Genomic DNA, 576,716 nt, shown 5'->3' on the forward strand with positions numbered 1-576,716 from the left:
CCCAATTTTCTGGAAACAAAATGGAATAGCAACACTCAATCATATTTTTGAAAATGAAACTTTACTACCATTTGAACAAATTCATATAATGTTCGGAATCCCTCATAGGGATTTGTATAGATATCTGCAACTGAGACATGCCATAATGTTCCAGTTCCCACTTCCTAGAATGCAAATATCTAGATATCCATTGATAGGAGTACTATCAACTCAAGGACCCACGGGCGTAATATCCTCCATCTATTCCTTTCTGCTAAATTCCAGAATTGCTTCCACTCAACTTGCTGCAGAAAGTAAATGACAACACTTAATCCACTGCATCGCTGATGATCATCGGAATGATGCCCTAGAGACACATACGATGGTGTCACCGGCTGCAAATAATAAGCTAATTCAATTATATACGTTGCCAATACTACCTGATCCCAAGTAGATTATATAAATTTGGTAGACAGGCAACTGATGAATGTCAAAGGTGTGGGGAACCGGGAGCGGATTTCTGGCACCTTATTTGGAATTGTGGGATAAATAATACGAGGATACTGGAGTGATGTAATAACTACATTAGAATGAATAATTGGATACCAATTGAATGTAGTCCAGAGTTGTGTATTCTGGGAATTATGGATGAAGACATATGGGTGCACTATGATAGATTATTTATCTGGGAAGTTTATTTCTGGCTAGGAAAACAATAGCAATAAGGTGGATGGGGGGAGTCTCCTACAATTAATCAGTGGAAAAAAATAGTGAACGACACAATACCATATAACAACATATTATATAGGAATAGAGGATGTCCCCTGAAGTTCCATAGGATTTGGGAGAGGTGGTGTGACTCACCCTTAACACACTTGACTCCTAATGCCATGACTTCATCGATCTCGCGATACAAACCCTGATGATGTATATCTCTTCCAGGGCATGAAAGTGATGGTATATATAGGCTTGGGGAGTGTGTTTCTATCATAATCTGACCTGGTACGAGTTCAGAACTCTGATGAAGAATCTGTTGATTTGAGTGTGCAATGCTTTGTAATGGACATTATTTCAAATGTTATGTTCTCTTCGATTTGTTTTGTTTTTCTTTACTTGTTTATTCTATTATTGAAAGTGTAATATCACGTCTATGTCACTGTGGATGGTGACTGTATGGATTATTCTGACCTTACACTGCATTGTTATATGTTTGTAATCTTATCCTGCGGAATCTTTCAATAAAAAGAGTTTAAAAAAAAAGAATGCCAATCCAAGTATAAGTGGTTTATTTGTCAATGCATTTCGAAGTGTATAAACTTCTTCAAGACACCCACAATGATTGCACTGATGAAGAAGTGTATACACTTCGAAACTCGTTGACAAATAAACCACTTATCCTCGGATTGGCATTCTTCATCCTTCCTACATGGCAGTGTAGAGTTAACCCATTTGTTTCTCCATTACCTGCACTATTATCCTCTCGCAGGTCTGCAGCAGCCTTAAGCGGTACTACTGGCTGTATACACACAACTCGATCCGGTGAGCACCATTATGATAGTCTTTTAACCCCTTCACCCCGAAGCCTGTCTTCACCTTCCTGACCAGGCCATTTTTTTTCCATTCTGACCATGGTCACTTGAGGTTATAACTCTGGAATGCTTCAATGAATCCCGATGATTCTGAGACTGTTTCCTCGTGACATATTGTACTTTATGATACTGGTTAAATTTCTTTGCTATGACTTACATTTATTTGTAAAAAAAAAAAAATGGAAATTTGGTGAAATTTTGACAATTTAGCAATTTTTGAACTTAGAATTTTTATGCCTTTAAATCGGAGAGATATGTCACAAAAAGTAGTTCATAAATAACATTTCCCACATGTCTACTTTACATCAGCATCATTTTGGAAACAATACTTTATTTTGTTAGGAAGTTATAAGGGTTAAAATTTGATCAGCGATTTTTTAATTTTGCAATAAAATTTACAAAACAATTTTTTTAGGGACCACCTCACATTTGAAGTCACTTTGAGGGGTCTATATGACAGAAAATACCCAAAACTGACACCATTCTAAAAACTGCACGCCCTCAAGGTGCTCAAAACCACATTTAAGAAGTTTATTATCCCTTGCGGTGCTTCACAGGAGCTGAAGCAACGTGGAAGGAAAAAATGAACATTTAACTTTTTAGTCACAAAAATGATCTTTCAGCAATGATTTTTTATTTTCACAAAGGTAAAAGGAGAAAATGGACCACAAAAGATGTTGCGCAATTTCTCCTGAGTACACTGATACCCCATACGTGGGAGAAAAACACTGTTTGGGCATACGGTAGGGCTCGGAATGGAAGGAGCGTCTTTTAACTTTCTGAACGCAAAATTGACTGGAATTGAGAGCGGACGCCATGTCGCGTTTGAAGAGCCCCTGATGTGCCTAAACATTGGAAACCCCTCACAAGTGACCACATTTTGGAAAATAGACCCTTTAAGGAATTTATGTAGCTGTGTGGTGAGCACTTTGAACCCACAGGTGCTTCATAGAAGTTTATAACGTAGAGTCGTGTAAATAAAAAAAAAATCAAATTTTTTTCCACAAAAATGATCTTTTAGCAACATAGTAACATAGTTAGCAAGGCCGAAAAAAGACTTTTGTCTGTCCAGTTCAGCCTATATTCGTCAGAATAAATCCCCAGATTTACGTCCTTTTAAACAACCTAATAACTGGAAGATATAATATTGTTACAGTCCAGAAAGACATCCAGGCCTCTCTAGAACCCCTCGACTGATTTCTCCATCACCACCTCCTCAGGCAAGGAATTCCAGATTCTCACTGCCCTAAAAGTAAAGCATCCTCCTTCTATGTTGGTGGAAAAAACCTTCTCTCCTCCAGACGCAGAGAATGTGACCGTCACCTTCCTTGATATAAACAGATCCTCGGAGAGATATTTGTATTGTCCCCTTATATACTTATACATGGTTATTAGATCGCCCCCCAGTCTTTTTTCTAAAATAAATAATCCTAATTTTGCTTATCTCTCTGGGTATTGTAGTTCCCCCGTCCCCTTTATTAATTTTGTTGCCCTCCTTTGCACTCGCTCTACTTCCATTATATCCTTTCTGAGCACCGGTGCCCAAAACTGTACACAGTACTCCATGTGCAGTCTATCCAGGGATTCTTACAGAGGCAGTATAATGCTCTCATCATGTGTATCCAGACCTCTTTTAATGCACCCCATGATCCTGTTTGCCTTGGCAGCGGCTGCTCCAGGTAAGTTTATCATTAACTAGGATCCCAAAGTCCTTCTCCATGTCAGATTTACCCATTGGTTTCCCATTCAGTGTGTAATTGTGACATTGATTCCTTCTTCCCATGTGTATAACCTTACATTTATCAATGTTAAACCGCATCTGCCACCTTTCGGCCCAAGTTGCCAACTTATCCAGATCCATCTGTAGCAGAATACTATCTTCTCTTGTATTGACTGCTTTACATAGTTCTGTATTATCTGCAAATATCGATATTTTACTGTGTAAACCTTCTAACAGATCGTTAATAAATATGTTGAAGAGAATAGGTCCCAACACAACCCCTGCTGTACCCCACTGCTCACAGCGACGCAGTTAGAGAATATACCATTTATAACCACCCTCTGCTTTCTATAACTCAGCCAGTTAGTTACTCATTTACACACATTTTCCCCCAGACCCAGCATTCTCATTTTGTGTACCAACCTCTTGTGTGGCACGTATCAAGCGCTTTGGAAAAATCAAGATATACCACATCCAATGACTCACCTTGGTCCAGTCTATAGCTTACCTCTTCATAAAAACTGACTAGATTGGTTTGACAGGATTGATACCTCATAAACCCATGCTGATATGGAGTTAAACAGTTAATCTCATTGAGATAATCTACAATAACATCCCTCAGAAACCCCTTCAAATAATTTACCAACAATAGAGGTTAGACTTATTGGCCTATAATTTCCAGGATAACTTTTAGAGCCCTTTTTGAATATTGGTACCACATTTGCTATGCGCCAGTCCTGTGGAAGAGACCCCATTGCTATAGAGTCCCTAAATATAAGAAATAATGGTGTGTCTATTACATTACTTAGTTCTCTTAGTACTCGTGGGTGTATGCCATACAGACCCGGAGATTTATCTATTTTAATCTTATTTAGCCGGTTTCGCACCTCTTCTTGGGTTAGATTGGTGACCCTTAATATAGGGTTTTCTTTGTCTCTCGGCATTTCACCTAGAATTTTATTTTCCACCATGAATTCTGAACTCTGACTGGAAAAAGGCGTCTGTCTCTGTCATAGACTTCTCTATGTATATGTTGGAACTTACTCTTGGAGTCGGTCGCTCTCTCTCTCTCCTTCACTACCACCATGAGACACACACTCGATGGGACATCTCTGTGCGGCCACTACGTTGAATGGACAGTTGGTATGTAACTTAATCACCATGTGTTGCTTCAAGAGAAGTCTAAGACAGAGACAGACGCCTTTTTCCATTCAGAGTTTAGAATTCCAGGAAAGAAGGATACAAGCTATTTTGCTATGAACAAATGGACAATCTCTTCACCTATTTTTGTTTTTCTGTAATAATCTTTTCTTTGATGAAAAAATCCAAATAAACGACTACTTTTTTTATAAGAACATTGTCATATTTTAGAGTATCACATCTGGTAACAAGTCCTGAATAAATAAATTAATTGCCCTATCATAGCTTTCATCTAACCATGTCTCGGTTATCACCACTATGTCATAGTTACATGTAGATATTTCTGCTTCTAGTTCTTCCATCTTTTTTGTCAAGCTTCTGGCAATGATTTTTTATTTTCACAAGTGTAAAAGGAGAAAATAGTCCACAAAAATTGGTGAGCAATTTCTCCTGAGTACACCGATACCCCTTATGTGGGGGAAAGCCACTGATTGGGCACACGGCAGGGCTCGGAAGGGAACAAGTGATGTTTTGGATTGCAGACTTTGATGGAATGATTGTCAGGCGTCATGTTCCATTTGCAGAGCCCCTGATGTGCCTAAACAGTGGAAATCTCCATCAAGTGACCCCATTTTGGAAACTAGACCTCCCAAGGAATTTATTTAGATATGTGGTGAGCACCGTGAACTGTTATGAATGGGTCACCGAGGAGGATAGCAGGCCCAGGCTAAGCCACAGAAAACCAGAGAGGTTGGTAACTAAGCGGATGCAGACCCCTGATCCTGTCCACACAACTAGCAGTAGCCGTGGAGTGTACCTACGATGATCCTACATGCCTCAGCACAGCTGGAGAGCTAACTAAACCTAAAGCAAGGAAGGGGAAATCTAAACTGCCCCGGAGCAGACCGCAAAGGAATAGATAGCCCACAAACATATATTGTCGGTGAGACAAGATGAAAACACAAACGCAGGCAGAAAAATAGACTGAGCAAACGACGGGGCCCACACTGACTAGACAGGACAGGAAAGGAAAGACACTGTCTGCAATCACGCAAAAAACCCTGCAACAAGTCCAACACGTCTGATGCACAAAAACACTGAAGTTGCACGACTTTGCCCCCCACTATATCAGCACTCTGGTATATTCTGAAAGCAAAGCAAAAAGAGACCAATATAAAAGGGGACAAAGCAAACTGGCAAATGCAGTAACATATGGGCGGTGATTCAGCACAGCCCCAACCGGAGCTAGCTGACCCGCACAAAGCAGAGATAAACAAAACCAGATCAAATGCAAGCAGTATAGCAAATGAACCACTTAGCTGAACATGCAGGGAAAGAGCAGGAGACATCAGACCTCAGGAGGCACAGAAAGAAAATCACCAGCAGGGGTAGAGGGAGTCAGCTGTCTTAAGTCCCAATCAGAGACCCCAGATCTCCAATCGTCTTCCTCATTGCAGGTGGCAAGCCTCTGTCAATCAGATCAGCTCCACTACCTCCAGTAACCACCAGAAGGAGCCCAGAAAGAGAACTCTCAATCTGACCAGCTCCACTATCTTCAGTAATCACCAGAGGGAAGCCAGAAAGAGAATTCACAACAGTGAACCTCCAAGTGCCTCACAGAAAATTACAACATTGAGGTGTTAAGATAAAAAAAGCACATTTTTTACACAAAAATGATATTTTAGCCCCAATTTTTTTATTTTCACAATTGAAATACATACATACATACACACTTTGAGCTTTATATATTAGATTATCCCCTTCCTGCCTTATATATTTTAGTGGTCATTGACCTTTTTGATTTTTTTATATTTATGCGGTAGTATGGGATTTGGTTGCCCCTTAATTAATCATTTGCATTGTCACTTTATACGTGTTGTTGAAATAGGTGTTTTTAGACTCTATTTGACTTTTTTCTGCACATGTCATGAAGTCCTGGTTGTGCTATAACATTTTTGGTGCACATGTGACCTTAATCAAGTTTCTCTGTTGTGAAAATTTTACATGTGTGATATATTGTATGTTTTTAATTTTCTATTAAACATAATTTTATAATTTAATTTGTGGTTGTCTAGCTCAATTTTTTTGTATTCAATTCTAGTTGGGAGCTCCACTGGGTATTACCCATTTCTTTCATCCTGATTACCTTTTCCAGGATGTTATTATAGAACTGCATCTGTATCTGTGTATCTGAGATTTTTTATCTTTACAGAAGTTTATAACGCAGAGCCGTGAAAATAAAAAAAAAAATTTTCCTCAAAAAAGATTTTTTTAGCCAGCTATTTTTTATTTTCACAAGGGTAACAGGAGAAATTGGACCACAAAAGCTGCTGTACAATTTGTCCTGAGTACGCTGATACCCCATATGTGGGGGAAACCACTGATTGGGCGCATGGCAGGGCTCGGAAGGGAGGGAGCGCTGTTTTGGAATGCAGACTTTGATGGAATGGTCTGTGAGCGTCATGTTACGTTTGCAGAACCCTTGATGTGCCTAAACAGTAGAAACCCCCCACAAGTGACCCCATTTTGAAAACTAGACCCCCCCCAAGGAGCTTATCGAGATGTGTGGTGAGCACTTTGAACCTAAAAGTGCTTCACAGAAGTTTATAACGTAGAGCGGTAAAAATGAAAAATCATATTTTTTACACAAAAATGATGTTTTAACCCGCAAATTTTTATTTTCATAAGGGTAACAGGAGAAATTGGACCACAAAAGTTGTTGTGCAATTTGTCCTGAGTACGCTGATACCCCATATGTGGGGGGAACCACTGTTTGGGCGCATGGCAGAGCTTGAAAGGGAATGCAGACTTTGATGGAATGGTCTGCGGGTATCATGTTGCGTTTGCAGAGCTCCTGATGTGCCTATACAATAGAAACCCCCCACAAGTGACCCCATTTTGGAAACTAGACCCCCCCAAAGAACTTATCTAGATGTGTTGTGAGAACTTTGAACCCCCAAGTGTTTCACTAAAGTTTATAAAGCATAGCCGTGAAAAGAAAGAATCATTTTCTTTTTCCATAAAAATGATTTTTTTTATTTTCACTTGGGTAACAGGAGAAATTAGACCCCAAAAGTTGTTGTCCAATTTGTCCTGAGTACCCTGGTACCCCATATGTGGGGAGGAACCACTGTTTGGGTACACGTCGGGGCTCAAAAGAGTAGTAGTGACGTTTTGGAATGCAAATTTTGATGGAATGGTCTGCTGGTGTCATGTTGCGTTTGCAGAGCCCTTGATGTGCATAAACAGTAGAATCTCCCCACATGTGACCCCTTTTTAGAAACTAGTCCCCCCAAGGAGCTTATCTAGGTGTGTGGGGAGCACTTTGAACCCCTAAGTGCTTCACAGAAGTTTATAACGCAGAGCCGTGAAAAGAATAATTTTCTTTTTCCACAAAAATGATATTTTAGCGCGCAATTTTTTATTTTCACTAGGGTAACAGGAAACATTAGACCCCAAAAGTTGTCCAATTTTTCCTGAATACCCTGGTACCCCATATGTGGGGGAAAAACCACTGTTTCCTCACACGTCGGGGCTTGAAACAGAAGTAGTGACGTCTTGGAATGTAGACTTTGATGGAATGGTCTGCGGGCGTCATGTAGTGTTTGCAGAGCCCTTGATGTTCCTATACAGTAGAAACACACAACAAGTGACCCCATTTTGGAAACTAGACCCCCAAGGAACTTATCTAGATGTGTTGTGAGAACTTTGAACCCCCAAGTGTTTCACTAAAGTTTATAAAGCAGAGCCGTGAAAATAAAAATCATTTCTTTTCCACAAAAATGATTTTTTGGCCCCCAATTTTTTATTTTCCCAAGGGTAACAGGAGAAATTAGACCCCCAAAGTTGTTGTGCAATTTGTTCTGAGTATGCTGATGCCCCATATTTTGGGGTAAACCACTGTTTGGGCAGACTTTGGGCTCAGAAGGGAGGGAGCACCGTTTGACTTTTTGAACGCAACATTGGCTAGAATCAATGGTGGCGCCATGTCGCGTTTGGAGACACCCTGATGTGTCTAAACAGTGGAAATCCCTCAATTCTAACTCCAACCCTAACCTCAACACACCCCTAACCCTAATCCCATCCCTTCCACAACCCTAACCCCAACACACCCCAACCCCCCCAACCCTAACACTAACCAAAAACCTAACCGTAACACACCCTTAACCCTTATCCCAACCAACCCTAACCCTAACTTTAGCCCCAACCCTAACCCTAACTTTAGCCCCAACCCTAACCCTAACTTTAGCTCAACTCACTTTAGCCCAACTCTAACCCTAATGGGAAAATGGAAATAAATGCATTTTTTATGTTATTATTTTTCCCTAACTAAGGGGGTAATAAAGGGGCATTTGATTTACTATTTTTTATTTTGATCACTGTGATAGGGAACCAATAGGAAATTTTTCCTATTGTTGCCGTGTGCCGGCCGGCAGATCTCAACAGGCGCCATTTTCTCCCGGAAGAAGATGCCGGCGGCCCGGGAGACTTCACAAGGGGTTGCAGGGCAATGGAGGTCCTTGGGGTGATCAGGGGACCCTATTTCTCTCTCCTCTGATGTGCAGTCACATCAGAGGAGAGAGAAAACAAATGGACTTTTTGTGGTTGCTGTTATACCATTAATAACGGCGATTGCAACACCAGGGTTGGTAAAAACCGTCCTGAATCATGTTCTATGGGGTCTTGGCTACCCCCGATAGCCGAGACACCAGAGAAATTTTGACTCTGAGGGGCGTTATACCCTTGTTCCTCGGTGCCGTAAAAAATACCCTTAACTGCCGTCATTAAAAGGAGTATCGGCGGTCGTTAAAGGGTTAAACCGTCACATTTTATGATATGCATTAAATAATGGAAAACCAAAATACTTTATACTAAGCCATCACTCTAACACCCTATATTAGCCTATTTTCATTATGTCGATTTGACCGCGGAGGTGAGCACCCTAAAGTCAATTATACATGTCGCCCCCGCTCCTTGATGACTGTGTGTTTTCTTATTCCTTTAATTAAAAAAAACACTGCAGTATTGGAAGCATATCACAGCAGAACTTTCAAGCTCTATAGAAAAGACCTTGCTCCTTGGAAATGCCTGTAGCAGTAGTAATCTTGCTGCTGTTAACCCTTTAAATGCCACTGTTAATTACCGGCTAAGGCATTTAAGGTGTGCAGCCTGTTGGTTGCACCATTCAATTCAGTCATTGACTCCCTGGCAATTACAGAGTGTTGATGGATTGCCATGGTAGCCTGGGGTCTGCTCACAGCACCCATATCTATATTAGCATTTTTGTGAGTCTCAATTTTCTCTATGCACTGCAATATAAGAGATCACAGATTGAAGACCACTAAGGGGACTAAAAAATAAAGTTAAAAATAATGTTTTTAAAAGCATAAAAGAGGACACAGCACATGTGAGCCACAGAAAGGCAGAGCTCCTGAGGGATAACCTCTGAATCTACTCCCATCCCGACCAAAAATCACTGAAAACTATTTTTTTCTTTTGGATCCTACTAAGGATTTGATACAGAACATTTTGAGCCCAATTTGGACTGTTTCGGTTATTTACAAGCAGAGATTTTTTACTTGAAACTGGAGAGAGACTTAAGGACTGAGGCCTAGGCCTCTTCTCACTGCTACGGGCCTCATCTAGGCCCTGCCGGCTAATGGATTATATACAGAACTCATACATTTGTGCTATAATTACTTAGGCAGTGCCATAGTACCCAGACCTAAAGCTTTCCTTCCGGCACCACAGGAACGGCGTGAGACTAAGAGACACTGCTCTGGATTGAAAAACAACAGGGACAACCATCTGCTTCACTGAAGGCCCCACCAGGCCACAACAGGAAAATTGCCTCTGGCACAAAACACTGGACCCTCCAGCAAACAGGTACTTAACCTTAACAAGTAGGCGAAAATGTCATTTAATTAATAGCGGGAAGGACAGCAGGAGCCAGGTTGTGGACCACTTGTAGGATCCTCCCTGCTCAGCAGAGCACCTGATGGGATTGCAGGAGCCTTGCTGTTTCCCAGCCCTGGCTGTCGGAGGACTGTGTGTTCCATCTTGTCCCCAGCTAAAGGAGAATCTATGAGACTGTAAGAGTTAATACAATCTCCATAGATACCTTATTTTATGTATAAAGGTGTGGGACTCCCTCTGCTGGCCATTTGACGCAATTGCCCATACTTAAAAAGAAGGAAGAGAGAGGTTTTTTCCTTTCCCCTGTTTTGGGTTGTTGCTCTGACTTATAGGTTCATGCACCCCCTTGCTCTTGTGATATTAAAGGGGTATTGCAGCAGAACTGCACCAGAGGCATACTCTGTCCTATAAAATTTACCCCATAAGGATGAGTTTGATCTTTATCTCTCAACGGGAGATCTTTTAGATATACTGGATGGTAGCCAGATTGATAGCTTGTTGCCCGGGCAAGGTGACAGATCAACACAGATACAGGTTATGTAACTGCGAATGCCACACAGCTGTTTTAATCAGATCAAGTTTATATACTCTTTTGAGTAGGCGGTTACATTACATCATCGTATTCCATTGGACAGTTGATTATTCAAGAGTAAGCATAAATGGTTTCAACCAATCATATTCATATTCGGCAACCAATCAGATTGTCCTCGGCTGTTAATTATTAGATACATTCGGGAATTTCCAGAAAAAGGTGTAAACAGGTATTGGTTATACAATACCCTAACATTAGCCTCATTAACTTGTCTTAATAAGGGTTCATAGCCCCTTTATCTATGGTGATTCATCTAATTCTAAGACTATGTACTCATTATCTACATTAGGCCTACGTGGAACTCGTGATATGTTCTTCAGTTACATGAATCATAAGAGGTATAGAGGTGAGAGGCAAGAATAACAAAGATTAGGTGAGAGTTGATCTCTTCTCTGAGAGCTAATATATGAAATGTTTCATAGGAGTATGGAGAGCAGGACCCTAAGAGTGTATGAAGGGACCCCAAAGAATTATAGTTTCCCTATCAATATCTTGCTAAAATCCAACACGGAGGGCATGGATGATCCTGGTGGACTATTATTATGGAACACTAGATCTGTCACCACGGGCACAAATACGCACCCACCTATATGAGTAATTGTCATGCGATAACTTTCAGAACGCAGGAGGTCTCTGAGCAATGCGTCCCAAAAAGTCTGTTTCGTCAGAAAACAATACCCGTCAGATCACACAACTGATGACACAACGTACAAAATCTGCTAGTCACACTATGTCAGCGTCACAATCAACCTCACTGAACACCGGGAGCTCCCCCAGAGGTCACAGCAAACTAACTTGACTACTCCAACAAACATGATTCCAATGGCAATGGAGGATCTCCTGACTACTATTCAGAAAACGTTCAGAGCCGAATTATCCTCTGCTGTAAGCAACTTCACGTAGCAAATCCAGGATATTGCTCAAGAACCAACGATTTGGAAAGAAGAATGGATGACACAGCAGATGCCGCTGAACATAATAGTGAACAACTACAGGAACAAGATGCTAGACTCGAGTTCCTAGAGCTAAAGTGTGAAGACTTGGAAAATCGATCTCGCCGAGGTAATATCAGAATTAAAGGACTACCGGAAAGTAGTTCCAACCTAATGGAGGTTGCCTCAAACCTCTTCTGTTCCCTCCTGCCCCAAGCAGATCCTAATTCTTTAAAAATAACCAGAATTCACAGGGCTTTGGGAGGTCCCAAATCTGATGCCTCACCTAGGGACGTTGTCCTTAAAATGCATCATGAGGAATCCAGAGACCTGATTCTATCCACTGCCTGTAAACTGAACAATTTACCAGGTGTCCCAGATACTGTATCTCTGTTCCCTGACATCTGCCCGGCAACCTTGATAAGGAGAAAAGCCATGAAAGACATAACTCTGGCCTGAATAAAAGCAAAGATTAAGTACAGGTGGGGATTCCCACATGCTTTAATTTTCTCCTATGGCAACACCACATATTCTCCAAGAAATCTCGAGGAAGGGAGAAAAGCAATGGAGAAGGCAGGCATCCCGATTTCTGATTCGGGAGCCCTACCACAGAGACAGAGACCGCGCAGAAAGTGGATGGAAGTTCGCCATACCAGACTCAATAAATCACAGCACAACAAATAGCCCATTTCTTGAGTCCACTATCGATGAATGTGCTGGAATATTCTCAAAGAACGACCATAATGCTGAGTTATCGTTCTGATAGTATTGCTATTTGATGTTTCTAATGACAATTTATGAATAATATTGTTTTCTTTTTCTACTAGTGGAGTGTTGTGCCCCTGGAGTAAGTATGCCACTCCATTTTGGGCTATTACTGCCTCTGGTCCTATTGATAGTGGACCAGCACATTATATCCCACAAATTGGTCATTGGTTGCGACCATTTTTCTTGTTGTTGTATTTTTTGTTACCCTCCCTTCCCTCTTTTCCCTACAAGAGTGTCGATGAGATGTAAAAATATTTTTGGATATGTGACTAAGGTGAAAATGCCTGTTCCAGGCCGTAGTTTAATTAGAAATTTCATTAGAGTCTCTTTATGCATACTTAATGTATAAGGTACTATCACACAATGTTAGGGGATTCAATTCCCAGATAAAAAGAAAACGCGCCTTTATTGATTACCAGAAACATTCCCCTGATGTGCTATTCCTACAGGAAACTCATTACTCTAACTCATCTCCCAAATTTTTCCATAAGCTCTACTCGAGATGATAAAAAAACGAGAGGTGTCGCCATATTGCTGCATAATTCTTTTCCATTTGTGCAGGAGGGTTTGGTTGCGGACACAGAAGGTAGATATATAATCCTTTGGGGCACGGTCAAGGAGAAGCGATTCTGTCTTGTTAACTGCTATGCACCCCCGACACTTCAAATGAAAACAATTAAATCTATTGCAAGATCCCTAAGGTCTATACCCTATGAAACTATTATGGGAGGGCGATTTTAACTTGACTGTAAACCCAACCCTTGATAGATCTAATAAGGGGAGCCCTGACATGACAAGGAGGGGAAAAAAAAAAAACTATCTTTGATGGTATCTTTCAAGCTCATCATCTGGTGGATACATGGAGAGAGTCTCATGGACAATCCAGAGGTTATACCTATTTTTCTAGAGCTTTCCATTCATACTCCAGGATTGAATGGATTCTAACTAATTCGGAAACATACCATCATTGATGTATTCCAGACATGTCCCCTCCTCTTGGTCCGACCATGATAGCGTACTCTCTGTGTTTAAATTAGTCATGAAGACTGCACGCCTGTATACATGGAGACTGAATGAATCCTTGCTTTCTGACCCTCAAACGCGAATAATGATCGAACAAGAGCTCAAGGCCTTCTTCCACTCTAATATCACCCCGGACACCTCTATGGGTAATATATGGATGGCCCATAAAAAATATATCACTGGTGTACTCATTAGGATAGCATCTCAAAAAAAGAGGGATCGTCTTAAGGAGCAATTGATTCTCGAGAATGAACTTTATAAATTAGAAACCGCCAATCAGTCACACCCCTCCCTATACTTAACTAAACTAATCTATGACTTAAAACTACAACTAAATACTTTGCTAACAACTCGTACGGAAAGAGCAATCAGGTGGACGCAAGCGACATTCTATCAGTTCTCTAATAAAATGGACCGAATGCTTGCTCGAAAATTAAAACAGACAGAGCGATTAAACTCTATCTTCTCCATAAAAGTCGAACAGTCCCAAACTACTTTTAACCCGAACAAAATCTACAAAATATTTCAAACTTATTATCAAAAACTATACACTGATAGCACAAATTTTTCATTGCCAAAATTGGATGACTTCCTAACTAATGTACCACTACCTTCCCTAACTCTGGCTTACGCTACTACATTGCATTCTGCTATCACTGAAGAGGAAATGACATCTACTATAAATAATCTAAAAGCTGGGAAGGCTCCAGGTCCCGACGGACTGACCGCATTATACTATAAAAAGTTTTCAAATATTTTATTAAAGCATATACAAACATACTGCAATAATATGCTAACTGGCCAAACAATGCCTCCGGAATTCTATACGGCGCATATCACTGTCATCCCAAAACAAGGGAGAGACCCATTGCTCACAAAAAACTATAGGCCCCTTTTGAACGTGGACCTCAAGATTTTCTCCTCCATAATAGCCAATAGAATTAATAAATGTCTGCCTGGTCTTGTCCATAAAGATCAGGTTGGATTCATCCCAACTAGACAAGCCCCAGATAATATCCATAAAAACCTAAACCTCATACATAATGCCAACAAACATAAAAACCCCTTAACTTTGCTAGCTTTAGATATAGAAAATGCTTTCGATACCGTCACTTGGACATATATGTTTAATATCTTGCGTAAAATGGGGATTTCACAACAATTAATCGATTTACTTAAACTTCTATATAATACCCCGGTTGCTTATTTAAAATTACCTTCGACCACTCCAGAGCCAATAATTATCAGCAGAGGAACCAGGCAAGGGTGCCCCCTTTCTCCGGCCCTATTCGCTTTGATGATGGAATCACTGGTGCAGAAGATCCGTCTGCACCCCGATATCACAGGCCAAACAATAGGTAGACATAAATACAGGGTCAGTCAGTTTGCCGACGACCTTCTTTTGACTTTGACAAACCCCCATATCTTATGATTGAGTCACCGTAGGAGGCAAAAACAGAAATGCTAGCTAAGTCCAGAAAACCAGAGAAGTTGGCAACTATCAGATTGCAGACCCCTGAACCTATCAACACAACTAGCAGTAGCCGTGGGGGGTTCCTACGATGACCTAGACCCCTCGATTACAGCCGGAGAGATACATAGGCCTAAAGAAGGAAAGGGGAAATCTAACTGCCCCAGAGCAGACCCCAAAGCAATAGGCAGCCCCCCACATATAATGACGGTGAAGCAAGATGAAAACACTTACACAGACAGAAAGACAGGCTGAGCAAAGACGGGGCCCAAAAACTACCTAGATAGGAACGGATAGGAAGGCTGCTGTCTGCAATCTGCCAAAACCCTATCAGAGACAAAAGCCAACAAGCTGATATAAAAATGGCCCTGAAGCAACTAAGCTTCAAAAACTAAATCAGCACTCAGGTACTTTCAGAAGACAGAGCTCACGGAACACTGCACACTCCAGCAGGGAGTGGCAGAATCCAAAAAGCAAGAAAAACAAAAACAAATCCCAAATGCAAAAAGGCAAAACAGAAAACTTAGCTTTAGGAGAGCAGGAATCAGACTGGTGTCCAAGAGTCCACAGAGAAATCACCCGCAGGGCAGAAAGGGCGTAGGCTGCCTTAAATCCAGTCAGTGACTCCACTCAGCCAATCGTCTTCATCAGTCCCAGGTGCCTGATAATCAGGCTCACTACCTTCCTTCACTAGAATAGGGAGTTCACCAGGCCTCAGTGACGGAGGGGAAAATGAACTCACAACAGTACCCCCCCCTTGAGGAGGGGTCACCGAACCCTCAACAACACTACCAGGGCGATCAGGGTGAGCCCGATGAAAGGCACGCACCAATCTTTTGGCATGAATATCAGAGGCAGAGACCCAGGAATTATCCTCCTGACCATAACCCTTCCACTTAACCAAATACTGGAGTCTCCGTCTAGCCAGACAGGAATCCAGAATTTTCTCTACCTCATATTCCAAGTTACCTTCAACCAATACAGGGTCCGGAGGTGCCACCTCAGGCACAACTGGCTCAACAAACCTTTTCAACAAGGACTTATGGAACACATTATGGATCTTAAATGTGACAGGAAGAGCCAAACGAAAAGAGACCGGATTAATAATCTCCAAAATCTTGTAAGGTCCAATAAATCTAGGCTTAAACTTAGGAGAAGCCACCTTCATAGCAATATTTTTTGATGATAACCACACCATATCACCAATCTTAAACTGGGGACCAATGGTCCTATGTCGATTGGAAAACTGCTGGGCCTTTTCCTGGGAGAGAGATAACTTATCCACCACTTGGTCCCAGATCTGGTGCATTCTCTCCACCACAGTGTCAACACCTGGGCAGGCAGAGGGCTCCACCTGCCCTGAAGAAAATCGAGGATGAAACCCAAAGTTACAAAAAAAAGGTGACATCAAAGTGGCAGAACTAGCTCTATTATTTAAAGCAAATTCGGCCAAGGGCAAAAATGAAACCCAATCATCCTAATCAGCGGAAATAAAACATCTCAAATACGACTCCAAGGTCTGGTTTGTTCTCTCTGTCTGCCCATTGGTCTGAGGGTGAAAAGCAGAGGAGAAGGACAACTGAATTCCCAACTTGGAACATAACGTCCTCCAAAATTTAGACACAAATTGAACTCCTCTGTCAGATACAATGTTCTCAGGAATCCTGTGCAAGCGAACCACCTGTTGCAAAAACAGGGGCACCAACTCAGAGGAAGATGGCAACTTAGGGAGTGGTACAAGATGAACCATCTTAGAGAACCTATCACAAATCACCCAAATAACAGTCATTCTTTGAGAGACCGGCATATCAGAGATGAAATCCATTGAAATATGGGTCCATGGCCTCCTGGGGAACGGCAAAGGCATCAACAACCCACTAGAGCGAGAACAAGATTTAGACCGGGAGCAAGTCCCACAGGACTGCACAAAATTCCTGACATCATGAGACAAGGTGGGCCACCAAAAAGAGCGACTCACCAGATCTCTAGTACCAAAAATACCTGGATGACCAGCCAATGCAGAGCAATGAACTTCAGACATCACTCTCTTCTTCCACTGGTCAGGAACATACAACTTTCCACTGGGGCAATGCTCAGGTTTGTCCTCCTGGAACTCTTGCAGAGCAAGTCTCAAATCGGGCGAGATGGCAGAAAGAACTACCCCTTCGCCTAAGATGGTAGCAGGCTTGGTCACCACAGGAGAATCAGCAAAGAAACTCCTAGAGAGGGCGTCTGCCTTGACATTCTTAGTTCCAGGAAGGAAAGAGACCACAAAATCAAAACGTGTAAAAAACAAGGCCCACCTAGCCTGTCTAGGGTTCAAGCGTTTAGCCGACTCTAGGTAAATCAAATTTTTGTGGTCAGTGAGGACCACAACTTGATGTTTGGCTCCCTCCAACCAATGTCTCCACTCCTCAAATGCCCATTTCATGGCCAACAGTTCCCGATTCCCCACATCATAGTTACGTTCAGATGAAGAGAACTTTCGGGAAAAGAAAGCACAGGGATTCATTTTAGATGTTACCGGATCCTTTTGGGACAACACTGCTCCTGCACCAATCTCAGAAGCATCCACCTCTACCTGAAACGGGAGTGAGACATCAGGTTGCCGCAGAACGGGGGCGGAGGTAAATCTACGCTTCAGCTCCTGAAAGGAAGCAACCGCCTCCGGAGACCAATTCAACACATCAGCACCCTTCCTGGTCAGGTCAGTCAATGGTTTGGCAATACTAGAAAATTTTGCTATAAATTTCCGATAAAAATTAGCAAAACCCAAAAACTTCTGGAGGGCCTTCAAAGAAGTGGGCTGAACCCAATCATAAATGGCCTGTACCTTGGCCGGGTCCATTTCAATAGTTGACGGAGACAAAATAAATCCCAAAAAAGAAATCCTCTGTACTCCAAAAAGGCATTTTGATCCTTTGACATACAGAGAATTCTCTCTCAAGATCCAGAACACAGTCCAAATATGTTCCACATGAGCATCCCAATCCTTGGAGAAGATCAAAATATCGTCCAGATAGATAATCAAAAATTTATCGACAAAGTCTCGGAAAATATCGTTCATGAAGCACTGGAAGACAGAAGGGGCATTAGTGAGCCCAAAAGGCATCACCAGGTACTCAAAATGTCCCTCCGGAGTATTAAACGCCGTCTTCCATTCATCCCCCTGCTTAATGCGGATAAGATTATACGCCCCCCTGAGGTCAAGCTTGGTAAACCAGCAAGCACCTCTGACTCTAGAGAATAGATCCGAAATCAGGGGTAATGGATACTGATATTTAATAGTAATTTTATTGAGGGCACGATAATCAATACACGGCCTTAAAGAACCATCCTTCTTGGCCACAAAAAAAAACTGGCACCTAAGGGTGAAGAGGATGGTCTAATATGACCCTTCTCCAACGCCTCCTTAATATAGGACTGCATAGCCTCGTGCTCGGGTACAGATAAATTGAAAAGCCGACCCTTAGGAAATTTACACCCCGGGCTTAGTTCAATTGCACAGTCATAACTCCTATGAGGAGGCAAGGACGCAGACTCATTCTCACTAAATACATCATAGAAGTCCGCCAAATAGTCAGGAACCTCATGCGACTGAGGAGAGGTGGAAAAAACCGGAGCCTCACTAAAGGTACACCGGCAACCCCAACTCACCACAGACACAGACTTCCAATCCAAAACTGGATTATGAATCTGCAACCAGGGATACCCCAGAACAACGGCATCATGCAGACCATGCAACACCAAAAATCTTCAATTTTCTTGGTGGTCTGGGGCGACCCGCATGACCAACTGGTTCCAAAACTGAGGTTTATTTTTAGCCAGAGGGGTAGCATCAATCCCCCTCAAAGGGATAGGCATCTGCAGAGGTGTCAACGGAAATCCACAACGTTTAGCAAAATCCAAGTCCATTAGGTTTAGCGCTGCTCCCGAATCCACAAAACCTTGGCGGAAAATGTGGACAGGGAACAGATCAGAGTAATCGCCAAAAGAAACTTAGGCTGAACCCCACCAACAGAAAACGTGTGTGCAAAGCGTTTCTCACGTTTAGGACAAACAGAAATAATATGTGAGGCATCTCCACAGAAAAAACACAGCTTATTGCGCCTTCTGAATCCCTGACGTTGCGCCTTAGACAAAACTCTATCACATTGCATAGGTTCAGACGTCTGTTCAACCGGTGGCAACACCTCTCGTGTAATCCTGCGTTCACGTAAACGCCGATCAACCTGAATGGCTAAAGACATAGAATCGTCCAGACCAGAGGGAACAGGAAATCCCACCATAGAATCTTTTACGGATTCTGACAAACCCTTCCGAAAGAGAGCAGCCAAGGCACTATCATTCCAGGTAGTAAGGACCGCCCACTTTCGAAACTTTTGACAGTACAACTCTGCAGATTCTCGACCCTGGTTCAATGCTAACAGGGTCTTTTCAGCCTGATCAATAGCATTAGGTTCGTCGTACAGCAACCCCAAGGCTTGAAAAAATGCGTTCACATTAGTCAGAATAGGGTCATCTGGTTTCAATGAAAACGCCCAATCCTGGGGATCGCCGCGCAGCAAAGAGATGACAATTTTAACCTGCTGCGCAGGGCTCCCTGACGAGTTAGGCTTCAAAGCAAAAAATAATTTACAATTATTTTTGAAACTCAAAAAGTTAGATCGATCCCCAAAAAATACATCAGGTGTGGGGATCTTTGGTTCAACAGCATGTGAACGAGTAAGATAGGCGGAAATTCCTCGCACTTCAGCAGCGAGCTGCTCCACACGATCAGACACTTGCTTTTTCTCCATTGAGAGAAAAAAAAAAAATTCCCCCTACGGCCTCAGAGATATAGAGGAAAGAATATAAACACTTTTTTTTTTTTTTTTAAACACAATTCTTTCCTGCTATTGAGTACCCCAGGATCTGCGGTTTGGCGGGTGATTCTGTTATGATTGAGTCACCGTAGGAGGCAAAAACAGAAATGCTAGCTAAGTCCAGAAAACCAGAGAAGTTGGCAACTATCAGATTGCAGACCCCTGAACCTATCAACACAACTAGCAGTAGCCGTGGGGGGTTCCTACGATGACCTAGACCCCTCGATCACAGCCGGAGAGATACATAGGCCTAAAGAAGGAAAGGGGAAATCTAACTGCCCCAGAGCAGACCCCAAAGCAATAGGCAGCCCCCCACATATAATGACGGTGAAGCAAGATGAAAACACTTACACAGACAGAAAGACAGGCTGAGCAAAGACGGGGCCCAAAAACTACCTAGATAGGAACGGATAGGAAGGCTGCTGTCTGCAATCTGCCAAAACCCTATCAGAGACAAAAGCCAACAAGCTGATATAAAAATGGCCCTGAAGCAACTAAGCTTCAAAAACTAAATCAGCACTCAGGTACTTTCAGAAGACAGAGCTCACGGAACACTGCACACTCCAGCAGGGAGTGGCAGAATCCAAAAAGCAAGAAAAACAAAAACAAATCCCAAATGCAAAAAGGCAAAACAGAAAACTTAGCTTTAGGAGAGCAGGAATCAGACTGGTGTCCAAGAGTCCACAGAGAAATCACCCGCAGGGCAGAAAGGGCGTAGGCTGCCTTAAATCCAGTCAGTGACTCCACTCAGCCAATCGTCTTCATCAGTCCCAGGTGCCTGATAATCAGGCTCACTACCTTCCTTCACTAGAATAGGGAGTTCACCAGGCCTCAGTGACGGAGGGGAAAATGAACTCACAACACCCATATATCCCTACCTAATCTTTTAAATACACTTAAATCCTTTGAGGAAATCTCAGGCTTAAAGGTCAATATCAATAAATCAGAGATTATGTTTCTTAACACCCCTCTTGCTGAACAAAGCTCAATAGTAGAGAACTTTCATTTCCGACATGCAAAACATTATATTACATACCTAGGAATTAACCTTACACTATCTAAATCCACGCTATTTAAATATAATTATGCTCCCCTCCTTCAAAAACTAACGCAATCTTTATCAAAATGGTCCTCCCCATCTCTTTCCTTTTTGGGAAGGGTGCACTCGATTAAAATGGTTACTTTGCCTCAATTTCTATATCTGTTCCGATCCTTGCCCATTTCAATACCTCTGATGACATTCAAATTGATACATTCGCATGTGGTACGTTTTATCTGGAATAATAAAAAGCCCCGCATCTCCCAGCAAATCCTGTTTAGACACAAAAGACAGGGAGGAGTTTCGCTACCAAACTTTGCTCTCTACTATAGGGCAGCTCAGATTGCCCAGCTGGCAGGGGTAAACGCGGAACAACATACACCCATATGGCCACAAATAGAAAACTCCCAAATAGCACCTTACTCCTTGGAGAGTATAATTTGGGCCACTGGGCCTTTACCGAAAGATCTGGCTCTACATTCTCCGTATATCTTTCACTCCCTACAAATCTGGAGAGCGAATAGATTCTAATTTGCATTGCAGTCTCATCCCTCTCCTCTCCTGAACCTGTTTAATAATCCCATGTTCCCGCCAGGAGTTACATCTCGAAATCACGTATGGTGGCAGCAGAATAAGCTAACTAGGCTACAAAATTTAACTACCCACTTTAAGCTAATGTCAAAACAAGAGTTCATCGCAAAATATCAAGTCCCGAGGTCTGAGACATTCCAACTTGAACAAATTTTTCATTTTCTGCAAAGCCTAACGGTTGGTTCTTCAAACGTATAACCTACAAAGTACGAATTAAAATGTCTATATGACCCATTGGGCAATGATCTCATATCTCATCTTTATTCTATATTTAACAAACCCAGGGATGGCTCGAAATTGAAGACCATCGAACAATGGGAGGCAGATCTACGAATCTCCCTCACACCTCAAAGGTGGTTCAGGTGTTATGAAAATATAATGAGGGGTAGTAATCAAGTTTCACTTACTGAGACATCTCTTAATTTATTCTTTAAAATACACTATGTACCTAGCTTCCTGCACAATATTTACCATTCAGTCCCTGGCAATTGATTTAGAGGGTGCACTGACGACGGAGACACTCTCCATATTTGGTGGACATATCCGATAGTAAAGTCACTGTGGAAAGATGTAATAAAATTAATTGATAATATCTTGGGTAGGAAACTACCTCTGTCACCATCAGTTCTTCTGCTGGGGGACAGACCAACCAATGCCAACAATAAAACTTGCTGTCTCGTTATTTTATTGCTATGGTGACGAGAAACCACATAGCTAGCAGATGGAAAACCAGTGCGCTCTCTTTAACACAGGTGAAGAATAGGGTCAATTTGATAATGTTATACGAGAAAATAGAAGCTATTAAATCTGATTCTTTCGTTAACTTTCGAGGTATCTGGGACCCTTGGATTCAGGCACATAAAGACGATGATCTTTCCAAAATGATATCTTTATCTATATAATATATTGGCATGGTAGTAGCTCCTTACAATTAGAAACTCTGAAACAGGTACACTGGCGCCCCACGTTTGTGTATCTCGCATTATCGACACTCACTTTGAACCCCCCACTTTCCCTCCCCATCCTATTAATTCTAACTTAGTTGTGTTATAATTGTTTTCTACTCATATTCTAAGCGAAGATTTTGTAGTCAAGGATACTGTATGTCCTTAAAGGGAATCTGTCACCCCTTTTTTGAGATATCATATAATGATATCATTCAATTGTGTGTCACATAAGGATTCTCTTAGTACTTTTGCTTCCCCCTGACCCCGCACCTTTCATGCATAAATACCTTTTTATATCGGTTCAGATGTATGTAAACTGCCTGTTATGAATGAGTCACCAGGGGAGGCAAAAACAGAAATACTAGCTAAGTCCAGAAAACCAGAGAAGTTGGCAGCTATCGGACTGCAGACCCTGAACCTATCAACAACAACTAGCAGTAGCCGTGGGGGGTTCCTACGGTGCCCTAGACCCCTCGATCACAGCCGGAGAACTACATAGCCAAAAGACAGAAAGGGAAATCTAAACTGCCCCAGAGCAGACCCCAAAGCAATAGGCAGCCCCCAACATATAATGATGGTGAAGCAAGATGAAAAAACACTCACACAGATAGAAAGATAGGCTGAGCAAATGATGGGGCCCAAGCTAACTAAATAGGACAGGATAGGAAAGCTGCTGTCTGCAATCCGCCAAAAACCCTATCAAAACAAGGGCCAACAGGCTGATAGGGAAAAAGGCCCTGAAGACGCTAGGCTTCAAAAAGACTATATCAGCACTCAGGTATTTTCTGAAGACAGAGCAAAAAGGAATTCAACTCACCCCAGCAGGGAATGGCAGAAATACAGAAAAACAAGGCAAAACAAAAGAAAACACAAATGCAAAAAGCAGTGCAGAAAACTTAGCTTTTGAGGAGCAGGAATCAGACTGGTCTCCTAGAATCCCTCAGAGAGATCACCAGCAAGGCAGAAGGGCGTCAGCTGCCTTATATCCAGTCAGCAATTCCCGTCACCCAGTCATCATCATCATACCCAGGTGCTTGGTAATCAGCCTCACTACCTTCTTCACCAGAAGAGGGAGTTCATCAGACCTCAATGGTGAAGGGAAAATGAACTCACAACACTGCCGCTGTCCGGTCCTCTGGGCGGGGCTTATTCAACTGCTCCCCCCTCCCTGTCTTGCTCTATGCATTTCTTCTTGTGTAGAACAAGACAGGTGGGGGGGAGCAGGTGAATAAGCCCCGCCCAGCGGACCAGACCCGTGGCAGTTTACATACATCTGAACCGATATAAAAAAGGTATTTATGCATGAAAGATGCGGGGTCAGGGGGAAGCAAAAGTACTAAGACAATCGTTATGTGACACACAATTGAATGATATCATTATATGATATCTCAAAAAAGGGGTGACAGATTCCCTTTAAGTGCCTTTTTTTTCTATGTATTTCCCCCTGCGAGGGGATCCTTGTACTTTAATATGAATGTATCTCATGTTAAACGATGATTTCATTTCAATAAAACTGTTGAAACTAAAAACATAAAAAGATTATTTAAAAAAGTAGAAAAAAATTAAATCCAAAAACATTCATTATTGTTGAGTCCGCTCTATCAAAATAACTTCATTCATTCATGCAATAAATTAAGTAACCCGTACTGTAAAATGTGAAATAAAAGAAAATCAAATTATTCCAGAATTGCATATTTTTATCACGATGCCTCTAAAAAATGTATCAAGAAGCAATCAAAACACTGTATGTCCCCCAAAATTGTACCATCGTGAGCTCAGCATAAAAAAACATGCACTCATACGGCTCCAACAGTGAAAAAATGAAAATGCTACGGGTCTCAGAAAATGGTGACAGAAATCAAAATATTTATTTTTATACAAATTTTTGAATTTTATTCTTCATCACTAAAATAAAAAAAATTACAATTTTGGTATTGCTGTAATGATACTGACCTGAATAATTCATTTTCTGAGTCAACTCTAGCACATAATGAACACAGTAAATACGAAACACCAAAAAACAATGTTAGAATTAATTTTATTTCTCTTTGCTATTTCGCCACATTTGGATTTTTTCCAGTACAGTATACGGTAAAATAAATGGTGTTATCCAAAAATACAACTCATCCAACAAAAAACAAAACCCTCACTCGTCTGTCAAAGAAAAAATAAAAAATGTTCTCAGACAGCAGAAAATCACCTGAGAGGGAAGGAGTTAAGAGACCTTGAAGGACGATTTCTTCTTATATGCATACATTGTACATTTTAGGCAAAAAAAAATTATATTTGAATTTCATTAACCCCTTCGCACCCGAGCTTGTTTTTGCCTTCGTGATCGGCCAATTTTTCCAATTCTGACCAGTGTCAATTTATGAGGTCATAACTCTAGAACGCTTCAACACATCCTGCTGATTCTGACAATGTTTTCTCGTGACATATTGTACTTTATGATGGTGGTAACATTTCTTAGATATGAACTGCACTTATTTGTTAAAAAAATCCAAATTTGGCGAAAATTTAGAAAATTTTGCAATTTTCAAACTTTTAATTTTTATGCCCTTAAATCAGAGAGTGATATTGCACAAAATAGTTAATAAATAACATTTCCCACACGTCTACTTTACATCTACACAATTTTGGAAGCATATTTTTTTTTTTAAGGAAGTTATAAGGGTTAAAAGTTGACCAGCGATTTCTCATTTTTACAACAAAATTTACAACACCATTTATTTTAGGGACCACCTCACATTTGAAGTGAGTTTGGGGGGTCAATATGACAGAAAATACCCAAAAGTGACACCATTCTAAAAACTGCAACTCTCATTGTACTCAAAACCACATTCAAGAAGTTTATTAACCCTTCAGGTGCTTCACATGATTGAATGGAATGTGGAAGGAAAAAATAAACATTTAACTTTTTTTCACAAACATTTTACTTCAGAACCATTTTTTTTTATTTTCACAAGTGTAAAAAGAGAAAATGAACCAGAAAATTTTTTGTGCAATTTCACCCGAATACGCCGATACCCCGTATGTGGGCCTAAACTACTGTTTGAGCACATGGCAGAGCTCAGAACGGAAGGAGTGCCGCTTGACTTTTTCAATGCAGAATTGCCTGGAATTGAGATCGGATGCCATGTCGCATTTGGAGAGCCCCTGATGTACCTAAACAGTGGAAACCCCCCCACAAGTGACCCCATTTTGGTAACTAGACCACTTATTAAAGAACTTATCTAGATGTGTCGTGAACACTTTGAACCCCCAAGTACTTCACAGAAGTTTATAACGTAGAGCCATGAAAACAAAAAATCATTTTTTTTTCCACAAAATGATCTTTTAGCCCCCAATTTTTTATTTTCACAAGGGTAACAGGAGAAATTGGACCCCAAAAGTTGTTGTCCAATTTGTTCTGAGTACACTGGTACCCCATATGTGGAAGTAAACTACTGTTTGGGCACACGGTGGGGCTCGGAAGGGAAGTAGTGACGTTCTGGAATGCAGACTTTGATGGAATGGTCTGCGGGTGTCATGGCGCGTTTGCAGAGCCCCTGATGTACCTAAACAGTGGAAACCCCCCACAAGTGACCCCATTTTGGAAATTAGACCCCCCAAGGAACTTATCTAGATGTGTGGCGAGCACTTTGAACCCCCAAGTGTTTCACTAAAGTTTATAATGTAGAGCCGTGAAAATAAAAAAAATCATTTTTTTTCCACAAAAATGAATTTTTAGTCCCTAAATTTTATTTTCACAAGGGTAACAGGAGAAATTGGACCCTAAGAGTTGCTGTCCAATTTGTCCTGAGTACGCTGGTACCCCATATGTGGGAGAAAACTACTGTTTGGGCACACGGTGGGGCTTGGAAGGGAAGTAGTGACGTTCTGAAATGCAGACTTTGATGGAATGGTCTGCGGGCATCATGTTGCATTTACAGAGCCCCCGATGTACCTAAACAGTGGAAACCCCCAATTCTAATTCCAACCCTAACCTCAACACACCCCTAACCCTAATCTCAGCCCTAACCATCACCCTAACCACAAACCTAGCACCAACACACCCATAACCCTAATCCCAGCCCTAGCCCTAACCCTAGCCTTAACCCTAGCTCTGACCCTAGCCCTAACCCTAGCTCTAACCCTAGCCCTAGCCCTAACCGTAACCATAGCCCTAACCCTAGCCCTAGCCCTAACCTGCGCACCTGCTTTTTTTTTTTACTTTTTTTTTCTTTTTGTGACAAGATCGCTGCCCTGCGATCTGACTTATAGTAACGCCACTTCTCCTCTGATCTCACACTGACAGATGATCAGAGGAGAAGCAGCGTTACTATGTGACAAGATCGCTGCCTGGCACATAATAACGCGACTTCTCCTCTGATCTCACACTGACAGATGATCAGAGGAGAAGCAGCGTTACTGTGTGACAAGATCGCTGCCTGGCACAGCTGTGCCAGGCAGCGATCAGCTGTGCCAGGCAGCGATCTAGTCACACAGTAACGCTGCTTCACCTCTGATTATCTGTCAGTGTGAGATCAGAGGAGAAGTCGCGTTACAATGAGTGAGATCGCCGGGAAACAAGCAGCTTTCCCAGTGAGCGCTCTCATTGGCTGATGACGCAGACGTCATCAGGACCTGAACCAATCAGGTCTCGATGACGTCGGGGGTCACACCATGCATTGTACACCGGGATCCCCGTGTTATAAGGTATGTGGGGGTCCCGGGGGGCACAAAACCGCCGACAGTAGATAAACGTCGGCGCTGCACAAAGCCCAGCAAGCGCCAACGTTTATCTACTGTGGGCGGTCGGGAAGTGGTTAAATTTAATTTCCTGAGGAAGCATTTACCATGTGAAACATTGCTGTAACCTACAAATATTTGCTGTGCTCGGAGATTTAGTTTCTGTCGACGCAGCTGTATGATTTGCGACTGCTAGACAGATTGAATACATGTGTGGAATGCCTGTTTGTTAGGGAATCTCAACATGTATTCAGGCTGTCCAGCAGCCACAAATCATGCAGCTGTGGTGACGAAAACGAAATCTCTGAGTACGCCAAAATACTCGGAGGACACCCGAACATGCTCGGGAAAACCCGGGCAAGGAGTAAACTTGCTCGTCACTAGACATAACAGATTTGCCTTATTAAAAAATCTCTCACTCCCTTTCATATGCTCAATTTTCAACCACAACATAGACTGTTATGAATGGGTCACCGAGGAGGATGGCAGGAACAGGCTAAGCCACCAGAAGACCAGAGAGGTTGGTAACTAAGCGGATTGCAAATCCCTGATCCTATCAACACAACTAGCAGTAGCCGTGGAGCGTTCCTACGATGCTGTAGACGCTTCGTCACAGCCAGAGAACTAACTAAGCCTAAAGACAGAAAGGTGAAATATAAACTGCCCCAGTGCAGATCCCCAAAGCAATAGACAGCCCCAAACATATATTGTCGGTGAGACAAGATGAGACACAAACACAGGCAGAGACCAGATTGAGCAAATGGTGGGGCCAAAGCTGTCTAGACAGGACAGGACAGAAAAGATACTGTCTGCAATCACGCACAAAACTCTAAAAAAAGTCCAACACTTCTGATATACAAAAAAACCTGAGGTCACATGACCTCACCCCCGCTAGATCAGCACTCTGGTATAAACTGGCAGCAAAGCAAAAAGATACTAACATAACAGGGGACTGAACAAGCTGCAACATATGAAGCAGGGCCCAGCGCTGCCCCCAGCAGGGAGCACGCTGAACACTAGCAGCAAAACAGAAAGCAAAAAAAGACACAACCAGATTAGATGCAAAGGAAGAGCAAAAGAATCACTTAGCTGAACCATGCAGAACAGGCAGGGGACAAAAGAAGTCCAAATGCACACGGAGGAAATCACCAGCAACCTCCAAGAGCAGCCAGCTCAATTATATGCTCCCAGCCAGTAATCCCAGGCTCCCAATTATTGTCGTCAGGTGGGGAACCTCCATCAACCTGGCCAGCTCCACTACTCTCAGTTACCACCAGAGGGAGCAGAGGGAGCTTCGGCTCAAAACTCTGAGCAAGGGAATTCACAACAATAGACCCTTTATGGGCAGAATTAGGGGTAACTAAATGCAAAGATTGATATGGAGGCTTTGCCAACCGTATTGTTTTATTAAAAAACAGTTCAACATTTCGTCCTTTTCATTTTGCAATATTTGATTTTAAAAGACCAAATTGATAATTTTCTACATAAAAAAGCTCAATAAATCTTACTGTATTAACAATATTGATCATAACATATTTTGGAGCATTGAATTCTGACTGGGAACAAGCTTGTTCAATTTGTTATTCTTGTACAATTTTGTTGTATCTACAAGAGTCCCACCATAAATTGCTCACAAGGTGGTACTATACCCCAGCCAGACTATCCAAAATTAACCCAGAGCATGCCTCAGACTGCTGGAGGAACTGCGGGCAGTACGGTAGTCTGTTACATATTATCTGGCACTGCCCTCGTATTAAACCTTTATGGAGGGCAATTTCTAACCTCATTAATTCTGTACTGACTAAAAATATTTCCCTTCCACCTCAATTGGCTCTTTTGTCACTGGACGCGGACCATATTGACCATCTCTGAAGCCTATCATAATACATATACTTTTAATAACAAAAAACGCTATAGCTTTTCATTGAGAAAGGTCTGATCCCCTTCTAATTCAAGATATTACTGATAAGGTCGGCCTTCATAGGGCATTTGAGCACAAACTAGCTATGGTAAATAATACATATGATAAGTACATGAGGAAATGGACCCGATGGTTGGAAATGTTCCCTTGAAAAACTAGTGGAATGTACTACTTGTTCATATTGATGTACCTGTTCATTTTGGTTACAAGTGTTTAAATGTTTGTTCTTTGATTTCCTTTGGTCTTCCCTATCCCCTTCCCTTTCCTCCCCCCTCCCCTTTTTCTTCCCCTCCCCTCCCTATCCTTCTTGTTATTACAAAATGTAATAAAAAGTTTGGAAAAGAAAATTGCATCACTGTCCAAATACTTATGGACCTAAATGTAACGAATTCCGTATTGATTGAATTTAACTTTATGGAGACTTGTCTATTTTTAATTTAAGCAACTATGCACCTGTAGTTATATCGGTACCAAGTGAGAATAGAACAAGATAACCTATTCTTAGGGGAACTATTGCAATGTAGCAACATACCCTTTTCTCTAACTGGAACAGATGAATGTGTTGAATTATTAAAATACCATGTAAAAGGTTAGAACAAATTATATGATGAAAATGTAATTATCAGACATGAGGTCAAATACAACTAAGAGATGTAGAAAGTTTGGCCCTTTCTGTCTGTGGAAATATTGAAACATAGTAAAGCCCTAATTAAGTGAAGCTTAAATGGAAAGCATAAGCCATGATGGAAATTGGTAATTAAGAATCAACCTTTTCATTCAGTTCCACAGTCTGTCCATAAGGTGATTACTTTATACATTTTTTTCTCTTGAGGACCAAGTCCTAATCTTTGCAGAGTATTAAAAACAGTACCACATGGTGCTTTTTTTTTTTTTTAAATGCTTAAGGCACATTAGATTAATTTCTGCAAAACCAGTCAATATCAATAGATTCGAACAACAGGCTAATGGAGGCCTCCAACTCTCTCCTAACAGATGTTGTAGGAGGAAATATTGGTCCAGCATGTCAGATTTTGGACTGCCGATCATTTTTGTTCTCTAAGAAATATGTGAAAACCAGAGGAGTCTGGCAACGGCTCTCTCATAGAGAACACCGGAACAGTTAGCAGAGTCAAAGTTTTTGAACATAGGAGATTCTGGTGTTATAACTGTCAGCTGAATGATAAGGGAGCCTATGATCAGCTGACCGCTATCTAAACTGTATGGGAAGCTTAGGAGTCCATCTGTCACAACTCTGTTGTTGGGTGTCCCAGGACCAGGGGCTCCATCCCTGTCCCTAACACTAGGGGTGCCCTTACTCGTCCCCTTTTCCCTGGATAAATTCTGATGGTGAAGATGCTGGGGCTATGTACCGTGCTTTAGCTCCTGAATATGCCCTTGGTCTGTGAATTCTCTTTCTGGGCTCCCTCTCGTGGTTACTGAAGGTAGTGGAGATGGTCAGATTGACAGAGGTGTTGTGAGTTCTCTTTCTGGGTGCTCTCTGGTGGTTACTGGAGGTAGTGAAGCTGGTCAGATTGACAGAGGCTTGCCACCTGATAATGATGATGACGATTGGAGATCTGGTGTTTCTGACTGGTGTATTTAAGACAGCTGACTTCCTTCACTCCCTGCTGGTGATTTTCTTCCTGTGCATTCTGAGGTCTGATGTCTCCTGCTCTGTTCCTGCATGGCTCAGCTAAGTGGTTCATTTGCTAATCTTTTTGCATTTGATCTGGTTTTGTCTATCTCTACTGTGCGGGTCAGCTTGCTCCTGCTGGGGCTGTGCTGTATCACCGCCCATATGTTACTGGTTGTGTCAGTTTGTTCTGTCCCCTGTTATATTGGTCTCTTTTTGCTTTGCTTTCAGTATATACCAGAGTGCTGATATAGTGGGGGTGATGTCGTGTGACTTCAGTGTTTTTTTGTGCATCAGACGTGTTGGATTTTTCAGGGCTTTTTGCATGATTGCAGACAGTGTCTTTCCTTTCCTGTCCTGTCTAGTCCGTTTGGGCCCCATCATTTGCTCAGTCTATTTTTCTGCCTGCGTTTGTGTTTTCATCTTGTCTCACCAACAATATGTGTTTGGGGGCTATCTATTCCTTTGGGGTCTGCTCTGGGGCAGTTTAGATTTCACCTTTCTTGCTTTAGGCTGAGTTAGCTCTCCGGCTGTGCCGAGGCATCTAGGGCACCGTAGGTACACTCCACTGCTACTGCTAGTTGTGTGGATAGGATCAGGGGTCTGCAATCCGCTTAGTTACCAACCTCTCTGGTTTTCTAGTGGCTTAGCCTGGTCCTGCTATCCTCCTTGGTGATCCATTCATAACACTGTACCCTTTCCCCACCCAGGGAAGAGGGGAGTAGTAGTGTACCATAATACACCAACCAGACTAACAAGTTAAGTTCGAAAAGGGATAAAGAAAAATACCAATTATACATCATATACTCACATAAACAACAGAGGTAAAGACTGGGAAGTGGAGGATGTGGCAAACCCAACGTAGGAGATGAAGGGGAATTGTCACACACTCAAAATCTAGCAACAGTCACAGATAATCTGTAAGGTTCTAGCAGGAATGCGGGATGCAGTGACGAGCAGGAGGCAGAGCAAGAGTTAACGGGTTGTTTATAAAGAGTTATAACAGCAAATACTCCCCACAGGGAGTGAGGGGGTGAGGGAATATAGGTGAACAAAGCATATACAGTTATAGAGCAATAGTAGAAGTTCAAATAACGGGTTAACTTATCAGTCTGTGGTTCTTGGATGGAGGAGGCTGGAAAATCCCACGATGGCGCTGTAGGTAACGCGTGAAGTTCTTGAACTGGTCCCGGAGAAAGGTGAAGCACTGTCTCTTAACAGAGGTGACGTATCCGGGCTTTCAAGGTACTGCTCGAGTGGGTATCTGCGGCACTGCGTTTTTCCTGGAGTGGAGGCCACGGTCACGCTACCTGCTTCAGCGTGCACTGTTTGGTGTGTACTGTGTTGCGGGCCGGCAGCAATCAGCGGTACAGAACAGTTTGTCTTAGTCACGTCAGCAACAACAGGAGTAATGGCCTCTGGAGGTACACAGTCTGTATGCGTGGGGGATAAGTCAACCTTCGGAGAGGGAGTAAACCTTCTCCTGTAACACACGCTGTTCTGGCATGCCCCTCCCTTTTAATTCAAACCTGCGCCCTACAGTCAGGTGCAAAGGTTTCTTACAGTCAAAAAGTCCTTCCCTTGGCAACAATGGTGATAGTCCCGACAGTTCCGGCCCTGCCACGAGAGAGATACCACCAGCCCGGTCAATCTCCCTAACAAAAACAACCACCAACAACCTCCATGTTATGAATGGGTCACCGAGGAGAAAAAAAACAAAACAAGCTAAGCCACAGAAAACCAGAGAAGTTGGTAACTATGCAGATTGCAGATCCCTGATCTTACCACACAACTAGCAGTAGCCGTGGAGCGTGCCTATGATGTTCCTAGATGCCTCGTCATGGCTGGAGGACTACATAAACCTAAAGCAAGAAAAGGGAATACTAACTGCCCCAGAGCAGACCCCAAAGGAATAGACAGCCCCCACACATGTATTGATGGTGAAACAAGATGAAGGCACAAACACAGGCAGGAAAATAGGCTGAGCAAATGATGGGGCCCAAACTAACTAGACAGGAAAGGAAAGGCAAGTCACTGTCTGCAACCTGCAAAAAACCCTACAAAAATAATGTCCAACACTTCTGATAGCAAAATTAACCCTGAAGTCACTAGACTTCTCCCACTATATCAGCACTCTGGAATATTCTGAGACAGAGCAAAAAGAGACCGAACTAGTAAGGGACAAAAAGCCAATTGGCAAAATACTGATAAATAAGAGTGAAAATTCAGCTCAGCCCCCAGCCGTGGCTGGCAGGCCACACAAAAAACTGAATAGACCAACAAAATCAAGTGTGAACATTAGCAGAAAAACTTAGCTTTAGATGACTGGAACAGAGCTGAAAACCAAGAGCTGACAAGCCAGAAGGAATCACCAGCAACTGAATAGGGCATCGGCTGTCTTAAATCCAATCTGAGAATCCCGAGATCCAATCATCATCCCCATCCACAGGTGGTAGATCTCCACCGATCAAACCAGCCGCACCACCTCCCGACACCACCAGAGGGAGTTCAGAAGGGGAACCAGAGAATGAACTCACAACACTCCAGCCATGCAGCATAAGCTATGTCTGACAATGAGTGCTAGCCAGGACACAGACTATATAGGAGATGAGAGTGGCTAACAGTTCACAGCTGAGAGCCCTAGCTCCAGGAGCTCTCAACAGAGCATATTAATCCCTGCAATGTTAAAAGAAATTTACACTGTTTAATATGAAGGTGAAGTGCTTATAATCAGTCCAAGAGTAGGAGAAATCAGACACTGCGGTTTTCTGGCTCCTCTCTGTCACGGTAAACCCATGACATCATCAAGTTTAACCTATACTCCTACAATATTCACCTGCCCATGACATGGCAAAAAACCCTGTAAAGTAATTGACAAATGCCTTAAATTCTTGAAAAATTCCTTTCTGACTCATTTTCTTTCAAAGCAACTTCTTTCTGTCAGTTCATCATTTGTCTGTCGCGAGTTTGTTCTGTATTCAAATTCTCCAACTATGAATTTAATCCATTTTTTGTGTGTATTGTAATGAGTAGAAATGAGCCGATCTGGCAAAATTCAAATTCATCTGTTCGCACACATTTTCTCAGGAAATTCAATTTGCATAGAAGTTATCTTACGCAAATTGAATGCCCCTTATTATGTGCTGGGGTTTCTCTAGACTCCAGAGAAAAATTAACATAAGATATTAAAAACTAAAAAAAAATACTTGCAATAAACTTTCCGGTCATCTGTCAGCAATCTTCTGCTCCTTACTGTCAATTGTTCAGTCCTCGTTGGATCTTCTTATCACCACTTCGAGCGTTGAATCTCTGGCCATTGGCCGCCATTGTGATGAATCCACGTGGAATCAAATTACAAAAAAAAAAAAAATTTTGGTTATTGAAAATTGTTTTAATAGTCGAGCTAAATTCAATCAAATTTGGGTATATTTGCTCATCCATAATATTGAGTCTTGTCTTTTCATCTATTGAAGGAATAATGCTAGTGTGTCATACTGTCAACTTCTTTTCAAAGACCTTTTTATGCCAAATATGCAATTCCCAGAACTTAGATGTGGAGTAGTTTTACCTATGGTCATTCCTGGAAGAACGTGGAAAGACCTAAGTCGAAATGGTCCCACCAGAGGTAATGTATGCCCTTATCAGTTGAGGAGGTAGGCATTGTGATTCAGACCAGTGAGTGGTAACACTGGGTATAAAATCAGAAATATCTTTGTAAGGACAAAGCAAGAAAATCTGCTACCAGGGCTGCCATCAGGGCATTACTGCCCTTACTGGCGTATGGGGCCCGATGAGCAGAGGGGGCCTGCAACAGGCCCCCTCTGCTCTGCTCATCGGGCCCCAGCGACAAGATTCTGCCAGCTCAGTAACTGCCCGTGCGTCCTCAGATGCAAGGACAGTTAAAATTTGCTGCCGTGCTCCTGCACAGCAACAGTTAACAGCCGCCAGCCAATCATGGGCCGGCAGCTGACATCAGTGTACACGTTGCCGGCTTATGATGTCACCTTTTTTTATAAAGCGGTATGGGGTGCATTATACTGGCATGGGGCTGTGTTATACTGCTATGGGGGTGAATTATATTATGGGGTGCATTATATTATGGGGCTGCATTGTACTATGGGGGTGCTTTATAATACTATAAGGCTGCATTAACTATGGGGGTGCATTATATTATTGGGTCCATTATATTATTGGGTGCATTATATTATTGGTGCATTATATTATGAGGTGCATTATACTGCTATGTGGGTGCACTATACTATGGGGTGCATTATACTACTATGAGGTGCATTTTATTATGGGGTGCATTATAATACTATGGGGCTGCATTATACTATGGGGGTGCACTATACTACTATGGGACTGCATTATACTGCTATGGGGGTGCATTATACTATGGGGGTGCATTATAATGCTATGGGGGGTGCATTATACTATGTGGGTGAATTATGCTATGTGGGTGCACTATACTATGCATGGTGGGTGCATTATACTATGTGGGTGCATTATACTATGGGGGTGCATTATATTATGACATGACCTAAGAGTTTACCAGAAGCAAAGGAACCTTATGTTGCATGACACCTCTTTCCTGTAATCTTCGATCCATCTGGATGGCCTGCGTCATGGCCTCCTCCAGGGAGCTGGGTGGTGGGTGGAGTGCAAGAGCGTCTTTCAGGCCGCCTGTGCAAGCTGAAGATATGGATGAACTCTTTATGCATCAAATAGCCAAGTTCTCCAAAAAATATGACATAGTTGTCATGGGAGATTTCAACTATCCAGACATTTGTTGGGAATCTCTCTCAGGCAAAACTAACAGGTCAAGGAAATTCTTATCCTCTCTTGCTGACAACTTTATCTTCCAAAAGGTAGGGGAGAAAACAAGGGGAACTGCTACCTTGGATCTAATCCTTATAAACAGGGAGGAAATGGTTGAGGAGGTAAAAGTGGCTGGGACCCTAGGAGGTAGCGACCATGCTATTTTAGAATTTTGGATAACTAGAGGAGGAAGACCTGTGAAGACTCAGACGTCAAGGTTAGATTTCAGAAAGGCAGATTTTAAGGGATTCAGAAAGAGAATTGGAGGGATCCAATGGCTGGATATCCTTAAAGACAAAAATGTCCAGGAAGGATGGGAAATCTTGAAAAATGAAATTCTCAAAGCACAATTGTTAACAATTCTGAAAAGAGGGAAGAATAGGAAGCATTTAAGGAAACCAGGATGGATGAACACAGAACTTAAGCACATGCTAAAAAGGAAGAGAAAAATGTTTATAAAATGGAAAGAGGGAGGCATATCTAAAGAAGAATATAATGCTGTCTGCAGAATCTGCAGGGCACAAATCAGATTATCTAAAGCTGACAATGAATTGAGGCTTGCAAGAGATGTCAAAAGCAATAATAAAGGATTTGGGGGATATGTCAAAAGTAAAAGAAAAGTCAAAGATGCTATAGGATTTTTACAGGATGAAAATGATGAAATGGTAAGACAGGATGTTGAGAAGGTCGAAGTTTTAAATTCCTATTTTGCATCTGTTTTCTCTCAGAAAGGAAATGTAACATCAACTGTTCTTCACTGTCCTATTAAGGGAATAGAAGAATCCAGGATATCTATAAACAGAAAGATAGTGAGGAAACACTTAGCTAACCTAAATGAATTCAAGTCTCCAGGTCCAGATGAATTACACCCCAGAGTACTGAAGGAGATAGCAGAAGAAATTTTTGAACCCCTCTCCATAATCTTTGAAAATTCTTGGAGAACAGGAGAAGTCCCAGAAGACTGGAGAAGAGCAAATGTTGTTCCTATCTTCAAAAAGGGGTAGAAGGTGGACCCAGGCAACTATAGGCCGGTGAGTCTGACTTCTATACCAGGAAAGATCTTTGAACAAATTATTAAACAACATGTATGTCAGTACCTGGATAAGAATGAAGTGATTAAACAGAGTCAGCATGGGTTTGTAACTAATAAGTCATGTCAGACTAACTTAATTTCCTTCTATGATGAAATCACTGATTGGGTGGATCAAGGAAATGCTGTAGATATAGCATATGTTGACTTCAGCAAAGCATTTGACAAGTATCTCATACAATCCTTATTGAATAAATGACTAAGTATGGAATGGACAAGGCAACTGTTAGGTGGATTCATAACTGGCTTAGTGATCAGACCCAAAGAGTGGTCGTAAATGGCTGCACATCCAGTTGGAAGAATGTCTCAAGTGGGGTACCACAGGGCTCTGTCCTGGCCGCTGTATTGTTCAACATCTTTATCAACAATTTAGATAAAGGAATTGAGGGTAAACTGACTAAATTTGCTGATGACACAAAGCTAGGAGGGATAGCTAATACTAGAGAAGAGAGAGGATTCAAAAAGATATAAATAAACTGGAGTAGTGGGCAGCAACTAACGGAATGGTCTTTAACAGGGAAAAATGCAAAGTACTACATCTGGGCAATAAAAATGAAAAAAGCATATACAGAATGGGAGGAATTGGGCTAAGCAACAGCACATGTGAAAAAGACTTGGGTATACTAATAGATCACAGACTGAATATGAGTCAACAGTGTGATGCAGCAGCAAAAAAGGCAAATGCAATTCTAGCATGTATTAACAGAAGCATACAGTCTAGATCACGTGAAGTCATTATTTCCCTCTACTCCTCTTTGGTCAGACCTCATCTGGAATATTGTGTCCAGTTTTGGGCACCACATTTTAAAAAACACATCAACAAACTGGAGCAAGTTCAGAAAAGAGCGACCAGAATGGTGACCGGTCTGCAAACCCTGTCTTATGAGGAAAGGTTGCAGGATTTGGGAATGTTTAGTTTGCAAAAGAGAAGACTGAGAGGAGACTTAATAGCTGTCTACAAATACCTAAAGGGCTGTAACATTGTAGAAGATCATCTTTATTCTCATTTACACAAGGAAAGACTAGAAGCAATGGGATGAAATTGAATGAGAGAAGACACAGATTAGATATTAGAAAAAACTTTTTGACAGTTAGAGTGATCAATAAGTGGAACAGGCTGCCACGAGAAGTGGTGAGTTCTCCTTCAATGGAAGTCTTCAAACAGAGGCTGGACAGACATCTGACTGGGATGATTTAGCGAATCCTGCTATGAGCAGGGGGTTGGACCAGATGGCTCAGGAGGTCCCTTCCAACTCTATGATTCTATGATTCTATGGTCCGACAGGCCTCTTCTGAACTGGCACCTGAATGTGGAGTCCGTCCAGGACACCTCCAAGGACCAGCGTCTGAACTCCGAGCAGTACCACTCGGCAGAGGGCATACCCTGAAAGAGACCCATGATAGTGTCCTCAGCCACCCTGACCCTGTCCGATTCATCAAAGATAAGTATTAAGGCCTCAAAGAACCTGTCTACTGACAAACATTCAGGAGCAGTAGGGGGTAAAGAGAAAGTCCACGATTGAGGACCCTCACTGGGTAAAGATATAATTATCCCCACCCACTGACTCTCATCTCCAGAGGATCGGAGTCTAAGTGAAAATAACAACTTGCAGCTCTCCCTGAACACACGGAACTTATCCTTCTCCCCAGAGAAGATGTCAGGAAGCTTGAGAGAGGGTTCAGGAGAGTGCAGAGAAACATCCACAAAATCACCAGGATTACTGATAAATTGAGGTGAAAAACCCTGCACAGTATTGACTGTCTCTGTCAACTCTCTCTGAAGCTGGTTATGGGGTGTGACCAAGATCTTATGCTCCACTGACAATTCCTTTATAATCTGCATAAGGTTAGACCTTTGATCCGCCAGGGTACAGAGCGGATCCATAACAAAAGAAAAAACCACGGGAAAAAAACCCTCTCTACTTATTAAGGTCAGTTATAATATCATGTGGCCTCGGGGGGATAGAGTAGCACACCTTCTACTTAGACCTGTGGGGCATCCGCGAGGCCACAGCACGGGGATTGTAGAATTGTCAGAAAGCTGAGTCGGTAACAGAAGGAGAGTGTGGTACAAAAGGGGTGGAGCAAAAGCAGAGTCAGAGGCAAGCTAGAAGGTCAGAGCCGGTTGGGAGCGGGAAATCCAAGACGTGAAATGGGAACCAGGTCAGAATACAAGCCGAGTCAAACACTAAGGGATCCAAGCATGGGGAGGGGAATAACTAGGTCAGGACAGGGTATAGTGAGAGGATAGGCATGGGGAGTCAGAGACGGCAAAGGACAAACCAGGGCACAACGGGTCAGCTGCTCAAGCTGGAGGTAGGAACTATAACTGACATGGTCTGCCGACAGCAACAGGAAGAAATAGCTTATCACACACCAAAGAGAGGCCAGAAAGAGTTAAACCGCTAATCACCAGGTCGGGGAAGAGATCATGAATGGTAAAGCTCAACCTGGATCATGACAATACTATTATGGATGACTATGGGGGCAATATGGAGCGACAGGAGGCAGAATAGGTGGACACGTGGGGTCCAAAATGTGGGATATTATTACTGTAGGAGCTAATTAAAGGATATTATTTTTGAGGATACTGTTTTCAGTGTGGGGAGGAGAGGTCCTGCAACTGTGCAGAGCGACACGGACGCTTTTTTCTTCATCTGGCGCAGTATAGAGGTTGGGGAAAAATTAGGGAATGTGCTCTAGATAACTGTGTTCTTTTCTGCAGAGAGGAGTCCTGGCTGGAAGAAGTGATGGCGGTCAGAACTAGATGAGGAAGAAAAGCGAAGCTGAAGGACTTCAACTAGAGATGTCACCATTGAGTCAGTGTGTTACCTGTACACTTACACTATATACTGTATACAGTGCTCCTGTGTATAAAGTCACTGGTAATCACTGTATTGCCTGTACACTATACAGTGCGTTGTGAAACTATTCGGCTCCCTGGAACTTTTCAACCTTTTCCCACATATCATGCTTCAAACATAAAGATACCAATTGCAAATTTTTGGTGTAGAATCAACAATAAGTGGAACACAATTGTGAAGTTGAATGAAATTTATTGGTTATTTTAAATTTTTGTGGAAATACAAAAACTGAAAAGTGGGGCGTGCAATATTATTCAGCCCCTTTACTTTCAGTGCAGCAAACTCACTCCAGAAGATCATTGTGGATCTCTGAAAGATCCAATGTTGTCCTAAATGACTAATGATAAATATAATCCACCTGTGTGTAATCAAGTCTCCGTATAAATGCACCTGCTCTGTGATAGTCTCAGGGTTCTGTTTGAAGAACAGAGAGCATCATGAAGACCAAGGAACACAACAGGCAGGTCCGTGATACTGTTGTGGAGAAGTTTAAAGCCGGATTTGGATACAAAATGATTTCCAAAACTTTAAACATCCCAAGGAGCACTGTGCAAGCGATCATATTGAAATGGAAGGAGTATCTTACCATTGCAAACCTACCAAGACCCGGCTGTCCCTTTAAACTTTCATCTAAAAAAAGGAGAAGACTTATCAGTGATGCAGCCAAGAGGCCCATGATCACTCTGGATGAAATGCAGAGATCTACAGCTGAGGTGGGACAGTCTGTCCATAGGACAATAATCAGTCATACAGTGCACATATCTGGCCTTTATGGAAGAGTGGCAAGAAGAAAGCCATGTCTCAAGGATATCCATAAAAAGTGTTGTTTAAAGTTTGCGACAAGCCACCTAGGAGACACACCAAACATGTGGAAGAAGGTGCTCTGGTCAGATGAAACCAAAATCGAACTTTTTTGGCAACAATGCCAAATGATATGTTTGGCGTAAAGGCAACACAGCTCATCACCCTGAACACACCATCCCCACTATCAAACATGGTGGTGGCAGCATCATGGTTTGGGGCTGCTTTTCTCCAGCAGGGACAGGGAAGATGGTTAAAATTGATGGGAAGATGGATGGAGCCAAATACAGGATCATTCTTGAAGAAAATCTGTTGGAGTCTGCAAAAGACCTGAGACTGGGATGGAGACTTGTCTTCCAACAAGACAATGATCCCAAACATAAAGCAAAATCTACAATGGAATGGTTCACAAATAAACATATCCAGGTGTTAGAATGGCCAAGTCAAAGTCCAGACCTGAATCCAATCGAGAATCTGTGGAAAGAGCTGAAAACTGCTGTTCACCAACGATCTCCCTCAAACCTCACCGAGCTCGAGCTGCTTTCCAAGGAAGAATGAGCAAGAATTGCAGTCTCTTGATGTACAAATCCAATAGAGACATACCCCAAGAGACTTACAGCTGTAATCGCACCAAAAGGAGGTGCAACAAAGTATTAAGTTAAAGGGGCCGAATAATATTGCACGCCCCACTTTTCGAATTTCCACAAAAATTTAAAATCTAATATATAAAGCTGAATGTGTGTTTGTATGTTTGTGTGTATGTCCGGGATTGGCATCTGCACAGTCGCAGCTACAGCCACAAAATTTTGCACAGTCACACGTCTGGACCCCGAGAGCGTCATAGGCTATGTTGTGAGGCGAAATTTTAACCCCGCGCGTTCCAATTCACCAAACAATTTGGCCTATTATTCTTATCTTTTCTATGGTGTTATCGTCCTTCTGTAAAGCTAGAAATAACACAATTTATTACCATGCCAACACAGACCACCCTCTGACACAGACTGCAGGGGAAGCCCAGTATCACACAGGATGGGATTAGATACATGGCTCAGCAGTCAGTATCACACAGGATAGGATTAGACACATGGCTCAGCAGTCAGTATCACACAGGAGAGGATTAGACACATGGCTTAGCAGTCAGTATCACACAGGATAGGATTAGATACACAGCTCAGCAGTCAGTATCACACAGGATATGATTAGATACACAGCTCAGCACACAGTATCACACAAAATAGTATTAGATACACGGCTCAGCAGACAGTATCACACAGAATAGGATTAGATACACGGCTCTGCAGTCAGTATCACACAGGATAGGATTAGATACACGGCTCAGCAGTCAGCATCACACAGGATAGGATTAGATACACGGCTGAGCAGTCAGAAACACACATGATAGGATTAGGTACACGGCTTATGAGCCAGTATCACACAGGATAGGGTTAGATACACGGCTCAGCAGTCAGTATCACACAGAATAGGATTAGATACATGGCTCAGCAGTCAGTATCACACAGGATATGATTAGATACACAGCTCAACAGTCAGTATCACACAGGAGAGGATTAGACACATGGCTCAGCAGTCAGTATCACACAGGATAGGATTAGATACACAGCTCAGCAGTCAGTATCACACAGGATAGGGTTAGATACACGGCTCAGCAGTCAGTATCACACAGAATAGGATTAGATACATGGCTCAGCAGTCGGTATCACACAGGATATGATTAGATACACAGCTCAACAGTCAGTATCACACAGGATGGGATTAGATACACGGCTCAGCAGTCAGTATCACACATAATAGGATTAGATACATGGCTCAGCAGTCGGTATCACACAGGATATGATTAGATACACAGCTCAACAGTCAGTATCACACAGGATGGGATTAGATACATGGCTCAGCAGTCAGTATCACACAGGATAGGATTAGACACATGGCTCAGCAGTCAGTATCACACAGGATAGGATTAGATACACAGCTCAGCAGTCAGTATCACACAGGATATGATTAGATACACAGCTCAGCACACAGTATCACACAAAATAGTATTAGATACATGGCTCAGCAGACAGTATCACACAGAATAGGATTAGATACACAGCTCAGCAGTCAGTATCACACAGGATAGGATTAGATACACGGCTGAGCAGTCAGAAACACACATGATAGGATTAGGTACACGGCTTAGGAGCCAGTATCACACAGGATAGGGTTAGATACACGGCTCAGCAGTCAGTATCACACAGGAGAGGATTAGACACATGGCTCAGCAGTCAGTATCACACAGGATAGGATTAGATACACAGCTCAGCAGTCAGTATCACACAGGATAGGATTAGATACACAGCTCAGCAGTCAGTATCACACAGGATAGGATTAGATACATGGCTGAGCAGTCAGTAACACACAGGATAGCATTAGATACATGGCTCAGCAGATGGTATCACACAGGATAGGATTAGATACACTGCTCAGCAGTCAGTATCACACAAGATATGATTAGACACACGGCTGAGCAGTCACTAACACACAATAGGATTAGATACATAGCTCAGCAGAAAGTATCACACAGGGGAGGATTAGGTACACAGCTCAGCAGACATTATCACACAGGATAGGGTTAGATACACAGCTCAGAAACAGGATGTGCCAAAGGAGAGGACATTTTCATTCCACTCATTCCATCTGATTTGTTTTTTTGATTTTAAACGCCTCCAGTTTCCAGTTCAACTGCTATTTGCAATGTCCATTAACAATGCTCAGGGACAGTCCTTGAAAGTAGTAGGGATCGAATTGCAATCTCCATGCTTTTCTCATGGTCAACTTTACGTGGTCTGTTCAGGAGTTGGAACTGCCAAAAATCTGTTCATCTTTGCACCGAAAGGAAAAATCAAAAATGTTGCTTATCAAAAGGCTCTTGAATGTGTTGAAAATAAAATACTATCAATACTTGGCTAATCGTTTAGTTAATTTGTGTTGCAAATCTGTAGTGTTGAATATATGATGTGAAATGTTTTTATGTGCAATATAATCATTATAATTTGTTATAACTAACCACAGTTGGTTACTATGCCCAGGCAGCGCCGGGCTCTTCAGCTAGTAGCCAATAAATTTTATTCAACTTCACAATTATGCTCCACTTGTTGATAATTCTTCACCAAAAATGTACATTTGGTATCTTTATGTTTGAAGCATGATACTCAAATGTGCATAAAATGGAAAAAAAAATAGTAAACTGTGCTAAAAAATAACCACTTTAATAAAAATTGTGAATTAAAAATTGCGTGATCAATACAGATGCTTTGAAGCACATATCTGATATTGTATGATATGAATTTACCTTCAAATATACTGTATATATATAAAAGATTTGTCACACATTATTAAAGGATTCGTGATTGTCTTGCTGGCAATTTAATTAGGCTAGTCAGCTGATGTTGGTTGGTAAACACTCCCACCTCCCTTTAAATAGTCACATGACCCATCAGCTGTTCTTTGGTTATAGAGTTCTTCTTTGCAGACAATGAGGGGTGTGGAGTTCTCCTGTGACGGGGGTGTTGCTGCTGTGTAAGTTCTGTTATCCTGGGGCAGTTTTCTCTGCTGCTGTGGAGCTTAGCAGAGGATCCTAAGCTGAGTATTTCGCTTTTTGTCTGTCCCCTGTTTGTCTCTCCCCTGTGTGTTACCATCTGCAGTGGAAAGGCTAGCGTCCTGGCCGGCCAGTGCACTAACAAGGGTACTTTGAGGTGACAGTCAACAACTAGGCATGTGATAGCGACAGGGGGAAGGACCTGCAAAGGGCTTTATGGGAGCTTTGGGACAGGCATAGGTTTTTGTCAGTAGGTATCCCATCCCTCATTGCCTACCTTTAGGGCCATCCTCTCCTTAACATCCCGTCGAATTTATATGCTGAGACGTCCATGCGTGACAAGACTATGAGAAAAAACTATGCTAAAACTGTATCCAGTTCAAGGTATAAAACAAATAAAATAAAAATGAAACAGAAAATAGTCACTTATGTTGGGGCCTTTGCAGTTTCAACTAATGTCCCAGCAAAATATGGTGGTTTTCTTTTGGGGATTGCCTGTTTGTTAGACAATTGTGGCACGTGCTGTGGTGTTTGTACAGCCGTGAGACATGTAGGAGCGGGGACTCTAACATATTATTCAAGCACGCTGAAGTCACTCAATTAGCATTCGAGCATGCTCAGATAACACCTTATCCAAGCATGTTCATTCATCACTAGTCAGGAACAATATGTTGACAGCATAGATTGCTATTGTTGGATGTTTCACACAGAGGATAAATATCTACAACACTTTGTGCTACTTACAGTTTGTGAATTCACACGAGTTGCATATGTTATTGCTGCATTCAGTCCGGTCCATGTGCACTTGTTGGAAATTTTACTGCACAGACGTTAATACTCAGATTGTATGCTCAAACAGTTGGAATTGTCCATAGGATGTGCCAATGACAACAAGCTGGGGATAGACCTGCTTCATCCTATAGTGCAGTGTTCCCCAACTCCGGTCCTCAAGAGCCACCAACAGGTCATGTTTTCAGGATTTCCTTAGTATTGCACAGGTGATAATTGCAGTACCTGCACAGACAAGAATTCAAACACCTGATTAACCCCTTCACTACCAAGGGTGGTTTGCACGTTAACTCCCGGGCCAATTTTTACAATTCTGACCATTGTACCTTTATGAGGTCATAACTCTGGAACGCTTCCATGGATCCCGGTGATTCTGACAATGTTTTCTCGTGACATATTGTACTTCATGTTAGTGGTAAAATTTCATTCATATAACTTGCGTTTTATTTGTGAAAAAAACGGAAATTTGGCGCAAATTTTGAAAATGTCGCAATTTTCCAACTTTGAATTTTTATGCCCTTAAATCACAGAGATATGGCACTCAAAAAACTTAATAAGTAACATTTCCCACATGTTTACTTTACATCAGCACAATTTTGGAACCAAAATTTCTTTTTGTTAGGAAGTTATAAGGATTAAAAGTTGAGCAGTGATTTCTCATTTTTACACCATTTTATTTTTAGGACCACATCACATTTGAAGCCACTTTGAGGGGTATATATGATAGAAAATACCCAAAAGTGACACCATTCTAAAAACTGCACCCCTTAAGGTGCTCAAAACCACATTCAAGGAGTTTATTAACCCTTCAGGTGCTTCACAGGAATTTTTTGAATATTTAAAAAAAAATGAACATTTAACATTTTTTCACAAAAAAAATACTTCAGGTTCAATTTTTTTTATTTTACCAAGGGCAACAGGAGAAATTGGACTGCAAAAATTATTGTGCAATTTGTCCTGAGTACGCTGATACCTGATATGTGGGGGGAACCACTGTTTCGGCGCATGGCAGAGCTCAGAAGGGAAGGAGCGCCGTTTGACTTTTACAATGCAAAATTGGCTGGAATTCAGATCGGACGCCATGTCACGATTGGAGAGCCCCTGATGTACCTAAACAGTGGAAACTCCCCACAAATGACCCCATTTTGGAAACTAGACCCCCCAAGGAACTTATCTAGATATGTGGTGAGAACTTTGAACCCATAAGGGCTTCACAGAAGTTTATAACGTAGAGTGGTACAATTACAAAATCATATTTTTTCCACAAAATGATCTTTTCACCCCCAATTTTTATTTTCCCAAGGGTAACAGGACCCTAAAAGTTATTGTGCAATTTGTCCTGAGTACGCTGATACCCCACATGTGGGGGTAAACCACTATTTGGGTGCATGGCAGAGCTCGGAAGGGAAGCAGCGCCATTTGACTTTTTTGGCTGGAATTGAGATCGGACACCATGTCGCGTTTCCAAAGCCCCTGATGTACCAAAACAGTGGAATCCCCCCACAAATGACCCCATTTTGGAAACTAGACATCCCAAGGAACTTATCTAGATGTGTGGTGAGAACTTTGAACCCCCAAGTGCTTCACAGAAGTTTATAACGCCCGGGAGTGAAAATAAAAAAAATCATATTTTTTTCCACAAAAATGATACTTTTGCCCCCAATTTTTTATTTTCATAAGGGCAACAGGAGAAATAGGACCCCAAAAGTTGTTTTGCAAATTGTCCTGAGTAGGCTGATAACCCATATGAGGGGGTAAAGTACTGTTTGGGTGCATGGCAGAGCTTGGAAGGGAAGGAGCACCATTTGACTTTTTCAACGCAGAATTGGCTGGAATTGAGATCAGATGCCATGTTGTATTTGGAGAGCACCTGATGTGCGCAAACAGTGGAAACCCCCAATTCTAACTCCAACCCTAACCCTAACTCACCCCTAACCCTAATCTCAGCCCTAACCCTAATCTCAGCCCTAACCCTAACCCTAGCCCTAACCCTAATGGGAAAATGGAAATAAATACATTTTTTTAATTTTATTATTTTTCCCTAACTAAGGGGGTGATAACGGGGGGTTTGGTTTACTATTTATGGCGGTATTTATATTTGGCACCTGTCACACGCTAAAAGACGCTTTTTATTGTAAAAATAGTTTTTGCATCACCACATATTGAGAGCGATAATTTTTCCATATTTTGACCCACCGAGTCATGTGAGGTCTTATTTTTTGTGGGACGAGTTGACGTTTTTATTGGTACCATTTTCGGGCATGTGACATTTTTTGATCGCTTTTTATTTCGTTTTTGGGACGCAGAATTTATAGAAACCAGCGTTTCATGAATTTCTTTTGGGTGGTGCGTTTACGCCGTTCCGCGTGCGATAAAATTGATAAAGCGTTTTTCTTCTTCGGGTCAGTACGGTTACAGCGATACCTCATTTATGTCTTTTTTTATGTTTTGCGCTTTTATGCAATGAAAACAATTTTATATAAAAAATAATTATTTTTGCATCGCTTTATTCTGCGAGCTATAACTTTTTTATTTTTCGCTGATGATGCTGTATGATGGCTCATTTTTTGCGGGACAAGATGACGTTTTCAGCGGTACCATGGATATTTATATGCATCTTTTTAATCGCGCGTTATGGCACTTTTTGTTCGGCGGTATGATAATAAATCATTATTTTTTGCTTCGTTTTTTATTTTTTAAGGGGTTCACTTAAGGGGTTAACTAATAGGACAGTTTTATAGGGCGGGTCGTTACGGACGCGGCGATTACAAATATGTGTACTTTTATTGTTTGGGGTTTTTTTATTTCCAAAAAATGAATTTATTGGGGAATATTTTTTTTTTTTTTAATTTATTTAGCGATTTTTTTAAAATTATTTTTACACTTTTTTTTTTTTACTTTATTACAGTGTCCCAGGTGGGACATCACTGTCATGTGACAGATCGCTGATCTGTCACATCACAGATCGCTGTGACAGATCAGCGATCTGTCACAGGCACTGCTGCAAGCTTCCTCATGCCTGCGCTCTGCGGGCAGTGAGGAAGCCAGCTTCCTGCAGGCCCCCGGAGGTCCCCTCCGCCATATTGGATCCGGGGACCTGCAGGAAAGGAGCCCCCCGCAGCAGCGCTGCACATTGCGCTACCGTGGGGGGCTCAGGGAAGCACGGAGGGAGCCCCCTCCCTGCCAATGTTTCCCTTTAACCCCCGGTACACCGCGATTATGTTTGATCACGGTGTACAAGGGGTTAACGTGTCGGGGGCGGTCTGTGACCACCCCTGACACATTGTGACGGGTGTCAGCTATGATAATTAGCTGACACCCGGCCGCGATAAGCGGCGCTCACCACGTGGGTGCCGCTTATCGCTATGACGTAATATTCCGTCCAGGGTAATTAGGGCCCAGGGCACATGGATGGAATATTACGTCCAATGAAGGAAAGGGGTTAATACTAAGGAAATCCTGAAAGCATGACCTGTTGGTGGCTCTTGAGGACCGGAGTTGGGGAACACTGCTATAGTGCCACAAGACTGTTCACATGTAGTTGAGTTCCAGTAATAAGTATAAACGAAAATGAGTGGGTCGAAGTGTACTTTGCCAAACACCTTTCGGAGAACTACTCCACTCCTTTTTAATGGCTTTTTTCTTAAGGGTGTGCCACTTCCACTTTTTATACTGTTAGTAAAAATTCCATTGAATGGATTCCACCAATGTAATAAACCCTGGACTGTAAATTAATAGAGAACCCTCATACTGGAGGTCAACAATAAATGTGTATAAAAGTTAGATTTGCATTTTCACATTTTTACATCAATGCATTTACAACATATTTAAAGGCTTATATGATATTATATTGTTTTTAAGCAAAACTGCATTCAATGTTATCTTTAATTCATGGCATATGCATTTATGCTACAAAGGCTCTAAATAAGTGCACACAGCTATCACACAAATAGCCACATAATAGACGCATGCAAAATGTGAAAATACTGCATATACATGTCACTTATATTTAAATGGGAGAAAAATATACTGCACAAAATAATAAAGGGAACACAAACAGCCTGTTGCAAATGGAATAGTGTTCCCTTTATTTTTTTGAGCAGTATATCTACTGGTGCTTGAAAGTTTGTGAACTCTTTAGAGTTTTCCATACATTCCCATAAATTTGACCTACAACTACTTCAGATTTTCACATAAGTCCTAAAAGTCGATATAGAAAACCAAATCCAACAAATGAGTCAACAATATTTGACTTAAGAATTTCTTACTGAGGAAAATGATCCAATATTCCATGTCTGTAAGTGGCAAAAGTATGTGAACGTTTAGGATTATCAGATAATTTGAATGTGAAATTAGAGTCTGGTGTTTGTGATCAATGGGATGACAATGAGGTGTGAGTGGGTGGCCAGTTTTATTTAACCCCTTCCTGACATCCGACGTACTATCCCATCCATGGGACCCGGGCCCCTATGCCCATGGACGGGATAGTACGTCTACCGCGATCAGCGGCGCCCACGTGGTGAGCGCGCTGATCGTGGCCGGGTGTCAGCTGATTATCACAGCTGACACCCGGCACAATGTGTCAGGGGCGGTCACGGACCGCCCCCGACACGTTAACCCCTTGCACACCGCGATCAAACATGATCGCGGTGTACCGGGGTTTAAAGGGAAGCATCGGCAGGGAGGGGGCTCCCTCCGTGCTTCCCTGAGCCCCCCACGGCAGCGCAATGTGCAGCGCTGCTGCGGGGGGCTCTTTCCCTGCAGGTCCCCGGATCCAATATGGCGACGGGGACCTCCGGGGGCCTGCAGGAAGCTGGCTTCCTCAGTGCCTGCAAAGCGCAGGCATGAGGAAGCCTTGTGCACTGCCTGTGACAGATTGCTGATCTGTCACAGTGATCTGTGATGTGACAGATCAGCGATCTGTCACAGAACAGTGATGTCCCACCTGGGACTATTTAATAAAGAAAAAAAAATAAATAAATAAAGTGTTAAAATAATTTTAAAAAAATCGCCAAATAAATTACAAAAAAAAAAAAATATTCCCCCAAATAAATCCATTTTTTGAAAATAAAAAAAAAAACAATAATAGTACACATATTAGGTATCGCCGCATCCATAACGACCCGCCCTATAAAACTGTCCCATTAGTTAACCCCTTTAGCGAACCCCTTAAAAAATAAAAATAAAAAACGAAGCAAAAAATAATGATTTATTATCATACCGCCAAACAAAAAGTGTAATAACGCGCGATCAAAAAGACGCATATAAATATCCATGGTACCGCTGAAAACGTCATCTTGTCCCGCAAAAAACGAGCTGCAACACAGCATCATCAGCGAAAAAATATAAAAGTTATAGCTCGCAGAATAAAGCGATACAAAAATAATTATTTTTTATATAAAATAGTTTTCATTGCATAAAACCGACAAAACATAAAAAAAGACCTAAATGAGGTATTGCTGTAACTAGAGTTGAGCGAAACGGGTCGAAAAAATTCAAAAGTCGCCGACTTTTGGCAAAGTCGGGTTTCATGAAACGAAACCCGACCCTAGGATGAGGTCGGCCACGAGGTCGGCGACTTACGCGCCAAAGTCGCGTTTCAAAAGTTTGTTTTGCGCTCTTTTTCAGCCAATCAGGATCCACGGACACTGTGGGCAACGTGATGACCTAGGCACGGGTCACCACCATCTTTCAGAAGGGCATGCAAGTGATTGGCTTGCTTTGGTGGGCGTCACAGGGGGTATAAAAGGGCGTGCACGCCGACCGCCATCTTAGGCCGGTTTCACATTAGCGCTTTTTCAGCGCGCGCACGGCCGGGGGTAGCTCCGCCCCCGAGCCGGCTCTCTGCCCGGCGTGCCCGCCCCTTCCTTGTAGCGCCGCCTCCTAGCGGACAGCGGCGCCTGCGATCGGCGCACCCTATCTTTAGCATAGGGTGCGCCGATCGTGCGCAGGCCGTGCGCTAGTTGCGCTTTGACCTGCGCTGCGCACTTTTGACGGTGCGCCGTGCGCGCCAAAATCCGAAGTTTGATTTTGGCACGCACGGCGCACCGTCAAAAGTGCGCAGCGCAGGTCAAAGCGCAACTAGCGCACGGCCTGCGCACGATCGGCGCACCCTATGCTAAAGATAGGGTGCGCCGATCGCAGGCGCCGCTGTCCGCTAGGAGGCGGCGCTACAAGGAAGGGGCGGGCACGCCGGGCAGAGAGCCGGCTCGGGGGCGGAGCTACCCCCGGCCGTGCGCGCGCTGAAAAAGCGCTAATGTGAAACCGGCCTTACTTCTGCCGATCTTAGTATAGGGAGAGGTTGCTGCTGATTCTGTAGGGAGAGCGTTAGGCAGGGAAGAAGACAAAAAAACTGCTTCTGCTGCTAGCGATTTGGCCTGCACAACACACAAGTCGCTGTGTGTGTAGTGCAAGGGGAGGCTATATTGTGGTGTATCAGTGGTGTTGGTTGTTGGGCTGCCTTTTAAGGCTTCCTGACACGCTGGCATTGCTGTTTACCCACTGCTCCGCAAACTGCTTTTTTAAAAGCAATCCAATCTCCCTTATCCTCTAGTCACTTTTGTCACAGCTGTGCCATCGAGCCTGTCACATAGCGCTCAGATATCAGTGGGCCTCACACAATCCACAAGTGTCCAGTGTCCAAAAGTGTGCGCAGAGATTCAAAATCTCCATTATCCTCTCGTCACTTTGGTCACAGGCAGCTGTGCCATCGAGCGTGTCACATAGCGCTCAGATATCAGTGGGCCTCACACAATCCACAAGTGTCCAGTGTCCAAAAGTGTGCACAGAGATTCATAATCTCCATTATCTTCTCGTCACTTTGGTCACAGGCAGCTGTGCCATCGAGCGTGTCACATAGCGCTCAGATATCAGTGGGCCTCACACAATCCACAAGTGTCCAGTGTCCAAAAGTGTGCGCAGAGATTCAAAATCTCCATTATCCTCTCGTCACTTTGGTCACAGGCAGCTGTGCCATCGAGCGTGTCACATAGCGCTCAGATATCAGTGGGCCTCACACAATCCACAAGTGTCCAGTGTCCAAAAGTGTGCGCAGAGATTCAAAATCTCCATTATCCTCTCGTCACTTTGGTCACAGGAAGCTGTGTCATCGAGCCTGTCACTTAGCGCTCAGATATCAGTGGGCCTCACACAATCCACAAGTGTCCAGTGTCCAAAAGTGTGCGCAGAGATTCAAAATCTCCATTATCCTCTCGTCACTTTGGTCACAGCTGTGCCATCGAGCCTGTCACATAGCGCTCAGATATCAGTGGGCCTCACACAATCCACAAGTGTCCAGTGTCCAAAAGTGTGCGCAGAGATTCAAAATCTCCATTATCCTCTCGTCACTTTTGTCACAGGCAGCTGTGCCATCGAGCCTGTCACATAGCGCTCAGATATCAGTGGGCCTCACACAATCCACAAGTGTCCAGTGTCCAAAAGTGTGCGCAGAGATTCAAAATCTCCATTATCCTCTCGTCACTTTGGTCACAGGCAGCTGTGCCATCGAGCGTGTCACATAGCGCTCAGATATCAGTGGGCCTCACACAATCCACAAGTGTCCAGTGTCCAAAAGTGTGCGCAGAGATTCAAAATCTCCATTATCCTCTCGTCACTTTGGTCACAGGCAGCTGTGCCATCGAGCGTGTCACATAGCGCTCAGATATCAGTGGGCTTCACACAATCCACAAGTGTCCAGTGTCCAAAAGTGTGCGCAGAGATTCAAAATCTCCATTATCCTCTCGTCACTTTGGTCACAGGCAGCTGTGCCATCGAGCGTGTCACATAGCGCTCAGATATCAGTGGGCCTCACACAATCCACAAGTGTCCAGTGTCCAAAAGTGTGCGCAGAGATTCAAAATCTCCATTATCCTCTCGTCACTTTGGTCACAGGCAGCTGTGCCATCGAGCGTTTCACATAGCGCTCAGATATCAGTGGGCCTCACACAATCCACAAGTGTCCAGTGTCCAAAAGTGTGCGCAGAGATTCAAAATCTCCATTATCCTCTCATCACTTTGGTCACAGGCAGCTGTGCCATCGAGCCTGTCACATAGCGCTCAGATATCAGTGGGCCTCACACAATCCACAAGTGTCCAGTGTCCAAAAGTGTGCGCAGAGATTCAAAATCTCCATTATCCTCTCGTCACTTTGGTCACAGGCAGCTGTGCCATCGAGCCTGTCACATAGCGCTCAGATATCAGTGGGCCTCACACAATCCACAAGTGTCCAGTGTCCAAAAGTGTGCGCAGAGATTCAAAATCTCCATTATCCTCTCGTCACTTTGGTCACAGGCAGCTGTGCCATCGAGCCTGTCACATAGCGCTCAGATATCAGTGGGCCTCACACAATCCACAAGTGTCCAGTGTCCAAAAGTGTGCGCAGAGTTTCAAAATCTCCATTATCCTCTCGTCACTTTGGTCACAGGCAGCTGTGCCATCGAGCCTGTCACATAGCGCTCAGATATCAGTGGGCCTCACACAATCCAAAAGTGTCCACTGTCCACAAGTGTGTGCAGAAATTCTAAATCTCCCCTGTCCTATAGACACCTTGTACCTTGTTTTACATTACTATATAGTTTGTTGGATTTTGTCTACATTTCTACCAAAAATGAGGAAGGCTGGTGGAAGAGGACGTGGAATTGGGCGGGGGTTGGCAGCTGGTAATGATGGTGTTGGTGGTGGATCTGATGGTAGTGGCAAGAGCAAAATAGGACCGAATGCAGGAGGTGTTGAGCCTGCGTCATCGTCTGGCTACATAAGGCCTCGAACGCTTAGTTTTCTAGGAGTTGGCAAACCGCTTTTAAAGGCAGAGCATCAGGAAAAAGTTTTGTCTTACATTGCTGACTCAGCCTCCAGCTCTATCGCCTCCTCTTCTTCAGTTGTAAAAAGTAAAAGCACTGAGTCGTCATTGGAGGTTCATGTTCATGAACCACACCTTTCCTTGTGTCCTTCACCCCAACCAAGATTGAAGGATGACGCAGGCCATACTACTGATTACTCCATGGAGCTGTTTTCACATACCATGCCTGGATTATCAAGTGAAATGGTGAATTACCCAGGCCAAGATGAATCTGACATGGAGTGCACTGATGCACAGCCGCTGATGGATGATTCTGCTGGTACATTCACTCAGAGCACTACATTGTCCTCGCATTGTACAGAGCCAGATTTTGACCCTGATGAGACTCAGGTGCCCCTTCCCGCACACTATACCACCATACACGGTGACACAGAGAAAGGTGCACATGACATAGAAGAGGAGGTGATGGATGACCCAGTTGTTGACCCAGATTGGCATCCATTGGGGGAAGAGGGTGCTGCTTCCAATAGCTCAGATGAGGAGCATCCACAGCAGACATCGACATCGCAACAGCTGTTATCTGGCAGGCCCGGAGCACTCCAAAGACAGGTTCCAAACATCAAAAGAGTTGCTGGACAGCTTGTCCAGAGGGTCAAAAGATCACAGCGTGCTAGGCCGCAAAATGTCTGCCAAAGTAGGAAGAGTGCAGTGTGGCACTTTATTGAACAAAATCCTCATGATCAGGCCAAGGTTATCTGTAAGAAGTGCGCAAAGACCTTTAGCCGAGGGAAAAATCTGAAAAATTTGAATACCAGTTGCATGCTTAGACATTTAACCAGCATGCACTTGCAAGCGTGGACACAACACCAAACCTCAAGTGCCACATGTGCAACTGATCACAACGAAGGTAGTCAGCAATGCTACATTGTTTCCCCCACTGTAAGCCCACCGGTTAGCACAGCAGCAAATGTTGAGGTGTCGTTGCAAGACCACAGCAGTCAGGGAACCCCACTGTTATATCAACGAAAGACTGATTCTATGCCATCAGAAAGAACACCAACTCCATCATCAACCCTCTCTCAGTCCGCCCTGTCCACCGCTACTTCCACCATATGCAGCTCTCAAGTCCAGCTCACCCTCCCAGACACTATGAGTAGGTCAAGAAAGTACTCAGTCTCTCATCCGCGTACACTGGGTTTGAACGCCCACATTGCCAAACTAATCTCGTTTGAGATGATGCCCTTTCGGTTGGTGGAAAGCACAGCTTTCCGCGAACTCATGGCCTATGCAGTACCACGCTATGACCTACCCAGTCGCCACTTCTTCTCTCGCAAAGCCATCCCAGCCCTCCACCATCATGTGAAAGACCGCATTGTCCATGCACTCAAGCAGTCAGTGAGCGGAAAGGTGCACCTCACAACTGATGCATGGTCCAGTCGGCATGGCCTGGGCCGTTACGTGTCCATCACTGCGCACTGGGTTAATGTGGTGGATGCAGGGTCCACAGGGGACAGCGGTGGTGGGACAGTGCTGCCTAGCCCACGGTATAGGAAACAGTTGGCTGTAGGCGTTCGACCCTCCTCCTCCTCCTCCTCCTCCTCCTCCAGAAGCGAAAGCTCGTCCACAGAGCGCAGTCGTACGAGCACTCCATCTGCAGCTGCCACTGTTGCACACGATGTGTCCCCCTATCGAGCAGCTAGTGGAAAGCGTCAGCAGGCTGTGTTGCAGATGATGTGTTTGGGCGACAGACACACCGCCGAGGTGCTGGCCGAGTACTTGAAGCGACAAACTGAGTCATGGCTGGGCAGTGTACATCTTGAGGCAGGCAAGGTAGTTAGTGATAACAGCCGTAATTTTGTGGCAGCCATAGCCCTTTCAAAACTCAGCCACATACCTTGCTTGGCTCACACCTTGAACCTGGTGGTGCAGTGCTTCCTCAAAAATTATCCGGAGTTAACAGCCCTGCTCCAGAAGGTGCGAAGACTGTGCGCGCACATCCGCCGGTCGCCTGTACACTCCGTTCGTATGCAAAAGCTGCAGCGATTGCTCCACCTTCCCAACCACCGCCTCATTATCGACATTGCAACAAGGTGGAACTCCACCCTGCACATGGTGGAGCGGCTGTGCGAGCAGAGGCAGGCCATAATGCATTTGTGGGAGGATACACGGCCAGGCACTTTGAGAGCAGACATGGAGTTGACAGGCGTGCAGTGGTCGAAGCTGAAAGACCTTTGTAAAGTCCTTCAGTGTTTTGAGGAATGCACACGGCTGGTAAGCGCAGACGACGCCATCCTAAGCATGAGCATCCCACTTATGCGTCTGCTCATGCAAACTTTGACGCACCTTAAGGAGCAGGCGTCTGCAGCCAATGTTGATGAGGAGGAACAGGAGGAGGGAATCCTTGATGACATTCAGCCATTGTCTGCTCAGGGACCTCTCCTGGACGAGGTGGAGGAAGAAGAGGAGGAGGAGGAGGATGATGGGGATGATTACTTAGGGGAGGAGGATGCATCTCGTGGGGCAAGTGAAAATGTTGGCGTGGCAAGGTCTGGTACAGGGTTTGTGCGTGACTGGAGGGATGTGGATTTGCCAGAAAGTGCTCCTCCACCCAGCACTCGCAGTGCATCATTGACACCGGGAACATTGGCCCACATGTCAGATTATGCCTTGCGGATCCTAAAAAGGGACCCCCGCATTGCCAAAATGATGAACGATGACGACTACTGGTTGGCCAGCATCCTGGATCCACGCTATAAAGGCAAATTACAAAACATCATGCCACAGGAGAACCTTGACCTAATATTGGCTAATAAACAAGCAACTCTGGTAAATCGGTTGCTTGAGGCATTCCCAGCACACAGCAGCGGTGATGGTTCTCACACGAGCCGTACGGGCCGGGGGCAGCTTGGCAGAGGTGTTCGTGGTGCACACAGCAGAAGTGGCGTTGGAGACAGGGGTTTCATGACAATGTTGTGGACTGATTTTTCAAATACCGCTCACACAACTGTAATACTGCATCGATGGAAAGTGACAGGAGACAGCAGTTGTCAACTATGGTTACAAACTACTTTTCCTCCCATATCGATGTTCTCCCACACAGGTCATTCCCCTTTGACTATTGGGCCGCTAAACTGGACACCTGGCCTGAATTGGCCCAATATGCCTTACAGGAGCTAGCTTGCCCAGCTGCAAGTGTGCTATCGGAAAGAGTCTTCAGTGCAGCTGGATCAATCCTGACAGAAAAAAGGACCCGTCTGTCAACCCAAAATGTGGATGATCTAACCTTCATTAAAATGAACCACGCATGGGTTTCCAAGGATTTTGTCCCACCTTCCCCTGATGACACATAGGGTGACAGAAAAATGGCTTGCTTTGGACCACCTCTTCCTGGTACTTCACCTATTTCGCCTTTTGCATCAGCTGAATGTCCAACATCAACATATGCCACTTTCTAAAACTCCCTAACTGTGCTGCCTCCCCCCCCATGGCCGGGGTCACCACCTACCGCACGACACCGTGCGAGTGCCGTTGCCCTGGACAGGTGGGTAGGCCGACTCTTGGGCGCGGGCACTGGCACAGGGTCCCTCATAGTGCAATCAAGTGTCTCTGACGGCGGTGGTGCACACCCGCCGTCAGACACACCGCTGTACTATGAGGGGCCCAGTGCCAGTACCGACGCCCACGAGTGGGCCCACCTTGCTTGGCCAGGGCCCCAGCATTTGCAATCTTTACCTCTCCCTGCTCCTCCGCTGTGTAATCTGGGCCGTCAAATCCATACTGTGCCTGACACCGTCTGAGCCTGCCTCCTGAGACATATATTTTGAATGTGTACGCTATCCATACATGTTATCCAGGGATACGGTACCCTTTCTAACCTTTGTGCAATCACGTGCAATCCATACTGGGCCTGACACCGTCTGAGCCTGCCTCCTGAGACATATATTTTGAATGTGTACGCTATCCATACATGTTATCCAGGGATACGGTATCCTTTCTAACCTTTGTGCAATCACGTGCAATCCATACTGGGCCTGACACCGTCTGAGCCTGCCTCCTGAGACATATATTTTGAATGTGTACGCTATCCATACATGTTATCCGGGGATACGGTACCCTTTCTAACCTTTGTGCAATCACGTGCAATCCATACTGGGCCTGACACCGTCTGAGCCTGCCTCCTGAGACATATATTTTTAATGTGTACGCTATCCATACATGTTATCCGGGGATACGGTACCCTTTCTAACCTTTGTGCAATCACGTGCAATCCATACTGGGCCTGACAACGTCTGAGCCTGCCTCCTGAGACATATATTTTGAATGTGTACGCTATCCATACATGTTATCCAGGGATACGGTACCCTTTCTAACCTTTGTGCAATCACGTGCAATCCATACTGGGCCTAACACCGTCTGAGCCTGCCTCCTGAGACATATATTTTGAATGTGTACGCTATCCATACATGTTATCCGGGGATACGGTACCCTTTCTAACCTTTGTGCAATCACGTGCAATCCATACTGGGCCTAACACCGTCTGAGCCTGCCTCCTGAGACATATATTTTGAATGTGTACGCTATCCATACATGTTATCCGGGGGTACGGTACCCTTTCTAACCTTTGTGCAATCACGTGCAATCCATACTGGGCCTAACACCGTCTGAGCCTGCCTCCTGAGACATATATTTTGAATGTGTACGCTATCCATACATGTTATCCGGGGATACGGTACCCTTTCTAACCTTTGTGCAATCACGTGCAATCCATACTGTGCCTGACACCGTCTGAGCCTGCCTCCTGAGACATATATTTTGAATGTGTACGCTATCCATACATGTTATCCAGGGATACGGTACCCTTTCTAACCTTTGTGCAATCACGTGCAATCCATACTGGGCCTGACACCGTCTGAGCCTGCCTCCTGAGACATATATTTTGAATGTGTACGCTATCCATACATGTTATCCAGGGATACGGTACCCTTTCTAACCTTTGTGCAATCACGTGCAATCCATACTGGGCCTAACACCGTCTGAGCCTGCCTCCTGAGACATATATTTTGAATGTGTACGCTATCCATACATGTTATCCAGGGATACAGTACCCTTTCTAACCTTTGTGCAATCACGTGCAATCCATACTGGGCGTGAGAACGGCTGGCGAGCTGTTAAGCAAGCTACAGCACCTGTCCAGACAAGTACAGGGATTCCCTAGCGAGGAGACTTATTTGATTGTTTTCAATGTTGGGACAGCAATTTTTGGGGAGCACTATACTCTGGAGAATGATAGATGGGGCCCACCATACACTGGAACATTCCAAAGGTGGACATCAGACACTGGAGCAGCATTTACAGGGCCCATTATACACTAGAGCATTAGAAATGGGGCCCATTATGTTTGGAGCATTATTTGGGCCCATAAGACAGTGGAGCTTCATCCATGGGGACCAACATATACTGTAGCATTATGTGGAGCTCATCATGTACTGTTTCAAACATTATATGGGACCAATGATTCTGTATGGAGAAATAGATGGGCCTCGTCATGAGATGTAAAAAGTGAGGTATTTTTCATTGTACTATACCGCTATTTATCTGCCGTATCGGAGCATGATGAGTTGTGGTATGTGTTAAAGGGGCGCTCTTTCGCCCAGGGCACATGAAAACCTGCAGCCAGCCCTCCCCCCCACAACTTTAGCCAAATAACCCCCATTTTTCAGTGCGTAACTTGTATTATGAAGTTAATTAAGGTTGACAAGCTTAAGTAAGAAGAATTGATGCTTTTGGCATTCAAATGGGCACTGTAGGTGTGTTTCCTGTCCTCCTCTCACTGCCGACTTTTATTCCCCATTGACTTACATTGGGTTTCGTGTTTCGGGACGACCCCGACTTTTCCCTATAATCGGACGATCTTGCTCGACCCGACTTTTGGAAAAGTCGGGTTTCACGAAACGAAACGCGACCCTAAAAAACCAAAAGTCGCTCAACTCTAGCTGTAACCGTACTGACCCGAAGAATAAAACCGCTTTATCAATTTTACTGCACGCGGAACGGTGTAAACGCACCCCCCCCAAAAGAAATTCATGAAACGCTGATTTTTGTTCATTCTGCATCCCAAAAATCGGAATAAAAAGCGATCAAAAAATGTCACATGCCCGAAAATGGTACCAATAAAAACGTCAACTCGTCCCGCAAAAAATAAGACCTCACATGACTCGGTGGATCAAAATACGGAAAAATTATAGCTCTCAATATGTGGTGATGCAAAAACTATTTTTACAATAAAAAGCGTCTTTTAGCGTGCGACAGCCGCCAAACATAAAAACTGCCATAAATAGTAAATCAAACCCCCCATTATCACCCCCTTAGTTAGGGAAAAATAATAAAATTAAAAAAATGTATTTATTTCCATTTTTCCATTACGGTTAGGGCTAGGGCTAGGGTTAGGGTTAGGGCTAGGGTTAGGGTTAGGGCTGAGATTAGGGTTAGGGGTGTGTTGGGGTTCGGGTTGGAGTTAGAATTGGGGGTTTCCACTGTTTGGGCACATCAGGGGCTCTCCAAATGCAACATGGCGTCTGATTTCAATTCCAGCCAATTCTGAGTTGAAAAAGTCAAATGGTGCTCCTTCCCTTCCAAGCTCTGACATGCGCCCAAACAGTGTTTTACCCCCACATGTAGGGTATCAGCCTACTCAGGACAAATTGCAAAACAATTTTTGGGGTCCAATTTCTCCTGTTACCCTTAGGAAAATAAAAAATTGGGGGCAAAAATATCATTTTTGTGGAAAAAAATGATTTTTTTATTTTCTCGTCTGAGCGTTATAAAATTCTGTGAAGCCCTTGGGGGTTCAAAGTGCTCACCTTCAATCTACATAAGTTCCTTAGGGGGTCTAGTTTTCAAAATGGGGTCATTTGTGGGGGGTTTCCACTGTTTAGGTACATTAGGGGCTCTTCAAAGGCAACATGACACCCGCAGGCCATAACATCAAAGTCTGCATTCCAAAACGTCACTACTTTCCTTCCGAGCCCCGACGTGTGCCCATACAGTAGTTTTCTCCCACATATGGGGTATCAGCATACTCAGGACAAATTGGACAACAACTTTTGGGGTCCAATTTCTCCTGGTACCCTTGGGAAAATAAAAAAATGGTGACTAAAAGATCATGTTTGTGGAAAAAATACGAATTTTTTATTTTCACGCCTGGGCGTTATAAACTTCTGTGAAGCACTGGGGGGTTCAAAGTTTTCACCACACATCTAGATAAGTTCCTTGGGGGGTCTAGTTTACAAAAATGGTGTCATTTGTGGGGGGTTTCCACTGTTTAGGTACATCAGGGGTTTTCCAATCGCGACATGGTGTCCGATCTCAATTCCAGCCAAAAACGTCAAATGGCGCTGCTTCCCTTCCGAGCTCTGCCATGCGCCCAAATAGTGGTTTACCCCCACATGTGGGGTATCAGTGTACTCAGGACAAATTGCACAATAACTTTTAGGGTCCTGTTACCCTTGGAAAAATAAGAATTGAGGGTGAAAAGATCATTTTTGTGGAAAAAATATGATTTTTTAATTGTACGGCTTTATGTTATAAACTTCTGTGAAGCCCTTGGGGGTTCAAAGTTCTCACCACACATCTAGATAAGTTCCTTAGGGGGTCTAGTTTCCAAAATGGTGTCATTTGTGTGGGGTTTCCACTGTTTTGGTACATCAGGGGTTTTCCAATCGCGACATGGTGTCCGATCTCAATTCCAGCCAAAAACGTCAAATGGCGCTGCTTCCCTTCCGAGCTCTGCCATGCGCCCAAATAGTGGTTTACCCCCACATGTGGGGTATCCGCGTACTCAGGACAAATTGCACAATAACTTTTAGGGTCCTGTTACCCTTGGGAAAATAAAAATTGGGGTGAAAAGATCATTTTTGTGGAAAAAATATGATTTTTTAATTGTACTGCTGTACGTTATAAACTTCTGTAAACCCCTTGTGGGTTCAAAGTTCTCACCACATATTTAGATAAGTTCCTTGGGGGGTCTAGTTTCCAAAATGGGGTCACTTGTAGGGGGTTTCCACTGTTTAGGTACATCAGGGACTCTCCAAACGTGACATGGCGTCCGATCTGAATTCCAGACAATTTTGCATTGAAAAAGTCAAACGGCGCTCCTTCCATTCTGAGCTCTGCCATGCGCCGAAACAGTCGTTCCCCCCCACATATCAGGTATCAGCGTACTCAGGACAAATTGCACAATAACTTTTGCAGTCCAATTTCTCCTGTTACCCTTGGAAAAATAAAAAAAATTGTACCTGAAGTACTTTTTTTGTGAAAAAAAGTTAGATGTTCCTTTTTTTTTTTAAATATTCAAAAAAATTCCTGTGAAGCACCTGAAGGGTTAATAAACTTCTTGAATGTGGTTTTGAGCACCTTAAGGGGTGCAGTTTTTAGAATGGTGTCACTTTTGGGTATTTTCTATCATATAGACCCCTCAAAGTGGCTTCAAATGTGATGTGGTCCGTAAAAATAAAATGGTGTTGTAAAAATGAGAAATCGCTGGTCAACTTTTAACCCTTATAACTTCCTAATAAAAAAAAATGTTGGTTCCAAAATTGTGCTGATGTAAAGTAAACATGTGGGAAATGTTAATTATCAAGTTTTTCTCACAAATAAACGCAAGTTATATGAATGAAATTTTACCACTAGCATGAAGTACAATATGTCACGAGAAAACAATGTCAGAATCACCGGGATCCATGGAAGCGTTCCAGAGTTATGACCTCATAAAGGTACAGTGGTCAGAATTGTAAAAATTGGCCCGGTCATGAACGTGCAAACCACCCTTGGGGGTGAAGGGGTTAAAGCATCACTCCAGTGGGTTTTTATTATTTTACGGCTGGATTGGTGCCACAGATATAAGTTCCCTGTCCCTAATATTATATTCACCACATGCCATCTTCATCTGTTACCAATGCCTCTGCAGTCAGTGTCTCCAGTAGTAGGTGACCTGCTGGATTGTCGAGTGTTTGATGGGTCAGCTGGAAGTCACTACTCATTGTAAGTCTATGAAAGCCAGAGCGAGGTGACCATTACCCCTGACTTCCAATCAGTCAGAAGTGGCAGTACCAGAAGAGGAACTGGGAACAACTCAAGACAGCGGCTGTTAATTATAAGACTAGGGACAGGTAACATACATTAGTGGCACCACTCCAGTGCTGCAATAAAAAAAACTGGAGTGGGGCTTTAATTAAAGAAGCACCCCTTCCATCAAAGTTTTAAACCTCTTAATATATTGAAATCATATCATATTATATAGCACTGTTGTCATGATCCATATACATGGAAAGACAGGACTCAAAACACGGTCAGGTCATTTCAGGGGTTAACTTTTCTCAGCCTCAGTCTGGTTTCAGGTTGGCTATTTAGCTCCGCATTATCCTGCAGGCGGTATCAGCTATAGTTCTGCCTTCAGCGTGTGTATCTGACTCTGGTATATCCTGATTTGTCCTGCTGTGATCCCTGACTTGCCCCATGTCTGTTTATTCCCTCTGTCTTTCCCGACTCAGTGTTTTCCTGACAGTTTGTCAACTCCCTGGTTTTGATTTGGCTTGCATTCGGACCTGCTTCTGTCTTTTGTCTTTGTCTTATCTGCTTCTGACCATTGCTGATCCCCTGGCTTGTTTCTGACCACGTGTACTGCTGTGACCTCTGGTACTTCTGCTCCTGTTTCTGACTCTGCTCATCTGATAACTCTTTCGCCACATGGTGGTGCTTGTGCTGCTGCTCAGTGTTGCTACACTGTGTGTGCAACCTCTCTTCCCTCACCAGCACCCCCTGGTGGAGGTTGTGCTATATTACACTGCAGTAGCATTACATTTGTGTACTTAAAATTGCTCATTTTGCCTTTCTACTGAGTAAATTCTTCTCTTTTCTCTTCTTTATGTAGAAACAGGAAATCTTGATTCCCTTCATTTATTATCCCCCTCTTCAACTCCTGACCTAGCTGCTCCTCCTCCCCTGTGAGAGGGACTTTTGCAGTGACTCATGACTCATACAGGGAAAATTGAATCTCATGTTACTACACAGAGCTTAGAAGGAGTCAGCTTGTCAGGTTTTAATCACATTATGTCATAGACCTAATGCAAGCTTTTGAGACTACTCTCAGGTCTCTTCATCAGACATAGATGGAGGTCTATGCCTGATGAAGAGACCTGAGTAGTCTAAAAAGCTTGCAATTTGTTACCATCTTTTCAGTTAGCCATTAAAAGGTATCAACCACTGAGGACTCTCAATTCTAAATATTTTCTATCTACTGGCTAACACGGTACAAAGATATACATCTTTCCTGTATCATAGACCTAATGAGAACCAGAATAATTATCTGGGTAAAGTGGCAAATGAGCAATTGTAAGTGCACAGTGCTGTATAATATTATGTAAAGAGGATAAAAATTTTGATGGTAGGAAGAGGAATGCTTCTATAGCAAGGTTCTATCAAAGCCTTAAATTTATAAAACGTATGTAGAAGAGAATCATGGTATGAACAAAGGAGATTTCAAAAGACCAAAGAAGAAAAGTTGTTAAAAGGAATCTGTCACCCCTGGGACATATATACCGTAACCTTTTAATATGAGCATACAGATGATAGAAATATTAAATTAGTCCTACCTGTATACTTCATATTTGCGGTCTTGTTGAGAAATCATATTTTATTTCTGTATGCTAATGATTTCTTCCAGGTTCTGAGGCGTGCGGTGCCTGGAAGAAATCTTTGCCTGTCTTCATTATCATATCACCCCCTCTTCCACTAGAGTCACAGTCCCCTGTGACACATAATGGTGGCCCCGGAATCCCATGCCTGTGCCTGTAATAGCATAACTATACAGTACCTATTCCGCCCTTCAGGGTTCTTCTGTGCAGGATCCGACGTGCACAGCGATAAGGTGCTCTCCCCACTTCCATCCTCCCTGCATAGTTAGGAACCATACCGTTTCTGATGCCCATGTCACACATGTATGCATGCTGGGGAGACCACCTTATCACTGCACATGTTGTAGGTCACTGCAATGAAAGTAGCAGTGACACGTTGGCGCCTGCACAGAAGAGCACTGAAGCCAATGCCCATAGAAGTGCGGAATAGGTACTGTATAATCGTTCAATTGCAGGGTGCAGGCGTGGGACTCTGGGGCCACTTATATGTGTCACAGGGCAGTGTGACGCTGGTGCGAGGGGGGTGGTATGATAATGAAGACAGAAGGCAGAGATTTCTTCCAGACACTGCACGCCCCGGAGCCTGGAGGAAATCATTAGCTTACAGAAATAAAATACAATTGCTCAACAAGACCGTTAATATGAAGCATACAAAGAGGACTAGTTTAACATTTCTATTACCTGTATGCCCATATTAATAGGTCATATATGTGCCAGAGGTGACAGATTCCCTTTAAACCCTTTCCGATGCTGGGTGTGATACGCCCACGTCGGAATCCCTCCCTTTAATGTGGGCTCTGGAACCCACATCTTTCCCAGGCCCATTTCAGCTGTTTTGAACAGCTGTTTCCACCCACTGGTGGAATTCCGATCCACCCGCAGTTATTAACCTGTTAGAGATTGACAACGGCATTTAACTCGTGCTTACTGGAAGCGCGGTGGAAATCCCACCCATCGGTGACCCCGTGATCGTGGGTCACCGTTGGGTTGGCATGACAACCAGAGGTCTCCAGCAGACCACTATGGTTGTCACAGCCGGATTGCTATGAGCGCCCCCAGGTGGTCGGTGCTCATAGCAAGTGAGCATTTCTGCTATACACAGGCGATCTGATCTAGTCTCCCATAGAGACTATTGAAGCATGCAAAAAATAAAAAATAAATGTTTTTAAAAATATTAAAAAAATTAAAAAAAATTCAAACGTACACATATTTGGTATCGCCGCGTTCAGAATTGCCCGATCTATCAATATAAAAAAGACTTAACCCAATCGCTAAATGGTTTAACGAGAAAATAATTAAAAATGTCAGAATTATGTTTTTTTTGGTCGCCGCTATATTGCAATAAAATGCCTTAACGGGCGATCAAAAGATCGTATATACACCAAAATGGTATCAATAAAAATATCAGCTCGGCACGCGAAAACTAAGCCCTCACCCAGTGCCAGGTCACGAAAAATGGAGACACTTATAGGTCTTGGAAAATGGCACCATATTTATTTATTTAAGGGGAGCAAAAAAGTTAAAACGCAAAAACGAAAATACCTCTGGTCATGAAGGGGTTAATGATCCTCAAGCTGGAGAAAGCTATAAAACCATCTCTAAAGAGTTTGATCTTCACCAATCTACAGTCAGATAGACTGTGTACAAATAGAGGAAATTCAATTCATTATTAGGTTCTGGACCAAATCCAGACTGGGGCGACCCATTCTTTCTCAATCAATGCTTGTATATGTGTCTGGACTATCTGGTGTGTGTTTTCCTTTGTCCGCATACATTTTGAGGATTGACCGCAGGTTCTCAATGGAATTGAGGTTTGAGGAGTTTCCTGGCCAGCGGTGCTGTGAAAAGTGACTGCAGCCTGTATGACTGAAAGCTGGCGGTTCCCAGGAGAGAGAAAGTTTATATTCTCTTCAGAGCAGTGGCCAGGCACTTTTTCTAATTCTATTTTTCTGCAGATTAACCCCATAACTGCAGATAAATAGGGTTATCGCATGTGTCATGTTCCCTTTCAATAACCCTTTTAATGGAGGCTTTGGGGAAAATAACCATTACTTAAATGTGGGCTAGGTTAGGATGGGTATAATTTAATGTGGTTGTGGGCCTTAATTTTATTATGATTATTTCATCCAATGGGAAATGAGACTGCAAGATGGATTATTTTTCCTAAATAAATATATTTTATGCTTGTCTTTTACTAGTTCCTTGTGGATAACAGAAGAATGGTTTGAGACAAGACCTTGGGGTAAGCTTTATTGCAGAGTAAAGCTCATCAGCTTTCCATTTGTACATATCAAATGGAGAAAAAAATCATATTAAATCATATTAAGGGTTAATAAAATGCTTTTATCATCGATAAAACATACAACATACATATAAAGCACAAGGTAGCTGATTCTTTGCATTATTAAAGATACACACTGCAACAGCGGTGGTATGTAGAGAGAAGTGTTCCTCATTACTGATCTGCCTTATGAGTCAGGTTTTCCTTCTAGGCAGTAGGCATTGAAGCCAACTGGTGCTCATTTCACGACAGCCTTGAAAAGATGCTGGTGCCTATCATCGGAAGTAGCTCATAGTACGTCAGCAACAATGAGAGAACGATAACTCAGTCTTGTTTACCACTGCAGATTGTGCAGCATTTACATGTAGATCTAGATCTCTAGTAACAGCAGATTGTACATTATGTGGTTTAAGAAAAGTGACCAGATAGACAAAGTAAGTGCACTCCTGTAGAAGACAACAGTGATGATTGAGCTTGAAAAATGTACAGCTGCAAAATATAGATACTTTGTTACCCACCGAGACATGTGCTGCGCAACAGCAATTCTCAGACAAGTCCCGCACCCTAAATCTGCTGTGTAACAGCACCTAGCTGTCTCGCGACTATTTTAGAGTTATGATCTTGATGTAAAAAAAAAAAAAAAGGCCAAGTCATAGTTGAATCGCACATGAGTCTCAGTCGTAAGTGATTTAAACTGAAGTCTATGCAAAGTGAAAAAAAATGAAATCTGTAGTATGACTGGTTGTTCTGGGCAATAAGAATAGCTAGACGTTGCCGACAAATGTCTACACTACTACATATGTCTGTAACAGCCTAGAGACCAGTCCTGTGTATTACTATCGACCAAACAAGAAAATACCAAAGAGGACCCGTGGACAAGAGAAAACCAGACAAGATATAATCTTCAATAGATACCTTTATTAATAATACATCAGTGGTGGTATAAAATACCATAAAATTAATATATAAAAAACACTAAACACAAGTGGGACAATTTTACACAATAGTAAAAAAATTATATAGCTTGGACCAATTATATGATATTTACATATGCATTCATACAAAAATATATATTTTAGTATTCCTAAAAAATATTTTTATATATAATAAATAATAAAATGAAAGAATGATAAATTCCTCTTTGTAAAAATTGTATAATACTGTGAAAAAAGTTTTGTGTTTAAAATCAATTAATACAGTGAAAATTTGTAACAAATAATGGTCACTAGAGTTGAGCGACTTTTGCTTTTTTAGGGTCGCGTTTCGTTTCGTGAAACCCGACTTTTCCAAAAGTCGGGTCGAGCAAGATCATCCAATTATAGGGAAAAGTCGGGGTCGTCCCGAAACACGAAACCCAATGTAAGTCAATGGGGAATAAAAGTCGGCAGTGAGAGGAGGACAGGAAACACACCTACAGTGCCCATTTGAATGCCAAAAGCATCAATTCTTCTTACTTAAGCTTGTCAACCTTAATTAACTTCATAATACAAGTTACGCACTGAAAAATGGGGGTTATTTGGCTAAATTTGTGGGGGGGGAGGGCTGGCTGCAGGTTTTCATGTGCCCTGGGCGAAAGAGCGCCACTTTAACACATACCACAAATCATCATGCTCCGATACGGCAGAGAAATAGCGGTATAGTACAATGAAAAATACCTCACTTTTTACATCTCATGACGAGGCCCATCTATTTCTCCATACAAAATCATTGGTCCCATATAATGTTTGAAACAGTATATGATGAGCTCCACATAATGCTACAGTATATGTTGGTCCCCATGGATGAAGCTCCACTGTCTTATGGGCCCAAATAATGCTCCAAACATAATGGGCCCCATTTCTACTGCTCTAGTGTATAATGGGCCCTGTAAATGCTGCTGCAGTGTCTGATGTCCACCTTTGGAATGTTCCAGTGTATGGTGGGCCCCATCTATCATTCTCCAGAGTATAGTGCTCCCCAAAAATTGCTGTCCCAACATAGAAAACAATCAAATAAGTCTCCTCGCTAGGGAATCCCTGTACTTGTCTGGACAGGTGCTGTAGCTTGCTTAACAGCTCGCCAGCCGTTCTCACGCCCAGTATGGATTGCACGTGATTGCACAAAGGTTAGAAAGGGTACCGTATCCCTGGATAACATGTATGGATAGCGTACACATTCAAAATATATGTCTATACAGCATGAGGCAGGCTCAGACGGTGTTAGGCCCAGTATGGATTGCACGTCATTGCACAAAGGTTAGAAGGGGTACCGTATCCCTGGATAACATGTATGGATAGCGTACACATTCAAAATATATGTCTATACAGCATGAGGCAGGCTCAGACGGTGTTAGGCCCAGTATGGATTGCACGTCATTGCACAAAGGTTAGAAGGGGTAACGTATCCCCGGATAACATGTACGGATAGCGTACACATTCAAAATATATGTCTATACAGCATGAGGCAGGCTCAGACGGTGTTAGGCCCAGTATGGATTGCACGTCATTGAACAAAGGTTAGAAGGGGTACCGTATCCCCGGATAACATGTATGGATAGCGTACACATTCAAAATATATGTCTATACAGCATGAGGCAGGCTCAGACGGTGTTAGGCCCAGTATGGATTGCACGTCATTGCACAAAGGTTAGAAGGGGTACCGTATCCCCGGATAACATGTATGGATAGCGTACACATTCAAAATATATGTCTATACAGCATGAGGCAGGCTCAGACGGTGTTAGGCCCAGTATGGATTGCACGTCATTGCACAAAGGTTAGAAGGGGTACCGTATCCCCGGATAACATGTATGGATAGCGTACACATTCAAAATATATGTCTATACAGCATGAGGCAGGCTCAGACGGTGTTAGGCCCAGTATGGATTGCACGTCATTGCACAAAGGTTAGAAAGGGTACCGTATCCCCGGATAACATGTATGGATAGCGTACACATTCAAAATATATGTCTATACAGCATGAGGCAGGCTCAGACGGTGTTAGGCCCAGTATGGATTGCACGTCATTGCACAAAGGTTAGAAGGGGAATCGTATCCCCGGATAACATGTATGGATAGCGTACACATTCAAAATATATGTCTATACAGCATGAGGCAGGCTCAGACGGTGTTAGGCCCAGTATGGATTGCACGTCATTGCACAAAGGTTAGAAGGGGTACCGTATCCCCGGATAACATGTATGGATAGCGTACACATTCAAAATATATGTCTATACAGCATGAGACAGGCTCAGACGGTGTTACGCCCAGTATGGATTGCACGTCATTGCACAAAGGTTAGAAGGGGTACCGTATCCCCGGATAACATGTATGGATAGCGTACACATTCAAAATATATGTCTATACAGCATGAGGCAGGCTCAGACGGTGTTAGGCCCAGTATGGATTGCACGTCATTGCACAAAGGTTAGAAAGGGTACCGTATCCCCGGATAACATGTATGGATAGCGTACACATTCAAAATATATGTCTATACAGCATGAGGCAGGCTCAGACGGTGTTAGGCCCAGTATGGATTGCACGACAATGCACAAAGGTTAGAAGGGGTACCGTATCCCCGGATAACATGTATGGATAGCGTACACATTCAAAATATATGTCTATACAGCATGAGGCAGGCTCAGACGGTGTTAGGCCCAGTATGGATTGCACGTCATTGCACAAAGGTTAGAAGGGGTACCGTATCCCCGGATAACATGTATGGATAGCGTACACATTCAAAATATATGTCTATACAGCATGAGGCAGGCTCAGACGGTGTTAGGCCCAGTATGGATTGCACGTCATTGCACAAAGGTTAGAAGGGGTACCGTATCCCCGGATAACATGTATGGATAGCGTACACATTCAAAATATATGTCTATACAGCATGAGGCAGGCTCAGACGGTGTTAGGCCCAGTATGGATTGCACATCATTGCACAAAGGTTAGAAGGGGTACCGTATCCCCGGATAACATGTATGGATAGCGTACACATTCAAAATATATGTCTATACAGCATGAGGCAGGCTCAGACGGTGTTAGGCCCAGTATGGATTGCACGTCATTGCACAAAGGTTAGAAAGGGTACCGTATCCCCGGATAACATGCATGGATAGCGTACACATTCAAAATATATGTCTATACAGCATGAGGCAGGCTCAGACGGTGTTAGGCCCAGTATGGATTGCACATCATTGCACAAAGGTTAGAAGGGGTACCGTATCCCCGGATAACATGTATGGATAGCGTACACATTCAAAATATATGTCTATACAGCATTAGGCAGGCTCAGACGGTGTTAGGCCCAGTATGGATTGCATGTCATTGCACAAAGGTTAGAAAGGGTACCGTATCCCCGGATAACATGTATGGATAGCGTACACATTCAAAATATATGTCTATACAGCATGAGGCAGGCTCAGACGGTGTTAGGCTCAGTATGGATTGCACGTCATTGCACAAAGGTTAGAAGGGGTACCGTATCCCCGGATAACATGTATGGATAGCGTACACATTCAAAATATATGTCTATACAGCATGAGGCAGGCTCAGACGGTGTTAGGCTCAGTATGGATTGCACGTCATTGCACAAAGGTTAGAAGGGGTACCGTATCCCCGGATAACATGTATGGATAGCGTACACATTCAAAATATATGTCTATACAGCATGAGGCAGGCTCAGACGGTGTTAGGCCCAGTATGGATTGCACGTCATTGCACAAAGGTTAGAAGGGGTACCGTATCCCCGGATAACATGTATGGATAGCGTACACATTCAAAATATATGTCTATACAGCATGAGGCAGGCTCAGACGGTGTTAGGCCCAGTATGGATTGCACGTCATTGCACAAAGGTTAGAAGGGGTACCGTATCCCCGGATAACATGTATGGATAGCGTACACATTCAAAATATATGTCTATACAGCAAGAGGCAGGCTCAGACGGTGTTAGGCCCAGTATGGATTGCACGTCATTGCACAAAGGTTAGAAAGGGTACCGTATCCCCGGATAACATGTATGGATAGCGTACACATTCAAAATATATGTCTATACAGCATGAGGCAGGCTCAGACGGTGTTAGGCCCAGTATGGATTGCACGTCATTGCACAAAGGTTAGAAAGGGTACCGTATCCCCGGATAACATGTATGGATAGCGTACACATTCAAAATATATGTCTATACAGCATGAGGCAGGCTCAGACGGTGTTAGGCCCAGTATGGATTGCACGTCATTGCACAAAGGTTAGAAGGGGTACCGTATCCCCGGATAACATGTATGGATAGCGTACACATTCAAAATATATGTCTATACAGCATGAGGCAGGCTCAGACGGTGTTAGGCCCAGTATGGATTGCACGTCATTGCACAAAGGTTAGAAAGGGTACCGTATCCCCGGATAACATGTATGGATAGCGTACACATTCAAAATATATGTCTATACAGCATGAGGCAGGCTCAGACGGTGTTAGGCCCAGTATGGATTGCACGTCATTGCACAAAGGTTAGAAGGGGTACCGTATCCCCGGATAACATGTATGGATAGCGTACACATTCAAAATATATGTCTATACAGCATGAGGCAGGCTCAGACGGTGTTCGGCCCAGTATGGATTGCACGTCATTGCACAAAGGTTAGAAGGGGTACCGTATCCCCGGATAACATGTATGGATAGCGTACACATTCAAAATATATGTCTATACAGCATGAGGCAGGCTCAGACGGTGTTAGGCCCAGTATGGATTGCACGTCATTGCACAAAGGTTAGAAGGGGTACCGTATCCCCGGATAACATGTATGGATAGCGTACACATTCAAAATATATGTCTATACAGCATGAGGCAGGCTCAGACGGTGTTAGGCCCAGTATGGATTGCACGTCATTGCACAAAGGTTAGAAGGGGTACCGTATCCCCGGATAACATGTATGGATAGCGTACACATTCAAAATATATGTCTATACAGCATGAGGCAGGCTCAGACGGTGTTAGGCCCAGTATGGATTGCACGTCATTGCACAAAGGTTAGAAAGGGTACCGTATCCCCGGATAACATGTATGGATAGCGTACACATTCAAAATATATGTCTATACAGCATGAGGCAGGCTCAGACGGTGTTAGGCCCAGTATGGATTGTACGTCATTGCACAAAGGTTAGAAGGGGTACCGTATCCCCGGATAGCATGTATGGATAGCGTACACATTCAAAATATATGTCTATACAGCATGAGGCAGGCTCAGACGGTGTTAGGCCCAGTATGGATTGCACGTCATTGCACAAAGGTTAGAAGGGGTACCGTATCCCCGGATAACATGTATGGATAGCGTACACATTCAAAATATATGTCTATACAGCATGAGGCAGGCTCAGACGGTGTTAGGCACAGTATGGATTGCACGTCATTGCACAAAGGTTAGAAAGGGTACCGTATCCCCGGATAACATGTATGGATAGCGTACACATTCAAAATATATGTCTATACAGCATGAGGCAGGCTCAGACGGTGTTAGGCCCAGTATGGATTGCACGTCATTGCACAAAGGTTAGAAGGGGTACCGTATCCCCGGATAACATGTATGGATAGCGTACACATTCAAAATATATGTCTATACAGCATGAGGCAGGCTCAGACGGTGTTAGGCCCAGTATGGATTGCACGTCATTGCACAAAGGTTAGAAGGGGTACCGTATCCCCGGATAACATGTATGGATAGCGTACACATTCAAAATATATGTCTATACAGCATGAGGCAGGCTCAGACGGTGTTAGGCCCAGTATGGATTGCACGTCATTGCACAAAGGTTAGAAGGGGTACCGTATCCCCGGATAACATGTATGGATAGCGTACACATTCAAAATATATGTCTATACAGCATGAGGCAGGCTCAGACGGTGTTAGGCCCAGTATGGATTGCACGTCATTGCACAAAGGTTAGAAAGGGTACCGTATCCCCGGATAACATGTATGGATAGCGTACACATTCAAAATATATGTCTATACAGCATGAGGCAGGCTCAGACGGTGTTAGGCCCAGTATGGATTGCACGTCATTGCACAAAGGTTAGAAGGGGTACCGTATCCCCGGATAACATGTATGGATAGCGTACACATTCAAAATATATGTCTATACAGCATGAGGCAGGCTCAGACGGTGTTAGGCCCAGTATGGATTGCACGTCATTGCACAAAGGTTAGAAGGGGTACCGTATCCCCGGATAACATGTATGGATAGCGTACACATTCAAAATATATGTCTATACAGCATGAGGCAGGCTCAGACGGTGTTAGGCCCAGTATGGATTGCACGTCATTGCACAAAGGTTAGAAGGGGTACCGTATCCCCGGATAACATGTATGGATAGCGTACACATTCAAAATATATGTCTATACAGCATGAGGCAGGCTCAGACGGTGTTAGGCCCAGTATGGATTGCACGTCATTGCACAAAGGTTAGAAGGGGTACCGTATCCCCGGATAACATGTATGGATAGCGTACACATTCAAAATATATGTCTATACAGCATGAGGCAGGCTCAGACGGTGTTAGGCCCAGTATGGATTGCACGTCATTGCACAAAGGTTAGAAAGGGTACCGTATCCCCGGATAACATGTATGGATAGCGTACACATTCAAAATATATGTCTATACAGCATGAGGCAGGCTCAGACGGTGTTAGGCCCAGTATGGATTGCACGTCATTGCACAAAGGTTAGAAGGGGTACCGTATCCCCGGATAACATGTATGGATAGCGTACACATTCAAAATATATGTCTATACAGCATGAGGCAGGCTCAGACGGTGTTAGGCCCAGTATGGATTGCACGTCATTGCACAAAGGTTAGAAAGGGTACCGTATCCCCGGATAACATGTATGGATAGCGTACACATTCAAAATATATGTCTACACAGCATGAGGCAGGCTCAGACGGTGTTAGGCCCAGTATGGATTGCACGTCATTGCACAAAGGTTAGAAGGGGTACCGTATCCCCGGATAACATGTATGGATAGCGTACACATTCAAAATATATGTCTATACAGCATGAGGCAGGCTCAGACGGTGTTAGGCCCAGTATGGATTGCACGTCATTGCACAAAGGTTAGAAGGGGTACCGTATCCCCGGATAACATGTATGGATAGCGTACACATTCAAAATATATGTCTATACAGCATGAGGCAGGCTCAGACGGTGTTAGGCCCAGTATGGATTGCACGTCATTGCACAAAGGTTAGAAGGGGTACCGTATCCCCGGATAACATGTATGGATAGCGTACACATTCAAAATATATGTCTATACAGCATGAGGCAGGCTCAGACGGTGTTAGGCCCAGTATGGATTGCACGTCATTGCACAAAGGTTAGAAGGGGTACCGTATCCCCGGATAACATGTATGGATAGCGTACACATTCAAAATATATGTCTATACAGCATGAGGCAGGCTCAGACGGTGTTAGGCCCAGTATGGATTGCACGTCATTGCACAAAGGTTAGAAGGGGTACCGTATCCCCGGATAACATGTATGGATAGCGTACACATTCAAAATATATGTCTATACAGCATGAGGCAGGCTCAGACGGTGTTAGGCCCAGTATGGATTGCACGTCATTGCACAAAGGTTAGAAAGGGTACCGTATCCCCGGATAACATGTATGGATAGCGTACACATTCAAAATATATGTCTATACAGCATGAGGCAGGCTCAGACGGTGTTAGGCCCAGTATGGATTGCACGTCATTGCACAAAGGTTAGAAAGGGTACCGTATCCCCGGATAACATGTATGGATAGCGTACACATTCAAAATATATGTCTATACAGCATGAGGCAGGCTCAGACGGTGTTAGGCCCAGTATGGATTGCACGTCATTGCACAAAGGTTAGAAAGGGTACCGTATCCCCGGATAACATGTATGGATAGCGTACACATTCAAAATATATGTCTATACAGCATGAGGCAGGCTCAGACGGTGTTAGGCCCAGTATGGATTGCACGTCATTGCACAAAGGTTAGAAGGGGTACCGTATCCCCGGATAACATGTATGGATAGCGTACACATTCAAAATATATGTCTATACAGCATGAGGCAGGCTCAGACGGTGTTAGGCCCAGTATGGATTGCACGTCATTGCACAAAGGTTAGAAGGGGTACCGTATCCCCGGATAACATGTATGGATAGCGTACACATTCAAAATATATGTCTATACAGCATGAGGCAGGCTCAGACGGTGTTAGGCCCAGTATGGATTGCACGTCATTGCACAAAGGTTAGAAGGGGTACCGTATCCCCGGATAACATGTATGGATAGCGTACACATTCAAAATATATGTCTATACAGCATGAGGCAGGCTCAGACGGTGTTAGGCCCAGTATGGATTGCACGTCATTGCACAAAGGTTAGAAGGGGTACCGTATCCCCGGATAACATGTATGGATAGCGTACACATTCAAAATATATGTCTATACAGCATGAGGCAGGCTCAGACGGTGTTAGGCCCAGTATGGATTGCACGTCATTGCACAAAGGTTAGAAAGGGTACCGTATCCCCGGATAACATGTATGGATAGCGTACACATTCAAAATATATGTCTATACAGCATGAGGCAGGCTCAGACGGTGTTAGGCTCAGTATGGATTGCACGTCATTGCACAAAGGTTAGAAGGGGTACCGTATCCCCGGATAACATGTATGGATAGCGTACACATTCAAAATATATGTCTATACAGCATGAGGCAGGCTCAGACGGTGTTAGGCTCAGTATGGATTGCACGTCATTGCACAAAGGTTAGAAGGGGTACCGTATCCCCGGATAACATGTATGGATAGCGTACACATTCAAAATATATGTCTATACAGCATGAGGCAGGCTCAGACGGTGTTAGGCCCAGTATGGATTGCACGTCATTGCACAAAGGTTAGAAGGGGTACCGTATCCCCGGATAACATGTATGGATAGCGTACACATTCAAAATATATGTCTATACAGCATGAGGCAGGCTCAGACGGTGTTAGGCCCAGTATGGATTGCACGTCATTGCACAAAGGTTAGAAGGGGTACCGTATCCCCGGATAACATGTATGGATAGCGTACACATTCAAAATATATGTCTATACAGCATGAGGCAGGCTCAGACGGTGTTAGGCCCAGTATGGATTGCACGTCATTGCACAAAGGTTAGAAGGGGTACCGTATCCCCGGATAACATGTATGGATAGCGTACACATTCAAAATATATGTCTATACAGCAAGAGGCAGGCTCAGACGGTGTTAGGCCCAGTATGGATTGCACGTCATTGCACAAAGGTTAGAAAGGGTACCGTATCCCCGGATAACATGTATGGATAGCGTACACATTCAAAATATATGTCTATACAGCATGAGGCAGGCTCAGACGGTGTTAGGCCCAGTATGGATTGCACGTCATTGCACAAAGGTTAGAAAGGGTACCGTATCCCCGGATAACATGTATGGATAGCGTACACATTCAAAATATATGTCTATACAGCATGAGGCAGGCTCAGACGGTGTTAGGCCCAGTATGGATTGCACGTCATTGCACAAAGGTTAGAAGGGGTACCGTATCCCCGGATAACATGTATGGATAGCGTACACATTCAAAATATATGTCTATACAGCATGAGGCAGGCTCAGACGGTGTTAGGCCCAGTATGGATTGCACGTCATTGCACAAAGGTTAGAAAGGGTACCGTATCCCCGGATAACATGTATGGATAGCGTACACATTCAAAATATATGTCTATACAGCATGAGGCAGGCTCAGACGGTGTTAGGCCCAGTATGGATTGCACGTCATTGCACAAAGGTTAGAAGGGGTACCGTATCCCCGGATAACATGTATGGATAGCGTACACATTCAAAATATATGTCTATACAGCATGAGGCAGGCTCAGACGGTGTTCGGCCCAGTATGGATTGCACGTCATTGCACAAAGGTTAGAAGGGGTACCGTATCCCCGGATAACATGTATGGATAGCGTACACATTCAAAATATATGTCTATACAGCATGAGGCAGGCTCAGACGGTGTTAGGCCCAGTATGGATTGCACGTCATTGCACAAAGGTTAGAAGGGGTACCGTATCCCCGGATAACATGTATGGATAGCGTACACATTCAAAATATATGTCTATACAGCATGAGGCAGGCTCAGACGGTGTTAGGCCCAGTATGGATTGCACGTCATTGCACAAAGGTTAGAAGGGGTACCGTATCCCCGGATAACATGTATGGATAGCGTACACATTCAAAATATATGTCTATACAGCATGAGGCAGGCTCAGACGGTGTTAGGCCCAGTATGGATTGCACGTCATTGCACAAAGGTTAGAAAGGGTACCGTATCCCCGGATAACATGTATGGATAGCGTACACATTCAAAATATATGTCTATACAGCATGAGGCAGGCTCAGACGGTGTTAGGCCCAGTATGGATTGTACGTCATTGCACAAAGGTTAGAAGGGGTACCGTATCCCCGGATAGCATGTATGGATAGCGTACACATTCAAAATATATGTCTATACAGCATGAGGCAGGCTCAGACGGTGTTAGGCCCAGTATGGATTGCACGTCATTGCACAAAGGTTAGAAGGGGTACCGTATCCCCGGATAACATGTATGGATAGCGTACACATTCAAAATATATGTCTATACAGCATGAGGCAGGCTCAGACGGTGTTAGGCACAGTATGGATTGCACGTCATTGCACAAAGGTTAGAAAGGGTACCGTATCCCCGGATAACATGTATGGATAGCGTACACATTCAAAATATATGTCTATACAGCATGAGGCAGGCTCAGACGGTGTTAGGCCCAGTATGGATTGCACGTCATTGCACAAAGGTTAGAAGGGGTACCGTATCCCCGGATAACATGTATGGATAGCGTACACATTCAAAATATATGTCTATACAGCATGAGGCAGGCTCAGACGGTGTTAGGCCCAGTATGGATTGCACGTCATTGCACAAAGGTTAGAAGGGGTACCGTATCCCCGGATAACATGTATGGATAGCGTACACATTCAAAATATATGTCTATACAGCATGAGGCAGGCTCAGACGGTGTTAGGCCCAGTATGGATTGCACGTCATTGCACAAAGGTTAGAAGGGGTACCGTATCCCCGGATAACATGTATGGATAGCGTACACATTCAAAATATATGTCTATACAGCATGAGGCAGGCTCAGACGGTGTTAGGCCCAGTATGGATTGCACGTCATTGCACAAAGGTTAGAAGGGGTACCGTATCCCCGGATAACATGTATGGATAGCGTACACATTCAAAATATATGTCTATACAGCATGAGGCAGGCTCAGACGGTGTTAGGCCCAGTATGGATTGCACGTCATTGCACAAAGGTTAGAAGGGGTACCGTATCCCCGGATAACATGTATGGATAGCGTACACATTCAAAATATATGTCTATACAGCATGAGGCAGGCTCAGACGGTGTTAGGCCCAGTATGGATTGTACGTCATTGCACAAAGGTTAGAAGGGGTACCGTATCCCCGGATAGCATGTATGGATAGCGTACACATTCAAAATATATGTCTATACAGCATGAGGCAGGCTCAGACGGTGTTAGGCCCAGTATGGATTGCACGTCATTGCACAAAGGTTAGAAGGGGTACCGTATCCCCGGATAACATGTATGGATAGCGTACACATTCAAAATATATGTCTATACAGCATGAGGCAGGCTCAGACGGTGTTAGGCACAGTATGGATTGCACGTCATTGCACAAAGGTTAGAAAGGGTACCGTATCCCCGGATAACATGTATGGATAGCGTACACATTCAAAATATATGTCTATACAGCATGAGGCAGGCTCAGACGGTGTTAGGCCCAGTATGGATTGCACGTCATTGCACAAAGGTTAGAAGGGGTACCGTATCCCCGGATAACATGTATGGATAGCGTACACATTCAAAATATATGTCTATACAGCATGAGGCAGGCTCAGACGGTGTTAGGCCCAGTATGGATTGCACGTCATTGCACAAAGGTTAGAAGGGGTACCGTATCCCCGGATAACATGTATGGATAGCGTACACATTCAAAATATATGTCTATACAGCATGAGGCAGGCTCAGACGGTGTTAGGCCCAGTATGGATTGCACGTCATTGCACAAAGGTTAGAAGGGGTACCGTATCCCCGCATAACATGTATGGATAGCGTACACATTCAAAATATATGTCTATACAGCATGAGGCAGGCTCAGACGGTGTTAGGCCCAGTATGGATTGCACGTCATTGCACAAAAGTTAGAAAGGGTACCGTATCCCCGGATAACATGTATGGATAGCGTACACATTCAAAATATATGTCTATACAGCATGAGGCAGGCTCAGACGGTGTTAGGCCCAGTATGGATTGCACGTCATTGCACAAAGGTTAGAAGGGGTACCGTATCCCCGGATAACATGTATGGATAGCGTACACATTCAAAATATATGTCTATACAGCATGAGGCAGGCTCAGACGGTGTTAGGCCCAGTATGGATTGCACGTCATTGCACAAAGGTTAGAAGGGGTACCGTATCCCCGGTTAACATGTATGGATAGCGTACACATTCAAAATATATGTCTATACAGCATGAGGCAGGCTCAGACGGTGTTAGGCCCAGTATGGATTGCACGTCAGTGCACAAAGGTTAGAAGGGGTACCGTATCCCCGGATAACATGTGTGGATAGCGTACACATTCAAAATATATGTCTATACAGCATGAGGCAGGCTCAGACGGTGTTAGGCCCAGTATGGATTGCACGTCATTGCACAAAGGTTAGAAGGGGTACCGTATCCCCGGATAACATGTATGGATAGCGTACACATTCAAAATATATGTCTATACAGCATGAGGCAGGCTCAGACGGTGTTAGGCCCAGTATGGATTGCACGTCATTGCACAAAGGTTAGAAAGGGTACCGTATCCCCGGATAACATGTATGGATAGCGTACACATTCAAAATATATGTCTATACAGCATGAGGCAGGCTCAGACGGTGTTAGGCCCAGTATGGATTGCACGTCATTGCACAAAGGTTAGAAGGGGTACCGTATCCCCGGATAACATGTATGGATAGCGTACACATTCAAAATATATGTCTATACAGCATGAGGCAGGCTCAGACGGTGTTAGGCCCAGTATGGATTGCACGTCATTGCACAAAGGTTAGAAGGGGTACCGTATCCCCGGTTAACATGTATGGATAGCGTACACATTCAAAATATATGTCTATACAGCATGAGGCAGGCTCAGACGGTGTTAGGCCCAGTATGGATTGCACGTCAGTGCACAAAGGTTAGAAGGGGTACCGTATCCCCGGATAACATGTGTGGATAGCGTACACATTCAAAATATATGTCTATACAGCATGAGGCAGGCTCAGACGGTGTTAGGCCCAGTATGGATTGCACGTCATTGCACAAAGGTTAGAAGGGGTACCGTATCCCCGGATAACATGTATGGATAGCGTACACATTCAAAATATATGTCTATACAGCATGAGGCAGGCTCAGACGGTGTTAGGCCCAGTATGGATTGCACGTCATTGCACAAAGGTTAGAAAGGGTACCGTATCCCCGGATAACATGTATGGATAGCGTACACATTCAAAATATATGTCTATACAGCATGAGGCAGGCTCAGACGGTGTTAGGCCCAGTATGGATTGCACGTCATTGCACAAAGGTTAGAAGGGGTACCGTATCCCCGGATAACATGTATGGATAGCGTACACATTCAAAATATATGTCTATACAGCATGAGGCAGGCTCAGACGGTGTTAGGCCCAGTATGGATTGCACGTCATTGCACAAAGGTTAGAAAGGGTACCGTATCCCCGGATAACATGTATGGATAGCGTACACATTCAAAATATATGTCTACACAGCATGAGGCAGGCTCAGACGGTGTTAGGCCCAGTATGGATTGCACGTCATTGCACAAAGGTTAGAAGGGGTACCGTATCCCCGGATAACATGTATGGATAGCGTACACATTCAAAATATATGTCTATACAGCATGAGGCAGGCTCAGACGGTGTTAGGCCCAGTATGGATTGCACGTCATTGCACAAAGGTTAGAAGGGGTACCGTATCCCCGGATAACATGTATGGATAGCGTACACATTCAAAATATATGTCTCTGGAGGCAGGCTCAGACGGTGTCAGGCACAGTATGGATTTGACGGCCCAGATTACACAGCGGAGGAGCAGGGAGAGGTAAAGATTGCAAATGCTGGGGCCCTGTCCAAGCAAGGGGGGCCCACTCGTGGGCGTCGGTACTGGCACTGGGCCCCTCATAGTACAGCGGTGTGTCTGACGGCGGGTGTGCACCACCACCGTCAGAGACACTTGATTGCACTATGAGGGACCCTGTGCCAGTGCCCGCGCCCAAGAGTCGGCCTACCCACCTGTCCAGGGCAACGGCACTCGCACGGTGTCGTGCGCTAGGTGGTGACCCCGGCCATGGGGGGGGAGGCAGCACAGTTAGGGAGTTTTAGAAAGTGGCATATGTTGATGTTGGACATTCAACTGATGCAAAAGGCGAAATAGGTGAAGTACCAGGAAGAGGTGGACCAAAGCAAGCCATTTTTCTGTCACCCTATGTGTCATGAGGGGAAGGTGGGACAAAATCCTTGGAAACCCATGCGTGGTTCATTTTGATGAAGGTTAGAACATCCACATTTTGGGTTGGCAGACGGGTCCTTTTTTCTGTCAGGATTGATCCAGCTGCACTGAAGACTCTTTCCGATAGCACACTTGCAGCTGGGCAAGCGAGCTCCTGTAAGGCATATTGGGCCAATTCAGGCCAGGTGTCCAGTTTAGCGGCCCAATAGTCAAAGGGGAATGACCTGTGTGGGAGAACATCGATATGGGAGGAAAAGTAGTTTGTAACCATATTTGACAACTGCTGTCTCCTGTCACTTTCCATCGATGCAGTATTACCAGTTGTGTGAGCGGTATTTGAAAAATCAGTCCACAACATTGTCATGAAACCCCGTCTCCAACGCCACTTCTGCTGTGTGCACCACGAACACCTCTGCCAAGCTGCCCCCGGCCCGTACGGCTCGTGTGAGAACCATCACCGCTGCTGTGTGCTGGGAATGCCTCAAGCAACCGATTTACCAGAGTTGCTTGTTTATTAGCCAATATTAGGTCAAGGTTCTCCTGTGGCATGATGTTTTGTAATTTGCCTTTATAGCGTGGATCCAGGATGCTGGCCAACCAGTAGTCGTCATCATTCATCATTTTGGCAATGCGGGGGTCCCTTTTTAGGATCCGCAAGGCATAATCTGACATGTGGGCAAATGTTCCCGGTGTCAATGATGCACTGCGAGTGCTGGGTGGAGGAGCACTTTCTGGCAAATCCACATCCCTCCAGTCACGCACAAACCCTGTACCAGACCTTGCCACGCCAACATTTTCACTTGCCCCACGAGATGCATCCTCCTCCCCTAAGTAATCATCCCCATCATCCTCCTCCTCCTCCTCTTCTTCCTCCACCTCGTCCAGGAGTGGTCCCTGAGCAGACAATGGCTGAATGTCATCAAGGATTCCCTCCTCCTCTTCCTCCTCATCAACATTGGCTGCAGACGCCTGCTCCTTAAGGTGCGTCAAAGTTTGCATGAGCAGACGCATAAGTGGGATGCTCATGCTTAGTATGGCGTCATCTGTGCTTACCAGCCGTGTGCATTCCTCAAAACACTGAAGGACTTTACAAAGGTCTTTCAGCTTCGACCACTGCACGCCTGTCAACTCCATGTCTGCTCTCAAAGTGCCTGGCCGTGTATCCTCCCACAAATGCATTATGGCCTGCCTCTGCTCGCACAGCCGCTCCACCATGTGCAGGGTGGAGTTCCACCTTGTTGCAATGTCGATAATGAGGCGGTGGTTGGGAAGGTGGAGCAATCGCTGCAGCTTCTGCATACAAACGGAGTGTACAGGCGACCGGCGGATGTGCGCGCACAGTCTTCGCACCTTCTGGAGCAGGGCTGTTAACTCCGGATAATTTTTGAGGAAGCACTGCACCACCAGGTTCAAGGTGTGAGCCAAGCAAGGTATGTGGCTGAGTTTTGAAAGGGCTATGGCTGCCACAAAATTACGGCCGTTATCACTAACTACCTTGCCTGCCTCAAGATGTACACTGCCCAGCCATGACTCAGTTTGTCACTTCAAGTACTCGGCCAGCACCTCGGAGTTGTGTCTGTCGCCCAAACACATCATCTGCAACACAGCCTGCTGACGCTTTCCACTAGCTGCTCGATAGGGGGACACATCGTGTGCAACAGTGGCAGCTGCAGATGGAGTGCTCGTACGACTGCGCTCTGTGGACGAGCTGTCGCTTCTGGAGGGGGAGGAGGGTCGAACGCCTACAGCCAACTGTTTCCTATACCGTGGGCTAGGCAGCACTGTCCCACCACCGCTGTCCCCTGTGGACCCTGCATCCACCACATTAACCCAGTGCGCAGTGATGGACACGTAACGGCCCTGGCCATGCCGACTGGACCATGCATCAGTTGTGAGGTGCACCTTTCCGCTCACTGACTGCTTGAGTGCATGGACAATGCGGTCTTTCACATGATGGTGGAGGGCTGGGATGGCTTTGCGAGAGAAGAAGTGGCGACTGGGTAGGTCATAGCGTGGTACTGCATAGGCCATGAGTTCGCGGAAAGCTGTGCTTTCCACCAACCGAAAGGGCATCATCTCAAACGAGATTAGTTTGGCAATGTGGGCGTTCAAACCCAGTGTACGCGGATGAGAGACTGAGTACTTTCTTGACCTACTCATAGTGTCTGGGAAGGTGAGCTGGACTTGAGAGCTGCATATGGTGGAAGTAGCGGTGGACAGGGCGGACTGAGAGAGGGTTGATGATGGTGATGGAGTTGGTGTTCTTTCTGATGGCCTAGAATCAGTCTTTCGTTGATATAACAGTGGGATTCCCTGACTGCTGTGGCCTTGCAACGACACCTCAACATTTGCTGCTGTGCTAACCGGTGGGCTTACAGTGGGGGAAACAATGTAGCGTTGCTGACTACCTTCGTTGTGATCAGTTGCACATGTGGCACTTGAGGTTTGGTGTTGTGTCCACGCTTGCAAGTGCATGCTGGTTAAATGTCTAAGCATGCAACTGGTATTCAAATTTTTCAGATTTTTCCCTCGGCTAAAGGTCTTTGCGCACTTCTTACAGATAACCTTGGCCTGATCATGAGGATTTTGTTCAAAAAAGTGCCACACTGCACCCTTCCTACTTTGGCAGACATTTTGCGGCCTAGCACGCTGTGATCTTTTGACCCTCTGGACAAGCTGTCCAGCAACTCTTTTGATGTTTGGAACCTGTCTTTGGAGTGCTCCGGGCCTGCCAGATAACAGCTGTTGCGATGTCGATGTCTGCTGTGGATGCTCCTCATCTGAGCTATTGGAAGCAGCACCCTCTTCCCCCAATGGATGCCAATCTGGGTCAACAACTGGGTCATCCATCACCTCCTCTTCTATGTCATGTGCACCTTTCTCTGTGTCACCGTGTATGGTGGTATAGTGTGCGGGAAGGGGCACCTGAGTCTCATCAGGGTCAAAATCTGGCTCTGTACACTGCGAGGACAATGTAGTGCTCTGAGTGAATGTACCAGCAGAATCATCCATCAGCGGCTGTGCATCAGTGCACTCCATGTCAGATTCATCTTGGCCTGGGTAATTCACCATTTGACTTGATAATCCAGGCATGGTATGTGAAAACAGCTCCATGGAGTAATCAGTAGTATGGCCTGCGTCATCCTTCAATCTTGGTTGGGGTGAAGGACACAAGGAAAGGTGTGGTTCATGAACATGAGCCTCCAATGACGACTCAGTGCTTTTACTTTTTACAACTGAAGAAGAGGAGGCGATAGAGCTGGAGGCTGAGTCAGCAATGTAAGACAAAACTTTTTCCTGATGCTCTGCCTTTAAAAGCGGTTTGCCAACTCCTAGAAAACTAAGCGTTCGAGGCCTTATGTAGCCAGACGATGACGCAGGGTCAGCACCTCCTGCATTCGGTCCTATTTTGCTCTTGCCACTACCATCAGATCCACCACCAACACCATCATTACCAGCTGCCAACCCCCGCCCAATTCCACGGCCTCTTCCACCAGCCTTCCTCATTTTTGGTAGAAATGAAGACAAAATCCAACAAACTATATGGTAATGTAAAACAAGGTACAAGGTGTCTATAGGACAGGGGAGTTTTAGAATTTCTGCACACACTTGTGGACAGTGGACACTTGTGGATTGTGTGCGGCCCACTGATATCTGAGCGCTATGTGACACGCTCGATGGCACAGCTGCCTGTGACCAAAGTGACGAGAGGATAATGGAGATTTTGAATCTCTGCGTACACTTGTGGACAGTGGACACTTGTGGACTGTGTGCGGCCCACTGATATCTGAGCGCTATGTGACACGCTCGATGGCACAGCTGCCTGTGACCAAAGTGACGAGAGGATAATGGAGATTTTGAATCTCTGCGTACACTTGTGGACAGTGGACACTTGTGGATTGTGTGCAGCCCACTGATATCTGAGCGCTATGTGACACGCTCGATGGCACAGCTGCCTGTGACCAAAGTGACGAGAGGATAATGGAGATTTTGAATTTCTGCGTACACTTGTGGACAGTGGACACTTGTGGATTGTGTGCGGCCCACTGATATCTGAGCGCTATGTGACATGCTCGATGGCACAGCTGCCTGTGACCAAAGTGACGAGAGGATAATGGAGATTTTGAATCTCTGCGTACACTTTTGGACACTGGACACTTGTGGATTGTGTGCGGCCCACTGATATCTGAGCGCTATGTGACACGCTCGATGGCACAGCTGCCTGTGACCAAAGTGACGAGAGGATAATGGAGATTTTGAATCTCTGCGTACACTTTTGGACACTGGACACTTGTGGATTGTGTGCGGCCTACTGATATCTGAGCACTATGTGACACGCTCGATGGCACAGCTGCCTGTGACCAAAGTGACGAGAGGATAATGGAGATTTTGAATCTCTGCGTACACTTATGGACAGTGGACACTTGTGGATTGTGTGCGGCCCACTGATATCTGAGCACTATGTGACACGCTCGATGGCACAGCTGCCTGTGACCAAAGTGACGAGAGGATAATGGAGATTTTGAATCTCTGAGTACACTTGTGGACAGTGGACACTTGTGGATTGTGTGCGGCCCACTGATATCTGAGCGCTATGTGACACGCTCGATGGCACAGCTGCCTGTGACCAAAGTGATGAGAGGATAATGGAGATTTTGAATCTCTGCGTACACTTGTGGACAGTGGACACTTGTGGATTGTGTGCGGCCCACTGATATCTGAGCGCTATGTGACACGCTCGATGGCACAGCTGCCTGTGACCAAAGTGACGAGAGGATAATGGAGATTTTGAATCTCTGCGTACACTTTTGGACACTGGACACTTGTGGATTGTGTGCGGCCCACTGATATCTGAGCGCTATGTGACACTCTCGATGGCACAGCTGCCTGTGACCAAAGTGACGAGAGGATAATGGAGATTTTGAATCTCTGCGTACACTTGTGGACAGTGGACACTTGTGGATTGTGTGCGGCCCACTGATATCTGAGCGCTATGTGACACGCTCGATGGCACAGCTGCCTGTGACCAAAGTGACGAGAGGATAATGGAGATTTTGAATCTCTGCGTACACTTGTGGACAGTGGACACTTGTGGATTGTGTGCGGCCCACTGATATCTGAGCGCTATGTGACACGCTCGATGGCACAGCTGCCTGTGACCAAAGTGACGAGAGGATAATGGAGATTTTGAATCTCTGCGTACACTTTTGGACACTGGACACTTGTGGATTGTGTGCGGCCCACTGATATCTGAGCGCTATGTGACACGCTCGATGGCACAGCTGCCTGTGACCAAAGTGACGAGAGGATAATGGAGATTTTGAATCTCTGCGTACACTTGTGGACAGTGGACACTTGTGGATTGTGTGCGGCCCACTGATATCTGAGCGCTATGTGACACGCTCGATGGCACAGCTGCCTGTGACCAAAGTGACGAGAGGATAATGGAGATTTTGAATCTCTGCGTACACTTGTGGACAGTGGACACTTGTGGATTGTGTGCGGCCCACTGATATCTGAGCGCTATGTGACACGCTCGATGGCACAGCTGCCTGTGACCAAAGTGACGAGAGGATAATGGAGATTTTGAATCTCTGCGTACACTTTTGGACACTGGACACTTGTGGATTGTGTGCGGCCCACTGATATCTGAACGCTATGTGACACGCTCGATGGCACAGCTGCCTGTGACCAAAGTGACGAGAGGATAATGGAGATTTTGAATCTCTGCATACACTTTTGGACACTGGACACTTGTGGATTGTGTGCGGCCCACTGATATCTGAGCGCTATGTGACACGCTCGATGGCACAGCTGCCTGTGACCAAAGTGACGAGAGGATAATGGAGATTTTGAATCTCTGCGTACACTTTTGGACACTGGACACTTGTGGATTGTGTGCGGCCCACTGATATCTGAGCGCTATGTGACACACTCGATGGCACAGCTGCCTGTGACCAAAGTGACGAGAGGATAATGGAGATTTTGAATCTCTGCGTACACTTTTGGACACTGGACACTTGAGGATTGTGTGCGGCCCACTGATATCTGAGCGCTATGTGACACGCTCGATGGCACAGCTGCCTGTGACCAAAGTGACGAGAGGATAATGGAGATTTTGAATCTCTGCGTACACTTTTGGACACTGGACACTTGTGGATTGTATGCGGCCCACTGATATCTGAGCGCTATGTGACACGCTCGATGGCACAGCTGCCTGTGACCAAAGTGACGAGAGGATAATGGAGATTTTGAATCTCTGCGTACACTTTTGGACACTGGACACTTGTGGATTGTGTGCGGCCCACTGATATCTGAGCGCTATGTGACACGCTCGATGGCACAGCTGCCTGTGACCAAAGTGACGAGAGGATAATGGAGATTTTGAATCTCTGCGTACACTTTTGGACACTGGACACTTGTGGATTGTGTGCGGCCCACTGATATCTGAGCGCTATGTGACACGCTCGATGGCACAGCTGCCTGTGACCAAAGTGACGAGAGGATAATGGAGATTTTGAATCTCTGCGTACACTTGTGGACAGTGGACACTTGTGGATTGTGTGCGGCCCACTGATATCTGAGCGCTATGTGACACGCTCGATGGCACAGCTGCCTGTGACCATAGTGACGAGAGGATAATGGAGATTTTGAATCTCTGCGTACACTTGTGGACAGTGGACACTTGTGGACTGTGTGCGGCCCACTGATATCTGAGCGCTATGTGACACGCTCGATGGCACAGCTGCCTGTGACCAAAGTGACGAGAGGATAATGGAGATTTTGAATCTCTGCGTACACTTGTGGACAGTGGACACTTGTGGATTGTGTGCGGCCCACTGATATCTGAGCGCTATGTGACACGCTCGATGGCACAGCTGCCTGTGACCAAAGTGACGAGAGGATAATGGAGATTTTGAATCTCTGCGTACACTTGTGGACAGTGGACACTTGTGGATTGTGTGCGGCCCACTGATATCTGAGCGCTATGTGACACGCTCGATGGCACAGCTGCCTGTGACCAAAGCGACGAGAGGATAATGGAGATTTTGAATCTCTGCGTACACTTTTGGACACTGGACACTTGTGGATTGTGTGCGGCCCACTGATATCTGAGCGCTATGTGACACGCTCGATGGCACAGCTGCCTGTGACCAAAGCGACGAGAGGATAATGGAGATTTTGAATCTCTGCGTACACTTTTGGACACTGGACACTTGTGGATTGTGTGCGGCCCACTGATATCTGAGCGCTATGTGACACGCTCGATGGCACAGCTGCCTGTGACCAAAGTGACGAGAGGATAATGGAGATTTTGAATCTCTGCGTACACTTTTGGACACTGGACACTTGTGGATTGTGTGCGGCCCACTGATATCTGAGCGCTATGTGACACGCTCGATGGCACAGCTGCCTGTGACCAAAGTGACGAGAGGATAATGGAGATTTTGAATCTCTGCGTACATTTGTGGACAGTGGACACTTGTGGATTGTGTGCGGCCCACTGATATCTGAGCGCTATGTGACACGCTCGATGGCACAGCTGCCTGTGACCAAAGTGACGAGAGGATAATGGAGATTTTGAATCTCTGCGTACACTTTTGGACACTGGACACTTGTGGATTGTGTGCGGCCCACTGATATCTGAGCGCTATGTGACACGCTCGATGGCACAGCTGCCTGTGACCAAAGTGACGAGAGGATAATGGAGATTTTGAATCTCTGCGTACACTTTTGGACACTGGACACTTGTGGATTGTATGCGGCCCACTGATATCTGAGCGCTATGTGACACGCTCGATGGCACAGCTGCCTGTGACCAAAGTGACGAGAGGATAATGGAGATTTTGAATCTCTGCGTACACTTTTGGACACTGGACACTTGTGGATTGTGTGCGGCCCACTGATATCTGAGCGCTATGTGACACGCTCGATGGCACAGCTGCCTGTGACCAAAGTGACGAGAGGATAATGGAGATTTTGAATCTCTGCGTACACTTTTGGACACTGGACACTTGTGGATTGTGTGCGGCCCACTGATATCTGAGCGCTATGTGACACGCTCGATGGCACAGCTGCCTGTGACCAAAGTGACGAGAGGATAATGGAGATTTTGAATCTCTGCGTACACTTGTGGACAGTGGACACTTGTGGATTGTGTGCGGCCCACTGATATCTGAGCGCTATGTGACACGCTCGATGGCACAGCTGCCTGTGACCAAAGTGACGAGAGGATAATGGAGATTTTGAATCTCTGCATACACTTTTGGAAACTGGACACTTGTGGATTGTGTGCGGCCCACTGATATCTGAGCGCTATGTGACACGCTCGATGGCACAGCTGCCTGTGACCAAAGTGACGAGAGGATAATGGAGATTTTGAATCTCTGCGTACACTTGTGGACAGTGGACATTTGTGGATTGTGTGCGGCCCACTGATATCTGAGCGCTATGTGACACGCTCGATGGCACAGCTGCCTGTGACCAAAGTGACGAGAGGATAATGGAGATTTTGAATCTCTGCGTACACTTGTGGACAGTGGACACTTGTGGATTGTGTGCGGCCCACTGATATCTGAGCGCTATGTGACACGCTCGATGGCACAGCTGCCTGTGACCAAAGTGACGAGAGGATAATGGAGATTTTGAATCTCTGCGTACACTTGTGGACAGTGGACACTTGTGGATTGTGTGCGGCCCACTGATATCTGAGCGCTATGTGACACGCTCGATGGCACAGCTGCCTGTGACCAAAGTGACGAGAGGATAATGGAGATTTTGAATCTCTGCGTACACTTGTGGACAGTGGACACTTGTGGATTGTGTGCGGCCCACTGATATCTGAGCGCTATGTGACACGCTCGATGGCACAGCTGCCTGTGACCAAAGTGACGAGAGGATAATGGAGATTTTGAATCTCTGCATACACTTTTGGACACTGGACACTTGTGGATTGTGTGCGGCCCACTGATATCTGAGCGCTATGTGACACGCTCGATGGCACAGCTGCCTGTGACCAAAGTGACGAGAGGATAATGGAGATTTTGAATCTCTGCGTACACTTGTGGACAGTGGACATTTGTGGATTGTGTGCGGCCCACTGATATCTGAGCGCTATGTGACACGCTCGATGGCACAGCTGCCTGTGACCAAAGTGACGAGAGGATAATGGAGATTTTGAATCTCTGCGTACACTTGTGGACAGTGGACACTTGTGGATTGTGTGCGGCCCACTGATATCTGAGCGCTATGTGACACGCTCGATGGCACAGCTGCCTGTGACCAAAGTGACGAGAGGATAATGGAGATTTTGAATCTCTGCGTACACTTGTGGACAGTGGACACTTGTGGATTGTGTGCGGCCCACTGATATCTGAGCGCTATGTGACACGCTCGATGGCACAGCTGCCTGTGACCAAAGTGACGAGAGGATAATGGAGATTTTGAATCTCTGCGTACACTTGTGGACAGTGGACACTTGTGGATTGTGTGCGGCCCACTGATATCTGAGCGCTATGTGACACGCTCGATGGCACAGCTGCCTGTGACCAAAGTGACGAGAGGATAATGGAGATTTTGAATCTCTGCGTACACTTTTGGACACTGGACACTTGTGGATTGTGTGCGGCCCACTGATATCTGAGCGCTATGTGACACGCTCGATGGCACAGCTGCCTGTGACCAAAGTGACGAGAGGATAATGGAGATTTTGGATCTCTGCCTACACTTGTGGACAGTGGACACTTGTGGATTGTGTGTGGCCCACTGATATCTGAGCGCTATGTGACACGCTCGATGGCACAGCTGCCTGTGACCAAAGTGACGAGAGGATAATGGAGATTTTGAATCTCTGCGTACACTTGTGGACAGTGGACACTTGTGGATTGTGTGCGGCCCACTGATATCTGAGCGCTATGTGACACGCTCGATGGCACAGCTGCCTGTGACCAAAGTGACGAGAGGATAATGGAGATTTTGAATCTCTTCGTACACTTTTGGACACTGGACACTTGTGGATTGTGTGCGGCCCACTGATATCTGAGCGCTATGTGACACGCTCGATGGCACAGCTGCCTGTGACCAAAGTGACGAGAGGATAATGGAGATTTTGAATCTCTGCGTACACTTTTGGACACTGGACACTTGTGGATTGTATGCGGCCCACTGATATCTGAGCGCTATGTGACACGCTCGATGGCACAGCTGCCTGTGACCAAAGTGACGAGAGGATAATGGAGATTTTGAATCTCTGCGTACACTTTTGGACACTGGACACTTGTGGATTGTGTGCGGCCCACTGATATCTGAGCGCTATGTGACACGCTCGATGGCACAGCTGCCTGTGACCAAAGTGACGAGAGGATAATGGAGATTTTGAATCTCTGCGTACACTTTTGGACACTGGACACTTGTGGATTGTGTGCGGCCCACTGATATCTGAGCGCTATGTGACACGCTCGATGGCACAGCTGCCTGTGACCAAAGTGACGAGAGGATAATGGAGATTTTGAATCTCTGCGTACACTTGTGGACAGTGGACACTTGTGGATTGTGTGCGGTCCACTGATATCTGAGCGCTATGTGACACGCTCGATGGCACAGCTGCCTGTGACCAAAGTGACGAGAGGATAATGGAGATTTTGAATCTCTGCGTACACTTTTGGACAGTGGACACTTGTGGATTGTGTGCGGCCCACTGATATCTGAGCGCTATGTGACACGCTCAATGGCACAGCTGCCTGTGACCAAAGTGACGAGAGGATAATGGAGATTTTGAATCTCTGCGTACACTTGTGGACAGTGGACACTTGTGGATTGTGTGCGGCCCACTGATATCTGAGCGCTATGTGACACGCTCGATGGCACAGCTGCCTGTGACCAAAGTGACGAGAGGATAATGGAGATTTTGAATCTCTGCGTACACTTTTGGACACTGGACACTTGTGGATTGTGTGCGGCCAACTGATATCTGAGCGCTATGTGACACGCTCGATGGCACAGCCTCCTGTGACCAAAGTGACGAGAGGATAATGGAGATTTTTAATCTCTGCGTACACTTGTGGACAGTGGACACTTGTGGATTGTGTGCGGCCCACTGATATCTGAGCGCTATGTGACACGCTCGATGGCACAGCTGCCTGTGACCAAAGTGACGAGAGGATAAGGGAGATTGGAATGCTTTTAAAAAAGCAGTTTGCGGAGCAGTGGGTAAACAGCAATGCCAGCGTGTCAGGAAGCCTTAAAAGGCAGCCCAACAACCAACACCACTGATACACCACAATATAGCCTCCCCTTGCACTGCACACACAGTGACTTGTGTGTTGTGCAGGCCAAATCGCTAGCAGCAGAAGCAGTTTTTTTGTCTTCTTCCCTGCCTAACGCTCTCCCTACAGAATCAGCAGCAACCTCTCCCTATACTAAGATCGGCAGAAGTAAGATGGCGGTCGGCGTGCACGCCCTTTTATACCCCCTGTGACGCCCACCAAAGCAAGCCAATCACTTGCATGCCCTTCTGAAAGATGGTGGTGACCCGTGCCTATGTCATCACGTTGCCCACAGTGTCCATGGATCCTGATTGGCTGAAAAAGAGCGCAAAACAAACTTTTGAAACGCGACTTTGGTGCGTAAGTCGCCGACCTCGTGGCCGACCCCATCCTAGGGTCGGGTTTCGTTTCATGAAACCCGACTTTGCCAAAAGTCGGCGACTTTTGAATTTTTTCGACCCGTTTCGCTCAACTCTAATGGTCACATAAACAGTGAATGGTGTAAAGTGAATCAACTTATAAAAACACTGCTTACTAAAGTGCAGTGTGCCAGTGCAAAAGAAGAAAAGGAAGGTTTGCGACAAATTGCTGTGCAAAACTGAAGTCATGTAGTATATAAAGTGCCGTGCACCAATATGGAGTTTAGATAAAACCACTGCTTGCTGAAGTGCAGTGTGCAACAAGGACTACACTACATTGCTGTGCAAATAAATCGCTAGGAATAAATAAATGCTTGAATGAGAATGCCAAAATTAATATACCTTTGAGGTCCAGCACGTCCCACAATTGTGCTCCCCAATTGTGGGACGTGCTGGACCTCAAAGGTATGTTAATTTTGGCATTCTCATTCAAGAATTTATTTATTCCTAGCGATTTATTTGCACAGCAATGTAGTGTAGTCCTTGTTGCACACTGCACTTCAGCAAGCAGTGGTTTTATCTAAACTCCATATTGGTGCACGGCACTTTATATACTACATCACTTCAGTTTTGCACAGCAATTTGTCGCAAACCTTCCTTTTCTTCTTTTGCACTGGCACACTGCACTTTAGTAAGCAGTGTTTTTATAAGTTGATTCACTTTACACCATTCACTGTTTATGTGACCATTATTTGTTACAAATTTTCACTGTATTAATTGATCTTAAACACAAAACTTTTTTCACAGTATTATACAATTTTTACTAAGAGGAATTTATCATTCTTTCATTGTATTATTTATTATATATAAAAAAATTTTTTAGGAATACTAAAATATATATTTTTGTATGAATGCATATGTAAATATCATATAATTGGTCCAAGCTATATACTTTTTTTACTATTGTGTAAAATTGTCCCACTTGTGCTTAGTGTTTTTTATATATTAATTTTATGGTATTTTATACCACCACTGATGTATTATTAATGAAGGTATCTATTGAAGATTATATCTTGTCTGGTTTTCTCTTGTCCACGGGTCCTCTTCGGTATTTTCTTGTTTGGTCGTTTGCAACTAGTGGGTTCACTACTTACCTTCATTGAACACTGGTGGTAGTATATTTAAACAATATAACACTTATTACTATGATTATTATTCAGATAATTTGTGTAGATATATTCTAAATATTCAGTGTTCGTGTGTCTTTTCTGTGTATTACTATGCAGCGTTCATTGCTGTAATCACTTGAGCCTTCATGAATCGAACAGGCCAAGTTGAAAACAACTTTTGACAATTTCAAAAATACATTTTGATTTTAAAGTTAGCACAATATTTAAAAGACTGTTTGCAAATTGAGCATTCTCTTATGGCTCACACTTATAGCAATTGTCATCAAAGTTATCATACACATCAACCTAAATATAGCTAATACAATCTGCAAAAGAAAGCAAATCTCGAATGAAAGTAAAAGCATATACTGCATCTTGTATGTCGGATCACTAGTATAGGCCAGGGCCAGACTGGCTATCCGGCAAATCTGGCAGATGCCAGAGTGGCCGGTCTGGGCGTGGATGGCATGGACTGTTAATAGTATCGGTATCCTCAGGACGACAGTATGGTAAACAACTGTGATGGAGTGCAGAGCCATCAGTATTGTGCTCCGTCACTTACTCCAGCGGGAGGTAGTCGACTAGCAGTCAGTGGCCTGTGGGACGCAGGCATCATATAATGGACTGCCGATATGCATTACAACAGCGGTCATTAAGGGGCCTTATTCCTGATTGCCTTTTTAAAACAGCGATCAGGAATAAGCGAATAGTGCCACCTGGCAGCCACAATTCTCGCGGGTGTCAGCTATACATGTGGTATCGGCCCTGGCCGGTTTTAAAGCCAATTGGGGACAATTAACCCCGTAAATACCACTGATAGTTGGGACAGCAGTATTTCATTAGTTACAAGGGTGTTATAAGACCCCCTTTGTAACTATCAAACCCCCAAGATGAGAATCGCGGGTGCCGATGGTTACCATGGTACCCCGAGGTCATGTGATGACCCCAGGGTACGGCGGACTGTGAGATCCAGCTATACGCTGGGTCTCACAGGCTGTGAAGTGAGATACTGACTGTACATGAGTACAGCAGTGTATGAAACCAGTGATCAAAATAAAAATTATACATGTCCCACAGTGGGACTAAGTAAGAAAGTGAAAGAAGTTAAATAAAATCTTTAAACATTCTTGGAGAACAGGAGATGTCCCAGAAGACTGGAGAAGAGCAAATGTTGTTCCTATCTTCAAAAAGGGGAAGAAGGTGGACCCAGGCAACTATAGGCCGGTGAGTCTGACTTCTATACCAGGAAAGATCTTTGAACAAATTATTAACCCCTTCCTGACATCCGACGTACTATCCCGTCCATGGGGCCCGGGCCCCTATGCCCATGGACGGGATAGTACGTCTACCGCGATCAGCGGCGCCCACGTGGTAAGCGCCGCTGATCGCGGCCGGGTGTCAGCTGATTATCACAGCTGACACCCGGCACTATGTGTCAGGGGCGGTCACGGACCGCCCCCGACACGTTAACCCCTTGATCAAACATGATCGCGGTGTACCGGGAGTTAAAGGGAAGCATCGGCAGGGAGGGGGCTCCCTCCGTGCTTCCCTGAGCCCCCCACGGCAGCGCAATGTGCAGCGCTGCTGCGGGGGGCTCCTATCCTCCAGGCCCCCGAATCCAAGATGGATTGACATGTCAATTCTTTCTGCGGATTGAAAACCGCAAATAATCCGCGCGGAAAATTCCGCACCGTCTGCACTGCGGTTTTTGATTCCCATAGGGAATCATGGTACTGGGGTCCGCAGCAGCCAAAACCGCTGCGGAACCGCAGCAAAATCCGCAGCGTGTGCACACAGCCTTAGGGCTAGGGTTAGGGCTAGGGTTAGGGCTAGGGTTAGGGCTAGGGTTAGGGCTAGGGTTAGGGTTAGGGCTAGGGTTAGGGCTAGGGTTAGGACTCAGATTAGGGTTAGGGGTGTGTTGGGGTTAGGGTTGGAGTTATAATTGGGGGTTTCCACTGTTTGGGCACATCAGGGGCTCTCCAAATGCAACATGGCGTCTGATCTCAATTCCAGCCAATTCTGAGTTGAAAAAGTCAAATGGTGCTCCTTCCCTTCCAAGCTCTGCCATGCGCCCAAACAGTGTTTTACCCCCACATGTAGGGTATCAGCCTACTCAGGACAAATTGCAAAACGATTTTTGGGGTCCAATTTCTCCTGTTACCCTTAGGAAAATAAAAAATTGGGGGCAAAAATATCATTTTTGTGGAAAAAAATGATTTTTTTATTTTCACGTCCGAGTGTTATAAACTTCTGTGAAGCACTTGGGGGTTCAAAGTGCTCACCACACATCTAGATAAGTTCCGTGGGGGGTCTAGTGTCCAAAATGGGGTCACTTGTGGGGAGTTTCAATAGTTTAGGTACATCAGGGGCTCTCCAAACGCACATGACACCCGCAGACCATTCCATCAAAGTCTGCATTCCAAAACGTCACTGCTTCCCTTCCGAGCCCCGACGTGTGTCCATACAGTAGTTTTCTCCCACATATGGGGTGTCAGTGTACTCAGGCCAAATTGGACAACAACTTTTGGGGTCCAATTTCTCCTGTTACCCTTGGGAAAATGAAAAAATTGTGGACTAATTGATCATGTTTCTGGAAAAAATACGATTTTTTTATTTTCATGCCCTGGCATTATAAACTTCTGTGAAGCCCTTGGGGGTTCAAAGTGCTCACCTCACATCTAGATAAGTTCCTTAGTGGGTCTAGTTTTCAAAATGGGGTCATTTGTGGGGGGTTTCCACTGTTTAGGTACATTAGGGGCTCTCCAAAGGCAACATGACACTCGCAGACCATTCCATCAAAGTCTGCATACCAAAACGTCACTACTTCCCTTCCGAGCCCCGACGTGTGCCCATACAGTAGTTTTCACCCACATATGGGGGATCAGCATACTCAGGACAAATTGGACAACAACTTTTGGGGTCCAATTTCTCCTGGTACCTTTGGGAAAATAAAAAAATGGTGACTAAAAGATCATGTTTGTGGAAAAAATACGAATTTTTTATTTTCACGCCCGGGCGTTATAAACTTCTGTGAAGCACTGGGGGGTTCAAAGTGCTCACCACACATCTAGATAAGTTCCTTGGGGGGTCTAGTTTACAAAATGGTGTCATTTGGGGGGGGTTTCCACTGTTTAGGTACATTAGGGGCTCTCCAAAGGCAACATGACACCCGCAGACCATTCCATCAAAGTCTGCATTCCAAAACGTCACTGCTTCCCTTCCGAGCCCCGACGTGTGTCCATACAGTAGTTTTCTCCCACATATGGGGTGTCAGTGTACTCAGGCCAAATTGGACAACAACTTTTGGGGTCCAATTTCTCCTGTTACCCTTGGGAAAATGAAAAAATTGTGGACTAATTGATCATGTTTCTGGAAAAAATACGATTTTTTTATTTTCATGCCCTGGCATTATAAACTTCTGTGAAGCCCTTGGGGGTTCAAAGTGCTCACCTCACATCTAGATAAGTTCCTTAGTGGGTCTAGTTTTCAAAATGGGGTCATTTGTGGGGGGTTTCCACTGTTTAGGTACATTAGGGGCTCTCCAAAGGCAACATGACACTCGCAGACCATTCCATCAAAGTCTGCATACCAAAACGTCACTACTTCCCTTCCGAGCCCCGACGTGTGCCCATACAGTAGTTTTCACCCACATATGGGGGATCAACATACTCAGGACAAATTGGACAACAACTTTTGGGGTCCAATTTCTCCTGGTACCTTTGGGAAAATAAAAAAATGGTGACTAAAAGATCATGTTTGTGGAAAAAATACGAATTTTTTATTTTCACGCCCGGGCGTTATAAACTTCTGTGAAGCACTGGGGGGTTCAAAGTGCTCACCACACATCTAGATAAGTTCCTTGGGGGGTCTAGTTTACAAAATGGTGTCATTTGGGGGGGGTTTCCACTGTTTAGGTACATTAGGGGCTCTCCAAAGGCAACATGACACCCGCAGACCATTCCATCAAAGTCTGCATTCCAAAACGTCACTACTTCCCTTCCGAGCCCCGACGTGTGCCCATACAGTAGTTTTCTCCCACATATGGGGTATCAGCATACTCAGGACAAATTGGACAACAACTTTTGGGGTCCAATTTCTCCTGGTACCCTTGGGAAAATAAAAAAATGGTGACTAAAAGATCATGTTTGTGGAAAAAATACGAATTATTTATTTTCACGCCCGGGCATTATAAACTTCTGTGAAGCACTGGGGGGGTCAAAGTGCTCACCACACATCTAGATAAGTTCCTTAGGGGTCTAGTTTCCAAAATGGTGTCATTTGTGGGGGGGTTTCCACTGTTTTGGTACATCAGGAGTTTTCCAAACGCGACATGGTGTCCGATCTCAATTCCAGCCAAAAACGTCAAATGGCGCTGCTTCCCTTCCGAGCTCTGCCATGTGCCCAAATAGTGGTTTACCCCCGCATGTGGGGTATCAGCGTATTCAGAACAAATTGCACAATAACTTTTACGGTCCTGTTACCCTTGGAAAAATAAGAATTGAGGGTGAAAAGATCATTTTTGTGGAAAAAATATGATTTTTTAATTGTATGGCTGTATGTTATAAACTTCTGTGAAGCCCATGGGGGTTCAAAGTTCTCACCACACATCTAGATAAGTTCCTTAGGGGGTCTAGTTTCCAAAATGGTGTCATTTGTGGGGGGTTTCCACTGTTTTGGTACATCAGGGGTTTTCCAAACGCGACATTGTGTCCGATCTCAATTCCAGCCAAAAACGTCAAATGGCATTGCTTCCCTTCCGAGCTCTGCCATGCGCCCAAATAGTGGTTTACCCCCACATGTGGGGTATCAGCGTACTCAGAACAAATTGCACAATAACTTTTAGGGTCCTGTTACCTTTGGGAAAATAAAAATTGGGGTGAAAAGATCATTTTTGTGGAAAAAATATGATTTTTTAATTGTACCGCTGTACGTTATAAACTTCTGTAAAGCCCTTGTGGGTTCAAAGTTCTCACCACATATCTAGATAAGTTCCTTGGGGGGTCTAGTTTCCAAAATGGGGTCACTTGTAGGGGGTTTCCACTGTTTAGGTACATCAGGGACTCTCCAAACGTGACATGGCGTCCGATCTGAATTCCAGCCAATTTTGCATTGAAAAAGTCAAACGGCGCTCCTTCCATTCTGAGCTCTGCCATGCGCCGAAACAGTCGTTCCCCCCCACAAATCAGGTATCAGCGTACTCAGGACAAATTGCACAATAACTTTTGCAGTCCAATTTCTCCTGTTACCCTTGGTAAAATAAAAAAAATTGAACCTGAAATATTTTTTTTGTGAAAAAAAGTTAGATGCTCATTTCTTTTTAAATATTCAAAAAAATTCCTGTGACGCACCTAATGGGTTAATAAACTTCTTGAATGTGGTTTTGAGCACCTTAAGGGGTTCAGTTTTTAGAATGGTGTCACTTTTGGGTATTTTCTATCATATAGACCCCTCAAAGTGGCTTCAAATGTGATGTGGTCCTAAAAATAAAATGGTGTTGTAAAAATGAAAAATCGCTGGTCAACTTTTAACCCTTATAACTTCCTAACAAAAAAAAATTTTGGTTCCAAAATTGTGCTGATGTAAAGTAAACATGTGGGAAATGTTACTTATCAAGTTTTTTGTGTGCCGTATCTCTGTGATTTAAGGGCATAAAAATTCAAAGTTGGAAAATTGCGAAATTTTCAAAATTTTTGCCAAATTTCCATTTTTTTCACAAATAAACACAAGTTATTTGAATGAAATTTTACCACTAACATGAAGTACAATATGTCACGAGAAAACAATGTCAGAATCACTGGGATCCATGGAAGCGATCCAGAGTTATGACCTCATAAAGGTACAGTGGTCAGAATTGTAAAAATTGGCCCGGTCATGAACGTGCAAACCACCCTTGGGGGTGAAGGGGTTAAACAACATGTATGTCAGTACCTGGATAAGAATGAAGTGATTAAACAGAGTCAGCATGGGTTTGTAACTAATAAGTCATCTCAGACTAACTTAATTTCCTTCTATGACGGAATCACTGATTGGGTGGATCAAGGAAATGCTGTAGATATAGTATATCTTGACTTCAGAAAAGCATTTGACAAAGTATCTCATACAATCCTTATTGAAAAAATGACTAAGTATGGAATGGACAAGGCAACTGTTAGGTGGATTCATAACTGGCTTAGTGATCGGACCCAAAGAGTGGTCGTAAATGGCTGCACATCCAGTTGGAAGAATGTCTCAAGTGGGGTACCACAGGGCTCTGTCCTGGGCCCTGTATTGTTCAACATCTTTATCAACGATTTAGATGAAGGAATTGAGGGTTAACTGATTAAATTTGCTGATGACACAAAGCTAGGAGGGATAGCTAATACTAGAGAAGAGAGAGAGGATTCAAAAAGATATAAATAAACTGGAGCAGTGGAAAGCAACTAACAGAATGGTTTTTAACCCCTTCATGACCAAGCCTATTTTGACCTTAATGACCAGGCCATTTTTTGCAATTCTGACCAGTGTCCCTTTATGAGGTAATAACTCAGGAACGCTTCAACGGATCCTAGCGATTCTGAGATTGTTTTTTCATGACATATTGGGCTTCATGTTAGTGGTAAATTTAGGTTGATAATTTTTGCGTTTATTTGTCAAAAAATCAGAAATTTGGCAAAAATTTAGAAAATTTTGCAATTTTCAAATTTTGAATTTTTATTCTGTTAAACCAGAGAGTTATGTGACACAAAATAGTTACTAAATAACATTTCCCACATGTCTACTTTACATCAGCACAATTTTGGAAACAAAATATTTTTGTTAGGAAGTTATAAGGGTTAAAAGTTGACCAGCGAGTTCTCATTTTTACAATAAAATTTACAAAACCATTTTTTTTAGGGACCACCTCACATTTGAAGTCACTTTTAGGGGTCTATATGGCAGAAAATACCCAAAAGTTACACCATTCTAAAAACTGCACCCCTCAAGCTACTCAAAACTACATTCAAGAAGATTATTAACCCTTCAGGTGTTTCACAGGAACTAAAGCGATGTGGAAAGAAAAAATGGACATTTTAATTTTTCCAACAAAAATTTTCTTTTAGCATCAATTTTTTCATTATCACATGGGAAACAGGATAAAATGGATCCTAAAATTTGTTGGGCAATGTCTCCTGAGTACAACGATACCTCATATGTGGTCATAAACCACTGTTTGGGCGCACGGCATGGCTCCGAAGGGAAGGAGCGCCATTTGACTTTTTGAATGGAAAATATGCTGGAATATTTAGCGGTTGCCATGTCGTGTTTGGAGAGCCCCTGTGTGCATAAACATTGGAGCTCCTCCACAAGTGACTCCATTTTGGAAACTAGACCCCCCAAGGAACTTATCTAGATGCATAGTGATCACTTTGAATCTGTAAAAAAAAAAATACTTTTTTTACACAAAAATTTTCTTTTAGCCTCAGTTTTTTCATTTTCACATGGGCAACAGGATAAAATGGATCCTAAAATTTGTTGAGCAATTTCTCCTGAGTGCACAGATACCTCATATGTGGTCATAAACCACTGTTTGGGTGCACGGCAGGGCCCAGAAGGCAAGGAGCACCATTTGACTTTTTGAATGGAAAATTAGCTCCAATCGTTATCGGACACCTTGTCGCATTTGGAGAGTCCCTGTGCACCTAAACATTGGAGCTCCCCCACAAGTGACCCCATTTTGGAAACTAGACCCCCTAAGGAACTTATCTAGATGTGTAGGGAGCACTTTGAACCCCCAAGTGCTTCACAAAAGTTTATAACACAGAGCAGTGAAAATAAAAAATATTTTTTTTTCCTCAAAAATGATTTCTAGCACACTATTTTTAATTTTCACAAGGCTAACAGGAGAAATTGGACCACAAATCTTGTTGTCCAGTTTGCCCTGAGTACGCTGGTACCCCATATGTGGGGGGGAACCACTGTTTGGGCACACGGCAGGGCTCAGAAGGGAAGGAGCGCCTTTTGACTTTTTGAAATGCAAATTACTTCCATTCGTTAGCGGACACCATGTCGTGTTTGGAGAGCCCCTGTGTGCCTAAACATTGGAGCTCCCCACAAATGACCCCATTCTGGAAACTAGACCCCCTAAGGAACTTATCTAGATGTGTGGTGAGCACCTTGAACCCTCAAGTGCTTCACAAAAGTTTATGACGCAGAGCCGTGAAAATAAAAAAAAAAATTTTCCCTCAAAAAATTATTTTTTAGTGCGCAATTTTTTATTTTCACAAGGGTACCAGGATAAATTAGACCCCAAAATTTGTTGTCCAGTTTGTCCTGAGTACGCTGATACCTCATATGTGGGTGGGGACCATTGTTTGGGTACACGTCGGGGCTCGGAAGGGAAGTAGTGACATTATGAAATGCTGACTTTGTTGGAATGGTCATGTTACATTTGCAGAACCCCTGATGTACCTAAACTGTGGAACCCCCCCACAAGTGACCCCATTTTGGAAACTAGACCCCCCAAGGAACTTATCTAGATGTGTGGTGAGCACCTTGAACCCCCAAGTGCTTCACAGAAGTTTATAACGCAGAGACGTGAAAATAAAAAATATTTTTTTTTCCCCAAAAAAAATGATTTTTAGCCAGCAATTTTTTTTTCACAAGGGTAGCAGGATAAATTGGACCCCAAAAGTTGTTGTACAGTTTGTCCTGAGTATGCTGGTGCCCCATATATGGGGGGAACTATTGTTTGGGCACACGTAAGGGCTCGGAATGGAAGTAGTGGCGTTTTGAAATGCAGACTTTGATGGAATGGACTGCGGTCGTCATTACGTTTGCAGAGCCCCTGATGTGCCTAAACAATAGAAACCCCAAAGTGACCCCATTTTGGAAACTAGACCTCCCAAGTAACTTATCTAGATTCCTGGTGAGCACTTTGGACCCTCAAGTGCTTCACAGAAGTTTATAACGCAGAGACGTGAAAATAAAAAAATAAAAATTTCCACAAAAATATTTTTTTAGCCCCCAATTTTTTATTTTCCCAAGGGTACCAGGAGAAATTAGACCCCCAAAGTTGTTGTGCAATTTTTCCTGAGTACGCTGATACCCCATATGTTGGGGTAAACCACTGTTTGGGCACACGTCAGGGCTTGGAAGGGAGGAAGCACCGTTTAACTTTTTGAACACAAAATTGGCTGGAATCAATGGTTGCACCATGTCGCGTTTGGAGACCCCCTGATGTGCCTAAACAGTGGAAACCCCTCAATTCTAACTCCAGCCCTAACCCCAACACACCCCTAACCACAGCCCTAACCCCAACACATCCCTAACCCTTATTCCAACCCTAACCATAACCCTAACCCCAACATACCCCTAACCCTAATCCCAACCCTAACCACAAGCCTAACCCTAAATCCAACCCTAACCCTCTTTCCAACCCTAACCCTCTTTCCAACCCTAACCCTAACCCTCTTTCCAACCCTAACCCTCTTTCCAACCCTAACCCTCTTTCCAACCCTAACCCTCTTTTCAACCCTAACCCTAACCCTCTTTTCAACCCTAACCCTAACCCTAATGGAAAAAAAAAATAAAAATATTTTCTTTATTTTATTAGCTCTGCCTACCTATGGGGTGATAATCGGGGGGTTTATTTACTTTTTCTTTCATTTTGATAACTGTGAGAGTGATCAAAATGAAAGAATGGAATCTGCAGCCGGCAGATTCGGGCGGGCGCACTGCGCATGCGCCCGCCATTTTCCAAGATGGCGGCGCCCATCATCCGGACCCGAGGAACACCGGGAGGGACGGGGGGACTCAGGAGGTACCGGGGGGGTGAGGAGGGGATCGGAGGCTGGCGGGAAGCAGAGGGAATGGGAGGGGGGCAGATGATGACAGCGGCGGCAGATCGCCGCTGTCATTCAGTTGCGGGGGGGGCGATCGCCGGTGGGGGGGTGGAATCGGTGTCTCCAGCCATGTCCGATGCTACAGCAGCGTCGGACATGGCTGGATTGTAATATTTCATCAATTTTCATTGATGAAATATTACTATCGCTCTGATTGGCTGTTTCACTTTTAACAGCCAATCAGAGCGATCGTAGCCACGTGGGGGCGAAGCCACGCCCCCTGTGGTGAATTACAAAGCCCCCTCTATCTGCGGGTCGGGTGACCTTTCAGTGACCCCTGTCACCCGACCCGCAGGGGGGCTTTAAAGTCATGACGCCACATAGGCGTCACTGGTCAGATTTGAACCAGGTTTCATGACGCCTATGTGGCGTCATTGGTCGTGAAGGGGTTAACAGGGAAAAATGCAAAGTACTACATCTGGGCAATAAAAATGAAAAAAGCATATACAGAATGGGAGGAATAGGGCTAAGCAACAGCACATGTGAAAAAGACTTGGGTATACTAATAGATCACAGACTGAAAATGAGTCAACAGTGTGATGCAGCAGCAAAAAAGGCAAATGCAATTCTAGGATGTATTAACAGAAGCATACTCTAGATCATGTGAAGTCATTATTTCCCTCTACTCCTCTTTGGTCAGACCTCATCTGGAATACTGTGTCCAGTTTTGGGCACCACATTTTAAAAAAGACATCAACAAACTGGAGCAAGTTCAGAAAAGAGCGACCAGAATGGTGACCGGTCTGCAAACCCTGTCTTATGAGGAAAGGTTGCAGGATTTGGGAATGTTTAGTTTGCAAAAGAGAAGACTGAGAGGAGACTTAATAGCTGTCTACAAATATCTAAAGGGCTGTCACATTGTAGAAGGATCATCTTTATTCTCATTTGCACAAGGAAAGACTAGAAGCAATGGGATGAAACTGAATGGGAGGAGACACAGATTAGATATTAGAAAAAACTTTTTGACAGAGTGATCAATGAGTTGAACAGGCTGCCACGAGAGGTGGTGAGTTCTCCTTCAATGGAAGTCTTCAAACAGAGGCTGGACAGACATCTGACTGGAATGATTTAGCGAATCCTGCTTTGAGCAGGGGGTTGGACCAGATGGCCCAGGAGGTCCCTTCCAACTCTACGATTCTATGAAATATGTAAAAGAGTAAAAAGAAATACAAAACAATTGCACAAAATCACGAAAAGCCGTTTCACCACTCAAAACACAGCATTTTTGATAAAACAAAAATAAAGTAAAAAAGTACACATACCGTAATTGGTATTGTTGCATAATATATTATAGGGTACATTTTCACTTATTATCCATTGTGAAAATTACAAATTAGGGGCTAAAACAATATTTTTGTGAAAAAAAAAAAAGAATATTTTCAATAGAACGAATAGAGTTGAGCAGCTTTGGTCGGATCGGGTTTCGTAAAACCCGAATGAAACAAAATTTGAGTCTGATGAAACTGGTCCGACTAGGGCAAAAAAAAGTCGGACTTTTGTCCGAAACCAGACCCCAATGCAAGTCAATGGGAAATAAAAGTCGGCATTGAGTGGATGAATGTCATCCGCTCAATGCCGACTTTTATTTCCCATTGACTTGCATTGGGGTCGGGTTTCGGACAAAACTCCGACTTTTTTTTGCCCTAGTCGGACCAGTTTCATCAGACTCAAATTTTGTTTCATTCAGGTTTCACGAAACCCGATCCGACCAAAGTCGCTCAACTCTAATAACGGCCTAATGTTATCAAAATCTGTGTCTTACCTGTGCATTCAAAATGCTCACTATACCACTGAATAAAATCCTTTAGAGGTGTAGTTTCCAAAAAAGGATCCCTTGTGGTGGATTTCTACAGTTTAGGCCTATCAGGGGATCTCCAAAGGTGACATGGCGTCTGCTCTCGATTTCAGCCATTTTTGCATTCAAAAAGTCAAATGTTGCTCCTTCCCTTCTGAGCCCTGCCGTGCACCCAAACAATAGTTTTCCCCACACATATGGAATATTAGCGTACTCAGGATAAATAGCACAGCAAATTGTATGGTGCATTTTCTCCTATTACCCTTGCGAAAATAAAAAAATTGAAGCTAAAAGTACATTTTTGTGGAAAAAATTAGTTTTTTTTAATCTCATTGCTCTTGGTTATATACTTCTGTGAAGCCCCTGGGGGATTCAAGGTGCTCATCAAATACATAGATACATTCTTTGAGTGGTCTAGTTTCCAAAATGGTGTCACTTGGGGGGGGGTTCCACTGTTTAGGCACATCACAGACTTTCCAAACACGACATGGCATGCGCCCTTGATTCCAGACATTTTTGCATTCAAAAGGTCAAACTGTGCTCCTTCCCTTCCAAGCCCAGTCACTCAGGAAAAATTGTACTACAAATTTTGGGGTCCATTTTCTCTTGCTACTCTTGTGAAAATTAAAAATATTGGGGATAAAGTAACATTGTTGTGAAAAAAAGTAAAATGTTTTTTTCCCCACATTGCTTTAGTTCCTGTGAATTACCTGACGCACCTTGAGGACTTTGAGGGGTGCTGTTTTTAGAATGATGCCACTTTTGACTGTTTTCTGTCATATAGGCCCCCAAAGTTACTTCAAATGTGATGTGGTCTCTAAAAACTGGTTTTGTAAATTTTGTTAGAAAAATGAGAAATTGCAGATCAACTTTTAACCCTTCTAACTTCCTAACAAAAAATATGTTTAAAAAATGATGGAGATGTAAAGTCAACATATGGGAAATTCTATTAAGTACCTATTTTTGTGTAACATAACTTTCTTATTTAAAGGCATAAGAATTAAAAGTTTGAACACCGAAATTTTCATCATTTTCACCAAATTTCCGATCTTTTCACAATTAAATGCAAGTCATATCAAACAAATGTTGCCACTATTATGACGTACCTTATGTCTCAATAAAAGAATCTCAGAATCATTGTGGCTCGCCCGCCAGGGCCGTGGGGTACTCAGTACCGGGCCTGTATCTCAGATGGAGGTGTCACAGTAGCGGTGAACCGGTCTGTGGCCCTGGGCGCCCATGTAAAAGGAATGGTGTTAAGCGTGGCTGATTAAAGTTTATAAATGGATGATTCGTGACACCACCTGTGGTTTCTGGTCAGTTTGACCAGCGCTGCAGGATTGCTTCTCTGGGACAGATGGTGTGGTGCAGCAATGATGGTGTAGCCCTCCACAGGTAGGGCTGTAGTCCCAGGGCAGTGTAGATGGAGAGATAGTGAGAAGAGCGTAATGGTGCAGTGTTAAGCACAGAGATGTAGCAGTGCTGAGTGGGTTGGCGCAGGAATAAGCGGAGGACACCACGGCATGTAGTTCCAAAGCTTTACTCAGTCTGTTGTGCGTACAGGTGCCCGCCTCGGTGCTGTGTTCTCCAGGTCTGGGGCTCAGCCAACCTCCAGGCAAGATGAAGTACTCCGTTCCAACACTCCACCAACATATGCCTTCTCTGAACGTCTCCTTTCTAGCACTTGTAATGAAGTACTTGTGGTTGTGTGTTAAACCCAAGTTCCTCCCTTAAGATGTTCCTTTGAACTCTACTTGTACGGCAGACAGCTGTAGCCTGCTTCGGGGACTCCTTGCTACCAAGTCCCGGCTAACTCACATTGCTGTTGTGCCCCCAAGACTTGTGTGGGAATAAAGCGGTGACAACATCTATTCCTCTGGTGTCTGCTGCAGGACCATTAGTATCTATACAACCTCGGGGACCGGACCCCGGCCATGCACTTAGAACTTGAGGAAGGGCCCTGCTCTGACCCTAGTCCTTAGTTCTCGTCTCCTCACATTCCATACAAATCTTTCTTCCTTATGGAGAATCAGGCTTTCTATATCTCTCTCCCATGCCAGCAGCTCCAGGTCACAGGAGACTGCTGCAGCACCGCCTTCCATCCATCCCACTCAGGGGATCTTCTCTCACAGACTGACCTAATAATCTCCCGCTCTCTTGTGCAACTAAGCTCCACCCACCTCCCAGCACTCTTCGTGTCCCAAGCAGGGAGCCACCAAAGGTGCTTTGCTACACTACTATGTTGTGTGGGATGCAGGTGTTGGAGTGTGGTCAGGTGTCTCCACCTTACCTGAATGGTGGGGTACCACACCTCAGGAGGAGGTGCAGTACCTCTGTGGCGACTGAACCCTCAGGGGCGCCACAATTGAGATCTGTTAAAGTATTCCATATTTATTACCACATAAAGTGATTCTGCTCAAAATTTCAAGGTTAAAATTGGCTCAGTCACTAACAGGTTAAACTATTACAAGAACCATCATTTATTTCTATCAGATTTCAGCATTGTATCTTGAGTTCTTTGACTGGGGCTCTGGTGTATTCATTACATAATAGTAAGAGATCTGAATGTATTCACATTATAAAGGGAATACAGCAGGGAGTATATAGAGTATTTAGCAGTGAGTATACATGTATATAGACCTTGCTGTATGCATACACATAGGAGAGAGATGGGTCTGGAGGGAGAGCTGGCAGCATTCACAGATGCAGAGTGAGCTCTACAGGACAACCCCACCAGCGCATGGCAAGCCCAACCCAGCCATGCTCTAAGCCACTCCCATACATGCGCTAAGCCACGCACATATCCCCATCAGTTTCCAGAGCCCAAAAGAAGATGAAGATTCTCAGCCATAGATCATGTGGCTAGAAGAGCAGCTCAGATTACGGGAGGATTTGATAAAGCACGGTATTTAGTGAAATGTTAATTTATGGCAGTTAGTTCACATAAAAGGGACATGTAAAAGAATGTCCAACCCCTTTAACCTTATATTACAATGTTATTATTAATTATTATATGGTGGTATTAATGGAAATATGAGTAGTATTACATCTTGATTTCCTCCAGAGTAATATTAGTATTTGAGACTCCAATCTAGGGAAGGGGCCTGCATGCCTTGACAAGGGCTGAATTTTAGCCTATACCAGAGACAGATAGGGACTATGTTATAGATAAATATATTTCTAGTGGATACTATTCTGGAAATCTCAGGACTGCACCCTCAGTTTGCCCTTATTTTACTTTTGTCTCATACGTATCCTGCTTTTTTCAGATGGTTGGTTATAGTGCTGTATGATTTATGTGTTTGGCAGAGACACAACACACAGAAAACCCCAGTGATATCAGCTGCACTTACCTCCATAATCCCTTCACAATAATTCATTCCTAGAGCCCTTACATCATCAGCTGCTTGCTAACCTAGAACATTTTATTTCCCATATTTTCCCTTTTGCTACAACGTACCGGATGACTTATCTATCTTGTATGAGATAAAGCATTCCCACTATAAACTTAGAAAATATTAAAAAATACCTAGGTGTTTTGTGGTTGTTTGAAAGCTAGAAGCCCCAGGCAGTAGTACTACAACAGTTGAGGTATTGCTTTGGCTGCTGCAGAATCTCTTTGAAAAGTAAGAATTTTACAAAGGACGATCAGTGAATAGAAATAAAACATAGAGCTTTTCCACCCCATACATACACAAACTTAATATTATCTGGGGCATTACCTTTTCCAGAAGTAAAAACAATTTATATCAATCACCCTAAATCTGAAAAGGTAAGACCAATGTCATATTTCAAAGTAATCCACTGTTCAGTTTGCCCGTTGGATGGTATAGTCTGTCACAGCTTCACACAGTTCGTGAATAGAACAAATAGGAAACATTTCAGAAAAAAACTCTAAAAAATTATTTTTTTAATAATTCTATAATGCTGTAAGTAAGCCCCTATCTGACCTGAAAGATAAGATAAATAACTTTTATTATACTCACTCGGGGGGCAGTCCGGGCCGATGGACATCGCACATCCTGTTCAGGGACCTCCCATCTTCTTGCGATGCCACCCTCCTGCTTGCTTCCTCGCTCCCAGCATTGCGCTCCTGCGCATGCCCTGTTGAGGTAAGAGCAAAGTACTGCAGTGCGCAGGCTCCGGGAAAGGTCAGAGAGGACCGGCGCCTGCGCAATGCAGTTCTTTGCTCTGCCTCAACAGGGCAGACAAGTACAGCTGCACTGGAGCGCGATGCCAGGGAGCCTGTGAAGCAAGCAGGAGGGTGGCATCGCAAAAGATGGGAGGCGCTAGACCTGGACCTGCGACACCCACCGGACTTGACTGCCCCCCCGGGTTTCTGGTCCTGTGCAGTACGTGTCTTTGCCGATGACCTGAGCTGCCACGCTGGTGTACCTGGACCTGCGCTGTGCATGTCTCTGTCAATGATCTGAGCTGCCACGCTGTTCCTGGTTCTGTGCCGTCCGTGTCCCAGCCGATGACCTGGGCTGCCACGCCAGTGTCCTGATGTCCAGTCTGTGTCCAGATGTCCTGCCTGTGTTCTGATGTTCTGTCTGAGCCCTGATGTATCCTGTCCTGATGTCCTTCCTGTGCCCAGATGTCCTGATGTCCTTCCTGTGACCAGATGTCCTGATGTCCTTCCTGTGACCAGATGTCCTGATGTCCTTCCTGTGACCAGATGTCCTGATGTCCTTCCTGTGACCAGATGTCCTGATGTCCTTACTGTAACCAGATGTCCTGATGTCCTTACTGTGACCTGATGTCCAGCCTGTGACCAGATGCCCTGATGTCCAGCCTGTGACCAGATGTCCTGATGTCCAGCCCATGACCAAATGTCCTGATGTCCAGCCTGTGACTAGATGTCCTGATGTCCTGTGTGTGTCCTGATGTCCAGCTTGTGTCTGATGATCCGATGTCCTGCCTGTGTCCTGATGTCCTGCCTGAGTCCAATGTCAGTCTGTGTTCCAATGTCCAGCCTGTGTCCAGATGTCCAGTCAATGGTTCTGGTGGTCCAGCCTGTGCTCTTGAGTCGGCCCCGTTCGTGTTCCGGAATGGATTCCTCCTCCGTGGTTCTCGGGAGTCTCCAGCTCTGTTTCCCGGTGATGGTCCCGCCAGTGAGCCCTGGATCTGACCAGCTGATGCCCAGTGCTGTAGTCCCAACGTTCCTGGACCTGTGCTATCTGTGTCTTGCTTATGTTCTGATGTCCTGTCGGTTCCCTGAGGTCTTACCCGAGATGGCTCCTGATAGTGTCAGCAGACTGTCCAAGGTCAGTGTCTGATGTTCTCCTGCTGTGCCTGTGCTACACCTGAGGTCTGAAAGAGAGGCTAGTATGCACGTGCCAGACAACCCTGGACTGCACCAACCCGTGATGACCCTAGCCATCGTCTGAAGTCTGCCCGAGGTCGGTGTCTGATGTTCTCCTGCTGTGCTTGTGCCTCTCCTGTGGTCCGAGTGAGAGGTCCTCCTAGGATGCCCGTGCCAGTTGTCTCTGGACTGACAACCCATGATGACCTCCTGCTTCTTCTGTCAACCTGAGATACGTTGCCTTCTTGATGTGTGTAACCGGGAACCTGGTGTCTAGATGTCTTTTTGCTTCATTTAAGTAAACTTTACGTTTCTTCATACCTGAAGTTGTGCGGTGTCTTTTAGTTCTGCATATGACCATCTTGTCCACTTGCTCAACTGCTACAGACCCTGGTCGCTATCCTTCCCTAGTTAGGGTAGGCCCGGGTCCCCCTCTGTGGTCCAGTGGGTCCACATTCCACAATCACCTGGGACACATACCCAGTCATAGTTATGGGAGCGTTGGCTGCTAAGCCACGCTATGTCCACGATCGTAACAATAGTATTCAATGTTGAGATCAGAATACTTGGTTAAGAGGGAGAAGGGGGAGCTACTCAGCACTTGTCCCCTTCAGCTCAGGGGCCCCATAGCCTCTGCATGATCTGCTGCTATGGGCAGTACCTTCCTGCACCTCACTTACATATCCTCTGGGATTTTCAAATGCAGGTCATGCACTTATGGAGGAAAGCCAGGTATTTGAGTTCTGGTAATGTAAGTGGTGTTCTGGGACCATGTGATACTCCACTCCCTTTCATCATAGACTGCCTTATATGTATAATTGTATATTTATTGCTGTATCTAGCTATTTGTGTGATATACAATGTCTGTGAGGTACGGGGTTTTGTCTACAAAAATATGATGTTTTCTGTTGTAACTTTCCAGAAAGATCCAGCACTATATGACAATGCAGGCTGCTGGCTCTGCAGCTTCACCCCTCCTCCCTTCACACACACAGAGCAGTGTCACCCCCCTCCTTTACAGCCTGTGTTCGCACTAGTAATAGGAGACCCCCTGCTGTTACAACCATTTGGTTCCTCTCCACAGCTGAGAGAAAAAAGAGAGGAAAAAAAACTCTTTGTCTGAAATCAGGAGTTAGAAGTAACCCTTTAAGAGCCTGCCCTGCGAAAACCGTACAAAGTAGAGATATGAAAATCATATTTTGGTAATCTGAGCGGTCCCAGCTCCGCTACAGTGTCACTTCCGCAATTCTACCATGTCCAGAACCTGAGATATGATTTGCTCCCAAATGGACGGTCATATCGCATAGATGTTTGATGTTTTCTTGATGGGCTCATTACGCTGGGAAACATGATACTACTGATGAGTCCATACCAGCTTCTCCCATAAAGTTATAGCTAATCTAAGTTTTGTAGCCAAATTATAACTGGGATGAGAGAGGTTGGATTAACCCAGAATGCATCTCTCCGTGATGTCACATAGCAAAGTCTATAAGGCATTCCCTTGGCAAAACCAGCTCAGAAGAGCTCCAGTCCTTGTGCTGACAAGAACTCCAGATGTGTGGCTCCGCCTTCTTTCTCAGCCGCATGGGTTTGCCTAAAGAGTCATGAACAACCGTGAGTGTACCTCTGTTTTTAATCCCTTTATTTTATATTTGTACTGTACATATTTTATGTCTCAATTTTATAGCAACTTTCATCTGTAATCACTGTCCTCTTTCGGAAAATAAATGATTTAATATTTAGCCTGTCTCCATGCTCTAAGAATCAAACTATACGCCTTTGATAGATAATCGCTACTAATTCAAGGGGTTTGCCACAGACCCTCTTAATTTAACACTGTGAATTAAGTAACCGTGACGCAGCGCGTTGTGTACGGTGATTGCGGCTTGCTGGCAGTACAGAAGGGTCTTATATTGCTGAATGAGGGGCTGCGGCCACAGCATTGATAATTCCCTTACTGCAGAAGCCTAATTGCCGGTTCACAACAGGCAGCCCGTCCGGCGACCAATTATCCTAGGTGCAGTTCTCTGACTGACCTGAGGGTAAGGGGGTGCTGGAGAGCTGCGAGATCCAAAGTGGAACTGAGAAAGTGGGACATACATAAATCCCTGCAGTACTTGGAAGATTGATAGCAGTGGTGGGGCACCCAAAATAACCCCCCTGCGATAAATTGTAGAGCGAGATTAGCTTGCTGGATATTTTTGGTCACATGGTGCCAGTGGTGGGATAACTAAGATAAGCCCCCACTGTGCCTGTGATAGCCGTGTGTCGGCAGTGTGTCTCGTCACTCCGTCCGCTGATACACCCGTGTCAGTGGTGGGACTGTGACATAGTGGTGACACAGGGTCCGCTGTCCGTCGCGTTTTGGTGGCAGCGGGACCCCCGTCAGTCACCCGTATTTGGACGAACAGTGGTGGGCTGTTCATCACAATTTGTACATAATTAATAGGGAGAGTGCAGTACCTCAGTTATTACGCTAGATGTGGATAAATTAGTGTATATAGCTTTTTAGGAATTCTTAATTAGGAGGATCTAACCATGGATAAGGTAGAGGGTTTTCCCTGTTTAGAGCAATAGGTCCTTAGAGAATGTACAGTGTGGTTGCCTCCGCAACATTTCAAGCGAGAAGCCCAGCCGTCTAGGGCCAATGGGCCAGTAGGGCAGCAGTGGGAACAGAAGCTGTAGCCAAAGCCACAGCAGAACAGGGTCAAAGGTTGCTCATCATGTGGCAGGTTGCTTCATGGGCAGATACCCTCTTGTCTGGGGCGAAACGGACAAGGAAACTCCTGAACGTAGTAGAACTGAACAAGGAGGATTGTTGTGAATCCCCTTCCTCGGATTTCTGAGTCGAAGCTCCATCTGCTCCCTCTGGTGGTTAATGAGAGTAGTGGAGCTGGCCAGGTTGATGGAAGTTCCCTGTTGTGAGTTCATTCTCTGGTTCACCAGTTGTGAGTTCCCCTTCTGGACTCCCTCTGGTGGTGACGGGAGGTGGTGCGGCTGGTTTGATCGGTGGAGATCTGCCACCTGAGAATGAGGATGACGATTGGATCTCAGGATTCTCAGATTGGATTTAAGACAGCTGACACCCTATTCAGTTGCTGGTGATTCCATCTGGCTTGTCAGCTCTTGGTTTTCAGCTCTGTTCCAGTCATCTAAAGCTGAGTTTTTCTGCTAATATTCACACTTGATTTTGCTGGTCTATTCAGTTTTTTGTGTGGTCTGCCAGCCCCGGCTGGGGGCTGAGCTGAATTTTCACTCTTATTTATCAGTATTTTGCCAATTGGATTTTTGTCCTTTACTAGTTCGGTCTCTTTTTGCTCTGTCTCAGAATATTTCAGAGTGCTAATATAGTGGGAGAAGTCTAGTGACTTCAGGGTTAATTTTGCTATCAGAAGTGTTGGACATTATTTTTGTAGGGTTTTTTGCAGGTTGCAGACAGTGTCTTCTCTTTCCTTTCCTTGACTAGTTAGTTTGGGCCCCATCATTTGCTCAGCCTATTTTCCTGCCTGTGTTTGTGCCTTCATTTTGTTTCACCATCAATACATGTGTGGGGGCTATCTATTCCGTTGGGGTCTGCTCTGGGGCAGTTAGTTTTCCCTTTTCTTGCTTTAGGCTTATGTAGTCCTCCGGCCGTGACAAGGCGTCTAGGTTCATCGTAGGCACGCTCTACGGCTACTGCTAGTAGTGTGGTAAGATCAGGGATCTGCAATCTGCATAGTTACCAACCACTCCGGTTTTCTGAGGCTTAGCTTGTTTTGCTTTTTTCTCCTCGGTGACCCATTCATAACAGTTCCCCACCTGACGACGATAATTGGGAACCTGGGATTACTGGCTGGGAGCAGATAATTTTGCTGGCTGCTCTTGGTGGTTGCTGGTGATTTTTACTCCTTGTGCATTTGGAGTTCTTTTGTCCCCTGCCTGATCTGCATGGTTCAGTTAAGTGATTCTTTTGCTAATCCTTTGGGTTTTGTACATGATTGCAGACTGTATCTTTTCTGTCCTGTCTAGACCGCTCCGGCCCCACTGTTTGCTCAGTCTGTTTTCTGCCTGTGTTTGTGTCTCATCTTGCCTCACCGACAATATATGTTTGGGGGCTGTCTATTCCTTTGGGGATCTGCTCCGGGGCAGTTTAGATTTCACCTTTCTGGCTTTAGGCTTAGTTAGTTCTCCGGCTGTGACGAAGCATCTAGGGCATCGTAGGAACGCTCCACGGCTACTGCTAGTTTGTTGATAGGATCAGGGGTCTGCAATCCGCTTAGTTACCAACCTCTCTGGTTTTCTGGTGGCTTAGCCTGTTCCTGCCATCCTCCTCGGTGACCCATTCATAACAAAGGATGCTGCGGTACCGGATGGAACAGTACGACTGAGGCACCCGCTGGAAGACATAGGTAAGAGTACAGGGAAAGTGAAGGTTATGAACTGTATGAAACCCTATGCTGATGCTGTATCTGATATGGACGTGCTGCAAAAGGAAAAAAGTAAAGTTATTCATTTACAGTTGAAATAGGACTATGTGTCTCTGTGCTCAATTATGTGGAAGTGGTCTTCAGCAACTCAGAAGAGACCTTGAAGGTGCAGAGAGAAGAGAGGCAAGTACACCAACAAAAGGACATTGCTTGTATGTGACGGGAGACCAGGGTGCGCAAGAGCCATTAGTCTCAGCCACGACTATGGCCCTGGCGCTCCCTCACACTTGGCATAGTCGGCAAGATCCCGCATCCTTGCGAAGTGGAGATACCGTGAAGAAAGAAGATATTGAAATACTGAATGTGACTGTTTTGGATGTGACTCAAACCTTGGACTTGACTGACACCCTATTTGACTAAAATGGCGGCCTTGCAGATGATGGACAATGGCGCCAAGAAGAAGAATGACAACTATGATTTCACCCGTGACAACTCAGAGATGGTGGGAAAATCTGCCCAGCAATGCTTCTCATCCCACCCATGGAGGCTGCGCCATAGAAGAAGAAGACCTCGCCCACTACAACACACTGCAAGGACATGGGTGGAGCGGGCGGAAGTGACCCCACCTTGGAACGGGTGGGGTCAAGACGAGAACCTCATGTGCAGCTGCGTGGCGCCATTATGAGACACAGCATGGCAGCTATGCAACACTCCTGTACCCATCACTGCAGAGGCATAGGCTACATGGAGTTGAAGGAAGAGCAGGAAGAGAAGAGGACCTGACCCGGACGACAGAGGGGAGTCACCGATGGATTTCTGATGGACCGATTCCCGTTACCTCTGGAGGAGAGTTGCCAGCTGCTGCCGGAACTGTAACACCGTCCTTAGGAGCTGGAACCTCATTGTGCAGTGCCAGAGCTTTGACGCCATCTGGAGCATCCCCAGCAGCGGGAGAAGGAGATCTGGGCAGAGTTGCACCGACCAGGAGGGGGCGCTTTGGCCGTCATAGCACTCGCGGCCAGCTCGTTTATACAGATGTGGATAGAGGCTTTGGTTTTATATGCGAGGCGGACACCAGCGACAAAATATGTCAACACCGCCTCTGTAAAATTCAGGATGTGAAGGGTTAAAATTAAAATTAGAGCTGAAGTTTCATTTTCTCCATTCTCTGAAGGTTTCGTTTTTCCATTAATGTTGCTGTAAGATAAATTTTTGGAATTAGGATGAAAAAGTTCCGGCTGTCATGAAACCAGACTGTTCCCATCAGGTGCAAGATAAGGGAACCGGGGGTGTAGAATTCTGAAGAATATGCCATTATACTACTTTCTATGCTATTTGGATACGGACATATATGCGGTTTCCGGTTTTCTTGCAATATTATTGGCTTATAAAGTAAAATGATGCTATTGGTAGTTGAGAACTTTGCATAATTAAGCAAAATATTATAAAAGAAGTGACAAAAATAAAGGGGACTAGTGATCTGTCTCGATCCTCCTGTGCAGAGACCCCCGTCTCCGTGTGGCCATTCCCAGTTGCTAGCAACGCCCTGTGGGTTAATTTGGAAATCACTGGATCAACCGTGAAGGGTTAATTTAACGTGGGGCCCCCGAATAGGGACGCCTCTGCCCCCGGAGGACAACAAAACAAAGGACCCTTGGAGCAGACACAGGTGCTGGAAAATTGGGACTGATCATCCCCCACAACAACCACGGTAAGTTGGCAGTTATACTGTTCAGACTGACCGTTGGTGTGGTTTTCCTGTGCTTGTTGCTGCAAAGAGGATCTGAGGTTTGTCCTCGATGGTGGGGTGATTCATGGGTGGAATCTTATAGAGGTGCAGTTGCATTGGGGGCCCAGTGCTCGAACCGTACCTAATAAGGGATGGACACCCCGGATTGACCAGTGATTGTGGCTCTCTTTATAGTCAAAATATCCTGAAATCCTGATCACTGTTAGTGTCGGGCGTGGTGATGCGATCGAAGATTGGGTAGGATACGTAACTCAGGTATATATAGATAGATATATATAACCAGAGGTGTCCAGAGGGATAGTCTGAGATGCCCTCCTCCTTTCAATGAGTACCACTTTGAATTTTCGGTATCCCAGGGGGATTATTGACCCAGTGGAACAGAGACTGAAACGGCCGCCAGTACTGTGCATAACTGAAGTAAGGATATTTAGCTCTAAATGAGAGAATCCGTGGAAGGAAAAGAAGAATTTTGTGGCTTGGCATATGAATTGTGTGACGAAGGTGTTAGGAAGAACAGAGAAAGTGAATTCTGACTGCTTCTGTTACTGCTATGTTGAAGAAGGAAAAATTGTCTATTATTATGGCAACGCCTGGATGTTTTGTGGTTCAAGAAAGTGACTGTGGTGTGAGAATTGAGGAAGTGAGTAAAGAAACTGATATCGAGACTGATGTGTCAGGCAGACAAATAGTTAAGAATGATTTGAAAGAAGAGGTCTCCCTGCTAGATGACAATTGTACAAGGAGACCGGGAGAAGCAGCCCCCGCCCCCACCTTTCCGTTGTTAAACTCTGAAGGTACCTATTATCATCCGCTGCCAGCCTCAGTCCCCGCTATGTCTAATATTGCTAGTGGTTATGAGTATACTCCCTTCACCCCATCCCAAATAGACACCCTTTGCAATCAATTACCCAATCCAGAGACTTCCCCCATGGCTTTCTACAGGCAAATGGCAGCAAATCGAGAGATTTATTCCACTCCCTGAAGAGATCTATTACACATACTTCGAGTAAAAGTTGGGCAGGGGTATTCTCCAATTATTGAGGGTGGCATAATATATAATATGAATCTGGATGGGGAAACCTATGAGAGTGGTGTTGATTTCTGCAATGCTTTAAAGGTTTGGGCACAAGATAGATTAGCCGACCAAGCTACCTCTCTCACAGATGTCACACAGGCCAAGGGGGAGACTGCCGAGAAGTTCTATGGGTGTCTTATGGTAGTATTTAGAGATCTGGGATTCTCACTGTATAATAAAGCCCATACACATCTTTTTGTGGCAGCTTTGATGTCCGGCCTTAAACCCGAATTCCAAGAGGTGATAATGTCTGTTAGACCTGATGATGAGAATTCCACTCTGGATCATGCATTGAAAGTAATAAAAAGTTTTCAGAAGAATTTAACCCGCTCTGCAGCAGCAAGGAAACAGAAAAATAAATCAACAGCAGCAGCTGTGACAGCCCCTGCCCTTATAGCAGCCCCCACCATCGCGCCCAGCGCGCCTGCGAGCACACAGCGAACTCTGTCCCCCCCTCAGACTTCAGCTCCCTACTCTCCTAATCCTATGACTAGGAATTTTACTCCCCAGCCCCTCCCTGCCAATTCTCGTCTGCAATGTTGGCGCTGTGGCCAACTCGGTCACTTTCAGAGAGACTATGAAAAAGGAGGATGATTGACCTCATGGAGATCAACATCAAACTCTGCGGATACACCATCACGTGTTTCTCAATGCAGTGATTCTAGAGCACTGCCCCCATCCCTTATGGGAAATATGTAAAACATGCAAAACAGAAGCCGCGGAGACACCATCACATGTTTCTCAACGCAAGCAATGACTAGCCAGGTGCGGAGAAGAAGGGCGTGAAGAGATGGGAGGTCCTAAGAAAAGACCGCGAAGAGTATTGGGCTGTCCCTGCCTGAATTACTATGCGACAGATGCATGGCCCACCCCCCGAGGGGTTTGTATACTGGCTTAGTATGGAGGCACTGGAAGAAGACGCCGCCCCAGAAGGAGGGGCAGAGGAAGCCAGTGGCGAGCAGAAGGGCGGAGCAAGGAGAACTCCAGAACGCCATTTTGGAGAGTGAGGGAAGGAGGCCTGCGGAGCACGGGGAAGTGCAAACCCCCGGCGCCATGGCTGACGGCTCCAGCCCAATCCGTGAGATGAACTGCCGGCATTTGGAAGAAGAAATAGTCACACTGACCACCCGGCTGAGGCAGGAGGCCTTGGGGAGACTGAGCCGGCAGCGCGCCCAGGAGGGGCCTACACCTGCGGTACCCGCGACACCGGTACCCGCCGCTGCTGCACCGGATCTTTTCCTGGCAGACCCCACGGAGCTTGGAGCTGCTGCCATGCCACCATTGCGTACTCTGTCCCTTCTTTGCCACTGATACCGGAGGAGTTGTACACAGCCCAGGGAGCTGAAGCGGAGGAAGAGGAGCCCCTGCTCGGACCTGGCACGGCTGTGCAGGTCCCGCCAGCCGCCCCCGCAGAGCCGGAGCTGCGAATGCTGCTATTGGCTCCACCGCCATCCCAGACATCTCACTGGGCAGCTCCCGCTACCACCACCCCTGCACTGGAGCAGAGGCCGCACCACCGGGAACTCCCAGGTATATACACCAGCCTTCCTAATGGGTTGATGGGGAGGAGGACCATGCTGGTGGGGGTACGGTTGGAGCCGGCGTGCCTGATTCGACATCTACAGGCCAGAAGGGGGTTTGGATCGTTTTGGGACGGTGATTTCGGGATTCCTTCACTGCCGAGTCCCCAGGTAGTGGCTTGTCAGAGCCAGCAAGCTGCAGAGGCCCAAGGAGCTAGCCCTCGTACCAGAACAGTGGAACCACCTATTGAGGAAGAACAGTTGACGGAAATTGAGTATATGCGGCTAGCAAGTAATCAGCGGGATGAAGATATTACATCAGAGAACAGTTCCAGTTCAGCTTCCAGAACCCCAGGAGGGGATCAGCACTAAAAATAATTTTCTAAATCTCGTTACCCAGGAGGGTTTTGTTTGCACCTGTTGTGCCTTGTTTGCTATCATGTTTTTACGGTAGCACTTTTGTTGCCTGTTTCTGATTGGCAGTGTTTTTCTACAAATAGAACTGTGGAGATCATGAACGCTGTGTGATCCAAAACTTTCTTGTAAATAGTTTGCACCCCTTTGGGTGCTCTCTCTTGGTTTTACATATAAAGGCTCTTTGCGATGATGATGTTTTTGCATGGACTCTTTTCGAAGAATGATGTCTACTTCAAGGGACACTGCAAGAAATCCCAGCTGGGAGCAGTGTTCAGCACCTTACAAGAATTTTGAATGTTTTATGATGACGTATTTGATAATATTGTGTCTTATGAAAAGTAAATGTCTTTTATAGCATGTTTGATGCAGAAAATTAGAAAAGTTTTGAGATAGAATGTGAGAATTGAATAAAGACTGAAGAATTGAAAGTGACAGGTGACAGGACAAGTGTAGATGGTCAGTGTCTTGCGTCCAGTAGAGAAAGAGAGAAAAAGAACGAAAAAAATAATAATAATTGATAGCAAATGTAATAAAGAAAATGTGTTGAGTATAGCACTTTGAATTAAGAATTGCACTTAAGTAAATTTTTGATACTAAGATAGGAAGTTAGCCTGTTTGTAACATTTAAGAAATGTACCTCCTACATTAGGAAGATTAGATAAGTATTGTTAAAAAGCATTTAAAAATTTTTGTGTGTTCCTGTATTGTACCTTTTGTTGTCTTGCAGCCCACGGACATGCTGTGTTTAATGGGGGGTATGTGGCACCCCTGAGGCTTCAGTCGCCACAGAGGTACTGCACCTTCTCCCAAGGTGTAGTGCCTCACCATCCAGGTAAGGTGGGAACTCCTGACCATGCTCCACACCTGCATTCCACACACAGGATAGTTCAGTGGGGCCACTGTTATGAGCTCATTTTCTGCTCCACCAGCTGGGAGTTCTCCTTCCGTTCTCCCTCTGGTGGTGACAGGAGGTGGTGAGGTGAGTTTAATTGGTAATGGTCTGCCACCTGACGAGGAGGATAATGATTGGATCTCTGGAGTATCAGACTGGATATAAGACAGCTGACGCCCTATCCTGTTGCTGGTGATTCAGTCTGCTTCTCAGGTCTTGGACTTCAGCTCTGCTCCATTCTTCTCAACTTAAGTTTGTTTTTTGCTAATGTTCACACTTGCTCTTGTTGGTCAGCTCAGTTTTTGTGTGGTCAGCCAGCCCGGCTGTGCTGAATCTCCACTCTTATTTATCTGTATTTGCCAAATTGCCTTTTATTAGATTGGCCTCTTTTTTGCTCTGTCTCAGAATATTTCAGAGTGCTGATATAGTGGGAGAACTCTAGTGACTTCAGGGTTAATTTTGTTATCAGAAGTGTTGGGCATTATTTTGGGTAGGGTTTATTGGCAGATTGCAGACAGTATCTTTCCATTCCTGTCCTTTCAAGTTAGTTTGGCCCCATCGTTTGCTCAGCCTATTTTTCTGCCTTTGTTTGTGTTTTCATCTTGCTTCACCGTTAATACATGTGGGGGGCTGTCTTTCCTTTGGGGTCTGCTCTGGGGGAGTTAGTTTTCCCTTTTCTTACTTTAGGCTTATTTAGTTCTCCGGTTGTGACGAGGCGTCCAGGATCATCGTAGGCACGCTCCACGACTGCTGCTAGTTGTGTTAAGATCAGGGGATCTGCAATCTGCATAGTTACCAACCTCTCTGGTTTTCTGAGACTTAGCGTGTGTTGTTTTTCTCCTCGGTGACCCATTCATAACAGGCCACCTAACAGCTTTAGGCTGGGGGTTAGCAGAGCACCCCTCGTGGATCCCTGCTTCGTAACACGAGATGTGCTGGGAGGCGGGTGGAATGAGATGATATAAAAGAGTGGGAAGAGTGAGAGTTAGAGAGAGGTTGGTTGGTTGGTGGTTAGTTGGAGAAGAGAGAAGATGGGTGTCTGAAGGACGTGCTGCAGCAGGTCCCAGTGATCTGGGCTGCTAGAACGAGAAAGACCAGAGAAAGAGACTGATAAGATTGATAACCTAACCTTCCATAAGAAAGATAGAACAGATCGGAACGAAGGAGAATAGAAGGACGGTGGGAAGCAGGTTGAGAAAGAGAGAGAACCCTTCCAGTGCAGAGAGCGCAAAGGCCGGGGCCCGGTCCCCGAGGTTGATTGGATCTTTATGTCCGGCAACAGACACCGGAGGAGTAGTGAGCCACTAACGCCTTGCTCCCATCATAGACTTGGGACACAACAGCAACTGAATGGAGAGCCGGGACGCAGTGAGAAGTCCCTGAAGCAGGCTACAGCTGTCATACAAGTAAAGACTAGGAACACCTAGAGAGAGGCATTCCAGGGTAACTAAGTACTGGAGTGCTTCGCACCTAAAGGCGCATTGGAGGAGTCATTCAGAAAGGTACATGTTGGCGGAGTGTGGAAGGGAGAATCCTATCCTGCCTGGAGGTTGGCTGAGGCCCTGACCTGGAGAACACAGTACGGAGGCAGGCAGTTGTGTGAACTGCAAACAGTGAGTAAAGCTTTGGAACCGCATACTCTGGTGTCCTTCAGTTATTCCAGCACCGCTACATCTGGGTAACAACATCTATACCATTCTGCGCCTCTCCTCATCCATTGCACCTACACTGCCCTGGGACTACAGCTCCACCTGTGGGGAGCTACACCATCTTTGCTGCACCACATCATCAGTCCCAGCGGATCTGCATGCAGCATTGGCTCAACATCTTACTTGCCAAACACCACGGGTGGCATCACGAACTATCCAAATAAACTATTATACCATTAACATCACCGCCATTGATATTAGGCGCCCAGGGCCACGGATTGGGTCACCGCTGCTGTGACACATTCCCACCTTGACACCAGCCCGGTACCGAGTACCCCGCTGCCCTGGGAGTGTGAGGGCGACCCATACCCACGTATGCAGAAAATTCCTGACTGAAAACTGGACTCCTTCCCAGAAAACGCACGTTTTTTTCCGTGCGTTTTCTGCGCTTTCTTATGCGTTTTTTTTCTGGAGCGTCCCCAGTCTCATAGAAAATAGTTAGAAATGCGGATTTTTGCGCGAAATTAATGAGCATGCTGCATTTTTTACCGCGATGCATTTTTTTTGTGGAAAAAAACTCATCAATATGCACAAAAAGTGCAGAATTCATTAAAATGAATGGGATGCTTCTTGTAAGCATTTTTTAAGCTTTTTTGCCAGTAAAATTGCTTTAAAAAATGCTTACGTGTCCACACACCCTAAATCTATGTCTGTTTGTATGTATTTTTGTGAATTTGTCTTCAATGTCTTCAAATATGTATATGTACGTATGCCAGTATGTGTACATATCCGCATATTGTATGTGTTCATATATGCGTACCGTGTACAAGCATGTGTGTGTGCATGTCTGCGTATCGTATGTGTGCATGTCTGTGAACCGTGTGCTGTGTGTGCGCAGGTCTGCATACAGTATGTGTGCATGTCTGCGTACTGTGTGTATATCTGCATACTGCACGCCCCCAGGAAGCCGAGCGGTGAAACGCGCATCGGGGTATCAGGACGGCTGTCACATCGCTGCACCAGGTGAATCGCTCTCCCTTCACTACGTATAATTATTATAATTGACTATTGGGATTTTTGGCGGTCACTTTTTCAGCCATGCATATTATCTATATGATTTAGATTTAGTAACCCTTTGGACCATGACCTCACATGTTGCAGTATAATCATTGCATCACAGATACCGCTTTTCATCCACTTTGAATACCTCCTATTTTTAACTTGTGGTATTATTTAGCGGTTACCTATTTGTCTATAAAATTTAAACATTGTCTGCACCTAGTGATATTTTGGTTCCGTTATTAGATATTATATGGCAAAATTAGTGGAATAAAAATACCTATTATTTTTTGAGCTTCAGAATAGTATACTTTTTCATAGCTATGCATTGTGCACCTTTTGATAAACAGTCATTTGTATACTTCTATTAGCTTTGAAATTTTGACATATGGTCAGTTATTACTTTCACATATTATTCTTATATACTAATTTGTGCTATATTGATATTTGCATGGTGTTGTTCTGTCCTGATTTTTGAGGCATTCTGCTTATTTTTTTATATATATATTGTGGTTTTTAATATCAGAAATAAAAATGCTTATTTTATGGATCTCTTCTTTGTCCTTTCTTTAATATAAAGAAGGATTGATGTTTAATAATTGTGTTGAAGTGCCATACACGCTTATTTATTGTCTTTTCTGGACACTTATTTGATGGTATATGTGCACATGTCTGCGTACAGTGTGTGCGCATGTCTGTGTATTGTGTGTGCACGTCTGTGTACTGTATGTGTGTGCATGTCTGCGTACTGTATGTGTGTGCAGGTCTCCGTACTGCATGTCTGCATATGTGAAGTATGAGGGAGCAGGCTGGGCCATGTGTTGCATACCTAGATTTCTCCGCTGTATCTGAGCTTCATGAATCATATGTATAAAGGTGTCCAGTGAGACTCTCTTGCCCGGGACCCACGAAAACTTAGAGTCGGCCCTGCTGGCCATGAAATATGCACTAATGAAACCACATACCATCAGAGATGCAGGAACTGACGTCTGGATGTTTCGTCTCCTGTTGAGTCTCCAAGCGATGGCTACTCTGTTTTCCAGGAAAGAAAAATTTTCAAATTTTGACTCATCTGATCACAAAAGTTTTTCAATTTTTCTGCATATTAATTGAGTCTATGAACTGTGTTCATAGACAAAGATTTCTGGACGTATTCCTGAAGCCATGTAGTGATTTCATGACCAAATCATGCCTAGTTGGAATATATTATCGCCTGAGGGCTCGTATATCACGAGCATCCAATATTGTCTGTCATCCTATTCCCTTGTGCACATGCGTTTCTCCAGAATATATGAATCTTTTTATATTATGTACTGTAGATTGTGGGAACTTTTTCTGAAATTGTTTAACAATTTTTACATGCAACTGTTCAGAGGCGAGTCAGCCTCAGACAATCTTTTCTTTTGAGAGACTCTGCCTCTCTAACATGCTCTTTTTCTACACAAGCCATTTGTTAAGTGTCCCAACGTTTTTGCAATGTGTTGCTGCCATCAATTTCTAAATGAGTAAAAGTGGTTTCACATTTGCGTTTAAGGCCGCAGCGTCGGCCTGCGCACGGCCGCAGCTAAGCCCCGCCCCCTGCCGTGACTCCACCAGTAGCTCCGCCTACGGGCGCATAACGCTGCATGCGTCCTGCGTCCCCTATCTTTAGCACTGGGGATGCAGGCCATGCACAGAATTGCGTTTGGTGGTGCATGCGTCCTTTTGACACTGCGTCGAGCCCACCAAATTGCAAACTGTTGCGTTTGGCACTGGTCGGTGCAGCGTCAAAAGGACGCATGCGCCGCCAAACGCATACCAGCACACGGCCTGCGTCCCCAGTGCTCAAGATAGGGGATGCAGGACGCATGCAGCATCATGCGCCCGTAGGCGGAGCTACTGGCGGAGGCACGGCAGGGGGCGCGGCTTAGCGGCGGCCGTGCGCAGGCCGACGCTGCGGCCTTAAACGCAAATGTGAAACCACCCTAAAACATTTTTTAATTAAGTGAAAAATGTCTATGTGCATTCTTGTTTTCTTTTACACCAAGTCCCAACTTTGTTGGAATTAGAGTTGAATAATTACCCCAAGACTAGCGTACTTGCCTCGGTATTATCTGTATGATACACATACACCAGGAAACAGAATGCAAATAAAACAAGCTTACTATGCATGGGCGAGAAGCAGTACCCAGCAGTGCACACAATTAGAATGGTGTGACTACTGAGGTAAATGACTCCACCCAGATGACTAGCTAAGAGTATTTATAATGCACACATACAATTAAAGGTTCATTTTCTGCAGTAATCATTATCAGCCTCTATAACTAAAACCATACTAGTGCAGCTTTTAAAAAAGCATTATAATGTTGTGGTTCTGATTTATAGTCCAAAATCGCAATGGTAAAGCAGAGCTGTTCCTCATAACAACCACTTAGATTTCAGATTTTGGTTGATTAATAGAGATATGAATTGATCGCAGAGGATTGAGTTCAAGTTGAATTTCCAGAAATTTGTGGTTTCAAGCAAAATAGACCATTTTGAGATTCGATTCACAAGTTGCAAAAAAAAATAAAAAACTTTTCTGGCACCATTTCCCATGCTGCGGAAACATCAAATGCCCTGCAACTATGACATCGGATTATCATGCCTTGTATAGTGGTTAGCAGTACTGGGCCATCACTGATCAGCGGTTCCCAGCAGTGAACAGTTTTTACCAGGGTTGTGGAGTCGGACTCCATTTTGGTATAAAATGGTACGATTAGGACTCCTAAAATATATAATAAATTGGTGCAGTAGCTCAATGCAGGATGTCCTGTAAATGTTTTGGGAAAGTTATAAAATGTCCTATAAATGTGTGTTCTGTTCCTGATCTAAGGATCTTGGCTTTTACTTGAGCAGAGTCTGTGCTGCACTTTATGTACATGCTCAGTAGTGACCAGTGCTGTGGAGTTGTAGGTGAGATGAATCTGTGCTGCACTTTATGTACAGTTCAGTAGTGACCAGTGCTGTGGGGTCGTAGATGAGATGAATCTGTGCTGCACTTTATGTACATGCTCAGTAGTGGCCAGTGCTGTGGGGTTGTAGATGAGATGAATCTGTGCTGCACTTTATGTACATGCTCAGTAGTGACCAGTGCTGTGGAGTCGGAGGTGAGATGAATCTGTGCTGCCCTTTATGTACATGCTCAGTAGTGACCAGTACTGTGGAGTCGTAGATGAGATGAATCTGTGCTGCACTTTACGTACATGCTCAGTAGTGAACAGTGCTGTGGAGTCGGAGATGAGATGAATCTGTGCTGCACTTTATGTACATGCTCAGTAGTGACCAGTGCTGTGGGGTCGTAGATGAGATGAATCTGTGCTGCACTTTATGTACATGCTCAGTAGTGACCAGTGCTGTGGAGTTATAGATGAGATGAATCTGTGCTGCACTGTATGTACATGCTCAGTAGTGACCAGTGCTGTGGAGTTATAGATGAGATGAATCTGTGCTGCACTTTATTTACTTGCTCAGTAGTGACCAGTGCTGTGGAGTTATAGATGAGATGAATCTGTGCTGCACTGTATGTACATGCTCAGTAGTGACCAGTGCTGTGGAGTCGTAGATGAGATGAATCTGTGCTGCACTTTATGGACATGCTCAGTAGTGACCAGTGCTGTGGGGTCATAGATGAGATGAATCTGTGCTGCACTTTATGTACATGCTCAGTAGTGACCAGTGCTGTGGAGTTGTAGCTGAGATGAGTCTGTGCTGTACTTTATGTACATGCTCAGTAGTGACCAGTACTGTGGGGTTGTAGATGAGATGAATCTGTGCTGCCCTTTATGTACATGCTCAGTAGTGACCGGTGCTGTGGGGTCGTAGATGAGATGAATCTGTGCTGCACTTTATGTACATGCTCAGTAGTGACCAGTGCTGTGGGGTCATAGATGAGATGAATCTGTGCTGCACTTTATGTACATGCTCAGTAGTGACCCCCAGTGCTGTGGAGTCGTAGATGAGATGAATCTGTGCTGCCCTTTATGTACATGCTCAGTAGTGACCAGTGCTGTGGAGTCGTAGCTGAGATGAATCTGTGCTGCACTTTATGTACATGCTCAGTAGTGACCAGGGCTGTGGAGTCGTAGATGAGATGAATCTATGCTGCACTGTATGTACATGTCAGTAGTGACCAGTGCTGTGGGGTTGGAGGTGAGATGAATCTGTTCTGCACTTTATGTACATGCTCAGTAGTGACCAGTGCGGTGGGGTCGTAGATGAGACGAATCTGTTCTGCACTTTATGTACATGCTCAGTAGTGACCAGTGCGGTGGAGTTGTAGATTAGATGAATCTGTGCTGCACTTTATGTACATGCTCAGTAGTGACCAGTGCTGTGGAGTCATAGATGAGATGAATCTGTGCTGCACTTTATGTACATGCTCAGTAGTGACCAGTGCTGTGGGGTCATAGATGAGATGAATCTGTGCTGCACTTTATGTACATGCTCAGTAGTGACCAGTGCTGTGGAGTCATAGATGAGATGAATCTGTGCTGCCCTTTATGTACATGCTCAGTAGTGACCAGTGCTGTGGGGTCATATATGAGATGAGTCTGTGCTGCACTTTATGTACATGCTCAGTAGTGACCAGTGCTGTGGAGTCATAGATGAGATGAATCTGTGCTGCCCTTTATGTAAATGCTCAGTAGTGACCAGTGCTGTGGGGTCATATATGAGATGAATCTGTGCTGCACTTTATGTACATGCTCAGTAGTGACCAGTGCTCTGGGGTTGTAGATGAGATGAATCTGTGCTGCACTTTATATACATGCTCAGTAGTGACCAGTGCTGTGGAGTCGTAGATGAGATGAATCTGTGCTGCACTTTATGTACATGCTCAGTAGTGACCAGTGCTGTGGGGTCGTAGATGAGATGAATCTGTGCTGCACTTTATGTACATGCTCAGTAGTGACCAGTGCTGTGGGGTCGTAGATGAGATGAATCTGTGCTGCCCTTTATGTACATGCTCAGTAGTGACCAGTGCTGTGGGGTCGTAGATAAGATGAGTTTGTGCTGCACTTTATGTACATGCTCAGTAGTGACCAGTGCTGTGGAATCTGAGTCGGTGGTCAGGGAAATTGAGGAGTCGCAGTTGGAGGTTTGAGTTACTGACTCCACAGCCCTGATTTGTACAACAGAGTTGCTTTACATCTCCAGAGACACTGGGTAAGTCTCTCTCTTCTGTAGAGGGTAAGCTCTTATGGTCAGGGAGGTTCCCTCTTCTGCCCCCAATGTGTATTTTCCATGCAATTACAAGCTTTCCAGTATTGAGATTCCTGTGAATTTAGTCACGGCTAGCCAAATTTTTACTGGAAATTTGATGAAGTCGGCGAATTTGAATTTTGAAAGACCCGCTCATCTCTATTGATGACTTTGAGCAATAATTGTAAAATAACATAAAAAAAATAATAATTTCACTATGTATAATAGTTGGCTAAGCACACAATTTTTGTAGCATCAGTGGACTATAGCCTAATGGCACTTGTCTTTTAAGAAAGGCCTTGATTTGATGGTTTTTAAAATTTGCTGATCCCTTGTTACAAGAGATGAGCGACTTTGCCTTTTTTCGGGTCGAGTCGGGTTTCATGAAACCCGACTTTCTCAAAAGTCGGGTCGAACTAAATCGGCCGATTATCGTGAAAAGTCGAAGGCCGACTGAAACATGAAACCCAATGCAAGTCAATGGGGAAGAAAAGTCGGCAGTGAGTGGAGGACATTAAACACACCTACAGTGCCCATTTGAATGGCAAAAACATCAATTTTTATTACTGAAGCTTGTCAACCTTAATTTACTTCATAATAATAGTTACGCACTGAAAACTGGGGGTTATTTGGCTAAAGTTGTGGAGGGGTAGGGCTGGCTCCAGGTTTTCATGTGCCCTGGGCCAAAGAGCGCCCCTTTAACACATACCACAACTCATGATGCTCTGATACGGCAGAGAAATAGCGGTATAGTACAATGAAAAATACTTCACTTTTTACATCTCATGACTGATATCGATTTTAAATTCTCCAATAGCTCCAAAAACGGACAGTATATTACTCCATACAGTATTATGGGCACCGCATAGTGCGCTATACAGAGTCATGAGGCCCATATATTTCTCCATACAGAATCATTGGTCCCATATAATGTTTGAAACAGTATATGATGAGCTCCACATTATGCTACAGAATATGTTGGTCCCCATGGATGAAGCTCCACTGTCTTATGGGCCCAAATAATGCTCCATATATAATGGGCCCCTTTTCTAATGCTCCAGTGTATAAAGGGCCCTGTAAATGCTGCTCCAGGGTCTGATGTCCACCTTTGGAATGCTCCTGTGTATGGAGGGCCCCATATATCATTCTCCAGAGTATAGTGCTCCCCAAAAATTGCTGTCCCAACATTGAAAACAATTAAATAAGTCTCCTCGCTAGGGAATCCCTGTACTAGTCTGGACTCCTTGTCGTCCCCATCTTCCATCTCACTGCACTTGGCTGTTTAGGCAGAGGGCGTACAGACATGCTGTCATTGCGCTCTCTGATCAGAATATCACTGTCAGGACACGCGGAAGACGTCATGGCGGTGGAGCAGGCAGAGGTAAGTATTTCAACTTTGCAAGTGCTGTGATCCGGAACAAGCAGGGGGGCCCACTCGTTGGCGACGGCACTGGCACAGGGCCCCTCATAGTATGGCGGTGTGTGGCGGTGTGTCTGACGACGGGTGGGCCCTCGGGTGGGCCCTCGGGTGGGCCCTCCCGAGGGTGGGCCCTCCCACCGGCAGAGACACTTTTGCGTACTATGAGGGGCCCTGTGCTAGTCCTGTCGCCCATGAGTATGCCCCTGACCTGCTCAAGGAACCTGCACTTTCATCTGCACCTTCCTCTTTGTCACCTTGTAAGGTGGTATAGTATGCGGGAAGGGGAACCTGAGTTTCCTCAGGGTCAGATTCTGGCTGTGTAGAGTGTGAGGGGAATGTAGTGGTCTGGGTCGATGTACCAGCAGAATCATCTAGCAGTGGCTGGGCATCAGTGCACTTGTGGCATCCCTAGGAGTACGGTAGCCACAGTGGCATTACCTTCCTCCTAGGGAGTGGGATGTCATGCTTGGGAGCAACGAAGGATCTCTCTAGCAGTTATACCAACACACAACACATTTCCCACTCCAGGCCAGCAGGGAGACCTCTGAACCTGACTGCTGAGGAGCTGCTCTCTGTGGTCGGGAGGAGGTAAGTTAGGGCACTCTGTGCAGGGAAGGGGAAGTGTGTGGACGTGAGAAGGGGAGCTGGAGGATGAGCAGAGTTAAGGCTTACTCCTAGCTGGAGTGCATGGTCCGGATTCTGGTCTCCGACTTTGTAGGGACACTGACGTTCCTGCAGCAGAAACCGGAGGAAGTAGCAGCTGTAAATGCTCTGTACCCAACTAAGGCTCGGAGGCCCCAGCATCGACGTGTGGGAGCCAGAAGGAAAAGGCTACAGCTGCCTGCCATACGAGAAAGTTCCAAAAGAGAGTCAACAGTGGGAACTTCATTGAACTCAGCACTGCGAGTACCTCAGATAAGCGCTAGAACAGAAGCCACACTACCTATCTGCAGAAAGAGAATTCGAAATTAGCTTCCAGGCTCACCTACTCCTTCTCCATCTGTACTCTGGGTCCTGGATGGCACTTACCAAGTACAGGTAAAGGAACTGCACGACTGTGTCTGTCATCTTTCTCCTGCGCCTGGCGCACGGCACTGCTACATCCTGCACTGCATACCATCTACCAACTCTTTCATCTGCCCTGCGACTACGGCCCTACCTGTGCAGGGCTTCTACATCTTAGCTGCACCACAACATCTGTCCCAGAGAAGCGACACTGCAGCGCTGGTCAATCTAATCAGAAACCACAGGTGGCGTCACGTATCATTCACCTATAAACGCAATTCACCCCTTTGCATGGACGCCCAGGGCCACGGAACGGGTCACCACCACCGTGACACATCCCTGTGAGACACCGGCCCGGTACCAATTAACCCCACTGCCCTGGCTGGCCACCCACACTCCATGTCTGATTCATCTTGGACTTGGGAATTCACGATTTGACTTGATAACCCAGGCATGGTATGATAGAAAGAGCTACATGGACTAATGTGAAGTGTGGCCTGCTGCATCATTCACTTTTGGTGAGAGTGAAGGACACAAGGAAAGGGGTTCTTCCTGACCAGGAGCCAGCACTTGACGACTCAGTGCTTGCATTTTTTGAAACTTCAGAAGAGGAGGGCATATTTGCTGGAGTCTGTTTCGGCAATGTAAGCCAAAACCAGTTCCTCATGCTCCACCTTTAAAAGTGGTTAACCTACTCACAGAAAAGGTAGCCTTCCAGGCTGTCACGTCCGCCATGTCTGTTTTGCCTCATGAACCCCTGGAGCGGTGTGCATGCGCACCTTGTGTCTGCTATCCTGCTTGTTCCCTAGAGCAGTGTGCACACTCACCTCATGTCTGCTGAGCTGCAAGATGCCTGCGTTTCTGCTTTGCCTTCTGTGATCTTCTCATCATGTCTAGAATCCCTGATCATGTGATGTTTCCTAGGGTCCTGCACTGTCTGGTTCTGCAATCATCTCGTCATGCCTGAAACCTTGATCATGTGACCTTTCCTAGGATCCTGCACTGTTTGGTTCTGCAATCATCTCGTCATGTCTAGAATCCCTGATTATGTGTCCTTCCTAGGATCCTGCACTGTCTGGTTCAGTGATCATCTCGTCATGTCTGAAGCCCTGATCATGTGACTGCGCTCCGTGATCCTGGAGCATCTGAACTAGGAAGTTCTTCCCTGGTCCTGACCCGGAAGAGGAGGTGCTGTGCCCTATATCAGACCACCCCTTCTGCTGCTCAGGGCCTGATTATTGTGTTGCTTCCCTGCATGGCTCTTGGTCTGTGGGGTTGCTCCCTCTATTCTGTACCCTTGCACTTTGCTCTGTAGTGCTTCTCTGCACATGCTCCGTGCTCGTATTCCGTCTCTTGTCTTGTGCCATGTCTTGTGTTGTCTCTCATGCCATGTTTGTCTTTGCCTTGCTTTGCCTTGTAGTCCTTCTGCTGTTCTCTGTCTTAGTCTATTTTGCTATGTCTTGCCTTAGCTATTCTTTGACTTGTAGTCCTTCCTCTGTTCTCTGCCTTGCCTGTTTCGCCATGTCTGGTCTTTGCTATCCTGAGCCTTGCAGTACTTCTCATGTTCTTGTCTCAGCCTGGTTTTCCACACTCTGTCCTATGGTGCTCCCTTGCACATTTCCAAGTCTAGTCCCAAGGTTCTCCCTTGGCCCGGCTCTGGGTTTCAGCCTACGCTCCGCTGCTAGACTCTGTCCTCGCTCTGACCTGGCTCTGTTTCTGCCTATGTTCCGCTCCGTGTTCCGTACCTTGTTTCTTGCCTAGTCTTGCCTTGTTCCTTGCCTTGTCCTTGCCTTGAACCCCAGCGTGGGTTCCCCTTGGCCGTCTCCTGTGCAGTGGTAAGTGCCTCATGTTTGTGTACAGCCGTGTGCACTGGCCAGTGTGGCGTCCCTCCTGCGTGGCTCCTAGCACGCAGCCCTTCCTTGAACCTTGGCGTGGCTCCTAGCACGCACCCTGCCTTGAACCCTGGCGTGGCTCCTAGCACACACCCTGCCCTGGACCTGGCGTGGCTCCTAGCACGCACCCTGCCTTGAACCCTGGCGTGGCTCCTAGCATGCACCCTGCCTTGAACCCTGACCTTGGCGTGTCTCTACTCACGCACTCTGTCTTGTACCTTGTGCTTTGGCGTGTCTCACACGCACTCTGTCTTGTGCGTTGGCGTGTCTCTACACACGCATTCTGTCTTGTATCTTGTGCCTTGGCGTGTCTCTACACACGCACCCTGTCTCATTTTGTGAACCCTGGCGTGTCCCCTACACATGCACCTAACCTTGAACCCTGGCGTGTCCCCTACACACGCACCTAGCCTTGGACCTTGGTGTGTTCCCTAACACGCACCATGCCTGGATATCTGTCGTGCCTCCTTGCCTGAACCCTGGTTTACCTGCCGGATGCACGGAATCTGCTGATCGCTGCCAGAGATCGTAAGCTGGATGACTGCGGCCTGATGTCCGGAGCTGATGTTCGCAGCCTGATGCTTTGATCATGACGATCTTCGCCAGCGGTCCGTAGTCCAATGCCATTGTGCCTTTACCTGTACTTAGGCGTGCCACCTGGCACGTACTATGCTATGGACCTTGGCGTGCCCAGGCGCGCACCTTGCACGTTTTGCTTGTTTTCACGTTTGCACTGAATGTAATCCTTACGTTTTGTCTTGTCTTGTCCAGTTTAGCGGCCCAATAGTCAAATGGGAATGACCTGTGAGGGAGAACATCGATATGGGACGAGAAGTAGTTTGTAACCATAGTTGACAACTGCTGTCTCCTGTCACTTTCAATCGATGCAGTATTACCAGTCGTGTGAGCGGGACTTGAAGAATCAGTCCACAACATGGTCATGAAACCCCTGTCTCCAACGCCACTTCTTATGTGTGCACCACGAACACCTCTTCCAAGCTGCCCCCGGCCCCTATGGCTCGTGTGAGAACCATCACCGCTGCTGTGTGCTGGGAGTGCCTCAACCAACCGGTTTACCAGAGTTGCTTGTTTGTTAGCCAATATTAGGTCAAGGTTCTCCTGTGGCATTATGTTTTGGAATTTGCCTTTATAGCGTGGATCCAGGATGCTGGCCAACCAGTAGTCGTCATCGTTCATCATTTTTAGGATCCGCAAGGCATAATCTGACATGTGGGCCTATGTTCCCGGTGTCAATGATGCACTGCGAGTGCTGGGTGGAGGAGCACTTTCTGGCAAATCCACATCCCTCCAGTCACGCACAAACCCTGTACCAGACCATGCCACGCCAACATTTTCTCTTGCCCCATGAGAAGCATCCTCCTCACCTAAATAGTCATCCCCATCATCATCCTCCTCCTCTTCTTCCTCCACCTCGTCCAGGAGAGGTCCCGGAGCAGACAATGGCTGACTGTCATCAAGGCTTCCCTCCTCCTCTTCCTCCTCATCTACCTCGGCTGCAGACTCCTGCTCCTTAATGTGCGCCAAAGTTTGCATGAGCAGACGCATAAGTGGGATGCTCATGCTTATGATGGCATCGTCTGCGCTTACCAGCCGTGTGCATTCCTCAAAACACTGAAGGACTTTACAGAGGTCTTTCAGCTTCGACCACTGCACACCTGTCAACTCCATGTCTGCCCTCAAAGTGCCTGCCCGTGTATCCTCCCACAAATGCATTACGGCCTGCCTCTGTTCGCACAGCTGCTCAACCATGTGCAGGGTGGAGTTCCACCTTGTTGCAACGTCGATAATTAGGCGGTGCTTGGGAAGGTGGAGCAATCGCTGCAGCTTCTACATACGACTGGAGTGTACCGGCGACCGGCGGATGTACGAGCACAGTCTTCGAACCTTATGGAGCAGGCCTGTTAAATCCGGATAATTATTGAGGAAGCACTGCACCACCAGGTTCAAGGTGTGAGCCAAGCAAGTTATGTGTCTGAGTTTTGAAAGGGCTATGGCTGCCACAAAATTCCGGCCATTATCACTAACTACCTTACCTGCCTCAAGTTGTAGACTGCCCAGCCATGACTCAGTTTGTCGCTGAAAGTAGTAGGCCAGTACCTCCGCGGTGTGTCTGTCACCCAAACACATCATCTGCAACACAGCCTGCTGACGCTTTCCACTAGCTGATCTATAGGGGGACACCTCGTGTGCAACACTGGCAGCTGCGGATGGAGTGCTCGTGCGACTGCTCTCTGTGGACGAGCTTTCGCTTCTGGAGGAGAAGGAGGGTCGAACGCCTACAGCCAACTGTTTCCTATACCGTGGGCTAGGCAGCACTGTCCAACCACCGCTGTCCCCTGTGGACCCTGCATCCACCACATTAACCCAGTGCACAGTGATGGACACGTAACGGCCCTGGTCATGCCTACTGGACCATGCATCAGTTGTGAGGTGCACCTTTCCACTCACTGATTGCTTGAGTGCATGGACAATGCTGTCTTTCATATGAAGGTGGAGGGCTGGGATGGCTTTGCGAGAAAAGAAGTGGCGACTGGGTAGGTCATAGCGTGGTACTGCGTAGGCCATGAGTTCGCGGAAAGCTGCGCTTTCAACCAACCGGTAGGGCATCATCTCTAATGAGATTAGTTTGGCAATGTGGGAGTTCAAACCCAGTGTACGCGGATGAGAGGATGAGTACTTTCTTGTCCTACTCATAGTTTCTGGTAATGTGAGCTGGACTTGAGAGCTGCATATGGTGGAACTAGCAGTGGAGATGGCGGACTGAGAGAGGGTTGATGATGGTGATGGAGTTGGTGTTCTTTCTGATGGCCTAGATTCAGTCTTTTGTTGATATAACATTGTGATTCCCTGACTGCTTTGGCCTTGCAACGACACCTCAACATTTGCTGCTGGTGGTGTGCTAACCGGTGGGCTTACAGTGGGGGAAACAATGTAGCGTTGCTGACTACCTTCTTTGGGAGCAGTTGCAAATGTGGTACGTGAGGTTTGGTAGTCCATCCACACTTGCTAGTGCATGGTGGTTAAATGTCTAAGCATGCAACTGGTATTCAAATTTCTCAGATTTTTCCCTCGGCTAAAGGTCTTTGGGCACTTCTTACAGATAACCTTTGCCTGGTCATTAGGATTTTGTTCAAAAAAGTGCCACACTGCACTCTTCCTACTATGGAAGACATTTTGAGGCCTTGCACGCTGTGCTATTTTGACCGTCTGGCCAAGCTGTCCTGCAACTCTTTTGGTTTTTGTAACCCGTTTTTGGACTGCTCCAGGCCTGCCAGATAACAGCTGTTGCGAGGTCGATGCCTGCTGCGGATGCTCCTCCTCTTCTGAGCTATTGTCAGCAGCACCCTCTTCCCCCAATTGGTTGCCAATCTGGGTCAACAACTGGGTCATCCATCACCTCCTCTTCAATGTCATGTGCATCTTCCTCTGTGTCACCATGTATGGTGGTATAGTATGCGGGAAGGGGCACCTGAGTTTCATCAGGGTCAGATTCTGGCTCAGTACACTGCGAGGACAATGTAGTTCTCTGAGTGAATGTACCAGCAGATACATCTAGCAGTGGCTGTGCATCAGTGCACTCCATGTCAGATTCATCTTGGACTGGGGAATTCACGATTTGACTTGATAACCCAGGCATGGTATGAGAAAAGAGTTCCATGGAGTAATCTGTAGTGTGGCCTGCTGCATCCTTCACTTTTGGTAGGGGTGAAGGACACAAGGAAAGGTGTTGTTCCTGACCAGGAGCCTCCACTGACGACGCAGTGCTTTTATCTTTTGAAACTTCAGAAGAGGAGGCGATAGAGCTGGAGGCTGTGTCAGCAATGTAAGCCAAAACTAGTTCCTGAAGCTCCGGCTTTAAAAGCGGTTTACCTACTCCCAGAAAAGGGAGCCTACGAGGCCTTGTGGAGCCAGATAATGATGCCGGCTCACCACCTCCTGCCTTAGGTGCTATTGTGCTTTTGCCACAACCAGCAGAGGCACCAACACCACCATCAGGACCAGCTGGCAACCCCCGCCCACTTCCACTGCCTCTTCCACCATACTTCTTCATTTTTTTGAAAAAGGTACCCAAAATAACAACAGCTATATGGTACTGTAAAACAAGGTAAAGGGTCTATAGTGTATTGGCGAGAATTTGAATCTCACTGTAGATTGGAGGATGCTGAACTATAGTCTGAGGCCCAGTAGAGATTACACCGCAATGTGACAGGCAGAAATTGGCTGGTGTATGAGAAGAAAGAAGCTGTATATAGTATTGGTGAGAATTTGAATCTCACTGTAGATTGGAGGACGCTGAACTATTGTCTCAGGCCCAGTAGAGATTACACCGCAATGTGACAGGCAGAAATTGGCTGGTGTATGAGAAGACAGAAGCCGTATAAAGTATTGGTGAGAATTTGAATCTCACTGTAGATTGGAGGACACTGAACTATTGTCTCAGGCCCAGTAGAGATTACACCGCAATGTGACAGGCAGAAATTGGCTGGTGTATGAGAAGGCAGAAGATGTAGATAGTATTGGTGAGAATTTGAAGCTCACTGTAGATTGGAGGACGCTGAACTATTGTCGCAGGCCCAGGACAGATTACACCGCAATGTGACAGGCAGAAATTGCATCGTGTATGGCTAACTACAAGGTGTATATAGAACTGGGCAGAATTGGAATCTCCCTAGAGTGTAGGTCTGTAAGACCGGACAAACTCCTCGGCTTTTTCTTACAGAGTCACGCACAGATAGCTTCAATTTGGCCACTGAACTATTGTCTCTGGCCCAGGACAGATTACACCGCAATGTGACAGGCAGAAATTGCCTAGTGTATGACTAACTACAAGGTGTATATAGAATTGGGCAGAATTGGAATCTCCCTAGAGTGTAGGTCTGTAAGAACGGACAAACTCCTCGGCTTTTCCTTACAGAGTCACACACAGATAGCTTCAATTTGGCCGTGATAACAGCCGGTACACTGTTGTGAGTTCATTTTTCCCTTCACCATTGAGGTCTGATGAACTCCCTCCTCTAGTGAAGGAAGGTAGTGAGACTGATTACCAAACACCTGGGCAGCTAGATGATGACTGGGTGGCTGGAATTGAGGACTGGATATAAGGCTGCCGACGCCCTTCTTCCTGGCTGGTGATTTTCCTGCTGGATTCTTGGAGACCAGTCTGATTCCTGCATCTCAAAGCTAAGTTTTTCTGCTCTGCTTTGTACTCTTCAGTTTTGTTTTTGTTTTGCCTTGTTTTTTGGGAGTTCTGCCATCCCCGGCCAGGGGTGAGCTGAATTCCATTTTTGTCTCTGATCTGTTGTTCTTTTGCTCTGTCTTCAGAATATACCTGAGTGCTGATATAGTCTATTGAAGCCTAGCGACTTCAGGGCCTGTTTTTCCTATCAGTCAGTTGGCTCATTTTGATAGGGTTTTTGCGGATGGCAGACAGCAGCTTTCCTATCCTGTGAAAAGGAATGTTAGCTTGGGCCCCATCATTTGCTCAACCTATCTTTCTATCTGTGTTAGTGTTTTCATCTTGCTTCACCTTCATTATGTTGGGGGCTGCCTATTGCTTTGCGGTCTGCTCTGGGGCAGTTTAGTTTTTTCCCTTTCTGTCTTTAGGCTATGTAGTTCTCCGGCTGTGATCGAGGGGTCTAGGGCACCGTAGGAACCCCCCACGGCTACTGCTAGTTGTTGTGGATAGGTTCAGGGATCTGCAATCCGATAGCTGCCAACCTCTCTGGTTTTTCTGGACTTAGCTGGTATTTTGTTTTTTCCTCCTTCGGTGGCTCATCATAACAGAATCACCAGCCATACCGCAGATCCTAGGGTACTCAATAGCAGGAGAGAATTGTAAAAAAAAAAAGGAAAAAAAAAAAGTGTCAGAATTTTTTTTTTTTTGTGTGCATATTTTTTCCTCTATATCTCTGAGGCCGTAGGGGGAATTTTTCTCTCAATGGAGATGAAGCAATTGTCTGATCGTGTGGAGCAGCTCGCTGCTGAAGTGCGGGGAATTTCCGCCTATCTTGCTCATTCACATGCTGCTGAACCAAAGATTCCTACTCCTGATGTGTTTTTTGGGGATCGGTCTAAATTCTTGAATTTCAAGAATAATTGTAAATTATTTTTTGCCTTGAAGCCTAACTCGTCGGGGAACTCTGCGCAGCAGGTTAAAATTGTCATCTCTTTGCTGCGCGGCGATCCCCAGGATTGGGCGTTTTCTTTGAAACCTGATGATCCTATTCTGAATAATGTGAACGCATTTTTTCAAGCCTTGGGGTTGTTGTATGATGAACCTAATGCTATTGATCAGGCTGAAAAGACCCTGTTGGCATTAAGCCAGGGTCGGGATTCGGCAGAGTTGTACTGTCAAAAATTCCGAAAGTGGGTGGTCCTTACTACCTGGAATGATGGTGCCTTGGCAGCCCTCTTTCGGAAGGGTTTGTCAGAAACTGTAAAAGATACTATGGTGGGATTTCCTGTTCCCTCTGGTCTTGACGATTCTATGTCATTAGCCATTCAGGTGGATCGGCGTTTACGTGAACGCAAAACTACACAAGAGATGTTGCCACCTGTTGAACAAATGTCTGAACCTATGCAATGTGATAGAGTTTTGTCTAGGGCGCAACATCAGGAGTTCAGAAGGCTTAATAAGCTGTGTTTTTTTTGTGGAGATGCCTCGCATATTATTTCTGTCTGCCCTAAACGAGAGAAACGTTGTGCACAAACGTTTTCTGTGGGTGGTGTTCAACCTAAGTTTCTTCTGGCAATTACTCTGATCTGCTCCCTGTCCACATTTTCCGCCAAGGCTTTTGTGGATTCAGGAGCAGCTCTGAACCTGATGGACTTGGATTTTGCTAAACGTTGTGGATTTCCTATGACACCTCTACGGACGCCTATCCCTTTGAGGGGTATTGATGCTACTCCTTTGGAGAAGAATAAACCTCAGTTTTGGACCCAGGTGGTAATGCAGGTCGCCCCAGACCATCAAGAAAATTGCAGATTTTTGGTGTTGCATAATTTGCATGATACCATTGTTCTGGGGTTTCCCTGGTTGCAAATCCATAATCCAGTTCTGGATTGGAAATCTTTGTCTGTGGTGAGTTGGGGTTGTCGGTGTGCCCTTAGTGATGCTCCTGTTTTCTCCACCTCTCCCCAGTCACATGATGTTCCTGACTATTTGGCTGACTTTTATGATGTATTTAGTGAGAATGAGTCTGCGTCTTTGCCTCCTCATAGGAGTTATGACTGTGCAATTGAGCTGAACCCGGGGTGTAAATTCTCCAAGGGTCGGCTTTTCAATTTATCTGTACCCGAGCACGAGGCTATGCGATCCTATATTAAGGAGGCGTTGGAGAAGGGTCATATTAGACCATCCTCTTCACCCTTAGGTGCTGTTTTTTTTTTTGTGGCTAAAAAGGATGGTTCATTAAGGCCTTGTATTGACTATCGTGCCCTCAACAAAATTACTGTTAAATATCAGTATCCATTACCCCTGATTTCTGATCTATTCTCCAGAGTTAAAGGTGCTTGCTGGTTTACCAAGCTTGACCTCAGGGGGGCGTATAATCTTATTCGCATTAAGCATGGGGATGAATGGAAGACGGCGTTTAATACTCCGGAGGGACATTTTGAGTACCTGGTGATGCCTTTTGGGCTCACTAATGCCCCTTCTGTCTTCCAATGCTTCATGAACGATATATTCCGAGACTTTGTGGATAAATTTTTGATTATCTATCTGGATGATATTTTGATCTTCTCCAAGAATTGGGACTCTCATGTGGAACATGTTCGGACGGTGTTCTGGATTTTGAGGGAGAATTCCCTGTACGTCAAGGGATCGAAATGCCTTTTTGGGGTACAGAGGATTTCATTTTTGGGATTTAGTTTGTCTCCGTCAACTATTGAAATGGACCTGGCCAAGGTACAGGCCATTTATGATTGGGTTCAGCCCACTTCTTTGAAGGCCCTCCAGAAGTTTTTGGGTTTTGCTAATTTTTATCGGAAATTTATAGCTAATTTTTCTGGTATTGCCAAGCCATTGACGGATTTGACTAGGAAGGGTGCTGATGTGCTGAATTGGTCTCCGGAGGCTGTTTCTTCCTTTCAGGAGCTGAAGCGAAGATTCACTTCTGCTCCGGTTTTGTGGCAACCTGATGTCTCACTCCCGTTTCAGGTGAAGGTGGACGATTCTGAGATTGGTGCAGGAGCGGTGTTGTCCCAAAAAGATCCTGTGACATCTAAAATGAATCCTTGTGCTTTCTTTTCCCGAAAGTTCTCCCCATCCGAACGTAACTATGATGTGGGAATCAGGAACTGTTGGCCATGAAATGGGCATTTGAGGAGTGGAGACATTGGTTGGAGGGAGCCAAACACCAAGTCGTGGTCCTTACTGACCACAAGAATTTGATTTACCTGGAGGCGGCCAAGCGCTTGAATCCTAGACAGGCTAGGTGGGCCTTGTTTTTCACACGTTTTGATTTTGTGGTCTCTTTTCTTCCGGGCACTAAGAATGTCAAGGCAGACGCCCTCTCTAGGAGTTTCCTTGCTGATTCTCCTGTTGTGACTAAGCCTGCTACCATCTTAGGCGAGGGGGTAGTTCTTTCTGCCATCTCGCCCGATTTGAGACGTGCTCTGGAAGAGTTTCAGGAGGACAAACCTGAGCGTTGTCCTAGTGGAAAATTGTATGTTCCTGACCAGTGGAGGAAGAGAGTGATGTCTGAAGTTCATTGCTCTGCATTGGCTGGTCATCCAGGTATTTTTGGTACTAGAGATCTGGTGAGTCGGTCTTTTTGGTGGCCCGCCTTGTCTCGTGATGTCAGGAATTTTGTGCAGTCCTGTGGGACTTGCTCCCGGTCTAAACCTTGTTCTCGCTCTAGTGGCTTGTTGATGCCTTTGCCGGTGCCCAGAAGGCCATGGACCCATATTTCAATGGATTTTATCTCTAATATGCCTGTCTCTCAGAGAATGACTGTCATTTGGGGGATTTGTGATAGATTCTCTAAGATGGTCCATCTTGTACCACTCCCTAAGTTGCCATCTTCCTCTGAGTTGGTGCCCTTGTTTTTGCAACAGGTGGTTCGCTTGCACGGGATTCCTGAGAACATTGTATCTGACAGAGGAGTTCAGTTTGTGTCTAGATTTTGGAGGACTTTCTGTTCCAAGCTGGGAATTCAGTTGTCCTTCTCCTCTGCGTTTCACCCTCAGACCAATGGGCAGACGGAGAGAACAAACCAGACTTTGGAGTCGTATTTGAGATGTTTTATTTCTGCCGATCAGGATGATTGGGTTTCATTTTTGCCCTTGGCCAAATTTGCTTTAAATAATAGAGCTAGTTCTGCCACTTTGATGTCACCTTTTTTTTGTAACTTTGGTTTTCACCCTCGATTTTCTTCAGGGCAGGTGGAGCCTTCTGCCTGCCCAGGTGTTGACACTGTGGTGGAGAGAATGCACCAGATCTGGGACCAAGTAGTGGATAAGTTGTCTCTCTCCCAGGAAAAGGCCCAGCGGTTTTCCAACCGGCGTAGGACCGTTGGTCCCCAGTTTAAGGTGGGTGATATGGTTTGGTTGTCATCAAAAAATATCGCTATGAAGGTGGCTTCTCCTAAGTGTAAGCCTAGATTTATTGAACCTTACAAGATTTTGGAGATTATTAATCCGGTCTCTTTTCGGTTGGCTCTTCCTGTCACATTTAAAATTCATAATGTGTTTCATAAGTCCTTGTTGAAGAGGTTTGTTGAACCAGTAGTTCCTGTGGTGGCACCTCCTGACCCTATATTGGTTGAAGGTAACATGGAATATGAGGTAGAGAAGATACTGGATTCCCGTCTGGCTAGACGGAGACTCCAGTATTTGGTTAAGTGGAAGGGTTATGGTCAGGAGGATAATTCCTGGGTCTCTGCCTCTGATATTCATGCCAAAAGATTGGTGCGTGCCTTTCATCGGGCTCACCCGGATCGCCCTGGTGGCATGGATGAGGGTTCGGTGACGCCTCCTCAAGGGGGAGGTACTGTTGTGAGTTCATTTTTCCCTTCACCATTGAGGTCTGATGAACTCCCTCCTCTAGTGAAGGAAGGTAGTGAGACTGATTACCAAACACCTGGGCAGCTAGAAGATGACTGGGTGGCTGGAATTGAGGACTGGATATAAGGCTGCCGACGCCCTTCTTCCTGGCTGGTGATTTTCCTGCTGGATTCTTGGAGACCAGTCTGATTCCTGCTTCTCAAAGCTAAGTTTTTCTGCTCTGCTTTGTACTCTTCAGTTTTGTTTTTGTTTTGCCTTGTTTTTTGGGAGTTCTGCCATCCCCGGCTGGGGGTGAGCTGAATTCCATTTTTGTATCTGATCTGTTGATCTTTTGCTCTGTCTTCAGAATATACCTGAGTGCTGATATAGTCTTTTGAAGCCTAGCGACTTCAGGGCCTGTTTTTCCTATCAGTCGGTTGGCTCATTTTGATAGGGTTTTTGCGGATGGCAGACAGCAGCTTTCCTATCCTGTCCTATGTAGTTAGCTTGGGCCCCATCATTTGCTCAACCTATCTTTCTATCTGTGTTAGTGTTTTCATCTTGCTTCACCGTCATTATATGTTGGGGGCTGCCTATTGCTTTGGGGTCTGCTCTGGGGCAGTTTAGTTTTCCCCTTTCTGTCTTTAGGCTATGTAGTTCTCCGGCTGTGATCGAGGGGTCTAGGGCACCGTAGGAACCCCCCACGGCTACTGCTAGTTGTTGTGGATAGGTTCAGGGGTCTGCAATCCGATAGCTGCCAACCTCTCTGGTTTTTCTGAACTTAGCTGGTATTTTGTTTTTTCCTCCTTCGGTGCCTCATCATAACAGTACACGGTATTGTGTGAGGAGTGTACACCGCTGTACAGTGTGTGAAAAAATGAACGCTCAGTAACTCACCAGGACAAAACAATAACATTTGAATTGCTTTGAAAAAAGCAGTTTGCTCAACAGTGTGAAAACAGCAATGCAGCTATCAGGGAGCCTTAAAAGGCAGCCTAATAACCAACAGAGCTGATGCACCAAAATATAGCCTCCCCTTGCACTGCACAGTAACTGGTGTGTTGTACAGGCAAAATCGCTAGCAGCAGTAGTTTTTGGTATCTTCTTCCCTGTCTAATGCTCTCCCTACAGAATCATCATCAGCAGCAGCTCTCCCTATTCTGAGATCAGCATAAGTAACATGGCGTTCAGCGTGCATGCCCTTTTATACCCCCTGTGACGCCACACAAAGCAAGCCTATCACTTGCATGCCCTTCAAAAACATGGTGGCAACCGCTGCCTATGTCATCACATTGCCCACAGTGTCCATTCTTCCTGATTGGCTGAAAAACGTGACTTTGGCGCAATGGTCGCCGACCTCGTGGCCGTCCTCACGCTAAGGTCGGGTTTCGTTTCATGAAACCCGACTTTGGCGAAAGTCGGGGACTTTTGAATTTTTTCGACCCGTTTTGCTCAACTCTACTTGTTACTTTTTAACCTCTTAATTCCTCTAGCGCCACCTCTGTGCTCTGTGTCTGCTCCTGGGACTGTGAGCTGAGTGTAGAGATATCTGAAGGGAGAACTAACTTCAGCACCTCTCAGAGGACAGCTCCATTCTTAGTTTCTTTATTGCTGGGATGAAAGATGATTTTAAAATGGCTTTAAATGTATGTATTATTATATGTAAGCAGCATTTTCAGTCTGGGGAACATCTAAATTGAGTGGCATTTAATTACATTACTAACAAGAAGTTAAAAAGTGCTGCTCACAATCACTGCTTTATATCTGGACGGAAATGAAACAGTGAACATCAGGTAACCAAGACAATGCTACCATAGGGTAGGAGCAAAGCAAGACAATGTGAGCTCCCTTTAGTGATGTGTTAAAAATGTTCCTGTGCTATGATAATCTTATAACTGTGCCCCTGCTGTGTAATGGCTGTGTCCACCCATGCAGAGCTGCTTCAGTTCATGGTCGACACATACCACTGCTCCTGGTATGGGGTGAAGAATAAGTCACTTATGATAAGGTAGTATGCAGGGGCTATAGCAGCCACTATTTTCTAAAGTAAAAAATGTCCCTGTTTGTTTTATCATAGGAGTGTTTATGCTGCATCAACAGTCCTGTGAGCTCATTATAAATCAAGTCGGTGACATATGAGCTCAGCGGCCTCCAGAACTCAGGCAAGGAAATGTGTTATCCCAGAAAGTACCCGCTGCGAGCCCCTGCTGTTTTGTTTGTATGTTCAGTTACCCTAATTGATTTATGACCTCTGACCAGGAGCAGTGGTAAGTGCCAACCACGAACTGGAGCAGCTCTGTATGGTCAGACACAACCATTATGTTGTACATAGCATGGGTTCATGTATAACATTATCTCAGTACAGGAACATTTTTTTAACACATCCAATTGTGGAAGTGATATTATTCCGTGATCTATTGATTCAAATGAAATTTGATCATGGGACAACCACGTTACAGTGGATCTATCCTCATATTTCACAAAAAAACTGCATACATTCTTGAATAGATGAATAGATCTCTTAAACCCAATGAGGCTGGTATACTTACTATGAAGCTCCATGGTAGGATGACTTTGTAATCTTGATGTTAAAATGATTTTTTAGGCCAATTAAGGAGTCAGAGAACTCATGTACCCAAGTGTCTTCAATTTCTTCCATCAAAGCTGCCTGACAGCTGCAGCTTGTACTGAGCTTTCAGCAACATCAGGAAGGAGGTACTCTGATATACTGTCTATGAAGCATGCTGGACATAATTTGAACTTAAAGAGTAGCCACCATTATTGTTTTTTTTTTTGAGAAATCAATAGCTCACATTAAAATAAACAACTGTGTAATTAACTAATTATAGAAATGTGCTTTTCCTTCCTGGATTGATCTTTCACTCTCAATTCATGGTAACAGTTGGTACTTTTAACATTCTATGGAGGGGAGGAGGAAAGAGTAGTTAGAGGCAGACACAGACATTCTGCAATTTCACATAAAATGACAGCTACAGTTCGCCATAGAACTTTATAAACATAAATAAAATGTCATCTATCTCAGTAATGGGAAATCTGTATTCACTGATGACAGATTTTACTCATGAATTGAGAATTTTATGAATGAATAAATAACTGCACATTGTAGGCTACCTAAATTCTATAAAAGGTCAAAATATATCCCTTTTCGGGTCAGATGCCTGTTTTGCTGGTGTTCATACATAGGTAGTGAAAACAGAAGAAGCGGTGGCTTTTTCACATGGGAAGTGAAACAAATTTTGTTGTTTGTCGAATATCAAGAGTTTTGTTATTTGCTAACTGAAGTTGCGATAGCTTTTTGACGAACCATCCAAAAATTATACTTTTATTTACAGAGAGCAAACTTTAAAAAGTAATGGCTTATCAAGTAGGAGTGACAAAATGTACAAAATGATTAAGCAATTACAAAGTCTGTTTATCAAGCTGTCAAAAAATATCCCTCAGGGCCCCGTTACACTTATCAATGTCCCAACGATCCCACCAACGATCCGACGTGGATGGAATCGCTGGGACATAGTTAGCTGATCGCTGGTGAGCTGTCACATAGGCAGCCCCTCCAGCGATCAGGACCAGCGAGCAAGCTGGTTTCCAATGTAAACAACGGGTATCTAAGAGCCACGCGGCTCTTAGATACCCCCTGTTTACCCTGGAAACCAGCGTGCACGCTGGTTTCCAAGGTAAGCAGCGGGTAACTGAGAGCCGCGCGGCTCTCAGATACCCGCTGTTTACCTTGGAAACCAGCGTCCAGCGTCACTGATCGTTGCTCTCCCACTGCCACACGCAGCGATGCATGCTGGCCAGCGGGAGGCCAACTATCAAAAAATGGCCCAGGACGATGGAGCGCGATCAGCGATACCCGGCAGGGGGGCTGGTCGCTGATACATGTCACACACAGCGATGTCGCCAGTGAGATCGCTGTGGCGTCACAAAATCAGCGATCTCACTGGCGATATCACTGTGTGTGACGGGCCTTATGTTTAGAGAGCAGGGATAGGTTAGCTGTTTGTCATCAATGGTTTGTCATCAAATCTTTCCAAAAATTAGCCCTATTATGGGAGCTAATTCTTTTATGTGTACCATCAAGAAAGCTTGGTTCCCAGTATCAGTACAATCTAGTACTATACAAAACAGTGGGCAAACTGGAGATGTTTGGTTGATGTGGCTCTGCATTGGCAGTAGAATAAGCCCCATGGAAGGGAATTAGGATAAGGCAGGTAAAGAAATGTGTGGCGGTGTAGAACCAGCATCAGCAGCCCTGGCATCAGCAATACAGACACTATAACACAGTTTGTAGCTAGGACATGTGTGGCTAATGTGGCCGTGAAATGGCAGGGGGACCTGTAGTGAATTTGAACGGGGCAGGCAAGGAGTTGTGTGCCCATCATAGTGCCAGCAGCATCAGCCCCAGCAGAAGCAGTGCTACATTATAGATGACATAACTGACAGGGAGTAAATGCCAGCTGAGTGTGGGCCATCGGCACTGAAAGCAGCAGAATCGCGAAGAAAACAGACAATGGACAGGCAGATAGTATGGCCAATTTAATTATTGGCCTCATCTGTGGGTGAACTAAAGTTGGTATTGGTCCATGCCTGATTCATTTTGACAAATGTCAGGTTTTTCACGCTGGCGGAGGGTAACCAGGCCTGCTTGACAAAGCCAGCGGCAGCATTGAGTCCCCTCTCTAACACTACACTGGGGGCTGGACATGACAGTAAGCCCATAGCAAACTTTGTCACTTCTTTTCACTGCTCCAATCTGCTGAGCAAGAATTCCATGGAACTGGATTTTTTCCAAATGCACAGCCTGCACAATGCAACAGACTGGTGCCATGCTCACATGCACATGCACTTGTAAAAAAAAATCCTCACATGAGCTCATACAAAGGACTCACTACTACCACCACAGACTTCAGGCATTGCTGAGTCTCCTAAATCAACAACACCCACGACATCACATTTTCCAGAGTTTACCACAGAACAGGCAGATTTTGCCTCAGACGTTTTAGCCACACATTGCCTGTGCTTTGCATTGCTGAGGCTAAATACCTAATCCTCTAAGGCTAGGTTCATCCGCATACATCCGCACGGCCTGCGTACCCAATGTTAAAGATAGGTACACAGGCTGCATGTGGACGTAGGCGGAGCTGACCGAAGGAGGTGCTGCAGTGGGCGGAGCTTCATGGAGGAAGTCCGCAGCCCTCCGCAACTCGGCCACCCGCAAATGTGAACCTAGCCTAATATATCTACTCGGCACCCCTGTCTGGTTCCCAGGTCTTCACCACCTCAAAATAATTATCATCCCTAATTCAGCTGATAATTGACTCTTTGCAGTAAATAGACTGAATTACTAGTCCCCCTGCTCACCCCATCCCCTCCCCAGGCTTTCTGCCTTGAGATTTGACCTGTCTCAGAATGCTAGTATCACTGCCATTGCCTCTACCACCACGACTCCCTGATCTAACAACACAGGTTGACATTAAAATTGTCTTCCATGTCTTCCAAGAATAATGGCTGACTGTTATTTTCCAATAAATTAACTTGAATGAGTTATTCTGTTGTAGTATGTTCCTTATCACCTGGAGTGCTGTGGGTTTGGTGACTATAGGGCAGAGCAGAAACAAGTGTTATTGACAGAATAGAAATCCTGTTATGTACAACACGAAGCATTATAACGGTGGAGAAGCTGAACTGAGCAAAACATTGACTCGAGCTGATGGTGTCACTGTCAGAGGCTACATTATCCTGCTGTGATTGAGATGAGTAATATGACAGATATTTCATTACTTCTTATGCTTCCACTCCATTAATATTCTTGCCAGAGGTTAAAATAAGGCCAAATTTAACCTGAATTTGATATTACTACTACCGTAACAGTTACGACCAGCAGTGTTTGTGTTGTTGCTGCTACTAGCATCTCCCACATTTTCTTCCGTGATACAGGGCTTTTTCTATCGTGATACCATGTTCATTGCATATACAATGTTTTACTTTAAAATACATTTTTGGCACAAGTGTAACATTTAATTAGTATCTAAATCTTTGTTACCACATAACCCAGGCAACCCGGGAAAAATATGAAATGAAACAGAAATGCTAGGAAGGGTTCACATGATGGACAAAAAAGATATTTCAACAACAACCCGTGTGGACTGTTTGATGTTTGTATCTTCAATCTGACAATTTAGGCAGGTGAGGAAAATCAGACGTGCAAAATAAAAAAAAAATGGCTGGCCCATCTTACAATAAATCCAAGAAGCACACTTTCTGTGACACACCAGCCTTGGATTCAGAATTTTATTTCAACAGCAAAAATAGCACCGAGGGTTTGATACTTACCTTCCTTGTTTGCAGATTGAGAAAAATAGTAATGAGTCTGTTATTAAGGTGCTGTTACTGCAGTACCTCACAAATCAATCAATTCAAAGTCTCCCTGAATAACTATACAGCCACAGCAGTTCTCTACAGATCACTGGAATCTCTATATTATAGCATTCACTCCCATTTTCAATCTGCTTCAGCACTGAATTGACCTTTTTCTATCCATAGGTGTAATGAGCTGTACGCTTTTACCTTCTATCCCTACATTGTACAAGCATGTAATGGTGCTTCTTGGCTGGGCCTCATTTTTTATATCGTCTGTGATAAGTCTCTTTGATAGGCTGCACTAGACCATGTGATGTGATAGCTGAAGGTCAGTATGGGGAGGCCCATACCACGCCATTAGCCCATACTCTGATTCTACAAATTAATGGAAATTCGACTTAAAGTTGATCCTCTACTGATCGATCAGTTCATCATCACTATGCGTGATTAGTCCTCTTACATGCTGTACACTCTGACAAGAGCCTGTACAGCACCATCAATCCAAGAAAAACTTTAAAGCTAAATCTGCCTTAACAAGGTGTTTCTTCTGTAAGTTCAATAAGTATTCAGACTGAGTGTGAAATATCATGCAATATGGAGAGCCAGCTTGACCTCAGCCTCGTTCTTTAGTGCTGTCCTGTTATGGTGAATTAATGCCACATATCTGCTTTTGTCTGGTCCATACAACTTGTCCCAAATGGGCCATTTTGCTGTCAGTAATCCAATTGTCTGTGTGTTGTGTCTGAGCACTGATCATTTAGTGGCAGACCAGGATACATGTCACCTGGCAGCTGAGATCTGGAAGATGTCACATCCTTTGGTAACCAAGATTAGGCCCCAATTTCACTTTACATTTATGATATTAGCACATGTAATGCTTTTATTACCTATGTGATCGGGTGTGATCATATAGTTCTCCGACAACTGAATTGTGCTTTATATGGCATAGACATGAGGAGTGCAAGCTCCTGAGACAAGAAGCTGGCAATCAGGGGTATAGTAACGGCCGACTCGCCCATTATTAGGGGGAGAGGGCTGCTAGAACACAAGAAGCTGAATGGAAGAGAAGATGAATGAGAAGCTGAACATAGTGAATGAAAGGAGAGGAGGGGGAAGGAAGAGGTGGAGAGTCTGTGAAAAGGAGGAGGGGGGCGGCTTTTATAATAAAAAAAAATCCCACAGTTGCATAAGGCAGGGAAGGCAGTGCACATGCATGTGAGCTCGGGGCCGCGCATTGACGTGCCTGCGCCCCTCTGATCAATTTCTCAAGGTGTTCTCTGCACAGCTGAAGATGGCGACAGATTAAATAGAAATAATAGGAGACCCAGCTGGGTGATCTCGGCCTGGGTGCTCTGCGAGGAAGAGGAGGCATGGGAATATTCAGTCCTAGCAGCAGGATGCCCAGGGAGCAGAAGAACAGTGCCCATCAGAAAAGGAAGAGAAAACAATAAGGAGGGCACAGCCACCTTCCAAGGAGCAGAGGAGCAGCAGCAGCCTGGGATCAGCAGGATGGGGAGCAGGTGCTAGGGACAGGGGATGCCCATACCTGGCTCTGCTCTAGGTCCATAGGGGGGTGGGCGGGGGGATGTGCATGGCTTGCCCCTTGCATCCCCTGTGGACTTCTCCTTGATGTACTGTGCCCCGGGGCTGAAGCTTTACACAGGGAGGGGGGGTCTTTTTCCTTGGTTGCTTTCCCAATCTTTCCTGCCATGGCCTGTTACTGAGTGACCCGGGCAGGGGAGGGGAGCTCTCATCCCTCCATCCACCTGTCATTGCTCCATCACATCCATAATATTCCTCCTCATTCCTGTATCTGAGCCTCCATCTCTGCAGGCCCCCGATGATGCCCCTCTCTGCAGGCCCCCTCACTGGAGGCAGGTGACATTTTGCTGGTGGCACGGAACCCACCACAAACATAGGGGGTGGGGAGAGACTGAGAGCACCCGGCCGCCGAATTCTCCCACCCCCTAAAATATGATCAGGGGGGCTTGGATGTATCCAAGGGAAGATGAGGCCGTCTTAAAGATCTGCTGGGAACCCCGACACAGTGACAAACCGTGCGCCGACTCCGAGAGGGCTCAGAGATGGCGCTTGTCCCTCGCCTCTCTCCTGTTCTTCACCGTCCTGCTGTCTAACCACCTCTGGCTGGTCTCGGCAGGGGCCAAAGCAAGAGGCAACTTCTCCTACAGCCAGCAGCAGCCCGACAACTCGAGCCAGAGCTTCCCCGGGGAGGGCAGGGGGTGCTGGGACCACTTCCTAAGCAATTCCACCAAATCTGCTGCTCCTCGCCCGCACTGCACTGGGGCCAGGTCTTCTCACCTGGATACTGCCTGCACCAAACTGCATCTGCAAAGACTTAAGGGGTCCTCCTCCCCCCAGTCCTCCGCAAGACCCTACTCCCCTTCCTCTACTTCCTACAACCAAAAGAGGAACTTTTTGAAGGCTTATTTTAACAATTTCACCCTGTCTTTTTGTGATACTTACACCATCCTGGACCTGCTGCTGGGCATGTCCAACCCGGACAGCCTGAACTGCAGCCTGGAGAACCTGATGGAGGACTTCGTGGGGTCTCCTGCGGCCCCTGCTGCTGTCACCGACGAGGAGGTGTGCAGCACCTGTGTCCAAGCCTACCAGAGACTGGATCAACACGCTCAGGAAAAATACGAGGAGTTTGATTTTGTGTTAGAGAAGTACCTGCAATCTGGGGAGTATTCTGTCAGATCCTGCGTGGGGGACTGCAAGGTAAGAAGGCTGTGCCCACACCACCCACTCTCCAGGTGACCTCAGGTCAGGTCAGAGGTTGCGCCATGTGGATACTCCACAACCACAGCAGATTCCTGCCAGCTCATATGGAGGTCACCTCAGCCTGTCAATCATGGGAGGCCACGGCTGGAGGACCATCTCTTATTCCTATAGTTCAGAATCAATAAGACACATCATTTCCTTGCACCCATAGAAATATGGAAAAGGATAGTTTCCACTTTAAAGTCCTACCTGAATTCTGAGTCTGTGCTGTGACTGGTGGTTACCTATATCCTTTCCTTTTCTTGATAATAATGGGATCTTTAGTGTAATGTTCATTGGAGACCCTGAGCCTTATCTCCTCTGTTGTAGTCCTGCAATGGTCATTCTTTAAGGCTTCATGAAATAGTTTAGGTCCAGTGATTCAAGCCTAGCAATATGAAGGAGTCAAAAGTAAAGAAAGGCTGTGTATGAAGACACGTATTACTATTGCATGATTGATATTACTAAACTTACAAATACTGCTTGCTACTGGTAGGTTGTTATGCTTTACTAAGATAAGATGCAGTATAGAACATTGGCCTGCAACCTAAGCCTGAGTAGATAGATAGATAGATAGATATGGGATAGATGGATAGATAGATAGATAATAGATAGATAGATAGATAATAGATAGATAGATAGATAGATAGATATGGGATAGATAATAGATAGATAGATGGATAGATAGATATGGGATAGATAGATAGATAGATAGATAGATAGATAGATAGATAGATAGATAGATAGATATGGGATAGATAGATAGATAGATATGGGATAGATGGATAGATAGATAGATAATAGATAGATAGATAGATAGATAGATAGATATGGGATAGATAATAGATAGATGGATAGATAGATATGGGATAGATAGATAGATAGATAGATAGATGGATAGATAGATAGATATGGGATAGATAGATAGATAGATAGATAGATAGATATGTGATAGATAGATAGATAGATAATAGATGGATGGATAGATAGATATGGGATAGATAGATAGATATGGGATAGATAATAGAGAGATAGATAGATAATAGATGGATAGATAGATATGGGATAGATAGATAGATAGATCTATAGATAATAGACAATAGATAGATCTATAGATAGATAATAGATGATAGATAAATTATAGATAGATAGATAGACATATATGGGATAGATAGATAAATGATAGATAGATGATAGATAGACAAATATGAGATAGATAGATAGATAGATAGATAGATAGATAGATAGATAATAGGTTGACAGATAAATAGATAGATATGGGATAGATAGATAGATAGATAGATATAGAGATAGATAGATATAGAGAGATAGATAGCTAGATTATAGATAGATAGATAGATAGATATAGAGATAGATAGATAGATGATAGATAGATTATAGACAGACATAGATAGATAATAGATGATAGATAAATATAGAGATAGATAGATTATAGCCAGACATAGATAGATAGATAGATAGATAGATAGATAGATGATAGATAGATAATAGGTCGACAGATAAATAGATATGGGATAGATAGATATAGAGATAGATAGATAGATTATGGACAGACATAGATAGATAGATAATAGATGATAGATAATAGGTCGACAGATAAATAGATCAATATGGGATAGATAGATAGATAGACACAGATAATAGATGATAGATAGATATAGATATAGATAGATAGATTATAGACAGACATAGATAGATAGATAGATAGATAGATAGATAGATAGATAGATAGATACCATAGATAGATTCACAATGGTAGTTACATCATAGTACAATGTATAGACTTGTAAGAACTTTTTTAAACCATACTTTATTAGGTCTTGTAAACAATAGAGATGTACAGGACGCATCAGATTTCTTAAGTTACATATTAACAGATAGCATTGTTCAGGAGAACAAACAGTTTTCTTTTAAACCAACTACTCTTCATGTCCTTCCAAACTCCCGATTTCCCCCCACATGTAAGAACTTTTGTCCTTTTTTTAACAACATACTTTCCTAAAAGTTATTCTTACAAGGACACCAGTAGAAAATACTAAACTCTCCAGTACAATGGTAAACATAATATAGACTAATGAGATTTCTTAAAAGTGTATAAAATATCTAGGGATCAATTCTATGATAATCGGGTGAGAAGGTCCCTTCCAGTCAGGTCTCTGGGCTACATCTTTAAGCAAGCTTGATCGTATGGATGCAAATATTACTTCCAGTCACCGCTCCTTATGTCATTTTTTTTTTGGTAGCATTTTATTTAAAGTATTGGCGCTTGTCGGAGATGCAAAAATCAACATTTCCTCAACAAGGGATTCAATAGTTGGAATGTAATTGTAAGTGTTACTTCTTTTTTTAGTTGGTCCTTTGAGATGTGCACACTGCACTGTATGACTCCTGACGCAGCAGTGGGAGGAGTGCTGGGGATGTGTAACCATGGACAAAATCTTTTCTTGTGTAACCATGGGGAATGATTCCTGTTTTTAGTTGGCTTCCACATTGCTTGATCTGTAGGAAGGGTGATAATGTGGCATAGCTGAGCACGCAGTGTTCTTGTTCCGTAGTTTGCACACTGCATTGCACCTCATGGACTAAACACTGCCCACAATACTACACTGCAGTGCTTCATCAAGCCTGAGCGACCACGCTCTGCCTGTAGGATTGTCTCCGCTCCGCACATTCTTCTCCAGAACCATATATGGAGCAGAACGTAAGGGAAGCATGGCCAGGCCCATACACTGCAGCACACTGCAGGCTGCTGCTGGGCAGCAAACTCGCATTCTGCAGTGGGGCTACTGGGAACTGGAGGAAATTACACACTGTATTTTTTAAAGTCTCATTGCTCCTACGTTGTAACCAGCCATGGTTGGCAGGAGGCTCTTTTTGTGAAGAGCCATTTCCAATAACTGGTTAATGTAGACTAGTGTGCCAAGTCTCATTAGCTGGGCATTTATCATCTGTGGTGGTCTCTTACTTTGTGGTATCACAAGACTATTTAGGTTGTTCCAGGATTAGTCAAATGATTCTTATTGTTTTGTGGGTGAGATATAGTCTTTATTCTGTATCGCGTGCCCTATCGAGACGATGGAAAGTGTTGGCAAGACCCAGTGACTTTTTAATGAATTGTTATACCCCCAGCTCGGCTAATAAAACTTGAATTTCCTCCGTTTGACTTTTGCACAATCTGTGGCCCTTGTGCCAGGCAGACGTGGTATGTGATGGACGCTGAGATTGGTTGACCTCTATCCCCTTTTACCAGCCTCTTTCTGTAATGGGCCACCCGGGCTGCTGCCTACTACAACAGAAACCAACAGAAACCATGGCAACTAAAACCGCCTGCCAGAAATTGCAGACGCCAACTCCTGCATTGCAATCAGGAGAGCCTGCTATCTGTACCAGAGGGGGGAAAGGAGAGAGGGGGAGGAGGGAGCAAAAAAAAAGACACCGAAAGACACAAGCACAAATGGCTTGCAAAACAGAATAATCCATTTATTCATATGTAGAGTGAAAGTAATGGCACCCGGCGTAGACTGAGCAGAGAGGATGACGGAAAGCAGCATGGTGACAGCGCACAATGGAGAATGATGGAAATCTACCAGATCTAGAATAGTGTGGGAAAGGCGGCAGTCATATGGAGGAGACAAGGCACCTGAAGGGTAGCGTACTGCTCTGCAGACGAAGGCCTCAAGCCTCTGACACCGGGCCTTGAGTGTGAACCTCGGATGGAGCAGATGTTCTTCAGAACAGAAGGGTCATGGGGCAAAATGTCCAACATTTACTTTATTAGCTGATCAGGTAGATTACATAAGTATACTAATGTTCTGCTATGAATGGTAGGTGTTTTATAGATGATAAAACACTGTGTCTCCTGCACAAGCATCCATATCACACACACTGCTCATGCATTTGGATGGAGCCATTTATGCAATAAAAATATGGCGATATTCAGATATTTCTAAATGTGGAGCCTACCTGAAAAAAGAACTCACTAATACACAATCTCTCAAAAGCTTTTCGGGGAAAACTTGGGTTTGAGTTCACACTCAGCTATGGGGTCTTCATTAGATGCTGCAGTTGGGTGTCCATATGGCACTGGACGACAGACCACATGAGTGTCGCTGGTTCAGGCACACTGGAAGATATATGCACTGATCACACGTATCATTAAAACCACCAAAGTGAATGATATTGATGATCTCTTTGTAATGAGACCTGTCAAGCTGTGGGATTTATTAGACAGCAAGTGAGCAGGAAGTTTCCGAACTTGATGGGTTGGAAACAGGAAAAATGGCCAGGTTCAAGGAACTGAGCGACTTTGTAAAGACCGAATTTTAACGTGTTCCCAGCATGCTGCATGGCATGGGCGCCCAAAGGGTAGAAAAGGTTAGGATGTTTGGGATATTCATTTTGATGGGCTGGATATCCCAGATGTCCAATACCAGATGGCAGAGAATCAGAAAGTGGTTATCATGTTACATTTCCTGCCAGTACCATTTCTGCTATATGCATATTGTTGATATTTCTATGTTCCCCTAGTTAACCTTATTTGAAGACACATGTTGAGACTTTGTCATTGGTGTTAGTTGTGGAGATAGGCTAGCTTTCCACCAATGTCAATGGCCAACTTTGCTCTTAGCCAGGAGCCTTGTCAAAGACTACCGATAAGTAAGTTATAGCCATTATGACTGTTAGCAATCAGGTCTTGTTAGATTTATAGTTTCATCATTTTTAAGGTTGAAAGTAGACATAAATTCATACAGTTCAACTTATAACCTAACATGTTGATACAGAGGAAGGCAAAAACCCCATGAGGCAGATGCTAGTTGATTCATATTAAAGGGAATGTGTCATGAGGTTTTTGCTATGTAACCAGAGGTCAGTATGAGGTAGGGGTTAAAACACAGAATTCAACGATGTATCACATGTCTGGCTGTGTGCTGTTGTTACTTATACTGAAGGTTTTATCACCTTGTGATTATCATTGTCTGCACTACAGAAGCAGGTGCCTTCTGGTCTGACTCCGCCCCTTCTGTGATAAGCAGCTCAATGTCCATATGTACATAGAAAGCCTGATGTGAGTCTGGGAGAGGAGGAGGGGTTGCTGCAAATTTCCCAGTTCTGCTTCATGCTGCATCTAATTGTGTCAGAACGGCTGCAACCAGTAAGCTAAGTGATGCATCGTTGGATTCAGCTTCTCTTTGCCTACATTACAATCTACTCATATTAGGTAGCAAAAACTTGCTGACAAATTCCTTTTACGGGAATAATTCATTACAACATTATGTGGCAGAGAGTTACATAATCTCATTACTCGCGCTGTAAAAAAATGTCTTTGATGGTTATTAAACTTTTTTTGCTCTAGACTTAGAGGATGCCCCTTATCATCATTGAAAGTCTAGGTGCGTGTAAACAAATTATTAGAAAGATTTCTATACTGTCCCGTCATATATTTTTATTCTGGAGTAAGATTGACCCTAAGCTTTCATTTTTCCAAACTTAAAAGAACAAACTTTGATAACCTTTCTTGGTATTACAATCAACTCATTCTCTTAAGGCTGAGTACACACGTGGCGTTTTTTTTGCGTTTCCGCGGCGGTTTTAACCGCGCGATTTTGCCGCGAAAACGCGAAAAATAAGCATCCCATGCATTCCTATGGGATTCCGCAATGCTGTGCTAATGCTGCGGTTTTTACCGCGGCGGAATCGCTTCTCGGTAAAAACCGCAGCATGCTCAATAATTTTGCGGAATCGCGGCGATCCCCCACCCATGGGAGTGCATTGTTCCCCTTACTTCCCGCATGTGGCTGTGCACACCATGCGGAAAGTAAGCAGAACATTTGCGGATGGTACCCACGGTCCGGAGGAGAGGAGACTGTCCTCCGGGCTTTGGGTACCATATCCCTGTAAAAAATAGAATTTAAAATAAAAAATATTGTTATTGTTACCTTCCGGCGTCCCGCGCAGCCTTCCCGCCTCTCTCCACACTCTCGTTCCCAGTAATCCTTTGCGAAAATGCCCGCGATGACGTTCGTTCTCGCGGGATCGCGAAGTCTCGCGGTCATTCACGCGACGTCATCGCGAATTACCACGAGACATCACGATCCCGCGAGAACGGACGTCATCGCGGGCATTTTCGCAAAGGATTACTGGGAACGGCTGCACGGGACGTCGGAAGGTAAGAATAACACCATTTTTTATTTTTTTTTACATTTTATCTTTTACTACTGATGCTGCATAGGCGGCCTCAGTAGTAAAAAGTTGGTCACACTCATCAAACACTATGTTAATGCGCATGCGTTCGATAGGACAATGCTTTTCCAGGAGAATTTTCTTGACAAATACGCTTGCAAAATGCTAGTTTTTCCGCGGGAAAATCGCGGGAATTTAAAATGCGATTTTCCCGCAGAATAGAATTCTGGAATTCTCGCGGTAATTTCCGCGAGAGTTCCGGTACGTGTGCACATAGCCTAATAACCTTGGTCCCTGTTCTCTGCACCTGCTCTAGTTAAGGCTACTTTCACACATCAGGTTTTCGGCATCAGGCGCGATCCGGCGTCGTGCCGGAGCGCCGGATCCGGCAAATATTTCATAAAACCGGATGTGACGGATCCGTTTTTCTGCCGGATCCGTCTTGTTCTTGACAGACAAAACCGGATCCGTCTCATCCGGTTCATCCGTTTTTCGACGGATTACGCTGGATCCGGTTTTTAAAAACACCCCTTGTGGCCTTCCGAACGGGATTGGCTACTGGAAAACTATATATAGCGTGTTCCTACAGCCCTTCTTTGACAGGTTGTAGAGGAGAAAGTGCAGGTTGGAGAGAAGAGCAAGTTACTGGCGAAGATGGATGTTGTCATTGGAAATATTTTGAAGAATTTGGCGGATTTTACAGCGGAGGCGAATCGTTTGAGGGTGATTGTTCTGGAGAAGGAGAGAGCGAGACAGCAGCGCATCAGGCATCGTAGACGACGTTTGTGGATCCACCCCATCACAGCCAAGAGAATGACACGTGGGGTCTATTCTACACTCTGCATGGACCTTCGACGAAACCCGGATACATTTTTTGGATATGTTCGGATGAAAATGGAGAATTTTGATTACTTGGTGGAGCACATTGCACACCTCATAAGAAAAGCGGACACCTATTGCCGCTTCTCTGTTTCACCCGCTTCTCTGTTTCACCCGCAGAGCGTCTGATGGTGACTTTAAGGTAAGCCACATTTATTGGATATGTTCGCATCAGAGCACACTTTCACTGCAATCTTGTTGGTGGTAGTTTGTATCTCCAAGTGTTATAGCTGAGTTTTGGTATGTAATGCTGTGATTTAAAACTAATTGATTGTTTTTTAATTCCCCACAGATTTCTTGCAACTGGAGAATCCCTTTCGTCACTGCATTTCCAGTACAGACTCGGGATTTCCACCATATCTGGAATAGTGAAGTACACATGCCGTGCACTGTGGGACTCCTTAGCTGAAGAGTTTTTACCAGAGCCCACAACAGAGAGGTGGATTGAAATTTCAGAAAAGTTTCAACAGATATGTCAGTTTCCCAACTGCTTGGGCGCTGTGGACGGGAAACATATCCGCATTGTAAAGCCAGCCAGATCGGGATCGGAATATTTCAATTACAAGAAATATTTTTCAATTGTCCTCATGGCCATCGCTGACGCGGAATACAAATTTATTGCTGTTGATATTGGGGCCTATGGCCGCTCCAATGACTCTCAAGTTTTCAAACTGTCTGCCATGGGGCGTAAACTGTATGGAAACATCTTCCAGTTCCCACCCCCTAGACCGCTGCCCCAAACATCTGGTCCACCTATGCCATTTGTCTGTGTAGGGGATGAAGCCTTCCAGCTGTCAGAACACCTTTTGAAACCGTACGGTAGCAGAGGATTGTCAAGAACAAAACGCATTGTTAATTACCGCCTCACAAGAGCAAGAAGAATGGTTGAATGTACCTTTGGTATTCTGACAGCCAAATGGCGGGTCCTATTGACTGCGATCAACCTCAAGACAGAAACTGTGGACGAGGTGATCAAAGCTTGCGTGGTACTCCACAATTTTGATATCTGCAAGGAACCCATTTCCATTGAGGACACCTCTGAAGAAACCACCTTGCAAGATTACCATGACATTACCACTAGAAGTTCTGTGACGGTTTCAGTAATGAGGGACAATTTTGCACTATACTTTATGTCACCTCAAGGCAGAGTACACTGGCAGGATGACAGAGTGTGAAAGATTTGTGCCCTTAACCAAAATTGTGTACCTTCTGTACCAACAGTATATACCTTTGCCAACCAAAGTTGGCTATCTTGTCATGGTCTTACTATTTTTAGCTTTAGGCCACAGGTGTGTACCTGGTTGTGTTTTATGCAAAGTATTTCACTTTTAACAAAAGTTGTGTACATTGTTAGGAAATCACCAACAATAAACACAACTTTTTAGGTGAAATACTTTGCTTCAAACACAACCAGGAACGCAACTGTGGCAAAAAGCTAAAATTTACCCACAGTTATATACCAAGTAAACTGTTTTTAAATTTTAATAAACTTTTTTAATAAAGCTTTGAAACCATAAAACTGGTCATTTTTATTAAAATACACACATATTATAAATTTGTGTAGTGTGGGGTGGAAATACTGCTGGAGGGGCTGCGGGACACTTCGACACTGGGAGTGTGGAGAGAGGACTGGGATCGTGGTGGGGAAGGAACAGTTAGAGGTGAAGGTGTGGAAAAAGCTACAGAATGGGTGGACATGTGGGAGGCAGAAGAGGTGGTGGGCGGTGGAGTGGAGGGTTGGGCAGGGACTGTAGAAGCAGATGATGTTGATGGCAAGTTGTATGGGGAAGGAGTTTGGTATGGGGCAGGTTGCTGGAAGTGGGGAGATGTCTGGTACTGGGGAGGTTGCTGGTACTGGGGAGGTTGCTGGTACTGGGGAGGTTGCTGGTACTGGGGAGGTGGATGGTATGTAATAGGAGGGGGAGGATGGAAAGTGGCTGGAGGGGGTGCAGGTGGAGGAACTACTGGGGTGGGAAGAGGAGGTTGGGAGGTAACGTGCTGGAGAGCACCGTGGCATGAATGCATTACATGCATCTGCTGGGTAGGAGATAGCGTTTCCATGCGCTCCACAACAGACCTGAAAAAGGTGTGGTTTGGCGAAGGTCTTGCTTCTGAATGCATGGTTTGCAGAAGTGTCTTCACCTCCAGAATGCTGGAGTTGATCTGCTGAAAGCCTGCGGAGATTTGCTCTGACAAGACTTTTAGACAGTTCTGGAAAGATGCATTCAGATGCAAGAACTCTGGCGCATAAGTCTTTTCCTGACCCCTCTGCCACTGCCGCCCAGTACCCGCAGGTGTACTAGAGGTGGTAGGGGCAGAAGGGTGGGGTAAAGGGAAAGCGATCTCCTCCCCAGCAGCTTCATGTAATGTAGGCGGCCACGATGCTCCTGTGCTGGTGGATGGGACAGAGGGGTCGAATGTGTGGGAAGGCTGTGAAGGTGCAGATGTACCGGGGCGGTCGAAGTGTCCCTCGGTGCCGTCTCCTCAGGGATCGCCTCAGAAGGGTCCAACCGTGCAGGCTCCCGAGTGCTGCTCACCGTGCTGTGGAATAAAGAGAAAAAAAAACAATTAAAAAAGTGACATGGCATGGCCCTGGCTGAAAAAAAATTGTTACATCTAAACATTTTTTTTTCACATGTGGTGTGAAATATTTACCTTCTGGTGACCATTGTATCCCGGAGGAACGACAGAGCTTGTGCGTACTTGTACTTGCTCCTGCGTCCTCCAGATCCACTCGGGGCCCGCATCTCTTTATTGAACTCCTTCTTGAAACGATCCCTCACAGACCGCCACCGCTTCACAATTCTGTCCCCTGAAACGAGAAAGGAGTGGTTAGTATACAACATCAGTGTTTCCCAAACTCCAGTCCTCATGGTCCCCAGGGGTCATGTTTTCAGGATTTCCATAGTAAATAGAAATCCTGAACACATGATCCGTGGGGACCACGAGGACTGTTGTTCGGGAAACACTGGTTTACATCAAGCAACCGGTACTGTATATACTTACGCTTTTTAATCTGGGCCCGAGCATCGAGGTCCTCCCAGCGGTCCACAAGGAGCGAACAGATTTCCTCCCAGAGTCGTCGGGTAACGATCAGGTCAGCGTGGCGGCAGTCATCCATATTCCAGAGCAGCTCCCTTTCTCTGACGAGATCGATGAGGTGGTCCACATCGATTCCTCCATCCTCACCGTCAGAGTCGGGAGCACGCTGTGAAGGCTGTTAAAGAAAAAGACAAAAATAACATAATTAGCCTCCACAAAAGAAATGAAATAAAAAGTGCAAAAAAACAAAGCAAAAATATTTATACTTACACGCTGGTAACCGCCGCGTTGCTGTCGCCGACGACCCTGGGAGGCACTGCGAGGACCTCTTGACCGAGCACCAGATTGGGAAGACTAGAGAAGAAAACAAAAAATGTTTATGTCTTTGGATGTAGGCATTTGTTTGCTGTGTGTGGTCTGCAGAACATTGTTTTCTATGTGTTGTGTGTAGTGTGATGTTGTGTTTCTGCGTTTGATGCAAAAAACTTACCAATTGTGAGCCCACTCCAAGTGTCTGTCCACCCCTTCCTTCTTCTTCTGGGAGCTCCTCTTCATCTTGTGATTCCTGTTTTGAAATAAAAGGCAATGAATAGACATATATTACAGAGATGATGGATTTTGGAAATAAAAACTTACCGTCAAACGCTGACGATGCGAGGGAGGGCTCCCAGAAGAAGATGTGCTGTCCTGTTGATGGCCAGACTCCATGGCTGTGGGTATTGCTGCTGCTGTTGCTGCTGCCAGTGATGCCATTTCTGCTGCTGCTGCAGCTCTTGGGCGGCTGTTGAATAAAGAGAAACAAAGGGCCAATGAATATCTTGATATTCCATGGCCCTAGTTTGGAGGAATGGGGGATTTGATAATTACCGTCTCTCATCTGCTGCTGGACTCCCCTCCTCAGCATGTTCCATTTGCTGCTCCATTTGGCGTGGTGGTGGTGCTGATGGTGCTGCAGTGGTCTCCTGCCTTCTCCTGCGCCTGGTTGCTGTCTTGGGTGGCATGTTGGGTGTGGCTGAGGGTCCCACTGTCTTGCTTTTATATATGTGTCTTGTGGGCAGAGCTACTGAGCATGCTCAGACCAAAAAAACCGGATCCGGCGAATTGCGGCGCTCATAGGCTTTCATTGTGTGAAAAAGCCACACGCGCCGGATCCGGCGTGTCCGGCTTTTTCGCCGGAGACAAAAAACGTTACAGTAGCCGTTTTTTCCAGACGCCGGATTGAGACACATTGCCGGATCCGGCGAAAACCGGATGAAACGCATGACCATCCGGCGCGATCCGGCGCAAATGCAAGTCAATGGGGGGGGAAACCGGATCCAGCATTGCATTCCGCCGGATCCGGTTTTTGTCAAAAGCGCCGGATCGCGCCTGACGGCGAAAACCTGATGTGTGAAAGAGGCCTTAGTTACAGTATGTCCTTCTTATATGTTTGGATGCACTAGTGACTTGTATAGAGGCAAAACTATGTTCTTGTCATGAGCCTCCATGCCTCTTTTAGCGCATTCCATTATTTATTTGCCTTGCCAGCAGCTGCCTGACACTGGTCACTAAGGCTAAGTTCACATTTGCGTATATGTGCGCAGCGTATCATCTGCATGCACAAACGCATGCCAAAACGCATGTAAACACATGCTAACACAGCATTTTTTATCCGCATCAGCTTAGGCATGACGCAAAAAAAAGCTGTGTTTGCATGCTTTTTGGCATGCGTTTGCGTTATTTATGCGCATGCGTTCGATAGGACAATGCTTTTCCAGGAGAATTTTCTTGACACAAGCCACGTCCAATGGGCGTGTCTCATCGAAATTCCGTGTATAGCCCCTCGTACAGATAAAATCCTCAACTTTTGCTGCTGTATCCAGCTGCAAGATGGATCTTGGCATGGGGAGCTTCTATCGTAATCTGGATTTGGACTTGAAATTGGCTGTTGCCTTTGTTGTGGCTTGTGAAGAAGAAAGAAGAAGAGAAAGACGGAGAAGATGTCGTCATCGCTACTTGCAACACCCCATTGTTGAAGTCCGAGAGAGCCGTGGAGTCTACCACTCGTTGTAAACCGAGCTGCGTGCAAACCTCAGAAGTTTTTTGACTACACGAGGATGTTGGAACAGAGCTTCGATGACTTGCTGCTACGTGTCCGAGGATCGATCACCAGGCAGGACACACAGCTATGTCGAGCAATTTCTGCTGAGGAACGTCTGTTGGTGACCCTAAGGTACATAATTTTTAAAAAGAAACACCTGTCATTAATATTATTGTTATAAAAGCCATGTACTGATTTTTTTTTCCCCAGATTCCTGGCTACCGTAGAGACCTTATCATCTCTACATTTTAACCTGCTGGAAGTAGATCCGAGTATTTCAATTACTAAAAATATTGTTCTCATGGTGATTGCAGATGCTGACTGTTGATTTGTCGCCATGGATGTTGGCTCATTTGGACGAGGAAATGGCTCACAGACTTTCAAAAACTCTGACATGGGCCAACGTTTGTATGGGAATAATTTAAATTTTCCACAGCCACGACCTCTTCCGAACACTGAAGGACCGCCAATGCCATTTATTGTGGTTGGGGATGAGGCGTTTCAAATGTGTGCAACCTCGTAAAACCATACTCAAGTCGGGACTTGAATCACACCAAAAGGATTTACAACTACCGACTGACAAGGGCACGAAGAACTGTGGAGTGTGCCTTTGGATTGCTGGTATCTAAATGACGCATTTTGTGAACAACCATTAATCTAAAAATTGAGACAATTGATGAGGTTGTGAATGCGTGTGTTGTTCTGCACAATTACATCCTGGTGAAAGAGCGACACCACTTAGAACTTGAGGAACCCGTTACTACCACATTGTAGGATTACCAAGATCACCCTCTGAGGACTACAGTGGAAGTTGCCCAAATGAGGGATTAATTTGCCGCCTACTTTGTTTCGGATATTGGACATGTGGCATGGCAAGACAAAATGGTTTAAGCCGCTAATAAGTAAAAAGTACCTGTAATGTTTGCTGACTTTAATACTAACACCTTCTCTGTAATTTTAATACTAAACACCTTGACTGTAACACCGGTTAATACTTCACTCAACAATACATACATGTTTAAATAAAGAGATAAAGAAAACACAGGGAGACAGGGATTGTGAAAAAAAAATAATTTTTATTAACAAAAACAAAATGTTTAATTTAACACTTCTTGGACCTTCTCATTCTGAAGTACGCATGCGTACGCATGTCCTTGCGTACCAATGCATTCCCATAGACAGTAATGCGTTGTTTTTATGCACTTCATCCGCATGCGTATGGCTACGCATATTTGATGCCTCAAAAAATGCAATGCAAATGTTACGTTCGCTGCACACCGCAAAATGGCGCATGCGTACACATCCGCAAGCGAACGCATGCAAACGCATGTCCCTGCGTACACCATGTTAAAGATATGTACGCATGATGCATGTGAATCTATGCGGATCAAACGCTGTACACAGATACGCAAATGTGAAACCAGCCTTACTTAGAGGTTACTGTCTGCCCATATACCCAAGTATTTTCAGTGACCGTTTTAGCCAGTGTTTTTATTTCCTCAAGTGTATGACTATACATTTTTCTACATTAAAATTAAATTGTCATTTCTCAGCCTAAAACTCAGCTTACATTAATCCATCTGTTATATTAAATTATATTTGCAGTTTAGTATCATCTACAGATTTTGACATTTTACTCAATATGTTCTCTACAAAGTTATTAATACATATGTTAAAAAGAAGAGAGCCCAATACTCATTCCCCTGGTGCTCCACTGTTAACTCTAACTCAATCCGAATGTGTTCCAATATTAATTAATAACCTCTGTTTTCCATCAGTGAGGTAGATGTTAATAAAATACACATTTTTCCATAGTCCCATTGCTCTCATTTTAAGTCCAATCCTTTCATGCAGCACTGTATCAAATTATCAAATACCTTTGAAAAGTGCAAACAAAGGACATCTACGGCATTACCTTGGTTCTGTCTGGCACTTCTTCATAGAAGCTGATCAGATTAGTTTGCCAAGATCAATCTCTCATAAATACATGTTGATATTTGGTCATGAAGTTATTCTTCTTCAGATACTCCAGTATATCATCTCTTAGAAAACCCTCAAGTATTTTACTCATAGTAGAGACTAAACTTGCAAGTTTTCACTTTTCAGGCTCAGATTTTGTCCACTTTTAGAATATTGGCATCACATTTTCTCCATGCCAGTCCTGTGGTACACATTTAATTATTATGGAATCATAGAGTATTAGAAATAATGATCCGATACTTAATATCTGCAGTGCTCAGGGGTGTATGCCATCCAGTTAACAGCGAGTGATCTACTAGCTAGAAGACTAAATCTACACCAGCAAGCTAGAAAAATACCAGAAATAAAACTAATCTACTTTATTCAAAATTAGATTTAAAAATTTTAAAATGAAATAAGGCTGTTACTACGAAATTTGTCCAGGATCATTGTTAGTGATGATTATGTATGTTACACAGAAGTGGCACATAAAGAACAATGGATCTGTAAAAGACATTTTTCTAGCACCATGAGAGTGTGATTTCTCAAAAGAAATTTACACTAAGCGGATACCCTGAGGGGGTGTCTATGTATAGTTTGATAACGACACTAAGGGTATACCGGTAAGGTGTTTAAAAGTTTGGTCTTACCGCATCTGACAGAGCGGTTTTTTCTTGTAAGTGTTTGTCTTTTTGTACAGGTACATTTTTTATGAATGGACTAAGTCCTTTTTAAATCTAATTTTGAATAAAGTAGATTAGTTTTATTTCTGGTATTTTTCTAGCTTGCTGGTGTAGGTGTATGCCATCCAGGCCTGGTGATTTCTCTACATCAGGAGTGCACAACAGTTTTTGGTCCAAAGGCCACATTGCCATACTAAACCAATCTCAAGGGCCGCAATTTTTTTTAAAGGGGTAGGGACAGGAAGACATCACCAGAACTATCATTAGTGCATTAATTCATCACCAGAACCAAATTTTGAGTATTTCAGAAGGATTTGGAGAGTTTCTTCTCCCAAAAAAATCAGTGGTTTATCTCAATCCACGAGTCCACATACTACCGGGGCTGGTTTCTTGCCCGATATAATCCTGTTAATGGACTGGGCTTATATCCAATGAGGAACTGGTGGCAGTCCTATTGGCAGTGTTCTGTTTCACTGGTGCCAGTGAAAGAGGACTCTCAGCCTGTCAGGGTTGTGAGCAAGTGTCGTGCCACATCAACACTCACCATGCCTACCTGGGCCCATGTGGACAGGGGTGTCTGTGTAAAACTGTGCAAAGCTGCCCTTATGCATCACCAGGGGTTGTGGAATATCAATTTGGTGAAAGTGTGGAGACAGTACCACGTGATCCCTCCGATGTAATAGTGATGAGGTTCAGGTTCTTCACATGTGGTGGTAGCGTGGTGGGATCGAGATAATGTGAGAGTGTGGGATCGAGAGTGTGTGAGTATGTGGCACCCATATTCTCAGACATTAAAGACTACCAGCAGTAGCTTTTTGCCCCTGGGGTCTTAAGATCGGCTCAGCACTAGACAGTCTGAGTGCATATACTGTAGTCAGTGAACAAAGATCGCAATAATTGCCAGTGGCACCAGTGGCAGAGATGGCTAGTGCTATGGACAGTGGGTAGAAGACAATGTTGCTCAAGTAGAGGGGGAGTCCATCCCAGGCTCCCCAAGGAGTCAGTCGCCGGCGGTCAGTCCCGCAGTAGGCTGCTCACCACCTGCCTGTCCCTCCAGCCAGACAGGCTCAGATATCCTCTTGTAAGCTGCCCTGGTCAGACTTGAGTCTGGAGACTAGGCCACCTACGAGACCCTCATAGCAGCAGCAGAAGAACGTCGCAAGTGCAGTCCAATGTTTTCTGCACACTCATTGACTTGTATAGCCAAGTGTTATCTGAATATTGGATCAATCTCAGGCATGCTGCAATTTTTTCCTCTAGCAGAATCTGTCTGAGGAAAAAATCAGACATGTGCAAGGCCCCAAAGATCAACATTGGTCCCAGTATGATCCAATATTTTGTTGGATTACACTTGGACCGAAATACAGTCGTCTGTATGAGCCCTTAGAGTGGAGCGTGGTTATAATACCACCTCTTGCTCTAGAGGACCTGTCCTGAATTGCATGTTAAATGGGTAAAGCTGCAAAGTGCTTCTAAACACATTTAATTTATCTCAAGTTAAAAATCTAAATTCTTTAGATGGGAGACATTTTTAATTCTATAGTTTTCTACAGATTTTTTTGCCAAGATTACTGACCACTAGTGTTGAGCATTCCGATACCGCAAGTATCGGGTATCGGCCGATACTTGCTGTATCGGAATTCCGATACCGACTTCCGATATTTTTTCAATATCGGAATTCGGCATCGGAATCGGAAGTTCAGTTGATTGACAGCCTGACGTCATCATGATGCGCGGTGTGTGCGCATCATGATGCGCCGTCATTTCGGGCCTTCCGGGGGTCTCTGCCGGCCTGCCGGGGGGCTGTGCCGGCCTGCCGGGGGGCTGTGTGGACTGCCCGGGGTCTGTACCGGCCTGCCGGGGGGCTGTGCCGGCCTGCCGGTGGTCTGTGCACCCTGTGGGGGTCTGTACCGGCCTGCCGGGGGGCTGTGCCGGCCTGCCGGTGGTCTGTGCACCCTGTGGGGGTCTGTACCGGCCTGCCGGGGGGCTGTGCCGGCCTGCCGGTGGTCTGTGCACCCTGTGGGGGTCTGTACCGGCCTGCCGGGGGGCTGTGCTGATGTCCGGGGGTCTGTGCAAGCATCGTCCGATGGGACTACAAGTCCCATCTGGCGATGCCTGCTACCATGACAGTGATTGACACATTAGCCAATGATGGGACAGTAGTAGTCCCATCATCCGGCTAATGTGTTAAATGTTAAAAAAAAAAAAAAAAAATACTACATACATACTACATGCATGCTACATACATACTACATGCTACATACATACTACATATATACTACATACATGCTACATACATGCTGCATGCTACATACATACTACATGCATGCTACATGCATGCTACATGCATGCTACATACATACTACATGCATGCTACATACATACTACATGCTACATACATACCACATACATACTACATACATACTACATACTACATATATACTACATGCATGCTACATACATACTACATGCTACATACATACCACATACATACTACATACATGCTACATGCTACATACATACTACATATATACTACATACTACATACATACATGCATGCTACATACATACTACATACATACTACATGCATGCTACATACATACTACATGCATGCTACATACATACTACATGCTACATACATACCACATACATACTACATACATACATACTACATGCTACATACATACTACATATATACTACATGCATGCTACATACATACTACATACATGCTACATACATACTACATATATACTACATGCATGCTACATACATACTACATATATACTACATGCATGCTACATACATACTACATATATACTACATGCATGCTACATACATACTACATATATACTACATGCATGCTACATACATACTGCATGCTACATGCATGCTACATACATACTACATACATACTACATGCTACATACATACCACATATATACTACATACATACAATACATTCATACAATACATACATAGACATACAGTACATATAACATAGAGTAACATACTTACCAATACTTGTCACATTGTTCCCCGAAGCCATTGTCTTTTCCGGAATAAATATTAACATAACAAACCACAAAAATACTCACCCACGATCCGAAGCAGTCCACGAGTGTGTCCCACGACGATCTTGGGTAGAGAACGGCAGCATCAGATGATGCTGCCGTTCTCTACGGGCTGCAGGAATCCAATGACGGAAGGTAGGTATCCTTCCGCACTGTATTCCTCCGCCACTTAAAAAAAAAAAAGTCCCTAGTCTCACTTTATGCCATTGCTGTGTGGGAATTTGGTAGATGATTGGCTATGCTTGGTTGGATTCCCTAAGGCGAAGTCAACAAGTTCGGACATTCTGTTCTATTTTATGTAAAGACGCATTGAATTAATGTGCAAAAGTGATCTGCATCATCCAAATCCAGCAAAAACGTTACACTTTATACAGTCTATGTAAGCAGAGTTGAGCAAAAAGATCTGTATGACCCTGGTCCAGCGGCCACCTCACTATACTAGACGAGCTCTGTGAACCTCGTCCTACCTGCAGGTATCATCGAAGCTTCTACTGATTAGGAGGCTCTACACAACATCATCATTACCTTGTGATGCATGGGTAGAATCTCTGCATGTAGGAGACAGTACACAGGGCTGTGGTCCGGCATTCATGGACTGGATCGGGTCCTACTAATCACTTTGCTCAACTCTTTCTAAGTTACATTCTCGTAAATGTCTTTGTAGCAATGTGAAAATGTAATAAATAAATGATGCTTTAGAATTGCTCCTAATGAGTTGTCAGAAATGTTGACACTCCAATAAATATATACTTACACTCATGTAAATCTACATTTCTTTGTGTGCTTTAGGTGTGAGCATATGGTTCATCTGTGGATGTTTTGATCTAGAGACGTTTGATGAACGCATCATGAGACACAAGCAAATATATTACTAGACAGCAATACATTACCTGTGCCAAGGAGCTACACTGTCTACACGAGCAAACTCATGCAAATAAACATAAATTCAGTCTGGCTATACATACCTGTCTATGTATATAGCTCCCTGTATCAGCTTGTGTTATATACCTTCATACAGATAACTTTATTGCATTGTCCTATATCACAGCGTTGGGAGATAGTCTTGTGCTGGATGTACGCTACATTCTTCGGAGTTCTATGGATATATTTAGCTTGTACTTTGGTGGCTGTTCCAACAGCCCCCAAAGTCTGGTTTTAATTAGATGTATGGAGTATATAATGCAAAGGGCAGCTCTGACTGAAGCCATTAAAATTGTGTCAAGAAATTTTTGGTGTGAACATAGCCCTAATGATACTTTTCTCAAGGCAATTTATTGATCCCAGGATGTCCTTTGGTTGGGATCCCGAATACTCTGCTGTAATCTGTGTCCCTGTGGTGCTTCTCGTCAGCACCACCACCACGGTTGAAATGGTGCATTACCCCTTGCTGAGTGAAATCTATGGCCTCTCCTTATATAACACAGACTTGCCACGTCCTCCCATGCTAGTAGTTTCCCAGGTAAGACTCATTATGTGGCAGGGAAAGTAAAGCGGCATTTCATTATGGACACAATTATAAATGAGATATAGTCGGGCAAAGCTACATACATAGTGATACATATATTTTATATAATCAACTTGTGATTTCACAGTCAAACTAGCAATTTCCCTATTGGCTGACTAACCATTCAGTGTAACCGCTCCTGTGATAGCGTTCTGACAGCACCTAGATGTGCATGACTATTCATATGTGTGCATACTTTGTCGCAATCATGCAATTTTACATAATAGGCAGTGATGTTTTTGGTCTGCATATATTAGACCACTAGAAATTGCTTTGCTGGTTACATCTTCCATGAACCAGTCTGCAAAAAAGTTGGCTTTGAAGAAAAGAGACAAGACATTGAGAGGAGAGGCAGCCTTAGCTTATTGTAAGACAGGGGTCCAAGCACACAGCCCATGGGCCACATGTGACCCCTGAGGCTGCATTTTGTAGCTCATGGGGCACCAGAGCTCCCAAGAGACATTCTACTGGTCTGGAAAACAGGCCAAAGGAGGAGCACGTTGGGCGCCCCTTAATGACATCACGCTGGATCACAGTGTGACATCACGCCGGCTCACAAGCAGAACTGGCACCATCTTCAGCGGGTGTTCACTGAATATCATAGGTGACAACCTGCTGAAAAGGCCACAATTGGTTTTAGTACCGAGTACGACCATTTAACCCTTAGATATACATGTTTTTTGAGCCTATTGGTAGCCTGCGATTGCAGGGTGCAGGTAGTTTTCATGGCCAAAAAATGGCCTTCAGGTCAGCCAGCTACATTGGTCTATAAGGCTCTGCAATAAGCAGGCAAAGGGTCAGTGTAAAACTGACAGAATATCCTGCAGTACAGAAGTTTTTCAGGATATTACGGTAAATCAGTGATCAAGCATCTAAAAAGTTAAAGTCCCTTATAAGGACTAAGTAAAGCGGTTTAAAAAAGACGTAGGAAAAAATAGTAACGATTTTGAACAAAGTATGAAAAAATAACAGGAAAAAATATTTTGCCACTAAAAATGCTGTGTGGAATGACCCAAGTTATAAAACTGTACCATAACCTATACGCTGAACATAGTAAAAAATAAGAACACACCAATAATGTAGTTTTTTCATTATACTGACACACAAAAAATATAGTAAAGAATGATCCAAAAATGTATAAAAAAAATAATCTCACAGAAAACATAATTCTATCCACAAGTAATGCAGCGCTTCAAGTTCAAATTTTTCTGGGCACCCAGCCGAGTTTGAGACCCCTACAATAAGATAAGGTGGAATTACAGCTCAGTGAACGTGAAGAAAGGCAGGAGCTCACTAGTTCGTCTATAACCTATAGTTGGCCTGTAGTATAGTGCAAGGTTTCCCATGCCTCCTTTCACCTGGTATAAAATATCTGCTTGTTAGAGTGGTTGTCCACACTTTTTATGTAAAAATAATAAATGCAGCAGAATAGCCTATCAATGTCCCGCTATTCCTCTCTTAGTAGTGCAAGGGTCCAGGGCCGGACTGGGACTAAAATTCAGCCCTGGCATTTGAAGTTACACAGGCCCACTAGTCACATGGTGACTATATAATATCTTTGTACAGTTGTAGTTTACAAGAAGTGAGAGGAGATTAACACGACTATATAACATGTAGTCACAGCTGTGCCCAGTATTTCAGCTCAGTCCTATTTATTGCTTTTAGGTACAGTACTCCTCCCAAAGCTCTGTCCCCTTTTGTATGCATGATTACAGAATTCCTGGCAGAACTGCTATCCATTGGGTAACCAGACCCCCTGGTCATAGCTGCCCCTATCATACCTCTTTATTTTGTAGCAGATTGGTATACCAATCTGCTACAAAATATACATCTTATCTTTGGTATTTACCCCTGCTAATAATTTCCCTATCATACCTCCCAACTTTTGAAGAAGGGAAAGCGTGCCGCTGTAAATTTTGGCCACGCCCAACCACACCCATTTCACAACTAGTCACACCCATGTCCACACCTAATCGTACCCATTTAGCACTGCTGATCACACTGACTGGTACTGAGGGCACAGTGGCTGGCATTATGGGCACACTGACTGGCACTAAGGAAGAGAGAAAACAGAGAGAGAGAGAAAAAAGAAAACAGAGAGAGCGAGAAAGAAAGGGGAAAGAAAGAAAGAACAGTGAGAGACAAAGAAAGAACAGTGAGAGACAGAGAAAGAACAGAGAGAGAAAGAAAGAGGGGAAAGAAAGAAAGAACAGAGAGAGACAGAGAAAGAACAGAGAGAGAAAGAAAGTAAAGAAAAGAAAGAAAGAACAGAGAGAAAGAGAGGAAAGAAAAAGAAAGAAAGAGGGGAAGAAAGAACAGAGAGAGAAAAAAGAAAGATTAGAGAGAGAAAGAAAGAACAGAGAGAGAATGAAAGAACAGAGAAAGAAAGAAAAAGAGAGAAAGAAATAAAGAAAGATTCTACAAAGATACTATAGCAGCCCGGCTCCCATTGTAGTGCCCACCTGAGCCTCCCGATGCAGGACCTATCATGATCCGCTCACATGGCCGACATCCCCGATTCCAAGGCGATCCTGCTGTCTGCGCTGTCGGAGGAGGACACGGTGATGGATCTGAAGCATTCCTGGTTCCGTCACAATCTCCTCAAGAAATTATCTCATTTCCGGTCAGCTTCCAGCACATCACTTCAGGTGGAACGTCATGTGTGTGTTTTAAAATGCTCCTCGGGGCTCCGCCGTGTACTCCTGTGTCCGTGGGAAAAGCCCGCTTTGTATGCTTTGTACACACTTGGCTCCGCTCCGTACATCCCGTACACATATGGCTCCACTCCATACATACACGGTTCCACTCCGTCCACCTTGTACACGCGTGACTCCTCTCCGTACACCTCATACACGCGCGGCTCCTCTCCGTACACCTCATACACGCGCGGCTCCACCTCGTACACACACGGCTCCTCTCCGTACACCTCATACACACACGGCTCCACCTCGTACACACACGGCTCCGCTCCGTACACCTCATACACACGGCTCCTCTCCGTACACCTCGTACACGCGCGGCTCCTCTCCGTACACCTCGTACACACGCGGCTCCTCTCCGTACACCTCGTACACACGCGGCTCCTCTCCGTACACCTCGTACACACACGGCTCCTCTCCGTACACCTCGTACACACACGGCTCCTCTCCGTACACCTCGTACACACACGGCTCCTCTCCGTACACCTCGTACACACGGCTCCTCTCCGTACACCTCGCACACACGGCTCCTCTCCGTACACCTCGTACACACGGCTCCTCTCCGTACACCTCGTACACGCGCGGCTCCTCTCCGTACACCTCGTACACGCGCGGCTCCTCTCCGTACACCTCGTACACGCGCGGCTCCTCTCCGTACACCTCGTACACATGCGGCTCCTCTCCGTACACCTCGTACACACCCGGCTCCTCTCCGTACACCTCGTACACGCACGTCTCCTCTCCGTACACCTCGTACACGCATGGCTCCTCTCCGTACACCTCGTACACACACGGCTCCTCTCCGTACACCTCGTACACGCGCGGCTCCTCTCCGTACACCTCGTACACGCGCGGCTCCTCTCCGTACACCTCGTACACACGCGGCTCCTCTCCGTACACCTCGTACACACACGGCTCCTCTCCGTACACCTCGTACACACGCAGCTCCTCTCCGTACACCTCGTACACAAACGGCTCCGCTCCGTACACCTCGTACACACGGCTCCGCTCCGTACACCTCGTACACACGGCTCCGCTCCGTACACCTCGTACACACACGGCTCCGCTCCGTACACCTCGTACACACACGGCTCCGCTCCGTACACCTCGTACACACGGCTCCGCTCCGTACACCTCGTACACACACAGCTCTGCTACATCCACACTGTAAATCCTGACCCCACACATACTTACCTCAACCAGCACCATGACAACAGCAAAGCAGAGTCTTGCAGACGGTAGAGGCAAGGCTGAGCGCACAGGACCTGTGATGAGGTCACAGGAGGGGCAGAGTCAGGGGAGATATGGTCGGGGGTCTGGACAAAGGCTCCTGATCATGTGACCCCCTGACTCCTCCCCTCCTGTGATCTCATCACAGGTCCTGTGAACAGAGCGAGCAGGCAAGCGAGTGCGACACTGTGAGTGGCTGCGGGGGGGAGGGGGTCTCATGCTACGGCGAGGATGGGGTGCATGGGGGGGCATGGCGGCTTATCTCCCTGCAGTGCGGGAGGAACTTGAATCTATCACCGCCGTGCCCGCAGAGGGCCGGCGGCAGGAGCCACAGTGGCCGCAGCAGCTGGCAAGCGGCCAGATGTTCAGGCACTGCCGCCCGCGGCCCACGTGACAGCGGCCCAGCGGGAAAATGCCCGGTTGGTTATATTGCCAATCCGGGCCTGCAAGGGTCCCCCACCAGTCTCTCTGCTTTCTTTTTTGATGAGCAATGGCACTGATGGGTAGAAGCAATCACATGTTCATACGATTCTAAGAAGATCCTAAAAGTGGTGGATACTTTTCTGTTAAAGAGGTTTTATATAAAGTTTTTTTAAAAGAGCAATTGATGCAGCGACATGACTACTTTAAATGAGGACGTATTTTAGATGCCTGTAAGGGGTTTACGTTTTTGGTTCTAAGAGTTTACACTATACATTTCCCAGACTTGAAACTGGGGGACCATATACAGTTGCAGCCATCTAGCTGAAAAGGACATTTAGAACGAATGAGAAAGCTTTGCCCACCTGCTGCCCTAAACCAATTAGAATCGCTGTGATTGTTCTAAGTGATGCTGATTGGTGCAGAGTAGCTGTAAAATGGGGCAGTTCTCACAATGCTCCTCCCAACTGTCCATTTCAGCTGGATTCTTTGAGGATTACACTGTGTCTTTTGCAGTTTTTGATCCCAGAAAACAAATTAGGAGGATCACGGGCTACGGGAATATTGCTATTTGTTTAGAAATGTAGCATCCTGGTTATACAAGCAAACACCAAAGGGTTAACATTCAGACACACACCCCAAAAAAACATATAGACTCAAGATAGAAAGATGATTGGATTTACTGAAAACATAAGAATAATGCATATCACTATGTAACTAATAATTAGCGCCATTGACTGGAGATGTGCATGGACATTGCGATTAATCCTAGTGACTGTGGTCATGTTTCACCCACTAGTTACCTTTAATGCAATGTGACAGTAAGCAGAAATACAAATTTGTTGACTTCTGCAAAAACACATTCACTCTTAGTGGTTGTATTTAAGAGAGTTGTACCTGCTTGCCAGAAGGCGGTAAGGACTGACCGCCAGCGACTGACAGTTTAGGCCAGTGGCATGGTCATGCCACTGGTCCAAATTTTGCTCTCTCAGATGCTGCTATCATCTTGCAAGTTCACACTCTTTACCTAGGTTACAGTCCACTCTTATTGCAGAGAAGGATGGCAACCTAGGTAAATTATAGAATTAAAAATCCATCTGTTCTTGAGAACGAAAAGGATTGTTAATAAGAGGGAAATTGCAAAGTAGCTTGTGTTTTTACAATCACTTTGCAGTTTTGCAATTTTAATCAAACTAACTCCTTGAAGATGTTGTCCTTCTTAGCATTTTCTTTTAAGACTGCCATATGAAACATCCTTCTTTTATTAATTCTTCCCCGCACTATCCCTTCCCCATCTTATTCCAGTGTTTAATTTTGAAGTAGTTTTTGAGAACTTATGTTAAACTGTGCAATGTGCCAAGAGCGCTGTAGAAAAGACTCCAAAAATATGGCTGATACAATCCAATTTTTCTAGAGTGGTCCCTAACAATAAAATGATCACAAAGTGTCCCGCTGCGTAGACTTCCACTAACCTGTGATGGAACCGGGAGGCAAGTGTTCCATTTCCATTTATTACTTTTCTGTGCACTGACTAATAGATGAAGGTCCTGAATGAGAATACCCCCCCACCACCAAAAACTAATAATTACTCAACCAGACAACTTATTTAAAGGTCCTATTTTAGTCCCAATACAATGTGTTGATGCTATCAGTAATATCATCATCATAATCCAGTAATTATGTTGACCAACACCATGCAACTGTGACTGTGATGTCCATATCCTATGCTCTCTGTATTTCTACAAGTCAGTCTGAGTTCCACACAAAGTAATGTAATACATGCAACCAACCTCACACTCCCATTATCAGCTCAACAAGGCAAAAATAGGCTTGAAATGTAACCAGACACAGCTACAAATAACTAAAATCTTAAGCCTCAAAGATTGCAGGCAAATACCAGGAGAATTGTCTGTCTTCCCATAATGGTATGTTTTCACTCCCCTCCTGGAGATAACCGGCTTCCGGTCAGTCCAGTAGAATGATCTAAACAACCTTTATCCTCATCAATAAAACATTCACTGTCACATGGATAAAACCATACACACAAGTCTGTCTGGCACCATCATTACTGTCATAACTATATTTAGTGCACACACTGTCAGATTATCACTTCCATTGTGAGAAACATATATTCTGACTCATACCTGTTCTGAGATAATTACACGTCGGGATGAAAATTAACTTGTTTTTATGTTTAATAATCCCAGATTGAGAAGAGTTGCAGACATAATACTGAATGTAATTTTCAGGTTCACAGATAGGGAGGATAACCCATACATCACAAATTACAATCTGCAAGCCTATCCTATAACAAAGGTATGCTAAAACTTTCTGCTGGAGTCATCAGATAATGCCCAGACCTCACCAGACAAACCACAATAATAACCCGGTCTTATCAGACTGACCAAGAAAATGCCCAGGGCACACCAAATCAAAGGTAAAGCCTAGGGTTCACCAGAAAGACCAAGATAAATCCCGAGCTTCTTCTGCCTACCCAAGATGATGCCCAGAGTTCTCCAGACAAACCAAGATAATGACCGGGCCTCAACAGACAGACCAAAATAATGCTCAGGCTTCATCTGTCAGACCAAGATAATGCCTAGGGACCACCAGAAAGACCAAGATAATGCCTGAGCTTCACTGCCAACTCAAGATAATGCCCAGATTTCTCCAGACAAACCAAGATAATAACCAGGCCTCATCAGACAGACCAAGATAATGCCTAGGTCTCACCAGAAAGACCAAGATAATGCCTGAGATTCATCTGTAACCCAAGATATTGCCTGGACTTCACCAGACTAACCAAGATAATGCCATGGTCTCATCAGACAGATCAAGATAATGCTGGAGGCTCACCAAAAAGACAAAGATAATGCCTGGGCCTTACCATACTGTCACGATCCTCCTGCTGCCACCGGTATGTCACGGACAGAGGGATGCGACACACTGCCGACACATGGCTCTCACAGGCACAAAGGGTGCTTATCTTAGTTATCCCACCGCTGGCACCATGTGATAAAAAAACAGCAAGCTAGTCTTGCCCTACCAATTTATCGCAGGGGGGTTATTTTGGTTGTCCCACCACTGCCCACAATACTTCACAAAACTTTTCAGTTCCACTTTGGAACTCCCAGCTCTCCGGCACCCCTCAGGTCAGTCAGGGAACTACATCTGGGATAATTGGTCACCGGCCGGCTGCTTCAATGAGGTCTGGCCATCCGGCACGCTGCAGTGAGGGAATTATGAAATGCTCTGGCCGCAGCCACCCAATTAGCTTAAAAAATTCCTTCTGTCACTCTCAGCAGTACCCAGGGCCCAGATCACACTTTGCCACCACCACCAGCTCCAGAGATTCTCTGATTAAGTTATAAACTTAATAGAGGGGTTCGAAGCCAACCCAATTCAGTAGCAATTATCTTAAAGGCACGTGTTCGTTTTTAGAGCATGAAGACAGACTAATAAAATTATAATTTATTCCCCAAAAGGGGGGCAGTGATTACACAGATAAAAGATGTTACAAAGTTGAGACATTAGGTATGTACAATGCAAATGTAAAATAAATGGGATTAACATAGAAAATCAACACTTAGAGTTGCTTAATGGTCTTTAGGCTAACCATGTGGGGAGGTGGGGCCACACATCGCCCTGCATCTGGGGTCCTGTTGGCATCAAACCTCCAGCTCAAATGACCAATTTTTGGGAGGGAGTACCTTATAGCTTTGGGTTTGTGACATCACAAAAGGGCAGTCTGGTGATGTTCCTCCCCCTGCTCTAGGAGTTACAATTCAAACTACAAAACTTATAATGACTATATCTCGCAGAAGGTACCTCGTATAAACACGCACATTGTATCATTCTTTTTAGCCTGTCGCAGACAATAATTAAAGACCAAACATGCAGTAATTATGTCACACTGTTTAGGAGGAATCCAGTTCTCGGTTTCTGTGGGTGCTGGAACCGTGAAAATTCTGGGCCAGAATGCTGGTTTCGTGCATTTTGCAGAAATGTAATTTTCATGTTTTTATCATAAATGTGCCGCGTTTTATGACCGAATGATCAGATCTCCATTATTTTCTATGAGAGTAGCTGAGCACATGGTTCAGAGACAAAGAGACCCCCGCCATGAGGCAGGAAGGAGCTCACAAGCTCACACTGGGGATTCAGGTTAGACTGGTTTTGAGGGAAAAGAAGGAGGGGGTTGCAGCTACGTGCTCCCTGAGGAAGGAGCGTGTGCACTCCGAAATGCGCGTCGGGGAGGGCCCACCTCACAACATTGCTGCAGCATTAGAGGTAATATTACCGCCACCATACTTGGTCCTTATTGGACATACCATGAAATTGGATCTGTATTCCTTGGTGTATTCAGTGCAGCCTTATGAGTATCTCTAATACTGGCTGCCTTTTGCTGTAGTGGGATGGGTGGAGTGTGTGCCCTATATTGATGTGTTCTGATGGGTGGTCGCATTTTTCTTCCCCCCCCCCTTTCCTTCCAAATCCTGGTTGCTATTCATTGTCTTGTATGAGTAAATCTAATAAAATTGAATTTTATGAGATATTTTTGACTGCGTTCCTTATTTGTTGCTTATCTTCCCCTCTTTAGTGGAAGCTTACAAAAAAAGTTCAAAATATCTCTTAATTTTCCTTTTTTTCACCTGAACATAATGTGACATTACAAAATGAGTCATGTATGTTGCTAAACAAAATATTGCTGCAGCAATAGAAAGTACTGTGCAGTGTAGTGATCAATTCTATGAAAACTGCCTTCCCAGCTGCGCCTCACCAACAACTAATGGAGGCTTCACAGTTTGAGAAACACTGCTCTAACAAATAACATGCCTTTATTTTATACAGTACCATATGTACAATGGTTCTTTTCTTATATAAAACTGGGGAACTTAATAGTGCATACAAACAGTCCCACAAAGAACAAAGAAGTCGATCTAAATAGAATAAAAGATTTCCTTCATGAAACAACCATTTACTGTAAATAGGTTGTACCCAGTTTGGAAGTCATTGCCTAACTGTAAGATAGAGGATAACTTCCGAATTATGGGGGGCACTGAAAATCCCTATTGGAATAGGGTAGTGGTCAATCATGCATACTGCTGCTGCATTCATTCTTAGTGGGATTGCGAAAGCTCAGTCAAACGCTGTGCTCGGATATCTCCAGCTGTCCCATGGAGAACGAATGGAGCAAAGGTGTGAATAATTGGCGAACGCCTATTTCCCAAGGGTCTCTACAGAGCATTGGTTTTCAGGACCTGTGGTCAGACCCCCAGCAATCAGGACATTATACCATATCCTTTGATAGAGAATAACTTCCAAACCTAGTGTAACGTTATATTCAATATTCGATGAGAAAATTTTGGATTCCTGACACTGTCCCAAAAAGCAACACATTTATGTTATGAACCTTTACGTTTACTTCTGATATTTTACTGTTAATATAATGAAAAGAAAATGTTATCATTTTCTCCTGATGTGCCTTTTCAACACCATGATGGGTGTGAGTATATTTGAGATTGCAGCAGGCATCAGGGACAAAAAATTGCTCCTGAGTCCCTACAGCCTGTGTTCTGTAAAAAGGCAATGATCTAAGGATAGTAATAAGGGAAGCAGTTCATCCTGTGTCCAGTGTCATGTTATTCTGTAATACAGAGGACCTGCAAACTCTCCTGACATGAAGAAGCTCTCCTGACATGGAGAAGCTCTCCTGACATAGAGAAGCTCTCCTGACATGGAGAAGCTCTCCTGACATAGAGAAGCTCTCCTGACATGGAGAAGCTCTCCTGACATGGAGAAGCTCTCCTGACATCTGAGGAAAGCCTTGTTCCCAGGCTGAAACATTATTGGTTTTACACTACAAATAGAGACATCTGTTAATCTACCCCATATTTTGCAGCGTTCGTCGCTTGTGCTAGCAAATTGGTCCAGAGCTTCTCTTAACATCCAGCTCTCCCTTACAAGTCTGTTTCCATGAATACTTGTATTCTTCTTATAGTAAAATTGTTGGAGCATCTCTTTTTCAAACTTTGCTTTGGATGGTTCCTACGCTGCTTGAAATGAATTTATAAGTCAATACATTGGTGTTACCATTCCTCTTGTCTATGTGGAGGGTCTCTACCCAGTCTGACTCAAGACAGTCTGTTGTCAAAGTATTCAAATAGTTCTAAGACTGAGGAAAGGCTGGCTGCAGAGTTCTGAAGAAGAAGCAATACCTTAGAATTAGTAGCCAATGTATCCGAAAGCGCTGATACTGACACATACCTTGTTGGTACTATTTGCATTACTTCTCTTTATATCTCATAAATCATAAAACATTATATCTGTTTAGATCTCACTATGATTCTTCTTAAAAATGGTCAAACAAGATCTCAGAATGGTATTACTGGCTTGTTACACTTCTCACTACTTCCCCATACACATGAACACTTAGCTCGGCCAAGTTTGTGTTCTCATTGGAGACTGGGGAAAAAACCTTATCTCCCATAAGAGCCCAAAGATGAGGTGGTGTTTAAACAGGACTTGTCAACTCTCCTGACATGTCTGTTTCAGCGAATATAGTACTTGTATTCTTCATATATTCTTTTCTTATTCTTCTGAGTTGCAGTCTTAATCTTCCGGAATATTTGTGAACACATTGACAACTCGGTGTTATCTTTATACTTGTTAAAGGGGGGGCAGTGTCCATGCACAATCAACCCTGGCAGCACCGATTGGACATTCCAGTGACACACCCCCAACTACCTAAATTCAGTTGCCAATATATACATTAATTTCTATGATGAATGACTGAGGGACCGTACAACAGAAAGAGTTAAGAAAAAGTGCACCAGAATTGTTTTTTCATGGGGTATGCAAGTGTTTACTAAAATAGACATGTCAGGAGAGGTGACAAATCCCCTTTAAATTCCCCTGCCTGAGCTTTATCTCCCCAAACACCATCATAGTAGACTCAAAACACATCAGATGGTCGGCCAGCCCTGACAAAATCAACCCGTTCCACCCACTTTAACCTAAATTGTACATTTTGACAGTCTGTACTTGGGTGATTTCCACTCTTTTGGAGGCTTTGATAATACAAAGGAAGCAAGTTATACCTTATCTTATATAGGGGAGACACAAAAAACAGACCCCTATTTCCCATGTGTGCTTTGTACAGGATTATACTTATCGGAACTCATTCATCAGAACTGTCTAACAGTAGAACAGTCTTTGTGGCTTAAAGCAATCAGTCGGAGCTCAGCTATTATTTTACCAGAGCAGTAAAAGAAATGAATGCCCATCGTATCCTGACCTGCCAGACAAGTGGTATCTACATTCAGGACAATAGTGATGTGTGTCAGCATGTCTTACATCCCATATTCGATTCAACCAAGATCTGTGACAATGTAGGACTATCAGCGCACATGTAAAGTGGCCGAGAACATCCCCCTATCCAGAGAAAAAACTGTGAAGGGGACACGGAAATGAAGCAGTGCTGTGGCCACTTTATTCTTACAGTCACTGGGGGTCCCAGAGTTCAGATTCCCAGTGACTAAGGATATGTAGTATATCCTAATGATATACCATCCCTTACTGAGAGCTTCTTTACTCAGAATGCATGAGTCAAATCTTAATCCAGGTACTGTCATTTGGGGGTTGTGTTTTAGCTGTTAGAGGTATCATGGCTCTGAATTTAAAAAAAAATGTTTTGTACTTGTCTATTTTAGATTAGGTCCCATGCCTATAAGTGTATTAGAACTCTATAATGTGTCCAAAGTGAAGCTATAACTTGGAGCATTGGTTCTGGTAAGGAGGCATCGTATGGTGGTTCACTATGGAGTCACAGGGCCCAGTTATGTATGTTAACCAGTTTGTAAAATGACAATCCGCTCTCTAAACTGGATGAGTGTAAGAAATTGCAGTATAACAAAAACATGTGTGAGCAACACACGAATAGAAACTGCACTTGGGTGGTTTACAAATTTATAGATTTACAAATAAAGAAATCAGCGTCAAAAAACTCCAGGAAATTGGGAGGTAGAATAATATAGAAAGAATTGCATGGTGATGAGGACATGCCAACTTGTTATGTCCTCATTTACAAGTCTCCACATAAAGTAATGTTGGCACTGGTGCTGAAGAAGAGTATAAAACCACATGGCATAAAGTCTTTTATTGCAGAATCTTGTAAATTTGGGAAATAATGACAGGTTTTTCTTACAGAAGGTCTAAGCTAGGTTTGTGGTCTCAACATTACCCAAAAAAAAGAATGTTTCACTTCTAATACTGACTTCAACTTGGTGACGACGAGACTGAGATGGCGTAATATGACTGTTCATCCAAACTGATTGACTTCGGCATCATTTCCAAATGTAGATTGAGATTTAATGTTTTTGGACCTAGCAGACATGGTGACTTTTATATAGTTAGATATGAGACCCTATTTCCAGTATTCCATATAACCTCCAGCATTAAATTCATTTTTCCTGTGTCATGGAAAGAGCTGGCAGTGATTGGTTCAGGTTCCTGTACCAGTTTAGATAGAATTGGGGACTGTTCCGGTCCATTAGCTATGTTGATGTATCTGATCTTCTACAGCTTTCCTACGGCATATGCATCTTCTATTCTCTCTTACCGGACACTTCAACATGCTGAACAGATGTTAAATAATGTGTGAATGGTCTCATACCCTACATCAGCGGTCCCCAACCTTCCTTATCTTGAGAGCCACATTCATCTCTGAGAGATGGTTGTGAGCCACAACCTGCACCAACCCTCATATTAGTGACACTCAGATACCCCCATAACTGGAATGAAAGCCAAAGCTAAAGCACAGTGAGATCTTGTGCCCATCTAGGCAGTATGCTTACATCCAAGGGCTCCATCTTACCCTCATCTGGTGTTCTATCAAGCACACTCTCCCCACTATTGCATTCACCCTCAAGCTCCTTGCTAACACAATTATCCAGCTAACTATATTTCTCACACCCATCCCAACCGCAAATATATGCACATCCAGATCTTCTCTTATGTTCAAGGCTACTCACAAAAATCACCATTTGGACACCTGCTCTTCATAGCTGGTTGCTAGCGCAGGCGCTAAAGCACCAAGCTGGCAGAGCGCTGAGAGCCACCTAGCTTCGACCATTTGTGGTTCCCAAGCCATTGGCTGGAACCCCCTCCCTACATACAGTAATAAACTGGTGCCCGTACAAGCTCTGATTCTTCAGTAAGATGCAATAACTTTCTTGCCTTTCTTGCCCAGGAGTAGAAAGATATTGAGGGATTTTGATATCAGATATCACAAATGGATATTTTATACCAGAGCACCGGTTTTGAACATTAGAGATTGAGAAAAGTAATTTGAGAATATGAAATTGAATCCAAAAGGTTTGCCGCTCTGTTTGACGGGAGCTCATCACCTACGGTGTGTGTGTGGGCACATGTCGTACAGGAAGGGAAGCTGGAACGTGCAGCATATGTAGCTCGTCATGTACTGAATGGCTCTTGTGGTGGATTGACCTACGACGTGCTGGTGGTGAGCTGAGCTTCTCGCGCAGCAATGCTGTCATCTCATGGGCACTGAGTCAAGAGAAGGAAGAGCCAAGAGATTGTACAAGTCAAAGGGAGGAGGGGACATGATTATACAGAAATATGTGTCTACTACAGGCTCTATGACATGATCTACACAGTTCAATACATATTTCAACTATGTCTCTCTTTGTGATTTTGGCTTTTCTGCACTTTTTTAGGATAAAGCTCCACAGTGCATTTAAGATTTTGCCATTCAGACATCACAATTTATTTCACAAGTGAATTTGTGCCATTCAGCTGAGGAATTTGTCTTAAGAGTTAAAATAAAATTAGATTTTAATATGGCATAACATTGTGGGCATACTTCAAGTAATGGCACATATGCATGTCAGCATGCCGTGTTATGGAACCCCATTGGAAAACATGGTAAATTACAGCATGTTGTCATCTAATGTAATGGCAGTAGTGATTATATGTAGCCTTTTGGTATGAAGCCCCATCGTAGTTTTCATGCCGAAAAAGGACAAAAACGCACTAAAATTCCACATGTGAATATATGCTTGTGGACAAAGATGACAGGACAGGGACTGACACTAATTGATTGCTAGGGCACACAAATGACCTTGCTGTCAGTTCTTACCAAAGTCATCTGATTATGTGAGGTATTACATAGAAAATACTCGCTTCCTTCAGGATAACAAAATATTTCGGCCTTATAGAGCAAATGAAAATAAGAAACTTTGTAATATATCTGCTTCTTTCTCCTCCTGGACTGATCACTCATTCAGAATCTTAAATTAATGATTAAAATCTGTATTCAGAGAATACAGATTTTGCCATCACATAGAGAGGAGATGACAGTTGGTGCTCATAAAGCTCTATGGAGAACAGTATCTGTCGTTTCAGGAGAACTTGTAGTTGAAGGTCTCTGTCTTCCTCTAGCTCCTCCTTCATCTTCTCCCCACCCCTCTCCAAATAATTTTATAAGCACTAACAATCATTTCATATCCCACTAATGTGAAAATCTGTCTTCATTAAATTTAGGTTTTACATAATTTAGCTATCAATTAAGAGTGAAAGATCATTCCTGGAGGAGAAAGAGGCAGATTCACCTGATAACGGAAGTTGCAAAGTTGCTCATTTTCATGTCTACCATTTGATTTATGAAGTACAATTAAACAACTGTTACTCTTTAAGAATATATTCCTATTTCTGTTAGCAAATCTGTTACCTGAGTTTTAACCAATCATTTTCTTGCTATTTTACTATCCTAATCTAATCAGAGGCACAGATTTAGGTCCCATTCAGACAAACCAATAACTGGAAAGCACGTTTCCCTATTATCAGCTAAGTCTCTGTTCGCACATTGCAGCCATGGTGCGTTTTTTTGAGGCCAATTGCTGCAATAAAAAAAAAACTCTATGACCTCAACATGTGAATGCAACCAAAACGGGCCAGCAACCATCTCACTAATCAGAAAAACACTTGTTTGTCAGGTGAGATGATTTTTAAGCAAGATTAAAAATCAGCTTCATATGCAGCGCATCTTGTGGAAACAGGACAAGTGCTGCCGAACACGTAATGTTATATGGCCACAAAACTCTGCGCTCATGGAAGTTCACTCGTCTTATCTAGATAGGCAATTAAACAACTGCGGATCGCCTTACAGGTAGCTAATCGGTGGTCATAAATCGGCCACAATTGTGTACCTGGCATTAATCGCCAGTATAACAACCAGACCATATAGCAGGGCAGGTATCAAGCATCTATTCTATTATTTCTAAACCCTCTTTTTCGGTGATTACTTTGTATCTCTGTTCATACTGCACCCACACACGAGTGATACACCATTTGAAAGGTAAGCTTGCCTCAATCTGCAAGAAAATAGCCAAACAAACCACATATCCACAATTTGATCACAAAATACAGTTTAAATATTAATTTTCATAAACCTGAAGTAAGGAAAAATGACCTGCAGGTGGCACCACACTACCCCAAAGTACACTACCACGAAGCTGTTTATGGACATCACAAACAAATCCAAACATTTGCCTTGGGGTATTTCCAGCTTGTCGAACTGCTTGCCCAGCCTATTTCTGCCAAATTGGAGGATTGCACACTTCACTGCAGGTGAGACACATATGCAAGCACATTTGTAAACATGCACTGCCTATTGAATTGCACACTTGCTCCGTTCATACTACACCCACAGAAACAAATGATACACCATTTGGAAGGTCAAATTACCTGCAGGTGGCTGCACACTACCCCAAAGCACACTACCACAAAGCTGCTTACACACATCACAAACAAATCCAAACATTTGCCTTTGGGTCTTTCCAGCTTGCTCAAGTGCTTGCCCAGCCTATATCAGGCACATTGGACTAGGATTGCACACTTCACTGCAGGTGAGTCACATATGCAAACACATTTGTATACAAGCACTGTTTTTTTGCTGATTATGTCGCCCCACACACACAAATGATACACCATTTGAAAGGTAAACGTGCTCACTTTAGCAAGAAAAGAGCCAAACAAACCACACATTCACGATTTTATCACTAAATACAGTTTAAACATTCATTTTCATAAACCTAAGTGGAGGAGTGAAAAGATGAACTGAAAACTAGGGCACACAAATCACCACTATTAGCAGACGGAGCTGTTTATCTGAAGTATTGCGGTACGTAGTTCAGTCACAAAACTGAGGTGCATGCATGAACAAACATGAATCATCCAATGTATAGTAAAAGAAAAAATGCAGCACTCACCAGTTGAATTGAAAAAATTATGCGTCTTTTATTTCACACAAGTTCCATCGACAGGTTTATGGACAAGCAGGATGTTAGAGAAATGCTGGGGGAAGGGTGTGCCAGACTACGGCCGCTTTTGCGATTGCTCGCTTCTACGGGTCTGCGGGTTCACCTGGAAGACATTTTTTGTCCTCTACTTATCAAAACAAGTTATTGTATTACCAACCTACATATATAAATACCTGACTGTGTTCATCATCTCATGAAATACATTTACATTTGACCAGCTTGCTTTTTCTGAAATTGCCTGCGCTCCCGACGACCAATGTGCAAAAATTTTGCATGGGCCAAGCTAGCTTATTATTATCTGGGATCATAATGCATTAGAGGTCTCATTAATTCACCGTATCAGTGACATATCTGTCGTTAGGTTAGCCACTATTGCATGAGAAATTTTTTAATTGGCTTATTCATGGTTAAAAAAAAAACATGGCTGCCTTAATCTAAAAACAGCTCCACTCCTGTCTACAGGTTGTGTGCGGTACTGCGTCTCTGTATCATTCATTTCAACAGAGTTGAGATGCAATACTTGTGTATTGGTTTGGTGCTGTTTTTGGGGAGAAGGCAGCCATGTTTTTCAAATCCTGGACATCTCCTTTAAGAGTTCTCACTCAGACTACCAGTATAACAGTATCGTACTGCAGTGCAGATGTGTAGTCAGTCCGTGATTTTTGGTTTTCTCTTAACCTCCTTGTATGTTTCTCACTAGTTGCCTGATGCTATCAAAATACAAAATTATGTTTGCGACAGAACGGCGATGTCGTAGCTGAACTCAGTGTCCCTTCTACAAGAGTTCGGTCTACACGTGATATTGAGGTCTCCCCGCACAGTCACTGCTCAGCAGACACAAAGGGATTTACAGTAAAGACCATTTATATATTGCAATCGGCTCTAGGTAATACCATCATCTGCTCCCGTCCCCCTATTATCCCCCATCTTGGCTGCTGCTGTTTGGTTGCAGCAGAATCTTGATGTCAGCCACAGAGAGGACCCTGTATACTAGAGTTGAGCGAAACGGGTCGAAAAAATTCAAAAGTCGCCGACTTTTGGCAAAGTCGGGTTTCATGAAACGAAACCCGACCCTAGGATGAGGTCGGCCACGAGGTCGGCGACTTACGCGCCAAAGTCGCGTTTCAAAAGTTTGTTTTGCGCTCTTTTTCAGCCAATCAGGATCCACGGACACTGTGGGCAACGTGATGACATAGGCACGGGTCACCACCATCTTTCAGAAGGGCATGCAAGTGATTGGCTTGCTTTGGTGGGCGTCACAGGGGGTATAAAAGGGCGTGCACGCCGACCGCCATCTTACTTCTGCCGATCTTAGTATAGGGAGAGGTTGCTGCTGATTCTGTAGGGAGAGCGTTAGGCAGGGAAGAAGACAAAAAACTGCTTCTGCTGCTAGCGATTTGGCCTGCACAACACACCAGTCACTGTGTGTGCAGTGCAAGGGGAGGCTATATAGTGGTGTATCAGTGGTGTTGGTTGTTGGGTTGCCTTTTAAGGCTTCCTGACAGGCTGGCATTGCTGTTTACCCACTGCTCCGCAAACTGCTTTTTTAAAAGCAATCCCAATTTTTTTTTTTTGTCCTGCTGAGAAGAAAAAAAACTGCTTCTGCTGCTAGCAATTTGGCCTGCACAACACACCAGTCACTGTGTGAGCAGTGCAAGGGGAGGCTATATAGTGGTGTATCAGTGGTGTTGGTTGTTGGGCTGCCTTTTAAGGCTTCCTGACAGGCTGGCATTGCTGTTTACCCACTGCTCCGCAAACTGCTTTTTTAAAAGCAATCCAATCTCCCTTATCCTCTAGTCACTTTTGTCACAGCTGTGCCATCGAGCCTGTCACTTAGCGCTCAGATATTCATTGGGCCTCACACAATCCAAAAGTGTCCAGTGTCCAAAAGTGTGTGCAGAGATTCAAAATCTCCCTTATCCTCTAGTCACTTTTGTCACAGCTGTGCCATCGAGCCTGTCACATAGCGCTCAGATATCAGTGGGCCTCACACAATCCAAAAGTGTCCACTGTCCACAAGTGTGTGCAGAAATTCAAAATCTCCCTTATCCTCTAGTCACTTTTGTCACAGCTGTGCCATCGAGCCTGTCACATAGCGCTCAGATATCAGTGGGCCTCACACAATCCAAAAGTGTCCACTGTCCACAAGTGTGTGCAGAAATTCAAAATCTCCCTTATCCTCTAGTCACTTTTGTCACAGCTGTGCCATCGAGCCTGTCACATAGCGCTCAGATATCAGTGGGCCTCACACAATCCAAAAGTGTCCAGTGTCCAAAAGTGTGTGCAGAGATTCAAAATCTCCCTTATCCTCTAGTCACTTTTGTCACAGCTGTGCCATCGAGCCTGTCACATAGCGCTCAGATATCAGTGGGCCTCACACAATCCAAAAGTGTCCAGTGTCCAAAAGTGTGTGCAGAGATTCAAAATCTCCCTTATCCTCTAGTCACTTTTGTCACAGCTGTGCCATCGAGCCTGTCACATAGCGCTCAGATATCAGTGGGCCTCACACAATCCAAAAGTGTCCAGTGTCCAAAAGTGTGTGCAGAGATTCAAAATCTCCCTTATCCTCTAGTCACTTTTGTCACAGCTTTGCCATCGAGCCTGTCACATAGCGCTCAGATATTCATTGGGCCTCACACAATCCAAAAGTGTCCAGTGTCCAAAAGTGTGTGCAGAGATTCAAAATCTCCCTTATCCTCTAGTCACTTTTGTCACAGCTGTGCCATCGAGCCTGTCACATAGCGCTCAGATATCAGTGGGCCTCACACAATCCAAAAGTGTCCACTGTCCACAAGTGTGTGCAGAAATTCAAAATCTCCCTTATCCTCTAGTCACTTTTGTCACAGCTGTGCCATCGAGCCTGTCACATAGCGCTCAGATATCAGTGGGCCTCACACAATCCAAAAGTGTCCACTGTCCACAAGTGTGTGCAGAAATTCAAAATCTCCCTTATCCTCTAGTCACTTTTGTCACAGCAGTGCCATCGAGCCTGTCACATAGCGCTTAGATATCAGTGGACCTCACACAATCCAAAAGTGTCCAGTGTCCAAAAGTGTGTGCAGAGATTCAAAATCTCCCTTATCCTCTAGTCACTTTTGTCACAGCAGTGCCATTGAGCCTGTCACATAGCACTCAGATATCAGTGGGCCTCACACAATCCAAAAGTGTCCAGTGTCCAAAAGTGTGTGCAGAGATTCAAAATCTCCCTTATCCTCTAGTCACTTTTGTCACAGCTGTGCCATCGAGCCTGTCACATAGCGCTCAGATATCAGTGGGCGTCACACAATCCAAAAGTGTCCAGTGTCCAAAAGTGTGTGCAGAGATTCAAAATCTCCCTTATCCTCTAGTCACTTTTGTCACAGCTGTGCCATCGAGCCTGTCACATAGCGCTCAGATATCAGTGGGCCTCACACAATCCAAAAGTGTCCAGTGTCCAAAAGTGTGTGCAGAGATTCAAAATCTCCCTTATCCTCTAGTCACTTTTGTCACAGCTGTGCCATCGAGCCTGTCACATAGCGCTCAGATATTCATTGGGCCTCACACAATCCAAAAGTGTCCAGTGTCCAAAAGTGTGTGCAGAGATTCAAAATCTCCCTTATCCTCTAGTCACTTTTGTCACAGCTGTGCCATCGAGCCTGTCACATAGCGCTCAGATATTCATTGGGCCTCACACAATCCAAAAGTGTCCAGTGTCCAAAAGTGTGTGCAGAGATTCAAAATCTCCCTTATCCTCTAGTCACTTTTGTCACAGCTGTGCCATCGAGCCTGTCACATAGCGCTCAGATATCAGTGGGCCTCACACAATCCAAAAGTGTCCAGTGTCCAAAAGTGTATGCAGAAATTCAAAATCTCCCCTGTCCTATAGACACCTTGTACCTTGTTTTACATTACTATATAGTTTGTTGGATTTTGTCTACATTTCTACCAAAAATGAGGAAGGCTGGTGGAAGAGGCCGTGGAATTGGGCGGGGGTTGGCAGCTGGTAATGATGGTGTTGGTGGTGGATCTGATGGTAGTGGCAAGAGCAAAATAGGACCGAATGCAGGAGGTGCTGACCCTGCGTCATCGTCTGGCTACATAAGGCCTCGAACGCTTAGTTTTCTAGGAGTTGGCAAATCGCTTTTAAAGCCAGAGCATCAGGAAAAAGTTTTGTCTTACATTGCTGACTCAGCCTCCAGCTCTATCGCCTCCTCTTCTTCAGTTGTAAAAAGTAAAAGCACTGAGTCGTCATTGGAGGCTCATGTTCATGAACCACACCTTTCCTTGTGTCCTTCACCCCAACCAAGATTGAAGGATGACGCAGGCCATACTACTGATTACTCCATGGAGCTGTTTTCACATACCATGCCTGGATTATCAAGTGAAATGGTGAATTACCCAGGCCAAGATGAATCTGACATGGAGTGCACTGATGCACAGCCGCTGATGGATGATTCTGCTGGTACATTCACTCAGAGCACTACATTGTCCTCGCAGTGTACAGAGCCAGATTCTGACCCTGATGAGACTCAGGTGCCCCTTCCCGCACACTATACCACCATACACGGTGACACAGAGGAAGGTGCACATGACATAGAAGAGGAGGTGATGGATGACCCAGTTGTTGACCCAGATTGGCATCCATTGGGGGAAGAGGGTGCTGCTTCCAATAGCTCAGATGAGAGCATCCACAGCAGACATCGACATCGCAACAGCTGTTATCTGGCAGGCCCGGAGCACTCCAAAGACAGGTTCCAAACATCAAAAGAGTTGCTGGACAGCTTGTCCAGAGGGTCAAAAGATCACAGCGTGCTAGGCCGCAAAATGTCTGCCAAAGTAGGAAGAGTGCAGTGTGGCACTTTTTTGAACAAAATCCTCATGATCAGGCCAAGGTTATCTGTAAGAAGTGCGCAAAGACCTTTAGCCGAGGGAAAAATCTGAAAAATTTGAATACCAGTTGCATGCTTAGACATTTAACCAGCATGCACTTGCAAGCGTGGACACAACACCAAACCTCAAGTGCCACATGTGCAACTGATCACAACGAAGGTAGTCAGCAACGCTACATTGTTTCCCCCACTGTAAGCCCACCGGTTAGCACAGCAGCAAATGTTGAGGTGTCGTTGCAAGACCACAGCAGTCAGGGAATCCCACTGTTATATCAACGAAAGACTGATTCTAGGCCATCAGAAAGAACACCAACTCCATCACCATCATCAACCCTCTCTCAGTCCGCCCTGTCCACCGCTACTTCCACCATATGCAGCTCTCAAGTCCAGCTCACCCTCCCAGACACTATGAGTAGGTCAAGAAAGTACTCAGTCTCTCATCCGCGTACACTGGGTTTGAACGCCCACATTGCCAAACTAATCTCGTTTGAGATGATGCCCTTTCGGTTGGTGGAAAGCACAGCTTTCCGCGAACTCATGGCCTATGCAGTACCACGCTATGACCTACCCAGTCGCCACTTCTTCTCTCGCAAAGCCATCCCAGCCCTCCACCATCATGTGAAAGACCGCATTGTCCATGCACTCAAGCAGTCAGTGAGCGGAAAGGTGCACCTCACAACTGATGCATGGTCCAGTCGGCATGGCCAGGGCCGTTACGTGTCCATCACTGCGCACTGGGTTAATGTGGTAGATGCAGGGTCCACAGGGGAAAGCGGTGGTGGGACAGTGCTGCCTAGCCCACGGTATAGGAAACAGTTGGCTGTAGGCGTTCGACCCTCCTCCTCCTCCTCCTCCTCCAGAAGCGAAAGCTCGTCCACAGAGCGCAGTCGTACGAGCACTCCATCTGCAGCTGCCACTGTTGCACACGATGTGTCCCCCTATCGAGCAGCTAGTGGAAAGCGTCAGCAGGCTGTGTTGCCGATGATGTGTTTGGGCGACAGACACACCGCCGAGGTGCTGGCCGAGTACTTGAATCGATAAACTGAGTCATGGCTGGGCAGTGTACATCTTGAGGCAGGCAAGGTAGTTAGTGATAACGGGCGTAATTTTGTGGCAGCCATAGCCCTTTCAAAACTCAGCCACATACCTTGCTTGGCTCACACCTTGAACCTGGTGGTGCAGTGCTTCCTCAAAAATTATCCGGAGTTAACAGCCCTGCTCCAGAAGGTGCGAAGACTGTGCGCGCACATCCGCCGGTCGCCTGTACACTCCATTCGTATGCAGAAGCTGCAGCGATTGCTCCACCTTCCCAACCACCGCCTCATTATCGACATTGCAACAAGGTGGAACTCCACCCTGCACATGGTGGAGCAGCTGTGCGAGCAGAGGCAGGCCATAATGCATTTGTGGGAGGATACACGGCCAGGCACTTTGAGAGCAGACATGGAGTTGACAGGTGTGCAGTGGTCGAAGCTGAAAGACCTTTGTAAAGTCCTTCAGTGTTTTGAGGAATGCACACAGCTGGTAAGCGCAGACGACGCCATCCTAAGCATGAGCATCCCACTTATGCGTCTGCTCATGCAAACTTTGACGCACCTTAAGGAGCAGGCGTCTGCAGCCAATGTTGATGAGGAGGAAGAGGAGGAGGGAATCCTTGATGATATTCAGCCATTGTCTGCTCAGGGACCTCTCCTGGACGAGGTGGAGGAAGAAGAGGAGGAGGAGGAGGATGATGGGGATGATTACTTAGGGGAGGAGGATGCATCTCGTGGGGCAAGTGAAAATGTTGGCGTGGCAAGGTCTGGTACAGGGTTTGTGCGTGACTGGAGAGATGTGGATTTGCCAGAAAGTGCTCCTCCACCCAGCACTCGCAGTGCATCATTGACACCGGGAACATTGGCCCACATGTCAGATTATGCCTTGCGGATCCTAAAAAGGGACCCCCGCTTTGCCAAAATGATGAACGATGACGACTATTGGTTGGCCAGCATCCTGGATCCACGCTATAAAGGCAAATTACAAAACATCATGCCACAGGAGAACCTTGACCTAATATTGGCTAATAAACAAGCAACTCTGGTAAATCGGTTGCTTGAGGCATTCCCAGCACACAGCAGCGGTGATGGTTCTCACACGAGCCGTACGGGCCGGGGGCAGCTTGGCAGAGGTGTTCGTGGTGCACACAGCAGAAGTGGCGTTGGAGACAGGGGTTTCATGACAATGTTGTGGACTGATTTTTCAAATACCGCTCACACAACTGGTAATACTGCATCGATGGAAAGTGACAGGAGACAGCAGTTGTCAACTATGGTTACAAACTACTTTTCCTCCCATATCGATGTTCTCCCACACAGGTCATTCCCCTTTGACTATTGGGCCGCTAAACTGGACACCTGGCCTGAATTGGCCCAATATGCCTTACAGGAGCTCGCTTGCCCAGCTGCAAGTGTGCTATCGGAAAGAGTCTTCAGTGCAGCTGGATCAATCCTGACAGAAAAAAGGACCCGTCTGTCAACCCAAAATGTGGATGATCTAACCTTCATTAAAATGAACCACGCATGGGTTTCCAAGGATTTTATCCCACCTTCCCCTGATGACACATAGGGTGACAGAAAAATGGCTTGCTTTGGTCCACCTCTTCCTGGTACTTCACCTATTTCGCCTTTTGCATCAGCTGAATGTCCAACATCAACATATGCCACTTTCTAAAACTCCCTAACTGTGCTGCCTCCCCCCCCCATGGCCGGGGTCACCACCTACCGCACGACACCGTGCGAGTGCCGTTGCCCTGGACAGGTGGGTAGGCCGACTCTTGGGCGCGGGCACTGGCACAGGGTCCCTCATAGTGCAATCAAGTGTCTCTGACGGTGGTGGTGCACACCCGCCATCAGACACACCGCTGTACTATGAGGGGCCCAGTGCCAGTACCGACGCCCACGAGTGGGCCCCCCTTGCTTGGGCAGGGCCCCAGCATTTGCAATCTTTACCTCTCCCTGCTCCTCCGCTGTGTAATCTGGGCCGTCAAATCCATACTGTGCCTGACACCGTCTGAGCCTGCCTCCTGAGACATATATTTTGAATGTGTACGCTATCCATACATGTTATCCAGGGATACGGTACCCTTTCTAACCTTTGTGCAATCACGTGCAATCCATACTGGGCCTAACACCGTCTGAGCCTGCCTCATGCTGTATAGACATATATTTTGAATGTGTACGCTATCCATACATGTTATCCAGGGATACGGTACCCTTTCTAACCTTTGTGCAATCACGTGCAATCCATACTGGGCCTAACACCGTCTGAGCCTGCCTCATGCTGTATAGACATATATTTTGAATGTGTACTCTATCCATACATGTTATCCAGGGATACGGTACCCTTTCTAACCTTTGTGCAATCACGTGCAATCCATACTGGGCCTAACACCGTCTGAGCCTGCCTCATGCTGTATAGACATATATTTTGAATGTGTACGCTATCCATACATGTTATCCAGGGATACGGTACCCTTTCTAACCTTTGTGCAATCACGTGCAATCCATACTGGGCCTAACACCGTCTGAGCCTGCCTCCTGAGACATATATTTTGAATGTGTACGCTATCCATACATGTTATCCGGGGATACGGTACCCTTTCTAACCTTTGTGCAATCACGTGCAATCCATACTGGGCCTAACACCGTCTGAGCCTGCCTCATGCTGTATAGACATATATTTTGAATGTGTACGCTATCCATACATGTTATCCAGGGATACGGTACCCTTTCTAACCTTTGTGCAATCACGTGCAATCCATACTGGGCCTAACACCGTCTGAGCCTGCCTCCTGAGACATATATTTTGAATGTTTACGCTATCCATACATGTTATCCGGGCATACGGTACCCTTTCTAACCTTTGTGCAATCACGTGCAATCCATACTGGGCCTAACACCGTCTGAGCCTGCCTCATGCTGTATAGACATATATTTTGAATGTGTACGCTATCCATACATGTTATCCGGGGATACGGTACCCTTTCTAACCTTTGTGCAATCACGTGCAATCCATACTGGGCCTAACACCGTCTGAGCCTGCCTCCTGAGACATATATTTTGAATGTGTACGCTATCCATACATGTTATCCGGGGATACGGTACCCTTTCTAACCTTTGTGCAATCACGTGCAATCCATACTGGGCCTAACACCGTCTGAGCCTGCCTCATGCTGTATAGACATATATTTTGAATGTGTACGCTATCCATACATGTTATCCAGGGATACGGTACCCTTTCTAACCTTTGTGCAATCACGTGCAATCCATACTGGGCCTAACACCGTCTGAGCCTGCCTCCTGAGACATATATTTTGAATGTGTACGCTATCCATACATGTTATCCGGGGATACGGTACCCTTTCTAACCTTTGTGCAATCACGTGCAATCCATACTGGGCCTAACACCGTCTGAGCCTGCCTCATGCTGTATAGACATATATTTTGAATGTGTACGCTATCCATACATGTTATCCGGGGATACGGTACCCTTTCTAACCTTTGTGCAATCACGTGCAATCCATACTGGGCCTAACACCGTCTGAGCCTGCCTCATGCTGTATAGACATATATTTTGAATGTGTACGCTATCCATACATGTTATCCAGGGATACGGTACCCTTTCTAACCTTTGTGCAATCACGTGCAATCCATACTTGGCCTAACACCGTCTGAGCCTGCCTCCTGAGACATATATTTTGAATGTGTACGCTATCCATACATGTTATCTGGGGATACGGTACCCTTTCTCACCTTTGTGCAATCACGTGTAATCCATACTGGGCGTGAGAACGGCTGGCGAGCTGTTAAGCAAGCTACAGCACCTGTCCAGACAAGTACAGGGATTCCCTAGCGAGGAGACTTATTTGATTGTTTTCAATGTTGGGACAGCAATTTTTGGGGAGCACTATACTCTGGAGAATGATAGATGGGGCCCACCATACACTGGAACATTCCAAAGGTGGACATGATTGTTTTCAATGTTGGGACAGCAATTTTTGGGGAGCACTATACTCTGGAGAATGATAGATGGGGCCCACCATACACTGGAACATTCCAAAGGTGGACATGAGACACTGGAGCAGCATTTACAGGGCCCATTATACACTAGAGCATTAGAAATGGGGCCCATTATGTTTGGAGCATTATTTGGGCCCATAAGACAGTGGAGCTTCATCCATGGGGACCAACATATACTGCAGCATTATGTGGAGCTCATCATATACTGTTTCAAACATTATATGGGACCAATGATTCTGTATGGAGAAATAGATGGGCCTCGTCATGAGATGTAAAAAGTGAGGTATTTTTTATTATACTATACCGCTATTTCTCTGCCGTATCGGAGCATGATGAGTTGTGGTATGTGTTAAAGGGGCGCTCTTTCGCCCAGGGCACATGAAAACCTGCAGCCAGCCCTCCCCCCCCACAACTTTAGCCAAATAACCTCCATTTTTCAGTGCGTAACTTGTATTATGAAGTTAATTAAGGTTGACAAGCTTAAGAAAGAAGAATTGATGCTTTTGGCATTCAAATGGGCACTGTAGGTGTGTTTCCTGTCCTCCTCTCACTGCCGACTTTTATTCCCCATTGACTTACATTGGGTTTCGTGTTTCGGGACCACCTCGACTTTTCCCTATAATCGGACGATCTTGCTCGACCCGACTTTTGGAAAAGTCGGGTTTCACGAAACGAAACGCGACCCTAAAAAACCAAAAGTCGCTCAACTCTACTGTATACTCAACAGGTTATATAATACTAAATGATACAGTCTCAAGATGTAGTGATAAGAAGTGTTTCAGATGTGGCAGAGCTGTCATTTGTGTCACTTTCCACCACTCATGGTGCCATTTGTGGTTACTGCTGATATGACAGATTTCTCAAGTAACACAGGATCTCCAAAACTATGTATCTCTCACATATTTCTATTAGGGCGCAGTCACAGCTGTATAAATCGGACCAAGATCAGAACCCAATGGACTGACTCGGCACTGCTGACCCAAGCTGGACACCTTCATGTATTTCTATGTAGTTGAACTTGTCACAGTTGGGTCGTGAGAGCCACCAGCCAGTCCATACACTGCGTTCCGATCTCAGTCCAATTTATATGTCCGTCTGACTGTGCCCTTTTATTGGCTAATCAAGAGAAATTCGGTATAAAAGTCTATTTATACTAATGTTTTCATCAGTGATTTTCAATAAAAAAAGAAAATCTTCTCCCTTCATTGCAGTGTTAATCACGGACAGCACATGGATAGTACACTGATGCTGTCCATGTGCCGTCTGTGGTTCTCATTGACTCACACATTCGTATTGTGAATTTGTATCCGTGACTCCAAACTAAAGCGGAAAGAAAACTTGGCACTCAACTTTGGATGATTTCTTGTATTTTAATGCAGTCAAAAATCAAAATAAAACGTTTCGACCTGATTTGGTCTTCATCAGTTAATAAAAAATAAAAAAAATCCATAATAAACTGTTACAAAAGCAGAGCCCATTAATCTGAATAAAAAATAAGTGAAGACAACGAAAGTATATACAATAGCCAAAAAAAAATACATTTGTCATTAAATGATGTAGCATGCATATCAATGCAGTGAAATCCATATAGATATTGCGCCAAAAATTAGACATTCAGACAGTTATTTAGGACTAAATGGTTGTAAATATTGGGAATAATAATACCCTATTAGAGAGGAGAGCACAGGGAAGAAGGAATTATCACCTACCAGACTGCAGTGAATATGTGTAGTCTCGTCCGATATACTGTAGTGAGTCGGAAGTAGTCATAGATCTATGAAGGAGGTGGTAAAATATAGTGACTAATAGTCCTATCAAAGGTGTGATAAGAGGATAGCATTCACATAAACGTAGCCTACCGCTTTAAATGAGCACAAAGCAATGGGACTAACAGTGTCCAAAGATCTCTTCTGCCTGTTTGGTCTGTGTGGCAGATAACATAAAGAAGAGGTTGTGGCATATGAGGCAAATAGAGAGGAGAGGGTCCCAAAGGAAAGTGTGGCTCACCTGAAATAAGAGACCATGTGTGTATGCGTCCTGCACATATTTGGTATTGCTGCGTTCGTAAAACTCTGATCTATCAAAATATAAAATTAATCCGATCGGTAAACTGCGTAACGAGTAAAGAAATCAAAATGGAGAATTCCATTTTTGACTGCCGTAACATTGTGATTAAAACAGTGCATGTGCCCTAAAATGGTTAACATCAGCTCAGGGCGCAAAAAAATAAACCCTTATACAGCCCCATATTGTGAAAAATGAGAACATTAAAACAACAAAAAACTATACATGTTTGTTATCCGTGTACTAGTACTGTCTTGGAGAATCATATTGCCACGTCAATAGTGAATATGGTAAATAAAAAAACTCAAAAACAATTGTGAAAATGCACTTTTTTTGCTATTTTAATGCACTTGGAATTTTTTCCCACATTCCAGTACATTATATGGTAGAATGAATGGCGTAATCTAAAACCGGCCCTGCATATGTAGGAGGAGGACTCCCCGCTGTGTGTCCGGGCCAGAACCAAGGGGGCCGTCACCAAGGTTCCTAGAGGGACTGTTTCCGTGGGACATAATTAGGGGACGGACCGCAGAGACTTCTAGAAAGGTCGGGGAAAGAGCTAATATAAAAGGGGCTGAGGACCAGCAGAGGGCAGTCGACGGAGCAGGAGAGAAGGAGCAAAGAAGCTAGAGGGCGCCAGAGAGCCAGAGCGAGAGCCAGAGCAAGGAGAGCAGAGCAGCGACGGGAGAGACTGAAGGGAGACTCACCACCGACAGAAGGGAGACGGTACCGAGCCGTCCAATGGAGAGACACCGACCGCCTGCCCGCGCTCCCTGCAGCCGCCACCGCCCGACTCCACCGGCCTGTCCGCTGCCGCCCGCGGCCGCCACCACCTGACTCAACCCCACGGGTGCGGCCTGTCTGCTGCAGCCCGCCGCCGCCCGACCCCAGCTGGTGGCTGCGGCCTACACCGTCTGGTCCCCGGGCAACACCGTCCCACCTCCGCAGGGAGGTGCGAGGCAGAGGAACTCTTCAGGGGCCTGCTGTGCCCCCACTTTGCCGGGGCATAGGAACACCCATAGTCTCCGCCAAATCCTCATCGGCTGGGCCCAGCGGCTGATACGCCGAAGCATCATCGACCATCGCCCCCCCCCCGGACGTCAGAGAGGATAAGTGACATATTGTAGTTAACATTCAGGACCCGTAGTCGGCCATTCCGCGGCCCTATAGTGACCGGTCTTTGCTGGGTTAGTCGTGTTTGTGTTACCAGTGTATTTTTGTGTTAATCACTGCTGTTAACTTGCTTGGTTGCTCGAGATAGCCCATATAGGCATCTACGTATATATATAAAAGTTACATCTTAAAGTTCATCTCGTCTCCCGTCTCGTCACTGCATCCCAGTACCTGCGATTACTACACATACATATTATTCTAGGCAATAATGATGAGGCTGAGATATGGAAGAAAACCATTAAGGATGATAGGTAGTGACTACAAGCAGAGATCTGTAAAATCATGAGAATTTCATTCACCAGGTACAATAGATGACTATCACATTATATACAATATAACTGGATAGGGTTTATTGGCTTCATTCGCAATACTACAAAAGAGCATTTAAAGAAAGCATAAAGAGGGGGTTATGTATACTAATCCAGCACTAAGCCCTGCAGGCAGATTATTCTCATCCATGCAGAAAAGCTGCCCATACACAAAAATAGCCTTCAGCCATATTAGCATTCAGAGAAGCCCTTTGTTCCACAGCTTTCTAATGTGAACGGTCAGCACAACCTATTGTGCATGTTAGGTCTTATTCACATCACTGTTGCAAATATGTGTTTTTTATCCATTTTTTTCACAGATACGGCAAATATCCATTATGCTCTATGATTTTATTCAAAGGTCTGTGTTTTTACGGACTGTATGTCTATGAAAAACACATGGAGATGAGTCAGTTTTTTTTCAGCAACATGGATGAAAAATGGACACCCTGATCACACACAGCTGACACACTTATGGTAAAAACGGACACATTGATGACACACTGATGGTAAAAACAGATACACAGATGACACACTGATGATAAAACTGAACACAAAGTGGATGCACTGATGATAAAAACGTACACACTAATGACACGTTGATGCAAAACACTGATGATACCTGTACCATTTTTTCACTTACATACATAAACAGACGTGTGAATGAGGCTATATGATAATAGAATAGAGGGAAAATGTCTACACCCAGTACCACATATTGTATATAGTGAAGAAACAAAACAATCAGACATGTTCAAATCCAACATGTCCATTCCTTGTTGCTCCTAGTTGGAGATATCTGTGGATATTAAATTATGGATGTATCCTTTCAACCATAGCGAGATCTACTGATAAATATCTAATTTGGACAGCCAGCTTAAAGAAGTGCTACCAGCAATTATTTTTCCCCAATCCATTCTACATATGTATGCAATATACTGTAGTGTAAGTAGTGTAAGCTTGAATAATGGAAAGCGACTAATAGAATGATATTTAACAGGGGAAAATACAAGATTCTACATCTGGGCAAGAAAAATGAAAATTACATCTATAGAATGGGAGGGATAGAACTAAGCAACAGCACCTGTGAAAAAGACTTGGGTATACTAGTAGATCACAGACTGCACATGAGTCAACAGTGTGATGCAGCAGAAAAAAGGCAAACACAGTTATGGGATTTATTAAGAGGAGCTTAGCGTCTAGATCACGTGAAGTAATTATCCCTCTCTACTCCTTGGTCAGGCCTCATCTGGAATACTGTGTTCAGTTCTTCATACCACAATGACATAGAAAAACTGGAGCAAGTTCAGAGCAGAGCTACCAGGATGGTGAGCAGAGTGCAAACTATGTCCTACGAGGAACGGTTGCAGCATCTGGGAATGTTTAGCTGCAAAAAGAAGACTGAGAGGAGACTTAATAGATGTCTACAAATATCTGAAAGGATGTCACAGAGTAGAGGGATCATCCATATTCACATTTGCACATGGAAACATGAGAAGCAATGGAATGAAATTGAAAGGGAGAAGATACAGGATAGATATTGGAAATAACTTTTTGACAGTGATGGTGATCAATGAGTGAAACAGGCTGCCACAAGAGAGGGTGTGAGTTCTCCTTCAATGGAAGTCTTCAACCAGAGGCTGGATAGACATCTGTCTGAGATGGTTTAGTGAATCCTGCTTTGATCAGGGGGTTTGATACAATGACCCTGGAGGTCCCTCCAACTCTAATATTCTATGATGCTATATTATAATAGTCATTGTTGTCCTTTCCAGTTTCCAGTGCAGCTCTGCTTCTCTTCTGGACTTACAGAATAACACTGGTGTTTATGTGTGGACCAGAAGTTGCTTTCTCAATGTAAATGAATGGAACCTCATAGACTTACTTTGAAAAAGCAGCTATTGTTCCACACTGATTAACAGTGACATGGTCCAGAAGAAGTTCAGAGCTGCGCTAGAAACTGTGGAAGATGGCACAGTGGCTATTCTATCCAGATTTTTCTGCCAGAAAATTAATTTCACAATACAGCAATGGCATTGTAAATAGGAATTGATAAAATATCTTCTAGACACTGCAGGGAACATTTGCAATATAAATAGAGAAGCGCTGGGATTTGGGATACATGCTGTAGATTTTAGCCATGCACATTCTGCAGCAGATTTGCCTCATGGTGACATACTCTAAGACGTTTATGTTATTTCCCAGAGATATTCTCCACTTATCCGCAGTGGTCCTAAGAACGATGTTCCTCCAAGTGAGGCAGAAAAACCATATAGGTATATATTGGCCACTTCTTTATGTGAATGCATAAGAGCTGAGGATGCTTGCTTGGAAGAAATAGTATCTATAGTTATCATTGAAATGAGGACATCCATCATGTGTTGGTGACAGATGCCATTTAATCAGACACATGATCATGCAGAAATATCTTTGCTTCTACTTGACTGATTCAGTTATGTTGAAGGAAGAATATTATTGAGATAATGGGAGTATTCATTTATTTTTGTCAAGCATTCATATGTCTTAGATATTCACGAAATTCTGGTATTGTCACTATCACAGTGCAAACAGAAGAGTCGGGTCCATATACTGGACTAGGAAGCCTTCATAGAATATCGGAGTCAAACAACCCAACAAAAACTACTTTTCAAAGTCACATCAGTAAAAAATTCATTTTTATTACACATTTCTTACAAAATATAAATTAAATTAAACAGAATGAGTCAATATCAAGGTGGAGATCATCCACACAGCCCCCCGAGGAAGCCCAGTAGGGCGAAACGCGTCGGGCAGTAGAGAGACTCCTCAGGACCCTATATGGGTAAGGTGATGTACATTACTGCACTATCAATAGCACTTTAGCGGTTCCCTGACTATGGATAGCATGTGAGTGGTTTGTCATAATGGGAGCATAGGTATAAGATCATTACTTTTCTTCACCTTCCTGTGTGAGTGAACAACTCTGGGCTATGATTTTGCCCTCACTTTTGAATTTATTAGTGACCATGGCATGTGTTGTTCCCAGACAAGTGAAGGTGTGTTATACATAAATGTTTATATAAAAATCTACTCCCATTTCACCCTCTCCTGTGTCCTAATTTGGGTGTGACAATCGCCTCCCCCTCTGTTAGGGGTTTAATATTGATTGGTGTTTCTACTTTGCACCTGATTTGTCTCTCTAATATTTCTCCACCTTGATATTGACTCATTCTGTTTAATTTAATTTATATTTTGAAAGAAATATGTAATAAAAATGAATTTTTTACTGATGTGACTTTGAAAAGTAGTTTTTGTTGGGTTGTTTGACTCCGATATTCTATGAAGGCTTCCATGTTTATGGGGAGTTACCCATTAATTTTGATGTTTTGAATAACATCACTTCTAGCAGGTATGAGCATAATTGTGTTACCCATATACTGGACTAGGAGCATTTGAAGTGATACGCCTCAGATCTACCTAGTAATACCTACATAAAGAAATTCTAGGGCATAATTGTCATAGAATATGTTCATTTTTAGCATATTCTGCTATTAAATGGACCCTGTCCACTCGACAATATAGTGTAATCTATGGGCATTATGTTATAAGAGCAGGAGAAACTGACAAGATTAATATAAAAGTTTGTGGAAAAAGATTCAGTGTAAGTCAAGTCAATGGGATTGTTCCGATGAATGTTTTTTATAGACGATCTGCATCTAAAAAAAAATTGCAGCATGGACTACTCTGATAATGTTTTTTTTAGATCAGACTCACCCATTAAACTCAGTGGATGCTTAAAAAAATCAGGAGCTATATGGATACCAGATCTATATACACTCACTGGCCACTTTATTAGGTACACCATGCTAGTAAGGGGTTGGACCCCCTTTTGCCTTCAGAACTGCCTCAATTCTTCGTGGCAGAGATTCAACAAGGTGCTGGAAGCATTCCTCAGAGATTTTGGACCATATTGACATGATGGTATCACACAGTTGGCGCAGATTTGTCGGCTGCACATCCCTGATGCGAATCTCCCGTTCCACCACATCCCAAAGATGCTCTATTGGATTGAGATCTGGTGACTGAGGAGGCCATTTGAGTACAGTAAACTCATTGTCATGTTCAAGAAACCAATCTGAGATGATTCGAGCTTTATGACATGGCGCATTATCCTGCTGAAAGTAGCCATCAGATGTTGGGTACATTGTGGTCATAAAGGGATGGACATGGTCAGCAACAATACTCAGGTAGGCTGTGGCGTTGCAACGATGCTCAATTGGTACCAAGGGGCCCAAAGAGTGCCCAGAAAAAATTCCCCACACCATGACACCACCACCACCAGCCTGAACCGTTGATACAAGGCAGGATGGATCCATGCTTTCATGTTGTTTACGCCAAATTCTGACCCTACCATCCGAATGTCGCAGCAGAAATCGAGACTCATCAGACCAGGCAACGTTTTTCCAATCTTCTACTGTCCAATTTCGATGAGCTTGTGCAAATTGTAGCCTCAGTTTCCTGTTCTTAGCTGAGAGGAGTGGTACCCAGTGTGGTCTTCTGCTGCTGTAGCCCATCTGCCTCAAAGTTCGACGCACTGTGCGTTCAGAGATGCTCTTCTGCCTACCTTGGTTGTAACGGGTGGCAATTTGAGTCACTGTTGCCTTTCTATCAGCTCGAACCAGTCTGCCCATTCTCCTCTGACCTCTGGCATCAACATGGCATTTCCGGCCACAGAACTGCCGCTCACTGGATTTTTTTTCTTTTTCGGACCATTCTCTGTAAACCCTAGAGATGGTTGTGCGTGAAAATCCCAGTAGATCAGCAGTTTCTGAAATTCTCAGACCAGCCCTTCTGGCACCAACAATCATGCCACGTTCAAAGGCACTCAAATCACCTTTCTTCCCCATACTGATGCTCGGTTTGAACTGCAGGAGATTGTCTTGACCATGTCTACATGCCTAAATGCACTGAGTTGCCGCCATGTGATTGGCTGATTAGAAATTAAGTCTTAACACACAGTTGGACAGGTGTACCTAATAAAGTGGCCAGTGAGTGTATATTGTGGTGCAGTGACCACTGTGTCCACTAGGGGGTGCTGTGTGGGTGTCCCAGGACAGGCATACAGGCATGTACATTGTGGTAATGGAAATAGGATGAATGGAGAAAGTATGGTAAATGACCATTACGTATCACAAGGTGGGTGGCCTTGTGATGGAAGCTGGAATCGCTATTAATCAGCAGATATACTGCTGAGGTTTCTGTTACAGTGTGTCAGGGAAGAGCTTCCAGGTGGCTGGTGAGACGGGTGGGACCAGTCACCTAAAAACCCACCCAGGGGTGTGTGTCTATACGCCCATAGTAAGCCTGTATATGTGCGTATGGCTGGTTGTCTGAGATAGGACCTGCAATGAGATCATAGCCACGTGATCTGGTGGGCTACGGACCATATAAGGTGACCAGGGTAGGTCACATGGAGGGAATAAAAAAAAATAAAAAAATAAAAAAAAAAGCTTTTTGCTTTTTGTTTTCACATGGAGGGAATGCCTGGATCTGATTGGTCCATGTGGAAGGTCCCGGAAGGCCGACGTGTGAGGAGGTGTGCTACCTTCCTGATGCACACATGTGGATGCCGCTGACTGTGTGTGGCCTGTGTAATAGCCTGTGAGTGCTGGCCAGTCCCCAGGAGGAAAGGGACATCAGGACTGAGAAGCAGCTATGAGGTAACCCCAGACAGAGGGGGGAATTATCTGAGAGACTGTAAAGCCTGATGGCTGGATAAAGCACAGCCTGTGTGAACACAGGGCTAAGGAAGCGGGGCTCCACTATGAACATTCGTTTTTGTCTGCTGTAAGTGTGGTGCCCTGCGTCTTTATCGCCACAAAAGGGTTAAATATGTACTGTTCTGTGTGTTTTGTGAGCAATGGGAGTTATGCTTTCTCTGCTAGACACACACACACAATTTGCCTCAGTCCCTCATTTGCCTGAAGCTGCGAGCTTTGCAGACATACCCTAACTGGGAGGGGCCGAGCTGTTGTCCTCAGTGTGAAGGAGGAACTACGCTTGGACGCCATGATGACATGTGGCTGATTCAGGAGTGAGAGCTACAAAGCAGGGAACCAGCGCCTAGATCATCCATGCTTTCAGAGCTTGGTGGTAAGCTGAGAGACTGAGTGGGATTAAACAACCAGCAGTAAAGTGTTTTCCCTCAGAAATCCTGCAATAACCTGGAATCAGTGAAGGACAGTGCAAGTGGGAACTTGAGCTGTGTCATAAAGGATTCAAACTGCAAGTTGCTGAAGGCAAAATACACAGTGAGTAAAGGCAACGCTGGGAAGTTCTAAACACCAGAAAGCCTTGGTCCCAGAAGAGATTAGAATAGCAGGAGGTTACACTGAGTCACAAGCAGAGGGAAGGATAACTCCCATTTTGCAAAGCAGACTGTAACCTGTGAGAGTTGTAATATCTCCTCTGAACTGCACCTGAACTACAGTAAATGATAAAGTGACTTTCCTTGTCTCCTGCCTTATTACTCCGTGCCTTCTACTTGCATCACAATCTCTGGGGGTCTGCCCTGGTTGGAGAGGGTTAAACATCTGCACTGCCATCACCATTACTCCCCCAGAGATCATCTGCAGTGCCAGCTATACTACAGTCAAACACTCCAACTGGCGTCACGAATCACTGCATAAACTTTATCCCCATTCAATTCTACCCCTTTTACATGACCGCCTGAGGCCACGGACCGGGTCACCGCCACTGTGACATCTCCCATTGAAGTTAACGGGCTCGGTACCGAGTATCCCACAGCCCCTCGGGTGCGTCATAAGACTGTTATCGTTTTCCTCATGCTGCTATGGTTTATGCTGCACAATAAACCACATGGACTGTTTTATACGAAAAGCCTGTGCCGGACCTGGTTTATCTGCAGCCAAGTGAGTGTTCCCCAATACACTCAGTGAGCGCTACCTTACAATATATATATATTTATATATACAGATCTATTGTAATTGATAATGCAGGAAACTGTAGTTGGCCTTCTTATTTAATTTTTATGATACAGAAATGTTGGAATAATGCTTATTATAGTATGTATTGCAAGAACTATTATTTACTACCGTTTAATAGTGTATGAGTTCTGTCTCCAGCAGGTGTTATATTGCGCTAAAGCATTGTTTAAAAACAACATGAAGTTTCTGCTCACTGTGTGTAGTTGGAGCACACTTTACTTTCTCTTTTAATCTGACAGACAAGATGCTAAGATCACAAGCTATAAGAAATACCAGTTGTAAGCTGTGTTATCTTTGTTCCTGAATAAATGTATATTCACTGTTGAACGGCTGGAATGTACAAAAGTTAATCCACTGCCATCAAAAATAAGTCATACTGTTAATAAAATGGACATAAGGGTGACGTATGGTTAACAAATCAGACAGTTTTTTTTATACACTTGACTGAACCTGGTCTTAGGCAAAGTTTACATGATCAAAGTGTTTGTCCAGGTTTGCCATGAAAGTTACTCTATGTGACTTCAGACTTGTGAATCCTCGCATAACTCACAGCATGAGCTGTCAGGATTCTCCAGTGCCGGCTGCGAGACCAGTCAGTCTTGTGACCCTAAATATGCGATATGAACATTTCCACTAGACAATTTACTTGTATATGAATGTGGTTTGGAGTATGCCTGCTCTCGCCGTTGACACCGGAGAATCCTGACAACTCACACTGTTCGTGATGTGAGGATTTACAAGTCTACTGTCACATGGAGTGACTGCAGACTTTCACGCCAAGCTTGGACAACCCCTTTAGGGTCTATGTATTGTCCATACATTCATTTTTTAAATCTGTATTAAGCATTTTTTTACATCCTCAATTAACCACTTAAAGGGAACCTGTCACCGGGTTTTCCCAATATAAAATTAGGGACATAAAATTACTTGTTCTGAGACTCATATCCATAATAGAGCTTATTTACATAATTTATCTCCTCTTCCAAGAACCCTCAGAAACATTTCTGAATCATGATGGCAGATTTTTATCAGAAATAGCTCAAAATTCTTTGTTATTTGTGTTAACTTCTAAGTAGTGGCAAATGGCTTTCACTCCAACCTCCTTGAATTCTAGATGCAATTATGACCCTGCAGCTATTTCCTGAGAATCGTATTAAGAATATGTGAATGTTCTGCTCTGGAAAATAAGATGACTGAGCCAAGTTGAGATGAGTAGCACATCACAAGTGTGCTCTTGGCCAACATTTTATGCTTTCCTGTAGTAGATACTGTCATTGAAGACTAGGCCTGCTCTTATACATATTCTTCTTACAGAAAATCTAGTAATACAGCCTCCAAGAGCAGCAATTTGAGTTCAAAATAAAGAAACATAGATGGATTGGTCAAACACAATCTAAACTTTAAGCTATATCAGTTGGGCCTTGGATACTGTAGGACCCGTTAAATTTTGCTATTTTGGTAGATTACACCAGTAGTTCTCAAAGTTTAGTACTGGGACTGGAAAAAAAGAAAACAAAGCCTTTCTGATCTCTATGGTGACCGACAACATTCCTTTGATCATTATCGCTATATTTGCAAGGTAACGCCTGAATACTGGAGCTAGGACCATCTATAATAGATAGATAGTAGATATGAGCAGACCTGAACTGTAAAGTTTGGGGTTCGTATGCTGAACACCAAACACGGACTTCTCCTGTTAGTCCGTTTCAGTGTTCGGAGTTCCGGTTGAAGTTCCGGAGGAGAGAGACAGACCCCCTAGCACTTACTATGACCACTTTACAACACCAAAGTTTGGTTCTCCATTGGATTCTATGTGGTTCGGGTTCTAGTTAAAGTTCTGGTAGAGTTGTTGCACCCTAACTGAACTTTGAACTAAGGTTTGGTCGAGCTCTACAAACCAGAACTTCCATGGGTACGCTCATCTCTAATAGCTAGTCCTCTGAATAATCACAATATAAATCGCCGTTAGAAACTCCAATAGTATATCATCTACAGTATACAAACAACTGGAGTAATAGACTACCAAAAATAATCATAAAACATCAAGTTTATTAATAATAAGATAACATGCTTAAATCTCAAAAGGTGGTACTTTATAGAGGATTCGAATTGTAAATGAGCAACAGTGTTACAGTAGTTGATCATTCAAAACATGGCATAAATTAATGAAGGTGATATAAAAAGTGCCCACATATAAAGTGACACTATTAAACCTCTGGTCGATTCAGCGTTAGTGCCCACTCTCCTTCTACATATCCTACTTATGCCAATTATGATGTTCACAGTCAGTATCCTCCTTGTCCACTGCTATCCACCTATTGGTGGCATTATTAGGTTTGTTGAGGTGTCATGACGTTGGGGTGGAGGAGTGATAGGGTTATATATCGCACAGTGATTCTGAACCTGGCAAGTGGCTGACTATGACTTGAAGTACTGCTGCAGGCTATGGGTTTTGCTATCATTTTACTGTGGTAAATGTCTATACTCTGGGGGGAGTTTGGGATTCTTATTACACTCAGATTACAGGTCTGAGGACGGGCTTCAAAGGAGACCACAATTTTCACTCTATGCAGCAATACTGTGGTATTGCTATATATAGCAAAGAAATCAGGCAATCACAGGTGGGGACTAATAAATACAGAGAAAAGTAAAACAAAAGTGTTATGTAAAAAATTTAAAAAAATCAAAGTTCAAATTACAACCATGTTCCCCCATCTCTATTTATAAAAATGAATATGTGTGTGTCACCAACCAATCATGAAGCATCTTTCATTTCACCAGAGCTGTTTAAAAGAAGCTGAACTGTGATTGGTTGCTATGAGCAACAGTTTTCCTTGCAACCAATCACTAAGCATCTCTCATTTCACCAGAGCTGGTTAAAAGAAGATGAGCTGTGATTGGTTGCTATGAGCAAGTTTTCCCACTTGACAACACCTCAGCAGACACTGACATGGTGGGAGAAATCTAGCATCCCCGGGAACATAAGCTCCCAGCCATTGTCTGCCCCCAGAAAGGAGCAGAGAGCATGACAGAAATGAATCCCCTCCTCCCGTGCCCATATACAAATCGCCCATCCTCCATCCAATAGGCACATCTTCCCTCTTAAAGGGATTATTAGTATGGAAGTCAGGGCAAATCCATCCAGCGCTTTGGTTCTAACCCCAGGCCTCTCTTAAAGGGATTCTCAGTATGGAAGTTAGGGCAAATCCCTTAGCGTTCTGAATCTGACCCCAGGCTCTCTTAAAGGGATCCCCGGTATGGAAGTTAGGGTAATTCCACTCAGCACTCTGGTTCTGACCCCAGGCCCCTCTTAAAGGGATCCCAGGTATGGAAATGAGGGCAAATCCACTCTGCACTCTTATTCTGACCCCAGGCCCCTCTTAAAGGGATCCCAGGTATGGAAATGAGGGCAAATCCACTCTGCACTCTTATTCTGACCCCAGGCCCCTCTTAAAGGGATCCCCTTTACGGAAGTGAGGGCAAATCCACTCTGCGCTTTGGTACTGACCCCAGGCCTCTCTTAAAGGGATCTCCGGTATGGAAGTTAGGGTAAATCCCTCAGCGCTCTGATTCTCACCCCAGGCTTCTATTAATGGGATCATTGGTATGGAAGTAAGGGCAAATCCACTCAGCGCTCTGGTTCTGACACCAGGCCTCTCTTAAAGGGATCCCTGGTATGGAAGTTACAGTATGGCCATTCCACTCAGCGCTCTGGTTCTGACCCCAGGCTGATGGGATTATGTGAGATATTAGGGGGAGTAGTCCAGTGGCTCTGGCTGATGGGATGATGTGGGATATAAGGGGTAGTTGTCCGGTGGCTATGGCTGTCGGGATGATGTGGGATATTAGGGGTAGTAGTCCGGTGGCTGTGACGAGATGATGTGGTATATTAGGGGTAGTTGTCCAGTGGCTATGGCTGACGGGATGATGTGGTATATTAGGGGTAGTTGTCCAGTGGCTATGGCTGACGGGATGATGTGGGATATTAGGGGTAGTAGTCCGGTGGCTTTGATGGGATGATGTGGGATATTAGTAGTCCGGTGGCTAAGGCTGACGGGACGATGTGGGATATTAGGGGTAGTAGTCCGGTAGCTCTGGCTGACGGGATGATGTGGGATATTATAGTGAATGTGGCTATGTGGAGTGGGCGGGGCTGTACACTCATCTTTATATATATAGATATAATCAATATAATTTGTTATAACTAACCGTAGTTAGTTACTATGCCCGGGCAGCACCAGGCTCTTCAGCTAGTTTAAAATAAAGATAATAAAAAATTCAAAAAAGACACATATGAGGTATTGCATAATTCAGAAAAGTCCGATCAAAATATAATAATTCACTCAATTGGAAAACACCTTAAAGAGAATTAATTAAAGAACGCCAAAATCTTTTTTCTTTTTTTTTTTTGCTACTGCGGTAGCACAATAAATGTTGTCGCAAGCAATAAAACATCACAGTTACATATATCCCAAAATGGTATAAATAAAAACGTTGTCTAGCCATTCAAAAAAAAGCTGTCACAGAGTTTAATTGACCATAAAATGAAAATTTTACAGGACCTAGAAATTGGCGACACAACTCGAAATGTTTTTTTCTTTTCAAACTTCACATTTTGGTATTATCGTAATCATATTGATAATCAGAATCATATTGCAAGGTCAATTGAATTTTTTGTTTCACAATTTCTCCTCACTTTGAATTTTTTTCCTGTTTTCCAATACATTATGTGGTAAAATGAATGGTGTCTTTCAAAAGTACAACTTATTCTACAAAAAACAATCCCTCATATGTCTATGTAAACAGAAAAACAAAAATTTATGGCTCTGGGAGGAAGGTGAGGAAAAAACGGAAATGCAAACATGGAAATTGGCTGCGTCATAAAAGAGTTAAAAAAAGAGATTCAAATTAGTGACTGATCTTTAAACTTTCTCCAAGTTTACAATACACATTTCATTTGGGCTTCAAGAATGGAATAAAGAACCTAAACTAACGCTGAATGGTTAATTGCATTCTATCTATGTTTATAGAGATTTTCAACGTGAATTCTATTGGCTGTGAAAACTTCATAAAAAAACTTGTAAGAAAAATGCATGAAAAGCTGGCATTACAAGACAGTGTCATGTGCTCTTTAGGCACATTTTCCTATTAAGAACATTTGGAAACTTATTTTAAGTCTACTTGAAGTATTGTTTGCTGAGGTTTGTGGTACAGAGTTTTCTCCAACATCCGTATTTGAAAGCTCCTAGTGAGCATACGCTAAGGGTATGTTTCCACGGTCCGTACCAGCAGTGCTTTGGACGCAGCATGTGCCCGCTCCGTCCAAAGCGCTGCCGGCTTTTGTACGTGTGGTGATTCCGCCTGTGTTCATTGAACACAGGCGGAATCACCACATCCTATACATACAGTAGAACGGTGATATTTATCTTGCGGAGACTTAGCATCTCCGCAAGATAAATAGACATGCTATAAAGACGCGCCGCATGTGCGTATGCGCGGTTGTGCCACCTGCATCTTTGAACGCATAGTAGAGATGGAATTTCATAAAATCCCCTCCACTATGCTGTAACATCTGGCCGCTGCGGATTAGACGCTGCGGCTGTATGTGGCATCCAATCCGCAGCAAATACTGACCGTGGAAACATACCCTAATAGGCAGTCTTTGGAAAATTAATGTCATTTAAAAAGCTATAATTTGAGAGATAGACAGGGCAAGGTGTTGACATACACTATGCTTCTAAAGTTTAGTATAATAAATGCAGTAAATGAGTTTTCCCATGACCAAAGTACATTTTAATCAATAGATCTTGAAATAATAATATCTTCACAATTGGATGTGTATAAAGTGAACCTGTCAACAGTTTTGGCCAATGTGAAGTAAGGCCACCATCTTTTGGGGCTGAAATACAGTGTTCTATAATGCTGTATATCTTCAGCCAACCCGACCTGCAAGAGAAGAAAAATAACTTTTATTATACTCACCTGCGGGGCGGTCCGGTCTGAGGGGTGTGGCAGGGCATGGTCCGGCACCTCCCATCATCTTACGATCGCCGTCCTCCTGATTGCTTTGTATGTATGACACAGAACAAAGTACTGCAGTGTGCAGGCTCTGGGAAAGGTCAAAGAGCCCTGGCACATGCGCACTATAGTACCTTGCGCTGCCCTCAACAGGGCAGAGAAGTACGCCTGTGCAGTAGCAGGATACCGAGGAGATTGTGTGGATGATGTAGGGACATGTCCTCCACATACAGAAATCAGGAGGACAGCGATTGTAAGAAGATGGGAGGCACCAGACCAAGACCTGCGACGCCACTCGGACCAGACCACCCCGCAGGTGAGTATAATAACACTTATTTTTCTCCTCTTACAGGTCGGGCTGGGGCAGATATACAGCATTATAGAATGCTGTATATCAGCCCTGAAAGGTGGTGGCCTTACTTCATATCGACCTAACCTGTTGACAGGTTCCCTTTAAATAAAATGTTCCTGTGCTGAGTTAATCTTATAAATGTGCCCCTGCTGTGTACTGCGTAATGGCCTTGTCTGACCCTACAGGGACATTGTCTGATCATTCCACATCTCCACATTAGGCAGGGGGGAAGCGTATACAGACAGGAAAGCATGGGATCACAGCTGATTCTCTCTGTGACATACAACATGTTTAAGAACAAGCGGGGAAATGTTTTACCTCACGGAAAAAAATCATCTACGATTCTGTGCTGTCCTCTCTGCACACTCTTTTCCTTCCCCCCCTGCCCAGGAGCTGTAGTATGATCAGACGACATTCCTACATGGTCAGACGCAGCCATTACACAGTACACAGCAGGGGCACATTTATAAGATTGTCTCAGCACAGGAGCATTTTATTTAAATACATCCTATTGTGGAACTTATTTTTATTCCAAGATCTATTGATTAAAATATTTGTGGGAAAACCCCTTTAAGTGAAAATTACGCCTATCTTTGGACTTAACAATGCTGTTGAAGACAAGTAAAGCTGCTATGAGACTGTTTCGTAACAGCCCTCCCCTAACCATTTATCCCCTGCAAATATGCTCAGCAGACATATTTGGCTTGCTTAGAGGGCTTCGTCCTTGACATCCATACGGTTCACTTTACAGTATATTTTAGGGTTTACTGCTTGGACGCGATTCCTGTTTCAATAAACACATTTGTTTCAACCACAACTCTCTGAAAGATTGATGGGAAATATATTATCTTTGTCTACGAGTCTTTCTGCATCAGACATGGATCATTTCCCTTTGGCCTCTTACTAACGTTGCTCTGTTGGTCCTGTCACAGCTCACTAAGGTATAACGTGTGAGACACATTGCTCCTTATTCCTTGATTGTAATGCATGGACTGAAGTGGTGCAGAACTCTGTCCTGCCCGAGATAATCTCTGAATGACGGTGTCAACCCTTTCCAGAAGGGAAACACAAAATTGCTTTTTTTCTGTAGAAGTAAAATTGTTAGGCATCGAGATAGGGCTGGAATGGGTGCAGCTGGTGGTGGCCCGGACATGACAGGAGTTTGAAAGTTGGAGGTAATGAAGGGGTTAACTAGTAGTTTTACACATATAAGCATGAAGATGGGGGTGAAATGGAGGTGTTAGTTGAGGAATAGGTCACAAGGAGGGCATTAAGTGTGACTAGATAAAAGTTATAAGGGGAGGAGTAGTGTCGGGTAGTAGTGGATACCGGCTCCATGACTCATGTTGATGTGCATCATTCCCAGGCTGTCTTTGACTCTTTTCTTTGACATTATAAAATAAGGTCTTTTTCTCTTTATGTACCTAAACCAGTATGTTCCCCTGATGAACCGCATGATAGGGTAACGCATAGAGTACATACATACTGGACTTATCATAATGATAGTAGGTGGGAAAACCTGATATACTATAATGTTTTTTTCAACCTGAGGGATATGTGCAATAACAAAGTGTTAACTATGAGGGCACCTCTTGTTCCTAAGGCTCTATCCTAAGTATATACTATGTTGGGGATTATGTGCAATATACAGTATAATTTGTACCTGTATAATCTCTTTAACTGCCGTATACTAACTTCAATATACCGTAATAATAATAATAAATTTTATTTCTATAGCGCCGACATATTCCGCAGCACTTTACATTTCAGAGGGGACATGTACAGACGATAGACATTACAGCATAACAATACTCACATAGATCATAACAGATACCAAGAGGAAAGAGGGCCCTGCTCCCAAGCTTACAATCTATGAGGAAAGAGGTAGACACGAAAGGTGGGTGGTAACAATTGTCCTGATTGTATGGACCAGCCATAATGTTAAGTGGGTAACAGTACAGACACAGAGGGCTAATAGATGCATAAAGCATGTGGGAACATGATGCGGGGAACCTGGTTATGGTAAAACTTTTGGCTGTGCCACACAGGGATAGATTAGATTAATGTGTTGTGGCGGTAGGCCAGTCTGAATAAATGCGTTTTCAGGGCACGCTTAAAATTGTGGGGATTGGGGACTTATCGTATTGACCTGGGAAGTGCATTCCAAAGAATTGGCGCAGCACGTATATAGTCTTGGAAACGGGAGTGGGAGGTTCTGATTATTGAGGATGCTAGCAAAGAGCAAACAGATGAACGGCATACTAGGGCACACAAATCACCACATTATCAGATGGAGCTCTTTATCTGAAGTATTGCGGCATATAATTCAGTCAAAAAATGGAGGTGCTTGCATGAAAAAACATGAATATTTCAATGTGAAGCAAAAAAAGAAGAAATATGCAGCACTCACCAATGTAGCTGAAAAACTGTGAGTCTTTATTTCACATATTTTCCATCAATTGTGTGGACATGCAGGACGTGGAGTAATGCTAGGGGAGGGAGGTGCCAGACAACGGCCGTTTCGCGATTACTCGCTTCTACGGGTCCAGGCATTACTCCACGTCCTACATGTCCACACATTTGATGGAAAATATGTGAAATAAAGACTCACAGTTTTTCAGCAACATTGGTGAGTGCTGCATATTTCTTCTTTTTTTATTGAGGATGCTAACCTCAGGTCATCAGCAGAATGGAGGGCACGGGTAGGGTGGTATACTGAAACAAGGGAGGAGATGTAGTGTGGTGCTGAGCCATGGAGAGCTTTGTGGGTGAGGGTAATAAGTTTATACTGAATTCTGGAGTGGATGGGTAGCCAGTGTAATGACTTTCACAAGGTAGAGGCATTGGTATAACGATTGGCGAGGAATTTGATCCTGGCTGCAGCATTCAAGACAGATTGGAGGGGGGAGAGTTTGGTAAGAGGGAATCGATTAGAAGAGAGTTACAATAGTTGAGATGAGAATGAATAAGAGAAACAGTAAGAGTTTTTGCGGAGTCAAAACTAAGAAAAGGTCGAATTCTAGAAATGTTTTTGAGGTGCAGATAACAAGAGAGAGCCAGTGATCAGATGTGGGGGGGCAAAGGAAAGCTCGGAGTCAAGTATTACCCCAAAACAGCGGGCATGTTGCTCGGGAGTAAGGCTACTTTCACACATCAGTTTTTTGCCGTCAGGCAGGATCCGGCTTTTTTTAGAAAAAACGGATCCGGCATAAATTTTGGAGAACTGTAGAAACAGATCCGTTTTTTTGCTGGATCCGTCTCTGTTCCTGGCGGCTGGCCAATTGGATCTGAGCATGCGCAGACTTAAAAAAACCGGATCCGGTTGCTGGATCCATCTTTTTCTGGATCCGGCGCATTCCGGCGCCCATAGACTTTCATTGTAGCAAAAAGCTGGAAGCGCCGGATCCGGCGCTTCCGGCTTTTTCGCCGGAGACAAAAAACGTTACAGTAGACGTTTTTTCAAGACGCCGGAATGAGACAAGTTGCCGGATCCGGCAAAAAACGGATGAAACGCAATGCCATCCGGCGCTAATGCAAGTCAATGGGGAAAAACCGGATCCGGCATTGCATTTTGCCGGATCCGTTTTTTCCAAAAAAAGCCGGATCGCGCCTGAAGGCAAAAAACTGATGTGTGAAAGAGGCCTAATAGTGGAACCACACACAGAAATGGCAATGTCGGGTATAGGTACATTAGTAGCGGGAGGAAACACAAAGAGTTCTGTCTTTGACAGGTTCAGTTTCAGATATAGTGAGGACATGATGTTAGACACAGCATTTAGACAATTGCCGGTGTTTTCTAGAAAGGCTGGCGTGATGTCAGGAGAAGAAGCGTATAATTGGGTGTCATCAGCATATAGATGGTACTGGAAACCGAATCTACTGATTGTTTGACCAATAGGGTCAGTATACAAAGAGAAGAGGAGTGGGCCTAGGACTGATCCTTGAGGAACCCCAACAGTAAGGGGAAGATGAGAGGAGGAGGAACCAGCAAAAGATACAGTAAAGGAGCAGTCAGAGAGATAGGAGGAGAACCAGGAGAGAACTGTGTCCTTGATGCCGATGGAACGGAGCATGGTGAGGAGGAGCTGATGATCCACAGTGTCGAATGCTGCAGAGAGATCCAAGACAATTAGCATGGAGTAATGACCATTTGATTTAGCTGTTAGTAGATCATTAGAGACTTTAGTGAGGGCAGTTTCAGTAGAGTGTAAAGAGCGGAAACCGGATTGGAGAGGGTCGAGAAGAGAGTTATGAAAGAGATAGCGGATAAGATGGGAGTGGACCAGGCGTTCCAGGAGTTTAGAGATGAAGGGAAGATTAGAGACAGCGGCACAGTTTGGTCGAGGTATGGTTTTTTAAGTAGAGGATGTATGATGATATGCTTAAATGAGGAGGGAAAGATACCAGAAGAGAGAGAGAGAGAGGTTAAATATTTTAGTTAGGTGAGGGTTGACAGCAGAGGAAAGGGACTGGAGGAGATTTGACGAAAATCGGTCACTGGTGCAAGTGGTTGGGTGAGAAGATGCAAGGAGCCTGCTTACTTCTGTGACTGGTTCAAAATCAGAGAGTGAGCTAGATGCAGAGGGGGAGGGAGGACAGTGCATGGTATGAGGTGATTGGGAGATAATTTCCTGTTGGATCTGGTCAGTTTTTTCTTTGACGTAGTTGGCCAGATCGTCAGCTCGAAGCTCCATGGTTGGGGCCTGTACTCTTGGGTTGACTAGAGAATGAAAAGTGTCAAAGAGACGTTTAGGGTTATTGGACAGTGAGGTGATGAGGGTGTTGAAATAGGTTTGTTTGGAGAGGTGAAGGGCAGTGTTGTATGTTCTAAGCATAAACTTATAATGGATGAAATCTTCGTGAAGATTGGATTTTCTCCACAGACGTTCGGTGCACCTGGAGCACCGCTGCAGGAAACGTGTTTGCAGGGTGTGCCAGGGTTGTCACCGTACTTCCCAGTATAACAGCTTATCTGATTGAGTTATTTTGTCTGTACCCTCTTATGACAAATTGTCAAAAATAGGGTACTACGTTGACTTGATTACAAGGGGATAATATGCAAATGGTTGACTACACCTGCATATACATATACAGTTGTGGCCAAAAGTATTGACACCCCTGCAATTTTGTCAGATAATACTCAGTTTCTTCTTGAAAATGATTGCAATCACAAATTCTTTGGTATTATCTTCATTTAATTTGTCTTAAATGAAAAAACACGAAAGAGAATGAAGCAAAAAGCAAAACATTGATCATTTCACACAAAACTCCAAAAATGGGCCAGACAAAAGTATTGGCACCCTCAGCCTAATACTTGGTTGCACCACCTTTAGCCAAAATAACTGCGACCAACCGCTTCCGGTATCCATCAATGAGTTTCTTACAATGCTCTGCTGGAATTTTAGACCATTCTTCTTTGGCAAACTGCTCCAGGTCCCTGATATTAGAAGGGTGCCTTCTCCAAACTGCCATTTTTAGATCTCTCCACAGGTGTTCTATGGGATTCAGGTCTGGACTCATTGCTGGCCACCTTAGAAGTCTCCAGTGCTTTCTCTCAAACCATTTTCTAGTGCTTTTTGAAGTGTGTTCTGGGTCATTGTCCTGCTGGAAGACCCATGACCTCTGAGGGAGACCCAGCTTTCTCACACTGGGCCCTACATTATGCTGCAAAATTTGTTGGTAGTCTTCAGACTTCATAATGCCATGCACAAGGTCAAGCAGTCCAGTGCCAGAGGCAGCAAAGCAACCCCAAAACATCAGGGAACCTCCGCCATGTTTGACGGTAGGGACCGTGTTTTTTTCTTTGAATGCCTCTTTTTTCTCCTGTAAACTCTATGTTGATGCCTTTGCCCAAAAAGCTCTACTTTTGTCTCATCTGACCAGAGAACATTCTTCCAAAACGTTTTAGGCTTTTTCAGGTAAGTTTTGGCAAACTCCAGCCTGGCTTTTTTATGTCTTGGGGTAAGAAGTGGGGTCTTCCTGGGTCTCCTACCATACAGTCCCTTTTCATTCAGACGCCGACGGATAGTACGGGTTGACACTGTTGTACCCTTGGACTGCAGGGCAGCTTGAACTTGTTTGGATGTTAGTCGAGGTTCTTTATCCAACATCCACACAATCTTGCGTTGAAATCTCTTGTCAATTTTTCTTTTCCGTTCACATCTAGGGAGGTTAGCCACAGTGCCATTGGCTGTAAACTTCTTGATGACACTGCGCATGGTAGACACAGGAACATTCAGGTCTTTGGAGATGGACTTGAAGCCTTGAGATTGCTCATGCTTCCTCACAATTTGGTTTCTCAAGTCCTCAGACAGTTTTTTGGTCTTCTTTCTTTTCTCCATGCTCAATGTGGTACACACAAGGACACAGGACAGAGGTTGAGTCAACTTTAATCCATGTCAACTGGCTGCAAGTGTGATTTAGTTATTGCCAACACCTGTTAGGTGCCACAGGTAAGTTACAGGTGCTGTTAATTACACAAATTAGAGAAGCATCACATGATTTTTCGAACAGTGCCAACACTTTTGTCCACCCTCTTTTTTATGTTTGGTGTGGAATTATATGCAATTTGGCTTTAGGACAATTCTTTTTGTGTTTTTTCATTTAAGACAAATTAAATGAAGATAATAATACCAAAGAATTTGTGTTTGCAATAATTTTCAGGAAGAAACTGAGTATTATCTGACAAAATTGCAGGGGTGTCAATACTTTTGGCCACAACTGTATAATCTCTGTGTTGTGATATACCCTCTATGAGAGTAGCTATCTGCCTATATTCTTCCCAGTATCATTGCCTGCTTCTTTGGCTGTTTTCTTTATACCCATGTTGTAGGAATTCCCTTCTCTGATATAGTGCACGTACCATATGATGTATCAGAGAGAGGGTATTACGTTGACCTGATTATAAAACATATGGCACCTTACTTTTGATCCCTTGCACCCTATATATATTGTTTGATAGGGTCTTTCTAGGGAAAGGGAGGGATAGCCACCGACGAGCAAGGGCACCATTGCGCAGATTTAGGGTGCCAACCTCCACAGGTAGGGAGATATCAGTCCAATATTACCCCCCTACCTTTTTCATCCCTTATCTTTGCAGACAAAAATATGAGTGTTGTCAATTTTTGTGAGTCATAATTGCTATTGCTTTTATTGGAAAAAAAATATATTTCTTAATAATACTATTAGAAGTTAAGTTTTATGTGATTTATTTGAAAAATTGGGTACATATCTCAGGACTTGAGTAGTGTAGGGTACCTGTTTAAGAAGATCGCGGACCAACTTTGTCCACCAAGAATACAGGACCAGTGAACATCCCTCCCACCTGCCCTTATTTTTGGTTGGTTATCACTGACTAGATTTTGGTGGTGTGGTATCTCTTCGATATGTTTATCTTGCCATGGCAGCTGGAGGTGAGGAGGTCAGGGATGGCCTTGGTTAATTGGGGTTTGGGCACATGAGAGGGATGGTGACCCTTAATCAATGGGTCTGGTTAGTTCCCACTCAGACGGTTTTCAGGGAACAGAGAGATAGTGATGTGCGCAGTACTATGACAGTTTGTCAACCCCGCGTTGGAGTGGTGTGACTGGGGAGTGTTTTCGAGTTTGTACTGCCCAGTGTGTTTTTCGGTTGGCTCTCCAGGATCTCCTCTAAAAGAGGGTGATTTATGTGTTATATTTATATTGTAATCAAGAAAGGTTGCTGTGGCCATTATTCTCCATCGTCACTCAGAATCATGTTGTTTATTCAACTAATGCCGTATACAATTTTCAATACCCTAGTCACGTTGACCTGTATCGATTAGAATATGTATAGAGGATTGTGTTGCCTTATGACCAGAATATCTTGCAGTGATCACTAGAATATGCAGATCATATCCCATAAACACCTGCTTTTTATCACCAGCTTATTGGTAAGAATCAGATGCAGAGGAAGATAAAGGGATTTGCCAAAGGGAGTGTAGGCGTCTGAGGTTGGAATTGAACTTACAAACCTACGTATTTAATACTTACACATTTACCATGGCAGCAGTAACCTACTATGCATGCAGTCGCTCAGATGGTGACTATTAATTTCAATACAGCTGGCAAATTACAAGCCCAGTCAGGGGTACAAGGCTGATTTGTTCCCCTGCAACAAGACAATGTATTAACCTGTCTCTGGTGTCGTTCTACATGTATTCTGTTGTCTTTAAGGCTTTAATACATTCTTAAATGAGCTCAAGATGTTTGGACTAATTCAGACAACTAGATAGCGGGTGTACTTTCTTGTCAATATTATGGCCAAAAGCCCCGGTCTGACTGTTGTCTCCTGACCTGAATGAATGCCTATGATGCTGCTAGTTCGGGTCACCAGACTCATAGTTGGGATTGTATCGCAAACTGGATGAGAAAATATAGCTGCTATCTGGTTTTGTGAATTAGCCCCTAAAGGAGCTGTCTGGGCGAGATGTGTGCCCCAGGGGCCTGGAGTTGTAAAAAATTACAAAACTTACTGATACTCAACTACTTGCACCCATCTTGATCCAGCACACACAAGAAGAGAAGACATGACCATTCCACTTACAGTATAACCACTGCAGTCTGTTATTGGCTTCAGGTGACTTGAGCAGCTCATCATCAGAAAAACAATCTATGATGCTATGATAAGTCACTTCTCTGCTGCAGCCAGTCACAGGCTGCAGTGGTCATACTGCTGTTGAAACTCTGACGTCTCCTCTTCCTGTGTCATGGCAGACCCAGGAGCAGCCTGTGCTGGATCCAGGTGGGTTCTGTTATGTGATTATGCCCCCTATACACAAGATAGCTGCCAGCTGAGCAATCGGCCAAACAGCGATCTTGCCCGACTCGCCTTTAGGCCTCTTTCACACGTCCGTGTCTCCGGTACGTGTGGTGACAGTTTTCACACTTACCGGAGACATGTACTCATGTAGACCCATTAAAATGAATGGGTCTGTGCACATGTTATTGTGTTTCTACGGACCGTGTGTCTGTGGGCAAAACACGCTGACATGTCCGTTTTTTGCTGTCAGCATGGACGTCAAAACATCCCGCACATGTGCACAAGGAGAACACAAATTGATGTCCTCTGTGCGTCACTCATCAGCACCAGCTAAGAAGCGCTACAGTAAGTGCTCTTCCTCGGTGGCAGGTGCTGAAGACGGCTCTCATTCTCCCCTGCTCTACCAGCGAGCAGAGAAGAGTGATGAGTGTTATATTAAAGTCCGAACGACAGCAGGTGGGGGCTTTTGGGACTCTTACATCCATCATCCGACACCTGCTGCCGATAATAACAGTGACAGTAGGTGCGGATGATCGGGGTATTCCACAGCCCCCACCTGCTGTCGTTCGGACTTTAATATAACGCTCATCATTCTCCTCTGCTCGCTGGCAGAGCAGGGGAGAATGATGACAGCCGACTTCAGCACCTGCTGCCGGGGAACAGCGCTTACTGTAGAACTTCTTCCCTGGCTGCTGTCCATTTGGTACTGATGCGCACACAGGTGGCACACGGTTGCCACATGTGTGCCACACGTAGTACACACACAGACACATGGACACGGATAAACGGACATGTGAAAGAGGCCTTAAACAGTAGCTCTCACTCTGCTAAGCACTACTGTGTTCTCTATGAGAGACCCTGTGGTAGTTGCTTACCATTAGAGAACAAAAGGATTGTCAGTCCAAAATCGGACATTACTTGTAGCGCAGGCGGCAGGTGATGAATACTCCCATCAGCTGCTCCTGCTGTCACTGTTATTAGCGTCAGCAAGTGTAGGCTTATGGGAGTAATAGTCCTATCAGCCATCTCCTGCTATCATTGTTCTCACTTGAATGTAAGTCTATGAATATAACGCTGATTGTCGGCAGAGCAGGAGAGAATGTTAAAAGCGGTCTTCAGCACCCGGCGTTGGGGAACAGCGCTTACTGTACCGCTTCTTCCCTTGCACCGGTGCGTGTCATACAGATGACATCCATGTGTGTCATTCGTGTGCACGACGTTTTGCAGCCCATGCTAATCATAAAAAAACGGACATATCAGCGTTTGTAAGCATCTCCGGTACGTGTGAAAACTGTCACCACACGTACCGGAGACACGGACGTGTGAAAGAGGTCTAAGTTAGGGTTCGGAAACCCTCGGCCTGTCCAAACATTGCTATATGTATACATGAAATATGCTCGTGTGAACCCGACCTCAATCAATGCATCTAGGGGAGCCATGACTCTACAATATAGCATGTCTTCTGCTGGATTTGTGCCTCAATCTGAAATCACGGAAAGCAGTCTCATGTTCATAATTTGACATTGATTCATACATTTATTGACAAAGATTGGCAAATAAAAAACAGAATATTCTGGTAGTCCTAACCTATAGCAGTCATATTGCAGCTACCTCTACTACAGCGCCGCATCGTGTGTCAGGTTGCCATGTGTTACAGCGCTTTCACAGACCACGCTTCCCTGTGCACGAGCCTGATATATTAATCACCAGCTCCTGTAACATTATATATCATACGATAATGCCAGGAAAACATTATGTGTGCTAAATGTCAGCTTATTTTAGCGTTCTGCAGGGTAACAATGAGTTAAGGAAAGCCCTTGATGGCCTCATTCAGTCCCCATCAAGATGTCTCTTAGCGTCTCAGTTCCTGCCTGTTCCCATGGAAATGATGAGGGAACCTTTCCGGCTGCGGCAATCTCTTCAGGGGGAGGGGGTGTGCGGTGTACACAGCTCCAGAACCAGGCGCACTGTCATTATTAATTCACTACCAGACATCCCAGGAGAGCCCTGCAAATGATGAGATGGGGGAGCTCACAGAGAGGAGCCCCCAACAGGACACCTCACCAGACCTTTATATAATACACGTTAATTGTTCTTTTATTCCCAGTCATTGTTTAACCTTTTACATGCCGCGTCTTTTGACACCACGATCGCCAATCTACAGCAATGTTAAGTAATGATTGAAAATATAAAACATGGCTGTCAGTTCAATGAGAAATCAGTGAATGTTTATAGATACCGTGAAGGGAAAGTTCATTTCTGGTGAACCTTCTTTTATATATGAGAGAAATAAATTTCAGCGATTCACTTAAATATATCTATTATCCAAATCACCTCCTTTACAAATGAGAGCAATCAGGGTAATAGAGGAGATGCGTCACAGGGAGGTCAGAGTCCCCGTGGCTGCGAACCTTGTCATTTTTAACATTATATGGCATCAGTATGACTGGAATCAGACTTGCAGTTTTTGATGCAGTTTTCTACGCCAAAGCCAGAAATAGATTCAGCAGGAACAACAAGTCTGAATATTTCCAGTCTCATGTAATGGGTTAAATACTTATGGTGCATCCTGTGGGTATGACATTGTCCTGAATGATGCAATCCTTTAAGGCGGGGTCATACGGATTTGTTACAACACTCATTGTGGGCCAAAGATGTTAGGTAATAGGGTTCCCATTGCAAAAGAAAGTTGCAACTGAAGCAAGCAAATCACGGAAAGCCAAAGGCTCCAATGTATCAAAATGGTTAATGTGGCGTAAAATAGTTTGATAAGTCACAAATTTTGTGCAACACGGAATTGCATAAAATGTTGGCACTTTTAATATTTTCACGCCACTTTCGGCTAGGTCTGTCAAAATTAGCACTCTGGGGGATGGGGGGCGGGGAAACGCCTCTTTGTCAAAATCATGTCGAACTCCGGCGTGTTTTATGTCACAATTATTACTCCACTCCCTGGTGCACACCAATGTTAAGACTATCCAGATTCAATAAGAGGCATGTGTCTGTTAATAACTAAGGAGTATCTGACTCCAACACCCCCCTAATCAAGGCAGACATGAACAATTCTGGTCTTGGTGAATCGATTTTTTTTTTTGTCACTTATGCCTGTTTCACACATCCGTATTTTACCATCAGTCAAAATCCGCCGTTTTGCAAAAAAAACGGATCCGCCATTTTGCTTGGCGGATCCGTTTTTTTCCCATTGAGTTGCATTACCGGCGGATCTTGACGGATGGCCATCCATTGGATCCGTTTTTTTGTAGATCCACCAAAATTTTGGCGTTCGCCGACATGCATTATTGCAATTACACGTTTTGTTATACACATGTTTATTTCTTTTATGTGTATCAGAACAACACAAAAATAGAGAGAAAAAGGCAAATTGGACATAATTTAGCACAACACCCCAAAAATGGGCCTGGATGAAATTGTTGGCACCTTTAATAAATTATAATAATATAATAATACGACATTTCCAAAATTGTAGTTAAACAACTTTGTTTCAAGCATGTGATGCTCGTTCAAACTCACCTGTGGAAAGTAACAGGTATGGTCAATATGAAAATGACACCTAAAACCAAATAAAAAGGAAAGCAGTTTGCTCAGTCTTTGCATATTGTGTCTGTGTGTCACACTAAGCATGTAGAAAAGAAAAGCAAATTTGTTGAAAAATATCAATATATTACAAGTCCATCTCCAAAGATATTGATGTTCTTTTGTCCACAGTGCGCAACATAATCAAGAAGTACACAACTCATGACACTGTTGGCTAATCTCCTTGGACTTGCATGGCAAGGAAAAATTTATGTCAGGTTGTAACGCAGGATAATCCAGATGGTGGATAAGCAGCCCCAATCAAACTCCAAAGAAATTCAAGCTGTCCTGCAGGCTCAAGGTGCATCAGTGTCAGCGCGAACAATCCATCGACATTTGAATGAAATGAAATGCTATGGCAGGAAACCAAGGAGGACTCCACTGCTGAAACAGATAAAAGCTAGACTGCAGTTTGCCAAAATGTACATGAGTAAGCCAAAATCCTTCTGGGAAAGCATCTTGTGGACAGATGAGACCAAGATAGATCTTTTATGTAAAAAACATCATCTACTGTTTACCGAAAATGGAATGAGGCCTACAAAGAAAAGAACACAGTACCTATAGTCATATATGATGGAGGTACAAAAATGTTTTGGGGTTGTTTTGCTTCCTCTGACACTGTGTGCCTTGACTGCATGCAAGGCATCATGAATTCTGAAGACTACCAAAGGATTTTGGGTCGCAAAGTAGTGACCAGTGACAGAAAGCTGGGTTTGTGTCATAGGTCTTACAGCAGCACAATGACCCCCAACATAGTTCAAGACGCACACAGAAATAGATGGAAAAAAGGCACTGGAGAGACGTGGGGGCAGGATTGGAGACATGGAGGCAGGATGTGAGACACGAGGCAGGATGAGTGACACGGGGCAGGATGGAGACACGTGGGCAGGATGGAGACAAGGGGCAAGATGGAGACACAGGGGCAGAGTGGAGACACGGGGCAGAGTGGAGACAAGGGGCAGAATGGAGACACGGGGCAAGATTGGAGACATGGGGCAGGATTGGAGGCACGGGGGCAAGATTGGAGACACAAGGGCAGGATTGGAGACACGGGGAAGGATGGAGACATGGAGACAGGATGGGAGACACGGGCAGAATGGAGAAACGGGGGCAGGATTGGAGACATGTAGGCAGGATGGGAGACACGGGGGCAGGATGGGAGACACAGGGGCAGAATGGAGACAAGGGGCAGAATGGAGACAAGGGGCAGAATGGAGACACAGGGGACAGAATAGAGGCAGGGGGCAGAATGGAGACAAGTGGCAGGATTGGAGACACGGGCAGGATGGGAGACATGGGGTAGGATGAAGACACGGGGCAGGATGAGACATGTGGGCAGGATGGAGACAAGGGGCAGGATGGAGACAAGGAGCAGGATGGAGGCAAGGGGCAGGATGGAGACACGGGGGCAGAATAGAGACACGTGGGCAGGATGGAGACAAGGGGCAAGATGGAGACACAGGGGCAGAGTGGAGACACAGGGGCAGAGTGGAGACAAGGGGCAGAATGGAGACACGGGGCAAGATTGGAGACATGGGGCAGGATTGGAGGCACGGGGGCAAGATTGGAGACACAAGGGCAGGATTGGAGACACGGGGAAGGATGGAGACATGGAGACAGGATGGGAGACACGGGCAGAATGGAGAAACGGGGGCAGGATTGGAGACATGTAGGCAGGATGGGAGACACGGGGGCAGGATGGGAGACACAGGGGCAGAATGGAGACAAGGGGCAGAATGGAGACAAGGGGCAGAATGGAGACACGGGACAGAATAGAGGCAGGGGGCAGAATGGAGACAAGTGGCAGGATTGGAGACACGGGCAGGATGGGAGACATGGGGTAGGATGAAGACACGAGCCAGGATGAGACATGTGGGCAGGATGGAGACAAGGGGCAGGATGGAGACAAGGAGCAGGATGGAGGCAAGGGGCAGGATGGAGACACGGGGGCAGAATGGAGACACGGGGCAGGATTGGACACACAGGGCAGGATTGGAGACACTGGCAGAACTGAGACACGGAGAAGGATGGAGACATGGAGGCAGGATGGGAGACATGGGTAGAATGGAGACACGGGGGCAGGATTGGAGACATGGAGGCAGGATGGGAGACACGGGGGCAGGATGGGAGACACGGGGCAGAATGGAGACACAGGGGGCAGAATGGAGACAAGGGGCAGAATGGAGACAAGGGGCAGAATGGAGACGGGGCAGAATGGAGACAAGTGGCAGGATTGGAGACACGGGGGCAGGATGGGAGACACGGGGCAAGATTGGAGACACAAGGGCAGGATTGGATACACGGGGAAGGATGGAGACATGGAGGCAGGATGGGAGACACAGGGGCAGAATGGAGACACGGGGGCAGGATTGGAGACATGTAGGCAGGATGGGAGACACGGGGGCAGGATGGGAGACACAGGGGCAGAATGGAGACAAGGGGCAGAATGGAGACACGGGGCAGAATAGAGGCAAGGGGAAGAATGGAGACAAGGGGCAGAATGGAGGCAGGGGGCAAAATGGAGACGAGTGGCAGGATTGGAGACACGGGGGCAGGATGGGAGACACGGGCAGGATGGGAGACATGGGGGCAGGATGGGAGACACGAGGCAGAATGGGAGACATGGGGCAGGATGAAGACACGGGGCAGGATGAGACATGTGGGCAGGATGGAGACAAGGGGCAGGATGGAGACAAGGAGCAGGATGGAGGCAAGGGGCAGAATGGAGACATGGGGTCTGAATGGAGATACGGGGGGAAAATGGAGACACGGGCAGGATTGGAGACATGGGGCAGGATTGGAGACACTGGCAGAATGGAGACACGGGAGCAGAATTGAGACACAAGGGCAGGATTGGAGACATGGAGAGGGATGGAGACATGGAGGCAGGATGGGAGACACAGGTAGAATGGAGACATGGGGCAGGATTTGAGACATGGAGGCAGGATGGGAGACACAGGGGCAGGATGGGAGACACGGGGATAGGATGGGAGACACAGGGGCAGAATGGAGACAAGGGGCAAAATGGAGACACAGGAGGCAGAATAGAGACAAGGGGCAGAATGGAGACAAGTGGCAGGATGGGAGACACGGGCAGGATGGGAGACATGGGGGCAGGATGGGAGACACGAGTCAGAATGGAGACAAGTGAGCAGGATTGGAGACACAGGGGCAGGATGGAGACATGGTGCAGGATGGAGACAGATGGTTCAGGATCATGTGGCAGGATGGAGACACATGGTGCAGGATCATGGGGCAGGATAGAGACAGATGGTGCAGGATCATGGGGCAGGATGGAGACAGATGGTGCAGGATCATGGGGCAGAATGGATACGATGGAGACAGATGGAGCAGGATCATGAGGCAGGATGGAGACAGATGGTGCAGGATCATGGGGCAGGATGGAGACAGATGGTGCAGGATCATGGGACAGGATGGATATGATGGAGACAGATGGGGCAGGATCATGGGACAGATGGGGCAGGATCATGAGACAGATGGGGCAGGATCAGATCAAAATGGTATTGACCTGCAGAGTAGCACTATGGGCAAGTAAATGCCATTAATTGCTGACAGGTTCCCTTTAGGGTAAAATGTAGTTTATAAAGTGTGAGAGATATTATTACTTCAAGACACCACAGGATAGTATGTATTTCAGCCCGTCAGAGCTCCTTTTTAACCATAGCTGTTGAACGCTTCCTACCGTACCCTGAAGTTATATAATTATTGCTATAATAATAACGTCTATATTGTGGTGATTCGACAATAGTTTCCTGTGTTAAAGGTTATCTGACAATGAGTTCATTGTGGGGCTCCCACTGCCAGGTTCACCAATCAGTCACTGAGAATGCAGTCAATGAGTCCTCATCCGGACAGCACTTTTCCATTTGTCTTATTAGCCACATCTAAGTTGACATAAAATAGTATATTTCTCCTGTTTCATGACCGGAAGACTTTGGAAAAAAGGATCTTAACATGTCTAGCTATTGGCTATATGCAAGTGGCATGCTCCATGCTCTTACTATTGAAGGACATCAGCCCCTGTGCACAACAAAAACCAAGTCTAGTGAGATCAAGAAAGGTTTTTCTCAGGCCTTCTTCTCCCATCACCCACATGAACATGCACACTTGGATCAGCCGGGGTTCACATATTTATCTCAATGGAGAGTGAGGGATAAGCTGCCTCTAGTTATCTTTGGCAGCACTTATCTCCAGGTAGAACAAAGAACCAACAAGCTTGTTTCTACTTTAATTAATACTTTCCTCACACATACTGTCCCCATACATTAGATTATATCTCGATTTCCCCCACAAATGGTGGGTTCAGCCATTATCTAACATTTGCAGTAAATCTTCCACATCTTGGCTTGTGTGACCTTATGTCCTAGAGTCTAGGTCTGCCACTATGTGACCTTATGGTCCGGAGATACAGAGATACAGTTTTCAGAGGAATCATTAACAGCTTAACCAAGTGTAGTATTTATCAGACAGAAGTGTCATGAGTGAGACATGCACAGTATTGCTGGAGATATCAGGCTGTTCTCAGAATCCTTCTGCTTCCCTAGAGTCAAATCCTTTCCATTTACCATAAGAAGAGGGAAGATTATATAATTGGTGAAGTCTCTTTGTGTGATATCAAGTACTGCTGCTCCTCACAAGCACTTGATAGCTCCTTAAATGCAATCCTAGTTTTGTCTTGGTTGTTGAACAGGGCCAAAGAGATTAATATGTCCAGATTAGACACACTGAAGAGAACTTGCCGGGTCGCCTGACTCTTCCCAATCAGTAGCCTAGCTGCATGCATGGAGATGTCTTTAATCTGATCATATCTTCTACTGTATGTTGCACACTGAAGACTAAAGTCTAATGTGTATGGGGGTCCCAGATTATGCTGGGGGCAGAGAAGGATCCAGCATGTAGGTTCTCCAAAGGCCTATCCTTGTAATCTTCAGGAGACTGGACACTGCCATAGGAGTCTGGCAGTGGTTGTCTCTTAGAGAAAGCACGAGCACTTTGCCCAAGCATTCCTGTGTACGGGGGACACCTGAAAGATAGCTGATGTTCGCTCAATTTCCAGCCAACAGCTATTTAGTGTGTATGAGGGGGCTTTATGCTGCAGTTTTTGAAAAATGAACTTTAAAAGTAACCTGTTACATCAAAAATGCTATTAACCTGCAGCTATGTAGGTAAATCAGCAGGTTAATATCATTTTGAATCTCTAAGACCCCCGCACTGAAAGAACTGCTACAGGGAGGAAATTAACTTTTTTCCTCCTGGCAGCCTTTAGCTTTCAGTCATAGAGGTGCGGCTTCAGTTACCGCTCAGTACACAGTGAGTTTTGGCTGTATCTATGCTCCCCACATTGACTAACAGTCAGCTCTGCATTGCAATGATACAGAGCCAGCTGTAAGACAGTGTCGGGGGCACTATGTACTGAGCGGTGACTGAAGCTGCATCGGTTGTGACTCTATGACTGAAAGCCCGAGGCTTCCGGAAGGAATAAAGTTAATTTCCTACCAACAGCGGGGCTTTCAATGTGGCAGCCACACACCTTCAGAAGTCTATTAACCTGCAGATTAACCCCATATTTGCAGGAGGCGATAGCGTTTCTTTTGTCATGACAGATTTCCGTTAATCCAGCAGTGCTGCGTATTCTAAGAAGCAGGACTAGTCCAAAGAGGTGTTTCCAAGCGAGAGTCCTGCCGTTGATCTTCCAATAGCAGCTCCTTGGGTATCATTAACAGCTTGCATAAGGGTCCTACCATACCAGAGCATGGTCACGGGCTGTCAGTCATGCCCAGGATTCCAGCCAGAAAAATTGTAAGGATACTTAGAAGTAGGCTGGTGGTCGAACAACCATTGAACAATTACCTGGTTAGTGATAATTTCACCGAAGCTGCGAAATTTCACCTGATTAAAAGCTGGCTTTTGTTGAAATTATTCATTTTAATTAACTTGCTTCCAACCAATAACAGATAACATTGAACTGCATAATAAATATAGATAAGAAAGATAAGGCTAAAATGCCGGTCTGTGCATAAGAAATATTTCCAACAGAAGAAGTATTGTGGAGGCAACGCTCGGCAAACATGCAGATTGTATAGCAGAATTATTGTACAATTTTTATGTGGGCTGTATGTCTAGATAAATGCTGTAAATAGAGTTTACAGTCGTTTTCTAAGTGGAGGCAACATGGTGGTTTTATCCTTAGAGCTACGCTGCCTTCTTAGTAAATGAATGTATCAGCAGCACACTTTCTGTGTTACTGTGTCTGTTATCACAGGCCGGTGACGATAGTAAGTATAAATGATCCAGATGTGCCTTCAGCCAGAACATTCAGCATTGCCATTGTCAGGCGTATATTTGATGTGATCTGCATGCATTGCAGACACCCGTGGATTACATCTAAATGAGGGAAAAAAATAGAATGACAGGCTCTTTACGAGATCATACTGACAGCAGCGTGCAGGGCTTCATGTCTGCCGCTCTATGTTCTGACGCCTACTACAGAATGCGCCTACAACGTCTTCTTCATCGCTTTTTGGTGACATTTCGCGTCAAATTTTTTTAAAACCTATAACTCAGAGGAGAGAATAGAAAATAACGCCACCTTATGGTCGTGATTTGTGCCTCTACCAATCCCTTTAGCTCAGTTATAGTGCACTAGAGAGATGACTTCAAGACGTTATCGTGACCTAATGGATGAGGGCTCGGAAATGCGAAATTCTGGGCTACCATATAAGACAGAATGTAGGGAACCTTCTTGTATTGGAGCATCTCAATGATAGCATTTTTACTGTCATCCATGCTATCATCACCATAATGCTAGACTTCCAAGGCGGCCATAAAGCTCCTTCCTTTTTCGTAAACACATGCTAGGGACTCCCAATAATCTAGCAGCAGGTTGCTGGTGGATTCCCCCTTTCATGTTAGCACGGAGCCTTCTGGCGTTACCCCTGTAGCAGAGAGAGACTCTGGGGAATAAGACTTGCTACATCTTTACTACTGCCATTCTCGCATTTGGGTTTCCCTCCTGAGCTGCTTGTGGTTTGCGCTCCTTTCGCTGCAGGCTGTTTATCTGCTAATGGTTCATGTCTGGGATGCCCACGCATCGCTGTGCCAGTGCCACCATTCCCTCCCCCGCATGGTGCTCCCCCATTATTGGATGCTTTGCAGCACTGCTGTGGAAACTACCTGGGTACCCCCAGCCTAATTCAAACAGGCAGAATGCCTGTGGTGAATGCATACTGCAGCGTGGAGGGCGTGCTGCAGATACAGACTGACACCCGGGGAGACAAGCACACGTACTGCTGTTGACATTAAACCTTCCTCCCGTCACTCTATATTTTCATTTTTATGTTGCATGGTGACCTGTGCGGATTAGAACAAAAGCAGCTTTTATGTTTCCCACAGTATGAAGAAGAAACGTTTAATTTCAAGACCAACCCAAAAGCGTTACAATTAAGCTCTGGAAAATTAACCGTTTAGCAGGGTGAAGAACCTCGTCGTTCTTCATTCGCTTGCAGCCATTTTCAATAGACAGAATACTCCTGAGTGCAAACCGCTCTATCCATTCATTTCATTGTTAGCAGATTTTAAAACCAATGTTACCTCAGTAATTTTCATTTTTTCACTGTTACCTGTGGAACACATTAGCATCATAGGGGTCTAGCTAAAGTGTATACAAAGATACTTGTCGCATCTGAGCCTTAATGCCAGAGGTGTCCGTAAAGTAGATGTTAGAGGTTTGGCATTGGGGCCCACAAGTGTCCAGCTGCGATTCTGTCTCTAAATACCAGCTGAGGTTCTTGTAGACTACAGATTTGCATCAATACAGTATATCCAGTGGCAGGTTTTGCACAGAATTGCTGTACCGGGGTCAGTAAGGCTGTGTGCACACGTTGCGGATTCTGCTGTGTTTCCGCAGCGTTTTTGCCGCTGCGGAAACGCAGCAGTTCCGCTGACCAAGTACAGTACAATGAAACCCTATGGGGTTTCAAAAACGCTGTGCTGACGGTGCGGTTTTTTCCGCGCGGTTTTGCTGCGGTTTTCAAACCGCAGCATGTCAATTGTTTGTGCGGTTTCCGCAGCGGTTTCACATCTTTAACATAGTAGAGGTGTGAAACCGCAGGGCAAAACCGCAGACCAAACCGCAGGAAAACCGCAGGTCACTTTACCTGTGGTTTTACCTGCGTTTCCGAGCGGAAAAAACCACAGCGGAATCCGCAACGTGTGCACATAGCCTAACACTCCTCATGTGACTGATTATTATAAGCTGCATATTTTCCCAGAAAAAGAAATGTGGAGGAGGCCGAATGTTTTCACACAAAATTGTTATATTATAGTGTGTGCTTATTTTCCTTATCAACCAAGGCAAGTCAGTATATCTAAATGCTGCAGCAGAGGCCCAGCCGTAATAATGTCTCCAGATTAGTGATGAACGAGCGTGCTCGTCACTGCTCGCTACTCGCTCGAGCTTCAGTGTGCTCGAGATGCTAGTTATTCGGCGAGTATGTTTTGCAAGCTCGGGTCCCTGCCCCACATGTTTGGCGCTTTTTAGACAGCCAACAACAAGCAGGGATTTCCTGCCAGTCACTGTAATGCCGTAACCATCTTGGTTGTGACATTACTGTTATTGGCTGACCGCATAGCGTCATCAGGACTATATCAGATCCAGGACACCATGCTCTGCAAAGTGTACCAACTGAAACAGGTGGCACAATGAGAGGTGCTGCTGGCCTAGGGACAGAGTTTTAGCTGCATATAGGCAGGGATTAGACACCATTAATATTTCTTTCAACTGCAACAACAGCCCTTATTAGGGCTAATTATAATCAATATACAGCTGTTAGCAGCACTTAGGGAGAGATTGTGCTGAAGGGATAGTATAGGACAGGATAGGGTTAATTGCATGCTCTTTCTGCTGAAATACATACCAAAAGCCCTTCTCAGGGCTAATATTATTGTTATTACTTTCAATCCTGCAAATTGTTGTGAGCAGGGAAATAGTATACACCATTTATACTGTGCTAGTTTGGCATCAAAAGCATACAGCCAGACTTCGTTGGTGCAAAAACATTGATATATTGCTTCTGCAGTTTAACAAGTTCACCTGAGGTGGGCAAATTTCCCTGCGATAGTAATCTTGTAAATTTTTTTTCCAGCAGGGAAATATTATATGCCATTTATACGACACCAGCTCTGCATCAAAAGCATACAGTCAGAATTGGTTGGTTAGCAATAGCATCACTATATTGCTATTGCAGGGTAACAAGTCCATCTGAGGTGGGCAAATTTTCCTGTGATACTAATCTTGCAAATTTTCCCCAACAGGAATTTATCATACGTAATTTAAAATGGTCAAGGCGCATGCTAAGGGACAGGGAAAGTGGACGTGATGCTGATGGTGAGTGCAGAGGCTGAGACCATGAGCAAGGTAAAACCGTGCCTGCTGCGGGAGCACAACAAACATACACAACATGTTGACCAAGCCTCCTGTCCCACATTGTAGTGGTGTGCGGAACAGCACTCTTGGAGCCAGACAAGTGTGAAAAGGTTGTTGGATGGATAGCAGATAATGCTTCCAGTCACTTCGCCAGCACCACCCTGCTTGCCACACATTACAGTCTCAGTAGCTGTCATTCTGTACCACATAATCCTCACCCTGATACTTGTTAGGGGTTGTGGCGTCTCGTGGTGAGACGAGACGTAACTCTTGGAGTCGACCCTCTGGGTCGAGGCACCCACCCACCTACGGTGAGCTGGCCTAGTGAGGACCACCCCCTATACAGGGAGTGTCAGGGGCAAGCCCAAGGGAGTGAGCCACCATGAATGCTGAGACCAGATGGCCGGCTCACAAAAGACATGACTGAGACAGGTGCGTGCAGAAGGCGCGCCAGGTACAAGACAGGGTTCTAGGATGTGCAGAGCGTGGTCACAGGGTTCCATCAGGTGCAAGACGTAATCACAAAAACACAGGTGATAACATGCCAATGGGCACACCAAGGTCCGAGGTTCAAGGCTTGGTACGTGTTTAGGGGAAACACCAAGGTTCAAAATACTAAGCATGGTGCATGTTTATGGGACACGCCAAGGTACTAGGCATGGTGAGTGTTTAGGGGACACACCAAGGTTCAAGGTACTAGACATGGTGCGTGTTTAGGGGACCCCCCAAGGTTCACGGTTAAAAGCAAGGTCCTGGGCATGCTAGAGGGCACGCCAGGGTTCAAGGTCCTGCACGCGCTAGAGGAGCCGCCAGGATTCAAGATTCAAGGTCCTGTGCGTGCTAGAGGCACACCAGGGTCACGGTACAAAGAATGGCCCTGGCCGTGCTAGGAGGCACGCCAGGGTACAAGGTTCATGGCATGGTCCTGCACGTGCAGAAAGAAACGCCAGGGGCAGGGTTCAAGGCATGGTCCTGCGCGTAAGCAAAAACAAAAGAGAACATTCATCTCACCCCTGAGATGTAATTCCAAGCACAAGAAGGAGCACGGCTTCCTCACTGCTGCACAGTGTCCAAGGCAATAGGATAAATATAAGTGGATCCAGCTCACTCACAGGGCTTATTTAAAAAATTAGAAATTTTTTATTGGATGATCCTTAAAAAATTCAAAATGACAAACCAGTGTTCAAGAGCCGTGTTGCTCGAAACGCGTTATCACCCCCTGTTATTGCTGTGCCATCTGAGATGTATGTTTTGTCACTTTGAGTTTTTTAAGGATCATCCAATAAATATTTTGTAATTTTTAAATAAGCCCTGTGAGTGAGCTGGATCCACTTCTATTTATCCTATGGTCATGCGCATGCAGAGAGAGACACGCCAGGGTCAGGGTTCAAGACATGGTCCTGCGCGTGCAAAGGGGCACACCAGGGTCAGAGTTGAAGACAGAGAGCGGAATGTAGGCAGTAGCACAGTCGGGTACAGGAAAGAGAAGCGGAGCGTATGCTAGAGCCCAGAGCCGGGTACAGACTAAGGACATAGTACTCAAGAAAAGACAGAGAGACTAGGTTCAGGACAGAGCAAAGATAGCAAAAGACATGTGCTAAAGAAGCACGAAAACACACAGTGCAAGAAACAGCGTGTGTGCACGGGAGCACGGAAAACATGAATGGGACACCGGCAGAGGCACAGGCAGGCGGGCACGGCTGAGGCACAGACAAGCAGACACCACTAGGGCACTGGCCAGCGAGCACGGCTGAGGCACAGACAGGCGGGCACGACTAAGGTGGCACAGCTGAGGCACAGACAGGCGGGCACGGGTACGACCAGGCGCGTGCTAGGGACATGAAAGCCACAAGGCAGGGCTAGGCAAAGGTACAGAACTAAGACGCGTGCAAGGCGGCACGGCGAAGCCTGGTACGAAAGGGGAATGTGCAAGTGCGCACGCAAACTGTAGTAGACAGGAAGTGTGCTAGAAGCACAGACAAGGAACAAAAGCTAGAGAGCGAAAAAAGCTAGAGAGCGGAATGTAGGCTGAAGCACAGAGCTGGGTGCAAGAGAAAGAAGCGGAACGTATGCTAGAGCCCAGAGCAAGGTTCAGACAAAGCACATAGAAAGTACTACAAGGCTAAGAATAGCTAAGACAAAAGATGGCACTAAAGACAACACAAGACATGGCACAGGACAATAGAGTACAAGCACAGAGCATGTGCAGAGAAGCACAACAGGGTAGGGTGCAGGGGCACTAAATATAGGGAGCGACCGAGCAGGGACCATGCAGCCCTTGCAGGGAAGCAAACATGATCATCAGGCCCCGACCATAGGAAGGGGCGGACTGATATAGGGCATTAGCACCTGGACTTCCGGGTCAGGACCACGGGGAGGACTTCCTGGTCGAATCCGCTAGGATCATAGAGAGGACTTCTAGGTCAGGTCCACTAGAAGCATAGAGAGGATTGCTGGATGAGGTCCTCCTGGACCATAGAGAGGATCACATGGTTGGGTCCTCCAGGACCATAGAGAGGATTACTGGATTTGGTCCTCCAGAACCACAGAGGATGGCTGAATTCAGTCCACCAGGACCATAGAGAGAAATCATTGCAGGCAGCATGGAGATGAGCGCGCACTTGGGTGCAGAGCACAGGCGTCCAGCCGGAGGGTCCAGCCCAGGAGATGCGCTTGGGCTCCAGCAACGGCGAGCAACCGCAAAGTAAGGCATACATGCGCACAGCCAGCAACGGCATGCAACCAGGGTGAGGTATGCGTGCACACTAGCAATGACGCACAGCCGTGAAGAGAAGCACATGTGCACACAAGCCATGGTGTATAGCCATAAGGTAAAGCACGAGTGTGCACCAGCAACGGCAGGCAGCCATGGGATGAGGTGTGCGTGCACACTGCTCCAGGAGTCATGCAGCATAACAGACACGACAGGCATGACTGTGAGGTGCGCGTGCACACACGAGAGGGACCCCTGGGGCGCCCGCAGAGACCCGGCACTGGGGACAAAGCGGCATGACAGGCATGACAGTGGGGATCATGCAGCACAAGCAGCATGACAGGCATGATGGGCCTGACAATACTCCTTTGTCACAACATACTGAGTGCCTGGAGACAAGTGATCTCACACTTGGACACTCTGAAGAGCTGTTTACATTTCCATTGTAGATTCTGGCCTCTCAACCTATTCATTTCAAATGGGACATGAGGAGATCACAGGTAGCAATGCCCAAATATTTAAGCAGCCATGGTCACAAAAAGGCGAAGATGGGAAAATGCTGTCACAGGAGTTGGATGATAATGAGACACAATTACCAACAAGTGATCTTGTTAAGTCATGAAGTCAGGAGGAGAACTAGGGTATGAAAGTTGAAGACGAAGTGGTGGACGATAAAGTCTCTGACCCAACATGGAATTGTGAAATGCAGAGCGAGGACAGCAGTGCAGAGGGGCAGGTATGCACCGCACCACAACAGGCAGGAAGAGGCATTGGGGGACCAGAGACACAAGGTGAGCAACCGTTCCCCAGAGCACCAACAAGGGTCCAGTTACTCAAATAAGGCCATTTGTGACATCTGCCATGCCAGAAACATCAGGGGCAGCACAACTGAAAGCCTGACCACACAAACATGCTCAGGCACATGACAGCAAAGCACCCAACTAGTTGGACAGGGTCCAGAACAGTGTCTGCTGGTGATACCACTGCCTCTTTCCCTGTTCTACGTGCATGCCAATCCCTTGTCCATGACACAGGTGAAGATGCCTCCCACCCTACACTTTTTGTGGCACAATTGCAACCACCATCAGCAACCACGTCCACATGCTTGTCCCAGCGCACAGTTCAGTTGTCCATACCCCAATCCTTGGAACACAAGCGTAAATAAGCAGTCACGCACTCACAGGCCACAGTACTAAACTGCCACATTTTTGCAATTTAGGCTCGTGGAGAAAGAAGCTTTTTGCAACCTTATGGAGATGGCCTACCCTCGGTACTCAGTCCCCAGCCGCCACTATTTCTCCTGGTGGGCCGTCCCCACTTTATACAAGCACGTGTTCCATAACATCAGCCGTGTCCTGAACAACACTGTTATTGGGAAGGTCCACTTAACCACGGACACATGGAAAAGTGTTTGTGCCAGGGACACTACATTACAATGACTGCACACTGGGTGAACATTGTGGAAACAGGGACTTAGTTGGACCCTGGGATGGAACACATGCTACCAACACCGAGGATGGCGGGTCCTTGTTCAATCATGGCATGCTCTACCTTCTAAAACAGTTCCTGCACCTCTTTTTCTCACCCTCCATCTCCGAAACGTCAACATCAGTCACAAGCTGGAAGCACTGCAGCACTGCCTCGGCCAAGTGGCAACAGGCCCTGCTGAAGCTAATCTGTTTAGGGGACAAAGTGCAAGAACCACAGAGTTGTTGAAAGGTCTAACAGACTGATCTGTGGCTGTCACCTCTGAACCTACAGCCAGGCATGGTCGTGTGTGACAATTGCCATAATCTGGTGGTGGCTCCGAAGCTTGGCAACATCGCATACACGTTACATATATTGGCAAGGCTTGTGAGCAGCAGAGGGCAGTAGTTGAATACCAGCTACAACATGCCCGTCGGTATTCCAGTCAGCCTCCGCACATAAGAGCTGATGAGTTGGCATGGATGTCTGATATTGGTGAGGTTCTCCAAATCTTTGATGACTTGATCGACAGGGAAGTCTTGGCTGTTGGCAGTCTGGTACACTTGGCTGAGTTTATGTTCTGCTGCCTATCCTGTGACCCTCGCATTGTACCCATAAGGCCCACACTAATTACTTTTTTGTCACACTTCTTGACCCAGACTACAAGTAGAACTTTCCTTCTCTCCTTCCCATGGCGGAGCGGTCTAATAAAATGTTACAGTACCAGAAGAATTATTTTAAAACTCTGGTAGTAGAGGTCACAGTTCTTTGGATAACCAAGTAGAAGAGATGAGGGAGACACACCAGTTACAGCAGAGGCAGGGTAACACTATCAAAGGTCTTCGACAGTTTTCTCAAACCCTGCCATCACCCAGGCCCTGATGCGCTGGGTACGCTGACAAGGAGTAGAAAGTTTTGGAAGACGCTGAAGGAGTAACTTGCCGACACCACCAGTGTCCTCCGTCATTCCTCTGTGCCTTACAACTATTGGGTATCCAAGCTAGACACGTGGTATGAATTGACTCACTACTCCTTAGAGGTCCTTGCCTGCAACTGTTGCTACCGTTTTGTCAGAGCGGGTTTTTAATGCCGCCAGTGGTGTTATAACTGAATAGGCGCATCCGCCTGTCAACTAAAAATGCTGACAGTCTGACTCTTAACAAAATGAACAATGCCCAAACGTCTCAATACCACTGGATGACAGCAGCTGTACATAAACTCAAATCTAGGTTTTTGTTTTTTTTCTCTGGTCTATTCTTATGCACCCATACCCACCCAAACATGAGTATATGCTTCAAGATTTCATTTTTTTGTGTCGTCTTCCTCCTTCTCCACTTCCTTCACCACCATATCAATATGGTGATGATCATATGATCATGCTATCCTGCTGTACATTTTTTAAGGGTATTTATGATGCCCACATAATAATTTTGAGGGGCCTACCTCAAACATTCTCTGATATACAATTGTGCTCAAAAGTTTACATACCCCGGCAGAATTTTTGCTTTCTTGGTCTTTTTTCAGAGAATATGAATGATAACACCAAAACTTTTTCTCCACGCATGGTTAGTAGTTGGGTAATGCCATTTATTGTTAAACTATTGTGTTTTCTCTTTTTAAATCATAATGAGTAGCTTTTTCAGGGCTAATTCAAATAGATTCTATTCTCTAATATTAACAATGCTCATATTTGCAATTTGTGTAGGGTTAGCTGTTGCAGTAGGTGTAGCGTATTACAGGCATTTAGTCAGGGATTATTGCCTTATAAATTATAATCCTTGTTGCTGCAAGCTAAAAAAAAATACCAAGGAAACATGTATTCTATTCCATATTAATACTGTTGTTAGCTGTGTTTAGTGTAAGGATAGGTGCTAGGTATCATCTTCTGGAAATGAGTGTTCATTCTGGTCACATACAGTGAAGGAAATAATTATTTTATCCCAGTGAGAAATAAGTATTTGATTCCTCTGGCAAACAAGACTTAATACTTGGTGTCAAAACCCTTGTTGGCAAGCACAGCAGTCAGATGTTTTTTGTAGTTTATGATGAGGTTTACGCACGTCAGGAAGAATTTTGGTCCACTCCTCTTTGCAGATCATCTCTAAATCATTAAGATTTTGAGGCTGTCGCTTAGAAACTTGGAGCTTCAACTCCCTCCATAAGTTTTCTATGGGATTAAGGTTTGGAGACTGGCTATGCCACTCCATGACCTTCATGTGCTTCTTTTTGAGCCACTCCTTTGCTGACTTGACTGTATGTTTTGGGTCATTTTCTTGCTGGAAGATCCAATCACGACCCATTTTTAATGTCCTGGTGGAGGGAAGAAGGTTGTCACTGAGGATTTTACTGTACATGGCTCCATCCATTCTCCCATTGATGCGGTGAAGTAGTCCTGTGCCCTTAGCAGAGAAACACCCCCCAAAACTCATTGTTTCCACCTCCATGCTTGACAGTGGGGACGGTGTTCTTTGGGTCACAGGCAGCATTTCTCTTCCTCCAAACACGGCGAGTTGAGTTAATGCCAAAGAGCTAAATTTTTGTCTCATCTGACCACAGCACCTTCTCCCAATCACTCAAAGAATCATCGAGGTGTTCATTGGCAAGCTTCAGACAAGCCTGCTCATATGCCTTCTTGAGCAGGGGGACCTTGCGGGCACTGCAGGATTTTAAACCATTATGGCGTAATGTGTTAGCAATGGTTTTCTTGGTGACTGTGGTCCCAGCTGTCTTGAGATCATTAACAAGTCCCCCCATGTAGTTTTAGGCTGATCTCTCACCTTACTCATGATCAGGGATACCAGACGAGGTGAGATTTTGCATGGTGCCCCAGATCAATGTCGATTAAGTCATTTTGAATTTCTTCCATTTTCTTTCTATTGCACCAACAGTTGTCTTCTCACCCAGCGTCATATGTTTGGATTTGTAGCCCATTCCAGCTTTGTGCAGGTCTATGATCTTGTCCCTGACATCCTTAGAAAGCTCTTTGGTCTTGCCCATGTTGTAGAGGTTAGAGTCTGACTGATTAATTGAGTCTGTGGACAGGAGTCTTTTATAAAGGTGATTATGTGGAAAGAAAAAGGGGGAGACAGGGCGCTTCCAATGCGTAGGTCTGTATGGAAAGTAGATGAGTGCACAGCAAATGTTAGGCTCACCTGATAGGGTTGTGAGAGTCACAACACCTATAATCGCATAAAACAGCTGCAGCAGTCTGCACGAGGTCCAAGGACTTGGTACAAAGAGAAGGCTGGTAGTGCAATAAGAGACTGCATTGCTGTAGTAGAATTCAAGATATCTTTATTGCCAACGCGTTTCCTGAGCCAGTCCCAGCTCACTTCATGGATGACGTGAGCTGGGACTGGCTCAGGAAACGCTTTGGCAATAAAGATATCTTGAATTCTACTACAGCAGCGCAGTCTCTTATTGCACTACCAGCCTTCTCTTTGTATAAAGGTGATTATGTAAGACAGCTGACTTTAATGCAAGTAACGAGTTGATTCGGAGCGTCTAACTGGTCTGTAGGAGCCAGAACTCTTAATGGTTGGTAGTGGATCAAATACTTATTTCTCACTGCATAATGCAAATAAATGTATATAATTTATACAATGTGGTTTTCTGGATTTTATTTTTGATATTCTATCTCTCAATATTAAAATTAATCTACCTTTAAATTTATAGACTGTTCATGTTTTTGTCAGTGGGCAAGCTTACTAAATTAACAAAAAAAGAGCATGAACCGCACCTCCAAAAGTTATGCGTTGATCTATTGCCGCTAGGCAAAAATTTATTTAACTGAAAATGAGGCTCTTAGTTTAACATTCTGATCAGACTGTATGAAGCCCACTGCCACATCAAGGCAAACCTCGTAGTGGGTCCCTACCGCCCTAAAGGAGCGGAGCCGTGTGCCGACCACCGCCACAGCGGCAATGCACTAGCAGAGCAGATGGCCCGGTGTCGCCAGACCGCGCTGCCCAACCAGCACAAAACCACAGCAACAATGGTGTCGCGTGGACCCGTCCTGTGTGACACGACTCTCAGGCCGGTAACTAAGACAACAAGACATGGCACGTGTAACTGTCCTGTGTGACACGACCCGCAGGCCGGTAACTAAAACAACAAGACACACCTTTATAGTTAAACCAGAGCAATAACACCTGTTAGTGATAATCACGTGCACTAAAGTAATCAGAGTGCAATGACCCTACCGGCCACCGGGGGCAAAGCTAGAACTGAAATCACCACATTGCAATGACCCTAATGGCAACCGGGGGCAAAACCAAACTTAAGCACACAGCTTAAGGAAAAAAAAAGGTTACATGTGCTTTATTCTGTCATCATCCAACCTGGATCATGACAAATGGCCGCCACAAACTTACAAAATCAGCAAGGGATCAAATAAGTGTTTCAGTCACTGTACATCTCTTCCATAGTCTATAATTTGATTGTTTTTTTCCCATGTACTTATTGACAGATTCATTTTTTTATGGTGATCTGTACTCAGAAATTCATCAAAGCAGGCAGTGTTGCTTACGTTCCTCGAAAGTTTGTTGTTGCCACATACAAGAAAAGATCTTTTCAGGGCAGATTCAAATCCATTCAAATATTCTGCAATAATACTGTTCTTATCTGCAATTTGTCTAGGGTGAGCTGTCGCTGTATGGATAGCATATTACAGGCATCTAGTCAGGGATTATTGCCTTATAAATTATTATAACTTCTATGCTATTCCCTATTAATATCGCTGTTAGTTGCGTTTAGTGTAGGGATAGGTGCTAGGTATCATCCACTGGAATTGAGTGTTCATTCTGGTCACATACATCTCTTCCACAGTCCATATGTCATGATCCCAGTGCAGGTTTTGACCTGCACATCATTGGTTATTGTCTTGAGCTCAGTGCAGGCTTTGACCTGCAAACCTGGGGTTAATTATTGTCGCCTCTTTGGTTCAGGCAGAGCTTTTTATTGCCCTGAGATACTCCAATCCCTGTTTTACTTTCTCCCTTGGCATTGTGTGGTGACCTCTGAGTGTGTTTGTGCCGTGTTCTGCTTGCTTGATTCTCTGTGTACGACTCGGTCTGTTCTCTGGATATCGCTTTGGATTCTGCTTGGTACCTTCTATGTCTGTTTGGTTTTGACTTCTGCTTGGCCCTGACTATCCGTTCTGTCTCATCCCTGGTACTTTACTGATATCTCTGTGTATGACCTCCGTTTTGCGTGACTCTGAGTATTTCTGTATAGTGTCCTGCCATCTCTGAAAGCAGGACGCTAAGCCCCACCCCCTTGCAGTCACAGGACCGTAGGTCCTGTGACTGCTTGCTAAACTTCAGCGTCCACAGGTCCTGTGTATCTGTACTTTCCGGCTGTACCTGACTCCGGGCCCCCCTCCAGTGCGGGTGAGTCCCTGCTCAGCGGAGGCGGCACGATTATTGCTGACAGGATCCTGACATTATAAATGACTGTGAACTTTTTTTTTTTTTCTCTCCTCACTTCTGCAGCATAGACCCAATGCATGCCTTATCTGAGCAGGTGAAATGCTTGACTCAGTCGCTGCAGAAGCTAAGTTTGGAACACCAAGCTCTGGCCCAGTCCCAACGGCAGGTTGCGGACTCAGTTCAGGGGGTGCTTTCCGCAGGCTTACAGCAGGTGGGGAATAGAGATGTCATTTTAGTCCCACCCGAATCCCCGGTCAAGTTACCAGATACGTTTGCTGGTGACAAAAATGAATTTAGAGCATTTAAAGAGGGCTGTAAGCTCTTTTTCTCCTTGAGACCCCGCTCCTCTGGGGATGAGAAACAGAGGGTGGGGGTAGTTATGTCCCTCCTTAGGGGGTCCCCATAAGCATTGGCATTTTCTCTTTCCTCTTCTGCCCCAGAGAGAATGTCTGTGGATGCGTTTTTTGAGGCCTTAGGGCTTATTTACGATGAGCCAGATAGAGTGCGTTTGGCTGAGGACAAGGTGATGAGTGTCTGTCAGGGGGAGCACTCTGCCGAGTGGTTCTGTTCTGAATTTAGGCGTTGGGCACCTGAGGTTTCTTGGAGTGATGCCGCCCTTCGGGGGCTGTTCCGTAGAGGCCTGAACGTCTGAAGGATGCCCTGGCACTCCATCCTCCACCTGACTCCATGGAGGATGCCATGACCCAAGCGGTTCGCATGGATCGCAGACTGCGGGCAAGAGGTGTTATGCAACTTGAAACATCATTATTGTCCAGTGGAGTTGAGACCCGGATTCCTCCGGTGGCTATGGAGGTGAGCGCTGTCACCTGTGATGAGAAGGAAAGAAGACGCCGCTGGGAGAAGCAGTTGTGCTTCTATTGTGGGGAATCTGGACATTGGAAGAAGGACTGCTCCTCTTGTCCGTCATCCTCCAAGGTGGCGGGAAACGACTAGGTCTGGGTAGTAGTCGAGGAGGCTACCCAGACCTTCAGGTACCTTTTTCCTCACTTGCAAAAATTGTGCTTCAGGTGGAACTGGAACTTGGTGATGGTCATGTTCAGACTACCGCCTTTGTTGACTGTGGTTCTGCTGTTAACCTGATTGATGCCCGGATAGGGACAGTCAGGCTTCAGGATCCTGTTAAACTTGTGGCAATTAACTTGTCCTCTCTTACCCGGGACGGTATCTGTTTCAGGTCTGAACTTTTTCTCTGAAACTGGGTTCCACTCATGTGGAAAAATTAACTTGTCTTGTGTTAGATAACTTGCCTGCAGGACTGGTACTGGGGATGCCTTGGCTACCATGCCATAATCCTACCATTGATTGGGTGACAGGGGAGATCACTCAGTGGGGATGTAAAGATAAGTGTTGTAACCTAGGGCCTTTTGTTAACTCTGTTAAAACCATATATGCGTCGTCTTGTCGGTCTAGAAGGTATTCCGGAGTACCTGAAGGATTTCGAAGACGTGTTTACCGAAAGTGAGGCTGAGGCGCTGCCACCACATAGACCCTACGATTGTGCCATTGAGTTAGTACCCGGGGCCAAGTTACCTAAGGCTCGATTGTTCAATTTGTCCGGGCCTGAGCGCCAAGCCATGAAGGAGTACATAGCTGAGAGTCTCCGCAAAGGGCATATCAGGCCTTCTGTTTCACCCGTGGCAGCAGGATTCTACTTTGTGAAAAGAAAGATGGTGGTTTGCGGCCGTGCCTCGACTTTCGGGAACTTAACAAGATAACGGTTAGGAACACTTATCCACTTCCCCTCATCCCAGACCTATGTAACCAGTTATCTGGGGCCCAATTGTTCTCCAAATTAGATCTCCGGGGGGCCTACAACCAGATAAGGGTTCGGGAAGGGGATGAGTGGAAAACTGCATTCCTCACATCTGAGGGACTCTTTGAAAACCTGGTTATGCCCTTTGGGTTAACTAATGCCCCCGCTATTTTCCAGAACTTTATCAATGTTGTGTTTTCTGACCTGATAGGCCGTTTTGTTGTCATTTGGATGACATTTTGGTGTATTCCCTGGACAGGCAGTCTCACAACATCTACAGACAGTTCTCCAGAGACTCAGGGAGAGCCACCTCTTTGCTAAATTGGAAAAATGTTCGTTTTTCGTACAGGAACTGTCTTTTTTGGGGCTGATTGTATCTTGTGAGGGGTTTCCTATGGACCCTAAGAAGGTGCTGGCGATCGCAGACTGGGTTCAACCTCATGATCTCAAGGGGCTCCAGCGCTTCTTGGGATTTGTAAACTATTACCGGAGATTCATTAAAGGTTTCTCTCAAGTGGTTAAACCACTCACAGATCTTACCCAGAAGGGGGCTGATGTAAAAAATTGCTCGGAACTCACTAAGGAGTCCGTCTCAGCTCTTGTGAAATGTTTCATGTCTGCCCCGGTGTTGGTCCAGCCAGACCTGTCCAAACCATTTTTTGTGGAGGTGGATGCTTCTGAAGTAGGAGTGGGGGCAGTGTTGTCCCAAGGTCCGGCCACCCTTACTAATCTCAAACCCTGTGCCTTCTTCTCCAAGAAGTTCTCATCCGCTGAGAGAAATTATGATGTAGGCAATAGAGAACTTCTTGCGGTCAAGCTGGCATTCGAAGAATGGAGGCACTTTTTGGAAGGGGCGGCTCACCCTATCACTGTTATCACGGATCACAAAAATTTGGCATACCTTGAATCTCCTAAGAGGCTTACTTCTAAACAAGCCCGTTGGTCACTTTTTTCACGCTTTCAATTCTCCATTACTTTTCGACCAGGGTCCAAAAATGTTAAAGCGGAAGCCCTGTCCAGAAGTTTTGACCCGGTGTCTCCCCCCGAGCCGCCGTCCTCCATTCTTCCCCCAGGGGTGATAGTGGCGGCGGTCTCATCAGAGTTGGAACAAGAAATTTTGAAGGCTCAGTTCCTAGCTCCGACGACCAGGCCAGGGAATAAATTGTTTGTTCCGGATTTATTGCGGCTTAGACTTCTGCAGGAGTTTCATGAGTCTAGGCTGAATGCTCATCCCGGTATCACGGCCACTAGAGAGGCCATAGCCAGGATTTTTTGGTGGCCTTCACTGGGGTCCGATGTCAAGAAATTCATTGCTGCTTGTGGAGTTTGTGCCCGTTCCAAAAGCTCGCATAACCGGCCGGCTGGGGAACTCCTACCTTTACCGGTTCCTGATAGGCCATGGACTCATCTCTCCATGGATTTTATTACCGGTCTTCCACCTTCCAGGGGCAATACCGTGATCTGGGAGGTGGTGGATAGGTTTTCAAAACAGGCCCATTTCATTCCCTTGGCAGCACTACCCTCAGCACAAACATTGTCAAGGTTGTTCATGCAGCATGTGGTCCGATTGCATGGGGTACCCCTGAATGTGGTGTCTGACAGAGGTGTGCAGTTTGTGGCCAAATTTTGGAGGGCATTCTGTATGAAATTGGGCATCTCACTATCCTTCTCATCGGCATATCACCCGGAGAGTAATGGTCAGATGGAACGCACCAATCAATCCCTGGAACAAATTCTCAGGTGTCTGACTTCTGCCAGACAGGAGGATTGGTGTGATGTGTTACCATTGGCGGAATTTGCTTTTAACAACCAGGTGAGTCAGTCCACCAACATGTCCCCATTCCTAATCAATTATGGGTTTAATCCTCATTTTGGGGAGTTTTCACGGGTGGATTCCGGTTGTCCAGGGGCAGAGGGGTCCATCCAATGGTTAAAAAACCCCTGGGCTGAAGTCCAGCATAATATCTCTTGGGCCCAGGGGAGGTACAAATATTTTGCTGACAAAAAGAGGGCCCCGGGACATATGTTTCAGGTGGGGGAGAAGGTTTGGCTTTCCACACGTAAAATCAACTTGAAGGTACCGTCAGCTAAATTGGGACCAAAGTTCATTGGTCCGTACGAGATTGTGGAGGTAGTCAACCCGGTGGCATATAGGTTGCATCTCCCCGCCTCCATAAAGATATCCAATGTGTTCCATAAATCTCTGTTAAAACCCGTGGGGTCTGTCAAGGAGTACTCCAAGTCTGTTGTTCCTCCAGTGTTGGTGGAGGATCACTGGGATTATGAGGTTGGACATATTGTGGACTTTCGGCGGGTGCGCCGCTCTTTGCAGTACCTGGTCCACTGTAAGGGATATGGACCGGAGGATCGCTCATGGGTCCCTGCTCACTCTGTACATGCAGATCGCCTGGTTCGGGCTTTCCTTGCCAAGTACCTGGGGAAGCCTGGGGGTCCAGAGGCCCCCCGTTGAGAGGGGGGTACTGTCATGATCCCAGTGCAGGTTTTGACCTGCACGTCAGGGGTTAATGTCTTGAGCTCAGTGCAGGCTTTGACCTGCACACCTGGTGTTAATTATTGTGGCCTCTCTTTGGTTCAGGCAGAGCTTTTTATTGCCCTGAGATACTCCAATGTTGTGATTTCATTCTCTGGTTCACCAGCTGTGAGTTCCCCTTCTGGACTCCCTCTGGTGGTGACGGGAGGTGGTGCGGCTGGTTTGATCGATGGAGATCTGCCACCTGAGAATGAGGATGACGATTGGATCTCAGGATTCTCAGATTGGATTTAAGACAGCCGACGCCCTATTCAGTTGCTGGTGATTCCTTCTGGCTTGTCAGCTCTTGGTTTTCAGCTCTGTTCCAGTCATCTAAAGCTAAGTTTTTCTGCTAATGTTCACACTTGATTTTGTTGGTCTATTCAGTTTTTTGTGTGGTCTGCCAGCCCCGGCTGGGGGCTGAGTTGAATTTCTACTCTTATTTATCAGTATTTTGCCAATTGGCTTTTTGTCCCTTACTAGTTCGGTCTCTTTTTGCTCTGTCTCAGAATATTTCAGAGTGCTGATATAGTGGGAGAAGTCTAGTGACTTCAGGGTTAATTTTGCTATCAGAAGTGTTTGACATTATTTTTGTAGGGTTTTTTGCAAGTTGCAGACAGTGTCTTCCCTTTTCCTTTCCTGTCTAGTTAGTTTGGGCCCCATCATTTGCTCAGCCTATTTTCCTGCCTGTGTTTGTGCCTTCATCTTGTTTCACAATCAATACATGTGTGGGAGCTATCTATTCCTTTGGGGTCTGCTCTGGGGCAGTTAGTTTTCCCTTTTCTTGCTTTAGGCTTAGTCCTCCGGCCGTGACGAGGCGTCTAGGTTCATCGTAGGCACGCTCCACGGCTACTGCTAGTTGTGTGGTAAGATCAGGGATCTGCAATCTGCATAGTTACCAACCACTCTGGTTTTCTGTGGCTTAGCTTGTTTTGCCTTTTTCTCCTCAGTGACCCATTCATAACACTCCAATCCCTGTCAGTTATACTTTCGCCCTTGGCATTGTGTGGTGACCCCTGAGTATGTTTGTGCTGTGTTCTGGTTGCTTGATTCTCTGTGTACGACTCGGTCTGTTCTCTGGATATTGCTTTGGATTCTGATTGGTACCTTCTATGTCTGTTTGGTTTTGACTTCTGCTTGGCCCTGACTATCCATTCTGTCTCATCCCTGGTACTTTACTGATATCTCTGTGTATGACCTCCGTTTTGCGTGACTCTGAGTATTTCTGTATAGTGTCCTGCCATCTCTAAAAGCAGGACGCTAAGCCCCACCCCCTTGCAGTCACATGACCGTAGGTCCTGTGACTGGTTGCTAAACTTCAGCGTCCACAGGTCCTGTGTATCTGTACTTTCCGGCTGTACCTGACCCCGGGCCCCTCTACAGTGCGGGTGAGTCCCTGCTCAGCGGAGGCTGCACGCCGGCGCTGACAGGATCCTGACACCATAACTTGATTTATTTTTTTCCATGCACTCATTGACAGAGTAATGTTTTTCAAATATTTGAATATTGCAAGCACTTTGGACTTTTTTATGTGAACCCCGTTCAATTGAGTGAGGTGTCCGCTTCAACCTTACTATTGTGACCCACTTTCATAACGGTGTATTAAGGCGGTGCTGCATTTCTCTCTCTATTTTGTGGACAGAGTCATGTTTTTTGCGGTTATCTGTACTCAGAAGTTCATCAAAGCAGGCAAAATTAACTGGAGAAATTTGTCCATTAGCAGTTTCTCTGTAGCATCTGTATGTAAAAGGTGGTGTTGGGAGACGTCACAGTACTGGAGCTGGAATTACCACTCTTCTTTTGCAAATTACTTCAGGTCTCTCATATTTGAATATTGCCTTCTACCAACAACAATTTTAAGATCTCTCCACAAGTGTTCAGGGAGATTTAGATCCAGACTCATTGCTCGCCACTTCAGAACTCTTCAGTGACTTTTTTCCATTCATTTCTGGTTGCTTCTTGAAATATGTTTAGGGTCATTGTTCTGCTGCAAGACCCATGACCTAGGATGTGTTCTTTTATTTGTAGGCCTCAGTAGAATGATGTCATTTATCAAAAAGCTCTATCTTGATGTCATCGTCCACAAGACGCCTCTAACAAATATGACTTTCAGAGTTCCTCCTTCATTAATTAAACAGGATGTGTCTGATCTTGTCTCACACACAACATGGTTGTAAAATGTTAAACTTATATTTCCTGATTAATGTTTTTTGCACCATTGAAAGCAATGCAAACGTGCAAAAACACTACTTGTAAACATAGACCAAGGTGTGGAGGAGCATTTTTTTCTCTTATTTATTTTACCCTATATACAAGTCATTATGCTGGAAAGAATTTTTCTTAACATTTTTTCCAGTAAAATCCATTTTATCTTCAATTTTGTATGTTTTAGTGTCAGTTCATAAAAGTGACGTATTAGTCTGACAACATTGTTCCCTGCAGGGACCTGGGAGTCAGAGATGCTTTCAGGGCTCTTCCCCATGCTGTTTCCATGGCATTTCAGCACTGTTTCCATTGATTTGAGAAATTTTTAGACCCCTCTAGATCTCTGAAGTTGTTCAGTATACTAATATCCATGTGTGTGCAGATCGCTGTTCTGTATTAGCTTTTTGAACAATATGCAGCAAGTACCGTATTTTTTGGACTATAAGACGCACCGGACCATAAGACGTACCCCAATTTTTCAGAAGGAAAATAGGGGAAAAAAAATAATGTGTCAAATGGGGTCCGTCTTACAGTCTGAATTCAGCTTACCAGTGAAGGGATCGGCACAGGTGGAGGAGTGGTCACAGAGGTTGTTCGGTGGTCCAGGCAGGTGCAGTGACCTCTGGGAAATCCCATCCCAGGCTGGTGCGGTGGCGGTGCTCTGTGTTGCGGTGGTGCTCTGTGCAGTGGTGGTGCTCTGTTGGGTGGCTGTACTCTGGGGTAGCTGAGCTCTGTGGGGTGGCTAGGCTCTGTGGGGTGGCTTGGGCTCTGAGGCGGCAGCGCTCTGTCCTGGGGTGGCAGCGCTGTGTCCAGGGGCGGCAGTGCTCTGTCTTCGGGCAGCAGCGGCTCTCTGTGCTGTGTGGGGGGCTCCGGCGGGATTTCATCAAAGCCCGGAAGCCCCCGTAGCTTCATTGCTGCAACGCGTAGGCCTCCGGAAAGATGGCCGCCAGGGGCGGTGCATGCTCAAATTCAGATCTTGGCAACGAGATCTCATCCTGACGGGACAAGATCTCATTGCCGAGATCTGAATCTGAACATGCGCCACCCCCGGCGGCCATCTTTCCGGAGGCCACCACCTCTCAGCAATGGAGCTGTGGGGGCTTCTGGCTTTTGATGAAATACAGGAGGCGCCCCCCCACGCAGCACAGAGCCCCGACACACCGCACCACAGAGCACAGCCACCGCTGCACCACAGCCGTACCACAGCCACACCAGCCTGGCAAGGGAGGCTGCGTTGGGACCGCCGCCGGATTTGTAAGTATATTGCGACCATAAGACGCACCCCCATTTTCCCAAAAAAAATTTTGGGAAAAAAGTGCGTCTTATGATCCGAAAAATACGGTAGATCAAGCTGTCATGTATATGCCATTCCCTGAGTCTAACAATGTGTCTACATGTCCTGTCCTATGCAGACACTCAGACATAAGAGCTTTATTTCTGTATGTGATGAGAGGATGCCTCAGTCCGGTCTTCTGCTCTGTCCCTGGTGACTCCAGCTCTTTGGTACAGCTGCTACAGTGGAGACAAGAAGGTGCTCAGCTTGTAACAGATGCAGGGGTAATGTAATGTAACCAGACTCGGACTGGACCACCGGGGGGACAGATAAATCCTCTGATGGACCCCTGTTCAGGAGTTGGTCATCCAGCATCTTATATGAGCAGTAATTTGACACAACATACTTGATTCTCTACGTACAGACAAAGCAGCATCTCTTCATTCATTTAACAAACTGCTTCATGTTCATCATCTTTTCTATTCTTTTGATGATGTTTTATGCTGAAATTAGATTTTCCAACTTCTCTTCTTCCCTTCTTGCCAAATTGTTTTTCCTGGTTAAAGGGGTTGTCCGGTTGTAGACTACAAGTCTACAGTCACTCAATATGACTGCAAATTTGTGAATCCTCACAATGGCACTTTTATCTGTGAGGATTCTCAGGTGCCGCCACTGTGAGCTGGTATTTATATGACTGCGATTATGCAATTTGCATAGTTCCAGCAATATTCCGGCCTCGCTCAATACACTTGCATTAAGCCATTAAGCAAGGCTGTGCCCATCTAGTCGGCATGTGGCCACATGTATGCAAATGTACGCAAATCACATGAGGTCACATGTAATGGGCGGGGCAGCTATGACCGAGGTTTGCAGCTGAGCCCTGCCACACTATAAAAAAATAGGGAACCTGGCTGGGTGTGTGCCATTACCTTGGCAATACGCTTCCGCAGACCACATGCTGTCGCTTGATATGGGAGATGAATAAAGGAGACCTGAGTCCAAAAGTAAACTTTTCTTTAGTGAACAACTTGATGAGAAGTATATACATTAGACAGCAGGCACAACACTTCAAGAATACATCTTCTACACAATCCAGAAGGAGGAACCTTACAGTTACACGTGGCAGTACATTACTTCTGTTACAGGTTACATCAGTCCAGCAAACCATTATGGGAACCTCTATATTCTTCTGTGAGGACCACACAGGTCAAGGTGTGTTGCTATGGCCCTCCCAGCTAGTCTCAACTTCCAGTTGATTTGTGAGGACCTCACTGGCTGACGTGCGGCGGTACAACTCCTCACTACTATTCTCAAAGTTTATTCGATGAGGGCCACATGATCATTGCTGTGCCATTGCACCCTTCAGTTTCCCATAGGAGAATTCGTGTCCCAGTGTGGCCATCTTCTCATCTATGACCCTCAGGCCTGGCTACAGTTTAGCTTCTTAATTAGCATAGATAATGTTTGCATTAGACCCGCTTACCTGAGGTAAAGAATCCTTCAACTTAATGCTTGCTTTAGGCCCCCTTGCATGAGATAAGGAATTCTTCTGCCACTTAGTCCTTGTTCCCTTCAGAACGTGCGGTCCGATTATTGTCTCCCTTTTTCGCACACAAACACTTGTTCCAATGCAGGTCTATGGGCAACAGGACCACAGGTCCAATCTCTTCTCTATACTCTTCCCTATCTGCTTAATAACAGGAAACTGCAACTCTGCTCACTTAACTCCACCAATTCTGTACTGGCCCCAATAATTACCCCTGTCTGCAGCTAACCCAATGTTGTAGAACATAAACCATATAAAACAACATTTAAACTATGTCAATGCACTATATAACCATAGCATCTTCAAGGGAGGTGTGGGCAGTTTCTCTCCTAAACACATGTGCCCGTCACTCCCAGCGCCAGCACCAGAGAATCCAACCCTCACAGCGTGCAGTGCGCGGTATATAAGGATTCACAAGTGCGCAGTCACATAGACAAGACTGTAGTCACTATAAGTCCAAACAACCCCTTTAAGAAAGCCATTTATTTAATACATATTGTATAGAGAGATTTATGTATATATATATTTTTTATGACTATATCTATCTAGCTGTCTGACTGTGTATATACATATAGTGGATGATTTTCTCTGTTGTACAAGCTGATTCAGACACGGGCATTCAGTTTGTCTCTTTAAAGCAAACTGGTGGTTTATTAAATGTCCATAAACCGGTTAACATAATAAACTGCCTCTTCTGGATTCAAAAAAGATATCAGAGAACAAAAATGGAAAATATACAGTCCATACAAAGCACAGGTCACTCTCAGACTCCAGCAAGCAGGGTCTGAACAGCACATACAAGGCCTCCACACCTTGCACAGACACAGTGAGACAACCCCAGCTGCCTTAAATTGGCCATCTCAAGACCTGGACTGGAGGTAAGTGAGCAGCTGATCACACCCAGCTCTTTCAGCTGCTGGTAAAACCTGGACCCCTAATCCGGACCCATTAAAACAACTCTCATCATTATATGTCATGGCCAAAATTGTTGGCACCTTTGAAATTGTTCCAGAAAATTACATATTTGTCCCAGAAAATTATCGCAATTAGACATGTTTTGTTATACACGTGTATTTCCTTTGTGTGTATTGGTAAGACACAAAAAAAAAACAAAGGAAAAAAAGGCCAATTGGAAATAATTTCACACAAAGTCCCAAAAATGAGCCAGACAAAATTGATGGCACCCTCAATTTAATATTTGGTTGCACACCCTTTGGAATAAATAACTGCAATCAATCACTTCCTATAACCATCAACAAGCTTTTTTCACCTCTCAAATAGAACTTTGGATCACTTTTTTTTGCAAACTGCTGCAGGTCTCAAATATTTGAAGGGTACCTTCTCCTAACAGCAATTTTAAGATCTTTCCTCAGATGTTCAATGGGATTTAGATCCAGACTCACTGCTGCCACTTCAGAACTCTCCAGGTTTTTTGTATCCATCCATTTCTGGGTGCTTCATGAAGTATGTTTGGGGTCATTTGTTCTGATGGAACACCCATGACCTAGGACCCAAACCCAGCTTTCTGACACTGGGCACTACACTGCGATCCAAAATCTGTGGATAATCTTCATATTTCATGCCTTGTACATGCAGAAAGTCAAGGCACTCAGTGCCAGAGGCAGCAAAGCAACCCAAAAAAAATCTTTGAACTTGCACCATCTTTGACTATAGGTACTGTGTTCTTTTCTTTGTATTCTTCTTTCTTGTTTTCTGTAAACAGTAGAATCATGTGCTTTACCAAAAAGCTCTATCTTGATCTCATCTATCCACAAAATTCTTTCCCAGAAGGATTTTGGCTTACTCACGTACATTTTGACAAACTGGAGTATAGCTTTTTTATGTCTCTGTGACAGCCACAGGGACCTCTGGGGTCTACTGCCTTAGTGTTTCACTTCGTTCAAGCGTTGACGGATAGTTCACGCTGACACTGATGCATGCTGAGCCTGCAGGACAGCTTGAATTTTTTTGCAACTTGATTGGGGCTACTTATCCATTATCCGGACTATCCTGCGTTGCAATCTTTCATAAATTTTTCTGTGCCGTTCACATCCTGAGAGATTAACTACAGTGTCATGTGTTTAAAACTTCTTGATTATATTGCTCACCATGGACAAAGGAACATAATGATCTCTGGAGATGGACTTGTAACCTTGAGATTGTTGATATTTTTCAACAATTTTGGTTCTCAAGTCCTCAGGCAGTTGTCTTCTCCTTTTTCCATTCTTCATGCTTAGTGTGGCACACACAGACACACAAAACAAAGATAGAGTTAATTTCATCACATTTGAGGTGTGATTTTCGCATTGCCCACACCTGTTACTTGCCACAGGTGACTTTAAATGACAAAGTTGTTTACCCATGTTTTTTGAACAGTGCCAACAATTTTGTCCAGACCGTTTTTGGAGTTTTGTGCGAAATTATGTCCAATTTGCCTTTTTTTCTGTTTTTTTTGTGTTGTTCCAATATACACAAGGAAATAAACGTGTATAACAAAACATATGTAATTGCAATAATTTTCTGGGTTAAATACTTCATTTTCTGGAACAATTTCAAGGGTGCCAACACTTTTGGACATGATTGTACATAACACTGCAGACATTTTACTACATTATTTTTTTATATTGTATTTGCCATAGCTTTGTAAAACCTCTTGTAATGGTATGAAATACATAGATATAATTATATCTGGAAGAGATTGCTTTGAGTCATAATTGATTTTAGCAGCTGTAGATACTAAAGCAGTGCAGATGTAGAGACACGCTGTATATATGTAAAGAAAAATTTTAAAGATTGCAGTAAGAATGCATCTGAGATATTTGAGTGGACTCTGGAGAATTACCATAGAAAACAAAGTCTAATCTTGCTAGTCCCAAGTTATGGCTATTTTACAGTGAGTGGGAAGAAATTAGGAAATCACAAGTGCATGTACTCACCAAAGACGACTACAAACCATACAGACTGAGACTGTTGATAGAACTGCCATTGTGTGGGCCAAATTTCCATTGTACCTATGTGCAGGGCCACCATCAGGGTATTACTGCCCTTACTGGTGTATGGGCCCCAGTGAGCAGAGGGTGCCCTGATATGTCTGTTTTAATAATTATCTGAATTTCACATTTCACAATACCAATTCTCTTGTGTTTTTATTATTCTGTATTGTGCAGTTATTCTGTCCTTTCTCACAAAAATTCTATTACATTGGCAAATGGGTGTTCACATTCACCTACATTCTCCCTACAAAGTCTTCTACTGTTAGTTGGGTAGTGTCAGATTGTGTAGTGACACCCCCCCTCCCAACCTCTAATACCCAGCTGTCAGTTTATTTCTATATTTCTAGGCAGAATAACAGAGGGACAAAGGTACAATGCAGGATTATAAGAAGAGATACTCTAGAAATGTTCTATTATGGAGAATACAAGTATCTGACAGGTCCCCTTTAAAGGTCAGTAAAAACCTATTTAATGTGACAAGAGGAATACAGCTAATAATATTGGAGACACCATTCAGAGAGAAAAAAAAAACAAGAAAAAGTAGGATGACAGAGGGAGGAGGGTGACGAAGGGTAGAAGATGACGGAGAGTGGAGGGTGACAGAGGGTAGAGGATGAAGGAGAGTGGAGGGTGACAGAGGGTAGAAGATGATGGAGGTTGTAGAGTGATGGAGGGTGGTCGGTGACGGAGGGTGAAGAGTGACAGAAGGTAAAGGGTGATGGCAGGTAGAGGGTGACGGAGGGTGGAGGGTGACGGAGGGTACAGGGTAACGGAGGGTGGAGAGTGACAGAGGGTAAATGGTGATGGAGGGTGGAGGGTGACAGAGGGTAGTGGGTGACGGAGGGTGGAGAGTGACGGAGGATGGAGGGTGATGGAGGATAGAGAGTGACGAAGGTGGAGGGTGACAAAGGGTGGAGTGTGATGGATGGTACAGTTTGACGGAGGGTGGTGAGTGACGGAGGGTAGAGGGTGATGGAGAGTGGTGAGTGACGGAGGGTAGAGGGTGACTGAGGGTGGAGGGTGATGGAGGGTAGAGAGTGACGGAGGGTGACGGAGGGTAGAGGGTGACAGGGGGTAGAGGGTGACGCAGGGTGGAGGATGACAGAGAATAGAAGGTGACAGAGGATAGAGGGGTAGCAGATGCCGGACTCAGGAATGTTATCCTGTTAAAGACTGTGTCCGGACACGTGGAGAAAAGTTATGCTGATTGATAACATGAGAAATTGGTTCAAGTCAGTAATATACATCATGTGTAGAAAAAAGTGTAAAAATGATTCTTTAAGTACTATTGCCTGCTGATTTTGGAGCCGTACACAATATACAGGGCTGTTATCTGTCATGCTGCGGTAGAATGGTCAGTGATTTCCTATAGTTCAGTTTCTCTTACCCCAGTGGATTTCTCCTTCAGACTCGTATATAGAATGCCAATCTTTGTAGGTTTCTTTTTATGTCTGTTATATAGGTACCATTTAAATGTATGAGTGATTGTTATACACCGTTGGAAAGTGGAGATTTATTGAAAGTGGAGTTGTTTCCAACAACAACAAAGTAAGGCTCTGTTCTCACTTATGTGCTGAAGTGCTTAATAACTGAAGGCACAGTGCTCTGCTGGCTCCATCATACAACTGATATTAAAGGCACCCAACTAATCCAATTGTCTTAGAATATAGTCTATCAGGTTCTAAGGCTGTGTACACACATTGCGGATTTACATGTGGATCTTCAGCGTTTTTGGCTGCACGGATTCGCATCAAATCTGCAGTGTAGTGCACAGCTAATGTTAGTGAATGGGAAATTTGGGTTTGTTGTGCACATGTTGCGGAAAAATCCGCGCAGATTTGCTGTGTTTTTTTTCCACAGCATTTCAATCCTTTTTGCGGATCTGCAGCGTTTCTGCACCCATTGACTTCCATTGAGTCCAGCACATCCGCAGCAAAACCGCAGGTGTAAAAAAGATCTGTGAGAAATGCTGCAGATCGGGAGGATATGTGTGTGTAGGGATGTTTGTGTGTCTGTGTGTGTGCGTGTGTCCCTCTGTGTGTGCTTGTCTGTGTAAGCAGCCATTGTCTGATGGGACTACTGCTCCCATCCAGCTATGAATGCTCACAGTGATAGCATTGCCGATGATGTGACAGTAGTCCCATCAGACAATGCATGTGTTCAGTAGTAAAAAAAAATACAGAACATATAGTACATACATAAATACATACATTACAGACAGTATATACAACATATAACATAGAGTACATACTCACCAATCACCTAGTCCCCGAAGCCCTCGATTTCCTGTAATAAAAATAAAAATAATAAACCAACTTATACTTACCTTTCCGCCGTAGTCCAGTTAATAACGAGCGTCCCCCGACGATCTCCCGTGTAGAACACTGACATTGGACGATATCAGTGCTCTACAAGGGGTTCCCGTGGTGATCTGACAGGGGGAGGTAACCCTCCGTGTTGTATCCCTCCACTGCAGGGAGAGAGGTCCCCTAACCCTAACCCTAATTTCATTCTCTCACCTGCAACGCTGTGTGAGAAAATTCTCAAGCAGCATTTTGAACTCAGGTAACCTCTTCAGTGATGCACTGCAGGAGCCATTGTCTCCTTTCAGTGCATCGCGGGAGGCCCTGTAGAGCGGTGACATCACCCGATGTCACTGTTCTACAGGGAAGATCGTCGCATGACACTCGTTATTAAATGGACTATGTCGGAACAGGGAGTATTTTTTTTTGCAGGTGACCGAGGGAGTCACATGGATTAGGCGTCTAATAAATTTGGCAAAACTGTGTAGTGTTTTATTTCATTTAAAGACTTTTTTCTGGCTATGTCTTTTTTTAACCCTTAACTATAGGATTAGTAATGGATAGGTGTCTTATTGATGCCTCTCCATTACTGTCCGGGCTTGATGCCACCTTACAATACAAAGGTGACCTCAACCCCACAAATATTACCCCATATGCCACCGCTACACGGCAGTGGGAAGAGAGAGGCTAAGTGCCGGAATTGGCGCATCTTAGAGATGTGCCATTTCTGAGGCGGCTGGGGGCATATATTTGTAGCCGAGGGGGCCAATAACCATGGTCCCTTCCTAGGCTATGAATATCTGCCCCCAGTCATCTGGTTTCCCTCTCTTGTGCAGAAAATTGCATGGGAGGCCACGCCAATTTTTTACCTTTTTTTAAATTAAATATATTGTTCATTAATAAACCTTGGCCTTGGTTGGTATTATATGTCTGTTTATCTATAGATATACTGTATCTATGTATAGATATATCTCTCCATAGATATATCTCTCTATCTATAGATAGATATAGATAGATATATGGATAGATATATCTATGGATAGATTGATATAGCTATAGATAGATATATCTACGGATAGATATATCTATAGATATATCCATAGATATATCTATCCAGATATATCTATATATAGGAGAACATTTTCATTGTGCCATTCTTCTTTTGTACCATAGTTCTGACGCCCCAGAGGCCGTGGGATACTCAGTACCGGGCCGGTCATCTTAAAGGGATGTGTCACAGTGGCAGTGACCCAGTCCATCGCCCCAGGCGGTCATGTAAAATGGGTGTATTGATTAGGGATAAAGTTTAAGTAGTGATTCATGACGCCAGTTGGAGTGTTCGACTGTAGTATAGCCGGCACTGCAGATGATCCCTGGGGGAGTAGATGGTGATGGCAGTGCAGATGTTTAACCCTCTCCATCCAGGGCTGAACCCCAGAGATTGTGATGAAAGTAGAAGGCATGGAGTAATAAGGCAGGAGACAAGGGAAGTCACTATCATTTACTGTAGTTCAGGTGCAGTTCAGAGGAGATATTACAACTCTCACCAGGTTACAGTCTGCTCTGCAGAATGGGAGTTATCCTTTACTCTGCTGTGACTCGGTGAAAGCTTCCTGCTATTCTAATCCCTTCAGGGACCAAGGCTTCTCGGAGTTTGGAACTTCCAGTATAGCCACTACTCACTGTGTTTTCCTCCTCTGGCAACTTGCAGCTTGGATCCTGTGTGAAGCTCAAGTTCCTTCTTGCACAATCCTTCACTGATCCTAGTTTGCTGCAGTCTTCCCGGGGAGAACACTCTGCCCTTGGTTGTATAAACCCACACAGTCTCTTAGCTTATCACCCTGCTCTGAAAGCATGGACGGCCTAGGGGCTAACTCCCTGATTCTTCTTAGCTTTACTCCTGGAGGGAGCACATGTCATGGCTTCCAGGAGGTTCTCCATCTTCTCCACCTTCTTCACTGAAAACAACAACTCGACCCCTCCCCCTCCCAGTTAGGGTATGTCTGCAAAGCTCTAAGCTTCACACAAGTAAGGGAGTGAGGTAAATTGCGTGTGTGTGTGTTGTGCTGTCTAGCAGAGAAAGCATAACTCCCATTGCTCACAAAACACATACAAAACAGTACATATTTAACCCTTTTGTGGCGGCATAGTCACGGGGTGCCACAGTTCCTCCTGTCCAAGTGGGCATAGTCAATATGTTTGAAATAGGACACACCTTAATTACAAAGTGAATGGTGACACCAAGTTATTCCCAGGAGTAACAGATACTCCTCTTGGTCAGATTTGAATCAAATTTGAATCCAAGTTAGAAGCAACCAGACTCAGCTGTAATAAGTCAGACGAAATAGAATTAGGCATTCTTCAGCATTTTAGAAGAAATATCTGTAAATATTCAGCTTGAACTTCCCAAACGCTAAACAAAAATGAATATGAAATCTGGGCTGCAGCCGTGTTTAAAATGTCTGGAAACCACTGATCTAGAACAAAGTTTCTCAATCTGTTTCTTACGAACCTGGAACACATATCAAAATTTCCTGCGTGAGCGCACTTGGGATAATTACAGATTGCTTGCAGCAAGTCATATTTCAAGAATGCTCCTGACCAGGTTGAGCTGAATTATTTAAAGAGAGAGTAATTTTAATATTACATCTTGTAGCATAGCATATAGGTCATTATTATTTTACAATAAATTATCCTGTCCTGCCTTGACCAGAACATGGTAAAAGGAACTTACATCACATCTTTTTTGGTTTAAACCCATTTTAATCTTTGCAGGAATTACATCTTTTAGACTTTGACTTGTTCTTCCATATTTGATGATGGTCACCATTAGGGTATGTGCATACGTATGCAGAAAATTCCTGACTGAAAACCGGAATCCTTCCCAGAAAACGTGCGTTTTTTATGCGTTTTTTCCAGAGCGTCCCCAGTCTCATAGAAAATAGTTAGAAATGCAGATTTTTCCGCAAAATTAATGAGCATGCTGCGTTTTTTACCGCGATGCATTTTTTTCGTGGAAAAAAAAACGTATCAATATGCACAAAAAGTGCAGAATTCATTAAAATGTATGGGAAACTTCTTGTAAGCGTTTTTTTAAGCATTTTTGCCAGGAAAAATGCTTAAAAACGCAAAAAAAAAAGCTTACGTGTGCACATACCCTTAGGGTTAGTGGTCTCCTGAACGGGAGAGGAAATACCGCCTCTTACCTGCTTTTGTCAGTGGCTTTTCCGTTTGATTAGCTGGCCTGGCTTGACATCCTGGCTAATCAAAAGAATAGCTGTGGAGGAGAGCAGGTAAGAAGCTGTAATCCCTTTACCATGCAGCAGCCACAGACCGCTGTTGTGGATGATGGAAAGTGAGAATAAATTTGAACTAACTAGTCATAATAATTTGTATGTAGATACAGTGCCTTGGAAAAGTATTCATAACAACTGAACTTTTCCACATTTTTTTATGTTACACCCACAAACGTGAATGTATTTTATTGGAGTTTTATGTGATATACCAACGCAACGTAGCAAGTATTTGTGAAATGTAAAGGAAATGATACGTGTTTTTCTATTATTTTAAAAATTTAAGTCTGAAAATTGTGACGTGCATTTGTACTCAGCCCCCTGTAGTCTATAACCCTAAATATTATCCTGAGTGACCAATTGCCTCCAGAAGTCACATAATTAATAAATTGGTTCCACTTGTGTGTGATTTATTCTCTGTATAACCACAGCTGTTCTGTGAGGGCCTCAGAGGTTTGGTTGAGAACATTAGGGATCAAGCAGCATCATGAAAACCAAGGAACACACCAGACTGGTCAGGGATAAAGTAGTGAAAAAGAGTAAAGCAGGGTTCCTTTGCAAAAAATAGACCTGAACATCTCACAGAGCATTGTTCAATCCATCATTCAAAAATTGTCTGGTGCTGTACCTAGTGGTCAGTTGTGCATTCATTGTCTGGACCCTGGTAACTAGCAATGCATTCATTGTCTTGTCCCCCTGGTGATTAGTGGAATATTCATTTTCTGATACCTGGTGGTTAGTGGTACAATCATTGTCTAGTCACTGGTAGTTAGTGGAACATTCATTGTCAAGTTCGTGGTGGTAAGCAGTACATTCATTGTTTGGTCCCTGTTGTTTGGTTGTACATTCATTCTCTGTTCCCTCTTGGTCAGTAGTAAATGTATTGTCGAGTACTGTACCAAGTAGTCATTTGTACATTCATTGTCTGGACCCTGGTGGTCAGCAGTAAATTCATTATCTGGTCCCTGGTAATTGGTGACATATTAATTTTATTTTCCTTGGTGGAATCATTATCTGATTCCTTATAGCTAGTTATATACTAATTGTTTGGATCCTGTTTTTTAGCAGTGCTTTCATTGTTTTGTCCCTGTTAGTTAGTGGTTCATTCATTGTCTGGATCCTGGTGGTCAGCAGTACATTTATTGTTTGCTCCCTGATGTTTATTATTATTATTATTTGTTTATAAAGCACCATTGATTCCATGGTGCTGTACATAAGAAGGGGTTACATACGAATTACAGATATCACTTACAGTAAACAAACTAACAATCACAGACTGATATAGAGGGGAGAGGACCCTGCCCTTTCAGGCTTACATTCTACAGGATGGTGTGGAAGGAGACAGTAGGTTGGGGGGTTGCAGCAGCTCCAGTAGTGGTGAGGAGGCAGCGGGGATCATTGCAGGCTGTAGGCTTTCCTGAAGAGATGGGTTTTCAGGTTCCATCTGAAGGATCCGAGTGTGGTTGATAGCCGGACATGTTTGGGCAAAGAATTCCAGAGGATGGGGGATATTCGGAAGAAATCTCGGAGGTGGTTGGGTGAGGAGCGAATAAGTGTGGAGGAGAGAAGGTCTTGGGAGGACCAGAGATTACGTGAGGGAAGGTATCAGGAGATTAGTTCAGAGATGTATGGAGGAGACAGGTTGTAGATGGCCTTGTAGGTCAGTATTAGTAATTTGAATTGGATACGTTGAGGGAATGGGAGCCAGTGAAGTGATTTGCAGAGGGGATAAGCGGAGGAGTAGCGAGGAGAGAGATGAATTAGCCGGGCAGCAGAGTTGAGGATGGACTGGAGAGGTGCGAGGGTGTTAGCAGGGAGGCCACAGAAAAGGATGTTGCAGTAGTCGAGGCGGGAGATGATGAGGGCATGCACAAGTAGTTTAGTAGACTGAGGGTTAAGGAAGGGACGGATTCTGGAAATATTTTGGAGCTGGAGGCGCCAGGACGTGGTGATGTTTAGTGATATATTCATTGTCTGGAGCCTGGTGGTCAGCAGTACATTTATTGTTTGCTCTCTGATGTTTAGTGGTACATTCATTGTCTGGAGCCTGGTGGTCAGCAGTACATTTATTGTTTGCTCTCTGATGTTTAGTGGTACATTCATTGTCTGGAGCCTGGTGGTCAGTAGTACATTTATTTTTTGCTCCCTGATGTTTAGTGATACATTCATTGTCTGGAGCCTGGTGGTCAGCAGTACATTTATTGTTTGCTACCTGATGTTTAGTGATACATTCATTGTCTGGAGCCTGGTGGTCAGCAGTACATTTATTGTTTGCTCCCTGATGTTTAATGATACATTCATTATCTGGAGCCTGGTGATCAGCAGTACATTTATTATTTGCTCCCTGATGTTTAGTGATACATTCATTGTCTGGAGCCTGGTGGTCAGCAGTACATTTATTGTTTGCGCCCTGATGTTTAGTGATACATTCATTGTCTGGAGCCTGGTGGTCAGCAGTACATTTATTATTTGCTCCCTGATGTTTAGTGTTACATTCATTGTCTGGAGCCTGGTGGTCAGCAGTACATTTATTGTTTGCTCCCTGATGTTTAGTGATACATTCATTGTCTGGAGCCTGGTGGTCAGCAGTACATTTATTGTTTGCTCTCTGATGTTTAGTGGTACATTCATTGTCTGGAGCCTGGTGGTCAGTAGTACATTTATTTTTTGCTCCCTGATGTTTAGTGATACATTCATTGTCTGGAGCCTGGTGGTCAGCAGTACATTTATTGTTTGCTACCTGATGTTTAGTGATACATTCATTGTCTGGAGCCTGGTGGTCAGCAGTACATTTATTGTTTGCTCCCTGATGTTTAATGATACATTCATTATCTGGAGCCTGGTGATCAGCAGTACATTTATTATTTGCTCCCTGATGTTTAGTGATACATTCATTGTCTGGAGCCTGGTGCTCAGCAGTACATTTATTATTTGCTCCCTGATGTTTAGTGGTACATTCATTGTCTGGATCATGGTGGTCAGCAGTACATTTATTGTTTGCTCCCTGATGTTTAGTGGTACATTCATTGTCTGGAGCCTGGTGGTCAGCCATACATTCACTGTCTGGTCTTTATATGTCCTTTAGAATCTAGTGAACATTCATGTTGACAGGTAATTTTATAGCATAATACCTTTATCCTGCAGTGTATATTTCGAGTTTTCCTTACTAACGGCTAATGGCTTTTTAGCTATTAAGCCAAAGACTACTGGCTGGCACTGCATCCATAGTTGTGAGTCGGGCAAACTGTAATTGACACGCTGTTAGATTCAGATTGTGAAACCTACTTCTGAGATTCCTGGATCCTGTTACTGGCTGGTCACAATGATGGCCGTGATTCTTTCCCTTGATGCTGTAAAGGAGCGCATAAAAAAATAACTTTGCAGAAAAAAGTTATTCTCTAAAATATTCACAGTAGGTTGTTTAAGACAAAATAGTTTGTATTGAAAGAAGGCTGGTAAACCGGAAAAGCCAAATGAATCTTACTGTTATTAAAGAACTGTTACATTTAAATGCTCTTTTTCAACCATAAGACCGCAATTAAGAAAGTAGCAGTGGTTTAGAAATTAACATATAATCAATTGCAGAGTGAGATTTGTAATGAACACATTTGGTATATGAGATTTAAAAAGGAAAATCTAATTTAGTCAACAAGAAAATGAGCAATGGACAAAAGAAATGTAGCCTTATAGTTTGTTCCAGTATTATGACATTACAATAATGTATTAATGCTGCAGGACTCATTGAGAAAAGCTGAGTTACTCTAGTTGGCTACATTGACCCTGGATGCCACATGCAATGTTGCTGTGGGTTTGATGGATCACGCTCCTTGTGTAAATAGCACCACGGAGTGCAATAATGAGAGTTATGCTCCATAGATGTATTGTGCTAGTCTCAAGCTTCCCCGGACATTATGAAATGAGCTGTAAACCAGGGACCAGACATCAGTGAACTGAGCTTCTGGGCAGGTGCTTAAACTGTGTGTGGTGCTCAGGAAACATCATTACTCAGAGTAAGGACACGCGCATATTAGGAATTAGGAATTATCCCGTAGGAAAGAGATTGCTGCCGACTCTACGGCACGTTGTATTACTAAAAGTGAGAAATGCCGTGTTCTCCCCATGTCCCAGCAGAGGCCAGCTCATAATAAAGAACAGTATGGCCTTTACTAATGTATAAAGTGTAAATTCATCAGGTGATGTGGGAGCCCCTATTTACCGCAACACTTATCACTTGTGTTTGAAAAGTATCGGGCAGAGAACAAACAACTTGATGTGGCTTTTGATTCCTTTGTGAGAAATGCAGCGGATCCATACATTTATACATAGCACATTTTAGATTCCGCAGTCATGACTATGAATTTCATGTATATCCCCAGCAGGTGCGAGAAGAGCTCCATGCCAGCTCCACACCTCTGCTGCCCTGATCCATGCATATATGGCCAACGGCTCCTGCAGACTCCGTCATGATTTCCAGAAGCTATATTGTAGACCATTCTGGGCAACTGACATTTTATGAAAATAGCAAATGAAAAAAATTGGTCATTATATGAAACTAATCTCGGAAAAATGTGCAAGAAGAAGAGAGCCCTTTTTGGACTTGGCAGTGGGTGCATATAAAAGTGAGAGCATTATTGCCGAAAACTAATTGTTTTACATTACAGACCCACTCCAGACACCAACAGGTGTAATGTGCAGTGATAATCTGACTTCACTCACTTTCACATTAAGTGGTAAGTGGGGCCAGTCACATGTACAAATATGTGACAGCTCACCTGTACATGTGGCAGGTACCGCTCACCTGTCCTATTGTAATATGCCTGGCAGATGTTTGTACACGTGACACCACTGATGCAGAAGCAAACTGAGCTGGATTACCCCTTTAACGTTTCCAGCCTTAGGCTATGTTCACACTGGGGGTGTTTGCTGCGTTTCTTTCTGCAGCAAAATTTGATTGCTTGGCAGGAAAAAAGCTGTTGAAAAAACGCAGGTTTTGCTGCATTTTGGGTGCGTTTTTTCATGCATTTTTTCCCCAGAAATTCCATGAGTGAAAAACGCTGAAAAAAGTGACATACTGTACCTAATGTCCAAAAGAACATGCAAAGCACAAAATACTGATGACAAAAAAAAACAATGTGTGTACATGAGATTTCTGTAATCTCATAGACCTAGCTGGTACTGAAAAACGCAGCTGAAAATTAGCTTAAAAAATACAGCAAAAATGCCCAGTATGAACTTAGCCGTAGGGCTCATACTCACTTGCAAGAAATACGAACCAGTGCAGTCTGCTAAAATCGGATTGCACTCGGACCAATGTTATTCAATGGGGGACATCTCATTTGCGATTTTTTTCTCAGCTGAAATCGCACTGAGAAAAAAAATCGCAGCATGCTGCATATTGCTGTGATTCTCGGACGAGACTCGCCAATACAAGTCAATCGGTGCAAGTGCTGTCTGATTTTTATGCACCGGTGTCCTTTGAAAAGCTGGCAATTCATGTCTGGTGTACAGTAAAATCAGACTGACATGTTAAGAATAGAAAAGATAGAATAGATATATACACATAGAATAGGTATATATATATATATAGTAAAAAAAATAGGCAGCACTCCAAATTAAATGCAACAAACAAAAGTGGATACTTTACTGATCCTCAGGTGGCAACATTTCAATGGTGACCCATCTTTATCAAGCTTGATAAAGGCGGGTCACCGTTGAAACGTTGCCACCTGAGGATCAGTAAGTATCCACTTTTTTCACACTTAAATTTGGATGCTGCCTATTTTTTTTTTACTTTTATCAACTTGGCTGTTTGGACACTGCTGAATAGGCTTTGCACCAATTGTATAATTTTGGCAGTGCTGCCCTTACTTTGATATATATATATATTTATATATATATATATATGTGTGTGTGTCATTGACACACATAGATATATATTTATATTTCATAGAGAGATGGATAGCAGAATAGCTGATATTTTCTGCGCCAAAAAATTTTAAACGGTTAAATCAACACACACAGGCAGAAAAAAGTATTTTAATGAAATAAAACAATAAACACAGATTTCCTTCTTTATTGTTCTCCTAATCCATGCAATGCTTTCGATCTCCTGTAAAAAAAAATAAAAAAAATAAAACACCAACAATATACCATATCTGTCCGGCGTTTTGAGTCCCACGCAGTAATCCATATCTGTGGGAGAATCAGTTTACAACCGGGAGCGGTGCTAATGCTACCACCCCGGCTGTAAACCACTGAGGAATGAATGAGAAGCTGCCGATGGCAGCATCAGTGACGTCAGCGCAGCCGCCCAGCCTGACCCACGGTGAACTCTTGAGCGTGGGAAAATGACAGTTCATTTTCCCATGCTGTCGGGTTCATCACAGGTCAGGCTGGGAGGATGCGTAGCATCAGTGACTAGCGATGGACATCACTGATGCTGCGCAGTCTCCCAGCCTGACCTCCCTCTACATCTATTATGAGACATTTAGGCTGAGTGCAGACGTACTTTTTGGCCCTGCGGATTTTTCCGCGCAGAATTGAAGAAATCCGCAGGTCAAATGACCTGCATTTTTCCTGCGGATTTCTTCCATTTTTAATGCGGTTTTCTTGCGGTTTTTGTGCGGTTTTCCCCCTGCGGATTTGGAGACAGGGGAGGTGGAAAACCGCACAAAAGAAGTAACATGCTGCGGATTTTGTACCACGGGAAAACCGCGCGGAAAAAATCTGCAGCGTCTGCACAGTGGTTTTTTTTCCATTGCTTTAAATGCTACTGTACATTACAATGCGGATATGCAACGTTTCTGCGCGGTAAAATCCGCTGCGGATCCGCTGGATATCCGCATCGTGTACACACAGCCTTAACATTTATAGTACTGTTGTACACTTAGGCTATGTTCACACGTTGTGTTTGTTTTTGCTGTGTTTTTTATGCAAATTTTCAGCTGCGTTTTACAGTACCAGCAAAAGCTATGAGATATCAGAAATCTCATGCACACATTGTTTTTTTTCTTGACTGATTTGAAAGACTGCTGCGTTTTTGAAAACTGCAACATGTCACATCTTTCAGCGTTTTTTCACATACAAAGTAAGTAAGTACAAAAACACAGGTATCAGGTTTTGCTGCATTTTTGGTGCAAAAACCTTAAGGAAGTTACATCATGATTTTTTTTTTGGGGGGGGCGCAAAACTTAATCAGCACACACAAGACACAACAAAGATGCAGAAAAAACAGCAAATCTTGCTTTTTGTTTAGCAGCTTCTTTACTGCCAAGAGAACAGATTTTGCCTGTAGAAAAAATGCAACATGTGAACATAGCCTTATAGTTTCTACTCACTTTTATTTTTACTTGAACATTGTAATGGATCTGCTCCAAAATCCACAACGAAAACCACATCAAATACTCCTTTAAATGCATTTTGGTGCGAATCTTCTTCACAATCCTTGGCAAACGCTGCATGGCACAGGTACAATTGCTGTCTTGACACCTGCCATAGATATCCCCCATCAGACGATCATTTTAAAGGTAATACAGATGATCAAGATGTGGCACCTGCAACATCTAGTGCATTTTCTAGAAATACTGCATAGCCCCAAAAAATCAAATTGTACCTTCAGTTGATGTCCGCAAACAACCTCTGTCTACTTTTCTGCCTCCTATTTCCATATTATCTAGTATACTCACATTTTTATTGAATGGTACTTGCTTGGAATGAATTAAAGACAATTGCCACAGTCTTGTAGACTTTAGCTGACTAAACTGTGACTCATTTACTGTGAATGATATAAAGGGTTCACTATTATCCATTCCTCTGTTATGTAATCTGTAATCAGTATGTGACAGATATAAATCCTTTTTGTAACACAGAATACCGTCAAGTCTGAATGAGCAAACACATCATAAGAGCGCATTTCATGGTCCACATAGAGACCAAAATGCCCACGCCGGCTTGGCAGTCCTTATAATGTCCGTGAAAAACACCCTTCTAAACCCATCCTTAATAAGAGTTTGTCAGAGCTGCTGACAACTCTAGAAGGTGAACCTGTAGAGGTATACGTGTCATTGGTTAGTGTTTAGGGATGAGTGAACCTGTGGAAGTTCGAGTTCTCGTACCCGACCGACCTTTAGTCCAAAGTTCGGTTCAGGTACCAGAACTGTTCCTAAACTTGAACCTGAACTCCATGGACCCGTGTTGTGAGTTCATTTTTCCCTTCACCATTGAGGTCTGATGAACTCCCTCTTCTGGTGAAGGAAGGTAGTGAGGCTGATTACAAAGCACCTGAGCAGAATGATGATGACTGGGTGACTGGGATTGCTGACTGGATATAAGGCAGCCGACGCACTTCTGCCTTGCGGGTGATTTCTCTGAGGGATTCTTGGAGACCAGTCTGATTCCTGCTCCTCAAAAGCTAAGTTTTCTGCTCTACTTTTTGCATTTGTGTTTTGGTTTTGTTTTGCCTTGTTTTTCTGGATTTCTGCCTTTCCCTGCTGGGTGAGCTGAATTCCTTTTTGCTCTGTCTTCAGTTAATACCTGAGTACTGATATAGTCTTTTTGAAGCCTAGCGTCTTCAAGGCTTTTCTCCATATCAGTCTGTTGGCTCTTGTTTTTGAGAGGGTTTTGGCGGATTGCAGACAGCAGCTTTTCTATTCTGTCCTATTTAGTTAGCTTGGGCCCCATCATTTGCTCAGCCTATCTTTCTATCTGTGTGAGTGTTTTTTCATCTTGCTTCACCGTCATTATATGTTGGGGGCTGCCTATTGCTTTGGGGTCTGCTCTGGGGCAGTTTAGATTTCCCTTTCTGTCTTTAGGCTATGTGGTTCTCCGGCTGTGATCGAGGGGTCTAGGGCACCGTAGGAACCCCCCACGGCTACTGCTAGTTGTTGTTGTTAGGTTCAGGGGTCTGCAATCCGATAGCTGCCAACTTCTCTGGTTTTCTGGACTTAGCTGGTATTTCTGTTTTTGCCTCCTACGGTGACTCATTCATAACAGACCCGAACTTTGGAGCTGGAAAATCTCTATCTCTCGCTTGTTCACTATCGGACACTAGGTGTCTGGTACGAACCCCAAACTCTACAGTTTGGGTTCGCTCATCTTTAGTAGTGTTTTATATGCTGCAAGAATCAAAAAGTAAAGTTTAACCACTGCACCCCACTACCTGGCAGTTGCTAAAAGTCTAAAGTTCTCTGCAGTAAGCAGTCCCCAACCTCTGCCATTGAGTACCAAATGCACAAAGGTTTTAGAATTGTCCATGTGTCTGGTGAACATTATTTCAGAAGCAGCCGTAAATATCTGAAATATGTAGCATGTTCTTCCCTTTTGGTAGATGCAATGTACTTGATGAAAAATGAAATTTGTTATTGACCAGAAATCCATTGATCTATCAGTGTGTAATAATTATGAAGGTACTATGGAATCTGATTGCGCGGGATAAAACGAAACTGAGACCAAAGTTGAGACAAATAAGCTGTATTAACAAAGCAAAGAGTATAACACAAACTAAGCGACCGCATCAAAATTGCAATATGTTGTGTTCGACGCGGGTCGCCGCATCATCAAAACGACGCACGCGGAGGCATCCGCATACATCCGCATGGCCTGCCTACCCAATGTTAAAAATAGGTACGCAGGCTGCATGCGGACGTAGGCGGAGCTGACTGGATGAGGTATGGCAGTTGGCAGTGTGACGAACAGCCCACCGCCGTTCGTCCACTTACAGGCGACACTAACGGGGGTCCCGCTGCCACCAAAACGCGACGGACAGCGGACCCTGTGTCACCACTATGTCACAATCCCACCACTGACACCGGTGTATCAGCGGACGGAGGGGCGTGACACAATGCCAGCACACGGCTATCACAGGCGCAGTGGGGCTTATCTTAGTTATCCCAACACTGGCACCATGTGACCAAAAATATCCAGCAAGCTAATCTCGCTCTACAATTTGCCGCAGGGGGAGTTTAATTTGGATGCCCCACCACTGCTATCAATCTTCCAAGTACTGCGGGGATTTATGTATATCCCACTTTCTCAGTTCCACTTTGGAACTTGCAGCTCTCCGGCGCCCCCCTTACCCTCAGGTCAGTCAGGTAACTGCACCTAGGATAATTAGTCGCCGGACGGGCTGCCTGTTGTGAACCGGCAATTAGGCTTCTGCAGTAAGGGAATTATCAATGCTGTGGCTGCAGCCCCTTATTCAGCAATACAAGACCCTTCTAAACTGCCAGCAAGCCGCAATAGCCATACACAACGCGCTGCCACCAGTCACGGTTACTTAATTCACAGTGTTAAATTAAGAGGGTCCGTGGCAAACCCCTTGAATTAGTAGCGATTATCTATCAAAGGCGTATAGTTCGATCCTTAGAGCATAGAGACAGATCTAAATAATTATTTCATTTATTTTCCGAAAGAGGACAGTGATTACAGATAAAAGTTGCTATAAAATTGAGACATAAAATATGTACAGTACAGGTATAAAATAAAAGTGGAGAAAACAAAGAGAGTACACTCACAGTTCCATATTGTTCCTTAGGCAGACCATGCGGCTAAGGTGGGTGGAGGCGGAGCTGCACTTCTCCGCTCATCTGGGGATCTTTCTAGCACGACGACTTGAGCTGTTCTGTGCTGGTTTGCCCAGGGAAGGCCTTATAGGCTTTGCTTTGTGACATCACGGAGAGATGCATTCTGGGTTGATCCCTCCTCTCTCATCCGAGTTATGTTTTGGCTACAAAACTTAGATTAGCTATAACTTTATGGGAGAAGCTGGTATGGACTCATCAGTGGTATCATGTTTCCCAGCGTAATGAGCCCATCAAGAAAACATCAAACATCTATGCGATATGACCGTCCATTTGGGCGCAAATCATATCTCAGGTTCTGGACATCCGAGAGTTTTGCAACAGGCACCACAGCGAAGCTGGGTCTGCTCGGATCGCAGAAATATGATTTTTATATTTCTGCTGGGTATGGTTTTCGCGGGACAATCCCTTATTGTTTTATTCAAACTCCTGGTTTCAAACAAAGAGTTTAGTTCCCGCACTTTTTTTCTCTTTCAGCTGAGAGAAGCCAAATGGTGTGAGGAAGATGGTCTAGCTAATTAACATTCCTGCTCTTCCAGAGGAAGTGGCAGGGTTGATAAAACCTGGGGGGAAGGAATTCCTACTACTGACAGTTTACAATGTCCTAGGATGGAGGATTTGTAGCACATTCCAACAGAAAACATATCTTGCAGACATTGTACATCACACCTCCCCCCTTAAGAGGGCGCTAAGGAGGCATTACCTCTCGGTAATTGGCCATGCGCACCTCAGCGGGTTCGCCCCGGCGGGACAACCCATCGGCATTGCCGTTTTCACTGCCCTTCCTGTGTTTTACAGTGAAGTCATACTGCTGAAGGGCAAGGCTCCAGCGGAGCAATCTTCCATTGGTTCCCGACACTGTGTGCAACCAGCTCAGAGGGTTGTGGTCAGTTACCACCGTGAAGGCGTGCCCGTACAGGTAGGGCTGCAAACGTTGCAGTGCCCACACCATGGCCAGACACTCCTTCTCGATGGTCGAGTATGCCACTTCCCTCGGCAAAAGTTTCCGGCTCAGGTACAGCACGGGGTGTTCTTGGTCTCCCGAGTCGACCTGGCTAAGCACAGCACCGAGGCCAAACTCGCTGGCGTCGGTCTGTACCAGAAACGGGCGACTGCTGTCGACTGCTCTCAACACTGGAGAGTTGCACAGGGCTGCTTTCAAAGCTTGGAAAGCCGCCTCACAGTCATCTGTCCAGTTGACTGTTTGGGGTAGCCTCTGCTTGGTGAGGTCAGTCAAGGGTTTGGCAAGGGCGCTATAGTCCTGTACGAACCGCCTATAGTACCCTGCAGTGCCCAAGAAGGACTTCACCTGTTTCTTGGTCCTGGGGGTGGGCCAGGACACGATTGCGTCCACTTTTTCTGGCTCCGGACTCATGGAACCCCCGCCTACCCGGTGCCCCAGGTAGTGGACCTTGCGCATGCCTATCTGGCACTTCCACGGGCTTGATGGTCAGGCCTGCCTGGTGAAGACGCTTGAGCACCTCCTGGAGGTGCTGAAGGTGTTCCTCCCAGGTGGAACTGAAGACGGCAATATCGTCTAAGTACGCCACCGCGTACTCCTCCAGTCCCCGAAGCAGGTGGTTGACCATCCGCTGGAAAGTGGCAGGGGCATTCTTCATGCCGAAGGGCATGACCGTGGACTCGTACAGTCCAAAGGGGGTGATAAAGGCGGATTTCTCCTGCGCCTCAGGGCTCAGGGGAATCTGCCAGTATCCCCGACTCAAATCCATGATGGATATGTAGTTGGCGTTTGTCAACCGCTCGAGCAGATCCTCGATGCGCGGCATTGGGTGGGCATCAGAGGTTGTGATGGCGTTGAGCCCCCTGTAGTCCACGCAGAACCGGGTGGTTCGATCCTTTTTAGGCACGAGGACTACAGGTGAAGCCCACACGCTTTTTGACCGTCGAATCACCCCCAGCCTTAACATCTCATCGATCTCTTGGCGCATGACTTGTTGCACCGTCTCAGAGATCCGATAGGGTGTTCGCCGTAATGGGGCGTGATTCCCGGTGTCCACCTCATGAACTGCTAACTCCGTCCTACCCGGTTGGTTGGTGAACACGGGCCGGAAGAGTTTCAGGGTGGCCATCAACTGCAACCGCTGGGACACGGTGAGCGAACCACTTATCTCCATGTCCTCAATGGACCCATTGGCCTTGGCCTGGGCCAGCATGTCCAGGAGTGGATCTTCCTCCCCATCCTCTGGCAGATTGCAGACCGGTAGGACGCAAGCTTCACGTTCGTAGTGCGCCTTCAGCATGTTGACGTGAAAGGCCTTGCGCCTACCCCGAGCATGGTCAAGCGTGACCACGTAGGTGACCGGGTTGAGCTGTTGGTGGACGACGTATGGGCCTTCCCAGGCTGCCTGAAGCTTATCCGTTGGTACGGGGACCAGCACCCAGACCTTTTGACCCACCTGGTAGGTCCGCTCCCGGGCGTTCTGGTCGTACCAGCGCTTCTGGTCAGCCTGAGCCTGCGTCATGTTGTCATGCACCAACTGCGTCAAGGTCTGCATCTTGTCACGGAAGCGCATGACATAATCCACGATGGACACTTCTGTGGGGTTTGGCTCATCTTCCCAGGATTCTCTTATCAACCCAAGGGGTCCCCGGACTCGCCTGCCATACAGGAGCTCGAAGGGGGAGAACCCGGTCGAGGCCTGCGGTACTTCTCTGTAAGCGAACAGCAGGTGTGGGAGGTACCGCTCCCAGTCGCGCCCTTGGGTCTCAACCAGTATGCGGAGCATCTGTTTGAGGGTACCGTTGAAACGTTCACACAAACCATTAGTCTGTGGGTGATACGGACTCGATACCAGCTGCGTCACCTGCATTTTCTCACAGAGAGCCTCCCTTAGGCGAGACATGAATTGGGGCCCTTGATCGGTAAGCATCTCCCTGGGAAATCCTACTCTTGAAAAGATGGTCACCAGTGCGTCAGCCACCTAATCTGCCCTGGTTGAAGACAGAGCTACTGTCTCTGGGTACCAGGTAGCGTAGTCTACCACGGTGAGAATGTATCGCTTTCCGGAGCTGCTGGGGACGGACAGCGGTCCTACAATGTCCACCGCGATTCTCTGGAAAGGCTCCTCTATCACCGGCAAAGGAATAAGGGGAGCCTTAAGAGCAGGCCCCGCCTTACCCACTTTTTGACAGGTGGCACAGGAGCGGCAGTAGTGTGTTACATCTGTCCCCATCTTGGGCCAATAGAAGTGTTGAGACAGCCGTGCCTTTGTTTTGCTGATCCCCAAGTGTCCAGCGAGTGGAATCTCATGGGCAATCCGCAACAACTCAGTTATGAACTGATAGGGGACGACCAGCTGTCTTTCCCTCAACCACTCCTTTTTAGGATCTCCGGGTACTGTCTCCCGGTACAACCTTCCTCGTTCCCAGAACACCCTCTCCTTATCAGACTTGGAGGTGGGCGTCTCGGCGAGACCTCTCAATTTCTCCAGGCTGGCATCTGAGTGCAGAGCAGCCTGGAACTCCATGCTGGAGGCTGCCAGAAGTGACGTCAGGGTCCCCTCTTTACTGGGACCCTCTGGAACCGGCTCTGGGTTCACCTCTGGTTCAGTCTCTCCTGTAGCAGCAGAGGGTCCAGAAGACAGTGCGTTACCTGCGATCTGGGCACTCTGACTGCGTGTGACAGCTGCTATGTATGCTGTCTCCCTGGGGATTTCTACAGACCCACCAGCCGGTGCTGGCTTGGGCTCTACCTCCCCATCCACCCCCAACACTTCAGGAGCAGGGCTACTTATGGGCCAGTTACCTTCCTCGGTGGCACTGGTCAGCTGCATGGCATTACCTTCCTCATGGTCCCCATGCACCTCCCCATTTCCTTGAGCACCGTTGCTTACTCCTGCCAGGGGTTCCTCAGCCGTCTCACTCCGCAGAGTGACGGGGCTGAGCACTTCGGTACCTGTGGACACATCTACCACTTCAAAGAAAGGGTTAACGGGTTCAGTCGGCACAGATACATCAACATCATCATCATCCTTCCTAGGGGAAGAATGGTTATCAGTTTGCTTTGGCACATTCACATCAGCATCATCATCATACCTGGGGAAAGAATGGTTGTTAGTTGCATCATTACTCATCAAGGCATTAGCAGGTAACACATTCAGTTTCCCGTCATCATCATCATCATCATCATCAGGGTTAACGTTACCCTTATTATCAGTTTGGGGAAGGGTGTCAGGGACGTAGTATGCAACCATCCGCCCCAAGTCAGTCCCCAATAAAACATCAGTGGGCAGGTTTTCAGACACTCCCACCTCCCTCAACCCGCTCCCAGCACCCCAATCGAGATAAACTCGTGCCACTGGCAAGGGACAACGGGTGCCTCCAATCCCGGTGACAGTCAGGGTTTTCCCCTCAACAAACTCTTCAGGGGCCGCCAGTCCAGGACGGATGAGGGTTCGTTCAGCCCCGGTGTCCTTGAGGCCTGTAGCAAGACGGGCCCCCACCTGAACAGGTTGAACGTTGTCGTCAGCCCTCCCAACCACACCTCCCACCAAAAGAACAGAGGCATTGGGCCCGGGGGCCTTGGCTGGGGGGTTCTTCGGCCTGTTCGGACAGGCATAAAAGAAGTGCCCAGGCCGCTGGCAGTGGTGACACAGGCGACTGTCAGTAGCCGGCCTGTTGTTGGCAACAGGGACAGGGCCTCCGGAGGGACGGCTAGCTGGGGCATTGGGGTTGGTTGCTGGCTTACCCCCTTTCCAGCTGGTGGCGACTGGCCTCCGCGTCTCGGGCTTCCGATTGGCCTCGTGGTTGTCGGTGATCTGCGCCGCTTTGTCCGCGTTCGTTGGTTCGCGGTCCAGGATGAACTGTCGGACCTCAGCTGGGCAGAGATGCAGGAACTGGTCTTTGATCATCAGGTCCCGTAGCTGCTCAAAGGTTTCAACGGACAGTCCATGGATCCACTGGTCAAAGTGGGTCCTGAGTCCTTGCACCACATCACTGTAGCTATCATGTGGGCCACGTTGGAGGTGCCGGAACTTCTTTCGGTATACCTCAGGTGTCAGCCGGTATTTGGCGATCAGCGCCTGCTTTATGGCGACATAGTCGTCATCGGCTTCTGGCGGAAGAGAAGCAAATGCCTCCAGGGCTTTGCCTTTTAGCCCTGGGGTCAAGTACCTTGCCCATTGGTCTCTAGGCAGCTGGTACTGTCTGCAGGCTTTCTCAAAGGCTCGCAGGAACGTGTCCAAGTCCCCGTCCTTTTCCATCACGGGAAAATGCTCTGGCCGGGGTTTAGGAGTCTGGAGGCTGCTGGGCTCACCACTTCGGGCTGTGGGGGCATTCCCACCCCGCTGGAGTACCTCCAGTTCATGGGCCCTCTGCGCCTGGCGCTCGGCTCTCTCAGCCTCTGCTCGGCGCTCAGCTCTCTCAGCCTGGGCTTGACGCTCGGCTTGGGCCTCCTGCCGATATTGCTGGATCAGCCTCACCCGCCCATCACTGTCTTCGGCGGGGAGTGCGTCCAAGGCCATTTGCAGATAGGGGTCCACCCCGTTCTGGTTGAATGTGGGGCCAGCGCTCAGGAGTGGAGCCTCTGCTGCAGCCCCATTGCCACTTGGTCCAACTTCTGCGCTCGCTGGATTCTGGTCGTTGTCCAGCTGCACTAGAGCCGCGATCATTTGAGCTCTGTTTTTGTTCGTGGCGTCAAGGCCTTGGTACGTGCATAACCCAGCAAGAACTTCCTTTGTCTGCCGGTTGTACCAAGGTTCTCCTTTTGCCGCCATGGTTGCCAAATAAAAGATAGAAAAAGAAAAACGAAGAAACGGGAGGGGGATACTTGCAAGTACACACTAATGTCTCAGGACTAGTAACCACTGAGTCTGTTCTCCAAAACCTATGATGCAGGATTCCCGCAGGAACCGTGCAGGTCTTTAGTGAGAGGAATGATTGCTCAAACCAAATCACTAATGCTCTAGGATTATCCCACCGCTCTGCCACCAATATGTGACGAACAGCCCACCGCCGTTCGTCCACTTACGGGCGACACTAACGGGGGTCCCGCTGCCACCAAAACGCGACGGACAGCGGACCCTGTGTCACCACTATGTCACAATCCCACCACTGACACCGGTGTATCAGCGGACGGAGGGGCGTGACACAATGCCGGCACATGGCTATCACAGGCGCAGTGGGGCTTATCTTAGTTATCCCAACACTGGCACCATGTGACCAAAAATATCCAGCAAGCTAATCTCGCTCTACAATTTGCCGCAGGGGGAGTTTAATTTGGATGCCCCACCACTGCTATCAATCTTCCAAGTACTGCGGGGATTTATGTATATCCCACTTTCTCAGTTCCACTTTGGAACTTGCAGCTCTCCGGCGCCCCCCTTACCCTCAGGTCAGTCAGGGAACTGCACCTAGGATAATTAGTCGCCGGACGGGCTGCCTGTTGTGAACCGGCAATTAGGCTTCTGCAGTAAGGGAATTATCAATGCTGTGGCTGCAGCCCCTTATTCAGCAATACAAGACCCTTCTAAACTGCCAGCAAGCCGCAATAGCCGTACACAACGCGCTGCCACCAGTCACGGTTACTTAATTCACAGTGTTAAATTAAGAGGGTCCGTGGCAAACCCCTTGAACTAGTAGCGATTATCTATGAAAGGCGTATAGTTCGATTCTTAGAGCATAGAGACAGATCTAAATAATTATTTCATTTATTTTCCGAAAGAGGACAGTGATTACAGGTAAAAGTTGCTATAAAATTGAGACATAAAATATGTACAGTACAGGTATAAAATAAAAGTGGAGAAAACAAAGAGAGTACACTCACAGTTCCATATTGTTCCTTAGGCAGACCATGCGGCTAAGGTGGGTGGAGGCGGAGCTGCACTTCTCCCCTCATCTGGGGATCTTTCTAGCACGACGACTTGAGCTGTTCTGTGCTGGTTTGCCCAGGGAAGGCCTTATAGGCTTTGCTTTGTGACATCACGGAGAGATGCATTCTGGGTTGATCCCTCCTCTCTCATCCGAGTTATGTTTTGGCTACAAAACTTAGATTAGCTATAACTTTATGGGAGAAGCTGGTATGGACTCATCAGTGGTATCATGTTTCCCAGCGTAATGAGCCCATCAAGAAAACATCAAACATCTATGCGATATGACCGTCCATTTGGGTGCAAATCATATCTCAGGTTCTGGACATCCGAGAGTTTTGCAACAGGCACCACAGCGAAGCTGGGTCTGCTCGGATCGCAGAAATATGATTTTTATATTTCTGCTGGGTATGGTTTTCGCGGGACAATCCCTTATTGTTTTATTCAAACTCCTGGTTTCAAACAAAGAGTTTAGTTCCCGCACTTTTTTTCTCTTTCAGCTGAGAGAAGCCAAATGGTGTGAGGAAGATGGTCTAGCTAATTAACATTCCTGCTCTTCCAGAGGAAGTGGCAGGGTTGATAAAACCTGGGGGGAAGGAATTCCTACTACTGACAGTTTACAATGTCCTAGGATGGAGGATTTGTAGCACATTCCAACAGAAAACATATCTTGCAGACATTGTACATTACAGGCGGAGCTTCACGGAGGAAGTCCGCAGCTCTGCCATCCGCAAATGTGAACCTTGCCTAACAGAGTATTTAGAAACATTATTTTGGGGGGGTGTATTTCAATCACACCACTTTGACGCAGATTGGTTCTCCTTATTGAGACAAGCTGTATATGGAGTCTTATAGGAAATGCTCAATGGGAAAAAAAGATGCAAATTAGGTTTTATCCTATAAAGAACGAAAATGATCTCACTAGTGCCCCGTTTTTGATATAAATGACGTCTTGCATAAATATATTGAGTAACTACAGCGCTATCAGTCTGCCATTGCTATGGCCAGTGGGAATTTACATGGCGTCATAGCTTGTTTGGGAAGTTCCTGCAGCTCCATGGTTACAAAACCATATTGCAATGTTCTACGCACATGGAGACGCTCCACTTCATTTTCATCCCTCAGTTGTCTGCTTTCCCTCACTTCCTGTTTGCATGTCCTATAGAAGCACATTACCTCATCTTTCCTGCATCTATGGTCTGACGGACCTCCTCGGCCCTCTCCTCCCTTTCCATCCTTCTGTCTGTCTCCCTCCTATTTGTTATTTCTATCAGTATTTATCTCACCCTCCTAGTCTCTCTCAGACATGGCAGTTGTGACACCATATCCAGGAGTTTCCATGGTAACGGACCTGTGTCTGTGAGCATTTTGTTGTAATGGGGGAGAAGGGTTCAGGATGACGAGGGAAACACCGTTGACACAGGAAGGCTGCGTGTGATTGGGATTCATGGTGACTCACTATCCCACAGGCACAAAAATGAAAATCCACACTGGTGACCAGGAATCTATCAGAGCCGAATATTAATTTTGCATGTGTGACCATAGCATAAAAGCAGATTCTTCAGATGTCCTCACAGCTGTGGAGCTACGCCAACCTCATAGTGCACAGGGTTACATCGGTTCATCCTATGCGTAGTACTCCACATGATGCCAGACTGTTACAGGACAGGACACAAAGCAGGCCTGCCCGCCAGTGGGGAATGGTTTAGCGCAGCATTTTAGCATTTTTTGTACATTTCTGCATACATATTATTACCTTGCAGTGTCAAACTAGGGTGCCAAGGGTCCACCGGAAACATCAACTCCAGGGCCCCACTTTTCATCTACATGTAAATGTGACTTTATCCTCAGTCACAAATTTATATACCAATAAAAAGGGTTGATTATTGAATAAAAAAGAAGCTGCCTTTGTCTCTATATGGCTAATCAAGTATATTGTGCCAAGTACTGTTCATATAAGGTGGTGGTGACCTACTCTTGCAGAGGGGTCCACCGGAGGATTCTCCTGCTCTCCTATGGGCCTGTCTAAGCCTGTCTTTATACATCCTCAGCCTCCTATTACTTACAATCTCTGTCAGATTTTCTATAATTTCTAAAAATGTTCCCAAAATGACCTCTCTTGCTACCTATCATGAGGGTGCAAATGATGTTTTAGCACAATTTACTAGCTGAGCACATAGTGCTAACCTGCCTCATTAAAAGACTTGGCCTGCAAATCATTGGATCAACTACAATTTGATCTGCTGTGCTGCTGGTGTGGTTGGCAGTCTGTCTTATTATACATTATAATGTAGAAATCGCAGGAACGTGGGATGTAGTGACGGACGAGAGGCAGAGCAAGGGTTGACAGGTTTATTTACAGGGAATACTCCACGCAGGGAGGCAAAGAGTTAAACAATATGAATGGCAACGTGAAGTACAATGGTACAAATAACGACACTTTGGAGCAAGCGTATCAGGAAGTCCTATCATGGTAGCCCGTACTGCATACTCAATAGCGCCGGCAACGGCGGGCGCAGTGCCTTTTCCAGGATGGTACTGTAGCCGTTGGTCCATCTTCCAGCGGCAATGGTCGGTGTCCGGTACCTTCCACTGCCCCTTGTCCATATACTGATGTGGCTAAGAAAAGCACGGGCCACAGTCCTGTGCGAGACCAACATGGCTCCTTAACTATCTTAACTAGGGTACTCGGGTAGCAAGGGTCAGGACAACTATCTCTGCCCACATCAGGGCGCAAGTATCAGTCCCATGTGTGGTCTCTCTTGGGGCAGCGCATGTGCAGTACTCACAGTCACGTAGTGTACGGCACCTGGTTCTCTCTGGCGGTCACAGGACACACACCGTACATCCCGCTTTCCCTGGTCCCCGCTGTTGTTGGCAGGCGACGCAGATCTGCTTGGCACTGGTGCTCCAGGCCGGAGCACTGCTCTGTGTAGCTCCTGCAACACCCGGCTCTGCTCTGTGTACACGGCTCTGCTCTGCACGGTTCTCTCTGCAGAAGACGGGAGCTCCTTCTACATGGCCCGTCGCCACGCCGGTACTACAGTATCTGGTGGGAGAAGCAGAGCACGCTGCTCTCTGAGCTGCCTTCTCCACTGCTCTGCGCTGGCGCCAGACTCCCCTGCTTCGCACACTTTTTCTTTTTATGCCTCTGTCATTGCTGGCCCTTTTCTGGCTCCTCCCGCTCTCCTGGGTTCAAGGGTTGGTCCGGTTCACTCAGGCTTCCCCCCGTGAACAGGGGAAGATCCGCCTCTCTAAAGGTTCCCCCGGAAACAGAGGATGCAGCCCTTTCAGTTCCAGACCCGGGCACGCAGGTACCCGCGGTCTCATCAGCCCCATTACATTAACTTGGGTCTTAAGTCTCTGAGCTGATCGGTGTCCTCCTTTGGGCTTGTTAGAGTTCAGTCCATCGGGTCATTTAGTATTAAGATGCTGTTGAGTGTATTTATCCCTGGATGACGTTTGTGTTTTTGTAAGATCTCTCGGAGTATAGTACTTGCTTGTAAACATTAAAGGCAAATCTCCCAGCTGTCCCAGATCTAGTGAGACTGTCCCAAATTTGAGGAGTTGTCTTGCTGTCCCAGGAGGTTCTGTTATGTCACAACATCAGCTATGTTCTAAGGTCACATATGCAGCTGAACATAACTGTGGAAGAAAGAGCCAAAAGGTCTTTCCTCCACCCATCAGGCTGCTAGGATCTTTTTTTCACGTGACAGTCACTGATCATGTGGCTATCAGTGAAAAAAGGGAAGAGGACCAAGACTCAGGTAACGTGTGTTTGTTTATATACTTATTAATGTGGCAGAGCTGTGTGTGTTTGTGTGTATTGATGTATAGAGCTGTGTGTGTGTGTGTACTCATATAGCAAAGTTGTGTGTGTGTATTGATGTAGCAAAGCTGTGTGTGTTTGTGTGTATTGCTAAAGCAAAGTTGTGTGCATGTATTGATGTAACATAGCTGTGTATGTCTCAGAGCTGTGTGTGTGTGTGGGGGGGTATATTGCTAATTGATATTGATATTTAAAAAGTAAGGGGGTATGAATAAAGGGTTCGTGCAACTTTGAGGACAAATCTATTTAGTTTTACTTAAATGCATGAGTTTGGGGCTAAAACTCATTTTTGAAATTTGATTTAATTAAAAATGTTGCTTTTCGTTTCCCTGCAAATTCAACTTACATGTGGTCACTTGTCATATATCAGCTGAAAGGCCCTCAGAAAATTACAGATAAAAAAAAAGTTAAAAACTCCCTTTCAGACTGTCATATTAGACTGAATGATGGATTCTCAATTACCTCATTCTGTTTCAGCAATATAAAGGTTACAAAACTCTCATTGTGCAGCAGTGCAACACAGGTACTGCAAAAGGCAACAGTGCAAAATTTTAAAAGCATCACTCCAGTGTTGTTGCTTTTTTTTTATTTCAGCACTGGAATGGTATCAATAATGTAGTTTTCTGTCCCTAGTAATATACTTACCAGTCGCTATCTTCAGCTCCTTCTCAGTGGTGCCGCTCTTGGCCCGCACCGCCATCTTGCGACCACAGTTTTTAACTGAACGGGGAAGTGAGAATTATTATTATTATTATTTATTTATATAGCACCATTGATTCCATGGTGCTGTACATGAGAAGGGGTTACATACAAATTACAGATATCACTTACAGTAAACTAACAATGACAGACTGATACAGAAGGGAGAGAGGACCCTGCCCTTTCGGACTTACATGCTACAGGATGGTGGGGAAGGAGACAGTAGGTTGGTGGGTTGCAGCAGTTCCGGTGTTGGTTGAGGTGCTATCACCGGTAACGATGAGAGAGAAGGAGGTAGCGGGGTCATTGTAGGCTGTAGGCTTTCTTGAAGAGGTGGGTTTTCAGGTTCCATCTGAAGGATCCAAATGTGGTTGATAGTCGTTGTAATATCCACACGTTATGAAGAATTCATGGTATTAAACTTTAGATATGTTTTATTCTTCGTCCTCCAGCACACAGCATAACAGTTGCATTCCCATGCTACACAGAAGTGAAACTGAAACTTCCCTTCTCATCCCTCTTGTCTCCACCCCCGAAGTCCCATAAGTCTGGCTTGCTTAAAGAGACAGATCTAATTATTATACATTACATCATCCCCCTTTTTTTTTTTTTTTTTTTTTTTTTATAAATAACCCATATTACTGATAAATGCAACAACATGAAAACGTCCAAAGAAATCATATGTCCGTTTTGTCTTATTTGTTCAATTCCTAAACCAGAGAAAACAAACAAAAAAAAACAAAACAAAACAAAACTGTAATTACACTTCTTCAATAAGCCTCGATGGAGCTCTTCTCTCTCGTGTAGGATAACGTCTGGGCTCATTGAGAGGGTTCATTATTGATGGACCAGCTACCTCTTGTTGGTCCTCTCCACCATCGGATACCAAATCTTCCACCAAAGAGAGTTCATTGTCATCATTCTGCGGTATGACTTTAAAATATGAAGAATTTCGCGTTATGGAGTGTCCATCTCATTCAGCTGTGATCATGCTGCCTTTCCTTTTAGTAACATAATATTTTGCAGGACCATATACAGGTGAGGTCTTGTTGGTTGGTCTTTGACGTACCACCACGACATCCCCTCTTTCGATGGCACTTGACTGTGTCCTTCGCCTTCTGTCTGCATAACGTTTCATGGCTTGTTTGTTGGAGAAATCTGTGGATCTCACTGAGGAGTCACTCGGTCGGGGATGGCTGGTCACATCAGGGAGACGTATACGCAGGGTTCTGCTGAACATTAAATGAGCTGGAGCAGTATTAGTAGTGGAGTGTGGCGTATTGCGGTAATTACGCATGAATTTGTATAATGACTGTTTCAGTGGGATGTGCTCCAGACTCGCTGCCTTGATACGTTTCCCCAGAGTGCGCATAAAACGTTCCACAATTCCATTGGCTTGCGGCCAGCAAGGTGTGATTTTCCTGTGATTGAATCCCAAGTATTCAGAAAATTGTGTAAACACATGTCCATTGAATGGAGGTCCATTGTCTGTTTTGACTACTCTTGGAATACCATATGCCGAGAAAATGTCGTCCAGCTCTGGTATAACATTATTAGCAGATGTTGAAGAGATAAATGAAATGACAGGGTATCGAGAATATTCATCAATTGTTACGAGAATGTATTGGCCATTTGGCAATGGTCCATATATATCGACTGCCACTTCCTCCCAGACAGCAGTGGGTAACGGAGACATTTGTAATGGCTCTAAGGTTGATGATGGAGTGATTAATTGACAAGTAGAACAGCGTCTAATCTTTTCTTCCACCAAGTGATCCATATTTGGGAACCACACTTTTTCTCTGAGTAACTTCTTTGTGCCAACAATTCCTAAATGACCTTCATGTGCTATCTGTATGACTAAGTTACGCAAAGTCTTAGGTGCAACTAGTTTGGTACCTCTAAGAATGAGGTGTTCTTCAGTGACTGATAATTCCTCATGTACGTTTGAGAATAGTTTTAACTCTTTCAGATCAATCTCAGAATCAGGAAATTTTTCCTTTTGAATTTCATGCCACCTTCGATTTTGGATGATTTGTATTAGGGCACAGAGTGTCTTGTCTTTTGTTGTTTCATTTATAAATTGATCAAGAGAAAGTGCTTTTGGCACGGCATGATCTGTAACAAAACGTAGGTATTCTTCAATGGAGGAATGCACAGGTATATCATCATTAGTAGGATGTCTTGAAAGATAATCAGCCGGATTGCTGTATTTTCCAGGTTTGTGAACAATGTTATAGTTGTAGTCCTGTAGACGTAGGCCCCATCGTTCAATTCGTGCAGGCATTTTAGCTCTGGGATTTCCAAAAATTGTAAGAAGTGCTTGATGATCTGTGACAATGGTGAAGGGAGCTCCATAGAGAAATAAGTGAAAGTGTTCACATCCCCAGACAACTGCCAAGCTTTCTTTTTCAGGTTGAGAATATTTTCTTTCAGTGTTTGTTAAACTCTTACTTGCATAAGAAATGATGTGAGGATTTTGATTGTTATCCTTGTACTGCGCTAGAATAGCACCCAGTCCCACGGGACTGGCGTCCACAATCAGTTCAGTTCGAAGAGCTGGATCAAAATAAGCCATAGTAGTTGTCGAGCAGAGTTCATTTTTAATTGTTTCAAAAGAGGTCTGACAGTCTTGGGACCATTGAAAAATACAACTTTGTTTTGTAAGTTCCCGTAGTGGATTGCTGATTGTTGAAAAATTCGGAATATATCTAGCACAGTAACTTGCCATTCCAAGGAAAGAATGCACTTCACTGGCATCCTGTGGAATTGAGGCTGTTCTGATAGCTTCCACTTTCTTGGGGTCGGGTTGTACTCCTTTTGCCGAGAAGATGTGACCATAGAATTCTAATGAACCCTTGTCAAACTCGCACTTCTCTTTGTTTAAAGTGAGTCCAGCAGAAAGCAGACATTCGAAGATAGCATATAGAGCACGATTATGCTCAGCTTGAGTTTTGCCAAAAACCAATATGTCATCACTGTAATTAAAGGCATTTGGGATGTGTTGAATGACACTCCTTATTGCATCCTGAAAAATTTCTGCTGCTGAGCAGACTCCAAAAGTCAATCTTTTGTATCTTCTGAGGCCCACATGGGTGGAAAATGTGGTCAAGTATCGGGACTCTGGAGTCAGTTCTAATTGATGATATCCCTTATTGAGGTCGAGCTTTGAGAAGACGGTGGCTCCATTTAATAAATGAATGATGTCATCAATCGTAGGTGAGATATGTCTTTCCCTCTGGATAGCGGTGTTGGGCAGGCGCATGTCAACACACAGTCTCACTTGATCAGGAGTCTTTGGTTTTGGAACTACCACAAGTGGAGAGACCCACGGAGTGGGACCAGTAACAGTTTCAATAACGTCCTCATCCATGAGCAATTGGAGTTCCTTTTCTACCTTCTATCTCAGGTGAAATGGAATACGCCTGTGAGGCTGGGCTACTGGACGAACATTGTCATCCACCTGAAGGTGTACTTGAGAGTCCTTTAGTTTTCCCAAACCACTAAATAGGGAGGGAAAACTGTTCACCATAGTTTGTACATCCATATCCGCAGGGTCAGTTATGGTATGAATAATCTGGATGAGCCCTAGCTCCAAGGCAGTGTGATAGCTGAGAAGACAGCCTCCCGATCCTTGTAATGTGTGGAAAGTGGTTTTCTGCCTGTTTTCTTTATATCTAATTTCAGCATCAAATTGTCCCATTATAGCTAGAGGTGTTTTAGATCCATAAGGAAAGATTTTAGTCTGCACTTGTTGTAAGACTGGCCTTGTTTTCAATTGTTCATATGTAGTGCCATCTATGATATCCACTGAAGCTCCTGTATCTATTGTAAAAGTAATGTCAGTGTTGCAGATTGAGAGTGTAACACAGGGAGACTGTACTGAACCAGTGACAGAGGTAGTGAACACATAGTTCTCAGTCGCAGACATTTCTTCTGTGTCCTGATTTATCACTTTTACATCTGCAGATTTTGTCATAGGCAGTGGAGGCTTGTAGTGCGCTGATTTGCAAACAGCTGCAAAATGATTCTCTTTTCCACATTTACTGCAGGTTTGTCCCATAGCTGGACATTTGTTCTGGTGGTGAGGGAAATCCTGTCCACATCTATAACATTTCTTCTGTTTCTGGGCTTGTTTGTCTGGTAAATTTTTCTGTTTGAGATTATGCACATGTAATTTATCCCCATTCTCCATTACAGTAGCCTGATGATCTGCTATTTCTATAGCACGGGCCATTTTGAGCAAATCATGTAGAGAGATATCCTGCTGCAGAGCCTTACGCCTTAGGTTATTAGACGAGCAGGTGACAATTATTTGAGTTAGGATTTCATCATCTACATCTGTAAAGGCACATCCATGTGCTAACTCTTTCAGCCGTGTGACATAAGTGTCTATGGACTCTTCTGGAAGCTGCTTGGCAATCCTGAATTTATATCTTTCATATCTGATGTTCTGTTTGGGGTTGAAGTAGCCAGTGAGAGCTTTAGTGCAGTTGCTGTATGTGTCTGTTTCTGCTGCAGGTAACGTACTGTATATGTCAGACTCCTGTGCCTGCACAATGCAGGAGCAAAGCTCTCTTTCTTTTCTCCTCCTTTATGTCCATGGCTTCTAGGAAATTCTCAAATCTGTTTAGCCATTTTCTCCAGTTATGGGAGAGATTAATAACATCAGTCATATCAAATTGTGGGAATGTGTGCAAGTAGTCAGCCATGATAGTCTCTCAGTGGTGCTGGCGTGTGAAGCGGTAAAATATATTCCGTACTCACAGCAGTAGGTGATTATATCCCATCCTCGTCGCCAGTTGTAATATCCACACGTTATGAAGAATTCAAGGTATTAAACTTTAGATATGTTTTTATTCTTCGTCCTCCAGCACACAGCATAACAGTTGCATTCCCATGCTACACAGAAGTGAAACTGAAACTTCCCTTCTCATCCCTCTTGTCTCCACCCCCCAAGTCCCATAAGTCTGGCTTGCTTATTATTATACATTACAGTCGGAATTGTTAGGGCAAAGAATTCCAGAGAATAGGGGCTATTCGGGAGAAGTCTTATTCGGTCACAAGCTCTGTGTGTAAGTCTATGAGAGCTGCGTTCTGAGGTTGAATACTGGCAGTAGGTTTTGGAGTTGAATTTGAGTCTATCTTCAATCTGAATAGGACCAGCTAGCTCATGTTCAATAATACCATCCCATAGCAGTACCCCCCAAACTCCACCTTGCTGGCATCTGAGCTATAATGGAGGTCTGTGCCCATTACTGATTAAGTTACAGGCCCATCCATCTGGTTCGTCAAGTCCGTCTCTTGTCATCAGTCCATAAAACCTTTGAAAAATCTAAATATTTCTCGGCCTAGTCTTGACATTTCCACTTCTTTGTGTTGTTCAGGGGTGGTTGGGTTTCAGCCTTCCTTACCTTATCAGTCTCTTTGAGTACTGAACACCTTGTACTTCTGAGCACTCCAGGTAGGCTGCAGTTCTGGAATATGACAGCACTGGTGGATAATGGCTTCCTGATCACTTCACATCTGATTCCTCTCAAATCTTTGGCAGTGAATGTATGTCTTTTTTTCGCAACACATTTTTTGCAACTATGACTATTTGCTCCAGAGTGTTTGATGGTTCTGTGATCTCGCCCCAATATCTTAGCAATTTCAAGAGTGCTGCATCCCTATGTAAGACTTGCAAAAATGTTTGACTTTTCAGGTAAGATGAATCTCTTTTTTGGCTCATTTTGCCCAGGAAAACAAACTGCCTAATAATTCTGCACACCTTGATAAAGGGCGTTGTATCCTTAGGCCTCACCCTCCTCATTATACAAATACACATCACCTGATCTGCTTCATCCAATATGCATTAACTAAGTTCAAACTGGGCATTTTTGCTGCGGTTTTTAATGCATTGTTTATGCTAGTTTTCAGCTGCACTTGATAGTTCAGAAATCTCATGTACACAGCTTGTTTTTTTTGTCATCAGTATTTTGCATGTTTTTTTGGACATAGAGCATGTCACTTCTTTCAGCGTTTTCTCAGCATTTGTCACCCATTGAATTGAATGGAGAAAACGCTGCAAAAACGCTTTAAAAGACGCATGAAAACATGCACTTTTGCCGCAGCTTCCTTCCTGCCACGCACTCAGGTTTAACTACAGAAAAAAAACGCAACAAAATCGCCCAGTGTGAACTTATTTTTATACAGCTTGGAGTTGGAAAATCTGCATAAAATTGATGATGATATGGTGAAAATACTCACTTGTCTAATAATTCTGGACACGGTGTAAAAGTATTTACTTGAATAAATATCTGAAAACTATGCACAAAATACTTTCAGAACATCTTTGTAATGAATTAGGTTGCATAATTACATAAGTTGAAAAAAGACCTCTTTCCAACAAGTTCACCCTTTCTCTACCAGTTACGGTATATATTCTCTATCTCTAGATTATTTTTAACCCACATTGAAATTAGTGGTACAAAATGCATCCTGCCCTTTCTTTAAATGTTGTTACTTACTTTTTGCAGTCACACATTCCACAAGTCTAACTACAACAGAACCTTTCCTATTACGATGCTAGAGTCACCCTTTCTCCACACATAATGAATGACCTCTGGTTCTTTGTAAGGTCCTTGGAAGGGATAAATCATGTGCCAGTCCTTTGTTTTGACAAATATATATTTGTTCATATACACTGATGAGCAAAAGGGTAACAATGTTGTGAACTTTTGACTTTCAGGCTCCATATCTGACCATCCACTACTGCTGCTTTGAACGTGAGACTACCATCATTTTACAGACAATCATCTTGGCTATAAATTTAATTTTCAAATATTTAGCATATGATTAGTTATGCAGATTCTTGTCATGTTACAACATTGTTACTGTTTTGCTCCTAAAAATCTATATTTAAATTTTTATTATTTTGGTAGTATTTTGTAAATCCACCTTTTGCTTTCAACACTACATGAATCCTTCTGAGCATGCTCTTGATTAGATTCAACCATGTCTCGACTGAAATCTGATCCCAGGTCTCTTCTACACGTTCCCAAAGTTGACGCATACTGGTCGACTCACTTGGGTATGTATACAGTTTTTTCTTCAACTCTACCCACAAGTGTTCAATTGGTTTGAGGGACTGTGAGGGCCATTCCAGCACCTTTACTTTATTGTCATTGAACTATTTATTTGCCAATCTCAACGTATGCTTCAGGTCATATTCAGAAAAACTATGTCGTCTTTTTCATACCCTTAGTACTCAAGTGTACAAAGTAACTCATCTTGATCCTCGTCAAGCATCCAACTCTTTGGCTATCAAAACAACCCCATATCACCTGGCTTCCCCCAATGAAATTGTCAGCCCCTAATTCCTTTGTTTCTTCCAAACCCAATTGCATCCATCGTTTGCACCCATCAGAGCCTAGTCTATTGACTTTCTTCTCATTGCTCTAATTCACTCATTTCCAATCTGCTACTGTCCCCTTTTCATGAACGCTTTTTATGGCTATATTAAAATAGTGGCTTCTTCACCTTTCTTCATACCACCATTCCAAACTTGTGTAATGTGCATCACACGGTGCTTGCATGGACGTCTGTGACCTCACTATTACAAAGCATAAGAGCCACTTCCACTGCTGTGTACGCCGCACCAGAACTGATAGAGCTTGTGAAGAGCCAACTGGTTGACTCAGATATTTTGCCTGAATGAGACTACCTCTTGGCTTTTGAATGGCTGGACGGACTTAATTTCATATTTTCCAACTGTCATGGCACTCACATGATGCAGTTTGTCAATTTTCTTGGCCGTGATACCGCTATCGATGAGGTGGACAATGCTGCTTTTCTCTTGGGAAATCTTTTCATGGCTGTTCCTTGATTTGAACCAGTGACCTTTCGCTTGGGATGCAACCTAATAACAAACTGCGCTATTAGGGAATGTGAGAACAGGTTGTAATTTGTAGCATACAGGAAGAAAAATATTTTTCCACCACCAGGAGCACAACAGTAACAATACACTGACATGACAAGGAACTGCATAACTAATCATCTCTATATATAAAAATGAATGTATGTATGTGTGTATCACTAACCAATCACGAAGCATCTTTCATTTCACCAGAGCTGTTCTAAAGAAGCTCAGCTGTGATTGGTTGCTATGATCAACAGTTTTCCTTGCAACCAATCACTAAGCATCTCTCATTTCACCAGAACTGGTTAAAAGTAGCTGAGCTGTGATTGGTTGCTATGAGCAAGTTTTCCCACTTGACAACACCTCAGCAGACACTGACATGGTGGGAGAAATCTAGCATCCCCAGGAACATAAGCTCCAGCTATCATCTGCCCCCCAGAAAGGAGCACAGAGCACATGACAGAAATGAATCCCCCCTCCCGTGTGGTATCATTAAGTGATACACATGAATATAGGAAAGTGCACATATTAAATGTCATGTGGATTTAATATTTTCTCACAGACACTTTTATGCATTATTGATGTGTTACTGTGCTCTGATGCTGTGAGTTTTTTTTAAAGTGCTACTTTCCCCATAATTCACCTGAATATACCCATATAACATGTAATGCTTTTCCCATAACAACCCATTAAATATGATACTATATTGCATACAGATGCTGTACATCCATGAGCAACTCAGCCGGACAAATTACAAGTTGACGGTGCATGAAAATGTGTGTGAAGGTTTCTCTACTGTACTAATGTATAAGGTTTGTGCCTGTCCATTGGTGAAAAGCATGACTGTGATATTTATGGTGGCAGATAAGTGAGAATATCAGTTTGATCAGTAGAAAACCTGGGATCTTAGTGAACTATGTTTCTGTGCAATTTCACTATTCTACTTTTACTGGCTTTGATGGGACGATGTGGGATATTAGTAGTAGTCTGGTAGCTCTGGCTGATGGGATGATGTGGGATATTAGTGGTAGTTGTCCAGTGTCTCTGGCTTATGGGATGATGTGAGATATCAGGGGTAGTAGTCCGGTAGCTCTGGCTGACAGGATGATGTGGGATATTAGGAGTAGTAGTCCGGTGGCTCTGGCTGATGGGACGATGTGGGATATTATGGGTAGTAGTCTGGTAGCTCTGGCTGACGGGATGATGTGGGATATTAGGGGTAGTAGTCTGGTATCTCTGGCTGACGGGATGATGTGGGATATTATTGGTAGTAGTCCGGCAGCTCTGGATGATGGGATGATGTGGGATATTAGGGGTAGTAGTCCAGTGGCTCTGACGAGATGATGTGGGATATTATGGGTTGTAGTCCGGTAGTTCTGGCTGACGGGATGATGTGGGATATTATAGGGAATGTGGCTATGCGGAGTGGGCGGGGCTATACACTCAGCTTTATATATATAGATTTAATCGTTATAATTTGTTAGAACTAACCGTAGTTAGTTACTATGCCCGGGCAGCGCCGGGCTCTTCAGCTAGTATGTTAAATAGTTGTAAGTCAAATTTGTGTATGACATAGCCAAGATGACTGTCTATAAAATGATGGTAGTCTTTTTTCTAAGATAAACAATTTGAACTTTTCCAGCCTCTCATGATAGTAGAGGCCTTTCATCGTAAGTAATATTCTTTAATAATAATTGTAATCTTTGTAATAATCCCACTTTTAACTGATTTTAATTTTGCAGTATCCTTTTTAGAATGTGCAGGCCAAAACTGTATCCCACATTCTAGATGTGGCCTCACTAGTGATTTATTGAGGGGTAATAATACATTGGAATCACAGGATTTTATCTATCTTTTTATACACCCTAAAAGCTTGTTTGCTTTTGTAGCTTCTGCCTGATATTGAGTACTGCTGCTCAGCTTACTTGTAACCTGAATGCCCAAATCCTTCTTCTGTTCTTTAATTCTTAGTATATTTCAATTTAATGTGTATGCTACAACACAGTTACTGTGGCTGCAGTGTACTACTCTACATTTATCAACATTAAACCTCATCTGCCATAGGTTTACCCATGGAGACATATTATCCAGATTGTTCTGTAATATTTTATACTCTAATCTCAGTAGCTCAGTTTTTACTGTTCTGCAAAGTTTTGTGTGATCAGCAAAGACTGACACTTTACTCTCAATCCCATCCACACAGTGATTAATAGAAAGGAAAAATAGGATGTAAGACAGATCCTTATGTTCCATACTACTGATTTTATCCCGATATTCGCTGTATCAGAGTTCTGATACTGAGTTACGATACTTTTAGAATATTGAATACCGGAATCGGAAGTTCCCATAATGCAATGAGCCAGTTTGATTTTATTCAGCCAATGAGGAATCCTAAGAAGTGTGGGCACATCCTGTTAGGCATGTTAGGCATGTTAACTAATGGCATGGCTGTGATTGGCTGCGACCAGACCACCCAGCTGCTCCTCCCCCAGACACACGCTGAACAGTGATCTATGGAAAGTGAAACTAGTGAGGAAGGAGGAAATGACCAGTTCTCATTTCAATGCCAGAACACCCCTCCCGGACGTTTATCTTAGAATCAAGAGATGATATCTTGGAAACCGTGCAGACTAGCCACAGAAGGTAAATTACTTATTGTCAGCATTCTGCAGCCCAGATATGCACTGAGATTATGTGAAAAGCCCGGACAACTCATTTAACATAGTCAATATCTTTGTAACTCAGAACGTCTTAAAAAAAATTATTTCCTGCTATTCCATTTGATTGGGCTAAACCTCTATGCCTTTAATGTCTCCTCCACCTCCCCCAATACATTTTACATTATTCTTAGTTGTTTTCCTTCATGTAGAATTAACCTACAACCAAAGTAAGGGTTTATTTTCATTCCGATATTTGTGTCCCATTGACTTGCATTGGTTTCCGGTATCGGAATCGGCAATATCCGATATTTTTGGGGAATCAGTCCGATCCAATCCGATCCGATATTTCCCGATATCGGAAGGTATCGCTCAACACTAGTTATCAGTTATTTTATTCTCTACAATATATTTCTGTAGGTCATCTCTTATCATGCCCTCAAAAATGTTTGAGGACTTGTATTAATTACTCCTTGTCACTTTTCTACTTTTTCCAAAGTTCAGGCCCCAGAAAAACCTCATTGGCCCCTATTGTGTGCTCTATCCCCTTTTTTGCACAACCAGTCTCCTACCCCATCAGTGTTTAAAATCTCAATCTGTCTATCCATTATTTCCTTAGCACCGCTGAACCCTCCAAAGTGAGGTGCAGCCCATTCCTATTGTAGAATCTGTAGCCAACAGAGAAGTCTGCCCAACTCTCCATGAACCCAAACCCTTTCTTCTTGCACCAATCTTTAAACCATTTATTTAACTCCCTTAGCTCCTGCTGCCTTTCTAGTGATACTTATGGTACTGGAAGTATTTGTGAAAACACCACCTTTGAAGCCCTGGACTGTAGCTTCTCTTAGAGTTCCTTATTTAAATACTTTCATGCTTAAAAAATACAAACGTATTCTAAGTGAGATACTTTTATTGGCTAAATCAGGGGTGGGGAACCTCCGGTGGCTCTTCATGCGGCCCGCAGGCAGGTCCCCAGAGTTCGCACTGCTCGGGTGGCATCCGTATCCTGCCAGCTGCGGGCCCTTTAACCCCCAAGTGCACGGTACGCAGCGTTCATTACAGAACGCTGCCTGCACATGAATGATGACATAATCGGGGTGGGCGGGGTTAGTGCCCAATGCACTCCCGTCCTCCTGTCCCAAGAGGAGCTGCTGCCAGAGCGTTCACAGCAATCTGTGCTGGCATCTCTGCGCCTATCGGCTGGTGATTTCTGTGCCCGCAGCTCTGTGCCTTTCTGCTGGTGATTTGTGCCCTCAGCTATGTGCCCCCCTGTGATATCTGTGCCCCCTGTGATCTCTGTGCCCCCCAGCTATGTGTCCCAATGCAATCTCTGTGCCCCCATGTGATCTCTGTGCCTCCCCAACTATATGCCCCCCTGTGATCTCTGTGCCTCCCAGCTATGTGCCCCCATGTGGTCTTTGTGCCCCCTGTCATCTCTGTGGCCCCAGCTATATGCCCCCCTGTGATCTCTGTGCCTCATAGCTATATGTCCCCTGTGATCACTGTGTCTCATGTGATTTCTGTGCCCCCAGCTATGTGGCCCCCTGTAATCGCTCTGCCTCCCCAGCTATATGCCCCTCTGTGATTCTCGTGCCCCTCTTTGATCCCTGTGCTCCCTGCTATGTAACTCCATGATATTTGTGCTCCCATGTAATCTCTGTTATCTCTGTGCCCCCCTGCTATCTGCCCTCCTGTGATCTCTGTGCCCACCCACTGTGATCTTCGTGCCAGCCCCCGGTGATCTCTGTGCCTCCCAGCTATGTGCCCCCATGTGATCTCTGTGCCCCCCCGTGATCTCTGTGCCCCTCTATGATCTTTGTGCCACCCCCCGGTGATCTCTGTGTCCCCCGGTGATCTATGAGCCCCACCCAGTGATCTATGTGCCTCCCCAGGAATACCTGTCCCCTCAGTGCTGTATATCCCCCTCCCCCAGTGCTGTATATCTCCCCAGGGCTGTATGTGCCCCCTAGTGATATGTACAGTATATTCCCCAGTGCTGCATTTACCCCAGAAGTGTTGTATATCCCCCAGAGTGTATATCCCCCACCTGTGATGTATATAGCCCCCAGTGATGTATATGACCCCACCAGTGATGTATATTCCCCCAGAGACATATATACCCCCAGTGCTTTCTGTGCTTCCTAGTGATGTATATTGCCCCTCAGTGATGTCTATTCCCCCCAGCCAACCCGGTGATGTCCCATCATCTCCTGAAGTGTCTATACCCCCCCAGCCCCTCCTGTAATTTATATGACCCCAGAGTCTCCTGTGATGCATATACAGCAGTGTCAATGTTTCCTATGTTATGTATGTACAGCAGTCCCAGCATCTCCTATGTTATGATTATACAGCAGTTCCATCGTCTCCTATGTGGTGTATATACAGCTGTCTCACCTTCTCCTATTTGATGTATATACAGTAGTACCAGCCTCTCCTATGTGATGTATATGATTCGCAAAACTTACTATGACAAAAAGTTGACTGCTCTAATGGCCAACACAAACCTGGAGAAGCAACATGATCAGTATCACCTAACATCACAGCTGCACCAAAGAAAAGCAGCTCCAGCCGTGACATTAACGGTGAGTTACCGTAATTAATTACATAGTAACATAGTTATTAAGGTTGAAGGAAGACTTTAAGTCCATCTAGTTTAACCTATATCCTATCCTAACCTGCCCAAACATGTTGATCCATAGGAAGGCAAAAAAACTCCATGTGGCAATCAGTAAGCTTCAAATTGGGGAAAAAATTCCTTCCCGACTCCACATACGGCAATCAGACTAGCTCCCTGGATTAATGCAATATCAAGGAAACTAGTGTATATAACTTGTAATATTATACTTTTCAAGAAAAGCATCCAGTCCCTTCTTAAATTTTAGTAGGGAATCACTCATTACAACATCATATGGCAGCGAGTTCCATAGTCTTACATTAAAGAACCTGCGTCTGTGATTATGCTTAAACCTTCTTTCCTCCAGACATAGAGGATGCCCCCTTGTCCTCGTCACAGGTCTAAGAGTAAAAAGATCATTAGAAAGGTCTTTGTACTGTCCCTGCATTTATTTATACATTATAATATGATCACCCCTAAGCCTTCGTTTTTCCAAACTAAATAACCCCAAGTGTAATAACCAGTCTTGGTATTGCAGACCCCCCAGTTCTCTAATAACCTTGGTCGCTCTTCTCTGCACCCGCTCCAGTTCAGCTATGTCTTTCTTATACACCGGAGACCAGAACTGTACACAGTGACTTGTATAGAGGTAAAATTATGTTCTCCTCATGAGCATCTATGCCTCTTTTAATGCATCCCATTATTTTATTTGCCTTTGCAGCTGCTGCCTGACACTGGTCACTAAATGTGAGTTTGTCGTCCACCCATACATCCAGGTCTTTTTCAGTGACAGTTTTGCCCAGTGTTTTACAATTAAGCACATAATTATACATCTTGTTTGTTCTACCCAAGTGCATGACCTTACATTTATCCCCATTAAAGCTCATTTGCCATTTATCAGCCCAAGCTTCTAGTTTACATAAATCCTCCTGTAATATAAAATTGTCCTCCTCTGTATTGATTAATCTGCAGAGTTCAGTGTCATCAGCAAATATTGAAATTCTACTCTCTATACCCCCTACAAGGTCATTAATAAATATGTTGAAAAGAAGCGGGCCCAATAATGACCCCTGTGGTACCCCACTGCTAACCGTGACCCAGTCCGAGTGTACTCCATTAATAACCACCCTTTGTTTCCTATCCCTGAGTCAGATCTTAACCCACTTACACATATTTTCCCTTATCCCCATGGTTCTCATTTTATGTATCAACCTTTTGTGTGGTACCGTATCAAAAGCTTTTGAAAAGTCCATGTACACCACATCGACTGCATTTCCTTGGTCCAGTCCGGAACTTACCTCTTCATAAAAGCTTATCAGATTAGTCTGACAGGAACGGTCCCTCGTAAACCCATGTTGATATTGGCTCATGAGGTTATTTTTCTTCAGATACTCCAGTATAGTATCTCTTAGAAAACCCTCCAGGATTTTACCCACAGTAGAAGTTAAGCTCTCTGACCTGTAATTTCCAAGTTCAGTTTTTGTCCCCTTTTTGAATATTGGCACCACATTTGCTATACGCCAGTCCAGTGGTACAGACCCTGTTAATATGGAATCTTTAAACATTAAAAATAATGGTCTATCTATGACTGTGCTTAATTCCTGCGGTACTCGGGGGTGTATCCCATCCAGGCCTGGGGATTTGTCAATTTTAGTGATTTTTAGACGCCGCCGTGCTTCCTGCTGGGTTAAGCAGGTGACATTTAATGGGGAATTTTTTTTTATCACTGATCATGCTATCCGTCATGGGATTTTCTTGTGTAAATACTTTTGAAAAAAGTCATTTAACATATTGGCTTTTTCCTCATCCTCATCCACCATTTCACCCAATTGTTTGAATAAATATACTGAGATAATTTTCAAGGTGATCATTTTTGTGTGGCCCCCGAATGATGGTAGAAATTTCCAAATGGCTCCTGGCTAGAAAAAGGTTCCCCACACCCGGGGCTAAATAGAATGATTCCTGAGTGCAGCGGTTCTGACACAATGAGAGTTTTTAGATTTAGCAATATGTCAGAGCTGAGAAAGCGAAACCCGCCTACACCAGGTTCTGTATGTGCATTGTCTATCGGTAATGAGCTGCTTACCACAGGAGGGGGAGGAGTTAGTATTAACTGGGAAACAGAGACCTGCGAAACCCATAAAGGCAACAAGCTTCTGATAATAACCAAGAATAATTATCTTTCACAATTGGTGCAGAACCCAACCAGAGGAGCAGCACGTTTAGACCTAATACTATCATCTAACAGACCTGACAGAATAACAAATCTGCAGGTCGTCGTGCATCTAGGAAATAGCGCCGCAATATTGTACAGTTTCACTTGTCTTTCGCAAGGGGGACTAGTCAGGGAGTCACAAAAACACTGAACTTTAGGAAGGCAAAGTTTGACCAGCTTAGAGATGCCCTTAATCTGGTTGACTGGGACAATTGTTGTGAGTTCATTTTCCCCTTCGTCACTGAGGTCTGGTGAACTCCCTATTCTGGTAAAGGAAGGTAATGAGCCTGATTATCAGGCACCTGAGCCTAATGAGGATGACTGGCTGAGTGGCGTCACGGACTGGATATAAGGCTGCCGACGCCCTTCTGCCCTGCGGGTGATTTCTCTGTGGACTTCTAGGACACCAGTCTGATTCCTGCTCCTCTAAAGCTAAGTTTTCTGTTTTGCCTGTTAGCATTTTTGTTTTGTTTTTTTGTTTTCCTTGCTTTTCTGTATTCTGCCATTCCCTTCTGGGGTGAGCTGAATCTCCTTTTGCCTGTAGCTCTGTCTTCAGAATATTCCTGAGTACTGACATAGCTTTTTTGAAGCCTAGCGTCTTCAGGGCATTTTTCACTGTCAGTCTGTTGGCTCTTATTTTCATAGGGTTTTTCACGGATTGCAGACAGCAGCCTTCCTGTCCTTTTCTATCTAGTTAGCTTGGGCCCATCTTTGCTCAGTCTATCTTTCTGTCTGTGTTAGTATTTTCATCTTGCTTCACCGTCATTATATGTTGGGGGCTGCCTATTGCTTTGGGGTCTGCTCTGGGGCAGTTTAGATTTCCCCTTTCTTTCTTTAGGCCTATTTAATTCTCCGGCTGTGATCGAGGGGTCTAGGGCATCGTAGGAACCCCCCACGGCTACTGCTAGTTGTGTTGATAGGTTCAGGGGTCTGCAATCCGATAGCTGCCAACTTCTCTGGTTTTCTGGACTTAGCTAGCATTTCTGTTTTTGCCTCCTACGGTGACTCAATCATAACAGAATCAAACCAAAAATGCTAACAGGCTAAACAGAAAACTTAGCTTTAGAGGAGCAGGAATCAGACTGGTGTCCTAGAAGTCCACAGAGAAATCACCCGCAGGGCAGAAGGGGCGTCGGCAGCCTTATATCCAGTCCGTGACTCCAGCCAGTCATCCTCATTAGGCTCAGGTGCCTGATAATCAGGCTCATTACCTTCCTTTACCAGAATAGGGAGTTCACCAGACCTCAGTGACGAAGGGGAAAATGAACTCACAACAGACAATGTCCTCAGAAATAAGAATACAGATAATAAATGGGAAATGTTTAAGAACATCCTTAATAGGCACTGTAAGCGGTTTATACCTTGTGGGAATAAAAGGACAAGAAATGGGAAAAACCCAATGTGGCTAAACAAAGAAGTAAGAGGGGCAATTAATAGTAAAAAGAAAGCATTTAAACTAATAAAGCAGGATGGCACCATTGAAGCTCTAAAAAAAACTATAGGTAGAAAAATAATTGATTAAAAAAAGTAATTAAAGCTGCCAAAAAGGAAACAGAGAAGCTCATTGCTAAGGAGAGTAAAACTAATCCCAAACTGATCTTCAACTATATCAATAGTAAAAGAATCAATAGTGAAAGTGTAGGCCCATTAAAAAATTGTGAGGAAAGAATGGTTGTAGATGATGATGAAAAAGCTAATATATTAAACACCTTCTTCTCCATGATATTCACTGTGAAAATTGAAATGCTAGGCGAAATGCCAAGAGACAAAGAAAACCCTATTTTAAGGGTCACCTAACCCAAGAAGAGGTGCGAAACCGGCTAAATAAGATTAAAATAGATAAATCTCTGGGTCCGGATGGCATGCACCCACGAGTACTAAGAGAACTAAGTAATGTAATAGACAAGCCATTATTTCTTATATTTAGAGACTCTATAGCGCCGGGGTCTGCTCCACAGGACTGGCGCATAGCAAATGTGATACCAATATTCACAAAGGGCTCTAAAAGTGAACCTGGAAATTATAGGCCAGTAAGTCTAACCTCTATTGTTGGTAAAATATTTGAAGGGTTTCTGAGGGATGTTATTCTGGATTATCTCAATGAGAATAACTGTTTAACTCCATATCAGCATGGGTTTATGAGGAATCGCTCCTGTCAAACCAATCTAATCAGTTTTTAAGCTATAGACTGGACCAAGGTGAGTCATTGGACGTGATATATCTTGATTTTTTCCAAAGCATTTGATACCGTGCCACACTGAACTGGAAGGACAAATGTCTTTGTTCGGCCTTGCTAACTATGTTACTATGTTACTATCAGCTGCAGCCCTGTCTATATTAAAAACAGAAAATACAAAATATGTTATGGGCAAATTGCTTTGTAATGTTTATAGTTTCATAAGGCTAAGCTGGACATATAGTTAAAATTTTAGTAATGACTTTTGTGCCTTGCACAAAGTTTCCTTATGTTTGAAAGAAGAGTCATACATTTTGGCTTTTTAGGCTACGTTCCCACATGTTGCAGATTTTCTGCACCCATTAAAGGGAATCTCTCAGGTCCCCCATGCCCTCCCGTCCAGTAGCATTCTGCCATGTGAGATTAAACTCCCTCCCTAACCAACCCTGTATAACGTAATTCAGTTAAGTAAATGCTTTCAAAAAGCATTTATAACTTCCGTTTTCCCTATGCTAATGAGGGCTTTGACTAGTCTATGGGGCATTAGTTGCCCTAGATTAGGCGGCCCTCTTTCCATGTTATCACACCCCTGTGGGTGTGATAACATAATTTCCATGAGCAGCGTCATTGTCAGCTCATGCAAATCTGCACATATGTGCAGCTCATTCCAGCAGCGTCACTGCACCTCTGCAGCCAGGTTTAAGCTTCCCGGCTTCAGAGGCACACTGCGCATGACCGGAAGCCATCTTCGACACTTCTGGACATGCGCAATACGCGCCTCTGAAGCCAGGAAGTGTACACCCGGCTGCAGAGGTGCAGTAACGCTGCCGGACTAAGTGGCACTTGTGTGCGAGCTGTCGTCACTGCCAGCACCTGCAAATTATGTTATCACGCCCATGGGGGTGTGATAACATGGAAAGAGGGCCGCCTAGTCTGGGGAATTAATGCCTCATCAACTAGTCAAAGCCTAATTAGGATAGGAAAAACGAAGGTTAGAAATACTTTTTTTAAAGCATTTATTTCACTGAATGATGTATAGGGCTAGTTAGGGAGGGCATTTAATCATACATAGCTGAATGCTGCTGGATTGGAGGGCACAGTGGACCTGACAGGTTCCCTTTAAGTAAGATAGGTTATTTTTTTTTCAAAAATATGCAGCATCAAAAACTCACCATGGGAACGTAACCTTACTCTTCAGATGCTTTATTTCCTTGTAAAGTTACATTCCCACAATGAGCTTTTGATGCATTTTTGATGTTGCACCATTTCTGCACCTATTATTTAAATTAGGTTACTTGTGTTTTTCTATTGCATTTTTGTGTGCATTTTTATTGCGTTTTTTGATGATGCTTTTTTTTGTCTCTTGTTGATGTGTCATGCTTTAAGTAAAGATGCTTTTATTCTTGGTATTTGATTTTGAGAAAATTTTGTTGATATACTTACATGCGTTTTTGATGCGTTTCCGCTGCAGAAATACACTGAAAATGCAGGTGCATTTTTTTACCTGCAGAATTTCTGCAACTAATTGAAATCTATGGGGAAAATTGGCACAGAAAACTCAGCGTACCCGCAAAAGAAATTGACATGTTTCAAATTTGAAACCCGCACTACAGGTCATTTTACGCCAAGTTAAAAAAGAAGCCCAGTGGGCAGGAGATCTCTATAAATCCCATCCACGCTGCTGGAACTGTAAGATGTTGCGATTTTGACACAGCAAAAACACAGTGTCAAAATCGCACAAAAAACTTATCATGGGAAACTTGCCCTATGAACCTAAAACCAGTGATGCCCGGCAGCTGCTTATCTCTCCACCTATAACATGAGCTTGCGGCAAAGCAGAATGTGCATGTGGAACACCCCCTCAGGGCTGTGGGGTTACTCGATACCGGTCCGATGTCTTAAAGGGATAAAGTCTATGTGTAAATAAGTTTGTGATGCCACCTGTGGTATCTGGTCAGAGGTGACCAGCACTGCAGTGCAGATCCTCTGGGACTCATGGTGTGATGCAGCAGAGTTGGAATAGCCAGAGCTTTTGTCCCAGGGCAGATGTATGTTGTAAAAGATAGTGGTGGTGTGGTATTTGGCAAGAGATGTAGCAGTGCTGAATAGGTGTTGCAGAAAGAATTCAGAGGACACAGCTGAATGCAGTTCCAAAGCCTTACTCACAGTTCTTGTGTGCACGGATGCCCGCTTGCTGCGTCCTCCAGGTGAGGGGTCCAGCAAACTTCCAGGCAGATGGAGAACACCTTTCCAGTTTCCTGGCCGTCTCTCTGTGCTGATTTCCTCCCTCCTTCCAGCACCTTCATAACAGTGTCCCAAGCCAGCTGACTCAGATCTTGGCGGGAATAACCTCTAGGTCCCTGGATCCTATGTGTCTGCCTTTTCAGCGAATAATTGTGGATTTGGCTGCAGCACTTGAAAGTCTCGGAGCCTCTGGTTTATCTAGCTGAGTCCGTTGTCCACTCCACTAGTTTTAGGTCCAGTCCCTAAACTGCGACCGATCCCTCCTCCCGACGTCAGCCGGTGTGGAACGAGCCCCATGGACAGTATGGTCGCCTCTAGGATCCCTACCCTCTTCAGGGAGCTTCCTTCTGTCTCCTTCCTTCCCTGCAGCTCCTCCTGACAGGGAGCTGCTTCACACATGTCTGCTTAGTTTCACTTTCCCCTCATGACTCACACTAACTGAACTCTCTTCTCCTGCTCTCATCCCACTAGCTCCACCCACCTCCCAACACCCTTTAACACCCAGACAGGGTTGAGATCATCCTTCCGAAGGGTCCATCCAGATGCCCTGCTGCTAAGGGGTGTGTGTTGAGTGCAGGTATTAAAAGTACTGTCAGGTGCCTCTACCTTACCTGGGAAGTGGGATACCATACCTCTGGTTGAGGTGCAGTACCTCTCTTTCCGACTGAACCCTCCGGGGCGCCACACATGCTATTGTGAAGTCACATATAGTAGATAGAGGCTTAAAAAAAAGTCCATTGTGTGCAACCTTCTATATTTGCAGAACTAAAGTAGATGTTAAAGTTGGTGGTCATTATACTCTATATCAAATGTTTATGACCTGCTTTGTTCTCTACCCTACCAACATAATTGTGATAGACCCAACTTTTTTGTTACCAAAATTAGATTACTAAAATAAAATTAGCAGAAATATCTGTATGAACAATTTTCTTTTTTTTCTGTACATTATTAACCCCTTTCCTACAATGGACGGAATATTCCGTCCATGTGACCTGGGACCTAATTCACATGGACGGAATATTACGTCATAGCGATCAGCAGCGCCCACGTGGTGAGCGCAGCTGATCGTGGCCGGGTGTCAGCTGATTATCACAGCTGACACCCGGCACAATGTATATAAACTATAGGAAGAGAGAGCGCAATAGGGTCTTATCTGGGTAAACTTTGAAGAAAGATAAGATAAATATACTCACCCTTTGCAGGAGAGATTTACGCATGTAAAGTCAAAGGTCAGCCTGCTGCACGTCCAGGGCTCCACCACGTGGCCGCCGAAAACATCAGTTTTATAAGGATTAAATTTTTGGACTTTGTGCGCTGCTTGACAAATTACCACATCCAAGTTATGTCGAAGGTTTAACCATTTATTTCCCAATGCATTTCGAAGTGTACAACACTTCTTCCTCAGGGGATGACATCTTGTCATCCCCTGAGGAAGAAGTGTTGTACACTTCGAAACGCATCGGGAAATAAATGGTTAAACCTTCGACATAACCTGGATGTGGTAATTTGTCAAGCAGCGCACAAAGTCCAAAAATTTAATCCTTATAAACCCGGCACAATGTGTCACGGACCGCCCCCGACACGTTAACCCCTGGCACACCGCGATCAAACACGATCGCGGTGTACCGGGGGTTAAAGGGAAGCATCGGCAGGGATCCAATATGGTGGCGGGGACCTTCGGGGGCCTGCAGGGAGCTGGCTTCCTCATGCCTGCAAAGCGCAGGCAAGGAGGAAGCCTGTGTAGTGCCTGTGACAGATTGCTGATCTGTCACAGATCAGCGATTTGTCACAGGACAGTGATGTCCCACCTGGGACAATGTAATAAAGTTAAAAAAAAGTGTAAAAATAATTTTTACAAAATCGCTAAATAAATTTAAAAAAGAAAAAAAATTCCCTAATAAATTCATTTTTTGGAAATAAAAAAAAGAACAATAAAAGTACACATATTTGGTATCACTGCGTCCATAACGACCCGCCCTATAAAACTGTCCCATTAGTTAACTCCTTTAGCGAACACATTAAAAAATAAAAATAAAAAAACGAAGCAAAAAAATAATGATTTATTACCATACTGCCGAACAAAAAGTGCAATAACACGTGATCAAAAAGACGCATATAAATATCCATGGTACCACTGAAAACGTCATCTTGTCCCGCAAAAAACGAGCTGCACACAGCATCATCAGCGAAAAAATTGAAAAGTTATAGCTCGCGGAATAAAGCGATGCAAAAATAATTTTTTTTTATATAAAATTGTTTTCATTGCATAAAAGCGCCAAAACATAGAAAAACGACATAAATGAGGTATCGCTGTAACCGTACTGACCCGAAGAATAAAACCGCTTTATCAATTTTACCACACGCGGAATGGTGTAAGCGCACCCCCCAAAAGCAATTCATGAAACACTGGTTTTTGTTCATTCTGCGTCTCAAAAATCGGAATAAAAAGCGATGAAAAGATGTCACGTGCCCGAAAATGATACCAATAAAAATGTCAACTCATCCTGCAAAAAATAAGACCTCACATGACTCAGTGGGTCAAAATATGGAAAAATTATAGCTTTCAATATGTGGTGATGCAAAAACTATTTTTACAATAAAAAGCGTCTTTTAGCGTGCGACAGCTGCCAAATATAAAAATCCGCCATAAATAGTAAATCATACCCCCCTTTATCACCCGTTTAGTTAGGGAAAAATAAAATTAAAAATATGTATTTATTTCCATTTTCCCATTAGGGTTAGGGCTAGGGTTAGGGCTAGGGTTAGGGCTGAGATTAGGATTAGGGTTGGAGTTAGAATTGGGGGGTTTCCACTGTTTGGGCACATCAGGTGCTCTCCAAATGCAACATGGCATCTGATCTCAATTCCAGCTAATTCTGCGTTGAAAAAGTCAAATGGTGCTCCTTCTCTTCCAAACTCTGCCATGTGCCCAAACAGTGTTTTACCCCCACATATGAGGTATCAGCCTACTCAGGACAAATTGCAAAACAACTTTTGGGGTCCAATTTCTCCTGTTACCCTTAGGAAAATAAAAAATTTGGGGCAAAAATATCATTTTTGTGGAAAAAAATATGATTTTTTTATTTTCACGCCCGGGTGTTATAAAATTCTGTGAAACACTTGGGGGTTCAAAGTGCTCACCACACATCTAGATAAGTTCCTCAGGGGGTCTAGTTTCCAAAATGGTGTCATTTGTGGGGGGTTTCCACTGTTTAGATACATCAGGGGCTCTCCAAAGGCAACATGACAGCCGCCGACCATTCCATCAAAGTCTGCATTCCAAAACGTCACTACTTCCCTTCCGAGCCCCGACGTGTGCCCATACAGTAGTTTTCTCCCACATATGGGGTATCAGCGTACTCAGGACAAATTGGACAACAACTTTTGGGTCCAATTTCTCCTGGTACCCTTGGGAAAGTAAAAAAATTGGGGACTGAAAGATCATGTTTGTGGAAAAAATACGATTTTTTTATTTTCACGCCCGGGCATTATAAACTTCTGTGAAGCACTGGGGGGTTCAAAGTGCTCACCACACATCTAGATAAGTTCCTTGGGGGGTCTAGTTTCCAAAATGGTGTCATTTGTCGGGGGTTTCCACTGTTTTGGTACATCAGGGGCTTTCCAAACGCGACATGGTGTCCGATCTCAATTCCAGCCAAAAACGTCAAATGGCGCAGCTTCCCTTCCGAGCTTTGCCATGCGCCCAAATAGTCGTTTACACCTACATATGGGGTATCAGTGTACTCAGGACAAATTGCACAATAACTTTTACGGTCCTGTTACCCTTGGAAAAATAAGAATTCAGGGTGAAAAGATCATTTTTTTGGAAAAAATATGATTTTTTAATTGTACGGCTGTACGTTATAAACCTCTGTGAAGCCCTTGGGGTTTCAAAGTTCTCACTACATATCTAGATAAGTTCCTTAGGGGGTCTAGTTTCCAAAATGGGGTCACTTGTGGGGGGTTTCCACTGTTTAGGTACATCAGGGGCTCTCCAAACGTGACATGGCGTCCGATCTGAATTCCAGCCAATTTTGCATTGAAAAAGTCAAACGGCGCTCCTTCCCTTCTGAGCTCTGCCATGCACCGAAACAGTGGTTCCCCCCACATATCAGGTATCAGCGTACTCAGGACAAATTGCACAATAACTTTTGCAATCCAATTTCTCCTGTTACCCTTGGTAAAATAAAAAATTGAACCTGAAGTATTTTTTGGGTGAAAATAAGTTAAATGTTCATTTTTTTTTAGATATTCAAAAAATTACTGTAAAGCACCTGAAGGGTTAATAAACTTCTTGAATGTGGTTTTGAGCACCTTAAGGGGTGCAGTTTTTAGAATGGTGTCACTTTGGGGTATTTTCTATTATATAGATCCCTCAAAGTGGCTTCAAATGTGATGTGGTCCGTAAAAATAAAATGGTGTTGCAAAAATGAGAAATCGCTGGTCAACTTTTAACCCTTATAACTTCCTAACAAAAAAAATTTGGTTCCAAAATTGTGCTGATGTAAAGTAAACATGTGGGAAATGTTACTTATTAAGTTTTTTTGTGTGCCGTATCTCTGTGATTTAAGGGCATAAAAATTCAAAGTTGGAAAATTGCGAAATTTTCAAAATTTTCGCCAAATTTCTGTTTTTTTCACTAATAAACGCAAGTTATTTGAATGAAATTTTATCACTAACATGAAGTACAATATGTCATGAGAAAACAATGTCAGAATTACCGGGATCCATGGAAGCGTTTCAGAGTTATTACCTCATAAAGGGACAGTGGTCAGAATTGTAAAAATTGACCTGGGAGTTAACGTGCAAACCACCCTTGGTAGTGAAAGGGTTAAAGATGTATTTTGCTCTGGTATTATTTACTGTTTTGCTGTTGTGTATTTGCCTCCCTATTTTCCACATATAATATACTGCTGGGATTGTTACTCGTGTTTATTTTTAGTGGCGTTTAGCCAATGCTGTTAGGTTTCCTTGCTGCTGTTGCGATATTGTTGTGTATATATGCCACTGCTGTGTGTATATTATGGCTTGCAGTGTAGCAGTGTGTCGTTCTCGGCTGGGGGTGCATTGTTGTATATGTAGTACCGCTATATCTGTATTGCTGTTTATATTCCACAATTGTATATCTATCTATATATATATATATATATATATATATATATATGTTACTGTCGGATGCTTATTATATGCTAAATGTGATTTTCCAGTAACTAACATTATAAGTAATTGAGAAAAGAGCAGCTTTCTGGAATTTGTACAATGGCCAATTTGTTCATTTTATAGACTATTTCTACTCTTCATGTCTGCAGAAATACGTTGTCTGCTAATGTCATAATATATACTACTTTCTACATATAAAATCACATACTGTGCACATATAAAGTGATACATAATTATCGCTTTCAATACATTTTTAAGTTACTGTTACAGTTAGTCCCCAGGTTACGAACTTGTGTTCTGCAGATTTGTTCATGACTCAAACATATATGTAAGTTGGAACAGGGCAAAGAAAAAAAATGTTCACCTCATCGCTCACCGCTCCAGCTGCCCCGCTACTCATCACCTGCCATCCTGTCCTCTGTCCTCTATTCACTGTCGCATACCTCATCTCTGGCCTCTTCACTATAGATCAGTACTTCCAGCTGTGTTCAAGCAACCTTAGGATGCACAGTGACCTCTGGGACCTGGACAAGGCCGGAAGTCTTGGAGACGCGTTGCGCAACGGAGAGAATTTTTTTTTTTTAAAACTCACTGCTCTGGTCACCCACCTGCTCACCAGCCATAACTCCTATCTCTTCACTATAGGCCATAACTTCCGACTATGTCCAGGTGATGATGACTCAACCTTATGATGTGCAGTGAACTCCAGCTTAGGCGTTGCTGGAAAACCTAGCCTACAGTGAAGAGTCCAGATATGCGGCATTTGACGACGGAAAGGAGACTGAAGCAGAGAAGATTATTATGGCAGCAGATGGCTCAGTGGTTAGCAATGTATCCTTGTAGCACTGGGGTTCTGGTTTCAAATTCTATCGAGTACAACATCTGGAAGGAGTTTGTATGTTCTCTCTATGTTTGCGTGGTTTTCCTCCCTCACTTGTAAGACATACCGATAGGGAATTTAGGCTATGACCCCCAATGGTGACAGTGATGATAATGTCTGTAAAGTGCTGTGTAATTAATGGTGCAAAATCAGGGAATACATAAATATTAGTTTTTGGAGGTGATTTTGAACATCTGACATTCGTAACTAGGGGGTCGTACGTAAGTTGGATGTTCGTAAATCGGGGACTGTCTGTATTATCCTCTAGTCTGTAACTGCATAATTTTTAGAAGATTATAACATACATTAAGGATATACAGTACCATGCAAATGTTTTAGGCTACTGAGGACAAAAATGCTGTAAAGTACAAAATACTTTAAAAAAATAGAAGTGCTAATAGTTTATTTTTATCACTTAACAAAATGCAAAGTGAATGAACAAAGAGAAATCTACATAAAATCAATATTTGATGTGAGCATTCTTTGCTTTCAAAACAGCATCAACTCGTCAATTCTTTAAGGTATATTTGCACACAGTTTTTTGCAGGAACTCGGCAGGGAGGTTTTCCCATGCATGTTGGAGAACTGACCACAGATTTTCTGCGGATGTAGGATTGTGCAAATCTTTGTCTTTGTGTAATCCCCGACACACCCAATGCTATGATCAATGCTCTTAGGGAGCCATAATCATCACTTCCAGGACTCCTTGTTCTTCTTTAAGCTGAAGATAGTTCTTAATAACATTGGCCATATGACTGTAGTCATTATCATGCTGAAAAATAAATATAGAGCCAGTCAAATGCCTCCTTGATATTATTGTGTGATGGATAAGTATCTGTCTGCATTTCTCGGCATTGAGGACTTCATTAATCCTCACTAAACTCCTAACTCCATTTGCTGAAATGCAGTCCCAAATTTCCAAGGAAAATCCACCATTCTTCATTTTTGCCAGGAGACGCTCACTATTGTAATACTCTCCAGCCCTTCAGCAAGTTTAATCTGCCTTCTGTTATAGCCAAATATTTCACATTTTGACTGATCAGTAAAGAGCACCTGCTGACATTTTTCTGCACCCCACTTCTTATGTTTTCGTGTATAGTTGAGTCACTTGGCCTTGTTCCCATGTCAAAAGTATGTTTTTTGCCACAATTCTTCCATGAAGATAACTTCTTGATAGATGTCTCGAAACAGTAGAAGGGTATAGCTGGATCCCACTGGTTGCTGCCAGTTCTGAGCTGAAGCACTGCTGGACATCTTCTGATTTTAAAGCAAAGTAACCATGATGTGTCTTTCATCTCCTGCACTAAGTTTCTTTGGCTGATCACTGCGTCTACGGTTTTCAAAATTGCATAATTTATTGATGTCCTCAAAGCTGAAAAATACAGGCAGATACTTATCCATCATATAATACCATCGGAGAGGCTTTAGATTTATTCTCCAGAAGAATAACGACCCCAAACATACAGCCAATGTTATGAAGAAATATCTTTAGTGTAAATAAGAACAAGGAGTCTTCGAAGTGATGATGTGGCCCCCACAGATCACTGGTTTCAACATCAGCGACTGTCTGTGATTACATGAAGAGACAGAAGGATTTGTTTATGTCTACAGCCACAGAAGATCTGTGGTTAGGTCTAATAATATGTATTTATATAGCACCAACATATTCCACAGCACTTTATAATTCAAAGGGGACATGTACAGAAAAAATAAGATATTACAGAGTAACACGTAGTTCAACAAATATGAAGAGTAGAGGGTCCTATTCAACAGGAAATAGGGGAGACACAAAAGGTAAAAAGTGCTTATATTGTTTGTATATAGGGATATTCAACTAACTCTGCATGAATTGGTAACCAGCCAGTATGTGTACAAGTACAGATAAAAAGTGCTACTGAGTGCATGGACGTTGTGGAAACAGATGATATGAGGGACCAGATTCTGAAGAAAATTTAGAAAGGCAGAACAGGCAATAGTTAGATTAGTGGGGTGTGGTTATAGTCCAGTCTAAAGAAATGTGTTTTATCGCACACTTTTCTGTGGATTTTGGGAATTAATTGGATTGTCGGGGGTAGTACATTCCCAAAAACTGGTGCAACAGTAGAAAAGTATTGGAGAGGAGACATGAGTGTGAGCTTCGGATTATAGAAGATGTCAGTCTTAGGTCATTAGAACACACAGATAGGATGGTAGACAGCGATGAGGGAGCAGATGTAGGGGTGGAGCAGAACTATGGAGAGATTTGTATGTGAGAGAAGTTTACACTGTAATCTGTAGTGGATGGGTAACCAGTGCATTGACTGGCACAAGAGTGAAGAGATCGGATTGGTGTAGTGGTTGGACAGAAATAAATAGTTCTCCAACATGTTAGGAACAACCGTTCTGCCAATTTTCTTCACAAACACTGTGCAAATGTAAGCAGAAAAACTGATGCTTTCATGTTGTTTTGAAGGCAAAATGTGGTCACTAGGGATGAGTGAACATGCTCGGATTACGTCTTATCCAAGCTCACTCAGATGTTATCCGAGCATCCGAGCATCTTGGGCATGCTCGTATATTATGTTCGAGTCCCTGCGGCTGCATTATTTGTGGCTGTTAGACAGCTTGAACACATGTGGGGATTTCTTAACAAACAGACAATCCTCACGTGTTCAGGCTGCCTAACAGCCACAAATCATGCAGCCAGAGGGACACGAACATAATATACGAGCACTGCCAGATGCTCAGATAACACCTGAGCGTGCTTGGATAAGTAGTCATCTGAGCATATTCAGTCAATCACTAGTGGTCACACCAAATATTGCTTTAATTTAGTTTTCATTTGTTAATTTGCTTTGCATTACCTGGTAAGTTAGGAATTACATATTGCAGAAAATACAGAGGATAGGTAGAACCAAATAAATGTGGTTTATGCTCAAGAGTAAACTATATTAGCTAAAAGCCAGTCTCTAAGAGTATGTTCATGTAGGTTTTCATTAAGATGAATTTGAAATAAATAAAAAAAAAAACACATTAATTCCTGATGGATTTGTTTTGGAAACCATGCTGGAGCATACCGTGCAAGCTTAGATATATCATCTGGTGTAAAAAATCCAGTTTTTAAATACTCTATGAAGCAATTATAAGCTAATAAGGGTGGTTTGGGACAAGTGTTCAATACCCTCATCCATCAGTTACAAGTGAGAGAAGTTACAAAGCGCTTTTATACATTTCATCAAACAGTACATTGATTTGTGTGCTTGATTTTTCCTATGGTGAGTCTGCAGGTAAATCATGTGTTGCCAGATTCCCTTACTTATTACAGCTGATCTCTGGGGGGATCCTAGCAGCAGGACAGCATGAAAGCAGCTTCTATAAAGGGGCTTTTCTAACAAAAACTTTACATATCAGAATTACATTATGTACATTTTCATTCTAACATTTTCTGCAGTAAAATTATAATTTTCAGTCCCCAATGGGGCCAAATTGTATGTCTTGGTTGTAATAGGATAGTCTTAGAAATATTGAATTCAAAGTGGCCCACACTGGACAACGCAGCACTTAGCGTAAGCTGTCTGTATAGCGAATGACCATTACCTTTCCCTATCTGCCCATACTGTTGAGTACACATGATCTCTGATCCATTCAGGCACAATACAGGTTTCACTACCGCCATGGATTTGCTCAGAGCAATGTGTCTGTGATGTTTTCCCAACATTCCAGGTTGTCCAAACTCATGGCTCTCACATCAGTCATGGCCAGACAGAGTGTGCACAGCTTTTACTGTGGCTGATCTATACCCGGAGTCAGTGTGGACAGCCTCGAGCTACTGTCACGGGGATTAATGATCTTTGTGACAACCGTATTTTGCAGTCAGCGCAGAAGCAGTTATCTACAGTGAAGACACAAAAGCAATCTGCCATGTGTTGGGGAAAACTGCTTCAAAGGCCATTTGTACTTGATATTATATTTCTCAACGTCTTCTTTAGTTTTCCATATAGGCTGGACCATCAATTTCAAGCAAAGTGATCAAAACTGTAGGACTGTAAATACAAAAGCAGATAAAAAAAATAAAAATGAATCCTTTCAACTCACCAGTGAACAGTAATGGCAAAGATGTATATATTGTATAACTTGTATCATCCCTAGCATTCCATGAATAAACATGGCTGGAGTGGAACAGACACATGGCAGACAGGGGAAATGTTTATATGTAGGCATTGTAACATACAGCTCTGGCAAAAATTAAGAGACCACTGCAAAATTCTCAGTTTGTCTGATTTTTCTCTTTATAGGTATATTTTTGAGTAAAATATAAGTTGCTCTTTTAGGCTATAAAGTAATGACAATATGTCTCCGAATTTCCAAGCACTAAATTTTATATTTATTTTCAGAAAATGAGAAATGGTCAAAAGAACAAAAAAATGCAGTGTTTCAAACCTCAAATAATGCTAAGAAAACAAGTTCATAATCATTTAGAAACAACAAGGCTATGCTATGTGTCCACGTTGCAGAAATGCTGTGGAATTGTCCGCAGCATTTCCTCAACTCCCCGCCGCGGGTAAAATGCATGCGGAATTTGCATGCGTTTTCCCGCAAAACACAAGCGTTTTTAACTTGCAGAATGCTAGCGCTTTTCAAAGCGATTTGAAGCATCGCTTGGAAAAGTGATTGGCAGGTTGGTCACACTTGTCGAGCATAGTGCTTGACAAGTGTGACCAACTTTTTACTATTGATGCTGCCTATGTTTGCCTTCCTCTGGATCAACATGTTAGGGCAAGTTAGGATAGGATATGGGTTGAACTAGATGGACTTAAAGTCTTCCTTCAACATTAATAATTATGTTACTATGTTACTATGTATGCAGCATCAATAGTAAAAGATAGAATGTTAAAAATAATAAAAAAATAAAAAATAGAGATATACTTTCCCTCTGTCGGACCCCGGAGTCCTCCCGGCCCTCATGGCGCTGCCGGCAACGTCCGTTCCGAGGGATGTATTGCGCGAATGACCTCTGATGATGTAGCGGAAACGCTTAAAAAACGTAACATGCGCACACAGCCTAATACTAATGTTTTAACTCATGAAGAGTTCAGAAATCAATATTTTGTGGAATAACCATGATTTTTAATCACAGCTTTCATGCATCCTGGCATGCTTTCCACCAGTCTTTCACACTGCTTTTGAGTGACCTTAAGCTTTTCCTGGTACAAAAATTTAAGCAGTTCTTCTTTGTTTGATGGCTAGTGACTATCCATCTTCCTCTTGATTACATTCCAGAAGTTTTCAATGGGGTTCAGGTCTGGAGATTGGGCTGGCCATGACAGGGATTTGATGTGGTGGTCTTTCAGCCACACATTGATTGACCTAGCTGTGTGGCATGGCGCATTGTCCTGCTGGAAAAACCAGTCCTCAGAGTTGGGGAACATTGCCTGAGCAGAAGGAATCAACTGTTTTTCCATGCTAACCTTGTATGTTGCTTGATTCAAACATCCTTCACAAAGATTAACCTGCCCAATTCCAACCTTGCTGAAGCATCCCCAGATCATCACCGATCCTCCACCAAATTTCACAGTGGGTGCAAGATACTGTGGCTTGTACGCCTCTCCAGGTCTCTGTCTAACCATTAGATGACCAGGTGTTGGGCAAAGCTGAAAATTAGACTCAACAGAGAAGATTACATTACTCCAGTTCTCTATGGTCCAATCCTTATGGTCTTTGGCAAACTTCAGCCTGGCTGTCCTTTGCTTCTCATTGATGAAAGACTTTTTTCTAGCTTTACATGACTTGAGCCCTGCCTCTAGGAGCCTGTTTCGAACTGTTCTTGCCATGCACTTCACCCCAGCTGCCATTTTCCATTCCTTTTGTAGGTCACATGATGTCATCCTGCGGTTACTGAGTGACATTTGACTAAGATGACGGTCATCCTGGTCAGTGGAGAGTCGTTTTTGCCTTCTGCTGGTCTGTAGCTTTGTTGTCCCCAATGTTTGCTGCTTGACCTTGTTGTAATGGACTGCCGTGTTATAAATTTTAAGGATGGAGGTGACATGATGCTCACTGTATCCCTCTGCTAGTGAAGCCAGAATGGAGCCCTACTTTTCCTCACTCAAGACTTTTCTTTTCAACTCCTTTGGCATGGTTAAAAGTTATTTTTTCATTCTTATTACTTTTGGGATATTACTACCACTTGTTTTGCCATCCAGCATGTCCTATTGCAAGAGGATTGTGAACACCACAGCAGGATTTTTTATACTTTCCGTCATTAAATAAGATTTGGTTCAGGTGATCACCTAATCAGAAGCACATTAAGTAGAATGAGGTGTACTCTGGTTGGAATTCAACTGACATTGGAATGGAATGGAATTGCTGTCAGACATGTAGAGAAGCTGATTTTTATAAAACTGTGCAGTGGTCTCTTAATTTTTGCCAGAGCTGTATATTCTGCATATTATGAACAAATTAATATATTAATACCTGAATTCTATGTAAGTTTGCATTAAGCAATTTCGCACAACTCAATTAGTGACTTGCTGACATCCGGTGGCCATGAATCACAAAAGTCATTTTTACAAACTGTTCTGAAATTCTACTTCATTTATGAGATTATGTGATCTTCCTTAGCCAATTATGGGATAGATCTCCCCTTGAACTCCTTTCCCTCAAGTCCTAAGCACTTCACTTATGAAGCATAACTGTCACACAATCAATTTTTGGATTTGTGGCAGCTCTGGTTCCTCTCACATTAAAACTTTTTCCTTTCAGGCCAGCAGGTGTTAAATGCAGTTTTTTCCCCGCGGGCATGCTGGTGTTACTGCAGTGATGCTGGGTCAGCTGATGTTGGTGACCACTCCCACATCCTTTAAAAGGTCACCTGATGCTTCAGCTGACTGTCCGTGTTAGAGGATTCTAGAGTGACCACACTGGAGGAAGGAGCTGGCTGGGTGCAGTGGTGCTTTGCTGAGTTCGCTGATATGGTGTCTTTATCCTGCTGTGCGGCGCTTTGCAGCAGAAAGTTAAGTGTTGCATTTTTTGCTACGTTGTCCCTTTTGGTGTCTGTCTTTCCATTACTTTTGTTGTATTAGTGCAGCGGTGAGACCAGTGCTCTCACCTGCCAGTTCTCTATTTAGGGATAAGAGCCTGGCAATTGAGGGATTAGGTATCTTGCTCGGCGACAGAGTGAAAGAACCCGTTTAGGGACGATAGTGAGCACATCTCAGGTGAGTTCAGGAGGTGTGCATTCCCCCGTTCTCTATCAACAGGGCCCACTGTTGTTTTTGTTTCCCTTGTGTTCCTTTGTGTGTCGTGCTGTTTGGTGACCGACCAACCATTGGGTTGTGTCTCACTGGATCAGTCACTCCGTAACAATAACATTATGATCTGATAATACAAAGTCCAAATAAATAGCTAGTCTCCAATATTCACATGTAGCCCATTTGCTCCTCTGTTCCAGCGATTTAGGTTTGGATATTTGATACTCTGTTGGGAAAAGGGCGTAGATGTGTCAGCATTGGCACTCTGATACACAGCAAACAGAAATGCAGTATATTCTAATGTCCTTCTATCATAGCCAGCATTACCTTTTTCAACAATTTGTCACACAGTAGCTTTCCATCCACACAACCATATATGAGCTTTGGATACCCATGACCCTCTTGCCTGTTCACTAATGTCAGATACTGACCACTACATACTAAATGCACCATAGTCAAGACCTGCTGCTTTGGAAATGCTTTGATGCAGTCTTTAACCATCACAAAAAGCACCTTGTCTAAGTCAGATTCTTAGGGTTCAATTTATTTCCTGCTTCAAACTCATCAACTCCAAAAACTGTATACCATACTTTCTGCTGAGTTCGTCCCACTCCGTGTCAGGTGTCATTGTAATGAGATAATCTATGTTATTCCTTTCTCTGGTCAGTGATTTCAATTGTGAGAGGCTTTGTACATACTTCATGTATTTTCTTCTCTATTTTATATATACCGTAAATGTGATTATGGAATCAACCCAGATACATGATAATGGTTTGTAATTTTAGGCACAAGCTGTGGAGGACGGGGACATTTGTATGGCCGTGTGACCAGCATGATGGCCATCTGAAATGTGGCCATCTTGGATTCAACTTATGTTTTTCAAATGGGTGTGTAGATGTGTGGAACATCACTCCTGTAGAGCATTTTGTCAGAAAAATATTAGTGTTCTTCATGTTAATGTAACTTTATTCGTTCTCACGTTAAGGCAGTGATTTTTTGTAATTCAGAGAATATAAATCATGCTGTTATCCCAAGCAGATTGTTGTGAGACCATTCTCATTTTGTATTACCGAAGAACTTGCCATTGCAAAAGATTTCCGCCAATATCACCCAAGCAGACCATGCCTCAATTCAGTGAGTCTACCCATTAATGGCACCTTTACAAAATTTGAATACTGCAACAGTTGACCAAGGACTCGGACTATAAGATAAATTATCCACAATGGGTAAACAGCAACTTCAGGTAAACCCTTGTTTCCCCATCAGGTGCTATTCAGTGATAGCAAGACGTTTGGTCACTGCACTTTAGGCAATGAAAAACCTGTTTGGTTGAAATCTGCAATGACACATGCTTTATTTATCAGAGATGAGGGCATTCTCAACATGTTCTGCTTAGAATAACACCATCATTCAGAACACAAGTTCAAAAGAAAATTCTCTGTTTTAACATGAGAAGAAATAAAGTTAGGTTAGCATGAAGTACACCATTGTGTTTATGGTGAAATTCTCAACCAGACTGATGTGTCATACACCTACCTTCCCATTTGTTAAATTGAAGTTGAATCTAAGAAAGCAGCATTCAAAATGGCTGCCCCATTGACACAGTGACATGGCCTGAAGGATTCCCCCTTCCCCACAGCCTGTGTCTAAAATTGTATCTCCATCTACCAAGCCAGTTTAATTTTGTATGTACATTTCCATACTTATAAGATATACCGTACATTATATGTGCATATATGTATATACAGTACATACAGTCGTGGCCGAAAATGATGCCACCCTTGAAATTGTTCCAGAAAAGAGAGTACTTCTCCCATTATTATTGCAATCACTCATGTTTTGTTATACACATGTTTATTTCCTTTGCATATATTGGAACAACAGAAAAAAAAAAACAAATTGGACATAATTTCACACAAAACCCAAAAAATGAGCCAGACAAAATTGTTGCCACCTTTCCAAAGTTGTGGGTAAACAACTTTGTTTCAAGCATGTCACACTCATTCAACCTCACATGTGGCAAGTAACCGGTGTGGGCAATATGAAAATCAAACCTGAAACCAGATGTAAAGGGGAGAAGTTGACTCAATATTTGCGTTGTGTGTCTGTTTGTGCCACACTAAGCATGGAGAACAGAAAGGGAAGAAGAAAATTGTCTGAAAACTTAAGAACCAAAATTGGTGAACAATATCAACAATCACAAGTCCAACTCCAGAGATAATGATGTTCCTGTGTCCAGAATGCGCAACATAATTATGACATTTGCAACCCATAGTAATGTAGTCAACCTTCCTGGCCATGGACAGCAGAGAAAAAAATGATAAAAGATTGCCATGCAGGTTAGTCCGGATGGTGAACAAGTAGCCCTAATCAAGTTCAAAACAAATTCAAGCTGCCCTGCAGGCTCAAGGTGCACCAGTGTCAGCTCAAACTATCCATCGACATTTGAATAAAATTAAATGCTAATTCAGGAGACCTAGGAGGACCCCACTGCTGACCCAGAGACATATAAAAGACTGCAGTTTACAAAAATGCAAGTGAGTAAGCCGGGAAAGCGTCTTGTGGACAGATGAGACCACAAGCATATCATTCTACTGTTTACCGAAAATGAAATGAGGCCTACAAAACACAGTACCTACAATCAAATATGATGGAGGTTCAAAGAAGTTTTGGGGTTGTTTTGATGCCTCTGGCACTGTGTGTCTGTGTGCAAGACATCATACAATCTGAAGATTACCAAAGGATTTTGGGTCGCAATGCAATGCTTAGTGTAGAAAGCTGGGTTTGGGTCCTAGATCATTGGTCTTCCAGCAGGACAATGATCCCAAACATATTTCAAGAAACACCTAGAATTGCATGACAACATAGCGATGGAGAGTTCTGAAGTGCTAGCCGGCTCTAAATCCCATTGAACACGTGTGGAGAAATCTTAAAAGTTGCTCTTGTGTGAAGACACAATTCTTCAAATATGAGCGACCTGGAGCGTTTGTTAAAGAAGAGTGGTCCAAAACTCCATTTAAGTGGTGTAAGAAGCTTATTGACGGTTATAGGAAGCGATTGATTTTAGCTATTTATTCCAAAAGGTCTGCAAGTGAATTTTAAGCTGAAGATGCCAACAATTTTGTACAGAACATTCTTGGAGTTTTGTGTGAATTTATGTCCAATTTTTTTTTTCTGTTTTTTTTTGTGTGTTGTTCCAGTGCATACAAAGGAAATCAGCATGTGTATAACAAATCATATTTAATTGCAATTATTTTCTGGGAGAAATACTTCATTTTCTGGAACAATTTCAAGGGTACTAAGAGAACAATTTCCAAAGCTTTGACAAAACTGAGTTTCATAAAACATTTTTAACCCATAACAGCAAAGTAAGATTAATATTGTAACTTTCATTACAAAATCTTTAGTTTTACTCTAATTAGTTCATGCAAAAATAAATACACCTCACATCAAATAACTACTACGTCTAGCTTTTTGTATGACCTCCATGATCTTTAACCCCTTCCTGACATGTGACGTACTATCCCATCCACGGGACCCGGGCCCCTATGACCGGGGACGGGATAGTACGTCATCGCGATCAGCGGCGCTCAGGGTGGGAGCGCCGCTGATCGCGGACGGCTGTCAGCTGATTATCACAGCTGACATCCGGCACTAAGTGTCAGGGATGATCACGGACAGCCCCGGCACGTTGACCCCTGGCACACTGCGATCAAACACGATTGCAGTGTAAAGGGGGTTTAGGGAAGCATCGGCAGGGAAGGGGCTCCCTCCGTGCTTCCCTGAGACCCCTGCAGCAGCGCGATGTGCAGAGCTGCTGCGGGGGCCTCCTTCCCTGCAGGTCCATGGATCCAATATGGCGGCGGGGACCTTCGGGGGCCTGCAGGGAGGCGTCTTTCTCAGTGCCTGCTGACAGCAGGCTCTGAGAAAGCCTGCAGCAGCGCCTGTCACATCGCTGATCTGACAGAGTGCTGTCCCCCCTGGGACAATGTAATAAAGTTAAAAAAAAAGTGTAAAAATAATTTATAAAAAATCGCTAAATAAATAAAAAAAAAAAATTCCCTAATTCATTTTTTGGAAATAAAAAACAAAACAATAAAAGTACACATATTTAGTATCGCCACGTCTGTAATGACCTGCCCTATAAAACTGTCCCATTAGTTAACCCCTTTAGCGAACCCCTTAAAAAATAAAAATAAAAAACAAAGCAAAAAATAAAGCTTTATTATCATACCGCCAAACAAAAAGTGCAATAACGCGCAATCAAAAAGACGGATATAAATAACCATGGTACCACTGAAAACATCATCTTGTCCCGCAAAAAACGAGCTGCCATACAGCGTCATCATTGAAAAAATAAAAAAGTTACAGCTCGCAGAATAAAGCGATGCAAAAGTAATTATTTTTTATATAAAATTGTTTTTATTGTATAAAAGTGCCAAAAGATAAAAAAAAACATAAATGAGGTTTTTCTGTAATCGTACTGACCCGAAGAATAAAACCGCTTTATAAATTTTACCGCAAGCCGAACGGTGTAAACGCACCCCCCTAAAGAAATTCATGAAACGCTGGTTTTTCTTCATTCTGCATCCCAAAAATCGGAATAAAAAGCGATCAAAAATGTCACGTGCCCAAAAATGGTGCCAATAAAAACGTCAACTCGTTCCGCAAAAAATAAGACCTCACATGACTCGGTGAGTCAAAATATGGAAAAATTATAGCTCTCAAAATGTGGTGATGCAAAAACTATTTTTACAATAAAAAGCGTCTTTTAGCATGCGACAGCTGCCAAAAATAAAAACCGCCATAAATAGTAAATCAAACCCCCCATTATCACCCCCTTAGTTAGGGAAAAATAATAAAATTAAAAAAAAAATGTATTTATTTCCATTTTCCCATTAGGGTTAGGGCTTGGGCTAGGGCTAGGGTTAGGGCTGAGATTAGGGTTAGGGGTGTGTTGGGGTTAGGGTTGGAGTTAGAATTGGGGGGTTTCCACTGTTTGGGCACATCAGGTGCTCTCCAAATGCAACATGGCGTCTGATCTCAATTCCAGCCAATTCTGCGTTGAAAAAGTCAAACGGTGCTCCTTCCCTTCCAAGCTCTGCCATGCGCCCAAACAATGTTTTATCCCCACATATGGGGTATCAGTCTACTCAGGACAAATTGCAAAACAACTTTTGGGGTCCATTTTCTCCTGTTACCCTTAGGAAAATAAAAATTGGGGGCAAAAATATCATTTTTGTGAAAAAAAAAATGATTTTTTTATTTTCACACCCGGGTGTTATAAACTTCTCTGAAGCACTTGGGGGTTCAAAGTACTCACCCCACATCTAGATAAGTTCCATGGGGGGTCTAGACTCCAAAATGGGGTCACTTGTGGGGAGTTTCAACACTTTAGGCACATCAGAGGCTCTCTAATCGCAACATGACATCCGCAGACCATTCCATCAAAGCCTGCATTCCAAAACGTCACTACTTCCCTTCCAAGCCCTGACGTGTCCCCATACAACCTTTGGGGTCCAATTTCTCCTGTTACCTTTGGGAATATAAAAAAATTGGGGACTAAAAGGTCATGTTTGTGGAAAAAATATGATTTTTTTATTTTCTCGCTCGTGCGTTTTAAACTTCTGTGAAGCACTTGGGGGTTCAAAGTGCTCACCACACATATAGATAAGTTCCTTGGGGGGTCTAGTTTCCAAAATGGTGTCTCTTGTGGGGGGTTTCCACTGTTTTGGCACATCAGGAGCTTTCCAAACGCGACATGGCGTCCGATCTCAATTCCAGCCAAAAAAGTCAAATGGCGCTACTTCCCTTCCGAGCTCTGCCATGCGCCCAAATAGTCATTTACCTCCACATATGGGGTATCAGCGTACTAAGGACAAATTGCACAATAACTTTTTGGGTCCTGTTACCTTTGGGAAAATAAAAATTGGGGGTGAAAAGATCATTTTTGTGGAAAAAATATGATTTTTTAATTGTACGGCTGTACTTTATAAACTTCTGTGAAGCCCTTGGGGGTTCAAAGTTCTCACCACATATCTAGATAAGTTCTTTGGGGGGTCTAATTTCCAAAATGGGGTCACTTTTGGGGGGTTTCCACTGTTTAGGCACATCAGGGGCTCTCCAAACGTGACATGGTGTCCGATCTGAATTCGAGCCAATTTTGCATTGAAAAAGTCAAACGGTGCTCCTTCCTTCAAAGCTCTGCCATGTGCTGAAACAGTGGTTCCCCCCCTCATATCAGGTATCAGCATACTCAGGACAAATTGCACAATAACTTTTGCTGTCCAATTTCTCCTGTTACCCTTGGTAAAATAAAAAAAATTGGACCTGAAGTAATTTTTTTGTGAAAAAAAGGTTAAATGTTCATTTTTTTTTAAACATTCAAAAAATTCCTGTGAAGCACCTGAAGGGTTAATAAACTTATTGAATGTGGTTTTGAGCACGTTGAGGGGTGCAGTTTTTAGAATGGTGTCACTTTTGGGTATTTTCTATCATATAGACCCCTCAAAGTGACTTCAAATGTGATGTGGTCCGTAAAAATAAAATGGTGTTGCAAAAATGAGAAATCGCTGGTCAACTTTTAACCCTTATAACTTCCTAACAAAAAAAAACTGTGGTTCCAAAATTGTGCTGATGTAAAGTAAACATATGTGAAATGTTATTTATTAAGTTTTTTGTGTGCCATATCTCTGTGATTTAAGGGCATAACAATTCAAAGTTGGAAAATTGCGAAATTTTCAAAAGTTTTGCCAAATTTCCATTTTTATCACAAATAAACGCAAGTTATATAAATGAAATTTTACCACTAACATGAAGTACAATATGTCATGAGAAAACAATGTCAGAATCACCGGGATCCATGGAAGCATTTCAGAGTTATTACCTCATAAAGAGATAGTAGTCAGAATTGTAAAAATTGACCCGGTCATGAACGTGCAAACCACCCTTGGAGGTAAAGGGGTTAAGGACAGCACCAAGTCTTCTAGGCCTGGAATGAACAAGTTGGCGACATGTTGCAACTTCTTTTTCCATTTTTCAAGAAAAGTACATTTGTGGAATGGTAGATACTTTGCAAACATTTAGAAAAGGAATCAGTTTGTGGGGCAATAAAATGTGCCACATTTCTTACTAAAATTAGGTGCATAATACTGGTGTAATGCATTACACATGGTCTAATGTGTGCTGAAGAAAGGTCAAATCAAGCTGCATGCACCATTGTAATAGATATAAAACTGCATCATCTCAGTTTATACTGCCTGAATATTAAGCAACACTAGGAGATGTACCTCCAATATACAGTATTTTCTCTGTATGTACTTCAGTTCCCTTTGCCACAAGGAATCCCTTTGTTAATAATGACATGGGTTTCTTGGGTAAGCAATGGAAACCCAACATGATTCTGGTACTTGGTACCCAATATAAGACTATATTCATCATAAAAGATCAACTGAAAACTGATGATCAAATGATCAATTCACTCTGCAGATGTAGGAAAACTGTAGCTGTCTTTTTATTGGCTGATCAGCTGATTGCTGCACTAACTTAATTTCTAAAAGATTTAGTTGGGAAACAAACCTTTCATCTGACATCGGCTTAGCAAGCAAACAGAGAAATTCAAATCACCAAGTTGGTCTATGTCCCAAGGTTGAGGGGGGGGGACTGTAACAAAGCTTAGAGTGGGATGCCCCCCCCCACCATCAGAGGCCAGAAAGTTATAAAATAGACCGGTTATGCCTAATATGGTCTTTAATCTGTGTATACAGTATTTTCCTCTATTTCCTTTCAATTTACCTTTTTTTTTCTAAATCTATGGAAACATTTTTGTCCATATGTAGCGCTCAACAAGCGTGACATTCATACAGCTGTAGTTTCGGCAGTGTTCCAGCCTACGCAGATCCATGACCACGGTGCAAATTTCTCTCTTGCCCTAATTACTGGTTGATCACCTTTACTTACACTAGCACATTGTATTGGTAACAATGAATATCTCCATTCTCCAGAAGCAAACAAGGATCTTGTAAATGTTGGACTCTAATGCAACAATTAAGCCTCCATGTCCAAATACCACAATGTAAGCTTGTCCATTATCACTACTGTCTATAGTCCTGTGCATAATTCCAGCCAATCCATTCTGTGCTTTTCAAGCCTCTGAAACTACAGTTGCTATGGGACAGCGCATTTCTACATACTATAGAAGTGCCAGGTTAACCACTACAAGTATTTACTGCTTTACAGTCTATACCTGTCACTAGGGCCTCATTAATGAGGAATCCCCTTCATAGATGCTACAAGCCTGCAATTTTCTAATAATGATTCTCAGCCTAAAGCCAGGATCACACATGCACGAAACATGGGCGAGTCTCGCATGTTAATACCCGGCACTGCCGCCAGCACTCTGATTGGAGCGTGCTGCCGCATAGCAATACATGGAGCCGCCCGCTCCGCTCTCGAGTGCTGGCGGCTGTGCCAGGTATTAACATGCGAGATATCATAGTAGAAAAAGACAGCAGGATGGCACTCACCGTTCTCTTGAAATGATTCACTTTATTTCATATTAATAAAGCATAGGCAATGGCACGGGAGAAATGGAAAAAGACGGACAACAGCCGTTTCGTGCACAATGCACTTCAAGAGAACGGTGAGTGCCATCCTGCTGTCTTTTTCTACTATGATATTTCATGTTTTTTCTTCACATGGATAGAGCACCCGTTCAGCAAGGGTTACATGTGTCACACTGATAGCAGTTATAAGTTTCTTTTTTCTTTGATTAACATGCGAGACTCACCCGTGTTTCTCGCATGTGTGATCCCAGCCTAAGCTTCATATTGTAACAGTCAGCTGAGGGGTTATGCAGGTGTATATGTATATTCCATGATTAAGCCCTTTCAGGGTGAAACGCGTAGGAAAGTGCTCCCCTCCATATGCCTCTTTATGTTGTTTTTACTTGATGGTAAGAAGATTTTATATTTTCAATAAAGCAATTGTTATTTTATCTCCTGGAGACGCTGGAAAATCTTTTTCTATGTTGTGTATACGCCAGAAGGTGCTCTTCTTTAACTTTGATTTTTTTCCTTAGGTGTTTTGCATTTTACTAAAAGAGTTTGTGTGAATATGAGTTTTCTGAGGAGTTTTTGGAGTAGAAACTCTGAGTGAAAACTCAACAAATCCTGCTCAAAAATGAATTTTCTGCTCCAAAACGTCTCTAAAAAGAGTCAACTCTATGTGCACATAGCTGTCACGAGGGTGTCTTTCACCTGGAAGACCTGGAATTCGAAGGTCATGTCGGATAATGAATCGCAGGTCTTCTTCATAGATGGTGTGATTCATGTCCTATTTTAAATGGATTTCTTTTCCTTAGGTGCTGAGAAGGTTAGCGACTCTTTCCATGCTGGCTGAGACCAAACAACCTGGTTGTTACCAGCTGCAACTGCTTATCATTTACTCCCTCTATATATACTGGCTCTGGGTGTTTAGTCTCTGCTGGTGAAAGATTCGTCTTAAGGTGCTGAGTGCTAAAGCTAAGAGATTGGAGTGGAGATATTGTAGTAGTGATCTGTAGTTTGCTGTAGTATGTGTGTTTATAGCCTGATCTTTGTTCCATTTAGTTTATTCCTGTCTTTCCCTACTGTCCTCCCTATTATTGGTTAGTGCTTTTGTATGATAGAGGTTTTCTGTTATCCCTGTTTTGTCTTTGTGTCTTGTTTACCTTACATTTCTGTCCTATGTCTCATTCCTTGGGGTAGGGACAGAATAGGGGTTTAAAAGGAACCCCTTAAACCTTAAACCCCTTTCTGACAGTGGCCATAAATTTACGCCGATGTTGGACTCCCTCCCCCCAGTGGTTGGCGCTCATAGCAAGTGAGTAATTTTGCTACATACAGGTGATCTGATCATCGCTTGTATGTAGCAGAGCCGATCGAGTTATGGCAGCCTCTAGTCTCCCATGGAGACCATTGAAGCATGCCAAAAAGTAAAAAAAAAAGTTTGCAAAAATATAAAAAAAATAAAAACATATAAAAGTTCAAACCAACCCCCTTTCAAAATAAAACAATTAAAAAAATCAAATATACACATATTTGGTACCACCGCGTTCAGAATTGCCCAATCTATCAATAAAAAAAGGATTAATCTGATCGTTAAACTGCGTAGTGTAAAAAAAAAATCAAAATGCCAGAATTACTTTTTTTTGGGTCACCGCGACATTGCATTAAAATGCGATAATGGGCGACCAAAAGACTGTATCTGCTCCAAAATGGTACCATTAAAAACGGCAGCTCGGCACGCAAAAAATAAGCCCTCAACCAACACGAGATCACAAAAAATGGAGACGCTACGGGTATCGGAATATCGCACTTTTTTTAGCAGAGTTTTGTAATTGTTTTTCACTACTTAAGATAAAAATAGAAGACGACATGGTAAAACCAATAGTGTTAAAAAGTAAAACTCATCTTGCAAAAAATAAGCCCTCACATGGCCATTCTAACCAAAAAATAAACCAAAAAATAAAAAAGTTATGGCTATGGGAAGAAGGGGAGCAAAAGATGAAAGTGCAAAATCAAAAATACCTCTGGCCGTTAATTAACAATAAATAATAATAATAAATTTTATTTCTATAGCGCTGACATATACCGCAGCACTTTACATTTCAGAGGGGACTTGTACAGACAATATACATTATAGCATAACAATAATCACATAGATTATAACAGATACCAAGAGGAATGAGGGCCCTGCTCGCAAGCTTACAATCTATGAGGAAAAAAGGGGAGACACGAAAGGTGGGTGGTAACAGTTGCCCTGATTGTATGGACCAGCCATAATGTTAAGTGTGTAACAGTACGGATGCAGAGGGCTAATGGATGCATAAAGCATGTGGGGACATGATGCGGGGAACCTGGTTATGGTAATACTTTTGGCTGTGCCACACAGAGATAGATTAGGTTAATATGTTGAGGCGATAGGCCAGTCTGAATAAATGCATTTTCAGGGCACGCTTAAAATTGTGGGGGTTGGGGACTAATCATATTGACCTGGGAAGTGCATTCCAAAGAATTGGCGCAGCACGTGTATAGTCTTGAAGATGGGAGTGGGAGGTTCTGATTATTGAGGATGCTAACCTCAGGTCATCAGCAGAACGGAGGGCGCGGGTAGGATGGTATACTGAAACAAGGGAGGAGATGTAGGGTGGTGCTGAGCCATGGAGGGCAGTGTGGGTGAGGGTAATAAGTTTGTACTGGATTCTGGAGTGGATGGGTAGCCAGTGTAATGACTGGCACAAGGTACAGGCATCGGTGTAACGATTGGCGAGGAATATGATCCTGGCAGCTGCATTGAAGACAGATTGGAGGGAGGAGAGTTTGGTAAGAGGGAGACCGATTAGAAGAGAGTTACAATAGTCGAGACGAGAATGAATAAGAGAAACAGTAAGAGTTTTTGCGGAGTCAAAAGTATGAAAAGGTCGAATTCTAGAAATGTTTTTGAGGTGCAGATAACAAGAGCGAGCCAGTGATCGGATGTGGGGGACAAAGGAAAGCTCAGAGTCAAGTATGACCCCAAGACAGCGGACATGTTGCTGGAGTAATAGTAGAACCACACACGGAATTGGCAATGTCGGGTATAGGTACATTAGTAGCGGGAGAAAACACAAGGAGTTCAGTCTTTGACAGGTTCAGTTTCAGATATAGTGAGGACATGATGTTAGACACAGCATTTAGACAATTGCCGGTGTTTTCTAGAAAGGCTGGCGTGATATCAGGAGAAGAAGCGTATAATTGGGTGTCGTCAGCATAGAGATGGTACTGGAAGCCAAATCTACTGATTGTTTGACCAATAGGGGCAGTATACAAAGAGAAGAGGAGGGGGCCTAGGACTGATCCTTGAGGAACCCCAACAGTAAGGGGAAGATGAGAGGAGGAGGAGCCAGCAAAAGATACAGTAAAGGAGCGGTCAGAGAGATAGGAGGAGAACCAGGAGAGAACGGTGTCCTTGAGGCCAATGGAACGGAGCATAGTGAGGAGGAGCTGATGATCCACAGTGTCGAATGCTGCAGAGAGATCCAAGAGGATTAGCATGGAGTAATGACCATTTGATTTAGCTGTTAGTAGATCATTAGAGACTTTAGTGAGGGCAGTTTCAGTAGAATGTAAAGAGCGGAAACCGGATTGGAGAGGGTCGAGAAGAGAGTTTTCTGAGAGATAGCGGATAAGATGGGAGTGGACCAGGCGTTCCAGGAGTTTAGAGATGAAGGGAAGATTAGAGACAGGTCTATAGATTAGCGGCACAGTTTTAGTCGAGGGATGGTTTTTTAAGTAGTGGATTATGATGGCATGCTTAAATGAGGAGGGAAAGATACCAGAAGAGAGAGAGAGGTTAAATATTTTAGTTAGGTGAGGGGTGACAGCAGGGGAAAGGGGCTGGAGTAGATGTGATGGAAATGGGTCACTGGTGCAAGTGGTTGGGCGAGAAGATGCAAGGAGCCTGCTTACTTCTTCTTCTGTGACTGGTTCATAGTCAGAGAGTGAGCTAGATGCAGTGGGGGAGGGAGGACAGTGCATGGTATGAGGTGATTGGGAGATAATTTCCTGTCGGATCTGGTCAATTTTTTCTTTGAAGTAATTGGCCAGATCGTCAGCTCGGAGCTCCGTGGTTGGGGCCTGCACTCTTGGGTTGAGTAGAGAATGAAAAGTGTCAAAGAGACGTTTCGGGTTATTGGACAGTGAGGTGATGAGGGTGTTGAAATAGGTTTGTTTTGATAGGTGAAGGGCAGTGTTGTATGTTCGAAGCATAAACTTATAATGGATGAAATCTTCGGGTAGGTTGGATTTTCTCCACAGACGTTCGGTGCACCTGGAGCACCGCTGCAGGAAACGTGTTCGCAGGGTGTGCCAGGGTTGTCGCCGTCTGTGTTGTGGTGTTCTATGTATAGGAGGAGCAAGTTCATCCAAGGCACTTTGAAGTGTTTCATTGTAATGCTTCAATGCAGAATCACGACATGAAAGGGAGGAGATAGGGGCCAATGAAGTGTGCAAGTTCTTCATAAGTTTCTGGGTGTTAATGGCCTGTATGTTTCTATAAATATGAGCAGTGGCGGTGACCTGAGCAGCCTGGCAGTTCTTGATAGAGAATGAAAGAAGGTTGTGGTCAGAGAGCGGGAGAGGGGAGTTTGCAAAATCATCCACTGCACAAAGCCGAGAGAAGACTAAGTCGAGGGAGTTTCCGTCTTCATGCGTTGGAGAATTAGTAAGCTGCGAAAGGCCAAATGAGGAGGTTAGAGATAAAAGGTGAGTAGCAGTTGGGGAGCGTGGAAGAGCAATGGGGATGTCGAAATCGCCCATGATGAGGGTAGGGATGTCACAGGAGAGAAAATGTGGAAGCCAAGTGGCAAAATGATCCAGGAACTGATGGGAGGGGCCGGGAGGATGGGTGTGCGGCCGCTGGTGTGTGTGTGTGTGGCCGCTGGTGTGTATGTGTGTGTGTATGTGAGTGTGGCCGCTGGTGTGTGATGGGGAGAGGGCCAATGACGGGAGTGATCTTAATTGATTAACAGTGCCCCCGGGACAGGATAGTAATGGTCCCAGTTCCCGGGACAGTTTGAGTTCCCTCTCTCCCTAACCGAATACTGTTACAGTGTGACAATAGTCTAGGGCAGTGATGGCGAACCTATGGCACGCGTGCCAGAGAGGGCACGCAGATCCCTCTCAGCTGGCACGCGGCCTCGCATCACTGCTCCGGAGCTGCAGCTTCCTTCCTCTCACTTCCGCACCATTCAATGTGTGAGAGAAAGTGAGAGGAAGGAAGCAGCGGGCGCGCAGAGAGGTGAGTGTGGCCGCTGGTGTGTATGTGTGGCCGCTGGTGTGTGTGTGGGTGGGTGGGTGTGCGGCCGCTGGTGTGTGTGTGTGTGGCCGCTGGTGTGTGTGTATGTGAGTGTGGCCGCTGGAGTGTGATGGGGAGAGGGCCAATGACGGGAGTGATGGGGAGAGGGGAATGATGGGAGTGATGGGGAGAGGGCTAATGATGGGAGTGATGGGGAGAGGGGAGTGATGGGGAGAGGGGAATGATGGGAGTGATGGAGAGAGGGAAATGATGGGGGTGATGGAGAAGGCAATGATGGGAGTGATGGGGAGAGGGAAATGATGGTGAGAGGGCTAATGATGGGAGTGATGGGGAGACGGCTAATGATGGGAGTGATGGGCAGAGGGCTAATGATGGGAGTGATGGGGAGAAGGCAATGATGGGAGTGATGGGGAGAGAGCAATGATGGGGGTGATGGGGAGAGGACCAGTGATGGGAGTGATGGGGAGAGGGACAATGATGGGGTGATGGGGAGGAGGAAATGTTAGAGGTGGTGGAATGGGCAATTTCTACATGAAGGGGATCATGATGGGGCATATTACTACATGAAGGGGATCATGATGGGGCATATTTCTACATGAAGGGGATCATGATGGGGCATATTACTACAAGAAGGGGATCATGATGGGGCATATTTCTGCATGAAGAGGATCATGATGGGGCATTTCTACATGAAGGGGATCATGATGGGGCATATTACTACAAGAAGGGTATCATAAAGGGGCATTTGGCACATATAGGCACTTCGTCATAAATAATTGGATTTTAGGTTGCAGTTTGGGCACTCAGTCTCAGAAAGGGTCGCCATCACTGGTCTAGGGGTATGCGCACACTGATTTTTTTTTAAATAAAATACAAACGCACAATAGGGTCTTATCCAAGTACACAAGAGGAAAAGAGAGGTAAATGCGCTCACATTTTAGGGTTGTGTGTGGCATAACCACTAAAGAAACTATAGTCCAGATGTTGCAACGTCCATATGATAGTGTCAGGAAAAAGTTGCCAGGGCAATGGGAAGTATTCTGCGCTTACTGGAAAATTGACATCCACAATCGGATATAATATGCTTGTACGTACAACACCAGCAGAGTATCCTGGTGATTATACTCACCGGGGTGGGCGGTCCAGTCCGATGGGTGTTGCAGTCCGGTCCGGCGCCTCCCTTCTTCATGCGATGACGTCTTCTCCCGTCCTGAAATGGCTCTAGCGCAGGCGCATTGCTCTGCCCTGTTGAGGGCAGAGCAGAATTCTGCAGTGCGCAGGCGCCAGACCTCTCCCGACGCCTGCGAACTGCAGGACTCTGCTCTGCCCTCAACAGGGCAGAGCTTTGCGCTTGTGCCGGAGCAATTACAGGACGGGAGAAGAGGACGTCATCGCATGAAGAAGGGAGGCGCCGGACGGGACGGCGACACCCATCGGACTGGACCGCCCACCTCGGTGAGTATAATATAACGTGTTTTTCTTCTCTTTCAGGTTACATCGGGGGCTTATCTACAGCATTACAGGATGCTGTAGATAAGCCCCCGATGTCTATGCCGGCAGCTGAAAGGCCAAAAAAAGGGTGACAGATTCCCTTTAATGAAAACTGCATCCTCTGTGTGTCTGCTGCGGAACTGTGCGGTTTTGGTGCTTATTTTCTTGAGAAGTTAAAAAAAACTTATGTAAAATTGTTGTTGCATTTTTAAATGCAGATGTGAGATAGCAGGAAGCGGAGGATGCAGTGACAAGCGAAGTTAACGGGTTTATTACAGGGAATACTGCACACAGGGAGATAATGGGTTAATAGAGAGTAAACGTGAATATTATGTCTATATAGGAACAATGGTTCATGAAACAGGTAAACTTATCAGTCTGTTGGTGTCCTGGCTGTGAAGGCTTGCAATCCCACGGCGGCGTCCACGTAGGTGACGCGTAAAGTCTCTGGCGTGATCCTGAAGATAGTTGCAGAGCTGGCTCCCGATGAAGGCGGCGTATCCAGGCTCTGCTAAGTGTGGCCCTGCATTACGGGGTTGATGAACATGCGGTGTCACAGTCTGTGGAATCACCAAAGCGTGGCTCAGTTTATCGGTGGCAGCAGGGGTGAAACTGCCCGGTTCTGTGTGACACCAGGTCAGTCTTAGGCCGCGAGCCCACAGCAATCAGCGGGATGGTTAGAGGAGGTTTCTTGGTGTCAGGGCAGAGCGGACTCACAGATACTGTCTGCTCACAGTCAGTGCACACATAGGCCGGGGAAATGCAGCGCGGCACTGAGGTATCGCTTCGCTAATAGAAGAGTGAACTACCCTTTTCCTGCTGCACACTCTGTCTTCCCACCATGTACCCCGCTTTCCCGCGCGCTGTCCCTTTTATCCCAGACATGCCTCCTACAGTCCATTGCAAAGGTCTGTCCGGGTCAGAAAGCTTTCCACCCCAACAACAATGACGACAGCCCCGACAGTTTCGGAACTGGCGCAAGAGAGGTACCACCGGCATGGTCCATCGTCCTACACAGAATAAAAGTTTTTCTGTACTATTAAAATTATATTAAAATCACGGCTTCACATCGGCACCAAAAACACATTAAATAAGGGTAAAAAAATGCAGCAAAAATGCAATAATCACCACGCTCCCCTGACATCTCCTCCTGCCAGAGTAGAAAGAAATGGTAAATGGGTGTGGCTAGGGGCATAGTCAAAATTTGCTTGTTTGATTTGTTCCTCTTTCTGTTCTGTAAATGTTGGCAGGCATGATACAGTCACTAGACTACTGCAGCCAAACAATGGAGAGCTGCTGTAGTACCCAGCTAGAAGGCATGTGACCATTTGCAGGAAACTAGAGACTATCATGTGACCAGTTGCAGAAAACTAGAGACTGTCAAGGGACCAGGAAGAGTTTTAACTCTTGATGCCTCACGTGCACGGCAAAGTTGTGAGCTGGGAACCTGTATGAAGGCAGTATCGGCAGCTTCGAAGTACTGAGCACTACACACCATCTGTGCTGACAGATATTGCTACTGTCATTGCCTCTAATGTACTATATAATCGTCTAATTCTGTCTGTCTTTAACGGAAATCCCGTGTCGCTGATTGGTCGCGCCCGGCCGCGACCAATCAGCAACAGGTGCAGTACGGCCACGAATTGGCGCGGAATTCGAATGACGCACGCCACCGCTACCATCGGGAGATCTGCGGCGCTAGCCGCTGATCTCCCGACGGTCTCCACGGGTCATCTGCCGCACGGAGGTCAGCGGCGACACAGCCAGGAGATGACCGGCACAACGCTCAATGTGCGGATGGTACCCAGGGTCCGGAGGAGAGGAGACTCTCCTCTAGGCCCTGGGTACCATAAACCTGTAAAAAAATAGAATTAAAATAAAAAAAATAGTGATATACTCACCTTCCGACAGCCCCCGGACTCTTTCCCTCCTCTTACCACGCGCCCGGCATCTTCCGGTCCCAGTAATGCTTTGCACGAAAGACCTCTGATGACGTTGCGCTCTCGCCGGGAGCGTGGAGAGGAGATCGTGGGCCGTCGGAAGATGAGTATAACCCCCGCTGGCCATATTCTAGAATACCTGATGCGTTCGAATCGGGCCACCATCTAGTAACTCCATAAGGATAATAAGGAACCCAATGGAGAGTGCACCAGTTTTTTGACAGAGTCAACATGATATGCCTGCTAAGTATGATATCAAATGTATGGGTACCATAAGGGGTCTCTACAATTCACAGGTTATAACTAGTCATTATATTGTTATGTGCGCGAGTCCGAAGACACTATTCCATGCTGTCTGCATAAGCAATGTGCTATGGCACTGTAGAGGCCTACATTGTACACATACGATTTTCTGCATAAGCAATGTGCTATGGCACTACAGAGGCCTATGTTGTACACATGCAATTTTCTGCATAAGCAGTGTGCTATGGCACTACAGAGGTCTACGTTGTACAAATGCGATTTTTTTGCATAAGCAATGTGTTATGGCACTACAGAGGCTTACGTTGTACACAAGCGATTTTAACATTTGCAGCAGTAACATAGGATATCACCTTTGATCAGAAGCAGGAAAACTGTAATGTTGTAAAGTAAGTGTGGAGCCCTGGCCTTAGGGATATTACTTAGGAGATGTAAAGGCAGAACTAGTGTAACTACTGTAAAAGCTAAGCTGCCACACGCTGCTGTCATACAGCAGACACTGCAGTATTAGTGCTGCGCCACCTACTGACCAGGGCAAGGAAGCAGCGGTATGTTCAGACGGATATGACTGGTGTCCTTTCAGGTCACACATGTAAAGGCCAAGCCTATCTCCTAAGACACTGTAAGGCTGTGTGCCCACGATGCGATTTTTAAGCGTTTTTGCAGCGATTTTCGGCGCGAAAATGCTGTGAAAACGTTTAAAAATCTTGTACAGAACGCCCCCCATGCATTCCTATGGCATTCCGCACATGCTGTGCTAATGCTGCGCTTTTTCCCGTGGCGGAATCGCATCGCGGAAAAAATCGCAGCATGCTCATTCTTTTGTGCGGAATCGCAAAGAATTGCCGCGATTCCGCACCCATAGGAATGCATGAGAATCACTTACTTCCCGCATGTGGCTATGCCCACCATGCACGAAGTTAAGCGTCTCGTGCGGTTGGTACCCACGGTGTGGTGGAGAGGAGACTGTCCTCCAGGCCCTGGGTACCATACCCCTGTAAAAAAAAAGTATAAAAAATAAAAAATCGGGGTATATTTACCTTCCGACGTCCCGCGCAGTCTCAGCGACGCTCCCGTTCCCAGTAATGCCTTGCGGCAAGGTCCTGTGATGACGTAGTCTCGCGTGACTCTAGCGGTCTCGTGAGATCGCTATAGCAACGCGAGACCAACGTCATCACAGGTCTCGCAAGGCATCGCTGGGAACGGGAGCGTCGCTGAGACTGCGCGGGACGTCGGAAGGTAAATATACCCCGATTTTTTATTTTTTAATTATTTTTTACAGACTTTCTTTTACTATTGATGCCACATAGGCAGCCTCAATAGTAAAAACCTGGTCACACTTGTCAAACACTATGTTTGACGAGTGTGACCAACCTGACAATCACATTCCAAGCGATGCTTCAAATCGCTTGGAAAGTGCTTGAATATCGCACGCGAAAATCGCGGCAAAATCGCAAACATAATCGCGCGGAAAATCGCGCGATTTCTGGGAAGGAGTCCGGTTTTCAGTGTCCGGATTTAAACGCAAGGTGGGCACATAGCCTAATATGTAAGTGCTTTGATAGTTATTACTTGTCCCTGGGCCTTATTCAGACTAGTACCCTAGATTAGCACAGACAGAACCACAGAGAGCAATGCAGCGAGGCACCCATGTAACAGGTTATCATTCGCATACTCTCTGCTCTCATCATCTTGGTGCAGTTTGGAAATCTTTTTTTCCCTGCAAAGTCTGACTTGGTCCACTGTTGCCATAGCGACCATTACTGGCTAACGCTGCCTTTAATTAACATAGCAAGGTTTGTTAGCTTTGGTCTGGGCTCTCCTTCACTCATTAGTCAGCGATCTGCAGCTCCCCGAGGAGCGTCCCGGCAATGCATCCTCCTGTGGCGCCCTGCTGCCAGCGTAATTAGTGCCCAGCATAGTGTTGCCAAGGAATGCCACAATGCCGGTGCGATTCTGCATTACCAGGTGAGAAGCCCATATACATGCCGAGCTGTCAATGGAGTCATTTAGTGAGAAACAAATGGAGAACGATTATGTAACCATTTCCTTGCAATGTTGCAGTTGTAATGCTGGCCAAGGAGTGAAAATCAGTGTCAGGCTAATTTCAGAATTGGCAACCTCATAGATCTCTATGAATCTGTCAGCTCAGGCCGTAGATCAAAATGGTAATAAGCTCGACTGAAGCTCACCTTAGCCCCAGAAGGGAAACAAAGGGCACGGAAAGCAGTTTTTAGAGTAGCGCTCCAATGATTATTCCTATGATCTTTCTCCTATCTGCTTAGCCGTAGTTATTATGTGCACAGCACATGTACTACCATTCTTACTGACCGCTGCCTTCTGACGTTCCTAATGCACTTTTGATTATCCTTCAGTGACCACAGTTAGGACTACGCAACATCTTCTCTGTAGACCAGAAGTCACTTTCTCAAGGTAAGACTGTGAGATTTACATTGAGAATATGTATTTCAGTCCACACAGCAAAACTGTCACGTGGCTAGTCAGAAGTGCTGCCACGTCGTGCTGAAGAAGATCGAAAAGGTGTGGGAATAGAAAAAGGCAGCGATTGGTAAGTATTTTAATACGTGCACTCTCTTCATAATAACTATGGCTAAGGATGTAGAAATGCACCTGAGTGCTAATTCCCCCAAAAATATTGTAAACAGTAAACCTTACAGGGGTTGTTTCAAAACAAAGTATATTTTAATCAATAGATCTCAGAACAATAATAATTGGATGTGCTAAAAAAAATGCTCCTGTGCTGAGATAATCTTATAAATGTGCCCCTGCTGTGGAATGTGTAATGGCCGTGTCTGACCGTACAAGAACATGGTCACCTTATAAAATATCATCCCTAGAAGTGGCTAAAACAGAGGATGGCCCCTTTTCAAGAACACTATATGGGCTGTGGTGTACTAACCTCAATGGTGAAAGGGAAAATGAAGGGGAAAATGAACTCACAACAATCCCCTACTTGAATAACAGTGCTACCTTACAATTGGTGGAGAATGCTGTGGGCAGTGTTGTAGCCTTGTTGCTAGGAGCAACGGAAGAGGACTGCAAAATTCGGTTGCTAAGGGCAACGGGTTCCAAAGCACATGGTGCAGTGCTGGCAACGCTGAGCCAGGAGGGCCGACGATTGTGAAAGCCGTGTGATATACTGACAGCAGGTCAGAGAAAGAGACTGGTGATTGCTAGGGTGCCTCGGTGGATATGAGGTTCCCGAGGACCTGTGTGGCCGACACAGGTAACGGACAGGTGTTCGTGTTGTACTGACCTGAGTCAGTGAGAGAGACCTTACCTGGAGGGTTCAGTGAGCAAGGTCCTGGAGGGTCAGTGTTGGAAGATTCTAGGAGAAGAGTCGGATCCCTGGAGCACGTGGAATGACCTTGGACCGGGTGAGGCGTGAGTGTTGGGCAGTCTCAGGCGGAGACAGATGTCCTGATGAGCACCCGCTGAACCCCTGGACCTGGTGAGGCCGGTGTGTTGGGAAACCCTGGGAGGAGGGTCTGCTCCCTGAGTGGCACCCGGTGCGCCCTGTGTGTTGGACGGTCTCAGGCGGAGACGGAACATCCTGAATAGCACACAGACAAGACACGTGAGTTTTGTGTGGTGTGTTTTTTTTTCTTTTCTCAACTCAGCTTGCAGTGGCTCAGTGGGAGTCAAGAAGGTGACAAGCGGCTTCCTGTAACTCGGCGGGTTTACAAAGGGGATAAGCACCTTCCGGTAACTCGGCGGGGTTACGAAGGGGACAAGCGGCTTCCGGTAACTCGGCGGGGTTACAAAGGTGACACCAGCAGCTGTGTGTGAACGGCAGCCGGTGGTGTCGAAGATCGGTGACAGCAGGAGCTGTGGTGGTGCCAACAAGGACTTGTGTGGTATCGTAAGAGACATAAACTGTGTGGTGTGAACTGTGGTCTGAGAAGTCCGGTATAATGGACATGGAGAAATCCCGAAAGGGAGCATGGCCCAAATCGGGGTGGTAGCCCAAAAGGGGTGGAGACCCAAATCGGGGTGGTAGCCCAAAAGGGGGTGGAGTCCCAAATCGGGGTGGTAGCCCAAAAAGAGGTGGAGTCCCAGAGGTGGGCGGTAACCCAAATTGGGGTGTGGTCCAGAAAGGGGCTGGTGTGGCAAAAGAGGAACCGCAGTGTTCCTGTATGTTGTTTCCAGAATGTGGGATATTCTTTCTGGATGATGACTGGCAGCAAGTGTGTACTGTGATGCTGCAACGGGAAGGGATCTCGGGATGGTTGGACTCAAAGAGTCAGGTGACTCTGTTAGGAACTCCTCTCACTTTCTATCTGACCGAGAAAATGGTCCAGGTTCGCTGTAAACATGTGGTCACTGTGAACTATGCGCTAGACAGAGTGGTGTTTGAGGAGCCCGGAGGCAGTGAGTGCCAAGGTGGCGGTATACCACCAGACTTAGTGTATACCTTGGAGGGGGGCCGGGACTTTGTCGTGTTTGATGACCTATGGTACGAGGATGGAGACGTTTCTACTGTTGGGCTAACAGATATTAAGACGGTGACGGTTCCTGACATGTAGAGGTCAGAGGTATAAGTGACCAGGAAAAGGGGTACGTCTGCCCAACGGACGGACCTGGCATCTTGTGACAGGACTGACATTGACCTGGTTGATAAGACGGCTGAAGTATTCACACGGTTAATGGGTAACTGGAGGGATTGCTCGGCAGGTCGGGGTGACTCAGACTCTGGGGGTGACTGTGGCTCTGAGAGGGAAAGGGAGCACAGACTAGAGGAGCTAGAGAAAGAAGTCTCTGAGCTCAAAGGTCACATGGTAATGTGGCAAGGACTGAATAAGGCCCTCAGAGAAGAGATGGAAGAACATGTCAAACGAGAAGGAGTCCTGAGACAAACGGCCGAGCACAGGGTCGAGGAGCTCGAGAAAGAAGTCTTGGAGCTCAGAGGTCACCTGTCCACCTGGCAAAGTGTGAACAAGACCCTTAGGGAAGAAATGGAAAAACTCAAAGAAACTGTAAGAGATCTTCGGCAGGAGAGGAAGTTGGACGAAGACTTACCGCGGGTGAGCGCGAGTGACAACAAGACGGAACTGTCAGTACCAATCGTAGCAAAGGGTCATGAAGAGGTAAACTCTTGTGAAGTTTGTGAGCTAAGGACTGAAGAAGACAGTCACCCGGTCGGGTCAACTGTAGTGAGGGAAGTGTCCGTGGTAAAGCCAGAGTCTTCTGTCCAGGAAGAGAGCAAGACCACGGCCTTCAAATCTATAATCGAGGTACCCGAAGACATGCAAGAAGCCTGTGCGGAAGAAGGTGTACATGAGGCTTTCAAAGTGGCGGTCAAGGCGTGTAAGGTGCACTGGACACCTGAGACTCGGCAGTTGGTGATAATATCGGCCAGGGAAGATACAGCAAACCGGGTAGCTGTCCTGAAAGAGATGCATTTGCAATGTCTCCACGCCAAACAGTTGGTCAGGCGGAGTAATATGAAAGCTGCTCGACGCCTAGAGTTAGCAAGAGAGGCTATGGATTGGCTGGGTTTGTGGAAAGATGTAGTTCCAGTTCCCAAAGGTCTGATTGGGAGAATTGTTGTAAGATTCGGGAAGGTAATGCAAGACCTTGTGAATATCTCCGGTGTGGTGAGGGTGAGGATCCCTCCTGATGATGAAGACCAGATATCCAGTGAAGAGGGTAGGATTCCCATCATGGTGGTTGGCTCCGTGGAAAGCCTGAGAAACTTTCGGATGCTATTGGAGTATCGAGTGGGGTACCTGCAAGAGATTGAGCAGATGAGGCTGGACCGTCGGCGAATCAATAAAGAGGTGCGGAACACTAGGTGGCGGCCGCCTTCAACCCAAGATGTAAGGACCCGAACGGTTCCTCCAAGAAGTGACATGGCAGATGGCCGAAGAATGTCAGCAAGTGGTAGTTCGATTGGCAGGATGACGTTGAGAGACCGTAGTTCCTGTGAGACGCTGAATGAGTCAGACTCAGGCCAGATAGTGGGCTTAACTGAGACTTAAGACCGTACTGACCGGGGGAGCTGGTCGGGGAATGGAACAAACAGGGAGAGGAATGTGGTGACTAAACAGTGTCTGATGACCCAGACAGGCTGTGACTGGAGGGCCAAAGATCAGGGCAGATATTCTGACCACTGGGGGTGGGGGAGGCCTAACGTAGGAATGAGGCCGTATGACAGATGGAGACGGTTCTCTCGACCTGGGTGGCAAGGTGTAGTGAGTGCCCGGTCTCGAGATCCTGGGGTTATGCTGTGTGTTCAACCCCACAGGTTTGAACAGAGGGGGGAGGTATGTGGTGTAGTGATCACTGTGTCTGCTAGGGGGCACTGTGTGGATGTCCGAGGAGAGAGGATGAATGGCAGAGTTATGAATGACCATTATGTATCTCAAGGTGGGTGGCCTTGAGATGGAGACTGATGTGTGTGTTGATCAGCAGTGATACTGCTGACTTGTGTCAGTGTGTCACGGAGAAGTCTTCAGGTAGCTGGGGAGATGGGAGGACCCAGTTACCTACAAACCCACCCAGGGGGTGTGTTTAAGAACGCTGTTGCAAAGTGTGTGTGAAGGGTTCAAGGACCTGTGATGAGGTCATAGCCATGTGACCCGGGGGCGTGGCTATGGACCATATAAGGTGGCCAAGGTAGGTCACATGAGGTGAATGCTGGGACCCGGTTGGTCCATTGTGGAAGATCCCGCTGGGAGATGTGTCTCTTTTCCTGACAGCACGTGAATGCTGTGATGAATGGATGCACGTTCCTGATGATTCCCTGGAGGGAATGGACGTCTGCAGCATGATGAGGTGAAGCAGTCATGAGGAAACCCTGACGTGGGTGAGATAACTGAGGCTGAAGAGCCTGTGTATGCCTTACCTGTGTGACCACAGGGGTTACAGAGCTGAACTCTGTCATGGACGCTATGCTGATGTGATGAACTTTATGTTACTGCTGTGGGTTTATGATGCTGAATAAACTGCATTGACTATAATTGTTTTATGGAAAACCCGTGCCGGATCTGGTTTTGTGGCGGCTAAGTGAGTATCCCCTACTTGAATAACAGCGCTACCTTACAGGGCCCTTTGCAGTCCAATAGCCCATTATACTACAGTGCTTTATGTGTTTGTGACAGAAGCTGCTTGCTGGTTTGTTGATGGAAATGGGCCCCCTAATCGTGTGTGAACCCACACTCCCTAGAATATAACGCGATCTTGAGTATAAAGCACAGTAAAGAAGAAGGTTTTCTATGAATATTTAGTGTTACTAAACCATAACACTCCTATTAGTCCCCAAACTCTTTTTTCCTTTAATTAGCCTTCAAAAATGTCCCACAACATTGTTTGCTGGCAACATGCATTCTAGTGCCATTACTTAGTGTTACCTGGTCATATAATAGCATTGTCATGAATCAAACAATTGTGAGCTGATTGTTGCCACCAATATGTCGTGAATCAGCACAACTATCCCCTCCACCGCCTTGTCACAAACACCACTCGCTAACAGCACATGATCCTCAGATGCTGCTGAATTGGAGATCGTTGTCGCTACTGAAGATTGTTGCAAGCTGTTTTTGGGTGTATGCTTTCCTCATTGTCTTATTCCCATTTGGTTTGTTCATTACTACCCTTCCCTATATACCTCTCTACCTTTGGCGAGTGTTTGTATGTTGTTTGCTTTCTGTTATCCCTGTGTTGATACATCTCTGTCACAAGCCCCCTGGGGGAGTTGCAGGGGACAGCTTAAGGAATAACAGGAGATGAGTAAGGCTGGTGGCCCAAACCTCCTCACCTTTAGATGTACCTTTAGGGGCAGGTCTAGTTAGGGCCCCAGTCCTTGGGACATTTCAGAGCCCCTTTAATAATAATAGTAATAATAATCTTTATTTATATAGCTCCAACATATTCCGCAGAGCTTTCCCTTATCATGAACAGTCACAGTGTGACATTGGTACCTCATTCTGAAGCTCCATAGGCTTACATTGTAAAAGCCACTTCCTGGTCATGCAGAACCTAACAAATAGGCAATCCCTGCATGTGTTGCGGCTGTCGAACAGCTGCGAGACATGGAGCTGTGGGGACTCGAACATATTTTTCGAGTAAGCCGAAGACACGCGGGTAACACCTGAGCATGCTCCGATAACACCTTATCCCAGCACGTTCGCTCATCAGTAGTCGGCACATATATTTGCTTTAGATTTTCAGGGAGTAGCAGGCCCACAAAACATGCATAGTTCCCAAGCGTCCCGATTCTCACAGGACAGTCCCGTTTTTGACACCCCCCACCCGCGTCCCGCCCGGGACGCTATTTTTCCCACATTGCACTGAGCCGCCACGCCCCCCCATGCACCCCATCCTCCCCTCCCAGAGAGCCAGTGCCACCGCAGTCTGTAATGATGTGGCTCGGCTGTTCTGTGGCTGCGGGCACAGGACCTGCGATGAAGTCACAGGAGGGGAGGAGTCAGGGGTCACATGATATCCAGAGTGAAGACGTTACAGATGCAGGAGAGGAGCGACTACTGGACCTGTGATGGGGTCACAGGAGGGGAGGAGTCAGGGGGTCACATGATCAGGGGCATCAGTGTGTGCAGGACTCTCCTGTGCTGATTGTCATAGTGCTGGATGAGGTGATGTTTCTGTGTGGGGTCAGGAGGGGTTTACAGGGTGGATGTAGCAGAGCTGTGTGTGTATGAGGTGCACAGAGTGGAGCCGCGCATGTACGAGGTGTACGGAGCGGTCGCGCGTGTACAAGGTGTACAGAGCGGGGTGTACAGAGCAGAGCCGCGTGTGTACGAGGTGGACGGAGCAGAGCCACGCGTGTTCGAGGTGTACGGAGCGGGATGTACGGAGCAGAGCCACGTGTGTACGAGGTGTACGGAGCAGAGCCACGTGTGTATGAGGTGTACAGAGTGGAGCCGCACGTATACGAGGTGTATGAAGCCGTGTGTACGAGTTGTACGGAGCGGAGCAGTGTGTGTACGAGGTGTACGGAGCAGAGCCACATGTGTATGAGGTGTACAGAGCGGAGCCATGTGTGTATGACGTGTACGGAGCCGAGCCGTGTGTGTACGAGGTGGACGGAGCAGAGCCGCACGTGTATGAGGTGTACAGAGCGGAGCCCCGCGTTTACGAGGTGTATGGAGCCATGTGTGTACGAGGTGTATGGAGCGGAGCAGTGTGTGTACGAGGTGTATGGAGCAGAGCCTTGTGTGTATGACGTGTACGGAATGGAGCCCCGTGTGTATGAGGTGTACAGAGTGGAGCCACGTGTGGACGGGGCATGCAGAGCCACGCGTGTACGAGGTGTACGGAGCGGAGCCACGCGAGTACAAGGTGTGCGGAGCGGAACCGTGCATGTACGAGGTGTGCGGAGCGGAACCGTGCGTGTACGAGGTGTGCGGAGCGGAGCCGTGCGTGTACGAGGTGTGCGGAGCCACGCGTCTACGAGGTGTATGGAGCGGAGCCGCGCGTGTGTGGGGTGTGCTGAGTGAAGCCATGTGTGTATGGGATGTACGGAGCAGAGCCAAGTGTGTACGAGGCAAACAAAGCGGGCTTTTCCTGCAGACACAGGAGTACAAGGCAAAGCCCTGAGAAGCACTTTAAAACTCGTACATGACGTTCCACCGGAAGTGATGCGTTGGCAGCTGACCAGAAATGAGGTAATTTCATGAGGAGATTGTGACGGAACCATGGAGGCACTTCAGGGAATGCTTCAGTTCCATCACTGTGTCCTCGTCCGACAGCGCGGACAGCGGGATCGTCTTGGAATGCCGGCCATATGAGCGTATCATGATATGCCCTGCATCGGGAGGCTCAGGTGGGCATTACAGTGGGAGCCGGGCTGTTATAGTATATTTATAGAATCTTTCTTTATTTCTTTCTTTCTCTCTCTATTTCTTTCTCTCTCTGTTCTTTCTGTCTCTGCTCTTTCTTTCCCCTCTTTCTTTTTCTTTCCCTTCTTTCTTTCTTTTTTCTCTCTGTTCTTTTTCTTTCTTTACTTTTCTTTCTGTCTCTCTCTGTTCTTTCTTTCCCTTCTTTCTTTCTCTCTATCTCTCTGTTCTTTCTTTCTCTCTCTGTTCTTTCTTTCTTTTTTCTCTTTCTTTCTCTCTCTGTTCTTTCTTTCCCCTCTTTCTTTCTCTCTATCGCTCTGTTCTTTCTTTCTTTTCCCTCTTCCTTCCTTTCTTTCTTTCTTCTTTCTTTCTCTTTCTCTCTAGTCTTTCTTTCTTTCCCCTTTCTTTCTCTCTGTTCTTTCCCCTCTTTCTTTCACTCTTCCTCTGTTCTTTTTTTCTGCCCACTCTTTCTTTCCCCTCTTTCTTTCTTTCTGTTCTCTCTCTGTTCTTTCTTTCCCCCCTTTCTTTCTTTCCCCTTTCTCTCTCTCTGTTCCTTTTTCTGACCCCTCTTTCTTTCTCACTCTGTTCTTTCTTTCCTTACCCTCTTTCTTTCTCTCTATTCTTTCTTTCTTTCCCTCTCTCTGTTCATTCTTTCCCTCTCTTTCTTTATATTTCTTTATATTTCTTTCCCCTCTTTCTTTCTCTTTGATCTTTCTCTTTCTTTCCTTCTTTACTTCTTTCTTTCTCTCTGTTTTTTTATTTCTTTCCCCTCTTTCTGTTCTTTCTTTCGCTTTCTGTTCTTTCTTTCTTTCCCCTCTTTTTTTCTCTCTCTCTGTTCTTCCTCTCTGTTTTTTCTTTCTCTCTCTGTTTTCTTTTTTCTCTCTCTGTTTTCTTTCTTTCTTTTCCTCAGTACCTGTCAGTGTGCCCACAGTACCAGCCACTGTGCCCAAAATGCCAGCCACTGTGCCCTCAGTACCAGTCAGTGTGATCAGCAGTGCTAAATGGGTACGGTTGGGCGTGGACATGGGTGTGACCAGTTGTGAAATGAGTGTGGTCGGGGCGTGGCCTAAAATTTGCCGCGACTTGCTGAACGCGCCGCAGCCTTTATCCCTCTTTCCCTTCTTCAAAAGTTGGGAGGTATGCACATGATTGGAGCCTATGCCATATTTTTTGTCAAAGGTTTCTACAACCTTAATTATACCTTCATGTGCTCACTTTAGCATCACTGCACAGAAAAATGAGAAATGTATGAGTAACATAAATCCTCTTGATTTGTGACATTTAATGACATGTCATGTGCGCTGGCATAGCATATAAATGCCACATGTCGCCCACTAATTACCCTTCCTTGTCAATAATATGACAGAAGTAATGCCTCTGTTGTATTTAATTACATAACTGTCATTAAAGGTATATGCAGCAAATCCAAAATAAAATATGATCGTAGATAAAACTATTCCTGCGAGCAAGACGGGGTGATACTTGTATCAGCCATCAAAGGGTTAAGATAACATAGTTCTTCTAGCAGTGATGCCGCTTATAATAGATATGAATTGACATATGTTTGGCAGGTAAACCTTTCCTCCACTGGATTAAAAAGCTAAGTCCATATGCTTTTTCCATGCATCTTTATCAAAAAAAACTATTTAAAAAAAAATGTCTTTGGATTTTGTACTACAGGCATACAACAGTAGTCAGTATCCATAATGCCTTCAAAAGCCTCTTCAGCTTGAAGATTTTTTATGGTGTCATTTGAAGCCTATTTTTTGCGTTTTGGTCCACAAATATTTATAAAAAAACCCATAGAGAAAGTACTATGCCCTTAGCATGCCACTGACTCCAAAAATGGCACAAGAGAGAACTTGAAGGCAAATTCAGGACGGAATTCCAAAGGTAGGCAAGTATGAAGGAAGGACTGATTATTTCCTTTCTTTAGGGTCCACATTGATTTTAAAGACAGCCTCTTCACTGAACCTAAAACAAATGGGATGGAGCACTATTTTACTACTCTGTCTCCTTCACTGGTGACCAGTTTCTGCCGGTGATCGGCTAAGTGACCATTTCTGGTCATTTTTGGTGTGCTGAGGACGAGGAAGAACAGACCAACGAGAACAGGGTGACTGTTGAAATGATATCTGTGTGTAATGAGGGAGGCTATTACTTTGTTTAATAAGATGTCTGAGGTCTTTTAGGTATAATTTTAATCTTCTGCACAATGACTTTATACTTGCCAAACCTTTAAGCTCTTTAAGCTCTGTGTGTTTCCACGTGGTAGCACTCCCATATGACTATTTGTAGAATTTTTCCTTCTCCTCGTCACCCAGGTTATAACCAGCTTTTTTGCTCAGGCCTATTTGACAATCTGTCACTGTGATTAAACCATTTTCTTTCCAACGCTTTTACTGTCCAGAGGATCAACCACTTCTGATAATATTAAATGGAATCTGTCACCCCCTGATGGGACATGAGGACAAAAAGTCGCTTCTGTGTTTTAGGCAGCCCCCAAATTTAAGAAGCATAATTGTCAGAAGCTCCCTGTCCTCTCCAACAGCTCCAGGAACCTTTCCTTGCAACCAGAAAAAATGTAAAACCTGTCCATTTATAATGACCACGGACAAGATAAAGATCCCCAATTCACATCAGGACTACAAGATCCCAGGTACTTTCAGCTGCATCACATCTAATGTGGTGTACTTAATTATTTGTACAAAATGTCCAATTGGGGGTCTGTATGTGGGGGAGACCGGGCAAAAACTGAGAACAAGGATGAATTCTCATCGTCACACAATAAGAGAAAAAGAATGGATCTATCTGTGGCAAAACATTTTTGTATCCCCAGTCATAGCATGATAGACATTAAATTACTTGTATTAACTTCAAGTCTCAGAGAGAGAGAAGAATCTCAGAGTACAAATTTATGAAAACTTTCCAAACATTCAGTGCAGGAATGAATGTGTCGCATGGATTTATGTCTTTTTACATCAATTAAGGAATTTGCTCTTTAGACCTTCTGGGGTCATCACAACACAGAACCAGACAGACGCAATCAGAGGGCAATAAAACCTTCACACTGCTTATCTATGAACTGTTCCAATATTTATGCTTATCACTCCCCCATAATGACTATTTCACTTCACATCACTTGTCTTGGGTTATTTCTGTGCTGTCTTTTGTATAAATATGTTATTCTTCAGATTTTGTATTAGTCTAGCCTGATGAAGAGACCGGTGTAGTCTGGAAAGCTTGCAATTTGTTACCATCTTTTCAGTTAGCCATTAAAAGGTATCAACCACTGAGGACTCAAAATTCTAAACATTCTTCTGTCACCCCCTGGACCCTTTCAAGCTATATGGGCATGCAGGTAATAGAATGGTTAAAATAGTCTTACCTGTATGCCTCATAGCTGCGGTCTAGTTGTGGAGAATTTAAGTTTTAGTGTTTTATGTTAATGATTTCTTCCAGGCTCCGGGGAGTATGGTGCTTGGAAGAAATCTCTGACTCCTGACTTATGTCATGCATGTCACAGTGCCCTGTGATGTACAGTTGTCGAGCCTTAATCCCACGCCTATGCCCGGCACTCACGCTGTTCTGGGTACCTTATCCACCCTTCTATCGACAGTGTATTCATCCTGCTTCGACACAGGCGTGCGCAGTAGTTATATCTTGAAAGCTTCCAGGGGGTGACAGATTCCCTTTAGGTATCGATATCAAATCTGTCCAGGTGGGCCAACCTGTCTACACCTCTACAAAATAAGTAGCCAGCAAATGCTACTCCATCCAATGTGGGGGATTAGCAGTCATATTCCTCAGAGGAGTGACCTATGTACGGTATATATATATTACCAGTGTTCATGGAGGTGTTTGTAGAAGTATTGAAGTTCTCGTAGTTACCATTGAGCAGAGCACCTATAGTTAGGCAAATGGCTATACATATTTAGGTGCTGCCTAGCAGAGTGCATAAAAATATCACAAGGAATAATTTGAAAATTGTGAAATAACTCACATCTTTTTGGAGGTCTAAAAGGAATATTGTTATGTGACACATTAACATTTCCCTTAGGTCCATTCAGACTGGTGAATTGTATGTAGACATGGAGCCGTGAGCTGTAAGTTCAGAAAAACCATGGGATGTCCAAGCATTACATCATGAATACGGACAGGTACTTACAAGTACAACGCGCCTGACGGGAGAGATTACATATCTCATCACGTGTTAGCTGAAAGTGAGAATGAGACAATTTTTTTTCCCCAAAATATAATATTTTATAATTTTTGAGCATGTGTAGTCCTAAGTACAGCACACGATTTGTTCTCATCTCAAGGTAAGATATCCTTATAAGCCGGCTACAAGAAACCACCCCGTTATTCTTTTATCAATGAGAATACTGTCATGCGATATAAATATTTAAGTCTGTTTCCCCTCAGTGTATCTTTCACGATGACGAACACACTTTCAATCTAAAATGAGTCATGAAGTCTGACAAAGAAGGGGAAAAAAATGTTATTAAACATTGTAAGGCACCCGTGATAGCATGGCGCCCTTCCAGGGATAAACAATGCAGAATCTAGGATCCAGCACTGATGATATCATGCAATCTGCATTAATCTCACACTTGTATTGTTATATACCTATTATAGCAGCTAGAACAAACACATCTGGAGCAGCGTAGAAATGTTGTCATCCCAACGCTATCCACTGTATATTCACAAACGGATACGGGGCATTTCCCATTATCCACACGGACAGCTTCCTGTAAGTGAAAAGTGGCATTGGTTTCTGTGCCCAAAGCTGCCAGTGTAATACCAACGCCCAGGACACTAAAAGTGATCCATCTACCTCATATTTCAGTAACAGGGTTGTTAACTTGATTTTTAAATTTTTCTGGACATCTGATCAAAAAATCACGGACAGACAATATTATTTTATGGACACACTGGAAAACTATAATAAATCATTATGATTACCCCAGTGATACATGTCTGCAGCCCATATTTCTGATATAAAGACATCAGTTACAGTCACTGTAAACTCTAAAATGATGATAATTATGGTCAAAATATTCTGTATAAGTGTCTTCAGTTTTAAAAAATCACGATTTACGGACACCTTACTTTTTTTATGGAAAGGGAAAAGAAAATTGACGTACCAGTAGATCTTTGTGATCCTGCAGGCACAGGAGCTGTTCCCGCTGCAATCACTGCAAAAGCTCTGCCTCACAGCTAAAGCACAACAGCCAGGATCCGTTCCAGCATCCGTCCTTTCTGCTTAACCCTGTGTATATGCCACATTGAATAGTAACCGCTGCTTCTAGATGGCTGTAGATGAATGTGGAGCACGGAATCACACTGTATTTATCAAAAATCAGAAAATCTCCCGGTCGTGAAAGGTGTTTTTTCCTGTTGCCATCATAAGTGCGAATTGCCACCTGTTCAATAGCATATGTAAGCGTGTGAAGGGTTGTACATAGTGTAAGGATTCGACTCGCTTAGGTGCGGCGGGAGTCAAACATGAGGCACGTTCCTTTAAAATTTCACAGGGTTTATTACTCCATAAACCAGAGACAGCACATAAACAGTCCTTAGCTGGGCTGTGTTCCCTCAGGTCCTGTGCACACAGGTCAGGGCAATGTCCAGAGCAGCGCTCTATCTGCAGCCGCAGACACAGGAAGGCTTCTCCTTCCTTGGAACACAGACCACTCTCTGTAGTGTCCCACCTGGACACATGGAAGTCTGTCCACACTCTGCCAGACTTCCTCACAGTCTCTCTCACATGTGCCAGACACCTTAATTACATAGCCCTGTAACCACACCCATAGGTGAGGTATGGATCACATGAGCTGGTCACATGGTCAGGACTTCACCACATGTCCTGAACATACACATATCTTCAGGCAAAACGGAGTACATTCCGCACCCAGTGCACTAAATGACATCTTTAGTGCTCATGTACACTATAGGCAAAATACTCCGGGTTGCATCGCAGGGAGCATCCCTCCATGTGACATATCTCCCATTAACCACGCGTTCACCTGTCACACCACATATCCCCCTCCTCTGCCTAAAGCCGTGGGGCTTGGCACTTTCTATTACTCGACCAGAGATCCTTCTCGGTCGTCTCTGCCAGTCAAATCGTCTATCAAAGTCAGGCCCTGCTAGTGAACTCTTCAGTAGGCATCCCTTATCCGACTCTGTCTTGTTCTTTGATAAAGATGGGCCCACGTCAGACCACCCGCATCCCCGGCGGTCAGTATGGTGTTGCGACTCCCTTGCCCCCATACCTCTTGTCTGGACTGACTCTTTGTCACCACGTCTTCTACAGGGTCTCCTGCCTAGGTCACTCAGCTCTGAGCTAACTGAGGCATCACTACTTCCTCTTCCATCAGGCCACCTACTGTCCTCTCTCTGCTGGCCATTTCTCCTAAGGTCTATAAGGTCCCGAGAGCAGCCCTTCCATTTATCTCTATGTACTCTCTTATCTCCATCTTTAGGACTTCCAGTCTTAAGTGAACCTCTTTGCCTTTCTATACCGTGAGTTGAAGGAGGCGGCCATCTTCTTTCCATTTCCTCCAGCTCTCTACTGATCTGCTTCCTCTCAAGTCTTAGCTGCTCTACTTCTTTCAGGTATGACACGCGATACTCCAGGAGCATCCGGATATTCCCAAGGCTCTCCATGGACCCGACAACGAGGAATGGAACCATCCCATCTTCACCCTTGTCCTGGGTTTCGTCATTAGCCGGAATCCTCACTCTCATCACGCCAGACCTGTTCACCATGTCCTGCATCACTTTCCCAAACCTTCCGATGACTTTCCTCACCAGACCTCCGGGCACTTGAATGATGTCTTCTGCAATGCCCTGCTGACTTTGAACTTTCCTCGCACACTCTAGACATCGAGCGGCTTCTTTTTTTCCCAACAGGATCATCTGCCTTGTGCGGAGGCATTGTAGATGCATATCCCTCAGGATAGTAACCCGCTTCCTTGTGACTTCCTTAGATGACAGTATGACCAGCTGCTTCGTCTCTGGTGCCCAGATCACACTACATGCTTCTATAGCCTTCCTAAAGGCCTCATGCACACCTTCCTCAGCACAGGCTTCCTGCATGTCTTCTGGTACATCAATTACAACCTTGAAGGTCGTGGACTTGCTCTCACCCTGAACAGATGGCTCTGGGTTCCCTACGGACACTTCCCTCAAGATATCTGTCACGATTGGATGACTGTCTTGTGCAGCCCTTGGCTCACCATCTTCCTGAGATTTACAGTCTTCAGGACCCTTTTCCAAGATGGGCTTTGGCAGTTCTGCCTTGCTATCAGGCGGGCACGGCTGCTGTACGTCTTCGCCCATCCACTTCTCCCGTAGAAGACCTTTTCCTACTCCACTGAGTTCTTGCAGAACTTTATCTCGCTCCTCTGCCAGGTAGCGACGCTCATCCTCTCTCCTGAGAATCTCCTGTTGATACTTCTCTTGGGCCTCTCTGAGCACCTCCATATCTTCCAACAGGGTCTTGTTCATGGTTTTACACGCTGACAGGTGACCTCTGAGCTCAGAGACTTCCTTCTCCAGCTCATCCACTCTGTGCTCAGTCACTTGTCTCAGTGCTTTGCCTGCCAAGAGCTCGGACTCTAGGTGGTGCAACCGCTCCACCTGCGCGGAGTTGGCGACTTCCAGACTCGCCACCTTCAGACACTCCCTCGCCAGCTGCTGACACATCTCTTCGCGCCCTTGCTCCAAGTCTCGTAGGTGCGCTTCTACCTGGTGCAAACTGTCATTACACTGGATTCGTGCTTCTGTCTGACAAACACTGTCTTCAGCCCTAGTGGTTGCTACTGGCAATAACATATTACAGTCACGCCTGGTACCTGTGTCACACCCCACCGCATGGGAAATGTTCATGTTGCTCTCTGTTCGGGTGTCAGGTCCACTCTTTTTAATTACCACACCACTATCAGTCTCTCTCTGGTACCCGTCAGGTGACATCATGTCTGTAAGTGGGGCCGACGCACTGTTCTCTCTGGTCATGTTTAACTTAGGCCTGTCAACTTTAGGAGGCAGACTTTTCACACCATTACCTCCCATACACATTATATCAACAGACACTTCTCCTTTTGTCCACCAGTCCCACAGGGCTTCTAAGTCCCGCCCTATTACCATAGTATACTGTAAGTCTGGGTCTACTGTCACTACATGGTACGTGGAACTCTCAGTCGTGTCAATGTAGAGGTATGCTGTCAAAAGTTCTTTATCGTCCCCACCAAAGCCATTCACTCTCGTCACCGTCCCAGGCGACACAGAACGTCCAGGAGTGGTTTTTAGCACAGATACCGGACTCCCAGGGTCTAACAATCCCATCACCCGTTCTCCATCCAGCCAGAAGGGGCACTGTAGTGTTGGTTCACTGACCGAGCTATTCACAGTCGTCTCATCTCCCAGCCCACCATCCGTCATGTCACGAGACGTCAGGTCCGTAAGTTGGGCAGATGTCCTTCTCCTTCCGGTCAGTTCTACCTCTGACCTGTCTACGTCAGGAGCCATCACTATCTTAGTGTCCGCTGGCCCCACAGTCGAAGCATCTCCATCGTCCGACCAAACGTCATCAAACAAAACAAAGTCCCGGCCCCTCTCCCAGGCATAGACTAAGTCCCGTGGTATCCCTCCCCCTTGGCACTCACCACCTTTGGTCCCCTCAAACACTACTCTGTCTACTGCATAGTTCACCATGACCCCGTGTTTACAGCGAACCCTGACGTTTTTCTCGGACAGAGAGAAAGTGAGAGGAGTTCCTGTCAGAGTCACCTGATTCTCTGATTCCAGCCGACCAAAGGCTCCTTCCCGGTGCAGCATCACTGTACACATCTGTGGCCCGTCATTACTACCTGGAAAGGATATTCCACATTCTGGAAAAGACCTGCACATACACTGCGGTACTCCAGACGTACCTACTGAGTCACCCAGTGCTGTCACTTCTTCAAACTTGGCCCCTTTCTGGACCACCACCCCGCTTTGGGTTTCCACCCCCTCCCGGGACTCCACCCCATTTTGGGTTACCACCCCAATTTGGGCCACCGCCCCCTTTGGGGACTCCACCCCTTTACGGGCTACCACCCCGATTTGGGCCACCGCCCCCTTTGGGGACTCCACCCCTTTACGGGCTACCTCCCCGATTTGGGCCAACGCCCCCTTTTGGGACTCCACCCATTTACGGGATCTCCCCATGTCTGTCCTGCAGAACCTCTTAGGCCACAGTTCACACAGTACAGTTTATGCCTTTTTCTGGTACTGGCCCTTTAAGCACGACACCACACCAATTCCTTCTGGCACTGCCCCAGCTCCTGCCGTCGCTCACAAGCAGCTGCTGGTGTTTCTGCAGCTCCTGCTGCGTCATCTTCGAGGACCCGCCGATCCACCGGAAGCCACTTGTCACCCTCAAAGATAAAAAAACCACAAAAGCGCGCCCATAGGGCCTTACCAGTGCAGGTATAATGGGTATAAGGACATAATACAGGGTACTCACCCTTAATAGTTGTGTAAAGCCACAACTACTGTATCCGCTTAGTCATATGCCATAAAGCTGCAGCAGGATGGTGTAGACAGACAGCGTCTGCTACCAATGCTCAAATAGGAGATCCCAAAAAGAAAAAACATCAGGTCCCCGCGCTGCGAGACCTTCGTGAGCGTACTGAGCCACAGCAAGCACTTTCAGGATTTTTTTTTTTTTTTTGCAGAGAAGCGAGGAAAAGGGAAAAAAAAAACACAAGCACAGTCTCTCACTGACTCTGGTCAGTGCAACACGGATTCCTGTCCGTTGCCTGCTGGTGTCAGCCACACAGGTTCTCGGGTACCTCTTCTCCTCATAGGCATCCCACAAATCTCCATACAGTCATTTCCTCTGACCTCGGTCAGTATTACTCACGATTTTCCATACCGTCTGTGCTCCTGGCAATCGCTGCCCGCATTCTCCACCAATTGTAAGGATTCGACTCGCTTAGGTGCGGCGGGAGTCAAACATGAGGCACGTTCCTTTAAAATTTCACAGGGTTTATTACTCCATAAACCAGAGACAGCACATAAACAGTCCTTAGCTGGGCTGTGTTCCCTCAGGTCCTGTGCACACAGGTCAGGGCAATGTCCAGAGCAGCGCTCTATCTGCAGCCGCAGACACAGGAAGGCTTCTCCTTCCTTGGAACACAGACCACTCTCTGTAGTGTCCCACCTGGACACATGGAAGTCTGTCCACACTCTGCCAGACTTCCTCACAGTCTCTCTCACATGTGCCAAACACCTTAATTACATAGCCCTGTAACCACACCCATAGGTGAGGTATGGATCACATGAGCTGGTCACATGGTCAGGACTTCACCACATGTCCTGAACATACACATATCTTCAGGCAAAACGGAGTACATTCCGCACCCAGTGCACTAAATGACATCTTTAGTGCTCATGTACACTATAGGCAAATTACTCCGGGTTGCATCGCAGGGAGCATCCCTCCATGTGACATATCTCCCATTAACCACGCGTTCACCTGTCACACCACAATAGGTATAAGCCACATTTGTGGAAACTTGTAACCTGTGAACATGGTGTGTTACCCTATTGTCGCCACAAGTGTGAACGGGCACCTGTTCAATAGCACATGCAAGCGTGTAAGCGGGTTTTACGTGGGTATAAGCCACATCAGTTACAATGTGACATGTAACCATGTACAGGTGCTTCTCACAAAATTAGAATGTCAGCAAAAAGTTAATTTATTTCAGCTCTTCAATACGAAAACTGAAACTTATATATTGTATAGAGTAATTACAAATAGAGATGGGCGAACCTGAACACGGACTTCACCAGGAAGTACATGTTAGGCCAGGGTCACACTTGCGAGTGCAATGCGATAAACTTGCGCAAGTCTCTCGCGTCAATACCCGGCACTGCCACCAGCGGTTCAGACCGGAGCATTCAGCTGCATAGAAAGACATGCAGCGGCACACTCTGGTCCTGAGTCCCGGCAGCAGTGCCGAGTATTGAGGCGAGAGACTTGCGTGAGTTTCTCGTATTGCACTCGCAATTGTGACCCCGGCCTTACTCTTCGGGTTCGGCTGCCCAAACAGCGGCTGTTTGTCACACCGTCATGTGCATGACAGCGTGGCAAACACCACTTCTGATCGGCGGTGAAATCATCCCCGCCGGTCAGAGAGCCGCGGTTCTCACTCTGTCAAAAGATAGCGGGAGCGCTCAGCTGTGATCGGAGATATAAAGACCTTCAGTCACTGGTGTCAGATGATGGGACTACAGCTCCCATGATCTGACACCTGCTACCGCTAATTACAGTGAGAGCAGGAGCGGCGGATGGGAGTTTTTATTAGCCGCTCCTGTGCTGTAAATAAACAATTTTAAAAAAAAACGACGTGGGTTCCCCTGTATTTTTGCTAACCAGCCAGACAAAACTCACAGCTGGGGGCTACAACCCTCAATTGTCAGCTTCAACAAGGCTAGTTATAAAGAATAGAGGGGTCCCCACGCTTTTTTTATAATTATTTAAATAAATAATTTAAAAAAACAGCGTGGAGTCCCCTCCATTTTTGACAACCAACCTTGCTAAAGCAGACAGCTGGAGGCAGGTATTCTCAGGCTGGTAAGGGGCCATTGATATTGGCCTCCCCAGCCTAAAAGTAGCAGCCCTCAACTGCCCAGAAAAGGCACATCTATTAGATGCACCAATTCTGGCACTTCGCCTGGCTCTTCCCACGTGCCCTGTAGCGGTTGCTAGTGGTGTAATATTTGTGGGGTTGATGTCACCTTTGTATTGTCCGGTGACATCAAGCCCACGGCTTAGTAATGGAGAGGCGTCTATAAGACACCTATCCGTTACTAATCCTATAGTTGTATGCTAAGTAAAAACACAGCCAGAATAAAGTCCTTTATTTCAAAAAGACTAAATAGTTTTCCATTTTTATTTACACGCCTAATCCCAGCAAAGCCCTCGATCTCCTGTAATAAAAGTAAAATAAAAAATCAACAATATACCATACCTGTCCGTTGTTCTGTCCCACGCCATAATCCATGTCTGGGGGAAAAACAGCTTTCAACCTGGACGGTGCCAAGATGCTACCGTCCAGGCTGAAAACCACTGGTGAATGAGAGGCTGCGAGCCTCGCTGAACTGCGGTGACCTCGGTGACATCCCCGCTAGCACTGTGAGAAAAACTATTCTCTATGGGGTTAAGGTCAGATGAGTTTGCTGGCCAATCAAGCACAATGATACTGTTGTTTTTAAACCAGCTATTGGTACTTTTGGCAGTGTGGACAGATGCCAAGTCCTGCTGGAGATTAAATTTCCTTCTCCAATAAGCTTGTTGGCAGAGGGAAGCATGAAGTTCTCTAAAATTTCCTGGTAGACAGCTGTGCTGACTTTGGTTTTGATAAAACACAGTGGACCTACACCAACAGATGACATGGCTCCCCAAACCATCACTGAATGTGGAAACTTCACACTAGACCTCAAGCAGATTGGATTGTCTGTCTCTCCACTCTTCCTCCAGACTCTGGGACCTTGATTTCCAAGGTCTAGTGTGAAGTATCCAGACCAAAGTCAGCGCAGCCGTCTACCACTAAATTTTAGAGCACTTCATGCTTCCCTCTGCCGACAAGCTTATTGGAGATGGAAATTTCATTCTCCATCAGAACTTGGCACCTGTCCACACTGCCAAAAGTACCAATACCAGGTTTACAAACAACAGTATCACTGTCCTTGATTGGCCAGCAAATTCATCTGACCTTAACCCCATAGAAAATCTATAGGGTATTGTCAAGAGGAAGATGAGAGACCCCAGACCCAACAATGCAGACAAGCTGAAGGCTGCTATCAAAGCAACCTGGGCTTCCATAACACCTCAGCAGTGCCACAGGCTGATCGCCTCCATGCCACTCCACATTTATGCAGTAATTGATGCCAAAGGAGCCCCGATCAAGTATTGAGTGCATTTACTGAATATACATTTCAGTAGGCCAACATTTCGGATTTTAAAATCATTTTTCAAGCTGGTGTTATAAGTTATTCTAATTTACTGAGATAATGACTTTGGGGTTTTCATTGGCTGTAAGCCATAATCATCAACATTAACAGAAATAAACACGTGAAATAGATCACTCTGTTTGTAATGACTCTATATAATATACTGTATGAGTTTTTCACTTTTTGTATTGAACAACTGAAATAAATTAACTTTTTGATGATATTCTAATTTTGTGAGATGCACCTGTACCTGGCTGAGATCATACACCCAATGTGTTTATACATGTAGATCGGGCAGCATTCATCAGCTGTCAGGTTCCCTTTAAATGGAATCTGTCAGCAGGTTTTTGCTATGGAAACTGATAGCAGCGAGCTAACACTTTTGGGCTCTGTATAACCCAACCAGACTCCTGATTGTCAGTATACTGTGCATTGTCAGCAAACTGACGATCAGTACTTAGGGTAGGGTTACACAGATTAGTTTGACTTGTCTGCACACGAGATGTAGTGATAATGATAGGAGATGACAGTTGGTGGAGCTGGAAATAGCGAAAAGGAGGAAGGAACTAGAGGCAAATATAGATACAGTATTCTGCTGCAAGTTCTTAGATGAAAGTTATAATTCTCCATAGAACTTTATGAGCACCAACTGTCATCTGTTGCATTAGTGAGAAAATCTATGTTAACTGAATTCAGATTACCTGTTAATTGGGAATTTTAAGAATGATTAATCAGTCGTCCAGGAGGAGAAAGAAGCCGATTTCTCTAATAAGATATATTACAATATTTCTTATGTTTATTATAGATTTGTGAAATAAGAATTATAACAGTGGTTACTCTTTAAGCCTTGAAACATCCTAACGAAACAAAAGGACATTTAATAAATTATGCAGATGTAAAGTAGAAGTCGGTAAATGTTAATTATTAACTATTTTCTGTGGTATAACTGGTTTCAAGGGAATCTATCAGTAGGATCATCCCCACTAAGCTGCTGACATGGGCATGCCGGTCATAGAATGCTGAATAAAGCAATTCCTTAGTATCTGTGATCCTTTGTCTTATGTCAGAGAAATCCACTTTCGTATCCTCACCCATCCCTGTAGACTGTGAGCCCTCGCGGGCTCTCCTTATCTACTTGTGTGTCCCTTGTTTTACACATGTTTATTATACTTGTCTACATTTCCCCTTTTCACATATGAAGCACCATGGAATAAATGGCGCTATATAAATGCATAAGAATAATAATCTGTAAATGAGCTGGTAATGTCTATGGCTGGACATAGATCTCCCTGAGACTCTGCCTCCAGAGATTACTTTAAATGAAATGAGAATTACCAGTGAGGCATGTGGATCAGGAGAGCAAAATGTCAGTCGTTACATGTCTCAAACTGGTAATGCCACCTTTCATTGAAAATAATATCTAGAGGCAGATTCTTCGGGAGAGCTATGTCCGGCCCATAGAGCTTACCAGCTCATTTACATATAAGAAAAAGATGGATTTCCCTGTAAAAAGACTTCGGCAGATATCAAAGTATTATTTTACACAACTTTCTATCTATGACATTACATGGCCATGTTGACAGCTTTGCTGGGATGATTCTACTGACAGATTCTCTTTAAGGCCAAATTCAGACGTCCGTGTATCATGGTATGAGTAGGAACCATGATGTGCGAACTGGCCGTGGGTCTCCTGACCTGAACTTGGCAGCCTCTTATATACTGTACGTGTGAGGCGGTGAAGGTCAGGACAGGAGACCTGTGTCAATTCCATATGTCATCATCCTCACTGAGACCATAATACACCGAATTCAAAGTTTGGAAATTGCTATTATCACGTAAAATGAGATGTCAGATTGGAAAAATTGCCTTTGTCAAGACCGCCAATATTGGCTGAGTTGGGAAGAGTTAAGGGACATAAGAGGAGGATGTTTGATGACTGGGGGATCAAGAATCCCTTCTTTTGCTGTCTTGTCTGCCCCTGCATTGCAGCAGGTCCTGGGTATGAATCTGACCTCGGTCCATAGCTGCATGGAATTTATACATGCATTGTACTTGTGCTGATTTCCTTCCATGCTCCAAAAACATCCTAATAAATCAGAGTATTTGTGCAGCAATTTGTAATACGTTGGTGCCGTATAAGTAGAGGGAAATCATACATTTGTACTTACAGTATTTCACTATAAATCAAATGCCTGAAATCTCATTCTTCTGGCCCTAAACTCACTATGGGATTGTCGTGCATGCCCCCTAGTGGTGATCATGGAAACATTCCACTTGCAATACTAATATAACTACCACAATATAATGTATTATATATGTGTATATATATATATATATATATATTTGCTAATGTAATTGGATGCTTTGTGCAGACTGTGTGTTAATTTCACTTTTTATGGAGAAAAAATGTAAGAAGACGGCGTTGTGATGAAAATGAGAATAAAAATGGTGACTAAGGCTGTGGTCACATTCAGAAGAACAGACTATCAGGTTCATGTGGAATACAGATCTGTTCCGTTACTGATGATAACGGAAAGCAGAGAGGCCCTATTGATTATTATGGGGCCCATCTGTATTACGTTTTATGTCTGCCTATAAAACAGAAAAAAAAAAAAGCGCAGCGTGCAGAGCTTTTTCTTCTGTTCTAAAAAATGACGTAACACAGAACCCAAGCAGACCCCATATTAATGAGTGGGGCTCTCTCGTCTTCCGTTCTCATCAGTGATGCAATAGATACAGTTTCCACATTAATTTAATTTCCAAACAGAAATGTGAACGTAGCCTAAGAAGTTACTGTTTATGTTGAGAAAAACATGATAAAAGCGCCTTTACAATAAACTGTATCATATGTAATGTAAACGGCTGTGTATCCCAGGAGCGCAGACACACAACCATGTCTGCCCCTGTGCAGCATTTATTTGATGCCTCAGCTGTCAGGTATCCTCCGAGTTCTCATGTAATGAAGTGTCGGTAGGTTGGTTAGGCTCGTTATTTCATTTAGGGCTTGTGACAATACTTTTAATAAATAAAGTGCAGTGGATCCCCGCAGGGCTCTCCTGGTGTACTATATTGCTTAAACATGATTGACAGACATCTTTTGTGGAGTATTCCTGTGGCATGCTGGGTAATCTCCAACACTCCCTGATACGTTTCTTCGCCTTTACATTTACAATACAATGGAGTCCATTAGCATAATCTATTCATATAATGTGTCATGAAATATCAATGATTAAAGTTTCATGCGGCATTGGGATAAATTACATTTTGTTTTTCATTTTAGTCAATGCATAATAAAATATAAATTGTAGCTTGGAAGTGAATATTCCTGATATTTATACACTCCTCAAAAGTGAGAGTACAACACCAAAAAGAAAAAGTTGTGGAAGTATGGAAATCACAGGATGGATAGATATGTTACTTATAGGTAAATTATGAAAAATGGAAACAATGTTTTGAAAACATCTCGATTTATTCAGTATAGAATATGAGCGCCATTAACTGAAATACATGATTACACACCTTGGCTGCTATCAGTGAGGTTATTAATGGTTGTCTGAGGGATGTTCTGTCACGCTGAATGCATTTGAGTAAATCATCAAGATCCGCTGCTGGAAGCTCCCTTTGCAATTGTCAACCAATGATGTCCCGGATGTGCTTGATGGTAGATAAGTTCGGAGACGCTGCAGGCCATGGTAGCATGTTTAGTCCATTCAGGCTGCTCACAGTAGCACGAGCAACATACAGCCTGGTGTTGTAGTGTTGAACAATGGCACCTGAGGACACTTTTATCTTCCCTTGTAAAGGCCTCTTCAGGATGTTGTCCGCATGGTCTCACAACCAATCTCCGGCTTTCATTGTGTCCAACACAAGAGCAGCACTCATGGCTGAACAGCATAGACCTCCTTTACTGCCTTGATTGACATTTTCCTTTGCACCGTGATTGCCTTTGAAAGCAGTGGGACAAGATTGATAGAACACTCACTTGTCTGGCTCATAGTCAAATTTCGTGCAACTGCTTTCTGATGGTTGATGCTATTTAACGCCTTAGGCTTGGTATGTGACATTCAATTTCTCTTGAAGTACAGAGTGGATCACTACGCGCCATTCTTCAACTCTGATGAGGCCACGTAGGCAATGCCTGGCTCAGTTTATTGTAAGAACACAAACTGCACTTTACTTATCCTCTCTTAGTCCAAGGCTTTGCCTTTTGGTTCTGTCCCGATCTTTGGTGATGGGTCACATTGGTGACGTCACGTCAACCTTAGCTCATGCTACATTGGTAGTACCCTTGAGCTCAGTGATTGACTGCATTGCTGTCTTTGTGACCTTCACCACACTGCAATCGAACACCAGAGACCACGCCAGTGTGGGGTTTGTTTGTTTCAACAAAGGTGTGAGGCAAACATTTACAGAAAAGTGACAACCCCTTTACTGCATACCCTTCTATAAAAGGGATCCTTTTACCAAATTATGCTGAAAGGAAGGAATAACTTTCTTTTGTAGACCATGTCTGTCTCTGTTCCTGGCTTTGTTCTTCTTGCAGTTTCCCCCATTTCATTCTGCTAGCATAGCCCGTGTTATGCTTGCACAGAAAACCCTAAATCACACCACAGTTTTTCTTCCATTCCGGACCCACGTTAACTTGTCATTTTTTTGGCTTCTGAGATTCATTCTAGATTATGTGTGACTCAGGTCCTCTTCGTCACAGATCATATCCAAATTCTCCCTGTATACTCCCACTTTGTTCTGTACAGTATCTCTGCCTTCCCTCCCCCTCAATGCTCTTCACTCTCTTATTCCTGAGGTAGTCCCCTCTATTCTCTGCAGTCGTCCTGAAATTATGCAATAACTCCTAAAGGGGGCAAATGTAACACATCCACACATCCAATATAATTAAATTCCTAGACCATTACATACATCCAAGTGTTCCTGCACAATTTGGAGCTGTTTGCTGCACCACGGCTGTCCAACCTCAAACCAAACCAGAGTTTCCCTGCTGGTTTTAAGGAACTCTAAATGGCCATTAGTATTAAAACACTTTGTGATCAGAATTGGAAAACTATCTTGCAACCTTCACAGATGAGTATGCAAAGGTTTCCCATCCATAACCGAAATTAGCAGTTAAAATTGCAGCTTTTCTTATTTGGGCATGCAATTGTCTTTTGTCATCTTCCATTAGAGGCCTCCTGCTGTGCCGGCAGCCGAATGCCTGTTCAACAGAAATACGACAAAATGTTCTCCAAATATCACAGTCATTTCCAGCCTAAGTTAATTTTTAAGTTAATTTTTGATATTATGTTCTTGGATATTAAAATGATTCAATTGTAAAAATATTCTACAAAGACGATCACTTTAATCACTAAAGTAAGGGCTCCTGGTCTCTAGGTAGCACATTGATGGGGCCAGAGAGGGTTTAGTCAGAACAATATACAAAACGCGGAAATTATGCTTATCATGTATTTAATGAAATGCCCGGTGTACGCGAACTCTTTTAATATCCATCATGAACTGTTTGTTTGGATCCATTCAAAAGTCTATCTTGAATAGTAGTGAGATTGATCTCTCACTATTCTGGTTTGGGCCTCTGCCCCTCTGTGTAACCATGATTAATGGCTGTTATTTGTCATTGTGAGATTCTCTACTATGAACATCATTTATTTTAGCCTCAGTTCACATTAGCGCCATGGCTTCTTGTATTAGTGAAGCCATGATAGTTATGACGGATCCTAAGAGAGGAGAATGGCAGAATATGATATTCTGGCTCTTAAAAAACAATTGAACCCGCAACCACATTGGATTTAATATTAGTATTTCAGGGGGCACTGCTTGCATAACAGGTTAATTGGGCTGTCTTCCTTGCATCTTTAGGGCTGCTAGTTAGGGCTCATTCAAATGTCCCAAGCATTGATGGTCCAATCTCACGATGATGTGAGATCGGACCAAAACTAAGTGCACAGGGCCTGTATGTTGGGACATGAAGTCCCTACTCTTCTGCAGACACTGCTGCTATATGGTGCCTGTGCACAATACTGTATTGTCTAGTGTTTCCCAACTATGGTGCTATCGAAACACCCCAGGGGTGTTGAGATTGCTTCCTGCAGTTCCGCTGATTTATTCAATTGTCTCCTCGTCTTAAAAGCAAAGATATAATTGAATAACGCAATGGAGATGCAAGAAGACATCTTCGGCTCCCTGCCTATTACCATCATATTTATATACTTTGGTAGATCGGCTAAGGCTAGTTTCACATTAGCGTTTTTTTGCGCAGCGCATCGTGCGCATAAAAAACGCAAAGAAAAACGCAAAACAAACGCGAGTTTTTTTTCGTCATGCGAACGCTGATGCGTCAAAATAGCGCAGCGTTACTTGCGTTTTACATGCGTTTTTGCATGTGGTTGCGTTTTTTATGCGCATGCGTTTTTAGGTGTGACATTTCACAATAGAAAAATCTTTGACCACCAATGGGTCACCAGTGGGCGTGTCATTGGAATGATTTATAGACCCTGTACTGCTGAATTCATCAGATTTTGCTGCTGTTTCCGGTGTCAAGATGGACCTGCGTCTGGATAATTTCCGCTTCAAGCTGGATCTTGACATCGCGCTGTCTCAGGCGTATGCCTTTTGTTGCCAGCAAGAAAGGGAGAGGGAGAGACAGCAGAGACGGCAGCGGCGTCGGTTTTGGAGGCATCCAATCATCGAACTCCGGGCAAGCCGTGGAGCATATCACACGCTGTACAGCGAGCTACAGGAAAACCCGGAGAAATTTGCTGACTATACACGGATGTCCCAGGAAAGCTTCCTTGACTTGCTGGGTATGGTTGAAGGAAACATCCGGAGACGGGACACTCAGCTCCGGCGTGCCATTCCTCCCGAAGAAAGGCTCCTTGTCACCTTACGGTATGTATGTTGTTATGGTTGCATAATTTTTTTGGCTTTTTCCATTTTTTTTTTTTTTTTGGTCCAAAAAATTAGGTTTTTTTTGGCTATTGAATTTTAACAATATTTTTGGGAAATTGCTTTTTTGCATAATGGTTTTTCTTCTGTCATGTACTAATCCCAAGCCTTTATAAAATGTTTTTTTGCTATGTTGTATTAAAAAAACATGCAAAATAGTTAGGCCATGTACTTTTTTATTTTCAGTGTTTTTAGTAATACCCAAGACAGAAATATAATTATTTTTTCTTTTTATGTTTGGCAGGTTCCTGGCAACTGGAGAGAGTCTTTCATCCCTGCATTTCCAGTACTGGCTGGGAATCTCTACTTTATCCGGGATTGTTGCCGACACCTGCAGGGCTCTGTGGGATGTTCTGTGTCCGGAGTTTCTGCCATTGCCCACTGCCGAAAAGTGGCTTCAAATATCGGAGAAATTCTGGGCAGTCTGCAATTTCCCGAACTGCCTAGGAGCGGTGGACAGGAAGCACATCCGCATCACAAAACCCGCAAGAAGTGGCTCCGAGTACTACAACTACAAGAAGTACATTTCCACAGTCCTAATGGCCATTGCGGATGCAGACTGTCGGTTTGTGGCGGTGGACATAGGGGCATTCGGACGGGGCAACGATTCACAGACTTTTAAGAACTCTGATATGGGCTGGAGGTTGTACGGCAACCATTTCAATTTTCCATTGGCACGGCCTCTTCCCCAAACCCAAACTCCACCACTGCCATTTGTAGTGGTTGGGGATGAGGCATTTCAGATGTGCCCAAACCTGCTGAAGCCGTACTCCAGCCGTGACTTGGACCACCGCAAGAAAATTTTCAACTACAGGCTTACGAGGGCTCGCAGGACTGTAGAGTGCGCCTTTGGCATTCTAGTGTCCAGATGGCGAATTCTCAGCACCGCCATCAATCTCAAAATGGAAACAGTGGATGAGGTGGTGAAGGCCTGCGTGGTTCTGCACAATTTTGTTATGGCAAAGGAGCGGCCGAACTTTGACATGGATGAGCCTGCTGCCAACCCTTTGCCAGATTTTACTCAGCACCCTCTTCGGTCCTCAGTCGAAGTTGCCCAAATGAGGGACCAATTTGCAGACTTCTTTTTATCCGATGTTGGTCGTGTAGCATGGCAGGATCAAATGGTTTAATAGTTTTGTTGTTTGTTAAAAATAAAATACATGGTTTTTTATACCTGTACCCAGTGTACTGTGTCTTAATAAACTCCACTACTCACCTGCCCAGGTTAAAGTGAAGAAAGGGAAACCACCATAAAAAAATATATATATATATATATATATTTATATATATATATATATATATATTTATATATAAATATTTATATAAATATATATATATATATTTATATAAATATATATATATATTTATATAAATATATATATATATATATACCGTATATATATATATATTTATATATATATATTTATATATATATATATTTATATTTATATATATATATATATTTATATATTTATATATATATATATATTTATATATATATATATATATATATATATATTATTTTATTTTATTTTTTTTTTTGGTGGTTTCCCTTTCTTTACTTTATACCGGATGGTCAGCCATCCAACTCTGAAAGGGATACTATATTTCATTTTTTTTTTATTTATATATATATATATATATATATATATATATATATATATATATTTAAATATATATATATGTATATAAAAAAAAAAAAAATGAAATATAGTATCCCTTTCAGAGTTGGATGGCTGACCATCCGGTATAAACTAAAGAAAAACAAACCATAGTGTACGGCGCAGTGTGTGCAGGCGGCGAAAGACACAATAACCAAACATTATTTTGAAATAAAAATATAACATTTATTTTACTTATTTTTGAGTTGGTGGAAACTGGGGGGTGTGGAGGGATGAGGAACGGCTTTGGGTGGAGTAAGGGGTTCTAGGGGAAGGAGGAACCAAAGAAGTGGGGGAAGGGAGCCGAGGCAAGGAAAGTTGTGAAGTGGGAGGTGAGGGAGGAGGGAGGGTCAGAGTCTTCCTCTTTGTTTTTTTATGACTGTGGCCCGTCGTCTTGCTGCTGTCCTCGCTAGAGCCTGAGGACTGGCTAGACCCCGGGGACCGCCTTGAGCCTCTGGACCGCCTTGAGCCTCTGGACCGCCTTGAGCCTCTGGAACGCCTGGAGGCTGTGGACTGGCTGGAGCTGGGGGACCGCCTGGCGCTTGTGGACCGCCTGCCAGGATCTTGTACCTGCTGTGGCATGCTGGTGGTGGTGGATGTCCTGGCAGGGGCCGTAAATATTGAATGCGGGTCCCCCAGCTGATGCTGCTCCGAGGTGGTGGTGCTGGTGGTGGTGGCGGTCCATGCAGGTGTGGTGGCTGTGGCGGTCCATACCGGGGTGGTCCTCCCGCTGGTGGTGGTGGCGCTACAGGCAGGGGTGGTGACGACGGGCCATCCAGTGGTGGTGGCGGCAGCAGTGGTGGGCCAGGCAGGAGCAGCGCTTGGCATGGTGTTGGCGGGTAAGTGTCCAGCTGCACTCGGACTTGGGGCGGTATATTGGTGTCCGGCGAGGCTTGGAAGTGTGGTGGCTGTGCAGTGATATGCAGCAGAAGTAGGTAATGCTGTAAAACGAGTCAGGGGTGGCACCGGTGGAAATGCCACCGCTGACTGCTGCATAATCCTACTCTGCTGCATAGCCTGCATAAAAGCATTGTTGCAGGCCTGCATGACAGTCAACTGGAGGTCAGGGGTAAGGTGTTCCGCCGTGTCCCGAGCTATTTGGGTATAAAAATGATGCGCTGGTCTGGCGAGGTCGACTTCCAGGCGCTCAAGGCGACCCTCGATAGACTTGTAGCGTTGGTCCAAAAGGAGGAAACCACTCTCAAGTCTATTGGAGAGTGCCTTGAGGCTACTCTGAAAGACCGAGCTCAATTCAACGAACTCGGGCATGAGAGGCCTGTCCGAGGTCCTCTGCCGCTGCTGGCGGGAAGTGCCCGCAAAACCAGTGGCAGAGACCTGGGACAGGGGAACACCTGAGCGACCAGCTTCCTGGTCTCCAGATGACTGTGGTGCAGACCTGCAAGGTGCTTCCTCGCTGATGGATGGCTGGGAGGGGTCCGGGGCAGCTTGATGAAGGACCGCTTCGGGCCCAGGTTGCAGGGTGCTGCTCCAGGTGCTGTGAAAAGAAAAGAAAGAAATTACTACCATAAATTAACAATCGCCAACTCCTGTGGAATAGAAAAGCACAGAATAAAACACAATACAACTAGAAAATACTTACGTTCGGGAGGCAAGGACCGGTCTTAAAAATGCCAAGGCACGATGGTATCTGTACTTCGTGCCGGTCCTTGCCGCAGCACCACTGCGAACCTGCTTCTCCTGAGGGATATCCCTGTTGAAGCGGTCCTTCATCGAGCGCCAATGGGTTCTGACTTTGTTCACTGTGGTGGAAAAAAAAAAAAAGAAAAAAAGTAAGACTATGCACTGGAGGCTGTGATCATCCAACTGTGTGTGATGATAGAAACTCCATGGAGTTAATAGCATCACACACAGTTGGGTGATCCCGGCCAAGATCACTGCTGCATCACACTGCATTTAAATACTTACGAAAATCCTTGCGGACCCGGGGAGAGGCGTGGTCCCAGCCATCCATCAGCGATGCGGCCACCTCGTTCCAGAGCCGCCGGATCACCACGTTGTCCGAGTGCAGTTGGTGACGGGTGTCCCACAACGGGACTCGCTCCTGGACTAGACGAATGAGCTCGTCGTTGTCCAGGGCGAGGTCCTCCTCCCGCTGTGGAGCCTAGAAAAGAAAGACAAACATTAATCTTTGAAAGATTTTAAAATAAAAAATCTCGAAAACTAGCTGAAGAGCCCGGCGCTGCCCGGGCATAGTAACTAACTGTGGTTAGTTATAGAAAATTATAATTATCCTCCATCCCATAGTCCCGTGCCCATATACCATCATACATATCCTCCATCCCATAGTCCTGTGCCCATATACCCATCATACATATTCGCCATCCCATAGTCCTGTGCCCATATAACCATCATACATATTCGCCATCCCATAGTCCTGTGCCCATATACCCATCATACATATTCGCCATCCCATAGTCCTGTGCCCATATACCCGTCATACATATCCTCCATCCCATAGTCCCGTGCCCATATACCATCATACATATCCTCCATCCCATAGTCCCATGCCCATATACCCATCATATATATCCTCCATCCCATAGTCCCGTGCCCATATACCATCATACATATCCGCCATCCCATAGTCCCGTGCCCATATACCCAAACAAACAAACATAAACACACACACACACACACACACATATACACATACACACATACATACTTTGAGCTTTAGATATTGATACACAAGCCATTAAAAAAAATTTTTGTTTTAAATGAAAATAAATGCAAAAAAAAGCAACAAACATCGAAAAAAACAACCATGAAAATTTAAAAAAAAAACTTTAAAAAATACCAAAAAAAAAAAAATAAAAATAAACCAGCCTAGAAAATAAGTAAAAAAAAAAAACAGTCCGTCTGTACTTACATCACGTCTTCCCGCCCGCACTTGGCCTTGCTGCTCCTGCCGTTCCTCCGGTGGTGGTGGCGTGATGGAGGATGAGGTCTGAAAATTAAACCAAAAAAATTAACCACATGTGTTTATTTTTTCCAATCCATACGGAAGCATGGTACTCACTTCTTCTGCCTCTTGCCCTGTCCCGGGGACATGTTCCTCACCAGATGAAGACATGCTGCAATAAAAAAAAAAAGAGACATAAGTACTATAGAAATGTATTGAAATTTCAGCCAGACATTAGGTTTTTCATACTTACATTGGTGCAGCTTGTGCTGTGTGTCCACTCGTGAGCAATCCTTAAAGTATTGTGGAATCCCAGTGCCCACACCATTTTATCACCTTGGTTTAATTTTTTTTTTTTACTGTCTAGACCACATTTCAGTCGTGTTTATCTTAAAAACGCATGTGCATAAAAACGCAAGCATGCGCAAGACCATGCGCACGTATGCGCTACCATAGGCTCCAATGTGGAGTTTTTGCGCATTCCGTGCGCAAGCGTGCGCATGCGTTTTTTTGACGAGACAGGGCGGGACCAAAAATGCAACATGTTGCGTCTGACGCGCCTGGCGCGAAAGACAAAAAAACGCATGCGCACGAAAGCGCAAGTATGCGCAAGACCATGCGCACATCATGTTAAATATAGGTGCGCAGTGCGCATGCGCACTGGTGCGCACGATGCGCTGCGCACAAAAGCGCAAATGTGAAACCAGCCTAACTTGGCTGCACATGGAGGTAGACACGGGTACAATGTCTCTTTAAAACTTCTGATGGTTTATTATACATGCAGAGTAAACCAACACAAAGTGAAAATAAACACCACCATTTGGTCAAAACAGGAAAACACAACAAAATGGTATACACTCTCTGCAGCTGCGGGGATCCGTCTGCTCAGGATATAACAACCGGGTTGAGTACAGTTTAAAACAAAAGACACTTCTCTGAAGCTGCCGACTCCAGACACACTGAACACTGAATGCCTCAGGAGGCTGACTATTTAAACCCTGGGGTGGAGATAATGTGGACAACCTCCCACCCTTCTCTATGGTTGTCCACAAAAACCTAGCCCTTAAAATGGCTGATTAACCCCTCTCAACACATAATTTGCTGGAGGTAACTTCTGGGTTTCAAATCACTGAAGCCTCAGTGAAACGTATCTCCCCTCCAGCACTTTGCCAATTTTTTTTGTATATATATATGGCCAGGATCACACATGAGAGAAACATGGCCGAGTCTCGCATGTTAATACCAGACACCGCCGCCGGCACTCGGGAGCGGAGCGTGCGACCGCATAGCAATACATGCAGCTGAACGCTCCGAACCTGAGTGCCGCGGCAGTGCCAGGTATTAACATGCGAGACTTGGACGTGTTTCTCTCGTGTGATCCCGGCCTATTATATTCAGGGTGAACAGTTTTTCCTTATATTCAGGTCCACGTTTTTTTTTTTGCTATATTCAGGGTGTGCAGTAGTTAATTTGTAAAAACATATTTGGTAGGGTGTCCCAGGACCAAAAAAGCTTGGGAAACATTGATGGATCAATTCTTCTAGGGAAGAATACAGCCTCCTGGTGAAGTAACATATGAGATTTTAGTGGTACAATGTCCACAAAATAACCCCGCAGATGCACAGTAGAGCCGTGAGGTGAGCATCATTTGGTGTAGGGTGTATCAGGTTATCATGGTTTTAGTCTGGTTTGGAAGATTTGCTGCTGAAATTTCTGCAACTAAAAATATGTTAATGAGTGTGGACCAAGAAAGTTCTCTGGACATTCTGTAAGAAATGTCTCACTTGTGACTATACCATAACAAGCATTATTGAAATAGCATCTAATCTGTGAATCTGCTCCAGTGGAAAATATAATGTCACAACGCCATGGTATGTGACAGTGAATCCATTACATACGGTACATATCTCAAACAGCGCTACTTCTGATGATAAAAAAGAACTGAAACACTGGAGTGCCGTATGGCACCATTTATTCATATGCTTGTGTGCATGTGGTTTAAGAAAGAGCAGCGATTACAATATTTTTCTGAAAACCGATATTGAGGTAGATTAGTTTTTTCAGGAAGTAAGCTGTAGTTTTTGAACCAATATCAATGTATTAGACAAAATGGATAAATATAAACTGAACAAATCACCATGCACAAAGAAGTTTCTGATGAATAGTAGTGGTGCACGGGAGAAATAAGTCCCAGCTGGGTCCTGAGTTGATGAAAAAGGTTTGGCAATCCAGCACTGCTTGAGAAAAGATTAAAACTTCACTTATGTTTTTTCATTTAAAAACAATAAATTTGTACATGCATCGTATCTTCTGAGATTCACTGATACGGTGAGATCGCCGAGCTGCCTTCCATACAACAATCCAGGGGCGACACATTCTAACATGCCAAAGTAGCAAAGCCAGTCTGCTTCAAGGGCTCCAATGACCCAACTAAAGATCCTCATTCCTGTGTTTAAAGGGCTTGTCCACTACTTGGACAACCCCTTCTTGATCGAAATGTTTGGCCCCACAAAATAATAAAGCTTATACTCACCTCCTGTGACGACGACATTCCCGGGAATTTGGGCTGCAGCTAATCTCTGACTTCTTCCTGCTCAAAACATCCGAAGGTGGAGACAGTAACATCAGCACTGATTGGGCACCGGGGTCATATGTCACAACACCGCATGACAGCCTCGGGGAGAGCAAGTGTCGACACTGTGGGAACAGAGAAGGCACAGGAGGTGAGTATAAGGTTTATTATGTTATCCAGGCCAAGCGAGGGGTATGAGAAGAAGTTGTCCAAGTAGTGGACAACTTCTTTAACAGCTAAGCCACCCCTGCATGACATTACCATTATCATCCTTCAGGCTGGCCACAAAAGCTCAGCCTATTCACCACCATTGTGTAACAGCTTAAGTAATACAGCTTTGAACTCTAATTATGCTCCTAATATGTGAAGTACCAAAAAATATTAAGTGAAAATCATTGAAAAAACAAATAAAAATCTTACTATATATGTTATTATAACTTAAGTTATTACAACTTAAGTTGTAATAATTAAAATTAGTCCCCCCATAACTTGCCCCCCTCTTCCACCTGACTCCCAAATCACAATATCACAGCTGTGAAAATAATATACCAATCTGATTTGATTTAAATCACCTTTCATTCTGACTTTTAGCTTATTTCTTTATTTACTTATTTTTTATATTGTAAATAAAACCAGGCTAAAATTTAAAGAGTCATCCTTCAGCACTCAGGAGAGGAAAAACTCCCTTTGGAGGAAACCTCCAAGGAACCTTGACTGAAAGGTTGCCCTCCCTTGAGCTTAGAAAGGTGATGCCAAAAATGCCAATCAATATAGTGTTTTTATTTTTTGTTTGCTTTTTATTTATTATATGCTAACATGTACAAAGAAAGGTTACAGATAAAGGATGCAATAATACACAAAGTTAGCCTAAACAGGGTAAGGAGTCAAGTAAGATATCAAGTATACAATTCCACAGTAATACAAAGACAAAGGGAGCAGGGGGCCGGGAAATGCTTCTGCCTTCTCTTCTGGTAGGAAAAAGAGGAAGCGACAGGAAGTTATATCTTTCCAGAAACTCCTTGCGCCCAACAGTAATAAGAAAACAGGCACATAAGCAGACTCCTGCTTCTAAAAGGAAAAAATCCAACCTAATACAATCAGTATAAATATAGACAATAAAAACTCCAGGACTTGAAGGTCCCCCCTTTCCTACAGTTATTTGCTCCCTTTGCCTAGTACTCCAGGGAGATAATTCCAACAGACGCGTTTCATGCTATCAAGAAGCACTGAATCATTCCCAGGGGAAGCCCCAGAGGAAGCCAACGCAAAACGCGCGTTGGGGCTGCTGTGGTGACATTCTACATGGGTTAATTATGAGTGAGAGCTGTCTTGTTATTTATGTGACTGTATGTAGTTTAAGGTATTTGCTCTTAACAAGCACTCATTGATACTATTTTTGATGCACCATAAAGATTGCACATACTGTAGGTAATGTTAATGAACTTTTTTAGCACTAGCACTTTGACATAGTTTAATCAGGTTCATGCTAATCCCATCCCAAGATTATAATGACTAGTAGGTATCATACTTTATAACACCTGACTCGTGCTACTGATCATGTCTAATATGTATTATACTTGTTTGCCTATGTTTATTGGTAAATTACATAAAATTGTGATATTTTTAGCATGGACTATTTACTCCATTGTTTTTGGTATTGTCATCATAGCTAGGGAAGCAGAATCTACTGTGGAACATATATAGGGTTAGTTAGTCAAGTAGGCAAATGAAGGCAAACAAATAGAGCAGTAATAGTAAGCAATGACACAAAGAAGCATGAAACGCTTCGGGTGGAATGTGATCATAAGGATAACATTTAAAGAGAAGCCAATCCATGCACAAACTTGCTGTTTTTAAATGAAAAGGTAAAAGCAAAGTTTTTTTTTCTCAAATGGTGAAGCTAGCAAACACCAAACACTTTTCAGCTAATCAATATATTAGAACAATGCATAAAAAGAACAAACAAAACATAATATATTATTAATACCTGCAAATTTCAGTTTGCAAGCTTGAAGTTATGGTAAAATTGATATAACATTGCTGCTGACAGTAAAATACAGTGCTCTTATATTGTAGTATCCTATGCATCCGATGGAGCAGTGATCTACCTATAGTCATGTAGTTTTGTTATATTACCTTTTATTACCACCAGGTGGCATTTGTTGACTTTATTTTTAAAGCAATGTAGTTAATATAAAGTTAGTACCTGCCGGGTCATTGTCTGATCTGCACACGATATGTTAACATTTCAATAGATGTACAATGGGTATAAAATGTCTACCCGCCCTTGTTAAAATTCTAGGTTTTTGTCATTTATAAAACATCATTTCAGACCTTTTTATTCAACTTTACTGTCATCTATATTCTGTTCAATTCAATTGAAAAATAAACTGGAATCTTTTCAGGTAGAAAAAGGAAAACAATGCTTGAATGTGTTTGCATAAATATGTACATCCTTAAACTATTACTTTGTTGGTGTCCTTTGAATTTATGACAGCATTCAGTCTTTTGGGGTAGGAGTTTATATTAATGGAACATCTAGAATTGGAAATCTTTGCCCCCTCTTGCTTGTAGTAGCCATACCTCCCAACTTTTGAAGAAGGGAAAGAGGGACAAAGGATGACCTCATTTCCGGCGGTCAGTTTACAGCACGTCACTTCCTGTGGAACGTGACTCGTCACTGCTAGCTTTTAACCCCGGGGCTCCCAGTCCCCGGGGTTTCCGCCATGTACTCTGCTGTCACTGTCCGTGATTGTGGGTAAGAAAACCTCCCGGCCGGGATAGGGACTCAAAATCGGGACTGTCCCGCTGTATCCGGGACGGTTGGGAGGTATGGTACTAGCTCCATATCTGACAGATTGGGGACATCTCCTGTGTACAGTGCCCTCTTCAGTTCACCCTCAGATTTTCAATTGGACTCAGGTCTGGGGCTGGGCTCTTCTTCGATCTTCTTCTGGTCAAGCCATTCTTTTGTTGCTATCAGGGTATGTCTCTGAAAAAAGTATTATACTAAATTTGACATATTTGCATACTTCTTTTAATGCTACCTAGTGTTAGGACTACTAGTGATAGGTATAGGTTCGATGGGGCTAGAGCTAATGATAGGGCCAGCATTACGTCAAGTGTAAAAAAAAATACTGATATAAAAAAAGTGTAGTAAAATAAACCTTTCAGAAAAAAGCTGAAAAAATGGAGAGGTGAAGTGCAAACTATGAACGGGGCCAAAATGCAATGTGAAAGCATTGGAGTTCTCCCATGTTTTTAAAGTTATGTTTCTGGTATCTTACAGATATGTTTTTTTTTACAGAAAGAAAAGAAAAATATTTTATTATCATAGAAAATTGCTTTATTAGTTTTAACTTTCTTGTACCTTTCTGTAACTCACATCGGGTGGTTGAATATTCTTCTCTTGCCAGTATACAGTATATGCAATGACTTAAAAAAATCATTTCTGATTATGGTTTGTTTTTATGTCAGGAAATTAATGGGGATCTTTCTCAAGATTTTTTCATTTAAACTGCAAATCTGTCAGCAATACAAACTTCATACATTAGTAAATAGGTTTCTTGTACCTGATGTGACCAGTGCACTTACTTTGAAAATCTGTATGAGAATCTCTGGACTCCTAAAATGATCAATTTAAAATCTGGATTATACAGCTATTCTGACACGGATTTTCAAGGTGCACCAGTCCTATCAGATTTAAGAGATCTATTTATTAATGTGTGCAGTTTGTATTGTGAAATCTGGTGACAGATCTGCTTTAAAGGGCTATTCTCATGTTTGGAAGTTATGCCCTATCTATCTTTAGGGGATAATTTCCCTATCGCTGGGGGTCCTACCACTAGAACCCCAACTGATCCCAAGAACCGGGGTGAATCAAGTGGTGGTTGATCATGCGCACCAGCACTCCATTCATTCTCAATGTTGACCGCTGGAGATAGTCAAGTACAGGGCTCATCTATCTCTGGTGGTCCCATAAGTGGGAGTTCTTTATTATACACTCTTCTTAAAGCATCTCTCAGTGCTACTGTCACGACCCACACGGGTCAGTCCAGCGGATGGCACAACAAACACCAACAACGGGGATGGAAAAAGTCAGAGGAAGGTCCTAACAATAGGAAACAAGGGATGGGGCACCTCCTAACACAGTCTGTGTCTTTCCCTAAGCTCCCCTAGCGGCCTATGTGGGTCCTTCCCCCCGCCGCTATTACGTGCCTAGTCCCTGGCTGTCACCTCACAATATCCTGGCTAGTGCACTGGCCGGCAAGGACTCTAGCATCACCACTGCAGATGGTATAAACACAGGGAGTAGTGTCAAGCATGAGACAGACAAAGACAGGGAATAGGAAAACTTAGTTTTTAAGCTTCTGCTGCAAGCTCCACACAGTAGAGGATATGGAACCAAGACCTCAAGCAGCTGATACACTGCAGACACCAGAGAGCTCCCAACTCCTCCCCTGGTCTCCAGAATAAAACTATCACTAACAGTCAGCTGATGCGTCAGGTAACTATTTAAAGGATGGTGGGAGTGGTCACCACCCACATCAGCTGACCTAGCAACAGAGCAGCTTCCAGCAGGGAAACTGACATTAACCCTTGCTGGCCAAAAGTAAAAACCACGTTTAAATTAAAGCAGACCCAGTGCTGTTTATGACTTCAAAAATGAGTTGTGACAGCTAGCTTGCTTTATGCTTGAGTGATGTCTTCATCTATGGCGTCTATAGTCTTTAACTTATTGTTACAGCTGATTACATTTGCAAAGTTTTGACATTTTTCTAATTATTATTCATCCATAGGCTGTCTACAAGGCCTGGCTGTGCTCAGAATATTTTAATGTGACGCAACGACAGTGTCGAAATGGCATCCCCTGTAAGCAGTACTGCCTGGAAGTGCAAACCCGCTGTCCCTTCATACTACCTGATAATGATGACGTAATTTATGGAGGGTTACCAGGCTTCATCTGTACAGGTAAGAAATAATGAGGATATTTTGCTAGAGCAAATTATTTGTGTCCAAAAAAATATGGTATCACAAAAAAGAACTTCATCCTACAAAAGAGAGAACGTGGTATTAAGCTGAAAACAAGAATGTGCAGGTGTGCCCATCTTCATTAAAACTAGCGCTTTGTCCACCACTCTTGATGAACTGTTCACTTGAGTACAACATGCCTAATTCATTAGGAGTGTTCACCCTTTAATGAATTTGGCTCCTCTGTCAGCGGCCATACACCGCCGCCAGGAAAGTATGCCAGTCTGTGGCCTAAGGACATTTCTGTTATAATGTTCACCACTTTTGTGGCATAAATAATGATGAAATGGTCAGATGAGCTTTTCCTAGGTAAGATCTGCCCATTTTTTCCAAAAAAGTTGGTGCACATGGCTGAAATTGGAATAAAAATGCCAAAAGTCACAATATTTTTGCTCTACTATGAACTTTGCATAAATGTTGCAACAGTTCGCACCAAAATTCTGGCAAAAACTGATGAATTACGAGGAAAGTCTTAGTAAAGCTTTATTTGGAAGATGCTGATGTAAAGTAGCTCTCCACTAATAATAAGATAGACTGATCAAATCCAATTTACCGTATATCAACTTGTGCCAAAATGCAGTCGTTCCAGCCTACTGCTTAAAGTCCAAACCATATAACAAACATCATAAAATATATCCAGTCTGTTCCAACAATTTCCTATATGATTATATTTCAGTCTTTAGATTAACATTTGAATCAGTTCATAGAATTAATATTCATCATAATCACTATAGTGAATAAAGGACACAGACTCCGGTGCGAACGGTCCATATGCTCCAAGCAAAATGAGACTTGTAGAGAGGCCGAGACGCTGTCCGATGATCCAAGGTCAGCACCTGCAGTGACGTTTAAAGCAGTGCTCCCAGCGATTCTTTGTTTCATAATCCTCTCTAAAAATGTACGTTCTGTAGTGTGTTATTGATCGCAGTCTTCTCTGGACTCCAGCCCCGATCCGGCCTCTTCTGGACCAAATGACCTACCTGAAATTAGGATATCCGGATCACACAGGGGTTTATTTGTGGACTGAAAGTTGCTTTCTCATCGTAAATCGTGTTGTGAGCCTCATAGACGTGCATTGGTAAAGTAGCTACCGCTCTACACAGTAAATGCTGAAAAGCGGCTACATACATAAATGTAGTCCAGAAGAGGACTGGAGCAATGCTGGTAATCTACAAAGATGGTGGTGGATAAGCATTACAGGCACTTGCACTACCTCACATGTGTAGTTAGAAAGAGTTAAGAAAAAATAATTCGTGAGAACGCTACTTTAACACATCAATATGTTCATATTCTGTATCCACTTCTATTTGTTGGTGTATGTCCTATTCTTAAAGCTGCAATATTTCCATATAGTTTATAACTTTTGCTAGAATTTATAATTTGACCTTTCTATGAACATGAAGATTAACTACTGGTTGGGATAACACATGGTATGCCAAATCCATGAAGGGCATCAAAATCTGCCATGTGCAAAAACCCAATAAAGGGTAAAAATCAAAGAGTACAAATAGCAACAATATGTTCAATCCACATTAGCTAAGAAATAATGTGTTTTTTTTTCAGAACACACGTAAGTTGATTTATCCAACTCCGGGGGTAAACACATTTCTACAATTCGGCTTCATTAACCACTTAGGGTATGTTTCCACTGTCAGGATTGGCTCAGTATTTGCTCTGGATTTGACGCAGATGAAATCTGCATCTGAGATCACTTGCAGGTCACCTGCGTTTTTGATGCGTTTTTTTATGCGGATATTCATGCGTTTTTTTTCATGCGGATTTGTAAGCTAAATAAAGATATACAATAAAAAGGAATTGTTATGTAATTTCCTTGTCCAACCTCTTCTTTTGCATACTCCATTGAAGAATAATGTTTACACACACAGATAGATAGATAGATCTATAGATAGATAGATAGATCTATAGATAATTCCAAGCCCGATGTTTAGTAATAAACATAATAAAATGGTACATAAAGAGTTAGGCCGGGATCACAGATGTGAGAAACTCCTACAAGTCTCGCATCTTAACACCCGGCACTGCCACCGACACTCGGGAGCGGAGCGTGCGGGTGCATGTATTTTTTCCTCTCTCTCTTCCCACTGCCATGTAGCGGTGGCATATGGGGTAATAAGGGGTAAATGTCACCTTTGTATTGTAAGGTGACACCTGGTTAGTAATGGAGAGGTGTCAATAAGACACCTCTCCATTACTAATCCTAAGGTTTGTAAAGGGTTAAATAAACACAAATACAGTAAGAATAAAGTATTTTAATGAAATAAAACACCACACAGTTTTACAATTTTATTATACTCCTAATCCATGGGAATCCCTCGTTCTCCTGAAAAAAAACAAACAAACACAAATACTTCCTGTCCGATGTAATCCAATTAATAACGAGTGTCCCACGACGAGTCCAGTACTGCTACATCTGGATGCATCATCTAGACATAGCAGAGCTTGTAGATGACCACCAGAGATCTCCGTCGTTCACCTACACTTTATTTCTCGCTGTCAGCTTACCAAGAGAACTAGCCTAGTGTGACCCGAGATAACCCCCGGTCACGTGCACAGCAGTACTCGCGGTAAACTAAGTTATCGTGAGAACTGCAGTGGATGTGGACTTCCGGCGGTGGGATAGGTAAGACATTAGGTAAATTAGTAGACATGCGTAGTAAGCTGCATTTTCACAGTTATTACTCATGTGACTGATCATTAGATGCGGTTTTACTGCATCTAATGATAGTCTATGGGAAATTTATGCTGCGGGGATGGAGTGTCTCCGCATTGTATACAGACATGATGTGGTCTATAAAGACGCGCCGCATGTCCGGTTAAGCAGGTCTGCCGCCTACGTCTCTGAACGAATAGTGAAGATGGGATTTCATGAAATCCCCTCCACTATGCTGTAACATCTGGACGCTGCGGGTTTGACGCTGCGGATGTACGCAATGTCAAACCCGCAGCATTTGCTGAGCGTGGAAACAGCCTAAAGGATGGAGCCACTTTTGGCCTTAATGACCAAGTCCATTTTTCAAATCTGACATGTGTCAATTTTTTGTGGCAATACCTCTGGAATACTTCATTATATCTCAGTGATTTGGAGATCGTTTTTTGTGACACATGGTACTTTATGTTTGTGGTAAATTTAGATCGTTTTTAGAAAGCGATCTGAAATTTGATGAGAAAAAACATTAGCAATTTTCAAACTTTGAATACTTATACCCTTGAACCAGATAGTAATATTACACAAACTGCAGTAGTTCATAAATAATATTTCCCATAAGTCTGCTTTACATCAACATCACTTTTCCAGCGTACTTTTATTTTGTTAGGGTGATAGGAGAGGTCAAATTTAACAGCTATTTTTCTATTTTTTTTTTCAAAGAAATCTACAAATCCCATTTTTTATAAATCTGTTGAGGTTTAAAGGGGAGTGCTTGCAACAACACGCCACCTCAAATTGACTTTTTAAAACTGCATCTCACAAAACATTCCAAACTTCTTTCAGGAAATTTGTTAAGTCTCCAGGTGTTTTACAGGAACAAACACAAAGTGAAATTAATTTTTCTTCCACTAAAATATTGATTTACCCTCAAGTTTTTATTCTCATAAGGGGTTATAGGAAAAAGTTTACCTCATAATTGTTACACAACTTCTCCTGAATGTGGTGGTATCCCACATATATATTTAGTTAAAAATGGCTTTTTGGGCTCAGAAGTGAAGAAGCGCTATTTGATTTTTTGAGTAAAAATTTGGCTGGAATAGAATGCGGAATCATAGAATGTTAGAGTTGGAGTGGACCGCCAGGGTCATCGTGTCCAACCCCCTGCTCAATGCAGGATTCACTAAACCATCTCAAGCAGATGTCTGTCCAACCTCTGGTTGAAGACTTCTATTGAAGGAGAACTCACCAGTTCTCGTGGCAGCCTGTTCCACTCATTGATCACCCTCACTGTCAAAATGTTTTTTCTAATATCTAAGCTATATCTTCTCCCTTTCAGTTTCATCCCATTGCTTCTAGTCTTTCCTTGTGCAAATGAAAATAAGGATGATCCCTCTACACTGTGAGAGCATTGAGATATTTGTAGACGACTATTAAGTCTCCTCTTAGTCTTCTCTTTTGCAAGCTAAACATTCCCAAAAAATGGCATGCCATACTACATTAACCCCTTCCTGACATCCGACGTACTATCCCGTCCACGGTACCCGGGCCCGTATGACCGTGGACGGGATAGTACGTCTACCGCGATCAGCGGCGCCCACGTGGTGAGCGCCGCTGATCGCGGCTGGGTGTCAGCTGACACCCGGCACTATGTGTCAGGGGCGGTCACGGACCGCCCCCGACACGTTAACCCCTTGCACACCGCAATCAAACATGATCGCGGTGTACCGGGAGTTAAAGGGAAGCATCGGCAGGGAGGGGGCTCCCTCCGTGCTTCCCTGAGCCCCCCACGGCAGCGCAATGTGCAGCGCTGCTGCGGGGGGCTCCTATCCTCCAGGCCCCCGAATCCAAGATGGCGACGGGGGCCTTCGGGGACCTGAGGAAGCTGGCTTCCTCAGTGCCTGCAAAGCGCAGGCAAGAGGAAGTCTGCTTCAATGCCTGTGACAGATTGCTGATCTGTCACAGTGATCTGTGATGTGACAGATCAGCGATCTGTCACAGGACAGTGATGTCCCACCTGGGACTATGTAATAAAGTAAAAAAAAAATAAAAAAAAAATGTAAAAATAAATTAAAAAAAATCGCCAAATAAATTAGTAAAAAAAAAAAAAATATTCCCCAATAAATTCATTTTTTGAAAATAATAAAAAAAACAAACAATAAAAGTACACATATTAGGTATCGCCGCGTCCATAATGACCCGCCCTATAAAATTGTCCCATTAGTTAACCCTTTTAGCGAACCCCTTAAAAAATAAAAATAAAAAACGAAGCAAAAAATAATGATTTATTATCATACCGCCAAACAAAAAGTGTAATAACGCGCGATCAAAAAGACGCATATAAATATCCATGGTACCGCTGAAAACGTCATCTTGTCCCGCAAAAAACGAGCTGCCACACAGCATTATCAGCGAAAAAATAAAAAAGTTATAGCTCACAGAATAAAGCGATGCAAAAATAATTATTTTTTATATAAAATAGTTTTCATTGCATAAAACCGACAAAAACATAAAAAAACGACCTAAATGAGGTATCGCTGTAACCATACTGACCCGAAGAATAAAACCGCTTTATCAATTTTACCGCACGCGGAACGGTGTAAACGCACCCCCCCAAAAGAAATTCATGAAACGCTGGTTTTTGTTCATTCTGCGTCCCAAAAATAGGAATAAAAAGCGATCAAAAAATGTCACGTGCCCGAAAATGGTACCAATAAAAACGTCAACTCGTCCCGCAAAAAATAAGACCTCACATGACTCAGTGGGTCAAAATACGGAAAAATTATAGCTCTCAAAATGTGGTGATGCAAAAACTATTTTACAATAAAAAGCGTCTTTTAGCGTGTGACAGCCGCCAAACATAAAAACCGCCATAAATAGTAAGTCAAACCCCCCGTTATCACCCCCTTAGTTAGGGAAAAATAATAAAACTAAAAAAAAAGTATTTATCTCCATTTTCCCGTTAGGGTAAGGCTGTGTGCACACGCTGCGGATTAGGTGCGGATTCATCCGCGCAGATTTTGTAAAATCCGCAGGTGAAACCGCAGGTCAAAAGACCTGCGGTTTTACCTGCAGATTGCTCTGCGGTTTTGTCCTGCGGTTTTTCATCTCCTCATTAGAGGAGATGGCAAACCGCAGGAGAATCCGCAGAAAGAATTGACATGTCAATTCTTTCTGCGGATTGAAAACCGCAGATAATCCGCGCGGAAAATTCCGCACCGTCTGCACTGCGGTTTTTGATTCCCATAGGGAATCATGGTACTGGGGTCTGCAGCAGCCAAAACCGCTGCGGAACCGCAGCAAAATCCGCAGCGTGTGCACACAGCCTTAGGGTTAGGGCTAGGGTTAGGGCTAGGGTTAGGGCTAGGGTTAGGGCTAGGGTTAGGGTTAGGGCTAGGGTTAGGGCTAGGGTTAGGGCTAGGGCTAGGGCTAGGGCTAGGGTTAGGGCTCAGATTAGGGTTAGGGGTGTGTTGGGGTTAGGGTTGGAGTTATAATTGGGGGTTTCCACTGTTTGGGCACATCAGGGGCTCTCCAAATGCAACATGGCGTCTGATCTCAATTCCAGCCAATTCTGAGTTGAAAAAGTCAAATGGTGCTCCTTCCCTTCCAAGCTCTGCCATGCGCCCAAACAGTGTTTTACCCCCACATGTAGGGTATCAGCCTACTCAGGACAAATTGCAAAACAATTTTTGGGGTCCAATTTCTCCTGTTACCCTTAGGAAAATAAAAAATTGGGGGCAAAAATATCATTTTTGTGGAAAAAAATGATTTTTTTATTTTCACGTCCGAGTGTTATAAACTTCTGTGAAGCACTTGGGGGTTCAAAGTGCTCACCACACATCTAGATAAGTTCCGTGGGGGGTCTAGTGTCCAAAATGGGGTCACTTGTGGGGAGTTTCAATAGTTTAGGTACATCAGGGGCTCTCCAAACGCACATGACACCCGCAGACCATTCCATCAAAGTCTGCATTCCAAAACGTCACTGCTTCCCTTCCGAGCCCCGACGTGTGTCCATACAGTAGTTTTCTCCCACATATGGGGTGTCAGCGTACTCAGGCCAAATTGGACAACAACTTTTGGGGTCCAATTTCTCCTGTTACCCTTGGGAAAATGAAAAAATTGGGGACTAATTGATCATGTTTCTGGAAAAAATACGATTTTTTTATTTTCATGCCCTGGCATTATAAACTTCTGTGAAGCCCTTGGGGGTTCAAAGTGCTCACCTCACATCTAGATAAGTTCCTTAGTGGGTCTAGTTTTCAAAATGGGATCATTTGTGGGGGGTTTCCACTGTTTAGGTACATTAGGGGCTCTCCAAAGGCAACATGACACCCGCAGACCATTCCATCAAAGTCTGCATTCCAAAACGTCACTACTTCCCTTCCGAGCCCCGACGTGTGCCCATACAGTAGTTTTCTCCCACATATGGGGTATCAGCATACTCAGGACAAAATGGACAACAACTTTTGGGGTCCAATTTCTCCTGGTACCCTTGGGAAAATAAAAAAATGGTGACTAAAAGATCATGTTTGTGGAAAAAATACGAATTATTTATTTTCACGCCCGGGCATTATAAACTTCTGTGAATCACTGGGGGGGTCAAAGTGCTCACCACACATCTTGATAAGTTCCTTAGGGGGTCTAGTTTCCAAAATGGTGTCATTTGTGGGGGGTTTCCACTGTTTTGGTACATCAGGAGTTTTCCAAACGCGACATGGTGTCCGATCTCAATTCCAGCCAAAAACGTCAAATGGCGCTGCTTCCCTTCCGAGCTCTGCCATGTGCCCAAATAGTGGTTTACCCCCACATGTGGGGTATCAGCGTACTCAGAACAAATTGCACAATAACTTTTACGGTCCTGTTACCCTTGGAAAAATAAGAATTGAGGGTGAAAAGATCATTTTTGTGGAAAAAATATGATTTTTTAATTGTATGGCTTTATGTTATAAACTTCTGTGAAGCCCATGGGGGTTCAAAGTTCTCACCACACATCTAGATAAGTTCCTTAGGGGGTCTAGTTTCCAAAATGGTGTCATTTGTGGGGGATTTCCACTGTTTTGGTACATCAGGGGTTTTCCAAAAGTGACATGGTGTCCGATCTCAATTCCAGCCAAACACGTCAAATGGCGCTGCTTCCCTTCCGAGCTCTGCCATGCGCCCAAATAGTGGTTTACCCCCACATGTGGGGTATCAGCGTACTCAGGACAAATTGCACAATAACTTTTAGGGTCCTGTTACCCTTGGAAAAATAAGAATTGAGGGTGAAAAGATAATTTTTGTGGAAAAAATATGATTTTTTAATTGTATGGCTGTATGTTATAAACTTCTGTGAAGCCCATGGGTGTTCAAAGTTCTCACCACACATCTAGATAAGTTCCTTAGGGGGTCTAGTTTCCAAAATGGTGTCATTTGTGGGGGGTTTCCACTGTTTTGGTACATCAGGGGTTTTCCAAACGCGACATGGTGTCCGATCTCAATTCCAGCCAAAAACGTCAAATGGCATTGCTTCCCTTCCGAGCTCTGCCATGCGCCCAAATAGTGGTTTACCCCCACATGCGGGGTATCAGCGTACTCAGGACAAATTGCACAATAACTTTTAGGGTCCTGTTACCCTTGGGAAAATAAAAATTGGGGTGAAAAGATCATTTTTGTGGAAAAAATATGATTTTTTAATTGTACCGCTGTACGTTATAAACTTCTGTAAAGCCCTTGTGGGTTCAAAGTTCTCACCACATATCTAGATAAGTTCCTTGAGGGGTCTAGTTTCCAAAATGGGGTCACTTGTAGGGGGTTTCCACTGTTTAGGTACATCAGGGACTCTCCAAACGCGACATGGCGTCCGATCTGAATTCCAGCCAATTTTGCATTGAAAAAGTCAAACGGCGCTCCTTCCATTCTGAGCTCTGCCATGCGCCGAAACAGTCGTTCCCCCCACAAATCAGGTATCAGCGTACTCAGGACAAATTGCACAATAACTTTTGCAGTCCAATTTCTCCTGTTACCCTTGGTAAAATAAAAAAAATTGAACCTGAAGTATTTTTTTTGTGAAAAAAAGTTAGATGTTCATTTCTTTTTAAATATTCAAAAAAATTCCTGTGACGCACCTAATGGGTTAATAAACTTCTTGAATGTGGTTTTGAGCACCTTAAGGGGTTCAGTTTTTAGAATGGTGTCACTTTTGGGTATTTTCTATCATATAGACCCCTCAAAGTGGCTTCAAATGTGATGTGGTCCTAAAAATAAAATGGTGTTGTAAAAATGAGAAATCGCTGGTCAAATTTTAACCCTTATAACTTCCTAACAAAAAAAAATTTTGGTTCCAAAATTGTGCTGATGTAAAGTAAACATGTGGGAAATGTTACTTAATTTTCAAAATTTTTGCCACATTTCCATTTTTTTCACAAATAAACGCAAGTTATTTGAATGAAATTTTACCACTAACATGAAGTACAATATGTCACGAGAAAACAATATCCTAATCACCGGGATCCATGGAAGCATTCCAGAGTTATGACCTCATAAAGGTACAGTGGTCAGAATTGTAAAAATTGGCCCGGTCATGAACGTGCAAACCACCCTTGGGGGTGAAGGGGTTAAATGAGCCCACGAGGTACTGAAATAGGAGAAGCCACCACAAATGACCACATTCCAAATTACTTTTTTTCCCACTAAAATGTTACTTTAGCCTCAATTGTTTTATTTTCGCAAGGGTTATTGGGTAAAAATGCTCTCAACAATTTGTTATGCAATTTTACCTGAATGCAGGGATACTTCATAAGTTGTTGGATACCACTGTTCAGGTCACATCAGGGCTTGTATTAGAAGGATCACTATTTAAGTTTTGAAGTGCAATTTTGACTGGAATATATTGTTAATGTTATGTTGCATTTGCAGAGCCCCTGAGGTGCCAAAAGAGCAGAAACCCCAAACCTCATAAATTAAGTGCGTTCTTTTTCCTACACCATTGCTTTATATATGAACGCTATCTGTCATTTAGCTCACTGTGAAGCTTAAAAGAGGCATTTGGATTTTAGAGCTCAGATTTTGCTGGATTGGTTTTTAGATGACATGTCACTTTGCGGAATAATTTGAGCTACCATAAGGCCGGGTTCACATTACAATATTTCACAATCCATATACAAGCCGCAATGCCCGGACTGACAGTGGATCTCCTGACCATAACTTACAGCCTCTTAGGCTGGTTTCACATTTGCGTTTTTTTTGCGCTGTATTTTAGCGCTAAAAAATGCATGCGCTTTTTTTCCCTATATTTTGCATGGGATGCGCTTGTATGCGTTTTTACGCGCATGCGTTTTTTTGTGGTGTGCGCTCGGGCGCACAAAATGCATCCTGTTGCATTTTTTGGGCGTCCGACTTGCCTCAAAAAAACGCATGCGCGCGCAATGCGTTTTTTTACAGCAAGACACCCATTGTAAGTCTATGGGTGCGCATATGTGCGCATTGGCATGCTCATGTATGCGTTTTTTTGCGCATGCGTTTTTTTGTTGAGCATTGGTTAGACAATGGAAATTAGGGGTTTGGGTTAGGGTTAGTTAAGGGGGTTTAAAGTTAGGGTTAGGGTTTGGGTTAGGGTTAGTATGGTTTGGTTAAGGGTAAGGGTTTAGGGTTAGTTAGGGTTTGGGTTAGGGTTAGTAGGGTTTGGTTAAGGGTTAGGGTCAGGGTTAGTATGGTTTGGTTAAGGGTTAGGGTTAGTAGGGTTTGGTTAAGGGTTAGGGTTAGGGTTAGTAAAGTCATGGTTTGGGTTAGTGTTAATCCTAACCCTATCTTGATTTGTTTGGTGAGGCCAACTAATGTTGGAAAAAAACGCAAACGCGGTAAAAACGCACTAAAAACGCATACAAACGCATAAAAACGCTGCTTTTTTTCATGCATGCGCATAGAAATGCTTGAAAAAAACGCAGCATTTGTATGCGTTTGTATGCGTTTTTTCCATGCATTTTTTTGCAGGAAAAACGCGCTGCAAAGAAAAGCAAGTGTGAAAGTAGCCTTATGTGTCATTTATGCTGTAAGTTCCGGTCAGTAGACCTGCTGTCAGTCCGGCATTTGAAAACCATATATGGACCATGAAATCTGACCATCTGAACTTGGCCTAACATAGAAAACCATTATTTTTCCTTTGACAGATGACAGACCTGAGTGGGGGCTTGTTATTTGTGGGATGAGTTGAAATTATTATTGCTACTATTTAGGTGTACATTTAGAATATTTTTAATCCCTTTTTATTCCAATTTTTTGCATACAGAATGAATGAAAAGCAAGCATTTCACAAATTGTTTTTACTTATGTTTTCACTTACAAGCCAAATTGTTATTAGTTACTTTTTTTATATGTTATACCATTTACTATGCTGTATAATCATTTTATTGTTTGATTCTGTACAATTATAGTGATGTTAGATGTTTATACAGTTGAAACTAGAAGTTTACATCTGATATATAAAGCTCAATTTTTGTAAGATAAAAATTAAAATCTCAAATTTTTGCAGACTTTCCTTACGCCCCGAGTCTCACTAATGTAAAAAGTATATACAGTCATATGTAAAAGTTTGGGCACCCCTATTAATGTTAACCTTTTTTCTTTATAGCAGTTTTGGTTTTTGCAACAGCTATTTCAGTTTCATATATCTAATAACTGATGGACTCAGTTATATTTCTGGATTCAAATGAGGTTTATTGTACTAACAGAAAATGTGCAATCTGCATTTAAACAAAATTTGACCGGTGCAAAAGTATGAGCACCCTTATCATTTTCTTGATTTGAAAACTCCTAACTACTTTTTACTGACTTCCTGAAGCACTAAATTGGTTTTGTATCCTCATTAAGCTTTGAACTTCATAGCCAGGTGTATCAAATCATGAGAAAAGGTATTTAAGGTGGCCACTTGCAAGTAGTTCTCCTATTAGATTCTCCTATGAAGAGTGGCATCATGGGCTCCTCAAAGCAACTCTCAAATGATCTGAAAACAAAGATTATTCAACATAGCTTTTCAGGGGAAGGATACAAAAAGTTGTCTCAGAGATTTAACCTGTCAGTTTCCACTGTGAGGAACATAATAAGGAAATGGAAGAACACAGGTACAGTTCTTGTTAAGCCCAGAAGTGGCAGGCCAAGAAAAATATCAGAAAGGCAGAGAAGAAGAATGGTGAGAACAGTCAAGGACAATCCACAGACCACCTCCAAAGACCTGCAGCATCATCTTGCTGCAGATGGTGTCACTGTGCATCGGTCAACAATACAGCGCACTTTGCACAAGGAGAAGCTGTATGGGAGAGTGATGCGAAAGAAGCCGTTTCTGCAAGCACGCCACAAACAGAGTCGCCTGAGGTATGCAAAAGCACATTTGGACAAGCCAGTTACATTTTGGAAGAAGGTCCTGTGGACTGATGAAACAAAGATTGAGTTGTTTGGTCATCCAAAAAATCGTTATGCATGCGCTGTATTGTTGACCGATGCACAGTGACACCATCTGCAGCAAGATGATGCTGCAGGTCTTTGGAGGTGGTCTGTGGATTGTCCTTGACTGTTCTCACCATTCTTCTTCTCTGCCTTTCTGATATTTTTCTTGGCCTGCCACTTCTGGGCTTAACAAGAACTGTACCTGTGTTCTTCCATTTCCTTACTATGTTCCTCACAGTGGAAACTGACAGGTTAAATCTCTGAGACAACTTTTTGTATCCTTCCCCTGAAAAGCTATGTTGAATAATCTTGGTTTTCAGATCATTTGAGAGTTGTTTTGAGGAGCCCATGATGCCACTCTTCATAGGAGAATCAAATAGGAGAACTACTTACAAGTGGCCACTTTAAATACCTTTTCTCATGATTTGATATACCTGGCTATGAAGTTCAAAGCTCAATGAGGTTACAAAACCAATTTAGTGCATCAGGAAGTCAGTAAAAAGTAGTTAGGAGTGTTCAAATCAAGAAAATGATAAGGGTGCCCATACTTTTGCACCGGTCAAATTTTGTTTAAATTCAGATTGCACATTTTCTGTTAGTACAATAAACCTCATTTGAATCCAGAAATATAGCTGAGTCCATCAGTTATTAGATATATGAAACTGAAATAGCTGTTGCAACATTAATAGGGGTGCCCAAACTTTTACATATGACTGTATGCCAAATTTCAAGACGATCGAACAACATTTAGAGGTTGCACACTTTTATCAGTTTAATAAAAGTACGCAAAAAAACAGATTTTCAATGTTAAGTATTTTTTATTAGAAATTCAAACAATTAAAAGCTTAGAATAATAGTGACAATAAACAGTAACATTGATAGGCAGTATCATACGTATTAAATGATTTACACTAATGTGCTGTGAAAGATGCGGCTCCTTCTTTTGTTCGCTTGGTGACGGCTCTTCTATGATACTCGACAACTCTTAACAAGAACTGTTTCTGTTGTTCATCTCTGATTGAATTATTATTATTATTATTATTATACATTTATATAGCGCCATTTATTCCATGGCACTTTACATAGGAAAAGGGGAAATATAGACAAGTACAATAAACATGTGCAAGACAAGGGACACACAAGTACAGAAGGAGAGAGGACCCTACCCGCGAATTATTAAACTTCTTTCTAAGAGCAATGCCCCTTTCTGCAGTGTCATTCACCACCTTAAGGCTGTGTGCACACGTAAGCGTTTTTTAAGCGTTTTTACCTGCAAAAACGCTTAAAAGAAGCATCCCATTCATTTTAATGAATTCTGCACTTTTTGTGCATATTGATGCGTTTTTTCCGCTAAAAAACGCAGCATGCTCATTAATTTTGCGGAAAAATCCACATTTCTAACTATTTTCTATGAGACTGGGGATGCTCCGGAAAAAAAACGCATAAAAAACCGCGCGTTTTCTGGGAAGGAGTCCGGTTTTCAGTCTGGAATTTTCTGCATATGTGGGTACATAGCCTAAGAGCAGTGATGGAGCTTCTTAGTGTATCACTGCAATATTCTTCTACGTCGTGGATCCCAAATAATTCAAGGAATGTCTTTGTTTTGCTTTGAACAAAATTGCTGAGGTCTTTTCCTTCAAAAACGAGGTTTTTACCTTCCAACCGTTTCAGTTCCTTTTTCTTTTCAGGTTTCATTCTTAAATTTTCCAACATCTTCTCCTTCTCAGCCTGACCGATACGTTCATCCAAAAATGCCAGTCCTGTTCGTTTCTGACAGACACCAGCTGTGTCTCTTAGCCACTGTGAGGGCCCGTTCTCTGACAGCTTTATCTGGGTAATATTGCAGAAGCTGTAGCATCTCCAAATCATTCTTTGGGGCCCATCGTCTTACAATTGCTTCGTGCCAAAAGCGGACATATATCAGACAGACAAAACGTGCTCCTTTTCTTATTCCTTTCCATTCGGTATTAGACATATGCCATTGTGTAGTGACTAGCACAATTTTGAGGACATATATGGCCTTTGCCATCCACCTTGCTTCAGTCAGAGCCCCTGCAACCCTAAATTCAAAATCGTTTTCATCCCAACCTCCAAGATATAGAAGTGACAGTTGTAATGGCTCTTTGTAATCATCTCTTGGATGACTGCCATCTTTCAAGACATTGTTGAGGTAGTTCACCATTTTCACACGTTGTTCTTCATTTTCAACCGTAATTCTGCCGGAGACACACTGACTCTAATGCAATCCCCCTTTGTGTACAAGGACTTCTGTGTAACTTCTGCTTTTTATAGCACCTTTAAAAATCCAGTTTTTTTTTTATTTTCTGCATCCTTGTTCAAAAAAAAGAACATTGAAAAGATATGGAGAGGATAATAAAAGCTGCTAAATGGGAACAAGAGTATGAATCTGTTTTAGGAAAGAAAAGAAAGGGGAAATATTGATTATTCGACACTGAGGCCATATTCAGATTGTCTGCCCTGCACTGAAGTCCCCCCAAGTACATCATAAGGCTAGTAACCCAGGTATTAGGAAACCCCTTTTCTAGGTGGCAGGAGACATTTGTGCAGACTGTGGGGAAGGCTGTGGATTTTCTATATGCAGTATGATCTTTGTCATGCTGAGTTGTTACAAAATTTTGTCTAAAAAGTCACATTTTGTAAGAGGTAAAAACGTGCTGCAAAATCCACAGCAAAATTTGTGCCATGTCCAAATGTGGCATAAAAAGTGTCAATAAGAGGATAGTGTGATATATTGTCATTTTTCTGGCCTATGTAAAGTTGCTATAGTTTAAGATTTGCATGAAAAAAACCAATAAAAATATACAGTGGCATGCAAAAGTTTGGGCACACCTGGTCAAAGTTACTGTTATCGTGAACAGTTAAGCAAGTTGAAGATGAAATTATCTCTAAAAGGCCTAAAGTTAAAGATGACACACTTCCTTTGTATTTTAGTCTGGAAAAAAATACTGTCATTTTTTTTTTTCATTTTAAATTGCAATGCCAAAGTTTGGGCACCCTTGGAGATTTGTGTGCTCAGAAAACTCTGGCGTTGTAGTACATTGTTCTGCTGTTCAGAGACACCTACACAAATATGGCCTTCATGGAAGAGTCATCAGAAGAAAACCTCTCCTGCGTCCTTGCCATAACAATCCTTGTGGATTTAGCAGCACATGAGAGTGTTTCTTTCATTTCCTTGTGATGGTAAATAAAAACTAAAAGCACTTGTTCCTTGGAAGGGAGTCAAGCTCCCAAAAATTCACCACCAGGCACCTTTTCAAGTAAAAAAATTCCCTTTCTAGTACTCATTTTCAGTTTCACTACCTGCAAAACATAATAGAAACACAACATACACATTAGTGTGATGTCGACGATACATTTTCATGAATTTCAGTACTTTCAGACAAAAGTGATCAAAGTGTGCAAGCCCTAAATATTAATTGATTTCGCTAAAATTTTTTACATGGATCTTTTAGATGACTTAGACCAAGGATTCACGCAAAGTCATATGAAAATCATAACTTCAGAAAAATGAAACACTCTAATGTGTATGTATGTGTGTTTGTCCGGGATTGGCATCTGCACCATCGCAGCTACAGCCACAAAATTTTGCACAGTCACACGTCTGGACCCCGAGAGCGTCATAGGCTATGTTGTGAGGCAAAATTTTAACCCCACGCGGTTCAATTCACCAAACAATTTTGCCCCTATCTACATGAAGGGGGAAAAAGTGAAAGGAAAAGTGTTAGAGGCAAATTGACAGCTGCCAGATGTGAACAAGGGGGACTTAAAGAAGGAGAGCGATGGCGCCAAACAGTATATACCGTACAGTTGCTAAGGTGGGGCCCTGATATGGGATACTCACCACACACGGGGACATGAAGACACACACAAAATGCGTGCCACACACTACCACGTGCTTCAACACATATACCACCCTCAGCACACATTTCACCATACATACACCAACCTCACCACATAAAAGTCGAAACACAAAAATCGCCACTCAAAGCTCACCACGCTGTCCCAGAGCTGTTTAAAAGATGAAAAATGAGCTGTGATTGGTTGCTATCAGCAACAGTTTTCTTTGTAGACAGTTGTGGTAACTGAGGCCTATTATTCTTATCATTTCTATGGTGTTGTCGTCCTTCTGTAAAGCTGGAAATAACACAATTTATTACCGTGCCAACACAGACCACCCTCTGACACAGACTGCAGGGGGAGCCCAGTATCACACAGGATAGGATTAGATACACGGCTCAGCAGTCAGTATCACACAGGATAGGATTAGATACACAGCTCAGCAGTCAGTATCACACAGCATAGAATTAGATACACGGCTGAGCAGTCAGTATCACACAGGATAGGATTACATACACAGCTCAGCATTCAGTATCACACAGGATAGGATTAGATACACGGCTCAGCAGTCAGTACCACACAGGATAGGATTAGATACACAGCTCAGCAGTCAGTATCACACAGGACAGGATTAGACACATGGCTTGAGGCAGGCAGTATCACACAGGATAGGATTAGATACACAGCTCAGCAGTCAGTATCACACAGAATAGGATTAGATATGCAGCATAGCACACAGTATCACACAGAATAGTATTAAATACATGGCTCAGCAGTCAGTATCACACAGGATAGGATTAGATGCATGGTTTTTATGTGCAATATAATCATTATAATTTGTTATAACTAACCAAAGTTGGTTACTATGCCCAGGCACCGCCGGGCTCTTCAGCTAGTACACTATATAAAAAGACACATATGCATGTTTTTCTCAATATCTGACATGAAATCAGAATAAACCTTTCCCGATTCACAACAGTCCAAGTGGGGAGAGGCACTTCATAAAATGCATATGGAGCACCCGCCAGGGCCGTGGGAATACGCGGTACTGGGCCGGTTCTTAAGGGGATGTGTCACGGCAGCAGTGACCCGGTCCGTAGCCCTGGGCGTCCAATGAAAAATGATGATTAAAGGGGAAATAAAGTTTATAAGAGATGATACGTGACGCCACCTGTGGTACTTGGCCAAGGCTGGCCGACGCTGCTTAAAGAGACCGCTGGGGCTGATGGTGATGCAGCAGAGTTGATACAGCTCTCCACAGGTAGAGCTTAGTCCCAGGGCAATTATATTGTTAAAGATGGTGATAATGGATGTATTGCAGGGTGGATAGTGTAATAAATATCTCCGAGGACACAGCTGGGTGCAGTTTCCACACTTTTGCTCATGATTTGAAGTGCAGACCGGGGCATTAGTTACAGATGACAATGGAGGTCCGGGGAGCCTGGAAGCAACTTAGGATCCACTAAGCCAGATGGGTTTTGAGGCCTCCTTACTGCGCTGTCTGAGGTCCTTGCTGCCTAAAGCTATGCTCAGTTCTCTGGTCCTTATTCTTCTGAAGTACTTGCCCGTATAGCAGGCAGCCTGAGCCTATTGCAGGTGTTGCTCCTTTATGGCGGCTTCGGGCTCTGGTCTGCTGCTGTGCCTTCGGGTGTTTACAGGGTCAGGGAACCTGCAATCATCCACTTCCCTCCTGATTTAGCTGCTAGGACTATTGTACCCGTCAGTCACGGACTCTGGCGTCCGGCTTCTAGCGCTGTACTCTGGTGGGAGCTTGGTCACAGCTCCACTCCCCAGGTTCTCTTTCACTTCTCCTCTCTCCTCTCTTCACTCAGACTCTGTCTCTTTCAGTCCCAGACACTGACTGACTCACCCCACCTCCAAGCCAGAACTAATAGAGAAGCTCCCCTGAAACCGGGTTTAGAGCTCTCCCTTCTGGTCTGGAGTCAGGAAAACTGTTGGATGTGTTATCTGGTCAGGGAACTCCTCCTTGCTTCCAAGCATGTCATCACCCCCCTGTGAGGGAGGCAATGCCACTGTGGCAACCGGACTCCTGGGGTGCCACATATAAACAACAAGTACCCATGTAGATATAAACATGGGAAAAAGGATGAGATCCTTGGGTAGTGTTAAAATATTTTTATTTTATTAAAGATAAATAATAAAAGCACACAAGGTAAAAAAAAAACACATGATACAGTGGGTACTGAAAGTATTCAGAACCCTTTAAATTTTTCTCTCTTTGTTTCATTGCTGCCATTTGGTAAATTCAAAAAAGTTCATTTTTTTCTCCTGTAGAAATTTTTGCAATTTTATTAAAAAAGAAAAACTGAAATATCACATAGTCATAAGTATTCACACTCTTTGCTCAGTATTGAGTAGAAGCATTCTTTTGAGCTAGTACAGCCATGAGTCTTCTTGGGAATGATGCAACAAGTTTTTCACACCTAGATTTGGGGATTCTCTGCCATTCTTCCTTGCAGATCCTCTCCAGTTCTGTCAGGTTTCTGTCAGGTTGGATGGTGAACGTTGGTGGACAGCCATTTTCAGGTCTCTCCAGAGATGGTCAATTGGGTTTAGGTCAGGGCTCTGGCTGGGCCAGTCAAGAAAGGTCACAGAGTGGTTCTGAAGCCACTCCTTTGTTATTTTAGCTGTGTGCTTAGGGTCATTGTCTTGTTGGAAGGTGAACCTTCGGCCAACACTGAGGTCCAGAACACTCTGGAAGAGGTTTTCACCCAGGATATCTCTGTACTTGGCCACATTCATGTTTCCTTCAATTGCAACCAGTTGTCCTGTCCCTGCAGCTGAAAAACACCCCCATAGCATGATGCTGCCATCACCATGTTTCACTGTTGGGATTGTATTGGGCAGGTGATGAGCAATGCCTGGTTTTGTCCACACATACTGCTTAGAATAATCACCAAAAAGTTATATATTTGTCTCATCAGACCAGAGAATCTTATTTCTCATAGTCTGGGAGTCCTTCTTGTGTTTTTTTTAGCAAACTCTATGCGGGCTTTCATATGTATGGCACTGAGGAGAGGCTTCTGTTGGGCCACTCTGCCATAAAGACCCGACTGGTGGAGGGCTGCAGTGATAGTTGACTTTGTGGAAATTTCTCCCATCTCCCTACTGCATCTGTGGAGCTCGGCCACATTGATCTTTGGGTTCTTCTTTAGCTCGCTCACCAAGGCTCTTCTCCCACGATTGCTGAGTTTGGCTGTAAGGCCAGGTCTAGGAAGACTTCTGGTGGTCCCAAACTTCTTCCATTCAAGGTGTCACGATCAATTTTTTGATCTGTGTCAGTTTGGGCTTCTCAGATATAAACTTTTTTCCTTTCAGGCCATCGGGGGTTAATGTCAGTTTTTACCCCCGGTGGCCACTGGTGTTACTACATGGTGTATCAGCTGACTGTTGGTTATGACAGGTCCTTTTTGGATACCACCCTGTTATGAATGAGTCACCATAGGAGGCAAAAACAGAAATACAAGCTAAGTCCAGAAAACCAGAGAAGTTGGCAACTATCAGATTGCAGACCCCTGAACCTATCAACACAACTAGCAGTAGCCGTGGGGGGTTCCTACGATGCCCTAGACCCCTCGATCACAGCCAGAGAATTAAATAGGCCTAAAGAAAGAAAGGGGAAATCTAAACTGCCCCAGAGCAGACCCCAAAGCAATAGGCAGCCCCCAACATATAATGACGGTGAATCAAGATGAAAACACTAACACAGACAGAAAGATAGACTGAGCAAAGCCGGGGCCCAAAACTACCTAGATAGGAAAGGACAGGAAGTCTGCTGTCTGCAATCTGCCAAAACCCTATCAAAGACATAAGCCAACAAGATGATATGAAAAAGACCCTGAAGTAGCTAGGCTTCAAAAACTAAATCAGCACTCAGGTATTTTCAGAAGACAGAGCTAAAGGAATTCAGCACACCCCAGCAGGGAATGGCAGAAATCCAGAAAAACAAAGCAAAACAAAGTCAAAGCACAAATGCAAAAAGCCGAGCAGCAAACTTAGCTTTAGAGGAGCAGGAATTCAGACTGGTCTCCAAGGATCCCACAGAGAAATCACCCGCAGGGCAGAAGGGCGTCGGCAGCCTTATATCCAGTCAGTAACTCCACTCAGCCAGTCATCATCATCAGCCTCAGGTGTTTGATAATCAGGCTCACTACCTTTCTTTACCAGAAGAGGGAGTTCCTCGGGCCTCAGTAGTGAAGGGGAAAATGAACTCACAACAGTACCTCCCCCTTGAGGAGGGGTCACCGAACCCTCAACCACGCCACCAGGGCGATCAGGGTGAGCCCGATGAAAGGCACGCACCAATCTTTTGGCATGAATATCAGAGGCAGAGACCCAGGAATTATCCTCCTGACCATAACCCTTCCACTTAACCAAATACTGGAGTCTCCGTCTAGCCAGACGGGAATCCAGTACTTTCTCTACCTCATATTCCATGTTACCTTCAACCAATACAGGGTCTGGAGGTGCCACCCCCGGAACAACAGGTTCAACAAACCTCTTCAACAAAGATTTATGGAACACATTATGGATTTTAAATGTGACAGGAAGAGCCAAACGAAAAGAGACCGGATTAATAATCTCCACAATCTTGTAAGGTCCAATAAATCTAGGCTTAAACTTAGGAGAAGCCACCTTCATAGCAATATTTTTTGATGATAACCACACCATATCACCAACCTTAAACTGGGGACCAATGGTTCTATGTCGGTTGGAAAACCGCTGGGCCTTTTCCTGGAAGAGAGATAACTTATCCACCACTTGGTCCCAGATCTGGTGCATTCTCTCCACCACAGTGTCAACACCTGGGCAGGCAGAGGGCTCCACCTGCCCTGAAGAAAATCGAGGATGAAACCCAAAGTTACAAAAAAAAGGTGACATCAAAGTGGCAGAACTAGCTCTATTATTTAATGCAAATTTGGCCAAGGGCAAAAATGAAACCCAATCATCCTGATCAGCAGAAATAAAACATCTCAAATATGACTCCAAGGTCTGGTTTGTTCTCTCTGTCTGCCCATTGGTCTGAGGGTGAAAAGCAGAGGAGAAGGACAACTGAATTCCCAGCCTGGAACAGAAAGTTCTCCAAAATATAGACACAAACTGGACTCCTCTGTCAGATACAATGTTCTCAGGAATCCCGTGCAAACGAACCACCTGTTGTAAAAACAGGGGCACCAACTCAGAGGAAGATGGCAACTTAGGGAGTGGTACAAGATGAACCATCTTAGAGAACCTATCACAAATCACCCAAATAACAGTCATTCTTTGAGAGACAGGCATATCAGAGATGAAATCCATTGAAATATGGGTCCATGGCCTCTTGGGGACAGGCAAAGGCATCAACAACCCACTAGAGCGAGAACACGATTTAGATCGGGAGCACGTCCCACAGGACTGCACAAAATTCCTGACATCACAAGACAAGGAGGGCCACCAAAAAAACCGACTCACCAGATCTCTAGTACCAAAAATACCTGGATGACCAGCCAAAGCAGAGCAATGAACTTCAGACATCACTCTCTTCTTCCACTGGTCAGGAACATACAACTTTCCACTGGGATAACGCTCAGGTTTGTCCTCCTGGAACTCTTCCAGAGCACGTCTCAGATCGGGCGAGATGGCAGAAAGAACTACCACTTCGCCTAAGATGGTAGCAGGCTTGGTCACCATAGGAGAATCAGCAAAGAAGCTCCTAGAGAGTGCGTCTGCCTTGACATTCTTCGTTCCAGGAAGAAAAGAAACCACTAAATCAAAACGTGTAAAAAACAAGGCCCACCTAGCCTGTCTAGGGTTCAAGCGCTTAGCCGACTCTAGGTAAATCAAATTCTTGTGGTCAGTGAGGACCACGACTTGATGCTTAGCTCCCTCCAACCAATGTCTCCACTCCTCAAATGCCCATTTCATGGCCAACAGTTCCCTATTCCCCACATCATAGTTACGTTCAGATGGAGAGAACTTTCGGGAAAAGAAAGCACAGGGATTCATTTTTGATGTTACAGGATCCTTTTGGGACAAAACAGCTCCTGCACCAATCTCAGAAGCATCCACCTCTACCTGGAATGGAAGTGAGACATCAGGTTGCCGCAAAACCGGGGCGGAGGTGAATCTTCGCTTCAGCTCCTGAAAGAAAGAAACAGCCTCTGGAGACCAATTTAACACATCAGTACCCTTCTTAGTCAAATCAGTCAATGGCTTGGCAATACTAGAAAATTTTGCTATAAATTTCTGATAAAAATTAGCAAAACCCAAAAACTTCTGGAGGGCCTTCAAAGAAGTGGGCTGAACCCAATCGTAAATGGCCTGTACCTTGGCCGGGTCCATTTCAATAGTTGACGGGGACAAAATAAATCCCAAAAAAGAAATCCTCTGTACTCCAAAAAGGCATTTAGATCCTTTGACATACAGGGAATTCTCCCTCAAGATCCGGAACACAGTCCGAATATGTTCCACATGAGAATCCCAATCCTTGGAGAAGATCAAAATATCATCCAGATAGATAATCAAAAATTTATCAACAAAATCTCGGAAAATATCGTTCATGAAGCACTGGAAGACAGAAGGGGCATTAGTGAGCCCAAAAGGCATCACCAGGTACTCAAAATGTCCCTCCGGAGTATTAAACACCGTCTTCCATTCATCCCCATGCTTAATGCGAATAAGATTATACGCCCCCCTGAGGTCAAGCTTGGTAAACCAGCAAGCACCTTTAACTCTGGAGAATAGATCAGAAATCAGGGGTAACGGATACTGATATTTAACAGTAATTTTGTTGAGGGCACGATAATCAATACAAGGTCTTAATGATCCATCCTTTTTGGCTACAAAAAAAAACCCGGCACCTAAGGGTGACGAGGATGGTCTAATATGACCCTTCTCCAACGCCTCCTTAATATAGGATCGCATAGCCTCGTGCTCGGGTACAGATAAATTGAAGAGCCGACCCTTGGGAAATTTACACCCCGGGCTCAGTTCAATTGCACAGTCATAACTCCTATGAGGAGGCAGAGACGCAGACTCATTCTCACTAAATACATCATAAAAGTCCGCCAAATAATCAGGAACATCATGTGACTGAGGAGAGGTGGAAAACACCGGAGCCTCACTAAAGGCACACCGACAACCCCAACTCACCACAGACACAGATTTCCAATCCAAAACTGGATTATGAATTTGTAACCATGGAAACCCCAGAACAATAGCATCATGCAGATTATGCAACACCAAAAATCTGCAATTTTCTTGATGGTCTGGGGCGACCCGCATTACCACCTTGGTCCAAAACTGAGGTTTATTTTTAGCCAAAGGAGTAGCATCAATCCCCCTCAAAGGGATAGGCGTCTGCAGAGGTGTCATCGGAAATCCACAACGTTTATCAAAATCCAAGTCCATTAGGTTTAGGGCTGCTCCCGAATCCACAAAAGGCTTGGCGGAAAATGTGAACAGGGAGCAGATCAGAGTAATAGCCAGAAGAAACTTAGGTTGAACACCCCAACAGAAAACGTGTGTGCAAAGTGTTTCTCTCATTTAGGACAGACAGAAATAATATGCGAGGCATCTCCACAGAAAAGACACAACTTATTACGCCTTCTGAACTCCTGACGCTGCTCTCTGGAAAAAACTCTATCACATTGCATAGGTTCAGACATTTGTTCAACAGGTGGCAACACCTCTCATGCAGCTTTGCATTCGCGCAAACGCCGATCAACCTGAATGGCTAATGACATAGAATCGTTAAGACCAGAGGGAACAGGAAATCCCACCATAGTATCTTTTATGGCTTCTGACAACCCCTTCCGAAAGAGAGCAGCCAAGGCATTATCATTCCAGGTAGTAAGTACTGCCCACTTTTGGAATTTTTGACAGTACAATCCTGCAGAATCACGACCCTGGTTCAATGCCAGCAGGGTCTTTTCAGCCTGATCAATGGCATTAGGTTCGTCATACAACAACCCCATGGCCTGAAAAAATGCGTTCACATTAGTCAGAATAGGATCATCTGGTTTCAAAGAAAATGCCCAATCCTGGGGATCGCCACGCAGCAAAGAGATGACAATTTTAACCTGCTGCGCGGAGCTCCCTGACGAGTTAGGCTTCAAGGCAAAAAATAATTTACAATTATTTTTGAAATTCAAAAATTTAGACCGATCCCCAAAAAATACATCAGGTGTAGGAATTTTTGGTTCAGCAGCATGTGAATGGGCAAGGTAGGCGGAAATTCCCCACACTTCCGCAGTGAGCTGCTCCACACGATCAGACAATTGCTTTATCTCCATTGAGAGAAAAAAAAATAATTCCCCCTACGGCCTCAGAGATATAGAGGAAAAAATATACACTTTTTTTTTTTTTACAATTCTTTCCTGCTATTGAGTACCCTAGGATCTGCAGTATGGCGGGTGATTCTGTTATGAATGAGTCACCGTAGGAGGCAAAAACAGAAATACAAGCTAAGTCCAGAAAACCAGAGAAGTTGGCAACTATCAGATTGCAGACCCCTGAACCTATCAACACAACTAGCAGTAGCCGTGGGGGGTTCCTACGATGCCCTAGACCCCTCGATCACAGCCGGAGAATTAAATAGGCCTAAAGAAAGAAAGGGGAAATCTAAACTGCCCCAGAGCAGACCCCAAAGCAATAGGCAGCCCCCAACATATAATGACGGTGAAGCAAGATGAAAACACTAACACAGACAGAAAGATAGACTGAGCAAAGCCGGGGCCCAAAACTACCTAGATAGGAAAGGACAGGAAGGCTGCTGTCTGCAATCTGCCAAAACCCTATCAAAGACATAAGCCAACAAGATGATATGAAAAAGACCCTGAAGCAGCTAGGCTTCAAAAACTAAATCAGCACTCAGGTATTTTCAGAAGACAGAGCTAAAGGAATTCAGCACACCCCAGCAGGGAATGGCAGAAATCCAGAAAAACAAAGCAAAACAAAGTTAAAGCACAAATGCAAAAAGCCGAGCAGCAAACTTAGCTTTAGAGGAGCAGGAATTCAGACTGGTCTCCAAGGATCCCACAGAGAAATCACCCGCAGGGCAGAAGGGCGTCAGCAGCCTTATATCCAGTCAGTAACTCCACTCAGCCAGTCATCATCATCAGCCTCAGGTGTTTGATAATCAGGCTCACTACCTTTCTTTACCAGAAGAGGGAGTTCCTCGGGCCTCAGTAGTGAAGGGGAAAATGAACTCACAACACCACCCATCGTGAAGACTGGAGCTACCTGGTGCGGTGGTGGTTCAGCTTATCGGGAACAGTGGTGGTTCTGCTGAAGAGAGGAGCTTTCTGGAGCTGTGGTGATTCTACTGAAAGCTGAGTTCAGGAGCCTTACTCTGCTGCATGGTGCATTGGCAGCAGAGAAAGCTAAGTGTTGTTTTTTTTATCCCTGTCTGTTGTATCTCCCCTTGGTGTTTTATTAGTGCAGCTGTGGGACCAGTGTCCGCACTTACCAATTCCCTAGTGAGGGATAGGTGCAGGGTAAATGAGGGACAAGGTATCCTGCTCGGTGACGGTTTGAAAGAAGCCGTATAAGGACGTCAGGTTAGTCCAGGACTCAGCCGCAGCAGAGTGCAGGAGATGTCCCTTTCCCCATTCCCTATAGCAGGGCCCACCATTGTAATTGTGTCCCCGATGTCCCCTTGTTTGTCCAGTTGTTTTGGTGACCGACCGTTCGTCGGGTCGCGTCACGCAGGGCCAGTCACATATCGTGAAACAAGGATTCTGGAGTCCACTGTTCTCTTAGGAGCCTTGAGTACTGCAAAAAATCTTTTGTAACCTTGGCTCAATCTGTGCCTTGCCACAATTCTGTCTCTGAGCTCCTTGGAAGTTCATTTGACCTCATGATTCTCATTTGGTCTGACATGCATTGTGAGATGTGAGGTCTTATATAGACAGGTGTGTGCCTTTACAAATCAAGTCCTGTCAGTATAATTAAACACAGCTGGACTACAAGGAAGGAATAGAACCATCTCAAGGAGGATCACAAGGAAATGGACAGCATTTCTGGGGTTTTTTTCAGTAAAGATGGGGTGCAGAGTGTACATTAATGAGAAAAAAAATTAACTTTTTTGAATTTACCAAATGGCTGCAATGAAACAAAGAGTGAAAAATTTAAAGGGGTCTGAATACTTTCCGTACCCACTGTATATAAAGCAGAATTACCATAGGTGACACTGGGCAAAAAAGGGGGCAGTAATTAATGTGTAGTATATAAAAGGAGAGTTCTTTGGAAAGATATCATATGGACCAAAATAAACAATAAAAATAAATAATAAGAAATAATATATATGCAGTAGTATGATAACTCTCTTCCTTGCAAAATCTCAGTGCCAACAGTGGGCAACAATAAGGAGCAGTAAACAATATTATAAATCCCAACAATATGCTATAGTATGGTCATTCCCTTCCTTGTGAACAATTCTCAGTGCCCAAGTTATAACTCTAGAGACAGAGCAGGTAAAAATAATAAAAGCAACAGTTCATCTTCACTATGTACTGACTTTCCCATTTTAGGTGATTTAGGATTACCATAATTACCGTATTAATATTTACCAAATGCCAGAATAATGAGAGAGAGAATGTGTTTAGGCATTTTTATTACTTACTGCAAAGTCAAAAGTTTACATACATTTCATTAGTATTTGGCACCATTGCCCTTAAAATGAATAACTTGGGTCAAACGTTTGGGATATCCTTCCACAAGCTTCTCACAATGGTCGGAATTTGGGCCCATTCCTCCTGACAAAAACTGATGTAACTGATCCAGGTTTGTAGGTCGCCTTGCTTGCACCTGCCTTTTCAGCTCTGCCCATAACTTTTCAATTGGATTGATATCAGGGCTTTGTGATGACCATGCCAAAACATTGACTTTGTTATCCTTGAGCCACTTTGTTACCATTTTGGCAGTATGCTTCTGGTCATCGTCCATTTGGAAGACTCATTTCCCCCCAAGTTTTAATTTCCTGGCTAATGTCTTGAGATGTTACTTCAGTATTGCCACATAATCTTCTTTTCTCATGATTCCATCTATTTTGTGAAGAGCACCATTCCCTCTTGCAGCAAAACAGCCCCACAACAATGATGCTACCACCACCATGTTTCACAGTTGGGATGGTGTTCTTAAGCTTACCAGATTCTCCCTTTCTCATCCAAATGTAACAATGGACATTATGCCCAAAAAGTTCAATTTTAGTTTCATCAAACCACAGGAAATGTCTCCAAAAATTAAGGTCTTTGTTCCTGTGTGCATTTGCAAAGATTAATCTGTCTTTTTTATGTTTCTTTTGGAGTAATAATTTATTCCTGGCAGAGTGGCCTAGCCCATGTTGATGCAGTACTCCTTTCACTGTGGATATTGACACAATCTTACTAACCTCCACAATCATCTTCACAAGGTCTTTTGCTTTTGTCCTTGGGTTTATATGCACATGATGGACCAAAGCATGTTCATCTCTGGGATACAGAACCCATCTCAATCTTGAGTGGTATGATGGCTGGACATTCCCATCTTGTTTGTACCTGCATATAATTGTTCGTACAGATGAACAAGGAACCTTCAGGTATCTTGAAATTGTACCCAAGGATGAGCCAGACTTGTGCAAGTCCACAATTCTCTTCCTGATATTGTAGCTGATTTCTTGAGAATTTCCCATAATACTATGCAAAGAAGCAGTGTCTTTCAGGTGGGCATTAAAATACATTCACGAATGTGTCTCTAATAAACTCAGATGTTGCCAAAAAAAACAAATCAGAATCAGATTCTTCCAAACACATGACATTATCATATGGGCAGTTCACATAGCTCCCTATGTACAGCATAAGCCCCATGTGAAGGATGGGGGATTATTGACAGTTTACAATCCTCCTGAAAATGTGCAGCTGTAACAGAACACCTAGACACCTGTGAGTGACAGTTATCACACCTTGAACCAGCAGAACCCAGAACAAATGGCTTGCTTGCCAAGTGGATATCATGTGGTCTAAACTACTTTGTTAAGTGAGATATGATTCCATAAAGAGTTATGGAGATACTATATGTCCTAGCAGTACATCGTGTATATTTCCAAGATCGCTAGAACAAGGCAAATGCTTGCATAGGTCTCAGAGCCCCGTCACACATAGCGATCTCGCTAGCGAGATCACTGCTGAGTCACAAGTTTTGTGACACAACAGCGATCTCACCAGCGAGATCGCTGTGTGTGACAGCGATCAGCGACCGGCCCCCCTGCCGGTATCGATGATCGATGTAGGAAAGCCCTGGACGTGCGTCCCTTAGAAACCCGATGTGTACGTTAGTTACCAGCGCGCTGATGCAGGGAGCTGGTAACTAACATACACATCGGGTATCTAAGGGATGCATGTCCCTTGGATACCCGATGTGTACGTTAGTTACCAGCTCGCTGCATCAGCGCGCTGGTAACTAAGGAACACAGCGACGCCGCATGCTCGGTGTGATGAAATTAACTTTTGGAGCAATAATAAGAAAATGGAAGGCCACTGATAATCTCCCTCGATCTGGGGCTCCAGGCAAGATCTCACCCCATGGGGTCAAAATGATCACAAGAACGGTGAGCAAAAATCCCAGGACCACAGGGGGGATCTAGTGAATGACCTGCATAGAGCTGGGACCAAAGGCTACCATCAGTAATACACTACGCCGCCAGGGACTCATATCCTGCAGTGCCAGATGTGTCCCCCTGCTTAAGCACATCTCGGGGACTCCAGCAGCACAAGAGGTATAGCACCGTGCTTGCACATTTTCCACTTTTGGTATTAGTCTCTTGAGTTCCTTGTGAACATTTAGTTTATTGGATTAATTTTATTCCATTATTAATTAGCACTGCACTTTATTTATGATTGCTTTATATATGTTCATCGGTTGCTGCACTGTTGCATTCGCACTTTATATAAATATGTTCTATTTGATTGTTTACACAATGATGCCACATTAGCACCAGCACTTTATTCATGGTGATTTACCTTGTGCTGGATAATTTTACTTTAATATAAAGCATAGAACTTGTTATTATCACCGGTTGTGCCTTATCCATGGCATTGGCCTCCCCTTGTCTTCCTTTTATATTATATTGTATTATATTATTTCATGCTAATTAAATAAATTTAATTATTGGGCATTTTTTCGGTTCTTTTCGTTGCTTGATTTTAAGCCAGTACAGGTCTGGGCCCATCTGAAGTTTGCTAGACAGCATTTGGATTATCCAGACGTGTATTGGGAGAATGTCATATAGTCTGATGAACTGTAGAACTGTTTGGTAGAAACAAAACTCGTCGTGTTTGGAGGAGACAGAATGCTGAGTTTCATCCAAAGAACATCATACCTACTGTGAAGCATGGGGGTGGCAACATCATGCTTTAGGGCTGTTTCTCTGCAAAGGGACCAGGACGACTGCTCCATGTACATGAAAGAATGAATGGGGCCATGTATTGTGATATTTTGAGTGCAAACCTCCTTTCATCAGCAAGGGCATTGAAGATGAAAATGTGGATGGGTCTTTCAGCATGATAATGATCCCAAGCACACTGCCAGAGCAATGAAGGAGTGGCTTCGTAAGAAGAATATGAAGGTCCTGGAGTGGCATAGCCAGTCTCCAGATCTCAAACCCATAGAACCCTTTGGAGAGATTTGAAAATCTGTGTTGCCCAGCGATAGGCCCAAAGCATTACTGCTCTAGAGGAGAGCTGCATGGAGGAATGGGCCAACATACCACCAACAGTGTATGCCAACCTTGTGAAGATTACAGAAAACGTTTGACCTCTGTCATTGCCAACAAAGGATATATAACAAAATGTTGAGATGAACTTTTGTTAATGACCAAATACTTATTTTACACCATAGTTGGCAAAATAAATCTTACCAAATCAGACAAGGTGACTTTCTGGATTTGTTTTCACATTTTGACTCTCATAGTTGTGGTCTACCTATGATGTCAATTACAGGCCTCTCTCATCTTTTTAAGTGGAAGAACTTGCACAACTGGTGGCTGGCAAAATACTTTTTTCCCCACTGTACAGCATGAGCCCCACATAGCCTTTTATGTACAGCGTGAGCCCCACATAACTTCTGATATACAGCATGTGCCTCACATAGCCTCACTATATATAGTATGAGCCCCCACATAGTCTCCAATATACAGTACGAGCTCACTACATAGCCTCCATACATACAATGTAAGTCCCACATAGCCTCCATATATTCAGTGTGAGCCTCACATAGCCTCCATATATACAGTGTGAGCCCACATATATACAATCTGAACCCACATAGTTTCCATATATAGAGTGTTAGCCTCATCCGGCCCTCTGACTATTCCAGACCACAGTTTTCCCAAGTCTATCGTAAAGGATAAATAATTTGATAATTTCATAGTTTGGCTGTTCCAAACACAGCAATACCAGATATATGTACTATTTTTGTTTATTTTGGTTCTACATAAAATCTGCGTTTTAGTGGCAAAACTTTTTTCTGCACTTTTTGTGTGGATTTCTGTTGGGTATTTTACATTTTTAAAAACGTCATTTTTTTTTACTTTTTATTATTTTGACGTTCTACTTTAATATTTTTAATTTTCATTGCAGATCCAGCACATTGCAGTGCATCAGATCTGTCAATGTTACACTGACACTTGGCCTGTTAGTGGGGCACCCCCAGGAGTATGGTCGCCACAATGGCATTGCCTTCCTCCAGGGAGGGTGATGTCATGCTTGGAAGCAAGGAAGGGTCTCTCTAACAGTTAATCATTTACATGCAACACGTTCCCACTCCAGGCCAGCAGAGGGAGCTCTGAACCGGGATTGGGGGAGGAGCGCGCTCTGAGGGCCAGGAAGGGAAATAGTCAGTTAGTGTGAGGAGGGCAACGTGTGTAGACGTGTGGAGAGAAGCTGGAGGTTGAGCTGAGGATAGAGAGCTCCCTCCCAGTGAAAGCGCATGATCTGCAGCCTGGTCTCCACGGTTGTATTGATACTGAAGGTCCTGCAACAGAAACCAGAGGAATAGGAAGCTGTAAATGCTCTATTCCCACCTAAGACTCGGAGGCACAACAGCGGCTGGTGAGCCAAGAGAGATAGAGGGCTTCAGTTGTCTGCCATACGAGGTAGTTCTAAGAGAAGATAAGAAGGAGGAACGTCAGTGTAACACTGTACTACATGTACCTCAAGCCAGTGCTAGGAAGGAGACTACACAAACCATCTGATAGAGAGATTCCAGAGTTGCTTCCAGGCTAGCCTGCTCCTGTGCCATCTGTAACCAGGACCCTGGACTGCATTTGCCAAGTAAAGGTAAAGAAACTGCACCCTGTTGTGTCCTTGCCTCCTTCCTGCAACATCCTCAGCACTGCTACATCTCTGTGCCAAACACTGCACCTTCTTCCTAACCCTTTATCTACACTGCCCTAGGACTACAGCCCTGCCTGTGGATGGCTACAACATCATAGCTGCACTACACCATCAGTCCCAGAGGATCTGCATGCAGCGTCAGCTTAACACCTCCCTTGCCGAACACCACAGGTGGCGTCACGAATCATTCATCTATAAACTTTATTCCCAACTCAGCCCCTTTTACATGGGTGCCCAGGGCCACGGACCGGGTCACCGCTGCTGTGACATTCCCATCTGAGAGACCGGCTCGGTACCGAGTACCCCACAGCCCTGGGAGGGCGACCCATTAGGACCTGCCATGAACAAGGTCTAACAGACCATCATAGATGGCAGACCTCAAGGCCATTAATGACAACCATCGGGACCCTGCAATTGGTAACAATATGGTTAAAGAGAGTGCCCTTCCCTCTATTAATGAGCTAGATGCCAAAATCACTATTGACAGAGGCAAGTAGGGGATTAATCTTTGTAGCAGGCTATCTGGGTGTTTGCCCTGAGGAACACACTCCCTGACAGCCAGCTCTGATCTTCTCTGTGAAGTCACCAAGAAGATTCGAGCTGGGAGAGCTGGATGAACCAGCCTGCAATTTATGGTCTGTATTTTGGATGCCACACTAAAATCCATATTTCTCCCGGTCCTAACTTATATAACTAAGCTTCTGTAGTGATCAAAATTTGGTCCATTTGAACCCCAGGTGTTTCATCAGTAATACAGTCGCTAAGATTCAGATGTTCAATGGCCATCTGAACTGCGCAGAAGAAAAGTCAGCACTAGACCTATGTCACCTGGTGTCTACATTCCTCACACTAAAATTGCAACACCAAAAAGGAAAAGAGGGTAGAATTCTGGAAATCACAGGATGGATATACATGTTAATGAAAAATCGAAACAACATTTCAAGACGTCACAATGTATTCAGTATAATGTATGAGTGCCACGTTCAGAAAAACACATACTTACACACCTTCGCATTTGCACCTCATTAACATGTCTATCGATGGTGTGATTTCCATAATTCCACAGCTTCCTTCTTGGTGTTGCAGTTTTAATCTCGAGAAGTTTGTACAATATACATTATACGCCACATGTAAGCGTTCTGTCCATGTTAAGATCTGATTAGTGAGGAGCGAACGTGCTTGGATAACGTCTTGGGCTACTTTCACACATCAGGTTTTCGGCGTCAGGCGCGATCCGGCGTCGTGCCGGAATGCCGGATCCAGCAAATGTTTTGTAAAACCTGATGTGCCGGATCCGGTTTTCTGCCGGATCCGTCTTGTTCTTGACAGACAAAACCGGATCCGTCTCATCCGGTTCATCCGTTTTTCTATCAGTTTTTCGACGGATTACGCCGGATCCGGTTTTTAAAATTGACCCTTGTGGCCTTCCGAACGGGATTGGCTACTGGAAAACTATATATAGCATGTTCCTACAGCCCTTCTTTGACAGGTTGTAGAGAAGAAAGTGCAGGTTGGAGAGAAGAGCAAGTTACTGGCGAAGATGGATGTTGTCATTGGAAATATTACCACTAGAAGTTCTGTGACGGTTTCAGTAATGAGGGACAATTTTGCACTATACTTTATGTCACCTCAAGGCAGAGTACACTGGCAGGATGACAGAGTGTGAAAGATTTGTGCCCTAACCAAACTTGTGTACCTTCTGGACCAACAGTATATACCTTTGCCAACCAAAGTTGGCTATCTTGTCATGGTCTCTATTTTTAGCTTTAGGCCACAGGTGTGTACCTGGTTGTGTTTTATGCAAAGTATTTCACCTTTTAACAAAAGTTGTGTACATTGGTAGGAAATCACCAACAATAAACACAACTTTTCAGGTGAAATACTTTGCTTCAAACACAACCAGGAACACAACTGTGGCAAAAAGCTAAAATTTACCCACAGTTATATACCTGGTTTTGAATACCTTTTTACCTTTTAAATACCCTGTATTTAACCTTTTTTTTAAACATATTTCGCCGCAGAAAGAAATGACAGACAACCAGTGTAAACAATAATTTAACTTTTATTTAAAATATTTTTTTTTGTGTAAATTGTTTTTAAAGTTAAAAAAACTTTTTTAATAAAGGTTTGAAACCAACCAAATGGGCATTTTTATTACAAAAAAAATTATAACTCGGTGTAGTGTGGGGTGGAAATACTGCTGGAGGGGCTGCGGGACACTTCGACAATGGGAGTGTGGAGAGAGGACTGGGATCGTGGTGGGGAAGGAACAGTTAGAGGTGATGGTGTGGAAAAAGCTACAGAATGGGTGGACATGTGGGAGGCAGAAGAGGTGGTGGGCGGTGGAGTGGAGGGTTGGGCAGGGACTGTAGGAGCAGATGATGTTGATGGAAAGTTGTATGGGGAAGGAGTTTGGTACGGGGAAGGAGTTTGGTACGGGGAAGGAGTTTGGTACGGGGCAGGTTGCTGGAAGTGGGGAGATGTCTGGTACTGGGGAGGTTGCTGGTACTGGTGAGGTTGCTGGTATGTAATAGGAGGGGGAGGATGGAAAGTGGCTGGAGAGGGTGCAGATGTAATAGGAGGGGGAGGATGGAAAGTGGCTGGAGGGGGTGCAGATGTAATAGGAGGGGGAGGATGGAAAGTGGCTGGAGGGGGTGCAGGTGGAGGAACTACAGTGGTGGGAGGTGGAGGTTGGGAGGTAACCTGCTGTAGAGCACCGTGGCACGAATGCATTACATGCATCTGCTGGGTAGGAGATAGTGTTGCCATGCGCTCCACAACAGACCTGAAAAAGGTGTGGTTTGGCGAAGATCTTGCTTCTGAATGCATGGTTTGCAGAAGTGTCTTCACCTCCAGAATGCTGGAGTTGATCTGCTGAAAGTCTGCGGAGATTTGCTCTGACAAGACTTTTAGACAGTTCTGGAAAGATGCATTCAGATGCAAGAACTCTGGCGCATAACTCTTTTCCTGACCCCTCTGCCGCTGTCGCCCAGTACCCGCAGGTGTACTAGAGGTGGCAGGGGCAGAAGGGTGGGGTAAAGGGAAAGCGATCTCCTCACCAGCAGCTTCATGTAATGTAGGCGGCCACGATGCTCCTGTGCTGGTGGATGGGACAGATGGGTCGAATGTGTGGGAAGGCTGGGAAGGTGCAGATGTACCGGGGCGGTCGAAGTGTCCCTCGGTGCCGGTCTCCTCAGGGATCGCCTCAGAAGGGTCCAATCGTGCAGGCTCCCGAGTGCTGCTCACCGTGCTGTGGAATAAAGAGAAAAAAAAACAATTAAAATACTGACATGGTATGGCCCTGGCTGAAAAAAAAAAGTTACATCTAACATTTTTTTTCACATGTGGTGTGTAATATTTACCTTCTAGTGACCATTGTTTCCCGGAGGAACGACAGGGCTTGTGCGTACTTGTACTTGCTCCTGCGTCCTCCAGATCCACTCGGGGCCCGCATCTCTTTATTGAACTCCTTCTTGAAACGATCCCTCACAGACCGCCACCGATTCACAATTCTGTTCCCTGAAACGAGAAAGGAGTGGTTAGTATACAACATCAGTGTTTCACAAACTCCAGTCCTCATGGTCCCCAGGGGTCATGTTTTCAGGATTTCCATAGTAAATAGAAATCCTGAACACATGATCCGTGGGGACCACGAGGACTGGAGTTCGGGAAACACTGGTTTACATCAAGCAACCGGTACTGTATATACTTACGCTCTTTAATCTGGGCCCGAACATCGAGGTCCTCCCAGCGGCCCACAAGGAGCGAACAGATTTCCTCTCAGAGTCGTCGGGTAACGATAAGGTCAGCGTGGCGGCGGTCAGCCATATTCCAGAGCGGCTCCCTTTCTCTGACGAGATCGATGAGGTGGTCCACATCGAGTCCTCCATCCTCACCGTCAGAGTCGGGAGCACGCTGTGAAGGCTGTTAAAGAAAAAGACAAAAATAACATAATTAGCCTCCACAAAAGAAATGAAATAAAAAGTGCAAAAAAACAAAGCAAAAATATTTATACTTACACGCTGGTGACCGCCGCGTTGCTGTCGCCGACGACCCTGGGAGGCACTGCGAGGACCTCTTGGCCGAGCACCAGATTGGGAAGACTAGAGAAGAAAACAAAAAATGTTATGTCTTTGGATGTAGGCATTTGTTTGCTGTGTGTGGTCTGCAGAACATTGTTTTCTATGTGTTGTGTGTAGTGTGATGTTGTGTTTCTGCGTTTGATGCAAAAAACTTACCAATTGTGAGCCCACTCCAAGTGTCTGTCCACCCCTTCCTTCTTCTTCTGGGAGCTCCTCTTCATCTTGTGAATCCTGTTTTGAAATAAAAGGAAATGAATAGACATATATTACAGAGATGATGGATTTTGGAAATAAAAACTTACCGTCAAACGCTGACGATGCGAGGGAGGGCTCCCAGAAGATGATGTGCTGTCTTCCTGGTGGCCACACTCCATGCCTGTGGGTGGTGTTCCAGCTGCTGCCATTGCTGCTGCTGCTGCTGCTGCATCTATTGGGCGGCTGTTGAATAAAGAGAAACAAAGGGCCAATGAATATCTTGATATTCAATAGCCCTAGTTTGGAGGAATGGGGGATTTGATAATTACCGTCTCTCATCTGCTGCTGGCCTCCCCTCCTCAGCATGTTCCATTTGCTGCTCCATTTGGGGTGGTGGTGTTGCTGATGGTACTGCAGTGGTCTCCTGCCTTCTCCTGCTGCGCTTGGTTGCTTTCTTGGGTGGCATGTTGGGTGTGGCTGTGGGTCCCACTGTCTTGCTTTTATATATGTCTTGTGGGCAGAGCTACTGAGCATGCTCAGACCAAAAAAACCGGATCCGGCCACCGGATCCGGCTTTCGCCGGATCAGGCGCATTGCGGCGCTCATAGGCTTTCATTGTGTGAAAAAGCCGGACGCGCCGGATCCGGCGTGTCCGGCTTTTTCGCCGGAGACAAAAAACGTTACAGTAGCCGTTTTTTCCAGACGCCGGATCGCGACACATTGCCGGATCCGGCGAAAACCGGATGAAACGCATGGCCATCCGGCGCCATCCGGCTCAAATGCAAGTCAATGGGGGGGAAACCGGATCCGGCATTGCATTTCGCCGGATCCGGTTTCTGTCAAAAGCGCCGGATCGCGCCTGACGGCGAAAACCTGATGTGTGAAAGAGGCCTATCCGAGCATGTTCAGGTGTTATCCGAGCATCTTGGTCGTGCCCGTATATTATGCTCGAGTCCCTGCATCTGAATGATTTGTGGCTGTTAGACAGCCTGAACACATGTGGGGATTTCCTTAAAAACAGGCAATCCCCACACGTGTTAAGGCTGTAGCAGCGGCAAATCATGCAGCCACAAGGACTCGAACATAATATACGAGCACTCCCAAGATGCTCGGATAACACCTGAGCATGCTCGGATAAGATGTTATCCAAGCACGTTAGCTCATCACTAGATCTGATATCACAGTGAGTACCCACTCACCAATGTTATGCAGTAGGGCTGGTCAGATGACAGCTCTCTCATATGGACTGAATGTCAGTGTGAGAAAAATTGCAGAATGGCTATGTAAATTCTTGTTAAAGTTGATGTACAAAAACTGATGCCATACGGATATGAAAGATGGACATAGGGATGACACACGGATGGCAATATTCATTACAATCATCCATTTTTTTCAGTATTAGAAACAGGCAATTTGTTTTCTACTTTTGTCTGAACCCAACTATAAGAGAAAATGTGCACATCCCATTACTTTATATCCCCAAGTCAATTAAGCATTTGGGCTGTAGGAAGCAAAAGTTAATGTTAATCAAATACACCTGCTTTGGTGCAAATGAAAGTGACACCATTTCATGTCTGGTAGCAGTACCTGCAGCACATTCAGATTGTGCAGATAGTCCAGCTCCTGCTCCCATGTGTGCCATCACAAGAGGGTTTGCTGTGTTTCCCAGCACAATCTCAAGAGCAGTGGTCCCCAACCCTTCTGACCTTGAGAGCCACATTCATCTTAGAAAGGATCGTGAGCCACATTCAGCACTGAGAGAGGGTCGTGAGCCAGATCCAGCTCCCACCCCTTTCAAAGTAGTGTCAACCAAAGTCCCCATTATGGGTATAATGATAGCCAAAGCTTTTCCAAAGAAATCACTCCAAAGCAGTACACTGAGATCCAGGTGTCCCACAATACCCCCATACAGTATTCTCCCATCAAGGACTCCCAACACACTGTCACATCCAGCTTTAAGCACCTCCTCTAACAGGTAGTACCATCCTCCAGTGTACCATACCTAAAGGGGGCTTTACACATAGCGATATCGCTAAAGCATCACCGATTTTGTGAAGCAGCAGAGATATTGCTAGCAATATCGCTATGTGTGATACTTACCTCCGACCGGCTCCCCCGCTGGCTATCGCTGATCGCGCAAGACCGTCCACGTCCATTTCTTGTCGGCTGCATCCTGCTGGGCTTCCTGCTGGCGCCGACGAGCGACGTGTGGACGTGGGCGGGAGGACGTCATCATCGCCGCGTCTGAAAGGTAAGTACCGACCACTGCTGTGTCGCTACGTCGCTGGTGAGATCTGCCTGTTTGGCAGCTCACTAGCGACCATTTAGCGATGCACCAGCGATCCTGACCGGGTCATATCGTGGTCGGGATCGCTGGTGCATCGCTAAATGTAAAGGGGGCTTAAAACATCTCTAAACCCCTAAGAAAAGTAAATGTGCATCCAGATCTGCACTTCTGTGCAGGGCTACTCAACAAAATTCACCATTTTGAGATGTACTCTTCATATCTGTTTGCTAGACCTGGACCTAATCCACCAAACTGGCAGACAGTTGCAAGCCACAAATCATGGGACCGCGAGCCACATGTGGCTCCCGAGGTACAGGTTGGGGACTCCTGCTCAAGAGCATGGAGCAGATATTAGAGCATGATCCTAGGCTAGCTAGACCGGACAGAAGAAGAGCATCAACCCAATGACAAAACCAGTATCTGCTCCTTTGTACACGGAAAAATAGAGGGGATTGTCCGAGCCCTACAACATGACCTCTGGCGGGTGACTGATGTATATGTGTCTGACCACACTGTCAGAAACAGACTACATGAGTAAGACACGAGGGCTAATGTCCATTAATGGGACCTTTACTCATAGCATAACCTATGCTTCTCAATTGGCAATCAGCATAGGACACAAGACATGGTAGGTCCTCCATTAGTGCCCCATTCTCCTCACAGATGAGAACAGGTATTCCCTGAACAAGTGACAGCCATGAAAGAGTCTGGAGACATCAATGTGCTTACAGCATCATTCAGCATTACCGGTGGGTCGGTGACTGTCTGGGGAGACATATTTTTGTGAGGGACGTACAAACCTTCATGTCATAAAATCCATCCAGGTTTTCTCTATGTTTATAGAATTGGTTTCACCATTTTAACGATTTTTGTCTCATAAGAAAATCACTTGAACACATTTTATATCACTATGTGAGATATGTCCTTTTACATACTTCAAAATAAATTCCCCTCACATTTACCCAACATCTAATGTCTTTTCACCTTGGTAAATTGTTCTGATGTTGTAGTATAGAACTCTCTTGATTTTTGCCTATGTTCACACATAAGTGGCTTCTAGCTTATGTTGTTAGTTTGGGGTTTGATGTGCTCGCTATTCGGAGTAATTAGCTCTCCTGAGATTCTATAGCATTGTAATTATTTGTGATTAGCTGGCATTACTATGTATTATAACCAAATTGTAGTTATCAATAGCTGTGACTGAGAGCAAGTTATTTGCTCAAAACGTTGTAGAATTAAAACTCTTATTATCTGCTAGGGATTTTAGAAGATATTCAGGAATAAAGGCGAAAGTTTACTTGTCCATGTAGCACACCCCTTTAATGAGATGTATGAGCGCATCTGACGCAGCCTCGTAGTCCCATCTGTGATTTCATTTTTTTTTTACTTTAATTTTTCGGGTGATTTTGAATCCATCCCCCAAATGTCTGACCACAGAAGCATTAATTTTGTTATGAACAAATAAGACAATTTATACCAGTAAGGATTTTCTAATTGAAGCTTTTGTTCATTGAGATCCGAAGTTTTTTGGAAGTGCACTGAGCAGCAAGGTGGTGTGCAGGTAAAAGGGGAAAAAAAAAACCCAAAAAACCCTCTTTTAAATCTTCTGCCTGAGCGAGTGTGAACGAGCTGAGTGTGACCTGAGCGTAAGTGCGAACTGTAGTAAGTGTGTGACTTGAGATTCAGTGAAGAGGTATTTGGAAAACCTATAACAAATACCTGTGTTGGTTGCTGAATTGTAGGTTGCTGAGTGCTTTCTACCTGTTCAATTTTGGGGGGGCTTGGAGGCTTGTTTAACCTATTTTTTCTCTCTGCAGGGTTAATCTCTTATTTTACTATCTGTGCTTTTAAGGGTTAACTATATTTCATTTAAATCTTGAGGTGTAACTATATTCACAAGGGGTTAATTAAGGGTGGGAGTTCATACAGTAATTAAGGGTTTATAAGGGGCAGCTGGTTGGGGCTCAACTCCTTTTGGAAGTGCATTGAGCAGCAAGGTGGTGTGCTGGTAAAAGGGGAAAAAAAAACAAAAAAAATCTCTTTTAAATCTTCTGCCTGAGCGAGTGTGAACGAGCTGAGTGTGACTGTAGTGTAAGTGCGAACTGTGGTAAATGTGTGACTTGAGATTCAGTGACTTTGGATTCAGGGAGTTTCCAAGGGAGGTGTTACTGAATTGCTGTTATAATTTATTAATACTTTTTATTTATTTTTGCTTATCTTATTGTCTGGTGCAATCCCCATTAGGATGTGCTCCACTATTGCCAATGCCATCCAGTGCACGTCTTGCCGCATGTATGAAATCCTTGAACAGCCGGTCGAGGGTGCATACTGCTGTGCGAGATGTGAGCATGTTGTGCATTTGGAAGCCAAGATACTGGATCTAAATGTGCAGCTGGCAACACTGAGATCCATAGACAATATGGAAAGGAGTCTTCTGCTCACTGAGCAGACGCTCAATGGGATAGATGAGGGGGAGGATGCTAGGTTGGAGCTGCAGGACAATGAAGAAGCTAGCTGGGTGACAGAAGGCGGGGTAGAGGGAAGAGCACCAGGGAGGCTAGTGCTGATCTGGCACACCCTAATAAGTTTGCTCAGTTGGTAGATGAGGGGAGTGTTAGTGCAGGAGTAGCACTGCTGCAGCAAGGCATGTCCTCTGAAAGCCGGAGGAGTGTCTGCTCCAGTAAGGGGGGAAATGGGAGAGCAGGGCAGGCCAGACAGGTTCTGGTACTGGGGGACTCAATTATTAGGGGAACAGATAGGGCAATCTGTCACAAAGACAGGGATCGTCGAACGGCGTGCTGCCTACCTGGCGCTCGAGTCTGACACATCGCTGATCGGGTTGACAGATTACTGGGAGAGGCTGGTGAGGATCCAGCGGTCATGGTGCACATTGGCACAAATGACAAAGTTAGAGGTAGGTGGAAGGTCCTTAAAGATGATTTCAGGGAATTAGGCTGTAAGCTTAAGGCAAGGACCTCCAAGGTGGTATTTTCGGAAATACTTCCTGTGCCACTTGCCACGCCAGAGAGGCAACGGGAGATTAGGGAGGTTAATAAGTGGCTCAGGAATTGGTGTAGGAAGTAGGGGTTTGGGTTCCTGCAGAACTGGGCCGACTTCTCAGTTGGCTACAGGTTCTACGCTAGGGACGGGCTGCACCTCAATGGGGAGGGTGCAGCTGTGCTGGGGGAGAAAATGGCTAGAAGGTTGGAGGAGTGTTTAATCTAGGGACGGGGGGAGGATATTCCTTTTATAGGAGGGGAAGACAGTGCAGATAGAGACCTGGGCACAAATAATGACATTGGGGGTGGGGGTGGCATGGGGGGTGGGGTTAGAACAGTTAATAATTTAAGAAAGAATAGAGGTACAGAGAGATACATAAAGTGCATGTATACTAATGCCAGAAGCCTTGCCAACAAAATGGGGGAATTGGAGTTAATGTTGTTGGAACATAATTATGACATGGTGGGGATATCTGAGACATGGCTGGATGAGAGCCACGACTGGGCTGTTAATTTACAGGGCTATAGTCTGTTCAGAAATGACCGTACAAATAAGCGAGGGGGAGGCATGTGTTTATATGTAAAATCATCCTTAAAACCCATCCTTCGTGATAATATATATGAATCTAATGAAAATGTAGAGTCCCTGTGGGTGGAGATAAGGGGAGGGGGGAAAAATAATAAATTACTGATAGGGGTTTGTTATAAGTCTCCAAAAATAATGGAAGCAACAGAGAATATCCTCATAAAGCAAATAGATGAAGCTGCGACTCAAGGAGAAGTCATTATTATGGGGGACTTCAACTACCCTGAAATACATTGTGGAACCGAAACCTGCAGTTCCAGCAAAGGTAATAGGTTTCTGACAACAATGAGAGACAATTACCTTTCACAACTGGTTCAGGACCCAACAAGAGGGGGGGCACTGCTAGACCTAATATTAACCAACAGGCCAGACCGCATATCAAATGTAAGGGTTGGGGGTCACTTGGGTAATAGTGATCACAAATTAATAAGTTTTCATGTATCCTTTAATAAGATGTGTAGAAGAGAGGTTACAAGGACACTAAACTTCAGGAAGGCAAATTTCCAACGGATGAGAGATGATCTTGGTGCAATTAACTGGGAGGATATCCTGAGACATAAAAATACACAAAGAAAATGGGAGACGTTTATTAGCATCCTGAAAAGGACCTGTGCACAATATATACTGTATGGGAATAAACATGCTAGAAATAGGAGGAAACCACTATGGCTAAATAGAGCTGTAAGGGGTGCAATAAGAGATAAAAATAAAGCATTTAGAGAATTAAAGCAAGTAGGTAGTGATGAGGCATTAAATAAATACAGAAAATTAAATAAATTCTGTAAAAAGCAAATCAAAACAGCAAAGATTGAGACAGAGAGACTTATTGCCAGAGAAAGTAAAAATAATCCCAAAATATTCTTTAACTACATAAATAGTAAGAAACTAAAAAATGATAGTGTTGGCCCCTTTAAAAATAGTCAGGGTGAAATGGTGGATGAGGATGAGGAAAAAGCCAATATGCTAAATGACTTTTTTTCAACAGTATTTACACAAGAAAATCCCATGACGGATAACATGATCAAGGATCAAAATTCTCCATAAAATGTCACCTGCTTAACCCAGCAGGAAGTACGGCGGCGTCTAAAAATCACTAAAATTGACAAATCCCCGGGCCCAGATGGGATACACCCCCGAGTACTGCAGGAATTAAGCACAGTCATAGATAGACCATTAATTTTAATCTTTAAAGATTCCATAATAACAGGGTCTGTACCACAGGACTGGCATAATAGCAAATGTGGTGCCAATATTCAAAAAGGGGACAAAAACTGAACTTGGAAATTATAGGCCAGTAAGTTTAACCTCAACTGTGGGTAAAATCCTGGAGGGTTTTCTAAGAGATACTATACTGGTGTATCTGGAGAAGAATAACCTTATGACCCAATATCAACATGGGTTTACAAGGGACCGTTCCTGTCAGACTAATCTGATAAGCTTTTATGAAGAGGTAAGGTCCGGACTGGACCAAGGGAATGCAGTAGATATGGTGTACATGGACTTTTCAAAAGCTTTTGATACGGTGCCACACAAAAGGTTGATACATAAAATGAGAACAATGGGGATAGGGGAAAATATGTGTAGGTGGGTTAAGAGCTGGCTCAGGGATAGGAAACAAAGGGTGGTTATTAATGGAGCACACTCGGACTGGGTCATGGTTAGCAGTGGGGTACCACAGGGGTCAGTTTTGGGCCCGCTTCTTTTTAACATATTTATTAATGACTTTGTAGGGGGCATAGAGAGTAGAATTTCAATATTTGCGGATGACACTAAACTCTGCAGGGTAATCAATACAGATGAGGACAATTTTATATTACAGGAGGATTTATGTAAACTAGAAGCTTGGGCTGATAAATGGCAAATGAGCTTTAATGGGGATAAATGTAAGGTCATGCACTTGGGTAGAACGAACAAGATGTATAATTATGTGCTTAATTGTAAAACACTGGGCAAAACTGTCACTGAAAAAGACTTGGGTGTATGGGTGGACAACAAACTCACATTTAGTGACCAGTGTCAGGCAGCTGCTGCAAAGGCAAATAAAATAATGGGATGCATGAAAAGAGGCATAGATGCTCAGGAGGAGAACATAATTTTACCTCTATATAAGTCACTAGTGCGACCACACTTAGAATACTGTGTACAGTTCTGGTCTCCGGTGTATAAGAAAGATATAGCTGAACTGGAGCGGGTGCAGAGAAGAGCGACCAAGGTTATTAGGGAACTGGGGGGGTCTGCAATACCAAGACAGGTTATTACACCTGGGGTTATTTAGGCTTAGGGGTGATCTTATTACAATGTATAAATATATGCGGGGACAATACAGAGACCTTTCTAACGATCTTTTTACTATTAGACCTGTGACTGGGACAAGGGGGCATCCTTTACGTCTGGAGGAAAGAAGGTTTAAGCATACTCACAGATGCGGATTCTTTACTGTAAGAGCAGTGAGATTATGGAACTCTCTGCCATATGATGTTGTAATGAGTGATTCCCTACTAAAATTTAAGAAGGGACTGGATGCCTTTCTTGAAAAGTATATTATTATAGGGTATATACACTAGTTTCCTTAATATTGCGTTGATCCAGGGAGCTAGTCTGATTGCCGTATGTGGAGTCGGGAAGGAATTTTTTTCCCCAATGTCAAGCTTACTGTTTGCCACATGGGTTTTTTTTTCCCTTCCTCTGGATCAACATGTTAGGGCAAGTTAGGATAGGATATGGGTTGAACTAGATGGACTTAAAGTCTCCCTTCAACCGTAATAACTATGTTACTATGTTATTATGTTATTTTAGCGTTCTCTTACATTTCTAGCCAGTTAGTAATGTGATTACTGGAATCAGGGGTAGAAGTAAAATGAAAACTGTCACTGACTAGTTACGATTAGAGAAATCCTGAATGTGTATTAGTTGAAGTGTTGCATTGCACTTTATGCGCTAATAAAGAGTCCATCTTTTTGGCATATTTGCTATTGAAGTGCTGTCCTTTTCTTTACTTACGGGATTTTTGGGAACCGTATGAAGGCATGACCCCAACATTCTTCCAGTGCTGCTTCATTTTTTTTATTTTTGTATTATTTGATCTATCTAAAAATCTAAAAATATATATTTCATTTTAGGCATTAAATTGTCCTAGAGTACAGGTCTCTGTAGGCTTGGTGTCACTTAGGGTACCGTTACACTACGCGACGCACCAGCGATCCCGACAACGATACGACCTGGTAAGGATCAGTGGTACATTGCTAAATGGTCGCTAGTAAGCTGTCAAACAGACAGATCTACTCAGCGACACAGCAACGATCCGGAGATCCGTATAACGACCTCGGCGGTCGTTGGGACCTTGTCATACAGCAGCTAGTCTGACGACTCCCGCCTACGTCCCTGAGTTCTGAGTCACCAACAAGGTCGCTCGTCGGCATCAAACACAAAAATGCATGCTGGCCAGCGGGACACCAGCGATCAAAAAACGGCCCGGTCGCCGCTATGTGTCACATGTAGTGAGATCGCTGGCGAGGTCGCTGTTGCGTCACAAAACCTGTGACGTTTCAGCGATCTCGCTATGTGAGACGGGGCCTTTACTTTGTGAGCACATTTCACATCCTCTTGTTACACTCATATCTGTTCTGCACATCTACAGATAGTCCTAATGAGTTTACCCAGGTATTTCTTCCTTTTCACTTGTAAAGGAACAATTAAGTCCAAAGCTCATCATTTACATTAGCTCCAACATGCAGTCATCAGATTTCCAAAGGTCATACATCTTCTTGCTGGTGCCTGCACAGAATCACTGTTATATTTCTATATACTAGGCCTCATCTCCTCTGATGGGGATATTGCAATCTACTTTACCGTAGCTCCAAAATTTGAAGACAATTACCACCAGACTGCTCATCAATTTCCTTCAAATCTATTGGCTCTATAACTGTTATATACACCATGACATTCTCCTAAGGTGTACGTCTAACAAGCTTAAGGACTATCCTTGTTCAGACACACTTTTGGCATACTTTGAGTTATGCTAAAAAATCTTATGAACCCAATTATTTTACAAAGACATATATGACCATAGCGATCAATGGCTAATGATATAACAAGTCAATCAGCACTCACTTAAAGGCCCTGTTACACGGGCCAATGCAAACTGCATGGGGGAAAAAGTGTTAATTAGTCGGTTGCCTTGTTTACTAGGACTAACGATTGGGACTGTGATTACAAAATGGTGCTAACAGGTTCTTGTTAAAGCATGCAGGTATTAATTCACATAGAATATTGTATGCTAAAAATTTTGTGTTGCTAAACGTTTTTTCACTATTTCTTTGTTTTCCAACAGATTTGCTAGAAAACCATATGTCTAACACAGATGCGGTTTGTTGTGATGTCCGATGGCATTCCTGCAACACCCTGGGGAGCGGCGCCCACAACACATCTACCAAATCTTTGAACTCCCAATCCATGTATTACCAACACCGCAGTCGCCACCACCAGCATCCTTACCATCGGCATCATCACTTGCATCCTTACCATCATCATCACAAACCATCTCTGCTGCCGGTCTCAGCGGGATCCCGCCTCGGAAACACGAGACTAAAGCTATGTGTGCTGGTGCTTATGTTGCTCCACACCATGGCCTCCTTTTCAGCTGTGCAAAATGGGGTGAGCTTGGAAGCCATGCCCGGCATGGATGAGACATCGGCACGTGAAGAGTGAACACGTGGAAGTGCTTTCTGAAAACTCAGAAGATTGGAATAAGTTCTTCTAAAGGGTGTGCCCTTTTCTATGACCCAGAGGCACTGGAAGATTGCCCTCAGCAGCAGTTAACCATGACACAGCATGGTAAAAACAAAATGTGTCCTTTGGGTTAGAGGGCCATGAGACACAACTTTGAGAAGGGTTCTGTGTCAGTGGCCTTGAAATGATGCTTGTGTTATGCAGAGGCAACGTAAGGCAGAGTCAGATTGGGGTGGTCCAGTATCCTTATGATGAGTGCAAAAGTGGGAAGAATGCCTGGCCAAGTAAAAAAAATGCACTCCATGGCTAGAGAAATTAAGTCTCCATGGTTAGAGAAATTAAGTCGGTTGAGCCCGCTGGTAACTACCGGTGAGCCTTACTTGTGGTAGATGCTAAGTGCTTTAGTGCTGCCCCGAATGTATTCTTGGTCATGCTGATTGAGAGCGGGCCTAAATATCCAACAGCTTATGGCCAAATGGCAGCCGTATTTCTAACGTGAAAAAAAAAGAAAACTTATGTTTTCATATCATCAAGCCAGGGTTACACATAGAAAGGTAAATCAAAGAAATAGTCATATCTTGAGTAGATGTCATAATGATGTTTTTATTACAGGAGAAGTCCCGTAATCACTGGTTACAACGTCACAGGCATCATGAGCCACAAATATTAACAGAATGTGGAAAAAAAATAGAAATATATCTTTTATGGTATCACACATGTATAGAAAAAATATGTATTAGAGAATGAGAGAGAAAATGTATAGAGAAGAATAAAATATATAGTATTTATAGGGGGTCATATAGCATCATGTCTTGTGTGTGCCAGGTGGTATATAGATGTCAAATGTCACAATGCAATCTGAATGTTAAAATACACTTACCTACAAAAACCAGGGCTATGCGTGCTATAGATTGCATCAAAATACATCACAGCAAATTATAAGTCATCATCCACCATGCATTATTATTTCCCTTCAGTATCTGTGGGATCAAAGCAAGCTTTGCAAATAAAAAAAAAGTTTTTGTGTTTATTGAGTTTTCATCAGCTCTGTAGCTATGATATTAGGGTCATAGAATCGTAGAGTTGGAATGGACCTCCTGGGTCATCGTGTCCAACTCCCTGCACAATGCAGGATTCACTAAACCATCCCAGACAGATGTCTGTCCAGCCTCTGTTTGAAAACTTCTATTGAAGGAGAACTCACCACCTCTCGTGGCAGCCTGTTCCACTCATTGATCACCATCACTGTCAAAAAGTTTTTTCTAATATCTAATCTGTATCTTCTCCCTTTTTGCATTTTCATTTTTCCCTCCCCTTCTTCCCAGAGCCATAACTTTTTTATTTTTCTGTCAATATGGCCATATGAGGGCTTGTTTTTTGCGGGACAGGTTGTACTTTTGAACAACACCATTGGTTTTACCATGTCGTGTACTACAAAACGGGAAAAAAATTCCAAGTTCGGTGAAATTGCAAAAAAAGTGCAATCCCACTCTTGTTTTTTGCTTGGCTTTTTTGCTAGGTTCGCTAAATGTTAACACTGACCTGCCACTATGATGCTCCAGGTCATTACGAGTTCATAGACACCAAACATGTCTAGGTTCTGTTTTTATCTAAGTGGTGAAAAAAATTCCAAAGTTTGTTATAAAAAAAAAATAAAAAATTGCGCCATCTTCCGAGACCCATAGCGTCTCCATTTTTTGTGATCTGGGGTTGGGTGAGGGCTTATTTTTTGTGTACCCACCTGATGTTTTTAATGATTCCACTTTTGTGCAGATATGTTCATTTGATCACCCATTATTGCATTTTAATGCAATGTCACAGCGACCAAAAAAATGTAATTCTGGCGTTTAGCGATCGGGTTATTCTTTTTTTTAATTGATAGATTGGGCGATTCTGAACGCGGCGATACCTAATATGTGTATGTGTGATTTTTTTTTTAATTGTTTTATTTTGAATGGGGCGAATAGGCGGTGATTTAAACTTTTATTTTTTTCATATTTTTTATAACATTTTTCTTTAACTTTTGCCATGCTTCAATAGCCTCCATGGGAGGCTAGAAGCATCCACAACTCGATTGGCTCTGCTACATATAGGTGATGAGCAGATCGCCTATACAGTCATATGTTAAAGTTTGGGCACCCCTATTAATGTTAACCTTTTTTCTTTATAACAATTTTGGTTTTTGCAACAGCTATTTCAGTTTCATATATCTAATAACTGATGGACTCAGTTATATTTCTGGATTCAAATGAGGTTTATTGTACTAACAGAAAATGTGCAATCTGCATTTAAACAAAATTTGACCGGTGCAAAAGTATGGGCACCCTTATCATTTTATTGATTTGAACACTCCTAACTACTTTTTACTGACTTCCTGAAGCACTAAATTGGTTTTGTAACCTCATTGAGCTTTGAACTTCATAGCCAGGTGTATCAAATCATGAGAAAAGGTATTTAATGTGGCCACTTGCAAGTAGTTCTCCTATTTGATTCTCCTATGAAGAGTGGCATCATGGGCTCCTCAAAACAACTCTCAAATGATCTGAAAACAAAGATTATTCAACATAGCTTTTCAGGGGAAGGATACAAAAAGTTGTCTCAGAGATTTAACCTGTCAGTTTCCACTGTGAGGAACATAGTAAGGAAATGGAAGAACACAGGTACAGTTCTTGTTAAGCCCAGAAGTGGCAGGCCAAGAAAAATATCAGAAAGGCAGAGAAGAAGAATGGTGAGAACAGTCAAGGACAATCCACAGACCACCTCCAAAGACCTGCAGCATCATCTTGCTGCAGATGGTGTCACTGTGCATCGGTCAACAATCAGCACACTTTGCACAAGGAGAAGCTGTATGGGAGAGTGATGCGAGAGAAGCCGTTTCTGCAAGCACGCCACAAACAGAGTTGCCTGAGGTATGCAAAAGCACATTTGGACAAGCCAGTTACATTTTGGAAGAAGGTCCTGTGGACTGATGAAACAAAGATTGAGTTGTTTGGTCATACAAAAAGGCGTTATGCATGGAGGCTAAAAAACACAGCATTCCAAGAAAAACACTTGCTACCCACAGTAAAATTTGGTGGCGGTTCCATCATGCTTTGGGGCTGTGTGGCCAATGCCGACACCGGGAATCTTGTTAAAGTTGAGGGTCGCATGGATTCAACTCAGTATCAGCAGATTCTTGACAATAATGTGCAAGAATCAGTGTCGAAGTTGAAGTTACGCAGGGGATGGATATTTCAGCAAGACAATGATCCAAAACACCGCTCCAAATCAACTCAGGCATTCATGCAGAGGAACAATTACAATGTTCTGGAATGGCCATCCCAGTCCCCAGACCTGAATATCATTGAACATCTGTGGGATGATTTGAAGCGGGCTGTCCATTCTCGGCGACCATCAAACTTAACTGAACTGGAATTGTTTTGTAAACAGGATACCTTCATCCAGGATCCAGGAACTCATTAATAGCTACAGGAAGCGACTAGAGGCTGTTATTTTTGCAAAAGGAGGATCTACAAAATATTAATGTCACTTTTATGTTGAGGTGCCCATACTTTTGCACCGGTCAAATTTTGTTTAAATGCAGATTGCACATTTTCTGTTAGTACAATAAACCTCATTTGAATCCAGAAATATAACTGAGTCCATCAGTTATTAGATATATGAAACTGAAATAGCTGTTGCAAAAACCAAAATTGTTATAAAGAAAAAAGGTTAACATTAATAGGGGTGCCTAAACTTTAACATATGACTGTATGTAGCAGAAATACTGCATTGCTATGAGCGCCGACCACCGGGTGGCGCACATAGCAATCAGGCAGCAACAACCATAGAGGACTCTATGGGACCTCTAGTTGTTATGTCAACACATTGCTGACCCCCGATCACGTGACGGGTGTCAGAGATGCGCGCATTTCCGGCCAGGCCAGGTTCAAAACAGCTGACATGTCCCGGCTTTGATACGGGCTCACCGCCGGAGCCCTCATCAAAGCGTCATTGGACATTAAGGGGTTAAAGAGAACCTTTCACCATGTTTTTGCTACCTAATCTGAGAGCAACAAAGTGTTGGGAAAGAGACCCTGATTCCAGCGATGTATCAATTACTGGGCTACCTAGTATAGTTTCTCTGAAATCACTGTTAGGAAATTATCACTAGAGGACTAGTAAACCTGCTGCACCCACCCCTCCACCATTGATTGGTAGCTTCCTGCCTATGCACAATGTACACAAAAAGCTGCCAATCAGTGGTGGGGGTGGGATTATACAGAAGGTAGACATGAAGAAGATAAAACAGATTTTAATAAAAACTGCAGCAAGCAGCCAAGAAAGTGATATATTTGTGGAATCAGAGTTTCTTCCCCCACATCATACTGCTCTCAGAAAGATAGCAAAAACCTTGGAAGGATATCCTTTAACCTTATATTTTGAACTGTTTTGCTGTTTTCGCTTTTTTAGTTCTATTCACATTGCACAGTGTAGAAATTAAATCTTCTTTTGCCCAGTAGGAGCGATGAGAAGGATCACTGTTTCTATATAGTGCAAGGTTTCAGTATAACAGTGTGTATTGTAGTGAATGGATGGATCAGAAAGGCATTTAAAGACTCTTCTCCATTGGGCATCTACAAAGCTGTTTCCACAGAAGCATCTGTATGTGTTAGGCCATGTACTTAAAGGGAATCTGTCACCCCATTTTAGCCCTATCAGCTGCCGGCACCACCATCAGGGGCTTATCTACAGCATTCTGTAATGCTGTAGATAAGCCCCCGATGTAACCTGAAAGAGAAGAAAAATAAGTTAGATTATACTCACTGGGGGCGGGGTCCGGTGCGGTGGATGTTGCTGTCCGGTCTGGCGCTTCCCATCTTCATGTGATGCCGTCCTCCTTCTTACTTCTGCCGCGGCTCCAGCGCAGAGCAGAGTACTGTTGAGGGCAGAGCAGAGTACTGCAGTGCGCAGGCGCCGGGAAAGGTCAGAGAGGTCCCGCACCTGAGTATTGCAGTACTCTGCTCTGCCTTCAACAGGGCAGATAAAGTACGCCTGCGCCGGAGCCGCAGCAGAAGTAAGAAGGAGGACGGCTTCCCTAGAAGATGGGAGGCCCCGGATCGGACCGTGACACCCACTGCACCGGACCCCGCCCCCAGTGAGTATAATCTAACGTGTTTTTCTTATCTTTCATGTTACATCGGGGGTTTATCTACAGCATTACAGAATGCTGTAGATAAGCCCCTGATGGCGGTGCCGACTAAAATGGGGTGACAAGAATCAATTTAATGTGAGATATCAATGGTCCTAATCCTCATAATATGCAATCCCCTACATCTCATTAACACAATTTGACAATGAATTTGCTCATGACGGACTGTGTTTACACAAGCCATAAGGTTCATCCACGTAAGATATACCGTAATTGCCATGGAAAAAAAAAATAGTTCTAGATATCTCTGCTGATTTGTGGCAAAATCCATGTGTATTACAGACCAATTTTGTTGCAGATTTGGCACAGATTAATCAAGGGACCATATACTGGCCACATTGCTCGGACTGACTGCAGGTCTACTGACCCAAACTTACAGCTACATAGCCACATATGAGGCTGTAAGTTCAGGTCTGGAGACCCGTCGCCAGATCGGGCATTGTGGTCCCTTTATGGACCATGAAAAATGCTCATCTGCACCCAGTCTAATGCTGCATTCATACGTCCGTTTCAATTTGTAAATCAAACAGACCTGTTTTTTTCTTGTGTACAAAAAAAAGAATACAGCAGCACTCTGTAAGCAATAAGATGTATGCAAACATTGAATATATGAAATATGGACGGCATTACTGCTATGTAGAATATACTTAGAAAAATAAATAGATTCTTAGCTTTTAATTATGGCTGAATCCTACTTGTCTTTAAATTTGTAGGCTTTTATCCTGAGAGAGGCAAGCTTGATAAATATTAGCTTCAGGGTCCTACCAGAGAGAGGTCGCCTTGGCATGGCTGGTGGACACACATGAATTGACCCATAGGTGTGCTAAGAACCTTCGTCTTATAAGTATATTCTATCTAGCATTAATGCCGTCCATGTTTCATCTATTCAATGTCTGCATACATCTCAGCGCTTGCAGAATGCTGCTGTATTTTTTTGTTTGAATATGATACAGTCATAGCTGCTTACACCTGTTCACACCTGCTTTATTCCCATAACAGGTGCTGGTCAGTTTTCTGAGGGTGTTTTATGTTTTATTGTCATGAGTCATCCATTTTGCATGTGTTTTTTTCTCACCCTTATTTAAAAACTGAAGGAGGTGACATTTCTGATTTTTTTTTTCATTGACTTTCAACAATGGCTCAGTTAAAAAGACATGAAGCACGGATGGAACAGTGAAGTACAAAGAATGTCTTCAATTTGTCATCTGTGTTGAACTGATCCCCAGATACATTAATAATCGAGTTTGATCTGCAAAACAGATGAAAATAGGACATGCTTTAAGTCTCATGCATTTGATACACAAATCCATTTTTAAAGGGGATAACCGGGACTTTAAAAAAAAGCATGTAGTTGCTAACGGAGGCAGCTACATGTCAGTTGTACCCAGCACCGTCATTGACCGCTCCTGCCAGACATTCAGTTGCTTTCTGTCAACAGAGCAGTGGTTTCTTTTCCTGCTGAAAGGGCGGGACTATTGGTGTCATGCTGATTGACAGCCGGCTTCTCCCAATTAGGCAGCATAGAGTCAGCTGTCAATCAGCATGACACCTGTAGTCCCGCCCTGTCAACAGGAAGAGAAACTGCTGCTCTATCGACAGGGAGAAACTGAATCTCTGGCAGGAGCGGTCAATCAACGGTGTCGGGCATCAAAAGGCAGCTTTTGTTAGCAACTACCTGATTTTTTTTTAGGTCCTGGATATCCCCTTTAAACTGGTGTGTGCACAGATTAGTGAAAGGCTGAGTGCAGATGTACTTTTTGGCCCTGCGGATTTTTCCGCGCAGAATGGAAGAAATCCGCAGGTCAAATGACCTGCATTTTTCCTGCGGATTTCTTCCATTTTTCCTGCGGTTTTTGTGCGCTTTTCCATCGCGGTTTTCCCCCTGCGGATTTGGTGACAGGGGAGATGGAAAACCGCACAAAAGAAGTAACATGCTGCGGATTTTGTACCGCGGGAAAACCGCGCGGAAAAATCCGCAGCGTCTGCACAGCGTTTTTTTTTTACATTGATTTTAAGGCTACTGTACATCACAATGCGGATATGCAACGTTTCTGTGCGGTAAAATCCGCTGCGGATCCGCTGCAAATCTGCATCGTGTGCACACAGCCAAACTCTATGAGTCAGTGTGCTGTCCAAGAAAAAACTAGATAACACGCGGGCACTTGCAACAGATGTATGAATACAGCCTTAGACCGGTTCCACACGTCCTTTTTTTCATTTGTATACTATCCATTATTTTTGTAGAAAGATCACAGACTTAGTACGACGAAAGTGCCTATCCACGTGTCCAAACGGGGACATTTACATGTTGTGGATCACACTCATCAAAACAAGTCGTTGGCTGCATGGGGAAAAAAAAAAACACTGATGTCACCCGATGTGATTTTAATTCTTAATGGCTAGGAGAAATTAAGAATTATTTTTTTCATATGAGAAAAACGGATGCAACGAGCTTTGTTAAAAACTGATACACGGACCAAAATAGGATCTATCAAATTGAAAAAAAAATTCACAAATGAGAAATAAAAATGATAATACCTATGTGTGAAACTGGCCTTCCTTTGGATTTCACCTTGCTCGATGATACAGAAAAGGGCTCATACGCATAGAAATACATGTAGCCGCACTCTCCGGTCCGTGTGCTGGCGGCTGTGCCAAGTTTTCATGTGAGAGACTAGCACGAGAATCGTGCGAGTCTCCCGCAAGTGAGTGTGAGCCCTTACAGTACAAATTGGAAGCAGATTCAGGCAACTAACGTAGCAGATTATCTCTGCGGCGTATGAGAAAGATTTAGTAAAATCTCATTCACATGTATTAGCATGTAGTGGAAATTCGCTGCACATCAGACCCATGTGCGCACCCTCGACAGTCATCACCCTAGTTCTCCTAGTCACCGCTATCCGGTCATGTCAGAAGTAACAGGATTACAGTATTGTCTCATATGTTACACATTTAATTGATATGTAACACAAAACCGTATCTTTTACTGCATCCTTTGTTACCAGAGAGGGATTGGACTATTCTATTTTGGCAGCTTACACTTTATCGGCAATTACACATCTGCGATGATTTCTAGGGGAATTCTAGACATGAATAGTTTCTATAGGAATTGTGTGTTTCCATTTAAAGGTCCCTCAGAGTATTTTTTTTCTCTCATAAAATTTTATAGGGACCTACTATGGTGCATTCGGGAAATGTCAGTCTATGTACAATGTATCCACACGTAGTCATTTCTTGCCTTTTAAATAATATACCCTTATCTTTCCTTTACGTCCTAGGTTACATTTGGCAATAAAGCATGACTTTACAAAGGTAGGGATTAACACAGAGCGGTCACATAGATGGTAGATCGTTTCTTCTTGTGAGTTCCATGTAGTTTGTTGACCTGGAGGTAATTTAGTCAAGTCTACATGTAGGTAACTATCATACGGCGCACTACCAGCAATATCTATATTTAAAGGCAATAATGCAAGTTATATGAATCAGAAGTACTTTAAAGAGAACCTGCATCAGATTGTTGTTTGGGCAGCATGAATCAGACTCCTGCTTTATTACTGCAGCCACGTATGTTTCACTGCAACGTTTCGAGCAAGCATATTTTGAAAACCTGTCTATGCATCTTGGCATAACTAGTCCGAGGCTGATCCCTGGCAGCTTTTCCTCACCCCACTTCAGTTGTCTGTTAGATGTCTCCCTATGTATGGGTACAGGGAGAGACCTATCAGTCAAAGGGATCTGGGTGGGGAGAAACCACTGGGACCTGTCTAGAGCTATTCAGTTGAGACATAGTCCCTGACCGGCTTGTCAAAGTATTTTTGTTCTGATAGAACCCATATTTCAGAGTAAAATATACCTGGCTGAAATCGCACAGCCATTGTCAGATTTGTGCTACCCGTGGTGTGCTGAAGACCAAGTGGTAAGTTGTGAAGAACCCTTATTTCTCTAACAACTTTAGATATTTTTCCTGCATGGAAATCATTTCCAAGTACATCTCTTGAAGTCTTACAGAAAAGTAAAACTTACCATGTGCAGAACTTCAGTAATATCAGCTGGGACCCTCACCGATATTGAGACCCTGAAAAGTCCCGTGTAAATAGAACGGTGGTCAATCATGGTCACTGCCGCTCCATTCATTCTTATAGGCATGCCAAAGACCAGCTGGTTACAGTCAAAGTGAATGCAGTGCAAATAATCGTCCACCACTAAATTTACACAAGGCTCTTCAGGGCCCTTGTTCTTGTATGGTTGGGGCCCCTGCGGTTAGAAGCCTATCAGTCAAGAAGTTGTTCCCTCCCATTGAAGGATAATCTTTTAGTTATTATTTGTGTTTATTCAGGTAATGATGGCCCAGGGGGTATTAGGCCGTGGTTACTTCACTTGCTCGTTCTATGGAAAAATGTTATAAAAAAGGAAAGGATATGCAATAAATACACCTGTTTGCAAAATTGTAAATTTGAAAATCAAAAAAGGGGAAAGAAATGTACTGTTTATACCTGATTATTAGGTGTGTGTGCATAAATCATGAATATCATGAATGCCTACCTGTTTAGATAGTTTCCCCTTGTGATGATGGTGTGCAAAGCTTCCTTTTCTTGCTGGCAGGTGGTGCATGGGCTGATTATTCCTGCGCTGGAACTTTACTGAAAGCAGTGTCGACAGTGTTCCAGCCGGTCACACGTTTCGAAGGAGGATGGTACCTTCGAAATGCGTAGGATTAAGCAACGGTTTTTTAGCCTCAAGACCCAGTAGACAGTGACGTCACGTGTGCCCAGGTCTGCAATTTTTTTCTGACAGTGTCTAGGCAAGCGTAACCAGCCGAATGCTGCCGACATTGCTTTCTGTAAAGTTCCATAGCAGGAAATATCATTTCATGCACCATCAGCTTACCATACAGACGGCCAGCAAGAAAAGGAAACTTTGTACGCCATCATCACAGAGGTAAACCATCTAAATAAGTCGGCATTCATCATCTCGTAGTCATCATTCATGTACACGCACCTAATAATCAGATATAAACAATGGGTTTCATTCCTCTTTTTTTGATTGTTTGTTGCAAAATTGTAAAAGTGACAAACAGGTGCATTTAGCACATGATTTTTCCTTTTTTACATTACATTTCATTACGCACGCAGGCAGGCATCAGGTTATGCAGCTTTATACACCTTCCATTAGCGGCAGCGTTGGTTCACATACTTTTCTTACAAAAATTGAAAAATTAATACTATATACATAAAATACTATCTACTATATAGTCGCCTAATTCTGTCTGTCTTTAACGGAAATCTCACGTCGCTGATTGGTCGCACCCGGCCAGCCGTGACCAATCAGCGACAGGCGCAATCCGGCCGCGATTTGGCGTGGCATTCGAACAATGCACACCACCGTTACCGTCGGGAGATCTGCGGTGCTCGCCGCTGATCTCCCGACGGTTGCCGCGGGACATCTGCCACACAGAGGTCTGCGGCGACGCAGCCGGGAGATGACCGGCACAGCACTCAATGTGCGGATGGTACCCAGGGTCTGGAGGAGAGGAGACTCTCCTCCAGGCCCTGGGTACCATAAACCTGTAAAAAATAGAATTAAAATAAAAAATAGTGATATACTCACCTTCCGACGGCCCCCGGACTCTTTCCCTCCTCTCACCACGTGCCCAACATCTTCCAGTCTGAGTAATGCTTTGCGCGAAAGACCGCTGATGATGTCGCGCTCACGTGAGAGTGACGTCATCTCCATTCCTTCGCGCTAAGCATTACTGGGACCCGAAGATACCGGGAGCATGGAGAGATGATCGGGGGCTGTCGGAAGGTGAGTATATCTCTCTGTTTGTAACGGAAATCCCATGTGCAGAGCAATGTGCCCTCCATCTAGTATATGCATATTTGAAAGGAAACATCAGTGAAGTACCTAAATATTGTGTTCATGGTCAGTAACCCACCGGTGGGGGTCCTGGAGGTTTGGACCCTGAACATTCATACACTGATGGCCCTTAATGGTCTCTGATAGCCCCTATAATTCCTCCCTTGCTATTTGCACAACTATTTGTACAACTAATATGAATATTATTCATGCTCTGTGATATCCGCCAGGCATGTGAAATCATGTGTCTCTCATTATCCCTCACATATAGCAGTTACTGCACACTAGATTTCTCTGCCAGGGAGTATTTGTCACTTGTAATCACTGGTGTCTTGGCAGGGATTTACAGAACATATATAAGATTTGCATTTGTTGTTTTTACATTATGACAGCGAGCGTTTCACAAATTGTGAGGCATGCATCATCTGTTGTGGAGAATACGACTTCCTAAAAGCCTTCCAGATCTTGGATATCAGGTCCTTTCCATCTGCTCGTTATTAGCTGGCTTGAGTTGAAAATTAATTTAGTGGACAGAAGAAATGCTAGAATTGTATAAGTAAGAGGGGGTGGTGAGCCCACATCCGATATTTGTGTCATACAGATGTAATAATGCATGTAATGCTGTAAGTTAAGCAGGGTTTACACCTGATTTTATTGGCAATGAGCTCATGCCCCAGAGAGAAGAGTGAAAGAAAAGATACAAAACCAAGTAGAATTCCTCCAGGCTCCGTATTAGAACAATTGAGCATCCCATCTCTCTGGCGTCCAATTCCTCTTTCCTAGTTCACATTCTCTTGCTTCTGACATTTATAACAATTAAACTCCCAGATCTCGCCATTACTGCTCCGGACGGCTCCCTGAGTGGGCCTAAAAAGTCTGTGACTTACAGCTGCCTTCAGATGACCTGAACATCTGGGAAATAACTGAGCCAGTATGTCTCTGCAACTATTAGGGGATGTAGCAGAGCGTCCCCTGTAATCGGAGCAGCTCAGGACTTCTCCGTAGGTTGACGTAACTTACTTGCTATGTGCTGTTGGGAATGACGACAAAAACAAACATATTAACATGAGTAAATATAGATGCTGCAGATTTAAATTCCCATTCAATACTTGCAGTTCCATTGCCAAGATGATAAAGGGAATCTGTCAGTAGGATCAACCTTCCTAGCCACCTATATGGGAATGTAGGTAATAAGAAGCTAAATAATATACCCTGATAGCTGTAATCTGATGTCTTATTTTAGAGAAATCCACGTTTTTCTATGAGCTGTTCCGTGCTATGGGTCGGTCACTGATCTGTATGAGAGTCTGCTTCCAGAGATTATTATAAATGAAATAGGGAGTTCCCAGTGTGGCATGTAACTAACATAGAACAGAAGAACTAAGCTGTGTCTCCTTTTGATGCAGCTCTCACAGCTCTGCTGTGTTGCAATACTGGAAGCTGAAGTTGAGAGGAACCTGCAGATGTGTCAGGTATACTCACGCACAGCTCTGCAGTGAGATCAGAGAGCGGCCGTCACATATGATATTGGTAATGATCCCTTTTATTTAAAAGAATCTCCGTAGGCAGATTCTCATGCAGATCAGCGTCCGGCCAATACTTAACAGCTAAGTTACATATAAGAAAAACGTGGATATCTTAGGAAGAAGCCATAGGATCACAGATATCAATTTATCATTTTATTTAGCTTCCTATGACCTACATACTAATATAGATGGCTCAGGAGAGTGGATCCTACTGACAGATTCCCTTTAATTGGTACCCAAGTGACAAGATGCCCAAAACCATCATTCTTTTGTGGTATGTAGAAAAAAATACATTAGGCACTAGATAGTAGAATCAGAGTATCAGACATAATGACACCCCACATAATATCAGGATTTTAAAATCAAAAGTATGTTATGATTAATATTTATTTATATAGCACCATTGATTCCATGGTGCTGTACATGAGAAGGGGGGTTACATACAAACAACAGATATCACTTACAGTAAACAAACTAACAATGATAGAGTGGTACAGAGGGAAGAGGGCACTGCCCTTGCAGGCTTACAGTCTACAGGATGGTGGGGAAGGAGGCAATAAGTTGGGGGGTTGCAGTAGCTCCGGTGGTGGTGAGGAGGTAGCAGGGCCATTGCAGGTTATAAGCTTTATTGAACAGATGGCTTTTCAGGTCCATCTGAAGGATCCGAATGTGGTGGCTAATTGGATATAATTTCTTGCGTGAAACTGTGTATGACTACTTGTATGCTGTCAATACCTCTCTGTACTTACACTGACACTGCATACATCTGGAATGTGTGTGTACTGCACATATGCACATAAATGTATATAATGTACATTTATTTATTTTAAATTGCCCATGTGTGATCAGTGACTTAGGTTTTTTAAAGGCGTTGTTCCATCTGGGATATTTATGGCATATCTGTGGTATGTGTCTTCAATGTCCTATACGTGCAGGTCCACCACTAGTACCTGTATCTATCACGGGAACTGCACCACGATATGCATTTATTGGACATTTATGGCATATACTATAAAGGTCCCAGATGAGAACTCTTCTATAATGACTCGTGGTTATCAGTTTTGGAATAAGATGTAGGTGAACCAGCCTGTCATGACCTTGGTCCTTTACTTTATTGTCAATGTAAACATTTCCTAAATTATCTTACCACATTCAGAAGCCGACAGATACTTTTATGGTTCCACACGCAGAGGTCCATCATTGACTCACAAGCTTGACTCTCAGAGGCAATGACATTATGTAATCATGTCGGTTTACATTCTGTTTTTCCAGCTCTTTGACAAACCTGTTAGGAATGTGTATATGCATGTGTGTAACTATGATAGAAAAACAGTAACGGCAGGTACCAAGAAATTTGCATTTTGGCTTTTATGCCGCATTGGCACATTATTGTATGCAAAGTTTGTGCCATCCTTCAGATGAACTACAAAGTCAAAACCTGTTTGCATATGAAAAGCATACCGTAGGGCGACTGTACGCCAGTCATGAATTTGTTCTGCATGTCTTGCCTACATACATCTCTTCTCGTCCACATGGCCTTGTACAGGGACATGAACAGCATGATGCATTTTAGCAGAATGTCTCTAAAACGCAATTTAAAATTTTCCAAGATAAAAAAGTTTGTTAAAAGGTTAGGAATGCGATAATATAGGAAAAAATAAACCTATACATGATATGTCCCCTGCCGCTTTTGCACCATACACCTGTACTTCCCAACGGTCTTGGTTGCAGCATGACCTGTCTGTATAGCTACGTGACCTCAGCAGTGTACAAAAGGAAAAAAAAGGGAATCATCTCACCTTCCAGGGAGGGCAGTTCAGTGTAAAAACCACTTGTATTCACACAGGAACGTTGGTAGACCTTGTTTGGTCAGGATGTGGTGCATGGTGTGTAGAACACGCCAGACTGGTATGCAGGTCAGAAATGGAAGAAGGGTCCATGATGAATGGGCTCCAGCACCAATGAGAAAATGTTAAAACATAACTTTGACTGTGAAATTAAAACATGGTAGTTAAAAGCAATAAAAAGATTGAGGATCCATAAGCTTACGCATTTCGGGTTACAGCTTTGAAAAAAGGTTGCTTAACCTAAAAAAATGAACCGGAGTATAAGTTGGTATGCATGCAAAATATAGGCGCATGTTCACACTGGCCATTATACAGTCAAAACCTAAGACAGAAACAAACTGAACATATACCCTGCTATAAATAAATAAGTAAAAGCAATAGTGCTTGTAAATAACATTGGTACTTAGTAAACGCAGTTTTTGATTAAAAAAAAAAAAGTGTGAAAGTCATCCCACCAGCGTCAAGGTGTCCTGGATGGTTCCAACTTCCAGTATTAAAACCTTCCCATGAGTCAAAGTGACGTCAATGTGTGGACTATGCATTAATAAAAAGAAAATTTTAAATCCACCATCTCCCTGCTCTGCCCTCCTTTTGACCGGGTTATTATCCAGAAATGTCAATGTGTATAAGGGCAAGGCAGAGACAGGTCCCGAATATGAATACCCAGCAAAGGGAAGCTTTATAAACATAGTGTCCGGCTGAAACAAAGGGTGGCCATACCCTATTTGGTCAGGGTGTGGTGCACGGATGTAGGAACACACCAAACTGGTATCCAGGTCAGACGTGGAAGAAGGGTCCATGGGGACTGAGCTCCAGCAACAATTAGAAAATGTTAAAACATAACGCTTACTTTGCAATTAAAACATGGTAAGAAAAAGCAAAAAAGATTAAAGATCCATAAGTGTACGCGTTTTGGGTTATAGTTATGCATAAGGGCTGCTAACCTGACACGCATAAGCTTATGGATCCTTAATCTTTTTTTTTGCTTTTTCTCACCAAGTTTTTAATTGCATAGTTAAAGTTATGTTTTCTTATTGGGTGCTAGAGACCAGTTTTCATGGACCCTTCTTCCTCAGCGGTGTACACCATGAGACCGCCGAGGCCTATGATTAACTACACATGGGCAATACACAGGCTGGCACGTTTAAGTAATGGTGCATCAGTAGATTTATCATGGTGTATATTTTTCCTCTTTTATGGTATTTCCTAAATTTTATCAAACATTTTAATCTCTTTAATCACTTTTTAGTCAATAGTATTTTATAAATATAAATGTTGATTGGAGACTTTTTTTAACATCTTGTCCTATCTGTTTATAACATTTATAAAACCATAGGATTTTTTCTATCTTATTTTTACTACTTATATTGGCACTTCTGCTTATCACCCTGGATCTCTGTGTATACCGTGCATCAAGGGATCACCTAGTATTAAAATTTATAGCAGATATATACAAAAAAAATAGGAAAAACATCAATTCAGCTCACCACTCATGTGTTAGCGATAAGTATCCGGGTTGCACTGGTATGCACTGGTTGGGCTTCCATAATAAATGATCTAAAAGATGATGTTCTCCTGCACCAAAGGAAAGTAGCTGAAACATAACCTTTAATCATATAGGATAAAAAAAATAGCAGAATATGCAAATAGAAAAACCCATAATGCTTACGCATTTTGGGTAGACAGACCATTAGTCATAGCTAGGTTTCTTTATCTGAAACGCATAAGCGTTTAGGGTTTTTTAATAACTGCACATTCTGCCAATGTTATGATTAAAGGCTAAGTTTTAACTTCTTTCTTTTGGTGCATTTCATTATATAGTAGATATACTAAAGTATAGCACCCAAACCACACAACAATTTTCTGATTTGTCTAGTAGCATATACATTGGGAAGACTACCCAACCAAGCATTGAACCCAAGACTAGTGAGACCATGAGACCAAAGCCTTACTCTTATAATTTTTACAACTCCTATAGGCGATATATAGTGTGATATACCTAGCATCCAGTGACAATTATGTGCTGACCCATGAATAGAATATTAAATATTCTGTATCTAGCAGTAAAGGATCAGCCCTTGCTTTATGGAGGCCTGGCTATTGGCTTACGTCCATATTCTCACACCTACAAGTACTGGATTGCTTTAGTTTTTTTTGCCTGTACTTTGTGCTTGTCATCCTAGTACATTGTTTTGCCAGTCTGAGATGAAAAGCTCTTATTCTTTGGGTATAGCCTATGTGTTTTTTATTTTCTCATTTCAGGGTATATGTCGATGACCTGTTCTTGGCCGCAGTGGTGTGACAGTCATACAGACAAACGTAAACTGTCGGCGGCTTTCTAATGATTATTAGTTTATTTGATCTCTCGTAGCCCATGTTCCATGAATAACTATAGTGATTGCACAAATAAGGTTTTAATGACACTTCCACTGCTTGTCCCATTCTTCATTCAATATGACCTTCTTACAGACTAATTGCATTGGGCAATTTACAGTCTGGGGCCACGTGTAAGGAGCTTTGCAGGACTTGAATGTTTCAGCCTGTTGAACATAGAATAATTGGATGCCCAACCCATAAAACAAACACATCCATTAAGTGTAGAATCATTTACATAAGAACCATTTGATGCTATTACCTGAACTAGTCTGAATGATCGGGTTACACAAGACTTCGCTTAAAAAAATATTGTTCATGTAAACAGTGACAAGCGAAATGTGCGCCTCGGTCATGGACTACAGTTATTTGCATCATTAAATTTACCACATGCTACTTTTTCTTATGAAAGGCAGTTTGTTGCGAATACACGTTGAAGATTTGCTATGCGTCTACTCTCCAAATACAACAAGAGCAATGGGTGAAAAAAGTGTAATTGGTAGACTAGACAAAATCTTGCTGAGTTTAGCATTTTATTTTAAAGGAATCTTCTTAAAGGGGTTATCCAGGAGTATTTATTTTTTTACTATGGGCCTAAGAATAAACAAGCAGATAGTTGCTACCTACCTGCCTGTTGTGCTCGGCACCAATCTCTGCCGGCATAGAAAGGTCACAGACCGCTCCTGCTGGCGATTCAGTGGTTTGACATAATGTTGACGTAACAGATGATGTCATGTTGATTGACAGCCGGCTCCCCGCTGCCTAGCTGCAGGGAGCTGGCTGTCAATTAGCATGATGCCCGCAGTTATGCCCCCTCGACAGACCAGCCCAGAAGAAAAAGAAGAGTTGTTCTGTTAGTGTGAGGAAGCTGAATTGCCAGCAGGAGCGATCGGTAACCGCTTTGCACCGGCTCTGGATAGAGCAGACATGTTGCTTCTGTTAGCAACTACCTGCCTGTTAATTTTTAGGCCCATAGTAAAACATAAAATAGTCCTGTACAACACTTTTAATATTATATTGGTTGCTAAGCCTTAGGATAAACTATCCCGAAGACCCCCACCAATAAGAATGACATGAAGCAGCAGCTCTGCCGGATTGCCGTGCCCCTTTGCCTGCAGTAGCTGACACTGTGACGTTCCTGTGTAAGGAGCTGCATCTGGTTACGGAGGTCTGATATGCAGTACCCAACACTGCAGCAAAGATGGCACTGAGACCTTGTTGATCCTGTGAAGGTGCTATAAGAATAGCAAGACTCTCTAAGACCTGGCTACGTGGCCCATTGGGCTGAACATCTACATGTGCTCTAGTTGATATCTGTGCCAACTCCCCTCCTAACTCCAATTGCCTCATCCAATATGTATAATTTTTTAATTATAAAAGTATCACTCTATTATTGCACAATATGTTATTTATTAATGCTATGGCACTGCAAAGTTATAGTTCCGATGTCCTCCAAGGCGTTTGATGGGTCCTTAAAATTGACCCGGCCCGGGTACAACTACAACGTCTGTACCCTGAACAGCTAAAGGTGCATTATATGTAAGTGGCAATATCAGCCCTTTATCTAAAGTGTATAGGGCCAAGTGGTAAACTCTACCCTAACAGCAGAAGTCAGAAGGATCAGCATATTAGGTTTCTAGAGGAGGTGAGCTGATGCCAGTCTATCAGCCAGCAGCTTATTCCCCTCTCTCTGTGGGAAACACTTGCACACTTAGCCAAGGCAATTTTTTTAAGGATTGTTGTTGTAACCTTTAACCATACTTCATTATTATGATATTTTCCTAGTGCTTGCAGTGATGATGCAGCAGAGCCCTTGTGGGTAGGTTGTAGTAGGTGCACACAAAAGAAACTTGGTGGTGAGCCCACATTATATCGTTTGCTCCTGTGCCAAGTAGCTCACTCCCAAACAATAGAGATACATTTACGAAACATGTTCAATATCTGTTTAAGCTACCCGGTTGGCAATTTTCTTAAATATACATGTGTAAAAATGTATCTCTGCTCGTACTATTGGTTTTACTCTCGCTCATCCGTGTAGCCGGCCTCTGTGTGTAACCAGGAGAGGAGACATGAGGAGGAAAACCAGGGAAAGAAAAGGCGAGGAACGTGTCCACTGCCAACAATACTGTTAGTGACTAGAGAAAGTTTCTGACTGTACTTGTGAGAATTGCTGCATGTGATTAATAAAAGGAACAGAAGAAGTATAAAGTAAATATGAAGTGTTATTATTTAAAGTATAATTACTGCCGATGCCTGGAGCCTATTTACATTATTTTTATTTCATGCTATTACAGCGCTAATGGTTAATAATATCAGTATAATTATATGTTCTTCAACTGAAATACCTGCACTAAGCCTGAAAGGGATTCCTCACTATAGACTGAGTTTAAACCTTATAAAATCTATAAGTTGTCGCATGCAGTTTTGACGAAAACAACATTTCTTCATTTTGTAAAAGGGTAATTTAACATGTCCTCTTGTCTTGTCTACAACATAATGCAGACAGAAGCAAATCAGAAAAAAGTGATGATTCATGAGGCTGCATCCAAAAAAGACTTCCAGAATAGACATGTAAATGGTGGGTGCATGGTAGCTACATGGTGGGTGGATGATTGGTGCATGGTGGATACATGGGTGGATCATGGGTGCATGTTGGCTACATGGTGGGTAGATGATGGCTGCATGGTGGGTGCATGGTAAGGGTGGCCACAAGGTGGGTGGGTGGTTGATGGGTGGATGATGGCTGCATGGTGGGTGCATGGTAAGTGCATGGTGGCCACACGGTGGGTGGTTGATGGGTGGATGATGGCTGCATGGTGGGTGCATGGTAAGTGCATGATGGCTACACGGTAGGTGATTGATGGGTGCGCGGTGGGTGCATAGTGGCTACACGGTGGGTGGATGATAGGTGCACTGTTGGTGCATAGTGGATGCATAGTGAGTGCAAGATATTTCTGTAATGAGTGTGTGTTTTCTTTATAATGTGCACATGCTTCATCCAGACTGTGTACATGGTATAAATGGTCCATTGTGTATAGTATGTGCTTGGTGCGCACATGGTGTGAAAATGGCGTGTGCACATTTTGTTTATAGAGAGGGCATGATGGGGTGTGTTTGTTATTTTTTTCTTAGAAACAAGGGATCAAAGTATGATGTCAATACTTAATTTGCAAATCGAGAAAATATGTTCATAATGTGTTTTTTTTATTGCCAAAAATGAGAAAAAAATTCCAGAAGCGGGAACCAGGGAAACCAGACCTTTCCTTTGGGAATGATTCCTTCTTCTGGGATCACTTCCAGCTTTTGTTTATAAAAAATAAATGTAGAGCAGAATGGATCAGAAAGCCAAAGTTACAGCACTAGTAAGAACTAAGCCTAAGTGTTTTTAACCTTCAACTACTGAAAGCTTGAACATGGGGATTGAAAACCAGTAGTTTTTAGCATTTCCTTTTTTCACCTAGTACTTTCATGCCACATTCTCCGCACAGGTTTCTTTCTTCTTAGTATGAATCCATAGTCATTTCACTGGCGATGCTTCCTGGCAATAGAAGACTTTATCTACAGATGAAATTTCCACTAATTCTTTTCACATGTAAATACTGTAAACTCTGCTTTCCTTACAAGCACATCCACTTAGGCCATCAAGTGGTTTTCCATACATTACAGTATCTGATACATAGGTAATATCATCAGGTGAGTGTATTGGTTTATAGGCGAATATCCCAGACGCGCGCTCCGCACCATTATGTCATGATGCTATATGCCCCTCATCTACTCTCCTTAATGGAAGTATCTGATCACTGATATCAGCTGAGAAAAGAAAGCAATGTAATAATAGGGCAAGAGCTGCATCTTATATTGTCAGTAAACATAAAATGTATATATTTTTACGTATGCAAAAAAAGGCCTCTTGAGCCACCAGTGTGCACAAAGGATATACAAAGTAAACCAAAGTCATTTTGGTGTAAATGTGGCTTTGCACATGTGTAACCATGTCCCCTGCTAATGTCAGGGTAAGGTCTATAGGTACAGATTTTTAAGGATAACTAAAGTGGGCCTGTTACCGCCGCACATTGGGACCACTATTTTGTGGGCTGAACGGGTAACCAGTCTGTCATCACTGGCATAGTCCGTACACAGTCCTCTATGCCTCTGTGATGTCAGTGGTTACTAGTGATTTTCTAGATTCTTGTATAAAGATGGCATCAGCCAACAAAACTGTGGCAACCCTTCTGTATAAGCAGTAACCCCACTGAAACACAGAGAATACCCTTTTCCCTGAGATGACTTATGAAGCAATACTGTGTTTGATCCACAATTAAGCTCTGATATCTAATATGGTATCCGGAAGGAAGGTATAAACTATACATGTTTGTGCATAAACTATGGATTTCCCTTCTAGACCAGAGATACTTCTCGGTAGCTATGCCATATTTCCCTTTTTCACCAGCAGACAAACACACGCTGCAAGTGAAAGGGTTAATCCTTTGCTGTTTGTGAGATGTGTGCATTATGTACAGAGCGACATGGAACTATTGAAACAATACATATTATATATCTATCCGTTTCAGCCTTTTTATGTTTATATTATGTTAATCCACAGAAAGGCAAAAAAAACAATCATTTCTGCCAAATGCCAAAAAGAACTTTATAGAAAGGAAAACAATATGTCTTCCTGGTGCCAAATATGTCAATTAGAATGAATCACTCTGTTCAAGGAAAGCTGGCAGTAGACATGGGCAACCCAATCTCTACCAAGCTGGCAAATGTTCTCCTAAAGTCAGGGAAGATAGGGTCTTCACATAGACATTTCTTGTCTAATGTTTTTCTTTCCCAAGAGATATAGGGCTTGAGAGGTGTTTGGCAGCCATATATTTATTCCAGCAGTAATGAAATAACATGGAGGGTTCTATGAGCCAGACATGAATGTTTATGGGGGGTCTGACCTGATATTAGCCAGCCAGATCTGTCATGTCTACTGCCAATTTTCCTCGGACTAATTCAGTCTCTCAAGGATAAGGGGTCACTGTGGAAGGAAGGGTGGTTCAGTAGACCCCGGCATGGTATAATGCACATCGTCAGCGCTGTCTTTAAGGCTGTTTCGTGCCTGAACCCTTCTCAAGATGTTGTGAGGATTTTAGGTGTCCATTAAAGTCGGACTAGGGGGAAAATCTTTTCACAAAGTGAGAAGTTTAAATATAATATTAGTAAAAAAAAAATGAAAATAAAAAAGTAACACAATGTGGAACTAAACTTTTGACCATTTCTCTGCTGAAAGGCGAGGCTTAAAATGCATCACAAAACAATGCAGTGAGGAGGCCCATTCAGCTATGAAGCAGTTAATGTGGTCTTTCTACTTTTTGCCCCTTTTCTCTCTGTCGGTCTTGACCTGTATTTCCCTCTTTCACTCTTGTTTTAATATCATTTCAAACTCTGTCATAAGGATGAGGCTGACATCTCCTCTTTGTGAGGACCTCTTTCTTATGTCGTTTTATACACTGTGCTTAATGTTATAGAACCTTTTTGCACTAGATCCTCTTTTTATTTTGAGATGGTTTAAAATGATGCTATAATTGAGTTGTATTAAAAAAAGAATATAATATTAATACTGTCTGTGTTTCAATAGTCCTTATCTGTACCTGTAATGCTTTCTGTTCTGTTGTACTTTGGGCAGACACTTTCTGCTCCTTGTTTAACCCAGTAAGGAAATAAAATGTTACCAATTGATGATAATGTTTGCAATATTCTGATTTTATTTCACACACATCAAATAAGAGCTCAACCACAACATTATATGGTTGTCCATCACTTTATTTTTCTTTTAAAAACACAGTCTAAATACCAAAAATAATAAATACTCATCGACTCTGACATTTCTCTTCAATTGATGCTCAGAAACCTTGCCGGTTTCCATGCCTTCCTCTTGTGGTGGAGATGGACATGTGACTGCTCTGTGCAGCCAGTGATTGGTCAAATGCCAGTACCCACTGGAAGAGAAGAAGGGGAGACAAGCATGGGACTTTCGCACTACTGGAAGTGTTGTAATCCATAAAAGCGTCAAAAAAGTTATACTTTTTTCTTCCATGAAATCGGTAACAAGGACAGTGTGTCAAAAAAGTTTTATAAAAGCACTATAAGTCTCCTTAGGAGAAATAGATGGTTGACACATTCAAAGTGTACTGCTTCTTACTCATAACTTGAGAAAAACAGCTAGGAAATAATTTAAAAACCCCGCCATAGGTAGTAGGTATACACCCACTTCACGTGATCATTGACCTCTCTTTAAAAATAGTTCTCAAAAAAAATGAAAAATGTCTTACATAAAGTTTATAAGATCTCTAGGTGTATTTAAACCTTGTTGAGAAGTATCAAGCATTAATATCCGAAATGCTTCCCAATTAATGAGAGCCCATCTTCAATCTTCACCTCTAGATAAGGGATTAACTCTTTCCAACCCACAAAATTCCAAACCAGCTAAATCATCTCCATGTTCATGTAACAAAAAATTACACATTTAAAGTATTTATAGCATTTTGGTTATTTTAGTCTCTAATGTGTTCATTTATTATTTGTCACAATTCTCAAGTAGTACACCCTGTGTATTTAATATTGCACAATGTGCATTGGATGTAGTGTACAACATGTGTGCTATTACAGTCATATGTAAAAGTTTGGGCACCCCTATTAATGTTAACCTTTTTTCTTTATAACAATTTTGGTTTTTGCAACAGCTATTTCAGTTTCACATAGCTAATAACTGATGGACTCAGTTATATTTCTGGATTCAAATGAGGTTTATTGTACTAACAGAAAATGTGCAATCTGCATTTAAACAAAATTTGACCGGTGCAAAAGTATGGGCACCCTTATCATTTTCTTGATTTGAACACTCCTAACTACTTTTTACTGACTTCCTGAAGCACTAAATTGGTTTTGTAACCTCATTGAGCTTTGAACTTCATAGCCAGGTGTATCAAATCATGAGAAAAGGTATTTAAGGTGGCCACTTGCAAGTAGTTCTCCTATTTGATTCTCCTATGAAGAGTGGCATCATGGGCTCCTCAAAACAAGTCTCAAATAATCTGAAAACAAAGATTATTCAACATAGCTTTTCAGGGGAAGGATACAAAAAGTTGTCTCAGAGATTTAACCTGTCAGTTTCCACTGTGAGGAACATAGTAAGGAAATGGAAGAACACAGGTACAGTTCTTGTTAAGCCCAGAAGTGGCAGGCCAAGAAAAATATCAGAAAGGCAGAGAAGAAGAATGGTGAGAACAGTCAAGGACAATCCACAGACCACCTCCAAAGACCTGCAGCATCATCTTGCTGCAGATGGTGTCACTGTGCATCGGTCAACAATACAGCGCACTTTGCACAAGGAGAAGCTGTATGGGAGAGTGATGCGAGAGAAGCCGTTTCTGCAAGCACGCCACAAACAGAGTCGCCTGAGGTCTGCAAAAGCACATTGGGACAAGCCAGTTACATTTTGGAAGAAGGTCCTGTGGACTGATGAAACAAAGATTGAGTTGTTTGGTCATACAAAAAGGCGTTATGCATGCGCTGTATTGTTGACCGATGCACAGTGACACCATCTGCAGCAAGATGATGCTGCAGGTCTTTGGAGGTGGTCTGTGGATTGTCCTTGACTGTTCTCACCATTCTTCTTCTCTGCCTTTCGGATATTTTTCTTGGCCTGCCACTTCTGGGCTTAACAAGAACTGTACCTGTGTTCTTCCATTTCCTTACTATGTTCCTCACAGTGGAAACTGACAGGTTAAATCTCTGAGACAACTTTTTGTATCCTTCCCCTGAAAAGCTATGTTGAATAATCTTTGTTTTCAGATCATTTGAGAGTTGTTTTGAGGAGCCCATGATGCCACTCTTCATAGGAGAATCAAATAGGAGAACTACTTGCAAGTGGCCACTTTAAAAACCTTTTCTCATGATTTGATACACCTGGCTATGAAGTTCAAAGCTCAATGAGGTTACGAAACCAATTTAGTGCTTCAGGAAGTCAGTAAAAAGTAGTTAGGAGTGTTCAAATCAAGAAAATGATAAGGGTGCCCATACTTTTGCACCGGTCAAATTTTGTTTAAATGCAGATTGCACATTTTCTGTTAGCACAATAAACCTCATTTGAATCCAGAAATATAACTGAGTCCATCAGTTATTAGATATATGAAACTGAAATACCTGTTGCAAAAACCAAAATTGTTATAAAGAAAAAAGGTTAACATTAATAGGGGTGCCCAAACTTTTACATATGACTGTACAATTAATCTGATGGCTTCTATCTTTAATGGCCATTTTTATTTTGTTTGTTGGCTTAGCATATTTACATGAAGCACATTTATTAATTCTCCTGCAAACTCTTCCAAACTTCATGAGGAAGTATTTGTTATGATGAATATCTCTACTCTGCTGTATCTCTACACAGTAGCTGCAGAGATCAGTGAGGAGGGTGTGTTCTTTTCTCTCATGTATGAAACTGCCTGCACATGATTGGTCAACCTCATGCAGGAGACGAGACACACGCCCCCAGATCAAATCTCTGTTAACACTCAACTGAACTATAACATACATTACGGCCTTAGCTTTACAAGCTAATATCTCCATAACAGAAAGTCGACATTTTAAAATAAAAACTACATTTTACTTAACTCTGTAGCCTCAATTCGATGATGTGACCATGCTGAAACTAGTGAAAGGTCCTCTTTAAGATTTATGCTGTAGGACATGGTGTTTTTTTTTATAGTCCTTGATGTTAGTAATCATACAATTTTCCAGTGGTAATATCCCTTGTGTTTATCACTTCTTGGATTCACTTTGTACAACTGTCATTTCTGCCATAGTTCTTGCCACACACTTGTGTCTAAAGGTTTAAGGTTTTGCTTTTTTTGTCGAGGAGTTAAGAATTTGTTTCACAATCTGCACAGCATGCTCCACATCTTGTCTGTGCTTTCACAAAACAAACAATTCAAACCACATACAGTTGTAGTAAAAACTTTTGAGAGAGACTGACACACATTTAGGTTTTCACAAAGTTTGCTGCTTCAGTGTTTTTAGACCTTTTAGTCAGATGTTTAAATGGTATACAGAAGTACAATTTCAATAGAGTAGAGCAAAACAGGTCAGTCAGATTCAAAAGTCGCCGACTTTCACCAAAGTCGGGTTTCGCCGAGTGAAACCCGATCATAGCGTGAGGTCGGCCATGCGGTCGTCGACCCGAGCGCCAAAGTCGGATTTCACAGAATGCTTGCACGTGACTTTTTTCAGCCAATGAGCAAGGACGTACACTGTGGGCAACGAGATGATATGTGCAGCATCCGGGGAGAGAGAGACAGATTTCGCATACTTTAAAAAAGCGGTCCGGCATGTAGGTGTCCTCCACTCCCTGCCGACTTTGCTTCCCCATTGACTTGCATTGGATTTCGTGTTTCAGTCGGACCTTCAACTTTTCCCAATAGTTGGACGATTTCATTCGACTCGACTTTTGAGAAAGTCGGGTTTCATGAAACCTGACTCGACCCTAAAAAAGGCAAAGTTGCTTATCTCTAAATTTCAACATTTCATACTTTTTTTGCAAAATTTTTGTAAAGACTCTATAGTTACAATGCTGACCCTTGCTTTTCTAGACTTCTACATTTCAACTTGACATGCAACTTGACATCAGCTTCTGGGCCAAATCTTGACTTATGGCAACCACTGCTAATCAGTGCTTGGAGTTTATCAAAATTTCTGTGTTTTTGTCTGTTCACGTGCTTTTTGAGGACTGGCATCACAGGTTCTCAATGGGATTGAGATCTGATCAACCTATGTCCTAAATGCAAAGGGCACTTCACATCAATGATACAACTAATCCTACAAAAATAAATATAGGAAGAAGAAGAGATCCCAATAATAAAACAGCAATTTTATTTACATAAATAGCTGTGGTGGTAAGCGTGGTGTCCCCTCACCCCGATGCGCGTTTCACTCCTGCTTCTTCCAGGGACACCCCCGGAAGAAGCAGGAGCGAAACGCGTGTTGGGGTGAGGGGACACCATGCTTACCACCACCGCTATTTAGGTAAATAAATCCCTCCTTTGTATGGTATTTACTTGGGTCATTGACAGCAAAATTTATGGTATAGTACTCCTATTATATTGTAGGCCATCTCTTACCTAGGAGAGGCTTTATAGTTGGTACCTTGTGCCCTCGTTGGTTAATAATTGTTCTTAGAGGCAGATGTGGGCCATATAGTTATTTAGGATGGCACAACTTATGGATTATATTACCACATAAAGGGGAATCTTTATTGTTGGAGGTGTGTTCCGGTTGACATTGGTATACATGTTTAAATTATTTATTCCTTTGGGAGTTATTATATGGATATTTTGTACATTTTTTCTTGCAAACATTTGTTCTTCAGTGAATATGTTCATGGAGACATCCTCCTTCTGTATGTATTTGGTCATTTTGTGGTGTCCCCCACGGCATTTTTTGCTTTATGTATTTTAATATGATATAAATAAAATTGCTGTTTTATTATTGGGATCTCTTCTTCTACCTATATTTATTTTTGTAGGATTAGTTGTGGGATTGAGATCTGGTCATATTCCTCACCATGAACCCAAATTCATATTGTAGGATGTTTAGATACCATTCTTTATTCCTTGCAATGTTCTTATGCAAAATTGTGATTAATCCCACTCCCTTCGATGAAAAGGGACCACTCATATGAATGATCTCAGGACTCTTTCTGATTAGTGTGACACAGACCTCATGATAGCGCTCACCTTTTCTTCTCCAGACTCTCATTCACCAAGATATTCCAAACAGTCCAACCTCTGTACTTCCCGGAAAGTTATTTTACTCTTTTATCTGATGAAGTCCCCTTCAGACTAGTTGGAACATGTGAAAAAATGGTGAGTGCTACCATGAATTTTGTATCATGCCAATAGTAAAGCCATTCTGAGACCAAACTTGTGGGGTCGCTTTTCATCAGAGGGAGAGGGCTCACTCACAATTTTGGATAAATAAGTGCACTGGCGCCTAGCACTAGGTCCCTTTCCAGCTGCCAAGTTTGATTAGAAACTACCACTTGTTACCAGAGAGAGATAGTAAGATGATTAAAGATAGATTTCAAACGGCGCTATGAAAGGAACACAGTATATCCATATACTATTGAGTAGACTAAAAGAAAATTCTGCGGTTTTAGTTGTGCATGGATATAATACACACTGCTCAAAAAAATAAAGGGAACACTTAAACAACAGAATATAACTCCAAGTAAATCAAACTTCTGGGAAATCAAACTGTCCACTTAGGAAGTAACACTATTTGACAATCAATTTCACATGCTGTTGTGCAAATGGAATAGACAGCCGATGGAAATTATTGGCAATTATCAAGACACCCTCAATAAATGAGTGGTTCTGCAGGTGGGGACCTCAGACCACATTTCAGTACCAATGCTTTCTGGCTGATGTTTTGGTCACTTTTGAATGTTGGTTGTGCTTTCACACTCGTGGTAACATGAGATGGACTCCACAACCCACAAAAGTGACTCAGGTAGTGCAGCTCATCCAGGATGGCACATCAATGTGAGCTGTGGCAAGAAGGTTTGCTGTGTCTGTCAGCGTAGTGTCCAGAGGCTGGAGGCGCAACCAGGAGACAGGCCAGTACACCAGGAGATGTGGAGGGGGCCGTAGAAGGGAAACAATCCAGCAGCAGCACCACTACCTCTGGCTTTATGCAAGGAGGAACAGGAAAAGCACTGCCAGAGTCTTGCAAAACAACCTCCAACAGGACACAAATGTGCATGTGTCTGCACAAATGGTTAGAAACAGACTCCATGACAATGGTCTGAGTGCCCGATGTCCACAGATGGGGGTTGTACTCACAGCCCAACACCGTGCAGGATGCTTGGCATTTGCCACAGAACACCAGGATTGGCAAATTCGCAACTGGCAGCTTGTGCTCTTCACAGATGAAAGCAGGTTCATACTGAGCACATGTGAAAGAGTCTGGAGACGCCGTGGAGAGCGATCTGCTGCCTGCAACATCCTTCAGCATGACTGTTTTGGCAGTGGGTCAGTAATGGTGTATGGTGGCATTTCTTTGAAGGGCCGCACGGTGTGGACAATTTAGCAAGACAACAATACCTAACACACAGCCAAGGAAGCTCAACTGGTTTCAGAGAAAGAAAATAAAGCTGCTAAAATGGTCCAGCCAATCACCTGACCTGAATCCAATAGAACATTTATGGAAGGAACTAAAGCTCAGAGCTCATGGAAAGATCCCATGGAGCCTTCAGGATTTGAAGTGTGTGTTTGTGTGGAAGAATGGGCCAAAATCACACATGAGCAATGCATGCAATTAGTTTCTCATTACACGAGGAGTCTTGAAGCCCTCATCACCACCAAAGGCTTTTGTGCGAAGTATTAAAAAAAGGTCAGTAAGCGTGTTCAATACTTTTTCCCTGTGTTATTTCTCATCATTACACAGCTTAATTTGTGGACATCTATGGTTTGATTTCTTTTCCTGTATGGATTGTATGGGTTATTACCAACATATGATGAGAATTTCATGTCAATAGCATCTTTAAAAATACATTTACTTAGAAACTTGGTGACGTGTTCAGTAATTATTTCACCCTCTGCATATACAGCTTTTAACCCTTTCCTTACATTGGACGTACTATTCTGTCCATGTGACCTGGGACTTAAGTCCCATGGATGGAATAGTACGTCACATGCGTTCAGTGGCTCTCACGGGGGGAGCGCCGCTAATCGCGGCCGGGTGTCAGCTGATTATCACAGCCGACACCTAGCACTATGTGCCAGGGGTGGTCACGGACTGCCCCCGGCACATAAACCCCTGGCACACTGCGATCAAACTTGATCGTAGTTTACCCGGGGTCTTAGGGAAGCATCGGGCAGGGAGGGGGCTCCCTGTGTATTTCCCTGAGACCCTCGGAGCAGCGCGATGAGCTGCTCTCCTCCGAGGATCTCCTCCCTGCAGGCCCCCGGATCCAATATGGCCGCGGGGTCCTTCGGGGTCCTGCATCTTCACCATCTATCACTGCCTCTCCCTTCGGTCTCCGGCAGTTTGTCACCTGCTGGAGCAAGTTGGAGGTTACAATTCCATTCAAGTCTGAGAATTTCGTTCTGCCTCTTATAAACTCTCATTAAGAGCTTGTGACATAATTTTTGACTTCCTGTCAGTCAGAAGCTGAGTTCCCAAGATTGCGCTCCAAGACTGGAGCGGCGCTGAAAAAAAGGACCTTTGGGGGGGAAAAAAAACTAAATGAAACGCTGCAGTGGTGCTTTAATAAGTTTCTATTTAGGCTGTAATACATTAGTTTGTGATGATTGGTTCACGTTTTCGTTATCTCGTGCGTCTTTTTGTTGGCGGTACATCCAGTATTTACAATGCTAAACATTCTAATCCGGGGCTTTGGAGAGTGGTGACATTGAAGTATCTCCCAGATGTAGTATCCCCCGGATCACACAAGGATAAATATTTAGTATAACTCTGTTATCACCATGGAGAGTTCCTATTGCCACTTCCAGCTAAAGATCTCTGGCAAAAATTAAGAGACCACTGCACAGTTTTATAAAAATCAGCTTCTCTACATGTCTGAAAGTCATTCCATTCCGGTGTCAGTTGAATTCCAACCAGAGTACACCTCATTCTACTTAATGTGCTTCTGATTAGGTGATCACCTGAACCAAATCTTATTTAACGAAGGAAAGTATAAAAACCTTGCTGTGGTGTTCACAATCCTCTTGCAATAGGACAAGCTGGATGGCAAAACAAGTGCTAGTAATATCCCAAAAGTAATAGGAATGAAAAAATAACTTTTCACCATGCCAAAGGAGTTGAAAAGAAAAGTCTTGAGTGAGGAAAAGAAGGGCTCAATTCTGGCTTTACTAGCAGAGTGATACAGTGAGCGTCATGTTGCCTCCATCCTTAAAATTTCTAAGATGGTAATCCATTACAAGAAGGTCAAGCAGCAGACATTGGGGACAACGAAGCTACAGACCGGCAGAGGGCAAAAACGACTCTCCACTGACCGGGATGACCGTTATCTTATTCGAATGTCACTCAGCAACCACAGGATGACCAGTGCCGTAACCATTAACTTTGGGGCCCCAGGGCAAAACTTCATAGTGGGGCCCCTCAACATTTCAATTACTAGAGGTTGTGCGGAACGTGGTGAAGCCTGCTACGCATTGTTGTATACAACACACAGGCTTCACCATGTTCCGCAAGACCTTTAATAGATTTTGTTTATGATGCAAGTTTTAGAAGTTAAATATTCAGTGAATATGTTTGGAAAATTAATAAGGTGAATAATAGTTCCAAATATTGCACAATTTTCAAATAACTGTATATGTTTATTAACCCTAGAACGCATACCTGGGGCCTCGCAGGCCTGCCAGGTTACTTGTTTTCTAAAAGTACTTTAGTTAGAATTTTGAAAATCTAGGTAATCCTCAGGTATATAGTTGTTAGTAATTTCCAGTTATTCATATATTTTTATGTTACAGACATTTCGGTATAACAACCTTTTTTTGGGACTACCCCATATTCACGCACCTGGGGCCTTTTAGGCCTGTACTAGGTTTACATGTGATACTCAGTCTTTTTGTCTGTATTGTTGCTGGGGAAGAACTTTTATGACTCTGCTATTGCTGGGAAGAGTGTGGGTTCTGCATGACAACATGGTCATGTGATCTTGGAAGGGAGGCTCCCTCACAAAGTCATGTGTCTCTGACCTCATCGCAGGTCTTTTTGTCCTAATTGCTGGAGAGACTTTGGAGGAAGAAGTCAGCTTTCTTTTGTCTGGAAATAGAAACTTTCTGAGCTCCAAAACCAGAGGCTTCTACTGCACTACAAGAAAGTGATCTGTTGGAGGTAAGAGGAGGGGGGCTGCACTTTACCTGCTTTATATCGCTTGGTGTGCTGGGACCCTAACAAAGAGTCTTATCACATACTGTTTACAGTGCACAAGCCTGATTGTAATCTTTTTTTTTTTTTCTTTTTAGTTTACTGACATCTAAAATTACAATGGCACAGTCTACTTCCAGGGGATTGACTGACCATGAAATCGAGGTGATTGTTTTCAATAGTGATGAAGAAAGTGAAATTTCTTTGTCTGATGAAGAGTAGATGCCACCAGCTAATGTATCAACTTCGTCGTCCAGCGATTCTTCAGATGATGAAGAAGTAGTGGATCCAGCAGAACGTTCAAATAGAACATCTAAAACGAATATTTTTTGGACCAGTACTGCTGCGGCTCCTGCACGCACCCCATCGCATAACATTATTAGAGTTGCTCAAGGAGCTGTCGGAATTCCCCACTTCATGTCCAAAAGAGATGTTTTCTGTAAATTTGTTTCGGATGATATTGCAGCTGAGGTAGTTTTGTGTACAAACGTAGAAGGAAAACGTATCACGTCAGGAAGAAAAAAAACATGGAAAAATATAACTAAAGAGGAACTATATGCTTATATTGGCCTTACTCTTCTGGCAGGGTCGACAAAATCATACGATGTTCCAATCAGAGAGTTATTTCAGAACCCATTTGCAGATCCACACTACAAAGCTACTATGTCCATCAATAGATTTGAGGGTATTCGGAGATGCCTTCGTTTTGATGAAAAAAGAACTCGCCCTGTGAGGTTGGCAACCGATAAATTAGCCCCTATTAGCTGTATCTGGAATCTTTTTATCAAGAACTGTACAAAGCTTTACCATTCCAGTGATAATGTGACAGTGGACGAGCAACTTCTTGCCTTTAGGGGACGTTGCAAATTCATTCAGTATATGCCCAGTAAGCCATCTAAGTATGGCATAAAAATTTTCTGGATGGGCGATTCAGCAAGCTATTATGGGATGAATGGTCTGATTTACTGTGGCAAAGAAGCTGATGCTCCAGTCCAGAAAGACCTATGTTCCGACATAGTAAAAACACTTGCTCTACGGATTACGGATCCATTACGGATCACCTCCTGGCGGACCCCAGCGCTAGTGGGAATGCATCCTTACTTTGCAATTGTAAAATAAATTTTGAAAAGTATTTTTATTTGAGTTATTCCGTGTTATTTGCACACAGGCCTAAAAGGCCCCAGGTGCGTGAATATGGGGTAGTCCCAAAAAAAGGTTGTTATACCGAAATGCCTATAACATAAAAATATATGAACAACTGGAAATTACTAACAACTATATACCTGAGGAATACCTAGAGTTTCAAAATTCTAACTAAAGTAATTTTACAGAAAATAGAAAACAAGTAACCTGGCAGGCCTGCGAGGCCCCAGGTATGCGTCCGCCAGCCTTAGCTGGGGTCACCAGGAGGTCAGATTCATTACGGAATCCCGTCCTGGCGGACCCCAGCGCTAGTGGGAATGCATCCTTGCTTTGCAATAAACTTTGAAAAGTATTTTTATTTGAGTTATTCCATGATAATTGTAAACAGGCCTAAAAGGCCCCAGGTGCGTGAATGTGTAGATTTCTATGGGTATGGGTTAAATATTAAGTAGTTTTAAACAGTATATATTTAAACTTTGTTCACTTAAACATAACATTACTTAAACATTACCAATTTGTTCAGTTTTAAACAGCTACTTAAACATTTGTTTCCTAACTTTCAGGGAAGCGAATTCATCAATTACTTTGTCAAAGTTGATCTGTTGAGCTTGATCATTCTCAATTGAAAGTAAAGCTAAGCTGCTGAGTCTTTCTTGAGCCATAGTACTTCTCAAGTAGTTTTTTATGAGTTTAAGCTTAGAGAAGGATCATTCAGCCTTAGACACACTCACAGGAACAGTCAAATACATGATGCACGCTGTGCAAACGTCTGGATAGCTTGATGAAAGAGAAGAATGCTCGACTATTAGGAAATCAGCAAATTCCTTAGCAGCTCATCCAGTTGCTTTTGAAACAAATTTTTTACTGAACATAACTGTGAAGGAAAGGCTGGAGTTTCATCATCTGCAAACTTGTTAACAAAATCAACAGCTTTTTTGTGAATATCTCTTTCACTTGCACTGGCCAAAAAATCAGGTTGTATTACTTCATAAGAGTCAAGAAAAGCTTTCATCCCTTCAAAGTTGAGTACAAAGTGTGTCTTCCATTGGATAGAGCACAGTAACTCGGAAACAAGTTTTTGGGTCTGCTAATCTCTCGTCGTCACACAACTCATCAAAGTGTTTCTTCACTTTCCTTACTCTGTTCTGGTGAAATTCATTTTTTATTCCCCCTCGACTACACACATCTGATACTTCAGAAACAAGTGCTTCGAACCTTTCACTCATTTCGGTTATCTTTAACAATGCATTACCCAATAACTCATATGCAGACAAGAGGTCCATGGTTTCAGATTGTAAGGATTTCGATACGAGGTTGAGAGTCTCTAAGACTTCACACTGCACATCCAAAAGTAATACAAAATCAAAACTTTTAAGTTTGTTCTTTAGCTGCTGTGCTTCATTTCTTTCCTTTCTTTTTTTGGAAGTCAGTTATGCGAGTAAGACTTTTAATCACGTCACAAAACCTGTGTTTCAGTGCATACATTGCATCATGTCTGCCAGACCAACGAGTTGGATTAAGAGTTTTCAGTGTTACTTTCGATTTCGAATTCAGTGAATCGGGCTGAGCTTCGATGCGGTACACTGATTTCAGATCTTGCCAGCGAACAATACTATTACCAAAAAAGCAATATACACTTTGAATTGTTTCAAAAAACTGGCTCACCACTTGGTTCTCTTCCACATCATCCTTCAACACTAAATTAAGGTTATGAGCAGCGCAGTGCACAAAATATGCGTGTGAGGCTTTTTCTTTAATGCGCTGCTGCACTCCATTGTATACTCCCCTCATGACTGCAGCACCATCATAGCCTTGTCCCCGACATTTGGTCAAATCCAAGTTTTTCTCTTTCAATGAAGTTATTATTTCTTCTGCAAGACTTTGTGCAGACTGATCTTTTATCTCTCTAAAGCAGTGGTCCCCAACCTTTTTTGCACCAGGGACCGGTTTCAAGCAAGACCATTCTTCCATGGCCCGGCAGGGCGGGGATGGAGGTGTGGCAGGGGCGGGGCTTTGGTCATAAGGGGGCGGAGCTATGGACATGGTTGTAGTGTAGCAGTGCATACTTATAATTAAATAACATTTATAATGTGACTCAACTCACCATAGGTTTTGAATGAGTGCTCCATCACCCCCTTCTCCCCATCATTGCCTTCACCCAATCACTCCCCTCTCCCCATCATTGCCTTCACCCCATCACTCCCCTCTCCCCATCATTGCCTTCACCCCATCATTGCCTTCACCCCATCACTCCCTTCTCCCCATCATTGCCTTCACCCCATCACTCCCTTCTCCCCATCATTGCCTTCACCCCATCACTCCCCTCTCCCCATCATTGCCTTCACCCCATCACTCCCTTCTCCCCATCATTGCCTTCAGCCCATCACTCCCCTCTCCCCATCATTGCCTTCACCCCATCACTCCCTTCTCCCCATCATTGCCTTCAGCCCATCACTCCCCTCTCCCCATCATTGCCTTCACCCCATCACTCCCTTCTCCCCATCACTCCCTTCTCCCCATCATTGCCTTCACCCCATCACTCCCCTCTCCCCATCATTGCCTTCACCCCATCACTCCCTTCTCCCCATCATTGCCTTCAGCCCATCACTCCCCTCTCCCCATCATTCCCTTCACCCCATCACTCCCTTCTCCCCATCATTGCCTTCAGCCCATCACTCCCCTCTCCCCATCATTGCCTTCACCCCATCACTCCCTTCTCCCCATCATTGCCTTCAGCCCATCACTCCCCTCTCCCCATCATTGCCTTCACCCCATCACTCCCTTCTCCCCATCACTCCCTTCTCCCCATCATTGCCTTCACCCCATCACTCCCTTCTCCCCATCATTGCCTTCAGCCCATCACTCCCCTCACCCCATCATTGCCTTCACCCCATCACTCCCTTCTCCCCATCACTCCCCTCTCCCCATCATTGCCTTCACCCCATCACTCCCCTCTCCCCATCATTGCCTTCACCCCATCACTCCCCTCTCCCCATCATTGCCTTCACCCCATCACTGCTCTCTCCATCACTTCCCTCATGGCCTTCTCCTCATGTCCCCATCTCCTCCAGGGCCAGGCTACACAAACACAGACCAACACACACACACCACACACACACACACACACATATTATACGTACACACACACACATATTATACGTACACACACACTCACACACACAGACACACACACACATATTATACGTACACACACACACACACACACAGACACATACACACACACACACATATTATACGTACACACACACACACACATATTATACATACACACACACACACAGACACACACATACACACACACAGACACAGACACACACACACACACAGACACATACACACACACACACATATTATACGTACACACACACATACACACACAGACACACACACACATATTATACGTACACACACAGACACCACCTCTCTCCTCTCACCTGCCCGCCGCCCGCGCTTCCTCGCTCTGACACAGCAGCGGCCGCGCTCCTCTCTGTCAGTCAGAGACAGGAAGCGCGGGCGGCGGGCAGGAAGCTGGACGGGTCCTTGCAGCTCCGCTCCTGCTATTCCCTCTTGCAGGCAGCGGAGCTACTTGGATCGCTCCCTGCCGCCGCTACACACGCCGCCCCAGCCCCCGCTACGCCACTGACCGCCCCTGGCTCCCCTTGTGTCCGCGGACCGGCAAGGGCACTGCAGCGGCCCGGTGCTGGGCCGCGGACCGGCGGTTGGGGACCCCTGCTCTAAAGGATACAAAAGTTTCACATATTTTGATTTCAATAGGTTTTCCCTCTTCATCATTAACTATTTTGACATACCGGTAAACTTCAATCATCTGATCAATTTTAGCTATGTCCTGGGTGGTATCTAGGATCAATGAAAAAAACAAGGAATTTTGAAGCTCAACTACAATTTCATCTTTGATTTGTAAGGCTAATAGATTAATAAGCTCATTCTGAATTTTAGGACTGAGGTATTTCATAGTCCCTTGCGGACGCTGAAGCAATTCTTGTAGTACTGGGTCATATTTTGACAAAAGCTCAACTATCGAGAGAAAGTTTCCTTTGTTACTATATTCTAACTTTTCAGTAGATCCACGAAACGCAAGATTACATGTTGCCAGTGTTAATGTCACATCCAGCATTCTTTCAAGAACTTTACGCCAAAAGCTTCTTTCACTCTCCACATTTTTGTCGAAAATGCCTTCTAAAGTACCACGTTTCCGCCATTGCTCATAAACTACACAAGCATGTGTATGGCTTTTGGATGCTTCATGAACTGAAATACGTTCTGAAATATGCTTCCAGTCTCGAACTCCGGTTGTTGAAAACGGTAATACACGATTTCTGTATTCAAGTGCTTCCGACTGTGACTAAGGGAATAGCCAACATGGCAAGCAGTAAACACAATCTAATTTTGTTGAGTAACATTTGTTGAGAAGTTGGTTAACTTCTTTTAAGCTTCTACCCTGACTTTGTGTTGATAAAATAATAGTTACTTGAAAAAGATCGACCTTGTTGATTGATATCCTTGGGAAATGGTCCGTCAGGCTGTATTGGACCAGACGCTATCAGCCTACGTTTCTTATCTTGATTTTCAATCACAGTAGGAAAGGCGTTGTAGTAGGCAGAATCTTCATCTTCCAAAAAATTTGGTGTATCATTGGTTGGGTCTGTTATATCTTCTTCGCCTATAAATTTTTGTTTTTTCGAGTCATTATCATTATTAAGGTTGTCTTGTTCCGACGTATCTGAGTTTAATTTTTGTGAGATTTCAATATAATTCCCTGTCGACTGGTTTTCAACATCCAGCCATGCTGCTAAGTTCTTCGAACTTTTTTCAGACTCCAAGTTTCTTCTTTTCGCAGTCTGTCTTTTTTTTATTTCCACTTGGCTGGTGCCGAATTCGTTTCATAATAAACGGTTTTATTAACACACACAATCACAGTACCGTATTTTTCTTTTCCGGCATATAAGACTACTTTTTAACCCCTGAAAATCTTCTCAGGGGTCATCTTATACGCCAGGTGCAGGGCGCCACCTACTGGAAAAGAGACATTGCGGCTGCCCAGGATATGTGCACTGTGTGCAGCCGCTCTCTCCAGGAGGAGAGAGACTGGAGCTGACATTTCTGCCTCCCCCAGCAGGTGCCAGACATCAAATACTACAACCCCCGACCACAGGTACAGCAGTCACTATTGCTCCCTCCCGGTTGTGAGGAGAGACTGAGTGGGGGTTGTACACAGCTCTGATTATTGAAAACAAGAGGCAGATGACTCACTGAGAAGATAGATACTGCATGACCCGGAGCTGGGAGGAATGTGTGATTATGGAGACATCCTCCTCCCCTCCCCCTCGCAGCAGTATAGACCTGCAGACTGGAGAGGGGCAGGGCTTCTCACAGTTTGTCACAGAGATATTTGTGTCTGCTGAGACTGTCTCCTCTCAATGCTGAGAGTTTGTTACAGTGTGCACTGTGCCTGCCTTGCCAACTCTCTGTGATCTCCAGACTAACATATTGTTACAAATCTTGTGCTATGAGACTCTCCATGCCAGTGCAGGTTTCCATTCATTGACAGCTGGAAGACCTCCTGGAAATTATTGAAATGAGAGTCTCCTGTCCTCCAGGTGACATTGTCTGACAGGAAAGTTTGCCCCCTGTACTCCCCCAACCTCCCCCATCTTGACACAGGCACAAACCCCTCTCCATGTCACCTACCCCCTCACGGTGCTGGCACATCCCAATCTCCATATTCCACCCCCCTTCACACGATGCTGGCACATCACCCCTCTCCATGTTTATAGTATATGGAGGACTATAGGGGTTGCAGTATACTATATGGAGCACTATGATGCATTATAATGGGTGACTATGGATGATGCACTATAATATACGGAGCCAATTATACTATATGGAAGCCATTATAATACTGGGAAGGCTCTGTGAGGGGCATGTTAATACTTGAAGGACTATGAGGAAGCCTTTATACTTTATGGAGGGCAATTTAAAGGGACACTGTCACCAGTGTCACTTACTGGGCTGCTCAGTGTAGTTTTCATAAAATCACTGTTCAATCAGTTTGAGATTAACATTGTAGGACTAATAAAATAGTCCAGCACATTCATTTACTGCGAAATATGAAGCAGGGAAAACAGTAACTATATTAAAAGCAAGCAGCTCAGTCTCTACATTATGCTGCTATCAGATGGGATGGCAAAATCCTGATGACAGTGTCCCTTTAAGGCTGTGTGGGGGCCATAATACAGTGTGAAGAGATGTAGGGGCCATTATACTGTATGAAGGGCTGTGTGGGGTTCACAATGGGAATCATACCGAGAAGAGGGGTAGTCTTATATGGCGAGTATATTCCAAACTCTATATTTTAACTGGAAAAGTTGGGGGTCGTCTTATACGCCCAGTCGTCTTATACGCCTGAAAATACGGTAATACTAAATACTATCTACCTACACATGCACTACAACTACTATATGCGACACAGACTGCACTGACGATCCGACACTGGCCGCTGACCGATGAACAATGGCCAATGAGCAGTTCAGCAGTTGGGGTAAACAAGACCTCAGTGTCAGTGCACGTCGCGTCGCGGCCGCTGCCTGAATTATTGGCTGAGTAACCACCTGGCGTGACACCACACGATCAGCTAACAGTCTACTGTCTGCCATAGAGCTCCTGTTACTAAGCGAAATAGCGTTTCCCCGATTAAAGTATAAACGAACAAAAAACATTTACGCTTGCACTTTCATGGATCTTTTCGTTATTTTTATTAACTTTAAACTCGAATAATATAGAAGCTGGGTATTTTATGAGAAATTAAATGATTAAAATACAATTTTTTACCATCAGTTTGGGGCCCCTTGGGTGGTTGGGGCCCCAGGGCAGTGCCCCGGCTGCCCCGGTTGTAGTTACGGCTCTGAGGATGACATCAAGTGACCTACAAAAGGAATGGCAAATGGCAGCTGGGAATGGCATGGCAAGAACAGTTCATAACAGGCTCCTAGATGCAGGGCTCAAGACATGTAAGCTAGAAGAAAGCTTTTCATTAATGAGAAGCAAAGGAGAGCCAGGCTGAAGTTTGCCAAATACCATAAGGATTGGACCATAGAGGACTGGAGTAAGGTAATCTTCTCTGATGAGTCTAATTTTCTGCTTTGCCCAACACCTGGTCATTTAATGGTTAAACGGAGACCTGGAGAGGCGTACAAGCCACAGTATCTTGCACTCACTGTGAAATTTGATGGATGATCGGTGATGATCTGGGGATGCTTCAGCAAGGCTGGAATAGGGCAGGTTAACTTTGCGAAGGACTTATGAATCAAGCCGCATACAAGGTTATCCTGGAAAAACTGTTGATTCCTTCTGCTCAGGCAATGTTCCCCAACTCTGAGGACTGTTTTTTCCAGCAGGACAATGCACCATACCACACAGCTAGGTCAATCAATGTGTGGATGAAGGACCACCACATCAAATCCCTGTCATGACCAGCCCAATCTTCAGACCTGAACCCCACTGAAAACCTCTGGAATGTAATCAAGAGGAAGATGGATAGTCACAAGCCATCAAACAAAGAAGAACTGCTTAAATTTTTGTACCACGAGTAGCATAAGGTTACCCAAAAGCAGTGTGAAAGACTGGTGGCAAGCATGCCAAGAGGCATGAAAGCTGTGATTAAAAATCATGGTTATTCCACAAAATATTGATTTCTGAACTCTTCTTGAGTTAAGACATTAGTATTGTTTCTAAATGATTATGAACTTGTTTTCTTAGAATTATTTGAGGTCTGCAAGCACCGCATTTTTTTGTTATTTTGACCATTTCTCATTTTCTGAAAATGAATACAAAATTTAGTGCTTGGAAAACCGGAGACATGTTGACAGTAGTTTATAGAATAAAAGAGCAATTTACATTTTGCTCAAAAATATACCTATAAAGAGAAAAATCAGACAAAACGAAAATTTTGCAGTGGTCTCTTAATTTTTGCCAGAGCTGAATAAATATATATATATATTCTGACCCGTAGAAGCGCAATAGCGGAAAACGACCATCGTCACTCACACACTCCATTTCCCATTCTCCCTCTGGATATGCTGTGAACCGGTTTTTGAATAAAGAATGGACTTTTAGACTGGTGAGTGCCACCTTATCTTTTTTCATACAAGCATATTCGTGTTTTTTTCTGCTGGTGTGCACCCGAAAGGTCTAGTCACATATACTTGTCGTGCAATTTCAAAGGAGTATTAACGGGCCTGGAGGTTTGCTGCTGTAGTGGTCGCCCTGCAGTGCGGATCACTTTTTTTGGCTTTTATATATATATATAGTAGGTATGCTGGGATCGCAGCCATGGATACACCTGATTCCATATAGCATCTGAGATGGTAATTAACATTCAGTGTGAAAAAATCTTTCCGGTCACTTTCAGCATTACAGGGAGAATTCTTGTCTGCACAAAATCAAATTTGAGAAGCTTATACAGACTGATGACCTCTTGCTGGTAATACTGTATGTGAACCGCCGAAGGGTTTTCAGGCTGCACGAAAGCATTCCTATTTTTACCTTAGGCCCCTTTCACACATCAGTTTTTTGCTATCAGTTGCAATCCGTCGAATTTTGAAAACAACGAATCCGGCGACTGATGCCGTCGGATTCGTTTTTTTCCTATGGATTGCGACGGATGGCCTCACGTTCCGTCGAAAATTGTCCGGCGACCACGGACAAAGTAACGTTTTTTGTGTACGTTGAAAATTCGGACAGCGACGGATCCGTCGCCGTCCGTCGTTTGCTCGAATGGAAGCCTATGGGCGCCGGATCCGTCAAATGACGGAATCCGGAGACGGATTACGTTTTTTTTTTTTAATTCTTTATTTAATTTTTAAAGAGAAAAATAAGACAACACTTGTATGAATTCTCGTATCACAGTACATTAAAACATTGCATAACTGGTAGAGTATATATAAAATATACTGTAAAATCTAATATAAGCTCCTCTGAAATTTTGTTTTTTGTAAACTTAGACAGAGGGAATATCTGTTAAGAGAATCCTGTGTTATAAGTAACTAAACAATTTAATAAAAACATAAACATTTTCAGGTACAAGCAAAAACTTTCCCTAGGATCCAGTAGTCTGGGTCTAAAGGATCAAACTGAATCCAGAACAGCCTGAACAATGAGACGGTTGGACCCCAAGGGACACCAAATACAGCATTAAAACAAAATTCAGTATTTGATTTATTATGAAAAGTCAGAACAATAAATTGACTTAAACTTCTAAATAAGGTGGTGGGCTCCACCACTGTGGTGCCAAGAACAAGAGAGAGCAGGCAATAATTATTAGAATGACCATCTGGGAAGCATGTTTTTTTGTGTGGTTTTTTTTGAGTTGTTATATAATAGATCTAAAGGAGGGGATGAGAATTATTTACCCAGGGAAGCCAAATTTTTATAAATTTTTTGTGTGTACGACTTTCCCAACTGGTCAATTCCTTTAGGCGGTGTACGTCTTGCACTTTAGTTACCCATTCAATCAGTGTAGGTGGGGACCTCTGTCTCCAATGCGTCGAGATCAAGTATTTGTCTAAAGCCAACAGAAGTGGAAGTAAATCATGCTTTTTGGGAAGATAATGTATGCTTTCGAGGGGAGTGAGAGCAAAATTTCTTGAGGAGTTAAGTCTCTTTTTATTAAATGTAAGCGGTGAAGATAATTGTTTAAATCTGCCCAATAATTTGAGATGATTGGGCACTGCCAAAAGATATGAAATAGGGATCCTACTGATTTTGAACATCTCCAACAAAGTGGGGAGTCAGTCAGACCCAGGTGAAAAAGTCTCTCCAGTGTTCTATACCAGCGTAAAAGAATTTTAAAAGCATTTTCCTGCAGCAGGATACACCTTGAGAATCCATGAGAATTACTCAATATTTGCTTAATTTCTTTAGTTCCTTTTCCCAGGAAGACAAATGGAGCGGTTTGAAAAGGGTGGGGGACCTTATTAGATTTGTATATGTTTTTGAGATAAGTTTGGGAATTGATGACTTAAGCCCAACCAGGAACTCCAACCAGAGCCATTCCGAGTTTGATTTTAATTCAGCCCTGAACTTCTTCATTATATGACTGACATGATGTTTTTAAAGAAAATCAGAGGGGCGTTTTTTAGCCTCATTTTGCCATGAGTCAATACAGGGCACTTGATTGTCGAGGAGGAGAGAGATTGAGAGGTTGGGCAAAGCATCCTGGAGACCATAAGCATCTACATAATTAGGGTCTAATAACCACAGTATAATTTTTAGTGGTATATCTTTTAGGAATAAACAATTGGGAATTAAGTTCGGGATAAGGGAGCGCCTGATGGCTAATGTATTTAAAGTAATTATATCCAAAGTTTGAGGAGGGGGAGCTGCAGACGACCATAAATAGATTTCTGCTTTTTTCCATAATAAGATGTATTCTAGGTTACAACTTGAATTTTCTGAATTGCTTTTGATCAGTTTTATCCAACGAGCAAGGTGTATGGCGTTGTAATTCATTTTGAGGTCAGGGAGTTCCAGACCTCCGACTCCCTTTGGCGGATTCCGTTTTTTTTAACAGAGCACGCTCTGATATATTTAGGATCCAATTAGCCAGCCCCCACTTAGGAAAGGTATATAAACCTGTCAGGTAGGGCTTTACTCATCCATGTCCCAGCAAGCAAGCCACCGGGAGACCAGCCAGCCCGAGACCAGCCTGCAGGAGTTACAGTGTCCAGCGACCCAGCCAGGCCTACCAGCGACACAGCAAGACCTACAAGCCACACAGCCAGGCCAGCCAGTCTTCTTCTGGGAGCACTCCCTCACATCGTCAGCGAACTGAGGTAAATATTTTTTTTTCTTTTTAGTGATGTTAACATTTTTTGGACACATAGCCCTGTATGCATTAATTCTTGTTTAACAGGAAGCTGCTTCCAGAAGTAGATGGACGGGGTGGAGAAAGACCCGGAGCGGACTCGCATGCAATGTTTGCAATCACACCTTACATTTTTGCCACTTGCTCTACAACCTGTCAAAGATGGGGTGTAGAAACACTGTATATACAGGTTTTCAGTAGCCATTAATGTTTGGGAGCCTCCCATTGGGCGTTTTTCCAAACGGATCCATCAAAAAATGGAAGAAACGGATGAAAAAACTGATGTGATGGATCCGTCGAAAAAACGAATCCGTCGCATCAGCTTTTCACAATCTGCGACGGATCCTTCGATCTGTTTGAGCCAACAGATTGTGACTGATGGCAAAAAACTGATGTGTAAAAGGGGCCTTATATTGTTTTTTTTATCTTTCTAGTATCTGTTATGAAAGCTAATTTTGAAAATCGATGTAAGGATGGCTGTTTTGTGATCTGATTAAAGTAAGTCCAAATAAAAAGATATGAAGCTAATGAGTCCAGTGCATTCATGAACTAAACTTTATCTCTGTCCACCTGGCCTGATTGACAAACCTCTCAGTGTGCCTCCTACCTGCTGCTAAAATCTCGAATTGCTAGATATAAAGGCTCATTCAGGTGTCAGTTTTTCACTTACAAGTTCTATTCTATGGAATAGAATAGAACTTGTACCTATTGGAGTACAGTAAAGGGTGTTTTACTGGATGGGAGATACATTCCTCTCACCGCAGATTAATGTTTGGCCGGGTTTTTCCCTAAAGACAGGACCTGCGATGATGTCATGGTCACGTGATCAGCCCATGTGATGTCTACCTCACTTGTGGGAGGGGTTATGGGCTATGTAATGGAGGTTGGTGTTTGGCACATGGTGAGTGTGTGTCTGGAGTTTACCCCCTCCAAGCCTGCTCGGTCCCAGTATTATGACCTGATGCACCTGTTACAAATGTGGTTGCAGCCTGAGGTGTTGTCCCCCACGGCCATGCTGGACCGCATAGTGACTGATAAGTTTTGAAGGGCTTTGCCCCCTCCCTCCAAACATGGTTCGGACAGGCATCCCCTACTAATGCCATGCAGATGATAGACCTCTTAGAAAGGTATTGGGTTACCAAAGAGCTACAGGGAGGGACTCCCCGGAAGGTAACAGGAAGGTTCCCTAAGTCTCCACCCCTGATACGGCGAGTGGAGGCCAGGAAGGCCGCTCAGGACTTATCTGGGGAAGTAAGGAGCCCCATAATCTGCTGGCGGTGCCAGGAACCAGGTCATATGAGAGCTGATTGCCCCCACCTGGCTGAGCCCATGGACACAAACTTTGGGTACCGCCAGTCTCACTATGCCGAACCGATGTGTACAATGGGCACCCCGAAAGGTCCCAATATGGAACATTTGTGTTGGATTGAAGTGGAAGGCACCCTGGCTGTGGCCCTATTGGACTCAGGGAGTCTTGTAACCCTGGTACAAGCCAGCTGAATACAAACCAGCGAGTATACAGGTCGGAAAATAGGGGTGTTGTGTATACATGGGGACTTAAAAGACTATCCCACCACACTAGTGGTGATAAACACGCCAGCAGGAAGGCAGTGCCACGAGGTGGGGGTTGTGACTAATCTGCATTATGAAGTGATAATTGGAAGAGACTTTCCTTTATTTTCTGTGCTGTGGCCATCTGTTGTCCCACCCATGGAGCAACTGCCGGCACCAGAGGCAACCAGGTTACATTCTCCAGAAGTAGGGCATGAACCTGGTGGCCCGGAGGAAGAAGTGCTGGCGGTAGGGGTAACCTTCCCTTCGGTGGAGGAGGGGAAGAATTCTCCCATAGAAGTATTGGCTGGAGAGGTGGAAGACTTGCCGTCGGGACCCGAGTTGTCAGCCTTGAATGTAGCAGGTGACAATTTTGGTACGGGATAACTCAGAGACCCTACTTTGGCACATGCCAGAGAAAATGTACTGTTTGTTAATGGGGAACCCCAACAACCTGGGGCAGCTACAGTGTTGCCATGCTTTGAGCTGAACCAAGATTTGTTGTACCAAGTGGAGAAAATACGTGGGGAAATGGTAGAACAGTTAACTGGTACCTCAGGCATATCGTATGCTGGTAATGGACTTGGCGCACGCGCATGTACTTGGGGGGCATTTGGGCCAAAAGAAAACCCTAGACCGAATTATGCAGCAGTTCTACTGGCTAGGGGTCCATGAAGAAGTTAAACGGTACTCTAATTCCTGTCCAGTGTGCCAGGTAACCAGTCCTCAGCCTCACTTTCTGAGTCCCTTGGTGCCTTTACCAATCATATAGGTACCCTTCGAGAGAGTGGCAATGGATCTGGTCAGGCCTCTCAATAAGTCGGCAAAGGGACACCAACACATCTTGATATTTAGTTCTTGATTATGCTACCCGATATCCTGAGGCCATTCCTCTGTGCCACACATCAGCTAAGCTTATAGCAAAGGAACTCATGGGTACGTTTTCGTGGGTGGGAATTCCTCAAGAAATTTTAACAGACCAGGGAACCCCCTTTATGTAAAAACTTATGAAGGAACTTTGCCGTTTGCTAAATGTTAGACCGATGTGCGCAACTGTTTATCATCCCCAAACAGATGGTCTGGTATAAAGATTCAATAAGACACTGAAGAACATGTTAAAAAAGGCAGTTTCCAAAGATGGGAAGGACTGGGACCTCTTATTGCCATATTTGTTCTTTGCAGTGCGGGAGGTGCCTCAGGCATCTACGGGGTTCTCACCCTTTGAACTATTGTACGGCAGACATCCACGGGGCTTACTCGATATAGCCAAAGAGGCCTGGGAGAACCAACCTACCCCCCACAAAAGTGTGATAGAACATGTTGCAAAAATGCAAGAAAGAATGGAGACAGTCCTACCCTTAGTCCGGGAACATAAGGAGGCAGCACAACAATCACAGAGTCGGGTCTATAACTTGGGGGCTCAGGTAAGAACCTTTAGCCCTGGGGATCGGGTGTTGATACTTGTGCCTTCCATAGATAGTAAATTTCTTGCAAGGTGGCAAGGACCCTACGAGATCATGCAAAAGGTGGGGCCAGTAGACTACAAGCTACACCAGCCAGGATGGAGAAAGCCAGAACAGATTTACCATGTTAATTTGCTTAAACCATGGAAAGATAGAGAAAACCTTGGTGGGGATAGTCCGCTGCCTGCGTTTCAGATGGAGAAGGTTCCATCACCTCAGGACGAGGCAGGAGAAGCCCAACCCGCAGTCAAAATTGCAGACACTTTGTCTCCTAGACAGGTTCAGGAGGTCCGGGAGTTCATTAGCCGAAATACAGATGTTTTTTCGGAGCTCCCCGGACGCACCTCCCTAATCCAACATGACATTGTCACAGAGCCACAGGCCAAAGTCCGACTAAAGCCAGATTGGGTGCCTGAGGCCTGGCGACAAACCATCTCAGAAGAGGTAAAAACTATGCTACAGTTAGGGATCAAAGAAGAGTCCCAAAGTAAATGGGCCAGCCCAATAGTCCTAATACCCAAGCCTGATGGGTCTCTAGGATTCCGTAATGATTTTAGAAAACTTAATGACATTTCAAAGTTTGACGCCTACCCTATGCCTCAGGTTGATAGAGCGATTTGGGCAGGCACGATATTTTACAACTCTGGCCCTAACAAAAGGTAATTGGCAGGTACCGCTAACAGAGGAGGCGAGGGAAAAAAACGGCTTTTGTAACACCCAAGGGGCTGTTACAGTATAAGGTGTTACCCTTTGGGTTGCATGGCGCACCAGCAACGTTCCAGTGATTAATGGATATTGTTCTCCGTCCCCAATCACCTCTATGCCTCAGCCTATCTAGACAATATTATTGTGTACAGCACCGACTGGGAAAGTCATTTAGCAAAAGTACAGGCAGTCATAGACTATCTGCGACAAGCAGGGCTACCTGCCAACCCAAAGAAGTGTTCCATAGGGTTGGAGGAAGCTTGGTACTTGGGTTACGTCATTGAGAGAGAAGTTCTCAGGCCTCAAGTAAACAAAGTAGAGGCAATTCAGAACTGGCCCCGTCCCCTCACAACAAAACAGGTAAAAGCCTTTTTAGGTTTGGTGGGATATTACAGGCGGTTCATTCCCAACTTTGCAACCCTGTCCGCGCCTTTAACAGACTGCTTAAAAGGGAGGAAATCTGTGATGGTCCACTGGAATGATCAGTTAGAGGAGGCCTTTACAAAGTTAAAAGGGGTACTGTGTGGTACACCAGTCCTGATCACTCCAAATTTCAAAAAAGAGTTTGTTGTGCAGACGGATCCCTCTGAAATAGGGCTCGGTGCCGTGCTGTCTCAGGAGGTTAACGGGGAAGAGCATCCCATTCGTTTCCTAAGCCGGAAGCTTACCCCAGCTGAAACCAGGTACCTTATTGTGGAGAGAGAGTGCCTGGCCATCAAGTGGGCACTGGAGTCATTGCGCTACTATTTGCTGGGGAGAACATTTTGGTTGGTGACAGATCATTCCCGTCTTATGCGGATGAGTCAAGCTAAGGAGAGGAATGCCTGAGTCACCAGGAGGTTCCTGTCCCTGCAAAATTTTAAATTTTCTGTAGAACATCGGGCAGGCAGACTACAGGGGAATGCAGATGCCCTGTCCAGAGTTCACTGTATGTCATGTGTCCACCCCCTTAGGGTTGAACATTGGAGGGAGCTATGTGGTACAGTAAAGGGTGTTTTACTGGATGGGAGATACATTTCTCCCAGCAGATTAATGTTTGGCCGGGTTTTTCCCAATAGACAGGACCTGCGATGATGTCATGGTCACGTGATCAGCCCATGTGATGTCTACCTCACTTGTGGGAGGGGTTATGGGCTATGTAATGGAGGTTGGTGCTTGGCACATGGTGAGTGTGTGTCTGGAAGTTACAGGAACTTGGCTGGACTTAGCCTGAACTTGTATACAGGATCCCCTTGCTGCAGGACTATAGCAGCAAGACTCTCAACAACCCTGGGAATGGCACCTGGCGGATGCCGCGGACCTGGCAGCCGCTTAGTTAATCCAGTCCCGTGCTAGGGGTGAGTCTGCGACCAGTGGTTCTCCAAGCTGGAGTATATTTATGTTTTCCTTACTTTCTGTTAACCTGCTGTTTGCAACGTGACATTAAACCACTGAATTTGGACTTTAAGCCTGTGTGTTGCCTTGTTACTGCAGCCCTGCCATTACCTACCAGGGCGAATCTCTACACTATATTATAGTGAATTATAGTTTATAGGGCTGTTCACATCCTATAGTGGACATGGAGACATGTTTGATTTTGATCCAAATCATGGCTCAAACTCGCCAAGGCAATTCTATAGGTCACGGAAGCCATCTAGATGCTGTCCATTTTTCACAGACTGCTTAATAGGGAAACCTTCTGGAACCTCCATAATTTTTTTTCATGCAGAAAAACTGATGAAACTCTAATGGAAAAATGGTCCAAAGCTAGAAAAATCGGATGAAATCACTAATAAAACCCTGAATTGCAGCTGGAAGTCAGATTGTATGCGTGGAGATTGAGTACACTTGGATTCATGAGCTCTTTCTTTCTAGCTAAGCCCATGAAATGCTCATTTTAATTTTTGGTAGGAAAACCTTTGAAATATATATATATATATATATATATATATACAGTATATATACAAAAGTGGTCATAAGCATCCTGCCATTTGCACAGAAGCAGTATAGAATCAGTGATTATAGAAGCGCTTCATGTTCCCAAGAGACATATAAAAATATTTTTACGTTCAATAAAGATTTATTCAAACATGATAACTATAACCCACTCAAAAAATAAACTAAACCATACTTTTATTTATTCCTTTAATTTTCCAGGGCTTACAGTAACACAACAGGTCAATGTACAGCAATAAAAGTTACATTTTCCGAAAGTGCTGCCCAAGTCCCTTTTCAGGATACTATTGGTATAATACACAAAAATCCCCTGACAGATTCCCTTAAACCCATACCACAAAAAATGGCTACATTTATGGAAAAATAAAGTAAGTTTTTGGAATGTTTCAAAACAACATTTTTAATTGTACTGAAGGACTAAAGATAGTTTGCTTTGCCACACCTTTTCCAGGTATATCAGGCTTCGCTCCTTTCCCCTGAGTCCACTGTGTAATGACACTGATGGTGTCACTGGCACAGCCTAGGGAGCGCTATCGGGGGGCACGGGAACAAGCACAGTGAGTGGAGGAACTAGGCACGCAGTGCACAAGGACCTGAGGCTAAGCGGTGAGCACAGGACCTGGAACTAGGCAGTCACGTGATAACAGGGGGCGGAGTCACAGCACAAGAGGCCAGGGAAGGCAGCTGAGAGTGTGGAGTACAGGGCACAGAACGTAAACGTAGTCAAAGGGGAGCCGAGGGTCAAAAGTCAGACGAGAGCGTGGTACCTAGGGATAAGATGGAGAATAAACCGAGACGAGTCAAGGGGTCAGAAAACCAGGAAGGACAGGGCAGTACAATGCAGGATACAGAGGCAAAAGTCAGGGGACAAACCTGGTCATATACAGCAAAGCTCACACACACAAAGGCACAACGATTACAGATGAGTAACTTGTGTCAGCGACCACAAACCAAGTATACTGAAGTATCACCGACAGCAAACCCAAGAACTATCAACATTAAATAGCCACCCCAGAACTAAAGAGAGGCGAACTAGAATTAACCCTGAACAGGATGGAGGTGGAACCATCCTGTCCAGAGTCATGACAGTACCCCCCTCTCAACGGGGGGCCACCGGACAAGTTTCCCAGAAAACCAGACATGAAAGTAGTGCATCAGACGATTGGTATGAACTGATCGGGCAGGAACCCAGGATTGGTCTTCAGGCCCATACCCCTTCCAGTGAACAAGATACTGGAGGGAACGGCGGACCAACCGGGAAACCATGATACGCTCCACCTCGAATTCCTCCTGACTATCCACCAATACAGGCGCCGAAGGACCCTATGATGCTTCTTCCACAGGCCCCAATGGTTTCAGCAGAGCCCTATGGAATACTTTGGGAATCTAAAAAGACACTGGAAGGCGCAAACGAAACGCCACTGGGTTAACCACCTCCTTGATCTGATAAGGACCAATAAACTTAGGCCCCAATTTAGCTGAAGGAACCTTAAGTCTAATGTTCCTAGTAGACAGCCATTCTTTCTCTTTATCCCCAACCCGAAGGGTGGGTCCCACTGTCCGTCTCCTGTCCACAAAAATCTTAAACTTCCTCTGAGCCTCCCCAATATTATTTTGGACCGCCCACCATAAACTCCCCAACTGTCACGAGCGCTTCAGAGGTGACAGGCTATCATCCTGTGTCAAGCCTCAGAAGGTCTGAGCGCCTGTCCATACAGACTGCTCCCTGAACCATCTGCCTCTAGGACTCAGCGCTGACCTCCTCCTGCCCTGAGAAGTTTGGATCTATTTAGTCAGTGGCTCAGCTGTGACCCAGTGCGGGTAATAGCTTCATTTCCACTTCTGCTTGCTAGAGTGTTGGACCTTCTCAGATTTCTCCAGTTTGGCGTCTGGAATCCCTCTTCTGGTATCCGTATCTGGCTATTCAGCTAAGTGTTTCCCTGTTTGTCTCACCTTACTGACTTACGTTTAGCGCGCAGCTCCCTCCCGTTCCCTATTCAGGACTAGACCCCAGGGAGATTAAGGGCCTCAGGTTCTGGTTCGGCGTTTGGTGAGGAACCAATATAGGGACTCAGTAGCAGTTCTAGGGAGAGATTAGATCTAGCCTAGAGGTCTCCAAATCCCTTCCTTAGTGTCTGGGCCCCCTTCCCCATTTCCCTTTATGTTACAGTTGGTTTTCCTTCACCATGCGTGGCAATAACTGCTGTACAGCTAAATCAGCCCCCGGGCAAGCAGAGTCCAGACAAGAAAACTCCCTGAAGTGTGGATTAAACCCATAATTACAGAAGAAAGGGGAAGTACCTGTAGAGTGGTTAACACAGTTATTGAATGCAAACGCTGCTAAAGGCAAGGCATCGGACCAGTCATCTTGAATGGAAGTGGATAGACAGCGCAAAATTTGCTCTAACGACTGACTGGTCCATTCGGTCTGACCACTGGACTCCGTATGGTATACAGACGAAAAGGACAACGCAATACCCAACCTTTTACAAAACGCCCTTCAAAACCTGGACACAAACTGCACACCACGGTCAGACACCACATTCAAGGGTACATCATGCAAACAAACCACACGTTGAATGAACAATCTAGACAATGTTTCAGCAGAGGGCAGTGCCACTAAGTACAAAGTGTGCTTACTGTCATGATCTCAGTGCGGGTTTGACTCGCACACGTGGGGTTAATGTCTGAAACCAGTGCTGATGACTTGCATTTCTGGGGTTAAAGGTTGTGATCCCGGTGCAGGCTTACCTGCACACCTGGGGCTATGATTGTGGCTAGTGTTGAGCATTCCGATACCGCAAGTATCGGGTATCGGCCGATACTTGCTGTATCGGAATTCCGATACCGACTTCCGATATTTTTTCAATATCGGAATTCGGCATCGGAATCGGAAGTTCAGTTGATTGACGGCCTGACGTCATCATGATGCGCGGTGTGTGCGCATCATGATGCGCCGTCATTTCGGGCCTTCCGGGGGTCTCTGCCGGCCTGCCGGGGGGCTGTGCCGGCCTGCCGGGGGGCTGTGTGGACTGCCCGGGGTCTGTACCGGCCTGCCGGGGGGCTGTGCCGGCCTGCCGGTGGTCTGTGCACCCTGTGGGGGGTCTGTACCGGCCTGCCGGGGGGCTGTGCCGGCCTGCCGGGGGGCTGTGCTGATGTCCGGGGGTCTGTGCAAGCATCGTCCGATGGGACTACAAGTCCCATCTGGCGATGCCTGCTACCATGACAGTGATTGACACATTAGCCAATGATGGGACAGTAGTAGTCCCATCATCCGGCTAATGTGTTAAATGTTAAAAAAAAAAAAAAAAAATACTACATACATACTACATGCATGCTACATACATACTACATGCTACATACATACTACATATATACTACATACATACTACATGCATGCTACATACATACTACATATATACTACATACATGCTACATACATACTGCATGCTACATACATACTACATACATACTACATACATACTACATGCATGCTACATACATACTACATATATACTACATGCATGCTACATACATACTACATACTACATACATACTACATGCATGCTACATACATACTACATGCTACATACATACCACATACATACTACATACATACTACATACTACATATATACTACATGCATGCTACATACATACTACATGCATGCTACATACATACTGCATGCTACATGCATGCTACATACATACTACATACATGCTACATACATACCACATATATACTACATACATACAATACATACTACATACATACTACATACATACTACATGCTACATACATACTACATATATACTACATGCATGCTACATACATACTACATGCTACATACATACCACATACATACTACATACATACTACATACATACTACATGCTACATACATACTACATATATACTACATGCATGCTACATACATACTACATATATACTACATGCATGCTACATACATACTACATGCTACATGCATGCTACATACATACTACATACATACTACATGCTACATACATACCACATATATACTACATACATACAATACATTCATACAATACATACATAGACATACAGTACATATAACATAGAGTAACATACTTACCAATACTTGTCACATTGTTCCCCGAAGCCATTGTCGTCTACGGAATAAATATTAACATAACAAACCACAAAAATACTCACCCACGATCCGAAGCAGTCCACGAGTGTGTCCCACGACGATCTTGGGTAGAGAACTGCAGCATCAGATGATGCTGCCGTTCTCTACGGGCTGCAGGAATCCAATGACGGAAGGTAGGTATCCTTCCGCACTGTATTCCTCCGCCACTTAAAAAAAAAAAAGTCCCTAGTCTCACTTTATGCCATTGCTGCGTGGGAATTTCCCACACAGCAATGGCATAAAGTGAGACTAGGGACTTTTTTTTTTTTTTAAGTGGCGGAGGAATACAGTGCGGAAGGATACCTACCTTCCGTCATTGGATTCCTGCAGCCCGTAGAGAACGGCAGCAACAGCTGATGCTGCAGTTCTCTACCCAAGATCGTCGTGGGACACACTCGTGGACTGCTTCGGATCGTGGGTGAGTATTTTTGTGGTTTGTTATGTTAATATTTATTCCGTAGACGACAATGGCTTCGGGGAACAATGTGACAAGTATTGGTAAGTATGTTACTCTATGTTATATGTACTGTATGTCTATGTATGTATTGTATGAATGTATTGTATGTATGTAGTATATATGTGGTATGTATGTAGCATGTAGTATGTATGTAGCATGCATGTAGTATGTATGTAGCATGCATGTAGTATATATGTAGTATGTATGTAGCATGTAGTATATATGTAGTATGTATGTGGTATGTATGTAGCATGTAGTATGTATGTAGCATGCATGTAGTATATATGTAGTATGTATGTAGCATGTAGTATGTAGCATGCATGTAGTATATATGTAGTATGTATGTAGCATGTAGTATGTATGTAGCATGTATGTAGTATATATGTAGTATGTATGTAGCATGTAGTATGTATGTAGCATGCATGTAGTATGTATGTAGCATGTAATTTTTTTTTTTTTTTTTTTTTTTTACATTTAACACATTAGCCGGATGATGGGACTACTACTGTCCCATCATTGGCTAATGTGTCAATCACTGTCATGGTAGCAGGCATCGCCCGATGGGACTTGTAGTCCCATCGGACGATGCCTGCACAGACCACCGGCAGGCCGGCACAGCCCCCCGGCAGGCCGGCACAGCCCCCCGGCAGGCCGGCACAGCCCCCCGGAGCCTGCACAGACCACCGGCAGGCCGGCACAGACCACCGGAGCCTGCACAGACCCCCTGGCAGGCCGGCACAGCCCCCCGAAAGGCCCGTACAGACCCCAGAGAGGCTGTACAAGGGCAGGAAAGGGTTTTTCTTATTCCGATACCGGAAGTCCCATAGACTTGAATGGGACTTCCGGTATCGGAATCGGCGATACCGATACTTTTTTTAAAGATCGGCCGATACCATCCGATACGATACTTTGAAGTATCGGACGGTATCGCTCAACTCTAATTGTGGCCTCTCCCTGGTTCTGGGGGAGGCTTCTTATAGCCTCAGGACGCTCCCATCCCTGTCAGTTATACTTTCACCCTTGGCATTGTGTGGTGACCCCTGAGTGTGTTAGTGCTGTGTTCTGGTTACTTGATTCTCTGTGTATGACTCGGTCTGTTCCCTGGATATTGCTTTGGATTCTGCCTGGTACCTTATATGTCTGTTTGGTTTTGATCTCTGCTTGGCCCTGAATATCCGCTCTGTCTCCTCCCTGGTACTGTACTGTGATCCTGTGTATGACCTTTGGCTTTGTCTGACCTCCCGTCTGTTTATCCCTCCTGTACCTCGCTGGTCTGTACTGTGCATGACTTCTGCTTTGCCATAATCTGAGTTCTCTGGACCCTGACACTATTAGTTGAAGCACGCCTGGTCACCTCTGCTGCCCTGCTCCCCAGGTAACTCTTAGCACTGCTTCTGTACTCAGGATACACGCACTTGCTCTATGAGCAAGTGTAGTGCGGTGTCTCTGACATTATAACTGACCATTTCAGTTTGGTTTTTTTTCTGAAGAAAAAAAAAAAAAAAAGGTGTGCTATCCTCATGGATCCCATACAAGCCTTGTCTGATCAGGTCAAGCACCTGACCCAAATGTTCCATAAGCTCAATGTGGAACAGCGCACGATGGCCCAGACCCAGCAACAGTTGGTGGTTACTGTGCAGGGGGCTGTCGATGCAGGGGCTTCTAGTTCTGGGGGTAGGGATGTGTCATTAGCGTCCCCCGAATCTCCGGTCAAATTGCCAGACCTTTTCTCAGGGGACAAAAAGGAGTTCAGAAGGATGCAAGATTTTTTTTTCTCTAAGGCCCCGCTCCTCCGGGGATGAGTTCCAGAGGGTGGGGGTCATTATTTCCCTACTTCGGGGGGCTCCGCAAGCATGGGCTTTCTCTCTGTCTTCCTCTGCTCCTGAACGTATGTCAGTGAACGCATTCTTTGAGGCCCTCGGGCACATTTATGATGAACCTGACCGAGTGCGATTGGCAGAGGATATGTTGATGAGTGTCTGTCAGGGGAAACACTCAGCTGAGTGGTTTTGTTCTGAGTTCCGCCGCTGGGCGGCAGAGGTCTCTTGGAGCGACGCCGCACTCCGAGGACCCTTTCACAGAGGCTTGTCCGAGCGGCTGCAGGATGCCTTGGCGTTACATCCCCCACCTAACTCTCTCGAGGACGCCATGACCCAGGCCGTCCGGATGGACCGCAGGCTGCGGGCCAGAGGGGTGATGCAGGTGGATACTCCATTATTCCCCAGTGGAAAAGAGACTGCCCCTGAGCCCATGGATGTAGGCGCCCTCTCCGTGAAGGATACGGAGAGGAAACGCCGGAAGGACAAGCAGTTATGCTTTTACTGTGGTAAAACGGGACATTGGAAAAGGGAGTGCCCGAATTGCCCGTCTTCAAACCCGGTCGGCGGGAAACGACTAGGTCTGGGTAGTCAACGGGGAGGCTGCTCAGTCCCTCAGGTACCATTTTCCTCGTTTTCTAAAGTATTACTGCCTGTGGAACTATTTGTGGACGGTAGTTCTTTTTCTTCTACAGCCTTCGTGGACTGCGGATCATCTATTAACCTCATTGACTCCCAATTGGTCACACACTGCAAGATAGGGACAGTTAGGCTCAAGGTTCCGATCAAGGTGATGGCCATTGACTCATCTCCCCTCACTAAGGAGGGAATTCGCTTTATGTCTGATGTGTTTTCGCTCAGAGTGGGCGCTATTCATGTGGAAAACATAAGTTGTTTTGTGCTGGACAATCTACCTGCAGGGTTGGTGTTGGGCATGCCCTGGTTACAACGCCATAACCCAGTTATTAACTGGAAAACGGGGGAGATTGTTCAATGGGGGTTTAATGATTTTGAGTTATGTGATAAATCCGCACTGCTGGTTGAACCAGTTAAATCTGTGTCTGTATCATCTGTCGAGCTGGAAGGTATTCCGGAATGCCTGGAGGACTTCGAAGATGTATTCTCCGAAAGCGAGGCCGAGACGTTACCGCCACATAGACCCTTTGACTGCGCTATTGAGCTGGTCCCGGGGGCTAAATTACCCAAAGCCCGTCTGTTTAATTTGTCTGGTCCTGAGCGCTTGGCTATGAAGGAGTACATTACTGAAAGTCTGCGCAAAGGACACATACGTCCTTCAGTCTCACCTGTGGCGGCAGGTTTCTTTTTTGTAAAGAAAAAAGATGGCGGGTTACGTCCCTGTCTCGACTCCCGGGAGCTTAATCAAATTACTGTACGGAATACGTACCCCCTTCCGTTGATTCCCGATTTATGTAACCAACTATCAGGGGCAAAGTGGTTTTCTAAACTGGACCTTCGGGGGGCATATAATTTGATAAGGGTCCGGGAGGGGGATGAATGGAAAACCGCGTTCCTCACGACCGAGGGACTATTTGAAAATTTAGTCATGCCGTTTGGTCTTACCAACGCCCCTGCCATATTTCAGAATTTCATCAACGTGGTATTCTCGGATCTCATTGGTCATTTTGTCATTATCTACTTAGATGATATTTTGATATATTCCCCCGACAAGTATTCTCATTTGGAACATCTACGAACTGTGCTCCAAAGGCTTAGAGAAAATCATTTGTATGCCAAATTGGAGAAATGTGTATTCTGTGTACAAGAGTTGTCCTTTTTGGGGTTAATTGTATCCGGTGAGGGTTTTCGCATGGACCCCAAGAAGGTGCAGGCCATTGCGGATTGGGTGCAACCCCGAGATCTTAAGGGTCTTCAGCGCTTCTTGGGGTTCACCAATTATTACCGCAAATTTATCCGGGGGTTTTCGCAAGTGGTCAAACCTCTCACGGATCTAACATGCAAAGGTGTGGATGTGAGATATTGGTCCTCGCTCGCAAAAGAGGCCTTTGCAATGCTGAAAAAATGTTTTATGTCTGCTTCTGTGTTAGTGCAGCCAGATCCGTCCAAACCATTCGTCGTGGAAGTGGACACCTCTGAGGTGGGGGTGGGGGCGGTGTTGTCCCAAGGGCCTGCCACTCTAACCAACCTCAGGCCATGTGCTTTCTTTTCCAAGAAGTTCTCTGCTGCGGAAAGAAATTACGACGTAGGCAATAGAGAGCTTCTTGCGGTCAAATTGGCGTTTGAAGAATGGAGGCACTTTTTGGAGGGGGCCAGTCACCCGGTTACGGTGATCACGGATCACAAAAACTTGTCGTACATTGAGTCTGCTAAAAGACTAACGCCCAGACAGGCCCGTTGGTCACTTTTTTTTCCCGTTTTCAGTTTACGATTACATTTCGTCCAGGGTCTAAGAATGTCAAGGCTGACGCCTTATCACGCAGTTTTCAGCCGGTGTCGCCCCCTGAGCCACCGTCCTCCATTCTTCACCCTGGGGTTGTGATAGCAGAGGTCTCATCTGAATTGGAACGGGAGATTCTGGGGGCCCAGTTGCAGGCCTCGGCGGCCAAGCCGGAGGGGAAGTTGTTTGTCCCAGAGCAACTTCGCCTGAAATTCTTGCAGGAGTTCCATGAATCCAAGCTGAGTGCTCACCCTGGTATTTCAGCCACACGTCTGGCGGTGGCTAGGATCTTTTGGTGGCCTACCCTTGGTTCGGACATAAAAAAATTTGTTGCTGGTTGTGGGGTCTGCGCTCGTTCTAAAAGCTCTCATAGCCGGCCGGCAGGGGAGCTGATACCCTTGGCAGTGCCCGAAAGGCCAAGGACTCACTTATCCATGGATTTTGTTACCAATCTCCCTCCATCTAAGGGTAATACAGTGGTATGGGTGGTGGTGGACAGGTTTTCTAAGCAGGCTCATTTCGTACCCCTGTCCGCACTACCGTCAGCTGAGACGTTGTCCAGGTTGTTTGTGCAGCATGTGATCCGGTTGCATGGGGTACCCCTGAATGTGGTGTCTGATCGTGGTGTGCAGTTTGTGGCTAAGTTTTGGTGTGCTTTCTGCAAAAAATTAGGTATGTCTCTGTCCTTTTCGTCTGCATACCATCCTGAGAGCAATGGGCAGACGGAGCGCACTAACCAGTCCCTGGAACAGATCCTCAGGTGTCTAACCTCTGCTAGACAGAATGACTGGTGCGATGCACTGCCGTTGGCTGAATTTGCCTTCAATAGTCGGGTGAGTCAATCCACTGGTAGGTCCCCTTTCTTGATTAACTATGGGTTCAGTCCTCATTTTGGTGAGTTTTCTCGTCTGGATTCGGGGTGTCCCGGGGCTGAGGACTCTTCAGCGGTTAAAAGATACATGGGCAGAAGTCCAGCGGCGTATATCTAGGTCTCAAGGCAGGTATAAGTTTTTCGCAGACAGGAAACGAACACCTGGTCCCATGTTTCGGGTGGGAGAGAAAGTTTGGCTCTCCACACGAAACATTAAGTTAAAGATTCCATCAGCCAAGTTGGGACCCAAATTCATTGGCCCGTACAAGATTGTGGAAAAAATCAATCCCGTGGCGTATAGGCTGTGCCTTCCACCCTCTTTCAAGATCCCTAACGTCTTCCACAAATCTCTACTGAAACCTTTTGAAGCAGTCCGGGGAGACTCCGAGTCTGCTGCTCCTCCGGTTTTGGTCGAGGGGCAGGTGGAGTACGAGGATGGTCATATCGTAGATTCCAGGTTGGTACCGCGGTCGGTACAGTACCTGGTTCATTGGAAGGGGTATGGACCGGAGGACAGGTCCTGGGTACCGGCCCGGTTGATGCATGCTGATCGCCTGGTGCGGGCTTTCCATGCTAAGTACCCGGGCAAGCCTGGGGGTCCAGAGGCCCCCCGTTGAGAGGGGGTACTGTCATGATCTCAGTGCGGGTTTGACTCGCACACGTGGGGTTAATGTCTGGAACCAGTGCTGATGACTGGCATTTCTGGGGTTAAAGGTTGTGATCCCGGTGCAGGCTTACCTGCACACCTGGGGCTATGATTGTGGCCTCTCCCTGGTTCTGGGGGAGGCTTCTTATAGCCTCAGGACGCTCCCATCCCTGTCAGTTATACTTTCGCCATTGGCATTGTGTGGTGACCCCTGAGTGTGTTAGTGCTGTGTTCTGGTTACTTGATTCTCTGTGTATGACTCGGTCTGTTCCCTGGATATCGCTTTGGATTCTGCCTGGTACCTTATATGTCTGTTTGGTTTTGATCTCTGCTTGGCCCTGATTATCCGCTCTGTCTCCTCCCTGGTACTGTACTGTGATCCTGTGTATGACCTTTGGCTTTGTCTGACCTCCCGTCTGTTTATCCCTCCTGTACCTCGCTGGACTGTACTGTGCATGACTTCTGCTTTGCCATAATCTGAGTTCTCTGGACCCTGACACTATTAGTTGAAGCACGCCTGGTCACCTCTGCTGCCCTGCTCCCCAGGTAACTCTTAGCACTGCTTCTGTACTCAGGACACACGCACTGGCTCTATGAGCAAGTGTAGTGCGGTGTCTCTGACACTTACTTCGTAAACCTGTCCACCACCACCTAGATGACAGTATTACCCTTGGAAGGAGGAAGATTAGTGATAAAAATCCATGGACAAATGTGTCCATGGTCTATCAGGAACTGGCAAAGGCACCAATTTACCCAGCCGGCCAGTTATGAGAGCTCTTAGCGCGGGCACAAACTTCAAAGGCAGACACAAATTTCTTCACATCAAACATAAGTGATGCCCACCAAAAAACCCTCGCGATAGCCCCACGAGTAGCCGAAATCCCAGGATGTCCACTCAGTGCCAAATCATGGAACTCCTGGAGGACACTCAGTTGAAATTGAACAGGAACAAACAATTTTTCCACCGGCTTGGACAGGGGAGCCTGACACTGTGCTTCCCGAATCTCCCTTTCCTAGCCTGCCGAGTGCCGACACATCAGCCACCACCACCCTGGGTTGAAGAATGAAAGATGGAGGCTCGGGGGGAGAAACTGGATCCAAACTCCAAGACAAGGCATCGGCCTTCACATTCTTGGTTCTCAGATGAAAAGTGATCAAGAACTGGAACCGGGGGAAAAAAGTGACCATCTAGCTTGCCTAGGGGTCAACCTTTTAGCGGACTCAATATACGCCAAGTTCTTGTGATCAGTAACTACAGTAATGGGGTGAATCGCCCCCTCCAAAAAATGCCTCCATTCTTCAGAGGCCAACTTAACTGCAAGAAGTTCCCGATTACCCACATCATAATTTCTTTCTGCCAGGGAGAACTTCTTGGAGAAGAAGGCGCATGGTCTCAGATTGGTCAAAGTGGCGGGCCCCTGGGACAACACCACCCCCCCACCCCCATCTAAGAGGTGTCAACCTCCACCACAAAGGGTTCAGATGGATCTGGTTGAACCAGAACTGTGACAGTCATGAAGCATTTTTTCAGAGTCAGAAACACTGCTACCACTGAGGCAGACCAGTTCTTAACAAGCCCCTTTCTGCGTCAAGTCGGTGAGGGGCTTGACCACCTGAGAGAACCCTTTAATAAACCTCCAGTAATAATTGGCAAATCCCAAGAAGCGCTGAAGGCCTTTCAGGTCCTGGGGCTGCACCCAATCCCCAATGGCCTGCACCTTTTTGGGATCCATACGAAACCCCTCACTAGAGACAATGAACCCCAAAAAAAGGCAGTTCCTGGACAAAGAACGAGCATTTCTCTAGCTTAGCGAAAAGTTAGTTCTCCCTGAGTCTTTGAAGAACCCCCCAAAGGTGACCAATATGTGTCTGCTTATCAAATGAATAAAACAGAATGTCATCTAAGTATATAACCACAAACCACCCAATAAAATCAGAGAACACATGATTTATGAAGCTTTGGAAGACCGCAGTAGCATTGGTCAAATCAAACGGCACAACTAAGTTTTCGGACAGCCCTTCTGAGGTGTTAAATGCAGATTTCCACTCATCCCTCTCCCGCACCCGGATAAGGTTATATGCTCCCCGCAAGTCAAGTTTTGAAAACCAATTGCACCCGGACAATTGATTACACAAATCGGGAATGAGTGGGAGGGGATGTGTTTCTTACAGTAATCATGTTAAGTTCCTGAAAGTCAAGGCATGGGCAGAGACCACTGTCTTTTTTTTTTCACAAAAAAGAAACCTGCAGCAACAGGAGACATGGAAGGGTGGATATGCCCCTTGCGGACACTCTCAGATATGTACTCCTTCATGGCAGCCCGCTCGGGACCACAAAGGTTAAACTATCCCCACCCTTTGACTCTCATCACCCGAGGAGCGAGGACGCAGGGAAAAAGGTAATTTACAGCTCTCCCTAAACACATGGAATTTTCTATTATCCCCAGAAAAGGTATCCGGAAGTTTGACAGAGGGTTCAGGAAAGGATAAGGAAACATCAGACACAGTACCCTCCACATTGCCAGATGAAGAAGAGGCACCCCGAACCATATTAGCTGTATCTACCAACTCCCTCTGTACCTGTTGGTGAGAAGTAAACAATGCTCTTTGCTCTACCGAAAGGTTGTGGATCATTTTGGTCAGGTTAGATACCTGATCTGACAGAGCATGCAGCGGGTCCATAACACACTGGGTCACACTTCATCCGTCCTGCTGCTCCTGAGTTTCCAGAGTGTGCCTATTCCTCTCTGTCCACGTGCCTTCCGGCTTGCAGCATCAACGCCTGGGATCTGAGTGCCCACCCGAAACTGGGGCTTAGCGGATCCACCTAACCTCTGTGAGCCTTGACATTACCTTTCTGGAATTGCCATACACACAAACACAACTTGTCCCAGAAACGTGAAGCCCTCATACATCCATCACTTATCTGTCCCGGTTCCAGCACAGAACATTGCATCATTCCCATTGCACGGACTTGCTATGGCAGCCTGGTGCTCTCTGGTGATGTCATGCTGACAGTGACATTATTTAGATCCGACTCAGGTAGGACACTACTTTGTTACTCGTCTCTGCTCCATCAAGTCACTACCTGAGTATTCAGGTTATTGGCTTCCCTGTTGATACACCATTGCCCTTTCCAATTTCATTTCTACCCTGCTACCTCAAGTCACCACTACTTTGTTACTCGTCTCTGCTCCATCAAGTCACCACTGTCCCGTTACTTAGTTCTCCTACACCCATGCCTCCAATTCTCCAGCTTCGATGATCAGTTACAGAACGCATTTTCAGCTTCTCTAAACTAACTCGGCTACATTTCCGGTACTGTTGCATTACTGACTCAGCTTCCCTCCAGTACCATCTCTCCGTGGTGATATAAGACCAGTTCATCTGGACCATCTGAGGGTAATGCAAAAGCTACTACTCCTTCAATAAGATAATAAAAGAGAAAATGACTTGGACAATAAGATGCATCTGTCACCATATTTCACAATTCTAAATGCCTGTATTATTAAATCGATTTCGTAAACCCAATCATCCTGCTGATGTACTTACTCTGAAAATCAGTGTCAGAATTATGGTATAATCCTTTTGAATCTTTCCCTGCCTGACATTAAAATGAGGACTCCTAAAATGTTAAATTTCATGTCACGATTTTAGAGCCATTCTGAAAAAGATTTTTAAAGTAAGTACACTAATCTGATCAGGTCTAAGAGATTTATTTATGAAAGGGATTTTCTAGGCCAGAACAGAGTTTCAGGCAGCAGTGTAGCATGCGAAATTCAACAAATCAGGGTTTTAATTCATATGTAAATGAAGTGTTAAGTGCTCTGGGTGTGACAGAGCACTTTGCAAGTCTCTGCTTCCCAAGGTTGTTTTCCCACCTAGCCCCAGCCTCTTTATCTTGACTGACAGCTCGCGGTCTGATTTCCTTGCCTGACGCCTGACATCACACAGTGAGCTATCAATCAACCTAAACAGGCTGGTGCAAGGCTGGGAAACAACCTTAGGAGGCAGAGACTTGTAAAGTGCTCTGACACGCCCAGAGCACTTAACACTTCATTTACATATGAGTTAAAACACTGATTTGTCAGGAATGTAGCAAGAGATAGAAGATACAAAGGCGTTTATAGATTAAACTTTCAAAGACCTGCATGTCCATATATACCGCTCTGCTTTCTTTTTAATCATGGAACATGATTTACACGCAGTGGAGGAAGTTCAGCAATATAGGCATCAAAATATGACACCAGTGTGAACAAGTTGCAAATAAACATAAATGATGTTTATTTGCAACTTGACCTGTACATATTTTTGGCAATCTTTTAGCCATAGCAACCTGCACAATAAAATTACCACATAATTTATTGTCTCTCCTGAATACTGCAAAAACAAATTCTTTGTAGAGATTTTATTTAGACTTCAAAGAGGTTCTCAAATATTTGTTATATTTTTATAGCCCTATTTTTTTAAATTACAGATTAAATGACTTTGCAATACAATGTTTGTTAAAAAGGTCCCTTTTCTCTATGGTTATCTAACAGCACGTATAAAAATACCATGGCGTTAAGTTACAGTCCATGCATGGGGCTCCCTTCTCACTGTCTGTGCAATGTACAGGACAGCTGTAAATTACACAGAGACTCTCCCAGCTGTATTGGTTTTTATAGGGGATACAGTACAGATGTCCTGTAAATCGCTCAGAGAGTGACCTTCTCTCTTCTACCCTTACAAAGAAAATTCCAACATTACCAGTTGCAGGACTACTGTACCTTTTAATGGTTGCTGTGGGTGATCGTGGACACTGTTGCAATGGAAATGCCACCCAGTTACCAAAGTTTTTCCCTTAAGGTACGCAAATTGTGTCTTCAGAGAGGAAGAGGACTAGAACTGAGGACTAGAACTATAGTGTCACCTATTGGAAGCAGCAATCATAAAAGTTAACGTCGACCCTTTAACGAGCCTGGTCACATGACTTAGGATAAAAGCCAAACCAGAATCTCAATTTGCAGACACTATGTTTCGGGGCACTGCCCCTCGTGCAAAGTGTGAGATCTGGTTTGACTGTGTTAGAGGCGTTACAAATGTCATTCATTATGATATGTCATGCAATGTTATGCCATGCTGTATTGTGCTGCGTATCACTGCCAAAGTACTAGTGCTAGGTGGCACTGATAGGTTTGTCCTGATAGGTAGATACAATATATGAACCACAAAATTATTCACATACAGGGCCTGCGTTAGGGGCAGGCAGACCAGGCAGCTGCCTAGGGCCCCCACTCCCCCAGGGGCCCCAAGCTAACAGCACATCACACAGCTGCTATGGAGCCCATGAGGCAGGGGGCCCACCTGCCTCCAGCGCCGACTCCCCCGCCGCCGCATTGAACTATACCGGCATCATAGATGCCACTCTGACACTGCGGGTGTGGGATGATGTCATCGCGCACTCACTGTGTGCCAGGCAGTGCAGGAGACAGGAGACAGCCAGGAGGCTGTATACCATGGTGGGCTGTGTACCATGGTGGGCTGTGTACCATGCTGGGCTGTGTACCATGGTGGGCTGTGTAACATGCTGGGCTGTGTACCATGCTGGGCTGTGTAGAGTACCATGCTGGGTTGTATACCTGCTGGATCATGCTGGATCATGACAGATAAAATGCACTAGTAACCTTTTTTTTCCTTAAGCTTTGGTGCTTAAAGATAGTTTTGCCCCTGGTGGCCATTAGGGTCATTGCACCGTGGTGGTTTCAGTTCTAGTTTTGCCCCCGGTGGCCATTTGGATCATTGCACTCTGGTTTCTTTAGTTTAGTGCAAGTGATTAGAAAGCAGGTGTGATTGCTCTGGGTCTGCTATAAAAGAGTGTTAGGTGTTGCAATCACTGTTGGTGGTATTGCTCATTTCCAACCAAGACTGGTGAAGGAAGGAGAGAGAGAGTTCCTGGCAGCTCAGTCAGAGTCCTGGTGTGGAAGGAGTCAGAGAGGATTTCCTTGCAGCTCTGACAGAGCTTGGTGGCAGCTATTCAGGAGGAAAGCTGCATTCTGGTGGTGGACTCTGTTGCTGGGAGCAAGAGCAACAGAGCAAAGCTAAGTGGTGTTTACCTGTTTTGGATTTTTCCTTGGTGTGTATTAGTAAAGCGGTGGGGCCAGTGCCTGCACCACCCAGCTACCTAGCATGGGATAGGTGTCGGGTGTGCTAGGGTGACAGGTATCCTGATCGGCGCCCAGTGCAGAAGCGGCCTAGGGATTGTTAGGAGTGGAGGGACACTGACTCAGGGGAGTGCAGGAGGTCTCCACGTCCCCGTTCCCTATCGGAGGGCCCACCGTTGTAACTGTTTCCCCTTCCCCCATGTCTTGTTGTTTCAGTTACCGGCCTGCGGGTCATGTCACACAGGACAGGTCCACGTGACAATACCATGCTGGACTGTATACTATGCTGGGCTGTGTACCATGGTGGGCTGTGTACCATGCTGGGCTGTGTACCATGCTGGGCTATATACCATGTGTTACTGTGCTATATACGTGTGGTACTGTGCTATATACCGTGTGGTACTGTGCTATATACCATGTGGTACTGTGCTATATACCATGTGGTACTGTGCTATATACCATGTGGTACTGTGCTATATACCATATGGTACTGTGCTATATCCCATGTGGGGCTGTGCTATATACCATGGTGGGCTGGGCTATGTACCATGTGATGCTGGGCTATATAACATGTGGTGCTGGGGTATATACCATGTGGTGCTGGGCTATATACCATGGTATGCTGTGCTATATACCATGGTGGGCTGTGCTATATGCCGTGTGGTGCTGTGCTACATACCATGTGGTGCTGTACTATATACCGTGTGGGGTTGTGCTATATACCGTGTGGGGCTGTGCTATATATATCGTGTGGGGCTGTGCTGTAAACCGTGTGGGGCTGGGCTATATACAATGTGGTGCTGGGCTATATATTATGCAGCTGTATTATATACCATGGGGGTACATTTTACATTATATTCTATGATGGAGGCTGTGTTATATAATATGGGGGGCTACATTATATTCTATGGGGAGGTGGGCTGTATTATATTCTATTTGGGGCTACATTATATTCTATGGGGGGCTGTATTTAATTTATTATATTCTATGGGGGTGATTGCATCATACTCTATGAGGGGGCTATATTATACTACACTATATTAGGAGGCTACATTGTATTCTATGGGTGGCTGCATTATATTCTATGGGGGGCTAGATTATATTGTATGGGGGCTTAATTATACTATGAGGGGGCTACATTATATTCTATAGGGGCTGCATTATGCTATATGAGGAGGGCTACATTGTATTCTATGGAGGGGCTACATTATACTATATAAGGGGCTGCATTATACTCTATGAGGGGGTTGCTTTATATTCTATGGAGAGGCTGCATTATATTATATGGGGGGCTGCATTATATTCTATGGGGAGGTTACATTATATTCTGTGGGGTGGCTGCATTATACTCTGGGGTAGCTGCATTATACTATAAGAGAAGGGCTGCATTATAGTCTATGGGGGTTACATTATATTGTATGGCGGGGCTGCATTATACTATATGTGGGCTGCATTATACTGTATCAAGGACTATGGGGAATACATTATATGAATAACTATGGTATGCATTATACTATGGGAAGTGAATTGTACTACATGGATGACTATGGCAGTGCATTATACTATATGGAGAACTATGAGGAGTGTATTATACTATATGGAGGACTGAGCAGTGTATTTTAATATATGGAGGGCTATGAGGAGTGTATTATACTATATCGAGGACTATGGGGAGTGTATTATACTATATGGAGGACTGAAGAGTGTATTATACTATATGGAGGACTGTGGGGCATATTATATTATATGGAGGACTATGGGGTGTAAACTGTAGATGTACTGCTGATAACATGATACTGTATGGTGATCTGTTAGTGATCTATTAGTGATCGTTCTGTCCCCATCATTCTTTCTCAGACGTTGGAAAGAGGCTGGGAAACAAGTGTTGAACAACTTCAATATTGTCGATCACACTCATTTAGTGGCCTGAACTCAGCGCATGTAAATACAACCGAAATGCTTCTGTGTGATGTGCAATATTTTAGCATTTGGGGCCGCATATTAAACTTTGCCTAGGGCCCTACTTTGCCTAACACCAGCCCTGTTCACGTAAATGAGGTTTTTCATTCAGCCCTAATGCTACACTTTATATAAAATCAAGCACCACGTCATGCAGTCTGCCTTTGTGAAAGAATGGGTCGTTCTAAAGAGATCACCGAATTCCAGCGTTTTACCCTAAAGGATGCCACCATTGTAGCAAGTCAGTTCATGAAATATCCTCCCCCCTAAATATTCCACCATCAACTGTGAGTGATATTATTGAAAGTGGAAGCATTTATGAACCACAAAGGGTGTAATGATCGTGGTCACAGAGGGTGTGACTGCGACCGTGCCCATGCAGGAGTGGGGTGCACCGATGCTGGTGCCAATTTCGCCTGGATATAAGTCCTCAAAAGCACATTCAGCTGAAATGTATTGTGGCGTAGAGACCCGCCAGCTCCCTACAGTACACTGCAATACATACCAGGATAGATGGACATATATCAGGATGGGGGAGCATATACCAGGAAGGGAAAGCATATACCAGAATGGGGACATATGCAAAGATAGGAAACCATACACCAGGATGGAGGGACATATACCAGGATGGAGGGACTTATACCAAGATAGGGGAGCATATACCAGAATGGGTGAGCATATACCAGGATGGGGACATACACAAAGATGGGGAACCATATACCAGGATGGGGAAGCATATACCGGGATGGGGAAACATATACCAGGATGGGGAAACATATACCAGGATGGTGACATATATAAAGATTGGGAACCATATACCAGGATGAAGGGACTTATACCAGGATGATGGAACAAGTACCAGGAGGGTGGAGCATATACCAGGACGGGGAAGCATTTTCTTTTATATCTGCATTCTGGTACCCCTGATCCTGTCTGTGGCTGCACTTTATTGCCCTTACCTGCTCTGCAGTCCCTGTCTGCTCTCTGCTGCCCTCATCTGCTCTGTGCTTCTCCCATCTGCTCTCTGTATGAGTTGTTTTTTCTAAATAAAAAAACCTCAGTATTTAGGTAAATTGCCGTGTTGGCACATTGCAATAAATAAGTGGGTTTTGGGTTGCAGTTTGGGCACTCAGTCTCTAAATGGTTCACCATCAATGTTGTAGTACATTACGTCTCTAAAATGGCGCAGAAGTCAGCGCGTGCACATACTGCAATCTGCAGTACCATTTTATTGAAGACACTGTATGTGCGAATTCGCAGACACAGGGTCTTCAAAAAATGGCGTAAATTAAAAATGTACCAATAAAAATGCTCGCCACCCAGGCATAGAACCTTTGTATCTTGGATTACACCTTTTCCACATCCCCCGCCCCATCAGCTAGCATGGCTGAGGAATTGGTTTTCTCTTGTCAGATAACTGCTCCTTCACCCAAATCTCACTGCAACCCTCCATTTCTCTTCCTTTTTTGAGGTGCACTGTGTGTGCATCTATTCCCCCTCCAACCTCCAATTGGCTGTCATTTACCTCCCCCCAGGGCCAGTCACCACCATCTTCGACCACTTCATCACCTGGTTACTTCATTTTCCTCTGACATACCCACTATTGTCATGGGTGACTTCAACATCTCTATTGACAGATCTCACTTAGCTGTCTCTAGACTTCTGTTTCTCAGTTCCTTCTTTGGCCTTACTCAACGGTCTTCCGCAGCCACTCACAAAGATGACCACATACTGGACCTCATCATCACCAGCCTCTGTTCCTTATCAAACCTCTCTAACTTACCTCTCCCTCTTTCTGACCACAAGCTACTTACATTCTCTTCCCCTCTACTCTCCGGTCCACAATCCCCGCTCCACAAACTTGCACACCCTCGCAGAAATCTCAAACTCCTCAACCTACACTCACTCTCTGAATCTCTTCTCCCTCTTACAGACATAATTCCTTACACAATGCAGATGCTGCTGCCACTTTATATAACATCTCAACAGCTGCATCTCTCGAATTGGTCGCCCCCTCACACGTACCAAAGCTTGCACAATCAACAGTCAACCCTGGCACACCAACCTGACTAAAGATCTCAGGCGGGCTTCCAGGGTTGCTGAGCAGAGACGGAAAAGATCTCATTCCAATGAGCACTTCATCGCATTCAATGGTCCCTCATTACTTTCAAGTCCACGGTCACTGCTGCAAAACAAACTTACTTCTCATCTGTCATATCCTTCCTGTCTCACAACCCCAAACAGCTTTTCAACACTTTCAAGTCTCCCTGCCATCCCCCACAACTCCTCCCTCTTCTCTCATCTCAGCTGAAGACTATGCCTCATTCTTCAAGCAGAAGATCAATAACATCAGAGAAAGCTTTGGCCTACAGACCCTCCTCATAACTACTAATGCTTCAATCACATTCATCCTCAAAAAGTCCTCCCTTGGCCTATCCACTCTGTCTATCACCTCATATCACTTCTCCCATATGCCTCAAAACTTCTTGAACAACTTGTCCTTTTTGAACTATCCTCCCACCTGCTTCCTCTTCGACTGTTTACAATATGGATTCCAACCACACCATTCCACTGAAAATGCCCTAACTAAATTCACCAATGACCTACTAGCTGCCAAATCCAAGCAACACTGCTCTGTCCTACTCCTCTTGGACCTGTCATCTTCGACACAGTAGACCATTCCCTCTTACGACAGATTCTCTCATCTCTTGGCATCTATCAGGATCCTGTCAGCGCCGGCGGACTGCTGCGGCTGAACAGGATAACTTACCCAGACTACGGGGGGACCCGGGGTCCGATACTGCAGGGAAAATTCTGACACCAGGACCTGCGACACTGAAAGTAGTTTAGCAGCACCAGGACCTACGATCATGTGACCACAGGGGGCATGGCTTAGCATCCTGCTGCTGGAGAAGGCAATAGAGTTCTATAACAGGAATCCTGGAGTACAGCAAAAGAGTAATACACGGGAAACTGCGGGTCTTATGTGCCCCTTACGGAGACTTTCAGAAATGTACTGTTTCATAGCCAGGCGTTCTGGGCCCGATACATTGAACAGGCGAGCTTTGGGCAATTTGGCTCCAGGAATCAGATCGATGGCACAATCAAAGGGCCTATGGGGAGGTAATTCCTCGGCCTCGCTCTCAGAAAACACGTCCTCAAAGTCTTTCAGGCACTCCGGAATGCCCTCCAGACTAGTTGAAGACACAGAGACAGGTTTAGCGGTTTTCACACAACAAATTGTTTTATGGTAACAGTCAGTACATTTGGACCCCCACTTAACAATCTCCCCAGCGTCCCAGTCAATCACTGGGTTATGGCACCGAAGCCACGGCATGCCCAGCACCTGCCCTGCGGGCAATTTGTCCATGACAAAACATTCAATTTCTTCCACGTGGGAAGAACCAATTTTCAACGTAAATTTTTCTGAAACACAAATTATCCCAGTTCGGGTAAGAGGAGATGAGTCAATAGCCACGACTTTAAGTGGCGTAGGAAGCCTAACTGTCCCTATCTGGAATTGAGAAACAACATCAGAATTAACCAGGTTGAGGGATGAGCCACTGTCCACCAGTTCTGTAGAAAAAAAACGGACATTGTCTACCAACAGTTCAACTCTTAGAAAATCTTTAGAACATGAGGAAGAAAGTACCTGAAGGTCTGAGCAGCCTCCTTGACTACTACCCAGACCTAGTCGTTTCCCGTCGCTTTGGAGGATGATGGGCACGAGGGGCAATCCATTATCCAGTGACCAGATTCCCCGCAGTAAAAACAGAACCGCTTCTCCCGACGGCGTTTCCTCTCCTTCTCCTTGACCGAAGTGGTGCCAATCTCCATGGGTTCGGGAGTGACACCAGTCTCTTTGCTGCCGGAGAATAGGGATGTCTCAGAATGCATGACACGCCTAGCCCGCAGCCTGCAGTCCATGCGCACGGCCTGAGTAATGGCATCCTCCAAGGTGTCAGGTGGGGAATGGAGGGCCAGAGCGTCTTGGAGGCGTTCAGACAGGCCTCTGCGGAATAAGCCCCGAAGGGCGGCATCATCCCATGAGACCTCCGCAGCCCAGCGTTGGAACTCTGCACAAAACCACTCAGCCGAGCGTTTGCACTGACGCACACTCATGACCATATCCTCAGCCACACGTACTCTGTCAGGCTCATCATATATGCGGCCCAGGGCATCAAAGAAGGCATCCACTGTCATTCTCTCGGGGGCACTGGGAGACAGAGAGAACGCCCAAGCTTGGGGGGCACCCCGTAGCAGAGAGATAAAAACCCCCACCCTTTGTAAATCATTCCCAGAGGAACGGGGCCTTAAAGAAAAAAAAAGCTTACATCCCTCCCTGAAGGACCTAAACTCCTTTTTATCCCCTGAAAAGGGGTCTTGCAATTTGACCGGAGACTCAGGGGATACCACAGATACATCCCTATTCCCGGGATCGGGAGACCCTGCCGCCATGGCTCCCTGCACAGTGTCCATCAACTGTTGTTGTGTATGGGCCATCGTGCGTTGTTCCACATTGAGGTTTTGGAACATCTGGGTTAGCTGTTTGACCTGATCAGCCAGAGCCTGCAGGGGATCCATAGTGCTAATTTGCCCACAAAATATCCACAACTTTCCCCAACCTTAATAAATGTGCGGTCGCTTATAATATCAGGATCCTAACTCACCCAGACTACGGGGGGGATCCGGGGTCCGATACTGCAGGGCAAATTCTGACACCCAGACCTGCGACACTGGCTTAGCGTCCTGCTGCTGGAGATGGCAATAGAGTTCTATAACAGGAATCCTGGAGTACAGGCTAGGGAAACTCAGATCAGACAAACGGAGGGTTATTCACAGAGAGGGCGGCGCGGTACCAGGGGGACAAGCAGAGAACAGTCAAAACGTAAGCAATGAATCATGCACAGAGATAGCAACGCAGTACAAGGGGGCAGTCAGAGAATAGTCAGGTCCAAAGCAAAAGATTCATACACGGGAATATCAGAGCAGTACAAAAGGAACAGGCAGAACTCTTAACAGGGACAGAACCGGATCAAAACCAAGCAAGCACAAAGTATCACAGTCACAAAGCACACTAGGGTCACACACTCAGCCAAGGGTCTGAGTTTAAGCGACAAGGAGTGAGCCCACAATGAGGCTATAAAAAGCCTCCCAAAGTCTCAGAGTGACGCTGTCCAGATTAACCTCTGAACTACCTGATCACACAAACACAGCAGATCATGACAGCATCACAGACTTGACCCTACCATGGATTTCCTCATACCTAACAGATTGGATATTCAGTGTCTCCCACTCACACACCACCTCCTCATCTCGCCCTCTATCTGTCGGTGTCCCCCTAGGTTCAGTTCTAGAACCCCTGCTCTTCTCCATGTACACAATCGGCCTGGGAGAGCTCATAGAGTCCCACAACTTCAGTATCACCGCTATGCTGATGACACACAGATCTACCTTTCTCGACCTGATATCACCTCCTTACTAACCAGAATCCCACAATGTCTGTCCGCTATTTCATTTTTTTTCTCTGCTAGATTTCTAAAACTTAACATGGATAAAACAGAATTCATTATCTTTACATTATCTCACTCCACCCCCCAACAGACCTACCCATCAAAGTCATTGGCTGTTCATTCTTCCCAGTACTGCAAGCTCGCTGCCTTGGGGTACCCTAAACTCTGATCTCTCTTTCAAACTTTACATCCAAGCCCTTTCCCCTTCCTGCTGACTTCAGCCAACTAAAAAATATCTCCTGGATCTGCACATTCCTCAACCAAGAATCTGCAAAAACACAAGTGAAGGCCCTCATCATCTCTCGCCTTGACTACTGTAACTTCCTGCTTTTTGGCCTCCCCTCTAGCAAACGCTCCCCTCCAATCTATGCTAAACTCCGCTTCCTGACTAATACACCTATCCCCCCGCTATTCCCCGTCCTCTCCTTTCTGTCTATCCCTTCACGGCTCCCCATTACCCAGAGACTCCAGTTCAAAACCTTAACAATCGCATATAAAGCCATCCACAACCTGTCTCCTCCATACATCTGTGACCTCGTCTTCCAATGCTTACCTGCACGCAAAGCATTTTTTCCAGGTTCATATCACTGATGCTGCGAACATCCTGAGTGACACATATCTACCCTCCAGTATTTTACCAGTGACCTTCTCACAGTAAATAGAAGATAACATTTATTTGCAATTTGCTTCTGACTAGATGACATTTGTTATTAGTAGAAGAAAATCTTTAAATTATCTTTTGTATTTCTCAAAACTTTGTCATGAGTATCTTGCAGATAATTGATTCCATTCTCAAAATATGTGTTGTATATCTTTTTCTCCCACCCTTTCCTTGACCTATGTGTTACCATGAACTGCTTACAGTAAGACCTCTGGCATAGGCCTATTCTGCTCACTCAGCTAACAAGGTATAAACACATCTGTGTGTTCCTTGTAGAGGAAACATTTCATTGACCTGTAGTTTGCATGAAGTGATGTAGGACAGAACAGCAGATGCTCATCTTGGACACCTGCAAAAAAACAATTACTGCATGAGCAAATGTTTTAATGTAGATTGGGTCACGGTGTGCATAGAAACGTAACGCAAGATTTAATACATTGTAAATAAAATAGCATAATGTAATACAGATAGCATAAGCTGCAAATAATCTCACAGGGATTGAAAAGTCAAAATATGCTGCTCTTTACATTGCCAGTGACTTAGGGTACCGTTACACCTAACGACTCACCAGCGATCCCGACCAGCGATATGACGCGGTCAGGATCACTGGTGAATCGCTGGGTGGTCGCTAGTGAGCTGCCACTCAGGCAGATCTCAGCAGCGACATCGCAGGGGACGGGGATCGCTACTTACCTGTCAGACGAGGCCATCCTGACGTCCTCCCGCCCGGCTCCACGCGTCGCTCGTCGTCACAGCAGGAAGCGCCGCAGGAAGCTGACGACGAGAAATGGTCCAGCAGCTTCTCGCGCGATCAGCGATAACCAGCGGGGGAGCCGGTCGGAGGTAAGTATCACATGCAGCGATATCGCTAGCAATATCGCTGTAACGTCACAAAATCGGTGACTTTACAGCGATATTGCTAGCGATATCGCAGTGTGTAACGGGGGCTTTACACGCAAACTTTGTCCTGTATTTAGAAATTATATTCACAGCTAATTGGACATTTTTAAGACACAGTTCATTAACAGTTCTAATAACTGTAATGAAGTAAAGTGGATCCTAATTCTATAAATGCATTATGAACTTGATTTATAGATACAGTGATCCCTCGTTATAATGTCTACATATCAATATATTTTCAACATGCAATAGTCTTTTCCAGCACCTGCAGAGTCCCAGTACACATTAATCTTGCACTGTCAAGGAGGCGCTGCCTACTCTTTTGCTTTCGGTTCCATTCATTCTTCTGCCTTGTCCTTTTCCATAGTATGCTATACTGAAGTGGCCACAGAAACAATCCTACATGACAACAAACTTTAAGACTTAAAGTGAACCTGTCAGCAGGATTGTGCTGAGTGAACTACAGACACTGTCAGGTTGGTGCCGTTATACTGATTAAAATGATACCTTGGTTGATGAAATCCGTCTTGTGGTTGTTGATTATTCTTTATTTTCAGTTTTCAGTTAATGATATACTTATGCTTCATGGCAGCCTGTGGGCAGGGCTGTGGGCGGGGTTTCATGTGGTGTTGTGCTTACATATGCATCTTTATGGGCTCACATCCCTCAGTGACAAGCCGCCTTTAATACATACTGTATAGAATATTGTGAGGAAAAAAGAATTAACATTCATCAAAATGGCACCGCTGGCGGCGCCTGCGCTGTAGCATGATACAATGGTAATATGCTTATATTAATTTAGTCATATAGTTTTGTGGGGAGATAAAAAAATAAAATTATCTTCATCAAAATGGCACCGGCGGTGCCTGCGCAGTATCATCTATCAGGTTGCGATAGATGATACTGCGATGCAATGCCACCACAATTATTACTAGAGGGAAAAACAATTAGACTCCACCAAGGTGGCGCTGGCGCCTGCGCGGTAGCATCTATCAAAGATAAATGCTACTGTGCAGGCGCTGCTGGTGCCATTTTGAAGGATCCAGATAAATTTTCTCAAGCAACGTGGCACCGGTGCCAGTGCATGCGCAGTAGCATTTATTGGATAATTTTTTTCCCTCACAATACTATATGACTAAATCATAAATGAATACATGCATATTATCCATTGTAGCTGTGATGTACTGTGTACAGTTCATATGGCGTCTTGTGCTTTGGTGAGAGGAAAAACACAGGAGACACAGGTGTCATTAGAAAGGACTTGTATTACTTCATACAAGTAAGCCTAAAGGGGGTTTTACACATAGCAATATCGCTATAACGTCACCGATTTTGTGACGTTATAGCGATATTGCTAGCGATATCGCTATGTGTGATACTTACCTCCGACTGGCTCCCCCCTGTCCATCGCTGATCGCGCGAGATCGGCCGGCTCCATTTCTCGTTGGGCGCTTCCTGTGGCGCCCACGAGCGATGTGTGGAGGGGGGCGGGGGGGACGTCTTCATCGCTGCGTCTGAAAGGTAAGTATCGTCCGCTGTATCGCTACTGCATCGCTGTGAGATCTGCCTGTGTGGCAGCTCACTAGCGACCATTTAGCGATGCACCAGCGATCCTGACCGGGTTGTATCGTGGTCGGGATCTCTGGTGCATCGCTAAATGTAAAAGGGCCTAAAAGGGTTCACACAGTTTGCAGATACAGAGGCAGGAGACACAGCAGGCCAGAGTAAACGTTAAGCACAACAGAACTTCCACAACAGGTTCATGGTCTCTCTCTGTTACTTCCTTTGCAACTGTGGATTTATCAGGCAGCAGGTTTCCACTGTCCACAAGTGTTCAAAAGTTCCACAGCAGGAGATGGCTGGAGTACCAAGTCCAAGACTTCCAGGAGCAGATCACAGGCTAACTGCAGACTTGATTCTGAAGCACTGATTGCTCAGCTGAGGCTGCTTAAGAGGCAAGAGGGAGAGAAACAGGGCGGGAACATGAAAGCTGGAAACTCCATATTAACTGAGGGCAAGATCGCTGCAGCAGGACAGAAAGCAAAATGGCCGACGGAAAAAACTGAATTTCGAAAACATGTCAAAAAAGACTGAGAACCTTAAATTACTCCCCCTTAGGGACAGCCTCCGGATGACCTCAGACCAGGCTTGTCTAGGTACCTCTGATGAAACTGGCGGAATAAGCAAGGAGCATTAATGTTATTGGCTGGTTCCCATGAGTTGTCCTCCACTGGGTAGCCATGCCATTTAATCAAGTATTGTAACTGATTTCTTTACAACCTGGAATCTAGAATTCTTTCCACCACAAATTCTTCCTGACCATCGACCAGCACTGGGTCAGGGCGAGGAGAAGAACGTCCAGGAAACGTGTTAGGTGTTGCAGCCTTTAGTAGGGAAACATGAAAGACAGGGTGGATTCTCATAGAGCTGGGCAGTTGAAGATGACACGCTACAACACTTATAATTTTATTTTTATAGGGTCCAATGTACTTGTGTCTCAATTTAAATGATGGAATTTTTAACTTAAGATTTCTGGTTGACAGCCAGACCAAGTCTCCTACCTTGAAAGCTGGTGCAGGTTCACGAAATTTATATGCTGCTTTCTTGTACCTTTCCTGAGCCAATTTCAGATTTTCCTTTAGAAGATCAATATTCTTTTGTAAAGATGTTATTCATTCGGCCAATGCCGGCAAGGGCGTATCTGTGGGGAATCGAGGAAGAATGTTAGGATGATAAACTAGATTGGCGTAAAAAGGAGACTGCTTAGTGGAGGCGCTCTGAGAGTTGTTATAAGAGAAATCAGCCAGTGGAAGTAGATCCACCCAATCATCCTGTAGGTGGCAGATAAAGCAATGGAGATACTGCTCCAGGGTCTGATTGGTCCATTCTGTCTGTCCATTAGTCTGGGGATGAAAAGCAGAAGAAAGGTTTACTTTAATGTTCAATGCGGCACAGAAATTCTGTCAAAACCTTGAAGTGAATTGCACCCCTCGATCTGAAATGACCTCATCTGGTACTCCATGCAAGCGAAACACATTCTGAATCACCAAATCTGATGTCTGTTTTGCAGTGGTAAGCCAACACAGGGAATAAAATGGGCTGCCTGTGTTAACCGATCCACCACCACTAGAATGGTGTTCTTCCCTTGAGAGGTTGGTAACTCCACAATGAAGTCCATAGAAATGGATCCCCATGGGTGGGACGGGGTGGGAAGGAGTTGCAATAGACCCATTGGCGAGGAGCATGGTGTCTTGCATCTTGCACAGGCTTCACATGAAATGACATAGTTTAAAACGTCCCTTCTGTAAGTGGGCCACCAAAAATAACGAGAAAGAAATTCTTGTGTTTTTAGAACTCCTCTATGCCCAGCTATCTTAAAATCGTGAATAAGTTGCAATACTCTCAATCTGACCATTTTGGGTGTATGCAAGCATTGTCCCTGTATCCACACACCATTCTTAAAGACAAGACTTACGTCCCTGGAGGTTGTGCCAACCAAGAATAAGAATGGTATGCTTTCTTGATGTCCTTAAGTAGGTCATGATTATGAATCACTTCCAGGAATCTAGAGTCAGGAAGAATAGTCTTAGGAGGAGTAAGTAGATGGGTCTCTGTTGAATGAATCCTAGAGAGTGCATCTGCCTTTACATTGCGTGATCCTGGCCTATAAGAAATTATTACAAAATTAAATTGGCTTTGGAAAAGATTCCAACGAGCTTGGCGAGGAGTCAGGCACTTAGCCGACCTGATAAATTCAAGGTTGCGATGGCCTGTCAGGATGACTATATGCTGTGCAGCTCCCTGAAGAACATGTCTCCATTCCTTGAAGGCGGCAATAATGGCCAACAATTCTCTATTGCCCACATCGTAGTTCTTCTCAGCCGAAGACAACCGCTGGAAAAAGAAAGCACAAGGGTGCAGGACATTCTTTTCACCTGTTCTCTGAGACAGTATAGCTCCGATGGCACAGTCTGAAGCATCGACCTCTATTATGAAGGCAAGTTCGGGGTTGGCATGCACTTGGATAGGTGCGGTGGTAAATTTATCCTTTAGATGGGAAAATGCTTCTTGAGCTTGAGGGGTCCAGGAGAACCTAGACTCCTTCCGGGTAAGTTGTGTGATAGGTGACACTATCTCAGAGAAATTTCTAATAAATCGTCTAAAGAAATTGGCAAACCCGATGAAGCGCTGCACCTCCTTCACATTCCTAGGAACTGGCCAATTTTTGAGGGCTTGGGTCTTGCTTCCATCCATTCTAATTCCTTGTGTAGACATTACATACCCCAGAAAGTGAATTTCGGTCTTATGGAATTCACACTTTTCAAGTTTGATGTAAAGATGGTTCTTAGGAGTTCTAAAACCATTCTCACATGTCCATGATGTTCCTCTGTGGAGTTAGAAAAAATTAAAATATCATCCAGATAAATCACCACAAATGTATCTAGGAGATCCCTGAAGATGTCATTCACCAAGTGTTGGAAAGTGGCTGGGGCGTTACACAGAGCATAAGGCATGACTAGATATTCAAAGTGTCTGTATCGTGACCTGAATGCAGTCTTCCATTCATTCCATTCATCCCCAGGTCTAATACGGACTAAGTTATAGGCCCCACGGAGATCCAGTTTAGAGAAAATTTTGGCATGCCGCACTCTTTCCAATAACTGCATGCCAATTTCAACAGGCGAGGTCAGAATGATTAATCCTGTGCAAAACCCAGATAAAGAGAGTAGCTATCTCTCGAAACATGTTGGTATTGTGCTGCCTTTGAGCCACCGTCTTACCCCCAGTGTGACATCACGCTAGCCCCGCCCCATCACACGCTGACTCCCTCTGCGTTGCTCTAGGCCGGAGCGCGCAAGGCAGCGGCGGTCTCCACTTCCATATGGATTAGCAGCAGCCCCAGCCCCCACGCTGAGCACCTAAGCCTGCCTCACTGAGCACTGGCCCTGCAAGTAAGTGCACCAGAATCAATCACCCCGTTCCACTAGCGGGCACAAGCTGTCACTAACGCTCATTCACTATGCAGGACCTGTGCCATCATTTGTTTTGCACAGGATTAATCATTCTGACCTCGCCTGTTGAAATTGGCATGCAGTAAGGTCAGCATTCAGTTATCATCCCAAATATCTATTTATCCCCCTCTTTTTTTTGGTGTTTCATTTTATTTTTCAACTATTATATTTTTTTACATCAGAAACAGGCTGCAACATTCCAATCTTAATACCTAGCAATGGCTACATTTACAGCATGTATTTTAAATGGTTCTGATATACTCAAGTGAGTAAATCAAGATTAGTTCATAATTTTTTTTTTTTTTTCCTCTGAAACACACTAACGGGCTCATCCCCATTTAACCCTATATTATCTACTCAGCAGTTTTGGCATCCAAATGAAAGGCAATATACATCTATGACAAGGTGAATAGTCTCAGGATACTGCTATACATCCACCACCACGTGATTTTTTCACACACCAGCAAGTGAGTACTCAGTTATATTATTTTTTCATTTCCCAGTATAGCGCGGTGTATTTCTTTTCTTATCAGCTTTAGCTCTTTTAAACAGGCACCAGCACAGAGCCTGTTATTCACCAGCTGCATCTGGGAATAGTGGACCTTCCTTCTCTGTTCAAGTGGACTGGCGCCAGTGTGTTAATCTTAAACTAATTTATAAAATAAAACATACTTTATCACACACATATAATACAACAACTAAAAAATGTCAAATAGTTGCCCTGTTACCACGATGTCTTCTTCTACCCTTCCATCCCCCTACAGGACTGTGTGGGCTATTGTAAAACCTTCAGCTTGCACCTTTTGAGGTAGTCTATTGTTGATTTTGAAGTGTGTTTAGGATCATTATCCATTTGTAGAAGCCATCCTTTTTTCAACTTCAGCTTTTTTACAGATAGTGTTATGTTATGTTTGCATCATTTATTTGTTGAAATTTCATTGAATCAATTCTTCCCTCTATACAGAATGTGAAATGTTCCCTGTGCCATTGGCTGCAACACAACCTCAAAGCATAATTGATTCCTCCCTGCTTAACGGTTGACGAGATGCTCTTTTCCTGAAATTCTGTGCCCTTTTTTCTCCACACATACCTTTGATCATTATGGCCAAAGAGTTCTTTTTTAATCTTGTCTGTCCACAGGACTTGTTTCCAAAATGCAGCAGGCTTGTTTAGATCTTCTTTTGCATACTTCTGGTGCTGAATTTTATGGTAAGGACGCAGGAGAGGTTTTCTTCTGATGGCTATTTCAAGAAAGCCATATTTGTAAAGGTGTCTCTGAACAGTAGAACAATGTACCACAACTGCAAAATTTGCTATATCTTTCTGAAGTTCTTTTGAGTCAAGCAGGGGTTCTGATTTGCCTCTACAGCAATCCTATGAGCAGCTCTCAGTGAAATTTTGCTTGATCTTCCAGACATTATCTAGATCTCCACTGTTCCTTTAACTGCAGTGCCATCTCTTAATTACATTTCAAACTGAGGAACAGGCAACTTGAAAACCTTTTACTGTTTCTCATAGACTTCTCCTGGTTTTTGGACCTTCACGATTTTAATTTTCAGAGTGCTAGGCAGCTGCTTAGAAGAACTCATGGCTGCTGTTTTTTGGCACAAGGTTAGCGGAGGCTGGGTTTTTATAAAATAGGGAAATTTGCATCACTTGGCCTTTCCTAAAGATGATTGTGAGCATGCCATAACCCTAAGAAGCTAATTAAGCTTTAAAACCATGGTCACAGTTATCAAATTTTGGCATCGGTCCATTTTCCTTTTTGCAATTTTTAAAATTTAATAATATATATATATATTTTGCCATCTTTAACTTTACACCTTTTAGAGATCATTTCATCTTCAACTCGCTTAACTGTTCACAATAACAGTAATTTTGACCAGAGGTGCACAAATTTTTACATGACACTGTAGCAACATAACTAAAGCACATGCAGTCAAGGAATAACAAATTCTAACTTTTTGGAGTTCTTGACACTTGTATATCATGGTCTAGACAATGATGTCACAACATGACCACATTCACCTTACCAAGGGCTTTAGCCAGCAGCAATAGTTTATTTTTCAAAGTTATAATGTAGCACACAACGACTTCAGTTAATCATGGATCAAACCAATGACACATTTGTAACCCTTATTGCCACTATTTGACTTCAGCCCACCAGAAAAGTAAGTGGGGAGACTGATGAGGGACTCAGGCCGGCAGTGCAAAGGCACTTAGGGAGCTGGTATTTTATTTATAGAAATTTATTTTTAGACTATGGTAGGAATGCTCGTAAAAAAAAAAAAAATGGGTGGAAAACCCTCTGAAACTTTTTGTCAAGGACAAGGCATTATCTATTTCATGTGACCATCTCCCCAGATACCTGTAAAAGCATTTGGTAGTGGCGAGAATGTGCTGTCTGCACCGTGTTCAAGGCACTGAACGATGCTGGTCCACTCTCAGATGGCCCCACTGCCTATAGATGCTGGAGAAGACTCAACAAGTTCTTTCTTTGATGAGAAGAGCACTCAAGACTTCTTTAGGCCATGTGCAGTATTTGGTCAGTATTTTACATCAGTATTTGTAAGCCAAAATCAGGAGTGGAACAATCAGAGAAAAATTATAATAGAAACCTGTGAGATCTGCTATTGCTGATGCTTTCATCTCTTTCCACACACTTATCGGTTCTATCCAACTTCCTCCCCAAGAACCCCACCAGAACTACTGCCAGAAGCAGTTTGTTGTTCTATCCATGTCAGAATCAGCATCACAACCAGCTATGCACAAGAGATGCACACACTCTAAAACAACAAAATTGAATAAACATTTGATTAATTAAAAAAGTGCTTTATTTTGCATTTAGTAAGCAATTGAAAAAAACAGTGCAGTGGTGTCCATAGTCTTTAACCGAAAGCGTAACAGTCTGTCTTTGTTGGAAACAATCAACAAAGTTTTTTGAGCTTTTATAATGCAGGCTATACAACAAAGATAACTGTGTGTTTGATCGCTCATTTGGCCAGCAACATCCAAGACCTCCTCACTAACACATACCTTTTGATCGCATGTTTAATCAAGGAGAGAGTGATGTCATGCAGAACTAAAGGTTGGTCCTGAGATCTGTTGACTTGAGATTTGAGAAGCCTCTGGTTGTACATATTTGATTGTGTTATGGCAGGTATAGTTTGCCTTTTTTTTCATTTGCTTTTCTTACACCTTTTACGAACATTTATCCAGCAATATTGGGAGATGCAACTTGTGGCTAGGAGAATTAAGAATGAGGATGGCTATTAGGGCAGCATGGTGGCTCAAATCTGTAAGGAGTTTGTATGTTCTCCCTGCGTTTGCATTGGTTTCCTCCCACACTCCAAAGACATACTCATAGGGAAAGTAGATTGTGAGCCCATTGGTTACAGTGCTGATAATGTTTGTGGGATTAATGGTGCTATTTAAGCAAGTAAAATAAATAAATTAGTAGTATATTAATTGGGGAGTGCATAACATAGTTTGTTAGTTTTTGCACTTTATAAATCCTGTAAACCATGTACCTTGCATTGTTACTTTTAACTGCTGCCGTTTTTTAAGCAGTACTGCAGCAATGCAGCAAGGCAGGGGCACAATCATGGCCTCCTGCAGTGGCGCTGATATTGTCAGTTATTCACCCTACTTAAACAGGATCTATCACCAGTTTGAAAGTGCCCAGTTTATGCACTTATTTAATTCCCACTGCTGCCCTCAATATGCTGGGGGATGTAAAAAGCAAAATCCATCATATAACTCCAAAGACATGAGCCATTTCATTTAAATCTAATGTTTATGGTTTTTACCCATGGGGTGTGACTCAGAGGGTAATAATGTAGAGTAGCCTAAAGACACGTCCCCTCAGGGATTTACGGCTTATTATGAAAACCTATACTCATTCAAAAGCAAATTTAATGACCTAAGTGAGCAAGATCTCATTCACAAAGAAGTGATTACATCACTAAAACCCAGCACCTGCTCTGACTCCTAAGATGCAAGAGATGTTAAATGAAGAGTTTAGCCCTCAAGTGATGCAGGAAGCTATGAAGGATCTTAAAACAAGGAAATATCCAGGCCCTGATGGCCTTACTGTCAGGTTCTATCAAAAGCTAGTGGAGGACATTGTGCTCCTCCTGACCTACATGTGCAACTCCATTTCCCAAGGGGCTCCCTTCCAACCCAAACACTAACCACACACATATGTGTGATTCCAAAACAGAGGAACGACTCCTTGATCTGTTGCAATTATTTTATCTCCTTTACTAGCATTCACTTTAAGTTGTACTCCATGTTGTTGGTAAACCACTTAAAACCTCATATTCTTTTTTGGTCAACAATAACTGGTTTTGTTCCCAACAGGGAGGTAAAAGATAACACCATTAAAACGATTACCCTTATATCACGAACTAAAATGCAGAGTTCCCAACTGTGTCCGCTATCAGTCAATGCAGAGTTCATTCTTCATTCTTAAGGCCAGAAGAAAGCACAAGCGGGTCTGTAAGCCTCCATGACTATCCAGTTGCATATCTAAACTAGAGATGGCTTCAAGCATTTTTTGGAGATCCTACTACTTTTCAGTCTCTCTGCTTTTAAACATCTACTCCTACTCATCTAGTGTTGCTCCAATGTCACTGTCCAAAGCGGAGGTGACTTCACCGGCGCCATTTATTCATAATTGGGAAATTGAATTGGGTCAATCCTTTGAATGCCAGACCTGGTTGAGCACTTTGTCCTTTACCCTTACTAATAAATCTGCAGTATATTATAGATTACAAGAAAATAACTATATATTTTCATGTAGTTGGTACATAATGCCTGCACACCTGTATGCAATCCTGTATCGAAATTGTACTGCTAGGTTTTGACATTGTGTGGAGGAGTAGGTCACACACCTACACATATGATGGCCATGTGAAATCAATCCTCTATTTTGGAGTAAGCTGAACCAGCTCTATAATCAGATCTGGGTTATGTCTACAGTCTGGACCCCTGTCAAATCTCAAGTGGATAGAGTAGCTCTTGGCCCGGGACTTAATCTTGGAAGACAGATACAATATTTCTGTATCTAGCGTGGCCGGACTATGTATAGGGAATGTAGTGCAACGGTATCCACACTGTGCAGTGATGAGGCAGTGACCCAGCAAAGTTCAAAGCAAAACGTGTTTTAATGTCCAACTCACATAAATACACTGCACACGATATCCTGCAGATTGCAGCGGGACACAAGACAGTCCACCTCTGGATGGCAGCCAGGAAACAAGTCAGTCCACATCCGAGACTGGTTGCCATGGGTGACTGCACCGCCTTGTATGCTGAGGGTTGTTAGACCTTTTGGCTCCACTTAGCTGTGTTCCCTCACACAGGTAGAGCTCTGCACAGCCTCCTGCTCTGCACCCTTGCAAGACCAAATTGACAAACCCAACCCTCTGCTTTAGGGGTTTTTACAAGGAACCTGTGGCCGTAGGACACATGAAAACCTGGTCGGGACCACCCCCACCACCAAGCTGTAGTCTATTTCAAAAATAAAAGTCCAGAGCAGGTTTTCTTAAATCTTCCTTGGACAAATAGCTTGCTCAAGACCAACACTTACTTTATTTTGCATTGCAATCACAGCTATGCACTCCCGCATCTAATAACACTGTGTTACCAAGGTTTTGTCCCTCAGACAATTTTGAGTGTTCCTGATAGATTTTTTTCATGCTGATTTCAGAAATGACTTCAGATTTTTCCTATCATGTAAGGTTTTTGAGAAATGATACGAAACATTATAATATTCTGTTATAATTCTAAAAACTTCCATATGAACTTTTTTTGAAACAGTATATTCTGAATTTTCCACTGAAGTAACATAAATCGCTGATCTACACATATGCAAGCACTTATTATGCGTGAATCATTCGGCTGACCATGTACAGAGCATACCACAGGTGAGGAATCAAAAGACAATACTGACATACTTAGAGCATGGCTGAATGGATCATGACCTTCAGTGCCATTCGCTGTCCCAATGATATGGAGAGAGCAGAGAGATCATGTAACAGATTGCTAATTCTGACTTACAAATGTAACAGAATATTCAGCAAAAAACAAGAAATCAATAGAATATCCTAATCTTCCTTCACCCATAAGACCAGTGCCACATGATGAAAGTCTTCGTGTTCCAAAGCCGCCCAAAGTATAGACAATGGAGGATGACGAAGATGCACTAACAATGTCAGTGGAAAATGAAACTGCTGCAGACCCAGACTTTGAGCCTTCTACATCTAATCCACATCTGTTCAGTCAATCTGATCTGAGTGACTTGGTCAGAGATTTAAAATTGTCAAAGAGGCAGGCAGAATTATTGGGATCAAGGCTACAAGAACAAAATCTCTTATTACCAGCAACAAGAGTTTCTGTTTATCGCAGTCATCAAGAAACCCTTTAATCAATTTTTCAACCATGTCAACAGTTTACCCTTTTGCAACGATGTCTTGGGGTTGTTTGGTGCTCTTGAATGTGAACATGACCCGAAGGAATGGCGACTGTTCATTGACTTGTCACTTTTAAGTCTGAAGGCTGTTTTACTACACAATGGAAATATCTATCCTTCTATATCTATTGGACATGCCGTACACATGAAAGAAATGTATGGGAATATAGAGTTATTGTTGACCCACATTAATTATAGAAATTATAACTGGAACATATGTGGTGATCTAAAAGTTGTTGCACTTCTTCTTGGACTGCAGCTTGGATATACCAAGCATTGTTGTTTTATTTGTGAGTGGGACAGTTGTGCATGAGAAAGGCACCATTTCAGAAAGGACTGGCCACTCCCTGAAAATCTGGTTGCTGGACAGAAGAATGTTAAACATAATCCTCTCGTTGATCCAGAAAAGATATTTCTCCCTCCTTTGCATATTAAACTTGGGCTTATGTGGAATTTTGTCAAAGCAATGAACAAAGAATCGGAAGCCTTTTCTTACTTGCGACAGAAATTTCCAAGAATAAGTCATGCAAAGATTAAAGAAGGTATTTGTATTGGCCCAGAGATCAGAGATATAATGAATGACAGTAGCTTTGATGGTATTTTGCAAGGTGCTGAACAAGCGGCATGGAGAGCCTTTAAAGATGTGACCTTCAACTTTCTTGGCAACAGCAGGGCACTGAACTTTGAACAACTCGTGGACAACATGCTCACAGCATATCATTTGATGAAATGCAATATGTCACTAAAAATGCATTTTCTACATTCTCACTTGGACTTTTTTCCAGCCAGTCTTAGTGCCATTAGCGATGAACATGGTGAAAGATTTCACCAAGTCATTGTGCTGATGAAGTAAAGGTACCAGGGAAAGTGGAGTACGTCAATGTTTTCTGACTAATGCTGGAATCTTATTCGAGAAGCATCTGATAAGGATTATAAACGAAAGTCGTCTGCAAAACACTTTTGAACAATTGCTTTTGCTACTGACATCGATGCACATTATATGTAGTGTCTCAGACGTCATAATTTAGACTATAAACTGTTGTTTCTTAAAAACCTTACGTGATACAGACTTTTGGAGCACATATTCATGTTCAGCATATCAAAATCTATAAGATACAATAACATTTTCTCAGGGGACAAGAACTTCCCTGAAATTTGTTGATCAGTGTAATTAAATTGCTCACATAACTTTTATTTGCACAACATATAAGCACAATAGCATCATTGCATGCTTTCCGTGCAATCATTTCTATGATAGTGATAGACCTCTTTCCCCTCTCGGACCTTCCATTCAAGTTACTTTTCTGTGTGGTCTGCCTAACCTTCATTTGTGGTACCTCTGTAAAATACAATGTATTTTTATTAATTACTTAATAAACTAAACAAGAAGATAGTTTTGGCAGTTTTTTCTTTCCTCTGAAAAACTTTATATTAACCGTAAGACTTTCTCTTGACTTACGGTATATAAATTAATGGCTGCTCAATTCCTGGTTGGATGGAGTCTGCTTGTTAGCTACTCTCTTGTTACTTGTTAGCAAGAGCCACTGCTTGTTAGCTACTCTGCTCTGGCTAATTTGCTTATGGACACGTCTTGTCCTAATTTGATAAATTCATTAATCACAATACAGTTTACATGTAAAGGTACCCAGACATTTATGGCAGATCCCCGATGTCTGGATATTCTCAGATCTCCCATAGAAGTGAATGCACTGCCACCTCACCATTTTTATTGCCACAAGACTGGCTCTGTTCTCGGGTTGTGGTTCCCAGAGATTAACGTAAGTGTCTAAGATGGGAATATCCATTACGTTTTTATTCCTTTCTGATGTATGTCCTACATTAACTTCAAAAATGCAAAACATATTTTAAACAATTTGGAGAAAAGACACGACAGAATATATGCAATCCATGAAGAATTTCGCTGCAATACAGCACATAATGAAATATACTACAATAAGGCAGGAGTGGACACAGGTTGTAGAGGGCCCCCAGAAGAACAGAAGAACAATACATAGGTGGCCCCTTTGTGTGTGCTTGCTGCTTTGGAGCTGTTATTGGGGTCTCTTTACCTCTTGGGCCCCAGTACTGCTGCACTGGTTGCACCAATGGTATGTCTGTCCATGCACAGAGAGACAATATGGGTTCTTAGCATGGTATGGGCATCATAATGAAGATTCTTACAGCACATGTCCATAATACTGCCAAGGTACCACCAGATCGAGCAATGAGAGTCACACTAGGATGGAGACAGCCATCTATGGTTTCAGCCTTAATAATTAGTACAGGACACAAGCAAGACTGTTGAACAATCCAGCGTGTAGCAAGTAGAGATGAGCAAATTTGTTTGGATTTTGGCCCCCAATTTGATTTTGACATATTTGGGCCATATTCGAACACTATTCGTGCCGAATGTATGTCTTATGATCGGTTCCAAACATATTCGGTAATTTTTACTCCCATTGACTCTAATGACGCTGTGTTCGATGAATACTGCCAAAAACAATATTCGATGCCGATCGTATTCGGAACCGAATCTGAACAAATTCACTCATCTCTAGTAGCAAGGTCTCTCAACACCTATTGACCACTTAAGAGGCACTACACATCATTGTGCAGAATATGATAATTATTTCTACAGTATACCAGTTCTGCTGATATAGTGACTACCCTACTTTTTTCTATTCCAAAACTTTGAATGCACTTTTACTGTCATACAACACATCATATGCTCTCATATATTTCATTAGATAAATAAACAGTCGTCGCAGCCATGATGGTTGTGCTTTAACAATAGGAGTCTTTAGAGAGCATAGAAGCCTTATGTAAATCAGGCTGGGAGGGCAGTCTAGAATTTTGGACACAGTCACATGTTCAGTATTTGGTCAGTGTTTTACATCAGTATTTGTAAGCCAAAACCAGGAGTGGAACAATCAGAGGAATGGTATAATAGAAACACATCACCACTTCTGTATTTATCACCCACTCCTGGTTTTGGCTTACAAATACTAATGTGAAATACTGACCAAATACTGAACGTGGCCTAAAACAGATTTCTGTAGACTACAAATTATCAAATTGTGATAGTGGGCAATGCGCACACTGTCAAAACTGCCCTGGATTCCCAGCCATGTGAGTGGTCAGGTGACCGCAAGTATGAGATTTGCGTCATGTGCCAGCTAAATTGTCATCCACTTCTTTCAAGATTGAGAGACGCTAATGAGAATTCAGTGTGTCCATAAAGTTAAGGTGCACTTTTGACAGGGGCTCTGTCAAGCCATGAACACCACGAACCCCGGATCTGACACCCTTAGACATTTACTTTTGGGGATATGTGAAACATGTGTACATTGAACGTATCAATGACATTAATCACTTAAAACAGAGAATCACAGACGTAATTCACTCTGTTACACCAGATGTCCTTACCCGTGTGTGGCAAGAACTTCACTATCGTTTAGATGTATAGGGCAACAAATGGAGCCCACATCAAACTGCACTGAATACCGTGGTATGAAACTGGGAGAGTTTTTCTTTTATTTAGAGCAGATTTCACATTTCTATTGTTTTTTGTTGCTTTCCAATGATTGGTCAAAAGTGCACCATGACTTTATGGCCACACTGTATAGTCTAAAAGTCAATGTAAGCATGCAAATTGAATTCTTGTTGTCCCCGACTGCCCACTGGGAATGCAGGGGAATTTTGACAGTGTGCACATTTCACACTATCGCGATTTGGAGTGACTGTACTGACAGAGTAGAAACTTGTTCAGAGACCAGAAAACATTTTAAAATCCATGCTTTAACTAGTAGAACTAAGTCACACTTTATGGCTTAAATGTCATATGGAACATATTTGCTTTTCAAAGGTTTCAGTTACATTTAAATGACTGTTCCTCTATAAAATGCACTAAGGCTGGTTTCACATTTGCGTTTTTTAGCGCTGGAAAAAAACGCATACGTGCGCATGCGATTTTTCCCCTATATTTAACATGGGTGCGCATACCTGCGCACTTGTAAGCGCATGTATGCGATTTTCATGCGCTGCGTTTTTTTGGGGTGTGCGTTGGTATTTTCCAGACGCTGCATGTTGCATTTTTTGGCCCTTGAAAAAATCGCATGCGCACGTATGCGCACGTTTTGCGCTAAAAATGGCCATTATAGCCTATGGATGCGCATACGTGCGCACTGGCATGCGCAGGTATGCGCTTTTTTAGCGCAGCGTTTTTTGGGTGGTGTCCACTTTTTATCCTAGTTAGAATCTTCTAAAGTCCAAAAAAAAAAGGCTATATAAAGGAGGTGCCTGCCAAAACTCTGCCACTACTACACTAGACAGATTGAAGAGCAGACATTCAACCAAGAACCCATTATATCAGCGAAGAATGTGAGTATATTACATTATATGCCTGTCCTTTTAAATTATGTATGTACTAATGATTTTTATTATTTTTACATGCAGTATGTCTTCAGAATCGGAGTATTCCCCATCGCGGCAGGAATTGGCGCAAGCAGACCGTGAGGTGATTATTTTCGTGCATCTGGTAAGTATATCTGCTGCTTCTCCAAATCTCTTACGTTTTTTTCAACTTTCAGACATCGTCATCATCATCTGCGGACGGGAATAGTGAGGGCGAACAGCAGGAGCAGCGAAGCCAATTCCCGGTGGTTATACGTAATGTAAGTATCAAATGATTTGTAATGTTTTTTTTTTTTTTTTATCTTCTATTTTTACTCTTTTTTTTGTTTCTTTTTTTGTAACTTTTTAGTAAATTTAAATTTGATTATTCTAATGAATGTGTTTTGTCTAGGTTCCACAACGGGATGAAGACGTCTACCTGGATAATGAGCAGCTCATCAGCCTGGTCCAGGAGCGTTCGCCGTTGTGGGACAGCCGTGACCGGCTGTACAAGGACAATGTGGTGACACGGCGGCTATGGAATGAGGTGGCCGCAGCGTTGATGGATGGCTGGGACAGCGCCACAGCATCCGCCAAAAAGGCGTTTAGTGAGTATTTCCCTGCTCTGTATTGTGCCGCAGTGACTGTTGTCCTTGACGGCACTGTTGGGTTTCGTGCTAGGCGTATTCTAGCAGGAAACCCAACAGTGTCATCGTGGTCTACAGTGACTGCTTTGAGTATTGTATTGCTACATTGTGCCGCAGTGACTGTTGTCCTTGACGGCACTGTTGGGTTTCGTGCTAGGCGTATTCTAGCAGGAAACCCAACAGTGTCATCGGGGTCTACAGTGACTGCTTTGAGTATTGTATTGCTACATTGTGCCGCAGTGACTGTTGTCCTTGACGGCACTGTTGGGTTTCGTGCTAGGCGTATTCTAGCAGGAAACCCAACAGTGTCATCGTGGTCTACAGTGACTGCTTTGAGTATTGTATTGCTACATTGTGCCGCAGTGACTGTTGTCCTTGACGGCACTGTTGGGTTTCGTGCTAGGCGTATTCTAGCAGGAAACCCAACAGTGTCATCGTGGTCTACAGTGACTGCTTTGAGTATTGTATTGCTACATTGTGCCGCAGTGACTGTTGTCCTTGACGGCACTGTTGGGTTTCGTGCTAGGTGTATTCTAGCAGGAAACCCAACAGTGTCATCGGGGTGTACAGTGACTGCTTTGAGTATTGTATTGCTACATTGTGCCGCAGTGACTGTTGTCCTTGACGGCACTGTTGGGTTTCGTGCTAGGTGTATTCTAGCAGGAAACCCAACAGTGTCATCGGGGTGTACAGTGACTGCTTTGAGTATTGTATTGCTACATTGTGCCGCAGTGACTGTTGTCCTTGACGGCACTGTTGGGTTTCGTGCTAGGCGTATTCTAGCAGGAAACCCAACAGTGTCATCGTGGTCTACAGTGACTGCTTTGAGTATTGTATTGCTACATTGTGCCGCAGTGACTGTTGTCCTTGACGGCACTGTTGGGTTTCGTGCTAGGTGTATTCTAGCAGGAAACCCAACAGTGTCATCGGGGTGTACAGTGACTGCTTTGAGTATTGTATTGCTACATTGTGCCGCAGTGACTGTTGTCCTTGACGGCACTGTTGGGTTTCGTGCTAGGCGTATTCTAGCAGGAAACCCAACAGTGTCATCGTGGTCTACAGTGACTGCTTTGAGTATTGTATTGCTACATTGTGCCGCAGTGACTGTTGTCCTTGACGGCACTGTTGGGTTTCGTGCTAGGTGTATTCTAGCAGGAAACCCAACAGTGTCATCGGGGTGTACAGTGACTGCTTTGAGTATTGTATTGCTAAATTGTGAAGCAGTGACTGTTGTACTTGACGGCACTGTTTTTTTTTATCAACAGTGGACAAAGTCCGAACACGTTGGCGTTCGATCAAGGACCGCTTCAACAGTGATGTTCGTGCTGAGGGCCAGGTTCGCAGTGGATCTGCGTCAAGGACCAGAACTAGATACCGTCACTATCACGCGTTGCAGTTCCTAAGACCGGTCCTTGCCACAAGATCGTAAGTATTATACATTTTGGGTTTTTATTTTTATTAATCTGTGTTTTTCTAATCCACAGCTGATGCTTCTTGTAAAGGCATGGTAGTAATGATTTTCCTTTCTTCCACAGCACCTGGAGCAGCACCCTGCAACCTGGCCCTGGAGCGGTCCTTCCTCGGACGTCCTCTGACCCGTCCCAGCCATCCGACAGCCAGGAAGCACCTTGCAGGTCCCACACACACACAGCTGGTGACCAGGAAGCTGGGCCATCAGGTGTTCCCCTGTCCCAGGTCTCTGCCACTGGTTATGCGGGCACTACCCGCCAGCGGCAGAGGGCCTTGGACAGGAATGTCTTGCCCGAGTTTATGCATTTGAGCGAGACATTTAATTCCAGCCTCAAGTCACTGTCCGACAGAGTTGAAAGCGGTTTTGCACTGATGGAACGTGGTTTTAACCACTTTGAACACCGCTTCAATTCTGTAGAACAGCGCCTTGACCGTCTGGAGGCCGACCTCAACAGACCAGCACACCATTTTTTTAGTAAGATTGAAAAGGGCATGGCGGAACACCTTAGTCCTGATCAACAGCTGAATGTGCTGCAGGCCTGCAACAATGCTTTCTTGCAGGCTATGCAGCATAATCGGTACGGTCAGCAGTCAGTGGTGTCCTTTCCACCTGTGCCACCATTGACTCGCTTCACCTCACTACCGACTTGTGCTGCATACCACTGCACGGACACCTCTCTTCAAAGGCTGGACACCCACCGTTACACCACCACAAGTCTGAGTGCAGCTGGTCACTTCACCGACACCACCATGGCAAGCGCTGCTCCTGTCTGGAGCACCACCGCCAATCCCATGCATGCGTGGAGCTCAGCCACCACTAGGCAAACATGGAACAGCCCTGCCGCTACAACAACATGTAGTAGCCCTGCCACCACCACTCTGCAAACCTGGGCCATCACTGCCGCCACCAGTCCTCCTGCAAGGACGAGCACTGACCAAGAAGAGCAGCATCAGCCACCTCAGCAGCAGCAGCCAACTCAGCAGCCGCCACCTCAGCAGCAGCAGCCACCTCAGCAGCAGCCGCCACCTCAGCAGCAGCAGCAACCACCTCAGCAGCAGCCGCCACCTCAGCAGCAGCAGCAACCACCTCAGCAGCAGCAACCACCTCAGCAGCAGCTGCCACCTCAGCAGCAGCCGCCACCTCAGCAGCAGCCGCAACCTCTGCAGCAGCAGCCGCCACCTCAGCAGCAGCAGCCATACCAGCAGACGGGGGACCTACATTCCATATTTGCCCCTACTTCAAGGCGAAATCAATCAAGGCGGGCATTGGGCCAAAGTCGGTCCAGGCACACAAGCCTACGGCGACATGCCATTACAACTAATGTAACTGAACAGATTTCCTCTCCTACAAGTGTTCCAAGTTTAATTCCCTTAACTGGACTACCTTCCCCCACAAGTTTTGTTGCCCCTTCCCCTCAAACACCGTCTTCAACTGCAAGTGTTGCATATTCCCTGCACACCCCCAAATTGAAACCATCTGCCCCCAAACGCCGTAAAAAATAATTTTTAAATTTTTTTTTTGTGATAAAAAATAAATTTACATTTGTGGTTCACCATTAATAAGTTTCATTAATGTTGTTTGCGCCGCTCACACACACTGATGGGTAAATACATGTTAAAAACCAACCCAAGGGCTAGTATAGTCATATGTGAAATAACATGGACTAGTATAGTCATTCAAAGGCCTAGTGTAATAACTCTAGTTTTACCAAATAGAATCTGGTTTCATGAAAAACAAATTGTTGAAACTTGTCTAAAAAATAAAGTTTCTTTCTAGTTTCACCACTTTGTTTTTGGTGAAACAAGATGCTAGTTGTTTAAAATGCTAGTTGTTAAAAATCGAGTTATTACAGTAGGCCTTGGTATGACTATACTAGGCCGTGGTATTTCACATATACTACTAGCCCCAAGGCCTAGTATACTCATATTTGAAATACCACGGCCTAGTATAGTCATTCCAAGGCCTAGTGTAATAACTCTAGTTTTACAAAATAGAATCTGGTTTAATGAAAAACAAACTGTTGAAACTTGTCTAAAAAATAAGTTTCTTTCTAGTTTCACCAGTTTGTTTTTGGTGAAACAAGATGCTAATTGTTAAAAATCGAGTTATTACAGTAGGCCTTGGTATGACTATACTAGGCCGTGGTATTTCACATATACTACTAGCCCCAAGGCCTAGTATACTCATATTTGAAATACCACGGCCTAGTATAGTCATTCCAAGGCCTAGTGTAATAACTCTAGTTTTACAAAATAGAATCTGGTTTCATGAAAAACAAACTGTTGAAACTTGTCTAAAAAATAAGTTTCTTTCTAGTTTCACCAGTTTGTTTTTGGTGAAACAAGATGCTAGTTGTTAAAAATCGAGTTATTACAGTAGGCCTTGGTATGACTATACTAGGCCGTGGTATTTCACATATACTACTAGCCCCAAGGCCTAGTATACTCATATTTGAAATACCACGGCCTAGTATAGTCATTCCAAGGCCTAGTGTAATAACTCTAGTTTTACAAAATAGAATCTGGTTTCATGAAAAACAAACTGTTGAAACTTGTCTAAAAAATAAGTTTCTTTCTAGTTTCACCAGTTTGTTTTTGGTGAAACAAGATGCTATTTAAAAATCGAGTTATTACAGTAGGCCTTGGTATGACTATACTAGGCCGTGGTATTTCACATATTACTATACTACTAGCCCCAAGGCCTAGTATACTCATATTTGAAATACCACGGCCTAGTATAGTCATTCAAAGGCCTAGTGTAATAACTTTTAATGGAGCAGATTACATTCATCCACTCAATGCTGACTTGTATTCCCCATGGACTTTCATTGGGGTTGGGTTTTGAGTGTTGTGTTTTGAGAAAATCACATACTTTGTTTTAAACTATTTGCACAATTTTATCTTGAAAAAAAATGGTTTCCTGATTCATGGCCTGCAGCTTTGCTCATTCCAATATATTTAACGCAGACTAGCAATGCTGCATTTTAACTCGTATGTGTATTTACCTGCCCAGGTGTGTGAACATAACAAAATTCAGTTATACATGGGAAGTTTTTTAATTAATCGGAGTTTAAAAAATATAGTGCACTCAGTAATGGTATCAAATAAGGATTTTTATTACCATAAACAACAACATTACACCATTTCATCTTGCCAGTGCACCCGTCCTACATCAGAAATAAAGTAGGCCGCAAATTTGTCCCTCATTTGGCCAACTTCAACGGATGACCTGAGAGTGTGCTGAGTGAATTCAGGCAATGGGTTAGGAGCATCATCGTCCAGTTCAAAGGTCGGGTGCTCTTTAGCCATCACAAAGTTATGTAGAACCACACAGGCCTTCACCACCTCATCGACTGTTTCAAGTTTAAGATTAATGGCCGTGCCCAGAATTCGCCATCTGGAAACAAGAATCCCAAAAGCACACTCGACAGTTCTTCTGGCCCTGGTCAGCCTGTAATTAAAAATTTTTTTGGTGTGGTCCAAGTCCCGGCTGGAGTAGGGTTTCAGTAAGTTTCCGCACATTTGAAAAGCCTCATCGCCAACCATTACAAAGGGCAGTGGCGGAGCTTCGGTGTGAGGAAGAGGCCGTGGCATAGGGAAATTAAATTGGTTGCCATACAACCTCCGGCCCATGTCTGAGTTTTTAAAAGCCTGCGAGTCATTACCACGGCCAAATGCTCCAATGTCCACTGCTACAAACATACATCCGGCATCCGCAATTGCAATGAGTACTATTGAAAAGTACTTTTTGTAATTATAGTACTCAGATCCCGTTCTTTGGGGTTTGATGATCCGTATGTGTTTCCCATCAACAGCTCCCAAACAGTTGGGAAAATTGCATACTGTCCATAATTTGTCAGCAATTTCCATCCACTTTTCAGCGGTGGGCAGGGGCATAAATTCTGGGCAAAGAACATTCCAGAGAGCCCGGCAGGTGTCAGCAACAATTCCAGACAAGGTAGAGATTCCAATACGGTACTGGAAGTGTAGTGAGGATAGGGTTTCTCCAGTCGCCAGGAATCTGTGAACAGACAAAGAAGTAAAATTAATATTTATGTATATTATTTTTAAAAACTATAAAAAAAATATTAGTACATTCACGAAAACTAATTACCCAAGGTTTTGAATACTAAATTTACAAAAAAAAACATCAGACCACACCCCTTTGTTTTTAAAACATACCGTAATGTCACCAGTAGCCGTTCCTCAGGAGGAATCGCACGACGGAGCTGTGTGTCCTGTCTCCGGATGGATTGTTGGACACGAGCAAGCAAATCCATGAAACTTTCGTGGGACATCCGGATATAATCAGTAAATTTCTCCGGGTTTGCACGTAGCTCGCTGTAGAGGGTGTGGTATGCCCCACGGCTCTCCCGGAGTTCAACAATCGGATGTATCCACATACGCCGCCGTCTTCGCTGCCTCTCTCTCTTCCTTTGTTCATGGCAAGCAACTGCATACGCCTGAGCCATCGCGATGTCCAAATCCAAGTTGAAGTGAAAACTCTTCCAGCGCAGATCCATGGTCACGAGAAGAATCAAGCAAATGTGAAGAATACTGTAGACAGGGTGTATATATATTAACATACCACACCCACAATGAAGTCCCATTGGTCTTGTGTGTTGTTGAATGGTTGTTTTTTCTTTTTTGTGGGGTTTTTCCAAAATCTGTAAAAAAACGCAAACGCACAAAAAACGCATACAAACGCGCAAAAACGCTGCGTTTTTTTCCTGCATGCGCATTAAAATGCTGGAAAAAAACGCAGCGTTTGTATGCATTTGTATGCGTTTTTTTAATGCGTTTTTTTGCGGGAAAAACGCGCTGCAAAAAAAAGCAAGTGTGAAACTAGCCTTACATGGTTGAAAAAAAATTCCACTCAGACTATAAAAAAGCCTAACGATCACCATTTTATAGTAATTAGGGAATCTAATTATTTTACAAGACTTTTTGATGGCTTCTGCTAAACTAGAAATGTCCACTAAATGCATAATAGCCAATCAGTGATGTCTAGTATATGCAGAAACATGAAGCTTACCTCATCACAAGAAGTTGCAAGAACTGGCGTTAAACAGTACTTTGCAAATTGTACCAACAATGGAGTACATGACAAGCAGCTTCTATGGAAAAGTGAAAAGAAAGTGCACTGTGGCATAGTGAAGAAAAAAGTCTCCAGATTTGATAAACCCTTAAGATATGTTAACCCCTTTACCCCTAAGGGTGGTTTATATCTTAATGACAGGGCCAATTTTTACAGTTCTGACCATTGTCTCTTTATGAGGTAATAACTCTGGAATGCTTCCATGGATCCCGGTGATTCTGACATTGTTTTCTCTAGAAATATTGTACTTCACGTTAGTGGTAAAAATTTCTTTGATGTGACTTGCGCTTATTTGCGAAAAAATGGAAATTTGGCAAAAATTTTGAAAATTTTGCGATTTTCCAACTTTGAATTTTCATGCCCTTAAATAACAGAGATATGTCACAAAATACTAAATAAATAACATTTCTCACATGTTTACTTTACATCAGCACAATTTAGGAACCAAATTTTTTTTGTTAGGAAGTTATAAGGGTTAAAACTTGACCAGCGATTTCTCATTTTTACAACACCATTCTCTTTTTAGGGACCACATCACATTTGAAGTCAATTTGAGGGGTCTATATGATAGAAAATACCCAAAAGTGACACCATTCTAAAAACTGCACCCCTGAAGGTGCTCAAAACAACATTAAAGAAGTTTATTAACTCTTCAGGTGCTTCACAGGAATTTTTGGAATGTTTAAAAAAATGAACAATTAACTTTTTTTCACAAAAAAATGTGTTTCAGATCCAATTTTTTTTATTTTCCCAAGGGTAACAGGAGAAACTGGACCCCAAAAACTTGTCCAATTTGTCCTGAGGATGCTGATACCCCACATGTGGGGGGAAAGACTGTTTAGGTGCATGGCAGAGCTCGGAAGGGAAGGAGCGCCGTTTGACTTTTTCAAACTAAAATTGGCTGGAATTGAGATCGGACACCATGTCGCATTTGGCGAGCCCCTATTGTGCCTAAACAGTGGAAACCCCCAACAAGTGACACTATTTTGGAAACTAGACTCCCTAAGGAACTTATCTAGATGTGTGGTGAGCCCTTTGAACCCCCAAGTGCTTCACAGAAGCTTATAACGTAGAACCATAAAAATAAAAAATCATATTTTTTTCACAAAAATGATCTTTTCGCCCCCCAATGTATTATTTCCACAAGGGTAACAGGAGAAATTGGACCTCAAAAATTGTTGTCCAATTTGTCCCGAGTACGCCGATACCTTATATGTGGGGGTAAATCACTGTTTGGCAGAGCTGGGAAGGGAAGGAACACCGTTTGATTTTTTTCAACGCAGAATTGGCTGGAATTGAGATCGGATGCCATGTCGCCTTTGGAGAGCCCCTGATGTGCCTAAACAATGCAAACCCCCCAATTATAACTCCAACCCTAACCCCACACATATCCCTATCCCTAATCCCAGCCCTAACCATAACCCTAACCACAAACCTAACTCTAACACACCCCTAACACCTAACCCTAATCCCAACCCTAACCCTAATCCAAACCCTAACCCTAATCCAAACCCTAACCTTAATCCAAAACCTAACCCTAACTTTAGCCCCAATCCTAATCCTAACTTTAGCCCCAATCCTAATCCTAACTTTAGCCCCATCCCTAACCCTAACTTTAGCCTCAACCCTATCCCTAATGGTAAAATTAAAATAAATATACTTTTTTATTTTATTATTTTTCCCTAACTAAGGGAATTTTTATTGCAAAAAATAGTTTTTGCATCACCACATTTTGAGAGCTATAATTTTTCCAGATTTTGGCCCATGGAGTCACGTAAGGTCTTGTTTTTTGTGGGACGAGTTAATGTTTTCATTGGTCCTATTTTCGGGCACATGACATTTTTTGATCGCTTTTTATTACAATTTTTGGGAGGCAGAATGAACAAAAACCAGCAATTCATGAATTTCTTTTGAGTGGGGCATTTATACCGTTCTGCATGTGGTAAAATTGATAAAGCAGTTTTATTCTTTGGGTTAGCATGATTACAGCAATACCTCATTTATGTCTTTTTTATGTCTTGGCACTTTTATATAATAAAAACTATTTTATATAAAAAATAATAATCTTTGCATCACTTTATTCTGAGAGCTATAACTTTTTTATTTTCTTGCTGATGATGCTGTATGGCAGCTCGTTTTTTGCGGGACAAGATGACGTTTTCAGCGGTACCACGCTTATTTATATCCATCTTTTTGATTGTGTGTTGTTCCACTTTTTGTTCAGTGGTATGATGATAAAGCATTGTTTTTTGCCTCGTTTTTTTATTTATTTTTTTACAGTGTTCACTGAAGGGGTTAACTAGTGGGACAGTTTTATAGGTCAGGTCATTACGGACGCAGCATTACTAAATATGTGTACTTTTATTTATTTTTTTAATTTTCATAAAGAAATGTATTCATTGGAAAAATATTTATTTTTTTCTTTATTTACGAATTTAAAAAATATATATTTTTACACAGTATAATACTTTTTTTAACTTTTTTTACATTGTCGCAGGGAGGGACATCACAGTATAAAGTCAGATCGCTGATCTCACACTTTGCACAGCACTGTGTCAGATCAGCGATCTGACAGGCAGTGAAGGAGGCTTCTCAGGTCCTGCTCTCAGCAGGCAATGAGAAGCCACCTCCCTGCAGAACCCGGAAGGACCCCATGGCCATCTTGGATCTGGGGTCGCCAGGCAGGGGGAACCTCAGAACAATTCGATCACATCGTGTTTTTCTGAGGGTCTGAGGGAAGCACAATGCGCGATGCTTTTCTATGCCACCAGAACGCTGCAATCATGTTTGATCGAAAGTGTGCCAGGGGTTAAAGTGCTGGGAGTGGTCCGTGACCACTCCTGGCACTTAGTGCCGGGTGTCAGCTTTGATAATCAGCTGACACACGGCCGCGATCAGCCGCGCTCCCCCTGTGAGCACGGCTGATCGCGTACGACGTATTATCCTGTCCAGTGGCATTAAGGCCCTGGGCACATGGACGGGATAGTACATCATATGTCAGAAAGGGGTTAATTATATCCAAACAATGAAAATATGGAAACAAAATCTTCAAAACATTTAATTTATTTAGTATCAAGCATGAGCACCATAAATATGAAATACATACGTTTACATGCATTGGCATGCTGTAGTTGAGGTTATTAATGGTTATCTGAGGAATGTTCTGCCACGCTGAAAGCATTTAGGCAATTATCAAGATCCGCTGCTGGCAGTCTCCTTTGCAAATGCTAATCAATGGTATCTCAGATGTGTGCAGTGGGACACATGTACGGAGGTGTTGCAGGCAAGGGTAGTAAGTTTTGGTCACACAGGCTACTTGCAGTAGCACAAGCAACATTTGGATTGTCAAAGCATTAATCCACAGAGATCTGTGGTTAGTTCTTCAAGAGGTTTGGAACAAGCTACTAACCGAGTGTGCAAGTGTACCTAGAACAAGCAATGCTATTTTGAAGGCAAATGGTGGTCAAACCAAATATTGATTTGATTTAGATTTCTCTTTTGTTCATTTATTTTGTATTTTGGTAATTGATAAAAATAAACTATTAACACTTCTATCTTTTTTAAAGCATTCTTTGCAGCATTATTTCCACTTAACCAAACTCGGACTTACATAACAAATAGCCAAAAGAAGAGTTCCAGATTTCATTAAAAATCATTCATTGTTTTATTAAATTCTTAAAAATATCATACTGACAATAAAATATACAAGATATACACATAAGGCTACTTTCACACTTGCTTTTTTTTGCAGCGCGTTTCTCCCGCAAAAAAAACGCACACAAATGCTGCGGTTTTTTTCAAGCATTTTTATGCGCATGCATGAAAAAACGCAACGTTTTTATGCGTTTGTATGCGTTTTTACCGCGTTTTTACCGCGTTTGCGTTTTTTCCAACTTTAGTTGGCCTCACCAAAAAAATCAAGATAGGATTAGGATTAACACTAACCCAAACCATGACTTTACTAACCCTAACCCTTAACCAAACCATACTAACCCTAACCCTTAACCAAACCATACTAACCCTAACCCTTAACCAAACCCTACTAACCCTAACCCAAACCCTAACCCTAACCCTAAACCCTAACTAACCCTAAACCCTAACCCTTAACCAAACCATACTAACCCTAACCCAAACCCTAACCCCCTTAACTAACCCTAACTCTAACCCAAACCACTAATTTCCATTGTCTAACCAATGCTCAACAAAAAAACGCATGCGCAAAAAAACGCATACATGAGTATGCCAATGCGCACATATGCGCACCCATAGACTTACAATGGGTGTCTTGCTGTAAAAAAACGCATTGCGCGCGCATGCATTTTTTTGAGGCAAGTCAGATGCCCAAAAAATGCAACAGGATGCATTTTGTGCGCCCGAGTGCACACCACAAAAAACCGCATGCGCGTAAAAACGCATACAAACGCATGTGTATGCGCACAAAAGCGCATCCCATGCAAAATATAGGGGGAAAAGCGCGTGCGTTTTTTAGCGCTAAAATACAGCGCAAAAAAACGCAAGTGTGAAACCAGCCTAAGTGCCCAAAATAGGAGGGAACCAACCACAATATGTGAAATATGCGGCTGCTCAAAACACCACTGCTACTGCAATCAACCATATACTACAATTAAACATCAAGTGAAAAATATATGGAAAATAAGGACATATTACCAGGGAAGGTAGAAGACCGGTGAAGGCAGCAGCGACACTGTGGATGCACGTACCTCCTCACCCCGACGCGCGTTTCGCATCCAGCTTCTTCCGGGGGCGTGTCACCTACCTACATTTTTTGCACAGTATTATATATAATTTTATAGCTACAGTATAACCTGGAATATGTGTATCTGTGGAAATACAATTAAAATCAGAGGTACTGGTGTACAGAAAAATGGCACCAGGTGCTCTGGATAGATGAGTCGAAATGTAAAATATTTGGCTGTAACAAAAGGCAGAATGTTTGCTGAAGGGCTGGAGAGTTGTACAAAAATGAGTGTCTGCAAGCAACAGTGAAGCTTGGTGTAAGTTCATTGCAAGTTTGGGGCTGAATTTCAGCAAATAGATTTGGGATTCTGCAAAGATTAATGGTCTCTTCAATGTTGAGAAATACAAGCAGATACTAGAGATGAACAGATTGATATCCAGAGGATCGAGTTTGAGTCAAATTTACTAAAATTTGCGGTTGCATGTGAATTCAAACACTCTGCAATTTGACTTTCGAGGATTAGCAACCAATAAAAATGCCCAGTGCCATTTCTTGCACTATTTAAGAAGCCTTCCCCATAATACTCAGTCATTTAGGGGGGCTAGCACAGCCTGTATGAAAGATAAGGGCCTATGAACATAATTTTATGCTTGTACTGTGTAGGGATAGGAGAGAGCTGTAGTGACATTATTCTATATATGAGGGACTGTGAGGCCATCATATTGTATATAAGGATCTGTGGGAACATCACAGGGCCGGACTGGGACTAAAATTCAGCCCTGGCATTTGAAGTTACACAGGCCCACTAGTCACATGGCGACTATATAATATCTTTGCACACTTGTAGGTTACAAGAAGTGAGAGGACATTAACACGACTATATAACATGTAGTCAGAGCTGTGCCAAGTATTTCAGCTCAGTCCTATTTATTGCTTTTAGGTACAGTACTCCTCCCAAAGCTATGCCCCCTTTTGTATGCATGATGACAGAATTCCTGGCAGAACTGCTATCCATTGGGCAACCAGACCCCCTGGTCATAGCCACCCCTATCATACCTCCCAAGTTTTGAAGAAGGGAAAGAGGGAGAAAGACAGCAGCGCGCGCAGCGCGCCGCTGCAAATTTTATGCCACGCCCCGGCCACATCCATTTTGCAACTAGTCACACCCATGTCCACGCCCAACCACACCCATTTAGCACTGCTGATCCGACTGACTGGTACTGAGGGCACAGTGGCTGGCATTATGGGCACACTGACTGGCACTAAGGAAGAGAGAAAACAGAGAGAGAGAGAAAGGAGAGTGAGAAAGAAAGAACAGAGAGAGAAAGAAGAAAGAACAGAGAGAGAAAGAAAGAGGGGAAAGAATGAACAGAGAGAGATAGAGAAAGAACAGAGAGAGAAAGAAAGAAGTAAAGTAAAGAAAGAAAGAACAGAGAGAAAGAAAGAGGAAAGAAAAAGAAAGAGGGGAAAGAAAGAACAGAGAGAGAGAGAAAGAAAAAAGAAAGATTAGAGAGAGAAAGAAAGAACAGAGAGAGAGAGAAAGAAAATGAGAGAAAGACAGAACAGAGAATGAGAAAGAAAGAACAGAGAAAGAAAGAAAAAGAGAAATAAAGAAAGATTCTATAAAGATACTATAACAGCCCGGCTCCCATTGTAGTGCCTACCTGAGCCTCTCAATGCAGGACATATCATGATCCGCTCACATGCCCGGCATCCCCGATTCCAAGGTGATCCCGCTGTCGGAAGAGGACATGGTGATGGAACTGAAGCATTCCTAGTTCCGTCACAATCTCCTCATGAAATTATCTAATTTCCAAGCAGCTTCCAGCACATCACTTCCGGTGGAACGTCATGTGTGAGTTTTAAAATGCTCCTCGGGGCTCCGCCGTGTACTCCTATGTCCGTGGGAAAAGCCTGCTTTGTATGCTTCGTACACACTTGGCTCCGCTCCGTACATCCTGTACACATATGGCTCCACTCCGTACACACACGGCTCCGCTCCATATACCCCCAACAGTGCGGGAGGGTTGGAAACTATAACCGCCGTGCCCGCAGAGGGCTGGCAGCAGGAACAACAGCCAGGCCAGTGGCTCACATGACAGCAGCCCAGTGGGAAAATGACCGGTTGGTTATTTTACCAATCCGGGCCTGATTCTAGCAACAGCAGGGAAAATATTCCAGAGACAAAAACTTCCCCAAGGAACCAACTTCCTTTCCCTTCCCCCAGATCCCCGTCCTCTCTGGTCAGGGCTGGAGTCCTGCAGAGTAATGCAGCCTTTTTGTAGCTGTATTTTTTATGAGTCAGACAGAGTCACTCACTCACATCATGGCCCAGCGCCAGCCCAGGCCCAGGGTCGCCACTCGCCAAGTCCGACTCACCAACCCACGCCATGCGCTCAAATTACAAATGGCCGGGGCCACCAGGTTTCCACCGGGTCCTGCTGCGGTCCGGGGGCGGGGCCTTGTCGACCGACGACGTGCAGCGTCACCACGTCGCGTCACGTTTTTAACCCCCACTGTCTGCCGCCTTGCCAGAAAATTTAAAGGGCCGGCGGCAGGAAAAAAGAGGCCGACCCGCCGCCAGCGGCCCATCACCTCTTGAAAATGGTGGCCCAGCGGGAAAATGCCCGGTTGAGTAAGTGGCCAATCTGGGCCTGGAACATCATATACTATATATAAAAAAGTGAGTACACCCTCACATTTTTGTAAATATTTATTATATATTTTCATGGGAAAAAATTGAAGATACTGTATGACACTTTGATACAAAGTAAAGTAATCAGTGTACATTGAAGGATAAACTATAAATAATCAACAATGCGAGTTAACCTCATCACATCTTCCTCTTGACCTCTGGATGCTGGCTTGAAGAACAACATTTGTGAACTATAAAAAGGGGATATATGCCTCTATAAGAAGATACATCCATACAGCCAAGAGATCCACAGAGTCAAAGAACCAGAGACTCTTTACAAGACAGCAGCCAAGACATCATGGCTCCATCATGAGGGACACATATTTGACATTCTACAGGGTTAGCCGAGCTGAGAAACTTCCTGTCATGCGCAGTGCATGTCAGGAAGTCTCTCAGGTCAGTGTTCACAGAATGCAGCGCTGACCGCTTCTATAGCATGCAGATGCTGCTTCATCTGCATGCTATAGAAGCGATCAGCCTGCAAAAAATGAGTGTCCCATAGTGGGACAAAGTGTAAAAGTTAGAATGAAGTAAAAAAAATTTTTTAATAAATATGTGTAAGAACATTTAAAAAAAAAAAATAATAATAAAAAATCAATATTTATTCTATCACCAAATACATTTTTGAATAAAAAAATCTAAACAATAAAAGTACACATATTTGGTATAGACACATCCATAATGACCAGACCTATAAACCTGTCCCACTAGTTAACCCCTTTAGTGAACACCATAAAAAAACAAAAAAAAATTGCTTTATTATCATACCGCTGAACAAAAAGTGGAATGACACGCAATCAAAATGACGGATATAAATAAACATGGTACTGCTAAAAACATCATCTTGTCCCGCAAAAAACGAGCTGCAATACAGCGTCATCAGCAAAAAATAAAAAAGTTATAGCTCGCAGAATAAAGCGATGCAAAAATAATTATTTTTTCTATAAAATAGTTTTTATTATATAAAAGCGCCAAAACATAAAAAAATTATATAAATGAGGCATCGCTGTCATCGTACTAACCCGAAGAATAAAACTGCCTTATCAATTTTACCACACACGAAACAGTGTAAATCCCCACACACATACACGCAAAAGAAATTCATGAATTGATGGTTTTTGCTCATTTTGTCTCCCAAAAATCGGAATAGAAAGTGATCAAAAAATGTCATGTGCCCGAAAAGTATACCAATAAAAACGTCAGTTCGTCCCGCAAAAAACAAGACCTCACATGACTGTGGTCCAAAATATAGAAAAATTATAGCTCTCAAATTGTGGTGATGCAAAAATTATTTTTTGCAATAAAAAGCGTATTTTAGTGTGTGACAGCTGCCAAACATAAAAACCCACTATAAGGCCTCTTTCACATGTCCTGATATTTTCAGTACCTGAGATGTCAGTGTCTGTGTGTAATACTTTTAGCATACGTGTGGCATGTGTGTGCCGCATCAGTACCACACGGACGGGCTCCAGGGAAGAAGTGTTGCAGTAAGCGCTGTTTATCAAAACCGGGTGCTGAACACGTCTCTCATCATTCTCCCCTGCTCTGCCGGTGATTGGCACGAGCAGAGGAGAATGATGAGAGCTACATTTAACCCCTTAATGAACGCCGATGCGCCTTTTAATGGCGGCAGTTAAGGCAACTTAAACAACAGCGCCACTTTTTAACAGCGCTGAGGTTATAGCGCCCCCAGCGTTGAAATTTCTCAGGGGTCTCAGCTGCCGGGGGTAGCCGAGACCCCAGAGAACATGATTAAGGTCAGTCTATACCCACCCAGGTGTTGCAATCGCCGTTATTAACGGTATAACAGCAACTGAAAATAAAATGTCCGATTTTCAATTTAATTCCTCTCTCCTCTGATGTGATGGCACATCAGAGGAGAGGGAAATAGGGTCCCTGATCACCCCTCCTGGTACTTCCATTGTTCCTGCAGGCCCCCCTGAGGTCCCCCGGGCCGCCGGCTTCTTCTCCCGAGAGAAAATGGTTGGAACATGCGCAGTGCTCCCGATGAGATCTGCCAGCACCTGGCAACAATAGGAGATTTATTCCTATTGGTTCATTTTGATCACTGTGATAGACCCTACAGTGATCAAAATTAAAAAAAAAATAGTAAATCAAACCTCCCTTTATCACCCCCTTAGTTAGGGAAAAATAAGAAATTAAAAAAATATATTTACTTCCATTTTCCCATTAGGGTTAGAGCTGGGCTAAAGTGAGTTGGGCTAGAGTTTGGTCTTAGTGTTGCGGCTAAAGTTAGGTTTAGGGTTTGGATTACGGTTATGGTTGGGATTAGGGTTAGGGTCAGGATTAGGGTTACGGGGTATGTTAGGGTTAGGTTTGTGGCTAGGGTTATGGTTAGGGCTGGGACTAGGGTTAGGGGTGTTTTGGGGTTAGGGTTGGAGTTAGAATTTGGGGGTTTCCACTGTTTACGCACATCAGGGGCTCTCCAAATGCGACATGGTATCTGATCTCAATTCCAGCCAATTTTGCATTGAAAAAGTAAAACGGCGCTCCTTCCCTTCCGAGCTCTGCCATGCGCCCAAACAGTGGTTTACCCCCACATATGGGGTATCAGCGTACTCAGGACAAATTGCATAATACATTTTGGGGTCCAATTTCTCCTGTAACCCTTGGAAAAATAAAAAATCGAGGGCGAAAAGATCCTTTTTGTGGAAAAAAATATTTTTTATTTTTGCGGCTCTACGTTATAAACTTCTGTGAAGCAACTGGGGGTTCAAAGTGCTTACCACCTATCTAGATAAGTTCCTTAGGGGGTCTACTTTCCAAAATTGTGTCACTTGTGGGGGGTTTCCACTGTTTAGACACATCAGGGACTTTCCAAACGGCAAATTGGCGTCCGATCTCAATTACAGCCAATTTGGAATTGAAAAGTCAAACGGTGCTCCTTCCCTTCCAAGCACTGCCATGTGCCCAAACAGTGGTTTCCCCCACATATGGGGTATCAGCGTACTCAGGACAAATTGCACAATTACTTTTGGGGTCCATTTTCTCCTGTTACCCTTGGGAAAATAAAAAAAATTGGATCTGAAGTAATTTTTTTGTAAAAAAATTCCTGTGAAGCACCAGAAGGGTTAATAAACTTCTTGAATGTGGTTTTGAGCACCTTCAGGGATGCAGTTTTTAGAATGGTATCACTTTTGGGTATTTTCTATTATATAGACCCCTCAAAGTGACTTCAAATGTGATGTGGTCCCTAAAAAACAAATGGTGTTGTAAAAATGAGAAATCGTTGTTTAACTTTTAACCCTTATAACTTCCTAACAAAAAAAAATGTGGGTTCCAAGATTGTGCTGATGTAAAGTAAACATGTGGCAAATGTTACTTATTAAGTATTTTGTGTGAAATATGTGTGTTATTTAAGGGTATGAAAATTCAAAGTTGTAAAATTGCAAAATTTTGAAAATTTTTGCCAGATTTTTGTTTTTTTCACAAATAAACTCAAGTCATATCAAAGAAATTTTACCACTATCATGAAGTACAATATGTCAAAAGAAAACAAAGTCAAAATCACTGGGATCCATGGAAGCGTTCCAAAGTTATTACCTCATAAAGGGACAGTGGTCAGAATTGTAAAAATTGTCCTGGTCATTAACATGCAAACCACCCTTGGGGCTAAAGGGGTTAAACCCCAGAGAACACATTCCCATTATAGCCAAAGTAGCTGTTTTTGTGAGTCTCAGTACTTGTGTATATTACGGGCAATTAGAGGCTTTTTGGTTCTGTGATTCACAACAAACTTCTAAAACTTATAACATAACTCAAATTTTGGGGAAAATTTATCGATGACTGCGAATTAGAATTTATTTTTTTTTAAAGATCCACTCATCTCTAGCAGTTATTTATCCATCATACAATACCATTTTAGAGGCACCTGATTGTCCTCAAACTTATTACGCAGCAGGATAATAGCCCAAAAAATACAGACAATGTCATTAAAACTGGGTTACTATTGTGAGGCTCCCTGATGTATTCTATTAACATAGGAGACCCTTCTCCTTTATATAAGGAACAGATATGTTAGCCTACTAGTTTTGACAATATAGACTCTATTTCAAGTACATTTAACCACACAATCTAAGCTTCCTTTCGCTCGCATGGCCAACGCCGTTTTCTGTGCTGCAGGCCGGTTTCACAAGTTGCCCAGCAAACTTCAGTGACATCATCACAAAAGTTCTTTTAAGGCTGACTTAGGCACACGTGTGTCTGGGTATTGACAAAGCTATGTGTTCTGTTACTGTATGCTTTTAAGTTTACCACCATCCAGTTCTTTTAGCTGCAATCATCTCTGCAAACTCCTGTGGTATCTACAACATGCATCTACAGTTGAAACCAGAAGTTTACATACACTATATAAAAAAACACACATATGCATGTTTTTCTCAATATCTGACATGAAATCAGAATAAACCTTTCCTCTCCTGTTTTACGTCACTTAGGATTACCATAATTACTAATATTTGCCAAATGCCAGAATAATGATAGAGAGAATGTTTTAAAGCATTGTAAACTTCTGGTTTCAACTTTACTTACTTTCTGAGACCTGCTGATTATCTTTTATCTGCTTTAAAGGGAACCTGTCTGCAGGATTGTGCACAGTAACTTATAAACAGTGTCAGATCAGTGCCATTATACCGATAGGGCCGGGGTCACACTTTTGAGAGCTATGCGAGAAATTCCAGCGAGTCTCTCGAATCAATAACCGGCACTGCCGCCAGCACTTGGGACCGGAGCGTTCAGCTGCATAAAAATACATGTAGTCACACACTCCGGTCCCAAGTGCCGGGTATTGATGCAAGAGACTTTCACTCACTTTCTTGCATAGCTCTCGCAAGTGTGACCCCGGCATTAGAATGATACCTTGGTTGATGAAATCCCTTTTGTGGTTGTTGGTTAATCTTTATTTTCAGTTTTCAGTTAATGATATGCTCGTGCTCCGGGGCAGCCTGTGGGGGGTTTTCATGTGGCCTGTCCCCTAGTTTACATAATGAATATTATATACTTACATGCTGTAGCACTACAGAGTACAACTTTATTTATTTGTTAGGTGTCTGATAGACACATCTCCATTTCTAAGACCAGGGCTTGATGTCAGCTGTTTTTTTAGACAATTCACAGCTGACATCAACCCCATCTACTATTACCCCTATTGCAAACGCACCAGGGCAATCGGGAAGAGCCAAGGCAATGTGCCAAAATTGGCATGTCTAATGTGATGCACAAGCTCTGATGCAGCTGCAGGCTGGTATTTTTAGCCTGGGAAGGGCCCAATAACCTTTACCTTTGTTGGTTACCAAAAATGGGGAGCTTCACATAATTTTTTCATTTATTTATTCATTAGGTGAATACATGTACAGTAAGCTACACACACAAGGCATTAATTTTATGTCTATCTCTCTACACTGAATAAAAACATGTTTTTGCTACCATTATTCATGTGCTGAACTCAAAGATCTAAGACTTTTTCTATGTACACAAAAGGCCTTTTTCTCTCAAATATTATTCACAAATTTGTCTAAATCTATGTTAGTGAGGTCTTCTCCTTTGAAAGGCTACTTTAAAATAGACAGTTTTACAGTAATGGATGGACCTGGGAAGGGTCAGAAAACCAGTCAGTATCTGGTTTGACCACCATTTGCCTCACGCAGTACAACACATCTCCTCGCATATAGTTCATTGGGTTGTTGATTGTGACCTGTGGATTCTTGGTCCACTCCTCTTCAACAGCTGTGCGAAGTTGATGGATATTGTCAGGAACTTGAACACGCTGTCATATACACCGATCAAGAGCATTACAAACATGCTCAATGGGTGACATGTCCAGTGAGTATGCAGGCCATGCAAGAACTGGGATGTTTTCAGCTTCGAGGAATTGTGTACAGATAGATCCTGGCAACATGTGACTATGCATTATCATGCTGCAACATGAGATAATGGTCGTGGATGAATGGCACAACAATGGGCCTCAAGACCTCATCATGGTATCTCTGTGCATTCAAAAAGGCATCAATAAAATGCTCCTGTGTTCATTGTACATGACATATGCCTGCTCATACCATAACCCCACCGCCACCATGGGCCACTGAATTCACAACATTGACATCAGTAAACCGCTCACCCACACAACGCCATATATGCCGTCTACTATCCAGATGGCTGGTCTCAGATGAACTTGGAGGTGAAGATGCTGGATGTTGACGTCCTGGGCTGGTCTGGTTACACGTGGTCTGCGGTTGGATGTACTGACAAAATCTCTGAAATGCCGTTGGAGACTCCTTATGGTAGAGAAATGAGCATTCAATTCACAAGCAGCAGCTCCGGTGGACATCGCTGCAGTCAGCATGCCAATTGCACGATCCCTCAAAACTTGCTGCAAAAGATGGGATCCATGTACATATGAGTGACTATGCATTTGAAAAATATGTGGGCGATTGGTATATTCTATAAAAATTTCATCCACTTACTGAAATAGAATTGTAGGTCTTTTTTATTATATGAAAATACTTCACATGACACAACTACAGTACATTACATACACTGACTATGAATAAAGTGGCTAGGTCTCTTCTCCCTAGGTCTCCGAATGCTCCATAGGTCCACTCGGCATAGGACAGAGTAGCCAGCCGATGCCATCCAATGGAAGCTCCCACCCTTTTGTACACCTCTGTATTAAAGGGACAATGAAGCAGGAAGAGCTCCATGCTTTAAAACATTTTAGCACAAGCCTCACGGGGCAATGCCTGTCCTCAGAGCTCCTGTACTTCAAATTGTCCCTCACATACAACTTACCTTGGAAGCAGCGCCAAGTCAAATCCCAGTACTTCTTGGGGATCTTGTTGGAATTTAACAAACTCAATCCAACCTCTACATCACAATTTGGGCAGTCCTTGAAGACCAATGGTCTCTGAAAATGCGAAAGTAAGACCCGCATGTCAAGGAGTTTCCTCGGGAGGAACCTCACCTCCCACATTCCCAGACCCCACCGGCGCATCATTCTCAGAACCAGGGTAACATAAGCCGGGAGATGCCCGTGCGGTGGGCGTAGATCCTTCAATCTTCCCCCTGTCTCCCATTCCTGGAAGAAAGGCTGAAACCATCCCTTTCAGGAGAATACCCACGGAGGAGCCCTCTCTTTCCAGAGGTTTGCCACGTTAACCTTCAAAAAGGTGTTTACTAGGAACACCACGGGGTTCCCCACATTCAACCCCCCTAGTATCCTTGTAAGTGACCTCCCACTTCACTAAGTTAAGCCTATTCCCCCATAACATCTGGAAGAACAGACTGTAGACCCGAGACCAGAGAGGCTCTGGCAAGACACAGACGCTGAGCCAGGTAGAGTAGCAAGGGGAGCAGGAAAGCTTTGCACAGGCCAACCCTTTCCCTCAGGGTTAAAGACCAACCCTTCCATTGGTCCACTCTAGATATATAAGTGCATCTGGCTAGATCTGGTTACATTTATAAGTATTGCCATCTTTTTGCAACAATTGTTATATTGATTATTATCATTGTATGGCTACAAAAATATATATATTTTTCTATTAGCAAACAATTTCTTTTCCAGGAAATTTTAGCTTGAGGTAAGTGGTTCAGTACCCTCTACTGGGTGTTTTCAGCAAGTATTGTACCTGTATTTTAAGTATTTATTAATAAAAGTTTATCTTTTATTTTTAAATCAATGGTTCTCTTCATGTTGTCTGCTGCTTAATTGTAGTAGGACTCCTTGTGGTTGGTACTGTTTTGAAGTGCCATTCTTCTTATTTTTAGGACTAACAATTTTCCTGAGTAAGGTCCTAAGCCAGTCTATAAACCCTCCAGGCAGACCATACCTCAAAAGAGTGGACCAGAGGTACTCATGGTCGACCCGATTAAAAGCTTTTGCCTGATCCAGAGTCAGCAAGAACCCCTTTCAAAAGCTCCCTCTGCCTTGCTCCACAGCCTATCTGACACCTAGAACAGCACTGAAAGTGATAGGGCCAGGAACACAACTGTGCTGAGCCTCCGAAAGGAGCTGCGGTGCAAGCTTCAACAGCCTGTTGAAAAGTATCTTGGCAAAAACCTTCCTGTCCACATTGAGAAGTGCTAAGGGATGTCAATTCTCAATGCGTGATTGATCCTTACCCTTTGACAAAATGATCAAAGCTGACCTCCTTAATGATCTCGGTAGAGTGCCAGAGGAGAGACACTTATTAAACACCAAGAGTCAAGAGGGGGACCAAGGAGTCCCTAAAGATCCTAAAGAACTCGGATATTAACCCATCCGGACCTGGTGATTTTTTTGAGCCTGAGCCCATCAATCGCCAGTCTCACCTTCCTCTTCTTTGATCGATTCTGCCAAAACACCCAGTGAGAGGTCAGCCCCTGGCTCAGGAACAGCTTCAGCCAGGAAAGCTGATATCCTGTCACAATCCAGTTCCCCTTCTTCCCAAGAGGTGCGAGTACTATAAACTGATGACCTCCAAAATCCCTGATCTGGACCTTCTCAGGGATTCCGTAGTGTCTATCAGCCCCGTCACTATTTTACAGTTGCTGTTTATGTAAAGGTCGGGAGAGTAGAACTTCCTGTAGTCCCTCTCAAAAACCAAAGATGCGTGCCTATCGTACTGGCACTTCTCCAGCAAGGACTTTACACTGGAAATCTCCTCGCGGCTACCTCCAGTCGAGACAAGATGCTCAAGTTTCCTCCTCAGGCTCTGATACAAGTCATCCCTGTTCAGGCTTCTGAGTTGCCGGAAGAATCTCACCACCCGATATTTGAACATCTCCCACCACGCTTCTGATTTAGTGTTACTTAGGCCCAGCAGCGGTACCTGGCTCTGAAGAAATTCCTCAAAGGACGGTCTTACAGCTTCTTCTTCAAGGAGTGACGAATTCAGCTTCCAATAACCTCCTCCCATCTGAGGAGTGTCTGTAGCGTTCAGAGAAAACATAATCAAACAGTGATCAGAGAACTCCACCACCGACAATGACGAGGAGACGGCCTCCTCCTTGAAATAAAACCTGACTATCCTAGATCTGCACTGACTACTTCTAAAAAAAGGTGAATCCCATGCTGCCTGTGTTGTGCCGGATGTGGACATCCACCAGGTGTGCCTCACTTCCTATCCTGTTTTGCGCAACGCAATCGTAAGCTAGCCGGTCCCCCGGAACCTCCTCTATCACAGGGTCTCATGACGTTGTTGAAATCCCCTCCAAAGACCACATACCGACTCGAAAATAAGAAAGGTTTGATCTTCATGAAGAGACATTTGCGGTCCCACTTGGATTGGGGACCGTAGATGTTAATGACCCGAAGCTCCTGTGCCCCATGGAGACATCTAGGATCAAGCATCTCTCCTTTTCAAATTCTATTAATCGTCTGTATTCAACCGCTGCCGTCTTAGAAAGAACCGCCACCCCACTATACGGCTTGGCCGCAAGAGACCAGTAGTAATGATCTCAAGGCAGCTGGGACAATTGGTAACACATCACGCCCTAAAGCTTTAAAATCCTGCAGTGTCTGTAAGGTTTCCCTGCTCAAGAAGACACATGTGCAGGCCCATCTGAAGTTTGCCAATGAACACCTGGATGATTCTGTGAGTGATTGGGGGAAGGTACTGTGGTCATATGAGACCAAAACAGAGCTCTTTGGCATTAACTCATCTTGCTGTGTTTGGAGGAAGAGGAATGCTGCCTGTGACTCAAAGAACACCGTCCCCATTGTCAAGCATGGAGGTGGAAACATTATGTTTTGGGGGTGTTTCTCTGCTAAGGGCACAGGACTACTTCACTGCATCAATGGGAGAATGGATGGAGCTATGTACCGTAATATCCTGAGTGACAACCTCATTCCCTCTGCCAGAACATTAAAAATGGGTCGTGGCTGAGTCTTCCAGCAAGTTAATGACCCAAAACATATAGCCAAGGCAACAAAGGAGTCTCTAAAAAAGAAGCACATTAAGGTCATGGAGTGGCCTAGCCAGTCTCCAGACCTTAATCCTAAAGAAAACTTATGAAGGGAGTTGAAGTTCCGAGTTGACAAGCGACTGCCTCAAAATCTTAATGATAATGTGATGTCCCTCCCTTAAGCCTTTGTATGTCTCTATGCTATTACTTTAATTTTTGAACTACTATGTTATTATTGATGCTTACTGTTGAAATGTTTTATTGAACACTCCCTTATTATTGATGATAACTGACAATTGTCAACATTTTAGAAATGATCATACCTATTACCCTAACGAAATAGTTTTGAATTTGATTATTGAATGTGCAATATCAGACTGTCCAACGTGTTTTACATTTTTCATGTGTTTTAGCTTAGTTTGTCAATTAAATATATTTGAATATAAAATTTATTAGCAATTATGCCTCATTACAAGCTATAAAAAACAAGAGGAAACGTTTCTGAGTTGCTGCACTAGCATTCCGCTAGGAGTCAGTTTCTGCCTGTGAAAAACAAGATATACACAGCACCGTCTGAAAAACAGATGTCGGGTGAGATGGAATTCTTATGCTATTATTAGCGGCAGAAAATCATTGAATTTGCATAATATGTGGGCTACAAAGGAGCAGATATTCTCCAGTTAAATACTTGGACAGAGAGAATATTAAAAAAAGAAGAATTTTGGGGAGTTTTTTTTTTTTTTTTTTTTACAAAAACCTGTTTAATATTAGCTAAAATTATGTGTTTAGTAAATTTTAAAAAATAAACTCCCCCAAAAAAAGAAACTGTGTAAAATAAAAGAACATCTCTTTAAGGTAAATTATTAAAGGTATTGAAATCCTGATGTCCAACTGCCAGCGATAGAGCATGGTACACATGGACATGGTGTTCCTGGCTGTGCACATATTTGCAGATGTACAAAGTCATGAAATAAGCAGGAGTGTAATATTCGTACCTCTGCAGGCATCATCATGACATGGATAAATAGGGAAATAATTATTTATTTTAGTTTCCCTTAACCTTTTAACACCATGTGCTGTAATATTAAATTGCAGGATATTATTATGGAGCTGTGGTTGACGGACACAGGAGTCATCACTAATGGTTGATAACGCTGCAACCGTGAAGACCACTATAATGAAAGGATTAAATTATTCATTCTGCATGGTAAACATCGTAGAATAGAAAGAATTGTGCATCATCTATTTTTTTGGAGCTACCCTGCTTTTGAATTACAAATACTAATGCAAAATACTGACCACACTCAGTACCACTAATAGTGGCAGACCACGCAGCCTCTATTTGACCCATGAGTCGGGGGGAATCTATTACCAGCACGGGTTCACCCTCCACCCCTGTCCCCACACAGTATCACACTTTCAACTGTATCCACACGCTGGATGCAGATACAGTTGAAAGAAATGATGGAACAGGGAATTGTCAGCCCACTGTGCTGAGCAGTGCAGCCCATACACTGTAGAGACCGGAGCAGTTGGGGAACAGAGAGGGGTATTTTACTCAATAAGTAATTTGTGGGGGCCATTAGACTATTTGTAGAGCTGTGTGGGGTCCATTACCCTATTTGGACTACTATTTAGGGGACCATCATACTACAGGGTGGTCGATTTATATGGATACACCTAAATAAAATGGGAATGGTTGGTGATATCAACTTCCTGTTTGTGACACATTAGTATATTGGAGAGGGGAAACTTTTCAAGATGGGTGGTGACCATGGCGGCCATTTTAAAATCAGCCCATTTTGGATTCAACTTTATTTTTTTCAATGAGAAGAGGGTCATGTGACACATCAAAGTTATTGAGAATTTCACAAGAACAACAATGGTGTGCTTGGTTTTAGCGTAACATTATTCTTTCATGAATTATTTACTACTTTATGACCACTTATAAAATGTGTTAAAAGTGCTGCCCATTGTGTTGGAATGTCAATGCAACCCTCTAATCCCACTCTTGACACACTGATAGCAACACCGCTAGGAAAATAAAATGCTAGGTGAAATGCTGAGAGACAAAGAAAACCCTATATTAAGGGTCACCAATCTAACTCAAGAAGAGTTGCAAAACCGGCTAAATGAGGTTAAACTAGATAAATCTCAGCGTCCGGATGGCATACACCCACAAGTACTAAGAGAACTAAGTAATGTAATAGACAAACCATTATTTCTTAGATTTAGGGACTCAATAGTGACAAGGTCTGTTCCACAGGACTGGCGCATAGCAAATGTGGCACAATATTCAAAAAAGGCTCTAAAAGTGACCCTGGAAATTATAGGCCAGTAAGTCTAACCTCTATTGTTGGTAAAATATTTGAAGGGTTTCTGAGGGATTTTAATCTAGATTATCTCAATGAAAATAACTGTTTAACACCATATCAGCATGAGTTTATGAGGAATCGCTCCTGTCAAACCAATCCAATCAGTTTTTATGAAGAGGTACCTGGACCAAGGTGAGTCGTTGGATGTGGTATACCTTGATTTTTCCAAAGCGTTTGATACCGTGCCACACAAGAGGTTGGTACACAAAATGAGAATGCTGTGTCTGGGGTAAAATGTGTGTAAATGGGTAACAGGCTGAGTGATAGAAAGCAGAGGGTGATTATAAATGGTATATTCTCTTACTGGGTCACTGTGACCAGTGGGGTACCGCAGGGGTCAGTGTTGGGACCTATTCTCTTTAACATATTTATTAACGATCTGGTAAAAGGTTTACACAGTAAGATATCGATATTTGCAGATGATACAAAACTATGTAAAGCAGTCAATACAAGAGAAGCTAGTATTCTGCTACAGATGGATCTGGATGAGTTGGGAACTTGGGCCTAAAGGTGGACAGATGCGGTTTAACATTGATAAATGTAAGGTTATACACAGGAAGAAGGAATCAATATCACCATTACACACTGAACGAGAAACCTATGGGTAAATCTGACATGGAGAAGGACTTGGGGACCCTAGTTAATGATAAACTTACCTGGAGCAGCCAGTGCCAGTCAGCAGCTGCCAAGGCAAACAGGAACATGGGGTGCATTAAAAGAGGTCTGGATACACATGATGAGAGCATTATACTGCCTCTGTACAAATCCCTGGTTAGACCGCACATGGAGTACTGTGTACAGTTTTGGGCACCGGTGCTCAGGAAGGATATAATGGAACTAGAGTGAGGGCAACAAAATTAATAAAGGGGAAGGGGGAATTACAATACCCAGAGATATTAGCAAAATTAGGATTATTTAGTCTAGAAAAAAGACGACTGAGGGGGCATCTAATAACCATGTCTAAGTATATAAGGGGACAAAACAAACAGCCACAGAGAAGTGCACAAACAGACACTTAAGCCCCCGTTACACACTGCGATATCGCTAGCAATATCGCTGTAAAGTCACCGATTTTGTGACGTTACAGCGATATTACTAGCGATATCGCTGCATGTGATACTTACCTCAGACCGGCTCCCCCGCTGGTAATCGCTGATCGCGTGAGAAGCTCCTGGACCATTCCTCGTCGTCCACTTCCTGTGGCGCTTCCTGCTGTGACGACGAGCAGCGCGTGGAGCCGGGCGGGAGGGCGCAGGATCGCCGCGTCTGACAGGTAAGTAGCGATCCCCGTCCCCAGCGATGTCGCTGGTGAGATCTGCTTGAGTGGCAGCTCACTAGCGACCACCTAGCGATTCACCAGCGATCCTGACCGCGTCATATTGCTGGTCGGGATCGCTGGTGAGTCGCTAGGTGTAACGGTACCCTTAGGCTAGGTTCACATTGCGTTAGGGGCATCCGTTTAAAGGATCCATTAAACGGATGCTCTAACGCTGATGGCAATTTTGACATCTTTTGTTCCCTAGCACTAACGGTATGCGCTAACACATGGTAGCAGCTCGTTACCATGCGCTACCATGCGTTAGCCCATACAGGTCTATGCACAGCGAACGTGTCCATTCGCTGTGCGCTAGTCCCGACGCACCCGAAAACTCTGCAGACCGCGTTCGAGGGTGCATCACAAAGTAACGCATCATCGCTAACGCATGTCGATTTTGGCATGCGTTAGGATGCGCTACTGTCATTGCGGGCAATGGGTGCGTTAACGCATCTGTTACATAGCGTTAGAGCCACTATGTAACGGATCCCATCAGCTCATAGCCCCTAACGCTCTGTGAACCCAGCCTTATGGTATGTGCACATGATCAGTAATTTCTGTGGGTTGGAAGCTGTGAACTTGTGCAGCGTCCAGATGTTACAGCATAGTGGATGGCATTTCAAGAAATCCCATGCCCACTATGCGTCCACATACACCAGTGGATAGTGGATCACCCACGGAGATGGACATGCTGCATGTCTTTCCATATCGCAACATGTCTATTTATCTTGCGGAGACGCTGGTCTCCACAAGATAAATTTCACCCATACAATGTATTGGACACGATGAATCTGCACGGTTCAGTGATCACATGTGGAATAACCTGTGTTCAATAGCCGGCAGCGCTTTCGACGCAACGAATCTGTGCTGTGTCCAAAGAGCTGCCAATTCCTGATCATGTGTACCTACCCTGAGAAAAGAAATCAGACGGTCAATTTCAGAAAAAAAAAACAAATTCATTTGAACTCTGCTTGTGTCAGTGCCATCTGTGGCCCCATAGGGGATTTATGTGAATCCTATTTAAGGGGGATTCAGGCAGAGCCCCCGGACGCACTGCAGAAGTGCAGTGTGAACAGGGCTTACTATCCTATTGTGTGGGATAGTGCAGTCAAATATACTATTCCGCTCTGTCCCAGTACAGAGGCCAGACAAGAACACTGGCCAGACACAAACACTGGCCACAAGACACTTTTTTTTTTATATAAATCTATTACATGTCGTCTTTCAGCATTTCTGCAGCGTTTTTTCCCTATTCATATGAATGGGACACAAATGCAAGTGAAAAGGCTGCAAAAAAAAGCAGAATATTCAGAATATTTCCTGCCAACACTGTAGATCAATCCGCGGCAAAAATGGTGTGTGTGCACAGTCTCTTAATGGGTTGTCTGAGAATGTAAAAATAATTTGCATGAAATGATAAATCCCCCGCGGCTCCAGCACTCATGCTCCTGGAATCTCCACCAGTCTCAGCACCGGGCTGCAGGGGTCTTGTGGCTCCAGGGTCTCTGCCAGTCTCAGCACTGGGCTGCAGGGGTCTTGTGGCTCCGGGTGTCACTGCCAGTCTCAGGACTGGGCTGCAGGGGTCTTGTGGCTCCAGGAGTCTCCGTCAGTCTTAGCACTGGGATGCAGTGGTCTTGTGGCTCCGGGAGGGGTCTCTGCCAGTCTCAGTACTGGGCTACAGGGGTCTTGTGGCAGCACCTTATAGTATAGCTGCAAAGTGAATAATAAGGAGAGAGAGAGAGAGAGAGAACAAATGATGTGAAGAGCAGCCGCGCGGCAGCGCCTTCATATCGCTGGCTGCCGCTGCCCACTTCTATTGATGTGCTAAAAGCAGTGCGCAGCGTGCATGTGTGTACAGAGTGCCGACCTCACTTCAGCCAGCACAGTCAGAGGCACAGCTGACTGTGTGAGGCTGAGTCAGAGAGACACACGCACGCAACAGCTGACCCTGTCAGGCTAGTTTCACATTTGCGTCTTTGTGTGCTGCGCATCGTGCAAATGCATACAAACGTAGCATTTTTTATACACATCAGTGTACGCATGACAACAAAAAAAAGCAGCATTTGCATGCGTTTCATGTCTTTTTGCATGCGTTTGCATTTTTTATGCGCATGGGTTCTATAGGTGTCACATTTCACAGGAGGAAAATCCTTGAAACAGACTCCACCAATGGGGCACCAGTGGGCGTGTGTCATGGGAATTCTTTATATAGACCCTGTTACATCTGAATTCTTCAGATTTTGCTGCTGTTTCCTTTGTCACCATGGATCTGTGTTGGAAGAGTTTTTGCTTCAACTTGGATCTGGACATCGCGCTGTCACAGGCTTTTGCATTTGTTTGCAAGCAAGAAAGGGAGAGAGAGAGACAACAAAGACGGCAGGGGCGGAGTTTTTGGAGACATCCAATTATTGAAGTCCGGGAGAGCCGTGGAGCATACCACACGCTCTATAGCAAGCTCCCGGGAAACCCGGCAAAATTTATTGACTATACCCGGATGTCCCAAGAAAGCTTCATGGATTTGCTTGGTCGTGTTCAAGTAGCCATCCGGAGACAGGACACACAGCTCCGTCTTGCGATTCCTCCTAAGGAACGGCTCCTGGTCATATTACGGTACGTAATATTTAAAAAACAATGCTTGCATATTGTTTTTGTTCTGCTATGTACTAATCCAAAGCCTGCAGAATTATTGTTCGGCCATGTACTAATATTTTTTCATTTCTGCGTATTGCAAAACCCTAAACATAAGTATTAATTTTTTTTCTTTCTCTGTTTGGTAGATTCCTGGCTACTGGAGAGACACTATCATCACTCCACTTCCAGTACCGGCTTGGAATCTCCACCTTGTCAGGATTAGTTGCGGACACCTGCTGGGCTTTGTGGGATGTTCTCTGTCCAGAATTTATGCCCCTGCCCAACGCGGTAAAGTGGATTTAAATAGCTGAACAATTCTTGACAGTCTGCAGTTTCCCCAACTGTTTGGGAGCGGTAGATGGGAAACAGATCAGGATAACCAAACCCGCAAGAAGTTGATCAGAGTACTATAACAAGTACTTTTCTACAGTACTCATGGCCACTGCAGATGCAGACTGTCTGTTTGTTGTGGTGGACATTGGGGCATTTGACCGGGGCAATGACTTCCAGTCTTTTAAAAACTCGGACATGGGCCGTAGGTTGTATGGCAACCATTTTAATTTCCCCATGCCACGGCCTTTTCCCCACACCGAAGGTCCGCCACTGCCATTTGTAATGGTTAGTCATGAGGCCTTTCAACTGTGCCAAAACCTGCTGAAACCCTACTCCAGCCGGGACTTGGACCACATGAGAAAAATATTCAATTACAAACTCACAAGGACACGAAGAACTGTAGAGTGTGCCTTTGGGATTCTTGTGTCCAGATGGCGCATTCTTGGCACAGCCATTAATCTTAAACTGGAAACAGTGGATGAGGTGGTGAAAGCATGTGTGGTTCTTCACAATTTTGTTATAGCTAAAGAGCGCCCTAACTTTGAACTAGATGAACCAGCTGCCAACCCATTGCCTGATTTCACTCAACACCCTCTCAGGTCATCAGTTGAAGTTGGCCAAATGAGGGACCAATTTGCGGCATACTTTATTTCTGATGTAGGATGTGTGGCATGGCAAGATCAAATGGTGTAAAACTGTTTTCTTGTGTGTATGTTAATAAAAAACCTGTTTTGATACCTGTACCAATTGCACTCTGTCTTTATACACTCCAATACAATAATCACCTGCCCAGGTGTCCAGTGAATTCCGGATGCTGTGTTTTGTGCATCCTGACTTTACTAGGAGTCCTGACCAGGTGATTCTAGATAGAAAAGTTGTATGACCTTCATCATCTCTCCAGTCTGTGTTCAATAAGGCAGATTGCAGCGACGGTGGAGATAATACAACTAATATTTATATCACCTGGCCTGATGTTACAAATAGTGATTTTGGGATGCACTAGCATCCTTCACTCTTTATGACACCAGACCATGTGAGTATAAATATTAATTGTAGTATCTCCACTGTCGCTTCAGTATGCACGCAGACTGGAGAGATCAAAAAGGTTTATACAACTTCTACAATCCCCTGTCCTTGTGTCATGCTGAAGTGAGGATGCCCAAACAGCAGCATCATGACTTCAGACTTGTATGCCACCTGGACAGGTGAATACACATATGAGTTAACCTCCAGCATTTATCCAGTCTGCATGCAATAGATAATGCAGACTGAAGTGATGCTGCAGATGACAACTCATAGGCATACTCACCAGGCCAGGTGTGCTAAATAATTATGACACCAGGCCAGGGTATTGTAGATATGAGGTGTATTTTCTCCATCATTTCTTCAGTTTATTTGCCACAGACTGAATAGATGATGTGGTTAATTACAAGGTATATCTAAAATCCCTGGCCTTGTGTCACAAAGAGTGAAATGATGGTGGTCAAAACATACCATCATCAATTCACTCTTTATGATACCTGGCAAGGTGAGAATAGATATACCTTGCACTAACCACAATCCTATATTCAGTCTGACCAATATTAGCAGACTGAAGAGACTGGTGGTGAAAATACAAGTCATATATTTGTGTTTTTGACAACACATACCTCCAGGACTGACACAAGAAACATGTGTCAGTACTGGAGCTATGTGGTGGCAAAAACACAAAGTGTACGGCGCAGTGTGTGTAGGCAGCGAAAGACACAATAACCAAACAGTATTAAGGGAAAACAAAATGACATTTATTTAAAAAAAAATACAAAAAATTTACTGGGACCGATGTTTGGGGGAAGATGGTGGCAACCTGGGGGTGTGGAGGGAGGAGGAATAGCTTAAAGATGAGGAAGGGGTTCTAGGGGAAGGGGTAATGAAAGTAGTGGGGGAAGGGAGTTCAGGGATGGAACTGGAGGCATGGAGCGGGTAAGACACAGTGTGAGGTGAGGGGGAGACTGAGTGCAAGAGTCTTTCTCTTTTTTTGTGGGCACTTTTATGTCTTCTGTGGCCCATTTCTGTTGTGTTCTGCCTGAAGCACCTGGTGCTGGTGGACCTCCTGGAGCTGGGGGAGCTCCTGGCAGGATCCTGTAGCTTCTGCGGCATGCTGGTAGTGGTGCTGGAGGTCCTGCCAGGGTCCATGGTTGCAAATAATGAATGTGGGTCCCCCAGCTGCTGTTGCTGCTGCTCGGTGGTGGAGGTGGTGGTGGTGGTCCAGGCAGGAGTGGTGGCAGAGGTGGTCCAGGTAGGAGTGGTGGCAGTGGTGGTCCAGACAGGAGTGGTGGCTGTGCAGTGGTATGCAGCAGAAGTCGGTAGTGAGGTGGAGCGAGTCAGTGGTGGCACAGTTGGAAATGCCACCACTGGCTGCTGCATGTACTGACTCTGCTGCATAGCCTGCATGTAAGCAGTGTTGCAGGCCTGCATCACATGCAGAAGGAGATCAGTACTAAGGTGTTCCGCCATGCCCCGTTCAATTTGAGTAAAGAAATGGTGCGCTGGTCTGTTGAAATCGGCTTCCAGACGGTTAAGGCGACGGTCAACAGCCTGGAAATGTGTTTCCATTCCGGCAAAACCACTTTCCAGTCTGTCTGACAGTGTCTTAAGGTCATTCTGAAAGGCCGAGCTCAAGTGAAGGTACTTCTGCCACTGGCGGGAAGTACCCGCAAAACCAGTGGCAGAGACCTGGGACAGGGGAACACCTGAAATACCAGCTTCCTGGTCTCCAGCTGTCTGTGGTGCCGACCCGCAAGCTGCTTCTTGGCTGTTGGATGGCTGGAACGGGTCCGAGGCAGCTTGATGAAGGACTGCTCCAGGACCAGGTTAGAAAAATTGACAGCACAGAGAGTTGGACAGGACAAGTAGAGCCATATTTAAAGTACTGTAAACAAATCATTGGAAAATTATACCTCCAGCACATTATTAGGACAGTGTAGGACACACTGCACATAAATAGACAAAAAAACACAGATAAAAATTCAATGCAAAAAGTCCAAAAGTAATAATATTGTAGAAAAAATGCAAATCTTTATTAGAAAACCAGATAGCTAACAAACATGGGCTAAAAACTGACACCTGTTGTCTGCAAAAGCAGCAGTGGGACAGTGAACAGTGATTCCCTCATTAGTATCAACATAATTATGACAAAACCCTTATAGGTAGCTGGTACATAGTAAGGTGCATATGGCCATAACATAAAATAATCGCCGAGGAACAGCCTTGGTCAGGTAAATGGAAACCACATTATCTAAATAAAAGGAATAATCCCAGGCTGATATCCACTAGTAACAATCAACCAATATTACGGCCACATATGCGGATGATGGTTGATAAAACACATACCAGGGTTATAGAGGAACACACCACACTGTCCACCGCTGGCCCCAACGCGCGTTTCGGAAAAATTCCTTCCTGAGGGGCGTATAGTATTGCCGTTGTTAAGGCTATTTATAGGTGTCTGTGTAAAATCACTGCCAATCAAAGGCAGTGCCATGGTCACGCCCACCTACCCCTTACCGCCACAGCAGCTGACGCTGACAAGCACACGGGGCCCCGTGAGGTCAGACGCCAGACCACAGGCGGAAGTGAGGAGGGCGGAAGCAGGGCAGACCCGCGCATGCACAGTAGCAGATCAGCATTTGGTGGCCATCTTAAAGGAGGGCAAAAGTGTGGGCACGCATCAAATTAAATATAAATGTATAGAAGACAAAGAAGAACAAAAGATTAAAAAATAGAGCGCACCATATATCTAAGGGGAAACATTAGTACATATAAAGCTAATGTATAAATGCAATTTATATGCTTTTAAATAGTCAAACAAAAAAGAATGAGAGAGTAAAAAGGGCAGGGAGGATGGAACAGTGGGATCAAAAGGACACTCATTTAGACCATAAATGTATAGATGAGGGAGGACATACTGACAAATTGTACATACTGGTCCATAAAAGTATCAAAGGCATGCATAAAAAATGGCACTTACGAATAGCCAATAAATGTGTACATATAATATTTATATATATGCACCCAGAGATGCATAGATGTCCAAAAATATATAGATAAATAGTATCATATAACAGTAGTGCGTAATGGTATCTAAACAGATGTCAGAAAAGTCCATATAGGACCACCAGAAAAACACAATGCATGTATCGTAGTGAAAACAATGTATAGTAGTTGAAATAAAAGTTCAACTGAGTCCGTGCATTTTGATGGAAAATGTAAAAATATTACATAGAATCCTCAAATAATTAGTAAGTCCATCATGGCTTAAGATGAAGTTAAAAATTGATCCATCCACTTCAAATTAGAGCAGGTGTCCAACGTATCTTCCTCAAATCTCAAATATACGAAAACACAGGAAAAAACAAGTGGCAGGAAATATTGTCACTAAAAATAAAACAACACAATTAAAATGAAACGCAGAGCCAGTATCACTGAAGAAAATTGCAGCAAATTAGTTATTACAGGAAAGGAGCAAATGATAAACATTCATTTAAGCCATGTCGTTGCACAGCCTTAAGTTGCCAAATCCACCTAGTCTCGAGTTGGCCTAGCCTCTTGGATAGTCCACCACCCCTGATATCTATCTTGAGGGCATCAATGCCCTGTACTTTCAGTAGGGTGGCATCACTATTATGACAATTTTTGAAATGGCGTGAAATAGTTTTAAGGGTGGAAGTGCCCATATGGCCCAGCGCCGCCTGAATCCCCAAAACATGTTCCCCTACTCGGACTTTCAGCTGACGAGTAGTTAAACCTACATGAATTAGACCACAGGGGCAAGTGGCATAATAGACCACGTATCTCGTTGTACAAGAAATACGCTGTCTAATGGTAACTGTCTTGGTACAATCAGAGTTAGATAAAGAATCGCAATGGACAATGTTAGGACATGCGTCGCAACGGCCACACGGAATGCAACCACCCCTAGTAGTGAAACTATCCAGAAATGTAGACGGTTGGTGGCCAGCATAATGACTCGAGACTAGGTGGTCTTTCAAATTCTTGGCACGCCTGAAAGACATCGATGGCCTTTCAGTAATAAATTTACTGATGATGGGATTTAATCTAAGAATGGGCCATGCCTTTTGTAAAATCGCACGTACTCTATTGGACCTAGAGTTAAAGGTGGTAACAAACCTCACCATTTGGTTCCTGATAGATGACCCCAATGATTCAGATCTATATAAAAGATCTTGACAGGATGCATGCTTAGCCCTGTTAAATACCCTCTTGATTGATCTGCGGCTATAACCGCGTGCTAGAAACTGCTGGCAGAGTTCTTCAGCTCTATGCAAAAAATCATTGTCTGTGGAACATATACGGCGAAGCCGTAAAAATTGTCATTGTTGTTTAAGAGACACTTTTTTAATAACGATCTTCATTCCCTGTTCCCTACAGAGGAGGAACAAGAGGCATTGAATATACTGGAGGAGTTATCATCTGAGAATGTCTACGATGGAGGTAAGATCCCTCCCTCGATCCGCCCATGTTCTGGTAAGTTCCCTCCACTGTCATCTTGTGCCAACATAGACTTGTTCGTCAAGGTGGTCATGGAGGAATTGTATAAAGTTCCTAAATTTATTTACAATGATAATTTGACATGGGATGAAAGGTGCAGGTTGAGATCTCTACAGGAGATTCCGGATGTTATTGTGCCACTTTCCCCTGTGGTCTAATCAATGTAGGTTTAACTACACGTCAGCTGAAAGTCCGATTAAGGTAAGAAGTTTTGGGGATTCAGGCGGCGCTGGGCCATACGGACGCTTCCACCCTTAAAACTATTCCACGCCATTTCAAAAATTGTCATAATAGTGATCCCACCCTCCTGAAAATACGGGGTATTGATGCCCTCAAGATAGATATCAGGGGTGGTGGACTATTCAAGAGGCTAGGCCAACTCGAGACTAGGTGGATTTGACAACTTAAGACTGTGCAACTGTGGCGCCCCTGAGGCTCAGTCGCCACAGAGGTACTGCACCTCATCCTGAGGTGTGGTGCCCCACCATCCAGGTAAGTCTTAGGCTCCTGACCATGCTCCAACACCTGAATCCCACACAACAGAGTAGTTCAGCAAAGCCACATTGCGGCTCCCTGCTTGGAGTGTAGCAGAGCACCTTTGGTGGCTCCCTGCTTGGAACACAAAACGTGCTGGGAGGCGGTTGGAGTTAGAATACATAAAAGAGGGGGAAGGTTTAGAATTTCAGTCAGTTTGAGGTCAGTCAGTCAGAGAGTCACTCAGAGAGGAGTGAGGAGAGAAGATCCCTGGGAGAAGGGATGGAGGAAAGAGGTGCTGCAGCAGACCTCAGTGACCTGGGTCTGCTGGCACGGGAAAGGAAAGAAGGAGAAAGACATTGAAACGAAACCTGATCTTCCATAAGAAGGAAAGACTAGCACGGAATGTAGGAGTACAAGGGAACAGAGGACGTGGGTTAGAGGAAGAACCCTGTCTAGAAGTTCTAAGCGCAAGGCCGGGGCCCGGTCCCCGAGGTTGTATGGACACTAATGGTTCTACAGCAGACACCGGTGGAGTAGTCGGCTGTAAATGCACTACTCCCATCTAAGACTTGGGGGCACAACAGCAACATTGATAGTGAACCGGGACTCAGGAATAAGGAGTCCTCGAAGCAGGCTACAGCTGTCTGCCGTACAAGTAGAGTTCTTGGGAACATCTGTCAGGAGGCACTCCAGTCTAACTCAGTACTGGGAGTACTTCACACTTAAAGGCGCTATAAGAGGAGACATTCAGGAAGGCACATGTTGGCGGAGTGTTGGAAGGGAGCATTCCATCTGGCTTGGAGGTTGATTGAATGAGGACACAGCAAGGAGGCAGGCACCTGTGTGTACTACAGGCTGTGAGTAAAGCTTTGGAACTACAAGCCCTGGTGTGCTCCATTCATTCTTGCGCCAACGCACCCAGCACTGCTACATCTGGGTACCAGATTCTACACCGCTTGTGCCTCTCCTCTCCCCCTACATCTACACTGCCCTGGGGCTACAGCTCCATCTGTGGGGAGCTTCACCATCTTGGCTGCAACACACCACCAGCCCCAGAGGATCTGCGTGCAGCGTTGGCCTAACATCTCACTTGCCGAACACCACAGGTGGCATCACGAACTATTCCATTAACTACATTCCACCATTCAATTTCCCCCTTTTTACATTGGGCGCCCAGGGCCACGGACCGGGTCACCGCTGCTGTGACACATCCCGCTGACACCGGCCTGGTACCGAGTATCCTACAGCCCTGGGAGGGCGACCCATAACCACATGGCTTAAATGAATGTTTATCATTTGCTCCTTTCTTGTATTCACCCATTTGCTGCAATTTTCTTCAGTGATACTGGCTCTGCGTCTCATTTTAATTGTGTTGTTTTATTTTTAGTGACAATATTTCCTGCCACTTGCTTTTTCCTGTGTTGTCGTATATTTGAGATTTGGGGAAGATACGTTGGACACCTGCTCTAGTTTGAAGTGGACGGATCAATTTTTAACCTCATCTTCAGCCATGATGGACTTACTTATTATTTGAGGCTTCTACTAAATATTTTTAAATTTTCCATCAAAAAGCACGGACTCAGTTGAACTTTTATTTCAACTACTATACATTGTTTTCACTACGATACATGAATTGTGTTTTTTCTGGTGGTCCTATATGGACTTTTCTGGCATCTGTTTAGATACTATTATGCACTACTGTTATATGATACTATTTATCTATATATTTTTGGACATCTATGCTTCTCTGGGTGCATATATATATATATATATATATATATATACAGTATATTATATGTACACTAGGGTGACCGGATCTCATATTGGGGGAAAAAAATGTCAGAATCTTGTTCGTCTGGACCCCACAAAACGATTCCCCTTTCCAGATATTGAGAGAGCCAAAATTTGAGCTCGATCAAACAACGTTAACCCGTGCCGCTCGTCGCTCAAAGTTTGAAAAAATCCAAATTGAGGTATTTTAAGATTTAGATATTTTGCATAGTCTGTTAGACTATAAAGAATGTGACAACAACATTGCAGAAATAGCCCTGACCAAATTTTCGAACCATTTGTGGTATTTGAATGCAGAGTTGGTGGGATTATCGTTTTTTGATCCCACCATTACAGACAATGAAAAGTTGTTAATGGCTAATAAATTGCTCAGTAGCACAGATGAACCATCAGAGCACGCTAACCTACATGAGTTGATAATTTTACATAGTTATCTAATCTATTCTAGAGCTTTTGTTAAAGTAGTTTTTGAAACGTCAGAATATAATGCTCGGCATTTGCTTACAACTTGCAGGACATATTGCTTTTGTTCTTCATCTTTTGTCAGAAGGTCGTTAAAGTCGGTTACTTCCTACCTCTTTTAATTTTTCTTTCTTAACTTTTGGATTTACAACCCTAGCGTGCTCTGATGGTTCATCTGTGCTACTGAGCAATTTATTAGCCATTAACAACTTTTCATTGTCTGTAATGGTGGGATCAAAAAGCGATAATCCCACCAACTCTGCATTCAAATACCACAAATGGTTCGAAAATTTGGTCAGGGCTATTTCTGCAATGTTGTTGTCACATTCTTTATAGTCTAACAGACTATGCAAAATACCTAAATCTTAAAATACCTCAATTTGGATTTTTTCAAACTTTGAGCGACGAGCGGCACGGGTTAACGTCGTTTGATTGAGCTCAAATTTTGGCTATCTCAATATCTGGAAAGGGGAATCGTTTTGTGGGGTCCAGACGGACAAAATTCCGACATCGATTTTTTTGCGGTCACCCTAATGTACACATTTGCTTGCATTTTTTATGCATACCTTTGATACTTTTATGGACCAGTATGTACAATTTGTCAGTATGTCCTCCCTCATCTATACATTTATAGCCCGTATGAGTGTCCTTTTGATCCCATTGTTCCTTCCTCCCGCCCCTTTTTTCTCTCTCATTCTGTTTTGTTTGGCTATTTAAAAACATATAAATTACATTTATACATTATCTTTATATGTACTAATGTTTCCCCTTAGATATACAGTATGGTGCGCTCTATTTTTTAATCTTATGTTCTTCTGCACATTTGTATTTAATTTGATGCGTGCCCACACTTTTGCCCTCATTTAAGATGGCCGCCAAATGCCGATCTGCTACTGCGCATGCGCAGGTCTGCCCTGCTTTCGCCCTCCTCACTTCCACCCGTGGTCTGGCGTCTGACCTCACGCGGCCCCGTGTGCTTGTCAGTGTCAGCTGCTGTGGCGGTAAGGGGTAGGGGGGCGCGACCATGGCACTGCCTTTGATTGGCAGTGATTTTACACAGGCACCTATAAATAGCCATAACAACGGCAATACTAAACGCCCCCTGAAGAAGCAATTTTTCCAAAACACTCGTTGGGGCCAGCGGTGGACAGTGTGGTGTGTTCCTCTATAACCCTGGTATGTGTTTTATCAACCATCATCTGCATATGTGGCCGTAATATTGGTTGATTGTTACTAGTGGATATCAGCCTGGGATTATTCCTTTTATTTAGATAATGTGGTGTCCTTTTACCTGACCAAGGCTGTTCCTCGGCCATTATTTTATGTTATGGCTGTATGCACCTTACTATGTACCAGCTACCTCTAAGGGTTTTGTCATAATTATGTTGATACTAATGAGGGAATCACTGTTCACTGTCCCACTGCTGCTTTTGCAGACAACAGGTGTCAGTTTTTAGCCCATGTTTGTTAGCTATCTGGTTTTCTAATAAAGATTTGCATTTTTTCTACAATATTATTACTTTTGGACTTTTTGCATTGAATTTTTATCTGTGTTTTTTTGTCTATTTATGTGCAGTGTGTCCTACACTGTCCTAATAATGTGCTGGAGGCATAATTTTCCAATTTCTTGTTTACAGTACTTTAAATATGGCTCTACTTGTCCTCTCCAGCTCTCTATTCTGTCAATTTTTCTGACTATTTAATCTTGCTGTGTTATGCACAGGTACTTTGACCAGCATCATAGACTTTTGGGCCAGGGAGAAGTCATGGTTTTCTCAAATGGACCAGGTTTTTGGCAGCAGTATGGCTGACTCAGGATTGGAAGAAAAATTTTCTACTATTAAAACCATGCTGGATAAACATTCCAGGTTATGGTGGAACAGACTTTTTCTTGAGAAATATAAAAAAAACAAAATGATACCTAGGGGACTTAGAGTTAAAGTCATCCCATCATTCCCTATTGAGGATGAAATATTTATTGACAAATGGGAGGAGTCATGCAATAATTGCTCTTTCCTGTTGATGCAACTCTTGATTGATCACAATACTTCTACCATTAATAATTTGGATGGTCTGATTGACACGGCGCAAACAGAGCTACGCTTGGGCTGTCCGACAGATAAAATGCAGAAATTTGAAGCTGACCTTGATAAATCTATGGATTTATTGGTGAAAAAGATTCAAGACAAACTAAATATAATAGGGATCTTAAAGACTATCAGTCTAATAGAGTATACTTGTGGAGAAAGAATTCTGCTAATAATTCCAACCTTCAGAAGGCCTCATCCACCTTCTCCATCTCATCTTTGAGTGGACGGTCTGACCTTTCTTCTGCCTCTACAGCAACTACTGCAACTAGTGATGTTTTGAGACTACAGTACGTGATCATGCATTTCATCCATATAAACGGACAGAGGCGTATCTAGGTGGAGCAGCCGGGTTTATTTGCCCCGGGCGCAGCCGGCAGGGGGGCGCAGTCGGGTCGCCTAATGCGGCGGTCCACAGGGTCTCCCCCCTCCCCACTGGAGGATTCTCTGGTGTCCCGGTGCCCCAGTCCGACCCTGGTTGCGTGTGAACCATCATACTGTGTGGAGGGTTGTGTGTGGCCATCATACTGTGGAGTTTTGTGAGGGCCAGTATACTGTATGGAGAACCATCATACTGTGTGGGGTCCATCATACTGTGTGGAGAGTTGTGTGGGCACCATCTTTTGTGTAGAGGACTGTGGGGGACCTCATTCTGTGGGAGGACTATGGTAGGCCATCCTACTTCGTGTGGGGGACTGTTTGGGCAATAATACTGTGTGTTGGGGCCATCATACTGTGTTGGGGTCACTGTGGGTGTAACATACTTTGAAGGGGTACTGTATGGGCATCATTGTTGTGAACTCTTTTAATCCGACTTTTGAGGCAAGGCTCCCTCTGGTGGATACTGCTGGTAGTGGAGCTGGTCAACATGATGTTAACCCAACAGCTGCAGAAGATAATTGGAGGAGTGGGGGTAGTGGACTAGGACTACATAAGCGAGCAGACTTCTCTCTGTGGCTGCCGGTGATACTCCTTTCTTTGCTTATTGAGGATTTCTGTCTCCTGCCTGATCCTGCATTTTTTCAGCTAAGTGTCATTTGCTAAACCCTTTGCATCTGTTTTTGCCTTGCTGTCAGGGGTCAGCTTGCTCCCCCAGGGGCTGCTGGCTCCTGCCCTGCATCTTTGCATCTTGTGTTTGTTTGCTCTGTCCCCTGCTGTATTAGTCTGTTGCTAGCTGCCAGTTGACACCTGAGTGCTGATATAGTGGGGGCAAGGTTTATGCAAACCTCAGTATTTTTGCACATCAGTCATGTTGGAATTGTTAGGGTTTTTGAGTGATTGCAGACAGTGCCTTTTATGTCCTGTCCTATCTAGTCAGTGTGGGCCCCATCATTTGCTCAGTCTATTTTCTGTCTGTGTTTGTGCTTCATCTTGTCTCACTGACAATATATGTTTGGGGGCTGTCTATTCCTTTGGGGATCTGCTCCGGGGCAGTTTAGATTTCACCTTTCAGTCTTTAGGCTTAGTTAGTCCTCCGGCTGTGACGAGGAGTCTAGGGCAACGTAGGAACGCTCCACGGCTACTGCTAGTTGTGTTGTTAAGGTCAGGGGTCTGCAATCCGCTGAGCGACCAACCTCTCTGGTGTTCTGGTGGCATAGCCTATTGCGCTCTCCTCCTCGGTGACCCATTCATAACAGAATCACCAGCCAAACTGTAGATTCTAGGGTACTCAAAAGAAGGAAAGAATTGCAAAAAAAAAAGTGTCAGAATTTTTTGTATATTTTTTCCTCTTTTTTCTCTGGGGCCATAGTAGGATGTTTTTCTTAATGGAGACTAAGCAATTGTCCGATCGTGTTGAGCAGCTCGCTGCTGAAGTGCGGAGAACTTCTGCTTATCTCGCCCAATCATCTGTTGTGGAACCAAAGATCCCTACTCCTGATGTGTTTTCTGGGGATCGGTCTAAATTTCTGAACTTTAAGAATAATTGTAAACTATTTCTCGCTTTGAAGCCTAACTCCTCGGGGAGCTCGGTGCAGCAGGTTAAAATTGTCATTTCCCTGCTGCACGGCGATCCCCAGGACTGGGCCTTTTCTCTGACACCTGGAGATCCTATTCTGGCTAGTGTAGATGAGTTTTTTCAAGCCCTGGGGTTATTGCATGATGAGTCTAATGCTATTGATCAAGCTGAGAAAACCTTATTGGCATTAAAACAGGGTCAAGATGCTGCTGAGTTATATTGTCAAAAATTCCCAAAGTGGGCGGTCCTTACTAAATGGAATGATGATGCCCTAGCAGCTCTCTTTCGGAAAGGTCTGGCAGAATCCGTAAAGGATGTTATGGTGGGATTCCCTGTCCCTTCTGGTCTTGACGACTCTATGTCGTTGGCCGTTCAAGTTGATCGACGTTTACGAGAACGTAAAACTATGCGAGAGGCGGTGCCGCCTTTCGAACAAACCTCTGAACCCATGCAATGTGATAGGCTTTTGTCTAGGGCGCAACGTCAAGAGTTTAGAAGGCATAATAAGTTATGCTTCTTTTGTGGAGATGCTTCTCATGCTATTTCAGCCTGCCCTAAACGAGAGAAACGTTTTGCTCACTCATTTACGATGGGCAGTGTGCAGCCTAAGTTCCTTTTGGCTGTTACCTTGATCTGGTCCTTGTCCACATTTTCTGCTAAGGCATTTGTGGATTCAGGAGCAGCTTTGAATCTGATAGATTTTGACTTCACTAAGCGTTGTGGTTTTCCTATGGAACCCCTGCAGACCCCTATTCCTTTGAGGGGTATTGATGCTACCCCTTTGGCAGAGAATAAACCCCAGTTTTGGACCCAGGTGATTATGCGGGTCACCCCGGACCACCAAGAGAATTGTAAATTTTTGGTGTTGCACAATTTACATGATATTATTGTACTAGGATTTCCGTGGTAACAGACCCATAATCCTGTGTTGGATTGGAAATCTGTGTCTGTGGTGAGTTGGGGTTGTGAATGTGCTCATGGTGACACTCCTGTTTTTTCCACCTCTGCCCAGTCTCAAGATGTTCCTGACTATTTGCCTGATTTTTCTGATGTATTTAGTGAGAGTAAGTCTGCGTCTTTGCCTCCTCATAGGAGTTATGATTGAGTTGATGCCCGGGTGTAAATTTCCCAATGGTCGGCTTTTCAACTTATCGGTACCTGAACATGATGCTATGCGATCTTATATCAAGGAGTCATTAGAGAAGGGTCATATAAGACCATCCTCTTCACCTTTAGGTGCTGGGTTTTTTTTGTGGCCAAGAAAGATGGCTCTTTAAGGCCATGTATTGACTATAAGATCACTGTTAAATATCAGTACCCGTTGCCCCTGATTTCTGATTTATTTTCCAGGGTCAAAACTGCTTGTTGGTTTATCAAACTTGACCTTAGGGGGGCGTATAATCTTATTCGCATCAAACACGGGGATGAATGGAAGACGGCTTTTAATACTCCGGAGGGACATTTTGAGTACCTGGTGATGCCTTTTGGGCTCACTAATGCCCCTTCCATCTTCCAGTCTTTTATGAATGATATTTTCTGGGACTTTGTGGATAAGTTTTTAATCATTAAGGCCTCTTTCACACTTCAGTTTTTTGCCATCAGTCAAAATCCGCCAAAAATTTGAAAATGGCGGATCCGCAAAAATGGAAACAAAACGGATGCAAACTGATGGAACGGATCCGTTTTGTTGAGGATCCGCCATAACGATTTTACTGCGGATCCTCAACAAAACGGATCCGTTCCATCAGTTTGCATCCGTTTTGTCATCCGTTGGATCCGTTTTTTTGCGGATCCGTTTTTCCACACCTCCAAAATGGGATGCTCCCAAATATGATTCGCTCTTGGAAAATGCTCTCAAATGTGATTGGATGCTGGAAGCTAGGGAGAAATATATCTAGGGTGTTGTGATACAATTTCTTTGAAAGGTTTTAGAGCTAGTGGCAGCGATGGAAGGAGTTAGTGCGAGTCTGGAAGGAGTTATTGCGAGTATTGACAGCTTCTGTGTGGAATTGGATCTTCACTTGAATCGGTTGGCAATTATTGCTATCGAGAGGGAGAAAAGAAGATTGCGAATCCTGCGTATGAGGAGACGGCGCCAGTGGATTCATCCCATTAATGCGCAGAGGTTCACCCGTGGCGTTTTTACCACACTGTACCTGGAATTGAGGGAGAATCCGGACAAGTTCTTCAACTACGTGCGCATGCAGATGGAATTCTTTGAGATATTGGTGGATCGTGTTGGAGAACAAATCCGGAGAAGGGACACCTACATGCGGTTTTCTATATCACCGGCGGAGCGTTTGATGGTGACCCTTCGGTAAGTTATCTACCTTTTAAAATGTTTCAGATTCTGCAGGCTTTTATTGTTATGTTATGGCTTGTAGTTTGTATTAAGTTTACTTTTTTTCCCTTTTTTTAAGATTCCTGGCAACTGGAGAATCCTTCACCTCCCTCCATTTCCAGTTCCGGATTGGGATTTCCACTATTGCTGGAATTGTACAACAGACCTGCCGGGCATTATGGGATTCTCTACAGGAGGAATACATCCCAGAGCCAACCCAGGAGAGGTGGCTGGAGATTGCAGAGAAGTTTCAAGATATCTGCCAGTTTCCAAACTGCATCGGTGCCGTGGATGGCAAGCATATCAGGATTGTGAAACCCATGGGATCTGGTTCACAGTTTTACAACTATAAAAAATACTTTTCCATTGTGCTAATGGCCATTTCGGATGCAAACTGCAAATTCATTGCCGTGGACATTGGTGCATACGGTCGTTCTAACGACTCACAGGTATTCAAGAGTTCCACCATGGGCCGTCGCTTGTATGGAGACAATTTTAACTTCCCACCTCCAAGACCACTCCCTGGAACAACAGGCCCACCAATGCCTTTTGTGTGCGTTGGCGACGATGCTTTTCAACTTTCAAAACACCTACTGAAGCCATATGGTAGTCGTGGATTAACACACCAGAAAAGAATCTATAACTATCGGTTAACCAGAGCGCGCAGAGTGGTGGAGTGCGCGTTTGGAATTTTAACTGCGAAATGGAGAGTACTGTTAACGGCCATGAAAATGAAAACAGAGACTGTGGATGAGGTGGTAAAGGCCTGTGTAATCCTGCACAATTTTGTCCTTTCAAAGGAACCAGTTTCCATCGATGAAAATGTGTATGAAACCACCTTGTGGGATTATGAGCAGCAAACTTTTCGGAGTACTGGTTCAGTGGCAAGAATTAGGGATACCTTTGCAGATTATTTTGTTACACCAGAGGGACAAGTGGACTGGCAATATCACATGATATAATTTTCTTCATACCAATTGTGAGTAATTTTTTTTTTTTTTTTTTATCTGAAATTTTACCAAGTGTTTGCTTTGCACAAGCATTGTGTTTTACCATGTGATTTGGTTAGTTTTACACTTTGCAGTGTTAACAATTGTTGGGTACCAAGCGTAAAGTTATCCAAGTGTTGTGTACCAAGCGTAAAGTTACCAAGTGTTGTGTACCAAGCGTTTTACACTTTGAAATGTTCACAAGTGTTGGTTATCAAATGTTGTGCTACCAAGTGTTTTTTTGTACCTTGTACACCACCGGTGTACTGTGAAATATTACCCAGGGTTGTGTGTTGTGTTAACAAGTGTTGTGTTTACCTTTTACACCACTGGTGTAATTTGAATAAAGAAGCAAAAAATAAACATCACAATAAAGTTTTTTGAAAAAAAACAGTTTATTTCTGACAATTTGTATTAACTGTATTTTTTTTTTTAAATTTTTTTTCTTAACTTTTTTTGTAGCTTTTTTTGGTATATTACCTTTTTGGTAACTTTTTTTGGTATAATATTACCTTTTTTAATTTTTTTTGGTATATTACTTTTTTAATTTTTTTTTGGTATATTACTTTTTTTATTTTTTTTTGGTATATTATAACAGAAAAATTACAAACTATGATAATGTTGGGTGGAGATAGTATTGGAGGGGGGGTTAACAGGGTTGACCACATCGAGGGGGGGGGTAGGGGACTGGGGAGGGAGTTGGTGAGGACCAGAAGTGGAAGGGGGGTTTAACACATGTGGTTGGGACGGGAGTGGATGGACAGACGAGGTTTGTGGGTACATTGAAGGTGTATGTGGGGGTGGGTATGGCGAGGGCATTGGGGTATAATGCAATGGGGAAGGTAGGTACTGGGAAGAATGGAATGGGGAACTAGAGAAAGGAGAGGGAGTGGTAGGAGGAGGGACGGCTGTGTGATTGATGGTGGTGGAAGGATGGACGGGGGAGGATGGACTGTGGAAGGATAGACAGGGGGAGGATGGACTGTGGAAGGATAGACAGGGGGAGGATGGACTGTGGAAGGATAGACAGGGGGAGGAAGAGATGCTTCAGCAAGCACTTCCACTAGAGCATTCTGACAGGCTTGCATCACACGCATCTGCTGGTGAGTACTTAAACCTTCCATTTGCCGGACAACAGATTGAAAAAAGGTATGTCTCGGTGTCTGGTTTGATTCTAAACTCATCTGTTCCATGTATCTTCTGAGTTCCATGATACTTTGATTGATCATGGTCAACCCAGAAGATAACCGTTGTCCATAAGTGTGGAAACCGTGTTGAACAGTTGAGTTTAGACTCAAACAGTCAGACAAGGTCAGCCTTTCCTGACTCCTCAGACGCTGCCGGCCAGAACCAAAAGTTGGTCGAGATGTTGCGGCAGTGTCTGAGGGGTGGGGAACAGGGAACAAGTCGTCACCAGCAGCTTCATGTGATGAAGTCTGCCCTGCTGCTTCAGTGCTGGTGGAGGGGATAGAGGGATCAGACAAGAGGGTAGGTACAGAGGGGTCGGATACCTCGATGTGGTCACCGGGGGCGGTCTCACTAGGGATCACTGCAGAGGGACGCAACTCTGATGCAGACTCCCGAGTGCTGCAGATGGTGCTAAAAAAAAAAAAAAAAAGAAGAAAAAAATGTATATTAAAAATATTGATATTTAATTTAAGTCTGCTGAAAAAAAAATTGGTTAAACATTTCTACTACAGGAATTGTTTGGGGAATATTTACCTTCTGCACGCCATTGTAGATCGCAGGAACGCCAGGGCTTGGTAGTTTTTGTACTGGGGTCCCCGGCGTCCTCCCGACGATCCACTCGGGGTCTGAATCTCTTTGTTGTAGTCCCTCTTGAAGCGATCCCGGAGCGACCGCCACCGTGTGATAACCCTGTCACCTGTGAAGCAAAAAAAAAAAAAAAATGTTTAGTATTCAACACTTCACATGCTGGAAATATAAGTTACTGAAGTTGTAATACTTACGCACAAAATCCCTGGCCCTCGCATTGAGTTCCTCCCAGTTGTCAATAACTGAAGAACAGACTTCATCCCAGAGCCGTCGTGTGGTTGGTTGGTCGGCATGAAGACGGTTTGCCATGTTCCACAGCGGCTCCCGGATTTCCACCTCATGGATGAGGTCATCACTATCAATAATGACACCCTCCTCCTGATGTCTGCGGGGAGCACGCTGTGAAACCTGTGAAGATAAAAAACAAAACAAAAAGCAAAAAATTACATTATATTCAAACACATGATGTTCATTTAAACAATTATCAAAATAGGGTTACTTACCGTTTGCCGACCACCAGAGGCATCACCTTGACGACCCTGGGATGTCCGGGGAGTCACTCTAGTGCGGGCACCGGATTCTGAAGACTGGGAAAAAAAAAAAAAAAATGTTTGGATGGATGCATAGTTATGGTGTGCACTGTGATGAATGTTTGTGTTGGGTGTAGCATTATGTATCTGTGTATGTGCTAAACTTACAATCTGCGCACCCCCTCCATGTGTCTCTCCACCCTGCACGTCTCCTCCTGGAAGCTCCTCTGAATCAGCTTCCTGTTAAAACATAATAGGATAGTGTTTTTAACCACAAAAAAATTATTTTAAATAAAAAAAAAACAAAATTTTTTTTACCTCAGCTCGCTGATGTGAGGGGGAGCTTTCAGGAGAAGACATTACGGCTTGGGGCAGCTGTGTTGCTTCCTGAACTGATCTGCAAGTATAAACACACTTGTTAAGCTACTATACAAAGTATCATAATAAGCTTTCAGGCTTTTATACTTACAGGGAAAATGTTTGGCTGGCAGTATCTGCTTCGGCCTGGCTGGCAGTCTCTGTTGCGGTCTGGCTGGGCCTCTCTGCTGCAGCCTGGCTGGCTCTCTCTGCTGCTACCCTGCTGGTAGTGCTTGAAGTGATCTGCAAGTATAAAGAGACTTGTTAAGGTACTATACAAAGGATCATAATAAGCTTTCAGGTCTTTATACTTACAGGTAAACTAATGGTTGCCTGTACGCCGCGGTGTGGCTGTTCCTCTCTGCTGCGGTCAGGGTTGTTTCTGCTGCGGTCTGACCGGTCATGTCTGCTGCGTTGATCCCTGCTGCGGTCTGAATCTCTGCTACGGTTGGGCTGGCCGTGTCTGCCGGTATGGTGGCGCTTCATTGTGTGAACTGAAAGAAAATGATATGAAAGTTTAAAAAAAAAACAAAAAACCACATTTTGTATGTGTAATTCCCTGAAACTAATTATACGCAATTTTAAGTGTTTGCATGTCTACATTCCCTTATCTCAGAGTGTAACCAGTGATTGAAGGTGTATAATATTTTGTGTAAACCTACTTTCTTTGTGTTTTGTAACTGAGTGTAACCAGTAATTGAAGGTGTGTAATTGCTGTGTATACCAGTTTGCATTCCCTGAAACTCTCACCGAGAGTGTAACCAGTGATTAAAGGTCTCACCGTGTAACCAGTGATTGAAGGCGTGTAGTGTGTAATTGCTGTGTATACCAGTGTTTGCATTCCCTGAAACTCTCAGAGTATGTAACCAGTGATTGAAGATGTTTAATTTCTGTGTATACCCACTGTGTTTGCATGGTTTTGAATTCCCTGAAACTCACTTGTGTATACCCATTTTTTCATGGTATGTTGCAATCTCACTTTTAACCACACTTGTATACCAGAACACTTCAATTACCTTTATGGTAACTTAATTTTACCTTTTTTAAAATGATACAAAGTAGATTTTTTCAAAACAATTTATTTATTTTTTTTTTTTATTATTTTTTTTTTTTTCCAAAAAATAGGAGCTACTCTGCTCTTTATTTTAAATACCACAATACATGAAAAATAAAAAAACGCAAACACGCATAACACACAGCCAGGCTACACACTCCAGGTGTATTGCAGGTGGAAGATTTGCAGCGGAGTTTGAAATTCTATCAGTCAGGCTGGTGTTTGATGTCTGGTTCGGTTTCTTCAGTGTGGCTGTTGCCAGATGTCTGGGCCCAAACCACATACAATACCATTTAGGCCAGTTTCACATTTGCACTTTATAGCGCAGCGATGGCCTGCACACGTCCGCCACAAATCCCCACCTACTACCGCACATGAATGCTTGCGATCTGCGCACCCTATCTTTATCATAGGGTGCGCTGGCAGGATTTTACAGTGTGCTGCGCACTTTTGAAGGTGTGCCGTGCGCGCCAAAATGCAACATGCTGCGTTTGGCGCACAAGGGCACACCTTCAAAAGTGCGCAGCACACGGTAAAATCCTGCCAGCGCACCATCTACGCACCCTATGATAAAGATAGGGTGCGCAGATCGCAAGCATTCATGTGCGGTAGTAGGCGGGGATTTGTGGCGGACGTGTGCAGGCCATCGCTGCGCTATGTAGATGTCTGGGCCCAATAACACCACATACAATACCATTTAGGCCGGTTTCACATTTGCACTTTATAGCGCAGCTATTTCCTGCACACGTCCGCCACTAATCCCCACCTACTAGCGCACATGAACGCTTGCAATCTGCACACCCCATACTAAAGATAGGGTGTGCAGATCGCAAGCGTCCATGTGTGCTAGTAGGCGGTGATGACCAGATGGGACGGGGATTAGTGGTGGACGTGTGCAGGAAATAGCTGCGCTATAAAGTGCAAATATGAAACCAGCCTTACACCACACAATCACAGCAAGAAATACAATATTAAAGTTGTATGAAAATAACATGCAGTACACATGCAACAGAGAAAAAAAAAAAAAATGCAACACACACACACGCTCCAGGGGTCTTGCAGGTGGTAGACTTGCAGCTGTGCAGACAGGTTTTATAGCTCTAGTTGAATCTTCTGTCAGGCAGGCTGGAGTCTGATATCTTGCTTGGAGTATTCAATGTTGCTGGTGCCGGATTGTCTGGGCCCAATTACACCACATACAATACACCACTCAATCGCAGCAATCACAGCATAAAAAATACAATATAATTACAGTTGTATGAAAATAAAAAGCAGTACACATGCAACAGAAAAAAAAAAAAAAAAATGCACACACAGGCCACACATACACACACACGCTCCAGGGGTCTTGCAGGTGGTAGACTTGCAGCTGTGCAGACAGGTTTTATAGCTCTAGTTGAATCTTCTGTCAGGCAGGCTGGAGTCTGATATCTTGCTTGGAGTATTCAATGTTGCTGGTGCCGGATTGTCTGGGCCCAATTACACCACATACCATACACCACTCAATCGCAGCAATCACAGCATAAAAAATACAATATAATTACAGTTGTATAAAAATAAAAAGCAGTACACAAGCAACAGAAAAAAAAAATATAAAAAAAAAAAAAAAACAGACATGCAACACTCACAGACCACACACACACGCTACACTTGCTACACACTTGCTACACACTTGCAGGCCATACACAGAAATGTCATAGGTATACTCACACTTGGTAAAGCTGGTACTGGCAGGCCTCTTGATAGCTGTGGCTGCAGGCTTGGTGGGTGTCTGGCAGGCTGGGTGGGTGGTCTGGCAGGCTTGGTGGCTGTCTTGCAGGCTTGGCTGTCTTGCAGGCTTGGTGGTGGTCTGGCTGGCTTGCTGTCTGGCTGCTACTGCATGTCTGGGCCCAATTAGCCCATCTTATATAGTTTTGGGACTGTCTGGAAAAGTATCTTTTTTTCTGGGCATGCGCAGTGCGATTTTGCGGATCCTGCCGGCGGATTCCGCAAAATCGCGGATCCCGGCGGATCCGCCGCCCATAGGGCCCCATTCTACCGCATGGCTGATGACGGCGGATCCGCCGTCATCCGCCATTTTGACGGCGAAAAAAAACGTTACATTCTCCGTCCCCCTCAGACAGAATCCGCAAAGAATTTTGCGGATCCGCCGAATATCGGACGCAACGGACGACCATCCGTCAAAATCCGCCACTAATGTATCCCAATGGGGAAATTGGCGGATCCGCAACAAGAAAAAGCGGATCCGCCAATTTCAAATTTTGGCGGATTTTGACTGATGGCAAAAAACTGAAGTGTGAAAGAGGCCTTATCTGGATATTTTGTTTTTTTCCAGTGATTGGGATTCTCATGTGGAACCTGTTCAGACTGTGTTCCGGATCTCGAGAGAAAATACTCTGTATGTTAAGGGATCGAAATGTCTCTTTGGTGTACAGAGGATATCGTTTTTGGGATTCATTTTGTCCCCGTCTGCTATTGAAATGGACCCGGCCAAGGTACAGGCCATCTATGATTGGGTTCAGCCCACTTCTCTGAAGGCTCTTCAGAAGTTTTGGGGTTTTTCTAATTTCTATCATAAATTTATAAGTAATTTTTCTGGTATTGTTAAACCACTGACGGATTTGACCAAAAAAGTCCTGATGTGGTGAATTGGCCTCCAGAGGCAGTCTCGGCATTTCAGGAGCTTAAGCGGAGATTCACTTCTGCTCCGGATCTGCGGCAACCTGATGTTTCACTCCCATTTCAGGTGGTGCTAGATGCTTCTGAGATTGGTGCAGGAGCCGTTTTGTCTCAGAGGGATCCGGTAACCTCTAAGATGAATCCCTGTGCCTTCTTTTCTCGGAAATTTTCCCCATCTGAACGTAACTATGACGTGGGGAATCGGGAGTTGTTGGCCATGAAGTGGGCATTTGAAGAGTGGAGACATTGGTTGGAGGGAGCTAGACATCAAGTTGTGGTCCTTACCAACCACAAGAATTTGATTCATCTTGAATCAGCCAAGCGTTTGAAGCCTAGACAGCTAGGTGGGCCTTGTTTTTCACGCATTTTAATTTTGTGGTCACCTTTCTTCCTGGCACTAAGAATGTTAAGGCGGACGCCCTTTCTAGGAGTTTCTTTGCGGATTCTCTTGATGTCACAAACCTGAACGATGCCCTGTGGGGAAATTGTATGTCCCTGATCAGTGGAGGAAAAGAGTGATGGCTGAAATTCATTGCTCCGCGCTGGCTGGTCATCCAGGTGTTTTTGGTACCAGAGATTTGATGAGTCGGTTTTTTTGGTGGCCTGCCTTATCTCGTGATGTCAGGAATTTTGTGCAGTCCTGTGGGACTTATTCTAGGTCCAAGTCCTGTTCTCGTTCTAGTGGTTTGTTGATGCCCCTGCCTGTGCCCAGCAGGCCATGGACCCATATTTCAATGGATTTTTTTTCTCATCTCCCTGTCTCTCAGAGAATGACTGTTATCTGGATGATTTGTGATAGATTTTCCAAGATGGTGCATCTTGTACCACTCCCGAAGTTGCCATCTTCTTCTGAGTTGGTGCCCCGTTTTTACAACAGGTGGTTCGTTTGCACGGGATTCCTGAGAACATTGTGTCAGACAGAGGAGTCCAGTTTGTTTCCAGATTTTGGAGGGCCTTTTGTTCTAAACTGGGAATTCAGTTATCTTTCTCCTCTGCATTTCATCCTCAGAGCAATGGACAAGCTGAGAGAACAAACCAGACTTTGGAATTCTATTTGAGATGTTTCATATCTGCTGATCAGGATGACTGGGTCTCATTTCTGCCATTGGCCGAATTCGCTCTAAACAATAGAGCTTTGATGTCTCCGTTTTTCTGTAATTTTGGTTTTCATCCTCGATTTTCTTCGGGGCAGGTGGAGGCCTTGCCCAAGTGTGGATTCTGTGGTGGACATAATGCAGCAGATTTGGGACCAAGTAGTGGACAAGTTGTCCCACTCTCAGGAAAAGTCCCAACGGTTTTCCAACCGGCATAGGACCCTTGGTCCCCGGTTCAAAGTGGGTGATATGGTTTGGTTGTCCTCAAAAAAAATTCCAATGAAGGTTGCGTCTCCAAAATTCAAGCCAAGATTCATTGGACCTTATAAGATTTTGGAAATCCTTAACCCCATTTCTTTCCGTTTGGCTCTTCCAGGTACATTCAAGATTCATAATGTTTTTCACAAATCATTGTTGAAAAGGATTGTGGAGCCAGTAGTTCCTGTGGCGGCGCCCCCTGACCCAGTATTGGTTGAGGGTAATTTGGAGTATGAGGTAGAGAAAATATTGGACTCTCATCTGGCTAGACGGAGACTCCAGTACTTGGTCAAGGGGAAGGGTTATGGCCAGGAGGATAATTCTTGGGTCTCTGCTTCTGATATTCATGCCGAGAGATTGGTTCGTGCTTTTCACCGGGCCCATCCTGATCGGCTTGGTGGTGAGGATGAGGGTTCAGTGACCCCTCCTCAAGGGGGAGGGAACTGTTGTGAACTCTCTTAATCCAACTTTTGAGGCAAGGCTCCCTCTGGTGGATACTGCTGGTAGTGGAGCTGGTCAACATGATGTTAACCCAACAGCTGCAGAAGATAATTGGAGGAGTGGGGGTAGTGACTGGGACTACATAAGCGAGCAGACTTCTCTCAGTGGCTGCCGGTGATACTCCTTTCTTTGCTTATTGAGGATTTCTGTCTCCTGCCTGATCATGCATTTTTCAGCTAAGTGTCATTTGCTAAACCCTTTGCATCTGTTTTTGCCTTGCTGTCAGGGGTCAGCTTGCTCCCCCAGGGGCTGCTGGCTCCTGCCCTGCATCTTTGCATCTTGTGTTTGTTTGCTCTGTCCCCTGCTGTATTAGTCTGTTGCTAGCTGCCAGTTGACACCTGAGTGCTGATATAGTGGGGGCAAGGTTTATGCAAACCTCAGTATTTTTGCACATCAGTCATGTTGGAATTGTTAGGGTTTTTGAGTGATTGCAGACAGTGCCTTTTCTGTCCTGTCCTATCTAGTCAATTTGGGCCCCATCATTTGCTCAGTCTATTTTCTGTTTGTGCTTCATCTTGTCTCACCGACAATATATGTTTGGGGGCTGTCTATTCCTTTGGGGATCTGCTCCGGGGCAGATCCCCAAGATTTCACCTTTCTGTGTTTAGGCTTAGTTAGTCCTCCGGCTGTGACGAGGCATCTAGGGCAACGTAGGAACGCTTCACGGCTACTGCTAGTTGTGTTTTTAAGATCCGAGGTCTGAAATCCGCTGAGCGACCAACCTCTCTGGTGTTCTGGTGGCATAGCCTATTGCGCTCTCCTCCTCGGTGACCCATTCATAACACATCATACTGTGTGTGTGAAGGGTACTGTGGAGGAATTTAATGTGGGGGTATCTTCCTCCTTTCAGCGGGGACATCAGCTTCCTCCTCTCTGCAGGAACACCAGCGTGTTCACTTACCCTCCTGCCTGCTTTGGTCCCCGAAGCATCATGTGCATGGCAAACAGGCAGAGCCGGCATTAGGGGCAGGCAGACTAGGCAGTTGCCTAGGGCCCCTGCTCCCCCAGGGGCCCCCAGCTAGCGGCACATCATGCAGTCGCTATGGGGCCCCTGTGAGGCAGGGGGGCCCACCTGCCCCCAGCACCGACTTCCACCGCCACTGCCACCGCCGCATTGAACTATACCGGCGACTGCCGGTACAGTTCAAAGCAATGATTGAGGAGAGAGCGCCAGCTGATGCTCCCTCTCCCATCATTCCCCGCTCTGTCTCTGACACAGCAGGTGCACGATAACGTCATTGTGCTCTCACTGCGTGCCAGACAGAGCAGGAGGAGACAGGAGCAGTCAGCAGCGCAGGCACGAGGAGAAGTTGAGAATAGTGGGTTTGTTTTTAATATATCAGTGTGAGTACTGGACTGTGGGGCCATTTGGGCGGGCGGCTATATGCTATGCTGGGCTATATACTGTGCTGGGCTGTATACTTTGCTGGGCTGTATACTATGCTGGGCTGTATACTGTGCTGGGCTGTATACTGTGCTGGGCTGTATGCTGTGCTGGGCTGTAAACTGTGCTGGGCTGTATACTATGCTGGGCTGTATACTGTGCTGGGCTGTATACTATGCTGGGCTGTATACTGTGCAGGGCTGTATACTGAGCTGGGATGTATGCTGTGCTGGGCTGTATACTGTGCTGGGTTGTGTACTGTGCTGGGCTGTATACTGTGCTGGGCTGTATGCTATGCTGGGCTATATACTATGGTGGCCTGTATACTATGCTGGGCTGTATACTGTGCTGGACTGTATACTGTGCTGGGCTATATACTGTGCTGGGCTATATACTATGCTGGGCTATATACTATGCTGGGCTATAGACTATGCTGGGCTGCATACTGTGCTGGGCTATATGCTATGGTGGGCTGTATACTATGCTGGGTTGTATACTGTGCTGGGCTGTATACTATGCTGGGCTATATACTGTGCTGGTCTGTATACTGTGCTGGGCTATATACTGTGCTGGACTGTATACTGTGCTGGGCTGTATACCGTGCTGGGCTATATAACATGTTGGGCTGTATACCGTGCTGGGCTGTATAGTATGGTGGGCTGTGTACTATGCTGGGCTATATACTATGCTGGGCTGTATACTATGCTGGGCTATATACTGTGCTGGGCTGTATGCTATGCTGGGCTCTATGCTGTGCTGGGCTATATACTGTGCTGGGCTGTATACTGTGCTGGGTTGTTTACTGTGTTGGGCTGTATACTGTGCTGGGCTGTATGCTATGCTGGGCTATATACTGTGCTGGGCTATATACTATGGTGGGCTGTATACTATGCTGGGCTGTATACTGTGCTGGGCTATATACTATGGTGGGCTGTATACTATGCTGGGCTCTATACTATGCTGGGCTGTATACTATGGTGGGCTGTATACTGTGCTGGGCTATGTACTATGCTGGGCTATATACTATGCGGGGCTGTATACTTTACTGGGCTGTATACTGTCGGGGCTGTATGCTATGCTGGGCTATATACTGTGCTGGGCTATATACTATGGTGGGTTGTATACTGTGCTGGGCTATATACTATGGTGGGCTGTATACTGTGCTGGGCTATATACTATGCTGGGCTGTATACTGTGCTGGACTGTATACTGAACTGGGCTGTATACTGTGCTGGGCTATATACTATGCTGAGCTGTATACTGTGCTGGGCTGTATACTGTGCTGGGCTGTATGCTATGCTGGGCTATATACTATGGTGGGCTGTATACTATGCTGGGCTGTATACTGTGCTGGGCTATACACTATGTTGGGCTGTATACTATGCTGGGCTGTATACTGTGCTGGGCTATATACTATGGTGGGCTGTATACTATGCTGGGCTGTATACTGTGCTGGGCTATATACTATGCTGGGCTGTATACTGTGCTTGACTGTAAAATGTACTGGGCTGTATACTGTGACATAAAGGGGTACATATATACCAAAAGGTATTATCCAGCTGATAAATCTATCAGAGATAGATAATCCCACAAAATAAATGTAACCATAAAAAATGCCAGAGACGTCATCGTGGATCAATCCATCAGACGGCTTGTATGATTCCAAAAGAACCTCGAACCCTTCATGATACAAAGGCAATACGTCATGTTCAATTCACTAAAAAAGAATATATACAAAAGAGTACATATAAGTAAAAGCACAAGACCACAAAGCGCATATTAGGATACGTTAGCTGAATTACAAGTATGGGGCATATGAAATATTTTCATTTAATCCACGTGGATGGATAGTACCTAACGTCCAAATCCATCTAGTTTCTGACCTAGCCAGCCTATTAGACAATTTACCACCCCTTATATCGATGTTAAGAGCATCAATGCCCCTTATTCTTAAAAGTGTGGCAATGCATTGATGCAATTCCTTAAAATGCCTAGGTAACGTCTTCAGGCTTGAATCATCAATACAAGTGGCAGCTGCCAATATACCTAGGACATGTTCCCTAGTACGTACCTTCAATTGTCGTGTGGTCATGCCCACATAAATGAGCCCACAAGGACAGGTAGCATAATATATCAAGTACCGAGTGGTACATGATATACGTTGCTTAATGGAAAAAATCCTGGTGCCATCTGAATTAGAAAATGAAGTGCTACGTTCAATATTAGGGCAGGCTATACATCTGCCACAGGGGAAGCAACCATGTCTAATCAGATGATCATCCAAAAAGGTATGTACTGGATGATCAACATAATGACTGGCCACCAATTGGTCACGTAGGTTTCTAGCCCTTCTATATGAGATGGACGGATAATCCGGGAGAAGTTTGTTCAAAATGGGATCCACCATAAGGATAGGCCAAGCCTTTCTCAATGCATCCCGCATCATTCCATGTTGAGGATGAAAAGAGGTAATGAATCTCACAACATCATTGCCCTTAGATGTATTATGATCCCTGTAGAGCAGCTCATTACGAGTTGAGAATTTGGCACGTTGATAAGCCTTTTTTACACTCCGCTTACTGTAGCCACGCGCTAAGAATCGAGATCTTAATTCATAAGCGCGATTCTCAAAGTCCGTATTAGTGGAACAGATACGGCGGAGTCGTAGAAACTGTCCCACAGGGATAGCTTTGATAAGATGATGCGGATGACAGGATGAGGCATGGAGCAAGGAATTGGTGGATGTCTCCTTACGATAGATATCAGTTTGAATGATTCCATTTATATCCTTTTTAATAGAGACATCTAAAAAATTGATTTTTTCAGGATCCCAAGTCAATGTCAGCTTGATATTAAGATCGTTGCCATTCAAAGTGGAAATAAATTGCAGAAGGTCGATGGAGCTGCCCTGAAAGATAAAGAAGATATCGTCGATGTAACGCGCCCAAAACGGGACACGCTCA

At 44.1% G+C, this 576,716-nt stretch overlaps 1 protein-coding gene and 1 long non-coding RNA gene across 3 annotated transcripts; one reads left to right on the forward strand and one right to left on the reverse strand.

Annotated features, from left to right (window-relative positions):
• Window positions 1-151,870: 151,870 nt before the first annotated feature.
• Window positions 151,871-427,182, forward strand: NALF2 (NALCN channel auxiliary factor 2). Its single transcript, XM_073556108.1, has 3 exons — window positions 151,871-153,426; window positions 380,022-380,193; window positions 426,044-427,182. The coding sequence occupies exons 1-3, from the start codon at window positions 152,659-152,661 to the stop codon at window positions 426,418-426,420; spliced, it is 1,317 nt and encodes a 438-aa protein (XP_073412209.1). The 5' UTR covers window positions 151,871-152,658; the 3' UTR covers window positions 426,421-427,182.
• Window positions 427,183-565,517: 138,335 nt separating this feature from the next.
• Window positions 565,518-570,138, reverse strand: LOC141059905 (uncharacterized). 2 transcript variants are annotated; one of them, XR_012222624.1, is made up of 4 exons: window positions 569,548-570,138; window positions 567,099-567,277; window positions 566,896-567,026; window positions 565,518-566,823 (listed from the first exon to the last, which is right to left on the reverse strand). It is a non-coding gene; the product is annotated as an uncharacterized lncRNA (long non-coding RNA). The 2 variants fall into 2 exon arrangements; XR_012222623.1 differs by having other exon boundaries at window positions 565,518-567,026.
• Window positions 570,139-576,716: the final 6,578 nt, after the last annotated feature.

The sequence above is a fragment of the Dendrobates tinctorius genome, unplaced genomic scaffold (assembly GCF_039654945.1).
Source record: "Dendrobates tinctorius isolate UK_male_01 unplaced genomic scaffold, ASM3965494v1 ptg000231l, whole genome shotgun sequence".
Classification (NCBI taxonomy): domain Eukaryota; kingdom Metazoa; phylum Chordata; class Amphibia; order Anura; family Dendrobatidae; genus Dendrobates; species Dendrobates tinctorius.

Coding starts and splice junctions, on each gene's coding strand:
- NALF2 (XM_073556108.1), top strand. CDS start 152,659: ATGATCAGGGGGGCTTGGATGTATCCAAGGGAAGATGAGGCCGTCTTA. Junction 153,427..380,021: donor CCTGCGTGGGGGACTGCAAG/GTAAGAAGGCTG, acceptor ATTCATCCATAG/GCTGTCTACAAGGCCTGGCT. Junction 380,194..426,043: donor ACCAGGCTTCATCTGTACAG/GTAAGAAATAAT, acceptor GTTTTCCAACAG/ATTTGCTAGAAAACCATATG.